The sequence below is a fragment of the Ptychodera flava genome, chromosome 9 (assembly GCF_041260155.1).
Source record: "Ptychodera flava strain L36383 chromosome 9, AS_Pfla_20210202, whole genome shotgun sequence".
NCBI classification, from domain to species: domain Eukaryota; kingdom Metazoa; phylum Hemichordata; class Enteropneusta; family Ptychoderidae; genus Ptychodera; species Ptychodera flava.
The window spans coordinates 43,562,787-44,132,056 of NC_091936.1; the positions used below are offsets into that span (position 1 = coordinate 43,562,787).

A 569,270-nucleotide genomic window follows, 5' to 3' on the forward strand; every position below is an offset into this window, starting at 1 on the left:
CGCATTGCCGGCGGATTTGTTTACCTCACAGCGGTTATTGGTCCTGAAAGTGACGAGACATTTTTGTTAATATCGGTTGCTTAGCAGTGTTCATCCGTGAAAGGCCCTTACACAACGGTGGCAGTCAAACTCAAAAACGCGAGAGAATTGGTTTTTACCGGATGACAAGTTTGTGGTTGTACACTGGGCATTGTTGCCACAACACAAAATCATTATTCAGGACAGGCTTCTCCATTGTACCTAATATAGTTTCATTATTGCGCAGCGAATATGCAGCCAAAATTTTCATCTTTTTAAGATCAATTGGCATGATTAGAGACAAAAGTGTTCGTCGTTGACTGTTAACAGTTCCATCTCCTTAACTCCGATGATCACAAAATTTCAGTAAAGTGAAACGCGAAATTAAATTATCTTGCATCGCGGGAGTGGTTTGTTCGCGTCCACGGAATCATGTTGTACGCCCCCTCGCTTACAGAAAGAACCGGTCGGACTAAAAAAGACAGCGTAACATCCGAGCAAAGTACGGAAATAGGGAACAATATCCGGAAATGGTAGGTCGTTCAGCCGAGCTTAGGCATTTGTTGTGATGACGTCAAACCTTGATCGGGGTTATGAAATATGCACGTCCGTCTTTCACAGACAAAGAAGTTTGTTATGTTTCACACCTTTAGTTTCTATTTCTTGTTTGATTTAAATTTACAGGTCAAAAATATAAATTGAGGCCGAAGGAAAAGATCAAAATGCCATTTGCAACGAAGAAAAAATACAAACTGGTAAGATAGATGCACGAATTTTACGACGGGGGCTAATACGACTATTAGTTTATAGGGAATAGTCTTATCTGGAGTGAGTCAGAAACTTGATTGAAAATGGCGGTTGCAGTTTTGTGTTTTGGGCGGTAACTGGGCTTATTAGTCTTTTATGAACAACTTTCATTGTCACGTGACTGGGTTGTCCCCAAATGACTGTATTATCGTTTCGCCAGCGGAGTGTTAAACGTCGTCGTGGAGAGAGGCTATTTGGCCGCATTTCATTTTGAAACCATGGTTGGTCAGTCCGCGGAATAACTCGACCCTGGGTCTGATCGTCAACTATTCTGGGGATCAAATCGCTTTACTTTTTAAGATAAATGCCAGGGCGGCTCTGTTTTGCAGGACTCGGCAATCATTACCGGTACGTCAGAGTCGTCTAGCTTATCGTCTGATCGATCGCGCATATTAGGGCCGACTGGTGCATGGCTTTGGGACAATAATGATCCCATTCTGGAGTTGGATGTAGTGCTATTAAACCATAAGACTCGACTTGAAAAGGCCGATCCGCTAACCGGGTTTTGTTATAATTTCTTTCTCTCTCCTCGTTGATTGATTTGGTGTGCAGCACCTGAAATGGGCCCTATTGCCGACTTTTGAATATGGGTTTATCTCTTATCGGCAGTGCCTTATACCGACATGAAAGGAGTAGGCATGAAAGCCAAAACGAGGATTCCGACCTGGGCCACGGCATATTCCAATATTCCACTACAAGTGTTTAGCCTTGACGGGCACCATGGCTTTTTTGGCAGGTCTGTTATTAGGTGAAGCATTGATGATAACTACCAGTGCCGAGAAATTCATTTGAGTGCCCGGCATGCACGTGCGTATTCGTCACGGATCTCAACTGACTAAAACTTTACGACTGTAATTAGAAGCTCCGAACAATCCAAGGCTAAACTCATTTTGAATGCTATCTGGATCTCAAATATCGCTAATATAAAGATTGAACGAGTCCGTACAATTTCTCTCCTCTGAATACACGCTCGCTCATCGAAAACGTTCCCAGTGAAGCGAAAAGCGCCATTTTGTTCAGCGATTGACATATTGCACCCGTTACTATAGAAATTCTCTCCATTATGTCCGATATTTCGTTTCACATTTCCTGCACGGAAAGTTGAAAATAAACAATCGTTTCCAAAAAAATACACAGTATTTCCGTGTTTATAATTCTACACTCGCACATCTATCTTGCTAAAGGAAGAATACCGATTTTGAAGAGTAAGTAGCCGGATATAAAACAAGATGGAATATATGACACTTGTTTACAACAAGGAGCGGCTGCGTAAGGTTTATGCTATACTATACTATACTTTGAAAATCCAGACAAAATAATTTACATTAGATAGCTCTTGTGAATATCCCAGCTCCAACATAAATCTGCTGAATCTATAAGTTGACAGTGTGTATTCGACCAGTCCTGATCAAATGGTTGGTTTGTGTACATCACAATCTGATCAATGAATGATTGAACTGGGGATAAAACGGACAGAGCTTTCGGAAACTTACCTTTTCCAATATGTATGTATATCTCGTGCGTATACCTTGTATTAAACAAGGACATTACATAAATCATTCCTATGCGAAAATGTCACTATTGGGCAAAATGTGCGCCTCATCTCCGACTTCAACACATTGAGTCAGGGCGTTCTCATTCAGAGTGTCGGTTAGAAAAGACAGGTGGCTTTTTATTGCTAGCACCATCTAGCTCGTTGAGGAAAAGTCAAGAGCATTTTGTTCTCAATGATGAACTTGAGTTCAGTTATTTCGACCGATCGGACAAGAATAATATTTCTTATGTTTTGTTTTGTCTTAATTGTAGTAAGTTTTGCGACACAGATCTAAAACTTTAACTTGCGTCTATAGTTTACACAGATCATGGCCGGTAGACGGACTTGAAATAGGTGGATTAAAAAAGTTGTTAGAAAACAGATAAAAAACAGCAATTAAAACAATATATTAGCAAACACATTGAAAAAATACTAAAGAAAGCAACGGTTCTAGGAGTATACGGTGAAAGGGTACCAAATTCGTTAATCCTTTGTGCATATGTCCTAGTATGTTTTCTGTTTCGCTTTGATGTGGTTTTCAAGTTGGCAAGTTTATTATTACTTGCAAAAATACATTTTATGGACTGTTGTACTCTTTGCTTGACGTCCTTGGCGTTTTTAGTTTGTAATTAATTAACTCCTATTTAAGGCTGTTGAACAACTCCTTGAAGTGGTTCACAGATTGGCGAGTGAGTGAGGCAGCTGCAATGCGTCGAAAAACTGAAAACGGCGCAGCTCAGCGTGGCTCGAGCCGACCGGCCTCTCCATTTTGAAAAACTCCAGTTTTGCAAGGCATTTATATTTGTAGTATCGCTTGTGATTTTTAAAACAGTATATGTACAGTATGACAGCGGCACTCGGATGGGTTACACGGCAATCTCTATCGTTATATAGGAAAGGTAACGCCTGACTATATCGTGCGATATACCAGGGAAATTGACAACGATAATAGAATCCGATGAAAGACTGCATTGGTTCTCCCCGTGACATGAAATTCAACCTACATTGCTTTTCAAATTCCTCATCCAGTTTATAGTGTTCAAAGCTCCAGCACCTGGGACCCGTGCTCGTCTACCGAGACGGTAAACTGAAGATTGTGGACATTTGATCGTCCCCCTCCATGGATATACCAGGGATTTGACCCTATACTACCGCTGTGCTTCTTTCTCAACCAAGCATATCTGTATAGTTTGACATAACGTCAGCTATTTCACGGGAGTTCACCCGCCACTGAAACACCGAAGACCCCAGTAAAGAGTCCCGCTCATGTACACTACAAGACACCGCTGTTGTTTGTATTTAACATCCAGTGAAAAAAGCCGTGAATTAACATTCGTTGAATCAATGCATCGGCAACAGAATAAAGAAATCGTCAAAAACTAAGTTTCGAAGGTAATTCATCAAAACGTCAAATATAGCAATGCGCATTGTATGGATGATATTCTTTCTGTTTCAAACGCTGATGTCAGATTTGGATTCAAATTCCGAAACAAATATCATTCACTATACCTTTCCCATGAATCAGATTCGGAGTATGATTTACGCAACACGAATAATATTACACGGAATAGCTCTGATTCATGTTGTCTTTCGAATGATATCGGAATATCTGATAGATTGTGGATTTGACTAGGTATTCGACAAAAGTCACCAAGGGATCTTGAATCTGATTCTTGTCAATCGGCCCTGGGGAACTTTGCCGAGAGCGTGATGTAGAAATAGTTTACGGTGGATGATTTTTGTTTTTTATTTTCAGTCGTTTACCTTTATATGGAGTATATAGAAAGTTTTTCGCTTTTTTTTCGAAATTTGCACGAAACAGTCCGGAATACCGGTGAACGTCTTAAGATTTAGAATTTACCATAGGGGATGATTAGGCCAAACTGCATTCTGGGTAGACGGGCGTGTACACATCCTACAACCTCCTATGAAAAACACTTCTTTCACGAAAATTTCCCCCTGAAATTCTGCAAATGAATGCAACGCGACAATGATTAATGCATAAATAACAGTAACGATAGAAGAAAATTGATGAGAACAATGTTGGATAAAAACAGCGTATATTTTTATCGATTTAGTGTCAGGCTCGGATACCATTTGTAATATTCGTCCCAGGGGCGTCGTTTGACCGTATATTCCACTTTTCATCATCAAGTATTTGACCCGTCTAAGGTTTATATTGTGTTTCCACATATTCATCAACTTTGACCTCGTGATCCTCGGAGATATGGCCGCCGAATCCCCGGCATGCGCGCTTCGACCATAACCATATCTTGACTTGATTCTTTCGTTGAACGACGTCATATCAACCAAAACATCAAGAAAAACTCCGAGATAAAGGAACGGAGGGAAGCAATTGCGAACGGATCCTTAGAACCACTATTGTCGAATACATGACGGCAGGGTAGAATCGTTGCCGATATCTTGTTGACACGAATAACTCGGAACATTTCCGAAGCGGTAGTTACCATACAAACACAGACCTACTTCAACAACGAAACCTTCCAACCGCACGCATGTCAAGCCATAAATACACAGATTGGAAATTCTACCCCCAGCGCGCACGTAAAAACGCAATATATATACATATACGCACTCGAACTCGTAAAGGGTTAAATCGTCTAATATTATGACGTGTGCCAGGCAAATTTCATGGATCCTGGTATTCCCGCTTCTTAGTTACTATGACAGGCTTCCAGTACTCGGGATAATTAATTTCGATGCTGAAGAGCTGAATAAACATTCTAGTGTTGGTAGAAGTCGGGCGAGCTAACAGAAATCAACTATTATATTAATTTATGGAGGACATGTCTCAACCGACCAAACACTAAATCAAGTGCCACCGTAATGAAAGCTGTGCTCGTAATGTAACCCTCTTTCCAGGATTCAATGTTTAGTACAACGTTCTCTTCAAACCAATGGGAGTCCCTGACAACTTGGTCAATGTTATATCCTGCCTCAACAGCGTAGTTCTCTGGCATCGAGCTTTCATTTTTGGGTCGATGTGTAATGATGTGAATTCACTAGAATCGCGAAGTAGGACAGTTACGACTTTGGACTTCATGTACAAAGAAAAGTTAATGAAAATGTCATCTCGTTTTGCGATCAGACAGTTTCCCTCTAATTCAGTAACACAGGCAGTATTGTGTGAAAAAAAGTACACGAAAGTCTCCCTGGACACTGTTGCCAGGGTTTCTAATCTATGCATGCGCATGCGCGCTGAACGTGCTACTATCTATCTGTCTATTATCTATCTATCTATCTATCTATCTATCTATCTATCTATCTATCTATATATCTATATATATATATATATATATATATATATATATATATATATATATATATATATATATATATATATATAGCCTATATATCTTTCGGCACCTTATAACTTGGAATGTTCTCGTCTTTAAAAGTCATGAAAGTTGACATGTATAGGTTAGAGAAAGCGTTACGATATGTAGGTTTTGCTAAATATTCAGCTGATCTTCAAATGAAAAGTGTTTTTCAACGTTCCTCTTCCTTCAAACTGCCATCAGTAAGTTGAATATCTTGGTTGACCAACACATCACAATCAGTGTCACAGTATCTTCCAATGGCACATTCCTCGAATGTTTGGAGGTCGGATAATGCAAAGAACGCTTTTACGATATCGTTCATTTTGTCAACTGCATAACTCAACTTTCTTTTAAAAGGGATGCTACACTGAAAACGCCAGGGGGAAAATTAATGATATTGACCAGAACGCAATCTGAACGACAAGGACTGGTATACAGGACAAAAAGCGAAAGCAGCCTTGAGTGTCATAGAAACGGCGTCCGTCGCTAATTTGTGAGTAAATATCGGTCTATGGCGCTACTTTGACAGAAAGATTCATGATGGGAAAACCAGATGGGAGTATGAATATATATATATATATATTATATATATATATATATATATATATATATATATATATATATATATATATATATGTGTGTGTGTGTGTGGTGTGTGTGTCTATGATACGAAATATAATAACATAAGTAAAATTATACTAACACACACACACACACACACACACACACACATATATATATATATATATATTATATATATATATATATATATATATATAGGCGTTAGTATACTTTTACTTTACTTCTTTGTTTTATTATATATCATATCATAACTATACATAAATTATAAGAAGTAAAATTGTACTTGCGCATATTATATATATATATATATATATATATATATATATATATTTATATATACATATATATTATGTACAACTACGAAGTTTACTACATTGTAACACAGGCACATAGACGTTGTTCGTCAATCGGGCAACACACAGTCTTGTACAAGAATAGTGATAATAGTAAAAAAATGTTAGTTTCATCGGCGTAAGGAACAAGTATCAAAGGCAATCTCCATAATCGAAACCTACTGACCTTTACATCCCGTCACGTGACCGGAAAAATGATTTCCGAAAGAAAATTTATGTCTGTTTTGATCACAAATTTCAAGAGTCGTCTGTCAGCCACCCTATGTGTCCACTCGAAGTCTGCATGCGGTAAAATGGTTTGTTGGTTCATTAGAAGCGAGTCTCGCTTATACTCTCCATGATTGCATTTACAGTGTTGTAAATTTGTTTCCCTGAGTACACGTTTTACGGAATCAAAAATCACACTTAACACAGAAGTCAGTGGCGGGTATTTTGTCAACTTCGAGAAATAAGGTTTCGCTGATGAGCGAGCAGCCCGAAGAAAGGAAAAAAGACTGTTATAGACAAAAAGTTTAGTAATAACTACCCTGAGCATTCATTGGAAACTCTGCGGGTAAAATGGCTCCAAATATCCCGCTACGGAATAAAAAACTCCGGTTTAATCGGGTAATTTTACAACAATTTAAACATGGCTATTTGTATTGTGCAGCTTCTGTGTTGGCACGTGTTAATCACGTGGCGCGGCTCCAGTACATACCATTTACGCTGCCTGTGATCTGAACGATAATGATCAAAAATGGCGGTTCATTTTACGTGGGATGGCATCTCCATTTAGGCTCCAGTCGAGGACATGTGCTCATCACCGTTTTCAGTCAGCTTTCTGTACAATGCCTGAAAACAACCCTTCCTCTTCCTAGATTTACAATAACGTAATGTTAGATCAGCAGAAGTCGTTTCTGGTTTTTAACAACCTAAAATCGGATCTTCAAATTTTAATATTACGGCTAAGCTTTAGTGAGAACATCACTGATCAGAAATTGTCTCCCGACATTACTTTTAGAAGTATTCTTTCTGATATTCAGAAACGCCTCTTAGCGCATCGGCAAAATTTGTTTTCCATCAAAGTACATCAACTAATCGAATTCATTTAATAGGATTGATTGGCGCATTTATTGATTAACTTCAAGTTGTTGTTTTTTTCACATGTCAGTCAGTAATTGCAGTTTGAAGTTGAACTTAAAACACAAAATATTAGACTGTATTTCAGTGTACTTCCAAGGGGCAGTCCGCCCGGACATTAGTATGACAGCCGCTTGATAGCATTAGCCACGCAAGCAAACCGATGTAATTGTATATGCCAGCAAGTACAAGTGCAGTACATCAGGCGTATTGAACCCTACATCAAACCTATACAATTATACAATTTAATGGAATTAAATTCGGCTTGTGGCGAGTGCGCGTTTTGATAAAATACACCACGGGCCGCAATTGTGTTACACACTGAAGTCTACATTTGCGCCAATGCGATGCGGCGAGCATCGAAGTTTTTACTCCGCTTGGCAGCGACTGCGGTAGCCTTAGTGGTGAGGAACCTCAAACGTCGTTAATGTACATCTTTTATATTTCTTTTCTGACATCGAGAGATACAAAGTCAGTCGTTTCACTTTATCGATAGCGCTCGTCCACTTGATTAACACATAAGAGTAGTATTTTGTAAAGCGGTCCATGCTTTATGTCAGTCTGCTATTCAGCCTACCCATCCACCAAGTCGGTTATATATGCCATGTTCTGGGATCGTCGTTCTGGCGGGAAAGCCGCCCTGCAGACTGGTTGCCCTGTCAAATTCGACACTCCACAAAAGAAAAATCTAGTCGGCACCAAAAATGTAGCTTTTCCCCATTATATTAATGCCCGTTTTTTATGAAAGATTAATAAAAGAAATAAATTTATAGAGTAGTAAGCAAAGGCAATAATAGTGACAGATGGGGAGCGAGAAAAAACGAGATAAAAGATCATCAAAAGCATAAAATTTGCATATGATTTGAATGGTAATGAGGGCGCAGTTCTGCCTATAAACGCTCTAAAGCAGCATATGGCCTCATATCTAATGCGAATTTTGCCTTCACAACAAACATCAAGTCTGTCAGTTTTTTTTACCTAATTTTGAAAAGTTTGCTCAACCCACTTTTTCATTTATCTAGAGGTGTAATCATCATAGCGGGACATTGGAGAATCAGGGGATCAAATAAAAGCTGCGCTGTACGGATTACGTGAAGCGGACAGCAGGTAAAGCCGAGAAAACAAAATCTTCCACAGAATTCTTGTGCCGGGCAGAAGAAATTGTTTCAGGTAGGGAAATTATAATTTCTTATAGTGATATTGTCTGTCTGATGTCAATGACTGCACCAAAACATCAACTATTTTCCTTAAAAGTCCGAGTTGATCAATGAAAAAGGCGTCTCTAATATTTTACTAGATTTTTAACTTTATTACGCCGATCTGTCGATTCATATTCCATCGGAAGATATATTTTGTGATAACCTGAAGACTTTGAAAGTAACAACTGCGAATGGATTCTGAAAGAAACTACATGTAAATATAGTTTCTGTTCATGAAAAACTGACATGGTTCAAAGTGTGTAAACATGTTATTGAAAAATTATTTGGGGAAATTCGTCGGCTTAAATTCTACTTTTCATATGAAGGATCGGCCTTTTTTATATCCACTTGTCGTCATTGGCTACAATAATTTTTTTTTCGTTACTACGCGGAAAATGCGCGAGTGAGTTGTAATTAAAAAATATAATATTCCAACGAAGCTTTTATTCGTAGTTTCTTATTTTGATGATCAGTTCTTTGGGCCCACTCCCGCCGACGACCCAGGGGCTGAAGGAAGACTGCAGTATTTCTGTCTTGTAGCTAACTTTGGTTAGCAGTTTGAAGGTGGTATGTTTTATCCAATGCTGTAAGTCATGATTTAAAGTGCTTCATATCGGTCTCGTGTCTGAAACACATTGGCAACATCCTGAAGTATGAACTCGCGTCGATATGGAAGTGGTTTGGCGACTGAGAGCAGCTCACCAACTATCTCGGCAAGATAAGTGAGTTTTCGCTCTTAAAACTAAAACGTATCAGACCGCCGCTTACTTTTTAAAAAACCCTAGAACGTCTACATTCGTTCATTTAAAAAAGTCGAATGACGGTCTTCTTCAATTTTGATTAACAAGCATTTTCCTCGTGGATTTAAAAATCGACACGGAGAAAAGAATTTTCAAAACGGCATTTTTCCCAGTAATTTTGCACGCATCGAGCCAGTCATTCACAACTTCTTAGACGCAATTTAGAAGAGACACATTGACATGTAAGCGAGTAGATATCGTTATCGCCGGTAAATGCACACATACATGTTGGGCCGCCATCTGTGCCGTGTTGCTGGAATCGACATCCATAGACGGATGGAGACAAGGCGAACACCAGCGACTCTCTCGATAAAATATCATTAAATTTGGTTACATGGAATTAGACCACTTGGATAGCGGCCCATAATTCTTGTTCGGTAATTGGCTGTCTATTTATAGATAGGGTAATATGCCGACATCCCCTGGGCCACTAATTCATTTGATAAAGCACATGTGTGGATTTAGCCAATATTCGCCTAATACGGATAGTACCCTGTAATGAAATGGAACAATTTTGGTAATACAGATCTGCCTCACTGTTAACACTATACCGCACTACACACTCCATAGTAACATTCTCCACTCTTCTAATACAACATTTTCCCTCCGCGCCAGAATAAAATTGTTTAATTTCATTCCAATTTTGCCGACTTCGAAGATGAAACTGATGTTTTTGCGAAGTCATCGAATAACCAATTAAGGTCTTAGTCGAAAATTGTGTTTTATCCCGACAAGTAGGAGGGTGCTGTGTGTTGTTAATGTAATAAAATGAACGACATAATCTGTACAATTGATACGTTCAGGCGAGGACCTCTTAGATAGGATTAGTCACAAATTTACATTCGATGCTGTGAGTATCAAAACCACCGTTCCTAGATTAACACGGCGCGGAGAGAGCAGCGATCCCGCATAACATTCTGTGATGCACTGAAAAGATGATATGTGGATTCCCCCTCCCCTTTTATGGCCCACGTCACCCCCGATAAAATAGTCAGGGCCCGCTGTCTTTTGGGAATATGCCCATCCTCTCAGCGGAGAAGCGAAATTTCGGGTGTAATGGGTTTTGAGGACCACCTGATCCCCTACCGTTCTGGTACAAAGACTGCCATAGTGACGATAACGAGAGATCGCTAAGACCCCACGGCGTTGAGACACCAACTTCATCGTTTCACAGTAAATTGGCGGGAAAATTAATATAATGATTTTCGACCAGGAATAGTGCTTCTTAAAATGTAAGTAGGCATATTTTAGTATTTTTAGATAATGTTTTCTCTTATTAATCCGACTCCCTCGAAATGGTAGGTTGCGACATATTGCATTCGATAGGCATCAAAGTCCGACCACTGTAAAATGCGCAGGGTCTTTTAAAGTTTGACAGCGCTGACTGAAGTTCAAGGTTGTTGATGAAATATTTACATGAAGTACTTTTCGTGCTATGGTGGAGAGTTCCAGCACTGTGTGCAGTCCAAGCATGTTCTGTTGTGAAATGCCGTCTCCAGTCGAAACGGAAATATTGAACTCATCGAGGATATACCTTATCATCGTTATTTTCTGCGTCATATACGAGTGTTATCCGTCACATCCGATCCTGAAATGACCGATCTCTGGTCTGCGCCATGTTTGAAGCGGAAAGACAGACTTGCTGTGAATGGTATAGCTAGGAAACTTCACTGCGAAATAAATGCTTCCATTTATCCTTACGTTAGGAACAGTCAATTGGGAAGGATATGTGCAAACATAAACAGTTCACGTTTTCTTCTTTTGGCAAGAAGGGGCGGGTTATCAAAAGAACCCCTCCCGCCCCGATTTCCGCAAAATTTCGATTTTCAAATAGAGAAGCGAATTAAATGAAACCCAATAGGGCTGTAATGTCCACGTCGGTCTTGGAAACTTGACAGTTCATACATCATTGGCCGTCTGCAGTCATACATGCTAAAAGGAATATTAATTCAATGAGTTTACCCCCTTTTGCGGCTCTTCTTTTATCAAAACAAAAAACGCCGCTCATAATGTTCACAAGCCTATCTAAGACGGTTCAAATAACTGCAAACTCTTCAAAGATAATTCGATATTGGGAAATATAATGATATGGACGGGGTGAATGTCTTTGTTGTAGGGGTCGATAGCTGACTTATCTGCATTCATATTATGAAATCAACTCACAATTCATCATAACGTCATCTCTCATTAACAGCCTCGGTTTCAGATGGCCAGATAACACACTTCACTTCATTTGCATAATTTCATAATTTTGCCGTTAAATTTGATTTGCCAAGTGTCTGGGGTTTCTGTCTTTGAAGGTTTTCCGACTGCTATTTAACACCGACCGGCCGGGTATAATTTCGCATCTCAGAAGTCTATCGGCCGACGCTTATTGTTAACTAAACGCAGACGCGAGAATCGCGGGGAAAAGAGTCAAGCTGTTCCCGAAGAATAGCTGTGTTTAAGATCGTCCAATGACAGGCTAGCTCGGTTCTACTTTTAAAAGCAGTGTCACGGGTATTCAAACAACCTTGATGACGTCACTTTCCAGTCCTCGGTACACTATTACTCTCTAAACTGTCGCTAATCGACTTGGCTAACGTGATCTTCGTACAATAGAGACATCCACATTGAGGAATTATTTCCAACTCACTGCCTTTTTCAACGTAATTTCTACTGACAACAACGCACCTGTTATTCTTGTAGGCCACAATGACACAGAGTTACAGTGCTCCTCGTACCAGGACATCATACAATCTGTTCAGAGTGGCATACTTGTTATCGTAGTTTATCTGAAAGGGATTGGGACGAGGATGCTGTTCGCTCTTCCGCAGGAAAAAGAGAGATAAAACGTTAATGTCTACCTTCGATAACACTGTCCAATTTTATGCTGATGTCTGCATATCACATACATATTGTCTAAGCCTGCAAAATGCACCGCGAAAATTGCAAACATTTGCAAAACTTACGCCGGAAATCCTCCCGTAACACACCTCAAACACTTTACACGATTTCTTTCGAAAAATCACCACTGGAATCACTTTGTTTTCGTTTAGGGTCGTTTAAAATGGATAGGGGACGCAAAATTGACCATCGGTAACAATTTTCATCCAGGGGGAATATGTTTCTTTTACGAGAGCCTGATACGTTTTGAATTCCATTTAAGGTTGTGACCAAATCCCCAGAGTAAAACTTCTCTCACAAATCATCTGAAATGTTTTACTGACGGATAAATTTTACATAACAATCATATCAATGTTGAAATTTCATTTCGACTCGTTGTAAAGTCACGTTTGCGAAAATTGGTTTGCGCGGAGAATGTCAAGATCCTATAGCATGGAAGCGTGTCTAATTGCCTATGATATCAATTCATCCAATAACGCTGACATTTGATGTATTTCCAGGGAGTTGTTTTCGAGCTATAAAATACAGTTTCGTTCTCTACTCCCGAGACAATGAAGTGCCCTTGTGTTCAACTTGTCAAAACAGCCTGTATGATGTGTGCAATGGTGTCAAATATTATTGTTGACTACTGAATTTTAGTCCGAACTAGAATGCATGTGTACATTTCAACATTCTTAAAGATGGAAAGATGTAATGCCTTCTTTTCTTGAAAAAATATCGTTAAAAATTACAGATTTTGTCCCCTTATTTTTCAATAAGAAACCTCGAAACAACTCCACGCTGTAATTTTTGAGCACATCAAAGCACAGCCTTCTCATGCAAAGATTGCCTTGCACTAGCCTCCAAAGGGACCATGTGCAACCTACTATCATTGAATGGGAAGGAATTTCGCAAAATATGATGACACTCTAGCAGAAAAAAAAGCTGTGCACAGGTCGCGACACAGAGTAACGTATTGTGTCACACCGGATAACACAACTTGACTCCCACTGATACGAAGACGACACGAATGTGCAGTGCGACACATTAGCACTTAACGTGAAACTCGACAGCAATAGACAGCACTATACCACCGGTCTACGAAACAAAAATGTATGATCATATCCATTTTCTATACAGCTGTCACCATATACCCATTACACCCTCAGCACAGATACCCATTACACCCTCAGCACAGATCACTGTAGCAGCGCTGTTCTCAGCATAGCTAGCACTGTATACAACTACTCTCCCAGAATACTCTGACAAACCATATCCTACATCATTCCAAAGACTGATATAAATATGTTAGCAGCGTGTGTGCGTAATACTTAAACGAAGTGTGACACTGATAAAAAAGTCCAAAACATTAGACTGAGCACAATCACATTAATGCATATGGCGACCTTAGCTACGCAAAAACCACCACTCGATAGCTCCAGACGAGAATGGTACGCCTACATTGGCGGAAGACTCTGTCGGCTTGACTACCAATTAATGTCAGCGGAACTGTATACAAATATAACTTTGGTCCTCGAGAAGAAGGTCAATTTACTCAATCGTTTAGTCCGTTTTTTGACATGACAGGAAAGGTTGAGATGTTTTATTTGATCCACATCAATTTGACAAAGATGCTTTTTTCATTCTTGTCCCGGGTCGCAAATGCTCTCCAAATCTATCAGTCACGTGATGTCAGGGACACTACCTTAACCACATTTCAAACTGTCGATGTAAGAAATACTTAAAAACGGGAGAACTTTTTCCCATCGGAAATTTTAAAAACTCAAAGCGGCAATATGTCATTTTGCTGGGATTTCCATCGACAGACGGTACACCATACCCTCAAACCCCATCTAGTTTTTAACAGTATCCGGAAGATTTAGGGTCTCGCCGATGACCTCGAAGGCAGACACGGTGGGTCACGTGTTTGGGATTTCTCTCCGTCTTTCAAGAAGTGTAGCAGGTTGCCTTTTACCTCTAAGGCGGCAGTTTTCTACGACATGGATGGAAAGTACCTACAGTACAGTCTTTGCTGATGTAGTGTAAATCTTACTGAAAGTTGCCATTGCCACAGTCTTTGCTGATGTAGTGTTAATCTTACTGAAAGTTGCCATTGCCAGAGTCTTTGCTGATGTAGTGTAAATCTTACTGAAAGTTGCCATTGCCACAGTCTCTGCTGATGTAGTGTAAATCTTACTGAAAGTTGCCATTGCCAGAGTCTTTGCTGATGTAGTGTAAATCTTACTGAAAGTTGCCATTGCCACAGTCTCTGCTGATGTAGTGTAAATCTTACTGAAAGTTGCCATTGCCACAGTCTCTGCTGATGTAGTGTAAATCTTACTGAAAGTTGCCATCGCCACAGTCTCTGCTGATGTAGTGTAAATCTTACTGAAAGTTGCCATTGCCACAGTCTCTGCTGATGTAGTGTAAATCTTACTGAAAGTTGCCATTGCCACAGTCTCTGCTGATGTAGTGTAAATCTTACTGAAAGTTGCCATTACCACAGTCTCTGCTGATGTAGTGTAAATCTTACTGAAAGTTGCCATCGCCACAGTCTCTGCTGATGTAGTGTAAATCTTACTGAAAGTTGCCATTGCCACAGTCTCTGCTGATGTAGTGTAAATCTTACTGAAAGTTGCCATTGCCACAGTCTCTGCTGATGTAGTGTAAATCTTACTGAAAGTTGCCATTGCCACAGTCTCTGCTGATGTAGTGTAAATCTTACTGAAAGTTGCCATTGCCACAGTCTCTGCTGATGTAGTGTAAATCTTACTGAAAGTTGCCATTGCCACAGTCTCTGCTGATGTAGTGTAAATCTTACTGAAAGTTGCCATTGCCACAGTCTTTGCTGATGTAGTGTAAACCTTACTGAAAGTTGCCATTGCCACAGTCTTTGCTGATGTAGTGTAAATCTTACTGAAAGTTGCCATTACCACAGTCTTTGCTGATGTAGTGTAAATCTTACTGAAAGTTGCCATTACCACAGTCTCTGCTGATGTAGTGTAAATCTTACTGAAAGTTGCCATCGCCACAGTCTTTGCTGATGTAGTGTAAATCTTACTGAAAGTTGCCATTGCCACAGTCTCTGCTGATGTAGTGTAAATCTTACTGAAAGTTGCCATTGCCACAGTCTCTGCTGATGTAGTGTAAATCTTTACAAAAAGATAGAATGATAGATTGAATTTCGACATCTGATGTTTGAAAGTGCGGCATCTCTCTTTGTCGTGTTTTTGAATTGCGCCCGGAAAGACCCTAGTGAAAAGGAGACAGCACTTAAAGTTGGTAAAGACCACACCTTTGCCTGAATGTGTTTGATTGCATTTTAACTGGAACATCGATACCTCGCCACCCTAAAGCTTTCGTACTGACTGCTTGTGCACTATCTACCCTGCAGCAACGTTGTAGACTGGAAATTTTACCGGCCACTTTAATTATTCAAATTATTGGCTTTGGCGCCAAACTAAACAACACTTCGCTCGACCGATGCAGATGAAAATTAGAGTTTAATTAAAACTATAAAAAGGGACATTTTACGTCAGTTTGATGGAGTCTAATTGTTTTTTGGCAAATTAAGAACTATATGATGTATTTGTCTGATATCACACCAAACAGACTTCGTCGATTTCCAATTTATTTGCTTTACAACCATGCCAACGATATTGAAACTACATTGTACATAATAGGTCAATCTTTAAATTACGAAAAGATTTAGTTGGTAGGCATGACAGGGGAAGTATAAAAATTAAACCAAACGACATTTGAGCGCCAAGCATACATTTTTTGGCGAATTCGGAGCATTATATTCAAGTGCTACAAACAAGCGTCACGTGTAAAATATCCAATAATATGGAGCGTTCATTGTCTATTTACTGCTTTGCTAACGACCATCGATGTTTTATGTCAATTGTGACACGTCTTCGACCCAATTTTGCTTGAAACAATACGTCGATAATTAGGCTGACTCATCGAAGAATATCTTAAAACAATGGCTATCATCAACGAACGGCCGTTACAGACCACTTGATGTATTCGACTTCACTATCACTTTCACCACTCAGATCAAGTGCCAGATATTTACTCTTCTCTGCAACCCCATCTCTTCCTTCCCGCCTTTTTTCATCGGAAATGAGAGTTGATGAAGGTGACTGATAAAAAAATGTTCCCCCATTACCCAATATCGTTGGAATTGTACAACTCAGTGAGCCTACATCGTAATTTACATCTGTCGTGATTTCGTCTTCTCAAATTGGTCGATAATATGGTCATATTACACATCTGCTTTGTTATCAAATCCCTACATTTTATATTTCAAAATCATGCCACTTATTCTCGTCCTGAAGTTCAGTTCTGGTCGTCAACTCTGGATTATTTTGATATCATTCAGTGAAAGACCACACAAAAGACATTGCTACCACTTAATCCGGTCATTTTACGATATTGCAAATCGATATTCATAATTTTAATAAAGTAGGCCGGCAGAGAAATGGAATTTTCATCCCAGAGAGCGCGCGGGTTCCATTTAGTCTGCTAAGTCACGTGACCCCAATTGTAATTTGAAGTTCGATTTCATTTGTGGACAAGCCCTTTGTCTTCCGATGGGCAATTTCCTCGGCATGTTCGCTACCAATGAAGGGTATTGTTAGACTGCACGTGCCTATCCCGCTATACCATTACAGGGACAGGTAATTCGTATCGCCCACCGCTCACTCACCATCCGACCTCCTTGAACAAGATCAAAGGAAAATGTTTGAAAACAAAACAAGCTACAGCGAATGGGAACACGAGTCGCTCATACGTAGCAGCCAAACTGGGAAGTTTAATCTCAATATTTTTTTTATTAAAAGTGGAAAATGGGGGGTGCCGAACGAGAGACGTCTGTGAAAGCCCGTGAAAAGCGACAGGCATAAAGGCGTTGGTTTTGATTTCCGTTCAGAGCTAAAGGCCCGGAGAATGGAAAGCGTGTAATTTGGACTAGTTTCCCGTGACCTCTGTTTATTTTAGATCGATGAAATGGCGCTAGTTTAATCTCAGTGATTAGCCAAGTACTGGTACTTATGTAAAACGACCCCTCGGGCAATACAGAGTGCATCAGTGTGAATCCGTTTGTTGCTGCACATAGATTTCAAGAGGGAAGGGGCTTTTATACGATTCTTGTGTTATCACAGACATTACAAAATTTGCAGTATTGCTAACTTCTTTAATTGTGAGAAAATGCCTTCGTTATAAACCAGCTGGACAAAATAGTTCAAGAGTCTCCTATAGTTTCTGATAATCCGTTTTGAAAGTGGAGTGTGTGTTTGACTTGATGAGCGAATCAGAACTAAAGTCAAATCAAGTCTTTTGTCTTAAGTTGTTGTTCTTCAGGCGTGTGGTAGATTACTAGATGTAATGATGCTAGGAAATACGGCTCGTATTCTCGTAGCAATAGAATATTATCTCTGGTTCGTGGTAGATATTGAAAGCTGCGTAACTCATCAGGGCAGTCAGGATTGCCCATACAGTTATTTCTTCTGAGTTGAAATCATTGGGAAATAGTGAAACTTCCAAGAGTTTACCTCATTATTCCGTTATCACGACCCAAGGTGATAATAAAATTCACCTAATCAAGCCCGACAGGTACTGTGTCATTTATCATCGGAACTCCTCGTAATAATTTTTACATATTTCAGTAAGGATATAATTTTTTTGTGGTGGTTTTCTTTCTACTATAATAGAAGCTGGTATGCGGACCTCATACTGCGGTAGCAGGCAGTGACTCGTTTTTATTGATATTGCATTGACTTGTGAAAATGTCTCTTTTATGTATATTTAATTTTACATCCCCCCTCAGAGAAGAAGAACGGGTCGTCGAGCTGCCGGTATTCGTACTTGGTGTTTACGTTTTTAGACATAAAATACTCTCATCGAGAGTAAATAATGTCTTTATTGAACTTCTCGCTCCAGATCACAGAAATTACTTATGTATTAATCAAATTATTTATTTAAATTACCCCTAAAACCCATACAGAGTAAGCATAGGAGAGCACAATTAATAAAATGTCATAAACACAGGGAGTACGGCATCCAAAGTGTCGCAAAGATGAAATTGGTACGTAAAAACATTTAAACAGTGAAACAGCGGGATAGGAAAATCACCATAAACGTAATGCAAAGACATCATTTACACTATTGGTAAAAACTATAGCTTGAGAAATCAATATCTGCAGACTAAATCATATTATTAACTCGATAAAAATCATGACAATATATATATATATATATATATATATATATATATATATATATATATATATATATATATATAAACCCAGCGTGTTTTATTATTATTTAATAGCTAATATAATTCCAGTCCTATAGTAATAACGGCTATTGATGTCATTTTTTTCTGTCATTATCAAAACTTAGCCATGAGATAACATCTTGCAATTCGTAACTTATTTCACCTGTCTTGCACAGAGTGCAGAGCTTGGGAGATCTTTACATCTATACTCTTTGAGATTCCAGGAGAGCTGCATAGCTTTTGTCCCTAACCAAGTTAAGATATTGTTATGCCTCAAATTTCTCTTCTCTGACAGTCAAGTTTCCCCATCAAGATCCGACGGACAGAAACCAAAGCGTAAAATGCGTTTTTTTTCTAAATCTGCCAAATTCACTGTGAAAAAAGTATCCTTTCTGTACTTAAGTAGAGAAGAGACAACTCTAACCTATAAACCCCATTGTTGAACAGATCTAGACGGCGCACACGGTATCGAAGTGAAGTTTGAAGGCTATAAAGCAACTGTTAGGGCCTGAGTGAGTCATATCGCGCCGGTAAGGTGCACCTACGTGCGTGACTAACGTGATGTAGGACAACGAAAGAAAATTACTCTTCCATCACGCGTCGGAAAATTAGCCATGACACGGCGTGAAACTCACATGTCGATAAATTAATAAGCGCGAAAATTGTTGACTGAGACTAACTCACACAAGACAATGGAAAGCAGTACACAAACACTATGATGACAAGAATCACACCCATAAAACTGAACAGAAGGCATAGGACTCTGCCACAGGGTCGACTTGCGATAGCAAAGTGCCTAAGCATTCTATTAGGCGATCGATTTTTGGTAATAAGCCAGTTCCGATGACAATCCGCCAATTTAAGTTGACGTTGATAAAGAAGGGGGCTGTAGTCCCTGGCACACGTACAACTTTTGGTCTCGACAAACTAATTAAGTGCTCTAAGAAATCCGATTTATCTTGGTTTTAATTCCCGATTATTCTGGCAAATCCTGCACGGTCTGGTATCGCATTTACCGAGACAATAGAGATCCTATACCTTACAATAGCCAGGCACAATGTACGAGAGAGAGAGAGAGAGAGAGAGAGAGAGAGAGAGAGAGAGAGAGAGAGAGAGAGAGAGAGAGAGAGAGAGAGAGAGAGAGAGCTTAGAAGTATAAACGAGAGACAAACAAATATAAGCACTTATGGAAGGTGGGAGGGTTTTTAATATCAAGATAAACAGACTTGACCATCAAAACCTTCCTTGCTTGCAAATAAATTGTGGCTGGATATGCAAGTTTTGTATTACTTGAAACACGGCGGAACATCAAACGTTTTATCTCTCAGCTATTCAGACGTAATTTAATCGAGTTCTCAGAGTTCTCACAAAAATTTTACTATAAGTTGATATAACTTGTGCTCGTACCTTAGGGGAGACGTTCTGCAGACAGAGGTTGATCTCAGCGCAATAGTAATGCCTATGGGGCCGTCTTTATCAAGCTTATTTATTCGGTGAAAACACCAGCACTCATTATCAGAAAATTTCCCAAAAGAGTTGTTAGGGAACGTCCCCTAGGCAACATGGAATTGAAAACGTAATAAAATATAAACACATGAGGCTAGTGATAAGTCGGATCACAAACTGCAAATAGCGAACTGTCGTTTCTATGGATACCACTCAAAGGAATGTACCATCGCTACGAACATTTCGAAGTGTCATTTCTTCGTTACAAACACAGTTTTTGTATCTCTTACAAGTTTTGCAGTTGCTCAGCAGTACTTAGCAGGTCGTCATATCCAATTTTATTTCAAATTTGAGTGAATACGACCAGAATAAAGGTGTCTTCTCCGTTACGAGTCTCACAAAACATTCAACGCTTCGAATGGGGTATTGAATAGAGTTTGCGCCTTTACCATTTTACATATTGTTCCCACAATTCGATCGACTTTCAAAACAAATAAAGCCACACTGATCCGAGTCAATGACTACGGTGTACTTTTGGGTTCAAACCCGCATGTTATGGTGGCATAGTCACAATCCACACAGACCGACGGGCTGATTACAGATACAACTCGAAAGACAAAACGATGGCGTTGAAAAATCGTGACAAGTGCCAATATGTGATTGATGCCCACTTGTATTTTGGTAAGAGGGTCACATTTTGCGTTGGAGTCCTGACTTGAAAAGAGTAATTTGATCATCAAGCTGAGTGCCACAAAAGCCAACTCCCAACCTAGCACAAAAAGAGTGTAAAGGGAATGCTATTTTCAATGAAGTGGCGTTGGAATTAGCGTTCGCACTAATTTGAAATGGGTGCACTCAAAATTAGAAGCAGATGTAGATTTATCAGTTTTTGGCGAGCGCTGTGTTTGTCATTGGATTAACTGATATTGTGTGCATCACACATCCACTTCATCTGGTTTTGAAAACACCTCGCCCGACAACCGTGTTGGAGGGGGGAAAGGTGCAATCTTGTTACCAGAATGGCAGATCCCTTTGTTTATTAGATTATGACGCGTGCATTACGTGTGGCCATCGCGCGCAGACAGACACCGAGACCGTCTTTAACGAGGTGCAAAGTTACTGCTCTTCTTCAAGTGAATAGAAAATTTTAAAAAAGGAAACTTTTGTTGTAAAGGCTAATACACCTAACGCCCTTTTGTTAATCGATGATCTGCGACAGAGGGGGAGCTCTAAGCCGATATCAGCGAGGGGTGCAGGGGGAAAGAAAGAACGCTGAATGACGCTGTCATCTTGGAACAGGAAACTCCATGGCCAATTGGTCAGTTTCTGTGACGGTTGATTACACACTATTGATTGGCGCGACTCGGATGGTGATCGGATATGTAAACTCTGCGTGGCAAATGAGATTGTAGCTCCATGTAATTGGTTTGTCAGCGTGTCACATGAATTCAGCCTGTCTATAGACTTTGAATACACTAACATTGTCATCTACAACTTAATAACGTACTCCATCAGCCAAATCTTCCCCTAAACCAAGAAACTCCGCTTTATGAAGCTCGCATCGACGATCCGTTCATCCGGCGTTTTCTGATTCATCAACCGGTAAGACATTTACAGGCCATTCGTGTATCTGCTACTAGTGAGGGGTGAGGGGTGGGGGGCTATAAAATACGAATGATTGATTTTGTCGTATGCTGTAAAAAGAAATCAATTTTGCTAATGTTATTGGACGACGCGTGCAAAAACCATTTCTTTGTTCGCTGTAAAGGTGGCCAGCCATAAATTTACTCTCCATCGCATCGCTGCGGATTTACGCTCACGAATTGTGAATGTCTGTGTCTGGTTGTAATGCGTGCACAAGTTCTGTTTGATTTATTCCGTCCCAAAAGTCATGTGTGTGGCATGGGAACGCCCCAAAACATAGGATTTTCTCGTTTCTTCACATTTAACATTGAATATTTTCAGGGGGTTTGGTTGTTGATTATCCGGAGATCTACGTACAGAATCTCCGTGCACTGGTTCCGGTTTTCACAGTTTTCTGGTGCATCGTATGATGAATACTGTTGAATGTACTGTAACCATAACCCTCTCGACTGTCTATGTGTGAACTGCGTTTTCAAAGATCAGTAGCTGTAACTTTTCATAATTTTTTCAGTAATTTTGCTTTGAAGTCAACAGTAAGTCCTTATTCTACTCCCAAAAACCTGTTTATTATCGTTATTGTTGAAATTTGAATTCTAGTCCGGACTTAAATTCACTTTCAACAATAACGATATAGTCTGTGCATGTACAACCTGAGTGCAAAGGCCGAATACTGTGTACTACGACATGCTTTATAGGGAGTAGAACAAGTAACTTTTGTTGATATACAAAACAAAAGTTGTCCAAAAAATCAGCAAAAGTTAGAGCTACTGTCCTTTTGATAAGCATATATTTTGTAGTAGATACGAGAAGTGGTATTCCCGCTTTGTGTGACCCATTGATTACCTAAGAGAGGGGATGAAGGAATTTTACGTCCCTCATTTTTTCAATATATGCCTGGGTGCCGAACAACATCGATGGCATTACGAACAATACAAAAATTGGACTATAAATCATATCGCCAGAGCTGCTTAGTCTAAATCGGATGTTATGCGGCTACAACAATCCAGTTGATTGATGGCTTTCTTCGTTTAGATAAAGCCTGAACTACTCAACAGGCATCAAATCGTAAAAAGCGCGTTTTTGTCAATCTTTGTCACAAGGTGGTGTTCATTTCGTTGAATTTCTTTATCTCAGCCACGTGGACACATCTGAATGCAGTGTCACAAATGTTATCTGTATCAATTCTTTGACGGATTATGTCCACCGTAAATCCGGTTTAATGACTTACTTCAAAAAGGAAAAAAATGATTGTTAGTAAATGAGATTCTCTGTCAGGTGCAAAAGGAGTAATACGCCAAATTATCTGGTCGCATTTACAGTGACGTTCACCCACTTTGTGTCGGGACTGTGGGGCGATGTAGGGACAGTGCTGCGATGTTTGTGACCACTGGGTGTCGGGATTGTGGTGCGATGTTTGTGACCACTTGGTGTCGGGATTGTGGGGCGATGTTTGTGACCACTTGGTGTCGGGACTGTGGTGCGATGTTTGTGACCACTGGTGTTGGGACTGTGGCGCGATGTTTGTGACCACTTGGTGTCGGGACTGTGGTGCGATGTTTGTGACCACTTGGTGTCGTGATTGTGGGGCGATGTTTATGACCACTTGGTGTCGGGACTGTGGTGCGATGTTTGTGACCACTTGGTGTCGGGACTGTGGTGCGATATGGGGACTGTGGGGTGATATTAGTGATTGAGATAGCTGTTTGAGGTGTAGACACTACGAGGAAAGATACATGCGTTATGTGTCATAATCGGGGATGAGTCATCGATTTTTCAGACACCTATATAATCAAATTAGGAACAAAGACACGAAGTCTCTTCGATAGTTATATCAATTATATGTTATCCCTCTTCAATTTCACACCAACCTTACAACATTTATGACATTACTTAATTTTAGCTTCTTATCTTTCTTTTACCAGATTTTTTCCACGACAAAGGGGGACACATCGATCGAGCGCATCATTGCGGTTTACCTTTGTTAGATTATGCCCAGTGCTGTAGGCAAAGCGGTCGAGATGAAATCTAAAGACGTCTACTGCTTGGATGCCATCGATGAAACTTCCGAAGGCGAAGAGCTGATTTCCGAAGACGAAATTCCGGAGTCGGAACCGGGCGCCAGGAAAGGCCAGAAAGAGTACACCCTGCGCAGGCGCAACACGTCCAGAAAGCAGAAGACCGACTCCGGCGAGAAACCGGCGCCGAAAAGGAGAGGCCCGAAAAAGAAGAGGATGACAAAAGCGAGAATATTAAAATTTAAACAGCGCAGGGTGAAGGCTAATGCCCGCGAGAGAAACCGCATGCACGGTCTGAACGAAGCTTTGGATACGTTGAGAGAAGTAGTGCCTTGCTATTCAAAGACGCAGAAACTCTCCAAAATTGAAACTCTCCGACTGGCTAAGAATTACATCGCGGCACTGTCGAGCATTTTGGAATCAGACACAGTGCCTGATACGGTAAGCTTTGCCCAAACTCTGTCTAAGGGACTGTCGCAACCAACCACAAACCTCGTTGCAGGCTGCATGCAACTAAATCCAAGGACTCTGCTGCCCGAGTCAACAACTTGTAAACAGTTCAACTTCAGTTTCTGGCCGGATAAGTCAAACTTTGAGCCGGCTATGCTCGGCACTGTTGACACCAGCAGTAATGTCATATTGAATTTCTTGGAAGCAAAAATAAACGGGACATTTTCTTCGAAAAAGGATGGAGATATAAGCGAAAATAGCCAATTCAGCGGTTGTGAAGGTACCAATCAGAATGCGTCGTACCACGGTAGGATGAACTACTTTCCCGTTATGTCAAAGGAGAACATAGACAACGCCAGAAATTCACCTCAAGTGCCGTTGGGTTCCCAGGACACTTTCCAAAACATTGCGGCTATGATGAGCTCTCCGACGGCCCATTTCATTCACAACATCGGCATGAACTTGAACTCGCTGCGCAAGATGAACGACGAACCGACCACTCACTGTGATATCTCTCTGGAAGACCTGGTGCACTACGACAGCCCATCGACGCTGGGTTTGGTCGAGCAGGGAATCCATCTTGGCGTCCTCGATGGAACAAACGACAGCGTGTTCGACAGCTGAACTCAGTGACAACACTTTGCCTAAAAAAGCCTTGATATTATTCTCATTTGTATGTGCAATCTAGTGTGAATGTACTCAGTTTTATTCGTCTGTATCGGTTTATGATCTGTTTGGGTTTTTTAGAGCCCCTTGCATATTTTTACAAAAGGAAAAACATGATGAACTCAATTTATTCTTAATCACCACAGGCCCGGCTGTACAATTGTGGGTTTTCATAAAGTAAAATTAATATATTTTTAAGAAAGCTGATTACATGATTTTGGTACCTCAAAACTGTTTGGTCAGTATTTTGTACTCGAGTAATTCTCCCCGTGCCTTTTAAAAAGTAAGCCTGAGATTTTCATACAACTCTGCCGAGTGCATTTCACGGGGCAAATGGGTTTATATAAGAAGAATTAGTCACCATGTTTATAAGAGGTTTCTCGGGGATGGGGCAGTATTTTAATTGTGCCCAGACATAACTAAGACAATGCGTAGAAAGCTATATAGTGTTCGGTAACATTGTGAACAAAGATAGGCGTTTGTATCGGATACGGCATGTCAGAGTAAAGAACGCAAGATCAGGTTTCGCTGAGGGCTATCCAATTTGTCGGGAGCGTTAAATTGCGGAAATTATTGCTGACAACCGTGCCATCATGACGACAAGCCATGTAATTTTTTTTCTCTTTTTAGGAGAGTGTGATTTTTGTAATGTGTCACCGCGTGCATCTCTATAATAGATGTTTGCGATTTTGGGTGGTTCAACGAAAAGGCAGGAATTCTCTCAGCATCCGAAACAAATACCTCACGATTTTCTCGCAACCATGCGCGCTAGTGTAAGATACCCCTTTTTGCGGCGGAATTTTCAGCCGTTGTCGCTTTGTATCGACGGATATGAAAAAGACGTCCCTGACATCCAGAACAATTGTGGAATTTAAAACAAAGGAGGAAGACATGGGGAGAAAAAGTGGGTAGCGTTGATAGGCCCATCTGTCGATTCTGATCCCAAAAACCAACTGGAGTGTGGTCTCTGTCGTTTCCGTACCAGGTGCGTGTACTGCGGCGTTAATTGGTTTTAACTCCCAAATCATATTTGGTATGCATAAAAAAATTGATGGGCTCTAATTTGATTATGATAGAACGGGTCTACCACGTTTATGCGTAATCACTCGGGCGACACGAGTATTATTCTCGGCAATAAAAGGGGTGTAGTATTGATGCAAAATATGCGCACAACATCGTCTGTCAGGCAGCCCTCTCACCTTGGTCCGTCTGTACGCGTGTCGACACCCCGCCATTGTTTACGCTGTGCTCCGTTGGAACAAGGAATTTTATGACACAACTGATGAGCCAAAACTGAGGGACTTTCATTTGCTTGATGAAGTTTTTGTCCGTGACTGTAGACGTGCGAAAATGGTACAAAGATATTCTAGGAAGAGTGGTGAATCGGTTGTTCAAAATTGAATATTTTAGAGTTATCGAATGTTGACATCTAACATGATTTTACAAAACTGCAAATATTTCGCTTTCTATGTGCCCACCCCAAGATATATGATGCTATCATTTGAAAATCTTCTATTTATAATGGCATCACCAGTAACAATCACTCTAAAACTGATTTCTCATCTGGACCCTGAAATAATATCTAGGAGAGAGTTTCACACTTTGAGGCGTAGCAACCGAAATTACCATCTCCCATGATTCTCTGCGATATTTGATAATTTCACAAGTATCGGTAGATCGATGTTGATCACCGTGGCCGATTCAAACTCTTCACGCGACACAGTTGCCTAGCAACAATTTCTATCAATGGAACTTTGAGATCTGAAATAGGCACGTAACTTTGAAATGCTGAAGTGCTGGCCTTTTTACTTGTCAATTTATTCTATGTCCACTGCAGTTTGTTTATTCATTTACCACGTCAGTTAGGTCTAATGACATCACAACATTCGCTCTCGAAAAAGGAAAAGAAAATAGCTGACGAGTGTGATTGCTTTTTGTCATAAATCACTTTTGAGTAAGATAAAGTAGTTTGATTCACCATGGAAAATTAGAATATCGACGGATGAGTGGATACTTATATTGACCGAGTCGTGCTAACTAGAAAACCAAACACTGAATTTTGTAGAGCGCTGTAGCATATAAAAATTTCGTTGGCTCCTCCAGACTGGAACCTCGTTCATTTCGGCAGGCTAACCTTTGACCTCTGGCGGTGAAAAAGATGGGTTGACTGGCTTTGAGAAATCCAAGTAGCTTTGAGATGAGTGTCAGATGATCATGAAGTGGGTAACAACGTTATCAATTCTCACCATTGTCTGACACGTCCCTCTGTCTTAATCTGGTCAGGAACTTTTTTGAAAATCTCGACAAAATTTACCACTTGAAGAACAATAACGAGTCATTTCAGCGTAGACAGAGCGGGTTGACTTTTTCGTCATTATCGTATGTAATGGCCACTTTCAAAGCGACAGCTTTGAGTTCATAATGAACTGGCTTAAAGTGACTGTCGTGCCATTACCATCGCCGCACAAACATAATGGGCTGTATTTTCCACTCAAAGGCATCAAATGTACAGTTTGTTTTAGAAGTGAATGACGCTTCAGATTGAATTCAGAGAGTGGGGCACAGCTTTTCAGACGAAACTGTGGGTGAGTCAGCGCTCTTCAGATGAAAATATTAATATAGAGACAGCCAGTCAGCTTAAACTACGAGTGAGTCAAAGCTTTGTCACATAGAGTAAGGTAAAATTCACTGTGTCAGTGCCAAATCAGAGAAAGGCATGGTATTTCCCATCAAATTTGGATTTTGATTTCAGCAAGTGAAAAAGTATTACGTATAGCTTTCCATATTAAACAAATGGACACAGAGATTTCCAGTTGAAACTCGAAGTGAGGCAGTATGTTTCTGAGGGAAACAAAAATGCAAAACCAAGCATCTAAGATCAAGTTGAAAGCGTGGCTTAGATGAGAAAAGTCTTTCAGTCAAAATGTGACTGGAGACTACTGCGTTTTAGATGAAAACTGAAAGAGGGGTGTTTGTTTCAGAAGCGATGAAGCGATGCACGACGCTTGTCGTCGTCTCGATAACAGTTGTTAAAGACAGGGTTGTAGGCCTTGCTAACTGATTCAAAATACACTGGGAGTGAAAGGGGGTGGGGGAGAGAAAGAGTACAAACATTTCTACATGTGAGGCCTGCCTGAATCCTTTTGCCATTTGATGTGACGATTGTCGGTTAATTTTGCAATTCAAATAATGACAGTCTCCCGTTGAATTTCCATTGAAATATTTACGTGTAGATGGTGATCACGTGTTTGGGTACCGATGTACAATTATTAGTTCTCTTTGAAGACCGTCTGCCATCTTTGTTACCGTATATTCACTGGTGTGATACACAGTGACGAGTTCACAATACATAGCCCCAGCCGAACAAACTTAACGCTGTACAACACAGCGGCGAACATACCCTGCGTACACTCAAGCTGTCATGATGTTGCTAAATAGTGCAATGATAGTTACTATGATTTGTGAGTGTGAGTATAGAAGCTATAATCATCAGCCATGATGCGTAACTCATGATGAACCTTCAATTCGTGTGTTATGTGCACCCACCGATGACCAGTTTGTATTGTAAAAATGCCTAGATGCGAAATAGTTCATATATACCCCTTTTGTATCATACTATTTTTACACAGTCGGTGAGTTAATGCAAAGTGCAATGCGTCACTTTTTTAAAAAGTAACATGACTCATGGATAACTCGTGTAAAAAGTTGCACATGAGAAGCTCATGACCCGATGTCCGTCTTGGTGTACTCCTACTAGCATATTAATGCTAAAAACACTTTTACTGTCGCTGTCGAGTATACCTGTATTTTGATAAATATCAGTATTTTTTTCTCAAAAACCACCACCGACAACGTGCCAAATTTTGAAACCATGGAGCCTGAGGTCTATACCGTGCCTGTTGTGCCTGAGTTTACAAACCACGTGACAGAAATTGACGAGTGCTCACAGCCTTACAGACTGAAATGACGTTATCAGCAAGGACAATTTGAAGAAAATGTCTATTTTCGAAAAAAAGTGTTTTAAAAAAGAAACAAAACTCTTGACTAAAGTTCGAGAAGTATTGTAAAAGTTCACGGCACTGCTTTTTATAACAAATAATTTATTTTCCCAGATGTTAAGTTTATAACGTTCTTACGTAGATATATTACATCTATAGTCTATAACAGCTTTTAAAGTTGAAAGCGTACCTAGATGGCGTTTTCTGTATAGAAGCTGGCGTCTCTAGTCATCCCATGTAGAGATTAGATAAACTAGTTTAGATAAACTTAGTCCTGTGAATGTGCAATTTTTTTCAAAGACAGTTTACCATTGTATTTGATATTCAATTGTCTATTGAGCGGCAAATAAAGTGTCTATGTGAAACACAGACTATTTTGAAATGTTAATTGACGCTATCAAGAAAATAATTTCGTCTGTCTGATTGTTCGTTAGTCTGTTTGTGTGCATTGCTATTAGCAAAATAAATTTCACTCCTATTTTGATATCATGTCGACTTAAGGATGAGCGAATGCATCTTGTTTCCGTCGTCCCACATCTTGATTTCCTAATCATTTCGAACAAGTTCAAATCGTTTTGATCTCACATGGCATCGGCTAAATCATGTGAATTAACTGGATAACGATGCCTTGCATGGAATCATGAAATCTATACGTCAGAAATGTCCTTGTTCCCTGCATCGCCACAAGTTTTATGGACACCGGACATAGAATTTTGAAAAGCTTGATCCTTGACTGGGCGTTCTTAGGGAATTAAACCTTCTACGGTGCTTCTAATGATCTTAGAAACGACCACGATCACTCGTAGTAGTCATATTTTCTTACTGGGGGCTTGAGTGCAAGGGAAACGAAATTCCAGGCTATTCAACTCTCAACAAAAGTTCAAATACCTGAAACTTTGAATGAATTTGCCTCTTTGTTTGTTCTGTATCTTTGTTCTACTCAAAAAACTTATGCCTCACCATGCATCACTATCACCATTAACATCATCGTACAGAGCAGAGTCAGCCCGTCAGATTTCGCTAAATTTGAATGAGAATGAGTTGAAAGATTTGCAGAAAGACTGACATCACAGTCCGAAATTGTTAAACTGTTAGTTTTTGGAGTATCTCTTCGTGTATGTTGAGCGTTGAAGAGAACGCTGACTCTTTTGAAAATGCATCAACACTTAAACCAGAAAGACATGAAACAAAAGATCCCAAAATATAAATAGCATTTTACTGTCAACACTTCACAAAATATCATCATCGAGGACAGCCTACACATTTATCGTCCCTTGGATGCTGCCAAGCTTAAATTTTCATTCAGTGCATTAGACTTCGACACACTGTACCTACACGTTGCTTGGCAGTATCACATACAGTAGATACGTCGACATATGGCCGAGTGATCACGTGATCCATTCGACGCTGTATGACCCCGAGGCGAAACTCCACCCTTAATGGAACCTTGCAACTAAATGATACTTAGAGGTCATCTTACATTGGGTCACGTGACGCTGAGTGACATTTATTGCGCCAGATAAAATATGAGGCAGTGTATGATACGAAAGAGCAGGGAGTTTGATCATTTTTCAAGTTCAACTGTACTTTCCTCGCATTCAAACGTTCATTTTATTTGTCCACACACCATATCTGCAGTAAAGTCTGTTGTACATAAACGCTTTACAATTTAGGCGATAACTACAATTCGTAAGATTATGCAGTGATTTCAATTAGTTGAGTCTAATGGATTTTCACTGCTGTCCTTTGTGAGAACTATGATGAGATTTCCCAGTTTCAATCAATATTCTACTCTCAAGTCACATCGTAACTCAGAAAGGAATTTACATTGAATTTCATTTGAACGACGTACTTCAAGTCAAAGTTTAACAAAGTTTGGTATTTGACTTGAACATGACTGCAATTAGCTATTTCATAATCATACAATGTAAAGTTCATTCTTTTCTAGTTGTGTCGTCACCGTGTCAACTTGATCTCCATCTAATGGACGATTCAACTTTTCCTCGTTAATGCCGATTAATGCCTGGTTTTCAATGGCAATGAATTCCAATAAACTTCATAATCTGAACTACAAACCATTGAAAGTGAAACAAAGAAAAGGCGGCGATTTTCACTACGCTATAGAAACTGTATGTATGTATGTATGTATGTATGTATGTATGTATGTATGTATGTATGTATGTATGTATGTATGTATGTATGTATGTATGTATGTACGTATGTATGTATGTATGTATGTATGTATGTATGTATGTCCACACACCATATCTATCTATCTATCTATCTATACATCTATACATCTATCCGTGTATCTACTATATATGAGTGTATCTATTTATTTATCTATTTACCCATGTCTATCTGTCTACTTACCTATCTATATATCAATATATCTCTTACCCCTCCCTGTCTCTGTTTGTCTCTCTGTCTGTGTCTCTGTCACTGTCTTTCTCTGTCTTTGTTCGTCTGTCTTTGATAACCGAAAAAATGTCCCTTTGAGGCAGTCTACCTTAGTTTTGATGACCACCCAAAGTAAAATATAATTGTTGAGCAGAAGACAAATGTGATATGTAGAAATGCACCACACCCATTGGTTTTACACGATGTCACTGCTTTTTGATAAATGGCAGCCCTCAAAACTGTAGACAGCTGATTGACTGAAGTATTGATATTTCCTTTCAGCGTTGAGACTTAAACGATGAAATGGATTTCAGATTTGAAGATTTTGTGAACAGAAAAGTGTTTTGACCAAGGAATGAAGATTCGAAATGATACATTTATCACAATCAAGAAAAACTGCTGAGTCAGAAATTTAACTGTTATTTTAAAAACACTCGCCATTTTATCTTGGAATCTAGCCTGGTGACATCACTTTTTTGAATACATTTTTCAAAATGACTTCTCTCACCGAGTCTTTTATAAATGTCTGAAAGTACATGATAGATTGCATTTCTGCATTGCAAATTTATGGACTTGGATAACCACTGCACCACTCATTGAGCATATCCCACCTTAAGATAGCACGCGCCTACAAATTGAAAGACTTAAACTTATTATCAAACTTTCCTCAACGAAACTTTCAACCAGTTTCTTGACAAAGACAGAATCAAAATCAGGGTTCAACGTGTAAATTTTATATTCGAGAAGCAAATTTAACGATATTTGAAATCAAAAATGGCCCCGTCATCACTGTTTTAACTGTATGGGGAAGTTTAGTGTTTGATTTTCACAAAACTAAGACGGTGAAAAATTTTACCTACTCCAAGTGCTTCAAAGTGAGGCCCTACAAGCGGTAGCTAAGAAAAGAATTGCAGAAATTTGAGAGTCTGAACATCTGTTACCGAGACGCATTCTACCTTAAGATGACACTTATGAATAAGTCACGTGCTTCTCATTGACCTATTAAAGTCTTTCCCGTTTTCATGAATCTCCTCTGGTGCAAGATATCTTATTCTCCTTGAAGATTTTCCGATCTCGTCAAAATCTCGTCAGACAATATTCGCACGGAACACTAACATGTCCATTGAGAATCCACACGCATGTACAGTAACCGCACTGTTTTGCTGCATAAAATGACACCACTTTGGGTTCCACCAAGCTGAAGCATCCTCTGTAGTGATGGCGATAAGTCACTTCTTCTTTTTCTATGCATTTAACCATGTTCAACAATTGTGAAACATATTCTTCAAGGACCAGAGGCAATCAAACCTATCTTAGGCCATCCAGATCCGTAAAATACATTACTCGGTAATGCAGATTTTACGTTTCAGGTACTAAGTTGATCATTTCAACCACAACTTTTTCACATTATGAATTACAAAATAAATCCACGAATATTGAGTTTACATAAAAGTTTGACTTCTATAAAAATAGGAACATTTAAATTCATGTTGTAATGGTAGAATGGTTTCTTTAAGTTTAGTTTTAAGAGAACACTGCATCTGTAGTTTTCAAAATAACTAACACCAATACTTTCATCTTTAACTACATTCAGTAGCCTTCGTCTTCTTTCCCGTCTCTTTTTTCCCTCGTTGTCAGTTGTCTCTCCCTTTTTGTTTTGTTCCCCTTTTCGTGCTTTTGTTTTCAATAATGTTTTGTTTTGCAGTCTCTCCAGCGATTGTTTTAGCACGTAGTCCATTGATCAAAGATTTCAATAAATTTAATTCCAATAATAAAACGGTGGTGTCGGCAAATATCTGGTAACATTATTTTCTTGTTGACTTCGCAAGCACTAAGAGAACAGGGACCCCACAGTTTAAGAAAATTTTACTGTAATATGCACTGTTAGAGACAATTTAAGAAAGAACGTAGCAGAGAGAGGCAATTGTCCTATGTGGCAGTTGTCCAGAGGCCATTGTCAGGGGTAGGGGCAGAGGCCATTGTCAGGGGTAGGGGCAGAGGCCATTGTCAGGGGTCGGGGCAGAGGCCATTGTCAGGGGTCGGGGCAGAGGCCATTGTTTGGGGTGGGGCAGAGGCCATTGTTAGGGGTAGGGGCAGAGGCCATTGTCAGGGGTAGGGGCAGAGGCCATTGTCAGGGGTAGGGGCAGAGGCCATTGTTAGGGGTAGGGGCAGAGGCCATTGTCAGGGGTCGGGGCAGAGGCCATTGTCAGGGGTCGGGGCAGAGGCCATTGTTTGGGGTAGGGGCAGAGGCCCATTGTTAGGGGTAGGGGCAGAGGCCATTGTCAGGGGTCGGGGCAGAGGCCATTGTCAGGGGTAGGGGCAGAGGCCATTGTTAGGGGTCGGGACAGAGGCCATTGTTAGGGGTAGGGGCAGAGGCCATTGTTAGGGGTCGGGGCAGAGGCCATTGTTAGGGGTCGGGGCAGAGGCCATTGTCAGGGGTAGGGGCAGAGGCCATTGTCAGGGGTAGGGGCAGAGCCATTGTCAGGGGTAGGGGCAGAGGCCATTGTCAGGGGTAGGGGCAGAGGCCATTGTCAGGGGTAGGGGCAGAGGCCATTGTTAGGGGTAGGGGCAGAGGCCATTTTCAGGGGTAGTAGCAGAGGCCATTGTCAGGGGTAGGGGCAGAGGCCATTGTTAGGGGTAGGGGCAGAGGCCATTGTCAGGGGTAGGGGCAGAGGCCATTGTCAGGGGTAGGGGCAGAGGCCATTGTCAGGGGTAGGGGCAGAGGCCATTGTCAGGGGTAGGGGCAGAGGCCATTGTCAGGGGTAGGGGCAGAGGCCATTGTTAGGGGTAGGGGCAGAGGCCATTGTTAGGGTCGGGGCAGAGGCCATAGTTAGGGGTCGGGGCAGAGGCCATTGTCAGGGGTAGGGGCAGAGCCATTGTCAGGGGTAGGGGCAGAGGCCATTGTCAGGGGTAGGGGCAGAGGCCATTGTCAGGGGTAGGGGCAGAGGCCATTTTCAGGGGTAGGGGCAGAGGCCATTGTCAGGGGTAGGGGCCATTGTTAGGGGTAGGGGCAGAGGCCATTGTCAGGGGTAGGGGCAGAGGCCATTGTCAGGGGTAGGGGCAGAGGCCATTGTCAGGGGTAGGGGCAGAGGCCATTGTTAGGGGTAGGGCAGAGGCCATTGTCAGGGGTAGGGGCAGAGGCCATTGTCAGGGGTAGGGGCAGAGGCCATTGTCAGGGGTAGGGGCAGAGGCCATTGTTAGGGGTCGGGGCAGAGGCCATTGTTAGGGTAGGGGCAGAGGCCATTGTTAGGGGTCGGGCAGAGGCCATAGTTAGGGGTCGGGGCAGAGGCCATTGTCAGGGGTAGGGGCAGAGCCATTGTCAGGGGTAGGGGCAGAGGCCATTGTCAGGGGTAGGGGCAGAGGCCATTGTCAGGGGTAGGGCAGAGGCCATTTTCAGGGGTAGGGCAGAGGCCATTGTCAGGGTAGGGGCCATTGTTAGGGGTAGGGGCAGAGGCCATTGTCAGGGGTAGGGGCAGAGGCCATTGTCAGGGGTAGGGGAGAGGCCATTGTCAGGGGTAGGGGCAGAGGCCATTGTTAGGGTAGGGGCAGAGGCCATTGTCAGGGGTAGGGGCAGAGGCCATTGTCAGGGGTAGGGGCAGAGGCCATTGTCAGGGGTAGGGGCAGAGGCCATTGTTAGGGGTCGGGGAGGCAGTTGCCCTGTTACTGACATGTTCATTTACTCTTAGCTTTGAAAAAATAAGATGTTTACGAGAGCTGTAATAAAAAAATTCTTATACACATTAACTACAAAACACCGAACACTTTGTATTTCTCATAGGAAAGTAAACAAGCCATAACTCATAAAGTGTCGTGAAATATCCATCTGTAACATCATTCCTTGTGGTAGTTCATCGTACGCGTATATGAAAAGGAAAACAAGATGTTTTACTGGTGACAGAACAAGAGTTGTACGAAGAGACATTTTTTTACAAATCTGTCAATTGTCTGTGCAATATAGTCCACCCAAGAAACGTTGTTTTTTGTAATTTAATCAACTTGTAAAACCGAGACGAGAGTTTTGTTCTCTGTTGTCCTACAAATGACCAACTTGGGCAAATGTTTGCAATGCTAGATAGATCTTGCTCGGTGATTATTTCGTGTTAGCAAAAATGGTCGTGTTTGCAAATAACCTGCTAAATATTTAACATCAAAACCGCGCATATTTTCAAAACAAAACTAAGATCGCTCGTACTTTACATAATTATCCTATCGTTCAAGAGGACAGTACTTCGCATTGGGACAATTGTTTCAGGGGAGGTGAGAACTAATTAAAATGGTGACTTGCCCCAAAGTCAACTTGGCAGTAATGGAGTGAATTGTCTAAATTATCATTGTTTGCACAAGCCATCAAAAAGCAATACCGCCACCCTGGCGCCTAGGCAAATAGTGGAACATCGAAAGTTGATGGTCGCATATTTTTGTTCCACTGTGAACAACGCGCACAAATATTACAGAAGTGTCAGTTGTAGCTTCTCCTCTATGTTTCTAATATTTACGGTTCTTCGACGAAAGTGTCATCGGTGATTCATGAAATTACAGTGATTTGAACTAATCAAATGAAAAGAATACATGAGAGGATTATTTCTTCGGTGTAAAATGTTGTATAACCATGGCAAATTGTACGAAATTAGTCCTCCGCCCGTACGGCGAAATATATGAACAGGGTAGCTGTCTTTGATTTCTTTATATCCAAGTGAAAACCAACTGCACACAATGGGCTTCCTTCATTCGTTCTCAATAAACTCAAATATTCCGGTGATTGTTACGAAGACAGTAAAGTGAGTAGCTGTGACCTAAATGGACGGTGAAAAAGTTTAAAATAAAAAAATCGAAGAATGGACGGGTAATGTCATCCAAACCAAATTTACTTTCATATTTCAATCTTCGTCAATCAAATGTAATTTTTTTGAGGAAGCGGAGAAACGACGCGTGAAGGAATACAGATTTCGACGTGAGACGCATTACGTCAACTACGCATTCGGATGTCGCGCCTCTTGTCGCGTGTCCCGGCGCGTGTCAGACAAGTCGGTCTAAGAGCCGTTAGGATTCTCAATTATGCAAATAATAGGTTGCACTTCAATTTAATTTTCTGAGCTAGCCGTCAACTATTGTCAAAAAGGAGCTAATCTATCAATAAATGAGCTGTTGCTATGGTATTGAGGATTTACCACGACTCCAACTTTCATGAGGGGATCTGTATAAGTTGTACGATCTTCAAGTCCGTTGATGTTTGTTATAACCATCTTTATGAAATTTAAAGATATGCTATTTAAAGGTGGGTGATCACTGCCGTCAAATTTTATCGGTAAATGTATTTGCTAGTGGCCATACATTAACACCTAAGTTCACTTATTAATATCAATATTCGTCAGTAAAATGGAAAGTGTAAAATAAACTCATGTTTGATAGAATGGCAAAGCCTGAACAAACGTACCTTAGGCCTGGAAGAATAAATAAATTGTTCTTTGGAATCACCCCTTCAACTTTAGCCAATTTGGAAATTTGGTTTTGAAATCGCTGCAAATATATACTTCCGCATTGTAATTATGTGAGTCGATTGTGTAAAATGTGTCGCGACAGTGGTAAATTGTCTAAAACACGGGGTCAACGTAAAATGAAAAAGCTCGGATGTAAAATCGCACCTTGAGAATGTTAAAAACGGCAACACGGCAATTGCTTTACTTTTAGCGCATTTATGTTTATTTATGCATTTATGCTTATGGAAGCATGAGGAAATACTCAAAATTTGATCTGAACATTGCGTATATATAATGCCTCTATTATTGTTGACAGTGTAAAATCTAGACTCCAAGTCACCAATAAAAATGTAACTAGTGGCAGAATTTACTGCTTCGTAAAACAGGGCTCGCCGTCTCTATGGCTTTGCCAAAATCAAAAACAGGGAGACCTTTTCATATTTCATTTATATTGCTGAGATTTTTGTAGTACAGCCAAACCTGTGTAAGTGGTCACCCTTGTAGAGCAGTCACCTATATTTGTTATAGTTACGTTGTGGCTGTTCCCTAATATTTTACATGGTAAAGGCCCTCTACAGAACAGCCACGTCTGTCACGTGGTTAAGCGGCCACATGTAACTGCTCCACTCTGGTTGGATATCTGATTCTGAATTATCTCTGTCCGAAAGTGTTCAGACTGAAAGCAAAAAAAGTGAATCTATTTTGACCGATTTAATATCTACATCACAATTGCTTCAGAAATTAAATAAATGTATCATGATTTCAAGAGATTTATGATATTCTTGTTTCCTTTCTGAATTCACCACTCAGCACACCAACTATACCAAAAGTAATGCCATACCCACCCTCTATAGAAAAGGCCACCGCCCTATTATGGTAATGTTTCTTGGCCCCTCGCGGAACCATTGCACACAGGTTTGACTGTATTTGCAAAGAACCTCCTTGGTGTTTTCTGAAAAAAATGAACGATACGTAAGATCTGGTAAACTTCGGCTTTTCTAAAATCTGGAGATATCATATTAAATAAATTTCGTCAAAACTCTGGCTTCGTCATCAATGTTAAACCATGGAGGTAGAAAGAAAGACTTTCTTTCTACCTCCATGGTTAAACCATTTCTTATTCACTCGCACAGGTCTGGGTAGGAGTCCTTAACGGGACATATTTCATCGAGCAGACAAACTTTCATCCGAAGGTTGTTTTTTTCCGCTGACACCCAAAATTCTTTTCATTTTGTTGATGATCCTTGACATTAGTCACGCTAAAGGTACAAGCCTGAAGTCTGGAGATAACGCCATGATTCAGTAGTAGGAGAAACTGGCGATAGCACAAACACCGGCAGCCATATCATGACCGTTGATGGCAGCAACCATGACCAATGACACGTCGTGCTGTACAAATGAATTCAAAGGTCTTGGAAGTTCTACCAAAGTTCTCTGAGTTTTTCTTCTTTGGCATGACTAAGTGCACTTTTATCAAGGCCTGCACCAAATATTCTCGACGCAACAGTTACTGACATCTGATTGATGGCATTATATTATTAGAATACCGTACGGACTTTGTTAGGTCCTGTACCAACCTTAAATGCTGATTTTCCACAGATGTTGCGGTCTGATACTCTTTATTTCTCTATCAGGTGTGATCGGTTTGTAGATTGATTAGGGTATTACAATTGGCATCCCTTTGTCCGAGGCTCCTTATTTCCAAACTGGGATGGGGTAGCGCAAGTAGAAGGAGAATCATTAATCCGAACACGAATCTACGTCTGAAAACAAATCTGAGTATCGTACTATGGAAATGACCGTTGTTTTTCTGTTGTTGAATTATTTAATTTAATTGCTTCTACTTCGGTATATCAATGGAAAAAACCAATTGATGTATATTCTATGGCTTTCAATTCATTCTTCTTGAATAAAATATGTTTCAACGCGCAACGACTTATTTTATAGTCGGAAAATTTACACAATTTTGAAGTGATGGACATTATTTTCCAAAGAACTTATTCTCATTTATTGTTTGCTTTGCAATGGTGTTAATAAAGTAAGTCATAAAGTCTGTATTATGTCAGCACTGCCATTGAGTTTGTTTTGAAAGAATGTTGATTGCTTTGAATGTGGTCTAAAGATATGCTTTCTTCTTAATTTTATCATCTATGTTTTTATATCGACAGAGTATGATTGGCACTATGTACTTTTTTAATCAACATGATCGTTGTATTTTTCGTCATATTGCTTTGCCAAATCATCTATAGCTATATTCATTACTTTTTGAAAAACTTACACCGTAAGTATGTTTATTATTTTTCTTTTGGTACTTATAGTCGCGCCCATCGCGTTGCTCCGCACAAGTAGTGCAAGTTTTTATCGTAATCAACACATAACAACAACAACAACAACAACTAACCACCAAATCTGAATATTTTAGATATTTACAAACTGAGTAAATATTTTACTTTTATGTTTGTCTATGATTTGAAAAATAACAATCTTCCTCATGCAGTTGTACACTATTTGAGATTCCGAGGCACTCGTATCAAACACGTTTAGCACAAGTTGAAAATTTTCGTATTCCAAGCTCAAATTTGACAATTTCACAACATAACATTAGGTATGCAGCTGTGAAACACTGGAATTCCCTGCCTGACTAGCTCAAACAATTGTCAAGTAGACAAGTTTTCAAGTCCGCATTGAAACATCACTAACTGAATCTACATTAAAACTGTGTTTATTTCTATCCTCCATCACACCTTAGCCTGTACAGAATAATTATTAGTGTACTCAGGGGCCATGAACTCGACTAGTCCTATCTGACTATTTTCATGGTCCCCACCAGATTGTACAATACGGCAATGTTCTTTCTTTTTTGACTTTGTACAACTTCAGTAAGACACCGTTTCTTTTCATTTTCATTATTGTATATACTGTGAAGTATCTGGTGAAATAAAGCATTCATTCAATCTTGCTACATTGAGTCTAAGGCTCTAGTCTGTCTTCTCTATGACACCAACTTTGTGTCATAGAGGAAACAGGTCGAGCGCGCGTAGGTAGTGTCATTCTCGGTATGACAACGTGAGTGTTATACATGCGATTAAACATTTCCTGACAATGGAGGGGGGGGGGGGCTTTAAAAATTTTGGCTAACGTTGTGGGGGCCGCGAAAAAAAATCCGATGACATTTTCTCTTCAGCCACCTGCCGCTAATAATGCTCGTTCCCTTACAACAGTCATCGCTGAATGTCCACACATCCCCGACTTTTGCTCTGTTTTTTTTAGCGAAGCAGAGGAAAAGCAATTATCTTTTTTAAGTAGAATTCCGAGACAATTTAATTTCACAATTTAACCGACTACAACGACATAGGTACTTTTTCTGTTACCTAAGTTTAATTTTTCTTTTAAAACTTTGTTTTCTCAGTATTTGTTAAAGTTTGTATGTCTTGGCTCTGTGTTTTAACTCAGCATCTGTGTTTCCAACAGTTTTCCATCAAAGGCCTCGGTTGTGGAAGTCATTAATAAAATAAAATAAAATAAAATAAAATAAAATAAAATAGAAACAAAAATTAAAAATATAATGTAAGTATCACTATCTGCATTTTACAGCGTTTACTTTATCCGGGTTACATATCTCTTGGTCACTGTCATTCAGGTCGACCACTATTAACATTAGCATCTCTCTACAATTACTATCAAATGCACCCGTCTAATACTATTCCGATTAGCTACCAACCGTGTATATGAAAATATATACAAAATATATACCAACATACATTATGTATTTATGTATGTTCACACAGAGAGAGAGAGAGAGAGAGAGAGAGAGAGAGAGAGAGAGAGAGAGAGAGAGAGAGGGGGGAGCGCATGATATTAGTACAGATACTTTCTCAGCGTCCTTTTACGTTTACAAATTATCATCACCAAGTCATATGTCATGCCCATTATGGCCGCAGAACGTCCTGTGGGAAGAAACAATTGAGTCTGGCCCCAAGGCATTCAGCGTGGCCAATCCGATGAGACGGAACGACAAGCGGGACCATGAAAGCAGTGTTGAGACGCGTGTCATTGTTATACTTGATCACTCTGTGATGGCACTGCATTTGTTACCGACGCAGACTAAGTGACCAGAATGCGGTTTGCAGTCACCGCCATTTATTCTGTTCATCTAATCACCCAGAACACGCCATTTTCCATGTCTGGTATCGTCTGCACGCCGCCATGCAATATTCCAGTTCCATTTTATTGCTATAATTTTTCCTGGTCCTAAATGAATATGGGTGAACGAAATTGAAAATTCACATCACCGGAAGTAATTTTCCCTGTATGCACCTGTGTTAATCGCCTCTTCCCGCTTTTGTTGTACAGTTCTGGTTAAACGTATATGGAACTTGCAAAATACCAGTTAATTCAATATGTACGTGCGGGAGAATAAACCAAAGTAATTTTGCGTTTTACCCGTTATTATATCCCGCATTAATTTCAAAGAAAGAGAAATACTAAAAAAAAATTGGCTTGTCAACGAGACAAAAGTTTGGGAAATTTCATTTACGTAGTTATTTATTGAAATGAGACTTGTCGTAAGAACGATATGCATGAACCGTGCAGTGATTTCTATAGGAAGAACGATATGCATGAACCGTGCAGTGACTTCTATAGGGAGAACTTTGTATTAAATTGTCGTAACTAAAGTAATAAACACAAAAATGACTTTCAAAACGATATTTTGACGTTTATAACATAAACTATAATTCTAGTCAGCTGCAGGCTGCGAGAAGTGCCTCCTTTTCACCGAGGTAGTAGCCAAAAGTACGAAACGACGACAAATTTAAATAGTAGGCCTATCCAGTATACCTTGGCAGTGAAACCAAACAATTTTACTTTTGGTCTGTAACTCGACTGTCTTTCCAAGTTTGTCGTTTGCGAAATTTGGAGAAGTGAACCAAAGTCGATCCACAGAGGAGCTGCTCTGTTTCCGCTAGCATGTATCACTTTTGACATTTAAAAACAATTCTGGCACTCGGCATTTTAGATCTGGCTGCTTATCGGTAAATTAACATCTCATGTTCCATGGATAAGGGGGTCAACAATATGCTACCACTGTACCTATACCATGGCACTGCGCCTCTGAGGAAATGAAATAGTTGACACTACATTGACAACACCCGGCACATCTGTCAGGTAGAATAAAAATCCAGAAAGTAAAATACACTTTTTTTGGTTAAAATAAGTTTTGGAAATTCTCCCAATTTCAAGTTGATCGAGTTTAATTTTTTATGTACGGATTTTGTTGAAGGGCAAGCGAGGGCCAGGCCGGCGACAGGGCGCCGCACTCCTTAGTCCTTGGAACATCGTCTACAAAAAACATTGCATGTTCGTGTACACTCCAATAAAATTATGTAAAGACAGAGTCAAAGAGTAAGACTTGGTTGTCTTTAAACAATCACAGAATGCCTCCAAACATTCTACTGTAGTGAAATGTGTATATGCCCAAATCTATGTGAAAGTCGACTGCCCAATAGTTTCGTTAATCCTCAGACCCCCTCAGATTGTGGTCGTCGACTAAGGCCTCCTTGTGTACTTGATGCAAGTTTTGTATCGTAATGGATTAAACTTTAGTCGAAATGGGTATATTTGAGGAGTTTTAGGGCTAACTTTTATGACGATGGAAGGATAATAATTTGCAGAATTCCTTGTTAAGAACTCACAGACAGGGAAAGCATTTAAATGTCATAAGCAAAGAACGGCTGGAAGGGACAGGACACGCCCGAGTCAGCGGTAAGGTATGTTCTAACAGCACCCAGTACTCATGATTGTTATGAGGGCTCCACCATTACATTTCTGGAGGGGTGGCTAACATTTGGAAAAGTCAGCAGAGACAAATGGTGAAAAACAAATTGCACCTTTGCTAACTTCGGAAAAAACATTCACATGAATGGAAACCGAAAAAAGTGAAAGAGGTGAATTCTATAAAAAACTTCTAATAATTTGCTTTACAGTACTCAGAAAAATGTGTCTTATCTCAGAACGCGTAAAAATACATTCTCTCATTTTGACCATCACTTCTAAGTCTCATGGTACAACCTCAACTCATCCCTATCATTACTTTCGCACCGACATAAGTCGAAGGTCAGGTACTGCTGGCGCCTGATGACTCCTATCAGAACATAGGGACATCGACCACTGGGAGTGGTGCACTCACGAGGGTGGGCCCTTTTGCCCTTACGGGCTCACCCCGCAACCGATAATGCTATATAGGTTTCACTCGAAGGAAACTAAGGTTGTACGTATACGCGTAATACCAGTCAACAAACTCTATCCACTTATTTGTAGCAATCAACTGAGGTCAAAGATTATCACAGAAGAGGGGTGCCTCTGCTTGTAAATCATTGAACATTGTATAAGATAAGTTATGATATTAATCTGACACTGGAAAGGGTTCTTTATTTCAGATAAAATATTCAAATTTTCTACCATCAAAATTATTAATTTGGCATGTATTCGTGTCTTGACATAGAGACACGAAAACATTTACCGCTAGCCACGCCGATCACGTATACGTAACGTGCCTGGTCCACACATGCCTGGTCCACACATGCGTGCAGAAACAAAATGTAAAGTAATGGATAAAAGTTGGGATCTGGAGACAATTTAGAGAAGGAAGGACAGTATATAATTAGCCGAGAGTAGAGACCTGGACAAGAATAAACGAAGCGAATATAGAGACCGAAACATGGAAATAAACTTAGAGGAAGGGAGTCTGCTCTGCATAACAAAATACATGTCCAAGTATATCCTTACAGCAGCCTATGTCGCAAGACTCAACTCATCCCCACATTAACAATAAATCCAATCGCAAGGTGGTATCTCTTGTATTGTGCCAATCAAGACTGCTCGACGAAAATTGAACTTTCTTTATTGGAATTCTCCATTCAAATTGCCTATCGATTTTTCTATTTCTCTATGTTAAGAATTTTCTAGATTAATCAGGGCTATCGTTTTGAAATTAAGTTCCCCGACAAAATTTACCCGCGTGACGATATGAGCATTTCAAGTTAGAGCACCATGATCTTCGATATGGCATATGTATGGCTTTGTACTTAAACTCCATTAGCATCAACTTTTTACTTATTTTCCGGTATTTTTGCTTCCATTGATGTGATTTCGTTTTTGACTCCTAATATCATGTAGAAACGTTGGTTAGAAACGACTTTGCAACAAAGCGTGTATGTGAAATCTTATGGACTTATTGACAAATTATTGACAAATGACTTCCAATGCGGTCTAACAGTAACATTACGTGTTGGCTAATACTATGTATTTCAGGATATTTTCGGGAAAGAGCAACAATTAAGAAAAAGTATAGTTTTTTTCTTGAGCAAAATAATTAAAATATTATCAAAAGTTAAGCTTTTGCCTCTTATAAGTTTTGGGTGTAAGTTTCACAAGAATCGAATGGTTCTCATTGCCGCATACCTGTTATTGTTGTACAATGACAATTATTTTACCAATCATCGAAATTGTTGTTGTCTCGCAAATGGATGTTTCATTTTCAGTCATTTGTGACAATTCAGGCGTATATGCATCAAACAAGCATAGAAAAGCCATTTGATTTCGATTATATATTTGTAAAAGGCTTCCTAGACTCTGCCTTCCTTTTAGTTTACATGTGGCAAATGGAGAAGACTACGTATAATAGACTTGCTTGTGAATTTTTCTTTATTATTAAATGATAGCATAGCGCATAGCGTGCGACGTTCTCTGCTGTAGACAGAAAATCAGATAAATTGTCTCTTTTGTGTCTCATCGCTGAAGCTTGCGGTTAGATCCCTTGATATCACCGGGGGCTTTCGTTGTTGTTTGTTTGTTTATGTTGACAAATGCATAGGTAGAGTAAATAAAATATAGCTGAAGCATGACGATGCTCTTTTGTTTGAAATAAAGCAATAAGTAACACAAACGAAAGCTAGATCAGCATGCACACTCTGTCCAAATTATTACTCTGACCGGAAAGTTATACTTGAATGTATTGTCCGGACAGACTGATTGTTTTGGCAGAGTATGCGTGCTGTTCTTGATAGTTTTGGCAGAGTATGTGCTGTTCTGGCTTTTATTTTACATATTTTATTTATTGCTTTATTTAAAAACAACATGCATCATCTATCTTGATATTTACTGTACCCATGTATTCTAAAACAAGCAAGCAAACAAGCAAACAAACAAACAAACAACGACAAAACATCGACGACTATACTAAGTCCCCTGTGTTGATATGTGATTTTCTTTTCAATCACATTTCTTTTCTTTTAAGTTTCAATCACAACTGGATGGTAGTAACAAAGAACCAATTCCACCATTCCTGTGAAAGTCATTTCCGAAAGACTCGTCAGAAAATCTTGGACATTTTTTTAAATTTTTACATATGAATCATAGTACTTTGACGTCACTTCGAATAAACCCTTTTTAAAGGGATATATTACAAAACTTTTACCAAAACTGAGTAAACTTTGTCATTTTCTGAGTTCGGCATGTTCTGTTTGTGCTTATGTTCACAAATTTCTATCAGGTAAGCCATTCTTGACAACGTTGAATAAAATCTATCCGGCGTTTAGGCCTAAGTGTTACGTCACCCTCCTTGTTGAGATTGAGCTGTAACCGAGCGATATTGAACTTCGCTGCAGCGTGATAGGTACCAAGAGTTAACTTCGCTGCAGCGTGATAGGTACCAAGAGTTTGAATCCGTTAAAAACACTAGTCCGATAATAGGCTTTCGATGACGCTATCTGAGCAATTAATTTTATTGACGGGTGCACACCGGAAATCATGACATTGAAATATTCAGTTTAGTATGTTGTTCATTTGAGCAGGCAAAATATTAACTGTGTTAGATTCAGTGTAAATATTTGGCAAGCAAGCGACCCTTCAACCATCATATTTCAGTCGGCAGAGTAATACGTAGGCTTAACCTACGCTGACGACAGGAATATAAACAAAATGAGCAGGTAAAGGGAAACGTATTGACGCAGGGCAAACTATCCAATATGTTTTCATTTCCCTCGATATTATCTCTATCGTGGTCTGAGCAGTAATGATAAAGACGTTAGCATACGTGTATGTCTTGCCGGTTCTAATAACTTTATTGATCTTTACGGAGCTCTTAACGTTGATTTTCCGAAATTGGAAATCAAATAGGTGATTAGGGAACCCCTCCCTTTACTTTACATTGAAATGTAGGACTGAAAGGTATTTTTCATACTGATCAAATAATAATTCCACGCATCATATACAACTCTGATAGAAGAGATTCTCGGAGGGGGCAGGGCACTTCCCCGAATTTAGTACAGGTGTACCCGGGAGACTTCGAAATTCAAAGCAAAAGTTCTAATTTTCCAGGGGAGGGCGGAGGAGGCGACATGTCGACAGTCTACATTTGACAAATTCTTTGGGTCAAATCTACAATTTCTACAAAATGATACGTCAAAGCGAAATTAGGTCAAAAGTTGTGATAGAGTAAAAACAGGGATCAAAAGTCTACACGAGGTGAAGAGGGGTCAAAACCGCGGTTTATACACAGTCGCTTGGTGGGCTATTCAGCTCTGGGACTATTCCACATATAGACGAGTGTACAGAAGCGAGAACACCTCGCTTCTGTACACTCGTCTATGGGGCGAATAGTCCCAGAGCTGAATAGCCCACCAAGCGACTGTGGTTTATATTTCTAATAATCACGGGGTTTCCAGTAATATAAAAGTCTCGTAATTATTTGTTGGCACGGAGACATAAACAGAGTAGCGCATTTGAACAGCGCCCCCATCAAAAATATATCAGGTTAAAGGTCAAAGCTCGATCGTTTGTCTGTTACAACTCAGCTCGTTCCTTCTGTCGAAAAATGACACCATTGACCAGGTAAAAATTGCTGTTATTTTACTGATCGAGGGAGAGAGGACACTAGGATGTCTACAGATAGGTTCTCACTCTCCGCCGATGAGTATCTAGGTAGGTGAAAAATTGAATATTATCGTTTTGAAGGCGGGTCAGGATTTGGTCCCAAGTTTATCAATCCAATGACAATCAATATGATATGTCAACCGTTCAACGACTGTCCGAGAATGGCTGTGTACGCATAATACAAGGTCATAACACAAACATAGAGAAATGCAGATATGATCTCTGCATTAGACAGATTGGCATCGAGACAAAATACATATCTGTTAATGTTGGGATATCCCTGTGTATAAAGTATGGGCGGTCTAACAGGACCTTGGTTAGATGGAGGTAATGGACAGATGTGTCACCCCGCTACACCGGTGTGATTTATAAATTCAACTTCTATTGATACATTGATAGATACAGAGCGATATTCCAAAGAACTGTTTGGATACAAAGAATTGCAATAACGGCAAAGTTGGCTTTCGCTCTTCATATTCAATTACACACTCATATCATCTTCAAAGCCGAGACACTAGGAATTTTCAAATCATCTTTATTATAGCCACAAGGAGCTAGAAACGTTTCTAGCCCCATGATAGCCATTACCAACGATATTGTACTATAATATTAACAAAGCATTGGTAACTCTGTGTGTCTTTCTGACTTACATTTGATTTTAGCAAAGCATCATGTGCTGACATACCTGGAAGATGCTATAGGTCAGCTGTTGGAACACAAAGAGGACAATCCCAAAGTCAATCCAGCAAAGTTTTTCAATGATTAGTGAGTACTACCACCATGTATGGAAACAGACCGTATTTCATGCTTTACCAGGTTACAGCTTGCATTTGTGGCTGTCATCATATTGTGGACTTTTATATTTTTTTATCAATTTATGAACAAATTTACACTGTCCAACTAGACTACAAACATAGGTATACATGCCAGTATTCAGTACAATAGCGTTGATCACGATTTCAGGTTTGTTACTAAATATAGCTGCACGTGCGCGACTTTCGGACAAATATGCCTGAAATTCGGACAAATTTTGTCGTTGTATGCGTGGCTGTTGTTGCAGCTTGCAGTCTGAGTCATCAATTCATACATATAAGTGTGATGCTAAATAGCCGTTGTAACACGAGCAGGTTTTATTTTTGTCATTTATGCCGAAAATGCGGACAAATATTTATTTATGCGTATTAATGAGAGAGAACATTGACGTCATTTGCGATCAGCGCTATTCTTTACATATTAGTTTGTCATAAAAAGCTGTTTGACTGAAACTACAAGATGTTTGCTGTTATTTAAACTAGTCCATCAGCACTTATCTGCATTTCCAAGAGATAAACTACACCAGATCACCGTGTAAGATCTCATTTATATCTATGTTGTTCAGCCGGTTGCTCAAAGAAGTTAGAAGTGTGCCCGTAATTACACCAATCTATGAATCCACCACTCTCTATATTTGTTACTTCCCACATAATAAAATATGAAAAAGTTTGCCAAACTGATCCTGGGCAATTCTATATCATGTTCAGTGCTATGATGTCATGTTGTGTCCTGATTGTGTTTGCAAGAAAATATGAATGTAATGAAAGTCAAAGATTTTACCCTGATGGAAAGTGTTTTAAAAGGTTTTTGCTTGATTTTTTCCTTCAAGAACATTGATGAATCAAATACTCAACTTACTTTGTCGCTGTAATAAAATGCCATTCCTCATGGAAATGGGCTAGAATGTGTCATTCTTTTCCCTTCATCGTCAGCTTCACCAGCATTTACCATGGCAACCACACTTTGTTCAGGGAGTATGCCTTTATAAAGAGTACACCACACAACAGAGCATCTTTCATCCGAGTCTTCTGGAAATGTTACAGGCATATTGGCAAGAACGGAGGTAAGTTTTATGAAAACTTGGAAATTTGTATCAATTCAGCATATATTGTGGCTTCTTTTATGTTTTATTTTTCAAGCATTCTATGCAAATGATGGATATTGAATGAACCAAACAATAATGATACATGGACTCTATGTAATTTGTAGGAGGGACATTTTGTGATCTGTAATACCTCCTCGTTGTGATACTTTAGCCTAAACTATTGTTTACAAGGTGTATTTGGACCTGGGAAAAAGGAACTGGGGCATGCAAGTAATTACTTCATTACCGTAAAGTTTGGTATGGTCGAACTTTTCTGAAGACATCAAGATTAATGTTGTACCAATATATTATGAGGTTATTATGAAATACCGTAAAGGATACACGAGGATATTGGCGCAGCGTATCGCCCGACGTGAAGCGGAGGGCGATGCGCAGCGCCAATGTCCGAGTGCATCCTTTGTGGTATTTTCGTAATAACCTTATAATTATACATCTTACATTCCTGACTGGGGCATCAAATTGTCAGAGAAATTACCAGTTTCGTGCAATGTCAACAATTTTTCTTTCGATTTATAGCAGGTGTGGAACGCTATCTCGGACACGCTTCTGCAAGTTCTGGATAGTATGTGTGCACTACACACGTATGTACAGAGAGCGCGCGAGACATGTTCTGGCACTCGTCCGTTCAACAATGAACGCGCAGATACAGCCGCAGGGGATGGGGGGCCTTGAAAGCGTACGTGTTACGGAACAGGCGTTCTGTATGGCTTCTTTAGCACACGCAAAATTCTATTGTTCTCGATGGTAGATGTATAATAATATGTTTTTACTTTCACAGACTTGTTGAATGTAAAAGAATACCACTCTCTGCTGTGCCTGCTGTGTCCTAATTTTCCGTTTGATCTGATTCAGAAGACGGCACGGATTATCCTGATGGATGATGCAATGGATTGTCTCATGTCGTTTTCTGACTTCCTCTATGCATTCCAGTTACAGCTTTACTATGAAGGTACTGGCATTCAGCTAAGTCTGTTCTAACCCTTTCACCACAATGGTTCAGCCCAAACCCATTGTTATCAATAGTCAGTGTGGAACTCTTCCCAGGGAATGGGGATGAACAGGGTAACTTGCTCCTGACTTACCCAAACTAAGTTGTCCGGCGACTAAATGCTCCTCTTGGTCAAATTGTACGTTTTTGACAACTTTTTCATTAATGCTTGCATCCACAAACATAGATAGATTCAGGAGCAGTCATTCGCCCCATGATATTTACAACAATAATAATGGTTCACAAATTTTCTGCTGAGAAGGAACTACAGCAAGCACTTGACTGTATAGCAACCATTCACCTGTTTGAGGGCGCTGTACAACAAAGATGGCTGCTTGAGGATGACATCGCAGTTTCAGTCATAGCCTTCATTGTTTTTGTGAAAAACTGTTTAAATTACCAGAAATATTCATAAATTGTGATTTTTGAGTTTTTTGCAATGTACTGCTGCAAAGGCATAATAATTTTCAGTTCTACGCATTGAATTTAACCAGTATACAAGAAGCCTTCAACTTCTTTTAACATCTCTAGAATTTCTTGAAGACTGTAACAAACTCTATGAGAAGCTCACACAAGCACCAAGAAGTCCAAGAGAGACAGTCGTGGTCCCAAGCAGCAGCACATCACCACGGCAACAGAAGAAACAGCAACCTCTCCCACCCCCTGTAGACCCCATACCACCCCCAGAGGGCATTGACTCACAACAGTTTCTGGAAGCTTTGACACAACTCAGTGATGTTACAAAGAATAGGTAGCTTACAGCCATTCATCAAAATACACAATACACATTCCAAAGTTGCTGTTTTTTGGCATTTTTCTTCTAAAAACAAAGAGAAACATCAAAATCAGCAACCATTTTAAAATATTTTCAAATCAGTGATATGATGTGTGACAATTAAAATCACACAATACTGAAAGTCAAGGTTTTAAGTTTGTTAGAACTAATTCCAACTATCTCATACCTTTCGAGTCAGTACAAGAAATTCAGACATCATTTTGTATTTTCCAAATGATGACATTTTATATTTGGTTTGTTTTGAAGTTTTGTATAAGAAGGAATGTAATATCAGCCACACTTTGATCATATTTTAAAATGCCAACCAATCAAATTTTACAAAATTGACAAAGTGGCGTCCTACGGCAGACACATGGTCCCCCATATCATCATATTATTATCAAAATTGTGAATATGATTGACCTAAACATGGGTATTGTAGACTCATTTCCAAAATATTGTTAGTCAAATGTCAAGAGTTTCGTGAGCTCTCGAAGGAAATTGTAAGTTTCTCGGAAGAAGTGTACTGTGACAATTATTACTGCAAATTCCTAGTTGAAGTCACTGCTTCTGTTAGGAATTGTTTTTAAACACCCTCATGGACAAGTCAAAAAAACATGTGACTTCTCTTGTGTACTCAGCTGAGAAAAAACTTTTAAAAACTCCAGTTGAAATTCTTGAAAGAGATAAGTTGCATTGGTAATTTTGTACATAGAAAAGAAAGAGCTAGAAATCTTCAGACAAAAATTTGTGTCATTTTAGTGATGTGCAATTTGATAACTTTGGTCTGTGTTGTCTTCACAGTCATCCAAAACTGAGCTGTCTGAGAGAAATTCTACAGAACACAAATAGAGTGTCATTTTATGGATTCCTTATGGCCCTAGCAAAGAATGATAGTGTCAATTCCGGCATTGGTGTTCTTCCAGCCAAAGCATCCATCATGGATGACACAGAACAAGATCATGCTCCGTAAGTTTATGAAAATTTTTCAGTTGAAAATTTTAATGTATTTTTCTTCATGCTAATGAAATCTAACAAGATGTAGGAATGGGGGCCCAGACAATGATATGATGTATCTCTTCAAATTATTAAGACTTGGTATTGATATGTATTGTAGAGGTGATCACTGAAATTATGAACTTCTGACATGTCACGAAGATTTACATGGATATGTGTCACAGTGTGTGTGTGTGTGCGTGCGCATTATGTGTCTATCTTGCTACCTATGTCAATATATGTATGATCTACTTGTATAATTATACACTATCGTTGCCTTTCATTGGGCAAAGCAACAAGCCAGACTCAGCTATCACAACCACAGAACAGTTTGAAGTGAAACTATCCCTGCCCTGTTTAGGCATTTCAGTTAGCCACAGGTTCCACAATCAATTTGAATGCATTGAATCTTCAGTAAAATTTGGGTGTTGAAATTTTGTAGTCAGCAGGGTTTTCCAAATATAACATATATATGTACTGTGGAATTTGATTGAGTGTCCGGTTTGCCTTGCAGAGCTCGACAAGTCTACATGTTGCTTATCATTAGAAAAGTAAACATTCGCAACAAATTGGGTCTTTGGTGTTAGATTACAGCGCGCGGCGAACGTTTTCCATACACTGTCTAGTCTACAATCACCACAGTCGTTTCAGCATGCCACCCACAACAAGCTTGGCACTGCACTATAGCACATCATCAAATTTTTTTTTCAGCTATTTATGTACTTTGATTTGGGAAATACAACTCTGACAAAACTCACTGGCATTTTTTTCGAGTGTTGGATCTATATCTCGAGGAAAGTCCTCAACATCAACTGGACTGACTCTGGGCGTTCAGTTGAACATTGCTTCAGCAAGGTGAAGAAAATTTTTGAAGACAGAGAGATATCGCCGTCTCCTCCATGCTAACTTGCCGTGTATGATGCCATCCGAGAAATAACGTGCCAAAATACAGTGAATTATTTCAGAAACACTGGGTGTGCTATTTAATGGCACAAAATGCACTGTGTTGATTGAAAATTGCACTTGCACGTGTAAAATCAACGCTTTTCTTCTAGTCTATTTTGTAGCTCAGAGAAGTGTCGATGAAGAAAGTTTCATTTGACCGAGACAAAAGAGAAAGCAGGAAAAAATTTTCATGTAGGAGAGTGTTAAGAATTTTCTGGTTGATAATATTCATTGTTGTATTGTGTCAAACTTTTTGATAGAGTAAACTGCACTGGACATGCTACAGACTGTGTGCTGAAGGAACTGTTGTCGTGATTGCTGACATCGAGAGGAGAAGAAAAGTTTATTTTGAAAAGAATTTACTTGTTTCTTCATAAAAATCCTAATTTGAAGTAAACACCTAAAAGAAAGCTTTAGTGATGTGTATGTAGTGGAGTGTGACATGCTGAAACGACTGTAGCAGTGATTGTGACAATACAGTGTGTGGGAAACGTTCGCCGCACGCTGTAATCTAACACCAACCAAAGACAAAGACTCAATTTGTTGCAAATGTTTACTTTTCTAATGAGAAGTAACATATAGACTCGTCGAGCTCTGCAAGGCAAACCGGACACTCAATCAAATTGCACTGTATAAGTCACTCATTTAAAATACAATCTTTTACAATTTGATAAATTTCAGAATCATCTTTCTTTACAGTAGACGTTAGAAGGCCTCTACTGCAAATTTCATTTTCAGAAAGGGAATTTGTTTCAAAATTCCAACATACAGTATATTTGGTTTTCAGTGATAGGTATACTTACAATTTTGCTATTATTTCAAAGTGAAATTGAATCTTTAGTTACAATATAAGGCCGTTCACTTAAGGGTACAGATAAAATCCTCAAGGTGAAAATCCAATACAATAATAAGTTCAGTATGTATAATTAAACTTATGCAGTGTACCAGAATTAATTTTTCTTTTATTTAATGATGATGTCCTTAAATGGTTTGGCTATCGATATTTATTCATTTATGTTACATTGCAACAAAGGTATAAATACTGTTGAAAAACTAATCAAATCTGCATTAATGGGAAGATTTTGTAATAAAATGAAAGAAAAGGATGAAAATTTAAGGCAAGATGATTAAAAACACACGCATATTGAAAGTTGCCAAGACAAACCATTGCAGGATTTCTCTTAAGACACGCCACATATCTCATCAATGTGTCTGTAATTTGCAGTGACACTACAGCTACAGGCAATCAGAGCTGGTCGTCTTTGTGTTTTGTCTAACTTGCTAAACCAACTTGCCTCTTAACAGAATGCCAACACCCAGATCTAAAAGTGCTAAACCAATCCTTGAAGGAAGATCCACCAGAAGTAACATGCGATGAAAACACTTTATTTTAGTTTGAACTGTGTTAATTCAAATCATCACAATACGATACATATTTTGCAAATCCTATGTATTTGAAATGTATATCTATTAATTTAATTTGTATCTATTTCATGTCTGGTTTGTCAAAATGTTGTCTTTTTCAAGTGATTGTTTTGTTTATTGCAGCTGTCAAATATTCTTTGTTTGTACATGTTCACAGTGAGAAGCGTCTTCCCTGTGTTCAGTTGCTTCACAACTTTTCTCTCCGTGTTTTAATTTGATTGTAGTTTTGAATTACAATTGTGTCAAATGTACAGTGTAGATGAAGAACAGTTGCAAGGAATAAATACAACACGCTCTTCTTCCAGACAACAATAGAAGGAAAGTCTGAAAAGACAAAGAATTTCATGCAATCAAATTTCTGTAATTTCAATTGATGTATCCAGAGTTCCTTATTTGGGACTGTCCTCCCTATTGCATAGTGTACAGGCCCATATATCCCCCTCCCATTTGGTTGGGTTGTACCAAAACAAGGAAGCAAATGGGGAAAGTACTGTGTGCATAATAAAAATCAGTAGACTACAGAAGTAGTAGTCAGAAAGCAATAAACATGCAAAACTTTTCCGTCCATTTGCAAACAAGATCCAAATGAAAACGAGTTCTTTCTACTCAAACATATTCTGTGTCAGCATTCTTCTCAAACTGACCATAGTTACTTATAAGGTATTTAAAGGTGAAGTTGAGTAGTAACCTGTGCAGTGATCTTGAAATATTTTGAAAATCTTTGTTACATGTTGCTTCATATCGGACCTGAGAGGAAGCTGTGAAATTATCTGATAATTGTGGAAAATGTGTTGTTGAGGTTGATACTGTTGGATACAGCGATCATTTGTGTAACGTTGTTACTCAGTGTTGTCCTTGGGATATGTTTTTGTGTTTGTATTATGAAAGGGCCCCCTTAGGACCAGCTTACTATTGCCTCGAGGAGAAATGGATGCACTGCTCTGTGGGAACACCACAGAAGTGCTCAGTTCTATATTTGATATATTTTGATTAGATATATATGATATGATGTGATCAGATTATTGTCATCTGTGATAGTAGATATGAAAACTACCTTCCATTTGAAATGTCCATCTTTCCATGTACTGTACTTGTCTATGATATCAGACACTGATGTAGATATTACTTTCTGTCTTTAACAGGTAAACTGTCACCTGTAAGGGTTGACATGTAACTATAAGAGGCACAGCCAGTACTACACACGTCATCATCTAACTTATGGACTGCTATGGTCTTCTTCTCATCTAACACACTGACTGGGCCATTTTTTATTCCAACTGCATCGTTGGTGTGGTGTTACTACTCGTGTTGACACTCACATGGCAAATATGCTTGGGTGGAGTTAAAGTCTGGGAACCATCGGTGACAGGTGTTCATCGTTATGTGTTGTTGTCATGACAACAATGTGTGAATAATTACTTCATCCAAATAATTTTCAAACTTATAATTCTAATCATCTAGCTTTAACTAACATGATGGATATTAAATATAAGTGGACCAAGGTTTGACATTTCATTCACGGTATAAACTTAATTTCAATTCATTGTGTGACGTGTGCAATGGATAAAGGGAGTGAGATTTATGATATCAGAGAATTTTATATGTGAACTTTAAAGCTACAGTGTCTCCATGTTATCATTTGACCTTTACCTCCATGGAGGTCACAGTGACCACGTCCATGACCTCCATGGAGGTCACAGTGACTGCGTCCATGACCTCCATGAGGTCTCAGTGACCATGTCCATGACCTCCATGGAGGTCACAGTGACCGTGGACCTCCATAGAGGTCACAGTGACTGTGTCCAGTACCTCCATGCAGTGACAGGCCAGTATGTTGGTATGTACTCCTTTAGGAATGATCAACAAGTAACTCTTTCACTGTTGATTGAAGTAAGCATAGCACTGTAGACAGTCCCCTCTACTGGGTATGCTAATCAAAATCTTAGTTTTCATAAGACCATTTACCTTAGTCCTGCCAGGCAGTGTCACTTTCCCCATGTGTTGAGTCAGTAGAAAGCACTATTGAGCCAAATCTAGATGTATTTTCATCTTCTTGGCTTGCTATGACACCCCGCAGGTTTGGTCAGTAAAAATCATAATTACAGTATCTAGGTATTCAGGGGACCCAAAAATATTAAAGTTTTTGTTAACAGGCAACACATGGGACCTGTTATGCCTGACTGGTTTTATCACACTTGACCTGACGATGATACCCTTGACCTGACGATGGTACCCTTGACCTGACGATGGTACCCTTGACCTGACGATGATACCCTTGACCTGACGATGATACCCTTGACCTGACGATGATATATTAAATTTGCAGGATAAGGGCTAATAGTAAATAGACTTAACAAGTTTAAAACATTTTTTCAAAGGGATTATAAATGAAGTTATTGGCCTTACATTTTAGGACAGTTGACAACACCCACCCTGCCCATCCCAACCCCCTTAGCCAATGATTGCACGGAGACATTCTAGCTTTAAGTTGTATCTCAGCGTTGCCTTTTTTCAAACCCGTTCCTTATGATCAACATTTAACATGATAGATTCCATTCACTCTTTGAGAGAGAGTTGTAAATTATTATGATATTGCAAAAAGACATACTTGCAGGGCAGAATCTGCCACAATGCTGTAGATATTGAAACTTTTGCAGATACAAATACTACTTAAAGATTCTGTATTCCTCATTTGTTGATTTTTCTATAAATTCAATGTTCAAAAGCTCACTCCCATTCTCCCAAAATGAATTAACAGCAGTATAGCTAAGCTGTAAAGGAAACTTCATGTAACAGCAGTAGAGCTAAGCTGTAAAGGAAACTTCATGTAATGAGTCCATGCTTAATGTAATCTGAGCTTTCTTGAAAATATAAAATCATTTTCACATTTTTTACTTCAAACACACATTATTGCAGCTGTGTTTTGCCTCTATATAGGCCTGTTGTTGATAAATTTATTATTGACCATCTTTCAGTTCAAACAGACAACCACTGCTGTGTTTTGCCTCTACATAGGCCTGTTGTTGATAAATATATTATCGACCATCTTTCACTTCAAACAGACAACCACTGCTGTGTTTTGCCTCTACATCGGCCTGTTGTTGATAAATATATTATCGACCATCTTTCACTTCAAACAGACAACCACTGCTGTTTTGGCCTCTACATCGGCCTGTTGTTAGATAAATATATTATCGACCATCTTTCACTTCAAACAGACAACCACTGCTGTGTTTTGCCTCTACATAGGCCTGTTGTTGATAAATATATTATCGACCATCTTTCACTTCAAACAAACAACCACTGCTGTTTTGCCTCTATATAGCCCTGTTGTTGATAAATATATTATCGACCATCTTTCACTTCAAACAGACAACCACTGCTGTTTTGCCTCTACATCGGCCTGTTGTTGATAAATATATTATCCAACATCTTTCACTTCAATAGACAACCACTGCTGTGTTTTGCCTCTACATAGGTGTTGTTTAATAGTTTTATTAGCTACTATAGACTATAGTCTATAGAAGCTATTGGGATGGGTATCCGTCCGGCGTCCGTCGTCAGTCTGTATGTATGTATGTATGTATGTCCGTTTGTGAGGCGTCCGTCCACTCAAATATCTTGAGAACCGCAGTACTTACTGATTTGATATTTGTTGTGTAGATGAAAAATATGATTTTGAGAAACTATTTTTTTTATTTTTTGATATTGTTGAAACTAGGCAAATTAATGCCAAAAAAGGTGTTTTTGGTAAAAAATCTTCTTCTTCATAACTGCTGGTCAGACAGCTTTGTTATTTGGTATACAGTCCCTAGGGATAATCCAACCTAGATTTGTTCAAATCGTGATGAAATATGCAAATGTGTATTTTTAAGGAATTTTTTTGTTATTTTTGGTCAAAGTTTGACTTACATTGTATGTAATTCTTGTACTGTATAAACCCTATCAATTCACCCAGAAAAAAATAATTAATATGATTTTAAATAATTGAATTAATTAGGAAATCATCAAAGCCAAAATAATTTTAGTGTGGAATTATCAGAAAGGTCAACTTTTTTTGACAGTTCATAGTGAATTGAGGATTAAAACATGTAAAGGCAACTTTCTTGAATCCCAACTTTGATATATTATGAACCACCATTTATGTTATCCAAAAGAAATTGCTCATAATAGTTTGCCATGATAGGGTGGTCAAATAAATAGAGATAGAGAAAGTTCTAATTTCCATTTATGGTTGACTTGGTAAGGATAAAATAAGATTACTTTTTGAGGAAAAAATAGAGTGGTCAATTAAAGAGTGGTCAAAGTGATAGGGTTTTTATGGTAAAGCTGGGCTGTAAGATTCCTCATGTGCTATTTATAGCAATTATGCAATCTGTGTAAACAGTGCAATGAAAGTGTAACATGATTCCATATAATGCTTTTGATGACCTTGAACTTCTTAAGTTTCAAACATTTGTCTCTTCAGTGTGCTTTCTCTGAGTACGTACAGTCTCAACTTATTCAACAGAACTTACTTTATAACCTGACAGATATACTGATATTTTATGACGTAAATCTTGATTTAAGCAAGTCTTGTTTACTTTAATCAGAATGTAATTAACTCTTGTTTATTTGCTATTATAGACTAATATAGTCTGATGAAATATGCAAATCTGTATTTTTACGGAATTTTTTTCCATTTTTGGTCAGGCCATCCTGAAATGAGCTATCAAAGATATCCACCTTCTTCATCAATACATGTGTCACAAAAGTTATTCTCTACATAACACAGCAGAGCTCTGTCAACTGTTGAGTCGCTTGTTTTTTCAAAACCGCTGGTCAGACAACTTTAATATTTAGTTACATGTCCCTAGGATGACCTTAGTGAGATAATTTCATACAGTCAGGAAATACTTAATTTTGTATCCATGTCTATAGTAGCTTCAGGGACTTTGGCCCTATGTTTATTTGATGTTGCTCTACTGCTCACGGCCGATTCCCAGCAAACAGGTCCATAATCACCATTGATAGCAATCAGTGTGGGATAAACCATGGTGATGTCAGGGTTAAGTTAGTGTAATCTTGCTTCCATTGAAAGTGATTTAAAATTGTACATTACAGTATGCTCACTAATCCACATTTTCAATCTCTGTATTTACCCTACACCGTCATAATTTGGTCCAATACTGTTGTTTTCAGTGGTAAATTTGGACCTCTGAATTATGAACAGGGGAAATGGGGTGAAAAGGTAGTTATAAGAGTTTGATGTGTATGTTTATATTTACCTGATGTGTATTTTAACTGTCACTCATATTCTCTCCATTTTAATTTTCCTGTGTTTAGTGTTTTGACGGTTTCTGTTGATGTAAATATTTTCATAGTATAAGTCTTTGACTGCGCAAGTTGACAAATAAAATTGCTTTATTGACAATTCATTTACATGAATCCTAGTGCATTTCATACAATGGTATTGTAAGGAGTGGTGTGAATCCTTGTGCATTTCATACAATGGTATTGTAAGGAGTGGTGTGAATCCTTGTGCATTTCATACAATGGTATGGTAAGGAGTGGTGTGAATCCTTGTGCATTTCATACAATGGTATGGTAAGGAGTGGTGTGAATCCTTGTGCATTTCATACAATGGTATTGTAAGGAGTGGTGTGAATCCTTGTGCATTTCATACAATGGTATTGTAAGGAGTGGTGTGAATCCTAGTGCATTTCATACAATGGTATATGGTAAGGAGTGGTGTGAATCCTTGTGCATTTCATACAATGGTATTGTAAGGAGTGGTGTGAATCCTTGTGCATTTCATACGATGGTATTGTAAGGAGTGGTGTGAATCCTAGTGCATTTCATACAATGGTATTGTAAGGAGTGGTGTGAATCCTTGTGCATTTCATACAATGGTATTGTAAGGAGTGGTGTGAATCCTTGTGCATTTCATGCAATGGTATTGTAAGGAGTGGTGTGAATCCTAGTGCATTTCATGCAATGGTATCGTAAGGAGTGGTGTGAATCCTAGTGCATTTCATACAACGGTATGGTAAGGAGTGGTGTGAATCCTGTGCATTTCATACAATGGTATTGTAAGGAGTGGTGTGAATCCTAGTGCATTTCATACAATGGTATTGTAAGGAGTGGTGTGAATCCTAGTGCATTTCATACAATGGTATTGTAAGGAGTGGTGTGAATCCTAGTGCATTTCATACAATGGTATGTAAGGAGTGGTGTGAATACTTGGCATTTCATACAATGGTATGGTAAGGAGTGGTGTGAATGTGCATTTCATACAATGGTATTGTAAGGAGTGGTGTGAATCCTGTGCATTTCATACAATGGTATTGTAAGGAGTGGTGTGAATCCTAGTGCATTTCATACAATGGTATTGTAAGGAGTGGTGTGAATCCTAGTGCATTTCATACAATGGTATGGTAAGGAGTGGTGTGAATCCTTGTGCATTTCATGCAACGGTATGGTAAGGAGTGGTGTGAATCCTTGTGCATTTCATACAATGGTATTGTAAGGAGTGGTGTGAATCCTAGTGCATTTCATACAATGGTATGGTAAGGAGTGGTGTGAATCCTTGTGCATTTCATACAATGGTATTGTAAGGAGTGGTGTGAATCCTAGTGCATTTCATACAATGGTATTGTAAGGAGTGGTGTGAATCCTAGTGCATTTCATACAATGGTATTGTAAGGAGTGGTGTGAATCCTAGTGCATTTCATACAATGGTATTGTAAGGAGTGGTGTGAATCCTAGTGCATTTCATACAATGGTATGGTAAGGAGTGGTGTGAATCCTTGTGCATTTCATACAATGGTATTGTAAGGAGTGGTGTGAATCCTTGTGCATTTCATACAATGGTATTGTAAGGAGTGGTGTGAATCCTTGTGCATTTCATACAATGGTATTGTAAGGAGTGGTGTGAATCCTTGTGCATTTCATACAATGGTATTGTAAGGAGTGGTGTGAATCCTAGTGCATTTCATACAATGGTATTGTAAGGAGTGGTGTGAATATGTGCATTCATACAATGGTATTGTAAGGAGTGGTGTGAATCATTGCATTTCATACAATGGTATTGTAAGGAGTGGTGTGAATCCTTGTGCATTTCATACAATGGTATCGTAAGGAGTGGTGTGAATCCTTGTGCATTTCATACGATGGTATTGTAAGGAGTGGTGTGAATCCTTGTGCATTTCATGACAATGGTATTGTAAGGAGTGGTGTGAATCCTTGTGCATTTCATCAATGGTATGGTAAGGAGTGGTGTGAATCCTTGTGCATTTCATACAATGGTATGGTAAGGAGTGGTGTGAATCCTTGTGCATTTCATACAATGGTATTGTAAGGAGTGGTGTGAATCCTAGTGCATTTCATGCAATGGTATGGTAAGGAGTGGTGTGAATCCTAGTGCATTTCATACAATGGTATGGTAAGGAGTGGTGTGAATCCTTGTGCATTTCATACAATGGTATTGTAAGGAGTGGTGTGAATCCTTGTGCATTTCATACAATGGTATTGTAAGGAGTGGTGTGAATCCTTGTGCATTTCATACAATGGTATTGTAAGGAGTGGTGTGAATCCTTGTGCATTTCATGCATGGTAAGGAGTGGTGTAAATCCTTGTGCATTACAATGGTATTGTAAGGAGTGGTGTGAATCCTTGTGCATTTCATACAATGGTATTGTAAGGAGTGGTGTGAATCCTTGTGCATTTCATACAATGGTATTGTAAGGAGTGGTGTGAATCCTTGTGCATTTCATACAATGGTATTGTAAGGAGTGGTGTGAATCCTTGTGCATTTCATACAATGGTATTGTAAGGAGTGGTGTGAATCCTTGTGCATTTCATACAATGGTATTGTAAGGAGTGGTGTGAATCCTTGTGCATTTCATACAATGGTATTGTAAGGAGTGGTGTGAATCCTAGTGCATTTCATACAATGGTATTGTAAGGAGTGGTGTGAATCCTAGTGCATTTCATACAATGGTATTGTAAGGAGTGGTGTGAATCCTAGTGCATTTCATACAATGGTATTGTAAGGAGTGGTGTGAATCCTAGTGCATTTCATACAATGGTATTGTAAGGAGTGGTGTGAATCCTTGTGCATTTCATACAATGGTATTGTAAGGAGTGGTGTGAATCCTTGTGCATTTCATACAATGGTATTGTAAGGAGTGGTGTGAATCCTTGTGCATTTCATACAATGGTATATGGTAAGGAGTGGTGGTGAATCCTTGTGCATTTCATGCAATGGTATTGTAAGGAGTGGTGTGAATCCTTGTGCATTTCATACAATGGTATTGTAAGGAGTGGTGTGAATCCTAGTGCATTTCATACAATGGTATTATAAGGAGTGGTGTGAATATTGCATTTCATACAATGGTATTGTAAGGAGTGGTGTGAATCCTTGTGCATTTCATACAATGGTATTGTAAGGAGTGGTGTGAATCCTTGTGCATTTCATACAATGGTATTGTAAGGAGTGGTGTGAATCCTAGTGCATTTCATACAATGGTATTGTAAGGAGTGGTGTGAATCCTAGTGCATTTCATACAATGGTATTGTAAGGAGTGGTGTGAATCCTAGTGCATTTCATACAATGGTATTGTAAGGAGTGGTGTGAATCCTTGTGCATTTCATACAATGGTATTGTAAGGAGTGGTGTGAATCCTTGTGCATTTCATACAATGGTATGGTAAGGAGTGGTGTGAATCCTTGTGCATTTCATACAATGGTATGGTAAGGAGTGGTGTGAATCCTTGTGCATTTCATACGATGGTATATAAGGAGTGGTGTGAATCCTTGTGCATTTCATACAATGGTATGTAAGGAGTGGTGTGAATCCTTGTGCATTTCATACAATGGTATTGTAAGGAGTGGTGTGAATCCTTGTGCATTTCATACAATGGTATGGTAAGGAGTGGTGTGAATCCTTGTGCATTTCATACAATGGATGGTAAGGAGTTGTGTATGTAAGGAGTGGTGTGAATCCTTGTGCATTTCATACAATGGTATTGTAAGGAGTGGTGTGAATCCTTGTGCATTCATACGATGGTATTGTAAGGAGTGGTGTGAATCCTTGTGCATTTCATACGATGGTATTATAAGGAGTGGTGTGAATCTAGTGCATTTCATACAATGGTATTGTAAGGAGTGGTGTGAATCCTTGTGCATTTCATACAATGGTATTGTAAGGAGTGGTGTGAATCCTTGTGCATTTCATACAATGGTATTGTAAGGAGTGGTGTGAATCCTTGTGCATTTCATACAATGGTATTGTAAGGAGTGGTGTGAATCCTTGTGCATTTCATACAATGGTATTGTAAGGAGTGGTGTGAATCCTTGTGCATTTCATACAATGGTATTGTAAGGAGTGGTGTGAATCCTTGTGCATTTCATACAATGGTATTGTAAGGAGTGGTGTGAATCCTAGTGCATTTCATACAATGGTATTATAAGGAGTGGTGTGAATATTGCATTTCATACAATGGTATTGTAAGGAGTGGTGTGAATCCTTGTGCATTTCATACAATGGTATTGTAAGGAGTGGTGTGAATCCTAGTGCATTTCATACAATGGTATTGTAAGGAGTGGTGTGAATCCTAGTGCATTTCATACAATGGTATTGTAAGGAGTGGTGTGAATCCTAGTGCATTTCATACAATGGTATTGTAAGGAGTGGTGTGAATCCTAGTGCATTTCATACAATGGTATTGTAAGGAGTGGTGTGAATCCTTGTGCATTTCATACAATGGTATTGTAAGGAGTGGTGTGAATCCTTGTGCATTTCATACAATGGTATGGTAAGGAGTTGTGTGAATCCTTGTGCATTTCATACGATGGTATATAAGGAGTGGTGTGAATCCTTGTGCATTTCATACAATGGTATTATAAGGAGTGGTGTGAATCCTTGTGCATTTCATACAATGGTATGTAAGGAGTGGTGTGAATCCTAGTGCATTTCATACAATGGTATTGTAAGGAGTGGTGTGAATCCTTGTGCATTTCATACAATGGTATGGTAAGGAGTGGTGTGAATCCTTGTGCATTTCATACAATGGTATGGTAAGGAGTTGTGTGGTATTGTAAGGAGTGGTGTGAATCCTAGTGCATTTCATACAATGGTATTGTAAGGAGTGGTGTGAATCCTTGTGCATTTCATACAATGGTATTGTAAGGAGTGGTGTGAATCCTTGTGCATTTCATACAATGGTATTGTAAGGAGTGGTGTGAATCCTTGTGCATTTCATACAATGGTATTGTAAGGAGTGGTGTGAATCCTTGTGCATTTCATACAATGGTATTGTAAGGAGTGGTGTGAATCCTAGTGCATTTCATACAATGGTATGGTAAGGAGTGGTGTGAATCCTTGTGCATTTCATACAATGGTATTGTAAGGAGTGGTGTCGCCATCACAGAAGACTAAATAATAATTTCACTATCAAAATTACTTCACATTGGTTGATTTTATTTTTCGACAATACTACAATTTGAATCGTAAATGGTAAAAGATACAAATGATAGTGGTATTTAGTAACATACAGCAGGAACATTTCATGAATGCCTCTATGCATTGAATTATGAGAGGACAGAGCAGACATTTTTGGAAATATCCAGATTTTTCAGGTTGATACAGTTACCTGTCATAACGTATCATATTGAGTTCTTGCAATTTGCACAATTGGAAAAAGATAATGATGACTGGTTATTTTACTGTGTGAAATTCTGTTGTACAGTTGATCATAAATGTGAACTTTAAATAACAAATGTCTTGTTTCCAACGCTTCCAATGTACAAATTTTGTGGGAAATTCAACAGCATTTCTCACCATTTCTGGTGAATATCCAATTTGTAACAAGATCCTTATACAGTTGTATTCCTTGGATAAGTTAAAACATCTTTTCTTGAAAAATGGAAAGACTGTATCAGCTGGTGTGATGATCTGTGAGTTTCTTGTCTGAGTCCATGTCACTTGACAAACAATGATCATTTGTACTTGATGGCAACTCTTTCCGTTTGACAAATTTCCCCTGAATAAACACACGAGGTACACAGAGCCCTTCCTTCTTGTTGACTGTCTCTCGGAGTACGTACTCATTAATGTCAATATCAAACCCACAAGATTTGAAGAGGTCACCAAGAATTTCTGAAAAATTAGAATATATCGGTAGAAATCTGTTAACGGGAAAATCCAATTTTGCCAGAAGCAGAGACATGAAAGTTTGTTTTCACCAAAATGGTTGCATCTATATACTACTATGCACATCATAACATGAAAAGATAACTAATATCAGTTTCATTTCTTCACATTGAATGGAAATGCAAACACCCTTTGTTGACATGATTTTCAAGGAATTTAGTAATGAAAATTTTTTGTCAAAACATGATTTATAGTGATGGGGAAAATGTCAATTTTCAATGAGCTACAAAAATAGAATATTTAATGTAAGAGACATGGTATAAATTTTCAACATGTAAACTACGTAGCATTTGTTCTGTTTTGATGAGGGCAGGCTTAATGTTTTTGTGAAAGAAAACATTTTTGTGTTGGAGATAACTATATCAGATTTGGTGGCCAGAGTTGTTGGCAGCTCAATTCGTATTTACAAATTTTCAACCAGTTTTGCAGCTGATGCTTTCGGTGAAAACATCATTCTTAGCACCAAGTGAAGTTCTGTTGAGACAGCCTGGCCATAGATGTAACACAAACATTTATAATTACTGAACCATGTATCAATATTTTGATCACGTCCCCACTGTCATCATATATCAGGACAAGACTACGCAACTAACATACCTTATGTCAGCCAAGATGATAAAACACTGATTATTTTATCATAGCAACCTACAAATCATTATTGTCATTTCTATCTAGTTTCATGTGAGAACAATCCAAGTAATATAAACAGTTCTCCAGGCTGATTGTCAAGTTCCTATTTTGAATCTCTCTGATTTTAAATTGATTGGTAAACTATAAATAGGAAAATGTCAAACAGAATACAAATGCCATTCTCTATTATCATATGCCATACTTCATACCTTCAGAAAAATAGTAAGCTCTTGTTCCATCTTGTCTGACATAAAAATTATCACCTAATTTGTGTCCCGTTGAAAATCTCAGCATGGCATGGTCGTATAAGCCATAATCCCGGAAGAGAACAACACCTCCAGGTTTCAAAACCTACAGAATTAAGGTTGATGAAATGTAAGATAAAATAAGACAAATAGTTTTCCTTAATGATAAACCTTATTAGTATGTCAAGGTGTTAGTAAAACAGTTAGTAAGATGTACAGAAATCATGTGTTTTGGATTAATGAATCAGGTATGTACAGAAATCTTGTGTTTTGGATTAATGAATCAGGTATGTACAGAAATCTTGTGTTTTGGATTAATGAATTAGGTATGTACAGAAATCTTGTGTTTTGGATTAATGAATCAGGTATGTACAGAAATCTTGTGTTTTGGATTAATGAATCAGGTATGTATTTTGCAAAGCCAGAGTAAAAGTTAAAAAAGTTAAACAAAGGGATACTATTTAAACTAATAAATGCTGTGAAACTGGAAGTTTTGAACATTTTTTTCATAGTAAAGAATCACAATCAGGGTTCTATAAGAAAATTACCTAAAAGTATCCAATATCTGAAATTCAAATGGCTGCTGTACCCTGTGTCAACTCTATGGAGGAAAATTTATTACTCCACAGGGTTTAAATGAGTTCCCAAAAATAGCAGACCACAAAGGTATTGTAAAAATTTGAGTACTTGAAACTCTGTCCCTAAGGTGCATCCTACCTTTAACTCCCTGTCATCATAATGGTTTTGCCAAAACTCATTGTTATGAATGGTATGGACCTGTTTATAGGGAACTGAGATGAATTGGTATATGTGCAGATGTGTAGTGCTTTGATAACTTACCGTGGAGACGTTTTTAATGGCATTTTCCATTTTCTTTGGATGGATGGCAGATAGCACAAATATCATTGTCACAATGTCCGCATTACGGTCTGCTATGCTGTCTGTCAGTGGGTCCACAGTCAGATCACAGCGGAATGCATTGATTCTACCACTATCATAGTTAGGGTTATCCTGTACGGGAAAAACAGTAAATTGATGGTCACTTGAATTGATTGCTGGGAGAAAAGTAGCTTTTGATTACCTGCATGAGCATCTCACACTTACAAAAAGAATAATAAACAGACGCATGCTGTTATTTCCTTTCATAGAATTTCATACATGTACAAACATTCATTCTCTGTTCAGGTTAGATCTATATGCAGGGATGAAATGGTAGGACTTTACACTAAGTATAAGAGTAGATGGGTGAAATCACGTTGCTACCCCAACTGCGACAGATCACAGTGCTGTGTTTGCTTTTCAGTCATTCTCTCATAATGTCAATTTACAACGAAAGTAAGAGATGAGCTGTCAATTCAAGTTGTTTTTGATTATTCTTCTGTTTGGATATTGAGGTTAAGGTTCCAAGACAAGAAATTGACCTTTTTAATCTAACAATTCTCTGGTGGTTAATAAGCTCAGAACCCCCGTAAATTATACAATTTCTGAACGCCTAGATATAGGGAACATTTTGGTAACCACAGTGTCACCATTGTTGACACAACTATCACGTGACAGGTAATTTGCACAACCTTTCCAAAATCGGTTTTCCCTATGTTTTGTCTCAATACTTCAAAATATCTGACTCAAACTTTCTGGAATGCAAGCTGTTACAATGCTCTTCCAAAGTGTGTCTCAAATTTTTTATATCTTGCTTAGTTTTTTTTGGAGCACAATTTTAAAGGAATCAACAAGGGTTAAAATCACCGCTCACACAAATTTAAGCCACATATCTCAAAGCATTGAAACAAAACATAGGGAAAACCGATTTTTGAAAGGTTATGCAAATTACCTGTCACATGAAAGTTATGTAAACATTGGTGACACCATGGTAACCAAAATGTTTCCCTTTATCTAGGCTTTCCGAAAACATATAATTTACAGGGGTTCTGAGCTTATTAACCACTGGAGAATTGTTAGCTTACTAATAAAAAGGTAAATTTCTTGTCTTGGAACCTTAAACGTACAGGAAATCAACACATTCTTTGTTGGTAAGCGTTTCTTGCTTCATTTTTGCCACATCAGTTAATTTACAATATACATGTCTACAGTAGTGAATAAGTGAACTTTGTAACATTTATTCAAACCTCTCTCTAATCTATGACAAACAAACTGCAATAGAGAGCAATGACAATTTGTTAACCCCATGGCCTGCTTTAATCCACCTTTGCTTTGTGTTTCAAAGCAGAAATCTATGACATTGTTCAAATATTATAAATGCTTTTGTTTATCAATTGACCTTGGCTTTAGGAGGGAGTGAAAGCAAAAACCAGATTGTAAGGCTCATTACCATAGCATTGACACGGTGATTCTTTCAACAGAAAAATTCAAATTTGATAGTTTTATTTAATTCAAATCTCACCTTGACAAACTGTACAGCTCTTGGAGAAAAATCGCACGCATGAATAAACAAACCCGGACTTTCCTCCAGAAGTGGAAACAAAAAATTTCCAACACCACATCCAACTTCTAAAAGTATTTTCTGACTTGAATTCTGTAAAAATAAATAACAATACCACTCCTATCACCATTTTCCACAGATATAGACACAGAAGAACGGTTTTTGGTACGCTAATATTTATCAAGGAATTGTCACAATAAGCACACACACTGATCAATATCACAGTTACTGACAAATTCCGGTCAAAGATATGGCAACATTAAGTTTCCTTGACTGGACAAAACGCAGGTAAACTACTTATTGATTGATCAAAGATAAAATTACATGCACACCTAGGATTGGATGAGGCTTAGGTCAAGTGCAAGCCTAGCTCCTGCCTGTGGTTTTCAGCCATGTGAACAAGAGTGTGTGTGTGACATTCTATGAACAAAATCACCAAACCACAGTTGCACAAAAGTCCACAATTTTTCGAGGACAATTTAAGCAAATGAGCAGAACACATTGGTAGTATAATATGCCTGAGGTAATGGTATCTGCCAGTGTTGACTCCATGACCCATGTTGAAAATAGCCAATGCTTATACACCATAATAAAGGTGCAAAATTAACTGACCAATTCAGGGTGGTAAAGAATTAATTGTAAAGTTTTTCACAGCCTGGCCGTGACATCATTGAACCTCATGAATGTTTAATATCAACAGAATTTGTGCTCATTCAACCAGTCTGCAGTATTTCACACACATTCAACCAGTCTGCAGTATTTCACACACAGTCAACCAGTCTGCAGTATTTCACACACAGTCAACCAGTCTGCAGTATTTCACACACAGTCAACTACACCCATACATCACTGTAAATACCACAGCTGGGCAAGTCCAGCTAAGTACCAACTTATTGGTCAAAAATGAGGCCATGATTAAATAAATAAAGAAAAAAAAATATATTCCGTGACTAAACACAGATCAGGCCAAATATATTTCTTCATAAAGTATATGGTACATAGAATGCTGAAGGAGTGCAATTGAACTCACTGAATCAGTTATCAACTCTTCAAATTCTCTTGTTGTCCAATGCCTGTCCTTATAAAAGTTGGTTGAGTTTCTTTTATAAAATAAGTCCCAATTTTTCTGTGCTTCTTTTTCTAATTTATTTTGTTTGAAGTCTGAAACAAGATTTGTATCTTTTTCTAGTTTCTTTAGTTCTTCTGCTGTTAGAGTTCTTGCATGGTGTCCCTTGCTTTGTAACGGCATTTTGCCTCGGCTTTCAGTGACGTTACTCCCTTCCGCCATACCACTTTAATCATTTCTGAAACCAAGAATCAATGCAAAGAAGAATGTACAGATAAATTGACTGGACTTACATTTGAAATTGTAAACCATTTCTTTCATGAAATGTGTGTATATGTGCTGTCTTAGTACTTTGGACACTATGTTGTAACTTCTTTTCAATTTTCTTGGGAAACAAGTCATTGACAATGACACAGTCCCCACTTGTTAATGGGTACTTTTAACTCTTTTCCTGCAAAGTCCATATTTCACCACCAGGTTAAGATGGTTAAAATTAATGAAACACAACATATTCCATATGGTGTATTTAAACATAATACTGTACATTTGAAGGCTGTTGAAAACATAAATACTGTTAACTTGATTTTTTTGGACTAAAGATGCTATAACAGACCAAGCTAAGGTAGCAGTCATTTTTTCAAGAGTGGGGGTTGGCGGAACTTAAGCGACAAATGAAATGCAAAAAGTGACCCCTCCGCCAAATAATTCAATTGTAAAATGTGAACAAACCCCCCCTCCGCCCGATTTCCACCAACCCCCTCACCCCCCTGTAAAGAACGAATGCTCCCTAATGCCTGTGATAATAATAAGATACGTGTAAAAGTTGAGGCACCGCTGCGGGCCCTCCAACCGTGGTTGACCCCTATATACATTGTAGCCCTGCGCACTGTTCTGTGTGTTCCCGGCATTATGCGGACTCCCATGGCAAAATCAAGGCCTAGTGCAGCCTAGCCTACCCTAGTTGAACCCTCCAGGTTTGTAGATTTATTTGCGAATTTGTTGAAATAAATTTATCTTTAAAAAAAAAACAAAAAAAAAGTGGCTCTATCACCATAATTTATTTTATCAGTAATTCTTTTCCATATTTTTATCAACTAATGTCAAGAATTATCAACCAGTGTGAAGAATTGAAATTGAGAATTTTATTTCTGCTTTAGATGTTCACAAAGCAAAAGGCTGGGATAATATCCCCTCTACACTTGTACAAGCAGCGAACACTTACATCTCTACTCCACTGTGTCACATTTTTATTCTTTCCTTCACTATAGTACTGGTCAATTTCCAGACCTCATGATGGTTGCATGTGTATTGCCTTTTGTACAAACAAGGAAATGTTAATGGCATAGGTAACTATAGGCCTATATCTATTTTACCAGTTTTGAGTAAACTTTTAGAAAAGATACATGCATTGTAAATTATTTAAACAAGCACAACATTCTGTATGAGCATCAGTATGGTTTAGGAGAAACAGTAGTAAAATCTCTCTAATACATGTAAGTCTCATACGTGTTTGCTAGATGATATAGATTGTGGAAACCCGTCTCTTGGTATGTTTATAGATTTTTCTAAAGCATTCGACACTGTGAACTATGACATTTTATTATCTAAATTAGAACATTATGGAGTTAGAGGGTTACCTTTATTGTGGTTCAAAAGCTATCTGAAATCAAGGAGCCAGTTCGTCAGCATTGACAACACTGAATCACTGAAGCAGGAGAGTAAGTGTGGTGTTCTACAGGGCTCAATACTTGGCCCTACACTTTTCTTAGTTTATATTAATGACAACAAATAGGCTTCATGATTCCAATCTGTTCCATTCTTTCTACAACAGTTCAAATACTATTCCTTTTACTGATGTCAGGGTTTGAAATTAACTTTTTTCCCTTGTAGTCCACTTGGGCTACCATTTTCTGAAATAGGTAGCCCAGTGACAATGGCTGGTAGCCCATGCATATTTTAGTTTAGGGATATTTTTTCAACAACCAGACAAGAGTTGTATGCAAATTTTTACAGTTGTCATGACAAAGAATATGACCTTCTCAGCAATTACATGAGACAAACTGCAGCAGGGCCAGGGCTAAAAACAGACCATGGGCTTTCTGTAGGGAGGAGCCAAAAAATGTCTGTGTAGTTGTAATTGATACATTATGATCAAAATGTAATGAAAATTCATTTTCATTGGCCATCATTTCTTGTACCTGTCATCGAAGTACATCAGTTCAGACATTGAAACTTTGTTGCAAAGTTGTTGACCAAAAATAGCAAAAATTACCCCATAAATACAAAGTTGCAGATATCACCATAATTTCTATAAATCACATTTACTTCATCTGTAGGAACTTGTATACCAAATTTCAAAGCTATCAGTAGAGTAGTTTTGGAGAAAGACATTTTTTGACCAAAAATGGAAAAAATTGCCCCAAAAATACAAAATTGCAGATATCACATTAAGTTCATCTGTAGGAACCTGTATACCAAATTTCAAAGCTATCAGACCAGCACTTTTTGAGAAACAATTTTTTTTATCAAAAATGACAATAATTGCGTTAAAAATACAAATTTGCATATTTCTGCACAATTTGAACAAACTCCACTGTGCTGTGACACAAAAATGATGTAAGAACCCACAAGTTTTGGTAAACCTTGTTACAACTATGACAGCCGACATTTCATTTAGTAAAATTATTGCATTCAAACATCATTCCGCTCAGCATTTCCTCAGGTGGTACAGGGAATCCATAGTATAGCTTTACTTAGAAGCCCTTTTCTTGGCTTTCAAATTACTGTCACTCTAGCTGGCCTATTCAACTACCCGTTGGGTTTCTTAATGAGGATTTTTTCCAGACAAAAATCCAACAATTGAAGCAATCAGTTTATATGACTCTCCACGGGGTTCATAGGTCAACACTCAGCACAAACAGCAACATTTCTGAACATGCCCATCTGGGTCACATGTCTGGGTCATATTGTCTCAGTTTAGGGTCCCACTTGAACAATCGTTAAAGATTTTCCATTTGGCAAGTGAAACTGTATCGGGCTCACCGGGACCCGCAAAATTTCCACAATCATTGTCCCCATCACGATCTCATCTGTGATGCGCCAAATAGTCCAAATGCTGTTGACTAGACTCGTGAGACCTTATCGATTCAACGTGAAACATGTCGTATCCGTCAAGAAAAGCATTTCGCTTTCCAAGTGGTTTGGCAATGGTGGGTATTTGAGACACGACGTACAGAACATTTTGGAACCGTCACATTTCAACCAAGTACAGAACATTTTGGAACCGTCATATTTCAACCAAGGCCACTGTGCTTTCCATTTCGGGAGATAACATCTACGGCGTTTTTCCTCATCATAACGCTTATGTTCAGATCTTTTGTCAGAAACATCGTTCTAATCATGACATTGAGTCGTCGATTCTCAGACGATCCCGCTCACGCTGGCACTCGTGGCGCAGTTGTGAATCATCACAACGTCGTTTCTCGGAGTTACACAATGCCCATCGTTGTAAATTACACGCCTCTTTACGGCAACAGCTTTGCTTGATTTTTGCGTAGGTCTGCAGAGCGAAAATTATGCTCTGGCTTGCAAAAATGCACAATGCCTTGTTTACGTTAGTGGATGTATTACTGTAAAATACTCATATTTACCGCGATCACTCCACAAACTATCTGCCAACAATGTTCGTCTACCTGGTGAGGCCGCATAAATGATTTTGAAGTACAGCATGGTCGATCGCCGATAAGCAATATGATTGGGTTTTGCAATTTTTTACCTTATTTGATGGGGCGGAGCAGTCAGCATACAACAAAGAAATGCTGCTTACACCAAATTTTAAGCGACTTTTTAATTTGGACGATGAAACAATTTCATGTCGATCATCGAAAAATTGCAACATTGTGTGAGTCGGCAAGTGAATCTCAGAAGAACGTCACAGTTGTATCTAAAAAAGTCAGTGATTAACATTCATTTTGTGTGTACGACAACGCAAATAGGGCGACACGTGAATAAACCGCAACTTAGGTTCACGTTGATTGCGCCAGAAGTTGTATAAACAACTTGTCCGGTGGGCGACCAGATTTTATTTTTGACTAGCCCGAACGTAAATTTCACTTGTGCCAGGCGTCGGGTGATAGGAATTGTCAAGCCCTGCCATTCTGAACCACTGATAGTTTAGTGGTGGTACCAGGTGTCCGGAATGGGTAAGCGCTCCCTGCTAGCGTGCTACACCCGTCAGGATTGGTCCCAAAATTTCTAAATATTGTATGAAATGATACAGAATATGTATCACTGTAATAAGTCAAAGCCGGGAATGCTGTCGCTAATCATTTGAGTGACTGAGGTGTCATATTTGGCCACGTCCACCGTAAAACTTTGAAAGTCCTAACGAGTCTTTTTGATGTGTATCCCTGTCTCACTAGTTTTGATGCCAATGAGCTGTGTCTCCGTTGAAAATCTGCATAGGAATCACAAGCCCTACAATATCTGAGAGTTGAGACACATACACACCATAAGCAGGTGCAGATGGAATATTACTTGACAAGAGGGGATAATTTATGATTTCAAAATCGAAATCATCCCTTTTGTCATACAGCTTAGTGTGTAGCCCATTAGTACCCACTTGTAGGAACAGATCAAGATATAAAGCGGAGTTCTTACCCTAGGTTGTTTCTTTGATTTCAAACTCATCAGGATAAAGATGATGTAAGTAAATTGATATGTCTGGATTGTCTAGACTAATGAGATCATCAATATATCTTTACGTGTTGTTAAATGCCTTGCAAGTTTTTTAGACCCTGCTTTAACTGTTGTCCATTATACCTGTTCCCTTTGGGTGTGCAAGCATTCACATCAGATGACTAGCAAATTCACTTCATGCGCAGAAATTTGAAAAACAGCCTTTTTTTGTCTGGTTAATGAAAAAATATCCCTAAACTAAAGTATGAATGGGTTACCAGCCATTGTCAGTGAGTTACCAACTTCAGAAAATGGTAAAAAACCAAAACTCACCGACCGCCTCACCATAGAGTTACAAATACAATTTTGCAGCTAGGCTAAACCTTATATTTTTGTACATCCATGACCCGTGGTTTTTCCGAGTCTGCTAGTACATGTACACTTCCGTCTAACTTACCGACCGTGACTTCCCCTGCGCTAAGAATAAGCTGGAAACCAGGTGGAATTACCGAAAAGTTGCATATTTACTTTCGGAAGTCTGTGCCGGTTTGAGAGCGCCACCAACTTTAATTTGGTTCTTTGAGGCCCTTTAACAATGGCTAGAAATTTTACTGTTTCCGTTAACCTTAAAACTTTGGCGTATAAAATGTAATTCAAAATAATATCTTTTGTGCATTCGTGCAGTTAAATAGCATTCTCTCTCTATCTTTCGTGAACAACAGCTGTATACTATAAATGCAAGTGACTTTGGACTTTTGTTAGGCTAGGGATCTAGGGAGTCTCTTTATCACCCACAATTCTATCTCTTCTTCCGGGTTTATTGGAAAAGTGTTGATGCTGGTAAAATGTGGTGAATTTGCGTGACTACAAACTCGGTAACTGTAGCCCCGAGTGCGGGCGAAGCCATTTAATGTGATTAGATGGATAGTGTCCTCAACACGTACTTCTAAAGCACTGTCAAAGTCGCCTTGCTTCGAACAACTCCTTCAAATTCTGGTTTATATTGTGTATAGTCGACAGTCTGGCTGGGCGCTGGTCTTGGCTTACGTACGTACTGTACACGGACACGACCAACCTGTCGTCGCTCTGAGATCAGCCCTCAACGTCGGTTTAACAATATGGCAGAACGACACTCCGGTGCGACAACTAAAGGGTTTCTCGCGGATAACCAAGTGCACGAGCTAAAGCTTGGGAGCAGCTTCGACAAAAGAGCGTACAGCTCTTTCCACACAGTAAGATGTAAGCAGTTTGCTACAAATCAATAATTATTTTAAGAATGTATACGTAGAATGTTACGAAGGCCACAACCGCAGCTGCCCGCATGTGAAGGAATGACGACGTTGTAACAACACAGTCAAATCATTCCATATGTTAGTTAAAAATTAGTAACCTGTCTATTATAAGCGGTGTTGTCAAAAGAGTTAACATAGTTAGTCTTCTCTTTTCAAGTTGTCTTGACTGACATGATAATGGGCAGACGAGGAATGGGACTCGGATGGGAGGGGGGGGGGGGGTGTTTTCTCCCCTGATGACCCACTACAAATCTCCTGGCCATTCTTCATCATATCAGTGGCAGCTCTGCGACTGAATCTTTGAACTGTGTTGAGCATGGAATGTCTTGAACATATAAGAATGACAACATTTAAGTTGTCCTAGGTATTTTGTGCTGTCAAGGTTTTTCAATTCAACACCAAACAACACAGTCCAACCAGATTGCATAATAACACTCTTTGGTTGGAATTTGCAGCACATAACATAGGCTGGTTAAATTATATAGACATCACATATGTCGTCATTGAGACATCAAGACCATTGTGACTAGCACAGTTCTCAGAGAATTTTAAAAAATGGGCACCAGTCTTACATCAGGGTTTCATAATGTGATAGATAATAGACCCAAGATCATTTTCTGTGCCTGTCATCCAAGTACATCAATTCAGATATTGAAGGTTGAAGGTTGTCACTGTCAATGGAGAGATGTATTTGTTCAAAACCGGTCAGTAATTTAAGTATTAACCATCAATAAATCCTCTCTTCCCTTCGAACTGTTAAGAGACTGTTCCAGTTAAAGTTTACAGGTGTGTTGGATATGAAAATAGCAGAACAGCTATTTACATATTTTGTATTGACAGTTATCCTGTTAGGCCTCTCACTACCCCATCTGCCAAGTCAATAAAAGTGGTATTGAGTTAAAACCTATGCATGTATTTTGATCTTCTTGGTTTGATATTTTACAGCAGCCTTATTCTATAACAATTGTGTTTACTGTATCAATGTTTTTCAGGGAACTTCAAATGTTCAAGTCATTTTTTCAAATGCAACTGATAGTAACCAACTTGACCTGACCGTGACATGTGATCTTGCAGGATAAGGCTAATTGTTATATCAAGTATCTCTGACTGGAGTTACAAAAAATTTTATGTGCAAATCTTTTATGTACTCTGTTTTGTATTGCCTTGTTGATGTGATAAAAACCAAATTCAACAGATTGATAGTGATAAAAAGCTACTTCTTATGAATGTTAATGCATGTGGGATCATCAATAAAGACAGACAGACTGAAAGATTCAGTAGTTTATGGGTCTTCACCATCTGTAACCCACACGACTCAATCTTAAGTCTAGAAAGACATTCAGTCAGCCAGTATCTTTCAATTTTCATGATGTTGAGTTTTACAATTTTGATGTCGATGTGCAGGAGACAAACCAGTGGTCTTTATATAATTATATTATTCATATCATATATATTATATCATTTATATTTAACCAATTTTTTTATACAGATGATTTCAAGCCAGCTTCAGTAGATGTGACAAAAGAAGCCAACCTAGAAGTGTTGAAGGGAAATGAAATTTCAGTCACTGTTCCTCACATTGAGGGATCTGGGACCAACTTTACAATGTTCAAAGGCCCCCAAAAACCAGTGCAGAAAGAATGTGTCCTGATCATCGACAACAAAACTGGGGAAATAACACTTGAAAGACTGTCTAGTACAATTCATCTCAAAAAGCAAAGGTCAGGCACTACATTGTCTACATGTACCTAATCATAAACATAGTCACTACATTGTGTTACTGTACATGTACAATCATAGACATAGTCACTACATTGTCTACATGTATAATCATACATGAAGGCGCTTCATTGTCTACATGTATAATCACAAACATAGTCACTACATTGTCTACATGTATAATCATAAACATAGTCTCTACATTGTCTACATGTATAATCATAAACATAGTCTCTACATTGTCTACATGTACAATCATAGACATAGTCACTACATTGTCTACATGTATAATCATACATGAAGGCGCTTCATTGTATACATGTATATCACAAACATAGTCACTACATTGTCTACATGTATAATCACAAACATAGTCTCTACATTGTCTACATGTATAATCATAAACATAGTCACTACATTGTCTACATGTATAATAATAGACATAGTCACTACATGTACAATCATAAACATAGTCACTACATTGTCTACATGTATAATCATAAACATAGTCACTACATTGTCTACATGTGCAATCATAAACATAGTCACTACATTGTCTACATGTATAATCATAAACATAGTCACTACATTGTCTACATGTATAATCATAAACATAGTCACTACATTGTCTACATGTATAATCATAAACATAGTCACTACATTGTCTACATGTATAGTCATAAACATAGTCACTACATTGTCTACATGTATAATCATAAACATAGTCACTATATTGTCTACATGTATTTATCATAAACATAGTCACTACATTGTCTCATTGAACAACACTTTACTATCTGTCAACGCATCAAACTTACTGTGGCAATAATTGTTAACCTTTCCCAGTAAATAAGTTATTATTGATTGCCAGTGACCTATAGAAAACGAATTTCACCCGGAAGGCTGTGAGGCTATGCAAAGTTACATTACCCAATCCAATGGCTTCCATGGCTTCAGTGTTCCTGATCCAAACATGGACTGTCTGGATACAAATAGCATTTATCATTCAGTGTGATTTTTGTAGTTCTTTGAACATGCTGCATGTTGTTTTTCACAATTCAACTTTTGTGTCATTGTGCAACCAGGTTAGAAGGCAGTAGTCGGGCAACTGTGGCTCGACCCTTGACCCCTGTAGAGCATCACAACAAACAAAGCAAATCATCATCGTTATCGCCGCCAGGCAACCACTCGTCAATGAGGAAGAAAGAAGCCCAGTCTTCAGCATTTGCCCAAGATATTGAAAGAGGTAGGCTGAAAAATCCTAATGAACCCCTCCATGTTTAACCTTTTTCCTGCCAGACACAATCACTTCTGCATCAGCAAACTCAGTGAAAAGTGGTATTGAGCCAAACCCATACATATTTCCACCCATTTGGCTTGGTCTGTTCAAACAGCTTTAGTCCATAAAAATCATATTTACAGTATCTGTGATTTCAGGGCCTTCAAATGTTCAATTTTTTGTTAAAATTCACCGAATGGGACATACATGTATTGCATATTGTGCTTCACTAGTTTTAACGAACTTGACCTGATAGTGAAATATGAACTTCGCAGGAAAAGGGTTAACCCTTTCACCATCATGGTTTTGCTTAAACATATTGTTATCAGTGGTGAGTGTGGACAGGTTTATTTAGAATTGAGGGGTGGACAGGTTGAAATATTTAGCAATATAATTTGTAATTGGTAATTTATTGGATATGGCATTACAGAAACATATTGTGTGATTGTCATTTCCTAGACATGGGACCTAGAAATATTATCTGTACGAAATAAAACCTAAAGGTGCCTTGACATTTTAGAATTGCCCTTTAGGCTGATTTTGGATGACATGACCAGAAATAGAATTTATGTTGATTACAGATTTATCTCCGATGTCACAACCGATGGTACAACCATCGCACTCACCAGGTCCCCCATCGGTGCAGACAGTGACACATCATATAGCACCACAGCCAGTGATGACGGCACCAGTGAAAACACAACCCACATCAGTGGAAGATGATTTGATTATGAGTAGCAGTGAGAGTAGCAGCAGTGATGATTCAAGCAGTGATGACGCTAGTTCTGATGAGAGTTCTAGTGAAGATGAACAAACCACAGAGACAGGTAGGAAACCCTGTGAAAGACATTTGGTGTCAAGGACCAGTGGCTAGCTCTAACTTTTGATGAGTTTTTCACTATTTTTGTTTTGTATGTCAATGACCCATTCTTGTTCATTTCAGAGTACCTACCATTCAGCTTGTGTAAAATGCACTGCTATTGTTTACGTTTGAGATCTAGTCAGAATTTTCATGTCAACAATAACAATGCAGTTTACACATATACAGGCTGAGTTGGCAAGCTGAATACTGTGTATCTCAACATGTTTTAGGGATTAGGACAAGAAACTCTATTTGACATTGAAAAAAAATTGAGAAAAAAAACACCAAAAGTTGCAGCTACTGGCCTTTTAAGGTATTGTGAGCCTCAAAAGTGAAAGCCGTAAACTTTGGCCCAAACTTTCAACCATTCTCTTACCAAATGAAAAATAAAAATCAGGAGTCACTGTGCAAAGTTTGGTCACCGATATTTTAAATTCAAAATGGCCACCATCCCACATATTCTTTTGTGCTGTTGTTAAACATATGAATGGATTACTAAAAAATTCCCACAGGGGGAGTCTACCCCAAACTTCCCTAGTGGAGAACCTTGAAATCTGCAGTAGTCAGTCTCCTGATAAATTCCACTCATGGACTTGCTGTCATTAGGTCATCAACAGAAAACAGTATGTCTGTATGGTATTTTGTGTCACTTCTTATTGGTTTTCAGCAAACTTACAAAACTTCAATGCTTTCAGAATTTGAATATGAGCAGTTGAGCCAAACTGTGGGGAATATGATGAAGTAACACCTCCAACCTTGATGGTCCTTTTTTACTCTTACATTACAGTGAGTGGTTCCCATGACAACATGAGGGGCAATGGTAACATTATGATCAGCAGTAATCATGGCCAACACAGCCATCGCAGCCACCAGCATGATCCTGGTCATAGGGCGCCATCTAGTGGCAACAGACAATACATGAGTCAGTTACGTAAGTAACGGATCTGCTATTGCTCAAAATGTAACATCTGCTTTTACTATCACTCTTTGGGTTCAAATCCCCCCCCCCCTCTCCTCAAAAAGGTCAGTGATCAGGATTAACTAAAGTATTAAGAAGATTACAAGGTGTCTCTGTCTTTTGTTCTTCGTTGAAATTTCAATTATGTAAATATTGCTTGGATTTTGGAGTAAGTCCGACTGGGGTTTAAAGGATGCCAACCAAAATTCTGGACTTGAACAATGTATACTTTGGTAACTTGCTTTTTAAGTGCAGTATTGTTGTTACAAAGTGAAATCAAGAGAAGTGCAAAACAAACTGATTAACACTACTTATATCAGAGATGTAAATTTACATCAGTGTGTTCATCTGGACTATAATTCACATTTTACTATGTACTTTGTATTATTTATCACAAAATTTTGATCATGAAAGTTTTAAATGTTTGTTAACACTTTGCTGATTTGCTGTTATATTTGACAATAAAAACTAGAGCTTTCTGTACAATATTTTGGATTACAGCAGGAAACTACATCAGAGTGTACAGTTTCTTGAAAGACAACAAAGCTGCCGTTCTCCGAGTTAACTCTGTACGAAGAAAATACAGTTTTCAATTTTCTATAAAATTTCCACGATGTGCAAACCAATTGGTAGTTTTCTCCGCTCTCAAATCGATCTGTTGGTGCCGGGTAGACTAGCAAAAATTTGATCTTTTATTCTCAAACTTTGAATCCAAGAGACTATGTTTATAGTTCAAGCGTTGTGTCTAAACAATATCTGTGAAATGTGGCTTCCTCTGGAACATTGCGTTGATCAGAAAAGAGACAAAAGCTAACCATTATCCACACTTAACCCTTTGCACCCTGACCCCCTCGTGACCTATGATGTCATACAGACATTTTTTTCCCAGCCGGGCCTGGGTCAAAAGGTTAAGTGACTTCTTAGGGGATATCTTTGCTCACAAAACTTGATTGATTTGTAAAATGTGTTGAATATGACACCAGAAACTCACCTGTACGATGTACAGTACTGTCATTTAAAATATCCTGTGTTTATCTGTTGACAGGTGAAGATCTGCAGTTGAGTGAATCAGGCTCAGATAGTGATGAAGAATGAAAAGAATGGAAAAACATGTACTGGACTTGAAAGTCTATCCAATCAGGTAGATCAGCTGTCAGCAATTGTGAACGCAATGACATTAAACTTGATTTTTAATGTGAAATCACTGTCAAAATATTTTGTACTTGAAGAAACTTCAAAGATGTTGTTTGAATGAGTATTGTTGTGCTAATTGACCAAAATTTTCCGCTTTAAACATTGCAATGATGATGGAAAATGAGTCAACCAATTACCAGTGGGGTGTGTTATTTTGAAAAGCGAGTAGATAATGCCATCAGAAATCAGGGTAATACAGTCAAATTTTCAATTCATAAAATTGAAATATTACTGAAATTGTTCCATGGCCAGAGTAATTCCATAGACTCTGACAAAGTCAGCGATAGTAGTTCTTGTTATTTGGAGGACTTGAGAACAGGGAACTTGTGCCCATTGAAGTTCACCATTAAGAAACATATATGTATTGTTATCTGTAGATTATCCCTAAACAATGCACTTTATGTCTGTGTTGTTGTAGCTGTATGACATTAACACTACTAGATTGATATCAGTGTGTATTGGTGAACACTGAGCACAACAAAGCATATTGCATTGCTTCTTGACTGTTGGATCAACACTGTCTTTTCCTTGTAAGTGTAAGCAACCTGTGATAGCACTGAGCTATAGGTGATTTAAAGGGCGCCACCAAGAGCCCAGAATTGTGTTACTTTTGTTGTGGTGAGAGCTTAGTACTTCAGTATGAGATAAGTTTATGTTTGCTTACCCCTTATGGCTAACAGGGTTGCTGCAGGAATTTTATTATCATTGTATTGTCTTTGTATCTGTGTGGGTCTCCCATATCTCTTTAATCAATAGGTCAGTCACGTTTCAAGATTAAGAAGACATGAGCCAGAAAAAATGTCGCATTGTAAATTTTTCACTGAAGTGGTTACTTGATAATCCATTTACAGATTATTCAATTATTGATAAGAGGAAAATCAAAGTGATATGATCAGTACTTTGTTTTGATGAGATCTACTTTATTTTGATGAGATCTACCGGAAAGCTTGGCACAGCTGCTTGGCATAATGTAATATATAGAGGTGGCATTGAAGCTGAATAGTCACAGGTAACAGAGTGTTATTTCAGAGACTTTGCCAGCATCAAAATTGAAAAGCAAAAAACTTTTAAATCAAACTTTTCATAACAAAGTGGATGATGACAAAATAGCAGGTTCATAATAATTTTTTGTTCTTTGTGTGTAAAATGAAAACTGACACAAGAAAACTAATAGTAACCATACTTCTTACATCGTATCAAGTAGGGGTGTGAACTAACTGATGTAACAGCCAAACAATTGCCTGGTATCACCATGGCAACAGTATTCATGGAGATTGCTGGGAAATGTTAAACTGTGGAGTGGCAACAAACCCATTTATTTAGGAAACAGGACCCCCTTCCTCTCTCCTCCAAGTACAGGAGATGTGACGATTCTGCCTTGCAAATCACAACTCTTGATTGCTTCAGAGTCTGTTGGTATTGCAGTCAATGGAGTAGGTTCAAACCTTATAATTCAATGTATTTAAAGACTGATTACAAATAGCAGGGTTTTGAAGGCCTGTGTGTAACATTGACTGAAAATTGTTCTGGGGAACAAACAGGGATTTAAAACATTTCTCACAGTAAAACAAATGTTGATTTTGCTTTCCAAAAAAGTAGATACTAAAGTGTCATACAAATATGTCTGACACAAAGAAATAAAATAAATGTGCAATACACTGTAATTTTTTTTTAGAAATAACTTCTGTATTTTATTTTTTTGACATAGGTTGAATAAATAATTTTGACGCCTACAAAACCAGTGTGATTTTTTTTTTGTGCTATAAGTAAGATAATGACATTGTACAACTATGCAAGCAAAGATTTTACAGAGGTGCTGATTGTGTAACTTACAATTGGCACAGTTTTTAAAATTGCAACAAAAAAAGACTAAAAATCAGTGCCCGTCACACCTTGCATCGTGTACAGACAGAAAAAATGACATTTTTTCCACTTTTGGAAATAAAAACTGAGAATAATTACACCAACAGAAATAGCAAGTCAAGGCTACAGCATTTTGTGTTTGGTTCCAACACCAGCATTACTCGTCTTTGTCAAAAACTTTTTCTGACAAGAATCTAGATTGTGTGATGATTTACCTGCACTTCAAGCTAGGTTATGACAAATCTTCTATTTTGTATTTACATGTATCGACCTTTATTGAAAAAAAATATTTAAAAAAAATGCATGTAGAAAATGTAATTTTCAAACTGTAGCCGTATCCTCTAACCCTAGACCTCAACTATGTATAAAATGTTGCACAACAGAAATTGACTGTATTCATACTGTACACCTACTCCAAGAAATAAATAGAAAACGTAATAAATATGACATATAAATATTCTGTGATTTTACAAGAAAAATTAATACTGTACACAGACAAAAAAACAACTTGATCAACTACGCAAAAAGGAACTTCTTTACATCTAAAGATCTCGTTCTTTATTATCTGCAATTCATAGTGAAATTTTTTTGGATTTATTGTAAGTTTTTAAACTTAATTAAAAGTACAAAGCTTCAAAAGCAAAGACACAAGTCTCAATGACAGTAGAAAGAATAATGACTGGCGCAATGTCAAGAATTACCCAAATTTTAAAGTGCTTGCACTGTTGTTTGAATTCACATGAGAATGTTTTTGTTAAAGAAATTACTGACACATAGCTGCCCTTGATGGACGTAGAAAATGTAGCTATCTATGCCTTAGTAGATGCAGTACACCTCTGTTTCAATTTCTAAAAGGAAAGTGATCAGTCGTTTCAGAAACCCGGGATGAAAGTAATAGATTCACGCAGTCATACTGGTATTCACTGCTTGAATCAAATGCGAAAACATCACAATTTGTCAATCTGTTTTCTTTGCTTGCTGACTGGAATGAAAGCTAACAGTATTACATATGAAGCTATATTGGCAAGTGTGAAGTTCAGAGGTCATCGTCATAGATACCACACCTGACAACCCGTTCCAAGAAAGCACATCTGTTGCCAGCTGTGACGTATATGAATGAATTGCAACCCATGATATTTTGGTGAGAAAATTTTAATTTTCTGCTTTCCTGTTGTCTACCAAGGTTCTCGGAAAAAAATACCGGTATCCCCTAGGGTTGTAATTGTCTAGAAAGATTTAACTACATTTTTGCAAGACCAGACTGTCGACACTGGATTGTGCCATTTTGCAATTGTTTCACATATTTGCCTGTGAGAAATTGGTGTGGTTGGCTGCTTAGGTTGTGGGGTAAAACCACTGAATTCATTTTCATAGATGCCGAGTTTCAGATGGCTGTTAGTGCAACATGGATATCTAGATTGATATCAATGTCACAGGGAATTGCAGATACATGTAGATATCAGAGCTATAGTGAGTTGTAGTGAGTGCATCAGTGAGGTGTAGATGGAGCTCAGTGCTTGTGAATTGTAGATGAATATTTGTGCTACATAGAGTTACAGACAGACTAGTGCTACAGTGGTTTGTCAATGGGCTAGTACTATAGTATGTTGTGGATGGATATGAGTGTTATATTAAGTTGTACATGGACATTAGTGCTACATGGAATTATAGATGGATATCAGTGCTATAGTGATTTGTCAATGGATATTAGTGCTATAGGGTAGTGAGTTGTAAATGGATATTAGTGCTATAGTGAGTTGTGAATGTATATTACTGCTAACACCGAGTTGTAGATGGATATTAGTGCTATAGTGAGTTGTAGATGGATATTAGTGCTACAGTGAGTTGTAGATGGATATTAGTGCTAACACTGAGTTGTAGATGGATATTAGTGCTAATTCAGAGTTGTACATGGATATTAAAGTTGCATGGAATTGAAGATGGATATCAGTACTACACTGAGTTGTAAATGGATATATTAGTGCTACATGGACTTGTAGATGGACTTGTGTTACAATGAGATGTAGATGCTTATTAGTGCTATAGTGAGTTGTAGATGGATATCAGTGCTACACTGAGTTGTTAATGGATATATTAGTGCTACATGGAATTGTAGATGGACTAGTGTTACAATGAGATGTAGATGCTTATTAGTGCTATAGTGAGTTGTAGATGGATATCAGTACTTCACTGAGTTGTAAATGGATATATTAGTGCTACATGGAATTGTAGATGGACTAGTGTTACAATGAGATGTAGATGCTCATTAGTGCTATAGTGAGTTGTAGATGGATATCATTGCTACACTGAGTTGTAAATGGATATATTAGTGTTACATGGAATTGTAGATGGACTAGTGTTACAATGAGATGTAGATGCTTATTAGTGCTATAGTGAGTTGTAGATGGATATCAGTACTACACTGAGTTGTAAATGGATATATTAGTGCTACATGGAATTGTAGATGGACTAGTGTTACAATGAGATGTAGATGCTCATTAGTGCTATAGTGAGTTGTAGATGGATATCAGTGCTACACCGAGTCTACATATATAAAGTATTCTGTACCAAGTCAAATATAAATTTTAGTGCTTGACTTAGTATAGTAGTCGGCGATCTTTACACTAAATCATTCTCTGTAATGGATTTTTCTGGTTTGATACTTCAGTAACAGTCTATGAAATATTTATGTAGAAAAGACTTCTCATATTTCTTGACTGGAAAAGTATTAACTGAAGAGCATTATTTTTTCAATATGGCATGACAACTTTGAAAAAATGCTACCTGTTACTGATCCGTCTGAGGTACCGTAAACTTGGCAATGCCGAGGGGAGGGCTCAGTCGTCTGACTTTAAGATACCAATTATAAAATCTTGAACTTCAGAAATTTGATTGCAGTGAAATCAAAATACAAAATCCAATTTCAGCAAATATTGCCCCATTTTAACACTCTCAAATTGCACCATCCTTCCTCTATTTCTCCTTTAGGCTTGTATTTTTGTAATACTGTGAAATTCGAAAAATATCCTACTAAATTACTCATGGAATGATCGCTGTGGGGAAGCTAGCAACTTATTTACAAGCATCTGGTCTCACATTACTACGCATGCGATATTTACATAACGTCTAAAATTGGAAAATCACAGGGGAAAGAAATGGCAGAGGGTTAATCAGACATTGAGTTTTAAGTTAAATATACACCCTAAAGTTTTTGATGGAGCATAACTATATAATTATAGCTTACCAATATACAACTGCAAGCACTTATTAATATGTACAATTCAACACAATTCAAAATACATCCTGACACACCGTTTGGTGACTGTGCACTGCTTTTATGTTTTAATCCCTTCACCCCTCCACCCCTATTTCTAGCAGAATGGAATAATCCCACCTGACCAATAACATCATAATTGTACTCATGCTACTGGCCATGGCTATACCCATCTACTCTACAACTACATTCTACAATTTCTTGTAGAAAAAATGTGAAAACTGCATCTACTATTTCTCATACTGACCCTCAGGAGTCATTTTTGAAATTGCCCTATGCTGCAGTAAAACCTGCAAATGTGTTTGTGCAAGTCACAATATCAACAGAAGCTTCCTTTCAAGTAAAACGCTTCAAAAAAGTTCTTGCAAATTAAAGTTTGTATAGAATTTTTCCCTCACAAGGTTGTAGACACATTGTCCATTGACAAGATGAGAAGTGACCTAAACTCATAATTTAACCTGTTCCCCTCAGTTTCGTGGAAACAGATCCACACTCACCATTGATAGCCATGGGTTTGACCATGGTGGTGAAAGGGTTAATATTTCAAGCTAATTATCTGCTACTTCACAAGATTTATTACCTAATGTAAATCTACCCTGAAATTTATTCATTATTTATTTGTAATGTTTTTTTCCAAATACTGCATCAGATATTTTGTGTCAACTATATACTTTGCACACTGGCAATTGGAAATTGGTTTTACCTTATTTTACATTCCTATGAACTTTGAGAAACCCATCAAGACTTTTTGTCCATTATTTTTGGAAACTTAAAGTTTGCATTTTTCTTTTTAATAAGGAATCACCAATTTCTTATATCTCAAGATGTCTCTGTGTGACAAGAAATTCAACATACCCTATCTGTGTCACACGGTGTGACAAGAAATTCAATGTACCCTATCTGTGTCACTGTGTGACAAGAAATTCAATGTGCCTTATCTGTCTCACTGACAAGAAATTCAACGTACCCTGTGTCACACTGTGACAAGAAATTCAACGTACCCCATCTGTGTCACACTGTGACAAGAAAATCAATGTACCCTCTGTCTCACTGTGACGAGAAATTCCACGTGCCCTGTGTCACACTGTGTGACAAGAAATTCAACGTGTCCTGTCACTGTGTGACAAGAAATTCAATGTACCCTATCTGTGTCATTGTGTGACAAGAAATTCAATTTGCCTTATCTGTCTCACTGACAAGAAATTCAACGTACCCTGTGTCACACTGTGACAAGAAATTCAATGTACCCTGTCTCACTGTGAGGAGAAATTCCACGTGCCCTGTGTTACACTGTGTGACAAGAAATTCAATGTACCCTATCTGTGTCACTGTGTGATAAGAAATTCAATGTGTCCGATCTCTCTGTCACACTGTGTGATAGGAAAATAGATGTACCATGTATCACAGTGTGACAAGAAATTCAACATACCCTATCTGTGTCATACTATGTGACAAGAAATTCAATGTGCCCTATCTCTGTGTCTCACTGTATGACAAGAAATTCAATGTACCCTATCTCTGTGTCACACTGTGTGACAAGAAAGTCAATGTGCCCTATCTCTATGGCTCAATCATATTCATTCATTCAGCTCCTTTCCAAATTTGTTTCTTGGAATCGTCAAGTGTATTCTGTGCTTTAGCAAAAATTACAGAATTGCTCTTTGTCCAGAAGGTTGAGTTTCCATGGAAACCAATAATTTGGTTTGGACTCATTTTTGTGATTTTGGCAATATAAATCAAACCCCTAAACTATTACAATATAAGGTGTAGATTTTGAATACTGTGCTGTAGTCTGCCATGGAATAATCAAGTTTTTGTTTTTATTATTCATTCACCAATTTTTTTTATTTATTTTTTTGTCAATTTTCAATATGCTAGAATTATAAATGATAATCATTATCAAGTGTTATGAAAGGAACAAATTTGACAAAGAACCCTCATACATACCATGACACACTCACACATAGACATAGAGTTACACAGACAAAGGCACATAGTTTTTCTTGGCAGAATTTTCTTTGGCAAGGTGACTTCATTTGTAGGTTTCAACAACAATATGAATTTTCACCCCTCCATTCATCATTATTTGATATTACCTATTATTCTTTCTTAATGGTAGAAAACAATTGACTTAATTTCACACAGAATATGGCAAAAATAAAAAAATGCTCATACTTTTAATGTTCCTCTTAGCTATTAAAGATGATGCAGAGCTGTTGCTACAAGTGTTGATGGCCAGTTTGAACTGAATTTCAAACATCTGTGTTCCTCATCAATGGTTTCCTCTTGAAGAGTAACTTTGGAGGATGCTGGGAATGAGACTGCGCATTTGGATCCATTGGTTGCCATGGCGATTCCAAGGACATTTCCTGAGCTGGATGTGTTAATGTAGGAGCAGAATACTGAGAGACAAGGGGATGCTTTGCATCAGGTGCTAGTGACCTTTGACCTGAACTGTCAAACCCTGCATCGAACGATCTGCTGGAGGTGATTGGTGGCCCGGCCAATAGGTGCGCTCTGTCTGTATCTGATTGTTCCTGTTCAGATGGGGGCGATGACAAGTCGTTGACTGCTTGCTGCTCAATCACAGCAGGAGATCTTACAAGTCTCAGGCTTGGTGCCCGTCCGCCTTGCATCGCTCCAACATCTATACTGGCTGACTTGAGAATACCCTGTGGCCGATCTTTTTGATGTGTTGGACTCGTACTGTCATGCTTTCTCTGATCTGGAGCTGGTAAAGTCTGTGCTGATGTTGGTATTGCTGTGTCTGTGCTAGCACCTCTGTCTCCCCCAACCTGCTCAGAACTCTGTTTTTGCAACTGTTCGTAGTGACTGGGTTCCAGCAGTGGTTTTGGCCATGACATGCCTATGCCGGCATGCTCACTTTGCAGTGATTGGTTCGTAGGGTGTGGCCTTGGGCGAAGCCTCGTTGGTAAACTTGGTTTGGCTTGTTTCGTTCTGTAGGAGAGTAGCTGAGGGGGCGAGGCATATGTGTTCTGCTGTCTCTTCAGCAGATCCAACACCGCCGCGATATCCGAGTTCATTTTGGTTTCCAAGCGGTTCAAGTGCTTGTGCAAATCGTCCAGTCGTTTCTCTATATCGGGATTGGACACAAAGCTACTGACGTCTTCCACCACAACATTGGCTTGATGTTGATCCTCCTGTAGAGAGCTACCACGTGACATGTTGATAGGTGCTGATGTACTCTTAGGAACAGATGGCTTGGCTGAATAATGCCGGGCTTTTCGTTTCAGTAAGGGTGATGACTCTGGGCTGTGATGTCTACTACCTGATGTACCGGACACTGCACTCACAATGGCATTCACTCCTGACAAAGCATCTGTTGCAAAATTAGAGAATGAAATCGAAATTTTGAGAATTCACATCTTTTCATCATTTACCATTTACCATTTTTTTGTTTCTGCTACTTGTTGACTGCTGTCGTTGTTTATCCTTTTTAAATTTGAACTGTATCAAAATGCATGGAAAAATAAACAGGAAACATACTACATGTAAATAAGAATAAAATAAACAAACAAATAAATAAACATATTCTACATGTATTGTGAATAATGATGCCAAGTTGTAAGCATGGTTTTTCAATTTTACATCACTTGGAATAATCTTCATGAATAAGAAACAAGAATGTTTTTTTCTTTGACAATTGTAAATGCAAATGAGATTGTTTTCCCATCTCATAACTTTGAGGTAATAATCTCAAATTATATGGTTAAAAGCAAATTCACGTAATCTGAAATCTGAAGTATGTTAAATATATAATCTTCAGGGAGAGACAATTTAGATTAGCTATTACATGTTTATGCTATGCTGCCTATAGGCTCAATTCAAAACTTCTGGAGAAGATGTTTTCACTGACTTGTTCCGGTGAAAATCAAGCATTGAAGTTTTTCCAATGGCATTACTACATGCCATAAAGGGGCAATTTGAAATGTCAAATACAGGTAAATTTTTTTGTAATTTGTTTCTGTAGTACCAAAATTTGGGTTATATTGTACCACACACATACACACACACTCATGTACACTTGACTCAACAATCTTAATGAAAACATGTTCAGACTATGTGATAAGAAATAATCTAAGAAAACGACGTACCCATGCATATTTGAATGTTCAAACTAATCTACCACTTTGGCGATCACTCTCTGCAACACAAACATGGCACACAGAAAACCACTACTCACATATGGCACACAGAAAACCACTACTCAAATATGGCACACTGAAAACCACTACTCACACATGGCACACAGAGGAAACCACTACTCACATATGACACACAGAAAACCACTACACTCATATGGCACACACAAAGCCACTGTTCACATGTGGCACATAGAAAACCGCTGCTCACATATGGCACACAGAAAACCACTACTCACATATGGCACACAGAGAAAACCACTACTCACACATGGCACACAGAAAACCACTTCTCACTAACCAAACACCTCTGCTTCATAGAACTTCTGATAATACATATAACAATTCTCAAAATGAAACCTGTGTCTTTGGCTCTTGGTTTGAAATGACAGAGAATCATGGATAAAAACAAGAATTTTGTGTTGTTGGAAATCTCAATAGAATAGTAGGAAGCTTTTATGCTCACGTAATATGTCCACAGACATCTCAAAGGAAACAAAATTATTACTTCCCTTTGCCTTTGCACACCACAATTTCTCCCTGTACTGATAAATGACTTGTACCTTCACTCATAAATCTCTAAAACTTGTTCACAGCAGATGGACAGATATGAACTGACCTTCTACAAGTGAGTATTCCCAAGAACCAAGACAAATGGTTTTCAAAAAGTAAAAATAAATGGTTAGTATTTTAAGAAATCTATGTAGGAAGGTTCAGAACCAGGTGGCAATCCCATGCAGCGTATCTTTCTTTGTTATTGTATTAGAGAGAAAAAATTGAAAGAAATTAATCTACCACAAACAGTATCCAGTGCAGTTAGATTTGAGCTATGTTCTGCTCTTTACAGAAGATTTTAGTCAGTTCAGCTTGAGTAGAGTGATAGTCAAGGCATTGCCAGACCAGAAGGTTGTTAACTTTGTGAGTTCACAAGTCATGCAAGTGGTCAGTGAGAAATGAAACTCACTGAGTAGTGTAGGGTGGTGGTAATGCAAGCAATTATGGGTTGTTCAGTGACTTAACACTTTGGTAAATTTGTTTAGCAGTTAAAAGCTGATAAAAAGAAAAAAATCATTCAAAATTGTTTAAAATGAAGGAAGGGTTTTAAAAATGTCACAAAACCAAATCACATGGAAACATTGAGATGCTATTAAGATTTCAGCTTTAGTCGATAGAATAGATAAAAGTTATGCCAAGTTTTTAATTAATTGTGTAAATAAAAAGATTTCCATTCTTACATGGATTTCTGAAGACAGAAGGAAAAGTGCACACTTCATTAGAATTTGTGTGGAATTCTGCTGAATTCACTTGTCATATGTGATTCAAGTTCATTCCTTTTTTTTCACTTTCAGCATGTGTCTCTCTATGAGCATGTGATCTGACTCAGCTGACAGGGGAGTGATAGGTTGCATGCAAATACATTATTACATGACTTGTGTGTGATATAATGCGTTGTTGCATGGATCCAAGTCTCTGCAGCAGGTTTGCATGCAGAGTGAGGAAATGTGATGGAGAAATTATGCTTGCAGGTTACGTCATGACAAATTTGAACCAAGTGAAACAAGACAGCATATTATGTTGATGGAAAATCTTGATAATTTTTTTAAGGAGAGATGGAAATGGCACATTTGCTGTGTAGATTTTCTGGCCTGGCCATGTGACTGTTAGTGGATTCCATGCAGGAGGGGTTAAAGGTTATAGAGCTAATGGAATGACTCCATGATTGTTGGACTATAGTTTTTTATTCCAATCTGCTGCTAGGAAGCATATGGTAGAGACCTTCTTACCATCAAAGGATGATTTCTGAGCATAGCTACCTGCTATGGCTTGAAAAGCACCTGATTTATGCTTGTCACGTTGTTCTTGTTGATTGCTTTGGGCATGCACTGGCCGGCTTAATTCCGGTGCTGGAGTTACATCTCTGCCTGCCATCTCCGGGGAAAATTCTAAGATCCCAGTTCCACTCTCCTGCTCTTCGCTTGAATCCATGGCTAAGCTGCGGTTTGCTTCACTGTTCATTCGCCGCATTGGTTTTGTCTTTTTTCTTGCCTTGTCCTTCTCTATAATCATAGAATACAGCACATATCAGATATCTGATTTTAAAACATTGAGCAACTTCTCCTTTACAATCCTCGTTTACTGCTAGCTTATCAAAGCCCCAACCAGATAAAAAGTCCTGTATCTACAACTTCAACAGCTCACAGATGATGTATAAATCATAACTCTTGACTAATTTCTCCATCTTTCTGGTAGAGTATGTTGTAGTCTAACTATGAAGTAAATATGACTGCAACTTGAACACATGTAGATTTTTTTCCACTGAAATCACTCTGCTGTAGACTCCTTTAACAGACTGGAAACTGGATTAGATCATCAGACTACCGGTAGACTAGAAATTAATCCTGTCTTAAATATATTCACCGTTATTGTTTTCCTTCATAGTACCTCTACGATAGATTGATCTCCTGGTTTTACGTCGTCTTCCTTGATATCCATAATCATCTTCAGAATCGCTGACTGGCACAGTTATCATTTCATCCTGTATGGCAAAAATTCCACAACAATAATTTTCACAAATTATATTCGATAAAACGTGACGAGTTTCATGATAGATATTATTAGCTGAATTCTGTTAATGTCAATATGCTTAAGCGTGTAGAACAAGAAACTGTTGACATTAAAACAAAATATTGAAAAAATCATCGAGAGTTACAGCTACTGGCCCTTCAGGTCTCACTGAAATATCGACTAATTTGCAGCTTGTATATTGGCATACTTACATCACGAATATCAAATGTGACCTCTAAATTTGCGGTAAAATGCTCAGAAAATTCTGGGTACATATCCAACACTTCAAGCAAATCTTCTCGTAGGATTTTATGTAAATCGCAGTAAGTTAATGCCCGCACATTGCACTTAGACTTGCCAACTGTCTCGTGTTTGCAGAAGTTCTCACCAAAGACATCGTCTTTACCTGTTCGGGAAAAATGTGAAATTTTGTTTTGTGAGTATTTTCGCCCACGTGGATGAACAATTTAGCAGTCCTCATTGTCGTCATCATCATCATCATTATCATCATCATCATCATTGTAATCATCATCGTCATCATCATCATCATCATCATAGTCATCATCATCATCATTATCATCATCATTGTAATCATCATCGTCATCATCATCATCATCATCATTGTAATCATCATCATCATCATCATCTACCATAAATCAGTATTATCATTGTTGTCATTTTAGTAAAGATCATAATTGTCATTTCATTATCATAATAATATCATCATTATCTGACCATTTGGCCAAAGTAGGTCAATCATTGGTTTTACACCCCTGTATACACATAGGTTTTTGGATTTTCAAGGAAAAATACTTGAACTTTGCTTGCATAGTTTACCATGGTTGAGAGTGTTCTATTGCAAATTTACACAATGACATTTACAAAGCGATAATCTACAATCTTGTGACAGTTATCTTGGAACCAGTGAAGCAGTGGTTACGTAAAACAGTATCTCCAGGATAGCAACAAGTAGTTACTGGAATGTGCAACTTGTATGAGAAAACTGTCAAATAAAGACAAATGGATGTTTTTTAATCTCATACCAGCCTATCCTTTGAGAGGGCATAAAACAAAGTATATATTCACTTTGGCCTTACATAATATTTCAGGGTAAAATATTCCCTAAAGAAGAAAAAAATCTCAGTACAATGAGATTTTGATCTCTGCTTCACTTGGCTTGCATAATACCTTAATTTTTGCTATCATTTTGAAACTTGATGTATGTAATTGTTTTGTTTTTATTACGAATGAACAAACCATCCTTACCTAGTATTGCCATTACAATATCATCTTTCAGTATTTCTATGGATCCCCTGGATATGAAATATATAGCTGTTAAAACATCCCCTTTGTGCACCAGGGTGTCGCCAGGGGGAGCGTGGGTGGTTTTGAATTTCATGGACAAAGCTCGCAGACACCCTGGGCTTGCATTTTTGAAGGCATGGCAGTTGTTGAGCAGGTTGCGATTCAGATGCAGACAGATATCTGCCTGTAGACATTCCGGGAATCCTTTCAGGACCTGCAGAGAATGGAAAAATCTAAATTACTGCGGCTGTCTCTCTCCCTCTCTTGCTCTGTATCTCTGCAGATTGGTACAAAATCATTCCTTATTTGTTTGCGCAATGCCTGTGGGAAGATTGACTGATTAGCCTTCAACAATTTGGTTTGGGGAATTTGTATTCAAATGGCTTATGAATTCACTAGATAGCACTGGATGCTATGCAGTACGCACACTGGTAATAGTGCAAGACTGAACTTCAATTAAACTAGTACCGGGGAAGGTTAGTGGTTGTGGCCAAGTGGTTCATGGTCTAATGATGTATCAAATTTTCTATATCAAAACAGCAATTCAAAGGCAATTTCAGTACCTAGTGTTAGCAGGATGAATTTATACCTTCCTATGTGTATTCACAAGAGATTTTTTTGTTGCAGTCAGAAATAATTGCAGCCATGATATGTGATATGAATGTATATTTCTGAACACTGAGCTTGCAAACATTTGTATGATGGGAAACTATTATAGTTTTCCTTGGTTGTTGTAATATAACATGTTGTAAATATGTTACCAAGATGTAACTATGGGACCATGGATAAAAAAGAACATTTTCATGGCAAAAAACCCACAGAGATTGACTTCAAACCCTCTCCCCAAAATTCAATAAGTTGCTGAAATTAGTTGTTGCAAGTTTAAACAGCTGTCAGGTTTTCAATCAACCAATTTCGAAAGAAAAGTCTGAATAATACGACTTATACACGACACTCCATGATGCAACACTATAGCAGATAATCAGATAGAGAAATTATCAATATCTCTGAACAGAGCTACACCATAGATAGTTGAATACTGTCTATGGCAACACCTTCTCACCATAGACAGTATAGGGAAAGACCTCAACTATCTATAGCTAGCTACACCTCCTGAGTTTTGTTGGTCCTGTAAATGTTTTACATGATCCACAGCTTTCAGGAATAAAGCACAGAAGATGCCGATATGACATGCAATGTCTATTACCTAGCTGCTCCATACCACTGGTATATTAAAATTGCTGAAGATGTAGTGAAATAACGAGGAAAGAAACCATATTTCGTGCAAAAGACTTGAGGTAAATGAAAATAATATACAAGTCTGATTACTCATCAATCTATACTTGATATCTGGTGAATACAGTACATAGGTCTCACCATAATTTTCTAATACTGGCAAAATAAGTTTCTACAAAGGCTTTTTTTGACCTGAACAATGTGAACAACCACTGAACATGCTATGAAATGGTGATTATATCTATTTTATACCTTCATTGAGGCAGTTTCAGGTTTTTTTTTTGGCAGCTGTCATAGAAAAAACTAACACTTTAATATAGCAGATTTAATACCTGTAGCATTGCTTGCAGTGACAATCTATGTCAGTGATAGTAAAATCAATCAAGATATGGGTCAGGGAAGGTCATCTTTGTTTCACACATGGAGAGTAAATGTCTGGCAAATTCCAAGCTTCCTTGATCAATGGCCAGGATAAAGAAACTGCTGAAGGTACATCATCGCTGTCAACCTCCGGGGAATTTTGTCAATTTGGGATTTAATCTCTTTTCATGTTATGTGATGTTAATGCATTGTAAGATCTCAGAGAGAGCAGGGCAGAAGTTCTGTAGCTGACCTTACACACAGCTTATCATGCTTTTCAGTTTGAAGGTATTGAGACTCTGGAGTAATCTTTCTACAGTGTATTTCACAATAGTAGAGTATTTGCCACCCAAAAAAATGGAACAATTTTGGTTTATTGATGCACACACTGATCAAACTAAATACATTTGCATTGAATGGGACATGAGATTGTGGTAAGATTATATGTGACTTGTAGGTGGAAACATGACACAACGGCTGGCATACGCAAACTGGTTGTCACATACTAACTCTTTCAAAATGTTAATTGAAAATATTGATCAGAGTTATTTATACTCCTGACATTGTTGATACTGTAAAACAGGAATGAATGACATTGTGTGGTTAAATTTTACAAACCAACAAAAAAGTGGTGTGTATGTGTGTGTGTGTGTGTGTGTGTGTGTGTGTGTGTGTGTGTGTGTGTGTGTGTGTGAGTGTATGTGTGTGTGAAAAACTAGAATGTAAAAGCAAAGACGTAATTCGAAATTAGAGGCTAGCAGCATGATAAACCATCTACGGCTCAAATCTTTTAGTTGGAATAAAACTACAAGAAATGTTTCAAATATTAGAGACACCTTTGCAGGAAGTGTCCAACCTATGTCATAAAAACAGTCACAGCTCCCCAGGTACCCTGCCAATGTTAAACACCTCAAAAGCCATCACAATATTCCCAGCAAAGTTTAATGCTTATCTTCATGATAGAACAGTCAGATCTCCATGGCTACTGTTCAAATCCTCTAGTTCAAGTGTTATTGTCAGTGATTCTTTGCTGATATCTTTATTGACACTACATATTGCTGAAATCTTTGATGCAATTAACTAATCTTCCTATGGCTGAACCATCCTGTCCACTTGCTTATGAAAAGAAATACTGGCAGAACACTCTTTGGGGAGAAACTGCATTTAATTCAAATGATTGGTTTGTGAATTAATGATATTCCTTGGATAACACAACACACTGAGTTTGTTACTTAACCATGAAAGATAAACAACATGTAATTGAGCTCTGGTGGAATGTAGTCTAGCTGTGATTGTCAAGGTCAAACTTCCATGCAAATACTCATTAGTTTACAGCAATTACAGGATATTTGTTAAATATCTGAATGACTTTTTTTTTTAAATTTAATGGCTTTTCCTTGTCAATATACTCAGCCTTCCAATATCCACTCTGTTTGTTTTGTGCACCTCATTTAGGTACATGTAAATTGTAGAGCTGGTACGTCATCTTGAGATAATTGAATTGAAGTAATTAAATTTGTTTCTGTACAAATTAGTTAGCCTGTTGATTTTTCTACCAGTATGTATCTATCGTTTTAAAATACTGTTTGTACAAAAGAAAAAAAGACTACATTGTATTTGGAGACAGTAAAACTCACCATGTTCATATCTATACCATTGGTGTAGGACCAGGCATGTTGGAAATACTCTTCTAGCCTTTGTCGCAGTGGATTTGGAATCTGATGAAAGCGGATGAATTCCTTGACGCGCAACATCTGTGTGTGGTATCTAGCAGTGCCTGAGTAAAGACGCTGTATGATTGCTGATACATTTCCGAAGATACTAGCATACATAAGTGCTGTGATGGAGAGACAAAAAGGAAAAAATTGTTGAGTTCAGTGTGCATTGAGCAGGGAATGGATCTTATCTGTAAAAGAAAACATACATGACACATAGACACATCATCACTTTCTGTATCAGTGTTGCTTAGTGTTCTTAACTTTCACAAGTAAATCTTTTTCCACGTACATTTGGAGCAAAAGCTCAGATTTTACTGTAATTTTCTTTATCACTGCAGATTGCCATCAAAATATGTGTGAAATATCAGAAAATGGGGAGTTTTCAAGCATTGTAACATGGGACAAACGTAATTACTAGTTAAAACACAAATGCTTTATCTGAAAATAAATTATACAGTATCAGAAAACTACTTGGGTTTGGTAAAACAACTCAAGAAACATAGGTTTGTCACATATATGTAATATGTATTTTTAACCTGTTCACCCCTAATTCCCTGTAAACAGGTCCACAATCACCATTGATAACAATGGGTTTGGGCCAAACCATGGTCACCGTTGTGGGCCAAACCATGGTCACCGTTGTGAAAGGGTCAAAGCTCTAATAAAATTTGATTGTGTTTGATTGACTTGATGTTTACACTTTTTAAAAATCTGATACCAATTTTAACATGCACTTTAACGGCTAGGACCCTGTTTAGGGTAGGTCTTTCTATGATGTCATAGGTCATCAGAGGTTCATTGTACAAAGGGTAAAAAAAGCCTGGTTGGGGTTTAATTATTTCAATTTCAGCGACATTGATGGCTTGATTTCAAAATATTGGCTGGGGCTTAATTATTTCAATTTTATCGACATAGACAGTTTGATTTCAAAATATTGGCTTGGGCTAATTATTTCAATTTTATTGACCTTGACGACTTGATTTCAAAATATTGACTGGGGTTTAATTATTTCAATTTTATCGACCTTGACAAGTTGATTTCAAAATATTGACTGGGGTTTAATTATTTCAATTTCAGCGACAATGATGGCTTGATTTCAAAATATTTGCTGAGGCTTAATTATTTCAATTTTATCGACCAAAACAGCTTAATTTCAAAATATTGGCTGGGGCTAATTATTTCAATTTTATCTACATTGATGGCTTGATTTCAAAATATTGGCTTGGGCTTAATGATTTCAACTTTATCAACCGAGACCGCTTGATTTCAAAATATTGGCTGGGACTTAATTATTTCAATTTTATCTACTTTGGCGGCTTGATTTTTCAAATATTGGCTTAGGCTTAATTATTTCAATTTAATTGGCCTTGACGACTTGATTTCAAAATATTGGCTTGGGCTTAATTATTTCAAGTTTATCGACCTTGACTGCTTGATTTCAAAATATTGGCTGGGGCTTAATTATTTCAATTTTATCCACATTGGTGGTCTGATATCAAAATAATGGCTTGGGCTTTATTATTCCAATTTTATGGACCTTGACTGCTTGATTTTCAAAATATTGGCTGGGACTTAATTATTTCAATTTTATGGACCTTGATGGCTTGATTTCAAAATATTGGCTGGGGCTTATTATTTCAATTTTATATACATTGATGGCTTGATTTCAAAACATTGGCTGGGGCTTAATTATTTCAATTTTATCCACATTGATGGTTTGATATCAAAATAGTGGCTGGGGCTTAATTATTTTAATTTTATCAACACTGACAGCCTTATTTCAAAATATTGCCTATTGATCCTAGTCTTGTTTCATTAACCAATTGCATAACCGCCACATCAAATTTCCTTAGCAATAAAACTTTGATTTTCTAAGGTGTATCAATTCAAACCAGGACTAAAGTGCAAAGGGAATACCATTCATTACACTTGACGGACATTACATCCACTCTATCCCTATATAATTGACAACATTCATTGCCTTTCACTGCAATTGTGTATGTTCATTGCATTTGATTGCAAATGTCAACATTCACTGCATTTGATTGCTATGGTCAACATTCACTGCATGTGACTGCAACTGTCACCATCCACTGCATTTGACCACAACTGTCAACATTCACTGCATTTGATTGCAAATAGGCATATCTCTTGAAATTGACCACAACTGTCAACATGCACTGCATTTGATTGCAACTAGGCATGTCACTTGAAATTGACCACAACTGTCAACATTCACTGCATTTGATTGCAACTAGGCATGTCACTTGAAATTGACCACAACTGTCAACATTCACTGCATTTGATTGCAACTAGGCATGTCACTTGAAATTGACCACAACTGTCAACATGCACTGCATTTGATTGCAACTAGGCATATCTCTTGAAATTGACCACAACTGTCAACATTCACTGCATTTGATTGCAACTAGGCATGTCACTTGAAATTGACCACAACTGTCAACATTCAATGCATTTGATTGCAACTGGGCATGTTGCTTGAAATTAATCACAACTGTCACCATTCACTGCATTCGACTGCAACTGGGCATGTCACTTGAAATTGACCACAACTGTCAACATTCACTGCATTTGATTGCAACTAGGCATGTCACTTGAAATTGACCACAACTGTCAACATGCACTGCATTTGATTGCAACTAGGCATATCTCTTGAAATTGACCACAACTGTCAACATTCACTGCATTTGATTGCAACTAGGCATGTCACTTGAAATTGACCACAACTGTCAACATTCACTGCATTTGATTGCAACTGGGCATGTCACTTGAAATTGACCACAACTGTCAACATGCACTGCATTTGACTACAACTTGGCATATCTCTTGAAATTGACCACAACTGTCAACATTCAATGCATTTGATTGCAACTGTCAACATTCACTGCATTTGACCACAACTGTCAACATTCACTGCATTTGATTGCAACTAGGCATGTCACTTGAAATTGACCATAACTGCCACTATTCAATGCATTTGACCGCAACTGTCAACATTCACTGCATTTGACTGCAACTGTCAACATTCTCCGCATTTGATTGCAACGAGGCATGTCACTTGAAATTGACCACAACTGTCAACATTCACTGCATTTGACCACAACTGTCAACATTTACTGCATTTGATTGCAACTAGGCATGTCACTTGAAATTGACCACAACTGACATGTATCAATTCCAATAGACTCCATTTTCTCTCATCAGAGTAGAGTTCTCATTAAATATGCACACTTCATTCAGATACATATAAAGACAGCAAACAGTATCAATTCCCAATGTGCTGACCAAATCTAAAGGACAGAGTTTGTACAGCAACAATAGCTCTATATACTCAATACAGTATCCCTTCATCTAAATAATTTGAAGAGCTCTATTCATCTAATCCATCTCTAACGTTTAGAGACAAAAAAGTTGCCACTCATATATCAAGTAACTATGGTAACAAGGTTCCAATTTATAAAGCCTTTTTGTGATAAGTCATTTTCCACTTAAGTATCTCTGAATTGTATCTTGTCAATTGAAGAAACTATTGAAACAAAGTGAATATCTTAGATTCCACAATTGTACAGTGAATCATCAAACTTTCTGTCACTTCAAATTTATAACTGAGATATGACATGGTATAAAAATTCCTTGAAAGTACATGTCAACTAATTTCTATTTTCAGGAAAGGTGCAATACTGTGGCTGTGATGTTATTTTATTTACAAATTCATCGCTGAATATTTCCAGTTACATGAACAAGAACTGAAATGTAATATTTAAATATGATAATTTAGCATATCAAGTAAATTATATCCCACTCCCTTGACCCAGTAGCACAATTAAATTTTTTCAACAATATGTAAACTTTTTTCCAAGCTACCACATTAGACAATATGTCTACATATATTAAAATGTGATTACCCTAATAAGCCCAGTAACTGACCTTTATGGAAATATCACAGATTTCCAACAACTTTATAGAAATAATTTTGGATGTAGGTTTTAGTCTTGATGATAGTACTTGCATACAAATGCTTTGAAAAGGTGGAGTGTTTACACAAGGCTTAAGAATTTCATGATGTTCTGACATTTAATACCAGTAAATTTATTGCTGATCAGAAACTTTCATAAGACTGAGGTTATCACTGAAATGACCAAATACAATTCCCTCCATACTATGTTCACAGTTTTATCTTTGTTAGTTATGTTTCAGTAAACCACCTAACTCTATCAAACAAGTTGATGCAGTGGTATGTTTGAGTTCAATCAGGTCAGAGTATCAAAACTACTGTACAGATCATTGTTTGTTTGTTTGTTTGACCTGGGTCACTGTTTACTCAACCCGTCTCAGTTGTGTGCAAACACATCCCATACAATAGTCCATAGGATGAATGCTACACCAGTTTATTGTTGGTATATGAATGATTCATTGACATGCTGAGCTGTTTCACTGTAACATTCCAGCCTTACTGGTACAATTGACTAAACCTGAGAACATTTGACAAAAAATATTGGAAACCATTCCTGCTCACTGAAAACTTTAACCATTAAGACAAGCACACAGTTGATAACAACTGATAACACATGATCTATTGTCCATTGAAACCAAAAAAGTTTAATAACCACTTTTCTAAAAAAACATTGAAAGTGCAGTCAACTAATAAATAAGCCAATCAAGAGCTGTGAAATTATAGACCCCTCGGCTCAAGGGTTTGCAGTCAAACAATACAAGGGCAGGCTGTTTCATGATGACGCACAAGAATCTGAATATTCTATCATCTTGAGGGTAAATAGCTCTCTGATCAAATTCAAGGTCAAGAAATCAACCTGGTTTGAAATTGTGCTTGATTTAGTGTCCCAGTGTACTTTAATTCCTGCTATGATTATCTGGGAACTAATATGTTTCCACTGTATTACTTCAGGTGAATTGGATTGGTAATGGTGATTTCCCAAGTCTGTTTTTCTGTTCCACAGATGATAAAAATAACATGAATCAATAATGCAATCAGTGTTCACATGTCACCTGCCAACAGAAAGGTTGGTCTCTATCATCGCTGTGGCCACAAAAATAAATTGAACTCTTTATGTCGGTTTTTCCTCCTGGGTCTCTCAATAACATGACTTGGATGTTCTGATTATGGTTAATGTTAGTTGATTGATTTGAGCTCACTGAGTAGATTTTCATTAAAAATCCATAATGCATCATCTACTTCTAAAATGAGAGCTGATTGTTCATGATATTCACAACACCTGGAACACACTACAGTTTTCACACAGCTGCTTTGACAAGGACTTGAACCGCAATGACAAATGGATTTTCTCTTCATGATTACAATATTGTCTTAAAAACAAGCCTTCATAGACTTGCTTTTCACGTACAATACCAGTACCACATCTAGGATCTTGAAACAAAATTTAGCCCATTATGTTCATTTGACTTTCTTACATCCATGCCAGAATCAAATCTTTCCCTCACATCTGAATAAATCATGGTTGAGTTGATATTCGTGTCTGATTTGGAGAAAATAATCAGGGGGTAACACGATGAAAGCTTCTCCAATGATAGATGGTGAATCAATGTTTCCATGGAAACAACATGAAGACTCAGCTCTCCCCCCCCCAATCTGCATGATCACATAGACATGACACCAGAATGTACAGTTAAAATCTGAAATGCATCTCCAATTTCCCAGCATTTGTCATAATCTTGGCAATGTAAATTTGTCTAAAATATAATATTTTGTTGAGAATATCCAAATTGTGTGTGCAAGACACAGTTGATATTGTCAACTATGAAATGTACCGTCAAATCAAATTTTTATGAATGATGGCCCAGAATTGACAGATCAATAAGACAAAGAGATGAACAATAATGATGATGGGTTGTCTATCTGGTGCAAAAATCAACAAAGAAAACATACTTACATCCTATAAGCATGACACATATAGAGAAGATCTTCTCCGAATTGGTGTTTGGTGAAACATTTCCAAATCCTACACTGGTTAAACTACTGAATGTAAAATACAAAGCTGTAATGTATTTTGATTTTAACGACGGTCCACTGCTGGTTGAGTTGTCGTAATAAGGCTGATGAGTCTCAGAGGCAAGGTGGTCCAACCAGCCAATTTTATGCTTTAACAATGGTCTCTCAACGTTTCCTATGGCATACCAAATGCATGCTAACCAGTGAGCAATTAAGGCAAAAGTACACATGAGCAGGAGTAGTACTGCTGCTCCATATTCCGAGTATCTGTCTAGTTTCCTGGCAACTCTGACAAGACGGAGAAGACGGGCAGTTTTTAGTAGTCCAATAAGAGTGGCAGTCTGTAAAAAAAGAAAAAAAACAATTACACACAAAACAAAAATAAAGAAATTGCAGACACAACTGAAAAAAAAAAATTATAGAGCTTCTTGTGGTAGAAAAGAGCACAATCTGTAATATGAAATTTTCTATTGGCTCAGTACCATTGGTATTTTGATAATTTTGATGATTTTATAGTTTGATAGTGAAGAGATGGCAATTACTCACTACCATGATTCATAATCTGTGGTTCACAAACACCAAAGGATTAATAGATGTTTCAGGGATATGTGACTGTTATCATTGACATGAAATGGAGGGATAATTAGCATGTATTCTAAGCTATTCCATTCACATGCAAATTTCTCATTTAGGTCATTATCTACCCTTTGTTATCAAGAGCCATGAATGTCATAGGTGAGACACATGCTTTAAGACCAGGCTGACATGGAGTTGTGACTGTAACAAGCATTCTGCAATCACTTAGGAAGTGAACAAAGGTCACTCTTTAGATGAAAGTACAAAGCTGACAGGAATGTGGCTGTGTCAATGAGGGTCCCTGATGACTTCATGGCTTGCATTGGGATGAACAGAGAACAGGGCAAATTGGAGCATTCAGGAATGTGTGGGTTTTTTAAGTCTATTAAAATATGTTGACATTATTTTATGTACTGCTACAATGCTGGACAAAAACATGTTTCTCTATGAATAATTAGGAGCAGATGGTTTGACTTTTCCAAAGGTTAATACACAGTAAAGTGCATTCATGGTGTGTCTGCAGATGAATTTATTCTTAACATGTTTCGAAACTACAGGTATATTCAAATTGATATGCTATTTCCATTTATTTGATCCACTGTGACTAATATAAATATAAATTTGGAAAATTATTTCTAATCTTTCAATTTTCATCTGCTTTTCTGCTGGCATAAATCTGCTTATGTAGCATTATGAAAGTCAGTGTGACCACAGTGTGCTTAAATCAAACTGGAAAGATGATATCAGGATTTTTGCAAATGGAAATTTGGTTTCATAGGTTGAAGGTACAGAAAGTTCATCAAGCAATTTAATTCGTAAAAATCAAAATATTTATTCTCCCAGAATAGCTTTGTATAGAAGGGGGTGTGAGAAAAAGCATGGAATGATACCCACCTCATCTGTTTCAGATCCAAACAACAGCAAATCAAATGGAATGGCTGCAACCACATCTATTAAAAACCATCCTTTAAAGTAATGGACAGCAATTTTTCCTGGGTGCGACACAACCTCGTCATTCTTGTTAACGTAGGTCGTCCGAAAATTAATCAAGATATCAATGATAAACATGACATCCACTATCAAGTCAATGATCACGAGCGGATCACCGTAGCGATTGGACGCTCCATAATTCACTCTTGTCGCCGGGTCCTTGTTCAACTTTGTCCTTTTCTCGTCCTCGTTCAATAAAAATGCAGCTACGTAAGGTGTAAATATGGCAGTATAAATGACAAGTAAAAGAATTATCCAGTCCCAGACTGCCTTAAAGGGAGAGTAATGCAGTATTGTCAGTTTGTGAATTCTTGGTTGTTGGAGCTTGTACTCTGGTAAAACATCAGCACCTAGAGACAGGACCTGCAAAAGATAGAAACATTGGTCATAGATGGCTCCATGGACACTTATAGTTACCTTTGTGTTTTTAGTTTTTGTCATAACCTGATCATTGCGTAACGTTTTCATAACAAGCAAACTACATTTGAGCAGGGGTAATGGAATATTAACATATATTGATTCAAACTGCTTGTCATGAATCACGGTCCATATAGAGGGACTGTGCATGAACAAAGTCTGTAAACTTGATACACATAAAACTGCTTTTTTAATGCAGATTTTAGGATTTAGCAATGGAAAGATGGGGATTTCGTCGAGCTATTCTGATTGCTGATCTGCTGATGTCTTTGCTTGGTGAACAGGTACAATACTAGGTTATGAGTTTCAGTCTTATTGAGATTTTATAATAACCAGACGTGCTGTCCAGTCAGGATAAGATTAACTGAGTTCAGGTCCCATGAAAAAAGCACCTGGAAATGTAGTTTGAATCATCAGAGGAACCAAATATTATTGAATGTTCTATTGTGAAAATGATTTGTGTGTGAGAAATAGTCAAGAATTTTATTTCATTTTCAATAAATCATAGAAAGATGGACAGAATGACGTTTGTGGTTACAACATAAGTTGGATGGAGATTTGTTTGAAGCAAATCTTGTAAGTTGTCATGTATATAATGGATATTAATGTTTACATAGAGCCTTATTGCTTAAATATTTAACAGAAAATAAAGTATCTGAAGTTAAACACATGACATAGAAAATAAATTAACTCTAAGAGTGTCACATCACTGTGCAATATCAGATGTATCTGACAGAATTTTCCAAATTCAGTGAGAAATGTGTGAAGACAAGCATGTTTTTGTGATATGGCTTACAAAACACATCCCAGTCAAAACATCAATCCTGTCCACTTACAAAAACATGCAAACTGCATGACTGTTGACGTCACATGTTAAGCTTATACACACTAAACGTTTTTGATGGATTACCCTTCCTACCGAGCCAAAAACAATTGCTACCTAAGATAATTCCCCCCTTCCCTTGTGAAGGAGAAGCTAAGATAGATGAACTGCTTGTTGACATATCGATTCTACAGCAATAATATAATATAAACGATTCTCTTGAACAGTCACAATGAAGATGAAGGACAAGGTATTGGCAAGGAAAAACAAAATTGCTGGTCATCAAAGCTGATCAATGACTTGTATACCCTGCTGAGAACTTATTTGTAGACCACAGACTGAGAGAATTTCTATTTGTAACCATGGTAACAACAGAAAGAAAATCACTAGGTCTGTAGAAAATCTCCTTTCAATTCTCTACGGGCTTGTTAGGCAGCTATTTGATACTTCTTAAGATATTTGGAAAAAACATGCTGTTTTCCAGGAAATTATACTATTGCATGAATATTTGATTACGAAAAATACTAATACTGTTGAAAGAAACATGATGAACTAGTTACAAGTTGCTCTTTGAAGTTTAAACAATGAAGTGGGCTAGCCAGCTAAATATATAATGTTGTTTTCAACTTATCATGCAATATCTGATATACCGCTGATTTCATATGGAAATAATATTCTGTTCCTATGTATAGAACTTTGTTACAGACGGCCAATGACACATGTGGTCAGTCATGCCTTCAGCTTCAGGAATTTCCAAGTGAGAATATTGGGCCCAGGCAATTTGCTTGACATTTTTCTGAATAGGACTTTCATAAAATACTTGCTCATTATAACAGACTTTGATGTGGAGAAGACATACTTAGTTGAGTTGATTTTTTTAAGCATATCATTTCTGATGAACTCAATAATATTTTTGAAATTGTAATTCAGTGTGATGCTATATCAGTGTATCAGGATAAAGTTGTGAAAGTTGACTTTATGCAAAAAATGAATGTTGAACAGTATGATGAACACCAAAATAAATATAGTCATATGGAAGAGTTCAAAAGGTCAGAAATATTTAGAAAGACACATCACAACAAAACTATGCAGACGTTCAGATGTATCACAAAAAAATTTCTCCAACAAAACTGATATTAAGGTTTCCCAGAATTAGATTCTTTGAACAGCAGGCATAGGTTTGCATATCATCTTTTATAAATTTTAGTGAAAATTCCTTGAAACTCAAATCATACTGCTGCATATTTTCAAATTCGTGAGTCAATGATTTTCTGAGAGTAAACTGTGCCAAAAATCAAGCAGCTAATACACTGAAAATATACACCGGAAATTAACCAAAAATTCAACAAAACAAAATGATACTCAAAATTAGCATAACATGACATTGCAACCAAATAAATAAATAAATAAATCAACAATCAATCAATGGTTACTTAGAGTGAATATATATGAATTTGCCTATATGAATATACTGCCTATATGAATATACTGCCTATATGAATATACATGACCTCTGTAAACTTACACAAAATAAAAGTTTCTGAAGTAACGTGACCAAGATGAAGCAATATGTTACCATCTACACTCAGACTCTTTGAATTCTGCTGATGTGCAGCGTGCTCAGAAGGTTATATCTCATTGGTCAATTGTCAGGGTGTCTATTTGTATTATTCAATTATAGCAGTAAGATTCAGCCAACAAATTAGATAACAGCTTCCGAGATGCTGCACATTAGCCCTTTGAATTTACATGATAATCTTGCATTGACAAAGTAAATAACTAAAACCAATAACAGATATGATTCCATTATAAACACTAGTATAAACTCTTTGGACTTTTTCATTGATAATGCTTTATATGAGAGAACTTTACAGTCAAGCTATTGGGTTTCAAAGTATTTCATTCATGGCCAGGCATGGAACAAATAGAGAAGGAATTACACATGAGGCGCATTAACCTAGGTAGCAGTAAGTCATGTATCAGTAATGATCTTGAATATACCAGAATGTCATCATGATATCAATCAATTTTAAATAGTCCTTGAAAGCAGAAGTTGCTTTCAGAAATGATTTTCAAAAGACAAGAATCTATTCTACTTTTAGATCAATTACTACTTAAGGTAGAGACACACGTTAGATGATACTTATTTTAAACTCACTTTTTCTCAATAAATTTCACTTTTAGACCCCACACATTATAATTTTCTGTTTAGCCCTATATCTCAACATTATGAAAAAATATGTTTATTTTCCGAAATCACAGTTGTTTTTGACCATTTCTCTCAAAAATATGCGTTTTTGAGTTTTTTTACCTAAAGAGCTTCTTATTTGTTTGAACTTCAACAATTATAGATTTAATCCCTTGGTAATTTTCCTTTCCAATGAAAATTTAAAAATACTAGTTACAATGGCACTGTGCTGTATATGGTCCCTTAAAACAACTGTGCATTTAGAATTTATGACGGCCAGGAATTAAAAGATATTAATGTTTCTAAATGTAATAAACCATGACAAGGTGTTACGTCTTGAGAAAACCAAAGGTCTTCCGATGCTCAGCTTAGTCTTAAGAAGAGGATTAAATCATCTTGTCATAGTGGAGTCTTTCAAAGACTGGATTACTTAGCATTCTGCCCACACCTCTGTTGGCACAGAGTAATTCCCTTAGAAATGGGGGTCATCAACATTGGGGATCCAGAAATACATCACAGCCTTTCCACATGAATTGAGATAAGTGGATTTACACTCAACTTTTAATCCTTCAGATTAAGCTTTCATCTTTCTTGCTCTGCTCCGGGAAGGAAGTGGTTTTACAAGGAAATGTCAAACTTTATCAGTCTGTGTTTGCCATTGCATCGGCTAGACTATTTATTTCTTTGTGTTCACACATCTCATCCTAAAATTAAAACACTGGTAGTTTTCATTCCGCAAAATAATGTGTGTATGCAGTGTTCAAAGGCACTTTTGTAAAGCCACCTCCCTATTCTGGATAAAGATAATTTGAAAACTCAACAAAGCTGTTAGTTACACATTTGAAAGTGATCACTTCACATATTGCAACTTTTACTTAAACACAAACAACACTTACACAAATTATTGACATACAATTAATGCAATCAATTCAACAATATCATCAGCCATCATTGACACACGGATACACATCCATCTAGGCATTGAGTTAGTTTGAGAACATATTTCTTGTTTTATCTTAGACATCAAAATTTACACTGTTGATAGAGGTGATGTAAATTATAAAATCAAACACACAGTATACATCTATCCATACTTAATTATCATTATTTATCATCAATTTGACTTGCACAGTTATCCCTAAAACTTTAAAAAAAACTTCATTGAAGTAATCTGTGTATTAGAGTAGAATGACTTGACATTTCGTATGATTTTAGTATAAATTGTAGGTCTTTTATGTTTGTCAATGATATGTAGTGTGGCCAGTACATGCCAATGTCACGTATTACACTATTACACTTAGTATTAGGTTATAAACTGAAAACAGGGCTTCTGCTGGAACATATTGTGAGTGTTCATAGCTTTTGAACAGCTAATATCCTTAGAACAGTGGGTTTGCATCTGTATTATGAAATATTGAGAAACCTGTGTGAAAAACATTCTGACAAACTGAAAAAAATTACTAAAATCTACGACTTTGATGATTATACTAATCTGAACTTGAGGAGGGTGCACAACACACAGTCACCTGTGAAAATCCATGTGTCTTCAAGTGTTACCATCTTAGCAATACGGGATGAAATTTCTACTACAAAATGACAACCCCCACCAACCACTGGAATTTTAATTGAATTTACCAATCAGTTTTATATTTTGCCAAAGGTGGTAAGACTGAACTATGGCCCTGAGTAGCAAGGAGCAGCCAAGGAGCCCAATCATGTTACCCATGATGCACTTATCCATCGATTATAGAAATGTCAAGAGTATTAGTATCACAGCAAATTGGACTGCCCCCAAAAGCTAGCTTACGCACACTTGGCATCTTCCGCAACTCTAGGAGGTCAAGATATATGAACCACGTACGGTATGTTTGCAGAATTCGTGTTTCCAGGAAATGACAACATGATTGTGCAATCAATGCAAAGTCCTATATCATTGAGCAAGCACTGATTTTGCCATTCTAGATATCACCCAGAACACATCGTGGAGATGACATGATATCCGGTGACATACTAATGTCTGTTAATGCTATATGTTTTAAACATACATGTGACTTGTTATATGTACTAATATTTTGCCAGGTGTTGGCCTGTATACATTAGCATATTTCTTACTTGTTTTCATCGATTAAGCTATTTTGTTTTATTGAATGATGAACTTTCTGAACAAGAGTTTTACATGTGTGGAAACAACATTAAATAATACACTATGTAAACACTTTTTTCTTCACTTCTTGTTGTACTATTGGTCCAAAAGTAAAAATTTACAATTTCAAAAATTTATAATTACAGCCAGACATGTACCGTAATATGACTACATAAAATGTTTTAATTATTTTGGTATCAGGCTTCATTATTGCATTAATTAGTCATGGATAGCTGCATTTCCTTGTAAATATGTCCTTTTCTACAACTCCTAACAAGTTGAGACTTTGTAATATCAAATGCAAAGTAAAGGTGATTGAGTCTTAGGTAAGGGTGACTGTATTTGACCTCTGACCTTTTAGACAATTTGCATGGCTGACCTTCTACTGTAAAATACAGATACTGATCGACCATTAAATGTCAGCAATGTTTTGAACAATTTTGATATTCATAATATAATGAGAGATGAGATAGCCTTCAAAAAAACCATCAGCTGATTAAAAAACAAATTACACTTAGTCTATCAAATTGGAAGGTCTGTAATTCAGAATTAAAAGTTAAAGCGTTAAAGTATTAAAGTTGAACTGTTGTTTTGTCAATCCTCACACAGAGTAACTTTGTCAACAATGCAGTTTATCATCTACTAGATGGTATATTTACCTAGTAGGTAATTTTGTCTTGCTAATTGCAGCCAAAATTACTTTTTTAAGAAGTGCTTATAATCTTCAGATTTATCAAGATACACTTGCGTGCTTCATTTTGCAATTGATTTTATCATTTGCAGTTCAAAATTTAAGATCTGCCTCTTCAAAAATGCAAGCCTTAAATGGCTTCAAACTTTAGTTTGAATGTTTTGAAGGATGACCTCTTTCTGATATGTTCAAAGTATGAAAATTTACGTTCAGTATACAATCTTGTTTCATATAGATATTTGTTTAGTAACTTTTGTACAGATTCAATCTTCTTTTGCAATATCGCTAAACAGGTACACTGTCAGTCTTGGGGTTTCTGATGGTTTTGCAATACGGCTAAACAGGTACACTGTCAGTCTTGGGGTTTCTGATGGTTTTGCAATATGGCTAAACAGGTACAATGTCAGTCTTGGGGTTTCTGATGGTTTTGCCTTCACCTTGAAATAAGTACTTTGAAGTTTATAAAACGAGTTTGGTCAAAGTTCACAAGAACAACATGGTTTCCTTCACATTGATTTTCTGGTACTTCAAGGTAATTTGGTTTTCCTCTCGTTTTTTGGGGAATTACCAATAGTAACTTACATGATCAGTGTTTAGAATGTTCTATGTAGGAATTTTGCTCGTTTATAGTTGAGATGAAAGATCACACTAGAGTGGTATGTATGTCTCATTTGTAACGGTATCAATGTTCCATCATTAATAGGCAAAAATAAATATTTGTCCAAAAATTTGGACTTTTGGACATTAATCCTATAGGAATTGTGAAAATGGTACCTTGATTCCACTGATGTTCTGTATGCCAACATTACGACCACAAGCAGCGGTAATAAAGACAAGTGCCAAAGACAATATTTGTTAGAATTTTATGTATGCAGCAGTGAAATGCCACATGTGTATTCTTGTTTAACAGCAAACCTACAATCCACATCAGCACTATTGTCGTTACGATACAACTAGTTTAACCTTTGTTTGTTTTCAATGTGAAAAATCTAAGTCATAGTGATAGGTCATAATTACCAACTGTTTTACAGTAATGGCTACCACTTGTCAAAAACCATGGAAACCAACCTTCACAGCAACAAACAGTATCACAAAATGAAAATCCAGCAACCTGAACTTTCAAATCATAGATGGAATCAATTCTTTTAAAAAATAGCAGCCTACAAAAATGAATCCTGTACATCTGAAACTGCCAAAAGAAACCTTGCAAAAACATCATTCATTGCGTATGGAATTTATATTCCACAGACTTTTGAACAGAAAAACGTTAAAGCTTTGATTAAAGTGACATGACAATCTTGGTGCATGTGTTGACATCACTCAACGTCAACTTTTCATGAGTGTTCCTTGCATGAACATGGAGTTTACAATATCATTATGACAGCTTGTAATTATGATCACAACCTAATAATCACTGCCTGCCTTATTCGTTCTGTCTTCTTGACCATAAGATATTTATGAGTTCTGATCCGTCAAATGAGATACTAACTCCAGACCTTTGTGTTTTGTGTAAAATATGTGATTGATGACAATTTATGCCGTTAATAAAAATGAATTCATAGTGTGTCTTTGATTAGTCTTGATTTGACGGCTTGTATAGCTCAAAAATCTGTTTTAATTAACTTTCATATGTCTATGTCAGTCATTGATGGATATTAGATCCATGAACAAGATCCATGAAGGGTGCTTTTACAGTGGAATAAAACAAGTGTCAGTTCTACAGTCACATCGTCATCTTTATGAAAAAATGAAAATATTATCTGTACTGAAGAGCTTGCTGGAACTTGTTTTGAAAAAGGTGAGAAGTACAATACAATTTCAAAACAATTTTTGGCTACTTGTTAACGATAACGTTTTCTGTATCTTTGAAACACTGCATTTATAAAAGATTTTAGACTGTTATCTTGGTATTTCCTGGGAAATATATCCAAGTGAATTTATTATGAAATTTACATATGTTAACTTTACTATTCATGAGATTTTGAAATGCTTCCCATCAACTTGATTGTAAACTCACCCTAAAGAACTTGTTCAACAAACTGGTTCTCTGATATGAACACATTCATTGTGGTTTATTGAATTGAATTTCAAAGTCCTTTCACTTATGAACAAGAAAAGGAGCTTTTTGGACGACTGAACTTAAATTCTGTGTTTTGCATCCCTAAATGCACAGATTTTTGGACGTTTTCATGGAAAAAAAACACATTAAGTATTTGAATAGGACTTTATACCGCATAGTTTTTCTGCCAACAAATCACTGTTTACGAATGTTATAAAATGTACTTAAAATACCTGCGTGCTGGTAGAATGTCAAATTCTGGTGCAAGTTACAGGGAGTGGGGGGTGGAGGAGAAATTTCTGCCGTGATTCTTGAATGGGTAATCACATCACATGCAAACAATCCAGTAAATGTAAAACTTGCATGTGTAAAAGTGTTTTTGTTTCGTTTAAAATTCTTGGTGAACTAAATGCACATTGCAGAGTCAATGATGGTGGCGTTATTGATGGGTTCATGTTATTCATATGTTTTGCATGCAGGGCAAGCTTTCCATGGATTCTTCATGTTCCTTAGTTTATCCCATCCTGGATTGGCATATCATATTCCAGTATCCTGATGTGTATTGGGTTCTTGATGACTCAGGATATTCCGGCATCCATGGATGCAAATTGCATTCTTGATTTCTCAAGATCAGAAATACATTGATCTCTTCTCTTGAAAAGGCCCATGAGATGCATCCTTTCATAATTTATTGGAATCTAACAATTTGTAATTTTCTCACACAGTTCTTGAATTTTATCTATTGGATAAAATAGACAGCCTTTACCTGCTTTATAGTAATTTTTTCTTCACCTGATCAAAGTTCCCACCATTTTCAAAACCTGGTTGTACAGTATATTAGAGAGAAGATTCAGGATACATCAGTACCCTGGATGACATTCACAGGGTCCATACACTCAAAGTTATCAATAATTCCAGCACTTTCCAGGGCTTTTTCAGCAATTTTCAAGGATTTTTTAAGGTCCAAAATACCATTTTCCAGATATTATTTGTACAAAACATCATTTCCATAGCATGTTATGATTGTCATGATTTCATCACTGATCATCTTGTCACTTTTGAAAATTGTGGGTGGATTATCCATTTTCCAGGATTTTCATGATGAAATATTATTTTCACAACTTTTCCAGGATTTTCCAGGAGACTTTAAAAATTCAAGAACTTTCAAGGTCTTTCCAGGAGTGTACATCCCTGCATTCAATGCAGTGAGTTCAAACGGATAAAAACAATCTGTTTTCTGTGTTAGGGCACGGTAACCGTGGTTAGGGTAATAAATGAATATACATTTCACTCAACATTTTGCAATGACTTAAAAGTGGATGGATATTTGAGTCTGGCACCCTTTATTGTTTATCTTGTTCAAACTTGTGATATGTTAATCTTTATACAGATATGGATATAAGTAACATGAACAGATTTTCGAAGTAAAATCATGAAAAAAGCAAAAAGTTCTAGCATCATGGCCTCTAAAGGCTCCAAGTAGCTGTAACTTTCAATGATTTTTTTCACTATTTTTAGTTTTAGTGTCCACTACAGTTTCTTGTCCCACTCCTAAAGCATGTTGATATCACAGTATTCAGCTTGTCAACTCAGCCTGTACGTGTGTACACTGCATTGTTATTGTTGACAAGTGAATTCTGGTCCCGACTGGAATTCAACTGTACATTACTGATAGTGCATTTTACAAGTATAGATGCTATGTTGACAAACTAAATGCATGTAGTGGGTGTTTCAACATGCTTTGGGAGTAGGACAAAAACTTTTGCATGAAAACAAAAAAAAAATCATCAAAAGTTATAGAAATTGGTCCAGTGACATGTATGACATACGAATACATTCTGTAACAATGTGTCCTTGCAACGTTTGGTTGTTGACCAGCTCTACAGACACATAATCACCCTGATACTAAACACTGTCCAAGGGCTTGAGTCGTATTGGTTGGTTGACCAGCTCTACAGACACACACTAATCACCCTGATACTAAACACTGTCCAAGGGCTTGTTCAAAGAATCCTTTTAAGTAGTATATGTGACCTTTGCAGGTGTAATTTTATCCTTGTTATACATCTCACAGTTATTGATTTGCGCAGATGTTTCAAGTTAGGAATTCCGTTCTATCCTGAATAGGGGAATGTTTTAATAACTTTACGAAATAATTACTATCCGACAAAAGTACACTTTCTATATTTAGTTTCAATCTCCATCATTTCCTTTTGTTTTTAGAGGTCACTCTGAAAATGCACTAGAAAAAAAATTACCACTAATCAGGTATTAATTCCGTCAGGAAAAATTACATTGTAAGTTTTCACCAAATATGGGAGAGTAAAAACTTGTTTTACTGCGTAATCTTCAATGTGAGTTATAGTGACACAAGCAGCAGACCAGAATAATATTGTAAAGATTTGAGTGTTCAAACATCTCTCCCTGAGCCATATTTGACCTTAAAAAAACATCTCCACCTGACAAATATCACACAACACGTTAAAATCATAAAAGTTTTTAGTGCCTTTTTCCTGAAGCATAAAATTCCTGTTTAAATTTTTGTGACACTAGAGAATATATTCAACAGGAAAAACTTAATTACAGCACAACTTTGGCAATCTGGAATGTGGCTTCCTGTGATTGCCTTTAAAGTTCCGTAGCTGGGAATAAAACAGCCATCCTACATGCATCTTATAAATCCACAAAGTCAAATCGAAATAACAAACTCTTTACAATTTATGACTGCAGTTTTTATTCACTAACTTTAACCCTGTGATTGACGCTGACTGTATTATCAGAATGACATTTGGCTCCTCTATTTTTTTTGCATGTAATTTTTTTACATGACATTAATGTACAACCTACTTGTCGTATTACATTCATTGTGTGCACTTGTACAATATTATTTTCAGAATCAGACATCATTTTATTCCATGAGTATCACTTCAGAGTTTTGTACTGTTTCATTACTTTTATTTTAATTACGAGGCATTCTAAATTTATTGTGACTTTATCTAATGAAATGGTCATCAAATTTATTACATGCTGTACACCGGCGTTTTCTCCAGAATGCGAGATTTTGCAAACACCATCTGTTTAAATAAGATTCCCTTGAATTAATCACAAGCACATGCCTTGTTACCCATGTACGATGAAATCTGGAGATGCTGATATACACAGAGCATTGATTGTGGCAATCTCTACCATGGTTGCAGTGTCTTGACTTTGCCTCCAGATTACAAAACTCTGTTTGAACTTGTATGAATGAATTGTGTAGGGCTTCAAATATAATAAACATTAAATAGATGAAAAAGAGATATTGCTGGATAGTCTTTAATTTCTTATCCAATACACACAACACAAACTTTTAGACATGGCATATGCATGTTAATCAGCAACCTCAAAGAACAGCATAGTCTCATCCAATAGAACACACAGCACTGAATGTTCCCATACTTGCATGCTGTATTCAGTGTTTTCTTCCTGATATGATCAGCCTTTGAAATTGGTGAGAAATTCAAATAAAAGTGACAAAAATTCATAACTTAGTTAAATCCATTCTGTCACAAATACTTTATTTTGTTTAGTGTAATATTTAGTGTAATATTGTAGTATCTATTAGTATGTAAATTGGCAGATTTTTCAATGTGAAAGATGCAGGTCTTTATCATTTTATATGTGAATTAGATCTGACTCTTTCTGCTAGGTATTCTCAGCTTGGCATGGAATCAATTCTGGAAAACTCAATTCCACCATCTATCTGGAATGAACGTCATCACAAAAGGAAAAATCATACAATCTGGCTCCAGTTCCATTGGGAATTCAAAATGTAATGGTAGTACCATAACCAAAAGATAAACCACAATATTTTGCAGAAATCTAATTAAACATACATGAGAACAGAAATTCAAATTTACTCTGACAGTTTCTGTTCGGAGTTTCTATTCATATCAGCATTCTGTTATGCTACGGTTTGATGAAATAATTGAAGTTTCCGTCATTTATGTTGTTTTGATAAGGTGAAATATTATATATCGACTACAGTTGAAGTAGTGGGCATGTAAATCTTTCACCTGCATGTAAGTAATATGGCCTGTGCTACTGCTTGGGTGTAATTATTTTCATTATCTGAAATTATTTTTACATTGTCTCAGCAAAGTGCACAGTGTGATGCTAGTTCAGGTCAGCCAGTATCAGTCGTCTTTACCGTATTCGGTTTCTGCGGTTCAAAAAAAAAAGAATCTAAGGACAAATTTACGGCTCTTACTCTGAATTATAGTGAGTGTCCTCAGATGGAGTGATTTCAGTTCATTTGCATAAAGAATGGCTCCGCCTCTTTTTGACAGTAATCCAAACTGATTACATCTCAGCTGACAGAAATTTCTCTTCATCAATTTTTGACACGTTGATGAACTCCAATAAACAAGGCAGAATGACGATGGATCAAGGCTTTGATTACAGTATTCTAATTTTGTTCTGAGAGACGGAAAAATGTGACATGGGGTCACCTCGTAGATACCAGGTGTTGTGCCTCAAGCAAAACGATTCATGTCACTGACAACACCTGCCTTCATTTTCAAGAAAATTCTTGACATCAAATGAGACCATTGCAGTAGCTTGGAAAAATCAAACATGGCAAAATGTTATTGAGATCAAAATTTCAGCTTGCAAAGGGTTCATTTTTACGTCAAAATTTGACAGGAAAAACATTTTGAGTTAAATATCCAAATCTAACCCATTAAACTGTCACTATCTGTTAGAATAAGCCTTTTGTTTCAGATTTCATGGTTGAAACCACATTGAAGGAAAATGGGATGGAGGTGTTAATATTTAATTTCAAATCCTTGCCATAATCTTTTCTCTTTATACTTTGAATTTCATGGAACTGTAGGACATCAAGACTGGTCCAATTGATGTTTAGAAAAATGTTAGTCTCTTGGGTCAAAATTTATTTTTACAAGTTTTCATGTTCAGCAACCATGTTCTCCGGCCATGATACACTTTTTATGTCTGTGATAATACAAGCATACCAGTACATCAGACAGACAGCATGCACGGCTGTTGTTATCATTACAATCTGAAGTACAGAACTCTATATTTAATCATAGTAAATTAGATAAATTTCTGTCAGACACTCAATATATTTGATCCTGTGTTAGTGTGTGCCCTGCAGGGCTGAAAATGAATCTGAGATGATTTTGTGATTGGTCACCATTATTCTAATTATGGAAGAATTTTCTTTCCCATAAATTTGAATAGTTGAGTTCATGAAGTATTGGAAGATTTTCTGAGCGGGATGAGTACTATATTTAATGGAATTTGCACAAATTAGAACAAAAGCTCTTTGTTATATTTTTTGTGAAAAAAGGTAAATATGTAAAAAGTGTGAACAATATCTATTATTTTAATTCGTCTTGCTGGGAAGTTATATATTTGATAAAACCATGCACTATTACATTTTGAATATATGCAAACAAATGCCTAAGTGATAACAACAAGCTAATATTTCTCTAACTTTGTTTTTTCATCAATTGTCACTGAGCTTTTTCAGACTTTTTAAAGTTCACACAGACCCACGCAAAATGCATGCGGACTTCCATTTATGCGAGAAAGTGCCCTTATTTGATTTTATAACTTTGATCTTCCTGATGTCATATTAACCAGGTTCATAAAGTCAAATTTGGCCAGGACCAAATAGCACTGACACAGCACCAGACCAAGGATTAAATTTAGCTTCCCTTCAGACATGATTGCAACAAAAACGCCGACGTAACTAGTTCTTATATGACCTGTGACCTTTCAAAGTTTGAAATGGCAGGCTTGGATAACATAGCAATTTTTGTACTGTTCAAACTTTTCGTACTCGTTTTGTGCACATGGGCCGGAACTGGAACAAGATACGTTGGCGGTGGAGAAATAATCAGTACGTGGCGTTTTAACAATGTTGTTGAGTGTCTTTAAGTTGTACAAGCACTCTGAATGGGTCGCATTGGTTTTGTTTGGTTGGTGGGAAAATATGTCGTTCTGTCTACATGAGATACTGAGGACTGGATTGAAAATTTTCGGTAAATGTAAACTTGATGATCAAACTATATCATCTGGGACCAGAGCCAGCATTACGCATGCACACACAGAAATCTTGGCCAACTCGGATATTGTGTCAGCCCTAAACGTCCCCTCCAAATTGGGAAAAAAGTTGGTCAGCTGCTGGGCCGAGGCTGAGTGTTAAGATTGCCATTATTAAACACCAAAGTAAAAGTGACGTATGTCAGTGTAGCGACGATGTGCAATTCTACCTGTCTGAACGGGTTTCTAATTTCAGTGAGATAATTTGTGATCGTTGCCTGAGTAGTGTGAAACCAAGTCAATGTTGTGGCATTTAATCACACACACACACACACACACACACACACACACACACACACACACACTTACACAAGGACTATAAAACTAGTAAATCAGATAAGGAGAATATCTGATAAACTCCAACTGACATAAAGTTCCTTTAGGTTTCTGACTCACTCACAAAGAGTACAATGCAAAATAAAACTAGTCCGGCACGTTCAGTCAATGAAACCTGATTAAGGTAAACTACACTCTGCCTGCAAAGAAACCATTTTTTCTGCTTAATTATCTCAACTTACTCACCAGCACTCTTTCAGATTTATTCAGACTGGCACATACAATAAGCAAGAGTGCTTTTACTATAACTGAACTGACACGCTCACAGTGTGAATTTTGTGGTTGCTAATTGTAACAGGACATGTGCCCACGGTTTTGATCAGAAAATATTTGCAGAGTAGAAGAAATTAGAATTTACCGATGACAAAATAGTTTCATTCAACTGCCTTCGATACACTTTGTTTTGATAATTGTTTTCATTGAAAAGAATGATCCTCAATAATAGCCCCGTTGCATTCAGGTCTGAGTAAACATACCAAGAAATAATGCCTGAATGGCCCTGCCTTGCCTGGGGCTGTGCTATTTATGAGATAGCCATAGAAACTGCCATCGGAATTACACAATTAAAAGCCAGAGTTTACTTATACCGAAGAACAAACACACAGAGTTCATATGAAACCCTTTTGTAACTTGATAGTTAGTCAGTTTTGGTGCGCTGGACTCAAACTAAAAATATTAGAGGCAGAATATTCCCTGTGACAGTAACCCATGCTAGTATTTTTGATATAATGAGAGATCGGCACTGTCTCATTTTTTCCATTCAATTAATCAGGACATCCCACTTGCTTTTTTTCTAAAATGAGACAAAATAAATGTTCATTACATTGGGGTCGGCACTTCTCTGTGTATGACTTTTCTACACGCTATCAATATATCCGCCCGGGATGTTCTAAGTGTCATCGCCTTCCTACTTTCTATGCTTTGTGTTTTTTACAACTGTAAATGAGACGCGTCTTTTTAAATCTTTCAACTTTCTGCAGAGATTCTGGAAAGATTTTCCTTATGTTATATTATATTCTGTTTCTCAATATCCTGGCTTTTTTTGTAAAAACACAACTAACACCCTACCAACATACCACAGTGTAGAAATTAAAATAACATTGTTTACCAGAATCAGTCTTTTCAAGTAAAGCACATTACATTTCTTGAGGTTAAGTTTTTTCAGTGTAAAATGACCATAAATTTATCATTTTTAATGAATTTTGCATCTTGATTGTATAAAAGTAGATCTTAGATCTGCTGAAAAGCATTCTTTATAACTGTCCCTTTTTAGTTTTATTATTGAGCTTCTGTATTTTTAGATTACTGTGGATTCAGGTGAGTTAGAAGCATTATATTTATTAATATTCATATTATTATTATTGTTGTTGTTATTTTATTGTTTTGTTATTGTTATCACCATCATCATCATCATCATCATCATCATCATCTGCTTCAAGTTTTATGTAAACAAATATTGTGAAAAACGATATTAAAATACAAAAAGACTTTTTTATACATAAATTTTGATATTCTAATGTAAACAGTGGTTTGTGATATTCTGTTGACTGGCAAGTACTATGTTGTTGTTGGGGTAGTTGTTAGATATACTCACTGAGTCATTCTTACATGCAGAACATGTCAATACTTTGATAGACTACCAGTAGGAATGTACATGCCAGAAATTACAGTGTTGAAACTGTTATCGGTTACATCTATTAGAGTATCTTGGAGTATATTTCACTTACATACACAGTACCAAAGCCATTTCAAAATTGGCGATTTTGCAACTTTTGATCATGAGAAAATTGACTGGGTTTTGTTCCAAAAATTGAATTTGATAATGTCGTATCAATCTTGCCAACCTAGATAATGACATTGACCATGCAGTAAAGTATAGACGATGAACTGTGTCAAATCAAATCAAAGTAATTTATGCATGGATACCTTCTAAAAGAATAATCAATCAACGAATAATTCACGATCAAAAGGGAAAGCTGTAATATTTTACACATTTATCTTATGTATTTGCATTTACGTAATTTCATAAATCATGAACCGTAAAGGGAACTGCTGCCAGTCTGCATGCAAGTGTAAAATTCCGAGTCAAAACAAACCATACATTTCCTGTGTGACTATCAGAAAAGTTACTTCATAAAAGGTGTCAACAATCAGCCATATTATTGAGCTTGTCAGCTGTCGTTGCAATTTTCAGCATTGACTCTGCAATACTGTAGTGACAAGCCAAATTTCTATTTAGGTTGACATCACTCCAACAACTGAAAAACTTTCACAAAATAGAGTTTGATATTAATTATTATATCTTTCAAAGTGATGAAATAAAATCTATGTATTTTGAGCAATATTGTTAACTGTCATTGTTAGTCACAAGATAAACACAACACATGCTGTGGGTGTAATATTATCTGTTGTCAGTCAAAGTATTTAAATCAAAATTGTTCAAAATTGGGTTGGTTTTAGCTGATTCTTATTACAGGTACATAAAAATGTAGCTGCAATGATTCTACAAAGACATCTTATTTGAAAGTACAACATGACTATACAGAGAACACACCGGAATGGTTTCAACTAAGTGCATACCAGTAATATCTGTCAATTCTCAATACTATCAACATAATTCCCATTGCCCGGTTTTTGTTTACCACCATTTGCAAATGATATCGCATGGATGTATCATGAATAAATCTTTTAAAAAATCCATGAATGGAGTAACGTCATTGAGAGTCTATTTTATTTTATCAATTAATTCAAATTCTTTTTTTATTTGTGGAATCCACCATATTGAATTCTCACCAGACTTCTGGTATTTTTTTGGACCATAGATGCTATTCACATGCAAATTTTCAATGAGCTGTTCACCAATTAACACTTGCTCTTTCCACCGGTATCATAAATATCATATTGACAATGAAGATAAGCCCCTGAGGCCTGCTCTGTTTAGTGTACTTGGAATTTAATCTACTTACAGATCTGAGAAAAAAAATCCAAAAAACACAACAGGATCAGTGCCATGTTATACAACAATCCATTACACAAAATGTGTATTCTTATGTTTCCTGAACAGGAAAGTTACCTTTATTGGAAATGCAAGTATTATGAATGCATGTACAGAACAGACCTAGTGTCTGTATACCAAATGAATGTTATTGATGGGACTGAAAACAAAAAGAAACCCAACAGATCAGATTGTAACCTCTTTAGATCAACCAATGAGATCTGATAATTCAAAGGACTTACTTTCTCAACATCTGGTTTCTCAGCTGACTCACTTTCTGCAGATTTCTTTTTCAGACCCAGTTTATCTCGAATACGATCCATCCTCAGCTACACAGAGACGCCGCCACTAATGCAGGCACTTATGGGTTATTCCGGAAAAAAAAAGCATTCTTGTGTCGAGAGACCACAGCCATTGAGACAAGCAAATTACAACTGGCTTGGCATTCAACATTTGGATCTAAATCAGGTGCAAGACTGAAATGATCCTGCAGATCCTGCTATCAGCGTCACAGTTGAATACCTCCAATTACTGCCGCAATCTACATAATAGATTCAAACTCACTAGCTTAGGGGGGATCAATATTCAAATAATGTGCAATTTAAAATCGTCCCAGGGAGCTTCATTAGGAGACTGCATTATGCGTGGTACAATAAAAGCGTGCCGCATTCAAATTGGTGATTTTGTTAGGTGACAGTGAGAAAGGGAAAAAAAAATCAATTGCAACAATGTATGGACATAAGCTGCTTTTCTGTTTTGGAATAATTGCTGTTAATTTTCATGAAAAGATTCTTAGCGAGGGCAGAATTCTGTAGAAAATTGGAGTGTGTTTGCCTTCCTTAAAACCCAGGCATAATGAACTCAGTATCCACTGCTTTGACCTTTATATGTATTCCTTGATCAGTACAAATTCCTAAACACACTACATTTCCAGCAACAAAATCTATGAGTGTTGATTTTGCTAGTGTTTTTTTATACTATTAGAAAAGCCAGTTATACACTGTTTACAATCTTAAAACATACTGACATTGTTGATGAACAAAAAAAATGTACAAACAACTATAATGAAAACAATGACATCTGGTATATCTCCTGGAAAAGTATGTTAATAAGTCGTAACAGCTTCAGTCAGAAACAGCACAGCTTAATTAGAATAGGGCAAGGCAATTTTTATCTCAGTTCATATCTTTAGGAAGATGATTAAAAGAAAATTAGAACAAAAAAGTTGCGGCTTTCAAAGCATAATAGCTTGTAAAATACTAAACCTCTGTGCAATGCAGTCAGAAAAAATCTACCTATTCCCAAATAGAAGATCTTATAACTGCCCTGTAGAGTAATAATATCCCTATGTTTGTCAAAGAATGAAATACATTTTCATGTAATCAATTTCACACAGAAATCAATTACATCAATACAGGCAAAATGCAAAGTGATATGTGTAAATCTTGCAATGTGTGCATAACTTCTTTGACTTGTGTTTCCATTTTGCGGTCAATTCTAAGCACAATTTTTTAAGATTTCCTACGTGCCGCCACCAAAATGAAAAACGACTTTTATTATGCAAACCACGGGCATATGAAGTCACTCAGTGTTTAAGCTGTGTACATTAAGCCAAGTAAACTAGCTGATCAAAGTCAGAAGTAAGTGAGTGTATATTGATACAAACATGGATCATTACAGGGGATATATCAGTGGTTCTAGATCAGTGTTGTTTTTTCATTATGCACACATTTCAAATGGTGAGAGTGCTATGCAAAATGGCATGCTGTGGTTTAGCGTCACAACAAATCAAATTTCCCAACAGGATGGAAATACTAACTATCCAAGAATAACAAGGGGAACACGATGGCATCACTCAGTGAAATGCTATCCTAAGGTACAAAAAATACACACATTGTAGATCTTGCCATGATGGTTATGACCACAAAGTATGACATGCAAATTTATGGAAGAGTACATTTCATGTTTTTTTTACAGAAGATACTGGAAACAAAATTTTACAACCTGTAATCTCCCTGGATAGGGTTTTATTTTTTCAATTATAAGTTTGATTTGTCCAAACTTGTTATTGGCTTCATTTGCGATATAAAATTATCACAAGCACATATAATGATCTTCAGTATTTTTGCAATCACTTGCTGTCTAAATATCTGATGATGATTTGGTTGGTGGATGTAAATTTAAACCCTCAGAGTTGACAATATTGAAGGTCATTTACAGATAGAATAGCCATGTTGACAGACTCTGTAGTAAGAAAGTTCACTGACACAGACTAATGTATTTGTCCCTAAAGTTGTACAAATGAAACGGAAGACGTGATGTAATGAACGAACATTAACTTTCAGACGTGATAGATTTCTGATATGACATTCATATTTAATGGACATCTTCAATGTTTTGATAACCACTGTTGCTAGATGATGTCATTGCAATTTGATGATGTCATTGTAATTTGATGATGTCATCACCATTGTGTGACATTATTGCTTTTTGTTGTTAGTAAGCTTACTGTTTGGAAATGCCAGAGTTATTTGACGACTACATAATTAATGACTGATGATGTCACTGCAATAACATAACACTACACCTACTGTACTTCATACATTTCTAAATCAATGAACTATTGAATTATAAATGAACATTTCTATGGTTCATTAATAAACATAATTATAAAACTAGGACATGAAATCACACAACCCATCTATTTCCATTGAAATTAATCTTCGGAGTGGTAACTTTCAAATATATCATCTACAACCTTTTAATTTCATATTTTCAGGTCAGGACACTTTGTATTCTGGTCATAATCGATGAAAGTTCAATGGTTGCTCACTGTCCCTGACTTTGTATGCAGTGTTGTGTTTTTAATGTCAAATGACTGCACATCATAAGACGACAGATAATATAAGAGACAGTGAATAACAGATTTACTGATACAATAACCTCGAAGAACAGTATTTTTGACATTTTTATGCAAACGGTCATTCAAAGAGTGATAAGTTTTGTTAATTCAGTTTCACTTTGAAGTTGTTATCTTTACAGGTACAGTGATAAACCTGATCATTTTAACTAGATCTTCAAATTATGCAACATATCAAATTGAACATACTTCAATTATAGTCTGCAATACACCATTGAGCCCAATAAACAAATCATAATCTGATAGGACTAATTTTATCACCATTTTCAAAGCAATGTACTTCTTTGGGATTTTGTTTCATCTAATTTGTTGGAAAGTATTGAAATATATTCACTGCAACACTTACTGTCACAAGTCAAAACAAATTATAAAATTCCCACAAAAGATGTAGAGAAGTTGAATTCAACAGTAAAACAATACTGTACAGTCTGATTCTTAGCAATTAATGTCTATATCTTATCTGAAATTTTCATTATGCATAATAATTTGATTAATCATTTTCACTGCCTTTTCTTAACTAGATTTTGAGTTTGACTTTGACCTTGAAATGATATTTTAAATTACATTTGTACATGTAACAGTCATATTGAATATGCAGTCATGATAATATAGATATACAATATGACTTATAAACACTATGAAATCAGTGATACAGTAGACATCAACCTTATACACATATATATATATATATATATATATATATATATATATATATATATATATATATATATATATATATAGCCAACTTGTAAAATCCAGGCTAATTATTTCTGAACTATATTTTGGATGACCTCACCTTTCTGTCATAAAATTTATGTGTCTTTTAATGTTGCCGTATTGCATGTCACTGGTTCATGTACATCTCAAAAACTTTGAACTCTTGAAGTAATTATGTTTTAAATATTGCATGTTGCGTAGCACCACAGCTTGTACAGTTTTTTTTATTCTGTGCAACTAAAGCACTAAAGTGCAATAATTAAACATAACGCCTACATGTTCTGTATTTCTTGATTTCTTTATATTTCAGGTCGTTAAGAAGAATAACAGACTAGTTTTCGACCTCGATAACTAGAATCTATGAAAGACCTGTTTTTTAAATGTCAAGGCCAGTCCTTTCAAAGACCAAAGTTTCCTGATATCAGAGCCATGTATCGGATTAACAACATGGAAACTTGCTAAGGGAAAGTTGTCATTTATATTTCAAATATTGCATGGTTGTGAAGGTCAACCTTCTAAAGGTCGATACAGTGAGATGAAGACTACCTGGAGGGGCGATAAGATTGGTTATTTGATCTGCATTATGTGGGATGTTAAGGGTGGACCATTTGATAATATGAGGGAAGGGGGCTGACCATTTTGATGTTTACAAGTAGGTGCATGGCTTGTGATATTACAGAGGGTAGACAAGTGTGTGCTCTAATAAGTTGACCCACTGAAGTTCTCCTTACTCAAGAAACTTCTACATAGGACCAAAGCAAGAGATTTTCTTTGAAATTTGGGTTGGTGCTTACGTGGACTCCACCCAACATGTTAAAAAAAAACAAAAAAAATCTGCCAGCTATTGTTATGTAAATAACTGTGGGCATATTCTGTTGACAAGGACTCACCACTAAATTCTTTTGGATAATTTCAAACTTTTGCTGTAATTGGTAGAAATAAACAAAGAACCCTTTATAGGACTTGAGAAATTTGAGAAGATTTTTCCAACTTTAGATTTCAAAAATTTATTTATGAATCTTGTCACTTATGACACGGTTACACATAGACACTGCAGGAGACATTCTGAGTATGATGGTTGAAATATCAAACCATGAATCCAAAAACATGACATATCACTAGATGTACAAACTGCTGTACACAACTGATTATGCCGGCAAGAAAACAAAGTATCATAAAGTTGCTGTTGGCAGGGGAAAAAATCGTTCAGTTACTATGGAAACATCCTAATGGATAGATTGTGTGTGTCCATGTTGAGGTAATGACGACTCAGTAAAGTGTTTTTTTTGTCCTAATGTGAAAATTTCTTAAACTAACAGACACAAAATACTGACTCTGAACAAATACTGATTAACAGTCATCACCTTAATTTATCCAGAGATTTCATGGAAAAAAAAAAATTACTAACTTTTTTTCCCAAATCTCACGATTCTCCTGGACACTTTAATACATGAGTTAAGTATACCCTGGACTGGAAAGCTTGTTGATCAGTTCTTAATTGAGGTTGTTAAAAATAAAGGCAGGGTCTAAACACTCAAAAGTCTCTCAAAATTTAAAGACTTTCAGAGTCTTTTCAGTAATTTTCAAGAACTTTCTTGCGTTCCACAATACCATTTTCACAATTCATTTTTAGATATTATTTCATTTCACATTATAATCTTTATCGATATCATGACCGATTATTTCCTGATTTTTAAAAATAGAAGATGCTGACTTATCATATTTCCATGACTTTCAGGGACTCAAATTCATTTTTCAGGACTTTGGAGAAGGCTTCATCCCTATCACTGTAATAGTTTGGCCTGAACCTATTGTTATCAATGGTGCTTATGGACCTCTTATAGGGAATTAGGTGGTACAGGTAAAATTTAAGTTGTAAATTATTGCCATGAATCTTTTCTTTCTATATTGTAATATTGCAATAGTTTTTCACTGCTCCTGAGATGAGACCCTGATTTCAGTGGGATCAAAGAATTTAGTCAGCCGTTGCTCCAGCCCTATACACAGGAAGAGAACGGAATCATTTCAAAATTCCTTATTTCAGTCAAATTCAATGATATTTAACAATGCAGTCTGTCTTATCAGGCCTATACCGTGATGATATGCTGGCATTTTATGGGTTGTTGTCATCATAATATCATTAACAAAATCAATTTTGTGGTTTGAGATACCCTGGATACACAAAATCTTTAACCTGTTCACCCCCAATTCATTGTGAACGGGTCCAAAATCACCACAGATAACACTAGCTTTGGGCCAAACCACTGAGATGACAGGGTTATACATGACCTGTGACTTGAAAAGGAACAGAAATTTCATTACAGTTTGATGTTGTACTGTTAAGTGGAATTCTTGGTTATTTTAGCATGGCTGAAATGTAAAGATTGTGCCCAGAATTACAATTTAATGCAGCATGCGTAATATGATAACAGCATTTCAAGGGCCAGTAATGCTAAGTTTTGATGATTTTCCCTTATTTTATTTTGTATGCCATTTGCAAGTTCTTATTCGACTCAAAAGAAAATGTTGAAACAGCCACTGTCCAAGCTTGTCAACATAGCGTCTGTATGTGTAAAATGCACTGTTATTGTTTACATTTGAATTCTATTCCGTACCAGAATATACTTGTCAACGATAACAATGAAGTTTACACATGTAAAGGCTGAGTTGCCAAGCTCAATACTGTGTATTTTAACATGCTTTGGGGAGTAAAGCAAGAAATTATGGTTAACATTAAAAACAAAATTAGTGAAAAAATCGTCAAAAGCTAGCATAACCGGCTCTTTAAATCAAGCCTACGAAATTTCAAACTTCCACTCTACAATATTCCATGGCAACAACAATTTTAGCTAAAGAAGCCAGTATTTAAATCAAGCTGAATTAAGAAATCTCAGTCTTCAACTCAATTTTTATCAGCAACAATATTTTTTTAATTATACTTTATTTTATTTCATTCTTGTCAACAGCACCTGAGGGCTGCCACTTATAGACAAGTTGATTTTAGCCTAAGATGATGATATTTCAATAAAGCTTAATTAAGAAATTTCACACTTATACTCGATGTTTGATTAACATCTGAAATCCGAAGATTTAGCTTATCCTTTCATCGAAACCATTGTGCAGCATTTTTGGGTGAATGATATGCAAATCCTTTATTCTGACTTTTAAAGTCGAATTCAAAGTAGGCTTGTAACCTTTTCTCATGGAGAGTGGATGCAATTAGCTAGAAAACATGGCCTGACTTTGAATAACGCTATTTAAGGATTTCTTGCTGTTTGATGGTAATGATGAACTAATGGACGACGGTTGACAGCAAGCAGTCTTACAGAGTGGACTCACATAATACCCTGATGTCTTCAAATGACTATTGCAGCATTGTGAAAGTGTCATCATGTCACCAAGGGCAGATTGTTGGAGATTCCAGATTTGGAAAGTGAGGTGGATGATGTCACGCCTTCCTTGAATAACTCTTGATTTGTGAACAATGTCACCATGATGACATCATTTCAAGATACAATATTCTAGAAATGCCACGATTCAGTCTGTGTGTTATATTCTAACAAGTTGGAAAAAAGTAGGGTGAATCTAGCCAGATAACATGGCTGATCAGCTAATAATTTGTGAACAATTATCAAGTATGTAAAATTGCTATCATTTATCTTTTGTCCAAGGATACTGAAAAGTTTGTAATCAAGATACAAAATATCAAGTCAATAAAATACACATCAAGATTGAAGTAAAATTTATTCAAGGAAACTTTGGAATGTGTTAAATGAAGATGAAAATACATTCGGTTATCTTGGGTTATCTTGCCTATGTTGACTGGACCACTAAATCATCCAAAATTTATAAATAATTGAAAGTCAATCTCTACATTAATTAGCATCAATTATGAGGCAACATTTGGAGTTCTTCTGGACAATGAAAGCCTCTTTCTTCTTTCAAATGTTAAAAATGAGATATCAAATTGAGCCAGTACATCTGCATTTAAATGGTTCAAAATTCATGTTTACAGTCAATTTTGGCATCATATTCTTGCTACAAAGCAGAGAAATGTCCATGGTAGGGTTGTTAACACAAACTCTATACTTTATCTCACAGTGTTTCAGAAATTTGTCATCAAAAAATGTACAAGGAGTTCATCTACGGAGTCCCTGATTGAGGAGTTTATCAATTTAGTCCTTGATTGTGTGTGTGTGTGAACAGGACAAAATTTCTGGCCTCGAAGAATTAAAGAGTCACTATTTCTGAATCTTTAAAATTATATACACATACATGTTTAGATACTCAATGCACAACACAAAATGTATCCCTACTGATTCATCAAAGGGACTGTAACTACCATTACTATTACTATTTAAGTGACTGTTCAGTAATGATGATGAATTGACTTACTGCAGAGTACAATAAATCTCCATGTTCAACAGTATATTGATGATGCACAAAACTGTCACAACAGCCAAACAAAATAAAACTGAAATGGTTCTCTCCAAAACCAGCCTATGATATTATACACAGACCATGTTTCATTGTCACATCTATCAGGGGAGGTGTAAAATATTTTAGATATCTGACAATCTTTGGAATGGCAAAATAGTCAGATGTTTAGGAAGTACCAATTTCAGACTTTTACTTGTCTATTACATGTCAAATTTGCACACAAACGACCTCAGAGATGGGAATATTGTGTTCAGATTTTACTGTAGCAAACAGTTCACAGACAGTGGAAATCATCGTAAGTCTGCAAGTAACACACACACATCAATTAGTTACTGGAAATTTACTCACAAGGAAAAAATGTCACATTCTGCAGATCCAACCATTTTGAGTATGTGTAGTCAAATCTAAATTAGTTGCAACCATGGAGAAACATAATGCGTCTGGCAATTTAACATCAAGGTACAGATATTCATGGACTAAATGTTCTTTATTCACAGACAATATAACAACATTATTTTATATTGAATACCATGGAAGGAAAAGTAAATTGATTTTTATGTTAGCATTGATACAAAATCTAAATGCCACTTGGACGATCAAGGCAAAAAGTTACACACGTACATTATGGACCTGTAAAATTATGCTGCATACAAAGCTTGCATGTGTAAATTGATTTATTTTATATCATTACACTGGAGTGGTGTACAATTACTTTTGTTGAGTGAAATTTGAGAATGCAGTCGGCTTCTATTCTTGTTTGAATGCAATTCTTTATTTAGCTAACTCAGCACTGGGTACTCATTTAATATAAGTTATTTTTTTCTAACACAGCAGTATGCGTCAGTCCACGACTCTTAATAAAGTCTTTGACAAATTTGGTGAGAAAACAAACTATTGAGAAGAACTTTCTAGGTTTTTTAACTTGGTGGCTTGTTAGCTGAAGACAAATTCTACCGGTTGAATATATTGAAAAGATGTTTTCTTAAGAGCTGGCTTACGCTAAATGCAAATTGTAAATAAGCAGTAATCAATAGTGGAACATGTAATTCAATAATTGTTATTGAAAAGGCTGCCGAGATGTGACTGTTCTCTGGGAAGTATTTTCATCGAAGCTTTATCGAACTTGATCAAACAAAGAGACTTAAATGCCAACAGATTGTTTACTTTTATAATATCTGTCAACATTCTCATTAAATTTATGAAAAATTTCTTATAACAAGTGAAAGTCAACCAGTGTTCTAAAAATAACCTGTTTGCCTCAGAGCTGTAGTCTGTATTATACTCCATTAATTCTATCCACTTGATTAAAAACAACCTTGTTCTTTTAACCCTGCTGGAAATTCCATACTCTAGGTACATGTACTTATCTTACCTGTCTGTCCAATCAATACTTCACATGTACTGCTAACTGGTGATTCATTCTGCCTCTACCTGTCTCAAGGTTCATCGACTCTCTGTTCAGCTCTCTACATTCTAATTTTAGTATTTCAATCCTGTAAAAATTTCTCTCTCCAATTTACCCTGTATAGTTTCATTTGTTTAATTTTGTTTTTTCTGTTACCTACACTCATTCACTCAATCATTGTGTCCACAACTTGACAGGCTGGGCCAACATTGTTTTAATAACTTCTACATGACTCTTGTATGTTCCACATTCTCAGTGAACGTGAATTTTTTTTTGACATACTGTAGCTCAGTACATGGTCATCTGCTTATTAGTGAATTTTTAATCAATAATGTACAACTATATGGCCTGTTAGATATTCTTGACAGTCATACATATGACAATTCACTTTTTGCTATTTCCCAACCTTCCTTCACGGCCATCTGTCTTCTAAATATGGCTGATTTATGATGATCTCAGAGTTCAATTAAAAAAAAAATTTGTCTAATGGTTTTGATGAGACTTTTGGAAATCGATCTTAAAGAAACTGTAAAAATGCCAGGTACTTTGAAGTTTGATATCACCGAAATTCAGAATAAAACTTTAAAAATTATTTGAAAATGATACCTACTTCATGATAGTGTATACTATACATATTGCCACAAATTTTGTCCAAATTTCTGTCAACAGCTGCAAAAATTATTTCACACTCTTGTTGCCATGTTTTAAAAATAGCGTCAATGACACTGTAGCTCCCATCCTGGACTATTTAGTGTTTGTTCTCTGGTCAGATATTTGAACATGTGTGAAAGGGATAAAGTGCATGAAGTGAAAATACTTAAATGAAATGTACTGGAGACAGTGAAATATGTTTAATGTAATTATTCAGAATATAAAATGGAAAAAATACAGAATTAGATATATCGAATACTGTGATACAACCATTAACTCAACAAGTCATTAACAATGACATAGTCCCCACTTGTAATAGGAGTATTAGTCTTGATGGGGCAGGAAAATGTGGTCATTAAGAAGTATCACTGGAGTGTATATGTTGAGATCTATGGGCACATAGGTCTATGTCGTTGTTCCCAATTTGAAACACATGAGGCATGTCTAAGTTATGGTTCTAAATCGGGAGAAAAGATCAGACCTCTAGCAGTATTGGCAAGCCAAGAAATACATACGCGCATTATAAATGAGGTAGAAGATGTGACATCTTAAGGTCTAATATCCTATCAAAATTGGAGGTATACAACTTGTGGTTACTGAAATATGCATATATATGTATAATCAAGGTGAAAGGTCATCGAGGTCACATGACATTTTGAAAAAAAAAATTATATTGCTAATTAATTCCTATATACCAAAAGATCAGATCTCTAGCTCTATTCGCTTGCCCAGAATTAGATGTGTACATAATTAATGAGGTAAAGCGTGTGTTGTCATAAGGTCTCCCATCCTACTAAATACAAAGGACATAGCACTTGAGGTTACTTATTTATTGACATAAACATATATTTTAGGTAAAAGGTCATCGAGGTCACATGACATTTGGTCAAAAAATTTCTCTCCTATAGTTATCCCTATATACCAAAAATCAGACATCCAGCTCTATCGGCTCGCTCAGAATGAGATATGCGCATAATTATTGAGGTACAGTATGTGGCGTCATAAGGTGTCCAAACATACCAAACATGAAGGGTGTAGCACTTGTGGTTACCGAGTTATGGAAAAATATGTATATTTGAGGTCAAAGGTCACCGAGGTCACGTGACATTTTGTCAAAAAATTGTTTTGCTAAGTTATCCCTATATACCAAAAATCAGACCTCTAGCTCTATTGGCTCGCTCAAAATTAGATATGTGCATAATTAATGAGGTACAATATGTGGCGTCATAAGCTGTCCCATCATACCATACATGAAGGGTGTAGCACTTGTGGTTACTGAGTTATGGACAAATACGTATATTTGAGGTCAAAGGTCACCGAGGTCACGTGACATTTTGTCAAAAAAATTGTTTTGCTAAGTTATCCCTATATACCAAAAATCAGACCTCTAGCTCTATTGGCTCACTCAAAATCAGATATGCGCATAATTCATGAGGTACAATATGTGGCGTCATAAGGTGTCCCATCATACCATACATGAAGGCTGTAGCACTTGTGGTTACTGAGTTATGGACAAATACGTATATTTGAGGTCAAAGGTCACCCAGGGCACGTGACATTTTGTCAAAAAATTGTATTGCCAAGTTATCCCTATATACCAAAAATCAGACCTCTATCTCTATTGGCTCGCTCAAAATTAGATATGCGCATAATTAATGAGGTACAATATGTGGCGTCATAAGGTGTCCCATCATACCATACATGAAGGCTGTAGCACTTGTTGTTACTGAGTTGTGGACAAATATGTATATTTGAGGTCAAAGGTCACCGAGGTCACGTGACATTTTGTCAAAAAAATTGTTTTGCTAAGTTATCGCTATCTACCAAAAATCAGACCTCTAGCTCTATTGGCTCGCTCAAAATTAGATATGCGCATAATTAATGAGGTACAATATGTGGCGTCATAAGGTGTCCCATCATACCATACATGAAGGCTGTAGCACTTGTGGTTACTGAGTTTTGGACAAATATGTATATTTGAGGTCAAAGGTCACCCAGGTCACGTGACATTTTGTCAAAAAAATTGTATTGCTAAGTTATCCCTATATACCAAAAATCAGACCTCTAGCTCTATTGGCTCGCTCAAAATTAGATATGTGCATAATTAATGAGGTACAATATGTGGCGTCATAAGCTGTCCCATCATACCATACATGAAGGCTGTAGCACTTGTGGTTACTGAGTTGTGGACAAATATGTATATTTGAGGTCAAAGGTCACCGAGGTCACGTGACATTTTGTCAAAAAAATTGTATTGCTAAGTTATCCCTATATATCAAAATCAGACCTCTAGCTCTATTGGCTCGCTCAAAATTAGATTTGTGCATAATTAATGAGGTACAATATATGGCGTCATAAGCTGTCCCATCATACCATACATGAAGTATGGTAGCACTTGTGGTTACTGAGTTATGGACAAATATGTATATTTGAGGTCAAAGGTCATCAAGGTCACATGACATTTTGTCAAAATATCCGAGATATCTGCGTGAACGGATGGACTCACGGATGGACGAACAGACGGACATGACCCAATCTATAAGCTCACTGGACTTCATCCGTGGGGACTAAAAATTGTGTCACTGCATCCTTTTTGCAATATGAATACGATGAGAAACTAAATTTTTATTTTTCGTGGCCTTATACATGGGAGTCTATGGAGATCTGCCTTATACATGGGAGTCTATGGACGTGTAAACTAAAATATGCAAATTTCACCACGATTTGCCCAAATTTGGGAAAGGTCACTCCTATGCACTTCCATACCATGTTTCAAATCAATCGGACTTGTGGTTTCAGAGCAGGAGATTTTTTGACCAAAAATGGGAGAAAATTACAAAAAATTCATGAAAAATAGCAAGTCCAAGATACTGACCCAAGATGTGCACAATCATTTCATGTCAGCCCAAAGTACTTACATGCTAATTTTTCATGTAATCTGCTCAGTGGTTATTGAGTTTTTTCAATTTTGACTGTTTTTTTACATTTTTTCACTTAATTTGCATATTTTTGGCAATGACAACTTCATTTGAACAAAATCTCATCTACAGCCCATCATCCATATACACATCAAATATCAAGATGAAATGTACAGCGGTTTTGGAGTTTTTGATGTTGACGGACAGACATACAGACATACAGACATACAGACATACAGACATACAGACACACAGACATACAGACATACAGACATACATACATACAGACATTTCCCTAGCCTATAAGAATAGCTTCCATTGCCATATATACATATGGCTATGGGAGCTAAAAACAATGTACAATCAGCGCTATTTCCAACTACAGTTCTGATGACCGTCTGCCCCTTGACAGTCACTCAACCATCTATTCCAACACTTTGTCACCTGGTCATCCTCTATTTCCAACACTGCCCCTTACCGCAGTCACTCAACCTTAAATCCATTCCCACACTGCCCATTAGCAGTCACTCAACCCTCCATTCCACACTGCCCCTTAAAGGTCACTCAACCCTCCATTCCAATGAACACTGCCCCCTTAAAAGTCACTCAACCCTCCATTCCACACTGCCCCTAAAAGGTCAATCAACCCTCTATTCTAATGCTGCCCCCCTCATGGCCACTTTAATAACCCTCTGTTCCAACACTGCCTCAAGGATATCCACCTTGTGCATTATAATGTCACCATTAACCCATATCCTGCATCACTACAGGGCCATCTAAACACTTTCCATTTTGACCATTAATTGAGGGCCATCTAACACTTTGTATTTTGACCATTAATTGCTACCTTGCGATAAAATGCGTCATATTTTTATGATTGCTCCACGGCCATCCAATTCTTTTTATCTTTCACATTCAATTTGATACAATAGCCATCAGCTCCACCTTAGACATCAGTTATTTTTCTGGCCATGCTAGGTGTGATGATTCACAGAACGTCTATTGAGTTGTTTGATTAATCCATTCCTACTTCCCCTCCTCATTATCTTTATTACTTCTCATCTTTCTCGCCTGCCAGCTTTGAGTTGATCCTCACAATGTTCCTTGATTACAGTGAGTTCTGTTTACAGCTCTGATCAGGTACAAGTTGTAGACTTACTGATGATTGTATCCCAGTTGAGCAGTAAAGCCACCAAACAAATTTTACACTTCTCGACGACACTGAATCTACACATTTATAACCATGTAAAAAGATGACGTAGCTATAGCCTGTACATTTACTTAGCTAGCTCACACAGCTACACAGCTAGGTCAAGTCTACGGCCATAATGAAACTGATAACCACTTGCAATAGCAACTTGTACAGGAAGCATACAATGTTCTTCACAAGGAAATTGTAAGATTATCACTCATATTACAACTGACTTTGAATTGAAATGGAAATAGGGATAGATCATGGTTTCAACAATTTTTTACAGTCCGGCAATCTTTTAAAGCTAACTTGGTCTCTGTGATTTAATAAACAAAGGGATGTAATGAAACTTGTTTGAATATTGTAAATGAAGCTACTAGGAGCCTGGTGCAGACAAAATTCTGCTGAAGCCAGCAGCTAAATGAGCAGGGAGATGATGCATGCATGTATTACACTAAGTAAATATTGCACTGCATTGAACAAACACCCTTGTCCTTGCCCATGGATTGAAAAAAAATTTACAAGATACAATGTATGAACACAACTCAGAGAATAAACTCTCAATTGCCATATGCACGCCCTAGCTGGTAATGATACATTGGATGTAAGTCTGAAAATTATGCCGGGTACTGCCTCAATCCAGGATATGCGGCATGTTTCCGTGGATATACTTTGCTGTATAAATCATGTTTTATAATTTCAGTAAGGCCAAAGTAATTAGGTTCTTTTCTTTTTGTGACGTCTGTGTGCTTGTACTTTTCTGGAGTTTCTCAGAGAAAAAAACACAGCACATCATTTCATTTACAAAATTAATTTTATAAAATGTATTTAAAATGCTGGCAGCATGTCAAATGGTAGTATAAATTATTGGAGGGGGGGGGGAAGAAGTTTCTCCTTTGATTCTTGAATGGGCACTTACATCTATACATGGAAACAGTCAACTAAATTTATAAAACCTGAGTGTGTACACTTCTCTCTGTGTTTTTTTAACCTCTTGCCTGCTTACCTTTCAAACTGTTGAGAATTTAATTACCCATGGTCTATTGAAACTTAAATTTTACATTTAACATCAGCTTGCATCCAAGTTTGTTGATTCTACCCCTTCATTCCTACAGGTTGGTTACTACACCCATTTGTTTTGGGTTTTTTTAGAGCGGTAGATGAAGGCAACGTTCTTGGAAATGGGTTGAAAGAGTTGAATTTATCCACACTTCCTGTGAGCAGTGTAGGCAATCAGGATATGGTAGGTCAGATACACCTTTGAAAGCTACAGAAATTAAAGTGAAAATTCACACTTTGGTTCAGAAATTAAGTGATAAATTCAAACTAAATACATGCATCATGTCAATTTTTGTTCTCTTCACAATCTTATATCATAGTAAACTGAGTTTGATCAATATGCTTGAACTTAGCAAAACTTTATATTTTTTCCATCCAACGCTTCCAGTTCCTTCACAAACGCTGATATAACCTAATTTTATGTAGTGTGTAAAAGAATGATGAAAGAAAAGTGTGCCGGAAAATCTCCCTCAATGGTGAATTCCATCTTATGTAATTAGTAGCTTTTAGGGGAAAGAGACGTCACAGCTATAGGGACATTAATTGACTTTACATATGAACACTGCTGAACCATGGTAATAGAAAATATACACAGAGTTGTACAGTCTCTGTTCATGGCAACTTCTTTGATGTTAAAAATAGCATTTCTGATTTTGAATGCAGAATCTATTTGGAACAGTTACCACTGTAATGCTGTGAAAGCCATATACATTGCGTTTATGGAAAAATGCAGCTAATCTTTCTCCCTTAAATTGAATTTTCAGCGGCATGGTCTCTGTTACCGTTTGTGATTAAATTAAGAACAATTATGCTTGAAAAATTTTAAAAGAAAGTGGCGGTACGAACCAGCAACGTGTAATTAGGTATTTCTACAGTGTCAACGGTGGGTTAACAGTGGTATGTACTTCTGTGAAACATGACTTTTCTAACATATTTTGTGGAAATTATGACAGAAGGTGAGTTATTACACTTCTGCCATTTTTTTCCTGTCCTAGCAAAGCTGATTGGTGGCTGAAATTAATGTAAGGTATTTTCTGATGTTTCTATCCATATGAAAGGGTTCAACTATTGTTTAAAAACATTTATCTGACATATCACTGTTTCCTATAGCAAATGCAGGAATTTATCCAGTGATGTATAAATAATACAGTCACTGGGAGGAGGTATAAACTTTTACAACAGGATAGAAAGTCCTAGTGAAGACAAAAAGCAGCATTTTGCTTTCATTTAACAGGGACAGGTAATCCCCTGAATCAAATCTACCGCCTTTCTTGAATAGTACAATTTAATGGTGGTCAGAAATTCAAAATATGGTTATATTTGTTAGAGTCTGAAACCTCAATTAGGCCAAAGTAATTAAATTCTTTGTTTTGCGTCCCCGCCGCTTAGGTTTTTAAAGTTTTCATGAAAATCACACTCACTGTATTTGAATAGGAAATTTTAGGACATAACCGCTAAGAGTTTTTGAACTAAAATTTTGTTACAATTTATTATTTGCTGCAATCAAATTACATTGTGTTAATTTCTGTGTGTGTTTTTCAGCCGCTTAGACGCGTACCTTTTCCAATTTAGAGAGGACGCAAAACAAAGAATTTAATTACCTTGGCCTCAATTATGAATGAATTCTCAAACTGACTTGGAGATGTGACTTCAGTTAGGCTAAAAAGCCAAATATGATCTTTCAATTTCACTGTTGCGCAGTTTAGGTCTCATTACAGGAGACATTTATTAAAACCCTTGGTTCCAAGACAATCGTTTTTAACATTCTCATTTCAATAAAGATTCTTGGGATGTACAATATTCAATCTATTTGTTATCAATCAGCAAACAAGTATTTTGAATTTACTTTGCCATACTTTATTATACCATATTTTATTTATAAACTAATTCTTTTTTAATTAATGGTTCTGGTATATAGTTCACTTAGTACCAAATCATAACTTTTTCTCAGTATTCAGTAAACCACCAGTCTGGATATGCTTCTTTTACCTACTTAGTACAATAAAATCAGTATACACCCCTACTCCACTCAAAAACCAAGAAAACACTAAAATTTACTGCAAATTTAATCATTTCTTGCATCAGATATTGCTTTTTTTGTCACTTATTTTTATAAAATAGACATATGTTAATCCTCTGAGTGCAAAAGTCAATTTTTGTCACCTTTATAAAATATAATGCACGCAATTTTTTTCAGATCCAGACAATATTTTTTCAGATTTTTCCAAAACTTTTGAGAAAAAACTGTAACCAACAAAAAGTTGTGTCCCTTTAGTCCAAAATTATCAAAACAATTACAGAAAAATTCAAAAAAAATTAATAAAATGTTGCATAAAAATTACAGCACTCAAAGGGTTAAAAGATTTCTATTATTCTGATCACTTTCACTTTGACACTCCATTCTTCAGAGCAAATCTAACACACAGGTTGCTGTCTGTCTGTTTATAGATTCAGAACGTATACTACCTGAATTGCTACTGTGGTTGTTCAATAGCCTGTACAATGTACTTTTACTGTGAAAATTAGCTCATATTGTTCTGTCCCTGCTTGAAACAGACACATTTTCTTTAATAATGCATGACTTTGACCTTCAGTGCACTCTTGATTGCATTCCTTTGATCAAAATCGATGAGCTGTGAAATCTTACGCTAAACTTAATTGTGAAACAACAATGCCACTGGAATACACTTTACCAATCATACCTACAAATTGGCATGACTGGTTTTATGAGACCCAAGTCAGAAAATATCAGACAATGTGATTTGGAGAAAAAAAGGGATAGCCAAAGTACATGGTACTACATTTACAATCATGAACCTTGAATAACAGATACGGAGCTATGATAACTTGAAATATCATGGTGTCTGCCATGAAACGAATTACTCACCACTATTATTGGTTTCACGAGAAAAGAGCCTCATTCTCAGGGTTTTGAAACATATCAGAATGATTTTTATGATATTTTTGTAAAATCAAGTGCAATTTAGCAAAGGCACTACATAAATTAATATTTCATCAAGGAGATGCTTGAATGTTAGCATTTTTCTCTGGTTGGTGTTGTGAATTACCTCCGATGAGACAGATTGTCTTAATTCAAACTTCCTGATATTTTGATCAGAAATTCACTGAGACTTCAAAGGGCCGGTAGCTGACTATAACTTTTGATGATTTTTCACAATTTTTATTTTGAAATTTAAACTACGGTTTCATGTTCCACTACTTCCCAAAGCATGTTAAGATACAAAGTATTCAGCTTGTCAACTCAGCCTGTACATGCGCAGACTGCATTGTTATTGTCGACAAGAGAATTCTAGGACCTACTAGAATTTACATGTATTTTAGGTGTATATAGGATACACTGTGTTAGCAAACAGAATAGTTGATGTGTCAACATGCTTTGCGGAGTAGAATAAGTACTGGCAATTGTCATAAATGCACAATACAAGATTAGCAAAAAAAAAAAATCATCAAAAGATACTGCAAATGGTTTTTTACTGGAAGAATGTTCCTTGGGCAGTTTTTCAGACGCTCAAATTTCTACAAAACGTTTCTGATAAGCTGCTTGCATTGGACTCATCTCTGAGCCTGAAGAGTAACTAGCATTTCGCAGTCCGGTTTTTCTATAAATTAAAAATTTATATTTTTTTCCCCATAGGATAATGGTCATTTCAAATTGCAAATATCAGGTAAATTTTAGGTTATTTACTTTTTTAATCACAAACTTTGTTCTGTGACCTCTGATTTTTATTCTTGATTATGAAAGAGAACGATTTGAAGTTTCCTTGACAACAGTCTGAGCAGTTTACTACCATCTGTTTCTCACAGCATATTTAAACCTTCACTTTAGATCTATATGCTGGTGACAGGAGTTGATCCTGCAATCTATAGGCATATAGCCTATATCAGACGTGGCAACCAAGTCATATTTGTAACAATAAACGTACAATGTGTAGTCTTCAAATATTTTGCTAATTGGTGAAATTGATATATATTTCTACAAACTAAGAGAAAGTATGTAAGTAACGATGGCTGAAAAATAACGTAAACTGGTTCTTAAAAAAAATAAAACCAGAATTGGCATATTATTGGAAACTATTCAGAATCACATCACACACATAGTTACTGTAAGAGTATTAATACTTTATTATTGTTACAAAAATTGAATCATTGAAAAAAAAAACAAATGCAAAAAAACCAACACATGGGAATGAGCAACTGAAAAGGTTCCATTCAACTTCACTGGATAACAAAACATTCATCCATGCAACCGTCCTTGTTTCTCAGTCGTTTTGTTTTCCTGACGTCAAAAAAAAAAATTGTGATGTGCGCCGCCAAGTGTTGAAATTAAAAAAAACCAAAAGAGTGCAGGTCGTGTTACAGGAAAAGAGACAAAATTGAGGCGGAGCTCAAAGACTTATAGATGGAAAAAAAAAGGGGGAAATTCTAAAGGAACAGTAGGGGTTAGTTATTTTCTTAATCACAGAGCATCTACATGAAGGTTTTGTTTCAAACATTAATTTAAATGTCTAGCTTTTTGTACAAAAGGGTATATCCGGGGAAACTACCTACCTTAGCAGCACTATTTAGAGGAGCACTCCGTTTAGAAGACTTTTTCTTTTTTCAGTGAGAAGAAAAGTGGGGTACACATTAATTCACCAGGAATACACAATATTACATTGCTAAAAAAAAGACACTCAGAATATCTATCAGCAAGAGAAGTTTTTTAGCAGATAATAGAGAAGCATGCCATTAAATATTGAGAGAGAGAGACGTCTTACAATGTAGAGACACAGAGTGTAAAGAAAATTGGCAGGATTTCAATATGAAGCTGGGGTTTGCCTATTAAAACACAACTCAACCAAACACTTCTCATCACAACTTGAAAAATGAACAAAAGAATTATCATACCTGGGCAACCTTTTCTCCAACATTGTGGGTGGCATCCTTGACAGGCTGGAAAAACTTGTTAGCTGGATGCTGTGCCGTGGCAAATGGATCCTTCTTAGACTGTGCTGAATGTCTGGCTAGATCCGATAGACTGGCCGATACCTTGTTGACACGATGCCGTATAAGATCCGAGTCCGAGATGGCATTTGAAAGGTTGGCTTTAAGATGGTTACCTGTTGCTATAGAGAATTACAAAGTAGAATAGTGAAGTGTTGCTATGGAAACCATAAATCTCACCCTTGTACCTTTTACCAACTATGGTCAATTTTGGGTTTACTATGAAGAACAGATACAGAAAAGTAGATACACAAACCATTACACTAATATAAACATTGAATGAAATGTCTCATGAATTTCCCAAAATTCACTTTCTGTAAAACCTGACAATTCTGACAAAAAACCAATATGATTTTATCAAAGACTGACAAATATAGATTCCAAAATAGTTTTTTGTCCTACCTTTGCTCACTGATGCAGATTTGGGTTTCTCTTTATCTCTATCTCCTGCCTCCAACGATGATGCCCGTCTCACACTTCCTCGACTTTTGATGCTGTGGTTTGACCAAGAGGAACTCAAGTTTGAAGGGGACCTCGCCAGCTTTTCCTTTTCAAATTTTGTGCTGCAACTTTCAAGCTGTGAATTGTCCAACGACAATCGTTTCTGACTAACGATGGGCACAGCCCGTTCCAAGACATCGTCTGGTCTCCTGTCACTGAGTTTATTGTATGTAAATGATCTGTCTTGTGTCTCGTCTTCCGGTATTGTATCTGTTTTGCGAGTGATAGGTGGCGTGTTGGCGGGAATGTCCCTACTGGGAGGGATTAAGTTGAGGAGAGGCACAGAGGAGTCCGGCTCACCAACGGGAGGGTTTTCTGGATCCTTGTTCAGGTTGAGATTTATTCCCTTCTGTTGCCGATATAATGATGGCAGCCGTAGGCGGAATGTTCTGTGGTTGTCTGCAAAACAAAATAATTATGGGTAGTAAATGCTGCAATTTTTCGTTATTGCAGTGGACATATGCATGTATATGCATACATTCATACATACACACATACATTGATACATACATAATGTATATACATACGTATGTACATAAGGTATACAGGCATACGCTTGTACATACATACAGACATACTCACACACACATATATATATATATATATATATATATATATATATATATATATATATATATATATATATATATATATATATATATGCATGCATGCATGCATGTAGAAAGAATCAAAAGTCTTTGCTGATGACTATCTTCATGAAAGGTCTGAAGAAATTGGTGACATTGTGTTGTTCAATCGGCTTTTGGTAAATTTTCTTTGTGGCCACAGAGGGCGCTCTATTCACTTTTTGATACCATGATATGATTGCTTTCACATTACTCATCTCTGGCAGCCAACAGGCAGCGATGACATTTGTAACAATGAATCCATGTCTGTTGAGAATTACACTTTATGAACTTTGAACTCAATCAGGATACTCTCTTTGATTTAAAATCATTTTGTCAGCAATAAGGATACTGTGTACGGAACACTTTTTTGAGCAAGCCAAGTTTTTGATCGGTCACTATGATTGTATCAAAACGATGTGTCACAAATAAAATGTTCTAAGTTAAATAAGAGAGGTAGGGGCTGACAACATAGGCACTTTCAGAGTTTTCTGACAAATATTAATTTGACGTTCAATGCAGGATACATCTCCAACAATTGGAAATGAATTTTTGATCCTTATTGACTAATTAATATAGGATAATTGAGATGGAGTATGGTAAAATGTACCTCACAAATTATACACATTGTGCAATTTATCAGTTTCAGATTTTTATATAATCCAATAGATGTTGTACTCTATATTCTTTGTTGAAAAGCTATTGTGATAAAAACCAGAAATGGCGATTGTTTAACATAATAATGTAGATTGCTCTATGCACTTTTTAACTTCAGTTTATTTCAATAGAAAACATAAACCTTGTTTACTGAAAGTATCAGTCTTTTCAAACTACGACAACTTTGAGTATGCAGCTTTTCAGTGAAAACCTAAGAAGTTGAAGTATTAAGATTTCGAACATGAGGTTCATTTCATTCCTGGGGAAGTGGCAATTACCTTCAATGGTGAAAAATATTAATATGGAAATTTACTTGTTCAGAATTCAAAATTAATACTGTAAGCCTGTGTCTACATGAATTTTGGAAAAATGACTTGTATACTGGTGTTTAGATGAAATTAGAGCAGTTCTTGGTACGTGTATGGCCTCTTATTCAATTATTACTGCAAAAGCATACGGCTGATGCTTATATACAATTTCAGAGGTTATGACTAAAATTTAAAAGATCTTTTTCAGCAATAACTGATAAATGTACTTGTTCACAAAATGTTATAAACCTCCACTTTGTTCATTAAAGTTTATTTCGCTCTGAAACTAAATTTCAGAAACATGGCGGACATCATACAATTAGCTAAAAACAACAAGTTACATCTCTTAGAATGGTAAAAGTTGCAATTTAGGAAGTGCACAAAGCAAGTTATAAATCTTTGGCTTTACTTGTTTGCAGGCATTGACATCTAATCTTGCAATTAAAGGAACAAATTTAGCACTTTCTAAGCACTGTAACATTTCAAAGGAGCTGTCATTGTCAGTTGGACTTTTGTTGTTTCAAGTCTTAAGAAATGCCAGTCTCCATCAACTCAAAGCGTTACAAAGCGTTAATGATTCATCCTGACCATACGAGAGAACTGGGTGACTTGTTAAAGTAACTAGATTTATGCTTTTACGTGTTACTGGGGTTAGTGTCACATGCAGTATCCTTGTTTGTTGTCCGTCTAGACTAAAATTACCGGAATACTGAATTTCATTTAACTGATCATAAATTTAAATGGACAGGAAATAAAATACAGCTACAGGTAAAATGTAACCGCCAATAATTTTTAATTAATATTTATGGCAGGTATATAAACCTCAGAATACTACAGTATAAGCATTTCTTAATTCTTGAAATCTAGGTGATGTTTTACACTGCATAGCAAATGGACTGCCGAAAGTGAAAATTTGAAGTGTTGCCAATAATGTATTTACTTGACATAGCTGCCTCTGCATGAGCACAGTCATTAATTAGAGTGATTCATTTTCTATCGTTTTCTGATCCATTCAAATTTGCCATCCAATACTAATTTATCAGCAATAAACTTGGTTGGGAAAGTTACATCAGTCTGTGTTTTAGCAGTGTCAGCATCACACACTCCTATTATTCAAGCAAATACAGTTCATAGCTATGTTGGCCGTCTTTGGGGAATAAAGGTATTCTGGAACATATGGGTAACAAACACAATGCTGAATTAGAATTTTATATAAATTTAGTTCAACCATATTTATCAAAGTATCATTTAAAACAACAAGAATACTTCGGATTTGAAGAACAATTAAAAGTGCTAGAGACTGACTTCAAATTTTGTTGCCGAACATAAGAACATAAATTTTATAGTGATGAATGTTTGGTTATAGCTTTGAGAAAAGACAAGTGGGTTAAGCTGTTCTGTGTTTTTTTAGGTCTTTGGCACTCACTTCTGGTTCTTTTCCATCTGTATCCAGCATTTGCATTGGGACTGTTTGAATCTTCTCGGATTGGTGCGTCTGTGACGTCTTCATAGTTCAGTATGTACATAACAACTTCATCGTTTTCATTCTTTACGGGAGCTATGAGCACGCTGCACAGAAACGTAATTCCTGATAAGAAAAAGAGAAAATAATTAAAAAATAATAAAAATAATGTATAATAGATTATTCATGACTCAACCCATTAGACAGTGGGTTAATTCTTTTCAAAAGTTTCATCATTCACGACACAAGAACAACGCCAATTCCTTGGTATCATGCAGCGTAACCAGATCTCATTATGATATTCGCTGTATCAGTACAAAGTTGAGTGAAGTGTGACGGTGACTAAGGATGTTTGATTTCTTCATGGTTACACTATAGTCAGAATATCTGATACATCATCAGTAGAGATACGGAAAGCCTAACACATACACATATGCTCACAGTGTTGTAGAGTTGATTGATCAGTATTTACACTGTATGTGAATAATCCACTTTTAAAAATTTGATTTTGCTATTACTTAGATATCAAAAAAAATGTTCAACTGATGTGCAGATTTGTTCATAATAATACTGAGGGCTGAAGAGAGTAAAAAATTTAAAGGATGATTGACGGAACATCACAAAAAAGGTTGATGTTTTTATCTTCTATAGCTTCTATAACATCACATAAAATAATTTATCTTAACATGTAGCAAATAAAAAGTAAAACTTTCACAGCTGTTACTACAGGTATAGATGTCACAGCTATTGGAAAATACTTCACTGTTACATTTCCATTTCATGAACAGCTACTTAAACTCCTGCCACTAGAGGGCGATATTTGTATGTTGACAGTTCATATGGCCTGTCCTGAATGCATTTATATGATGATCTTTGCAGTTAAAAAACTGATTTTTTGGGATTTTTTTCAGACAAGTTGCATTGTAATTTTAACGCATACACAGTTATGTAGATTTGTTTTATTTGAGAATTTGTTTAAATAAATTTATCTTTTTAAAAAAAAATGGCCTGTCCATCACAAAGCTGACAGACAAACTACTTTGTCTTTGATGAGTCTATGTAATTTCAAAGGCAAGTTCACGTTGCTGTTAAATAGTTGCCTGGATGTGAGAGAGCTTTTGGTACCTGAATGAAACCTGTAGCTTTGGAATGGCAAGACAGTAAAATCATGAGATGTAGTCACCAAAGAAGCTTGGCCAGTGAGTCAAAGTAAAGATATCAAGGGTTAAAAATAATTTCCACATTGATGTTTTTATAGAGGGTAAAGTCGCTGACAGAAGGCTTGGTATATATATGTATATATATATATATATATATATATATATATATATATATATATATATATATATATATATATATATATATATATATATATATATATATATAAAAATGAACAATACTGCTAAAATGGTCACACATACGACCTTCCTTTATAAAATTTGACAAAAACAGTTCTTGGTCTCAGACAGGCACTTTATCATTGAAATACCACATTGCATATTCCAACAGTATTACAGCATAATATGTTCAAAAGAGATGGGTTTGGCTGAAACATATGGACATGTGTGATAACATGTTTCTCCTAAATTTACATTAATTCTGGCACAAAAGCAGGCCAAAGTTACAACCTTACCATTTCATGCTAAAAATGTCCCCTCTCTCCCTGTACTCTTGGATGCTCACAATAACTGCAGTAAGTACCTTTTGTATGGGATCACATGTCAAGAAGTGCTGGTGTCAAGACAGCATGAACACAATATACTTTTAACCCCTTCACTGCCATGGTTAAACCCAATCTCATTATTTTCTATAGTAAAGCGGACCTCTATACTTTAAGATGGGAGGAAATTTTAAGGGTTCACCCATGCCCAATTGTCCTTGATGACAAACAGCAGTGATGTGTGCAGCATGCAAGTGTCATATGAACCCAAGTATTTTTCAGTCAATAAAAAGGAACATTAGGCCATTTAAAGAAAATTCTTTGTTTGCCATCCATCCTTGGATTTTTGAAAAACCTACCAGCCAGCCAGAAAAAAAACAAACACAGACAAAAAGCACAAGTGTATTAACATAAGCTTAATTTTATTTGGGTTCTTGTGGCAAAACAATATTTTTATTTGTGTTAACATTTTGTTTGTTTTCTTAATTTTCTCTGAAAATCTACCAGCACATGTATGGCCAACAAAGAATTTTATTTAAAGTGCCTTACATGGTGTATCATGGTATATCATGCACCGCTTTAAATTGATCAAACATCAGCAAACACAGTTGAAGATCATTAATTCATTAATATGCTCAACTATATCTTCATTAGTTTTGGTGATTATCAAAGGCTTGTAAGCCACAATGGTAATTAAATGTCCATGACAAAGGGTTTCATGGATGCTACCAATCCTTGACATTTCAGGAGACAATACGTCCAATTGTGACTTTAATATTAACATATCACAGATGAAACACCTGGAATAGAAGTACCTTATTCCTTCAGAAAAAAAAACATATGCTATTTGCTTGTTGGAATTTAACTCTCAGATTCAAATATCATATATTTGATAGATTAAAAAGCATTCCATCTTGTGTTTTGTCCTATCAATACATACAGTGCTGTTCACGGTTACTGGTTTGTTACTAGCTGCATATGTGTGACATTGGATGCTGCTGCTTGCAATGCGGACAAATTTTGCCGTTGATTAGTGCATTGCTGTTGTTGCTTCTAGTCTGAGCAGTTACTATATATGTCATTTCTAGTGTTCATCATAACATTGGCAGTCACATCGTCCTTGCAGGTGTAATTTTCAAAAATGTCCGGTACATTTGCTGTCAATACTGATATATGCATCAGCATTCGCAAACAGCCTTTTCGTCTGTTGCAATCATATATTTTTGAATGTAACCTTGATATCTGAATACAGGACAAGTACAATCTACACTGCATTAAATTGTCAAATGCTTACAAAAGCAAGTCTTAGTATAAGTTGACACCTATTCTCTTGCCTATTCACATATACTGAGTAAGATCTACCTTTCTCCCATCTCTAGTACACTGGGAGAACACTAGACTAAGTGTGGGATCGATTTGTTCTAACACTCTGTATTATTGCACAAGCAAAATTTATTTTCATTTGATGAATGCTCATTGTCCTTTGCTGTCCCCCCCACCCCCACCCCAAGACTCTTTTATTATTTGATGAATGGGCGGTGACGTGATATAAAACCAGAACTACACCGCCGGCAGATGACACCTATTAGTGACAAATATGTATGAAAATTGACCAAAGCACTATTTCACCGGGTTATTTTTAACAAATACATCGTCAAATTATTAAATTAAATACTGAATATTATTAGAGTAGTGAGAAGAAAACTTCCATCAGTATAAACATGTTTCATATAGCATTACATATGAGTGATGTGGACTATGTTTTTGAAGGAGAATGATACAAATCAAAGTTATTAATGACAATGGTGTGTTCTATAATAAAATACAACAACTTTAATTTTCTCTATATTGAAGGGATGGGAGAACAGGATGCATTGGGAATGTCTGTCTCACACGTGCCTCCAGCTCATGTAAGACAGAAATTCTCCAACTTGTGTGACACATTCATCTCAGTTCATTGGGGTGGGAGTTTCATTTTCGCCGGTATATGAATAAATTTAATGAAGATATTAATCACCCTTACTAACAGTAAATAACCGTTTACTTGTGTAAAATATGTTTTAATTCAACAAAGTTGTGTGGTTTTTTTAACCAAGATGTATTTCTGAAATGTTTGATTGCATGCCTTCATGCATGGTATGCAATTTCAAACCATCAGCTCACTCGGAGGATCATGTCCATAAATTTAATCGCACTGTGGATAGTACACTGGCCCCTCAATACCCTCATGAAGCTAGATCTATAATAGCCTCATGACTCTTTGTATGGTGCTAATGGATGGTGAAGCAGATCTTATGGGAATATGTGGAAATTAAGATTCACCTATGGAATTCTCCATGCAATCAAAAGCCGCTGTGTTGTGTTATTCATCCAAGCCATCTCATAAGAAATATAATACATCTTTTTATGAGAGCACACTGACTTGATAATGACTGGGTTATTTTTCAGAAAAAATCATTCCCATGGGTGACTTGCAGAACAAATAAAGACCTAGAAAGTAGTACATTACAAGTCCCCTGCTATTTCATAAATTTTGACAAAAGACAACAGAAAATTGTTTGTACAAGAAATACTATTCCACAGAGATGCAACAGTCTTGTTTTGTCAACATGAATTTCTTTCAAACATCCATTGTTGGATTCACAGGTTGACGATTAGCACAAGGTATCTCATGGTTACTAATCCAGGGATAAACACCCATTTGGGGTTTTCTCTTTTGCAAATGCAAAGATTTATGACAATGTAATGCTACCAAATGTGTGACCTCTTCAACTATCAAATAAGACACGTCTTGCAGTTTGTATATTTACAGATACCTGCAAACACACTATAACTTCTCAAGTGTTATAAATGTACTGTCATCCCAACTAAGTCATTCACAAACCACAGGGAATGTACAGCAATTTTTCTATCATATTCCAACATGTACTCAAAGGCATCTTAAAAGCAAAGCAGTTTGACAAATCACTCTGACAAATTCCCCATCTCTCAATACAGGAAGCAACATTCAGTTACCAGGACAGTGGAATATAGGATTTTTACCACAAAACTATGGCAGTATCCAACAAAAGCTCTATCGTTGGCATGTTAGAAAGATCATGATAACTCAACTACAAGTGCACATTTCGGTAGCCCATGTTCATTGTTTAGACTATACTATTTTATTCTACATTTTTCATTTATTTGTCGCAAACACTATTTTTGAAAAGTACTTCTCATTTCCATTTTCCTGATTTATCCTGTTGTATATCTGATATATTTCAACACATCTCAGAATCATTTAACACAAAAGGTCTGCAAGTTTGCTTCGAATGAAACTCTTTAAAACTACGCCTCATCTTTTTCCAATATTTTACTGACTTAATCAAACACTTACAAACAACACGCGTGGTTTCTTTAGTTTAAATTAAATGAAATTTAAAAATTGTACTGGCTAATATACCTCTTTGGAGGATGTAAAATATTTTATTAAAGTTAACGAATAATGGGAAGTTGAATATCTCTCAAAGAAATTTGCATATTACTCTCCTAATTTACATATAAACAAGATATGTACAGAACAATTGAACTCTGGTGGAAATGGCATAAGATTAATGTATCATGACTGATAAAATATGTTGAAATTATAATGACAAGAAGTCATTACAGCAGAATGCACCTTTCAGACACATTTTCAGACTCCAGATTACAATTCTTTGCTGCTCTATAAGTTGTGTAAATTCATTGCAAAATCTGTTGAGGGAGACTAACTATTTCTTCATCTACTCTTTTTCAACAATGTAGATGTGTGAACTTTCCTCTACAGAGATATTTGCCAAGTGTTGAATTCAATTGTCTGTTCCCTTCAGGCTGCAACTTCTTGCATTCACAGTGAACCCTGATTTTTTTATACCTAAATCATGAAGAGAGTTTGACGTTTTCCTTGGGCAAAGTACAGGGAATAAATTTAAAACTTTCAGTTTTTGAGTTGTAAAGTTATTCGGCCAGAAGGTGGGAGTTTGCATAAATGTATATTCCGTTACCTCATCTGTTTTTTCATGCTGATTAATTCGTCTTACTGTTGTTGTAAGTTGCTTTTTACTGTTCAACAGAGTTATTCTGAGTATTTTGATATAACGATGGTATTTCTTTTAAAATGATCAGTTTGTTGAAACAATATCTGTAGATTATTGTACCTTATGCAAAAACAAAGAAACATAATTTAATAAATTGATGATACAAATTTCCTTCATTAGAAGGAAATCAAAGAGTTAAAATTTCCCCTGGGGTGTTAAAGTAACACCCATTGAAATGAGCAATATCATCAGGTTATAATCAAACAGAAGAGGAGCCTGTGTATGACAAATGAATCCAAACTTCCTTCTAGAAGACAGGAGTTTCACTCTGACAAATATAATTCACTGTGTTTATGAATGCAATTTGGAAAATGATGTATTTCAATTCTCAGTGTTTGTATCATTCAAATTGCCAAAACAGTCCTCTCTGACCTGAACCAACATTTCAAAGATGCAAAGATCAGGTTTCACATTTCTCTGTTTATTTCCCAATGGAAGGTAAAAAAATGGACTGAATATCATTGTGAATTCCAGGAGGAATGAATTGTTTCTGTCCTAATTCCACTAACAAGTGGTCACGGAAATTGCACATTTTCTTATAAATCAACAGGCTCATTGGCATTTCTGTTACCAAACTGAAATTCTTAGTCATGTACCATTATTTTACTGTTATTATGGCATTAAAATTTTTCATAAAATAAAGTTATCATGAATACCATGAAAAAATTGGAATTTTAATAGCCCAGTAAATCTGTCTTGGCATTAAACTTTCTGATTCAAGCGCTTTGTAGAGTCCCGGCTGACTTAAGTTGGTTATATTGAAGATCTTGCCTTAAGACTGTGTGGTGTACTGTGTAACACACAGTACCCTCATGGAACACATGCATACATGACATGAATCATAGTCTTTTCCAAGAAAACCTAGTTTATACCTCCTGAATACGGGTATATATTTTAATCCAAGTATGTTTTACATTTTTATGGCAGACTCTGTGCATATTCATATCAAGCAAGGGATATTGTTTTAGATTGTTGAACAAACTCAAATGGTAATTTTTAGTCCTCACGGACACTGTTCGGGGGACTTATAGGTTTTGTCATGTCTGTGCATGCGTGCGTGAGTGCTCGGTGTGTCTGTGCGTCCATCCGTTCACGCAGATATCTAAGAGATGCCTGGAGTGATTTCATTCAAACTTGGTACAACTACAAGGATTACTTCATATGTCATACATATGTATGTTGATTTGTTTGATGATACGATCCACTATTGCCGCCATGCGGCCATATTTTTACCTTTTTTTTCATATACAGAGCCATAACTCAGGCACATCTCAACCAATTTTATTCTAAGTTGGTAAAAGGACATTGACCTACCGGTATGTCATACATCTGCATGTCAATTTGTTTCACGATAAGATTGAATATGGCTGCGTGATAGCCATTTTGTTACGATTTTTTTCATGTACAGAGGAGCCATAACTCAGACATATTTCCACCAATATCATTCAAAGTTAGTACAAGGACATTGACCTATGTCATACATATGCACATCAATTTGTTTCACAACATGTAGCAGTATCGTGTCAATTATTGAATTTTCATAATTAGACTGATATGTCAAGAAATACTGCATCAAATTTCATGAAACTTGGTACAGATGTTGATGTCATAGTGTTGTAAATACAATTCGATGACACTTAGCAGTATCATTTAAATTAATTGCTAATTTGCATTCACATAATGAATTATTGTCTTTAGGGTGAATGTCCAGAAGTACTGCATCAAACTTTATGAAATATGGTACTAGTGATAATCTGTCAGTGTTATAATAGGATGCAAAAATGTTTGGCAACATCCTGTCAATTAATTACTAATTGACTCATTTAATGACCTTTTGTAATTAGGATGGCGGCCTACATTGGTTTTATGTTTTCACCGCCATAGAACTCAATCTCGGCCATGAAGCCCTATCTGTATCGCAGTATTGTTAATCACAGACCTAATTAATGAAGAGGACTCTATCCTCTCTAAGGACTTGTACCCACTAACAAGTGGGGACTGTGTCATCAACGATGACTTGTTACAAATCTTATGAGGGGTTGGGGTGGGGGTTAAGTTTGACCTCTGTTCATTCAGCATTTGTCTCTTTCACACTTAAAAGTTACTACATTTTTTCCTTATACCTGCATTAATTTATCAGAACATTATAATCTCCCATAACAAATTATTTCATGAATTTTGCAAGACACACAGTTTCCCACTTGCTTGTATTTTAGTCAATAACTAACTCTTAATCAAGAATAACATTGTACCGGGCAACCTAACTTTACCTTTAAACTGTAAAGAAATAGTTACTGTAACAATTTTCTTGATTACAGCACTGAGCTATTAGTAAAAACAGAGCTCCATGGTAACACTGATTACTTGATAATGCAATATGACCTGGGCGGCACATCGTCAATAGATATAACAAATTTTTACATTATACTCTGTGAATGACATCAACACTTTGTACTTTTGAAGCTTCATTTCGGAGAAGGGGTTTTCATACCATTTGTTGAACTTTTGTGATAATCTGCAACTCTCCCTAAGACTGCAAAAATGGCTCCTCTTCAAATGGCTCCTAAAATGGTTCCTTGACAAATTGCTCCCCTACAAATGGCTCTACAAATAGCCCCGCCACAAATAAATAAAAACCTTTTGACACCGTCACTAATTTCCTCTCATGCAACATATTGTTTGCTGTCTGAAATATACGAGGGTATTTAATTTTGGACATTGATGAAACAGTAAGTATAAAACCATGCCATACATGTAAGTATTATGTTTGAATTTCATAGATGCATGATATAAGGGAGCAATGTTTACCTCTCTGTACATGTGTTTGACTTTTCTTGACACAGTGGCTGAGAAGATATTTACTCTGTGCACCCAGAAGAAGTAACACTGTACTCATTTACATGCATTCCTGTAAATACTTATCCCAAATTCATAATGAAATTTTGGGATTGCAATGTTCGCTGTACAAATTGTATCTTTACAAAGGACACTCCGGTGACATGGTGAACACAGAATTGATCCTTGCTAAAAAATACACTGTGTATTTCTTTTATTGAAAATGGTACACAAGTGATATTGTTCATGATATGATCATGTGCCCCTATCCTGTTCAATACATGCTGTTTCCATTCTTATATTATGCATTTCTTGGTTTCTGAACATAACTTAATAGAAATAGAACGAAATACAGTTGGCAGTTTTATGGTGAGAGACTGACTTGGCAGTGCAGAGACTAATTGAAACTTTGTCATGCATTGAAGAAAAGCATGTCAGGCGTAATTTTTCCTCATGAAAGAAAATAATTGAAATCATGCCATAGGATGACATGATACTTCATTCAATTCAATAATATCCAATGCATAAATTGACAGCAGAATTTCATCACATCAATTCAACACTGCCATTCACTTCATTTAATTTAATATACTGTACCTCTGTTTATAATATGCAGTGACATTTTTCATCACCACAATAGCCAGCCAACCCAACGACAGCTCAACCAACAACATCAACTTTATTGTGTACCCATAATAGGGTGAAAAGTGGCTGATTGAGTTGCCGATAAATTGATATGAGGGTCACATCGTCGTATCAATTTCAGATCTGTAATTTACTTTTCCAATGATTATTTCCACATTTTGGAAATTCACAGTGTGATAATTTGTTGAACTCTGAACACACCAATATACGCAGAGAGGTTTACTTTGCAGCTTGATTACTTTGACCAACTCTCCGGCAACTCTAAACGTTCACTCAGACATAACCTTATGCCAAATCAGTTTTTTAATCAAATAAAATTACTGAATTACAACCAAGTTAACTCCGTTACACTGAACACATGCCAAGACAGATCTAAAGAAGGTGACAAACTGACATGAGCAGAATATATTTACCAGAGCTGCTCTATTTTAAGAATTGGATTTTATTGAACAAGTTGTGAAGCATTCATTAGAGGCATACAGTAGTGACACAAAATTATGATTTTAGTGATTTTGATACCAAATAAAATTGCTAGAAGAATATTTTTTAGGGGGTACCAATTTCAACATACAATTTCTTTGGATCAATGCAGCTTTTGGTATTTAACAAAGTTGAAGCAGAAACTTGGCTTATGGTGGCCATTTCAGATATCAAAAACGAAAATGAGTGATGTTTTAAGTTTGTACTGTGCCAGATATTCTTTGTACAGCATCGGAAAAAAGTTGTAAAAATGCGTGTGCATCAGAGAATAAAAAAATTGAAAGGAACATTATTTTACATAGATCGCAAAATTTACTTTTCCAAAACTAAAATATTGAATACACAATCTCTTTTCACTTCTTCATCCTTCTCATGAAAGGAAATGAAAATAGAGATAAAAAGAATTTTCAAAACTTACTTCAAAATTGGCTGTTTGTGAATTAATACTGACATGATGTTTTATTTTCCCATCGGCCATATTGTCCTCCAAACTTTTCCTGCTACTCAAAGAAGTTCATGTTTTTCAAATTCCATTTCTCACAATCACGTAACATTCCAATAATTTTGCTTACACTGTCAGGCATTGGCAATTTACCATCCACAGAAATATTGGCTCGAATTGTGACAGTCACGATTTCTGCGAAAACTATTCATTTGCCTTCTCAAGTTTTTTATAAATATCGAATTTCCAGGATAATACAAAATGTGACTCAACTTAAAGACTCCTCGTGTAAGTGAATTACTTTGCCTCTGGTGTTACTTCTTTGCAGTTTGGTATTCTACTTTTCACACTCTGTGTCTATATTCTAATTTTCACACTCTGTGTCTACTTTTCACACTCTGTGTCTGTATTCTACTTTTCACACTCTGTGTCTATATTCTACTTTTCACACTCTGTGTCTATATTCTACTTTTCACACTGTGTTTCTACTTTTCACACTCTGTGTCTGTATTCTACTTTTCACACTCTGTGTCTATATTCTACTTTTCACACTCTGTGTCTATATTCTAATTTTCACACTCTGTGTCTACTTTTCACACTCTGTGTCTGTATTCTACTTTTCACACTCTGTGTCTATGTGTCTACTTTTCACACTCTGTGTCTATATTCTACTTTTCACACTCTGTGTCTACTTTTCACACTCTGTGTCTGTATTCTACTTTTCACACTCTGTGTCTATATTCTAATTTTCACACTCTGTGTCTACTTTTCACACTCTGTGTCTGTATTCTACTTTTCACACTCTGTGTCTATATTCTACTTTTCACACTCTGTGTCTGTATTCTACTTTTCACACTCTGTGTCTATATTCTACTTTTCACACTCTGTGTCTGTATTCTACTTTTCACACTCTGTGTCTATATTCTACTTTTCACACTCTGTGTCTGTATTCTACTTTTCACACTCTGTGTCTATATTCTACTTTTCACACTCTGTGTCTATATTCTACTTTTCACACTCTGTGTCTGTATTCTACTTTTCACACTCTGTGTCTATATTCTACTTTTCACACTCTGTGTCTGTATGCTACTTTTTACACTCTGTGTCTGTATTCTACTTTTCACACTCTGTGTCTATATTCTACTTTTCACACTCTGTGTCTATATTCTACTTTTCACACTCTGTGTCTGTATGCTACTTTTCACACACTGTGTCTGTATTCTACTTTTCACACTCTGTGTCTATATTCTACTTTTCACACTCTGTGTCTATATTCTACTTTTCACACTCTGTGTCTATATTCTACTTTTCACACTCTGTGTCTATATTCTACTTTTCACACTCTGTGTCTGTATTCTACTTTTCACACTGTGTCTATATTCTACTTTTCACACTCTGTGTCTATATTCTACTTTTCACACTCTGTGTCTGTATTCTACTTTTCACACTCTGTGTCTATATTCTACTTTTCACACTCTGTGTCTATATTCTACTTTTCACACTCTGTGTCTATATTCTACTTTTCACACTCTGTGTCTGTATTCTACTTTTCACACTCTGTGTCTGTACCAGTGATATCATTGAGTCAGGAAAGTATCTACTTTTAATCAGTACAGTAGCTAACTTGCTGCTGACATATAGAGGCTGATTAAACCAAGAGACAGGCATGGTTTTCATATGCTGTGCTATATTCATGCTACAGTTTCCTGTGTTTTCTGATTTATTTTTGTTCCATATTTACATATCTAGAGCATGTTTCTATAAAAACTAAATAAACAGCTGATAGTGACACAATGCACAACCGTGGGACATGGTAATGACCTGTCTTTTTCTACTTGGATTCTCACCATATTCAAAATTGAATACACGTCCGTATGTTTGTCAATTGCTGAGTTTTATCAGAAAATGTACCATGTGTGTCATACACCTTGAACGAAGAATTGAGATTGTTGTTTCCTGCCATTTCAGTAGCAGATTCAAGCATGAATAGAATGCAAAAACTGTACAACACAGATGTATACAACCTAAAACATACAAAGAAAATAGATTATAGCTCTATATAGAGTAGAGGCTGACATTTGGATCGCTTTCTGACCTCTATCTTTAGCTCTCAGCATTGACGGTTGATTTGTTCACCTGCTCCATTGGCGCATAGAAACTCCTACTTTGTGTGGTGATAAAGTGCTATACTTTGTCCGTGATCGCTTACTCTTAACTGTGTAACCTTGTCAAACAGGTCTAAATTATGCTACAATGAGATACAAAGCCCCCTTTGAGTTGCAAGTTGAAATACTGCATTACAAAATTTCCATCTGTTGGGAGATACACAGGACATCCTGTCCACAAGATTGAGAATTACTCTACAGAATATAAATTGGGAATTTTCAGCATTCTCAAAAGGACAGAATAAATGAGTGACAACATATTCAATCCATGAAAATGCCAAAGATGAAGAAAGGAATGAGATGTGTCTATTTGATCAAATTAAAGAATAGGAAATGAAATAACAATAATAATAGCTAGAGGATTGCTGAAACAATAAACTGTTATTAATTTTCTAATTGCAATATACATATAAACGTTGTGTAAATATTTTGTAATTGGAGCTTATAACTTTTCATGTGCTGAATGCATGAAAAAGATAAATGTCAATTGAGAGATGTATCTGTGGAGTTTTTGCTTGTATAACTATACTATACCATGTTTTAGGCTAGTTTTGTTGAGTGAGTTGATTCTCGCTACTATGAACAGCTTTTGTCTTGTGCTGAGAGGTCAAACTGCATGGCACTGAAATGCATTGTGGATTAAAAGATGATTTCTCACGGCAACTTAAAACTTTCCTTTGACTTCTGTAATCTTATATGTTTTACCTGTACAAATCCGCAATGTTCAAAATATGGTGTGGTCAACCACCTGAGAATTCTTAGACTCACTTAGATAGCAAAATCGTACTCAAGGTATCTAGGATTAAATTGTTTTTTAATGAAATCTTTTCAAAGTGTGCGATCATAATATCAGACTAAAAGACATTGCAAGTACAGATGGAAAAGAAGCGTTTTCCTCTATTGACCTGTGAAAGATAAAATTAGAGTCAAGAAATTGAAGAATACTATTCATTAAAATGATTTTTATTTTCACTGTGCAGCAAGGTTGCTCTATGAACAAGGCAATGAATGCTGTACTTCCAAATTCACCATTTCAATAAAACAGAATCAAGTACTCAGAACTGGTGTTTGACTGATTTAATTGCTGGTGATAAAATTTGATGATGATGGCTTGTGTGGATATGTGACTGTGACTTTGACTTGAGATCATAATTGAAAATCCTTCACACAGTGGTACAAGCAGATGGCATTTGTTCTCAATTCACCTGACCTCTTTTTCCCGGATAAGAGCATTGATACTTGTGTAACGATGTCAGGAAGCATCACGTCAGAGTGGAAATAGAAAGTGAACTTTTCACCATCTAACAGCCCTTCAGTTACACTAGCATATGCGTCACTCCAAATAACATTAGAGCAAAAGGTGAAAAATAACCTGATGTGAAAGAACTAATGCATGTTTTCTGCTTGCTCAAGCTTTCATAACCTCTCTGCACCTGTACTGGAACAGTCCATAGGTGAATAAAACCCCTAGAGTAGATCAGCTCAAAATGTTGGCTTCACACTATTGCTATTGATTTCTGTATTATTTAATGTCCATCTTCTCTAGCACATTCTAGCCATCTCTCACATGGAAAAAATGAATAATAGATTCATTACCTTTAATAAGTGTCTGACATACATCATGGAGGCTGCTTTCAATTTTAATCCAGGTTATTGAAAAATTTATTTTTGTGATGCAAACGTTCCCTGCATTATTCACTGTCCTATCTTTTTTTTAGTGATATACTTTCAACCATACAGGGCAGGTCAATTTTGTAAGAAACTAAGCAGAAGCTTGTCAGAATTTCTCATTCACAAATAACATCCTTCATATCTGACTTGTTCCTGAATATGATAGAATGCTACAACTGTTACCATCATTTTATTGGCTTGTCTCATTGCTTCTTTCAAGGAGGGTGTAATTCTGAGTTCTCTGTAATTTGCATCAGATGAATTAATATAATAGTTTTCTGAATTAATTAGCATAGAAGTTGAACCGATTATTAATTTTCACACTTAATGGATACACTTAGTTATTTAATATAAATTCAAGATATCTTTTGTGACAAATGTATATTGTTTAGTCTGACATCACATTTGGTGCAACTGTTCTTAAAACTCTTGGGCCATATGAGTGTCTATTTTGTCAAAGCTGTCATCATCATCATCATCAAAAAACTTTTTAAAAAGTGACAACATCAGTCCATTTACTTTGATTCATGAGAAACTGAGGACAGATGGGATTGTTTCTCTACACCGGGACTAATGTCTCTTCATATACTGTTGACAATTTTGAACATGATGCAGGGTACTTGTGTGAAGAAATACACAGAACACTCAGAGATCCATCCTAAACTACAGTAAAAGCCAACAAAACACCTAGACAATATTCATCAAACACTCACTGGTGTGTAAGTTTATCCAAGTCAGCCAAACTGTTTTGGTGGCAGCCAAACTGACTGGTTGACAATTGATTGACAGAAAAATTATAATTTTTGGGAGAATTTTTAATGGTCAATTCACTGGCCATCTTTCACTTTGACTACCTTAACAATTACGAACATAACATTGGTAAAGGCAAAAAGTTGACATCAACTTTGAAAAAGACATGAAGTTATAGGTGAGTGAATATTACATTCAGAGATATCGGTACGGTGTTATAGGTGAGTGAATATTACATTCAGAGATATCGGTATGGTGTTATAGGTGAGTGAATATTACATTCAGAGATATCGGTACGGTGTTATAGGTGAGTGAATATTACATTCAGAGATATCGGTACGGTGTTGTAGGTGAGTGAATATTACATTCAGAGATATCGGTACGGTGTTATAGGTGAGTGAATATTACATTCAGAGATATCGGTATGGTGTTATAGGTGAGTGAATATTACATTCAGAGATATCGGTACGGTGTTTTAGGTGAGTGAATATTACATTCAGAGATATCGGTACGGTGTTGTAGGTGAGTGAATATTACATTCAGAGATATTGGTATGGTGTTATAGGTGAGTGAATATTACATTCAGAGATATTGGTATGGTGTTATAGGTGAGTGAATATTACATTCAGAGATATTGGTATGGTGTTATACCGGTAGGTGAGTGAATATTACATTCAGAGATATTGGTACGGTGTTATAGATGAGTGAATATTACATTCAGAGATATCGGTACGGTGTTATAGGTGAGTGAATATTACATTCAGAGATATCGGTAAAGTGTAATATACTGTGTAGTAATATCCTAGAGGGGGTACGGCTTTGATGTTTGTATAACGCAATTGCAAGATTATCCTGGGAGGTGCTGGATACAACATTTGAATTGGGTTTAAGCCCTACAGAACAGGAAACATACCACACTGTTCAACTGTGAGGAAGATTGGGTGGTGTGTTTGTCAGGTGTGTCCTGATTACTTGCAGCATCGATTGATGACATTAAGAAAATTGCGTGATGAAATCGAACGCAATAAAGTATGACTGCCATGTGAAGCAATATTGGAATACAGCTTTATACGCAGAGAGTGATGAGTTGACTGTAAATATGTCAGAGTGGAGAAGGAGAAAAATTGGAAAAAGGTTTGTGTTTTCTTTTACGACTGCAAGAGTACAGATGACATGATTGCTCTTCCATAAGTACAAAGTCTAATCATTCTCTCCCAAGAGATGCTGCTGAGCTGCGTGGGTGGACAATATGACACAATTAAGACACGGATAATCCTTGAGGGACCAGCAATCTTTTAATTTTCAATTTGCTTAAATGTTTGTCCCTGAAGACAGTGAAGATGGTGTATATAGATACATCACCCAAAATGAGAGGAACCTTCCCAGTCATCTCAACAAGGAGCTATCAAGCAACAACACTACTCCAAATAATATTTGTTGAATGCGCCCTGACATACCGGTAGGTACACATAAAAAATAAACAAATAAATAATCAAAATATATACAACCATATGTGTAAATGAAATAAGTCTGAATAAATAGAAATTTAGAAAAAAACATGACAAAATAAATATGAAAGACAATACAAAATCACATGTAAATTGTCGTTTGTGACAGTTATTTGGTACAACACTAGCGCAAGTTAAATACACACACTATTATACTATATACTCACTCAAACTTTTACAATTCTTTTCTGGGGGTTCATTTTAAAGCTCTTGGTGTAAGAAAACGTTTCAATGGCTTACCTTTTTGGAATTCAAAAATTTCATTTTTCTCTGTAAGAATTAACACAGGGATGGCGGACATTTTGAATTTAAAAGATCGGTAAATCTGGGGTTATTTGTTCCTCTGGTATCAAAATTTGTACGGTGACCCCTGATGTTTGTTCTAGATTTTGGAAGAGGATGATTGAAAGATTCCTTACGGAATGTTTGAGCAAAAGTTTAAGTCTTTCACTTTAGAGGCCTATACTACCTTGAAGTACAGAATGTTTTGATACCAGTACCCTAGCAAATTTTACCAGGGTTCACCGGACATGTTATAAGGGTTCCCAATGGTATATCAATGCAATCCTATTAGGGGAAAACAGAAATGTTACTGGGGTTCCTAAACTACCCATCTTTCCAAATTCTCGCTAAAACACTGTTACAGTACCGTACATCAGGATTGAAGAAAGAAGATTTATTGGGACATACGTGACAACTTTTTAGAAGTAATCTGGTTGAAGTCAAAGGTTAAGCCACAGAAACCTTGTCATTTGCTGCCACTAACTTGAAATAATGTCACATTCTTAGTTCTAAGTGATTTGTCCTAAAAGACTGTAATCCTACACAATGCCATGGAAGGAATGGAAGCTGGGCTTTGAATATCACAAAATGACACTAATTTTAATCGGCTCACAGGTATGATATGACCAAGGTTGGGATTCACTTTAAATTTTTCAGATTGGAGTCTTAGTTAATGGAAAACAGTGATAAGATGTCATTGACACTGTTATCACATGTGATCTAGCTGTTACTGAAAATGGATGAGAATAGCACACAGCTTTTCATACATAGTAGATCACACCTGATGTTGTTTTTCAACTTTCAAATTTCAAATTTTTGAAATATTTTTTCAGTGAAACAAAAAAATCGTCAAAGCACACTTCGATTATTGTATTACAATGGTCAATAAAGACAGTTGTTACATCTAAATTGGCACCATCTGTTCAAAAACTAGAGAAAATTTGTAATATATGCTTTAGATTTATTGATGTAAACTGAAACTTTGAAACTTCCAATTGAACATTTTGTTTTTCTGAACAATAAACAAAGAAATGCACGAATGCGCCAGCACATGTTAAACCAAAATGTCAATAAGAATGCCATGATTTTGTCAATTAGGTACACTGGTTTTGATAGGTAAACACAATATATAGTCAGCTTTGTTTGCAAATAACTGCATAATTATCATTGCCTTCCATGGCCTAATAAATTTAGAAATTAACAGGATTAATGTTAGCCCACATCTACAGTGCTTTGCATAAAAGAAATGGACATGTACCATAGAAACTCGTAGTCTGCAGAAACACAATTGCAGAGAATTCTACCAACTGTTGAAATCGCAAATACTGCCCTAAAAATTATGTGAAAATGATGTCTCTCACAAAAATTATGCGGGTTGGTTTGTTTTGTTAAGCTGACAAGAACTACACTATGTGAACAACAGAACAGTCAATGGATTTTATTTGCATCATTGAGTCACAGTGAATTTCAAGAGCTGTGAGTTTTTAAAATGATAATCAAAGAATGCATATATTTTTCTCCTTGAATGCACTGGACATCATATTTTGAAACTATAGACACACAGAGCTTGCATCCATTGAACCAAGAAGACTACTACAACAGGTCTGCTGCAAAGTGCATAATTCCTAATCCTGCTACCATAACATTTTTGACAAGCAGTAAGTAACACTGCAGACTACATGTGAATTGAAAGGGCTCCCAACTTTTTAGAATTTTATCAGTCGAGTAGAAAATATGAATCTACGACTGCACCATCTAACTCTAATCAGATACCGCTTGAAATGAGGCAGCCAGCTGCTGCCGTCATTCTAGATGAAAGATTCGGCACATATCAAAGCAATGACTGCAAGCCTTGTTGTCATAAAGCTTCCAAACAACCCGCAGCTCAGCTTTTCTATGTTCATAAGAAATTAGCTGCAAATCTACAAAGTGATTTTCTACTTTGAGGCAACAGAAAATTAAAACAGAGGTAACTTGTATGCGGCAGATGTTTTGGAAGCTTTGAGCTTGTGCCAGTCTGATGCTATTTTATGAGGTAATTCAGTCCAATTCAGAGTTTGAGTCTACAGTATTACAATACTTGTACACTTTGGAGACCAGAATATTTCAGTTTTTACTCTTTTTTAAAAATTATATGATAGTATCAATTTGACATTAAAATTTTAATTACTATAATTTTAAATTATTTGCTATCGTTTTGATTTTTTTAATATCCTTAGAATTAACTTTGGAACCTCGGCTAATAAGGCACAGTTTTGATAAATGATAAATGTGAAAAAAATTATCAAATTTCCATCTCAATAGGGAGACAATATACCCTACGTCTATTCTGCACATAATATTAATAGCCCTTTGAGCGCTGCAATTTTTCCCACCAAAATTATAGTGTGCAACATTTTACAAATTTTGTGAATTTTACTGTAATTTTTTTGACAATTTCGGACCATATGAACATCAAATTTTATTGGCTTCAGATTTTTATCATAGTTTTAGCAAAATTTAGAATAAAGTTGACTGGTGTATATTTTGATATAGGCAACAAAAATTGACTTTGGCACTCAAAGGGTTAATTCGCACACAGGTTTGAAGCATTTGATCTTTTCAATTCAGAATTCAAAATGAAATTTTTATTTCAAATGAAATAGAAATTTTTCACAATGGTTGGAAAGTCACATATAATTATGGCAGACAAATTGAAGGTATCCAGGCCGTTGATAATTATGGTAGACAAACTGATGGATAATCCATGCAGTTGATAATTATGGATTGGTGGACAAATTGATGGTATCCGGGCAAGATGATAAACAAAAGTAAAGAAATTTTATTAGACTATCATCTTACATTACATCAGTGGTTACATTAGTCTGATGATGATGATGATGATAATTTACAAGGAACCAGATAACAGATCACTTTAATATGCAATCCAAAAATCTCTTGGGTGTAAATTGCATGAGCACAAAATGTATAGTTCCACAAATCAGCACATTATCGGAACAGGGTGGATGACATTGATACCGTGTTTTTCGCTTTGCATTTTTGAAGCAATTTTCTTCCAGACTCAGACTCCAGGTCTCCTGTACTGTGATTACTTAATATCTTTATTCTGCATCTTAGAATGGCTTGCATCTGATTTCCCCAGGCAGATCATTAGCAATATTGAGAGCACAAGGTCTTTACAAATTGTACTTTAGAAGTAATCTGATATGCCTTGCCAGCTCACTTCTGTCAGAGACAGAAAATCATTATAGGGTAATCTGTAGTTCAGCGGGGATGGAGATCGAGAGGATGAAACATTTTTTTCTTCAGCTGGCAGAGAGGAAGTCTAGTTGATAGTCGAAGTAACTTTGCTTTTTTCTTTCAAACAATTTAGTTAAAAGTAGGGAATGCACATCGGGGACAGATATTCAGACTCTCAAACTTTTACAATATTCTTCAGACCTACCACTTATGGGGGCCCAATGTGAAGCTTATGGAGTGAATAAAGTTTTTGCCAACCTAGTTTTGTAAAAATCTGGAATTTATTTTTCCCCATAGAGCTAACAGACACTGTGGTTTGGCCATTTTGAATTTCGAATATCGGTAAATGTTGGGAATTAGTTTCTCTGGTACCAATATTTGCATGGTGGCCAACAATTTATGTCCTTGATTTTGAAAGATAATGATTGAAACTTCGCTTGAGAAAAGTTTGAGACAAGCTTTCAGTCTTTTGTTTACGAGGCATGAACTACATGTACCTTAAGGTAGTATGTGCCTCAATATTGAAAGACTTAAATTTTTGCTCAAATTTTCCCCAAGGAAACTTTTGACCAATCCCTCACCAAGTCAAGAATAAACATCAGGGTCACGATGCAAAGTTTGGTACAAGAGAAACAAACAACCGGGCATTTACCATTACATGAAATTCAAAATGGCCACCATCCTGTGTTAAATCTATCGGGAAATATAAAATTTTCAATTTTCAAAACAGTGAAATGGTGAAAACGTTTTTACTCTGAGAGTTTGAAATGAGCCCTAACAAGTGGTGGATTAGAAAAGATTTATAAAACTTTAAGAGTGTGAATATCTGTCCCCTTAATTTCAAGAAGAAAGCACAACTTTTATACCTTGAACTTTCAAACTAACTAATCCAAGAGGTAATTAGCTGAGCAAAACATTCACAAATTTAAATATTTTCAGCTGGTTTCAATACTAGGAATGAATCAGGCTCTAAAGATTTTGAAATATTAACATGATGAATCTGGTGTAAACTGAAATAATAAAATGCAATAAGTTTAGAAAAAAAAAGATAATATTAGAGTTATTTCTGTCCTTCAAATTGGCTGTTGAATCCGTATCAACAGTCACCTTTGAACTACGCAAGCCGAGACGCCGTCACAATCATGAAAAATTAACTTTATTAGCGAGAAAGCATGGCTCTTGATGACGGTAAGACATGTGCTTGAATGCAAACATGGTTTTTAATAAAATATACAGCAGTATCTCAAGTTACCCACAGGTAAACATCGCTGTACAGACAAGCTGTATGGCTTGCTATAAAATTAGTCATTAAAATCATGCCATTATACCCTAACATATTTACAGTATTTCCATTTTAGTATCTACATGTACATGTACATGTATGTACTGTCTACATACCATATGAATAGCTGTCTGATCATTTAATGTATGATTTTTCCTTATCATGGGTATGTTTTATGGATCATCTTTATATAATTTTATATCCTTGCTTGAAAAATGAAAACAAAAATTTATGCTGGTATTTATATTAAATTTTACGTCTGAAATATTTACAGCACATTCCTTCATCTAAAAATAATTATATTGCAATAACAGTGCTACCATCATTCTGATCATATTAATTATTTTCAGATCACGGAATATGCTACATATCTTTAGACATAAATTTAATACAAAGACCAGCATTTTTCTGTATTCATTTTTAAATTCATGTTATTAAATCATACCATGGTCTACAAAACATACCCCTGATAACTGAGACTCTACCTCGTTCTTATGATCATGTGATTGATCACATGACAGAATTCTGCATATCATGTTATGATCATGTGATTGATCACATGACAGTATTACATAACATAACATTTTATATCTTATGAATGCATGGTTTTTCATGTTCTAGCTATCACTTACTTCCTAATGGCAATGATACCAAGATTTGTCAGGTAGCATTTAACTGTTTGCTTGATTTACTCCAATATTTTTTCCTGGTTGACAAAGTGTGCATAGTTCTGAGTCTATTTCAGATGAATAAATATTTGCATTGCCCTGAGTAAAATTTAGGTCATCAGAAATGTTTTCAAAGTATATTTAACACATGTGAACACATCTACTTGAAACTAGCCTGGCAACAAAGATTTTCTGCATGTCATTCAGTTCGTGCACATGCACGCGTGTACGCATGTGCACACACATACAGACACACATACACACATAGGTAAAATCCACAATATGTAGACAATTGTTTTACTCACAAATCAGAGTAGCTGAACAATGCAGTTTTCAATCATGAATTTACAGTGAAATGAATCAAACTTTCTCATCCTTCTCATTGCAAACGTATTTTTTCAGATAAATCTTCGTCTTTGTCAATTTTTACAGGACAGAACAGCTGCTCTTTTATCCATGTATAAACAAATTGTACACATCGCTGCGATAGCTAATGCTGCACCTGCTGCTTTCTTTCCACTGAAGATTCAAAATTATATGTTCACAGAAGCAGCAGCAGATCTAAAACAAATAATTATAACCAATTAAAGGTCTGAGAAACTGTCCTCTTGATGCATTCAACATGTATGTATCTTTAAGTTGCTAAGTTGGTACATGGGTAAAATATATCCCAGATTACAGAATTTGGAAAGCTGTCAGCAGTATGCATACAATTTATAAGAAAACAACAACACAGAAATGACTAGTATACGAAGTTTGAAACTATTACACGTTGCAACCATGGATCCTTCCCTGTAACTTGTATTAAGCAAACTACAATGCATGTCTGTGCTCTTAAATTTTAGCAAAATTTGGCAAATTGTAAAAAAAGTTTACAAGCACTTGAAAAGCATTGAGATTGATGTCAGATATAGAAACAAAATGTTGAATGTGTGTCACTGTTTGCTTTTGATGTTTGAAAGGAAAACTTGTAAGTGCTGAAACACCTTGGACTCATCCTATAATCTGGAACGGTTTGAACATGATTTTGACATTGTTCGGAAAGTGACTAAGACCACTGCTATGAAGACACTTTTTGCATGATTTATATTACCCACTTTATGAGGAATTTAAACACTGTTCTTCAACCATTTTCCATGTACCCGTTTCAAAACAAATTTTACACCTGGTAAAGTTTGCTCACCAGTAAAATGTCATTGACTTCAAATGGTCTGTCCTTCATGTAGTATGGTTCTAAAAAGTTAAATGAAGGTCTTAAACTTTTGTTCAAACTTTCCCTGAGGAAACCTTTGACCAATGCCTTTCAAAATCAAGAATAAAAATGGGGGGGGGGGGGGGGGGGGGGGGGGGGGGGGGGGGGGGGGGGTATCGTACAACTGATGCTGGGGAGACACATTACCTAGTAAAATTTACTGACATTTTAAATTCCAAATTAATGGCTGTCATTCATGAGTTTAACTCTATCAGGAAAAATAAAATTTTCAATATAAGGAGATGAAAAGTTCATTTATTCCATGAACCCTCACAAGGGTTAGACCAGAAGGTCAAGAGTTTGAAAGTCCAAATATCTGTCCTTGAAGCAAATACCTTAATGTAACTCAGGTAGTCAAAAGAAACTGTACAGGACTCCAGTACAATTAATCCGCAATGAAAACCATTGTGAATTGCTCTGATAGCAAATTATGGCCGTGAGAATCATTGGCAATGGAGTAAATGCTGTAGTTTTGATGTGACGACAGAAAACTGTACGTAATTGTCAAAAATGCAGTTCTCCAGCGGGATTTGTATCCAATCAAAATATGCCTCAACTTCAAAAATAATTACTTCAGATTTTGTAAAAGCAAGTTGGAAGGTCACTGATCAGAAGAAAGAGGATTACCGGCATTCTTGTTTATCTTATTTACTCTTGAGAGAGTTAAAATGTCACGCATCCAACTGGCCGCAGGACTTTTTTGTGAGAAATTAATCTCAGATTACTAACATTATCATTGGAAAAAGGGACATATTCTATTAACACCTTTTATGCATCGTGTGTTTTCTGTCTATGCTTTGATGAAAATCAACTGATGAGATATGGAGAGATTGAAAAGACAGATATGCATACAAATTAATTTCATACGGCAATCACCCATGGTTGCGTATTATCACTCAATGTGATCAAATTGGAATGCAACAATGGTACGCCAGATTCTTTGTGAAATTCTGAATAAGCAATTTTCATTATCACTGTCAGACTTGTTTTTGCATTCCCGTTGGGATCTCAAAGCATGCACTAATGTCAGTTTATTTGAGACAGGAATAGAAAATATCCTCTTCTCAGTAGATGCATTACATAAATCTGTCCTCAAGGTCCTCTTCCGGTTCAGAGAATGTTTAGGTGTTATTGCAAAAGTCAGTAACATCAGATTTTTAAAAATATTAAAGTTTGTGTGTATAAACATGCAAATTGAAATATGGATCACAATCATGTGATATGTATCAACAATAGAGTATTTTATTCTATTTGAACAAATAGAATAAATTTGTCAGGTTTAGCAATTATGTGCATGTATCTGCCTTTATGTATCCTGCACAGTGATTGGTTAATAGTGTATTGACAATATTCCATATTATCCTCCATATTATCTCACCCAAGTTCCTCTTTTTGCACTATTGGACCACGTACATGAACATGTTGAAATCCAACTCTGTGCATTCTATCATCATATCTTCACCACTGCATTAATATTGCTATACATGTATTTTCCTATATAGGTGGCTTTATACTAGATTCATGCTTAAACCTTTGAGCGCCAAAGTCAATTTTTGCCACCTTCAAAAAATAAACCCAAGTCAATTTTTTTTCAGAATTTTGCCAAAAATTGCAATGCTGAAATGTGATGTCCATTTGGTTTAAAATTATCGAAAAAATTACAGAAAAATTCATAAAAATTTGAAAAATGTTGCACGAAAATTTTTGAGGGAAAAATTACAGCACTCAAAGGGTTAATTGTGTTTTTTGGCTATCCTGAGTCTCAGACTTCCAATGTAAGCCAATTTTTTTTATTTTCTGCAAAAAAGAATTGAAAATATGGAATTTACTGGTCAAAAATGATTCAGCATTTTCAGGCACAGATGAAAATATAATTATGAAGTTTTATTTTTAAATGTCCACTTTGTGAACACTGGTCTGGCAAGCCACATGCACTACTGCAGGTATAATGATAGAATTGACATGTGCACTACAGAGCACAGCATGAGCCCTGAAGACAGTGAGTGGATTTCTAAACAACCATAAAAATGTCTAGAAAACATGCATTAAAAGGAAGTTCTCAATGTGTAATTTTGAATGTCAAGTTACCTGTGTGGTTTCTTTTATGATTTCTTTTACACAAAATTTAGTGCCATCCCTTAGATCAATTCAAAGATTTGTAATGATGTGTTAAATTATGAAATAAGAGTAAAATCAACATTATCACATAGATATAAACACAGAAACTGATAGTTTCCTGACTCCACTTTTTGTTACAAAGATCAAAATCATGCTGTAGTCAATGTGTTTACAAAGACAACTAAGCAAGGAAAAGAAATCTCCACACTTACACAGGAAGAAAATCTGAAGAACAAATCGATTGTTCAAAGAAGACAAGATATTTTCCAAGTATTATAATATTGATTGTTCTCTAATGCCTGAGGCGACATTGCTTATACATCATACATAAACCAATGGTATCTTTCTTCATTCAGGAAACTTCATTCCTCAGTTTTGAACCAAAAACACCACTCCATTCTACACGATACCTGCATTATCATATCCTTTTATTCTTCACAATGTCTTCTTGCAAATCAATGCTTGTGTAATCAACAATTTGTACACCTCCAAATGAGTGAATTCTAAAACAAATTAGATATCTACAGTTTTGCACATTTTCAAATCTTTGATGTGTACAGTTTTAAATGTCAAAATTATGTGCAACACTTACAAGAATGTTATTAATTCTACATCGGCAAGATACCGCTACTCTTATTATAATGATACAATTTTACAAATATGATGACAGTTATTACACTATCTAATCTGTCAGTTTCTGACATGTGTATTACTGATAGACCACAACATAACTTTGAATGCTCATTTTCAAAGGTAAACTTTTACTAAAAGGGAAACAATGTTCACAACTACAAGACAGCATTAAAGGATCTGTAGCTGCAACTTTCAGTAATTTTTTCACTAATTTTATTTTTAATATCAACTTCACTTTCTTGTTCCACCCACAAAGTATGTTAAGATATACAGTATTCAGCTTGTCAACTCTGCCTGTACATGTGTAGACTGTATTGTTATTTTTAACAAGTGAATTCTCGTCCAGACTAGAATTCAAATATATTCTAAATATATAGATGCCATGTATGCAAGCTCAATAGTACTGTAGTTTTTTTAACATGCTTTGGGGAGTAGAACGAGAACTTGTAATTGATATGTATATACCCCAAAATAGTAAAACACCTCAAAAATTACAGCTATATACTGTCTCTTTCATGCTAAATTTTCAATAAACTTGCAGATCAAACAATCCTCCACAAATTATCTTTGATATGAATGATTATTTTTTTTTTGAAAAATCCAAATCACATGATCGGTAATTATCTCAAGAGGGTTAAATTTCTCATGTTTTCAGAGATAACTATGAGTACACCAGAAATGCTCATAGATTCAACTTGGTACAAAAACAATGAAGAATATTGCCACAAAAGGATTCAACTTTCAAACACAAATACGCTGACATGTAATAATCCATTTCCATCTTCCATGCATTAACCATTTAGGGTCAATCACATCACCTTCGACCTTCCCATTTCCATCAGACAAAAAGTTAATCTTGAGTTGACCTTATTAAGTTTAACGACAGTACATGTATGTGAACATTTAAATGCTTGCTTAAATGTCGGAATCTCAGAATACACCACTTATACAACATGTACACATGTTGAAGTTATTTCTGGAAGTTACAGTGATGTCATATTGTATTTACTATTATTGATCAGTTTATGTGAAAAGTCTTTAAGTATTGGAGATATGAACTATAGATTCCTTGTTCAAATAATTATTGATTTCTTTTTCCAGGAACTGTCCTGATCCTCTTCAAAGGTTTCTGGTGATAAACAGGTGGATCTTGACGTGCTTTATTGGAACATTCACCCTGCACTGTTTAAAACAGCCCTCTTATTGCAATCATGGTGATCACTTTTACACATTCAAGATTGCTCTTTCCCAACAATACCTGAATATTTGTAGATTTGAGTGAGGTTGTACCATGATAAACCCAGTCTCCAGTATAGATCAATTGTATTAGATATTGAAATTTTACACAGGTTTGAAAAAGACCAAGCTTGTTCAAAGTATCTTATTTTTTAACTATTTGTATACTTTCAACTTAATTTGATTTTTTTTTCACATTTTCAATGTCAACAAAAGCATCTACTCCAAAAGAAGTTGAGATACACAGTGTTAAGCTTGTCAATTCAACCTTTACATATATAGATCACATTGTTGTTGACAAGTGGATTCTGGTCTAGATTAGAATTCAAATGTAAACAATAACAGTGTATTTATGCAGTGTTGACGAATGAAATACTGAGTATTTCAACATTGCATAGGGGAAGATCAAGAACTTGCAATTGACATACAGAACAAAAAATTGCAAAAAAAACATCTAAAGTTACAGCTACTGGCCATCTTACAGACCATTTCTGACTTCTTTTTCCTCCCAATTTCAAAATTTCAAAACAATTTAACTCCACTCTTGCTTGGTCAAATTTTCTCAAATTTTCACATTATGTTCTTTAAATGATATAACAAAAACACTATTTTGTTTGGCAATAAAGTTCTTACACTTTGAATTAGCTTTACTTTTTTGAGTGCCAGTTTTTCAACTCTTGTCATTTTAGAATGAGGATAGATAATGCAAAATAAATAGTCATTTTTTTTCTACATATACTCTTCTTTCAAGTGTAGTATTACATTTCAGAAAATAGCGTCAAGTTTTTGACTTAAATTAATTTTTATCATTAACACTGAAATTGAGGTTTTTTACCGCTAATATACACCCACTTCATCCTTTAAGTATACTACTGCTACCACACTAAACTTTGAAAATATATAGTATGAGGGGTTTCCTTGTCATCTTTGATGAGAAATATTGCTTTGAATAAAACTGTGTTGGCAACATGCAGATCCACCTAAGTGTTTAAGTAAATATCACTGACTCTTTTAATTTTTCAAAAGTGGGATTGAGACTAAAGAATTAATTGTTCAAGGAGCAAAGATGCTATAAGATGGTGAAAAGTTAATCTAGAGAAAATAAGTAACAATGACATTAATTAAAATAAAACCAACATTTACAAGAAAGTGAAATAAATTACAATGTATTAGCATACATCAAATGATATGATCTTTCAGAATTTTAAAATTTCACTTTCATCAAATAGCATCATTTGCGATTATTTTGCCTCTAAGTTTTTAAAGTTACACTATTATGCAAAAGAAAAGTTATAAAAAATCAGATATCACGAACATATTGCCTCCAGGGAGAATGTCTACTGGCTATATTAATGAGTATGAACATAGATCATAGGAAGATTTCTAGATTGTAGACAAGATAAACAGATGTTCAACAATGTGGAAAACCATCAATACACTGCTTTGACTCTTGTCAACTCAGCAAATATCTTGTTTTTATCAAGTGTTGGCAGGTAACATCTGTTGTATTTTAATCTTGGCAGAAAATTCCAAGGGACATTTTTCTCAAATGGCAAAGGTCTGTCTGGGTAAGTGTCAGTATAATATCATTTCACATTTCTCACTGGTCTCAACCTGTTATTTTAATAAACCAATAATACAAAATTCTTCGTGGATTCTGTAAAATAATTAGAAAATACTCAAGATAAACATTTAGATTACAAAGTGAAAATCCATTAGATGACTTTAATCAAAGATTTCAATATCTAATCAATTTATGATGTTTTCTATCATTATTAACTTTCATGATTTTATGGTAGACGATTTTCATCAGGTCTTCTTGACAAGAACACAACAGTGAGCACATCAGAAGTACAGAAACACTGCCTGAAAGTCACCCACATTTCCAGAGGGAGGTACAACAGTTGTGGACAAAGCCAGTGTGATATATGCCATTGGAGGTCATGTCAAAGCAATTGAAAGGTTGTCGAGGTTAGAGAGTGGTATTGATAAATTCTACACTAACACCATTCAAGTTTTGGTAGTAGCTAAAACTATTCTCCTTCTAGATGTCAGCAGGAAAATTTAGAAGATGAGTTCATTGCTTGCAAAAAGATGGCTACAAGCTTAAATCACAAAGTCAGCATTTTGTATCTGCATGGCTTCAGGTATGCCTACTTTCTGATGAAACAAAATGCTTAAAACACACTGTTCAGTGTTCAACTTTTATTTGCAAGATTCCACATGGATTTCTTATTCAAAAATTTCTCAGTATATATTTGAATTTTTGGTTTTTACTTGCTAATTAAACGTATGATTTGCTTGTCATATTTTTCCTCAAACATTTAAATAACTTTTCCATCACATTACTAATACCATATCTATAAATACCAACAATGGTCCCTGAATAAAGCTTTCTCATACTGTCCTTTGCCAAATTAGATGAACCTTACCAGCAAAAACACTGAAGAGGAGTTGTAATGATGTTGGTCAACATAATGTGGTTTACACTGAGTACTCTCTCCAAGTGTAACCCATAACTGACCTCTGTGATACCATGTGATTAAAGAAGTAGTCCTATGTTGATTTTACAGCTTTTCTCATCAATGTTTTTGCAATATTAGAGGGAAAAGGGTCATAATTTGGGGAGAGACTTCTTCAAATTGTACAGATGGGAAAAACTTGCAAGGAATGTTGACATTTGCACAGCATTACCAAGGAGAATGTTATAGGGTGATGATTTATATGAATGACATTTTTGAACTGATGACATTTAATTTTCTAGGCCAATATCTTTCAATTAACATTGCAGTACTACCTGCATGTAAATAACTTTTGTTATTTTCATCCTCGTACTAAAACTTCACGATTCAATGATGTACCTTTGATCAAAATGTCAATTTCTCCTCTCAATGAGAGTTACTTTTTAACAACTTCTGCCTTCACGTTAATCCCATAATATCTCAGCAACAATTTAACACTGAGGTAATACCATTAATACCTGACCAGTTGACCTAAAAATTCTGATTTGTGCAAATTTTAATGTCTTCCCCATACAAAAACCAGCGCTGGCCATAACATGTTTAATAACCTAGCTGTTTTGTGTTATGAAAAATGCAGGGCCGTACGTGCTCTACTTTCTATCCTATCTTCAGTACATGCCACATACAAACAGGCACAAAGGTTGGTCTTTCTGAACAGCTGAATAAACCTATCATGCAAACATTTAACAACAATTACCAAGAACACGAAGGTTGGAGAATGCTTCCAGACTGGATTTTACTCTGGTGACCTACTTCAAATATATCTTTCAATTTAAATAGAAATTGGTTTTGGGTTGGGAAGGTGCCTTTTAATGATGTCACTATCATTGTTTATCTCCCTTGAAAATGAAAGTTTCCTTTGACGTCAATTCCCATGAGGTTACAGCTTTGATCAATACAAAGTGATGTTGCTAGGATACAGCAGGGAAGTATGTCCTGAACTCATGACTGACCATCTTTTGGAAAATTCTGTGGTCTGGTGTTTGACCTTGTGTGTAACAGTGCATTCTGGGTAATTTGTTGTTTGCAAGTAATTCCATCTGTACACTGAGAATTCTAAAGAGGCCATACTGCCAACCTAACCTCATGTGTCATTTCAGTGATTAAATTAACCCCTTCACCACCATATGGTTTGGCCCAAACCAATAGTTATCAATGGTGAGTGAGGACCTGTTCCAATGGAACTAGGGGAATAGGAAAAAAATAGTAATATTAGTGCAATGGTGAAGATATGTTTCAAGAGTAAAATACACAGTGCCAAAAGGAATGCACTTCAAATGGCAAAACATTTCAGAAATGACAACATATGCTCCAATAGTATCATATGGTGCTGTGAAATTAGTTCAGTACTAGACGGCAATTTCACTAGGTTCAACATCAAGTTGACAAAGAACACAGGGCAACATAATGGGTAAGGACACAGCTTTACAACAGTGGCTCTTAGAAATAATAACATATGTCATTCCAAAGACGGAAGTTGCTACATTCTGGTTTTTTATTCAAATAAAAACCATCCTTGAGGGTACAATTTTAGAACAAGTAAGGATATATCACCAGTAACTTGGATACCAAAAGTTCTTTTAAAACTTGAGCAGTATCTAGGAATATAACCTGCCATAAAATTCGCTGTCTTCTCATCTTTTTCTGTTTTACCCGGTCAAAACATCAAACAGAAAATTAATGGTTAATTAAACTAAGAACCAACATGCATGCATTATTTTAAGAACTTGCCCTGAAAAAAATTTATCAAATTTGGCACTTTTCAGTCTTATGAACTAGTAAATCAGCAGGATTTATCCAAATGATATATATGCAATGGAGTACCTTATGTTATGCGGTTATAAACACACAATTATTTTATGAGAGTAATGATATTATAGTGCTTAATCAATGGATGGGCCTTTGGGCCAAACTGCCTGTGTTTTGATATTCAGAATGCATAATAAATGGAAATATATAATACACTGGTGATTTATTCTGGTTTGGAATAATTCAAAGAAAATTCAACACAAAGGCTGAATACGAAATTACTAGTGTTATTTATTTCACAGTGATGTGATCAAAGTTGAAACAGTAAATCCTTTGCACTGTAAATGATCACAGAAACAGCAGCAAGGCTGTTCTGAAGTTCTGAAAATATAACCTGTGAAGTACAGTGTTGCTTTTCTGATATTTTTTTGCAATATTACCAACTGACAATCATCTTTTCAAAGCTATATTATTAAAAAGCTAAGCAAGAAGCAAACAGGCAAGTCATTTCTTCGGGCCAAATTTTTGCCCTGAAATCACAAAAAATATATTTTCAAAAACATCACTAATTTTGTAACAATTTGAGAAACAAAACTGCTTAATGATATAAATAGTACTGGTATATAGAGCTATACCTTGCCATCTACTTTGCAGAGTTTTTTAAATGACATTTGTGTCCAATTTTGAGACACCTGTAATCTGAACATATCTGAATGAGGTCTGCACTGACAAGGGACTGGTAAACAAACATATCAAATTCATCCTAAAAATTTGGATAAATACTTTATTATCATCCTTACAGACCTGTAACATATTGCTACAAGACAATAGTGTCTTGAGTTCAGAAAGGCTGTGAGTCTATGCATGCTAGTCAACAACTACCCTATAAGACATTTGATACGTTTCCTCTGTCTTGACGTCCACACTGCTGATAGCAAATGGCATACATGTATATGCTTAGAATGCATGAATGTCAAAACAGTTGAATGTAAAATAAATTCAGCGATTTAGCAAGATTAAGCCTTGTCACAGCTAGCTTAGCCCTGGTCAAGCTATGGCCATTATATCTCAGTTTGGAATAAATAACATTATTCATTCTATACCACAGTGATACACACAGACACACAGACACACAGAAAGTGTAAAATAATCCTGTGAGGATGCACAGCAAAATTGCCTACCAGTATCTTCACTCTATGAAATTTACCATTGTTGTAGCCCTTAACCAGGTGATGGTATCCATAGTATAAAATACACTTTCCATCCAGATTGGCCTTTTATAAATGCAGAATTGAACCTTGTCTATTTTAAAAAGTAAATTTGCATTCCTTCCAAAAGGATAAATTGTAATTATAAATTAAGGATTACAGTACAATCTAAAAATTCAACTTATTTCTTGTGTATTTAGTTTTCCCAGACATTGCTATTGACCCTTTCTGTTAGTGACAAAGAAGCCTACCCATAATACAGGGTCAAAGTGTTATCCATAATACATCACATAGAATAGAATGACCTTTGTATTGTAGCTCTGCAGGGACATGTTCTGCAAAGCTATGCAAAAAATGCTTCATTACTTGTGAATGACATAAAATTCAATCATGCTTGATGGCAAAGACGGTAAAAGTTTCTTATTCCAGACAAAATTGGGTTATCTGCATTACAGAAAGGATATGTGATGGAAATTCTTATGAAAATAAACTGATAATGGTTGGGCCTGCAAAGAAAAGCTTTTTGTTTGTTGCAATCTCTACCAACTGATTAATTGAAAGTTCTGAAAACAATTTTCAAGAATTTGTGAATTCACGCTGTTACCGTTGTCAATTTATGGATCTGTGATATAGTTAAATCTGAGAATTGTAAGAGTCAATTACTATTTTGATCAAATTCTAGAATACATATCAGATTATGACTACTATTAGATGGCTTTGACGAGTTGGCAATCAAGGATAAAGCAAAATACCAATCAAACAAATGCATTGAGTAAATATATTACTCTATTATCCTCTTTGGAAAAATTGAATGAAACTAACCAAAATTGAATGAAACTAACCAAAGATGCACAGAATTTTTATCCATTTCAGTGAAGTTGTTAACACAGTTCTACCCAATTACACTTTTCATTTGTCTTTTTTTTCCCCATATAATCTGGAATGGAAAAGAATGTGGGATTTTAACTTTCATATTTTCTCATAATATTACACTAAAATTCACAAGGACTTCATACAAACATAGATTAATCCATGTTTGATACACATATTGCAAAATGGTGTGTGCTAAATCTGATTGTTTTAAGTCAATGGGTGATTTTATATCAAGAAGAGACGAGTTTTCTATTCATCCACGTCAACTAAAAGACCATTTGGTGTATTGATGGATTCTTAAACGGGAGCACTGGAATGGAAAAGACAGATTTTCCACATCCTTTGAATATTTCAAGAATGTGAACTTTACAATCATGCAGTGTCATGCTTGGATGTAGGTCTTGCAAGAACAAGCAACTCAACAGTTGACAGAGCTCTGTTGAGTTATGTAGAGAATAACCTTTTGTGACACATGTATTGATGAAGAAGGTGGATATCTTTGATTAACATTGTGAGTTCTGTTTAATAAGTTGAGACTGTACATACTCAGAGAAAGCACACTGAAGAGACAAAGGTTTGAAACTTAAGAAGTTCAAGGTCATCAAAAGCATTATAAGGAATCATGTTACACTTTCATTGCACTGTTTACACAGATTGCATAATTGCTATAAATAGCACATGAGGAATCTTTATACAGCCCAGCTTTACCATAAAAACCCTATCACTTTGACCACTCTTTTAATTGACCACTCTATTTTTTTCCTCAAAAAGTAATGTTATTTTATCCTTACCAAGTCAACCATAAATGGAAATTAGAACTTTCTCTATCTCTATCTCTATTGACTATTTTGAGCAATTTCTTTTAGATAACATACAGGGCACAATAAATGATGGTTCAGAATATGTCTAAGTTGGGATTCAGGAAAGTTGCCTTTACATGTTTTAATCCTCCAAGATGGTAAGCATTTCACTATGAACTGTCAAAAAAAGTTGAACTTTCTGATAATTCTACACTAAAATTATTTTGGCTTTGATGATTTCCTAATTAATTCAATTATTTAAAATCATATTAATTATTTTTTTCTGGGTGAATTGATAGGGTTTATACAGTACAAGAATTACATACAATGTTAAGTCAAATTTTGACCAAAAATGACAAAAAAATTCCTTAAAAATACAGATTTCATATTTCATCACAATTTGAACAAGTCTAAGTTGGGTTACCCCTAGGGACCTGTATACCAAATAACAAAGCTGTCTGACCAGCGGTTATGAAGAAGAAGATTTTTTACCAAAAACACCTTTTTTGGCATTAATTTGCCTATTTTCAACAATATCAAAAAATTAAAAAAAATAGTTTCTCAAAATCGTATTTTTCATCTACACAACAAATATCAAATCAGTAAGTACTGCGGTTCTCAAGATATTTGAGTGGACGGACGCCTCACAAACGGACATACATACATACATACATACATACATACATACAGACTGACGACGGACGCCGGACGGATACTCATCCCAATAGCTGCTATAGACTATAGTCTATAGTAGCTAAAAACCTCATCTTTTTACATTTTTGGATAAGATGGTTTGAAATCAAAAGCTACGTACATAAAATAAAAATGCTTCAAAGTGTGACCACACAATGTTTTCTAAACATTTGCCATGCATATATAACTTAGATTTTATCAACTGAATAGTTTTTGACTCGCAAATCAAATATGGCTGCCACTGGCAAGCACTCAAGGATGGTGAACAATCAACCAAATCCATCACAAAGGATTGAAAAAATGATTTTTTTAAAGACAGTATGGTTTAATAACCATACCAAGAATAAAAACCCATCTCTCAAAAGTTTGATGGTATGTAATTTGGTAAATAAATGGAAAACAATACAGTTAATGGGGCTGTAAGATTAGTTGGTGAGTAAAATGACTAGAAAGACAGGAATCTGTTACTTAAAACACAGGGAACTTAGTAATCTTGTTGTTGTTGTTGTTGTTGTTGTTGATGGTGGTGATGATGATGATGACGATAATAAAAAATATTAAAAAACAATGTCTCATTCCTTGCTGTTGTTTGTCGATGTTGTAGATAATTGTAAAAGAAAACTGTAATCGTGACCAAAAAACGACGTAGGTCGCCCAACGTCGACACGTCACTCCCGTCCTATTATACAACCAAGGGTGGAATCGAGATGCCCCTGATCAAGGCTCATCAGCCACCTTCAAGGCCCAGAAAAAACACCCCATTCACGAGCGATCGATTGAAATGTGCTATCATAGGCACTGAAATTTATCTCACTGACCTAATTTGGGCTTCACTTGAACTACCGACCTGCAAACGAGTGGAAAAACGGCGATTTCCAAGTCGTACCCGGTCAAATCGATCACATTTGAACTTCCCGGTCGATGGTGACGGCGCTTTCGTCACTGGGCATTTAAATTGACCATTGGGGGCCCTGTAAAGGCTGCTTCGGCCAGCTCTCATTACCAATACATGAGGAGGCTTGTTACCAATACATGAGGAGGCTTGTCCCAACGCAAATTTCACTACAGTTTAAACTTCGCCGTCTCAACTTCATTCAATTTCTATTCTTGTAGAATAATACTTATATAGATATCAATGACAAATCAACCCGTCATTTACTGTAAACTATCACCTGGAATACTCATTCACAACGACAATGTACACTCGCTCAAGTACGAGCCCGGATGTTGATTACGCTTGTATCCTTGTAACGGTGGGGGGGAATTCAAATACCCGGAAGTGTACGCTCTAACTATCGACGTAAAATGGCAGATTTCCTGACAAAGTGTTGGTAAGTATCCGTTTATCTGCATGACTATGAAGGTTTTTCTACTTTTTCGCGTACTTTTGAACGTTACACGTACATGTACGCGTACGAGCAGGGAGCATTGAAACATAAACAATCGGCTGGCCGAAGCAGCCTTTACAGGGCCCCCAATTGGTCAATTTAAATGCCCAGTGACGAAAGCGCCGTCACCATCGACCGGAAGTTCAAATGTGATCGATTTTGACCGGTACGACTTGGAAATCGCCGTTTTTTCCACTCGTTTGCAGGTCGGTAGTTCAAGTGAAGCCCAAATTAGGTCAGTGAGATAAATTTCAGTGCCTATGATAGCACATTTCAATCGATCGCTCGTGAATGGGGTGTTTTTTTCTGGGCCTTGAAGGTGGCTGATGAGCCTTGATCATGGGCATCTCGATTCCACCCTTGGTTGTATAATAGGACGGAGTGACGCGTCGACGTTGGGCGACCTACGTCGTTTTTTTGGTCACGATTACAGTTTTCTTTTACAATTATCTACAACATCGACAAACAACAGCAAGGAATGAGACATTGTTTTTTAATATTTTTTATTATCGTCATCATCATCATCACCACCATCAACAACAACAACAACAACAACAACAACAAGATTACTAATTCCCTGTGCTTAAAAATGTATTAGGTACCTTGATTCACCCGACCTAGAAAGTCTTCAATGACCGGGATTAAATATGAAACAGCATCTCACTAAAACATAAATCTGAATTAAATATAAACATAGATTATAGTTTAATGATGAAATACTGGTGACAATGTCATGAATCAAAACCTGGTTGGCTTGCCTAGCCCATCCATTCATCTTAAACTTGATTTGTCGTTAGGAAGGAAACTTCAAAGAGTACACCCCAGGCCATCTAATTAAGTAGAGACTGGCTTGTCAATATAGTGTCATACGCTAAAATAGAAGCTACAGCATTTATAAGATGGATCAGTGTCTGACAAAATAAGCTTGACTTAACTACAGTACAGCAGCAACTCTCTATCATTTTTACTGCTACAGGTAATATGGATCAATATAGTAAACATAGCTCCTTCCACTCCTAAAACTATGATACAATGAAACATCTCCACACACACACACTGTCACATCACAACCATAGCTATGAAGCCATTGTAATTTCCAATTTGGCATACACTTACTTTTCAATGTTCTTTGGGGATAAAGTTAAGCACTTATTTTATGTAAAAACACTTTTTCAGACATCAACTGCACAAGCTCACCTTCTGATTATCTTAATAAACATTGATATAAAAGATTACTGTAAATATACAAAAACAAAATTGAATGTTTTCATTTGAACAATGTACATTCCTCCTAGTGTTTACTTTAAGTTAACATTAATTTCCTCTCTTACTGATTCATTAAAAGCTATCCATACTTTGTAAATTTATATAAATTTGCTTTCCACCATGGTTTAGTAACCATAACAATTATGCTCAGGGTAGTGGTTTCTCAAAATAGACAAAATATGTATATTGCTAAAAATCATTATTTTTTAATAGCTCATCCAACAGGTGAAGACAATTACAGGATGAGCTACCGATAACCCACTACCAAATGGAGGAAACTTAGTTTTGCAGCTTTTAGCAAATTTTTTTGTGGTTTGGAAGATTTCTGTAGGTTTGGCTTTGGCAGATAGTGGGTTAAATTTAATCAATTATTATATGATCTTACATCATAGGCAGTAATCATGGTGCGCCTATGCCACTGTCAATATTCTGTATAATATGTCAATATTTCAGGATCTCATTGTGGTGGGGACAAACCGTGCGGTGTGCCTATTTTAAGGAAGGATTTTGATTAAATAGGTTTGGGTTACACAATCGTGAACTCTGGAAAATACTGTTACTGTAGTAATGTTACACAATTCACGCAGACCTACGATTATTAAACATGGACTTTAACACAGAGCATCTGGCATCACTTTTTAATTCTGTCCATTTATCTTTTTGCATAGTTTTGACTGAATGTTTTGTCTAGGTTTGTTTATTAACTGTCTGTTGAGTATGTTGCTCTTTTGCATGAGGACATGTGAATATTCTACTAGGATATGTGAATATTCTAAAGGACATGTGAATATTCCACTAGGACATGTGAATATTCTACTATGACATGTGAATATTCTAATAAGACCACTAGGACATGTGAATATTCTACTAGGACATGTGAATATTCTACTAGGACATGTGAATATTCCACTAGGACATGTGAATATTCTACTAGGACATGTGAATATTCTACTAGGACATGTGAATATTCTACTAGGACATGTGAATATTCCACTGGGACATGTGAATATTCTACAGTGACATGTATATATTCTAGTAAGACGTGAATATTCTACTAGGCAGGTGAATATTCCACTAGGACATGTGAATATTCCACCAGGACATGTAAATATTCACTGGGACATGTGAATATTCTACAGTGACATGTGAATATAAGGACATGTGAATATTCTAGTAAAGACGTGACTATTCTACTGGGACATGTGAATATTCCACTAGGACATGTGAATATTCCACTAGGACATGTGAATATTCCACTGGGACATGTGAATATTCTACTGTGACATGTGAATATTCTATTAAGACGTGAATATTCTACTAGGACATGTGAATATTCCACTAGGACATGTGAATATTCCACTGGACATGTGAATATTCTACTATGACATGTGAATATTCTATTAAGACGTGAATATTCTACTAGGACATGTGAATATTCCACTAGGACATGTGAATATTCTATTAGGACATGTGAATATTCCACTAGGACATGTGAATATTCTATTAAGATGTGAATATTCAACTAGGACATGTGAATATTGCACTAGGACATGTGAATATTCTTTTAAGACATGTGAATAATTCTACTAGGACATGGGAATATTCAACTAGGATATGTGAATATTCCACTAGGACATGTGAATATTCTATTAAGACATGTGAATAATTCTACTAGGACATGTGAATATTCAATAAAGACATGTAAATATTCAACTAGGACATGTGAATATTCTACTAGGACATGTGAATATTCCACTAGGACATGTGAATATTTCACTAGGACATGTGACCATTCCACAAGGACATGTGAATATTCTACTATGACATATGACTTTTCCACTAGGACATGTGAATATTCCACTAGGACATGTCAATATATAATTGTTAATATTTTTTGCAGCTTTTGACGTAAAGAAAGCAACCTATCAAACCCAGTGACTTTTTAACTGTTAGTGAAAGTGAAGTTTCTTCAAACAGTAGGATATGTAAAACAACAAGTGTTGCTTAAAAGATTAACTTTATTGAGCAGTGTTTTGTTAAATGATATTATCTTGGATATTATTACGATGTTTATTGGTTATGAATCCTGTGTACTTGCACACAGCCACCCCTACACCCCTATACTGAATTATTCATACCAAGGTAAGTTGTGTAGCAACGCCTCCATATACAAAGTGTCTGAAGATGATTAAATCGAATATTACAATCAAAAAACAGTATTACAATCAAGTTAATAACCAAGTGACTTGTTAATTATTGAGGGAATTCACTACCGATACATGTATGGCTTGCTACATACATGTAGCTGGGTAATTTGCCAATTTCCTGGCACATTGGCTGTAAGGGTGAATGATTTTGTATTCCATTGTTTAATTGGCCATTTATCTTTTAAAGGTAACAATTTACATGTTGGAATGATAATTTCCAATTAAATGATTTTGTTCTTAATGCCAGGAGGATTTAGATATTCATGGTAACCCTCGGATAAAAAGTTATGAGTAATCTGCAGCACTACTTTGAAGGCATTTTTGCACACCCATAGATTCTGAACAGGAAACACAGCCAACATAGGTAAAAAAATACTTTTTTTCCTTGTAGTAATTTAACTAATACTGTTCTTTCTGAAATATGCTCACAGCTGGAAGAAAATATTTTACATTTTTTGCTACCTCTAAATACTGTCAGAGTATCTACCACACCCGAAAGCATATTTATGACCATAATTTATTTTATATCAGGCGTTATTGTTATGGAGTGTTCAAAATACTACCATATAATGACAGATGGTTAAATTGTGAAACGGTCTGGGAAAACTTAAATAGTGACATATTTTATTATCTGGTAACAATTTGTATTGTAAAATTAGTGTAGGCTCATATATTATTCAGTGAAACCATTTCAGTTTAATTCATTCAATTCAGTAAAATTGTTTAAATAAGTAATCTAAGTTTATACTGTTCCTAAAAACCCTTTAAGAATCTTTTAAATAGAAGTCATACTAAGCTTTCTCAAGATAAGTGCAGATTTTACAGCCACTTTGATTGAGGTTTTTATATAGAATAGGGATTTGATATCATACAGCCCGTGAAAACAACCAGATTCACATTGAAACGGAAATAATATAACATTGTCTACTCTAAGGGTCTTCTTTGTTTAATTTATTTAAGTGAACAACACCTTAGTAACAAATCCTTGATTATATTCTAGTTAAAGAGCCAAAGTTGTAACTTTCAATGATTTTTTTCACTATTTTTGCTTTGCATGTGAAGTGCAGGTTCTTGTTCTACTCCCCAAAGCATGTTGAAACACCTAATATTTACTGTAGCTTGCCAAATAAACACAGCATTATATTGGTTTAAATGCACTTTTATTGTTGACTTTTGAATTTTAGTCCAGACTAGAATTCACTTGTCAACAATAACAATGTACAGGATGAGTTGACAAGCTAAACTCTATGTATCTCAACACGCTTTGAAGAGAAGAATAAGAAACAGTAATTGACATTAACACCAAAAATTGTTAAAAAACATTAGAAGTTACAGCTACTGGCCCTTTAATTTAAGTTTATTAAAATGTCAAATAATATTGTTCAAAACAAAAACGGATCAGCCTGACAGCAAAACATTTATGGAAAGACACTAAAGACATTTCATGATCACAGCAGATTTCTTGTTAAACAGGTATTTGAGCTTTACCAAGATATTTGTCATCAATAAATTCATAACAGATAATCTAACACACTGCTCAGTTTATGTTTCAGAGTTTCAGTTTATTCAAAATTTTAGCGCATCATTTGAAAATGTTATAATTGTGAAAAACTGGTACTTTTTGTAACATTTCTCAGAAGAGTCGTTGTACTTCAGGCAACCTAGATCATCAATCATGATGCACTCTTTGGTGATTGATAAAATCCCATTCTCTGGATTACCTTGCCACGGTTGACACACTTTCTGACATGCCATGAGTCAATACAACCGTCTGAGCAAAGCATGCTATTTTTAGATACAATGACGGAAAGGAGTCGTTGGATGATGAAAGTAAGAGATAGCACAGACTGTGTGTCCTTTTCTGTAAACTATCTCATTCTTTTTCCCTAGGATAAAAACTACATAAGATTGATAGCTACCTTAATACACACACACTCCTGACTGTGTAAACCTACAGATTTCAAAGAATTCTCAAAGGTGTCAGGGTTGAAGTAAGTGAATGGTTTTCATGGCGATCCTTTGCGAGAACCCTAATCTTGAAGAGGAAATGCTATAAACTATTAATCAAAGCAGTTCTCTAGAGGAAGATCTGAAAAATAATTACATTGATTTTTGCTTTTTAAGTCTGAATTTAATATGCACACTTTAATGTGCCGGAAACCTGTGTGTTCTTTTGGAATTAAAATGGCGCATAATTGTAATTGTAATGAAAATATTTGAATGTGAAAATATTTTTCTAGAATAAAATGCATTGGCATGTGACTGTTATTGATCAAAGAATAATGTAAAACAGGAAAATATTGGTAAAATAAATTTCAAAAGTGGAAAAAGTTACAATTTATTCTTCCTGCCCAGACTACTATATTGTTAACATAACAAACACCATCTGCGATGCATAAAAAGTACATGACACTATCCTGCTTTAAAAGCAGATCACACACTCAGGTGAGAAACTGAAAGTGCCAAATGTTTGAGTCAGGAATCTCAAGGTACTCTGCGACATCTTGCTATCTAGACAACTTTCTGATTTAATAGCAAACCAACGCAAATGGCAGCCTATCGGTGTAGTTGTTAACTAAAGTAGACAGAGTATGTGAACACTTAAGCATTCAAGTGTTTGCTTCAGTATTCCTGTTGTTTCTATCTGGAGACAATGATGCTCATCCTAGAATATGCCATGCATTTCCCACTGAGATCTTTGTATCCCACAATCATGGCAAATACCATGAGAATAATGATCCACATCAACAGGAAAGCTTTTTACTCCTTTAGTTCTCTTAGATTTCCCATGATGTTTCAGTTTTTAGACAAAACCTGTTGAAATGTCTTCAAGTGTCTCTACTTCCTCTGCCCTTGGGCCTTGAGCATCGTGTTGACATGTTTACACCATCCACTGGAATTGATATGGAGAACCTGTCCATCTGCCAAAGCCTACACATTTCTCGTCTTTCGTGCGCATGGCTCTGTACATCTGCGGCCAGTTAAATCATACACTCATAGACTTATCAGCTAGGCCTGCTGCATATGTTTCACTCTGCGGAGAGTTCTTCCCTTTATTGATTGATTTCACTTCCCTTGGTGCAATGTGAACCAAGAGGAATCCCTGGAAATAATTTCACCAGGGACTTCAATCTGAAATCTATTAAAGGTCTGACGTCTATACAAGAATGTCAAGCAGAAGTCTTTCATAGGAATGAACAGCACACATATGATACATCTCTTTCCAATACAAAAAGTATGTCTGCTTTTAAAGGTTCATGGGACTTTATATTACAATTTAGAATTCTTGGGTGAAGAGTTTAATTTTATCTGACCAAAAAATCTCCTGGTATAGTGACATTTGTGAAATAAAAAATTATCTAGAATTTGAGCTGTGATTATTTGGTATGATGAAGCTTCAATTTGCATAGAGATCATTGTCTGGAAACAAGTAACATTGGCAACTCGACATTTGCTATCTTTTCAACTGCACCAAGCCTTGGGGAAAATAATGGGGTCTTGCAAGAAAAACAGGAAAAACATCGGCGATGACAGAAATGGATCAAGGGTACATATCGATCTGAAAACTAGATTAGCCTCATTGGATTGGCTAAATTTTTTCACGGTGAAAACTATTATCCTGTGACACGATTGACGTCATAAGCACTGTTATTTTCAATGGCATCCGCAGTGCAATCTGCTATACAGGATATTGGTGAATTTTATGTTCATGCTGGCAAACACGCATGGATACTGTCTTCAAAGTTGATCATCTCAATACCCTTGTGCTTGCTGCATATTAGTTTCCTGAATGCTCAACAACACGGTATCTTGATATACAAACATTGTACCCTGGATATATAGTTCATCTTTGAAACATGTTTTAACCATAATATTTTCTCACAAGCAGTTGAAACCAAGTCATGAATGTAATCATAGTCTGTAAGTGTGATAACATTTTTTAAGTAAAATCCTAAAACATATCTCATTGAAATTGGAAAATTACTGGAAAATGTACACACAAAGACTAAACACTCAAACAATATTATGGAAAGTTGAAAAAAATAACTGACTACGAATGGCTGATAATGATTCTCCTCTTAAATTTTAAAATTAATGAGAATCTATTATTGTTCATTTGTTTACTTCCTTCTCTTTAAGGTACCATAACAATTATTTTTCTAAATACCACATAATTCACAATTATATATTGGTTTGTAATTTGCAAAATTCCATTTGATAATGGTACACATTCTGCATTAGAGATATAATTATAATAATATCTCAGTGTCTCATCATTTTGGTAATCAGTATATATGCCCATTCATACTCTGGATTGATGATGAAAACTTGAGGAAATAAATGCTGACAATAACTTGAGAAAATAAATTTAATGCTCACAGAAGAAAGTGGGGCTTGAAGTGACAAATTAAACTTCACTGGCATCTATTACCCTTGTCATTTGGTACACATGCAGGAATTTACACGACCTGTATTTTTACTACCAGACTGACTGACAATATTCTGGACTAAATGATTCTTTCAAAAACACTGGAGGTCTAAAGAAATGAAGAAAGAAATACTGAATAAATTTATGATGATAACAATAATATAATCGCAATCATACCAGTCCATAATCCAATAACACTACGTCCGAATTCATAAGACAATAGTTGTAAACATAGACACAAAACAGCACAGAACAGACAGTAAAAAGACAGCACACAAACAAAGTCAAATTCATGAAAGAAAGATATAGACCAAGAAGTGACAACTTTCAAAACTTTGCCATCTGCAAAGTGAATGAATCATTGAACGTACTTTTCTACAGCCAAATGGAAGTAAAGGAATTTGTGAATGACGTATGTGACTGAGAATTCTCAAATTGTACCGACGTATACAGATTCTATTTTTGCCCTGATAAAACAATTCAATTATCAGTCTTACTATAATGGTACCACAGACAAGTCTCTTCCCTTTATTACTCAGTAGTTAAGTTACTTTCCCCTGGCATGTTTCAATTATAACCTACAACATATTGAAATAGTGTGCAATACTTAGCCTCTCTGTCCCCTTGAATGGTATCTCTGCCAGAAAACTTTGTTTGTCCTGGTCATTAACTGACAGGTCTGCAGGCTCAAAGCTTTCAAATTTTATCAATATTTTTCTTGACTACTACTTGTGGGGTCTCATTTTAAAGCTCTTGATGTAAGAAAAATATTTAGTCTTATTTTTTTTAAATTGAAAATTTTATCCCTCCCCATGCAGCCATTTTGAATTTTAAATATCGGTAAATCTCAGGTGATTTGTCTCTGTGGTACCAAATTTTGTGCGGTGACTTATTCTTGATTTGGTAAGAGAATGGTTAAAAGTTTCATTAAGGAAAGTTTGAGCAAACTTTAAGTCTTTCACTTTCGAGGCGCATAAAACCTTAATGACAAAGAGTACTTTCACTATTAATTTTGTGCCACTTAATTACGTTGAAAAATCATCTAACAAGTAAATTTCTGTCTTACAAGAGTTGCAAATACTGTACTTCAGTGCGATTTATACTGGCATGGAAGAGTGTCTTGTTTGCATATTTGAAATTTGCATATGGTGGAGAGCTTTCAGTCAAAAGCTGGCACTGCAGTGACAGACACATCTGGACAAGCCTGAGTTATTTTCTATCTGAGATTGATAGCAAGCATATCTGTCTCATTGCCAGCCACTTTGTACAGGAATTTTTAATACTGGTGAGTATGTGACTAGGGTCCATCCAGTTGACATATTCCCAATAAATCCATTTGTTGAGTTGAGATGCATGCAGTTCGGACACGCAACAATTTGAGCACAATACAAGCTACATGGAGTTCAGGGTGATGAGATCGTTTGTAAAGACAGAATTGTGCCAGGATGTTTGTTTTAATGGTGAATGACTTCATCACCAGCTTTGATTTTCCAAATTCCACATGAGAAGTTGTCTAGAGACTGGTGGTTGTCTGAGGCATCACTGTTCAAATATTGTGTATATGTGCATCTTGGCAGAATAAACATGAAAAGTATATTCTATAAAAGGAAGTACATGTATTTTAACCTTGGTGTTATAGATTAACAAGGTCAAAAATTTTCAGTACCATAATGTAGGTATACCTAAATGAGAACTACTACACAATAAAAGTTGACAAGAAGAAATATTTTAGTTCCCTAAAGGCAGCTCACTGTTAATGTCATTATCAAGCATCTTCAAGTTCCGCAGTCATGTTCACTGATAACAAAAAAATGTCTCATGACAACAGCTGCAGCTAATACTGAGCTGCAAGTTCTCAATGCATTCATCTGTGTTAGCTTCCTCAGTAGCAGAAATGCTTGCATTTACAAAACTGACATGGACAGTACACTCACAGGCAAAGTGTCTGGCGTTTACACATCGTATTTGAAGACAGACGGATTCAAATTTAAAGTTCACTGTGAATGCTGTGGTGAGAACAAATTGGTTTCTATGAATGACAAGTTTGCTACATGACAAACAGGTGACCCTCCTGACCATCTTTGTACAACGTAACTGTCAAAAGTAGAGCCACTCTTGTCTGTTCATGCATTTCCACTGACAATGTGACATGCCTTCAGGCAATATTAAGTCCCTATCCATCAACGTCACAGAAACAAGTGACTGCTGGCGTGTATGGGTACTTGTACCACTGGGAAAAACATACATTACCTAAATCATTTGCCATAAGTGTGCATCTCTTATTGTGCAAGTGACAAAATTCATTATGTACTCGCCGGCAATTTATGAATAAGAAGGGCACAGATGGCTTGTACTAGCAAATATAACCAGAATTTTAAAGATTCCAAAGGCATGAAGGGCTAGCTGACATGTGACATGCAATGGAAAGAGACATGGTTGGTAAAAGGCTGGACTTGTACGTAGCAGCTGTGTGTTACTGAGTATACTGACATAGTTCAACAACAAGGTGTCCAATTCAGAAAGGCTGCATATGTGCAAAAGCACTTACAGGCTATATAACCTCCATTACTGTGTAACAAAGGGAGATCAAGGCTTCAGTTATGTGACACTGGTGATATGGTCTGGTTCAGTGCTAAAGGTGAAAAGAACTGGATCTGCTGCCCATGATATGAAACACATGAGTACCGGCTAGGCTGTTTTGCTGCTTGTATATAACTTAAAGGCAACAGTGAGATGATCCCTGTACATATGGCAAAGGCACTGCACTGTTTGCTACTTGCCTTGCTGTTATGGCATCTCTCCCATCAAATCCTGACCAGTACATTGTTGTCATGATAACCCCTGTACCAACAACCAGTGTTTCAGCCAGCGTGCGGCATTGCGACATTTGACGCAATTTTTTTTGTTTTGTCCCGATAAAATAACTGTTGTGGGTCACCATGACGCAATCAAGTAGGCCATATTTTTGTGGCTATTGAATTTTTAGACAGTGCCTCCTGGACAGAAAACTACAGCTAACAATAAAATGTTGTAAGATGTTGAAACAGTTTACCCTCCTTCTACAAAGTTGCAATGTATTGAAACAGTTTACTCTCCTTTCTACAAAGTTACAAATTCCCTGGTACGTAAAACAAACATTGTTGCTGTTCGATACTACAATACATCACCGATGTACAACGTCCATGAATACACTGAGGCTTGGTTTTGCATAGAAGAGTGCTGCGTACCGGTCGTCCTTGAGTTCAAGTTTTACCTACATTGCTTGCATCAAAATGTGGCCTGCAGCTACTCAGTTTGATAGTAAAAACCATAATTTCTACGGAAACTTTCACAAACAGAGTCATTGTACAAGTAAAAATAGTGACAATGTCACTGGTCGCTCCCATATAGTATCGAAACAAGCTAAAATCAAGCTAAAAGATTTTTTTATCACAAATAGAAACAATTCCCCTAATAAAAAAAAATTATACAAATTTCATCAGAATTTGATCAAATCTTACTGACGTCACCCGTAAAAACCTCTACACTAAGTTTCAACTCAATCGGACGTGTGGTTTCAGAGTTAAAAAAAAATTTTTGATCAAAAATGAAAAAAAAATAGCCAAAAAATGCAAATATGCAAATTTCACCACGATTTGCCCAGATTTGGGAAAGGTCACTCCTATGCACTTCCATACCAAGTTTCAAATCAATCAGACTTGTGGTTTCAGAGAAGAAGATTTTTTGACCAAAAATGGGAGAAAATTACAAAAAAATTCATGAAAAATAGCAAGTCCAAGATACTGACCCAAGATGTGCACAATCATTTCAGGTCAGCCCAAAGTACTTACATGCTAATTTTTCATCTAATCTGCTCAGTGGCTATTGAGATTTTCTAAAAATGTAAACTTGTAAACATATATACATATGGCTATGGGAGCTAACAAACGACCCAATGGTCGACAGAGCTCTGCTGTGTTATGAAGAGAGCAACGTTTTGTGACATATGTATTGATGAAGAAGGTTGAGATCTTTGATAGCTCATTTCAGGATGGCCTGACCTAAAATGGCAAAATTAGCTGCAAAAATACAAAATTGATGATTTCATCATAATTATGTATAAAAATGTATACCAAATATCAAAGCTATCACATGAGTAACTTTTGAGAAACAAATATTTTGACCAAAAACGGCAAAAACTGACCCAAAAATACAAAAATTGAAGATTTCATCAAATTTCACTATATCACACTAAGAGAACCCCCAGGAACCTGTATACCAAATATCAAAGGCATCAGACAAGCAGTTTTTGAGAAACACATTTTTTGACCAAAAATGGCAAAAATTGCACCAAAAATACAAAATTGCAGATTTCATCATATATTCTGTATATCATATTTAGTTTATCTGTAGGAACCTGTATACCAAATATCAAAGCTGTCAGACAAGCGGTTTTGATGAAATAAATTTTGACCAAAACTGACAAAAAAAATTCCTTAAAAATACAGATTCCTTATTTCATCACATTTCAAATCAAATCCAAGTTGGGCTATCCCTAGGCACCTGTATACCAAATATCAAAGCTGTCAGACGAGCGGTTTTGATGAAATAAATTTTTGACCAAAATGACAAAAAATTCCTTAAAATACAGATTGGCTTATTTCATTACAATTTGAACAAATCCAAGTTGGGCTATCCCTAGGGACCTGTATACCAAATATCAAAGCTGTCAGACGAGCAGTTTTGATGAAATAAATTTTTGACCAAAAATGACAAAAAATTCCTTAAAAATACAGATTTGCTTATTTCATCACAATTTGAACAAATCCAAGTTGGGTCATCCCTAGGGACCTGTATACCAAATATCAAAGCTGTCAGACAAGCGGTTTTGATGAAATAAATTTTTGACCAAAAATGACAAAAAATTCCTTAAAAATACAGATTTGCATATTTCATCACAATTGAACAAATCCAAGTTGGGTTATCCCTAGGGACCTGTATACCAAATATCAAAGCTGTCTGACCAGCGGTTATGAAGAAGAGGATTTTTTACCAAAAACGCCTTTTTTGGCACTAATTTGCATATTTTTGGCAATGACAACTTCATTTGAACAAAATCTCATCTACAGCCCATCATCCATGTACACACCAAATATCAAGATGAAATGTGCAGCGGTTTTGGAGTTTTTGATGTTGACGGACAGACATACAGACATACAGACATACAGACATACAGACATACAGACATACAGACATACAGACATACATACATACAGACATTTCCTAGCCTATAAGAATAGCTTCCATTGCCATATATACATATGGCTATGGGAGCTAAAAAGGAGACACAACTGAGGTTTCTGAAAGGTCAAATCTGGGTCATTTCACGTGATGTCATGAATGAAGACCCCTTAAGTACACAATTATGGTTCAAAAGAAACCACCTAGGGAGGGCAATAGGTACAATCTTATGTAAAAGAGAAATTTCTTGGTGCCTTCCAATTTAAATGGCATTTAGCTTGACTGTCAGTTTTAAATTCTACTTTATTAAGAGTCATGGCAAAGGGAGATTGTCAACAGTACTTGCAGTAAGTATATTCATTTTCAAATCTTCACATTTGAGAGCTGCAATTTTGCATGGTAACTTAACATCAAAGCAACAATTCAAAAGTAGTCTTCGAGCTATTAAAATTGTCAATTTGGCATATTTCAAACTGCTATAACTTATACAAGAAATGGTGTGATTCTGAATGATTTTAATATTTCTGCAGATTCCACCAGTTTAATGATATAATAGTGAACATCACTAGACATTTCTTGATGATATCAAAATATAAATGAAAATATTTCTGGGCTAAAATGTTATCATAATCTTTGAAACAACGATTACTCTAAAACATTGGAAATTAAATGAACAATATCATTGTGTATTGTTTTACAGGATTTGGGTTTGGGCAAACCATTTGTGTCTCAAGAAAAATACTTATGCTTAAGATGCTATTGAGCCTGCTTGATCACAACTATGACACAACACCAGGGCCTTAAACACCACAATAATTGTATCTACATTGCCACTATGCTACCCAATGCTTTCTTCTGTATGGAAAATTTTTATCTGTGTGGCTCACAAAATTTTCGTCATGACTTAAAAACTGCATAAATTTGCCACATTAGAAGCTTGTTTTAAGTTGTCATTCTGTGAACACTGACAGAATGCTACAGAAATATTCTGTATCTTTGGTAATATACACTTCACATTGCCACCTAATTTTATTTCTGGTGGTAAAAGTTTACCACCAGAAATGAAAAAATATACCTATCACTTTAATGTCATAAAAACACAGATAATTAATGCAATAAAAACTGAACAAATATTTCTGTAATGTAATATACAAAACATCTTGATTTGAAAAATGAAGAACTCCTGAATACCAAGAAAGTTGATGCCACACTTTAGATCATAAACTGCCTAAAATTTGTTCAAAGTGGCTACAAGATTTTTGATTTGGCTAATGAGTTGGCTAATCATCTTGGTGACTTCGGGGGAGCCCTAAAGTTTATGTGCATACCATGTGGTAGCAGTAAACTTAATGATACTGCAAGTTTAATGTTGGCACAATTTTGCACAACACCATTGGCCTACTATATATACTTACCGTTAATGCACTCACCTGACTTGCCTATTGAACACCAAATATAGTACCAGGTCATAATGACTCATAATGACACTGTACTGTTGTTTTATTGAAATACATTACATGTCCCCCAAAAATTTAATTTGTCCCCCATTCAGACCTACTATGGGTCACTGTGTCCCCATGCAACCAAAAGCTGGCTGAAACCTGCTGTACCAACAACCACCAAGCAGCTTATAGTTAGTGATATATATTATGGATAATTCATCAACATGGGATCATAAATTTTATGTGGACTGATGCAATGAAAGCTGGAAAATCAACTAACATGTAGACTGACCCTCTTCTGCTGTTTTTCATATTTACAAAGAGAAATCTAAAAACGATACAAAGCTTAATCAGTCAAACCCTAATTCTATGCAAACAAGTCCACACTCACCACTGATAACAATGGGTTTGGGCCAAACCATTGTGGTGAAAGGGAACCTCATACTTGAAATTTTGAAGTTGATATGACACTTAAATAAGTAATCACATTTTCTGTGAGAAATTTTGAAGCCTATATGAGAGGCTGGTCTTTCATGTGACTGCAGCTTCCATTTTGTTGTTTCAAAAGTAAAATTCGTTGTAAAAACAGATGGAACATTTTACGGTTAAAAACAATGGATCGTAAAAATTTGTGGAAAATAAGTTGTTTTTATATTGCCATATCATTGTACCACAAATGCATATATATATGTTAGATAAATCACTTTAAAAACAAAGTACAATTAAATATTTTATATGGCAGATATATAGATAACAACATTATCATGGATTCAAACTTGACTTGAGCAACTGCAGTTTTGTAACTGCAGCAAGATATATGAAACAGTGGAACCAGTGACAATTTATACAGCAGCTCTAAACAGGTCTCAAATAATGAAGGAAACAAAGCCTTTCCTAGTATCTAGCACTTTCTGTACATTGTCACAGTCCTACAAATATTTTCTCCATTTTAGTTTATGCAAACACAGATTGCACCAATTTTCTGTCATTTGTTTAATACTTTAATATCAGGAACTAACAAATTTCATGCTCTAGTAATTTAGTGATAAGGAAAGTGTTGTCTTTCTATTTACAAAAAATAATGACTTACATGCAGTCAGCCTGCCACATTTGTTAACCCTTTGAGTGCTGTAATTTTTCCAACCAAAATTTTAGTGCAACATTTTATCAAGTTTTTATGAATTGTCAGTACTTTTTTTCATAATTTTGGACCAAACAGGTTTCACATTTCATTGGACTACAGTTTTCATCAAAATTTTGGCAAAAATATGAAAAAAATTGACTGGGGTACATTTCACAAAGCCGAAAAAAAAATTGACTTTGGCGCTCAAAGCTGGCATATGTAAGTAAAGTTCAGGTAGAATAAAGTTATCCTTGCTTGTCCGTGTTCCATGAGTATTTTCATACTATAGTGAGATATGTATTTCTATATAGAATGTATAGATTCCTGAGCTAAATAAATTTTAAAAAGTAAATGACTTAACTGTTAAAAAATTGTTTATGGTATTGAAAACAGTTCAGACAGCATCTATTCTCTTACAAAAATTCAACTGTTATAAACAGAAATACTCCCAAACTGTATTGATATGGAATGAACTTGTTGCTCACAACCATTTTAACAAATTTTATGCTGTTGGATCCTGCCTGTCAATTCTGAATTTTCTGCAAACAGATCCACACTCACCATTGATAACAATGGGTTTTGGGGGAAATAACCATGGTGGTGAAAGGGTTAAAAGCCACTGATAAATTGGAAGAATATTTGAAAAGTTTGTGTGATGACTAATTGGCAATGGAGGGATTGGAAGTATAATGTGATACTGTCCAGACCGCCTCTCACGGATGTTAAAATATATAATAACCTTTTATTACAGCGTTAGAGCGTTCACTGTAACTATCATATTATTGAAAAGTAGGCTAGAGGTGGCAGCTGAAATTTCATGAAATATCTAATTTTTTTTATTGGAAATCTACTTATTCCAGTTGACTATTACTGATGACTATAAAATCCCAGCAAGCACTCTCTCACACACACACACCTCCTGTGGTAATTCCAGCATCATTCATGTATTACTCTAATTGTCATTTCATTGTGTTCATGTAAGTTGCCATGGTTTCACTTCAAATTTGCATCTTTATGCCTCAAGTCCTGGATAGTGTACATGCTGGTGTCTTGCTTGTATCCATGGAAACAAGCCAAACCAATTTCAGACGCTGAAAATTACAGCGCACAGCAGGATAGGGATTAGCTTTATATTCTGTCCTTCTATTAAATTTCAGAGGTACAAGTCTTTCTCTGTGTCTCTCTGCCTATCTCTCTCTCTCTCTCTCTCTCTCTCTCTCTCTCTCTTTCTTCATCTAAAGGTGGCATCCTCCCATGAATCAAGTGAGAGGAATATTACCACATGAATACCAAAAATATACTAATTCCCTCAACAGAACTTATTCAGATGAAATTATTTATATCATGTGAACAGTTTCCATTTTTGAGGGATCTATTTCAACATCTGCAAAACTTTATAAAAGCTCTACACTGCATAAACCAAAGATACTGTATGTGATCACAATCCATCAGCAATTACATAGAATTTAACCATAAATTTGCTCAATATACTCGTCAATTTTTGAAAGGCATGCTTACATGTACATTACACAGAATATCAACAAATAGCCTTATAACCTTATTTATAGAGAGAGGTAAAGTGGTGCTACAATGCATTTCATCTCAGCCTATACTCTCATAAAACCAGGCATTTTACTTATCTTGAATATTATACTTGCACATCAATTCATCAATTACTGATCATTGAAGACATGACCTAGTCAGAATTTTGACTTCCTTGTGTGTGTTGATCATTGTAAATTTTATCAATGTTTGTGTTGATTTCAGTATATCTATCTAATGTTTGATGTTCCATGTTTTCACATATCAATGTTTGTGTTGATTTCAGTATATCTATCTAATGTTTGATGTTCCATGTTTTCACACAGCTATGCAGATGATATGACTGAGTTGTTCCAAGACAGGCAGGAAGGTATATCTCCAAAAAATGTACAGCTTTATAGTGTTGCTTTGAATGTGAAAGACCTTATACTAAGCCATACACACCAGAAAACCCTTATTACAATGCTTATCTTTCACGCTACAATAACAAATTTTAATGGACTGTTGCATTTATGTGTGAGCAGTGCCAATGTCTGCCTGATATAAAACTCAAACCAAACAGTACAAAGTGAATGGAATGATGCAAACATTTCACAGGTAAGCTTTTTCCAGATGGCTTGGAGTTGTATGAATATCTATTCTACAATACATAAAAGACGAGAAAATTCTCAGCCCATTATTAGTATATCCAAGTTCCTTGTATTTCAATAATTGAAGTAATTGTTTGGAAACAATAGTAAACTACACATCTTAACAAAGTCAGGAACAGCATTTTACCAGAATATTGTTGCACATTGTTTGCACATTAAATGATCTAAATTACTGAGAGTAACAAACATATTTACTTTTTCTGGAGACACTAGGAAGCATTGAGTGTTTGCTGTTCTAGTCTTGAAGTTCTTTTCTTTCTCCAAATGGATAAATTTACAATCCAAAAAAATCAAGTTATGCCACAAAAATGCACCTTCGAATAATTCTGTGCTTTTTCCCCACAAGAGACAGCCTGGCATTTCCTGCTTTTTTCAGTTCAGCAAGTTTAAATCAAGATATATGCTAGACCTCTACACTTGGAGAATTAATCTCCATATCAAGGCCGACAGAAGATGCAGTGTATCTATTTTTAGAATCACCTTGGGATAAAACCAAGCCACAGATAATGAACCATCATCATCTGATGTCTCTGTGTCTTTCTTTTCTTCATCGTTGTCATCACAATGCCGTGGATAGGCGGCAGATTATCAAAAGAAAACTTGACCCTTTGTATGAATGCCGAATAATTTCAATAACCATCACGTTTGTCACAGGTGTGAAAACTCAATCATGGTATACTAATCTCTTTCCATAACTTCCTGTAGAGAACATCTGGTTGCCATGGCAAAGATTCATCATCTCCCCTATTACCATGCCGACTACATCCGATTGAAAATACAGCCTATGTTGTTGTAATCATGCACCTTTTCACAGATTTGACAAAGCATGGCAACTCACGGCATTGGTTTCAGGTTTTTAATAATCTCCATTTCATATCTCTATCACGTCGACTTTCATCAGATATTCAGCTTGATTCATTTTGAAATCTTCCGACAAAGAAACTGAAATAATTCATCAATATGGTATCATACAATACATCTACCTTTGCATGGTATTGAAAAGCAATATATCATCACTATATTGTCATCCTTTTGCTAATGGGACAAAAATTACAGGAAATTTATCACTCAAAATACTGTATCAGGTGTCTTATCCGGAAAGTGACTGCTCAATGCAAAGCTGCAAATACTTCACGATGATATATATATATATATATATATATATATATATATATATATATATATATATATATATATATATATATATATATATATATATATATATATATATATATATATATATATATATATATATATACACATACATACATACACACACACGCACCACACGCACAGTAGTGTACAGTATGGTGATAAGTCACATCAGTATTCTACTCACAGTCAGAATTGTGACACACCTGTTCAAGTATTACCACATAAGATTTTGCTTTTGACCCTTGACCTTCAAAAGAATGATGGAGCTCTCACATGTAATGAAAGTAATTACTTGGCACTTTACCAACAACACGTATGTGACTTTGGCTTCAACTACAATTTACAATCTATAGAATATCATGAATAATTCATTTTTGATCAATTGATAATTCTAATTTTTAAAATATCAAAACGATGATTTAACATCAGTTGTAATCTCAATTATTAAAGGTTAATTGAATCTGCAATAATTCATGACAGTTCTATTTGTAGAACTCTTCACATGCACTTCCTGCTGCTAAGATTGAATCATTAAAAGCAAAAAGTGAAACAAATGATTTGATTTCATCATCTGCTTGTCTTACATGGTACACTATGAACAATACAAACAGCAGAATGTACATCAACAATACATGTATAATCTCAACAAAAATCAACCAAAACATGCGATGTGAAACAGTTTTTCCCTATTTTCCTTCCATTATTCTCACCACACCCCATTTGAAAGATGTCTCTTCTTGGCAGTTTTCATATCTGAATTAGCTAGACACTGACCTCATCAGAAAAATATGGAAATTTGACATAAAAGTAGAAACTCATAATTGAGTAACATAAATATGCATGCAGGTCCTTTGCAGAAATCTGAAATAAGAAACACTAAACTGACTTTTCATATAGGATGACATAAAATTCTCTTTAAATTCCGCCATTGTCGTTTCCTTGCAACTAGATACAAAGGATCAAAAAAATGTCCAGCTGATACTGAAGCAGATTTCATAAAATTTTATTTTCCATATAGCATATGTATAGGATTGTGACCTCCTCATGGAATTACTCATTTTATGAAATGGAACAAAATTATGATATAGTCCACAAACTAACAAATGTCATAGTTCATATACGTCAATCAAACCTATACTTTGTGTTACAACCGATTATTTTTAATTATTTTCAATTGTGCTAAAATAAAATTACTCTTCTTTTAGAAAGTCTTTTTACAGAGGAAAGAAAATCTGCCGAGGACAAACTGAATAAAATCTGTGATTTAGCTCAAATAATACCATCTTCTTATCTGATCTACCTAGTCAATGGACTGGAAAATGCCTTGCTTAGATTTGCTTTAGTAGCCTAATTAAGCCAATCGTCTAGATGGTAAATACTCATGGAATTTTGTTCCCCTGCTCTAGGCTTTAATGTAGTGTAAAGAAATACTTCAACTACTTATGGCATTTCTGATTTGAAAAAGATCTTAAGATACACTCAGGAAAGTTGTAGGTATTTAAATTTACATGATGATGGGCAGTTACACAGCCAAAACCTTGTCGGTATGTCTAGTTATCGAGTAGCATGCAGTAATGCTTACAAGTTGAGATGAGGTATTTCTAGCCACAGAATGTGACTGGGATGAATAGTTGGGCAAATACTCATTGGTATTTCTATTTTGGAAATAATTATGATGAATGCCTGGTAAATTATGTACAAACAGATTATGTTGGCGTGTACAAGCTTTTGGAATAGGGTTTGGGCTTTTGTGTTTTTTTAGCTCCACTGTCATCGACGCGGAGCTTATCAAATAGGTTGAGTTTCCATTGTCGTCCGTCGTTGTCGTCCGTCAACAATTGCCTTCTCCTCTGAAACCGCAAGTCCGATTGCTTTGAAATTGTATATGCAGTGCACTTAGGGTAACCTCACTTAAGTTTGTTCAAGTTCAAACCGTGGTGAAATTTGCATATTTGTATTTTTGGGGCATTTTTTGCTGTTTTGGGTAAAAAAATCTTCTTCTCTGAAACCACTTGTCAGATTCCTTTGAAATTTGATGAGCAGTTTACTTAGGGTGACTATGGTCCGATCTATTCAAATCGTGGTGAAATTTGCATATTTGTATTTTTAAGGCAATTTTTGTCATTTTTGATAAATTAATCTTTAAAAATCTTCTTCTTCAAAACTACCAGTCAGTTAGCTTTGATATTTGGTACATAGGTCCCTTGGGATGATCTCTTTCCTATTCGTTCAAATTGTGCAGAAATATGCAAATTTGCATTTTAAAGGCAATCTTTGCCATTTTTTGTCAAAAAATGTTTTTTTCTCAAAAAGTACTGGTCTGATAGCTTTCAAATTTGGTATACAGGTTTCTATACATGAACAAGGTAATTTATATTGAATTTCTGATGAAATGTGTAATTTTGTATTTTTGGGGCAATTTTTGCCATTTTTGGTCAAAAAATGTGTATTTCCAAAACTACTTGTTTGATAGCTTTGAAATTTGGTATACAGCTTCCTACTGATAAACTTAATGATATTTGTTGAAATTATGATGAAACCTGCAATTTTGTATTTTTGGGGCAATTTTTGCCATTTTTGGACAAAAAATGTGTATTTCCAAAACTACTCATTTGATAGCTTTGCAATTTAGTATACAGGTTCCTACGGATGAACTTAATGATAATTAAGGAAATTATGCTGAAAATTTGCAATTTCTTAATTTTTGGGTAGTTTTTGCCATTTTTGGTCAAAAAACGTGTTTCTCAAAAAGTACTTATAGCTTTGAAATTTGGTATACAGGTTTCTACAGATGAACTAAGTAATATATATTGAATTTCTGATGAAATCTGTAATTTTGAATTCTGGGCAATTTTTGCCATTTTAGGTAAAAAAATGTGTATTTCCAAAACTACTTATTCGATAGCTTTGAAATTTGGTATACAGATTTTTGTATTTTTGGGGCAATTTTTCCATTTTTGGTCAAAAAATGTGTTTCTCAAATATTACTGGTCTGATAGCTTTGAAATTCGATATGCAGGTTCCTACAGATTAACTTAATTTGATATTTTGAAATTATGATGAAATCTGCAATTCTTATTTTTGGGGCAATTTTTGCCATTTTTGTTCAAAAATTTTGTTTCTCAAAGACTGCAAGTTGATAGCTTTGATATTTTGTATACAGGTTCCAAGGGATTATTGTAATATATGATACAATGAAACTATGGTGAATTCTGCAATTTTTATTTTGGGGGGCAATTATTGCCATTTTGGTCAGAAAATTTTATTCTCGAAAAAACTACTCATCAGATAGCTTTGCTGGACGTGTTCTTAGGAATGATCCGATGTGATATATTCAAATTATGATGAAATCTTCAATTGTATATTTTTGCAGCTATTTTAGCCACATTTTTCTGGCCACTGCATTGAGCTATCAAAGATTTCCACCTTCTTCATCAACATGTGTCAAAAATAGTTATTCTCTACATAAACACAGCGGAGCTATATTGGCCGCTAGTTTGCTTGTTTGTTTGGTTTTTTTTTGGGGGGGGGACAGATATTTTTTTGAGAACAGGGTATTTTCGCACATTTCACAGAAGGAAAATTAACATGACACTATAACAAATACATGAGTACCAAAATTGAGTCATCCCTTTGCACATGTTTATGTCATTTTTATCAAGATTCTCATTCTTTGATCCAACAGAAGATTTATGATTTATGAGAGCCACACCATTCTCTCATAGAGTAATTTTAACCAAAATCATTTCGTAAAAGCTAATCCTCTAAAATTGTAGTTAATCTTACATGTTATAAAAGAACATGCTATCTATGGTTCATCTGTGAAAGGTTTCATAATGGTATTCTAATGAATTTGTTAAAATATTCTTTCCTATTTCCGCCATCTATTTTTTTAAATCATAAAAATTCTTCACCACTTCATTTGAACTTGACATATCAGCAAAAAAAACATCAATGGACACTGTTATAACTATACCACTTGTACAAACGATAACTTTTGTTGAACACGAATAGATTTTCAACCTTTTAAAGCTTGACTTTCTGATAACATACCAGAGCTACCCATATACACAGTTTTAGGCATGAAATAGTTAAAATAGTCATTTGTTTTTACATACAATTTATGAATTCATTTTCATTTTCAACCATATCTATTTGTGATGATAATGATATTCTTAAAGATGAACACTGACTTGTTCAAGAACAGGCCTGCAGTCTGGTCTTCTATATTTCCTTATTATTTTTGTTACCATGGAAACCACACAAAGTACCAATGTATTGACTTAACCTATAATCTTACATTGCGCTCTGGGTTTCTTGACTATTAACCTTAGGCAAATGAAATGGCAGTGAAACACCTTGCGGGCAGGACTGGCTAGCTTCTGGGCAGGACTGGCTAGCTTCCGGGCAGGACTTGATAACCTCCTGACAGGATTTGCTGTCTTACATGTACTTTCTCAAAATTGATAAGCATTAAATTTTATTGAAACTATCACCGAATTTCAGTTGCTGTACCTCTATAATATCATGTTAATATCATCACTGTACTCATTTAAGAAAGAGAAAGAAAGAAAGAAAGAAAGAAAAGAAATCACCTGACATTCATTTCAGTTACCACAACTTTATTGTACATTTTTGTTGGTTTTACTTTGTATCTCAATGGATCCTGATATGTGTTGCAAAATAAATTACCATAATTTTAACGCCATAACAGTTCAAGTAGATTGACAATCTTTGTGATTTGGAAATATGTGTTGTAAATTTTAATGGCCATGGAAGACAAATTACAGGTTATCAGATGGAAGTTGCAAATTTCATAATAAGTCTACACCTCATAAGTCTTAACATTAGCAACCTCTTTTCGTATTACATCTAGCTTGTCCTGATATGATGAGAAGAGATTTAACTTCTGAATTCACACCATTTGAGAATGCCAACCCAGTACTTTTTTAAAACCCTTTCAATGTCTTTGCAACATTTGAGGGGTCATTCCCTTGACAATTGGAATTGAGAACTCACAAAAATTATACGGATACAGTACATGCCAGACTTCTTTAGTAGGTTGTTGTAGGACCATACGATTACCTTGATAATGATTCTGGGGACAACTGAACATAAAGAGGCATTGCCCTCTGTGAACTTAAATGATGTTAGAGGAATTGAGTGACGTTTCTCTCCAGCAAGAAAAGCAGTACAGAGTTTTAAAGACATCCCAGGCAGGCTTATCAGAGACAAACATAATGGGCTAGATTGTAATTGGAGTGAGGGATTGGAACGTTTCTTGTCTGCAGCAAACTTCACCTCATTCAGTTCAATTCTGAAGCACAAGGGATTACAAAGACAGACAGTGGTAAACTGCTGACATGTCATTTCCATGACTTTACTGTCTGCATTTCAACAAACTGGTGAGCTGTCTTTTGAGTTGTATATGCTGAGGATGGTTCGCAGTAACATGTAGTCAAAGTTATACCAACTGTAGAAGAAGTTACAAGGCAGCTTAACCCTTTGAGTGCTGCAATTTTTCCCACCAAAATTTTACTACATTTTAACAGTTTTTTATGAATTGTTATGTAGCTTTTTTATAATTTGGACCAAATGGACATCACATTTCATTGGCTACGGTTTTTCATCAAAATTTTGACAAAAATCAGAAAAAAATTGCTTGGGGTACATTTTGTAAAGGTGTCAAAAATTGAATTTGGTTTTTAAAGGGTTAATGGCTAATGATTGTTGGATATCGCTGTTGGAGTACTTATCACACAAGTAAATCAAAACTACCTAACACAACCCAAATCATAACTTGCCCTAACCTTCTTACTTATTAAGCTCAACACTGGCACTGACCACCAAAATTGCTGCCTACTCTTCTGGATTTTATACTAACCAATCAAGATATCAAATCAAATTTTGCTTTACAAAACCTAGGTCGGAAATAAGCATGGTGAAAATTCTCTCACAATAGCAGTTTGTGTTGAAGAACGATTACTACAGATGATGGCTGGTATCAGCTTTCATTTAAAAAGCATTGTATGTAAATTATAAACAAAAAATAAAGCAAATCATGCAAATGTGGTAACATATAACCAACCATACATCATTGACCCGGCCATTTCTTACCACAGTGCTATCAGGTCTTCCTGTCCAGATGTGCTAGAAAGACACATTACATGATAACAAGAAACAAAAGATAACAGATGACAACAGTGTTGCATGAAAGCATATGTGATATTGTGAAATGCTATCTGTCATTGAAATTAAGTTTACAAAGAATACATAATGTAACATCAGTTTTTACATAGAACATTAGTCCAACCTTTGTAACCATAACAAAGTATACTCAAGCTACTGAAATACGACTGCTCAGCTGGAGTTTGTAGTTTGAGAACACTTCAGAGGGTCACTTAAGCATGCAATTCAGTCTTAAAGCATAAAAGGATCAAAGAAACTACAGCATCTCAGACTTTCATTTTACGATTCTTGCTTTTAATTGCCGCAAATACAATTCTGCTTTGCAATGGCTCTTGCTTGGAATATCTATTAAACAGAAATTGGCTGTCTTCATAGACGAACAGAAGACTTTGATTTGGTATCAAGGATTCAATCTTTTGTGAAATTGAATTGATTAATTTTTACTGCAACTTAATTTTTAATCCAATGATCAAGGAAACATTATGTGTCATGAATCTTTTTGTACAATGATAGGATCACTTTCTTTTAAACAGAAGCTATGATCATGTTGAATTTCATGAGATTTTGCTTTTTTGCTGATTGGGGGGGTAATTAATCTAATACTTTCATCATGAGAGGGCGCATTCTGCGCCAACGGGCAGACTGCGGGAGGCGCATAAATGCGCCAAGAACGTACGTGTTTATATATTTATGTACGTGTTTATATGCGTTCGATATACGTTGGCTTTGTCTGATCTAAGTCATGTCCGTTGTTTATTTCCTCAAGCCTAGCGTAGCGTAAGAGGTAGAGGTCAAACATAAATGAGCATGCGCGCCAAACTTGTAAACAAATTCAGCCATACTCGATCTTTTCTCCACCGTAATTTGTAAGAATCGTTGATCAGTTGTTGTTTTCTGTCAATGGGTATTTAAAAATGGTGACGCGGGCACAGTTTAACACTGACGAAGCCCTTGGCCATGTTTTTTCTGGACACTCATAGTGAAATTGACACTGATTGCCAAACTGAACTCGACGGAGATAGCGGAAGTCAAATTTCACCCAACAACAACTCTAATACTGAACTTGAATATGTTCCTGAACCAGTCGAGCAAAGACAGAGATTGCAAGGAAGACAGGAAGATAGGCCAGCTGATTATGCTGTGAGAAGAGCGCAACAAAGGGCCGGTGACTGACGTCGCAACAGTGATTGGGCATTCTGTTGATGTTATACAACGTCAATCTATCAATGACAATTACACATCCGACTTGCTACCAGTATATAAGCTTATATATAATATAGCTCTCTTTTGAATGTCAGATGATACCGGTTCTCTGTTGTTCGAAAATGAACTTGCAATAAATCTGCATATTAACCTCATTTATGTGGAATATGTTTTACTGTATGTGTTCCGTCTACTGAATTTGAGTTAATAAAATGTATGTAGTATTTTTTAGAGTGTTGAGCTGAAAAGAAATAGGTTATATATTGAAAAAAAGTTCAACATTTTTTGGCCACCATGATCACGTGACCTTCTAGGTGTCACATGACTTTTTGTGCATTTTTATGATGCTCTGTCATATTGCAATACTCACTGAAAAAATTGTCCTGAATACTCATGTAATCAATATTTATAAGGCCATATTTCCATAGAAAACTACACACAGGAATGCATGTATAAAAATTAATTATGCAGTGAAAGTGTAATCATACTTTACAAAAAATGTACATTGTAAAATGTCCTGAATTCTTAGAAATATGAGAAATGATACAGTACGGTTTTCAGTAAGTACAGTACTTATACCTACGGCATAGAATGAATTCTCTAGAGAACCATGAATCTGTAAGATTAAATGAATCCTGAGAAATACAGTTAATCCCTCAGAACACTACATGGAATATGAGTGTTTTATACTCCATTTGTCATGAATCTTTAACTATGAAAATCACCACCATTTCAGTGTCTAAAGTTGGCTCCTAGGCATGCATATATTAAACTGTATCAATATGGGATAAAATAACATTGTTTGTTTCATCATGTAAAGAGCAATTACTCAGGAAAATATTGATCCATGATGCTGAAACTGCACATTTGGAAAACATGATCCATTCAGAAAATTAATCGAAGAAACTATCCAACCGGTGTAATTTGACATAGCATCACAATAGATTAAAATTTGTTAAATTTCACCCATTGTTTGCAAGATTAATCATTTAGTGGTTTCAGACAAATCCCTGATTTCTGATAGTATTACAGAAAACCTGCAGACTCTGCTGCATGTTTTGAAAACAGCTGAGAACAAGAGAGAGACAGAAGTTAGTACAAAGGCCAAGGTGAGCATTTTACCATTTCTTTTACTCAGAACTTGCATGTATACTACATGTATACATGTACCATAGGTATGTATATCCATACAGAACTTGCATGTACTATGTACCACTAGGTATGTACATCCACACAGCACTTACATGTACTATGTACCACTAGGTATGTATATCCATACAGAACTTGCATGTACTATGTACCACTAAGCATGTACATCCACATAGCACTTACTATTACCACTTAGGTATACGGTACATACACACAGCACTTACATATGTACCACTATAAGGTATGTACATCCACACAGCACTTACATATGTACCACTGGGTATGTATATCCATACAGCACTTACAATCACATGTAGTATGTACCACTAGGTATGTATATCCATACAGCACTTACATATACTATGTACCACCAGGTATGTATATCCATACAGCACTTACATGTACTATGTACCACTAGTTATGTATATCCATACAGCACTTACATGTACTATGTACCACTAGGTATGTATATCCATACAGCACTTACATGTACTATGTACCACTAGGTATGTATATCCATAAAGAACGTGCATGTACTAATACTACTATGTACCACTAGGTTTGTATATCCAAACAGAACTTGCATGTATTGTACCACTAGGTTTGTATCCACGAAGTACTTTCCTTTTACATCATATTTTGGGAAAAAAGAGAATACTTTGACTCCTTGAATGTGCCTTCATTGATTGAATGGAACCATATAATATATCTATAATTATAAACTTTAACATGAAAAATCAGATTTTACAAAACTTTGCAAGAAAAATTGACATTTCCAATACTGTAAACAGAAACATCAACTACAATATGTATAGTTAATTGCACGAGTAGGTGTGCTGTTACAGTTGTAATCACCAACCTTATGGTCAGGAACTTGTAAACATCACGAGGCCGAAGGCCGAGTGATGTTTACAAGTTCCTGACCATAAGTGTGGTGATTACAACTGTAACAGCTCACCTACGAGGTGCGATTAACGACTTATACCACGAAAAACAGGCCAATCTTCTCTAAAATTTGAAAATTACTGTCAATAAATCGTCTACTTTTTATTTGAATACCCATAATGGAATGGAGTGACCCATTGTATGTCGAAAGGTTCACAGAGGTCATTACGCACCTGGCATGCGAGTTTGGGAGAATGACCTATCCCAGACAAGTAGGACAAGGGCTCTGGTCAACTGCAAATCTGCATTTGAATAAGGGCTACAGAGTGGTATAATGCACCTGTGTAGAAGGAAAATGTTTTAGTCTGATTGGTTAAATAAAATGGCTTGCCTTACTCTGTCGTATTGGCTATTGGCTAGCGAGAAGGAATTCAATCTGTAGATGTATGTGATTGCCTCGTGGATGCATCAGGCTTTCAAAACCATTTTCGTGTTTTCGACTGGTCAAGATGGACCTTGTCAACTTGTCTGATCTGATGACCCAAGAGACTTCCAAGAGTTCCATGGACGGCGATGTAAAAACAACCAAAGTGGATTTTACACGGGCAAACTGCCCTATAAGAGCAGCCGCTACTACGGAGCGCATAAAATCCACGATATGTACTTTAACTTATAAAAAAGTACTTGGCGATGATTACACCGGACGGGATTGTACTATCGATGACCCTTGCCAAGGGATAATCAAGTTCTCCTGCCAGAAAATATACGTCTTTACACAAAGCAAATGTGCAAGATGGCTTGGCCACACTGCCAGCACACTGGACATTCTGGCAAGGTAATTTATTCTTGTACTAAAATATTTATACACAAAACGAATTCTGTAAAGTTATAAAATTAAATTCATTGACCAAAACAATTTGTTGTGTGTGCGGCAGTATCACAGAATTTCTTTCGACTATTCCACAAACGTTACAAAAAGGCTGTACTTATTTCCATGCTATTCGTGACATATGTTTTGTGTTTGATAATTTCAGGTGAATGCGGCAACATCTCTGCACCATCAAGGATTCGATGAGCAGCTTATCACAGAACAAACAGGTCACAGATCAGATGACGGTTTACGCTCCTCAAATGTATGTCTACAGCACAACAAAAGCATGTGTCGAATATATTACTACCACCTCCATCTAGTGTTAAATCAGAGGAATCTGTAAGTAAACCAGTTTCTCAAGTTACGACAAAACAATGTAACAAAATAGACAAGATTGGTCCAACCCAAGAAGACGCCGAATCTAAAGATGGACAGTCTTCATCAACAAATTATATTGCTTACATTTAGCATGGTCCAAAGAAAGTTAAAATTGAATTATAAAATGTGATGCTATAACATATCAGTTGAACAAATTGTCTTCATTTTGTTATTGAATGTGTGTGAATGCTTTAGACATCTCGACTTGACCTATTGTTCCCTTGCAAATTAGTAATCAGTCATACTTTTTTTCATATTTAAATAAGTAATCACTACACTTTTATTGATATGATAATGATTTTCTTTCATTAAAGTGTGGTGATTACTTATTTACATATGAATAAAAGTATGACTGATTACTTATTTTGCATAAGAACAATAGGTGTCAGTCGTGTTTTCAGGGATAAATGGATGGCAAGAACAATAGGTCATATGACCTGGAGTGGTATAACAAGTATTATGCACAAGCAAAGAAAAGGTTAAGTTTCTATTTTTGTTTTACAAAATGATACATTAACTGTAAAATGCTAATGTTTGCACTTATAATGAATTGCAAACTGATTAGCTTACTGTTATCGATTTCTGAAACAAACAGGATCTCTGAATCAATACAGTTACCATGGTGATACACTTCATAATAACTTATGTTCACAAGTTGTGATACAAAAGTTACTGTAACGTTCTCCATATTCAGTTATTTAAGTTTAATTTTTCCATACTTCTGACTCATTTCATTGATATAAGATGTTACAAGAGAACATAAAATTTCTCAACAAATTGCTATCTTCTTTCAACCGTGTCCTTGTCGACTATAGACATATACCTGCCAATGCACACAAAAACAAAACTGCATAATTATCAAATAAAAATACATAATTTTTTAACAGCATTACTTGTATGAATAAATTATTGTGACAAACTGAAATTATTATATTTTGACAATTAGTCCCCATTCTTGAATTGAACTACCCTATTTCCATAACCATGAGAGTCAATCTACCTATTACAGCTATCAAAAAACAGTGTACCGTATGTCTCCACTGAGACAAATACAACATAAGATAATTAAATGTCAACATGTCAATGATCGATGAATCAATGTTTTGCCTCTGTACAGTGGGAGCTTCACAAATAATGTACATCCTGTCTTCATTTAACAATCTACTTGTTAAATTAATGAGGTCACAGAAAAATCTATATGCCCTTTAGTTTCAGTTTCCTGCATCCAATATATTGACTACTACTACAATGAAGAATGTTATTTTCAAGACCTGGCAAACATTCATGATTTAATGGCATTTTAAAATTTGCAAATCTTTGAAAATATGGCGTATGTGCTCCACGCTTTGTACATCTTTAATAGACTACTTTCACTCAATATGGTCCCCTTTTTGTTAGCCGATCCGACATTTGGTCGATTTTTTTCTCTGTCGTCATTTTTTAAAAAGACTGTCATGTTTTGGTAAATTACCAATCAGGCATTCAAGCTGTGCTTTTCAATCAGACGTGACCATATGCAACAAATGTCAGACATGCATTATGTGTAGGTAATAATAGCGTTAGAAATCATTCATAAAAAATATTGTGTAATGTTGAATTGTCATATCTTTCTGTTATAAATTATACTTCATATATTGCTATAATTACTTATAAAATTCTCCATCACTGAGGTATGGTCGACACATCATTAAAGCTTTGCCAAACCACACATACATTAAACATTGTTTTTTTGCACTACATTTCACTGGAAGACAAAGGTTACTGCGTCATATCTAAGGTACATGAGTATTCTCCGTTGATGACATTATCAACGTGATTTGCATACCTCAGTAGTATTAAAGCTAGAATGTTCCTCAGGGACAGATATTCAGACTCTCAAACTTTTACTTTACTTTCTTGGTCTACCAGTTGTAGGGGTTCATTTTGAAGCTCATGAAAGTTTTCACTGGCTTATTTTTCTAAAAATCAAAAATTTAGTTTTTCCCCAGAGAATTAACACAGAAATGGCAGCCATTCTGAATTTCAAGTATTGTAAATATTAGGTAATTAGTTTCCCTAGCACAAATTTTGCAAAGTGACCCCTGATTTTTACTCTTGATTTCCAATGGGAATAAGTAAGACTTTCCTACACAAAATTTGAGTTCTTTCAATTTCAAAGCGTGTACTAGCTTAATACACATTGAATAAATGAGTATTAGTCTTGGGCCTTGTGCCTTGTAGTACTAGATGTTGTAAATAATACTTTCTCTTTAAACAAACAAGAAACTGACTAGGTATCACAAGCCATGATAAAAAGTTTGAAATAAGTTTCAGGTTAGGTGTGTTTGAGCAGCAGTTTTGAGTTACCAGGTGAAAAGTCAATGCTACTAAATCTGGAACTCCAAGATGAGAACTTTGTAAAGCAGTCACTCAAAACATTGGACTCTATGTGTATTAATTAATACACTGTTAATATTTAGATCATCAAATGTGTCTTGTTAATTCACAATCACAGGCTCTAATTCAGAATGCTTTTTATTCTAATCCTCCCATTATTTGAGAGACCATATGGCAAATAATGAGAGCCTAATAGTTCATAGTCATATCATATCAGTTTATCAATAGAAGGTAAAAATCTAGATCTAACAAAAATTCGAACAGATTCTTCTCTGACCATCTGTGCATCAACTATCCATGTGGGATTCTGTTCTTACTCGACCTATTACACTTTCTACAATCAAATGATTTTGAATAAACGTCTGGAGAGAAATTCACCACAGATTGAAAATCCCAATCCAAAGTCAGATAACTGCATGACAAATGATGAGAGATGACTTAAATTTTGGAATTCTCAGCCCAAACAAATCATGATCTCCATTCTGACTAAATCATGTGAGCATTTGGTGTCCTAGGTACTTATTTACCATCAACAGTGTGGTGTACATAACATGGAAAAGATGTAATGATTATGAAGAAGGGGAAATAAAAGATCTTGGATGATGCCTGTATCCAGTATTCAACAAAATACTAATCAGTAAGAACTACATGTAGCATTCCATTTTTGACATGTCATGGTACTTACTTACACAACCCTGTGAAATGCAAAGAATCATCAAATGTAGTATCAAGCTGAGAAAATTGCAAATTAAAGACAGGAAGTCAGTACACTTCCCGTTGTTTTTTGTCACTTAGATTAGGAAGTGAAAATTAATTATTTTTTGGTAAAACACATATTGGCAATATAGTTAATAATATATATAAGCTGTTGATGAGAACTGACGGATGTATTGATAGGATCAGAAATGATGTTATCATTGCCTCAAATGAATCATGGACATGCAGCTAGTCTGTTGCCACAGTAAAGTCACCTGGCTTGACAACACTTGATTTCAAATGTGAGGCAATAAATGCATGTTTCCTATTTACAATGTGAACAGTTTAATTTTTCAATGATTTAATCATTTGCAAATGTGAAATATCTTGATAAGCATTTGATTTGGTTATATGGCACTGCAGTGCAGCAGTGCAATAAGTATCTATATCAAATCTTATTTAAATTTTAAACATATCTTTCAAGTGGTCATTGGCTAATTTATTGTTTTACTCAGAAATAACCCAAGAGTTTGTGCAGACAAGCAATCAGATATGGTAAGCTAGTCTCTGTGCATACATAGGGAATCAGATGTATGTTGATGCAAAATTTAACTTGCAAAGTGTGCAAGTTGGCCAAAAAATGATTTCAAGCCCTTTGATTGTTTTGGACAAGTCAGTCTAATGTGCTTGAATGCAATATCAAACAACAGTCAAGGTTGCCATAATTCTTGACCGCGGAGTGACGTCACTTTCACCTCACGCACGCGAGTGAGGTGAATTGGGATTTGACAATACAGGACAGTGAACAATTTAAAAATTATGTGACAAAGGACAGAACTTAGTGTTTATCATTGACATAATGTTGAAACTTTGAATACTGGTGTAAAGGTTGAAAAATCCACACTTCAATATTTTGTTCTCACGGGAGTGTGACGCAAAAATGACGTGAAAAACCGCAAGTTCCTGGATGTCCGCGGTCAATAATTGCGAAACTGACGAAACTTACAAGTTATGCCCACAATACTGGGTATCCCTCACCAAAACAAGGACCCATGAAATCTACAAAATATACAATGTGATCCTACATATTCTGTACTTGACGACAAATTTGCATATCTGTGTAATTTAGATCACTGTCCAATGGTATAAAATTAAACACCTGAGCCAAATTCTAATATGAATTTGCAAGAAAGCCTTTTTTTGTCTTCTTAGCATATCACAACGTAATATACATCAGTGATGCGTAACATCAAGACGTAATATAATCTAGTTCAGTACATCCTTCCAGGTATGCTGCTATCAACTCAATTACAATTATATTTTCTAATTTGTCAGAGAAGTTATCAGAGTGAGATTATTGATAGGAAAAATATACAATCCTGTATAAAATTGTGAAACATGTCATATTTGCAACAGCTACCCCTCTCACAGTACTACAGATTTCCCATAATACATCATGATTTGTTCCAACATAGATTCCCCTGTGAAATCTACCCATGTATAGACAAATTCCTGGACTAGCTGTAAAAATTGTGAAAATGTACTTTTAAGGACATCTTCCTTCTAAATTCCCATTTTAAGAAAAGATTAAGAAAAAGTACTTAATTGAGAGAGGAGATTGCATTTTTGTAAATTTTCCACTGATTGTGTCAGTCCTCAGCTATACAGAATAAAGTGATGGAAGTAGGGAGACTAGTTGCACCTTTTATATGAAACAAAAGGATGGAAAGACAAACAGAAACTTACATGCTAACTTTTTTCAGAGAAATGACCCCTTCAGTTTGTCATAACTTGCTTCCCAAAACTGTGACATTTGTAGTACCTGCAGAATGTGACTTTTACGGTTATTTAACGGTTTCTTTGAAATTTTACAATATTTCAACATACTTTTGATAAATATAATTAATCAATTATCTTAACACTGCCCATTATTGCTTTTATGCAGAACTGAAAAAGTTATAAGAAAACTGATGTCGTTGGTACAAATCAAACAGGATTGTGGGTAATTTATTGTACTGTGTGTCTCTCAGGATGTCTTAGGTATGAAGACATCAGAAAGTGATTTATGAACATCTTGGGAATCAAAAAATCATTAGAAAAAAGTTTTAATAATTCAGCCTTTTAATTGAAATCGCAATTAGTAAAATAAAGCTGCATAGCATGAAATGAGATGTAATCTAAATCGTCCAATGCTTCTGTACTTGTCAACTACTTGAAGTTCATATCAAGGGCAAGACGACGTTCCAGTTAGTTGAGTGAATGTCCTCAAATAGCCTATGCCAGCTGTAAAAGGAGTGAGTGGTTTTTAATGATTCCCATGGGTTTACTTATTCTGCATTATTCATGAAGTATAATAGCGTTCTGGTAGGGCAAATTTTGTATCATATCCTAACATGCAAATAATAATTTAATAATTACTCACTGAGCAAAGGAAATTCATCTCCAGAGACCCCCTCCCTGCATGCCAGGGACAATAAAGAAATTAAAGCAAATGGTCCATTTTCAGTTTAAAATGTCATAACCATGACCTTGGTTTATCTGTAAAGTGAAACCACTGACTCTAACCTAATTACAACTTGTATTTGTCATCAAGCAAATCCAAGAAAAAAACGGGTGACAATAATTATGTTCTGTCTAAGAACATGGAAAAGATTGACGACCGGCTTTGAAGAGATATACAGTGGTATCATCGGCTACATGGAGTGAATATCAGTGACAATGATCTAGAAAGTAAAGAAGGCTATGTGCCGGAATCAAACCATGATTACAATTACAAGGTTAAGTAAAGCAAGTAAATGTTCATGGCTGCATCTTTTAATGATATCACCATGGCGACAGATGCATTTCAGTTATCTAAAATCACTCTCTATTTGAAATCAATCCATACTAAGACTTCCATTTCATTGGTTAGACATCGACAACAATGTCTACTGACTGTCGCTCTAATCTTTCATTTCTCTTACCAGGTAATTTCTTTTTACTCTGTATTACTCTGCACAAAACATACTCAACACAAAACATTCAGCATTACAGGGACTTCTTAAAAACTCAATATATACATGCAACATATTTTTTATGTTTGCCGTTCATTTTCAGGCTCTTTTAAATTCTACTTAATTCCCTTTATCAAGACTAAATCTGTTTTTCTTTGATAATACCATTACAGCACTTTCATTTCATTTTCATCTGATGCGATGCGTACCAGATAATCCACCGAACCAGTTTTATCTTCGTGTCGCAGTAGCTCTATGGCTCTGACTTTTTTCAGTCAATCAATTTCCTGAACAAGACTGTACAGAATTAATCCCCCGTTTTTATATAATTTTTGACCAATAAACAATAAGCTATATAATGCCGATAAAATCATTTCAAGCCAATAAGTATCAATTTCATTGGTCCTTACTGCATTGAATAACCAGATGTACTACTTTTTACAATTCAAATCCCCATCAATCAGAGCACTCAAGCTACACTTTGTAACATCTCTTTCATACTTCCACTTATCAATACTCATGCATGCGCTATAATCCTTTTATCAATATATGCAACATATCCTATGACAATGGCAACATCAATGAAACTAGCATCAAAGACACTATGCTCCCATTTGAGCAGAAGTGATGCATCTACTGCATTCAACTTGTAAATTGTATATTAAGTGCATTATGCTGTTAAAATTTCAAGCATGCCAATGTGTTATTTCTATTGAACATTACGGTTTCATGACAACCACAGTAAATAGCAATAAAGAATGCATATAGATAGCAGGAAAAATCAATAGCAATGCATAGATAGCAGCAAAAATCAGCATTGGAACTAATGAAGTAATTAAATACAGGAAAATTAACTTCAAGTCCTCTAGAAAATTTGTTTTAAGAATGCCTTATGCATTTGGCTTGCACTTTGTCATATCTGTAGTGTTACATTTTGTTGAGTGAATACCTTGCCACGTTTTCTGGTTTTAATCCTATGACATCAAAATCATCTCACACATAAATATTGCACTTATAAAAGTAATTATTCATTTTGTTCCAATACATTTCAGGGAACACAAAAGAAAGAAATGCCTAAAGAATTTGTCAATGTGTAGCACAAACAGTTCCAGAGGGCACCTCTTGAACTACTGACACAAAATATTAATTCTGGAATTGATCACGGCATTTTGTCTTCCTATACTCTGTGTGACACTATTTGACTAAACAGACACTATAGCTTTATTTTCTGTTTATCATTAATACTCAACTATTAAAACTCTTGTAAATAACTATACAGGGAAATCGCAATGGCAAAGACAAATATGACAATGTTTTGTTTTCACCAAGAAACTTCTGAAATGCAAATATATCTCCAGGGATAATCTCTAACTGTAATTCTTACCAGAATCACCCTTCCTGCTGATCTGAGGAACTGTAATTGACAGTGTCTGACCTTTGGTTGCTTGGTAGCCATAGCAACCTCAACCCCCTCACTTTGGATAAACTTTCAACCAGGTCAGAGGCTCTGACCTTTGACTCTTTTCCCTTTTACTTCCGACACTCTCCCTGGCTGCTATTCTACCTCTTTCACAGTATGTGGTGTAACATTCTTAATTGATGCCACATCCCAGCTTATAATATCCATCTTTGTCGGGTATGTCAAACATCAACAAATTCACAGTTTTACGTGTTTCACTGATTTGATCACGTACTGATGACTGAACTCACAAAGTGTCACTGCCAACACCAAACATATCATCCATAAGCCCACACTTCCTCCACAAAAGTATTTATTTTGTCAAAAGAGGTGTGAAAAGGTCAGATCTGGTTACAAATTTTGACAATTCATTTGATATTGCTGTCTTTTAGTGTAACGGCAAGGTTTTAATGCACAAGTTGAAGATTTGTCATCACAGCTCCGAAATTATCATGCACTTTCACAAACTCAAAATAATACAACAGTGATGATAACTTGTTTTAAAATCAAAATGTTTCCTTTAGTCTGGAGACAAATGCAACTTTCCTATTCTTAGGGACAAAGTCGAAAAATCGATGATGGATAAAAATGTTAAGTTTGGGTGGGGAGGGGGTTTAACCCAAAACAGTTTTCTATCCAACAGACACAATATAAGGATATCCCACTTTTGGTTTAGTTAAGAATTCTACAAAAATTGTGTGATAAAATATACACATTTTTGCTCCTTTGGAGGCAAAGTCAATTGAGACCCTTTGATACTGTGATATTGGTGTAATATTTGCAGTAACAGAGCAAGAAATTTTTTGAGTGAAATAAAGGTGTTTTTTTTTTAATTTAAATAATGTTGTCTTTTGCAATATCACCCATCCTGAGTGTGTTTAGGTATGACTGGAAGTATCACAGTATAGAAATAATGGGAACCTCTGATCAACATTCAAAAATTAACTTTAGTTAGGGGGTGGGGGTTTTGTGCAAATCTTAATCAGACATTGAACTTATGATGTCCACCATAACATTCAACTGCCTGAGAAATCCTCACAGTGTCATAGGGTAGCCATATTTGATAACAAGAATAGTTGAAAACTGAAAATGTTTTTTGATTAATTACATGTATTTTACAAACAGTTGTAGTAATACTTTCCACATTTTGAAATTTGAAATTCGGAACAGCCGTTGTATCCCTGCATGTAGAAATTCAATTCTTGATTTTCACAAAACAAGATGGTGACAACCTTGTCTACTCAACAGACTTCAAAATGCGTCCACACAATGGTTCTACTCCGGAATAAAAAGGACGCGATGCGTACGCCGTTCTACATACTCAGTACGCCCGCGCGCCCAAATAATCACGTGATGCCGGTACAAACAAACCCACATGTGTACTGAACGCGTATGGAAATACACGTACGTCTGTGCGCGTTTGCGCACATGGCTTTGTTTGTACCGTGGTCGATTCGAATTCCGGGTTTGGCCTATTAAGAACAGATAGAAATATTGTAACTATTTGAGAGTTTGAATGACTGTCCCTGAGGCGCATATTCTACCCAACTGTACTGCATGTTAACATGAGCGGTGTGGCAAATATTCTGAAAATGTCCACAGTAATAAAATATTCCAGAGGACTATACTGCATACACTAATTTGATCATCAATATTCCATTATACCGCTTGACTTACAGGGCTACGCTAACCTGCAGGTTGTAACTATCCTTGGAGTTAGTATAAACTGTTCTATTTTGCTATTCCAAAGACAGAATTCTTTGGGTCTTGGTCTAGGTCAATTTAATGACATTAAAAAATCTATTTGTTTCAAATTACATATTCATGTAAAGTGATGATGGATTATGCGATGAATTCCAACAAGATTCAGTTCAGTATTTGCATGCGGCCTTTAACAAAGTACTAAAACCAGTTATGAATTCTTGCAACCTTGTCAACCCCCACCTGACGACACAAAGACTAAAAATTCACAAAAGGTGTTTCAGTTTCAGTAAATTTGGTGGTGATGGCAATAAAAAGAAAAATTTGAAAACTGACCTGTGCACAGATTTATCTCTGTCACAAATTGCTGACTTACGGCAGAAGCTGCAGACATTGGTAAAGCTGATTCTATGTGTTATCGCTAAAACAGGAAGGCTGTTTCATTAATTCTATGGAATGACATTTGAGTTGATATAAGTCATGGATAAGACTGATTGATGGAGACACTGATTACAGAATCATATCAATTGATTCAGCATTGCACCTGCACAGAATGCAGATGAAAAATCATCAATCCATGGAAAACAAAGCAGTCTCAGCTGCTGGACCTCACTCATGTATTCACTGTCTTGCCATCTCATCTGTAATCGTCCTCTATCTGTCATGTTCCAATGATCGATATGGAACATTGTCTGCATGAGCCACGTCTCCTACATAAACAACAGATACGATCTCATAAAACTTTGTCTTTTCATCATTGTATTCAGATTTATATCAAGGTCAAAATGTCTTTCAATAAAATTTCCATGGACGAAGTCACTGCACTACGAGTTTACTGTAAAATAATTTAGTCATGTTTTCATGAAAAAGTAATAACTTCGTGGTCATATCTGACATTTTTCACTCATAGCTACATGATCACCTTTGCCCTAATAACGTCAAAAGCATTTTCCAAGCGTTCTAATCATGTACAAGAACACACATCATATGAGCTCTATCATTGTGATTCTGATTGTAAAATTGTTGAGGATGCAGTCAGAGAATTTGCCTTACATGAATGGTATAGAATTTGAAAAATTTGAAAATTTAACCCTTTCTGGCCGAAACTCACATATATACTTCTGTTAACACCCATGGAAGTCAGGCCTGCAAGGACTTAAACAAATTACTTGTCACTATATTAAAGGGCCAGTTGCTGTATGTTAAACTATTAGTCAATTTTTTCACTAAAATTTCTTTTTTAATGTCAGCTACAGTTTCTTGTTCTGATCCCGAAACCATACTGATATACACAGTATTCAGCTTGTAAACTCAGTCTGTACATGTGTAAACTGCATTGTTAACCTTTTAATTGCTATAATTTTTTCCCACCAAAATTTTAGTACAAGATTTTACCAGTTTTTGCAAAACTTTTGTAAGTTTTTGGATAATTTTGGACCAAATAGACATCACGTTTTATTTGCTACAGTTTTATATCAAAATTTTGGCAAAAATCTGAAAAATTTTTACCAAAGTATATGTTATAAAGGTGACACTGAAAACTTGACTTTGGTGCTAAAAGAGTTAAGTTGTTGGCAAGTGAATTCTATTGCAGACAAATTCAAATGTAACGAATAACAGTGAATTTTTACACATATATACGCTACGTTGGCAAACTAGATAGTTGGTGTTTCAACAGCCTTTGAGTATAGCACAAGAATTTACAATTGACATACAGAACAAAAATAGTGAAAAATCATCAAAACCAACTGGCCCTTTGAATGGGAAAAATAACAGTCCATAAAACAGCTGCAATTGATATGTTGCTCTTTCATCTTTTTGATATATTCCACCAGAGATTACTTTTTGTGATATATAAACTGTTGTAGCATTCTAGGTCAACCTACTTTTCTTTTCAATAAAATACCTTGTCACTGGTCTCTTGTAATTGCCAAACTGCAGATTTCAAATCTCTTCAGTTTAGTCTGGCCTCCTGGCAGAAAGTGTGTCAATCATTGTCACAAGGTCAATTCAGAGCAAAGAGAAATAGTTGCCCATACGTCCTTCCTGCCATGGAAATTCCTTATTGTGTGTTCATCAGACGCCACTAAAGAAGACTTAGGTTTGTGTTTGTTAAGGGTTTAACCCGGCCAGACATGTCATTCTGAAATCAAATCACCCATAGGAATGTCTGTGGTCATGACAGAATGTCAGATGGGGAATTAAAAGAAGTGATGAAATTTAGACAAGCTATCCAGGGTGCCTATTACAGATGTAACCTTCAACTCAAGTGACTTATTAAAAATCTGACATAAACTAACCCACAACGAGTCAAATTAAAGGAAGCAAAAATTACCGGTAGTCAATTTCAACAGCATTAGTTTCCACAAGTTTGCAAGAGAGAAAGGTGAAAAGTACAGAAAAATTTGACAATTCAGTAATAAAAATCAAAGTTGGTGTTGTCTATCTTTACTTAGTGTCTGCAACAAATTATTCAAATTAAGGAAACACATATCATTACTTCTTCATTGTCTTTTGATTAAAGTTGATCATTTACAGGTGAAAGTAAACTAATATCTGTACTTTAAAACCCTTTATATCTATATATATATATATATATATATTATATATATATATATATATATATATATATATATATATATATATAATATATATATATATATCATATATCTTGTTATTCGTAAAAATCTAAGCACTCTGCCGCTGATAATTATTATGAATGTTAACACATCTATCTATCCTGATTTTCTCACTGTACCTTGTTGAATGTCACTTGGAATGCATTATATTGTTTACAACTAGCTATAATACTGATCCATCATTTTGTACAGTCCTTGCCCTGGTAGCATTATACACTGTACATGGTAAAAAATATTTATTCTTACTGTCTTTAGGTCACTTCTCATTGCACAAAACCATGTAGGGGCCATGGGCAATTAAATCACACCCTTGACACACAAAATTCATAGCATTGAGGGGAAGGGGACATATAGCTGTATTGTGAAATGTCATGTGAAAATTTTCTACTTTGCCCAAAAGGAAAATATATGCCTCTAATCATGGCGTCCAGAAATAGGATAAGTTGATCTGGAACTTTTGTTGTCTTTTATATTTTTAATGGGACAAGATCTTTTGAAAAGATAGCAACATTTTGCAAATTTATTTGTATTTTGTTTTTTAATGCGAAAAAGTTAAGGGTGACAGAATTTTAAATAGAGTAGGTTGCAGTATTGGACATACAAATTTATTAATTTGCATACCTATCTATGTGCCATTGTTATGCTATGGAAACTATGTATTTGTGTAATACTTGATCATTATTCAGATCATATTTTGAAACATTTGTTGTTCACACAATGAATTTTGTCAGCAGTTTAACCCTTTTCCCACAATGGTTTGGTCCACACCTATTGTTATCAATGGTGATTGTGGACCTCTTCATAGGGAAATGGGGGTTTAAGCCTCAAATAACGTACATGTATTTGATAGTATACAGCAATTTTACATCATGTTGGGAGAAGTTAAAAAAAATTATAATCACTGGATTTTTGCATTTCCAAAATGTCAATTCAGGGGAGGAACCAGTTTTTGATACTAAATGCAAAAACTTGTTTTCCTTGAGTGTGTTTTGATTTTTCATGGTCCTTTAGAGACAATTTCTGTTTTAATCCAGGTATCTTTTGAAAAACGATGTCTAAAATACTATGTGTTAATTCATGGATGTAAAATTTTGGTAACAGGTGTCAGAAATAAAAGCATAAGGGGTTACAAGTGGTGTGTGAGCATGTAATGTTTTTGCAAAATGTCCCTGCTGTTTTACTAAACAGATAATTTTCACAGCCAGCAGATTTTAGCTGACAGCCAGTTGTTTTTGCCGGCTGCCAGCTATTTTCTACGTCCTTGAAGTTATACTTATGAATATTCATATCAACTATTTTCTATGACCTTCAAGTTATACTTATGAATATTCATATAAACTAATCAAGAGCAGAAAGGTTGTCTTCGATATCAGGTGATCAGCACTGCATGATTTGCCACTGAATATTCTATAGAAAACTGCTGTCACCATGGAAACAGTGACTATTCACGTTCAGGTTCAGAGACCCAAATCACGATAAATTATGCATGCACATGACATCACTGTGTTTCATATATGCTGTGGTTATAACACTCCAAAATATGTGCGCTAAATATTTATTGAGTACAGGCCACATCTTCAGCATTCAATAACTGTAATTACGATCAAATATTAGAAATCTACCAAAATTCAAAGAAGTACAGAGCTCATAAAATTGTAAATGAGACAAGTATTGACAAATAAGGACAAGTTTGATGGCAGTTACGCAGCAATCAGTGCTGTACACTAGCCATTATTTCAAATTTTACACTTACCCACCAACATACAGTACAGTAACATAGCAATATGAAATATGAATTGGCATCTGACCCTTGACCTTTAAGATTATAGGATACTCAAACTGCTGAGAACTGAGGTTTATTTAATCAGTGGCAATCAGATTGACATTTTCACAATAAGCATAATGTAACATCTGACAATAAAATTATTATGTGAAACATTTCCTTTACTTGATAATGTATAGTAGAAAACAATTTTAAGATATTACACACTGGCATATATTGTCAATATGATTATGCCATATTATGCAAAATTAATAATGTGCATTTCTGTGATAAAAAAATATGTATGGATATTAAAAATGTGCACTTCCAGAAACTTAATTATAAAATCATCGTCCTTCCATAATATGTGGCATTTTTTCATAAAATCTTTGAAATTGCTAAAATTTGACCGTTTTCTTACTAGTGATCACTATGAGCAAGAAAAATGTGAGTGAAAAATTGTCTGACTGTCAAACTCTATTTTCCTATGAGAAATTACAAAATACAAGCACATTTTTCATTTTGGCCTGTGTGAAATGGAGGGATTTGATGAAATGCAATCTTATATAATACCAAAAACTGAGATATAAAACATCCCTGGAACACTCACTGAGAACAATTTCACATCAAACAGCTAAGGCTGTTCAACATTGGTGAGATTTATGATTGAGAATGGAAATGAGAGCCAACATACTTCATTGACGCCTATTTAACCCCATACGCAAGTCTATCTAGTATTAATTGAATTTCATCAAAATCTGACAAAAGACGACAGTCTGGGAGAGTTGATGAAATTATTACATTATTATGAATTAATCTCATTAACACAGTCCAGTGACAAATTACCGTTCTAAATATTGAAATTAAACAACGTATTTAGCCAAATCATTCATATCAACGTCTGATAGTGTTTCAGATTTTGATTAATAATTTAACCTTCCTTATAATATTAATACTTGGTTTGCTTCATTTTGTCTGATTAAATATTACTCTGTATGTGAAGAGTTATTCTGACTTTCTTAAACAATTGAAATATCAGTTTTATTCAGTTCCTGAAGGAGACATTCAGTTTTTCAATCAATACTGACATTTCCCTATATGCAACCAGTCTATGGAAAAAAATCCTTTTCAGCAAAGAAGAAATTCTTACAATATCAAATTACAAATTGCTAGAAAGCTTCCAATCAAATCTTGCTTTCATGTAAATGGCACATGAGGTTTAATAATGGATGGAGAATGACAGAAAGGCAGGCCTACACTGTCCAGGTAACCAAGACAAGACTTTGTAAAGTAATTTTGGTGTAGTAATGGCTACACAAGGCACTCAGTTGGTACAGTAGCTGTAGGGAGACAGAAAACTGACTATTTATAGAAAGTCATCACAGCATGCTGTGTCTTTTATGATTGAGGCATAAATGCCACTGTAACCACAAATGCCCTGTGCACAGACCTTGCTTTATAACATTCTTAATTAAATGACAGCTCTATCCCAAGATGTCTCATCAAAGCTTTAGTAAAGATGACAATATCTCCGTGACCTTCCTGTGTGAACAAAGGTCAAGGCTACAACTAATCAGACACACCAGCAGGGGAGCCGACTGACATACAAGTTGTACCGACATTTTTGCCTCTAGAATAGTGTGTGTAAGAATCTTTTGCCTCTTTTATCAGATAATATCATTATATGTTCATCAAAATAGTGATATATTCCCCTCAGTGCTGAAAGTATATTCTAATTATTCATTATTGAAGTATACAGAAGGAAAATATGAAAGGACATGTAATGCTTCAAGGCAGTTGAGTTATCTATACAAAAACACCTGTGTACATGGACAAGATGTTGCAATGTACTGTTACAGTATCATATAATATGATTTTTACCATATTAGTGAACAGAGGAATAAGCAGCCTTTTTGAATCTCAAATGTTGGTAAATTTAATTGATTTATTTTTCCAGTACCAAACTTTGCATTTATTCTTGATTTTAAAAGAGAGTGCTTAAGAGTCTTTCTTTGTGGGAAGTTGGAGCAAGAGTTTAACCCTTTCACCACCATGGTTTGTCCCAAATCCTTTGTTTTCTATGGTAAAGTTGGACCTGTATACAGGGAACTGGGGGTGAAAGGGGTAAGTCTTTCACTTTTGGAACGCATACTACCTTAATTATTAATATAACACTGCCCCTAGAAATGTTCAACAAATGGAAATTACATGTCCATGTTACTGGGTTAATGCGAGTGGTTCTGTCTGTGGCCTCTCAGCTAGGCGACTGATGCCGTATGTTGTGGGTTCGAATCCGATTGAAAACTATCCGAATTATCATAAAGTTACATTACACCTAATATCATTACTGTTAAAGATTTGTGTATGATTTTATGTGCTTTAGTATTTTCAGTAAATTAATCATTTGTCTTTGCAGTTACCTAATTTCTGTAATAATAATAATACAGTGTTTTGATATTTTGTAACTTAAATATTTCTCATTAATTTAAACAACAACCCCAAAGCAAGTGGGCATGCCTCTGACTACATGTATAGGTTCAATGCATCACAGACATATATCAGCAACTGCTGGTCTGAGACTTATGCTAATTTAGCAGACTGCAGATGAATAAAATGTATCCCTGCATGCAATGGGGTTGATGCTGTCATTTTTTCTGTAGTTTTGAAGTGGTTCATTCTTTGTAGTTAGAGAATTTATAAAAGCAACTGCAATTTAAGCTTTAAAATGAATTGAACAAGGATATTAATAAAACGAAAAAGCAGACCAAATTAAGGGATGGAACACTGAAACCAGTGGGCATACATCACATGTGACTCAGCCCTGACATCTTCAGAAGTTATGCAGACAACAGAAAGTGACCACTGTGATATGTCACATGTTCCGCTGAGGGAGTTCTGAAAACACAACCCTAAAAATTTAAATGGCTTTTCTGATTAGTATTTATCATTAAACCAAAAATCTCACTGCTATTAAAACGTCCTGTTTTGGTGTTTGTACCTTCTAATATGCTACATGTACAGGCCAGCCTTCTAACGTTAAGTATTCGCATTCTAAGAATACAGTTGGAGTGAGCTCTTGTCCAAGACAATGTAATTGACACATTGATATAATATATTTACTCTTATTGATTTTACCCCCCTGTCTGAACTGAAAAGTATAATTCTATCTGAACTGAACTGGAAAGCTGAGTCTATAAAGACCTCAAGGTCTTTTGTAGTTACATCCAATATTATCTGTTGATCTATTTTTTTAACTGGACAACAGGGAGGATTTCTGTCTTCAATTACTCTGCATCAGCTCATGAAATATTCAACATAAAAACGCTAATGAAATTGAGGATACAACAGGTCCCCAGCTGAAGTTCTGAAAATAACTTTTCTGGGTCAACATAGACAGTTGACAACTTTTCAATCATCTGCCAGTTTACTGTGATTTCACTTTAAGCAAACAAAAGATACTAATACTTTTGATGATATTTTCATTAGTTTTTTCTTTGAAACAAGCCACATCTCCTTAGTGTTCCTCTCAAAGTAGTCTAGAATACACAAGATCAGCAAAAATAGTCTGCAATGCAAAATATCAGCAGAGTAGTCAATTGAATTAAAATCAATGTAGAGAATATTGGGTTCTAATTTTTCTGCAGCACTCCCCTCACTAACGCCAGAAAAATAAAATCTATAATACGATAGTGTAAAAGACCGACCCATCTCTACATCAGATGGGATCAGATTGTAAAAGTAGTCTGAAATACAAAGTATCAGCCTTATTAACACATTGCAGCATCTACAATATATCTCTTGGAAATTTATTCTAGTTGGGACTAAAACTAAGTTGTCAGCAATAATATAGGATAGCTATATATACACATGCACAATATGTGTTGACAATTTGAAAAGTCAGCTTTTTGAAATATAGTTTTACGAAAAACAAGAAACTGTCTATATCAATAGTTACAGCTGTGAGCTCTAAATACTTTGTCATAACACCAACTCACAAGAAGTACTCTTGTAAGGCAAAAACAAATCAAATCGAATCAGACTGACACGGGTACCGGATGTAAAATAATGATTTGCCATGATGACATAGTAATCAATCATTGACTGCAATCAGCTGAAACCTGTTTTGAAATGAATGTTTTGTCTTGATCTGGTTAGCTAATGTGTTCAGATGCCATACAGTAACACTGACTATAATGCTACGCTAGCTAAGCTCACGCATGTTGAGCAAAAGTTTGTAATTTCAAAATTTTAAAAAATACCGTCAATGACGCTGTACCTTCTCTAATGTGTGGCCAGGTCAGGTAATTGTTGTTGGCATGGAGTTGTTGGTAAATAGTTGACAATGTAGGGGCATGAGGTGGGATATGGACCCAAAGAACCCAAAAGATGATTAAATACATCAATGAAAAACATTCTAAGCTACTGTATAAACTGCCTAAAGATAGTTCAATGTGGAAAAAAAGTTAAATAATTCAGAAATAAGAATTAAGAGTCCAAAATAGTAATGACGCACTTCCCTTCTGACCTGAGTGCATGTGAAATACACAACCTGGCATCTGTAACCAAGTGATCATTTTAAGGCACTTTTAACTGTTTTTAATGGATTTTCCAAAAAGTCATGTGGAAATGATGACAAACGCTTATCTGGTCTTGTGTTTGTATAACCTCATGGCTGATAATTGTCATAGTATTGAAAATAATTGAAAGTGAAGAAATTACTGTTTTTAATAGGCATATTTTCCTTGAAATACATGACCGCGTAAAGAATATATGCTAAAAGTGTTTAAGAGTAAATTTCTTTTCAAAAAATAATTTAATCTGTGACCAAAGGATTTTTATTCTTTGAGTTTACAAATTCAAACATTGCAATTTGTTCAATCATCTTGTGCAGTGCAAAATTTATAAAATGACTGAAAAACAAAAAATTGGCAGAATTACAGACTTTGTGATGTAAAATTATGGGTTGACATTACGATAATTGTTAATCTGTTCGAAGTACTGCTATACTATAATTTATTAAAAAAAAGTTCACGGTAACATATATTGTCAGCAATATAGTGTTAATTTTGACTTTACATCAAAATATGCCTTTGCTGGATACCAAATATATAGGGCGAAATATTAAAATCAGCCATGTTCAGCAAAATCCACACAACAGCATTGATCCTTTTCTAATTTGATTTGATTTGCTTATGTTATCCTTGTATGACAGTCAGTACAATATGGAACTTGAACACAACACAGTGAATAAGTATGCTGTAAATGAAATGGTGTGGCTGCATCCACATGCAGCAATAGGAGTGCCTTTGTCTCTCACCCCTCATTTCCAACCTGTCCCATCCCTGAAAAAATAGTTTTGTCTTATATTTATAATGTTAATAATTTCTGTATTTGTTAAAATGTGCACATCTCAAAACTTTTGATCATAAACATTTTCATTGTTTTTTATAGCTGACCAGTCAGTTAACCTGTTTATTTTGAATATTTGCGCATTTTTCCTCAGTATTTGACATTTTCAGAATACCTTCTTATTCAGTTTGTCATTTTCTAAAAGTTTAAATGCTCCATTGTGTGGTCAAGCTTTCCACAAGCATCAAATGTGGTACTTCATATAGGAAGGTCTGCCTCTAGAGGGCGGGCATCATGTACAGTGTTTGTTGGTTAATTCCTCCACATAAACTTCTGATTGTACTGTAAACATTGAACATGGCCGACGTCCGATTTTCCTGTCTAAAATTTTCACTCATTTTCGTTCATATTACTCTGAAACTCCAGGAAACGATTGAGAAGAAAGAGTTATTTTGAAATATTGAGGTACTCGCCGATATTTTGCAAATTAAATGAGAAATAATGCAAGGAAAATGCCGACAGGCTTACACAATGACCGTTTTCAGACTCAGAGGCATATGATCATCTCTGCAGATTATGCAACAGGCCCATATCACGTGAGGCCATGAGGGGATATCCATGCAACTCAGTACCAAACACGAGTGCTCACAGAGTGAGCAAACACAAAGTGAGTACCCTACCCCTAACTTCAGCTCAGTAGTCTGTAATAGATTGTAGTCAACTAAGAAACCTTGGAGAAAGGCTTAACACTGTGGCTATGCCGCTAAGTCCCTTTTGATTTTTGTCACAGCTCAAAATCGTTCTCCCACACCTCAACCTGAGCCATAAACACCCCCACCAGTTTATGATATGACCCATCACAATGGCATGACGTCAACTGATCTTGACAGACGGAAGTCTTGACAGACGGAAGTAATTGACAGCAGCATACTGGTTTTCAACTCTAATACCTTCTCTGTCTATAAATAGACACGAGAAAGTAAACTTTTCAACACCTCTCTGTTGAAAATTCACACTTTTTCAAGTTTTCCCTATAAATTCAATGTTTATGACAAGGAAATTCACAAAATCACTATGTTACTATGGGATATGGATGTCTGGGTTCATTTTCTCTAGTATGTTAATTATAACAGCATTTAACTAAATGTAACACCCTTGCTATGGTAATTTAAGTTTAAAATATGGATACTCTCATTTTGTTAATACTCTCTGAGTTTCTTTTACAATCTTCTTAATTATATTGAATGCAATAATTGAATTATCTCCACTCATGAAAAATTCGACATCTTAAAAGCCATTTATGGGCCTTATGGACAGATAATGCAATTTCCAACTTAATTTGATTGGCATAGATATTTAGCAGAATATCTAGTGGGTAATTTTTATGTAGGTATGACAATGAAAATTGTTGTTCGTTGATCTTGAACGCATTTGAAATTAAACTGTTTAAACTTTCATTGACTATGACACCCTGGTGTAGTCCAATTATATTTGCATATCTAATCCGTCAAGCAACCTTATCTTGTACTCCGTCGACTTGAAGTTTCAATAGCAGGCTACACACTGGCTGTTTCTACAGCTGCACCCTATCAATGCATGATGCAGTCATGGAAAGTTACAAACGTTAAATCATCAAAGTATTCTCTAGTTTGTGAATTCTAGTCAGATATTGCCTGGCAGTCTCCAGGTGATGATAACATAGCTGAACACACCTTGAATACTAACAGAAGACAAGACAAGATAAAAATGGACCATCTCTTTCAGGGAAATCTTTCTGCTAATACCAGGCTGGTTTATAGCCCTCATAAAATTCTACTGCAAAGGCTGTACACTGTCACATGATTTTTTTTTAAAAAGGGCAGTGCGTTTCATTTCTTTAGATGGTGAATTGGCAGTTCAACTAATGAAGCAGTGAAGACTGTTAGTTGTACAGCTTTCTTTTATACATTTATGATCTTTATTCTCAGCTCTTTATCTATGAAAGACATTAGTAGGTATTTTGTACTAATTATTACTGACTCAGAATAAATTCAGACTGAAACAGACCAAGCCTTAGCTAAGTGACTATGATGTCAAATTTGACAGCTGGGCCATATCACAATCCTTCAACAGAGCCATTTGAAGAATTTACTTTGGTGAGCAAATTAATCCACTAGTTCTATATGACTGCAGAGCTGGTAGTAATAATTGTCTTTTGCTTCTATCAGCCTAGTGGTGGACTAGTGAATCTGATAAGAACTGTAGAATAGTAGGATAGAGTAACAAATCAGGCTGACATTAGTGATCTAATTTGACTGTGCAGCCTGTGAGCTGATGATGGGTTGGGTCTGAAAATGATTTGCTCACCCCTTAACTTTTATATTATAAATTTATTTTTCCAATTTTGAATTATCTTGCATAAAGTTTGATTTACACCATTCAAGTTTATACATGTCCAAATATATCAGAATGAAAACTGTATTTACTACATACACATATATATTATGATAAACTTTAAATCAATTAAAGTAAAGATTAACTCTTAATTATTTAACCTCAGGATTGGAAATGTCACTGTATTGATGCAAGTATTGTGAAATCGTATTTTCATCATCCCACACGATCAATTTCTAGATGGTAAATGTGCAGCAAATGTCATACTGTCACGGGGGGGGGGTCACCCTAAGTTCGAATGCAGACTCCTAACATTCACAGACAATGCTTGTTACCCTAAGAGATTGGGCAAAACACCTCTTTCCCCACTACAGCTAGGGCCAAATATTCACAGATTAAAACATGATAAATAAATGCAATGTCGGTGCATTCCAAAATATTCCCAGATACGCTAAATACTGTAGTCTTGGACTCCAAATTCTTAGTCACCTTGTTTGATAAATTATTCTGTAATTGAAACCTCATTAAACATGATATATTTTAAATTAATTAGGCTACCTAAGATAAATCTCAAAGCATTCAGCAATTTATCTAATACAAACTTAATACATTGCTAATACCTGTGAATTGGACGGGTTATAAACTTTGCTTAAACCACACAGAGCTTACTTAACCCTCTCACAATTAATTAAAGTTGGTTTGTCAAAGTGTTTTGTGTTTCAGGTTAACATTAGTTTCATAGGCTGATGAATGATGGGAATACAGCAATACACCATGTAGTAATGCAGGCACTACACCATGGAGTAATGCAGGCACTACATCTGTGCAATTGTTTCACTGTATTGACATTACAATTGTCAGTAATATCAGACCAAACATTATTGTTTACTTTTTACAATATGGAATAGTTACCAGTTAAAAAGCATGGATTGTTGAATTTACCACCTAGTGAAAAGTGTGTCAAGCTTTTCAACCAGCAACAGCCGGAAACACACACTTCACATCACACTGTGGCTCAAACAATGTGTGAATGGTTCACGTAATGGGGAGACGTTAGTGTGAAAATTCAGCTCACCTTAGGTACTTAGACATAAATTGCGAAATTGAAAACCTGGGTTTTTCAGTTTGATTAAAAGAGCTGTCTGTAAGTTGCATTCAATTCTCCTATCAAAATTTTTAGATTAAGCCTGCACTATAACATATACCATTGAATACCAGCATATCTAACCAAATTTTAATCTCAGAATTAAAACTGACAGATATATTTGCTGTGATCAAAACATATGCTGGCAGCCCTTAATATCTCACATTTCCCTCTAAATGTTTAAACCAATATAACAACCAGCTGTCACTTGTCAAGCCCAGTCTATTTCTGAAATAGTATATATTAACATAACACATCCTGAGCTGTGGAACAATCAGGCATCACATTCAATTTTCATAATTTATACCTCAATAATGCCGGTTACGCTTTACCACAGACTAGATGGAGGCCACACCTTGGTGTTAGATTTCCTGACATATTATTTGCTTTAACTGTAACATTTGTGATAAAAAAAATCACAGATGTTCTCTTTCCAAATACATTCATCAATGATTCCATTATATTGATGATAAACTGGCAGTGGAAACTATAGCAGACGGAGGCAGCTATAATGATTTCCAGTCAATAATTCAAATGGATAATTTGCACCCAGGGAAGGACAAAGTAAAAAGTAATACATGGCACTTGGCACGATGTACTTGTTTCTAGTAAGATGGCATCTAAGATGAATATTATTTGAATGTTAGCCAACCAACCATGAAGTACACCTTCCAGATGTACCAGAGATGTAAATACAACCAAGCAAATATCTCATGTTTTCATTTTTTTTGTTACTTTGGTAGACTGTGATATTTTGTTTTTTATCAGTCATGCAACCACATGTAGATACACCTGTATGGCATATACCAGGTATAAAATTTACATGGGGTGTATTTATATCAATTGTATTCACCTACAGGGTTATCATTCTGTGGGCATATATCTTGCGGCAAATACCTGCACGATATTGTCAGTATCTCCAGGAAACTATCTACAGGGCATTTATCAAGTTTGTATCTCCAAGGCAAGTATCTAAAATATTTACCTGCTGGTCACTTATTGAGTGTCTTAATTGCTGCAGGGCATAAACATATACCTTGAAAATTTACCATGCAGGGTATCTAGTATATTGACCTACAGGACATGTATTCCCTATGAAAGATACCTGCAGGGCATTCACATATCTAAGTTACCTCAAAGCTTGGCATGTACAGTATCTCCTAGTGACTGCCACACTAATCTTATCAATTTATAGGGTTTTTATCCATAGGGTATGTCTACAGTACGTGTATTAGGTATTTTCCTGTGGGGCATGTATACACAGTATTTAAATGAAAGATATTACTTTGTGTATTCATGAAGTACAATCTTGTATTTTTCCCATGGAGCAATATATTGAAATTAAATAGTATATGTACATGTATCTTGCCAGAAAGTAATACTGGACATTAATAATTTTCTTGAACCTGGCAATGTATCTCATTTGTTATGAAACATAATGTTTTATGCATATGTGATAACAAGAATTTTCTCTTGCAGAGAGTACATTTCTCAATCCTGTCAGGATCCCTATCACAGACATCTGTCCTGTCAACACTACACCTACTTTAGGCAAACTTCCAAGCCTTATGCTGCATACTGATTAAATTCAACTTTCTCATATTCCTAGCTACATCTACTTATGATAATTCAGCAGAAAAATTTCAACCGTGAAACAAATAAGATATTAACATTACATTTTTGTAACATATCGCATTCAATTACAAATTAATAAAAGCAATTACTACGTTGAATATCTTTCATTACATGATAATTAATTTCACAAATCCTCATCTAAATTTTTTGAAATTCATTAAGGCAAGTCTCAATGAAACCATTTTGAAGTTAGCCAATGATCAAAATTGAAGTCGCTTTTTATAGAATCAGATATCAAAGAAAAGTACCTTACGTCTAAAAAAAAACCAGGCAATTGTGAAAATATATATCATTGCCCTATCATGGTTTTATTCCCATGTGGTCAGAAAGCCATAATCATTTTATACTGTTGAGCTTAGGAAGGGGATTAAGAGATTTATATGACTAGAACAAGCTGCTGCCCATGCGCAGAACCTTAAAATTCTGTTTTAATAATAACTTTGCACTACTATATATCTGTGGATACAGTATTGTAAAATATTTATCATAAAAATAATAACAATAATTAAAAAAGTAGTTTTAAAACTAATAAAAATATAAAATAGGAAAGGAGAAAAACTATAATTGACGGTAACAACAAAATAAATTTGACATCGTATTCATCACATTGCAAATTACTAGATGTCTAAATGTATACTGGTGATATATAAGTGAGGTTTATGCTACTTTTAGGAATAGAGTGACCAGAATTGTTTCATCATGTTTTACCCACCTTGTGTTGTTTCTGCTTTGAATGTTCTAGTAGAGAATATTGCACACTGTGAGTTTCTGGCAACTTATTTAGTCTATACTTCATCAGAGGGCAATTTCTGCTGAAATCTTGATAGGGTATCTTGCCAACTCACCTTGTATCCTAATGAGATTGTTGTGAATTGGCTGAATCCCAGACTGAAATGGTAAAATTTGTGACCAACCTGTTCTATATCTATACTATTATGTAATTATTCTTTGTTTATATCTTTAACCTAGATTAGTCAAAGTCAACAATTCCACCAGATCTAAATGTTACTTCCTTCACAGTGATAGAGATGGACAATGAGATATTACAGAACACCATTAGCTGATTAATGTTTGTGGAAATATGATATTATTTGTCATAAAGCTTCTGCTATATATCATGTTAGGTTCACATTTTAACTTTTGATGACCTTTTCAATATTTTTGTTTTTATTTTCAATGGCAGCTACGGTTTCTTAATTATTCTACTCCCAAAACATCAAGATACGCAGTATTCAGCTTGTTTACCCAGTAAGTGTAAACTGCATTCATTGTTGATAAGTGAATTCTGGTCCAGACTAGAATTCAAATGTAAACGAGAACTATGCATTTTACATGTTTAGACAGTGTGTTGATGAGCTAAATAGTGGGTGTTTTAATATCCTTAGGGGCTCCAGAAGGACAAGAACTGGCATTTGACATAAAAACAAAACCTGTGAAAAAAATCATCAAAAGTTAGAGATACTGCTTCATTCCATTTACAGCATTATTAGAGTCTATAGTCTGTGACATTTACAGCATTATTAGAGTCTAACTCTGTGACATTTACAGCATTAAAGTCTAACTCTGTGACATATGATAACATTAAACAAGAGTTTACATATCTTTACAGAAATTGAAATGCAAAAGCAGAAAGAAGTGAAGAGAAATGTTTTAAATTCTGGACTCATTGATTATACAGAAAATCAAGAAATTAAAATTTTGAGATGGCCATGCAGACTATGGTGTGTAGATACATCATACGTGTAATTAAACAGAGCTAGTCTTGAACTGTTTTCATTAATGCGATAGAAACAAAATTTACAAAAATTTGGTCTTGTATGCAACTGTCAGAGTCACATACAGTGTCATGAACTCTTTGTGTTTATCATTCATTCAATGGATTATTTACACTTTCACTCATAGCTTGACTTGACAACAATGATGGCCAGATGAAATATAGGTTCATCTTCTATTGTTGTTATTGTGATATCACCTTGACTACCAATTTGCTATCTTGCAATCGCCATGGTCACCAATGAATCTGATGTCAACTGCACCATTGCAGTGTACTAGCTGTCAGGATAACAAATCCTGGCTAGCAACCATAAATAGGTTGTATCTCAACTGACATTTACTCAACCACTTGGTGTGTTTTCACAAAGGGACAATAGCTTAAGTTTTACTCTCATAATTTTTTTGAGCACACAAATACATTTATCTTAATTTTTTTCCTAAATAGCTTGTTAGAATAAACAGCATGGACATTTGGTATGCAACAATAAATTGAACATGTACATACACTTAGTATTGAATATTTAATTGAACATTATATGCATTTTGACATGATTTCAGGAGTTGAATAAGATGTACTTTACTGCAAGATGTATAAAAAGATACAGCCCATGGAATTTGAACATTCAAAGTCAAGGACATCGATCAAACTTTCCAATTTCATAAAACAGTTGCAATGATACCAAAACATATGGCACATATGCAATGCTAGCCTAGAATCCTACTCCGTCCGCTTGCCTCCGTACCTCCGACTAACTAGTAGTGGTACGGAGGCAAGCGGACGGAGTAGGATTCTAGGCTAATGCAATGCTGAATTCACCCACAAACATTACATTGAATTCTCAAAATACATTCAGACTGAATTTTCTGAAGCTGATAAAGCAAAACATACATCACTTAAACACCACAAAGTTATAATTGGTTTAATGAAAACAAATTTAACAAACAATTATGAAGTCTTTTGGAAAAATTTGATCACTGATGAAAATAGTAAACTAAGAATGTATGCCAAAATAAAACGTAATTTTAGATTAGAACCCTACTTAACACAGTTACACGGTGAGAACAGAAAATTGCTCACCAAACTTCGCATCAGCAATCATGATCTAGCAATTGAAAAAGGGAGACACACTGTTCCAAAAACCCCAATTACTGAAAGATACTGAAATCAGTGTAACACCAACAGTATTGAAGATGAAACACACTTTTTATTAGTCTGTCAGAAATACAAAGTCCAAAGAAAATACTTTTTCAGTAAAATCAATTTCCCATACGACGATACTGAAAATCAGCTTATTTCTCTACTAACAAAACAAGAGTTATCTTGCAGATTATATTTTTACTTTATATAAACAAAGAAATACCTAGTTATATTTATTATTAGCTACTATTATTATACTGTAATACTTTATCTTTATTGAAGAAAATTTTAACTTATTTTTGTATCACACTTTTATTGCCACAAATGTGATGTAAATCCTATATTTACAAGCAAGCAATAAAAATATTATTATTATTATTATATCACTAATTTGAATTTCCTAATTGTGAATTTTACTTTGAAATGACTTTGCTGAAAGTTAAATCCCCCTAGTGGGAAACTCTCACTAAGTGGGACTATATACTTTATATCAGGGGAACAGTTCTTTATGCCCCTCTGGTGAAAGTGCTGAAACAGTCTGCAGGAGGAATGGGTTGATAGAGAGAGCCATATGCAACAATTGTAGGAATTCTGCCGCCGCTTCCCATTTATTACATTGGTATGTAGTAGATGACATGTATATGTGACTGTACAAACACACTGCTATAACCCATCAGACGTACTAACCCATCAGAGTTAAGTAAGACAGATCAAATCAACAGCTAATAGTGTGTTATCCATCAGCTGCACTCACTTCTCTACACTTCAAGATGGTCAACTTTCAACAGTTAAGATTAAAAGATGCAGATCCATCACTTGAATGTTAAAAAAATTAGAGGATGCCAAATTTTCAGTTTGAAGCAAGTGTGGTCACTGCAAATAGTGAAAACAAAGAAACTAGGGTACATACAAGAAATGTGATCAAGTACCATATAAAAGCTAAGATTTGAAAAAAATTTCAAATGATTTAAGTTTACAAAAATTATTTACTGAATATTTTGCATTATATAAATTCTAGAGAAACATAATCCAATTTATGATTTATTTTTCTCATGTAAAAAGTTAAAAAAAAATCAATTCTTTATTTAAATTAATGCAACTGAACAAATATTTTATGCAATATCATGTTGATATAAATGTTCTATAACGGTGACAAGGTTTTAACTTACAGGTCCTATTTTGAATTTGAACAAAACATTTCTGAGTCAAAAAATCCATCCATAATTATTTCTGATGTATTAGTGATACTGTATATCAGTACTCTTACACAGCTTCTTTAAAATCACTTTTGACACGTATTCGTAAAAAACTCACCAACAAAAACCTTATATGGTTTATAGACGGAATGTAATATTGCGTCATGTAGCATACTAGAAATATAATCTTTGGACTATGTGCCAAATTAGACTATCATGATCATGTCTAGTCCTAGCTGAAATAACAATTTTATTTTTGAATATGTCATTAGTTGTGCTTTGCAGAGATACTGATAGAGTGAAAAAGGTATGTCATTTGTGGCATTGTGGCAGTGTTCTCACTTGCATTCAGGCTCTGGGTCCACTGTCTGATAAAACCCACTTTCCAATGCACATTTAGTCTTATTTTTGTTATATTTTGGAAATAGAATCAAAGTATAAACTGCTCCAAAAGCTGCAAATTCAGCAAAATGTGATGATATATGATATGCTGTATCTGTTGTCACATGAATTCCAACTACGCAAATAAAATGAGTTATGACAAGATGATTTATGATCGACACACTTGTACATTATGTCTCTGCTTAGAGTCAGCCATGATTCAAACAGAGTCAAGTCAAAAATCCACCACAAAGAGATACTGCAGAAAAATCACCTTTCCTGAATATTTGATCGTGTGGAGAAGCACACTTTATGAGAAATTTTCACAAAAAACAGGTGCTAAAAACTGTAAGAACATATCCCAACAGACCATATCGAATTGATGATCTTTTTTATAAATTATTCAATAATCGGGCATGTTTGATTTGAAAACTGGGCACTGAGCAACATCTTTTAAGGTGAGGTGATTATTTATTGATACAAATATTGAACACGGCCCTGCGTGAAGTCTAATATTTTATGCTTGCCGTGAATTAAAGAGTTCACCGGTGATGAAATATTCATTTTAAAATTAAAGCAAGTAGCCGGCTGCACCTGCCCACACAGCATCCTGGGAAAATTGTTTGGATCAGAACAGTGTGATGGAAAGCTTCCTGAAAGTTTTCCAACACTCTACAAATTTATCATTTCATTTCAAAAGAAGTGATGACACTTTTTACTGAGTAAATTTTCAAATTGTAATGTATTTGAGTTAGAAGACCATATAATGTCAACTGTCTTTTCCGAACTACAGTTGATCTGTATTTAACACTTTTAATACTAATATCTTTATTGGAGAAAAGTTTGAACTTATTTTTGTATCACACCTTTATTGCCACAAATGTGATGTAAATCCTACATTTACAAGCAAGCAATAAAATATTTATTATTATTATCATTATATTTTGGGAAATACAAATACAATATTTTTCTGTTGTTTTTTCTTTATCTTCTTGAATGTAATATTCAAATCAGCATTGCTGGCAAAAGACTACTGTTCAAACAATTGGTAATACTGCAGGTGTTCACGGCTGAATACGTTTCTTTGCAATGAGAAATCATCATTTCTACAAACAGTATAGTGTATACTCCAATCCATACAAGATCATGATCACTGTAGAAATCAAACATTTTATGGATTACTTGTCATCTCCTGAGAACTAAACTGAAGAAGAAACCAAGCAAAGATTTACATTGTGTACAACATGAGTTTATTAAAATTTTAACCTTAATAAATAAACTCTCTCAAAATACCATACTCCTATTGGAATTTCATAAGTGTCAGAAAAATCAACAATTTAGAAATTAGTTTATGTTTTAACGAGTAATTTACTGAAAACCACTACAAAAGTTATACAAAGTTGTGGTTGAAATTCATCTTTGTGGATGTTACAGTACTGTAGTGATTTCTGTACAGTTCTTTGGAAATGTAATTGACTTTTTCCAAACTTTTGATCTAAGCAGATTAAAAGTTTGGAAATTTAATAATATTGTAGAAACTATCAGTTGAAATCCTTCATATTTTTAATCTGACTGAACGTCTACCAGTGAATCAAGCCGCTTTAGTAAATATCCACCATGCTGTACATACTCCAAAAGTGTACTCTTCATGTAGAACTTATAACCACTTCATGTAAAAAGTACATGTACAAATCGCTGAAGTTATAGCTGAGTGATCTAAACATAGTAAAATTTTCACCATGACTTCAAAGTGATGCTAGCATATGCAAAAGATATATAAACAACAGTGACACATATCACTTCCAGTATACTTAAGATAAAGAGCTCCTTTGTACAAACGATGTCCTTGCATTGTATGCAAACTCTCCATTGCAGTGGAAGAGCTATAGTCTTTAAAAGCACAGGCGTGCAATCATCACGATAAACTAACAGAATCAGTTAGACAGATAACACTTGTGAGTCACCACTGCACTGTGAGTAGACCAAATGAACAAGGACAGTTACTGGGTATGTTTTATCAGGCAGCTGCAGCACTCTTATAGAAATGGACTTGAGTATGTCCGCTCCCTTATCTTCACAAGCTACTAAACTGAGAAAACAGACATGGGTTCACTGAAATAAACGTAAACACATAAATGCCAAAGATTACTCATCCAAGATGTCACTGTCCTACAAGCTATATAAACTGCTCTATGTTTACATACACTGTGTAGGGTAAGGAAAGATTTGAAGTTCCTGGGTGTGAACTCCAGCAAAGATATGTGTTTGGTAATATGTTACTCTTATGTATGGACGTGCCGGACACTATAATGACACAGATCGCTGATGCATAGGAAATGATGAAACCTGGACTTTACGATAAATTTAAATGTTCAAAAGTATTGCTTGGTATTAACCCTTTTAGCATTGCTGAGATTTTTCCCACTAAAATTCTAGAGCAACATTTTACTAATTTTTATGTATTTTCCTTAATTCTGTTTAATTTTGGACTAATCGACATTACTCTTCATTAACTAAAATTTTTGAACAAAATTTTAGAAAAAATGAAAAATAATCAAGATCTGAGAAGAAAATTGTGAGGTCACACACATTTTAAAAATTGAAAGCCAATGTGTTTAAAAATTAATCAGGTCACATGCGGCCAAAATTAATGGATTTATTTACAAAACAACAGACTGATACAGGCTTGAGAATCCAGGTCAAACATTCAATGGCATTTTTACTGATCTGCATATTGCATGGTAAAAATGTCTTACACTACATTGGTAGGTTAAGTCATAGAAAATCTCGCTTTTACTGTCTATGGTGATAATGTCCCATTAAGTTTTCACAATATAAATTAACCTTCATTAAATTAGCAACCAACAGAAAGTATATGTTACAGTTTAACACTTACTGTATTTTTCAAATTTGATTCTTTATTTTTTATGTCAAATGTATTTCCACAGAGCACGGTTTATTGTAAGGTCTACCTGCATGTCAAATTTATTTTTTAACATTCTCACTTTAGGCAATTAAGTCAGTTCAGAGGCTATTTTTTATTGCACTTAGCAGTTGTTGTCTCTGGGACCTTACATCCAGTGAATTTATCAAACAGTCCACTATATATTAACCTACAGTTTAGGTCATCCTCTATACAGTAGTATTTACATGGTACAATTGCAATCAAGGCCTATGGTTTGTACGACCTTGGTGAAATAGCAAATTGATAGTCAAGTACCTACAAAACTTGTGGTCCTGCAGACTGGACAAGTGGCTGTCGATTTCAGTGATCAACTGTCTACTAGCTGTTGGACAAGTGGCTGCCATGGTGACTTCAGCAGTCAACAATCTGCTGGACAATTGGCTGCCATGATGATTTCAGTGGTAAACAATATGCTGGACAACTTGTACAGTGGCTGCCATGGTGATTTCAGTGGTCAACAATCTACAGGACAAGTGGCTGCCATGGTGATTTCAGAGCATGGTCGACAGTCTGCTTGATGTCTGGTGATTTTTACTTACCCAGGAAAGAAATTCAAGCTCACTAACAGAAGACCGTCAATGGATTTGTTTGTGCCTTATTCAACATTTCAAAAGACATTTTTCACAGATGGTTATCAAGGGCTAAGTTTTTCCTTTATTATTTTAACTTATTCATAGAATTATCTATCAATTTACTGTCAATTGAACTTTTGGTCTCAACATGCTAGATTTTAGTCACTGAAAGTGCCATGACCTTTCAGACACATGACATCAAAATCGGGTCATAGACTTTTGGTAATTTATACCTACCACTGACTTCCACGGGTTATTCTGCTGATGAAGGTTGTAGTGCTGCAACCGAAAATTTCAGTGACTAAAATCTAGCGTGCTGAGATCAAAAGTTCAATTGAAAGTAATTGGCTACCAACATAGATGAATTTCCATCCAAAATATCTATCACTTTGTTACTTATTTTTATTATTTATTTACATACTGATAATTGAGCTGGTATTCATGCATTCATATTTAATTTTGTTGATTATTTATGTATGAATTATTTACATAGTTTTTCATTTTATTTATTTATTTATAATTTTCTGAATGAGTTATAGAAAGATTTACATGACAACTCTACCTTGTGACAACTTCAAATTTCAAGAAATTCAAGACTAGCCCATAACAATACTGAATCTACAGTTTACAATGCACAACACTTCACTGCCATTAATAATTATCAGACTCAATGTCATTATCTATAATACTTTAAAGCTCATTATGGAAAGTCAGCTGACTCCAAGTTCAATACTGTCTCCTTACACAAAGGAAATGCATAATTAGTTCACTGGATTTCTCATTAATGGTAATCCAATAACAGCCATTAAAGTGAGTTGTTTTGCTAGCACCAATATATCGATCAATGAAATCAGAATAAACTGTCATTGTTGTCACCGTAAACGATATCAACAGAGTGACACCTTTGACTGCTACCTTACTCACGCAAACCAGTAAACCCAGATTGTATAATTAAAATATCATTTTATTTTCGGCATTAATGGAATATAAATCTTAAAAATGTTCTTTTGTCTTTATATCCTTTCAGATTAGAGACAAGCAATGTGATTGCTTTGTTGGCATTGACACTGGTTTCAATTCAAAAGTTCTGAAGATAGGTGTAAGAAATACCAACTGGTATCAGTCACCTCTGTTATGATTTTCATTACTGTGTGTTTTAGACAACTCAAAATTAATACATCTTATATATTCTCCTCCATGGAATACATACAAGTACAAAGTGCTAGCCTTCACAACACAAAAGTTTATTGTTGATGACTGATTCTAGTCCAGACATACATTTATGATCACAATATTGCATTATTACACACATGGAACACAAGAACATTAGACATACGAGTTAGAGAGTACAATTGTACTGCAAGAAAATGTGCGATGAACAAAAATTATAGAACAAATGAACAAAAAATGGTGTAAAATACATGATTGTTACAGGTGATAGATTTCAAACTGATGGTACATGAAGTGTACAGTAATTGTGATGAAAGCAGAACATTAATTTTGTCCACGTCATTCACCTGACAGAAAATGTATAGCGGTACAACCTTTTGATTCATAGACAAAGCTTTTTCTTTGTTTTGGTCTTTGGTTGGCATGGTTTATTCATCAACAGGGGCCTATTCAAATACCTTGAAAAGAAAATATTGAAAAAAACTGGAAAATAGATCACAGAGATCTATCTTGTCTCAAGAGATAATGCCCATCTTCCTTTTGTTCCTTTCCTTTTTTTAAAATTCACATAATAGTATCATAAATAAGTGACTGGATAACATCAACAGCAAGTGGAGCCTGCTTTTCAACTGATAATTTTTCATCCAAATGACGTTCGTGATTGTGATAAAAATCAAGAAGTACAGAACAGAATGTTAAGAGTCTGTATAGACATAGACAAATTAATTACAATGGGGTTTCATGTCACAAATATTTCATTTTTCACTAGTCCTGTATTTCACCAAAGGCTTGCATTCTCACCATATTCTTGATATGATATTATAAACAATGCAATTATTCATAGGTAATATTCAATGAGGTTTGTAAACATCCAAATTTTGGGAATTTGTTTGCCTTTCATAGGGCTCCCAAGTAATCAAAAATTACATTTACCAGATTATTATAATGAAGCAGAATTTTGGCAGCAATGACAGTATGAACACAGCCATGCATGTACTTGTAAAAAATCCTCAATAGAAGAGTGACAATGAAAATTCATTTATTTCCTGATTCTCTCAATATGTAATGTTCCCCACTGTTTACTCTGTAGGTATTAAGAACAGGTTTGTTGAAGAAATTTGATATGACCAGTGCAACTGGAACATAAACACATTTGAAGATATGCATCTGAAAGGATTAATTATCATATTTCATTTTTCTCTAGCCAGTACATCAGCAATTCTTTCTGTCCTACTGACCATAAAAAAACTCTGTACAGTATTTTTTATTCTGCCTTCTTATCTCTACCAATACAAACAAAATATGAGAATTTCAAGTTTGCATTGCACATTTTGTCATACACAATATAACTTTGATGTATTTATCAGATAATGCTCAAATAAATCACTAGTCTATGAAAGATGCTGGCAAAACAAGAATGTTGATATCAAATTTGCCTGTCACAGAGCAATTAACTTGCATGTAGTGTACAAATTGTTGATCCACAATTCTAAAAAATCATCACCAGTTTTCATTTTTAAATCAAAAATTTACAGCCAGACATTTTGGCAAGTAATTCCTTGCTCTCTGACTTTCACCATACTTTCAGAGTCTTTGATGTGTAATTACATTTATGCCCCATTAGACTCGCAATGTGTTAGAGGAAAACAGTACGTCATATACCCATATGGAATAATGTCAATATCACAAACTGTGAACCTGAGTTGTAATTTGAATGAGCTGTATGGAATGCAACCAAATATTTCACTTTCTGGGAGGTCTCTATCCAATCTTGGGTGATAGAAATTTTAATGCCGGCATATTGTAATTCCTTCTAGCACTGTAAACCAGCAGGTTTTATTTGTGGTATGAATATGTCTCTTTGAATTGCCTTGACTGAAACTAAATCCATGGATCAATTTACTCCAAACATAGAAAAATAGTTTATATATATACATATATATGTATACATATATATATATATATATATATATATATATATATATATGTGTGTGTGTGTGTTTGTGTGTATGTGTGTGTGTGTGTGTGTGTATGTGTGTGCCGCGTGCGTGGGCACTGTTATACATGTACACATACAAACACCTGACATGCATGCTTTTTTCATTCATTGCTTCGCTTCGATAAAGTTTGGGTGCAATGTATGATAGTGAGCGTACGAGCGTGAGTGCTTCACGAACTCTACAGCGTGTGGAGGGGTCGCAGTCAGAAAAATTGTAACAACGTAGCTCGGTTATTTTTGAGATAGGGGATTTGGCCAAGCGGTCTTGTCTGTGGCTTCTCCGCTAGGTGACTGGGTACCGTACGTTATGAGTTCGAACCCGACTGAAACCACCATATTTTTTCCCCTCTATATAGTGTGTGTGTGTGTGTATAAAATATTGGTTGTTTTATATATATATATATATATATATATATATATATATATATATATATATATATATATATATATATATATATATATATATATATATATATATATATATATATATATATATATATATAATATTGGGTTCAGTACCTATGTGCATCGGTTGTGTAATGAAATACACTGAATAGTTATTGGGTTTCATGTACTCTAATTAAAGGTCAATCTCTTTAAAATCAATTTGATATATTCAAAATTTAAAATGTTCTCATTCATGGGGAAAATATGATTAATGATCCTTCAGATATTTAAATTAGATCATAACACCAGCACTCAGTGACATATGGCAAATGTGAAATTTCAATGAGCAACACTGAAATGACTTGGTAGAAATTTCAACATTTGCAAGCTATTAAATCAACGAGTAAAGGAACACATTTGCTGACCACATTGTGAGACGATGTTGTATCCAAAAGTTGTAATGTTTTCCATTTTCTATTACAAGAGGTAATGATCTGTCACCCTTCTTCCCTTCATCAATGTTATTGAAAACAGCCCATAAGATTAATCCACGAGAAAAATTAATTCAAATCAATTAGACAGGAAGGAATGATGAGCATCAACCCTGCATCTGCAATACCTGAGTAGATTACCTTGTAGGTTTGCAATTGCTGAAGAAGTTGATACAATGTCAAGCCAATCAGGAAGGAGCAAGCCAATAGCTTCAATTTCCATACTACCTCACTTGGGGTCACCACACAGTAGTTATTTATCTACCAATAACAAAGTCCCCATGGACATTGGTTTCATTCCTGTTTCTTGGTTAAAAGTCCCGACACTCTCTCTCTCTCCTTCAATCTACGTCTTACTGTCTAGCCAGAACTTCATAAAAATGACATGCCTTGAAAATTTGGGCACATTAAATACATGCATAAAATGCCCATTTCATGCATAAGATGACATGAGATATGTTGATGGTGCAGTTTCATTGAGAGGTCGGTGTTTAGTTGCTTGACCTCTACTTCAAGTATCAGCAACGATGGATCCTCCCTGGCTGTCCTGATTTTCATGATGTATCATTCTGACCAAACAGCGTTGTAAATGCAGCTTTTTATTGCATCATCGGGGCCACTTCATGCATGAAATGAACGGCAGTAACATTTAGGCCAAATTATACCAGCCTGGGACAAGACCAGTCACTGGAAAAACTTAGCTGGCTAGCTGCATACATTTAAAACAGATCTGGACATGTAAACCAAACTTGATATAAATATTCTTTGGCATCTTTTTTTCTTTAAGCTTGATAATAAGTTATAAAAAGATACAATATCGTATCTTATTATTTATTTCATTAACCAAAAGCTTGTACTCAATTTCAATTCTGACTAGCATTCAGAATTTCATTTTCTAACTTTGCTTGAAGCTATGATAGAAAGATTACACTATCTATAGTTCAAACTTATAATACCCAGGTCAACATGAAACAGATATGGAAAATTCTCACAGCACAAATAATTATTTTTCAAACTTGAATTGATTTAGCTTTGAACTTTGTCATATTAAGTTTCAAACTCTTGCTGTGGTGTTAATACTCTAATTTAGTTTTGCCCAGGAGATCTTGTATACTGTTTTAATTATTTTTCCCCTAAAAATTGAAAGTTTAAAATTGTTGATATGATCACAGAGTCTATAAAACCCATCTGCAATCTCTGACAAATTTTGCATTTTGCAATTACTGTGCTGTTGATAGCAATGGGTCCAAGGATAAGATATGTAAGATAGAAAATTCTGATTTGATGGTCATATGAAAAGTAAGAAAACTTACTCCTCGATTTGAAAAAGTACAAGTGTTTCCCAAATACAGATTATCCCTTTTCCATCATAGTTTGGCCCAAAGCCCATTATTATCAATGGTTATTGTGGACCAGTTTACAGGAAAATGGGGTGAACAGGTTAAAATAATAGATAGAGATAAAGGAACAAATACATAAACATTACATATACTTTCAATACAAGAAGTAAAATAAAAAAAAAAAAAACAGTAAAAAATGTCTTTTTTCCTTTCAAAATCACTAGTCAGTGAGTTTTGCCATATATGTAACTATTGATAAAGTTTCTTTAGAGATACCAAAAGTAAAATATTTTCCCAAGTTTGATATCTTAAACATCCAGATTACTACATGACTTGCAGGTGAAAGGTAAGTTGCTTCCTTGCCTACTTTTTACATTGTACAACAAAGTAACAATAATATCAGAATCCAATTAGAGACACCACTATTTTATCTCTTTCTTTTTGAAATAGCTGGTATCAGGTAGCTTGAAGAATCATCTGATCTCCATCCCACTAGTAAATTCATGATGCCAAGCTGTAATTTGGATTTGAGGATGTCTGTATGTCTGCCAGGCAACTACAGATCACAACCAATCTACATCACCGCTGGGAAATCACACTGCATTGAAATACATCAGAATTGGAATTGTGTTGCATAGATTGTATATTTCAATATTCATCCATGTTGACATTTGATGATACATGAAGTACCAGAGGAATTTGATACATGGATAGAAATGCTTCACTTCTAACACTGAAAGCTAACGCTCTCTCGCTCTCTCGCTCTCTCGCTCTCTCTCTCGTCGTCTTTTCAAACCCCCTATGCAATCACGTATTTATCAAAAAATTTCATAATTCTTCTCATTAATATGCATCCTCCTCCATGCCATAAGTGTTTTATGCTCTCACTACTGGAGATTTTATAATCAATAAACCTGTGCAACTTGCAAGTATGGATGTACTTTGTTATGCTAGTTTTAATTTACTTCATGATAAAATGGAACCCTTTATGGGAAAGGTTTTGCATTTTATTGCTAAGTGCATACTCTTCTGATATTTCTCAACCAATGCACTATTATCCCATGTCTCAAAAATACAACTATGAACTCTGATATTTCATGGAAGTCGCTCCATTACCTATTAAAAGTCAAACAAGTTTCTCTCTGACTGCTTTTGTACAGAGAAATGGTTAATATTCGCATCATCCATAAATTATCTCAAACACAGAAGTTCTTTAACTATCCTGCATGTAATATGGGTCAGAGCTAAAATTTATATTCTATTCATTTTCAGGTTCTTGCAGCAGGTTATCCCCTATTCCCTAATGTGGAAGTCTAACTTTGCCATAGATACTAATAGAATTGGGCTGAACCATCGTGGTTAAAGGGATCAGGATATGAGCTTTCCGACTTTGAAATGATCGAGAGACAGGCGACTTTGTTTATCAGCATTACCAGACATGTCAGAGGTTAACACCACTTTTCTGATATTAAAGACATATTAAAAATGCATATTTCATCAAAATTAATAAAAAATAGGACAGCAACTTACTTGTCAAAAAAGATGACACACTTAGATATTTACATTAAATGTACAGACCCTCACATGGCAGCCACACCCGACTCAGTTACTCATAAATTAATTTCTTATCAATATGATTGTCAATTACATGTTTCAGAAAATACCCTTCAATTTTTTTTCACGCTAAATTGAAAGAACTCATCATATCACTATGCTTACAGTGTCATTAGAGAGTCCTTGTTTGATTTGTTGGTTTAAAAAGAAAACCATTAGCCTTGCATGAGTTACCTGTATCATCTCTGAATACCTTGCTCTATCTTAACAATCATCTATTAGAATTTGATCCATTGACAAATCACACCTTACAAGTCATCAGTGACTTACACAAGTCACACTTCAGATCACAGGTTCCAAGTAACCATGACAACAATCAATACTGACATCTTATTTTTAGCAATCAATAAGTGTCAATGAACCAAGGTGTCTTATCAAATACACTGCAAATTATTTACACCTGCACGCTACTGAAGTCAGGGTTTTTCCAATGCATCTTGTAGTGAAGATTCACCATCAAGTAACAGTACCATGCAAAAGACTCCCAATCCTAACATGCTCCTTCAATTTACCAGAATCAAGAGACAAAAACAAATGTAGAAATTTCCACTGGCAAATAAAAATGTCACAAAACAACCTGCCACTGAGAGTTTTTTTTTAATGCGAACAGCCTCATCACTTACCTACATTAAGTAAGTGCCAGATTTACCTTCTAAAAATGACATAAAATATTATTTATTGTATTTACCAGACTAATTATAATGAGCAGTATCAGTTTTTATATGAAAATTACTGTTTTTCTGTCAGAAAACAGTAGTTCTGTAGCTTTGAAGCCAGAATATATTTGCCCAGTCATTGAACATTCTTACACTGAAAAACTCTTCAATTCCATACACTGCCTTTTGTTCTGGTCAGTGGCACACATTTCCACTGATTGGTCACTTCCAGGTCACCTGATTTCCTTACATCATATGGTTGATAACATCGCCAACACTCCATGCTGCCAAGACTACATGAATATTCTGTAATATCTAGGATCAGATCTCAAGTGAGAGTTGCCTTGGTTTTTATATTGGATGCTGTCAGGATCCAACCTTTTGATGCCGAAAATTGTAGATTTTTACGGACAAACAGGATTTGTTTCTATCAATTATTTCATTCACACATCCCATTAATTTGGCAATGCAGACAAATTAACTAGTCTGTCATCATATATATGCCATACCATTCATTACAATCAAGTTGACTCTGTCAAACCACACAACACTTCCGAAAACTGTATTCATTCAATTCCCAATAAGAAACGCCATAAAACTTACTCAATCCTTAACTCTCTAAATTATTAGAGGCATTAAAGTTAGAGCCCTGAATCATTCACAGTATGACAGATTTCAAAATCTGTGATGTATCAAAACTCAGAATATTACTTATTAGATAAATTCTTGTTATTTTGGGTTAATATCTTCTCAAAATGTAATTATATCGCCACATTGTTGGATGATGTAACACACACAGGTGTGTGTATGTGTGTGTGTGTGCTTGCGTGTGTGTGTATATATATATATATATGTATATATATATATATATATATATATATATATATATATATATATATATAATATATGTGTGTTCATATTTCTACTGCTACATTCATATCTTCATTTAGCAGTATGTTGTGTAAATATTTTTCAATTATTAATTATTGGCAATAAATTTTCAATCATGAATTTCAAAAACATTCAAGAATTACCCTTTTTGACAATCAGAAATAATTTTGAAATATTCTGTACTTGTTAAATGAAGAAAACTCCAAAGCTAGACTTTGCAATGCTTTAGGCCGACTACACACAATTCACTGGCGCTGGCTTCTGGATCAGCCCTGGAGTGGCTATGTACACTGAGGTCTCAAATGCAATATTTACACAGATCAGGAACATTAAGGTTACAAGGAGCTCGTACAAACCGAAATCTAAACACACTGGAGTGCAGCAGAGCTAGCTATACCAAGGAAAACAGCATGTCTAGGATTGTGTTGCAAAGGACAGCAAAGTTATATTTTGAGTATTGCCAGTCCTGTCCTGTCTTATCTGTGTAAATCTCAAATAGATTGCTGGCTACTTTAAATGACATAGTACTTGCAACACGGTATGACATTCATCCAACCACAACAACTACAGATCCTTTGGTTATTTAAGGGATTCAGCTTTTATTTATCTACGGATAACTGCCTCGTTGAAAAGCAGTCAATTCTTATAGCTACACATGCACTCTCAGTTCAGAAGTGCAGCTATAGTATCTAGCCTCCGCTCAGCTACTCTACCGGCGAGTATACTGGCTTTTGAACAAATAGTCACAAGTATGGAGTTCAGACTAATTTACTGAAGGAACATGTCCTCAAAAGAATCTTATTTCTGTGCATTGATAGCACCATGGAATTATCCGAACCACCGACACACAACGAGACGACCATTTTCTATACAACTCGTGTCGTTGTACGTTGTTACGGTTTTACGATATTGTAAAAGGGGTTTTTATTTTCGGTACTCTTCTTTTTACGAGTAAAATTGCTATAGGGTGGGATAATGTTACTCTTTATTCCGTCTGAGATTATTCAAAATCACCAAAGACGATGTGGTAGAAAAGGAACTTATTTTCTATGCGACTTGTATGGCGAGAATGTGTCCACTTCACCAAATTAACCAACCGTGCACTTGGCAGTTTTTCAAAAGTGCCGAACGGTTGTCGTCGAGATACTTATTGAGATCTAGGCACGCTTGGCCTGTATTATTAAAAGTCTTTTGTAGTTTTTTTCCCTCCTCTCTCATTCATTCGAACTTTGAATAAGGGACCTTTCACTTTTTTCCACCTCACAATAGCCATACATTCCCGTTCCGCAAACATACAGACCTCGACCACAGGCCTTCAAGTACGCATACTTCAGGTAACGGTAAACATCAAACCGCTCCATAGGGGCCGGCAAAATTTACCGATGTTAATAATTACTGAGCTGAAATTCATGTACTCTTTTAATCTTGACGCAGTATAATTTACTCTGAGATAAATCGATCCGCAAGAGTTTTGACGGTTATTAGATTAGTTGGCGGTGATCAACAATCTTCTGACAAGTTCTGCGTACCTTTTCTTCCCACGCGATCGCCGTGATATTTGCAGCGAGGGGACACAGCCGACAAAAAAGGGCAGAAACATGTAGAAAGATGGGAGAATATTTTAACCTACCGTCCCTTTTGTAGAACAGAACTTCGACTTGTTTTTCTTCTTTTTCAAGCAATGCCGACTTAAGCTGGTACACTGCTTGTCCGTTCGTTTTTACTCCGTACAGGAAATCGCAGTAAGCCGGTTTCTGCATCACCTCGGCCCGTGAATATCCACACAACTCGCAAAATCCATCGTTACAGAAAATAATATTACGATTTTCCACCTGAGCGTTGGCGATCACAAAGTTACGATCTGGAAAGAATGACGAAGACGGGCGTTAAAACAACTGACTGGACTGAAAATGTCACAGATAAATCTGACACGAAACAAAATATCTCGATGAAGGTCTGTATATACGTAGGCAGAAGGCGCGCTGGACACACACACTGATGTCAACATGCGAAAACATCCTGCCATGTACACTCCAAATTTTGTGACAGAAATTAACATCGTTACACTAAAACATGCGAATACTCACTCTGCCCGTCGAATTTACGAATGATGGTGTCAATAAAAGTATTTTGGGGGGCAACGTGGCCCCGTCGCACAGGCATTTTTTAAAGATTTTTTCCACGTCGAAAAACACATGAGCCTACTACAACACCGGGCGACAGCTACTGTATGGAGACGAGTATACGAAGGCTCTTCTTTTGACTGAGCTTTCCCCCACTGGAGGGAAAGTGAAATACATAACAAATTCCAAACGGCATTTATTAACTGTATAAGTTTCATCCTGACAGAAGCGCCGATTACGATCGAAATATGCAATTTCATATCCCATTATTAATATACATTTGGTATCAAAGTAATTATGAGATCAGATTTATAATTTTTTGCTCATTAGACCGGACGTCGGCAATAGATGTCATTAGACGAAACTACTCGCAGTACAGTGCAGTGCGATCGGCGCACAGCTCTAGATATCGCTGAGTTGGAAGCAATTTATGGACACGTAACTTCTAGGAAATTTACGGCAAGGTCGCCTGCATGGCTTGGCCGGTATAATTATTTCATACCAGCTTTGCAGTAATGGCTGTCGAAATTTCTTGCTTAAGTTGAAGCTACAAAAAAATGACGACGGGTCCTTTGGAATATGTTTATCTTCGATGACACACATTTCATAGTGACTATGCGCAATGATATTTTTGTAAGTTTTATAGATTTATCGGTTCGGTTTTCTGAACGTCATCCGAAGTGAAAGACGGCAAAAGTTCGTCTCCGTTAATTTCGAGGCTTTATCGTCAGCAGAATACGCGTGTATAATAGAGAAATATAATAGCTAGTGTAACTGGACGGTGACTGGTAATTGTTGACACTACCTGGGTGAGTTATTTCAAAGGATCAACTAATATAAATATTTTTAAACTGCACGTCTTACCGATCACAACCTTACAAACCTAAAGACCCTAGTGCGTTTTGCAGATAGTCATAAATAAATCGACAATCTCTCTGCCTCCAGAGAACCTTGATTATACAAAACAAGACAGTGTAGATTATTTGATGGATGGAAATGTTTTTCGTCTGTCGCTTCAGAATGGTGTTCATTTTTAATAACATGACACCGCGTCCACATTATATCAGGACGTTTATCAACACACGTACTTATTTTGGGGTTTTATGAACCATCATAATATTTTATTAACATACGTATTTTGGGGTTTTATGAACCATCATAATATTGTTATTGCGTGAACGTATTTGCCGGGCGGGGTGTGCGGGTGATATCAGTTTAACAGATGCTTCAACTACAAAAATGTATTTTTTTTATGTTCTATCTTCTCCATGGAGAAATGCATATTTTTTCTCTAAATTTCGACAAAAGCTTTTCTTCTTTTCCGTCCTTAGGAATGGTCAAGTATCTCTTTGCAATTGGCGAAAAATGAAAAAAATGTGCGTAGTGAAAATTGTTCAACTGGTCACGGTGTATCGGTCCTGAATGCTCGGATTCTCCGCCGACAACTCTGGAACAGCTATATATTTCATTGTTTCAGGCAACATGGATGATTATGGCGATTCGAAGATCGTGACTGTTATCTTCCGCTTGATGCACTCTCATTTTCGTTAAATGGGATCGATTTTAGTCCAGTTAGCTTTATTTAACAACCCTACACCTATTAAACGACTTACTTATACAGACGTCCTGGATAAATGTTCTAGAGTTATTGTTTTCTTTTTGACCAAAATTTGTTGTAAAAAACGCACGCAAATTGAAATATACGAGTATATTATTTCATGTGTCGATTGCTGAAAACAGTGATGGTATACGTAATCTCATGAATAAAACTGTTCTGTCATTTCATCCTGGATTGAAATGTTCTATGTTTCCATGGAAACGTTGAAAACCGAACCTACGTCAAGTTGAAATATGATATTATTTGAATATAAACATATACAGAACCATCGATATTTGAGACATTGCAGATAATAGGGAAACTTCTATTTCCCCACGAGAATTAAAGCTCCATTGCTGGAATATTTTATGTATTTTCCGGTAAGGTATTTTCTTCTGTTTTAAAACAGTTTCTTGTTTTACTCCCAGATTATGCGGAAATGCTTGCTCTTAAACTTGTCAACACAGCCCTATGTGTGCGTGAGTGTGTCTGTCTGTCTGTCTGTCTGTCTGTGTCTGTGTGTGTGTCTGTGCCTGTGTCTGTGTGCGTGCGCAATGTCAAATGTTTATGTTGACAATTAACAGGGATTATTGTCCGGACTAGACTTCGTTTGTTGCGACAATAATGTTGCAAATAGTACGTACATCTTAAAGCTGATGAATTGTGTTTCAACAAACTTCAGATGAAGAAGGAGGAGGAGAAAATGTGTTAAATAGTGAAAGTCTCATAAAAATAGAGTTTCTGTCCAAGTTAAAATATGGCGCTTGTCTAGTTATCGCCAAATGACCAATTCCTTTGAATTACACTGTCTTAGGTTATAGTAAAATGTTAGTGTGAACAACATGAATCCAAAAATTATGAATAACTAGGGTAGAATACACCTCGAGGGTAGTTTTTTGGACACTGAAATTTTTACAATACCTTTTTTTATTTTATTTTACTTTTCTGTATTCATTTTGAAACTGTTGGACAGTGTACAAAGTTAGATGTCAACTAATGTTAGTGCATCCTTTAGTAGTCATCGCACGATGTAGCAGCTACTTTGAAATTCAAACTTCGGAAAACTTCGGCAAATGTTTCTCTCGACCATTTGCACTGTGACCCCAGACTTTTACTCTCTGCCATTAAAGGGAATGGTTTAAAGTTGCAAAATTTAATCTTTTGCTCAAACTTCCGCAAGGAAACTTTCATACATTCTCTTTCAAAATAGAGAATAAAAGTATGTCACCGTGAAAATTGTGGTACAATGGAAGCAAATTATAACTCCAACTTTTCCGACACTGACTATTCCAAATGGCCTTCATTCCTGTGTAAACTCTCCGGGGAACATAATTTTCGTTTATCGCCAACGAAAACCTTATTTATACCATGAGCTTTAAAATGAGCCCCCAACAAGTGGTTGACCAAAAAGGTATTGTAAAACCTCGAAAGAATATCTATCCCTGGGCGGATTCAACCTTCAATGAAAGGTGGTTAAAAGTTTCAGCAAAAGTTAAAAACTTTCCTAGGCTGTATTTCCATATGCGTGTTACCTTATATGACGTCACCTTGCAGACACAATTGCCACGTCGTGTTGAGTAATTAACGTATAATAACCATATTATTAACACCTGGGTGGGGGTGATACAGTTGGACAAGTTGTTTGATGGAATGTCACGATATTACATGTAAAATTGCCTGTGGCAATTAGATATAACACAGTCCTATTTCTCCCTCCTGGCAGCGATGGCGAGCGGCGCCACTGACAAACGTCCTTTTACATACATGTGAATTCAAACGTGTATCATCAGAAGACGGTTGAGACAACATGCTGGAAAGTCTCAGGGTTAATCAATAGGTCTACACAGCGAGAGTTCGTTGTTATTAAATCTGAAACTTTATTAAAAAACATTCTCGTACTGAAAAGTAAGTCACGCTTCCGGTACGATGCAGGTGTAAAATGTCGCGGGATTTTTTTTTTTGAAACACAGGTTTATACTCGGTCAACCACTTTCAATCAATATGTAAATTAGGATGTACATATAGTTTGAATTCTTGGAATTCTGATATAAATACATTCATAATCGAGATCATCTTTTCAACACTACCGGAGTTATCCCAGGGAAATCTTTTAATCTACCAAAAATCCGTCGTCAGGTTTGAAATTATTAATATCGTCAAACTGTCAACGGAAGAGTAATTTTATACACAAAGGTAGTGTGTTCCCCGTCTGTCCGTTCACACAGTATTTTGTCGAAACGCTTGCCGCGAATCGTTATGGATGGGGTCAACTTGAAGGGTCACAACAAGGACATCCCAGAGCCTGAAGGAAAGAAACTAATGTTGGAGGGTTTGAAAGGAAAGACTTATTCCATTGCTATCATCATTGATATCATTAGACTGTTTCTGCATCACTGCTTGCAACAGCCGTACTATACAGCTCCATCAGATCAGCTATTTCTTTCCGATTCATAATTTATTCTCATGGCTTGAAGGTAGTAAGCGCCGCCAAATTGAGACTTAAAGTTTTGTTCAGACTTTCCTCATGGACTTTAAACATTTCTCTTTCGAAATCAAGAATAACAATCGGCGGTCATCGTGTAAAATTAGGTACCAGAGAAACAAATTACCCCATATTTACAGATATTTGAAATTCAAAATGGCCGCATACCCCGTGTTATATGAAATTTTCGATTTTCACAAAAATATGACAGTGAAAATTTTACGTAAGTGTGAGCTTCAAAATGAGCCTCTACAAGTGGTAGACCATAATATTACTTTAAAGTCCGAATATTTGTCCCTGAGGTGCACTCTACCTAAAAATAAAAACACACCTCCTCAATTAAGCCGAAATGTCTTTGTTTCCACTCGGTCAAATTTTAAACTTTGATACTGTAACCCGACTCGGGATACTAAAACCTTTAAATATCAGTGTGACAGCGTCCTATAAGTCACGTGTTTTTTATAGCCCCAATCCATTTTTTTCGGATGTAATACGAATGAAAGTGTGTGAAAGTATAGTTTTTGTTGAAAGTATACACAAACTTTTGATCCCAAGGATGAACACAATTTTTTATAGATACATGACTTGTTATTTCTTCTTCTGACTTCAAATTTTATCAACAGCATTATAACTAGTAGGCCTAATAACATGTCATGACAACGTCTCTGGCCGCCGTTTACGTTCGAGACATTCTAGGGCCTAGGTCATCCGCTATCAGTCAATGCTGAATTGTGAACGAGTTTTTCGTCCGTATAACATCAAACAGACACCTGTTTCCATTTCTCTGTCCGTGAAAGATTTAAGTTCAGACGTCAGTAAGGATCTTGTTGTCTGGCCGGCAAATGTTCAACATATCGCTGTAGCTCCGAGTCAATACATCGCCATCCGGCGAAATCTTTTGCAGCAAAGGGGAGTTTTAGAGACTTGTGCTCGGTTAATCCTCAGTTTGCTTGTCAGTTGCAATCAAATTTGTTTTGAAGCCATTTTGAAGTCCTGCCTTTTTCTCTAAACATCGCCGGATATAAATCTGTTTGCATCTTCTTTGACAAGTTGTGTCATAATTCTACTGTAGAACTGGATCGCGTTTCAGGGTCGAAATACCCGGATGCACACTGCACTGTGCATATCACCTTGGTTAGGTAGCTTGGCAGACCCGTACGCACTGTGCATATCAAGAATGAAATAGCAAAATAATATTTTGATATTTACTTATCCATGCCACTAGTCATCCTACTTTTGGTCGTTTTGACCGGAACCAAATTCGCATTTGTAATGTTTTGTTTGGAATTCGATAAATTCACTGTGAATGTGAAGTCCCTTTGGCAAGCACTGGAGGTTGACACGCACGAAGCTTATGACTATCTATCTAATCTATGCATTTAAACTTTCGTTACAAGCACACACACACACACACACACACAAACAAACAAACAAACAAACAAACAAAAACAATTCAAACACACAACAGATGACCCAACCACATGTTCATATGGTCTAATATTGCAAAAGGAGTTAGGTAGGTTGGATGATGGGGGGTATGTTGGGTTGAGTTATCGATAAATTATAATCCGGTCACTGAACCGTTCACACACCAGGAGGCAGGTGCGTGTCCATGCAAAACCCAACTTATACTGAGCGGATGTTGAAAGAATTATATAAATTTCGAGTCCTGATTGTTGATTTAATAATGTCATTCCCCTATCTAGCGTCGGACCAGTGTCTCTGCAGTGAAGGTATATCTGAACTTTTGTCAACGATTTTTACTCAAAACACACTCTGCAACGTTGTGTTCAAAACTTCCATTAGTTTAATGTCTGTTGGATACTAGTGATAATTAGCTATAGAAGAAAAATGCACAAATAATTTCGTTTTCGCGCCCGAGTGCAAAGCTGGTGTGATATATTGATACCTACATCCGCTCACTATGGTTACGGTGGGTCATGTGGAAATTTCGTTAAAAGGGAGAGAGCCACATTCGGTTTGCTATTTTAAACTGAAATTTCGACACCCTTGAAATGCATGCATTTTACGGAGGTCCGAAGTATCACAATAGCCTTGGTTGATTGAAAATCAACGAATTGCCGACGATATTAAATGGTGGTTTTGATAGCCTATAAACAACCTGTTTTATACAAGCGGCCTACAAACGCTTTCCAGTCGAGTGGAAAACATAATGACGTCATCATCACTCGGCGCAGTCGTTTCCTTGACGACGCTGAGAACTCCGGTAAATCGTCTAGTAATCTCACAGCCTTTGGAACACACACAAGCAAAGGGCGCGTCAAAGAGGGCTTCCGCAATACCTTCGTTGAAGTATTAATGCTCTGTATTTTCTCATTACTGAAAATATTGAACAATCAGGACGGGGCGTTAGAAACCTTGTTCACAATCATATGATTAAAATAAGCTCTGAGAGCACTGGTACTATTTCGAGTGCAATAGCTATTTCAGTTCTGTTATTCATTTGTCTGTATGTCGTTCTAGATTTCCTTGGAAGTTATCAGCGAGGCTAGACGTCAGAATAAAGTGTTAAGTAGTATACACCGACGCAATTTCTTCTTTATCAATGCTGGAGGACGTTTAAAGTCACTTTACCAGATTTTTTATATTTTTATTTGAACTTCAACTATATGTAATTATCAATTCTATTTTTATTCATCGCCTTTGACATCTGAACAGAACACCTGGCACTAGCTGGAACAGGTCCATTGATTCTATGGGGACTGAAATGACAAATTGCCTGTACTCTGCCGTCGGCCAGTTTCCTTCGCCTGTGATTTCATCATCGAAAGGAAAATGTGTCGGCCGAAAATAGGCAAAAAAAATTTGCAAATTTGTGATTTAAATTTCTGAATATCAGCGTATAGGCCTACACACTGACTGAAGGGTACGACCTTCAAGGTTTCGGTGTTTATAGGATATTAACGAAATTTTAATAAACTGTTCTGTATCATCGATCTATAAAATTGAGTGATGTATGTATTGATATTGGTAATTTTTGGAAAAGGATACTTTTTATTGACGTTGCTGCTCGATTCCATAGCTTCGTTGATTTGATCGATGGAGTGATGAAGAGAACACAGACGATAGACGCCGTCACTCAGAGCGTGCAGCGCGGTCAGCGACGGCTGTGAAATGTGCCAAGAAAGGGCGAGATACAACTGAGGTACAATTCATTAGTAAGAATAAATTTGTATACATTCCATTGCAGAGGTATTCAGAACACCAAGCCGAAGTGACTGAAGTGAGTGCAGTTTTACAACAAGCATATTGTCTCATCCGTCCTGTATAGAACTTGTCAACAGAGGGCGGACGTCAACTGATCTTTTGTTTTCATGAATACTTTCTTGTATCACGGCTCACTGTATCTAAAATGAGTTTCGATGACGTCATATCAAATTCCTTAATAATGCCGGCTAAAATGATGAGAAAAAGTAATAAAATTTCGATCATGTGCTGAAATAAGTGAGGAATATCAAGGATACCAAACAGCCAAAGGGATCAGTAGCATTAAGGCTTTCTACTACATGAAACATAAGATGTAATGTACAGCATATGAAATGTACAGATTTTGGTAATGTACCTGAGGGAAGTGGAGTACAATGTAGCTCAGTAAGGAACTTTTCATGACTTTTTTGCTTGCTGCTAATACAGGAAAGTGGTAAAAGTTGATGAATCAACACTGAAAAGAATAGTTTTGAGAACAAAAAAAGGATATTTGGCTGATACCTTGTTTTACTTTGACTGTTTCCTTGTGTTTGAAAATTGCAATAAGCTTAAAACTGACAAGGCCTTTCTATTTGCCATAACAAAGAAGATGGCATTCCCATGAAAAATTCACACAGACTAAAACTTGAATACTTTCCATGATGTTTTTTTTATTTGGTCTCTGGAGCAAAAATCAAAATTGATAAAATTGGTAAACAAACATAGTACTTTCAGGGCATCTTTGGTAGTTTCTCTATTTTTGTTTCATGCTCTACTTCCCCAAAATTATTACAATGCAGGAGATTTAACTTCCTTTTTGTGATATTGTCTTAACCATTGCATATATACCCAGTATATTCTGAAACTCTATATGAACTGTGACTCAATACAGTGTTGCAACACTACATGACCTTTTGTTATCCTTTACAAACATGAATGTTTTGTCTGTATTTCAATGGAAACATCAGGTTTCACTAAAACTGAACATAGTTAACAAGGTCAGCATTATTCATTAAGGTAGAATGCGCCTCGGGGACAGATATTTCAACTCTCTAATTTTTACAATTCTTTTCTGATCTACCACTTGTGTGAGCTCATTTTGAACTTCAAGTAAATGACATTTTCACTGTCGTATTTTTGTTAAAATCGAAAATTTAATTTCTGTTAACACAGATTAAATATCATTAAAATTTATATGATCTGTTTCTTCCAAACTTGTGACCCCTGATTTCTAATTTTGATTTGGTATGAGAATGGTTGTAAGTTTCCCTTAGGAAACTTTGAGCAAATGTTTAAGTCTTTCACTTTGGGGGTGCTTACTATTTCAAGTAGTCATCGGAATTCTGGGATAGCGTATTTGGCCAGAAGTCTTCTAAGAAAACCCCTTTATTTGTATACAAAAGTTTGAGTCCAATGATTTATACTTTTGCTACACTCTTCAAACACTGTACAAAGACTTTTAAGGTAATACGTAAGCTGAAACAGAGTTTTAAGCATTTTCTCATACTTTGCTCCCTGAAAATTTACACCATTCATGATCAAGAATGAAAAAACCCAGCACTTTACCCGAGGCACCTTCTATCTTAATGTAACAAAGACTGAACAGACACAATGGTGGCTGCATATGGTTAAAACTTACGCTATAACATATTACACCACCAGGTGTCCCATGTATGTCTCAAATTTCATCTTAGCTGGTACTGGAACCTGGGTAAAAATGGCTAGCCGGTGTCAATTTCTTGGACTTAAACGAGATGCAATTTTTTATTCTTGGGGAAATGGCAAGGGTGGCAGTGATTAAATAAAACATGTCATGTGAATTGACATTTAACTGAAATGTGCTCAAAGTAATGAACTCCTAGATTAACAAGATTTCAGAAAATTTAATCTCAATAAATTGTTGATATCAACAATTCAAACTCTGTGATATCATCATTACATATCATATGATGAGGATTTCTTGTAGTTGGTCCAATAATTCATTACTAGTAATAAAAACAATCATTTTCAGCGAATTTCAAAAATCATTGAGCATAGGTACTTTCATCAGGCAGATGTAAACATACAAAAGTAATAATTTTTTTTAATTTTCAAAATACAAAATGCTCTTGAGATAATTTCAAAATTGTAACTGACATGAAATTGCAGGGTTATGTAAGTTACATATTCCAGTACCGCTTAGCTGTCAAGCCAGTAAATTCAACTTAAAAAAAAACTAGCTGTAGCAAGTTTGAAAATAATAATATTCCCAAAGAGATCTATGATTTCACAAACATTTCACAGTTCACAGTAGTCAAGGAAGCACCACAGTAATGGATGACAGAAAAACACTGACAGTTGTGATGTGACAACTTACATTAAAACATAAACCCCTTGATTGCAATCGCCAATAATATCCAATATATCAAAGGTCATATGAACATATGTATGACCCTGCTGGAATTTCCCGGCAGTCAAGGTACATGAATATAGTAATTCAATATGGAATTAAAAATTTCCGGCATTCACGATAAATCCAGAGATTAAAGTACATGGTATGTATACAGTGAACATATACTGTATACCTAGTTGTTCCAATAATAGTATTACAATTTTCATGTCACTTCACAATGTATACTGTATACATTCTACATGTTGGTGGACTGCGGCAAGAATACTTTCAATTCAAGATATCTACCATGAAACAATCATTAAGGACACTTCTTTAAATGGTGAAAATATCTTTTCTGCAACCATAGGTCATCCTCATCCATTGCAACACACAGATACAAACAACATCTTTACTCAATGGAATCGCAGTGTTTACATGCAAACCTTTATCACCAGACAAGACACCATGGTACCAAATTAGCTGTTGTAGTATACAAACTGTAAACTGTTACATTTAGACCTAATTACAATATGATATATAATATATAAGTTTGTTCTTAGTCACAGAAAACATGTATGATAAAATCTGACATTAATCTTGATAAAAGACTGTCATTAAGTTATACAAATGGCAAATGAAAAATGTCATGACCCAATCACAGTCAGTCAATCTTTACTGCAAATACATAACTCAGGATTATTGTACCTAACTCTATATTTACCAAGTATTTTGTCACTGTGGCTACAACTCACTAAACTACACCATACTTTACTGTGTATCTACAATGATTTCTGCAGAGGGGCCAGAATCTCTTAGCCTGTATGCTATGAAAGGTGGAATTTGAAAAATATGTTTTAATTAAGATGGTCTGCACCTAAAAACTGGAAGACTTCAAATTTTACTCACAGTTGTATGGAGTATAATGTTTAACCAGTCTTTTCAAGATTCATGATAAAATTCCGTGGTAACTATGCAAATTTTGGTACTAAACATAAAATGACCTGACATTTACTGAAGTGTGATATCCTAAATGGCTGCCATCTATCTCTACGGGTAAAATTACATTTTAGATTTTCACAAAGACAGGATGGTGAAAACTGTCTTCTCCATGAGCTTAAAAATCAGTCTACACGAGCAGTAGACAAAAACAGTATTGTAAACATTTGAGAGTCTGTATGTCTCTTCACAAGGAGCATTCTTGATATGTGAATATCTCAATGAAACATTTCCAATTTAGCACCTTCAGCATCGGTACATCATGACGACTTGTTGTCATGATTGCAATGACTTTCTTGTTCCATATTAAAAGTTATCAGTGGCAACGAACTATATTAAGACTGATTATTAAATGCCTACCGCATTCCAGCCTACAGACATGATATGAGTTTATACACTGTGTCATCATCTTATTTCTACTACTAACAAAATAGAAGTTAAATATTTCCACATTTATCCTACAGGGACTAGCATAGTTTAGATAGACAGAGAGTCTGTGCACTTGTTAAATTTGATCATTCCAAATTCTTACATAAGCCAAAATAATCACACATAGTTTCAAAGTAGATATTTGTTGACTGAAAGCATAAAAATCCTGAAAAGGGCAATATGCAAATTTCATGACAATTTGAACAAATCTGAAAGAGGTCATTACTAGAAATCTAACAGTAAATTTTGAATGCCACCAGACGAGTGGTTACAAAGAAGCAACCTTTTCACCCAAAAATAGAAAATACCTTAAAGAAGTGAGCTAGCGGCAGATAGAGATCCTGTGATATTTGACATAACACATGTTAGAAATGTTTGTGAAGATTTTTTGAACAAATCTGACTTAGATAAACACTAGGCACTTGCACAACAATTTCAAAACAATCAGACAAGTGGTTTCTGAGAAGATTCTTAACCTAAAATGGCAAAAATTGCCCCAAAAATACAATATTGCAGACTCTGACTTAGCTCAACCCTGGGAACCTGCACATCACATTTTGAAGCACTTGGACAAGCAGATTCTGAGCAAAGACTTAATGACAAAAAATGGGAAAAATTGCCCCAAAAATACAAATTCAACCACAATTTGAACACAAACCTAAGCAAGGTCATCCAAAGGAGCTTTCATGCCAAATTTCAAAGCAATCAGACCTCAAGTTTCAGAGAAGTCAACTGCTGACAGATTACAGATGGACAGTAGGATGGATGTCAGACAATCAGCCAATCTGAAAGGCTTTATGTTGCTGACAGTAGAGCTAAAATATAAACACATACATCTCATGATTGTCAGAACAAAATAAAATTTGTCTATCCTTTTGAATACATGTGTCTATTAAATATCAAAACTACTGGATCAAAGATGAAAATGTCAAATCTTTGATGACCAAAGAAAATTACATTACTGTATTTATGGATTGTTCCCGGTTTGGTAAAAAACACTCTCTGACTCAGTCCTTTTAATATCTCACATGTTCCTGTAATTGAAACTTTAGTGAACACTTCAAGTACAAGGTATTAATAATTATCAGTTTTCAAGAACATACTCTCCATCATATTTATTTTCATCACATAACTATTTTGGTGAAATATTAAAATGCTTGACAATCGGCTTACATAAGAAGACTATGAAAAAATTTTCAATAGGCAGTGAAATATAAAAGAACATATTTCAGAATTCATATATATTTATTTAAAAAAATATACAATTCTTGTCATTCAAAAAAATTGTTTTATCAGCTGTAAACCTATGAAATTATATCAATATATTACTTGCATACTATAGATTTTTGAAGAATAATTTTTTAAGATGGCAGTATAAAGGGAAATACTTTGAACATATATGGACTCCCTACATTTATGATTACATCATATCTCTGTTTAATGTCCGTCTTCTTACCTTCAACAAGACTGTGAAGCTGGCAGTCCTAAAAACCATACATGTATTTTCATAAGATTTAACAACTTTCTGATGATATAGACTTTAAGCCATCTCCTCTCTGTCTCTGAAAACATCCACTGGGTTCATTTTTCACTGATACATCAATCTATTCTTGGACTATGGAGTTGATGATGTCTGCTGGTCACTTTTATCTTTAATAACCTTGACAGCAGCTGGTACTTCAGAACTATACGGATACAAAAAGCCTTCTGGACGCTGTGTGAAACAGATGGGAAAAAAGAGCAATGGAATGAAAACATTTGAACATATGAAGGGGTACAATGCCATTTCTTAAATTTTTTTTTGATTATTTCTTTCAATTTGTGTCATATTTCAAATCATTGTTGCCATTACACTGAACAAAATAAGCATGACAAAATATGCCATAACAGGCGCTAATTCCTTTTATCATGTTACCACAACAATACCTCAATAATTCCTCTTACACTAAAAAAATTTCCAACTGCTCAAAAAAAACTCAATCCCCAAATATCTGTAACATGTGAAATTTCTGTTCAACAGTTTTTTTTTTTGTTATTTGCACAAACCATATCTTCTTTGACTACACCTACTGCATGTAGAAATACACAGTATTCTGCATGTTAACAAGCTTGGCTAATCCTTATTGTCTGAAATTGAATTTCTGTCTAGACTTAAATTCAGTTGTCACAATAACAATGCAACATATTAATATACAATTCAACTTATTATTTATATTGCATTAACAAGTTAAATTTTTGGTATTTCAACGACAATGTGCTCAAGAAGTTACAACCAGAGACCATGGTTGATACATGGAACAAACACACTGGAAAAACTTCCGCAACTTAGTTACTGGGGCTTACAGTAAAATTTAAGAAAAAGCAAAATTTTAGCTGCACTATGTGCATTATTGGTGTTTTTTTTGCAAAACTTTTGAAATTAGTTTGGACTTGGACAAATTATTACACATTTTCTCTTTTAACAAATTGTCAAAATAGGAATGAACAGTGTGAGAATTGGGTGTCTAACACGTTGTACCTGCCCAGTGGCAGTGACAGATATGTCTATGCTGATTTTGCTACTGACTCTCAGCAGGGACAGTCATTTGGTATCATTAACTTACAAACAACCACAATACACCAGAGATTCATCAAATTTACATTGTAAATGCTTGGCTGAATCTCAATTATAGAGTTACAGTGAGATAAATTTCTACGTGAGCAACATGATCAAGTGTTACAAATTAACTCATCCGATGCAAGCAATGATGAAAAAAATTAATTCATGATATTCAAAATGAAAGAATATGCATATATATTCACATCATTATAAAGCCAGGCAAAAAATGCAAATATTCTTGTTTGTTCCTTTATAATACCACCCATTATTTGTTTTCTCTACGAATGTTAAATGTCCTCTCTCTATCCATACTCTGTATGGTAGCCTGCAACACACAGTTTACAGTATCATGATGTAACATTACATATTATAGCCAAAACATGGGACTATGTGCCCGGGGGTAGGTGACCATTTGCCTGACATAAGGAGGGCAAATGGTCTCCTACCTCGAGGGTACATAGTCCCTTATTTGGGCTATTTTTTTATTACATGCCTCTCTTACACAGTTTTCGCTAAAAATATTTAGGTTTATTGGCAAATGATAATCAAATGCTTTATTTCCATCTTAGACAAAAATCTGTTGAAAATGGAATGATTTTCATCATTGAATGGTGAAATGATATATTTAAACTACTGTTATGTGGTTTATCAATTTTTTTCTGCAAAATTTTGCATATACCGGATTTCCAATGCAAAACATGAAATTTCAACATTTTTACATTAAAAAGTTGTTAAGTTGAAAATAGTTCCAGTTCACTTTTGGTCCAATGATGACTATGCGGCCCGCGATGTCGTTGACGAGTTACCATTGAGTCCTACGGAGCATGCAACGTTTGATATACGAGGCATGTAATAATTAATAACACTCAGCCACTGCTACATGTAATGGTCATTTTTATCCAAAGATTGTCATGCTAAGACATAATGCATTGACTGGTAAAAACACAAGTGGTCACTACATTTATGTGTAACATTCTCTGGACATGCATCAAGTAGATATATGGACGTGGACATACATATAGATATTGGATTTTCAGCCCTTATTCATTCTAGTGCACATTGGCAAACATGTATACTTTGACAGTGCTCCAACAGTGCTTACTATAAGTTGCAAGCTTTTACTGATTGAAAGCTCATGACATTGGTACTGTAAAGACATCGGATTACAGGTCATAACTTACACAGACTCAGAGCTGAAACTAGACTAGCCCACTAGTTACTTGGCATTTCTTGGGTGTATGTAGAAAATACTGGCTCAACGAGCTTTTACAAGCATATGTGCTACATGACAGTCTCCTGAAGTTTAATCCTTCAATATTGTGACCCTGCAACATTCAACATGACAATCTGCAGAAGTTTATTCTTTTTGATTCACTCTGTTTATGATTTTGATAAGTCCATAGACTTTGGGCAGAAACATAAATTTTGATGTACAGTAATTTTATGGTCAGCAAGGCATAAAAAATTGAAATCACAACAAAATAAAGAATGCTTGATTTTACAATGTAAATCAATGTTTTTGCCGGTTTTGATATGGCAGATATACACTTTATTCAAAGAAGAGTGATATCAGGGTTCATGTTCAATATCAGGACAGGAAGAGATAGCATATCACAGAATGTACCAAACAATATTGAATGCAGCAATCATTGTGGTTCTAACAAAGGGAAGGAAGCATCTGCTAAATACAGAGTATTTATCAATGGCCTCACATACAATGTTGATGGCTTGGATGAAATGCCTATCTGCAGGTGTTATACTGGTCACCATGGTCATATATCAAAACTGACACAGACAAGGCTAGTACAATGACCTTTTCAGATAGAAAGTAAGACACTGATTACACTGACTTTTCTCTGAAGAGTAAATGACTCCATTGATGAATCGATGCTGGATTTCCTCTGATAATCACTCTCTAGAAAATGGAGTGATTTGACTCTGGGACAATAAATCACAGTGACACGACTCTCTGCTCTGATGTCAGGCTGAATCAATCCTGTCTGACGACATGAACCTCAGTGACATTATTTTGTGAAGTAATATTGATGACTTTGGATTTATAATCGGCAGTAACTGTAAGATTGAGGCTACAATACCTAACTCTATGGCATTAAAGGATTATTTGCTAATACCATTAAAGAAATTAAGCATGACCTAGCCTGCTCTATCTAATTTAAGAAATTTCATTTTTTTGAAAGAATCAAATAGCAATACTTAAATGTATAAACTGTATGATTATGAGCAAAAGTAACATTTAAAATTTCAGTGAAATTGACATACAGAACGTCAGAAATTTAACAAGAAAATTTGAAAAAACTGTGAGTTTATTTTAACCGTATTTTATACACTTTTGCAATAAACTGCTTTCCCTTTAATAACCAGAATGTAGCAGCTTCCAAGATGTCTACACGTACACTTTAATACTCAACTTCTTCCTGAATGTACGTAGCCTGAAGGTAATCAAATCTGACATTAATACAGTTATTGAAATTTTCTCACTTGAGACTAGGATCGTGGAGAGTTTCTTTAATCTTCAAAGACATGCCTTACAGCTTGCCTCTGGTTAGATTGCATGAAGCCTTCACTTGATTGGTTTGAATACTTTCACAGGACATTGACAAAGACATTACCTGCGATACTAGTGACAGATTTCAAAGAATTCAGATCCTATCTTAAAGACAAACACTTTAGGGGCAACATCTGAATTCTCAAATCTTAAAACTCTTCTCTACTGTATAGCTTGTTTGCATTCATTTTGAAACTTTTGGTGAAAATCACATTTTAGTCATCTGGGGCTTTTTTGATTATCAAAAGTTCAATTTTTCCCACAGAGTAAATAACAATGAATGGAGGCCATTTTGAGTTGCAAATATGACTCTGAGATAATTTGCATCCTCAATCAAAAACATTTTGCATATTAAATGATTCCTGATTTACATAGTTTTTGAGGAAAGTACATACATGTACCTGTGAGAGCAAAAATTTGAACCTTTCCATTCTTCATGGTATATTCTAAGTAACACGGGAACTTTATTTTGTCAAAGAGTTTTTGCTGATACCTGCCAGTATGTAAGACATTATGGAAATGATATACAAACCAATAAACACTTGACTTAAGGCAATACTGCACATTGAAATTTTAAGATTTAACTTTTGCTAAAACTTTCCCAAGAATAACTTTCAACTACTGTATCCTTTTTCAAAATAAGAAATAAAAATAGGGGTCACCATGCAAAGTTTAGTGTTATGGAAATGAATTACCCAATATTTCCCAACAATTGCAATTCAAAATGGCCGTCATCCCTGTGTCAACTCTACCAGCAAAAATTAAATTTTCATTTGTCCCCAGGGTGCATTCTTCCTTAAATTTCACATTTTTCAAATCAAACCTAAGTTCTAACATACAGCACATCAACTCAAGACATTACTTCTAATGTATATGTATTACTTCTTGTGAAGCCTTGGACAAAGATCTAAAGATTGTGATATCGTAACTTATTAATAACATCTTTTATGGCGCATTCTAAGATAGAGACAGCATACAGCATTTTTTGTGATGCTACAAAGCAGAAAAGTAAATAAGTTGGGTGTTCTGTCAAGCAGTTTTGCGATCTCCTGGAGTAATTGCCTACATGTACTGAGAGAAACTGACTCAGAGCAGAGTCCCTCCACACATGGACTGCACTCAGAGTCCCTCCACACATGGACTGCACTCAGAGTCCCTCCACACATGGACTGCACTCAGAGTCCCTCCACACATGGACTGCACTCAGAGGTAAAATGACTGGGAATCGTGGTACATGTATTAACTGTACTCTTTCCTGTACTTGGATATGCAAACACAACTGGTATTTTTTACCTCACTTGACCCAGGTATTTCACCAACATAGGTGGACAAACTTTATGCAAAGACTGAACATCAAATGATTTAACAAGAATTTCACAAAAATGTTGAAAACATTTGCGACTAAATTGCTGTAAATTGTACATATAATACTAATATATAATATTGAATTAAAAATGCCTAAAGCTACTGAACTACATCACACCTTACAAATTTTCAAGATAGGGAATACATTCTTTCATTGTTTACAGTGGTCGCATATTGAGTCACATAACATTTTATTTATCCAATTCTTGAACAACAGATTTCTGATTTAATTTCTGATTCGGGACAATTTATTCCTACAGAAAGACAACAAACATCACTTGTTTGTCTCAGTTCAATGTCTCCAAGGCATGGCTCATAGAATCAATTTCTTCTGTGGTGAATTGGAAAACAGAATGAGCATGGTGATTGTTTTATGAGCTGTTTGCTTTGCGTTAACAAGGTAATAAAACTTAAAACCAGACACCTGTCATGTATGTGAACACTAAGCGTTCATTTCAGGGAATTAATTTGTTAACTGTGACAAAGTAGCTAATTTCTTTTCACGCCCTTGTCCCAGATACAATGTCATTTGATCTTGAAATATTACAAGCTCTAGGGCCAGACACCCACGTTGTTTTAGTGTTGGTGATCATGTCCATACTACATGTCTGCTACATTACATGTCCTTAAAGGGCCAGTAATGCTAACTTTTGATAATATTTTCATCAATTTTGTTTTGAATGTGAACTATAATTTCTTGTTCTACTCCCAAAAGCATGTTGGTATACACATTATTCAGCTTGTAAACTCAGACCCAATGTGTATAAACTGCACTGTTATTGTTGAAAAGTGACTTCTGGTTCAAACTAGAAGTCAAATGTAAACAATAACTATAGACACTACCAGTAAGTTAACAAGCTAAATAGTGGGTGTTTCAACATTCTTTGGGGAGTAGAATAAGAACTTGCAATTAATATATAAGATAAAAATAATGAAAGAAAAAATCATCAAAAGTTAACATAACTGGCCCTTTAAGGGATTATAAGAGCAATATGACATCTAAGTGAATTAAGATTTAGCTTTTCAGGTTTAGTTGATACGAATTGTTCAAAGTTGAAAGTGCATCAAAAATAAATCAAGCACAGTCCATTAGGGGACGACTGCATAACTTGCATGGTACCTGAAACCCGAGTCCTTGCCTGAGCAACTCGGGTGACAAACAGAAGACTTTTAATCCCAAGGTGTGAATGTTCCATTGTTATGTTTATCTAATCCAGCTGGTGCTATTGTAGTGCCATTGTAGGAAAGGCAGGTCTGTGAAATTGATCCTCTAGGGAAGTAGGGTATATTCCTAAGTTAATGGAGCCTTCCCGTAATGCCCTCTTGAGTGGAGGGACTTTGAACAGAGTGACTAAAACGGCAATAAGGAGTTGAACTTCTCCATGAATCTTGTAGTTATTTTTTTGCTACTAGCACTCCACCATGTCACACTTGTATTGCTACGACAGATAGAGGCACCGTGGACCAGTGGTTAGGGTAACAGACTCAATATCGGAGGATGGTGAGTTTGAGACCCGGTAGGTCCAGAGTAATGGACTCATTGTCGGAGGACGGTGAGTTCAAGACTCTAGCACGGTGTTGTGCCCCTGAGCAAGGCACTTCACTCCTCAGTACTTCATTGGGGTAGTGGGTTATGGCTACCTCATCCTGTAATTGAGCTAACACCCTTTGGATGATGGACAGATTATTATTATTAAAAAAAATATACAGATAGGGAGACGGACATATCCTGGAATCATTACAGAATAGTGTATCACCACAATTTAATGATGTCATACACACAATAGACAAAGCACAGTTGTCCATAATGACAGCACTAACTGCAATGAATTGTGAGTACCATTTCTGCAATGTCTCTGATGTCCTATTCCAACACACTCTGCCACATTTCAGTCATGTCACTTTACATGTACATATCATACAGGATTCATAAGGTCTTTCCACATGTACAATTGTATTATCATAGAGCTAAATTTTTTCACAGTACACACATCTGTATGTATACAGTACCATATTATGACATTAGACTTCCATCATTATTAAGCAACAATAAATATTTGTCAGAAAAGTTTAATAAGAATTTAAAGAAATTAATCTTGCAGGAGTCGTAAAAATTGTACTTTGATATCACACATTAATGCCAAAGGATACGACCACAAACAACAATACGTGCAGATCCACTATTACAAAATTTGTAATCATCAACAGTAATCGTATCAGCATTGCTAAATTTATTAACAAACATTACAATCTGCACTATTTGAGTTATCTGCAGTAGTTGCCACTCACATATCTCTTAAAGGTAGTATGCGCCTCAAAATGGAAGTACTTAAACATTTGCTTAAACTTTCCGAAAGGAAAGTTGAAGCCATTTCCTTTTGAAATCAATGATACCATGTCATTGTCAATGACATAGTCCCACTTGGTTGATGTATTTGGAAACCATTGACAGAAATGATGGTGAAGTGGTATTGGTCAACAGATGTCCAGTAAATGATCGAGAAACATTGTATTGATGTGAATGTTCAGTTGATGTCTGATGTATGAATGGAATTAGTCAGCTAAATTTGAGACATAGTTGGGTGTGTGATCAATGGTTGCAATGTGGTTATATGAAGTTTGAGTGTTGGTTTATGATAAAGATGGATTGATGTAGAAGTCCTACACAAGGAATATCTCTGCAAGTGTTTTAAATTTTTCCAAATTGTTGACCTGACAATGTGAGAAGCTAAGTTTTACAAGCACAAGAGTAAAACATGACTTGAAAGTACTGGGTACAAAAGGAAATACAGGGATATTAATTATATCTCTAAATGTAACGGCTTTATCGAAAATGGATTCAGATTCGTAATAAGATTCAGCAAAATCCATCGTTGTGTTACAAGAAATTTCTCTGTGTGAAAGGCGGCTGACATCCCTGTACGTCACTTTTATCCAATAACACAATCATAGATTAACACATTGTGAGTTTGTAAGGGGGGTCATTCGAATCTTTTTTAGGATTCCATTGCCCCTCCCCACCCGTTGAGAGCTGTTTGTGTGTGCAGCTGTTCTCAAGCAATGGGGGGAGGTTTCCCCTGAAATTTTTGTCATCTTAACAGGGGGTTATCAATTTTTTGGTGCAATGGGTAGGGGGGTTCACTTATTTTGACTGATGCACAGGAAGAATTTGCCGCCCCATCCTTGCCATAATAAGTGAACGCTCCCTAAAATCGAATAGATAGAATTGCATATGGCAGCCACTGAAAGAGATGTTTAATTTGTCACTTGCACACCTTGTTTGTGCATCGTCAAGGACAGAGGCGTGAGTGGCACTTTCCTACATAAATCAGAGAGTGTTTTTCTTTATAGTTTACTGGGATAATTGCTTTATCTTAGAAAAATCATTCCCAAGAGTGACCTTAATTTGATTAAAATGTTTTGTGACAGAAAAGATTCCATACTGTCTTCAAAAATTGACAATGAAAAATGAACTACTGAACAAGAAAATGTTACCGTAGATACCATCGGCTGTGAAGGATGGCTTTGACATGCTCATGGTTTTAAAAAATCAAACAAGATCTAAATAAATAGATTTCCATGGTATGTTCTTGAGCAATCTCAGAAGATGTGAAAGTGGAGGGAAAAATTATAATTTAAACATCACTGACAAAGCAAAATAACTGAAAATATCCTCATCAAACAGTGTTTATAGTGTAAATGTGAAGCGTCGCTGACAGGACGCCATTTTGGGAAATACGGTGTTTTCAATCAAGTTTGAACCCACAACTTACAGTATCAGTCACCTAGCGGAGAAGCAACAGACAGAACTTACTCATGTGAGGTACCAATAGATGACCGAATTCTTTTTAACGTATAACAACTTTAAAGGTGACAAATTGCAGTGTGCATGCATAAGCAACATTGCTACAGGTTACCTAAAAGCAGAATCTCAAATATTAATTTTCGTTCTGAAATAGTGCTGCAACCTTCCATCGACACATTTGAAGTCATGCAGTCACACTTCGTATGCAATGTGAAACGTTCCATTACACTGAACTGAGGATGGAAAAATCAATATAACTCTGTAACTTTCATAACAGACAGCTGCTCCCTGGTATTAAACTATCATTTTACACATTTTCTTGACGCCAGCATCTTGTTGCCACTTGAAATGTCAAACAGGGCAGACTATGAACTTCTCTGATACAGCTGTGTTACAAAACGTAGTAAATTTTAAATTTGGACTGTCGATTTGTATCACAACATGTACAACTTATAAAAGTTTCAATGAAAATCATCTGATTTATCACCAGTGAAAAATATAGTATTACTGCTTATAAGCCAGTGTCTCCAGGGATGGCATAAACACCAGCTTGACAGCGTAAATAATGAAGAGTTGGACGTCTGCAGAGACACACTTGATATTGTGATTTGTAGACGCAGTGGCAGCATGATGGAGACATCATGTATAAGCCGGGTTATGGAAATCTCTGGAAAAGTCTCGGGGGGATTTCAGGGCAAAAAGAATTTGCTGACTCTGAGAGTGTAGTCGGGAGTGCCTGGCGAAAGTAACACGCAAGTCTCAAAGGAATACTAACATGTTGGTCTGTGGCTGCACATTTCAATTTGGTAATTCTGAATTATTAAACATTAATCTTTCTATCTTCAGGCGCAACTGTATTACTGTACAATGAATGCAACTTTTCGACATTGTAGCAATGCTATGTGTTGAAACTGACTGGTTTAACTTTACTACAGGGGAGGTAATAGGCGTGACTTTTGACAATTCTCTATTCAGTATTTTTTGTTCCATTTACCATCAATAGTTTTTCAGTCTACCCTCTGGAGTATTATGCGATGCAGTATCCAATATTCATCTTGCAAACAACATCTGTACACGTAATGTGAATAATTACAGTCTTGTCAGTATAGTGTTGATCGCGATTTCAGGTTTGTTACTATATATAGCTGCATGTACTCGACATCGGACAATGCTTCCTAAAATTTGGACAAATTTTGTTGTTGTATGCGTGGCTGTTATTGCAGCTTGTAGTTTCAGCCATAAATTCATACGAATAAGTGTGACTTTTAGTAGCTACTGTAACACCAGCTGTTTTTGTTTCCATTATTTATGCAGAAAATACAGAAAAATATTGATTTATGCATATTTATGAGAGAAAAAATGATGTCATTTGAGGTCAGAGCCATTGATGGACTGCTACTGAGATCAAAACTCTAAAATCAAACAGAAGTCAGTGATCTCCCCAGGATTTTCTGATAGAGTGGCGGCTAATTTGCATAACAATAAATGTAATTGTTATGGTAATGAGTTTCTATTGTTTACCAAAAATTATAGAGTGGCGGCCACACTCTATAATAGCTCTGGGGAGAACACTGGAAGTGTATATAACACAAAAACAACAAGCTGTCTTGACAAATCAAAAGCTGGACGCTCAAACTTTGGGAAACAGTCCAAGAAATGACAGTTGACACAAACGACCAAAATTCCTCTGTGACAAAAAAGTACTGAAGAAATTGTCAAGTCATAGTACTGGTCCTTTTCAAACCTAGTGATTATTTAAAAATTTTGTAAAATTTTGTCAAATATAATATGGTGGATGTTACATCAGCATGATATACATTTAGGCCGCGTTCAAAAAAAAATGGTGAGGGGGGGGGGCTGGAGGAATCGCGATTGAAATCTTATTTTTTTTCAGATCCCCCCCCTCAATACCCTCAAAAATTTTCAAGTCCCCCCCCCCCCAAATTACCATATAGCCGCTTATTTATTAGGAATGCACGCAGAGTAAAAAAAAACATGTAATGTGTCGTTCTGCACGCAGATGTTCAACACTACCTTTTATCAGCAGGTTGTAGAGCCATATACCTAAGGCAAGTTCTTAAATTGATTCATTTTTAAGTGCATTAGTGGACTTTTTGGATTTCTCAGTCTAAGCCGACTTGAGTTTATCCAACTCTGGCCAGGTCAATGGCACCAGCTGAAAAGCACACAAAATGACAATCATGAGAGAGTATGAAAATTGTGTATTCCTAGCTACGTTTAACCAAATTGTGAAAAAATGAGCGCAGTGACCTACCGAATTTTTTTTTCCAAGTACAAGACATATACAACTTAGATGCCACTTTTTTTTTTTTTTTTTTTTTTAACGTTTTTATTGGAGTTATCAAAAATTTTCAAATACATGTCTCATTAAATCTGAGAAAAAAAAAGACATTACAGAAATCAATAAAGTAGTGATCATACATCATTATTGTGTATGTCTGTTGTGCTAGGGTCTTGGTGGATATTAGTACTGTAAATTCTCCACTTTTTATTATGGGCAAAAATTTTATCTTTTCTCAAGGCAATGTGATACTCAGTTTTTTGTATAGAGTTCACAAATCTTTTGTATGCTGTAAAGTTAGGCAAGGTCTTTTTACAACGACAAATATAAATGTACCTTTTACCAATAAGCAGTAGGAAATTCACAATACTAGAAAGTTTGGGATCACCTAGTATGATCTGCCATATTTTTGGTCTTACCCTCAATTTTAATTTTTGTCCCCATAACATGAAAAGTGCTTCCCAAAATAGTTGCACATGTTGACAATCATGTAAAATATGGAGTAAAGTTTCTTCTTTGTTCTTGCAGAAAGAACAAAGAGCATTATCAACTGTGGGTATGTTCATTTTACTCAGTCTAGCATTCGTATACAGGATATTGTGTAAAATTTTAAACTGAAATTCTCTCAACTTACAGTCGATAGTTACCTTAAATGGAAGATGATAAATTTCGTTCCAGTTAGTAACATTGATTTTAAATTCATGTTCAAAATACAGTTCTGATTTTGGTGGTATAAAATTAATGTCATTAATCAGCTGTGTGATTACTTTATATTACACAGTTCCACACTGATTGACCTGTGTTTCGATACAATTTTTACTTCATCTTCATCATCAGCTGTACTTTGCTGATTCACTTGTATGTTGGCTGGGATAACACTTTTTAGTCCAAACCATTTCAAAAGGATGATTGAGGGATACCATTATTTTGTACAGAATCCCAGTCCCGCTTTGGCCATTTTCGTTGTACAATTGTTCTAAATATAGGAATCCTGCATCTACAAAATCCTGGTAAAAAATAGAACGTTTTCCAATCAAATGTCCTTATTGTTCCATAAAATAGTTTTTCTTGGATTCAAATATTTCACAGTGTGGTTTTTTCAAATTTACCTCTTCCCATGTTTTCAACATACTGTAAAAGAAACCACTGATTTCAATGGCAGTAATTCTACTTTAAAATTACATTTCGGTAATAACTTTAAACCTCCAACTGGTTTTAGTAAACTAGTAAAAAATAGTTTCCATGGGTGGTTATTTTGTTCATTAAAATATCTTCTGATCCAATCTATTCTTGTGGCATTATACATTGCAAAAATATTTGGCATTCTTAGTCCTCCATTTTCTACATTTCCTACCATTGTGTACCTGGCAACCTTATCTGGACCTTTCCATAGAAATTGAAATAACATTTTGTTAATTTCTTTTAGTTTGTTTTTAGGCACCATAGTCATACTCATAATATATTGAATTGGGACAGGGCTAATGATTTAATTATCTGAATTTTACCCAGTAAGGTGAGATCTCTAGTTTTCCACATGTTTAAGGTAGTTTGTAGTTTTTCTATTGGTCCAACAGTATTCAGCTTGCCAGCTATCTCATGGTCGTGTGATACATAAACACCAACAATTTTTATAGGGCCTTTTGGCCATTTTACCCGGAGGGGAGTTTTCTTCGATTTTTTCATAGTACCTAGCCACATGGCTTCAGACTTATCATAGTTGATCTTCAGACCAGAAACTTTATGGAATTTTTCAAGAAGACCAAAGAGATGTTTTGCAGATTTTATGTCATGCAAGAAACATGTCAAGTCATCTGCGAATGTAGCATTTTTTATCTGTTGATTATTTATATTTATACCTCTAATATTGTTATTGTTACGCATTGAAATCAAAAACAATTCCAAACTCAGAATAAAGAGAGCCGGAGAAATACAGTCTCCTTGTCTGACACCTCTGCCCAATGAGAAGTACCCAGTGGATGTACCTCTATTCATTACACAACTGGAGATGTTTCTGTACAGTGATTTTATCCATTTTATGAAACTTTCTCCAAAATTAAAAGACTTCAATGAATTTATCAAAAATTTCCATTCCAGACTATCAAATGCTTTCTCGAAATCTATAGTTAGTAGAAGTCCGGGTAGTTTCCTCTCATCTGTATATGTCATAATACTTTCAACCAGTCTTATCACATCCCCAATGTATCTATTTTTAACAAATGCAGACTGTGTCTCATGAATTATTTTTGGTAACACTTATGTAATCTTTTAGCCAAACATTTTGTAGCAATTTTATAGTCTGCATTGAGTAATGACACTGGCCTCCAATTTTTTATATATCTACGATCTTTTCCTTTTTTCTCCAAGAGTATGATCACTCCTTGTCTTTGTGATGTAGAGAATTCCCCTTTTTGATAACTGTGATTTAAGGCATTCACTAAGTGATTGCCAAGTAGAGGCCAAAAATGTCTATAAAAGTCTGCCGTGAGACCATCATTGCCTGGCGTTTTATTGTTGGGCATTTCTTTCAAAGCTATCCATGCTTCATCTAGAGTAATCAAACCTTCACAAAGATCAGACTCTTCTGAGAAAGTTTTGGAATATTTGGATTGTTTAGAAACAGATCCTCAATTTCTGCAGTAGCAGTGGGGTCACCAGTCTGAGATCTAGATGTATATAATTCTTTATAAAAATTCAACATTTCATTGTTTATGCTTTTAATATCGTTCAGAGGTGTATCGTCTTCCATGGAAAACAACTTATTTATTTCAGATTTTTTCCATGTGCCCTCTCCAACCCTAGGAAGTATTTGTTACTTTTTTCCCCATACTCATACCAGTTACATTGGGATCTAATTTGCACCCTTCAATAATATGATCCAACTCAGTCTGGAGGTCATCCTGTGTGCTTTGATATTGATCAGTAGTATCATCAGTGGGGTTTGTTGCCAAGGTTTCTGCCAGCTTTTTCAATTTTTGTTCAAGATGAAAGATTTTTTGTTTTCTTTCTCTTGCTTTCTTTTTGCTAAACTTCATAGTCATTTCTTTAATTTTAAATTTAACCCAATCCCACTTTGTTCCCAGGTCAACGATTTCTTGATCATTCACCCACTGAGGAAAATTCTCTTCTATTAGTTTTATGTAGTCTGTATCTCTCAGCAAGCTATTGTTGAATTTCCAGTAAGATGGACCTCTTTGGATTTCTTCCCTTTGTAATGTCAACACAATGGCTGAATGGTCCGAGAAAACACAGGGCTCAATTGTGGCATTACTTATCACTGATTGCAAGCTATCATTAATAAGAAAATAATCTAGTCTACTCTGAACTAGAGTAGGGTGAAACGTTTCCATGTGTAGGCTTTTTTTGTGGGGTTTAAAACTCTCCAAATGTCAATCAAATCAAATGCCTCTAGGATTTCCTCCAATGCTTTCATTGAATCATTCCAAGGACTTGGATTCCCTCCATATCTGTCAAGATTGATATCTCGTACAAGATTATGGTCCCCTCCCCAAATGATAACACTCTCTGGATCTGTAATAAAATCCTTTAGTTGTGTGAAAAGTGCACCCAAGAAGGCAATGTGACTACTTAGATGCCACTTATAAAATGTTTTACAAAATTGACAATACTGGAAGGTTAAAATATTCCATGATATTAATGTTTTAATCTCAGAAATTTTGGGTGTAATAATGGCAAATTTGATAACAAATAAAAGATTCCATTTAGTCACGCATTTTTCCATTTAAATTAGAGTCTTTACTGTTCAAAGTTGTACTTTTGTGTTATTGGTACAATGAGATGTGAAAATTTCATTCACTGCATGAACTTGAAATGAATGGTTTTATATATTGATTTTAAGTGATTTTAGAAAAACGGACTTTTCATCGTACATTTGTATAAGATCAAGTATGGTGACCCCATCTTTTTTCTCTAATATTTGATTGTTCTCATATGCCAGAATTCAAAAATCCATGGTAACTGTTAGTTCCCTAGTCTTCTATGTGTTGCTCTCTGGCTGGATCCTGTGTACAAGTAGATGTATGTTTCACTGTCGATTGAGTGTCCTATGACCGAAACTCTTCTTAAACTACATCAGAGTCAGAGCTACATGTATCACTGTCACTGCCAGTATGTAGTAGCAGGGCAGTAGTTGTATTAACTTTTTATTTTGACAATATTTTTGTTCAGTTTATACTTTTGTGTTCTTGCCCAGCTATCCAGTATTCATCTTGCCAACACAGCCTACGTGTACCGTGCATTTGCATCATTCAATTATCACCAATATTTAGACAAACGGCTTTGTTGACAAACTGAACATTGTCTTTTTCAGCAGCATGCTGTAGAGAGACACCAAGAAACTGTGTTTGATACATTGCATAGAAATATTGAAAAATTATCAACAGTTGTAGCTCCTGCCCCATTACAAGGCCAACTTGTTCTACGAAAATTTAATGGCATTCATACATTTTTAGACTTTTTCGAGATTAAAGACATAAAATATAACAAAACGGTTCTAGATTTTGTTTAATTATTACTAACATTAGAACCATTGGACAACATCAAAATGTTGGGAGTCAAAATATTTTCAGGTCCCCCCTATAGGCAGAGCAAAACTTTCAAGTCCCCCCCCCCTCGACTACCCCAAAAATTTTCGAATCCCCTCCTTAATTCCTCCAGCCCCCCCTCACCACTTTTTTTGAACGTGGCCTTACTAACACTTGTAATTCAAAATGGCCGCCATCCATGTGTAAACTCTATGGGGAAAAATTCAATGTTCACAAAGAGAAGTTTAAACATTACTTACCCGAAGACTTTCACACTGGTACCATAGGCTAAAAAAGTATTGTGAAAATTTGAGAGTTTGACACAATTGTCCTTGAGGCTGCTTTCTACCTTAACCCTCTGCTGGAAGGCGACAATCGACAACTACAATGTACTAGTCACCTCATCATCACCTTTACCTGTTTAATCTCTGGGGTATTACCAAAGTCATAAAGGAAATTTTGTGACAATTAATACCCAGCTAGTACCTATAGATGAGGTTTGTATGAAATTGGTAGACACACTACTGTTCACTGAATACAAAATTATTTTTACTGTTTTGTCACTTAACAGAATTGCTAGGTATTAACATCAGTCTGTTTTTTTACGACTTTTAATGACTTGCAATGTCAATATGAAACTTGATTACAAAAAAAACAAATTAATCACAGGGTAATTATACTGGTACTCTGTCAAAACGTGAATGTACCAACATACCGGTGACACCTTCCCATGAACATTTTTGCTTCCTATAGTGTTTGCATACCAAGCTGCTACTTTTTCATTTCAATTCTCACATCATCCAAAATGATGGCACAGAAATCCCTGTGGATTAATCTAGTCAGTTCATATTTGCAGTCACCCTGTGACGTTTTATATACCAGTACATAAACCACAGTAACAAATATCAAACCAGGGTAAACACAGCACGGTGATTATACAAGTACTGAAAGTAGCCTTCTGGGAGTCAGACTGCATGTACCTGAAGGGTATCATTTGTAGGAATACATCTAATTTGATCAATTTATTCAAGTTTCCATAAGTACGCACGTCCAGTGCTAAGAATATCACACCCAACGACCCTTCAGGGAGTACATGTACGGGTCTATTTAAATTCCAAATTTCACCTATGAGTATTGCAACCACTGACGTGTACATCACTACATGTAGCTAGAGTTACAAGATAGTGCAAGATTTTAGGCCAGTGAGTATTCTCCAATCAAAATAAGTCATTATCAAGCCATTTGCAGACTAAAACAATGTTCATAAATGTACTTTGTATATGTGAACACAATATATTTCAGAAATTGAGCATATGATGAATGTCTGTATAATTTCAGTAAAATTTTCATTATTTATGTGTTTTAAAACAGGTACATTATGTTTTCCTGTTGTTCTAAAATCTGGTGAAATCATTATTAGTAAAACACAGTGGAATATGCAAATTAATTTGTATGAACCATTTAGAAGCTTGTGAGGCAAATTAAGTTTTTGCTTGTTTTTGTGAAAATTAAAAATTTTATTTATCCCCAAAGCGTATTAACATGGCTATTGTGACCATTTTGAATTTCAAAAATTGATAAACTTTGGGTAATTTGTTTTTCATATATCAAAATTTATAAGGTGGACCCTTAGGGAAGATAATGGTATCAAGTTTCCTTCAGGAAGGTTCAATCAGCAAAAGTATAAGACTTTCAGTTCCAAGGTGGGTGCCACCTCAAGTAAGAAGATAAGATTATGGGCCATTGTTGATATATCTACTATGGAGTACATGTACACATAGGTCTTTAGGTTCTGTATAGTTTAGAAAGTATGAACTCAATGAACAACGATGTAAACATCACAGCAGGATTTTTTCACAATCACAGAAGGTAGGATGGCTAAAACTTTCTCCATTGAGGTAGGGGATGTCAGAAATTTCTGCAAGGTTTTTACATAATTCTCTCCTCCCCCCAACCCCACATTTACACTGACTGCTACTAATACCATAAATCACAAAATATTACTACTAGTCTCAGATAAGAAACTGAGCATAAATTTTAATTCCAGAGATGTCCATGGAAATAATAATAATACTATTTTTATTCTTTTTCACATCACAGAATATTTTCCCTCACCTGGTGTAGGATTGATTTTCCTGGTTTTGCTGGATTATCTGGCGAGTACGTCTTGTTGCTGTGTACGGTTACAGAGTCCTGCCACTTGATCCGAGACTGGGTTTTAGACTCTGTAATGTCATCTTGTAACGGGCGGTGGGATTCACTGGTTGAACTTGGTATACCGGTACCTGAGATGGAAAATGTGAAATGGGTAAAATGGACAATTTTTCCCAACAAGATATGGTAAGGTATTATTGAGTCAATGCTGGAAATCTTCTCATTTAACTATAGACACAGGGATACAGTCAGTGTTTTGTGACATCATGGGGTCATCATGACATGGAGAAAAACATTCCCAGTGCCTCTTGATATGATACTGAGTAGCAACAAATTCCTCTCATTTTGAATTGTAGTTCTTACGCCTTTTTTACAAGAAAACATGAAATTTTTTAACATTTTGCCTCTAAATGTATTACTTCCATGTAAGAGGTGGTTCAAAACTAATCAAGACACGAAATTTAATGTTACACCCTGGAAAAATTATTTTACTCAATTTTTTCGTGCTCCACAACATGAAAAAGGCATGGCTTTTACTTTGCTGCATCCATACATGATATATTCATTAGGAATATACTCAGGTTGTACTGAGTACATAAACAATGTCTCTACATGATCAACTTAATTATGAATCATGCACACATATTTCTGTCAATTTTATACATGCACTTTGACAGTATATAGATACCGGTACATATAGATATCAAGGTTGTTGACACACAAACATGTATCTCAATTCCACAATGTAAAGCAATCTGTCCCAAGGAGAGTACCTATAGAATCTATTAAAAACCTCTGTAATGGCTTTTTAATATTTTATGACAACTCAGAGGGTTTCCGTGTTATGGCATGCATTGTAATTTCTGTCACAAAGGCTGAGATGAGTGGTGCTGAGAAATCAGCATTATTCCACCATGCATGGCAATTTTTCAACTTGTCAAATATTTAAAATAGACCTGAGCTGCATGAAATGAAATCCAACTTGTGATTATTGATATCTTATGTGTAGACATGTTCCGTACGTCATATGAGACATCGGAATAGAAGTATTTCATTTCTTTTAGAGCCTTTTCTGTGCCCAAGAAATGAAACAGAAATATGTGAAAATAAAGTTCAACTAGTAATAACAGTAGTTTTCACATTTCAAAAATGAACATTTACCAGTGTATTCAAATTAATGATGAACATCGAACACATACATGTAACAACCGAAATGAAATGGAACTTTGGGAGATAATTTGATGGCAGAGAGATCATTAAAAACTAGGGCATACTAGAACTTCCAACTAGATGTCATATAGTCTGGTTATTTTGAACTGAAATCCCTTGGGAGACAAAGGATATATTTGCCAGATCAGATAAATTGTGTTATTGTAGTACAATGTTTTGGGCAAGGCTTATAGACACAACAAATGTCCAATAGGTTTATCGGATAATACCTACAGTTCCAGACTGCAACTGTTACTGGTAAATTATGCTTACATTGCCACTGATAAAACTGAGCATCCTTTCCATAAGTCAGGATTTCACTCAGTGCCATGACAGATGATTTGTAGTTTGTGAGACTAAGCCATGGAGTTGTGATCAGATTTGGTATGATGGCAGCAGAAAAATTACCATGTTTTGAAACAAGTTCTGATATTTACGGACATGACCCCATAACCTGTGTTACACAGATCTGGTTGATTTGGGATGATGTCAGAGCTCCATCATTAAGATAAAAAAATAATCTGGAAATTTTAAGACTTTTAGAAATAAATCTCACAGGAATTGTGAAAATGGTACTTTGGCACTACTGACATTCTAAATCAAACTATGGACAGGACACATTCTGCTTTACTTTAAATTCTTCCAGCTCATAAAGGAAGCACAAAGATTTAAAGACAGCTACAACAAAGCTTCCCCTTGCCACAGTTTCCTCCAAACTGCAAACAACCCAAACAAACAGAAAGACAGAGAATCACTGACATGCCGTGGGGGTAAATACTGATCACCATATAGGATCATGTATGCAACACAGTTGACATAAATCCACATGTTGCTTGCCTTATGCACCAATGTCTACATGTGCACTGCTGTTTGTTGTCAGAGATTATAACATATCTTTCATAATTTTTACCAAGACAAAGACAAAGGGGGGGGGGGGGGTAAAAAGCCTTGTTTTACACCATGCTTTATACATGTATGGTACTGGGTATGTTAACAATAAAGTCTAAAAATCTTGTCTACTCAGAATTTTAGGACAAACCTTTTTCGTAAGCCCTATTGTGACATCAGTTCTTAGGCTCACTACTGCACTGAAACAGTCAAGCAGATTTGATATGTTACCCATCAATTTGAAAATGTAAATTTAGACAAAAACACCACTTTGTGACATTGTCGTAAACCACACGCCCCTTGATTTTTGCGAGGGTACATGTATGTGTAGCGGAAATCATGCTCTGACTCGTGAGAATGCTTTGTGACTGCTATTGCATTGTGGAATACAGATATTTCATATCATCACGGATGTAAATCCAGATGGATGACATAGAGTACAATAACTGATCTTCAGGATAGATCTACAGGTGAAGTACGCATTGGTACATCTGATGTCAGGGCAGTTTGATCAGAGAAAGGAATGAAATGTGATGAATTTGTAAATCTTTTCATTTGATCCCAGTACACCCTGGCGCCATGTGCATGCAGCTTGTAAAACACAATCACAGGAACAGCATGGAAAACTCAGATGAGATTCGATGCTTATGGATGGAATATCTATTCATGGTCAACACGGAACACAGAGCAGAGTCTTGACAATATTGATGACATAAAGGGTATTTCATTCAATGTCTCTGAACTGGAGCAACAGCTCACAATCCAATCTAACAAAGATATTGAACAGTCTGATGGACTTTGTATGCAGATTTCCTGACATGCCTCATTTGCTCTCACAGATTGGCCAACCATATGATTAAGATATACATGTCGTCTTTACAAAAGGTCTCTGTGTCGTGTCGCCAAGCATTTAACTGATATTGGTTTTGTTCAGCAAATGTCAACAGTCCCATCATTTTAATTATCATTTATGTGAAAATAATTAAGACTGAAATGCCAAAATTTGAACTTTGTCGACATGAAACCTAACACAATTTAAATTCTGAGAAAAAAGTTATGTATGGTCTGAAGCATTAGTATGTATTGCTCAGTTACGATGTTTGAACTTAAAAGACCTTCTGTGTATTGTAACAGCGTAACCATTACGGCGCTAATTGCAGATTGGATTAGAATTGAGATCTCTTTTAAAACTTGACTGTTTTGTCACAGATTGCAATGGGAATTACATTTGAGACTACGCTCTGAGCCACCACTATGCACCTTGCATCATCGATACCTACAGGAAAGAGCTGTGTTTGAGTTCTGACTTAAAGCGTAACTGTGATGCCATTGCTACTCTATTGAAAGAGTTTCATGACAGCATCAACATCTTGTACATTCAAATCTACATATCCATGACACTTGATGAACATTCTCGGTTATTCTTATCTCTCTTCAGAATTGATCATTTCATGAGTTTTGATCAAAGCTGTTCTGTATTTTATACTGCAATGGAGGAGACTTGGAGCGTCAACAGCTTGATATTCTTGGCATGAAAATACCATTTTTAAAAGAACTTTTAGTATCAAAATATGACTTTTTAATTCAAGGGTGTTGACTTAGAGGAAATGATGCATTTTTTAACGTTGGTTACTGAAAGTATTACTTTACTGTGTCGTAGTTCAATATCATTATTTTTATAATGAAATTGGACTTCTACATGGAAGGCGGGGGTTGAATGGCACACAAGGGGTTCCGTAATTCTTAGAGACTAGGTATTCATTTTGAAGATTTCAACAACCAAGGTTACAGTTCCATTCCTAAACTAAATGTTTTGAGATCACAATTCACTGTGGTTGCATGTTTACACTGGTAGAACATGCTAGACGGCAGGCAAAGCTCCTAGCTCATACCCTACAAGTTACTGCATTACCATGGTTCAATTCCAGAATAAACAGAATGTGCAGTGTTCAACATACTCAGTATGCTTAATACAAGATCATGTGATGGCGGTACAAACAAACCCACATGTACAAATGTGTACAGAAATACATTTATTTTTATGTGTCTTTGTGCACTTGATTTGTTTGAACCATGGTCCATTCGAATCCTAGGTTTCACTCGTTATGCACGGTCTCTCTTACACAAGGACCATGAATTAAACATAAATACGGTACTTTTGGTTATGGAATGTCTCATTTGCAAATGTGTTCAGTCATATGGAATTTCATCCTAAAAGTAAATGCTACCTTTATGCAGAATGTGATGCTTCTGAGAGTTACTTATATGCTTGGTTTTAAAAGTATTTATGGTAAGATGGACTGCACTGAATATGTCATTACTTATAAAAGCATCTACTTGTTGAATGTGTCCTTTGCAAGGTGTCTTTACATTTCCAGAATATAACACTTTCAATAATATCAACCAACCAGATCTTACTGTACAGTATATGAGTCTTTGGACATTGCGTGACATACCGGCTTCTCAACTGAAGTCTTCATCATTTCTTTAGTTCATACCAAGGTTGGCATAACAAAAATCAAAATAGCTGTAGGATTTTACAGACGTTGTACATGAATTATGCATGTGAAGGGGAATCAATAATGCATTGAGTGTGACAAGGAGATAAGGAGATGATTGATAACTTATTGGATCAGAAATTGGATCAAACATGTGTATGCATGCTTGACTGTTGAGGACGTTGAGCTCATAACAATATAGTGCCTGCCTAAGAGTTTGTATAGATAGGCATATACTCCATAAAGGTTTTACAAGTGGTATACTTTTGGGAGACACATCAAACTTTTACTCCTACTTTCCCTGTCAAACCTTGGCAGCCTGTTTGGATGAAAATCTCTGCATGATGTCATACACCCTGTAGGTTACCATGCGGGGTCTGAGTTTAAAGGATTAAAGTAAGGTATACCATGGTAACATATTGGCTTCCAATTTTTAACGAGAAAGAACTTATATTTTAAATCATAATTAAAACAAATATTTCTTTTATGATTTCATGGAACTTCGCAGAAAGCTCACTAAAATGAAATTAAAATTTAAGTATCAACATTTTAGTGGATTGCTGAAAACTGTACTATCAAAGAGAATGTACTTGTTTTCATGAACAAAATAATGAAAATATTGTCAAAAATTACAGTTATTATACCTTTGATCTCATCAGAAAGACACAGTTACCTAAATTTCTTGGAGGAACTGTCCTATTTCATGAACATGCACATACTGTAACTCAGGTGCATGTTTACAGGAATTGTCTGTCTTATCGACAGACCTGACCATGACATGAAATTCAAATGGATGTCCTCTGAGCACTCTGATTATGAAGTTTTTCAGAATCAACATCAAAACCACCTGGGATGGAAGTTGTTGAAGTTGACGTGAAAAGAAAACTCTGTTTGCTATTGTGAAGATGAAAAGATAATCCTATGGGAGAATTGTCAATGCCAGGCTTACATGTTGTAGCATACATGTACATGTAGCTTGGGATCCAAACTAAGTAATTGCAGTGACGATGAACCAGTCTGTTCAATTTGAGAAGTCATGTGACAGTCAGTGAGGGCAGTGTGCGTGATAGAAATGCCATCATAAACGTACTGTATATCTGATCAAAATATGTTTACATCAGTTGACGGAAAATAATAGGTTTGAAGGGACACATTCCTTGACATGGCACAACAATTGTTTAATTTGCATAAATTCACGCTAAGTCTCTGCAAACTGTTTTCTTCTACTGAATTTTAAATTTGTTGAAACAATCTGATTTTCTTATCTCATAAGGAATATTTCTCTTCAAGATACAATATTACGGTAAACTGTACAGTACTCAACTGTAATTCAAATTCACTAAATGTATCTGTCCATTCCTTGGGCTCAGGTTGCAGAAGTTAATGTAAGAAATATTTTCCACAGCACTGTCTATCCACTTTGAAATTAGACGGCAAGAGTACATGTAATTGATTCAGTAACATCAAACAAATACGTCATCATATTCTTATGACAGCAGTTAATAGCTGAGATCAGAGAGCATTCATAATAATTTGCCGCCTCTTGTCATCAAAATGCAGTTAATTTCCTGTACAACATAGAAATCACCAAAGGACTATAAAATTGCAGCAACCTCAAATCAAAAGATACAAAAATTTTGGTTTACAGCATAAAAACGCCGAAGACATCTTTTGTGAAATATTTCTATGAGTGAATTTGGTCAGGAAGTGTATGGACATGGGCATCAGGAAGACGCATTATTTCCTGGACAGGTGATGCTTTACAAGGGAAGAAAAATGCTCTTTCATTCAATTAATTTGAAAGATCTATCAAAAGAGATGGCAGGATGTACAGAGAACAGACAGGAACGATGACTTCTCTGTATCTATTGCTTTGTGTTTTCCTTGAAGAGATTAATCAAATATTAAGACTTATGTCAACTATTCTTTGAATGTTTGCTGTAATCTGATGGGTAAGTTAGAAAAGATAAAATGCAGCTAATTGCTCACAGCTGATTGGCCAGTAGTTTGGGACAGCTAGTTTTCAAGCAATTACAGTTATTTCTTTTATGACAAGTTAGAAATGACAGCAGCTATAGCAATCTCCACACAGAGATTGAAGCGTGGTGGGGCAGCAGTGCGGCGTGGATAATTTGAACCAAGCTAGAGGGTCTCCAAGTTGTTGACCGCGCGCCCCCACCAATCTCTGCTGCAGGCAAATTTAAATATTCCAAACTCAGACTTCTTTCGGTCCTGCGTGCGCCCAACTGGCTAAATAAACGTAGCGGAAACAGCAGATTTTGATAGGAGCAATCCAGCTCAAGATCGCACTTTCCACACATTGGTAAAAATAATACTTTATACACTAGTAAAATAATAAATAATCTGCTAAAATTTTGACAATGGTGTCTGCAAAGCTGACAGCCGTTGGGGCATACATTTTGAATCATCGATAACATTCACGTACAACCTAGAGCAAGGTCTATGTTTTGCAAGTGTTCATGGAATCGAGGATTGATATTTAACTAGTGTATTATTCATTTATCTAATTTTTTGATTCGAAGTATCATATATAAAAAGACAGAAAATGTATATCATGGAAAACGCGAAAACGAAAAAATTCATCAAAAATTAGAACATCAGTACAGAGTTTGTCTTGAAATATTCATTGTCATGTCCCAGTTTGAAGTTTAAATTTCAAATAACCTATTTCAGAAAATTTGTAGGAATATCAAATCTAATTTTATTTTCTGATTTTCTCACATTCAAACTTTTGTATACTGAGGAGGGAGTTTGAAGACAAAAGAAAAAGTTTCATTTGGAATATGCATGTGTTGATTATCCACCACCCCTAAAATTTTACATGTCAATTTCATTTGAATCAGTGATGACAAATAAAGAACTCACTTTGTGATGAAGCATTCTGATGGTCAATGTTCATCTGGTAGTTTCTGTTCTTCATAGTGTGAAGTTTAGTCACCATATCCAGGTCAGTTTCATTCTGCAGACACACAAATAAAGTCACATGAAAAACTGTAATGGTACACTCATCTAAAACCACAAACCCTCCCTTACATTAACCCACTGAGTGCTGTAATTGTTTCCCACCAAAAATTTTAGTGAAACATTCTTACAAATTTTTATGAATTTTTCTGTAATTTTTAGATAATTTTGGACCAAATGGACTTCACATTTTATTGGCAACATTTTTTTATCAAAATTTTGTCAAAAATCTGCAAAAAGTGACAAGTGTGTTATACAGACGACAACAATTGACTTTGGTGCTCAAAGAGTTAAACAACAACAATGGTTTGCATTCATATCTTCATTGTTAAAGAGCTTATCAATGGAGCATAACAAGACTTTGGGATGACAGGACCGATGTCAGACAGTTACATGTATTGGTAGCTCAATATGGACCAGTGACCCTAACACCATGATGAGGTTTGACATATGGTATGACCAGTCCATCTATATTCATATTCAACAAGTTGCAAAATGTCTCAAAGGGAATATACAAACATGTACCCCATTAAGGTAGATCGCTCCTCAGGGACAGATATTCGGACTCTCAAACTTGTACAGTTCTTTTCTGATCTACCACTCGTGGGGGTTCGTTTAAATTTAGCTCTTGGTGTAAGAAAACTTTTCACCGGCTTAGTTTTTCGAAAATCTAAAATTTCATTTTTTCTCCATAGAGTTAACATGGCCATTTTGAATTTCAAATATCAGTAAATCTTGAGTAATTTGTTTCTCTAGTTGCAAAATTTGCATGGTGACCCCAATTTTCATTCTTGATTTTGAAAAAGAATGGTTGAAATATTCTTTGAAGAACATTTGAGCAAAAGTTTAAGTCTTTGACTTTCAAGGTGCATACTACCTTAAACACTAAGATAGCTCACACCATACTACCATGGTATGATAAGCTAGCTCACTGAACACTCTGGTACATGGTATACTTACCAACGTTAGTGCTGACAGCGAATTCAGCTCTATCTCTCTCAGTTTACTTGCCAAAGATTCAGAGGCATTTGCTGGTAGTATTGAAAAACGCAATGCAAGGCAGTCTGCAACAGATTTAGAATGCTAGAAAAACAAGAAAAATATACTCAATATAATTACCACACCTAGGACAGTAAGTGTACAGTGTCAGTTTTTGGTAATAATTTTCTTGTAATTTTTTGAATAGGCACAAATCCTACAAATGCACTGGCAGTTGCATGGTATGGTACATGTATGTAGATTACAGTACATACAATGTTTATAAAAAGTTGTATAACACAGTGTGACTGATTTCAAGGAACATAAACAATCAACACCAATATTGCGAGGAATGTATCATGGAAAAGTACAAGAAATTGAGAATATTCCAATGTTATGTTACAAACAAATTAGCCAAACTGAAGGCAGTAAGATTTCTGCTAAGGATTGCCTTGTAATACCGTATGTGTACATTGCTGAACCTGTACACATGCTACATGCATAAAGGTATAACCTCTGTGCTGCCTGTATTCCACATTTACATGTAAGTAGTAGAATATTGTGTTAGTATTACAGTTTGTTGCAATGTATTTATTTTTGTTTCATTCAATGGTGAAAAACTAACTTGTGCTACCGTATGGTTAATTGGTAGTACAGTTCATGGTACATGTATATTTAGTGACAAATACCAGTCTACATGTATGTTCTATTTGTTCTGTGGTCAGGCTGCATGTACAATGTAGCTGTATATAAGGTAGAGTGTACTGGGAGGAGGGGGCAGATATTCCAACTCTCAAATTTTTACGATATTCTGATCTACCACTTGTGTGAACTCATTTTGAACCTCTTAGAGTCAATTGAGTTTTCACCAGCTTATTTTTGTGAAAGTCGACAATTTCATTTTTCCGATAGTTGACTCAGTTAAACAAAGGGATGGCAGCCACATTGAATTTTAACTGTCAGTAAATTCAAGGTTCATCGTCAGATATGGTGACCCCTGATTGTTGATTTTGAAAGCTAATGGTTGAAAGTTTACATCCTTCATTTTAAAAGCACATACTACAATATAAATGTTCAGCCCAAATCAGTATCGGTACTACATGTACAAGCAGTTGACAAATGCCTATAGGCTTATGTCAAAATATACACATAATACTTTATTTGATTATGGAATATTAGGGAGTGAAAAATTTACATGTACTATACAATCTTAAATCTGGAGGTTGAACCTTTCTGTCTCCATGCTTGTAGCAAAACAGTAATTATGGGTTAGTACAGTAAATGTATCTACCGTAGTTCTAGTTGACACATAATGCAAACGTTCACTCATTTATCTATTTTATCATAAAGATTAATTTTGTGATTGACAGCTTGAATGAATGGCTCCCAAGCTGATTGAAGACACCCTTAATGAGCTTTTTAATTCAGAATCATCTCTATTTCATCAAAATCACAACATTCTGTCAATATTTTAGTCACCACAGATTTTATGGTGCATCAAATTTGAATCATTTCTTCATTAGTTGATTTTCACAAATCTGACATGACAATTCTGACATTGATTTTTTTGAAAAGCAATGCCAATGACAGGTACGATACAGTGTTCTCATCAAAGTCATACTTGTAATGAGCTCAACTTCGACTGTGAATGTGTGATAAGGGAATGCAGTCTGGTCAAACTGGTTAACCCTGTGGCAACAATGGTTTTGACCAAAGTCTATTGTCACCAATGGTGAGTGTGGACCTATTTACTAGAAAATGGTGGTGACCAGGTTAAAACCTTGCAGCCAGAAGAGTATACATTGTAACATTGTCCTTACAGAAGTGACCATTTGAAGACCATTACAAAACATTCACCACCTCATCTTGCTAAGACAAACATGGACAAAAAGAAAAAGGTGATTTTCACAGACTCAAACTGACACTGATACCTGTAGTGTGTGTGTCTGTCACAATGATGTGTATCAAAGTGATCTGCTGGCTACCTTGATTCTTGAGCTTATTTTGAATGACCTGACTTGAAAGGTTCAAAACATTTACTTTAACACTTGTCTGTCAACCTTTCTGACATTGTGGGTTCTAAATGTATCTGACATTTCACACCAAATCACAGTTTATCTAAGCTTGGCAACTTGACATTAATTACTCTGTCTGATGGCTCCCAATTCCCACTTCTAATCTTGAAAGCATGTTCCGAAGTTGAACAGCATACAAGATTACCATAGACCCAAGCTGTTGCTTTAATCATATCAAGATGTATGAGTTGAAATGCATGCTGGGAACAGCAAATTAATGGAAACTTTTCAAAGGCAAATTCCTGATAAAAGTAAAACATTAGGTCATTCACTGTGACGTATAGACTTGGTTCAAGCTGATGCTTTTGTGAACGAAAGTCATTCAGCAAGTTATCACACATTAGCGTTACTTTCATGTGAAATGCTTTGACCTGAATCACAGCAATACGTTTGTGAAATACACCAAGTTGTATGAAAGCAAGCACAGTATATGCACATGTGTGGGTAAACGCAATGCTAAGTTTCAGCCCAGGGATTCAGCTGATAATTCTACTACATTACATTCAGAAGGCAGTTTTAATTCACACAGTTGTACCAAATCTACAGACAGTTTTAATTCACAGAGTTGTAACAAATCTACAGACAGTTTTAATTCACAGAGTTGTACCAAATCTACAGACAGTTTTAATTCACAGAGTTGTACCAAATCTACAGACAGTTTTAATTCACAGAGTTGTACCAAATCTACAGTATGTGTAACACACATTATTATACATCTACCATCGAGAACAATAGAATTTTGCGTGCGCTAAAAAAGCCGTACAGAACGCCCGTTCCGTAACACGTACGGTTTCAAGGCGCCCCATCCCCTGCAGCTGTATCTGCGCGTTCACTGTTGAACGGTTTCAAGGGACCCATTGGACGAGTGCCAGAACATGTCTCGCGCGCTCTGTACGTACGTGTGTCGTGCACACACACTATCCAGAACTTGCAGAAGCGCATCCGAGATAGCGCTGTACACTTGCGCTATAAATCGGAATCGGAATTGTTGACATTGCACGAAAACGGTCATTACTCTGACAATTTGATGCCCCAGTCAAGAATATAAGATGTATAATAATAAGGTTATTACGAAAATACCGCAAAGGATGAACTCGGACATTGGCGCCGCGCATCGCCCTCCGCTTCGCGTCGGGCAATACGCTGCGCCTATGTCCTCGTGCATCCTTTGCGGTATTTTCGTAATAACCTCATAATACCATACACATGCACTTTTATCTGAACAAACAAACAAACAAAATACACAGTTCTGTGAACATTCATGTACTGTACATGTAATTTATCTGCATCATCAAAATTTAACAATATTTGAGGAACTGACTTACATGTACACCTAAAAAACTTCTAAAATCAGAAAGAATTACATTTATTTTTCGACAGTATCCAGAAGCTGGTTTTTCAGGGGCCATGAATTTTATCCTTCGAAATCAGAGAAATTTACCTATAGCCAGCCAACCAAGTTTGCTGCCAGTGCTTTGAAGAGTGTGCTAAAACTACCAAGCTGTATACAAATACACTTTTGTACAGTTTGTGAGAAGTGGCAAGTTGGTGAAAACAGATTTTGGCTTGATCATTGCCACTTTTTGATAACTTGACAGGATGACGAGCACAGCAGGATATTGGGTATGTGCATGATTTGTATGTACTATAAATGCACTGAATGGAGACACAAAGAATTGAAATTACATGCATGCAGGTGTTACAGTTGACTTTCAATTGATTGTTTAATGACTCAAACTTCTTGGAGGTCATTTACACAGTATCCAACATTACAGTACAGTGTATACCTGGTGATCTAAGAGGTGAAGTTGAATTGATGGAGTGATGAATCCTGGGACAGAAATTGTTTCATCCAGGTACTGTAACTATGATGAAAGAACTTCTGGGCTGTTGTGTACATGTACATGTACATGTACCGTACATTGAGTATATGGCTTAAGAGAAGTAGTTAAGTGGATTGAAGTGAAGGATTCTGGGATGGCATTTGCCTCCAGGGTACTATGAGTTCCTTGGCTTTTCTATAGCATACATGTAGCACAATATAATCCTCATGCACTGACCTTTGACACATCCATTTCCATGCGTTTCATCAGCTGTTCTCTTTCTTTTCTGATCTTGGCAAGTCTTGCTCTCTTTTCAGCTAGGAGTAATCGTCTTTGTGCGATCATTTCTTCCTTGGCTTTGTCGTAGCTAGTCATAATGGTGGGTGATGCAGTCGGTGCCATCACTGGGGCTTCTCCAATAACCGACAGATAATTTGTTGTGTTGCCGACATCTTGGAGTTCACCACAGTTATCAGTACCATTCCGATCCAGTAACTGCATTTTTGCTACATTTTCAATTTCTGAGTCCACTCTGTTGGGATCTGTGTATTTCTTGACAACCTCATCAGCTGTCACTGTGAGTGGGGAAGCAACTGCTGCATCTTTTGTCAGTTGTGATGCTGAGTTAACTCCTTCATGTTGTTTTATAATTCTAATGTTCTGAAAACTGTCAGTTGTAACTGTTGTGAGAGCTGGGCTAGAATAAACACATGACCTTTCCTGTTCTCCAGTTAACACTGATACTTGTGATTGTGTAGTTTCCACAGTACTAGTACATGTAGGTTCAGTTGGACTTGTTTCACAGAGTCCACGTTCAGTGGAAATACCACTAATCTCCTGGGACTGTGTTTGAATTTGTAAGTCTTCTGATGGATCTGGTTTCCCATGCATGTCATGTTGGTCTTCCCCACTGTCTAATACATCACTTTCAGCAACAGTATCAACACTGTAAATCTTTGACTGATCTTGCACTTCATGGTCAGAAAAGTCAGCATCATTCTTTTCAGAAGGGATACTAACAATGTTAAGTATTTCACCAGTATCATCAATTTCTTGTTCATGCGATAATAAATGTTTTGAATTTTGAACTACAGAATGAGGAGCATCAAAACAACCTTCTAAAGACATTTCATTCATTGAATCACTTTCTGTATTTCCACAATTCTGATTACACGCATCTACATCATCATCACTGCTGACAGTGTCACTGTCATCCATGGTGCCTTCTCTCATCATCATGTCCACTGGGGAAATCTCAGTGGCTCTTCCTTCCTCTGTTCTGCACCCCTCTTCGTCTAAAACACCTGACAGGATGTCTTGCTGAACCATACATTGGATCACAGCAGTACTACCATAAGATTCATCTCTGATGTTATGAGGAATATCGACGAAGCCATCATATTTGTCTTCATTCTCTTTGTTCTCCACATCATCCTCATCTTCATGTTTGATTAACACCTCTCTTTCATTTTCAGTGCATGGTTCTTCTGAAAACCTGAATCCTGGTTTAAAGAGTTCAGTTTTTCGTTTGAACTTGGCAGCTTTCTTTTTCTCTTTTGGTGTCACAGGACCAAAGAAGATTTCATCATCATTATCATCTAGTGTTTCTTCAAAACAAACAATACCAGCATTTGTTTCCAGTCTGGTAAGAAAAAAGAAAGTACAAAGTGCATTACTTAAAGAGGCCTTGTCTTGTTATGACATCTTTATACATTTTACTTTAATATGGTCAATATTTGACCTTCGAACTATGCTTCAAATTTCACATGATTAATACGAAACTAACTATTTTTAGGAGAACTCTGCATTGTGATGGCACACTGAATTTTAAGATATATGTACAGAGACTGAACATTCTTTACTAGCACCCATACAATTATAATGTGAGCTACTGAGTATGAAAATGTTCTAGATGCAGTGAGTGAACAGCTTGGTACAGTAAGGTGGTGTTCCGGTATGTGTGCTCTTATTCACTCCATAGAATTGTATTATTGATAATTGGTACAACTATAACCACACACCTTTGGGGTGTCAAAATCAGTATTGTTGCCAGGAGACAAATTCTGCTCACTGACACTGAAGAGATACAAATTTTTCAATTTTGCAGAATCTGCCTATAATTACCAGATCACATAGATAGAATATGTACATAATGGTAAATGATATTACAACACAAGACAATACCACTTTGTTTGATGTCAGAAGGTAAAGTATGCTGGTCACTCTTTAGCCATGAAGAAACCTTTTTGTACCAGACTGCACAATGTGAACATAGTATGCACCTTAAAACTAAATGTCTTAAACTTTTTTCTCAAACTTTCCTCAGGGAAGGTTCAACCATACTCTTACAAAATCAAGAATAAAAATTGAGTGTCACTCTGCAAATTTTGGTACTTGAGAAACAAATTACCCAACATTTATTGATATTTAAATTGCAAAATGGCTGTCATCCCTGTGCGAACTGTATGGTGAAAAATTAATTAAATTTCAATTTTCACAAAAATAAGAATGAGATCAAGAGATTTAAAATAAGCCCCTACAGACAAGACACCAGGACAATATTGTAAATTTTTGCGTTTCGGAATATCAGTCTCTAAGGTGCATTCTACCTCAATGCCAATCACAGTTTTACCTTTGCTACAATGTAGCAATGACCTCGGATGTTAACAGCTTGATTTGTTTGAATTCTAGCACTTTCATGTTTTACATTTATCACATGCCATAGTTGTTATTTCTACCAACTCAGATTGTGCAGGAACATATGGTAACTTGTGCCTGGATGACACTCCATGTTGAGGCTAATCCTTTGCTGGGACTGCTGGTGCTTGTCTGGAAAGCTAGAGTCACTAGGTTCCATGACTGCACAGTGTTACTGCCTACTTTGAAATAATGTCATCCTAATGCTGGGTTTATGCTAAGCCGTGTGCTACTACAATTTCATATTATTGAAATGTAATACCATACAGCTTAGCATAAAGCCAGCATTAGTCAACAGTTCTGCCTTTTTACTTAACATTAACATGCATGAAATATCCCCATCTTAAAGCTTAGAAATAAATCTAGTAGAATGTATCGTGTCTCAAAGGTGCAGTCACCAGAGATAACCCTGCCATTTCTGTGCATTTCTTTCCTAGAGGCAATGTTGATCTCCATGTTCTTTCACTCTTGCTACTGCTTATGCTTAAAATATTTGAAGAAGTCTTACAACAGATTTAATAATGCAATGAAAAATTTTAAAAGTTGTAATAAACAAGGTCACCAACCGTGATGCTTTATGAATGACTTATTTTGTGCTATACCAGGGGATATTTTCCGAAGATCCCACAGTTCAATTATCATATTCATCTAACCACAGGTCACATGGAAATTATCATATTCATGAAATCCCTATAGCTTGAGAACAGGAAATTATATTATTTTCATCTGCTAATTTGAAATTTTTTAAGACTGAATATGCATAAAAAGGGATGAATATTTCAGAAAAACCCGTTTCACAGTGCCTGCTATGCATGGATATTTTAAACTAAGACATACATGCAAGTCATAAAGGAACAATATTATCACTGTCAGCATGATTTCATTGATATTCTACCAATATGGCCATGTGTATGTGAATATTACTGTCACTGAGCCTGTGGTTCATCAACACTTAATTGCCAAAAATTGTGTACTGTTATTTGAACATCAATTTTAAAGGCCAGATTAAATTAAAGTACAGAAAGACAGACAAGACATTTATATGCATAAGATGTAACAGCACAAAGATGACCCATAGTGAGTAATTTTCAGAAGAAATCTTTCATCAGCTATTTGAGATAGGTTAAAAACAATGAGCATCATTATGTCGTTTTGAGGTAAATGGATATTAATATTGGCAGGGAAAAGCACAATACAAAACCTAATTCTGGTGATCCCAAGAGGTCTATAAAATATGGCATACAGGCACTTACATGTGACAGTCATTCACCGGGAATAGTGCAACCTCATCTTTTCAAATGGTCTGTGAATGCACACTGGCATTCATTCAGACGTCATGTGTACAATACAGACACTGAGGGCGCTCTAACAAGTTTTTGTGAAATTGGTGAATTTTGAAAATTTCACAAATACACTTTGTTTGAAGGACTTCTATGTTTTGCCTGATACCTTAAAAAATCTTGCTTTTTACATCACAAATTTGATTTTTTACCCTTTGAGAATGTCACAACTGAATACCTTTCCCAGTTGCTGATAATGCAACCATTTTTAAAATACAACGCACTGGGAAGTAGTCAAGAGAACTGTAAATTTTGAACCTTTAGGAAAACAAGTCATCGTTGATGACACAGTCCTCACTTGTTAATGGGTATTTTGATTACAGGTCCTCAGAGAGGATAGAGTCCTCTTCATTAGGTCTGTGATAAAATACTTTTGAATGAATTCGCTTGATACATGTCTGAGTTATGGTACAGGACATGAAAAAATCGTAACAAAATGGTCGCACAGTGGCCATATTGGATCGCATCACAAAACAAATTGATGTGCATAGCTATGACATTGGTCGATGTCCTTGTACCAACTTTGGAATAAAATCGGTTGAGATATGCCTGAGTTATGGCTCTGTACATGAAAAAATCGTAATAAAATGGCCGCACAGCGGCCATTTTGGATCGTATCACAAAACAAATTGACGTGCACAGCTATGACATTTGTCAATAACCTTGTACCAACTTTGAATAAAATCGGTTGAAACGTGCCTGAGTAATGGCTCTGTACATGAAAAAATCGTAATAAAATGGCCGCCTGGCGGCCATATTGGATCGTATCACAAAACAAATTGATGTGCATATCTATGACATTGGTCAATGTCCTTGTACCAACTTTGAATAAAATCGGTTGGAACATGCCTGAGTAATGGCTCTGTACATGAAAAAATCGTAATAAATTGGCCGCCTGGCGGCCATATTGGATCGTATCACAAAACAAATTGACGTGCATATCTATGACATATGAAGTAATCTTTGTACCAAGTTTGAATGAATCACTCCAGGCATCTCTGAGATATCTGCGTGAACGGACGGACGGACGGACGCACAGACGGACGGACGGACGCACGCACGCACGTATATGACCAAACCTATAAGTCCCCCCGGACGGTGTCCGTGGGGACTAATTAACAATATCCTAGTATAGTTATAAACAATTACCCTTTACGAACCCTTGGAATGTTTCTTATCAGACTCTCTGCTGACTGGTAGGATAGATCAGTAATCATCACGACAGTTTGGAAAAACAGAAGGGTGACCAATTTACATACCAATACATAAGTTACATTTTCTTTTGTCATGAAAATGTTTTCTTTTTGTATGGTGAATAGACATGAATAGACTGCACAAAAATAGAGGGATGACCCATCCGTCAAAGTCCTCTTCTGGAGAACCCTATGGTTGATTTATTACAATTCTGCAAACATACTGCAATGATAAGAATATCAGCCAGCATTGATCATGTACCAGCATTTTTCATGCAATTTTGAGGAGCAGTGTGGATCAATCTATCAGAAAATGTCTAAAATACTTAAAACTCTTGTTAAAAATATGATGTAATTTTAAAAATGTACGTCTAAAAAGAACCTATAGGCTGAGGACATAAACGTCTTTACTCCTGATCGATATGGACATTCAGTCAATCACAATCAACAAAATAGTAAATCCATACAAATTGCAGTAATAAGGATAATTCTATATTCAACTACTGACACAGACAGTGAATGAAAATGATCAAATGACACAATTCAATGTTACCTTTGGTTAAAAGTTGTTTGTAGCCTGCATGCTTACTCCTGGCTCCTATAAAATGACAAGACAAGCAAGGCTGAGTGGATTTCTCCACTCAATGATGTAAAAACATTTTTTTTGAATGTAGAAAATTTTGTAAGTAGAAAGTATAACTGCTGACTATTGAACTCGCATTGCATTATAAGTGGCAAAATTTCACATTCATTCCAAAATGCACCATCAGGATTTACAAAATGTATTTTACAGAGCACTGTGAAGCATACAAGTTAATTTTAGAGTTGCCATATCTAAATCCTTGCCTATCTCAGCTTTCATTGCCTGCAGTGCAAGATGCATATCACTATATGACCACGTGTTGTGGTATCAGTGACATCTCCAGTATGTCTGTATGTGTTAGTCTCATGTGCAAAATATCTGAGTCAATCACATATGTCGTCGGAAACCATCTTTGACCTTTGACCTTCCAGTCAGAGGTCACACTCCCCCTGCTGCACAACATACCTTATTGTTGTGAAAATGCACCTGGTTGAACATTTTGAGGTCATTTTCAGAAATAGGCTACATTAAAATGGTAAACACATAAATAACATACGAGTGCATGTGGTTTTCTGATGTATAAGGACGTTGCACCATGAACTACAAAACATAACGACAGTGAACTAAATTCATAATTGGCAAACTTTATTTAACCTTAAAGAGATTAACATTACTGTACAGTGTAAGGGGTATACTTACTCCAAATATAGATTTTATTTTCATTTGAACACAGTTACAATGTAGCCTACATATATAAACCATGATGTATGTAATCTTTGCTTGGGTGTGATAAAATTGCAATGATAACAACAATAGACTATATATTTTGGGACTCGTTCTTGAATTTGTTTTGAATCTGAGTCGACGATAAAGATGTTATTTGATACCAGTATGTATATCCAGAGTTTCATTCTAGTAACACAGTATTTCCATTGGGACATCTACATTACATGGAGGGACCGTGATTACATTTGAGAAACTGGTGCTTTATTAGAATATGAACACACCATCATGTGACCATATGGTGAAACATCGACAGCTCCTTGGTCTGTGCGCAATATGATCCCTACTGTTGGTGTACTAACACCCTTCTCAGCTTTCCTTGCCTACATACAACTGGAAGTCTCCAGAAACTATCAACTCACTTCCGAAAGAATTCTGTGTATTAAAGGCCAAGGAAATAAAAGGTTTGTTTCTCATCCTCAAATCAGACCCATCGTGTCAACTTTTTTTTTCTGCTCATGAAGAAATAAAATGAAAAAAAAATAAACTCAAAAATACGCGACGATTAAGCAATAAAGCACATCCAGCGATGGTATACCACGAGATTTTGACCAGTTCACGAAATATATGTACGAGCGATAGCGAGTGTATATATGAAGTGAAATGGTCAAAATCGAGTGGTATACCGTCGCTGGGTGTGATTTATTGCTATTATATCATAACAGTATACAGTGAGTATATTGAAATTCTGGCGTGGAATGTCATAAAAGGAATTTTCCTCAAGCTGAGAGCTAGTGCTCATGCCAGCCGTGGTATATCGCCGATATACCACGGTTCTTTTCACGTCTCGACCAATCAGATCGCTGTATTTGCAACATCAATATACTGGTATGATATATAATAGTACATAACACACTGCTGTATAAAACAGAATTGTAAACAAAATAACTGACACTAACATTCCATTCAGAACTGTACACATATGTCGCTGTTATATTAAGCTGTCATAACTGTGCATTGCTGCACTAAAAGTCAAACCACAGAACTGTTGCTATACAAAAATACTAAAGCAACACTGCTGTGCATTTATCTCTATGTGCATTCATATGTTGTTTTCATGTTTTTGCGCGTTTTTGTTGGTTGAAGAATAAAAAAAAGAGAGGAAAAAACCCAGCGTCACCGCATCATTTTTGTAATACTAGTATGTCTAGGATGAGAAATAAACTTACTTTTCTTGGCCTAAGGGCCACGTACGTAGCAATCGCAATCGTCACTCACAGACTGTGTGGAGTAGCGAACACTCATGAAAACATTATCACCCATTGAGAGCATGCAGCAAACATCTCGACGTTTCTGTATGCAACACATTCATCGTGGTGATATAAAGAACGTATTTGCTTTGTCAGGGATGACAATAAGTCACCCTGTTTACAAAACACAAGAAGGAAAGAAGTCACCGCTCGGGTCACCGGAGGTCTGATCATGTCGCTTGCACTGTACTGCGGTTGGTCCTCCTTGGTGGAGGGACTGTGGTTCACACGCAGCATGTATTAACTTGTTTCCACGTCTTGTGATTAACGTTAAATTAAAACTAAATTTCTCTTTAAATAGGCGATACACTGGTAAAAATACAGGGCAGTACAATATTGAATAGATTGGGATGGTCGCCGCGCTGCACACGAGTCAATGAATTCAACACCAAGTTGTTGACATCGTACATGTACCGGTTACTTTGTCTGACCACACGCTGTATATGTTTACTCAACAAAGTTCTCCAGACTAAAACTATGAATTGACACTTACCCGGCTGCACTATGTCCATTCAGAGGACTTAACGGAGGACGGTCGTTTCCGGACATATTTTGTCTTGGTGTACTTTGCGACGCTTGTACCCTAAGGTTTCGCTGCACTGGTACACAACATTCACTTCCTCTCTTGGGTAAACCTATTTGCATTTCTAGTTGATGACGTCACATGGAAAGTTATGTCTTCGGACAACGGACCGGAACTGGTTTGATCTGACGTCAAAACTCCCTCGCTGTTTACATCTTTCTTATACTCATCATGATGGGTAATATAATCTCTTTCAACCTCAAGTATCGTCGATACGTTTGGGTATTCCAGTTTACATGCGACTGAAGCTTCGCGAAAGCCACAGCAGTTTTCAAAGTTGCCTCCTAACACAAACACGCATGCGCAGATGGTCTCTTGTGCCCCCTCGCTAGAGGGCCTGCTACTCTTCATCTCCATCTGTCTGGGTTTCAGCAGGGCTTTCGCAGTTGGAAGGGGGACTATTGGCAGGCGTATCGAAAACTGCACACTTTGTGAACTCCGAAATTTGAAAGTCAAGCGCTGATATCAATTATATCTAAACTTAATATCTGGAATCGTCATGGAGGAATTCAATTTACAGTGTATGACAGCATCAAAATAAGTTGTGTAAAACACTAATTAATAAACAAAAACTTTTGTACCTGGGCCAATCACAGGGTCAAAAGGCATTCTTAGTACTTTGGGGGACAACTTGGGAAAAGAGTTGAGGAGGGGGGGGGGGTCCAGCATGTGATGTAGATGAACAGAAGAAAGGTAGGGGACTCATTGCAGATGTTTACAAAAATCAAAATGAAAAGACGACATTGTTAACATGCTCCATTTGATTAGAAGTACATATCAGAGCTATTATTATCTAGAACCTCTGGTAGTTGTCGTACAACAGGCTGATACCAAAACTACTCAGAGGTTCTCAACAAGAGTTATCAAGTGGGTAAGTTATATCAAATTATGAAACTTTTTTTGAGGGGGGTGGAATGGGGGTCACAGCTACTGTATTTCAATGTGTTTGTTTTTGTTCTATTTGTGTTGTTTTGTTTTTGTTCTATTTGTTCTGTATTGTTTACAGTCTGGCCCTTTTTACAAGAATATTAAAAGATAAATGTATGACAAGAAGAAAGTAACTATTATATTTTAGTTATTCATATTGATGTCTGATAATATAACTTTCAGTGCAACTTTGAAAGAAACAAATATGCCGTAGGTTGATGAAGACCAGACCAAAATAAACCCATCAAATCTTTTCCTTAGTCTTGAAAAATTGTTTAGAATACTTTATGTTTAGAAAATAAGAGAGAGACGACATGTACTGTATTATGCCTTTGAGAAGTTCAATTTTGTATTTTAATAAAGTTTTCTGAGATTTAATGTATTGGCAATGGGACTTACATATGCATTCAGTTACTTAAATGTAATCTAGTGAAGAAATGATCCTAAAAGTCAGATTTACAATGCATCACAGTCCCTCTAGAAACATATATTGCCAAGCAATTCAAATGAAAAACTGACTGACAGTTGCAAGATTAGCATGAAGGAGTTCAGCAAGCTGGATGTCAATTACTAGAATCTTTACATTTACTTCATACATTGTCCACGTCATCAACATCTTGTAAGGTGTGCAAGTGAATTACGACGTTTCATCTGTCTTAAAGACCATAGCCATTTCACTCTGAGTACATACATTGTATACCATACTATGGCATCTAGACTTAAAGACGATGATAGGGCTGTTCCAAAATGTTGAGGTGAAAGTGATAAATCCCTCTAGTGCCATTGTTGGGTTGTTTAATATTGGATCTCTGTATTAGGAATGATGGGTGTGGGTTAGGGTCTGACAAGGCTGTGTTATAATAAAAGTACTCAGTACATACAGAGTTCCTTACATTTTTATGCATACATGCCAGTGGTAGTGTCACACAAGTTATATGCAACAGGTACCGGTAGGTGTTTTTATCAGATGGTGGCTGATGGTGCTATCACAGTGGAAAATTGACTTTACAATCCCTCCTAACCACAGAACACATTAGGCCGAACAAAAAAAAAATTGTGCTGTTCTGATAACCTGACCTACCTATTTTGAACCTCTCAACCCTAAACTTTTTAGAGCTACGTAAACAAGGAAGTAAAAAAAAGAAAGAAAAAAACTGTAAAATCATGCGTTCATTACTTGGCATTTGATTTTTGCTTGAACGAGGACGTCTTTTATGTTTTTTTTTTCCTTTTATATGTATGATACATTTTTCTGGAAATGTTGTTGCCAGTGTTTGACCGCCCTGTACCCCTGAAAAATGCATATTTAAAAATAAAAAATATTTTGGAAAAAAATTCCTGCTGACCTACCTAGCCAATCAGAACAGCACAATTTATTTTATTTTTTGGCCTTTTGTGGATTCTTTGCACAAGTGCCATGGAGACGTTCCTGTACATACATAAAACATTTGTGGAGGACGTGTGTTCCAAGATGAGATGTGTCTTGCCTCAGGTGATCTATACTTTGCTACTCTGTGTTTGGAGCATGGCCTCTTAGTGAACTGTTCACAGCTTCTTTAGGTTTGTGCTGATATCTACAAACCTTTTTAGCTTTATTTCAAGGATATTTGAAATGTAGACTGTTCTGAGAGTCAATTTGCCATGGTAACTCAGTCATTCAGATATCAAATCTCTCTGTGTTCCGTCCTACCAAGTTTTTGCCATCATGAAACTCCTGTGAGAAGGCCAAATAAAGTTGTATTTTAATAAAGTTTTCTGAGATTTGTACTAACAATCAAAGGAAATTTGCAAAATTTGCAGAAAAATTTCCCACTTTGTAGGATTTTGCTTGTTTTATGGCAAAAAAATTGGTGTGACGTGTTTGAATTTATTTACATCAGGTTTCTATGACATCACGGTTGTTTCTTTGGCCAAATGGACTGTTTGAAATTGTTTATTGTCCAAGTTTATGTCACTACAGGGACAGATAATGTTTGGACAAGGAATCAATTTCTTTAACTCAATATTACATGAAATCTTATTTTTGTTGCTAGATAAGTACTAAATGACTTTTATTTCTACAGCTACAAATACAATACATATGAAATACTTTGCAAGTAATTAAATTTTTAATTGAAAGTTTCAAAGAGGCAATAATACACACTGCTGTCTTTTGAAATACAGGTGTGTTTTCAAGGGTAAGGTATAAAACATAAATATAATAATGCATGACGTACTTGTCAAGATAAAAAACAATACATTATAACAAGGCAGCTACATACATTGTACGCAATTGGATATAATAACACATTTATTAGACATGTCAGTACATTGGGACTATGGCAAACTTCTGGAAGAATTCACAAAGTGACAGTATCTATTATAAAGTGGACATTGATGTAAAGTCTATTGATTGCTAAATACAATGGATGCCATCAAACCAAATAAATAACCATGTAGCAAAGTAATATTGTAATTCAAGTTTAAACATAAACACTTCGTTTAAAATTTCATATTTTGGAATATGCAACTGAGTTTTGAGTTTCAAGAATTGAAATATAATTTTTGTACATGACATGTGACTGAATTTCCAGTGTGAAGAATCCTATTTCACAGTCAGCAAATACTTTGAGCACAGTGGGAACAGCGTTACTAGGTTGTAATTTGGGTTGAAATAACTGTAATACATCAAGTTCAAAAAAGGACAATGTTTCAAAGCACAATTACGTTAAGGCATACATTTAGGACAGTGGATGACTAAAACACAAGCATGGTAAATACTGTTTGACCTAAAACCCTTTCCTGACTATAAGTTTAGAAGTGCAAAAATCCTACAATGAAATCATCATTTGGTCTTTCTTTTGTAAGTTTAAACTGCTGGTGGGTTTTCAACAACTAATTGTTTATAAATCTGCACAGTGATAGGACATCTAGCAGATACAGTTTCAATGTCAAAACCGATAATCTCAATCTGTTTATGGTAATAAAACTACAGCTAAAGACTCATCCCTCCTGAACAAAATCGATCTCCATTGTCATTTTTATGTTTCAATTATCCACTGCCCCTAAGTCAAGAAGTGAAAAGTAAAAACATTGTCCACAAAGACACTGAATAACTTAGGCATCACTTTCTCCTGGTTGAATTTCTTCCAAGATTGGGACAATTAGATTATCCTTGGACATGAGATTATACTTCATAACAAATGTTGTGAAACGCCGGCAAAGGTAGGTTTCATTCTGTGAAATACAAAGGAAAACATGGAAAATTTGTAGTACAAGAATTTGCAAGGAAAATTTACAAAGAACTTGTACATACACAAAATATAATTATTTATCCACATAAAATTCTTGGCATCACTTCTGGTAAGAGTTTCTGATTTACACATTTATTATTCTTTTATATTTTTATTTCTTTATCACTATTTCATTTATGGCTTTAGAGGTTGATTACATAGAGAATACTTGTCACGGAATGCTGCAGCAATAAAGCACACCTAGCGATGATATACCATGAGATTTTGACCAGTTCACGACATATATGCACGAGCAATAGCAAGTGCATATATGAAGTGAACTGGTTAAAATCGAGTGGTATACCGTCGCTGGGTGTGATTTATTGCTATTATATCATAACAGTATATTGAAATTCTGGAATAGAATGTCATAAAAGGATGTTTGCTCTTGCAGAGAGCTCGTGTGTGTGCCAACCGTGGTATATCGCGAATATACCACGGTTCTTTTCACGTCTCGACCAATCAGATCGCTGCATTTGCACCATCAATATACTGATATGATATAATTCAAATTATACCATGTACAATCCAATGCAGCAAATACACCAAATCTTGCACAGAGCTTTCATTTCACTGCAATCTTAATCCTTCCATGTCTAAAGCTTGTAACTTGTACGTCATTTTTCCAAAATATTTGCAAAAATACATGTAATATACACGGATGATTTCAAATGCACACACTTGCTGACAAGCACTAGGAATCAGTAGAAAACACTCACCTCATACTCATCAAATAGTGTCCTATGATGAAAATATGCATGTGAAAATATCCTATAGATACGTCTGCAGACAGAGCCAAGTTTTGCCACCGAAGATTCCTTTATACTAACCCTGTACAAAAACACAAGCAACATTTCATTTTAACTGTATCCAACATGAATCTCTTTGAACATTCAAATGTGCTTTCTGTAATCAGAAAAATCCATGCAACAGGGAAGCATGACTGACCAAGACACTCTGAGTATACGTACAATGAATGAAAATAATGGTGGAATTATATAATTGATATGCTATTTATGTCACGGTGTTGACTGAGTTCAGCTGAAATCTACATGGGGATGCATGAAATTGTCATGAGATTTTAAAGAACACCGGCACAGTCACAGATAACAGCCTTGATGGCTGTCATGACTCATGTATGTGAAATTTTAAAGACACAGTAGAACCGATGTTTTCACCTGCTTGGAAAGTACTTGTTACTATTGAGAAGTGAGGCTGCTCCATCCAATGTGTGCCTTGTGTAGTCTATTGCTGGACACTGAAAGGAAAATCATCGTCACACATTCAAATTGTTATCACATCTTGTACAAGTCATTTGAATGTTTCAGTCAGCCAACTGAGAGACATTAGTCAAATTCTTCTTGGTCCTTTAAGAAGTGACCTGAGATTTACATTTAAACAATTTTAAAGATTTCCATTCACACTTTACAAATTCCAGGTAAAGTGTATGATAGGCAGAGAAAAAGGGACTGAATTCTATGTATTGTCATCTGAGAAGACCGATTAGCAACTTGCCACTGCAATGGACAATGAGAGTGCGGTTTTGATTTCCCTGGCTAATACAATAAAAGGGCACAGCTGTCACAGTTTGAAATTTGGGGGGAACATTTTATGAGAATGTTATTCTGCAAAAAATACATAATGGGGGAGGAAGGATGGGTGTAGGCAGGGTGGGGGGTTGGCAGGATGGGGATGTGGGCAGGCTGGGGGTGGGAAGGATGGCGATGTTTTATAAGAGACTGTTCAGACAGAACTCTCTGAAACAACATTGAGAGACTTTACTGAGATAATCTTCTGTAGATGAACAGAAATTAGGTTATCCAAGTACTCTACAGTGTCACAGAGTGACAGCACGGTGACACTTCTAATCATTAAATGTCTGTCATGTTTCTCAGTCAATGTTAAATCACATAGTTATTTTACCTCCTTTGGTGTTTTATGAGCAGCACAGAGAAAGATCCACTGTTCAGTAGCTGTCATCTGTGTACAAGTCTCTGGTTGACACTCAGCCTGTATATAGTGATAACAGGGAAAAATTAATATTGTGATCATATCTATAAAAACAGAACTATATATTTGAGATAAATATAAGTGAAATGGCATGCATGATGCCTTTGAAAGCCTATAACTTACAATCAATGCATTCCTGTAATGTTTGGTAAATGGCCCACTGTGTGTTTTATAGCATTTAACGATTTAAAATCACAAAATCCAGGTTAAAAATTCAATTTTCATAAAATTTCATCATTTTTAAAGGATTTGAAAGACCACACCTCCCCTAAAAATCACAGAAGTTTAAGTGTACAACTCAATTACATTATGACTTTTTTTGATCAATCACAGTTAAAATAGTTCCTGACATTTCATTGGCTACCTTTCTTTGCTACATTTCAACATAAATTCAACATACCTGTAATTTTACTGCTAATCCATTCAGCTCCAAGCAAAACTGTCTGTAAACAAAGAAATTCATTAACTGATGAAAATTTACTTCTTGATAAGACAACACAATAAAATCAAGACAGAATCATTCCCTTCATTCTGTTTACATGAACCATCAATGTTATATCTTCATTGCTGGATTGCAAGATTCCCACAATGTGGCAAGCCATGCCCAGCCAGTCAAACACTGAAGGGGAAAGGGGTGCTTAATCAACTGCATATGTGTACTACTGTATTTTAACTGTTTGACTTTGTAAATAGTTTTTTATATCAATGAAAGACAGTGCCTTTTTACGATAGAAAAGAGTAATTTAATTCTGTCGCCCCATTTTAAAATATACATGTCCACATTCACCATGGTAACAATAAAGTACAGTTTTACTATGGTGGTGAAAGGGTTAATGCAGTGCTCTTCATTGCACTACTTTCATCAAGCACAAAAACAAGTGCGTTGAGTCAAGTTCAAAATGCAAACAAAGTACCCAAGTTGTATACATGTGGACACAGAAAGAGTTTGAAAAATATTGCATCATTTGGAGATGTGTGTCTGAGATGACAGACCATGGCATCAAACACCGTGACAGACACTGACAAGTTGACACTGCCACTTCATTCTCACCGTAGATGTTCATATTTCCATACACCTTCATCTTGACTATCAGGAGGTTGTAGAATTGAGTCAACACTAGAATAGTCTTTCCTGATATTCTGTTGTATAAACTGGAATGAGAAAACAAACACTAAGGAAATGGAATTCCCTTTTTTGGAGAGCGGCATCAAAGAAATTATTTTTTGTTTTGTGAAAGCAAACTGACATTGACTATGTCTGAAACATTTTGGTCTAGCGTGTGTCTATGAATGTCTGTACATCAACAACTCATGAAATACAATACAAAGGTACAGACAAGTAAAAATAGGCTAACAACATTTTTTTATTTTTTTTATTCAATCCATCATTGTAAAATATGGCAACAACATTTTCAGCTTTATTGAATTCTGTAGTGTATGTCTTTGACAAAGAGAAAACAGCATTAGAGTTGACAGCAGCACTCACAAAACTGTGCAAGAAAACTAGGCATAGCTTTCATTGTGCATAAAACAGAGTGCTATGTCCATGCTGTTTCACTCCAGGGCTTATCCTGGACACTTTAAGATACCTATCACTTCTCATCTTACATGTATCATTGATATACTACTAACTATAAAAGATGTATTTTGCTTGCAACATCGATTACATCCATGATGATTTACAATTTACGTAGTGTGCCTTTATTTCAAAATGTCTGTTCCAAAACAAATTCTCGACCGCGGAGTGATGTCAGTAGGTGAAACGCATACGAGCGCGGTGAATGAGAGATCAGGCGATACAGAAGAGCGAATGACACAGAAATTGTATAGAAAAAAGCAGAACTAAAAGTTATGTCATTTAGGTATATTGAAACTTTGAATATTGTTTTGGTGGTTGAAAAATCCGAACCCCTTCACGGTGCTGTGACGCAAAAATGACGTAAAAAAACCGCAAGTACCCGGATGACCCGCGGTCGAGAATAAGTAGTTTAATTCTGATCTGGTAATGGTATTACCTGTTGTACAGCTAATGTACTGTCCATTTCTTCAAAGGATTCATCTTGCCAAGTGTAGAAGTCCTGCAACAAATTCAAGAAAGTAAATTATTCTGATATTTTGGAGCTGATCTTTAATACACTGGGGCTTCACTGCTTTCATTCACAGCAGCTGGGCATGTGAGACAGCCATGGCCATGGGAGGAGCAATCATTGAGCTGCCATTCAAATTTTTCCTCCTACAACGATCTCACATGTGTTTGGCTATAAGACTGCAATTTCACATGAGAAGTGATCGGCTAATTATGCCGATAAATACCAGTCAAAAGCAAGGGAACTTTAGAATGTGCATGGAGGTAGTAGAGACCTCCATGGAATGTGGCTGCTGTTGTTTATGTTTTTTTTTTGGACTGTACAGTATGTGTTGTTTCAATCACATTGATACCATAGCTTGCAACGAACGCCGTCATAAACAATGAAAGGGATTCCATATCTGCAATACGAGGGGAGGTACTAACCGACCCTGGGGCCTGGGGTACGACTGAGTGTGACGACCAGTGTGAATATTAGAAAGGAGTGTCGGTCGGCCCAATCCCAACTACTTCAAAATTACAGGAATCCTTTGATAATTGTTTTCCCCGCATACTTTTGCAACGACATCAATACGATTGAAACAATAACTACAACAACTTAGTGTTATTCAATTTTATTGGTAAACAACAACATAGAGTAAACAACAACAGCCGCATTGCTAAGTTCCCTATGGTTGTGCGTGAGTCACTGACTGCACCCAACTCAAAGCCACAGCATTCATGCCCATTTTTCGTTACATTGACTCCGGCAAGGACAAGCGCAAAGAGTTGACCAATATCATCATATTTGGCACTACTGACAACACTTGTTGTCTCTGGCGGTATATAATTGCCAAAGTGATACCGAAAGTCACATAAACGACATCATTAACTCACCGCTGCCTTTGTACCGGGTCTATTTCTGCGGATGATACTTGGAGGTCCCGTCTCGACGGCCATTTTGTTTTTTCTGTCCGAGGCTAATGCACAGCGCCACCATATATCCTCTCTCGACAACGACTGTTCCACTGTTTTTTTCTACTTTATTATTATGTATTTTTCCGTATATGCATGTAATTGTTCTACTACTTGTGCTATTTTTTTAAATACATTTTAAAGTATTTTATCAGAACTTTTTTCAATGTATTTATTTCCTGTTTGGAGATTTTGATGTAAATGTACTCTCATACCTTGAAAGGGGTCGTAGAGCTCAATAAAATTATTATTATTATTATTATTATTATTATTATTATTATTATTATAACTGTAGTCTGCACTGCAAGGGGCCAAGCATCATTTTTCTGCATGCATTTGGGCCAGGAACTAAATTTTTTTCCATTGTGCAAACGTTTCACTGGGAAACTCTTCCTCCGATGCATAACGTTTACGGATGAAATGCCTATTGAATATTGTTTTTCTAAATACAAACAAAGACAAAATGCTAGACAGGGCGATGTACTGACACCTTGACTCCACTGTAGCATTTAGCATTTTTCACTCTACGTTTATTATCACGGATCGTTAATTAATATCAATGAGAACCACCTAAGTGGATATCACTGCATAAATAAGAATCATTCTCTATTATTACCGATTATTTTCAATACTGTGCCAATATATTTTGCTACATTGTATTTTTTTGCATTTCTTCATATCCTATATTTGGATGAATCACAGTCCCTCCACCCAGTGGAGGAACTATGCGTTGTCTGCAGCATAGACCCTCGAGGGTCTATGGGTGCAGGGACAGCTGCGCGTGGATGAATTTTCATGCGAAAAAGAAAACGAATGTATTATTAACCTCCTGCCATTGGGGGCGTGCTTTAGTGCATCCCAGCCACCGTTCGTTTTCTCTATCACGATTCCACCATCAAGGACTCTCTATGCTTACCGCACGGTACTTTATGAGGCGAATATAATTTTTTACATATAAAAACCTGCTATACTGCTCTACTTATGCATAAACATTAAAGCAATGTAAAAATAAGATTTTGAAATGATGGCTAATGCTTTCTTGTCTCAGATGGCATTGCCAGAGATGTTAAATTTTGATGAAACTCAAAAATGACAGAGTGTAAATCTTGAATGTGATGATTTTCCATGACAAATAAAACTACCAAATCTTTTATCATTCAGGGAATAATAATGCTACTATGGTGATGGAGATTTTCTTATAGCATTGCCATGGTGTCACTATTTGGGATGACGTACAGTATGCTATGCTGTCATCATTGATGTTCATTTTCATCAAAGATTTTCATGGTCACATTGAGACACATTTACAGTGAACATCAGAATGATATATCCAGCATGCAAAACAGCCATGGAAGGATCTTAAAAGACAACAGGCAGAGATGTGGTGCTATGAAGTAATGTATATTTTAAACAACTTGTTGCAGCAGCAGACCTTAGAATTATTCATCATCATAGAAATTTAGTGCGTAAAATAACAAGGTATGTGAGAGATGAACAATCAATGACAGTGAAAGCACTGTTTTGCAACAAGAGGAGTATTGGCCAATCTGCAGGGTATAAGAGTTGTATGAACCGTAATCTGTTAATCAACAGTTGAGAAATGTTTGGGTTTCTGTTTCATGATGTGCATTCACTCTCCCATTAATGTTTATTTCAGCTAATTTCAATTGGGCTAGTAGCAGTATAACTTTTGACAATTTTTTTTACTATTTTCGTTTTTAATGTAAACCTGCTACACTTTCTTGTTCTATTCACCAAAAAGCATATTGAAAGTACACAGTATTCAGCTTGTCAACTCAGCCTGTATATATGTGAATGGCATTGTTATTGTTGACAAGTGAATTCTAGTCCAGACTAGAATTCAAAATAACTGCATTTTACACATACAGTTGTGGGTATTTCAACTTGAACATTCTTTGAAGAATAGAAGAAGAACTAGCAATTGACATATTTAAAATCTAATTCACAACGTTGATACTGAAAGCCTTGTCTTCCCTGAGGAGGAGCTGGTGTATTTAAGTAATAACTCCCGCCGCAGGAGGGTACATACACGAGATTTTGGTACAGTGCGCGACATATAGCACGAGCCAATAGGCGAGTGCTATATGGAGCGAATTGTACACACACAACAACTTGCAAAAGTAGATGTTTGCAAAACTGCATTATCCTTTTTTATTATTCATCTTTTCCTCACTTTGCCTTCATAGTGGATTTTGAAGCACATTTAAAACATTATGTGACATTTCAATTTAACTTATTACAATAACATAAAATGTGAGGACAATAAGTTTTGAAATTATATAATCGTTCTTCTATGGAGAAATGTACAAGTAGAAAAATGCTATAAAACTGCACATAAATTTAATCTGCTCAGATACTCTCCAATCCTGACAACTACAGTACCCTTACAATTACTGTACGTCATAATCAATTTCAAAATGTCATTCATGATCTAGCCAAATTTGATTAAAGAAACCTTACAGAAAAGTTCACCAGTCTCCATTACGGGAAGACTCCATTAACTTAGGAATACCCTACTTCCCTAGAGGATCAATTCCACAGACCTGCCTTTCCTACAATGGCACTACAATAGCACCAGCTGGATTAGATAAACATAACAATGGAACATTCACACCTTGGGGATTAAAAGTCTTCTGTTTGTCACCCGAGTTGCTCAGGCAAGGACTCGGGTTTCAGGTACCATGCAAGTTAATGCAGTCGTCCCCTAATTCTCTGCTATACTTTGCCAATATTTGTAAAAAGCAATGTTCATGAAGGTCAAAGGTTAAAGTACCTGTTCAATTCATAATTTGATAATTTTTATAAAATGTAAAAATGGTGAGAATGAAATTGAAACAATGAGATGTAAGTGAACCTGACAGACAAGATACGTTATTGGAGAGTGGTAACATCAAGGAGATTGCAGGTTGTAAAAAATAGAGTATGGTGAGCGCAATTGTGAAACAGAGAAAATACAAATACAAAGTGACAAATAAATTTGCCTTTTTGAAGAAATTTAAGGTTCATTGAAATGGGAAAATCTGTGGAAATTCACTTTTCCTATAACTCATACCATTGATGCCAGGTATGTTTTCCACTTAAAAGTCTTGATTTCAAGATTGGATATTAAAACTGTCATAATGAATCACTATCTTCATTTTGGATCAACATAGATCATAATATTCAACATAGATCATAATATTCAACATAGATCATAATATTCAACATAGATCATAATATTCAACATAGATCATAATATTCAACATAGATCATAATATTCAACATAGATCATAATATTATTCCAAATTGAAGCCCATACCTGAAGTCAGCATAGACGCAATGGTTGGCTTATTATTAGTACAATTCTAAAATCTTGAAATCTTTTGAAAAGACACTTTCTCATTGTCCGTGATCTGCACAATCGTTCATTTTGTGCAAGTATCTTTTTTTCCTTATAAATTTTGTTTGAAATGGAAATACTTGAGACGCTGATGTTGAACCCCACTCAGATTCATTTTACATTGAACCATCTAAATAAGATTTTATTCATTCTGGTGGACCACATTAAGAAGTCGGAAAGACTGTAAATCTGGATCTGAATTAGCAAAGTCAGTGTTTGAAATTCCAAATTACTCTTGAACATGATTTAAGATACGGTTCTGACGCTAAGATACACGCGGCACCCTGATACATGTACCTTTAAATATTTTTAACCCTGCGCCACACCATTGGTACACTTTCAGCTGTAGTCAGATTTTTCACCATTCTAAGAGGACACCACGCCGCCTTATAATTTGGCCTTGGATATCAACACCATAGTTTCTTGTAAAGTTCTATCAAAAGTCTGGAAGAAAACTTGGCTGTCAGTTTCAGCATTGTTCTTCCATGTCAGTATCATGATACGTAGACTGAAAGAAAAGAAGAAAAGTAAGTATGATATATGATGGAGCAACTCTTCAAGTTACAAGATTCTGTAAAACTTCGGAAACACTTAAAGACTTAAAGAAAACACCACTGACAAAACAGATTTGTGGCATGAGCTTGTACGAATACAGCATCAAAAGTTTTGTGAGAGCATGAATATTACTGTATAAAAGACCATGAAATTAATATCAGTGGATAGGGCTGATATCACCTGATGTCAAAGTTCTAGCACCGATATGCAAAAACAAATACGTTACAAAACGTGTTACCATCCAGATGATTAACAAACAAAACACATAAAAATAAGATGTCCCTGGATCTGACCATGGGTTGAAGTATTGAACAGAACAGAAATAAATTCGTGTAAATTTTTACCAGCAAAAACCAAAGTCATGGATATGATGTCATATTTAGTAACAAACCTACAATTGCAATTTGCGCCATCAACTTACCTTTTTTTTGGCATGGAGTAGAAGACGCCATAGCCATTTGGACACATTGGTGCCACACATCCATGCATTATTGTGTAACCAACCAAACTTGTTGACAAGATGAAATTACCACCACCACCACTTTTGGAAGGAAATATAAAACAAAATTCAGGTTTTTTTTCACATTAAGGTGACAGATCAAAGTTCTTATTTAAAGCCCAGTAATGCTAACTTTTAACCATTTTTTACCTTTGAAATTACAAATTATTCCCGTACGTTCATTGTGGAATGTTGCTCGATGAAGAAACGTGCCAGATTTGTGCTGCTATAAGGACATACAAATGCTAAAAATTGGCCGATCAAGTTGAAATTCCGCACAGGTTTGTTTACAAATTCTATGTTGTGCACGTGACTTAGAATGCTGATACTGATGACATCACCAAGATTGCAAGATCTCTGGGACCATGCATACCACTTGATCAAAATAGCATGTCTATGCCTCTTGCTATTACTGACTGAATGACCTGCGAATGAATTCATTTTGCACTTCTCTGTTCAAATGTGTACTGCTATGTTTCATAGAATACAGAACTTTGGATGAGGAGGCTAACATTCTATTCTGGCACAATCTGTGCCTTATATACAGATCACAAAATGTAGTCGGCAATGGCACCCGGTGGATCAGAGCGGTAGTGTGAAATCCCGGTACCCATGTAAAATAAATGCAAGAAAATACAACACTGCCAAGACTTCCCCACGTCTGTGGGCAAATAAATATCAAAATAGAGTAAATTGAAGTAATACACTTCATCAGACTGTTACATTAACATTGAGGTGAGTGCAAAATTGAAGCAACATGTTTTGGCAGACTATCACGATGATAGTGGGATGTGAATGCAATGGCCATGCCAGTCAGTAAAACTGCTGTGTGCACCAAAGCTTAACAACCAGGGTCAGTCTATGCTCCACTGATATCTCAGTGAAAATTTAGGAACAAAACTGACGCAACTCAAAGACATTTACAGAACTTCTTCCTTCAACACATCAGGTTTTGAGATTTTGAAAAGGCATTTTGAACACAGGTAAGACATCCACAAATACAATATTTTCATTTAACACTTACCTTTTAACAAATGATTCATCATCAAATATCTCAGGAGTTGGGAGACCACTCTCCATGGCAAGAATTTGTAAACCAAATAAATGTCTGTCACATCCATGGTTTTGCTTTCCTTCATTCATTAAAGAATTCTGTTTGATGACAGCTCTGCCAAGAAGTTCTAACCTCTTTTCTGTCTGGAAAGGGATGGAATTTTTTCTAGCTCATCAACAGTTTTTTGGCTACATGCAGTACATAATGTGTATTTTCAGCCAGAAAAGGCAGCCAGAAAGGGCAAATAGTGAATGCATCTCCTGGATAGAAATTCAGATTCAATGTTTTACAATATTATAAATTATCATCTGTGGGAGCTCATTCTGAATCTCATAGAGCAACTGATAAAATAACCTTCTGCTTCAGCCCTTTACAAAATGTAAATATTTTAAATAAGTACTTACTGAAACTTCTGGATCTAACATCGCTTTACTCCAATCAATTGCTTCTACTGTACAAGATCTAACAGTTTCCGTCCTTCCTCTGTAAAACTGCCTGGTAGTTGCAGTCTCATAGGTTGGTGCTGGTCTGAAAACACACACAGACACAAACCAACATCAATAGTTGCATTTGTTTGTCAGTGTAACAAACATTGTTAGCTTCTTATTGTGTGAAGTTGGAGAATAAAACTTGGAACTTTGACAACATTTTGATCTCCATATAAAAGGAAAATATCTGCAAGGTATTGTGGGCAAAACTGAAGATTACTGCTCCCATCTTGTAGTACACATCAACACTATCTTAGGGTGTATGTTGTACTTATTCACCATTAAAGGCACCCTTAGACAAGAACTGATTTGTACCATAAGGATGATGTAGCGCTGTGTTCTTCAGGTATGTCCATTTTTGTTATGCTCTACATGAGCACAGAAATTTACGAGAGAGATTTATGAGAGAGATTTAATGAAATTATAATTCTTGGTCTTTTTCAGTACAATTTTGAACAAGCATGTATGTATCCTTGGTTAGAGTGATCATTCAAATATCTATTCAAATATCTTCACATCTAGCAGAAATTATTTCTCACATTCCATGTCTGGTGAATCAATGTCTTGGGATATTATAGTCAAAGATATTATTGGGAACTACATGAAAGTTTTTTTGTCTGTTACTCACTTCTGATGTATTTTGTAGTATGTCAGCTGCAACACTAACTGTACCATGGCATCAGGATGTAATTTTCTGGCTTTCAATAAATTCCTATCGAAGTTTAATTCACCGTGAGTCAAGTCAATGTTACTACTCTGTGTACAAAAAAAACAGAAAAAAAAACAGAAATTAAGCAAGTAAATTGTCAGAGAGTACTTATAAATGTTTAAGTTCATCAGAATTTCATTTCAATGGTACAAGTACATAATACAGAGGGATGACATTATAATGGCTGACCAATGCTATGCAGTTCATGGTGTGTGTAGAATATAGATGAAGATAATTTTTTTTTAAATTGAAAAGAAACTTTTCACATGATAAATTTTCTTTCATTGACATGGTTTTGTATCATCTTCTCCTAATTCTTTGATAAACCATGGAAACTGAATGAAGCGCTTACCTCTTTCTTATACAACTCAGCACCTCCATCAATACACTGCAGTATTTTTTCATCGGTCGTAAACTTGACTTCTTCAGGAAGAGAAAGCTGACGATCTTCTTGTGAACCCTGTGTTACAAACGCATGGAGTGAATGCATTTGAAACTAGAGTACTTGATAGAAATCTCAGAGAATTGCAACACTAATGACATTTTCAATATTTTCTTCACGTTCTGAATGACCTTGCCACAAATATCCAAATATCTAGCACTGACAATAATTTTGATGGTTTAACCTTTTGACCTGTCTAATCCATAAGTCACATGATCTTCATTACATTATTTGTTACAGATTACTTTATTTGTAACAGAACAGAAATCAACAGAACCCCATAGCACAAAACCTGATCTATAAGCTTAGAGGTCTATAGCTATGAATAATTACTCTTTTTGAATTCATTCTAATTATCCAGTGATTCCAAGTTGATGATACAATAAAAATTGTATCTGAATCACTCTACATGAAATGGGAAATCTAATATTTGAATTCATCAATGTTTTGTGAGAATTCATCCATGAGAATGGGAAAATGAAAATCACATCTACTGACATAATTATCACCATTATTATACACCTTAGTCTGCAACCCATGGAATTTCATCATACAGTAAGTTTGCGTATTAGAGTCCAATAGCCTTGATCGCGATTTCAGTTTTGTTATTAATTACATAGCTGCAGGGGTGCAATATCAGACACTACTGCATGAAATACAGACAAATTTTGTTGCTGCATGCGTGGCTGTTGTTGCAGCTTGTAGTCTGAGCCTTAAATTAGTGTGACTTTTAGGATCCATTGTAATACTAGCAGGTTTTACTAGAGGAAAATGCAGACAAATATTTTAAATTATTTTTGCATAGTAATGAAAGAAAAATGACGTATTTTGCAATCAGCACCATAATATTAACAGATTACAATAACTCTTGGCGTCATTGGATGCTATTTGACCTTAGACCTCATAACTGTTTTACATCAACACAGACAAAACAAGACAAGATTTCAGAATTTTTTTCAAAATATTTTCATCTAACAATCTATGTCACACGGTGAATAATGGTCAGTCCACTTGGCAGGTTGAATTTTCATTCTGTACGCTAAGTGGACATGCTGAATGCATTCCTGGTCTGCTTGCAATTGCGCAATGCAATGTACGATAGGGCATTCTCAAAACGATAATATTATGACTTTTCTGGTAAAATTGGACTAAAAATTGTATAATATTAAATAAGGTTATTCACAAACTACCGGGATTTATGTCCTCATACCGGTATATCTTACACATCACTACTGTCCTCTATGCTACACATCTTGGACAATACAATGTACCTCTGCTGTACGATGTACATAAATCCCCGTATTTTGTGAATAACTTTCTATCATGGTGAATGTAACCAAATGGACTGGGCCTTAACAAGGGGAAAAGTTACTAGTGTATTTCCATTATTTTTGTATCATGTGAGCAAATATTCATGTTGCTCTATTCACTGAAACATGCTATCGTCAGTTGTCAGATTTTTAATCCCTGCTTGTAGATATAACAATACATGCTTCCATAACAAAATTTATGAGGCATGCCAGAAATTACGTCATCAGCATATTAATAAGTTATCATGTTTATTTGTCTATGCAAGGTGTGAGTAGAGCTCTAATGATTCAGAATTTAACATGATTCAATACACAGAACAATATCAACAACTTTACATGTGAAACAACTGAATTTCAAAAGATAAGGACTTTGTCCCTTTGAAATACAATCTTTTAGAAAAGTTTGAAAAGTTTGGTGGAAAAGATTTGAAGTGCTGTATTGTGAACACAGCTGTACCTGCCACTTTCCATTGCTTTGGAGAATTGATGAATAAACATTCCATATAAATGTCATTATAGCTATCCCATCAGCTGCCGAATGCTGGAAATATAAACAGACAAAATAGCAAAATGAAGAGATAAAGTGACGGAACAAGACTTACAAATTACAAGCCTAGGTCACTTTTCTGCAAATTTGTCACCAAAACCAAATTTTAACAGACCAAATATCTGTCCCTGAGGCACATTCTGCCTTAAATCACTCACATCAGTGTGTATACTGTCTACAGAAAACACAATTGATTCTGATTTAGCAGGAATGAAGCCTTAAAAGTTTTTCACCAAAAGTTTTCTTGTTCTCTCTGATATTCTAGTGTCATTCCTTGCTGTTTTGTCAATTATCGATAAAGAAACAAATATCTTTTTTAGTGTACATACATAATTTAACATGCTGTTTTAACCCTTTGAACCCGGCTCAGACAAAAATGTCCACATGATGTATAGGGTACCAGGGGGTCAGGGTGCAAAGGTTAAAGCAAAATGTACTTGGGCAAACCTATTTTCAAACGCTTACAATTTTAACACATTTTGTTGGTCAACAGGTGGTGTTGACTCACATAATATCTTGATTTATTAAAAATCATTTCAGGGTTGACCCTTTCACCTGCATGGTTTCACCCAAATCCATTGTTATCAATGGTAAATGTGGACCGGTTTACAGGGAATTGGGGGTGAACAGATTAAACAAAAGAGAGAACAGCTGCCATTTTGGTACTTTGCTTCTCTTATGTTACGGACTGCTTGTTGAGTACTGACTTTTTTCCTGATTTTGAATAAGAATAACTTTTAGCTCCCTTGAGCTAGTATGTGACAAATTTAAAACGTTCATTTCCACTTTGAATTCTATGAAATACTTTGACTAATGCAAACAGTTAATGACATTTTACCAGAAATACATCGAAGAATTATTCATTTTATATTTCTTACCAGCATAACATTGAATGAATGAATGTTCTGTTCAGTCTTACCATAAAAATTCCTTTATTTGAAATTTAATGTGTTACTATCAAAAAGTCAGATAAAGACAATTTCTTTTGTAGTCCCAACAGTATCACTTAGTACTTAGTCATAAATATGAAATCTGAAAGATTTGTTGGATGGTCCAACATATGTGAATTACCTTGAACAAATTACAGTTTGAAATTCTTCACTGCACTACGAAATGATGAACCTTTTTCCTAAGTTTTCAAATTTAGCAAAAGATAAAACAGATGTCCGAGATGATTTGTAACTTACATCACCGTTGAATGTAAAAGCACCATTCTTATGGCTGATAAATTGGATGGGTTTGTCAAACCATCGATTGTATGGATCCCCAGCCATGCCTTCATAATGCAACTGTGAAAATATCAATATCCATAATAAAACAATTTTGAAAATTTGGGTTGTTGGATAAAGGATTCAGTACATAAAATGTTGTCTCAAAGACAGCAGCAGCCACATATACACATTAACCAAGTTGATTTGCTCAGATACAGACTGACTTGCAATAACTTTGCTGATAACCCTTTGACACTTTCTGACCTTTGAACTTTGCCTTTCAGGAGAAAAGGTGATGTATATGTCACCACAACAATACCTGGTTCCCATAGAGGTGAATTGTCACAAGAGTTCACTCACCTCTGTAAATGTTGTTGGTTTTGAATTCTCCAGACTCATAACAATGATACAACTCTCTATTGTTCTCAGACTGTCTTCATTCTTTGGATCAATTTTGATCATGTGATCACGTATCTGCCAATAGCAAACCAAATTCACATTTAAATATCATATAACCTTATCATGTGATCACATATCTGCCAATAGCAAACCAAATTCACATTCTAATATTGTATAATCTTAACATGTATATCTGTAGTCACACATTAGTTCTTTTGGTTGATTCTAGACAGTTCTGTTCAGTATGTTGGATCACAACTGGGTGTAACGTCAGCAACAATACCTTTCTCCATAAATTTGCATGTTTGGGAAGTTACCTGTGAGTTTATCTTCATATTTGATATTGCTAAAATTTTGATGTATTGTACAGTAACTGAATAAAAATATCTTATCTAGGATTTATATCTGTTTCCAAGTCTAAACAAAAGATCAAGTTGATTTTCAAGGAAATGTTGATAAACAACATATCACCAATTTTGCTTGGGAAATTGAATATCAATCAGCCACAATCACTGTCAATGTTTCTTACACTGAAGTCAAGCTTTGATAAAAAATAAATGTACATATATAAGGACTGATTGTGAGAATGCATTGGTCAGCAACAGATCACCTTGAAGTGAGCATCAATATACCAGCACTTTGGGAGATTTTGGTTATTGATCATTTCAGTTTTCATGTTAATTTATCGCAAGAAAACTGAGCAAATGAACTTCAAATGCATAGCAAGGAAGTCAGCTCACTGTGAACGCAGTATTGTCATTGTATGAAACTGTATAACTAAAACACTTCAAACATACAGTATCTGACGCATGTGTGTGTTTTTTCAACCTTATTTACCATAATTAAGGAACTGTTCTGTGCTATGCCACATTCTATGTCAGTATGTTCCTTATAAGTGACAAACTGATAAACTGATAAATTGACAAACTGAACTACTAGCAAAATTACATCAATATTTAGTCACCTCTGATTCATAAAAAGTAATGTCAGAGGGTATTTTTTAAAAAAACTATTTCCCTAGGAAAATAGATTTAAGAAAAAATGCCCGGTCACATGACAGTAGGCTTAGTATCATCTGCAGCTTTGAAAACAATGGTGGGTGGGTGATCATTGCATGACGAGTGACGAGCCTCTGATTAAAACAGCAAGATTTTCCATTCAAATGACACCAATGACACAGAAACTTGAAGAGTTCATCAACAACAAAGATTAAATGCAAAAATGATATTATGTGGTTTGCTATGGACATTTTTGCTTCTTTTTGTGAAGAAATTGGTACAACTGTTTGCGCTGTGGAGAACTCGCCAAGTAAACTGGTCACAATGAATTGCTGCAGTGCATATACATCAAAGCACATCAACGACAATATCATGAAACAAATGAACATTATACAAAGGAGGCATGAGTCAGTGAATAGCAATGTATTTCAGATACCACACAGCCCCTCGGGGTAATAAACAGGCACTCTAGCCCTCATGATCAGGTAATATGTGTTTATCATAATACCCTTAAACCTTTCACCATCAAACACCCTGTACAATGCAACCTGTCTAAACCGAACACGGTCTAAACTGGATACCTGTCTAAATCGAACCCTTTTCTAAGTCCCTTTCTAATAGATCTCTATGTTCATAGGACCTCTATAAACCAAACACCTCTCCAAACTGAACAATTTTCTCAGTCCCCGAATGGTTCAGTTTAGACAGGTTTAACTGTACCATAGTTCACTCCAAACTGCAAGAGTTGACCTCTGTACAGGAAAACGGGAGAAAAGGGTCAAAGGTGAAAGGTCGAAAGTACAACAATAATCCTTACCTTTGCCCACTGTGTTCTTTCCAATGCAGTCAATGCCCCAACACTTGGCAGACTTGGTTCGCTGTCACATTTGGCCTTGATGTACTCAATTTGCCTAGCAGTTACACAGAATATTTTTCTTGATGCATATATGTTATTTGTGATGTCATGTGCTTAACATAAGATGATGTATATCATATAGTGTATATATCATATATGTCATTTCAAACATTCTGTTTGGAAAGACTGAACTTGAACTCCATCTCACTATAAAGGATTCACACTTTTTTATGTACTCAGTAAATTCGGAAATAGGGTAACTCAAATTGTGAGAAACAAATATAAGCCCTATGAACAATCAAGTATGTAATTGTAATCTCCATGACTGTTTGACATAATCAATATCATGATAAAATTTCTGCGATACTTTCTCAGTTATAATATGCAGCAAAGGTAATTTTTTTTCAAAAACTGTTCCTGAAAAGTACACTTACATGGTGTTGTCTAGGTAATACAGAAAATCTTGAAGTAATATATCTTTTGATTTGTTTATAGCTGTGCTATTTTATGTATTGAACCACCTTGGTGGAGAGACGGTGATTTAACCCCCTCTCCCCATCATGGTTTGGTCCAAACCCATTGTCATCAATGATGAGTGTGGACCTGATTACAGGGAATTGGGGATGAATAGTGTAAGTGAGTCAAATTGGAAATAACTATTCAAAAATAATTTTCCAGTAGATCTCAGAGTTTTGTTTAAAACTTTGCAAATTCACCTGACAGTGTACAGCTCTAACTTTTGGGTAATGTTTCCTTAATAGCTTCCAAGTGTCTTTTATAGCCAAGATTCTGGTAAATACATAACTTTCACAAGGTATTCTGAAGTCTTATAGATCTGTGACGGTGGAAATTTTTGTCCTTTATTCTTACCTCTGCAGTTCTGGCGCTGTCAGGATTTCTCCTTTATCATCCAAGGCACTGAAGCTGAAGTATCGACCATTTCTTAATATCACAATATTACTTGGACATCCTCTCTGAGATTCTTTGGGACAGAATTTAAAAATTCACTTAGAAAACTCACTTGAGATGAAAATTAACCAGTACACAGATTCTCAATGCTCTCTGCAAATCAATTATTAATTGATGGCATCATCGAAGGACTCTGATGGTATGTTAAATGCTATTTTGTGACATCTCTGAAATGAAAAAAACATCTTACTGACTGGTATTTTGATTCACATGTTTGACTTTGATTGACTGTTATGAAAATAAGAAGATGATTATACATCGGGAATGCACAAGTCGAGGAAACAGTATCATTCACACCTAATAACTGTAAACATTATCTTCTACATTAAGTTCATATTTGTCAAAAATTCATCACAAATTACAATTGTACTAATTACAGAAAAGCACTATGTTCATGCAACCATCTGTCTAAGAAAATGCTCTTTGAAAGATTTCCTCAAAATTTGCATAAAGAGTGCCGGTCCTACCTGTTTTAAAGTGGCAATCCAACCAATCAAAAGGCACACCCGGTATCCTACATGTGTTGAATAATCTTGAGTACTGATACATACTCAGATTCTTATTTCCTATTCGTTCAACATCAACTGGTAATTTTTCTCTAGGAATGAATCAAAGGATAAGGAAAAAATTAGTGGAAATTACGTTATCTTTAATAATCCATAGGAAAAATTTCATGCAAAGTGTGATAAAACAGAACCATAGCATAATACCGGTATATTAGTGCAGCCCTCTTTTTTGAAATTTTTGATTTGTTGGTAAAGTCCATCCAGTTCATTGCAAACTTCTTTATTCCCTCTTTAAAATACCGTCACAAAAAGGATTGAGACTTGCAGTTTTTATTCTATATACAGAATTTATTGTTTACTTTTTCAGAGTATCCCAGAAATGGATGATGTTCCAGAGACACAGAGCAGATCTCTCAGTCTGAGTTCCGTCTCGCATCGGCCAGACATCTTCCACCATTGGTAAGTATCCACTGAGGTTTGTGTTGACAGCAGTTGAAAAGCGTGAACTGTGATATGCGTATTTGTCCCACCACATTTCAAGCTGTCAAAAAAGCATTGCAATGAATTTTATGATGAGTTTGGCTTACAATTGTCAACTGACTGTGTAAAATCTTTCCTTCCACAGAACTATAAGTGGTACAACTCAGCAAAAAGTGTCAATGCCAATTATTGACTTCCAGTAAAACTCTTTAAACTCTGTTTTTGCATAAGTTGTTGCCAGACAGTGACTATATGAATTGTTCAATCTGGATTTGCTGTTTTTTGAGCACAAATAAAAATACCAGACTTACCCAGTTCCTTTCTTGTTTGCTTTTCTCAACTAATTTTTCATGCAGTTCTTTGCCGATGCCCTCTTCAAATGATTTTACTATCTGGACAGTTTTCTTGAATTCATCTGTATTTGTGTGGGGTTTTACTGCAAGTGAAAATATCACATCACAGTACCTATTACAATGCACAAGTTGAAATCATGAGGCAATTATGCTAAACAATAGCACAGTCATACAGCATAATAACAAACAAGCTACATACATGTGTGATGCAATTTCCACAAAAACCATCATTTATGGTTTATTTGTGAATATCTCAACTGATGTACAAAAATTTATGATGATAATTATGCAATAGGGCTATTTGCAAATGATATTGTTCTCTCCTTATCATAAATATTTGTCAACAAATTTTGATTACATTTTTGGAAATTATGCACGCAATAATGATGAAAACAACTTCACAAGTAAATGCAAATGTAACACAGAACACTAGAAGACACCTACATTGTATGAATGTGTCAGGATACAAGCTAAAACAACAGCTACACATGCAACATTGACAAAATTTGTACAAATTTCTAATAGTGTTTGATGTCATGTGCATGCACTTATATTTAGTAACAAACCTACAACTGTGAACAGCCCTACAATAATGGAACCCTATAATTTGAGAGTAGGCTCCATGCCCTTGCATTTTTATTTGGGTTTGCAGTGCATAGGCTGTCGCCTGACTTACATACTCATGATGAAAGAGCTGTAGCACGCTGTAGATTTCAGTAATACTATTTGACAGTTGAGCAGATAAATACCTGAATCTAGATATTTCTTCAGTGTTTGTTGAAGTGGCGGTACAGGCATGGAGGGCAGAGAGTCTTCATTCTGAAATGTTCTTTCTGAGATTTGCTTTGACATCATGCAGCAAGTGCTGGTTTTAACATTCCTACAAACAAACTTAGAAGATCGAGATAAAACAATTCTATGATTGTAAGCTAATGTAAAATGTAATTTCCACAACACAGGTACAACTGAGGAAAGTACCTCAGAAATGGCACTGAAATAGCAGCATTAATCTGCATCAGTAATGTTAACATTGCAGATCACAGCATTGTGTGCTGTAAGGCACATGTAAGTGATAGGTATAGAGTTTTTGAGATAATCAAATTCTATTCATCATTCTCTGCTAGAATTTTATAGACCTCTATACTGGTTAAATGACAAGTTTAGTATGGTTTTGTTTGAGTGAAAATCGATGGGTGTGGTGGATTTGGATGGATTGGGTTGGGGAAGTCACTAAGCATACCCTTGTTTACAAGTATGTGCTTCAATGCAAAGTCTGAGTTTGTGTCGGTGGAACTATCTACTTCTATCATCGCATTCAGTGATTACTGATGTAGATAAAGAAACAAATTAATGAAAATATAAAATTATAAATTTATATAAATCAAAACTAAGATGTAAATAAATCAATAAAATTAGATATAAGAAAGGAAATTCAAGAATACAACTGTGAAGTTAAATTTGTTTTGTTATCACATGAGTACGACAAAAATTCTTGAATTGGAGAATACGATGCGTACTGTAAATAATGGTGATTTTATAAGGTGAAACAATTGAAATACTAGAATTTGCAATTTTAGAATTGCACTGAAACAAATAATACATGCTTGAGAAGAATTAATTAGTGAGAACCCTGTAGCAGTAAGACAACTATTTATATCAGACTGATAAATTCCATTTGCTTTATCCAACACATGACAATCATTAACCTGTTAAGGGTGGTGCCAAGGTAAATTTTACTGGGTTCCTGATGGTACATGAATAATCATGTTAGAAACGGTACCAGGGAATTCTGAACATTATACTCATGTTCTGAAATCCTAGCAAAAATCACACACAAAATGTATGATGGAGATATCGCAGGATTATATGTGCTTAGCTGTGAATCAGAGACTAAAACTAAGTCTGCTATAATGGTACTACTGGATTTAGTATCATCATATCATACAGACAAAAAATAGCTGTAGGTCCACAGCTGTGCTTGTGGTTTTCCTATGGTTTTTCTGTCTTTTTTACATGCTGATTTTGATTTGGATCACTTGTCGGCCCACTACACAAAATCAGCATGCCAGACAGAAAATCACCAGCACAGCTATGGACCCACATACCAGGTACTATAGACCAGAACTGAAAGACAGGTCCAAGGCCTGGGACACTAATAGATTTGCATATTCAAGTGCTGTATGCCCATGAAAACATACTGTTGCTGTCTCTATAGCTGGGGGGATTTGTGTTTTAATCGCTGAAATTAAATGCAGATTGCAAAAACGCCCAGTTTCGATTTGATTGGCAGGGAGGGAAGGGGCCGGTTCAGTCTTGATTGATTGATTGCCGATCTAGACAAGTTTATTCCATCTTGGCTTTTTCATGTTGCCATTGATCACGGTCTCTCTCGTGCATTGGCCGATAATTTTGTGCCAGTAGGACCAGGGCCGGTGTTCTGCCATCTATACTCGTTGCCATCTACGTTCTGTTTGACCTTTGACACATACACGGGCATGTCACTCCATTGTTATGCAAATAACTGTCAGTGTGAGTGTTGATGGCAGTGTAAGGTGCCATCTATGCTCTCTTGCCATCTATACTCCACTTTTATTAACAGAAAAAAATATCGTTTTCCCAATGTTGAAGAAATTGCAAAAGGATATAAAATGTTTAATTTCATTGCAGAACCCACTGCACTGTGTACACCTAAGCTCACCAGTCTTCTAGATCGGATCTCAATCTACGAACTTCACAGGGTGTATAGTGCATGGGTAGTGGCCCAGGTCCCGTAGCTATACTGGCTATTGGTTGATCCATGATATTTTTGTGTGAACTCACATTCTGAAGTTTGGTAGTTTTTGTGTTTTCAGTCATGTTTTCACTGTTTTTTCTGTTTTTGTTTTGTCTCTGTAATGTACTATACTTTTATATATTTCAGATCCATTTCTAACATTTTTTTCTTGCAAAACGCCCGAAGTGAAAGGCATTGTTTCTAGTTTGTAATCTTGATTATTGAAAGCAATTGCCAACTGTACTCCAAGCATCCATTTACCAAAGTCGCTGACTGGCAGAATTTGTCAATGATTCCGTTAACTCACGGCAGTAATCGTCTTTATTCACTGTCCCTCTGGTATATTAAAAATATGTCAGTGCAGCTTTTACAATGAAGCTCCGTATCAGAAATTCAGTTCAGAACCTATCATATATAGGTAGCAATCGAGTATAGATGACAACAAAGTATAGACAGCAAAAGAGTATAGATAGCAGTGGAGTATAAATGGCATGTACACATGCCATCTATATTCCTGCCATCTATACTCCGTACAATCATATCTACCGGCCATACACTATACTTGCCTTCGATTTGTCGAGTCATTGTCAAACTTATTTCCAAAATAAATTAAATCCTCGTGAAATATAATGAACAAAGAAATAATGTACCGGCCCCAAGAAGTCTCTTCTCAGTTTTTTATTTATTATAAAAAAAACACCCCTATTGAAGTTTTCATTATTCTGAATCAAAACAGTATATGATTTAAATGAATTGGCCTTAGATCAAATGAATTAAGTTTAGAATCCATTGTGTACCTTTCAAAAACCTCTCTCTTGTCATAGTAATGAATAGAAATAGCAATGGAGTATAGATAGCAATTAAGTATATTTGTAGACAGCAATGGAGTAAAGATGGCAATGGAGTATAGATGGCAAGTGCACTTGCCATCTATACTCCTGCCATCTATACTCCATCCATTGCCATCTTTACTCCCTGCAACCATTTCTACTGGCCATAGACTATACTAGCCCTTGATTTGTTGAGTCACTGTCAAACATAATGTCTAAAATAAATTGAATCTTCATGCCCTTGAGCAAGGCACTTTACTCCTCAGTGCTCCATTGGGGTAGAGGGTTGTGGGTACCTCATCCTGTAAATGGGCTAGCGCCCGTTGGATGATGGACTAAATAAAAATTAAAACAAAGAAATCTGTTTTACTTATTATAGAAATAAACCTCAGTGAAGTTTTCATTGTTCTGAATCAAAAGTGAATGATTAAAATCAATCAGCCTTAGAGCAAATGAATTCAGTTCAGAATTTGTGTACCTTTCTCGTCAAGGTTAAAAAATGTAAATAGCAATGGAGTATAGATCGATAGCAATTGAGTATAGAAAGCAATTAAGTATAGATAGCAATGGAGTACAGATAGCAATGGAGTATGGATGACAACAAAGTATCAACAGCAATGGAGTAAAGATGGCAATAGAGTATAAGCAATTGAGTATAGATAGCAATGGAGTATAGATAGTGATGGAGTATGGATGACAACAAAGTATCAACAGCAATGGAGTATAGATGGCAATGGAGTATAGATGGCAAGTGCACTGCCATCTATACTCCTGCCATCTATACTCCATCCATTGCACCCATCTTTACTCCCTGCAACCATTTCTTCTGGCCGTAGACTATACTAGCCCTCGCTTTGTTGAGTCGTTGTCATGGTTCTGCTTGGGCAAGTCAGCCCGTTGATCATAAATTCAACTTGTAAAAGATGTTTTCTCCCGATTTCCCTGAGCCGTGTCAAGGGCAGAGTATAGATTGAATGCGATATTTTATTTGCATAACAATTGAGTGATATGCCAGTGTATGTGTAAAAGGTCAAACGGAGTGTAGATGGCGATAAGTATAGATAGCAGAACACCGGCTTCTTTTAACCAGAGGTACTGAATACTGTGGCCTACCTGTTGAGCGAATGCAGAGCTTCGCTGGGAGCACAGCGTACGAACTTTGAACAGGGGTCAAAGAACAAAGGATGTTTGACCTGCCAAACCAAGTTCGGACTCTGTTCAGGGATTAAAAGATGCCGAATATCATGATATCGGACCAATATAACCCGACTACCTGCCGCGCCTTGGATGGAGTATCGGGGAGGGGCTAACGCCAGAACACAAGGGAACACGGTTTGCCAAGGGTTAACCGTGTGTGCCAAAAAGTCACGTCAAGATACCGGGCAACAGAGGAACCATGGCTGATGTTTCGCTGAAGATGAGTTTGACTGGTGACCAAAATCGTGCAAAAAACGACACCATGACAACTCTCTCAGTGATTTAAACTTACCTTAAATATACTTGTGCGACGCAAAATTGACAGCATGCCTTGAATTGAAATGTTGGGTCATGAAGTTCGATGTGACAGGCGCAATTGTCTATGACTATGACCGCTGTGCAGCTGTGGTCATAAACTCAAACAGCCTATCTACAGTCCTGTATTTTAGACTGATCGATCGGGTCAAGTCGCGACACGGCGTCGGTACAACCAGTACGGCGCCCCTAGTGTGGTACCCCAGCCAGGGTCAGCCGTATAGAGATCCTCGTATACAGAATCGCCATTTGGGCTTAGTGGGCATGCGCATTGTACTAGTGAATTTCTCAAAAGAGAAAAAAATAAACAAACCACTTATTCAAAAATACTGTATACCTTTGATGAAGTAGACGAGTTACTCTGTTATCTTTATAATTGCAGGGTGATCGTTCACGGCAGGTGTAAAGAATCAATTAGTGTACAAATGATCGAATTCATGGATTATACGTTTTCAGTAGTAACACAGAGGGCGCATTTTCACAGCGGTAGAATTTTTTTATCGTTCACCTGAGCCATTTGTTATGGAAATCCACAGGCGCACGACGTCTTTTGAAATCACCTGTCTGTAATTTTAATGTTGAAACATGCATTTTATTAAAATCTGTGCCAACGGAAATCGTGCGGGCAGCTATTGAGACATACAGTGAACAGTGCCCCGTGCACGGCTGTGGCCGCTCAGCTCTACTGTTAACGTTACTAACTTTATAGAAACGGCGAATTTTAAAATCAGTTGTCTACAATTTTAATGTTGAAACATGCATTTTATTGATAACTGTACGAACGGAAATCATGCAAGCAGCTTTTGAGACATACAGTGAGCAGCGCCCAAAACACGGCTGTGGCCGCTCGGCTGTCTTGTACACATTACTCTAAAGGTAAGAAAGTATTTGGAAACTAATTTTTAAATTAGACAAAATTAACGGTTATTGGCCATCCTCGAGATTCAAACTTCAATTTAATCAAGGGAATACTTACACAAATCGATCTATCGGCTTCCTAACTTGTAAACTCAACATCGGCCCTATCTACGGCTGATAATTAGCGCAATGTTTTTTTACGGACAAGTCCCATATGCGCCAATTTCAGAGTGTGCAGCTTGAAGTTGACGCATGCGCATACTTTCCTTTTAAACCAATTTGTCATTGTTATTCGTACCAGGGAGCCTTCAAAATGGCGGTGTCACGGGAGTCCGGAGGTAAAATTTAGCGACTTACCAGCAATTACATGGCCCGGTGCAGTTTTTGTGTTTCAAGAACCCAGTCGATCGATTTAGTACCACGCATGTGACAACACAAGAGAAGTTTGAATCCCCAGGGTTGCCAACAACGTTTTATTTTCCCAATAGTTTCGTACCTTTAGGCCTACTGGAGTAATGTGTACAAGATAGCCGAGCGGCCACAGCCGTGTTCTGGGCGCTGCTCACAGTATGTCTCAAAAGCTGTCCGCATGATTTCTGTTGCACAGTTGTTAATAAAATGCAAGTTTCACTATTCAATTACAGACTAGTGATTTTAAAATTCGTCGTGCGCCTATGGGAATCCGGTCACGACATGCGACATGCGACCTGCGAGTTTGAAACATGCGACCTGCGACTTCGATATTTAGACCAAGGTGTAACCTGCGACTTCACAACAGCGACCTGCGTCCTGCGTGTTTGTCAAACTGCGACATCAGTCTTGATTTATTTGCACCATTGCTCTGAACACGAGCCTGAAAAACACGAGGGACACCATTGCACTGCATTAAAACAGCCGGTTTACCGCATTCTCGCGACCAGAGCATAATTTTCGCACCGCTGGCCTACGCAAAAATCGGCCAGCGAAAGAATTCAACCAGCTATAGAAGTGCACGAAGGTGTGACGGTAGAAAATCCACAAAGGAAGAGCACAAATTTATTTTCCTTCTTACGAAAGGCAAACTGATCTGAAATAATGCAATAGCAATAGGGTTTTAAACGTCTACATCAGAGTTAGTTTCTGGAACTTTTCTGCTCACATGATCTAAAATATTATAGGCCTATACACACAAAAAATAATATGTAGGCCTACATATTATAGTATGTACATATTAGGCTTAAACACTGAAAATAGGATTGTAGGAAGGTTAATGATGTCCTGTTTTACAGTTTTAACTCGCGTTATCTATAAAGAAAGTCGGTCACTGGCTATTCATGGTTAGCAAATATGTTTTGATTGCACTTCTGTCAATATCAGTATTATTTTAACTGCTTTGCATATGTTATTTGTGTAGACAAATGTAGTCCGAAGTAAACCAGTAAGAATGTTTTTATTTTTCCAACTGTACAAAAGTTGGATCAATTCGATTTTTTGACGAAAAAGTAAAAATGAAATTAGACGAAAAGATGGCAACATCCGATGATCAATCACTGGAGAGTTGGAACAAAACTGGAAATGTTAGAAATAAAGGACAATAACTGAAAATTCTAATGTTTGCAACGACACTGACGCAGTTATGATACATGGGGGGGGGGGGGGGACAACTGATGAATTAAACAGACAGCTAGATGGTTATACCACAGTAAAATGAGGATAAATACCGGCGATATCTAAAAATCAAAAGGTTTGTCGATAACATAAGGAAAGAAGCGAGGTAAGGCAGACGAAGAATATCTAAAATAATTTGAAATTATAATATAAACATATAAATGCCTATCACGTAGCATATTATTTTTCATGCATTAACACGGACTACTGTCAACATTTCCGTCATAAAATTATCTCTCCAGATGAAAATGAGTGAACTGGTGTGTACATGAATTGAGTTTTGCCAGACTTGGTGAACGATTTACCAAAGCGAAAGCAATGGCTTATTAATTGATCGATGTTGAACGTTAAGCTTAAATCTCCATTCCACGTTTTACCCTTTGAGCGCTGTAATTTTCTCCCACCAAAATTTTAATGCAAAACTTTACCAAGAATTTTCTGTAATTTTTTGATAATTTTGGACCAAATCGACATCACATTTCATTGGCTACAGGTCTTTCCCAAAATTTTTGCAAAAATTGGAGAAAATTGACAGGGTTTATTATATAAAGGGGACAAAAATAAACTTTGGCGCTCCAAGGATTAAAGTTCACGCAAGACGCCTCAAATCTAATACTGAGGAAAACACCATGAAACGTTACGTGTTGTTGTCGCATGTCGCAGTTGTGAAGTCGCAGGTCGCAGTTTGACAAACACGCAGGACGCAGGTCGCTGTTGTGAAGTCGCAGGTTACACCTTGGTCTAAATGCCGAACTCGCAGGTCGAAACTCGCAGGACGCAGGTCGCAGTTTTGAAGTCGCAGGTCGCATGTCGCATGTCGTGACCGGATTTCCATAATTTGTACATCCATGCCTGAACGAAGCCGAGTTGTCCTGAAAACTTAGTCATCGTCTGAACATTGTCACCCCACAAACGGTGGCCTGAACATCCATTATCAACACTGAGTAAATACATGCTGATTTGGTTTATGCACAGTCTCCGTGAGGGAGCTACAGTGGTGTAAGCTTAATGTAGTTCTCGTCTCGAAAATGAAAGATTGAAACTTTTGCTCAAAACTTTCCAGAACGAAACTTTCAACCAATCTCTTTCAAAATCAAGAATAAAAACCAGGAGTCACCGTGCAAATTTTGGTCCGAACTGAAAGAAACATTTCCCATCATCTACCTATATTTGAAATTCAAAATGGCCGCAATCCCTGTGTTATCTGAATGCGGAAAATAAATTCCCGATTTTCGCAAAACTATAAAGCTGGTGAAAATTGAGTTAGGCCTACTCCACAAGCTCAAAATTGAGTCCCCACAAGTGGCACGCCAAGAGAATATTATGAAAGGGGTGTGGCATGCATAATTAGCGTTAATTTGCGGAATTAGTGATTTTGAAAAAGATTTCTGCTTCCGGAGAGAAATTTCGTGAAACTTGGTACAGATGTTGGTCGCACGGACTCAAATTTCGCACAATGACATATGGTAGTATTGTGTCAATTAATTGTTAGTTTGCATATTGAGTAATATTCATAATTAAAGTGATACTGCCTCAAATTTGGTATACATGTTAATATAGCATAGCTGTAATAGCGTGCAAAGACGTTCAGTAGTATTATGTCAATTAATTGCTAATCTACATATTGGTGAATATTCCTAATTAATGTGATATGTTTAGAAATACTGCATCTTTAGAAATACTGCAAATTTGATGAAATTCGCTTGAAATGTTTCATCAAATTGATGAAACTTGGTACAGAGTTTGAGCCTTAAATGCTGCATTAATGTATAAAGATGTTGATCAGTGTCATGTATATTAATTGCTTATTTGCATATTTAATGGCCTGTTCTAATTAGTGTAATATCTTAAGAAATACTGCATCAACTTTGATGACACATAGTTCAGATACTGATCTCTCAGTGCTGTATACGTATAGCGTGCAAAAGCTTCTTACCGTGTCACTTAATTGCTTATTTGCATATTTCATGAATTTTTGCAATAAAGACTGCATCAAATTTGATGAAACTTGCAAAAAATGTTAAGCTCACATTGCTTTAACAGTATGCAAAGACATTTATCAGTGTCATGTCAATTAATTCTAATTATGAACTTTTCTTATCAGTGTGACATGTCTAGAAACACTGCATCATATTTGATGACACGTGGTAGAGATGTTAATATTTCGATGCTCTGATAGCATGCAAAGACATTAGAAGAATCATGTCAATTAATTGCTCATTTGCATATTTAGTAAATTTTCGTAATTAGGGTGATATGTCCAGAAGAAACTGTTGCAAATTTGATGAAACTTGATACAAATGTTAATCTCACAGTGCTGTAATAGAATTCAGTGATATTTAGCGGTATAGTTTCAATTAATCACTAATTTGCATATTTAATGATTTCTTTTGTATTTTAGGTGAATGTTCAGAAGCACTGAGTCGAATTTGATGAAAATTTTTACAAATGATTATCTCACAGTATTATAATGTCATAAAAAAACATTAAGCAACATCCTGTAAGTTACCTACTAATTGACATAGATGGTTGGCCAGATTGTCTTTACGTTTTTTGCTCACGTGTTCACACTAGTGAGCATATGTCGCAGCGATGTCTGTCTGTCTGTCTGTCTGTTGGTCCAATATCTCAAAAACGGCTGATCAGATCAGAATCAAATCTGGTACATAGATTGAGTTTGCAAATGGCAAGAACTGATTAGTTTTTGGTGGGTCGTCTGGCTTGCATACTTTTTGCTCATTTGCATAATTAATGATTTTAGAAAAAACGGATATACATCAAAAACGACTGCACACAATTTGATGAGATTTGCTACAAATGTTGATCATTTGCATATTTAATGAATTTTCATAATTAGGGATATATCTGAATTGACTCGATCAAAATTGATGAAATTTGCTACATATATTGAAGACACTATGATACAACAATATTAAAAATCGTTAAGCATTTTTACTTCAGCCAATTCCAAATTTGCATATTTAATGAACTTTCCTAATTAGGGATATATCTGAATTGACTTGACCAAAGTTGACGAAACTTGCTATACACATAAAGATACTATGATACAGCATTATTGAAAGTCATTAAGCAATTTTTCTTCAGCCAATTCCTAATTTGCATATGGTTTGGACCAACTCTATTGTTTCTGCAGTAAAGTTGGACCTCTACGCAGGGAAAGAATGTTTGTAATTAGCTATCTATATCCCAAATGTTGATCACACAAAGATTTAACAGCCAAGAATATCAATAGCTATTTATATTACATCGGGGTAATTTAGGTTCATATCTGGCATTGTGACATTTTCATGTCAAGAGCCATTACTCAGACATGCTTGAACTAGCTTCTAGCTGATTAGTTGAATTTTGATATTTCAAGAGCCAGCAGTATACGACATACCTAATTCTGTCCAATTTAGTAAAAGACATAACCGTATACCATTCATACTAATGTCCACTTGTTTACAATCCAATCCAATATGGACATCAGTCACAGACAGGTCTTTGGTACCCTCGTTTCTTTTTCCTCATGTGCATTATATGACTTCAATTTAGTTACTTCCACTAGTCCAAAATACAAGCGGGGACTATGTCATTGTCAATGACTTGTTCTGAGAATAGTTTGTCATTAAATATAAATCATTAGTCCATTGTTGACATTTATCTTTCAGTAACAGTGAGTTTAGGGATAAGGGCACACAGTGAAATTGCTGAATTCAATTAGCGTATTTAGCTATAATTAGTAGAATATTTTAAAGGTCAGCTGGTTAATAGACGGAAAAGAAGTCAAATCAATTAATGATTGTATATAATGACCGTAACGAGAGATTTAAATTCAGCAATTATCTAACATTTACTCTTTCCTAAAATAAAATACAGTTCCTCGGTCTAGCCGAAAAACCTCTTCAATTGCCGAGTGATCAATCGGATAATGCAATCTGTACTTGATCCATGCAGCGTTACTGTTGACAATGTGAAAATTAGTCCGGGTCAGAATACATCTGTCAAGTTGTATAATATTGTACAACAGTAAATGTTATGTTGTGTTGGTAATACTTGTTTTGTAGAAAAAATACTGTAAATATTAATCACGACTTACAGCATATGACGTAAGCATACAAAAAGTCATATATCATCTTTAGGCACGCAAGGATGTAAATGAGGGAGATTGCCACTGAAAACCCGCAGATGTTCTTTGGACTCTAACATTTTTACCCCAAAATCCTTGTAAACAGGTTCACACTCACCATTGATAACTATGGGTTTTGGTCAAACCACGGTGGCGAAAGGATTGTATGAACCTATATGTTGTAAGGCGAACAGCAAAGAACTCTGAAACCGTATCCTTGATACCGATATAGCCTGCCTGTCTCTAGGTTCCTTAACCAATCAATCAATCAACCAATCAACCCTAGGATTACATTAACATTGGATACGCTTTAGCATAGTATCGGTACTCTACATTTAATAGATATATCTATGCTGTCAGAGCTGCAAGTGCATGTACTGGATCGAAGGCTAGTATGATATTGCCTCTCTATTCTTCTTCTAAATTTACGGAGAATTAAGTTGGTTTTTTGTGAATACACTCTTTTTCCACTTTTGAACAAGTCAAACTCCGTTTACGATGTTTTGACTTCTGTGTATATTGTACAACAACAGTACTAATCATGATCACGTGTCATTTGAGTTTGTACTGTGAAAGGAGAGAATTTGGTGTTCTTGTAAGACTCCTCGTGGAAGAAACTTCATTTCATTCATGTTCATATGAGTGTATCATATTACATATTAAAACGTTAATAAAACCAAATGGGTAAATGGTAGCCAAGACAACGGAAACAATACATATCCAAAACTGTTTCATGTTGATTTCTGGGGAGGAAAGATGATATTTTGGAAGGCGACAACATTTTGCATATTCTCGTCTGCACAAAAGCGGAACCATCTGAAACAAAATAGTTTATCCCTTATAGCATTGACCCTGGCTCCTACAGCCTTTATCAAAATGCTAACAGACGTACTTACTACCGTTGTTACGTGCAGAGAAAACGAACAAAAGGGTGAACTCAGCAGTTAACGTTTAAACAAAATTTATTACAAAAATAAACTAATTGCTAAGTCAAGGATAGAGTACAAGCTTTAAGAGTGTACAGACTACTTATCTCAGCTGGGACGGCAAAACTCCAGTCTCAGAGTTGTAACAGTCAGTCGAATGAATGAACAGTCCTTTGGCTTGCAGGCTTGAAGCTGCACAAAGTCCACAGTATAAATCCAGCGTTGACAGTGAAGGTCTTGAAAAGTCTTGAGAATGACTACTGCTGGAGTTTAGTAACACACAAGAGACACGATCCCAAAAGTCTGACTGGAAGCTGAGCACGTCCCTTTTATAAAGGCATATAAGAACAATCTAGAACTTTTATTGACATGCTAATTAATGTTCTAAAATTATCTCCCTTACACAACTAATCAACTTTCTAGAACATTCCAAACATGACTAATTGAATTCAAGGTTGTGAGGTCATCAAGGGCAGTGACCTTGAGAATGTTCTAGACTAATTGAACTCAGGTCATGATGAGTGTGGGGGAAATGACCTACATAACACACCCCCTCTTCAAAAAAAGAAATTTTTCAAAGAAAAATCTTTCTTTTACAAATGTAATCTTGAAAAGGATTTAAGTACTCAAATTTTGTTTTACTCGAAAGTAAAATTTCTTGAAAGTGAACAACAATAAAATTTCTTGAAAGTGAAGAACAATAAACTCTAAATACGAGAGAGACAGTCTGCAATTAAATTGTCTCTGCCTTTGATATGTCTAATGTCAAGATTAAACTCCTGTAACATTAAACTCCATCTTAGCAATCTCTGATTTTTGCCTTTAAATTTCTGCAGAAAACAAGAGGGTTGTGATCAATATAAACCACTATTGGCTGATTTGAAGAAGTAACATAAACTTCAAAATGCTGTAAAGCTAATATCAAAGATAAACACTCTTTTTCAATTGTAGAGTAGTTTCTCTGGGATTTGTTAAATTTGCGTGAAAAATAGCAAACAGGATGATCTATACCATGACTATCCTCTTGCAATAAAACGGCACCAGCAGCCGTATCACTAGCATCCACAGCTAATTTGAATGGCAAAGTGAAATCTGGTGCAGACAACACTGGAGCACTTTGCAGTATGGCTTTAAGTGTATCAAATGCCTGTTGGCATTGCTCTGACCAAACAAACTTTACTTTCTTTTTAAGTAAGTTAGTCAAAGGCTCAGTAATTGTGGAGAAATTTGGACAGAATTTTCTGTAGTAACCAGCCATACCGAGAAAGCGCATCAGTTGTCGTTTGCAGTTTGGTATGGGAAAACTTGAAATGGCACTGATTTTAGCATCAACAGGTTTTACCTCACCCTGTCCTACAGTATGTCCGAGGTAAGTTACCCTTGCCCAACCAAACTCAGATTTGGCAAGGTTGACAGTCAACATTGCTTTGCTCAGTCTCTCAAAGAACTTCCGCATGAGCTTGATGTGTTCCTCCCAGGTGTCACCATACAGGACGACGTCGTCAACGTAGGCTGCACACCCGTCTAGCCCGGATATGACGTCGTTGATCATCCGTTGGAACGTTGCCGGAGAGTTCTTCATTCCGAATGGCATCACCTTGTACTGGAACAATCCGTCTGGTGTAACAAAGGCGGATATTTCACGAGCACGATCCGTCAGAGGGACTTGCCAAAATCCCTTCAGTAGGTCAAATTTTGTCACATACTTGGCTTTTCCCACTCGGTCGATGCAGTCATCAATCCTCGGGATTGGGAAAGTGTCTGTCTTTGTTAAAGTGTTGACCTTCCTAAAGTCCGTGCACATACGATAACTGTGATCTGATTTGGGAACAAGTATGCACGGCGAACTCCAGTTACTTTTACTGGGTTCAATAAAGTCATTGTCCAGCAGGTATTTGACTTCTTCCTGGAGATATTTTGCTTTTGTTGGATTCAGTCTGTATGGATGTTGTTTTACAGGCTTACTGTCCCCAGCATCAACGTCGTGATAGATGACGTTTGTCCTCGTTGGAACATCTTGAAACAGGTGTTTATATTCTTGGAGCAGTTCTTTCACCTGTTGTTGCTGTTCTGGCTGGAGGTGTGCCAACTTTGTAGACTCCAGCTTCTCCAGGATTTCTGAGTTCTGAAGCTTGACCGAGCCCAGCTTTGAGTTTAGAGTATTTTCACTCAAGTCAGTTTCAGTATCACTATCTTCATAATGGTTTGAACTGACTGCACTGACAGGCTGAGTTATAGTAGGATTATCCCTATCCAAATATGGCTTAAGCATATTTATGTGACATAGCTGTTTTTGTTTTCGCCTGTCAGGTGTTATTATGATGTAATTTAAATCACTCAGTTTCTTATCAATTAGATATGGCCCAAAGTAACGAGCATGGAGTGGTTTGCCAGGAACCGGAAGTAGAACAAGAACTTTTTGACCTGGTTTAAACTTCCGTTTTGAGGTGTTTTTATCATATTTGGTTTTCATTGACTGCTGAGATGACTCAAGATTTTCTCTGGCTAATTCACATGCTTTAGAGAGTTTTGTACGAAAATCTGACACATATTGCAAAATATTCAGACAATCATCATCGTCTGATAGGAATTTCTCTTTAACGAGCTTAAGTGGGCCACGGACTGTATGTCCAAATACAAGCTCAAATGGGCTAAAACCAAGAGACTCCTGAATTGACTCTCTAACAGCAAAGAGCAGAAAATGAATTCCTTCATCCCACTGCTTCTCTGTGTCAAAACAGTAGGTCCTAATCATGTTTTTCAAAGTTTGATGAAATCGCTCAAGAGCACCCTGACTTTCTGGATGATAGGCGGATGACCTATACTGTTTAATGCCTAGCTGATCCATTACTTGTTGAAAAATACCAGACATAAAGTTGGAGCCTTGATCGGACTGGACACATTTAGGGAGGCCAAATAAAGTGAAAAATTTGACTAAAGCTTTCACTATAGTCTTTGTCTTTATATTTCTCAGAGGTATGGCTTCTGGGAACCGAGTTGATGTACACATTATTGTCAGCATGTACTCATTTCCTGATCTTGTTTTTGGTAGGGGCCCAACACAGTCTATTAGTATCCTACTAAATGGTTCTTGAAATGCAGGAATTGGCTGTAAAGGGGCCTTTGGAATGGTCTGATTTGGCTTTCCTACCATTTGACATGTGTGACAAGTTTTACAGAAATGTGCTACATCCTGCCTGAGATTAGGCCAATAAAAGTGACTGAGAATTTTGTGATAAGTTTTCCTGACTCCTAAGTGACCAGCCCAGGGGGTTTCATGGGCCAGGCGCAATATTTCAGCACGGTAGGGCTTTGGAACGACAATTTGATGTTTTATAGTCCAATCGTCATCAACCAAAACATCTGGAGGTCTCCATTTACGCATGAGAATACCAGACTTCGTATAATACGAAACAGAGCTATCTGAAGTTTTACCTTCATCGTCTACCCTGTCAAACAAAGACAAAATATCTGGGTCTTTGTGTTGTTCTGCAATGAGATTTGATCTAGAAAACGTCTGACTTTGGTCAGCAGAAGTTTTACTGGAAGTTTCAAATCCACGAGGGATAACGGAATGATCCGTGTCAAACACCTGACTGAGAAAGGTGTCATTTAAGTCAACATCTGTGACATTATTTTTGAGAGTATTTGATTCTCGGATTTTGATTCTCGGAAGTTTTCTTTGACATGGCTCGAGTAATGGCACATGAAGGAAATAAATCGGGTATCTCTTGTTCAATTGGCTCTGGATCCTGATCTAAACTAGGATTATCAGTCACAAGTGGATTAGTAATGACCTTGTCCCCAGCAAGGTCGTTTCCAAGAAGAAGGTGAATCCCTTCAAAAGGCAAAAAAGGCCTAATACCTAAAGCCACAGGTCCAGAAACAAAGTCCGAAGACAAATAGACATTATGGAGAGGAACAGGAATGTAGTCATTACAATCTACCCCCTTAATAAGAACTTTAGAACCTGAAAATGACTTTTCAGAAAACGGCAGGGTATCTGCCAACAAAAGAGACTGGGAAGCCCCGGTATCTCTTAAAATTTTGACAGGGGTAGCGGAAGAGAAATCACTAGAAAGTGATATAAAACCATTATGAATAAATGGCTCGAAAATACCCATAATGCTATCTTGAGAAGAATTGACCTTGACCTCATTAATTGGGGATAAGAGGGGTTTAACCTCAGAAAAATGTGTTGCACACATTATTAGACTCTAATTGAGTTGATGAAGAAATAAAGCCGGTGGGCTTAGATCCACTTTGACCACTTTGACCTTCACGTTTTCTTTTCAATTTGAAACAATCTGACATCAAATGGCCGTCTTTCTTACAATAATTACAAGAAAGTGTACCAAACTGTTTGTCAGAAGGAGATTGAGACTTGGGATCTGATGATGTGGGAGTGTTACTTGAACTTTGTGAACTGTTGTCATTTGATTTTCTACTCTCCTTTGAAAAATTCTTGGATGAAAAGGAGGAGTTAAATTTACCTGCATTGTTTCTGTATGAAAAGGACTGGGATGGTTTGCTGAGAAATGAAGATTTGTGAGTCAGTGAGTAATCATCGGCCAAACGTGCAGCAACCTCCAATGTATCTGCCTTTTGTTCATTGATAAACGTCTTGATGTCACTCCGAATGCACCTCTTAAATTCCTCAATCAAAACAAGTTGTCGTAATTTGTCATAATTCTGACTGACCTTTTCAGAAGAACACCAACGATCAAACAGTTGTTCTTTTGTTCGAGCAAATTCAACATAAGTTTGATCTTTTACCTTCTCACAATCCCTAAATTTCTGACGGTACGCTTCAGGCACCAACTCATAGCCCTTGAGAATTAATTCCTTCACTGAATCATAATTTGAAGCCTGCTCTACTGACAACTGAATGTAAATTTCTCTGGCTTTACCCACCAAAGCACTCTGCAAAAGCATAGACCAGGACTCCTTAGGCCAGTTCAGACTCTGAGCAATTTTCTCAAAATGAAGGAAATATTTATCAACATCCTTTTCTTGGAAAGGGGGAACTAACCTGAAATGCTTAGTGATGTCAAACTTGTCTGAAGGGAAGAATTTTCCTGACTGTCCAAGCTCTAAACGTTTTATTTCTACCTGTAATCGCTGTTCTTCTAATCGCAATTCTTTTTCTCTCTGTCTTTCTTCCATTTCTAACTGCATTTGTATTTTTTCTTTTTCTAATGCCTGTCTCTCTTTTTCCATTTGTAATTCTAGTTTCTTGATCTCCAAATTTGTCTGCATTTCTAATTCTAATTTTCTGAGTTCAGAGGTAGACTCGGGCTCATAATCTTTCAGGGTGGATTCCTCAAATTGGCCTAAATCAACTAGATGTTTGGCAATACGGTACTGTATTTCCCTCTTGCGCATAGATCTTTTGACTTCTACTTTGAGGAAATTGGCCAGTGCTATGAGGTCGTCTTTTCTGAGAGAATCAAATGTGTCCTGATCAAGGTCATCCATTTCCTCTGGTTTAAATTCCGCCATGATTAAATTTCGCTGAGTTCACAGTATACTGTAGTTTTTGAAAAAGGCAGGCAAAATGTTGTCAAACGGCTCAAAATATTCGTATCCCGGACAAGCCCCCAATTTGTTACGTGCAGAGAAAACGAACAAAAGGGTGAACTCAGCAGTTAACGTTTAAACAAAATTTATTACAAAAATAAAACTAATTGCTAAGTCAGGGATAGAGTACAAGCTTTAAGAGTGTACAGACTACTTATCTCAGCTGGGACGGCAAAACTCCAGTCTCAGAGTTGTAACAGTCAGTCGAATGAATGAACAGTCCTTTGGCTTGCAGGCTTGAAGCTGCACAAAGTCCACAGTATAAATCCAGCGTTGGCAGTGAAGGTCTTGAAAAGTCTTGAGAATGACTACTGCTGGAGTTTAGTAACACACAAGAGACACGATCCCAAAAGTCTGACTGGAAGCTGAGCACGTCCCTTTTATAAAGGCATATAAGAACAATCTAGAACTTTTATTGACATGCTAATTACTGTTCTAAAATTATCTCCCTTACACAACTAATCAACTTTCTAGAACATTCCAAACATGACTAATTGAATTCAAGGTTGTGAGGTCATTAAGGGCAGTGACCTTGAGAATGTTCTAGACTAATTGAACTCAGGTCATGATGAGTGTGGGGGAAATGACCTACATATTACCGTTAAAAGCATTTAAAACATTCAATAAAGCCCAAGGCCAGAGTAAGTAAATTATTTTAACGCGCGTGTAGCTGGAATTTCGGAGTTTTCCAGGAAAACCCACAAACATATTTAATGCAGAAATTTCCATTGTTTATGCTATTCTGTCGCTAAAAAACCCGAGCAATAACTTTACAATGTAACAAATGGTACTTTACAGCAGTCATAATAAAATCACTGCAGTGAAGAATTGTGTATTCGCTAGAAACATATAGTCACAAGAATGTGCAGGCCGTATGAAAAAATTGTCGGATAATGACATGTTGATTTTTGTTAATTTTTTTTGCTTATTTATCCGCTTACCTTACTACCTTTCGGAATTTAAGTGATCGCAAAACAAAGAGTTTACTAAGTATGGCCTAATCGATGTGAAATGTATCAGGAGCAATATAGGGCAACATTTATGAAGCGAATCCTATTGAAAGAGAGCCTTCCATAAATCCGGTCATGATCTCCCATCAACAAGGGAACATACCCGAGGGGAAATTTTCAATTGAAAAACCATCACTGTAAAAAACCCGTGAAAATCCGTTGTTACTTGCCCTGCAGTGACTCCCTTCACCGTGTCAGTGCAATATCCCACCGTTTTTCCGACGAAAGATTGGTGTCAAGCACCTCTTTGAGGCTATATAGATCCATTGTGAGCTATTTCGATAAACATTTAACAAAAGCCAAAGACCATTTTTTAAATATTTCTCCTTCCCGGTCAAGACTGAACGATGAAAGTTTTAATAAAGCACTATAGGCTAACTTTAGAGAACGTTTGCTTTCTGGCATCTTGTCAACATACACAAAGAAGTACCTTAGATTGCTTTGTATTCGATCCATTTTGCAGTCTCTCAGTTAGGCTTGGTTCACGGTTCAAGTATAAACAGTAGAGCCACTGTCTATGGTTCAAGTCAATTGTTTTGTTAAAAATGCCATTTCTGCAAATTATCATGCATTATTGTGTCTAGTCGGAAGGTAGGGTTCCCATGCACCCCATGGATGTATTTTTTAACCTACATTTTTGTAATCCTTAGGGTCTATATTAATGAATTTTGATGTTCCCAAAATCAAATCGTGTCCCGTGGGGTTCATTTGGCGCCATCTTTGCCGCCGTCTTGGCCGCCATCTTGGATTTCAACAATGGGGTAGGGGTCACGTATCTACCGCTCGACGGAAACAGAAACAATAAAATACTATAAACGTTACATTTTTAGAAAGCCAAGATCATGGCCTTTTCATTGATATATAACTTAATAGGGATTAATTAATATTCGAACGTCGATTAGACTTTATATCGGCCATTGGCCGTAAATCGTAAAATTTGCGAAATTTCACACCCAATAATTAAGTTCCCGTTCCTCCAAACAATTTTTCATGAGGTATTTATATTTTTTTGGAAGAACTCATGCAATAACAAGAAAAACAAGATTAAAAGTATGTGTCTTGAGATTTAGTGGGTGCATGAGCTTGTTTTCTTATTACGCGGTATGCCACATATCCGTGTGTAACATAAGGGGTAGGGGTAATGTTTCCCTTTCTGTTTCGAATCATGAATGATGAAACCATGAAAATGTTACATTTTTTGAAAGTGCTGCATCAGACCTTTCTAAAAATATATAGATTTATGGGGAAAAGTTGCATATTTAAAAGTTACGAAGCTTAAACCTTTCGGTTGTGTCGATTTCAAGTGATTTTTTAAGAACGAAATTACAACATATGGGGTAGGGGTAATGTTTCCCTTTCTGCCTTGAACCATGAATTATGAAACCATATAAATGTTATACCGTTTGAAAGCTCTGGAATGGGCCTTTCCAAACATGTATAGTTTTATTGGGAAAAGTCCATATTTTAAACTTACAAAGCTTATGCCTTTCAGTTTGTGTCAATTTTAAGTGATTTTTTAAGAACGAAATTACAACATACGGGGTAGGGGTAATGTTTCCCTTTCTGCCTCGAACCATGAATTACGAAACCATATAAATGTTATACTGTTTGAAAGCTCTGAAATGGGCCTTTCCAAACATGTATAGTTTTATTGGGAAAAGTCCATATTTTAAAGTTACAAAGCTTAAGCCTTTCAGTTTGTGTCAATTTTAAGTCATTTTTAAGAACGAAATTACAACATATGGGGTAGGGGTAATGTTTCCCTTTCTGCCTCGAACCATGAATTACGAAACCATATAAATTTTATACTGTTTGAAAGCTCTAAACTGGGCCTTTCCAAACATGTATAGTTTCATTGGGAAAAGTCCATATTTTAAAGTTACAAAGCTTATGCCTTTCAGTTTGTGTCAATTTTAAGTGATTTTTTAAACAAAATTATAATATAAGGGGTAGGGGTAATGTTTCCCGTTCTGCCTTGAACCATGAATTATGAAACCATATAAATGTTATACTGTTTGAAAGCTCTGAAATTGGCCTTTCCAAACATGTATAGTTTCATTGGGGAAAGTTGCATATTTGAAAGTTACAAAACTTAAGCCTTTCAGTTTGTGTCAATTTTAAGTGATTTTTTGAACAATATGCACAAAACAGTTAGTCCGTTGGCCAGGTATCGAAATCATCCCCTCTAAGGCATTTTACCCACTATGATTTTCTGTTAGCTAGTATTCTCAGCTGTCATAATCTGCTTATTTTCCATTTAACTGATGGTGTGTGAGAGTGTAACGACTTGTTTGTGAAGGGCTGTCACGCCCTCAGTAGTAAAATAGGAATGGGTTAGGGGTAACATATTTACCGCTAGTCGGAAACAAAAACAAAAAAGTACCATAAACAATACATTCTTAGAAAGCCCAGATAATCCCCTTACCATTGGTATACAACTAAATGGGGATAAATCGATATTCAAACATCGATTAGATTTTATATCGGACATGAAATGTAAATTGTAAAATTTGCTTAATTTCAAACCCAATAATTAAGTTCATGTTCCTCCAAACAATTTTTACAAGGTATTTATATATCATTTGAAAGAACTTAATGCAATAAAGAAGTAAAAAACATTAAAAGAGTGTATCTTCTTGAGACTTATGGGGTGCGTCGATTGTTTACCCAATATATGGTATGCCGTACATCGCTCTATAATATACATTTAAGGGATAGGGGTATGGGTAATGTTTCCTCTCCTACCAAACGCAGCGAATAAGGAAGCCACATAAATATCATATCTCTGAAACACTAACGCAGTTGTTTTTCAACAAGATATGGCTTGACGGGGTAAACTCAAAAATTATGCATGACAATGCCTAAACTCAAAAGTTTGTGTTACTTTACTGACATTTACTTGTTAAAAGGAATATAGAAAAATACTCTATAGGCATTAAATAGCACTAAAAAGCTAAAATGGTGGTTAATAATAGACGTTTTACTCATTTCAATAACTCAAATTAGGGAAAGAAAGTTAACAGCTATAATATGTCAAAAATTGTTTATGATTTGAAACATAACAATCTTCCTCATACAGTTGAACACTATTTTGAGATTCCAAAGCACTCGTATCCAACACGATTAACACAAGTTGAAAATTTTCGTATTCCAGGCTCAAATTTGACAATTTCACAACATAACATTAGGTATGCAGCTGTGAAACACTGGAATTCGCTGCCTGACTTTCTCAAACAATTCAATTGTCAAGTAGACAAGTTTTCAAGTCTGCATTGAAACATCACTTACTGAATTTACATTAAATCTGTGTTTGTTTCTATCCCCATCACACTTAAGCTTGTACCGAATAGTTATTAGTATACTCACGGGCCATGAACTCGACTAGTCCTTTTAGACTATTTTCATGGCCCCACCAGATTTTACAATTTCAGACAGCTGACTTTGAATGTCTTTGTTCTCTGTTTGGCTGTGCGGACAGAAGTCTCCAGTGTCGGCCATCTTGGTTTGCTTTGGCTCTGGACTGTGATCGCTACTTGTACTCAATTTGGTAGCTTCATGCTTCTTTGCTGGTTTTCTCGGCATCTTTTACTGGTTGAAGTTGTCAAACAGTGCTTCAGAATGTATAACAAAAGGTTTTCAGGTATACGAAGACATTTGGTAGCGAAAAACAGAGCAACATTGGACGAGCGATCTCACTGTGCGTCCTACCTCCATGACATGCGTGTATGTGACTATGTGATATAGCTTCTCCATAATAAGATAGATAGAAGGACAACACCTTACCTTCCTTACCAGAAATCATAACCAATTTTTCGATATTATTTGACAACGCAGAACACAATATACTCCCAATAAGGATTACATTTTCGCCTAGGTAATAAAATTCAATAGCAAAATAATTCTGAACTAAAACCCGAAAAGCCAACGTCACAGAACATATTCAAATTACGCAAATAAATAGTAAAGAGAAAGAGAACAATCACTCTATACACCAGGCAATAAGAAGGCGAGACAAACCTCAGAAAATGACTAAAAAGGCTTATATTCCCATTGACACCTCAATGTTTAAAATGCCTTGTGAGTGAATCTATCATTAGTTTCTTATCATGGATGACATTTAACCAATGTTAGACCCTGACGTCTTTGAAGCAAAGACCCTACAAACGGACGTTTTCGGGTCAATGCTTGAAGATACCATTCCCACCAGCATGATCGAATCAGAGAGACTAGATTGATCTAACTTTCGAGCTAGATCAGCCACCAGGAGCTGAGAAAAAATAAGTCAACATAATCATCAGAGTCAAGCGAGCTAGACAACGGCTTCACACATTATACTCCACAGAGAGGACATTCTTACACAATTCACAAAAAGCGTTCAAAAGCTTCGTTAAAGGCATTGTTCGCGATCCCAGGGACGGGCATGGCTGGTTGCGTGGCAAATGCAAAATGTTAGTCATGCTGAATCAAGGTGTAATCAAGTAATAGCTTATTTATAGATAGGGAAAATCCTAATCCTGATAGTAATGATGGAATATAAACTTTTTGAAAAGTTGAGAAATTTGCCACTTCTTTGATTTGTATGTTTTACATTCCATGTTGTACTAGCTGTACTATACATGAACAGTCAATACATCCGGCAAGTATTCTGTGCTGTTCTTTTATAGTTAGGTCCCCGCAATCCGAGATAAGTCTTTCTATAGTGTCAACATTCTCTTCGATTACTGTAATCTACTCCAATAAATTCCCATTTAACTCATTTGTATGATTACAGGGAAGCCTAAGCCTATCTCTTACAATCTAAGATTTGAGATATTTGACAACAACATATATGCAATTTTCATATTTTCATAGGCCTAAATAACACACAGAAGAAAGTCATACTCAATGTTTTGTCCAATTGAAAGTCAAATTTTCACCGAAACAAGTAGAGGTGGCCATCTGTAAGCCAAACGAGAATTAATATTAGCAAAGATGGATATTAATTAAGCCTTTCCCATTTCCGATCCCAGTTACTCATACAACGGGGTATAAGCGAAAGCCAAGAGTATCGAATGTGTTGAAACCTAAGTGGCCCCTATTCAGTACCACGTAGCCTACAGGTACACCTTAAAGAATACTTACCAGGCCAAAATACCGAGTGTTGAATTCCTTCAAAAGTGGCAACACCTGGAAAGACACTGCGGCAACCAATTTATCACCCTGATCTCTAACTATTTACCTCTACACCAATAAAGCACCGGGACTCAAGACAGTTGTACATCACAAACTTAAGAGAGCGATCGAAGACACTCGCTACACAGAACGCAGGATGGAAGGCTGCAAAGACGATTCTTCAAATAGGAAAAAAAAGAAGCTAAAAACAACACAAACATTCACAGCAACGACGACAGGTCGGGTTTTCTTCCTATACTACGGTACAAAACCAAACCAAAGGGTCTTTCAAAGGCCACCGCACTTCCCTTAAAGCCCGGCTCGAAATGGACTGGGATCATGATTAGTGCCAAGTTTGGTTGGGCGTTTTGGGGCATGGCTCTTCATAATGAGTCTGTTGGTAACGGTTGCGATCGTTCGCATTATCTGCGGATCTGTTAGCTCTCAGATCACGCTCAGGCTCGGACTAATATAGATACGTACAGCCTTCGTTTCAAGGTTCGTTTCAGTCATGCCATGGCAAATACTCGAAATAAAAAAGAAAGGAAAACTATCAACTTAATCAAACAAGAGTTTGCTTGAATGAATTTACCGAAGTTTCAGGCCATATCAACGTTCGTTATGTGAATGATTCAGCTGCTGACCGCCATGTACATACGGAATATTGGCGCCATCTAAAGTCGAATAATTATCAAAAAAGTAAAAAGCTTATATCTGGGCTTTCTAAGAATGTATTGTTTATGGTACTTTTTTGTATTTGTTTCCGACTAGCGGTAAATATGTTACCCCTAACCCATTCCTATTTTACTACGGAGGGCGTGACAGCCCTTCACAAACAAGTCGTTACACTCTCACACACCATCAGTTAAATGGAAAATAAGCAGATTATGACAGCTGAGAATACTAGCTAACAGAAAATCATAGTGGGTAAAATGCCTTAGAGCGGATGATTTCGATACCTGGCCAACGGACTAACTGTTTTGTGCATATTGTTCAAAAAATCACTTAAAATTGACACAAACTGAAAGGCTTAAGCTTTGTAACTTTCAAATATGCAACTTTCCCCAATGAAACTATACATGTTTGGAAAGGCCAATTTCAGAGCTTTCAAACAGTATAACATTTATATGGTTTCATAATTCATGGTTCAAGGCAGAACGGGAAACATTACCCCTACCCCTTATATTATAATTTTGTTTAAAAAATCACTTAAAATTGACACAAACTGAAAGGCATAAGCTTTGTAACTTTAAAATATGGACTTTTCCCAATAAAACTATACATGTTTGGAAAGGCCCATTTCAGAGCTTTCAAACGGTATAACATTTATATGGTTTCATAATTCATGGTTCAAGGCAGAACGGGAAACATTACCCCTACCCCTTATATTAAAATTTTGTTTAAAAAATGACTTAAAATTGACACAAACTGAAAGGTTTAAGCTTTGTAACTTTCAAATATGGACTTTTCCCAATAAAACTATACATGTTTGGAAAGGCCAACTTCAGAGCTTTCAAATAGTATAACATTTATATGGTTTCGTAATTCATGGTTCGAGGCAGAAAGGGAAACATTACCCCTACCCCATATGTTGTAATTTCGTCTTTAAAAAATCACTTAAAATTGACACAAACTGAAAGGCATAAGCTTTGTAAGTTTAAAATATGGACTTTTCCCAATAAAACTATACATGTTGGAAAGGCCAATTCAGAGCTTTCAAACAGTATAACATTTATATGGTTTCGTAATTCATGGTTCGAGGCAGAAAGGGAAACATTACCCCTACCCCATATGTTGTAATTTCGTTCTTAAAAAATCACTTAAAATCGACACAAACCGAAAGGTTTAAGCTTTGTAACTTTTAAATATGCAATTTTTCCCCATAAATCTATATATTTTAGAAAGGTCTGATGCAGCACTTTCAAAAAATGTAACATTTTCATGGTTTCATCATTCATGATTCGAAACAGAAAGGGAAACATTACCCCTACCCCTTATGTTACACACGGATATATGGCATACCGCGTAATAAGAAAACAAGCTCATGCACCCACTAAATCTCAAGACACATACTTTAAATGTTGTTTTTCTTGTTTATTGCACTGAGTTCTTCCAAAAAATATATAAATACCTCATGAAAAATTGTTTGGAGGAACGGGAACTTAATTATTGGGTGTGAAATTTAGCAAATTTTACGATTTACGGCCAATGGCCGATATAAAGTCTAATCGACGTTCGAATATTAATTAATCCCTATTAAGTTATATATCAATGAAAAGGCCATGATCTTGGCTTTCTAAAAATGTAACGTTTATAGTATTTTATTGTTTCTGTTTCCGTCGAGCGGTAGATACGTGACCCCTACCCCATTGTTGAAATCCAAGATGGCGGCCAAGATGGCGGCAAAGATGGCGCCAATGAACCCCATGGGACACGATTTGATTTTGGGAACATCAAAATTCATTAAATATAGACCCTAAGGATTTCAGAAATGTAGATTAAAAAAATACATCCGTGGGGTGCATGGGAACCCTACCTTTCGACCCGACTAATTGTCCCTTCTGTGCGGACACGCTTTGACAACAAATAAAAGAGTGGCATCTGCGCATGTGTGGGGTGAACGGTACGTTTCAGTCGGGATGAACAAAGCGATAACACAACTTATTCAAAGAGTTTTATTCTCAGACTTGTATCAAGTCTATCTCTCGGTGACATAACGCAGGTAAAGGGTAGATCTACTGATAGCCCCGGGAAAGCAATTCCATTGAAGGTGCATTTGTCTTAATTTGCGCAAACGGGTGGCGGGGACGGGCGGGTTCTACTCGTTATCTTGTTTCTCAAGGCACAAGTTTTATGGGAATTCTCACCACTAGGGGGTCATATTAGCGTTCGTAAGGGCATACATCTAGTTTGATACATCCATGAATTTTGAACTGTCGCAATCGACTCACTCCTAGCCCTCCATAATATCTCTAGGTACGACTAGCGAAACGGAAAGTCACACGAAGACAGGAAAACACACGCTGCTGTTGAGGCGTGATAAAAGTAATTTGGAAAGCTGGACACGTCCATTCCATGAATTTCTCCGGTGTAAGACATTTAAGTTCTTAAATTATCCATAACGATGTTCCTTTCCTGTACAATAGTCTGAGGGACATACGTGTTTCTTTGGATATACTCATTTTGATACATAACAAGGGAACTTTTCGCCCTGAAATCATGCAAAATGTTGACGAAAATCAGCATGTAATTTTTTTATTTCTGTTTGCTTTTACACTTTGAATGTCTTTTCTCTGATATTGGAATCTACAGTTTTTATCATGTGTCGAATCAAAAGCGTGAGTGTGGAATCAAAGGTCATGCTTGAAGGAAAAACCGGGATCATAAAGGTCAACTCTTCCTTCGTTAAGTTGTTTGAGGCAAGGAACTGAAAATTTTAGTTTAGTTACTATAAGACAACTCCCATCCGATACTGTTGCTGCAATATACTGTTTGTGCAATAGTTTGAGATGGTATCGGTTAATGGTTTCATTCGGAAAAGGTAAATTTTTTCTGTTTTTCAGTGTGTCCTCGGCCACGACAATACCTCCTTAATTGCATCTACTTGTGGCAGTCACATCGTGCGCAGCTTTTGAAACTATGCGCTAAATTTATGAACATCATGATGGGAAATTGTAGTCTGTGAAAATTGTGGCGGCTAGATTTTGGGTGCAACTTCAGTACTACCTCCATTGCCCATATGGTCGAGTGAAGGTCAAGAGTAAGGTGAATGGACGGAATTTCAGAGCTATATTCCGATATTAGTATCAGCGTTCGCAGCGTTTACGATATGTAGGTACTATCAGAAGTCTACGGGTTGTTTGGTTAGGTAAGTTCATCGGAGCCGTCGTCGTTCTTGAACATGTTTCACTTATTACACGTTTTTCAGGGTCGGAGCCCGTTATGCATCAAGCCTACAAGGCGCTGTCACAGAAGATACAATCAAGTCGGTGGAAACCTCTGGCAAGGAGTCTCGGCGTCGAAGAGTTTGAAATTCATCGACTGACCTACGCACACAGTGATGTACAGGACCGGGTATATCACATGCTCCTTCTCTGGCAACGAAAGTTCGGCGATGACACAAAGGCGGCCAAGGATGTGCTTGCATCGGCTCTAAAGGAAGAAAATATGGACGCACTGGTCGATCTAGTCGGTAAAAAGTCACGCACATGTACCTTGTCTAATACTTGCCAAGGGAAGCTCAATAAAACGCACATTAAAAGTCAACACGAGGCGAAAATGGGGCTTAAAACCACATATTGGTAGGCGCTTCCAATAGCTGCCACCCCACCCCCCGACCTGGTCACCAGTTAAAGGCACTGTTCGCGATCCCTGTGATCGCCTTTGTTCTAGTCTGTAGGAGGAATATGGACGTGTGATAGCCTTTTGTTTTCCATTGAAATTGTAATCTGATGGGTAATTTTCTGATGAGACAATCTGGTGCCAACACAGGCCTTCTTATACACTTTTGAAACGGTTCCGACAACAGTTACCTGCCATGAGTAACCGCGATCCATGCATGACTATATCCTGAATGACGTAAGACAAGGTGTTGTCTATGTGGTACAAAGCGGAGAGTTAGTGCAACTACCAAAACATTGAAGTCTTCAGTGGAAGATATATGTACACAAAAAAATAGCGAAAGATTGTATAGTAAAAATGGAACAGTTAAAATCTGAGGCTTAAAAATTTACCGGGTAGATTTTATTCTCTTTCATGCAATTTAACACTGTTCTACTTTAATAACCACGTTTTCGGATCATTTCTCATTTTGTTTAATGTGCAATTTTTCAACTTTCCTCACTTTTTGACTTACTTTCAGCAATTTCCATTGTGCTTTATCCAATAGCCATCGTATTTGTTTTACAATTTTCGACATGTTTTGTTTCATCCATTAATGTAACCCTAAAGAATAAGAAGTCAGTCCGTGCACTGACGAAACGCTCGTTTATTGAAGACGGGAACTCAGACCGAGCACTTTTTTGTCTTCTGACATTTTTGCTGTTGTCAAATCTTCTATCAAGACGAGTGACAGTGGAAAATGTCTCGTTTTTGCGGCGAAGAAACGGTTGATGTGTGTTACGAAACATATATGGACATGCAATATTCATCTAACGCATTTGTTTCAAAGAGTAACTGTTTCATGACTCAAATCTGACTGTCTGTTTGACGAGACTATGGGCAGAGGGGTACATATTTTTGCTTCATTTACAGGCCTAGAGCCGAGGGGAAAACATGTATTCTGTACCCGAGTATGGCCAGTCAATATGTGTAGCTCTTTAAAAGAATTGTAGCTATATCATTTGATGATTTTTTCACTACTTTTATACCAACTACAGTTTCTTGTTCTGATCCCAAAACCATGTTGATGAACACAGTCAAATTGCACTCCCTTCCCATTTGTCTTGCAAATTTCAACATCAGTCTTTTTTCCTGAACCATCAAGTCTTTTAACTTACCTTTTCCCGTTTTGTAATTTCTGAATAGTTTTTATCCACATTTTATATACCTTGAGCGCATTTTCCTACAACACTTTGCAGATTTTACTGTTCTCTGCTTTACCTTTTTACCGTTTTATCCATCAATAAGAGCCTTATTCTCATTTTATGTAGTTTTTATCTCTGTAAATGTACATTTTATTTTTATGTTCATGGTATTATTGAATAAAATGTACTGAAGACTGGAGACCAATTGAGCCATCTCGGTTTTTACTCTACATCTACTATGGTCCAGGCGTGTTCCAAAACTCCACTCATAAACTCAAAGGTTGTAGTTGGACTGATTCTTTTTACAACGCCACAGTATTCAGCCCTTCAACCCAGCCTGTACATGTGTATGACTGTATTGTTACTGTTGTCAAGTGGATTTTCGTCCGGACAAGAATTCAAATGTGATCAATACCATTGCACATTTCACACGTTATAGACGCTGCGTTGGAAAGCTAAATAGTTAAGCAATAAAGCACACCCAGTGACGGTATACCACGAGATTTTGAACAGTTCACGACATATATGCACGAGCGATAGCGAGTGCATATATGAAGTTAACTGGTCAAAATCGATTGGTATACCCGGGGTGGTATACCGTCGCAGGGTGTGATTTATTGCTATTATATCATAACAGTATGTTGAAATTCTGGCATGGAACGTCAAAAAGGGTTTTTGCTCAAGCTGAGAGCTCGCGCGTATGCCAGCCGTGGTATATCGCCAATATACCACGGTTCTTTTCGCGTCTCGACCAATCAGATCGCTGCATTTGCGCCATCAATATACTGGTATGATATAATAGGTGTTATAGCATGTTTTGAGGAGTAGAACAGAAATTTGCCGTTTTGCAAAGTCAGTCTAAAAACAAAATAAGTGAAAAACTTCATCAAAAAATAAGAGGGACAGTATGATGAGGTCAGCTACATCTTTGCGAGGTAACACGAAATATCGTTAGATAGGATGGATTTCGCATCGAATAGAAATCGTACAGAATGATGTGGCATTGGGGAGATTTCGTATGTAAGCAAGATTGAAGGTTATGAGCTTTTAGAAAATGTTCAAATACAGTTAAGTTAATGGCAGCTGGGAGGAAAAAAATACCGACATGGAAGTTTATTCACTGTCACATTTGACAACACCGGATGTACAGCAGCATATTGGCGCAGTGTGGTAATTGTCGTTGGTCCTGTAAAGCGTCATGTTATGTGTTCACAAGAGGGTTCAACGATCAAGAATTGAATTGTCGTGGCTGTGAATTCAAAACTGATATCACGTCGACGTCACTCGCTTGTCTGACAGCAAGGTGAGCCTGGTGTTGAGAATAAATCTGTCCCGGATGATGACTATTGTGATGCGAACTTGAAATTGATGTCACACTGCTATGACGTCCCTGCCATTTAAGAAGCCTGTTGGAAAGTTTACTAGATATACATCTGTTATGAGCAAATGTTGCTAGTTGCCTGCTGATTAAAACGACCCAACAGTTAAATTAGAAATGAAAATGGATGGATGCATCGGTGAGCACATTCATTAAATTTAATGAAATACAGAAAATAAACTGAATTGACATTAATCTAACATTTTCGGCAGACTCAAGTGACAGTCTTAGCTCCTGTATGGCTTGGCTTCACAGATCGCTTCATGATGGTCCCAGACACTAAAGGTTCTTTAGGTACGATATATTTGGCAGTGATGAATTTTTAATTTTGACAATACAGTGATGGAAAATATAATCCCCAACTCGTCTGAGAAATTTGATCTCCGGTCCTTGAGGGTGTGAGATTGTATTAACCTCACTGCCTCGAAAAACCTGGGATGATATTTCTAAAATTCCTTTTGGACATTTGTCTCACACAAGCCGCGGGCAAATATCCTAACTCGTGCGAGAAGTCTTATCCAGGGTCCTTGAGGATGTGTGATTCTTTTTCTCGCATGACAACAAAGTGAAGTGAATTGGCACTAGAAACATGTCCTCGACGATGCACATTATCCAAAACCATCATAGCCATGTTGTTGGGCATTCTGTTGTTCCGGTCCATGTGTAATGTCTGAAGTTCATTTTAAATTTCACATGTAAATAATGACTTGTAGATGATAACTTTAAAAGCATCATTATTGTAATACTTAGTAAAAATACGCAACATTTTTTCGGCAGCCGGTCTCTTCGATAAAATCCTCTTACTTTGAGACGGATTCAGATATCTAGTCCGTCTCAATAGTGTTCAAACTTCTCTGAACGTCTTCATATCAGTACAAGTACCAGAATTTTTAAAAGGGCTGCTCCTAGGTGCTTAGTTTTTCTTGTCGAAAAAGAGGGTTAAACAAAACGCTCCTCTGTCAGTTTTTGTGATCGCTGACACTTATCATCCGCAATGAACTCAGACTACTCAAAGACATGCAACTCGAACGAGAATGGTCGTATTTTCAGTTCAAAGAAAGACAAAATAGGGTGACGCATTCTGTCACTTGTGTAAAGGTGTGATGTATTTTCCAAAACATGATCTCCTCGATTTCCCCGGCACGTATGTTTACAATGATAAATACTGTAGGATACCACTCGACAGTTTTCCGTCAAAATTGGGTGTTGCAACTCTCAAAGTCTGTTTTATCTAGGAGTTTTAATGGAATTGTTTCATAAGAAGCAAAAGTGGTATGTCACATATGGCTCATTACTTAGCATTCTAGTCCAGGGTGAGTAGTTATTGAGCAGCTGTTGTCGATCAAATTAAAACGAATGTGTGAATGTTGTGCTGCTATGAAAATAATCATTTGAGTGTCTCTATCTCATTACGACAAACATCTTTGATGTTGCTCTGTATTTTTTCTGAGTTTGGTTCCATGATATGGATTAGCAAATGCTCCTCACCAAATAGTACTTCACTAATACAATCTAATCATTGTAATAATCATTTCTGCTCTCTTTGTCTGAAGCTATGGTAGATATTCAGACTCCCAAAGTTTTACAATTCTCTTCTGATCTACCATTTGTGGGGCTCATTTAAAGCTCTTGGAATAAGAATAATTTTAACCGTCTTAGTTTTTCGAAAATCATAAATTTTATTTTTTCCAATAGAGTTAACACAGGGATGGTGGGCATTTGGAGTTTCAAATTTCGGTTAATGTCAGGTAATTTGTTTCTCAAGTACCAAAATTTGCACGTTGATTCGCTAAGAGAATGGTTGAAAGTTTCATTGACGAAAGCTTGAGCAAAAGTTTTAAGTCTTTTACTTTCGAGGCGCATACTACCTTAAAGACTATGAATTGTAATTTTACTTCAAAGTTTAACTTTTTAAGGTGAAATAAAAGGGTATCATAAAGGAGGGTTGTGATGATCGACCTTCCCTATCCTCTTAAAATTCGTGTAATTTTACTAATAAATTTATTTTTTTATGTTCTTTTATGCTGCATATTTCTTATGAGTCAGTTGCAATGACTACGATATGGTAGGAGTATTTTTTGATTTCAACAGTATCATGGTAACTGCTTCAAACTGACGGACATTGAACATATAAAAGATCAAAGTAGATGAAACTTGTATAAGATAGTAACGCTAATTTGCAATTCTTTAATTCAGTAGCTTTTTGATCGGATTCGTACACTTACAACCTACCTTATCTATAAACCTGGCGAAGACCGCTTGGTTAAATCCCCTTATTAAAATCTCTGAGAATATTTGCAATCACATTCACTGTAACTGTTTTGGCGGGAAAATTGTCAAGTTGTTCACTCACCTCTTACGTGAGCATACCTCTCAGATCTTACGGCCGTTGCCAGAGTACAAGGATACTAGAAATGTTAGACTGTATAGGCTTGAGATAGAGGACATAACAAAGTTTAATTTATCGGAACAATATTTTCTCAGTCTAGAGCCGTGCTTGGAAGAGACGAGAAAGTTGCTCAAGTTACTTGTTCAACTTGACGAACATGTCAATGAAGAAGAATTTACTGAACAGTGCCACTAGGCTAAGCATTCGATATCGCGTTTCCAGTTACTCGTTAAACCTTGCAATTTAATTGGCACTTTAAAATACAATACCTCGATCACTGTCTGGTCTGAACCACAGGGTGAATAGTCGAGACGACTCGATTACAGACTCGAGTTACACGGCACTTTCCATACAGTAGTAGAGCAGATAAGTGAGGTATTTTGGCAAAATATTTCATTTTATGATACAAGCATGAAACTTTGCACAACCATCAATGGTATATCACTTAGCAAGAAAACAACGCTAGCCACCAGAAAATCTAAGATGGCGGCCGTATGGCAGCCATTTTCCCATATGGCTGCCGTGCAAATATTTTAAGATATAAAAAGCAGAATTTATTAACGATTTACGTGGTTTCCGTGTCAAATTGTATGTTTTATGTGCCTGAGGCTGGTTATGCAGATCTTAAGGCATATTTTGTGATTTTGTCGATCCAAGATGGCGGCCGAAATTTCGGCCATTTTCCAATATGGCGTCCATGCAAATTTATATACTAGTTTCTATGGCGTAAAATGCACAATTTATTATCCGTTTAAATTGTTTTGGCATAAAATTGTATGTTTTTATGTTCCTGAGACTACTATTGCATATTTTCAATGTATATTTTTTTATTTTGTCATCCAAGATGGCAACTGCATGGCGATAGTGGGCTTCCAAGCAAATCGATATACTATATTTATGGCATAAAAATCACAATTCATTTCCATTTAAGTGGTTTTTGTGTGAAACCGTATGTTCTTTATATGCCCGAGACTGTTCTTGTAGGTTGAAAAGTCTTATTTTGTGATTTTGTTTGTCTAAGATGATGGCTGTATGGTGGCTATTTTCCAAAAGATCTTCTAAGCAAATTCATATACTATAATTTAGGGCATAAAATGCACAATCCATTACCAATTATTTTATGTCAAATTGCATGTTTGTATGTGCCTGAGACAGTTCTTTCAGCTACTAAAGGTATATTTTGTAATTCCGTTCAACTCAAAAATGGAAAACATAAAATTTTACTATTTAACTAGCACTCATGGAACCATAGCCAACCTTAAAAAAAAATTGTGTTCTTTTTCAGACCAAATACTAAAACTTTGTCTTGTCAACATTAACTTGATAATTTAGGCAGAACAACTTCAAAGAATGGCACTGTGCAAATCAGACCACTGTGATAACATCCACACCTACCTGAACATTCTCTATTATACAGCCACATTTTGTCAACTGTTGACAACTTTCAGCAATAGGATATGGACGCGCTAAGTGTCACCTTGTTATTCCCATCCCCATTCTCTTGGTGTATAGGTCAAATTGGCGAATTACAAATTTCCTGTCCCCATTTATGACCTACCTGATATGCATCACATTTTGCATGTTGTATGAATGTAAACTGAATTGGAGGAATTAAATTATATGATCGTTGCTGCTTGCAAATAGGTCCAATCTTGCATCATTTATATGTATAGCTGTGCTCGTTCTATCATACACATATTCAAGAAACTTTTCTAAAACTGCAAGACCCTCATCAATGGCTGTTGAGTGAGTGTTCGACAGGTGTCAGAGATATCCATAAAGACATTCCATGTGTACCATGCAGATTTATTTCCCTTCCCTTGGAAAGCAGATATAGTATGGAACAGGAAATGTAGGCAACGCACATTGATTCTACCCTTCTTAGTGATATGGTAAGAGAGTAAACCAATGTGGGGTTTCACAACAGCGGTAAACGTGGTAAGAAACCAGTGAATCGATTGTGCTTTGACCCTCGTCATGTGATCTTGGTCCCCGGGCAAACGATGTTATGTTTGTGGATTCGTCTAAATGGTGTTTCAGGACCAAAGTGAGGTCCCTTCATCAGTCGCTCGAATGGTTTTTATATCCCCATATGTGTCAGTTTGATGGAAGCCATTGTTCATCAAAGAGAGTTGCTAGAATCGTTATGTTGTGGTCTTATTGTTCCGCAGTTTGTTGTTGTTCGTTTAAACTGTCCTCGTGTTTGTTTTTTGCTCCAACGAAGATGTCTTTATGTTTTTATTCCTTTTGCATGCTGTGATAGGTGTTTTCCTGGAAAATCGGGCCAAGTGTTTGATTGCCCAATTTTCCAGTTTCTTATCAAACATTGTCTGATTAGGATGCTCTTACAGTTGTTGTGTAGAAAACTTTAGCTGTTACGTCATTACTCTTTTATTCGTCAATGATGTATAGCGAAAGTATTGACCAAACAGCAAAATCCAGGCGAAAAACGAAAGGAAAGGAGCTTTTCAACAAAATTCATGGAATCTGCAAAAAAGCTTATAGGCTAGCTTTCAAAGGCAAGAAAAAATAATCTTCTCTCCTGTAAAAAAAACCCAACCGGCCTTCATATAGGTCACCACATCCTCCATAAAGAAAGCTACCGTCGCACTAAACCACGTGTCTGGCACCGCACACACCAAGACATAACAACAAATAGACAAATTCAACTATTGAAAAAACACTTCTCAAACAAAGAAAGCAAGAAACTTGAAATGCAAAAAAAAAGACAAGAAGTCCTTAAAAATGGAAGGTTAAACAAAAACAAGATCTGAGAAAGAACCTCAGATATATAAAAAACCTTTCATATTAAATGTTAACAAATTTTGAATCAAAACATTAAGCAAAGGCTTGAAATGTATTCCCACTCCTAAATACCCACATGGAAAAAAACTCGTACGACATATTACCATATTAATGTGCATCATGAGATTGCGTTATATCATGAGAATCAATCAATCAGACATATTTTCATAGATAAGTCCATGTGGTCACTTCTGACAATGGATAACCCGAAACAGGAAAACTAGCTGGAAGTAACTAAGATCATTGTATAGCAGAAATTCCTTTTGAAACCCACATCAGAAAAAAACATGCTCAGCATGATGGTATCTTCTACCAATATACACAAACCCCACCGAAAGGAACAATCTTTATATGATGCCTTAATATGAGTTGCTGTTTCCAGCCAAAAAAAATCTCGGAATTTGTAGACTATTTCATAAAAAGACAATTAACAAATATCAAGGACACAAAAGGCTTCCTTAACAAGCTGGAATAAAAAAAATACAGAAATACCTATTTTTATAATATTAGACGTCAAGGTGGTATCAATGCACGCAAACATGCCACAAAATGACGCCATAAGCGCAGTGATCGTGGTGATGGACTGTAAAATAGCACCACCCAACACAAACGATGTCAAAAACCCACAAAAAACTACATGGAAGCCCTACTCTCGATTATTCTCAAACACAATATATTTGAATTCAAAGGAGAATACTATAAACAAATATATGGAAACAGAACGGCTCCATTTTAAAACCAACACAAAACCGACTGACACGTTCCAATATTTATCAAGAAGTTCCTGCCACCCAAGGAATATTTTCAAGGGATTTGTTGAAGATGAATTCTTTAGATATGCTGACACATGCAGCAACAATGTGGACTTCATTAAAGGGGTCAATTTTTTCACTCGATAACTTCAACAACGAGATTACAGAAAAAACATAAATATTTTGTATCAGAAAAGAAGTTAACAAAACGTCCGCTACACCTCATTGACAAGATAAGAATAATGTCGTAACAACAAAACCTATCCACACAACGACCTTTAGTCCATTCATCAAAACCATCCTAGTCAAACAATATTTAATAGGAAACTGAAAGTAATAATGGCAATCAAACGCGGGCCACAGTTTTTCTAAAAAAAATCATAGCATAGAAAAGGAATAAAACATAAAAACATTCTTTTCCATGAAAAACGAAGCTAGAGCACAATTGAAACGAATGGTCTGAGCAACAAAGCACGCAACAGCCAGACCAAAACATAAATTATTCTAGCAAATCCTTTTGATAAACAATCGCTAATGTCAAACTAAACAAGTGGGAATACAAAACCATTCGAGCGACTGATGAAGCGACCCCAATTTGGTCCTAAAATACCATTAAAACGAATCACACAAACATAAACCTGTCTTCCTTGGGGTCCATATCACATGACCAGGGTCAAAGCAATATAGATTCATAAAAACAACATTGGTCCACTCACTATATCGTATCACTCACAAATGTAGCCAGTTAATCATTTGTTCAGGTCTCCGAGGCTGGCTCTGATCCTGATAATTAAAGTGCACCTAACTAACGAATAACAGGGCTGGTTAATTAGCATTTTACATTTTCCCCCATCGCTTGATGTAAGCTAAATAGAGTTACAGATATATAGAATTCTGGTATGTCTTAAAGACATCAAAAATAGCAAAAAAGTTGTTGGGAAGTGAAGACCTTTTATTTTTAAGTTTTTTAACACATTAAATGTACTTTTTGTTCTGAAATTCACTGGCAGAGCAAATTTCTGACTCAAGATTGAACAATATCACAAAATTAACATCAGAAATAGACTCAACACAGTTGAAAACATTGGTATAGCCACTAATATTGTTAAATTCAGATAATAATGTCCCAAATCATCAATGATTTCATTTTTCTGGAAGTCCATTTGGCGGCCATCTTGAAAAATGGCCGCCATATTGGATTTTTTCGTGGCTAGCGTTTTTTCTTAAAAGGTGACCTAAAATGTGCCTACATGCCAATTTTCATGCTTGTATCACAATTTGAAATATTTTCTCACTTATCCGCTCTACTACAGGGATATATACAACGATTATTTCTTCATAACTGCAAGAGATATACACAGTCGGAGTATCCAACAGCAAGTCCATTATAGGAATATGTGAAGATACCTTTAAGTTATCGTCAATTGGAGGTGCACTTGGGGCTGGTGTTATCATTTTACCACGGTCGTTTCCGATTGCATAAGGTGTACTGCTGTACTAATCACATTGATCCTCTCTGCTTCCATCCTTCGTACAAAAGTTTCAAGGCAGCTGATGTATATGAGCTGATGTACACTACTGACGAATTATTTCGTCAATTCATAGAACAACCTTTCTCTGAGCAAAATTTTCATTTTGTGAGTGTATAATATCCGTTGGTGATATAAATATATATATATATATATATATATATATATATATATATATATATATATATATATATATATATATATATATATGTGTGTGTGTGTATACACATGTGTGTACATACGTACGTACTTATGTACGTACATACATACATACATAGATACATACATACATACATACATACATACATACATACATACATACATACATACATACATACATACATACATACATACATACACACACACATACACACATACACACACACATACATACATACATACATACATACATACATACATACATACATACATACATACATACATACATACATAAATAAATACAACATAACAGATTTTCGGACTCTCCATCTTTAGTGATACTTCTTTGATCTACCTCTTGAGATAGCTCGTTAGAACTCATGGAGTAAATGAAGTTTTCTTAATGAAAATCGAAAATTAATTTTTCCCCATAGATTTATCACATGGACGGCGGCCATGTTGAATTCCAAGTCTGTCAGTATTAGGCAGTTTTTCTTTACAACCAAGGTTTGCACGATGACTACTGATTTTTATCGTTAATTTAGAAAGGGAATGGTTTAGAGTTCCCTAACGGAAACTCTAAGCAAACTTTAAGTCTTTCAATTTCCAGGCGCGTGCTACCATGGTAGACTTATCCAGTAAAGGCGTTAGGAGAATTTCAAGCACCAGTAATGCTAACCTTTGATGTGTTTTCGCTAGTTTTGTTTTTAATGTCGACCATAAATTCTTGTTCCACTTCCCCAAAGCATGTTGAGATAAACAGTATTCTACCAGTATCAACCCAGCCTGTACATGTGTAAGCTGCGATGTTATTGTTGACAAGTGAATTCTGGTCCGGCCTAGAATTCATTTAATGTAAATAATAACAATATGTTTTACACATCTAGACGCTATGTTGATAAGCTTAATAGTGAGTGTTTCAACGTTCGTCTCGGAGTAGAATAAGGTCTTGCAATTGACATACAAAATAAAAATCATGAAAAAATCATGAAATCACCTTTACTGGTCCTTCAGAGACCACTTTGCTTTCAGTTCCCTTTAAGGCCAAAGAAAGGCACATAACTGTGTTTCTGGTAACCCGACCTAACCTCGTTAAAACCCTCTGTCCCTGAACTTGTCTAAAAAAACATTTTGAAAAAATGTGCATTATTTTGTCAAACTTTGATTTTTTTGTTTTGGTTGTAGATAATCATGAAATAAAAATGACAAAAATTCCTGACCGACCGACCAACCTACCCTACTTCATGAAAGTCATGTTATAAATGGAAACACAATTTTGCACTATGGCAGTTCAGCCACTGAAAACAGCCTGGTTTCCACAGTAATTACTGACTGACAAACACACAGAGGACGCCGGAGATCAGTAAAATGTATTTCTTTGAAACAGAGTTATGTGAGTGTGCAATACAGGGACACTGTCTCTGGAGGCACCATAGGGGCAGTGGTTAGGGTACCACCAGTCTCACAGTTAGAGGATGGAGAGTTCGAGATTCTTACACGGCGTAGAGCAAGCTAACTTTACTCCTCATTGCTCCATTGGGTTGTGTTATGGGCACCTCATCCTGTAATTGGGCGTTCGCTTGTTGGATTGAATAAAAAAATTGAAAAACAAACAATAAAAGACAAAAAACAAAAAACCTGCACGCTTCACTGTGTGTCCAATCTCTGATGTATAGGTAAAAAATTTGAAAGATCACCTCTTAACTGAACATTGCAACACAATGAATACTCTTCAATGCTGTCTGTATTGCGTCTGGTTTCAAAACTGTCATTCAAATTTATTTTCGCTTCGTAAGTTTGAACAAACACAAAATCTTTCAAAAATTTCATCAATAATCATAAATAGTAATCACAAAGAAACACAAACAATTTATAAAGAAAACAAGGGGTAAGCCACAACAGTATAGGTTATATTCACAAACTTTCAGAATGTATCTGTAAGAATATTCAAAAATATACACTTCGTCATTAACCTTGAAATATCCGTGTTGACCTATCCCTACGATGCTTTGACATCTTCCAGATAAATATTTCAAAAGAAGTCCTTGATCAAAACGTGTAGATAAGCGATGATCTTTTATTCTTTTGAAAAAAATCGCTTTAGACTTTGTAAATATCTTTTCAATTTTTATTCAGTAGGTTTTGAGGTCAAGTTTAATTACTATATCAAAACGTATTTATATCATAGACGCGAGATGAACGCTCACAACATATAAATATAATTCACACACATTTTAAGATATGTATGTATGTATGTATGTATGTATGTATGTATGTATGTATGTATGTATGTATTATGTATGTATTATGTATGTATGTATGTATGTATGTATGTATGTATGTATGTATGGTAGTAGGTAGGAAACTACGTATACAAACTATATATGAGTGTATATATGACATACATATTATATTTATATACACACATATATATATATTATATATATATATAATATATATATATATATATATATATATATATATATATATATATATATATATATATATCAGAAACGAAATTGATGTCGCGCCAAGAAAAATCGAACGACTTGACTTTTTTCTTCTCACAAATGCCGATGTTTCTGATTGTAAAATTTAATGTTTCTAATTATGAAAAAATATAACCATAGTTCTTTATTTGATAACAAATGAAATGCAATTTTTGGCTTTCGGTCGTTAGTTTCGATTTGAAAACTGAAATCAGAAACTGAATTAAAATCGACGAACCAGAAAGTCTTATTTATAGTGGGTATATCATGAAGTTTTCTAGATATGAAACGAACAACAGCACGGCATGTACCCACTTACAGAACATAAATTTGAGCAGGTCAGATCACGGTACGGTACTTGGCACGATCGAACTTTGCACGGATATACCATCTCGCTAAAATCATTCTCTTCAATCGGCTTGCCCAGTGACGCCGCTGAAGCACTTGAAACAGTGTGTTCTGAACATCTGAAAGACGTTTCGTGTGTGTCTTCTGATCGCTGGTATAGCATACATCCAAATGATAGGATCGAGGGCCGCTGGAATATACGCCAGTACCATGGCCAAGACCCGCAGTTCAGAAGGTATTCCTGGAAAAATAAAAATATAAAGTCAAGATAGTAGGATTTTTATGAACGTAAATGTTTATTAGCAAAAAAATATGAAATAGTTGAATTGACGAGAATTTATATGAGAAATACCGTTTTAGTTTGTTCAGGGAGACGACGGTACTAGAGACCGGGGTAGGACAGGCACTTGACGAGCCGGTAGACAACAGGGACTAACTTCTGAAGGCATCACTCAAAAGTACTGATTGTGATTGAATAGTTTGCGTACATACCGTACATCGCTTCATACAAATACGTCTGTACCTTCATGAGCCCCCAACCCACCCTGATACCTTCATGAGCCCCCCACCCACCCCGATACCTTCATGAGCCCCCACCCCACCCCGATACCTTCATGAGCGCCCACCCACACCCCGTCAGATGAGCACACGTTGTTGCTGAGCTCTGTAAATTTACAAATTTCTAACTCGGTTTTTCGTTGTTGTGTCCGTATTAAGTTCTAGAGACTGTTCCTGAACGATCTACAGCATGTGTAAGTACGTTTTTTGTGAGCTCAGTAGCTGGGTTTTCCCGTTTTTAGGCTACGGCCAGGTCGGATACTCTGAACGTGGTCACCATCAACAGGTGTTACTCTGTATAAACTGAACAGACAAATTCTCCATGAGGGATAAGATCAGTGAAAATGATATTTAAGAGATTTAAGAACATTACTGATAATAATCTTAGTCAGATAAATATTCCGGTTCAGGCTTTGTTGTGTAGGAATCCCAACTGTGATAATCAACATAATCAAGAATGTATCAAAACATTTTATGCTCTATAATATGTTTCTTTTTTCTTAAGTGTGCTTTTAATATGAAAGGATGAATTCCATGCCAACGGTCCCTGGGTGGAACGTCTGTGTGGAAGATTTTCCACGCCCATGGCAGGGCAGGGATTCTTTCAAATCATGCTGTAGCTTTGGAAGACCTTGCAATGGTCCCATTTATAACATGAGTGTTGCGCCTGCAAATTCAAACACGCTCTCCGAGTTTGTAAGAGCAGTGAAAATAATTCCCGGACGGATGGGTATGCAGTTTCACTTCGATGCAAGGACACTAAAAGTTTCTTGAAATCTGTTCATTCAATTAATAGCATTCCGTCTACTCTGTCGTCGTCTCTTTGAGGTTGCTCTGGACAGATTGCAAAATTAAAATTACTGAAATCATTACGCTGCCTTACTACATTCTGTAAAAATTAACAGTCATGTCATGGCTTTCTTCGCAGAACAATCTGGAAAATGACTACATCGCTAATGTTTCGGAAATTGCGCATAACAAGTAAGGAAAAAAGTTACATTGAAAATAAACTCACACTGACTGATGTTGAAACTTGTCTGAATATCTATTGTAGAAGGATTAGCCAATTTGATGGCAGATTTTTAAAACCAGTCTTAGTAAGAATACAAAATCTGTGCCTGGATTTGATTTAATTTAGCTTCGTAATGGGACATCTTAAAAGTCACAATGCTCCATGGCTAGACTGCGCAATCTCATAAAGTACCGGCGTACTTATAATGTTTAATATGTGGTCGCAGTTACTCTTAGCGCATCAGTGTCATAAAAATATTTTAAAGACATTATTATAAATTGACGTGAACATGAAGGGTTTCCGAGAGAATAAGTAAGCTTATAGGTGATGTAGTTTCAGCGTAATATAAGTAGAAATCCCATCGAACACATAGATTTATTTATTTTTCTTTCATATATACTGAAATATACAAATACACTTTTCCGTTCTTCTCCCTAAAGTGTGGCAAAGCAAACTATCCTAGTCAGCACACCACATTGCTTTTCGTATTTGATGTTATCGTCGGACATGAATTGTATTCCAGACTGAAAATCTTCCTTCCCCTTCCAACGGAAGTCGGTAACTCAGGTCACGGGATCGACTCGTCAAGGAATAGCTATTTCACGGTACAATTTTGGTTCAGAATGGCCGTATACGGCCTGATAGGGAATTTTATAGTGATTTGGATCATTTTCAGGCTTATCACCATTGTGGAAAGAAAACCTATAGTTTGGTACTGGTCGAGAAATGTGTTGACTCCTTCACGCATGGAATCCAATTTTAAGTAGATTATTCAAGGTGAAACATATCAGGTGTATTTATCAAGCAAACTGAAAGCACACTGTACGTACTGTGCATTGCGTTTTCATTGCAAATCCGATTCCATTCCATTACGGCATGTCAGTTGGTATAATTCTGCAGCCTGGGGAGTTTTTTATCGAATTGCTGCCATCGCCTTTCATGTTCAATGCAAATCCAGTCTATCATTAAATTTGCAATATCAAGGTTTAGGTGCAAAGTCAGAGTCAATGTGGCCATTCACGTGACTACAAGGTTGATGAAATTTCGAAAAAATTTAAAAGTGTTGTAGACAAATGAAGAAGATGTGATATCATGAGAAAGCAGCCCGATTGACGGGCATGATACGATGGACTACAGTCCTTCCACCCACCTGACATACCGACCAAAAGACATGCAAACAGTTACGAAGAGAGAAGAAGGCTGACAGGTAGACAGACAGACGGAGCAACGAAAAGGAAGGCAGAACAAGAAGAGATCGGCAAACAGATAGCCTCAATAGATTGATCGTGACAAACGACGTACTGAGGAAGGTAGACAATTCTACCGCGAGGCAGACAGATGACATTTTCAAATAATGGCAATATAATTGGAGTGGATACGAATAGCAGCAGGAATTGTACCTGATTGTAACTAGCGTTTATGACGTTTGTTTTTTAAACTTTTATACTTTAAAGCATCCTCGAGCCTCTGATTTAAAGTTTTCAAAAATTTTCTTTCAAAATAATTGCATGTCCTAAATAATTCATATAATACTGATTATAGGTTGCATTTGTTGCTCCGCGATGGTGCCATTAAATCGAATGTTTACTCGTTCAAAAAGCACGATCATCAGACACTTTAGGATATAACCGCTCATATCTTGAAACTTTTGAACTTTTTTCCTTGGGATGTGTCAGAACAGATCTACTGCTCATGAGCTTCAAGTAGGTTTTGAAGAAATTCACCGCAAGGTGTCGCGCACTACCGTCACGAACAGAAATTTTGAAGCCAGGGGGGACGTGCGAGTAAATTCCTCATCCTTTCACGGGAACGGATTTAAAAGGAAATAAAGCCTACACTATTTGTCGGTTTGAGTCACACAATTTATGTGCGTGCTTCTTCAAACAATACCGCGTTTTTTGTCGGTCGCATACCTCAGACACGCACGAAGGCCAAAGTAAATCTGACTGTTCTCGTGCAGTTGAAGGTTAATTTCTCTACAACCGATATTTCTGTGTTCAATTCCGCATGTAAATTTTTCTATCCACTCTTCCAGAGTATGAAGCAACGATTTGGATTTTTCAAGTTTGAAAATATGCAAAACTAACCCTTCCAAAAAGGTATCTCATATTGCTCTCGTCTTCCATGTTTTTGTTTCTCCTGCAAGACCTAGCACGTGGCCAGAGCGGCCGATAAAATAAATGAAAATCTTGATTTCGCGTTTTGATTAGGTAACTAAATATTGCTTTAAAGAGAAACATAAAAGGGATGGCATAAAAGTTACGAAGCAAATGGCATGGTTTTATTAATCCTTTCTGTGTGTTGTAAACTGTCATCTCAAGAGCCGACGCTATTCTTGAAAAATGTATGGGAAGGATGGGCAAATGCATACACTAGCCGTTGAAAGTGGAAAACAATTTTGCATGTTGAGGTTTAAAGTCATAAGTAAAGGAGCATTCGCTTTCAAACAGAACCTTTTTCCAAATTTAATACCAACGAATCGTATGGCTTGGTTAAACCTAATTATATTCCTAATGATAGACTTGAAGCTACGCTCCTCATTAATCGGAAATTGTCTTACAAGTACAATTTCGTCGGCGCCGCAGAGATTTTAGATAAGAAGAAAATCAAAACAACTCTATTAAATAGAAAGCTTATAGAGTTCTGTAAAAGTCGTTGCTTTTGTTCGTGCATTTGAGCCATACAAATTACTTCAAGTCCTCAAGAACAAAGATCACGATTTGAACTAATTTGGGATAATTGGATTTTCATATTTTTCAAATATCTCAAAAGTGTTTGGTGCCGTATAGCTAAATGTTGCGATATTACTAATAACTTATAAAATACAAGTCTATCACTTAAAGAAAAAAGCAGATGAGCCTACATTTGCAGATTAAACCGACATAAATTCACCATCCAATTATCCCACATTATTTCCAATCATGTTAAAGTAATAATATCTGTTATAATTAGTAATAATATCATAAGAAGAAACTTAAGTAACAGATATTATTACTTTGTACTTGAAGTGATTTGTGACACACACACACACACATACATACACACACACACACACATACATACACACACACAGTATTCGGACATGATGTATACGAGTTGAAGTAGCAGTCAAACCCCTTAGGATTTTGCAGCAACTGTTTGTGAAAATTCTATCCGGTTATACTGACAAGACGCATAAAGAACGGGGGGGGGGGGAGGGGGTGAACAGTCAATCGTCAAAATAATGAAAGAAAGACGTCTCCGAAATAAGGTATCGATAGTATGAAACTCAATCTTTTGGGGAAGCTCAAGATACTTTTGACCTGTACTCGATTATAGCAGATGAAAGTCTTCCTATGTGTCGCCATGTTTTGCGATAAAATCATCAAGATTACGTTAGGAGCTGAGCTGATTCCCAGTTGAAACATGGTTTGATCATCATTCCTGGTACACTGATTCTAGAATCCCTTGAGGCTGATGAGCAAATGACCTAACCTTGCTAATGCTAGTCTATATCTACGAAAGTCACGCTGCTGCACAGGTGAATATGAGTGAGGCCTGCAACAGCGACGCTAGAACAATTGTATCTAGCTCGGTCTGCACAAGCATCTTTACACTAGTTGATGTTTTCAAAAGCAGAGCGCAGGGGGTATTCGCTAAGAGAAGAGGATTATATACTCCTCGACTAAACAAGCGAGATAGCGTGCAAGCTACAGCATTGATGTTGCTTTACAATGACGAACAGATAACAATAGCATCCCTACAGAATTAAACGTGAAAATAGAAGTAACCAGACCGGTGATACCAGAGAATTAGCGAATGACATCAAGTTTTCCAATATTTGAAAATCAAATTGATGCATGACTCATGATATTTCGTGGAGAAAGCTAATATTCAGAAGAACAAAGACGCTAAACGTTGCAAAAATGGTTCTCGTGCAATCTGCCGTTCATTTGAGATGTGTATGATTATCACTGCCGCATGTTGGGCACTTAATAATTCAACAATGGCCATCATGAGATAGACCTTGCAATACACGGCAAATGTATAGCTCGGAGGTATAGTCAGGTGCCGCCAACGAAGCTGTTCGTACAAAAAGTTGTTCGTGCGAAGTTTTTCAGCGGGTTGGCAAATTTCAAAACTAATCAGCGGGCGGGGAGAAAATATCGATATTTACAGCGGGCGGGGAAGAAATTTCATAACTTTCAGCGGGCGGGGAGAAAATTTTTGATAGTGGGCATCGGAAAATACGTAGCGGGAGGGAAAAGCGGCGTGCTTAAAGAACTTGAGGAGAAATTGTTAGAGGGGAGCAATGTTCCAAGGTATACTGCTAACTGCTCGCATGGTTTTGTGTTGATCTGGGTTGCCTAGTGGGCATCTAGTTGGCAATGGGGAATTTCAGTAGTGGGGAGAGGGCAGTGGGGAGCTTGAATTGTTGTGGGCAGTGGGGAGCGAGCAGACTGTAGATACCGGAGGGCAGTGGGCGTCAAAATTCAGTGGGAGGGCACATTTTCAGTGTATACCAGTGGGAGGGCAGTTACGAACAGCTCTCACTTTCCCCTCCAAATTTTTGGTCAGGGTCAAAAATAAGAAAAATCAGTATATCAGCCTTCAAAACATGTTTTGTGATGATTTTGAGAAATTCATGAAATTTACCAGTTGGCGATACCTGTATAGTTTGGGGCACGGTCAGTATGTGCCGTTACAGAGCGTAATTTCCGACTTTCCCCAAATGATGATACACCGGTCTATGTTAGCGATATTCTCAGCTGTTCAACTTTGACCTGTGTAGTTCCCCATCGGATTGAATTTCCAAAGATACCAGCGTGCTTCAGCTCACTAGAAGGGATTCACATCAGTCGGATAATAATTAAGTCATTTATCGTCTTTCAGAAACAGTTGGTTGCTGGCTGAATGACTGTTCATCCATTCATGAATGAAGTCCAACTTTAGGTAGGATGTTCAAGGTGAATCTTTTCAGCCGTATTATCAAGCGAATTGAGAGCATATTGTAACGTGCGTCGCGTTGCATTGCAAATCCATTTTCCCTTTACCATGCGTCACATGGCAAGACTCTATTGTCATTTTAGGTCTTTATTACATGTCCGCCCCATCTTTGACTGAATTTGCATTGCTCGCATGCCAGGCTAATATTCAAAGAGGGTGTGTGTTGGGGGGGAGGGTAGGGGTATTTGATAGACTGGAGACTGTGGGTATTATACTCCTTGGTAGAACCAGTAATGCTTATTTCGGACCTTTCGTCTTCTTAGTCGCTATGTCCATGATTTTCAAAATATTAGAAAGATATCTCCCTTGCATACGCATGGGATGGCAACCTGTTAATACCAAATTGATAAAAGAGCAAACATTCATGGAAATAAAACATCAGAAGACAAGAAATAAGATATACTGACATCCCAGGGATTGGAATCTGTCAAATTTTTGCTCCATATCATCGAGAAACCGAAGCCCACGATGGTGTCCTTTATTAAAAAGATTCAATCAGCGTTATTTCTAAACATCTCAGTGGGAGAGACCGTTGCGAGCTAGGTAAAGCCTGATCAACGCAATTCGCTATTATTGAAAGACACAAAGTTAATTATAAATTAACCGCGTGACATTTAAAGCGAGTTCATAGTGATCTCATCATATCCTTCAGTGATTCAACGCAAACACTGTCGAAAGGATCTGCAGGCCATACAGGCGCGAAATTCTGTCAACATCTGCCTCAAAGATCACACAGATAAGCATGGAAAAAACCTCTTTGTAAAATGTAACATTTGCACTGGCAAATGAGGTTCATAACACATAACAGTATTGTTTCAAACACATGTACACTGAACGAGATGGGTTGTTAACTGCCATTGACGGTGTGGTAAGCATGAAAACTGCACGTATTTACATATAATATTAAATGACACCGCATTTGAAAGCCAGTCCTCGAGCCCTGGCTCTTGTTGATACTGTCACGTGACGGTCTCAGTCCTTTGTTCTCAAAAGCATGTCCGGTTAATCACTTTGATACAAGAAGACACTGGTCAATATCGAGTAATGTGGGATATGATTAAAGTTAGATGGGACACATTGGTATTAACGTATAAACGTAACGCAAATATATAGGGCAACACCTTCTGTACATCAGCGATTTAAAGGTAGGGGATTCGATCCCAGGGATCGAGTTTGTTCTAGTCTGTAAGAGGATTATGAAGGTATCATAGCCTTTTGTTTTCCATTGAAATTTTGATCTAGTGAGTAAATTTCCTGGCAGGACAATCTGACGCCTTAACCATGCCATTACCCGGTCCGATGTGTTTGAAAGAACTTTTTTCTTATCAAAGTGTCAAGACGTTGTAGTTAAAGACTTCAAGCAAGATATTTCATCATACAATTCAGATCAGGAGGTTCCTCACAACTTCTGAATTCCCGAATTCTTCATGTGTATGAGTCACAATAATTAGGTTTTTTTATTTTTTTTTATTTTGTATTATTATGAATTACAGCGCAGGGTGAAATCATTTTATGCATTCGCTCATCATTCCAATAGAAAAACAAAACAAAACAAAACAAAGTATAACTAAACACGACAACAGGATGCAATAATAAAGGGTTTGACGAATGATTCTGCCGTGCGTCAGCGGTTTATGTCAAGTCTATCAACTTGGCCAAATAACCTTGGTTGCGCAGACTCGACACAAATCCGATATGCAGATCTGTTGGTACAATAGCCAAGACTAATCCGATTAGCTATCCTCCTCCCTTCCACAGATCAAATCACATTGTGCCAGTTGCATTTAAAAAACACGGGCGATAAATTAAGAACTTATTGCATCAGTCAGTTAATAATGGATTAATTGCACCGAATAATTGTATTGTGAAACTTTTTGTCAACAGTTATTAAAATGCATTTTCCTTTTAACGACAGGTGTTCATTTAACATCGCAACTGCACAGCATCGTTTTTAGTTCCCAAGGACACCGTCCGGGGGGACTTATAGGTTTGGTCATGTCCGTGCGTCCGTCCGTCCGTTCACGCAGATATCTTAGAGATGCCTGGAGCGATTTCATTCAAACCTGGTACAAGGATTACTTCATATGTCATACAGATGCAAGTCGATTTATTTTCTGATACGATCCAATATGGTCGACAGGCGGCCATTTTGTAACGATTTTTTCATGTACAGAGCCCTAACTCAGCCACTTCTCAACCGATTTTATTCAAACTTAGTACAAGGACATTGAGCTATGTCATACATATGCACGTCGATTTGTTTTGTGATACGATTCAATATGGCCGCCAAGCGGCCATTTTCTTACGATTTTTTCATGTACAGAGCAATAACTCAGGCATGTTTCCATCGATTTTATTCAAAGTTGGTACAAGGACATTGAACAATGTCATACATATGCACATCAATTTGTTTTGTGATACGATCTAATATGGCCGCCAGGCGGCCATTTTGTCACGATTTTTTCATGTACAGAGCCATAACTCAGGCATATCTCAACCGATTTTTTCAAAGTTGGTACAAGGACATTGACCTATGTCATACATATGCATATTGATTTGTTTTGTGATACGATCCAAAATGGCCGCCGTGTGGCCATTTTTTTACGATTTTCCATGTCCTGAACCATAACTCAGACATCCACAAGCAAATTTATTCAAAGTTGGTACAAGGACATTGACTAATAGTATACATATGTACGTCGATTTGTTTCTCGATATGGTCTGATATGGTCACATGGTGGCAATTTTGTTATGGTTTTTTTCATGTCGAGGGCCACAACTCTGGCAAGTCTAAACTGATTTTATTCAAAGTTTGTACCTGGACATTGACTTATGTCATACATATACGTGTTGATTTTTTAAACAGTAAGATCAAATATCGCTGCGTGGCGGCGATTTTGTTACGATTTTCTCATGTACTGAGCCATAACTCAGACATATTTCCACCAGTATCATTCAAAGTTGGTACAAGGACATTGACCTATTTCATACATGCTCGTCAATTTGTTTCACGTCATGTAGCAGTATCATGTCAATTATTGAAGTTTCATAATTAGGCTGATATGTCAAGAAATACTGCATCAAATTTCATGAAACTTTGTACAGATGTTAAGCTCACATTGCTTTAACAGTGAAAAAGACATTTATCAGTGTCATTTTAATTATTGTAATTGCATATGTAATTAACTTTCCTAATTAGAGTGATATATCCACAAATACAACGTCAAATTTGATGAAACTTGATACAGATGTTGATCTCATAGTGTTGTAAATTTCTGCATTAAACTTTATAAAATATGGTACCGGTGATAATCTATTAGTGTTAGGATAGTATGAAAAAATGTTTTGCAACATCCTGTCAACTAATTCCCAGTTGACTCATTTAATGACCTTAAGGATAGTGGCCTAAATTGGTTTTATGTTTTCATCACCATGGAACTCATTCTTGGCCATTGAGTGCCATCTGTATCAAAGTATTTTTATCACAGACCTAATAAAAATGACTCTTTCCTCTCAGTGAGGACCTGTAATCAAAGTACCCATTAACAAGTGGGGACTGTGTCATCAACGATGACTTGTTGTAATGTAGCTTTAGTTTCGTTCTGCAGTCTTCGCACTACAGCGTGAAAATTGTTCACACTTCCTCCATACGGACTATGCTTTGTCGGATTAAAAACGCTGTATTTTTCGCATTCGTTATAAATTTTGAACTGATTAATATTTGTTCTAAAACTGTTCCGAGGCATGATGGAGGCTAGTGACGTCATTGTACCATTCTACAAAAAAAAGGACTTGATATTGATGTCAGACAAATCAGCGTGACAGCATGGTTATGGAATTACATAAGCATTTTGCATAACACAGCGTTTTTAATCTGACCGAGCACAGTCCGTATGGAGGAAGTGTGAACTAATGATATGTATCAATGTGCTCTGTAATTAAAGGGCCATTATTTGTAACTTTTGACCATTTTTTACCTCGGAAATTCCATTTTGGAGGCTCATATTTGTTGCAAAATGTTGTTTTGCGGAGAAACAAACATGATTAGTGATGTTATAGCCACATAAAACTGCTAATTTTGTTCAAACGTGTTGCCCTACCGAGCTCGTTTGTTGACGTCTGGCATGCTCAGGCGTGCTGGGGAGAACAAAGATAATGTTGACGCCGCGATCACGCGATATGTACAAGTTCACGTTTATTGCGGGATCAAAACAACATTGCGTCGTGGATTGCCAGACATCTGGCTACGCAACGTGCTCGGACAATGGACTACGACGTAAGTACCGCGAGCATAAGTAATGAATATTTATTTTGAAATTGCTGTAAATGGCTCGCGCAGGTGCAGAAGAATGCCTGTGTTGCAATCCGCGTGTCAACAGAGTTTGTATTTCTGTCCGGACAAAAATTGAAATTTTCGTTGTAAAATCACATGTTATTTAGTTGTAGGGCATGTAATGTTTCCGAACAATATGCGATTCTGTGTTATTTGACAGGCTATTCAACATAAGCCAGTGATCATTTCAATCAAAACTAACGGAAAAATCTCCAGAAGATACAGCTGATGGAACTTTAATTAGCTTTCTGCGTAATATGTCTTTTCCCTCACTTGTCCACTCAAACGTAATAAAACAAACATGCCAAGATCCATAAACTGAATTAACCGTAATTAAAAGAAATGCCGCCATTAAATGGCAATGACTTTCAGTTGAACAAACCGTGAGATTACCACAAATATTAGAATAAATTCCCTAAATTATCACTTTTTACTGCATTTAGAAAAGCTTTACAATCGGAACATTCTGAAAATGATGGTAATGGAGCAATAAATTAGTTTATGAAGTTGTTGACTATCTGTTTTGCTCATTTGGATGTAGTCATTCATCAAATTTTGTTCACAAAAACATGTAGAGTACGAAATATTCAGCAAACATTGAAGTCAAAAGCTGAGTAGTGTCTGAATGATGAATTTTTACTCATTTCATGATAATTTTGCTCGTGCATTTCTGTACAGTTTGATTTAAATTATCTCAAATTTGCATCAAAACATGAATATTGCTACAAAGTTTCGAATTCCTAGGGCCAGCAGTTTATGACTTTGCAGTGTTTGACCATTTTCCAACTTTGATTAGAAAAGACATGCATGGCTCATTTACTCCTTTTCTTGGAGGGTTCCGCGAAAGGACTGATCGCCCCCCCCCCCAAAAAAAATACGTTCATGTATGTTAACTGCAAGTTACACATTTCGTTTGAATCAATTTTAGATAGAGTTAAGTAGAATGCACCTCGATGACAGATTTAGGACTGTCAATTTTTTCAATACTTTTCTCTTCTACCGCTTGTTGGGACTCATTTTGAAGCTCTCGGAATAAGAAAACATTCTCGGCCTAAGTTTTTCGAAAATCGAAAATTCATATTTTACCCCATAGAGTTGGTTCAGGGATGTTGGCCATTTTGAATTTCAAATATGGGTAAAGTCAGGTAATTTGTTTTCCTACTACCAAACTTTGCACGGTGCCCCCTAATTTGTTATTCTTGATTTGGTAAGAGAATTGGTGAGAGTTTCATTCAGGAAAGTTTGAACAAAAGTTCTCTTTCATTTTTCTGTTGTTCATGGGAAATCTAGGTAATGTAAACATTAGTGTGGCCAGGGGGGGGGGGGTCGAAGGGACAGGTTCATAGTAATATTGAGAGTCTCCCATTTTACTCAACAAATCAATCTTCCTAACAGAAGATTTTGGAATTGGATTTTTTCCCCAGTCTACTTTCACAACATCCCTCAATTTTGTCAGATCACGCATGAGCTAATATTATCACGCGAGAGCTAATGCATGATCAACAACTGGACTGGAACCGTCGCCAAGGTCAAAGACTTGATAACGCGTGACATTCGTCATTCCGATTGCGAACGAACAGGAAAACCTACCGGCAGTAATTTGTAGTTCTATGCTCCAGATGAGAACAACACTTGCCCAGGCAGGGTTTTACGATATGACACCAATGTGATATCCTTATCGTAAACACGGTCACGGTCTGGACCGTGACGTTAATAATAAGTGCTTATTACTCTTGATGTAATTTGCCAGGTAATCAAACAGCGTAATTATCATAAATACACATTTATTAGCTTATCTACTTTTTGATTTATGAGCATATTTTTTAATTGCCTCTTTGTTGTGCTTCGCGTTTCTAGGTCTTTGTTGTTACTGCTAAGGGCAAATGCATAATGTCACAACATTTATACAGTACCCGGTTAAAGCCCCAACTCCCGTATAAAAGCGCGAGAACCTACGAGAGTGGTCATAATGGTGGGATATTCAAACGTACTCGGTACGCTCTGGACGTCGTCAATAAAAACCGTTATTTAGAAATCTACCGATTAATTTTTTTCTTGGAAATTGAGGATATGTGTATAAGTATTTGGAGCACAATATACTTGGTTTCTGACGAAATTAAATTTGAAATGACGTCTGGAACCAGGAAAAGGATAAAATATTTGCCGGTAATATCGCCGGTATAACGTTCGATGTTCAGTTTGAATCTGCATGATTGACATGATATGCAAATTGCAAATGAGTCATTAGCGATACGTTGTTTACTTTTTACGTACGTAGCGTTGATTGTTCAACGCGGGGAAAAACACCAAATACTCGGAGCGTACCGAAAGATACAAATGCACACACACTGTGTATAATAAATACATGCAAACACATTTGATTAGGTTGTTCTCTTTTTGGAAAATTTGTTGGTCCTGAAAAGGACCGTTTTCATTTATGTTTGCCTACCTGAGCCGTACATTTTACAGACAGGAAGGCCTATACTGTCATTTATGCCCGACATAAAGTACGTCTGGTATGTTCGGGTTGAGACCACGGACAAGTACCAGCACAAATTCTGGCATGATCTCTCACTTTGTCTACACTGTCTGTATATCTTCTGTCTTCTTTCAAATTTCAAGTTTTCCCTCGAGTCAACGTACTGTTGAAAGCGCAATCATCGCAATGCGATATGCGTAACTATCGCTTACGCTTAGCTGTTTCCAAAAGTGATATACATTTTCTTTCCCGATCTAAAGCCGTGCATGCCTATGTAACACAAAACAAGTAGCCTCCGGAATCCAATGTGCTGACAAAACCGGGATTTTTTTTGACGCCTGCTATCGCCTTCGGCATATTCGGTCGTCACTGCTGGGTCACTTATGCTGATCAGACGTCGAGTTGACAAACGTCGCGCCGGCGGCAGCTGAGGTCACGGTACCAATCAGTCCCATAAGTTGCACTCAAATGTCCATGCTCGATCCCCATCACAGCTAGCTCCAATTCATTCCTGGCAAAGAAAATTCCCGAAGCTACCTCTAGTGCTCATCAGTGACCGCTATCTTCATAAAGCCAGTTGACATAGTGTGATTAGCAGTCTGACTCTGACTACCACGCGTTTGTAATGAACTAGTATCGCGACTGCGTGGAGAGTGTAGAAGTGCAAGTGCACTCGATTTTGGCGGGATCGTTCAAAGTAGCGAAATACTAGAACTCACCATTTTATAGGGAGGGATGAACATTAAATGAATACTCCGAGAGATCATGCGATCACTTTATTCTGATTTTATTTTAGGTGATTAAATATTAACAGGTTTGATTTCTAAAATAAGTATTTTTCAGAAGCTTTTTGAAATAATCATAAGACAACAAATCGACACCACATTTCATTTCGGTCACCATAAAACTTGTAATCGAAGCCGGGGGAATAGTCGTCGGTACCCTCCCATCCGCGACAGCGCCGAGTTCATGAGACAACGAAATTTTGAAAAGGAAACTACAACTACCATCCAAGAACTGTGGAAAACTACGTTTTATAATGGAGACACAGCCCTGCCTCGCTAACTAAGGTCGAATAAGGAAAGGATTGTTTGTAAGACAAAAGCTCTACAAAATTTGGTAGACGACTCGGCCGTTGAGCATTGTGGTAAATGTCCAACGTCGTCCATTGAAATCACCACACTCGATAAATTTGGACATCTAGTAGGCGGATTTGCTGTTTTTCAGAACTGTTTTGATTTTTTTCCCGTTCTTTCCTGAAATGCGGCATTTCTAGGACGGTGTTTGGACAAAACGGTGCTTCATTTATATCAAGGCAAATACGACTCTGCAATCAAGACTCCCTGCAAGAGTGATGTACACTATGACTGACTGAGCCGAGGAAAACTCCGATAGGCCTAATAGATCCGTGGCAGAAAAACTACTCGTTGGATTTCTGCATCGTTTACCTGTATACAAAGATGCGGATAGCTATTGCCACTGCCATGATATGCATTATGTTGAATCATTCAAAAACGTGCAGAATACAATGACAAACGCTTCGTTTTCGGACGAGAAACATATAAATACCATGACGCATGAGATCTAAGGAGTGTCGATCGATCGCCTGGCAACGTCATCACGGTTTGTACAAATCAGAGGCGACGCCGCGCCGAACCTCTGCTCCAGTAAGACTTCGAAAAAGTCTATGTTCAAGACAAACCTATGGGGGAATGAGTGGATGTATCGTATGGAAAGTAAACCGTAAAATTGGGTGAAAATAGTATACGTAAAGTCACCGTACAGTCATTGTTTACATTATGTGGTGAGCACGTTCTATTTTTGGAGGTGTTCAACCAGCTGTTTTAATTTGCTACTTTTTGTTCACAAAGATACCATATTAGTTATGTTTTGCTCCGCCCATTTTTATCGATTTTTCTCGGTAGGGCCCTACCGAGAGTTGCCGGTTTAATCGAGTCAAAATCCATCAATCACCGAATTTGCCAGTTTAAGTCTTCATCGATATCAATGGAATATCCATTCATTGAAGCCTAAATATGCTTTAAGTAATATATCATAGTACAGAACTACAAAAGGAATTTAAACTCTCACGGTGCCTTTGAAGTGAGTGAAAAAGTCGTTGAAGAGTTTCTGACATTCTCCGTCATGCACACAAGGTGTGTCGCCAAAGTTACCGCGCACACGTTTCATCTTGCGTATCATGATTTCGATATATTTGATCCCTATCGATATACTTCACATTGTATGTTTGAACATAGGGTCTATGGTTTGATCATCAGCTGACGTTTTACTACACTGACAATATCGCGTTGGATTATATCGCTAAAATAAATATTTCACAGTTATATACTCCTTTTGCGTTTTAACTCTGAGAATATCGGCGATTTGTTGAAACGACTACACAATATATGTCCGTTTTCATCTGATGCAAATTATATAAATAAACGTATATAAATGAAAGAAATGTTTAACGTTGAATGTTTAATGCCAGGAAGGATCTCGATTACAAATTGTTGAATGACGTCCCTTATCGAACCATTGAATGACGTGCATCTTCATCCTTATCTTTATGTACTTACGCATGTGCAGTGGAAACAATCGCCAATCTTTTACTCCTCATCACGCTTTTACTTACAGCCATTCCCTCAAAAAAATTAAATGGTGTCATTGCTTGCTTGGGGATAAAAGGATCAAACTCGGAACCATGCAAACAAATACACATATCTACTATCAGTTGATATCAATGGTAGAGAAATTAGTCCGTGAAATAAACGAGTAGTATATGAGAGAGAGAGAGAGAGAGAGAGAGAGAGAGAGAGAGAGAGAGAGAGAGAGAGAGAGAGAGAGAGAGAGAGAGAGAGAGAGAGATGATCTGAAGCGTGCGGTAAGAGTATATTTATAACCTTCAACGTTTTGCAAACAAATGTAATATGCTTTATTTATTTATTTATTTATTTTATTTAGTTATTATATCTTCATTTAAGATTATAAAAATCCTTAGCAAAACAACAATACATTTTAAAATATACGCTTACTCCAAATCCTCCACAGTCCACTCTGTGATAACACTGATAAAGATAAAACACTCACCACAAGCGGGTTACTTGAAAGATGGAGTCTACTCAGAAAACTAAATTATTTTTTCCGAAGGATTTCATCAAAAGTTAAAATCGAAAGACTTACAAACATTGAACTGTTAATCTGAATAAAAGAATGTTTAAAAACATGGGAGTAAGCTCGTCTAACGGCATTAAACGTACATAAAGAAAACGTACTCCACAAGTAAGAACAATAAGGAATATCACAAAAGACAGAAAATAAGTGACATTTTACAGAAAGAGGCGCGAATTTAAAATCACGAATTATAGCATTGCCACGAACATAAAATTGCCGAGTCTGAGCCTGAATGTCCTCATTATCCCTACGGTCACAAGTGATTAAGTGACCAAGGTATTTATAAACACTAACATAATTAAGCATTTTACCATTAAGATAAATTGGAATTTGTCTATTAAGCTTACGAATATTTGGTTGAATTAGCATACAAACTGTCTTTTGCTCATTTAAAAATATTGAATGATTGAAACCATAATGACCACGCATATCAACAAGCATCTGCTGGCCATAGACTCCAGTAGAAATAATAACTAAATCGTCAGCATAAATCAAAAGATTCACCTTATAGTCACCAATAAGGCATCCATAGGGAAGTGTGGAGAGATTCTTACTGATATCATCCAAATAGACGGTGAAACAGAAAGGTGACGTAATGCCCCCCTGTTTTACCCCATTCTTTGAATGAAAAGGTTCTGACAGTAACCCATTCCATCTCTCAACAAAGTCTTGATACCTATCGGTATACATGACAAAATATATGAGGCTTAACACCGCTATGCAATAGCTTAACATACAGAATATCATGATGAACATAGTCAAATGCTTTGGATGCATCCATAATGGTGATGAAAACAGGAGTATTGCAACGTTTGTAGTAATTCAAAATTTCTTTCAAAACAAAAATTGACATATCAGTACCATGGTCTGGTTTTTAAACCCAAACTGGTGATCAGTGGTTGTTAAACATTCCATACAGCGATTTAACCAAACCCTTACGAACAGTTTGGATATTGTTGTTGCAACAGCAACTTGACGATAGTTGGATTTGTCACAAATGTTGCCACCGGGATTTTTAGGAATAGGAACTAAAACAGTGGTCATCAATTGTCTAGGAACAGTTCCATGAATCAAAATGGCCGAAAACAAAGGGACAAAAGAACATTGACTCTATATGGAGCATACTTCAAATGCTCAGGTGATATACCATCAATACCCGATGATGCACCTGTCTTGAGGTTTTTATGCTAATTCACAAATTTCTTCGTGGTGCACAGTCATGTCATTACAGTATTTAATGTTCGAAAATACAGGTGTCGAATCGTTACCAGTTTTGGTCAAAATTGTTTCATAATGGCATTTCCACATATTTACTACTTCATCGTCACCAGCGTGACCATCAACTGATGATGGAGCTATTGCTCTACCTTTAGGTTTATTTATGGAAGTCTAAAGCTTGTATATTTTATCTTAGTGTGAAAGCTTGTATATTTTATCTTTCTGCACTTTAATAATTCATGTAATCAAGATAATGTTCCAAAGCGCTACGCCTCGAAGATTGCCATTGTCTGGGAGTTTCTTTGTCGTGACTGGTTGCCGCTCATCTGAAGCAACTACTTTCACACTCACTCAGTGTGTATTTAAACATTCAATTTATTTTCACATTTTTACCGCATTTGATCATTACAATATATAATTTGTGACCAATAGATTGTTTCAAAAACATCGTATAATTATGTATTTCAAAATAAGATGATTTACTCTTCATAGTTTTGTACTTGTCACTGACATTATGACTGTATCGGTATTAGCATTTACACATCAAGTATCTTATGTAGTCAATGAATATTTGTATGAAGGCTACAGTATTTTTGTACTTTGTATAATAATACAGACTCGCCACACTGACTTGGCAAATTTAACTTTTTAAACTTAAAGCGTCAGTTCCTGCACCTTTGATAGTTGTTGCGTTTTAGTGTCAACTACAGGTTCTTGTTCTATTCTCCACAGCATGTTGAAACACCTACTATTTAAAGCCCGGCGCGAAATGGACCGGGATCCGGATTAATGCCAAGTTTGGGTGGGCGTTTTGGGGCATGGCTCTGCATAATGAGTCTGTTGGTAACGGTTGCTATCGTTTGCATTATCTGCGTAATCTGTTTGCTCTCAAATCACGCTCGGACTATAGGTACAGCCTTCGGAATACGCGAAAGAAAAAAAGGAAAAAATGTCAATTTCATCAAACAGGAGCTTGCTGAGTTGATCTACTGAAGTTTTTGCTGAGTTGATTTACTGAAGTTTCGGAGTCATGTCATCGTTCGAGAATGATTCGGCTACTGACCGCCATATCTACATACGGAAGTGGCGCCGTGCGTAGTGGAAATAATCATCGAGAAAGTAATAAACATAAACATTAAAAATAATCCGAAGCTGCCAATTTCGTATGTTGAAATCATGAATTACTGATCTGAACATTGACTGAGAAACACGGTCAGGAAAATGGTAGTAAATAGGTGAACGACGCGATGTCAACACAGCTTCCAAGTACTTAAATGCACTGTTATTGTTTACATTTGAATTCAAGTCTGGGTCATGATTCATTTGTCAATAGTAACGATATTGTTTACACATGTTGACTATCGTGTATCTCAACATGCTATGTTGGGGTCCGGAGTAGAACAAGAAACTTTCGTTGACATTACAAACAAAAAGGGTGAAACAATCATCAAAATATACAGCTATACTGGCTCTTCAATTCAACTGACCTGACAGCATCTTCCGTTTTAGCGGTCTGCGACTGTGGTACGTAATGTTTTAATCAATAATACGCACTTGTATACCCTGCTCGTGAACCTTCGACATCACTTTAAATAGTCTGATCACAGGACACAATGAAGACTAGCGATGCCGTATAACAGTTAAATTTGGAGTATCTTCCCTTCCTATCTTTGCAATAGGCACCTACCTATGGGTGTTACACAATATAAACAGTCCAATTCCCGCCAAATCCTCACTCCTGATGATTGCTTAGCGCATGAAACAGCCTGTAGAGTGACAACTACAAGTTCCTAGATTCTCAGTATTACCGCCCTGCAGAAATGCATTAAGCACTATGTTTTGCTTGCATTGACAAGCAAATAACTTTTCGTGCGTGTATATATATATATATATATATATATATATATATATATATATATATATATATATATATATATATATATATATATATATATTGTTATGTAGGTCATTTACCCCACACTCATCATGACCTGAGTTCAATTAGTCTAGAACATTCTCAAGGTCACTGCCCTTGATGACCTAACAACCTTGAATTCAATTAGTCATGTTTGGAATGTTCTGGAAAGTTGATTAGTTGTGTAAGGGAGATAATTTTAGAACAGTAATTAGCATGTCAATAAAAGTTCTAGATTGTTCTTATATGCCTTTATAAAAGGGACGTGCTCAGCTTCCAGTCAGACTTTTGGGATCGTGTCTCTTGTGTGTTACTAAACTCCAGCAGTAGTCATCTCAAGACTTTTCAAGACCTTCACTGTCAACGCTGGATTTATACTGTGGACTTTATGCAGCTTCAAGCCTGCAAGGACTGTTCATTCATCCGACTGACTGTTACAACTCTGAGACTGGAGCTTTGCCGTCCCAGCTGAGATAAGTAATCTGTACACTTTTAAAGCTTGTACTCTATCCCTGACTTAGCAATTAGTTTTATTTTTGTAATAAATTTTGTTTAAACGTTAACTGCTGAGTTCACCCTTTTGTTCGTTTTCTCTAGCACGTAACAAATTGGGGGCTTGTCCGGGATACGAATATTTTGAGCAGTTTGACAACATTTGACAGCCTTTTCAAAACTACTGTATACTGTGAACTCAGCGAAATTCAATCATGGCGGAATTCAAGCCAGACGAATTTATGGATGACCTTGATCAGGACACATTTAATTCCCTCAGAAAGACAACCTCATAGCACTGGCAAATTTCCTTAAAGTAGATGTCAAAAGATCTATGCGCAAGCGAGAAATTCAGTTCAAGATTGCAAAACATTTAGTTAATTCTGGCCATTTTGAAGAGTCTGCCTTAAAAGATTATGAGCCTGAGTCTTCCTTCGAACTCAAAAAATTAGAATTAGAAATACAGGCAGATTTGGAGCTTAAGAAATTGGAATTAAAAGGAAAAATTGCAAATGGAAGAAAGGGAAAGGCAGGAAAAATTACAAATGGAAGACAAAGAATTACAAATGGAAGAAAGACAGAGAGAAAAAGAGAGAGAATTGGAAGAACATCGACTACAGTTAGAAATGAGACGTTTAGAGCTTGGACAGTCAGGAAAATTCTTCCCTTCAGACAAGTTTGACATCACTAAGCATTTCAGGTTAGTTCCCCCTTTCCAAGAAAAGGATGTTGATAAATATTTCCTCCATTTTGAGAAAATTGCTCAGAGTCTGAATTGGCCTAAGGAGTCCTGGTCTATGCTTTTGCAGAGTGCTTTGGTGGGTAAAGCCAGAGAAATTTACATTCAGTTGTCAGTAGAGCAGGCTTCAGATTATGATTCTGTGAAGGAATTAATTCTCAAGGGCTATGAGTTGGTGCCTGAAGCTTACCGTCAGAAATTTAGGGATTGTGAGAAGGTGAAGGATCAAACTTATGTTGAATTTGCTCGAACAAAAGAACAACTGTTTGATCGTTGGTGTCTTCGGAAAAGGTCAGTCAGAATTATGACAAATTACGACAGCTTGTTTTGATTGAGGAATTTAAAAGGTGCATCCGGGTGACATCAAGACATTTATCAATGAACAAAAGGCAGATACATTGGAGGTTGCTGCACGTTTGGCCGATGATTATTCATTGACCCACAAATCTTCCTTTCTCAGCAAACCATCCCAGTCCTTTTCATACAGAAACAATGCAGGTAAATTTAACTCCTCCTTTTCATCCAAGAATTTCTCAAGGACAGTAGAAAATCAAATGACGACAGTCCACAAAATTCAAGTAACACTCCCACATCATCAGATCCCAAGTCTCAATCTCCTTCTGACAAACATTCGGTACACTTTCTTGTAATTATTGTAAGAAAGACGGCCATTTAATGTCAGATTGTTTCAAATTGAAAAGAAAACGTGAAGGTCAAAGTAGTCAAAGTGGATCTAAGCCCACCGGCTTTATTTCTTCATCAACTCGATTAGAGTCTAATAATGTGTGCAACACATTTTCTGAGGTTAAATCCCTCTCATCCCCAATTAGTGAGGTCAAGGTCAATTCTTCTCAAGATAGCATTATGGGTATTTTCGAACCATTTATTCACGATGGTTTTATATCACTTTCTAGTGATTTTTCTTCCGCTACCCCTGTCAAAATTTTAAGAGATACCGGGGCTTCCCAGTCTCTTTTGTTGGCAGATACCCTGCCGTTTTCTGAAAAGTCATTTTCAGGTTCTAAAGTTCTTATTAAGGGGGTAGATTGCAATGACTACATTCCTGTTCCTCTCCATAATGTCTATTTGTCTTCGGACTTTGTTTCTGGACCTGTGACTTTAGGTATTAGGCCTTTTTTGCCTTTCGAAGGGATTCACCTTCTTCTTGGAAACGACCTTGCTGGGACAAGGTCATCACTAATCCACTTGTGACTGATAATCCTAGTTTAGATCAGGATCCAGAGCCAATTGAACAAGAGATACCCGATTTATTTCCTTCATGTGCTATTACTCGAGCCATGTCAAAGAAAACTTCCGAGAATCAAAATACTCTCAAAAATAATGTCACAGATGTTGACTTAAATGACACCTTTCTCAGTCAGGTGTTTGACACGGATCATTCCGTTATCCCTCGTGGATTTGAAACTTCCAGTAAAACTTCTGCTGACCAAAGTCAGACATTTTCTAGATCAAATCTCATTGCAGAACAACACAAAGACCCAGATATTTTGTCTTTGTTTGACAGGGTAGATGATGAAGGTAAAACTTCAGATAGCTCTGTTTCCTATTATACAAAATCTGGTATTCTCATGCGTAAATGGAGACCTCCAGATGTTTTGGTTGATGACGATTGGGCTATAAAACATCAAATTGTGGTTCCAAAGCCCTATCGTGCTGAAATATTGCGCCTGGCCCATGAAACCCCCTGGGCTGGTCACTTAGGAGTCAGGAAAAACTTATCATAAAATTCTCAGTCACTTTTATTGGCCTAATCTCAGGCAGGATGTAGCACATTTCTGTAAAACTTGTCACACATGTCAAATGGTAGGAAAGCCAAATCAGACCATTCCAAAGGCCCCTTTACAGCCAATTCCTGCATTTCAAGAACCATTTAGTAGGATACTAATAGACTGTGTTGGGCCCCTACCAAAAACAAGATCAGGAAATGAGTACATGTTGACAATTATGTGTACATCAACTCGGTTCCCCGAAGCCATACCACTGAGAAATATAAAGACAAAGACTATAGTGAGAGCTTTAGTCAAATTTTCACTTTATTCGGCCTCCCTAAATGTGTCCAGTCCGATCAAGGCTCCAACTTTATGTCTGGAATTTTTCAACAAGTAATGGATCAGCTAGGCATTAAACAGTATAGGTCATCCGCCTATCATCCAGAAAGTCAGGGTGCTCTTGAGCGATTTCATCAAACTTTGAAAAACATGATTAGGCCTACTGTTTTGACACAGAGAAGCAGTGGGATGAAGGAATTCATTTTTGCTCTTTGCTGTTAGAGAGTCAATTCAAGAGTCTCTTGGTTTTAGCCCATTTGAGCTTGTATTTGGACATACAGTCCGTGGCCCACTTAAGCTCGTTAAAGAGAAATTCCTATCAGACGATGATGATTGTCTGAATATTTTGCAATATGTGTCAGATTTTCGTACAAAACTCTCAAAAGCATGTGAATTAGCCAGAGAAAATCTTGAGTCATCTCAGCAGTCAATGAAAATCAAATACGATAAAAACACCTCAAAACGGAAGTTTGAACCAGGTCAAAAAGTTCTTGTTCTACTTCCAATTCCTGGCAAACCACTCCATGCTCGTTACTTTGGGCCATACCTAATTGATAAGAAATTGAGTGATTTAAATTACATCATAATAACACCTGACAGGCGAAAACAAAAACAGCTATGTCACATAAATATGCTTAAGCCATATTTGGATAGGGATAATCCTACTATAACTCAGCCTGTCAGTGCAGTCAGTTCAAGCCATTATGAAGATAGTGATACTGAAACTGACTTGAGTGAAAATACTCTAAACTCAAAGCTGGGCTCGGTCAAGCTTCAGAACTCAGAAATCCTGGAGAAGCTGGAGTCTACAAAGTTGGCACACCTCCAGCCAGAACAACAACAACAGGTGAAAGAACTGCTCCACGAATATAACACCTGTTTCAAGATGTTCCAACGAGGACGAACGTCATCTATCACGACGTTGATGTTGGGGACAGTAAGCCTGTAAAACAACATCCATACAGACTGAATCCAACAAAAGCGAAATATCTCCAGGAAGAAGTCAAATACCTGCTGGACAATGACTTTATTGAACCCAGTAAAAGTAACTGGAGTTCGCCGTGCATACTTGTTCCCAAATCAGATCACAGTTATCGTATGTGCACGGACTTTAGGAAGGTCAACACTTTAACAAAGACAGACACTTTCCCAATCCCGAGGATTGATGACTGCATCGACCGAGTGGGAAAAGCCAAGTATGTGACAAAATTTGACCTACTGAAGGGATTTTGGCAAGTCCCTCTGACGGATCGTGCTCGTGAAATATCCGCCTTTGTTACACCAGACGGATTGTTTCAGTACAAGGTGATGCCATTCGGAATGAAGAACTCTCCGGCAATGTTCCAACGGATGATCAACGACGTCATATCCGGGCTAGACGGTGTGCAGCTTACGTTGACGACGTCGTCCTGTATAGTGACACCTGGGAGGAACACATCAAGCTCATGCGGAAGTTCTTTGAGAGACTGAGTAAAGCAATGTTGACTGTCAACCTTGCCAAATCTGAGTTTGGTTGGGCGAGGGTAACTTACCTCGGACATACTGTAGGACAGGGTGAGGTAAAACCTGTTGATGCCAAAATCAGTGCCATTTCAAGTTTTCCCATACCAAACTGCAAACGACAACTGATGCGCTTTCTCGGTATGGCTGGTTACTACAGAAAATTCTGTCCAAATTTCTCCACAATTACTGAGCCTTTGACTAACTTACTTAAAAAGAAAGTAAAGTTTGTTTGGTCAGAGCAATGCCAACAGGCATTTGATACACTTAAAGCCATACTGCAAAGTGCTCCAGTGTTGTCTGCACCAGATTTCACTTTGCCATTCAAATTAGCTGTGGATGCTAGTGATACGGCTGCTGGTGCTGTTTTATTGCAAGAGGATAGTCATGGTGTAGATCATCCTGTTTGCTATTTTTCACGCAAATTTAACAAATCCCAGAGAAACTACTCTACAATTGAAAAAGAGTGTTTATCTTTGATATTAGCTTTACAGCATTTTGAAGTTTATGTTACTTCTTCAAATCAGCCAATAGTGGTTTATATTGATCACAACCCTCTTGTTTTTCTGCAGAAATTTAAAGGCAAAAATCAGAGATTGCTAAGATGGAGTTTAATGTTACAGGAGTTTAATCTTGATATTAGACATATCAAAGGCAGAGACAATTTAATTGCAGACTGTCTCTCTCGTATTTAGAGTTTATTGTTGTTCACTTTCAAGAAATTTTACTTTAGAGTAAAAAAATTTGAGTACTTAAATCTTTTTCAAGATTACATTTGTAAAAGAAAGATTTTTCTTTGAAAATTTTCTTTTTTTGAAGAGGGGGTGTGTTATGTAGGTCATTTACCCCACACTCATCATGACCTGAGTTCAATTAGTCTAGAACATTCTCAAGGTCACTGCCCTTGATGACCTAACAACCTTGAATTCAATTAGTCATGTTTGGAATGTTCTGGAAAGTTGATTAGTTGTGTAAGGGAGATAATTTTAGAACAGTAATTAGCATGTCAATAAAAGTTCTAGATTGTTCTTATATGCCTTTATAAAAGGGACGTGCTCAGCTTCCAGTCAGACTTTTGGGATCGTGTCTCTTGTGTGTTACTAAACTCCAGCAGTAGTCATTCTCAAGACTTTTCAAGACCTTCACTGTCAACGCTGGATTTATACTGTGGGGACTTTATGCAGCTTCAAGCCTGCAAGCCAAAGGACTGTTCATTCATCCGACTGACTGTTACAACTCTGAGACTGGAGCTTTGCCGTCCCAGCTGAGATAAGTAATCTGTACACTTTTAAAGCTTGTACTCTATCCCTGACTTAGCAATTAGTTTTATTTTGTAATAAATTTTGTTTAAACGTTAACTGCTGAGTTCACCCTTTTGTTCGTTTTCTCTAGCACGTAACAATATATATATATATATATATATATATATATATATATATATATATATATATATATATATATATATATATATATATATATTCCATAACCCTCGTGAGCAAAAGATAGTGTTACATCATGACTAATTAAACATTATTTTAATTGTATCGTAGTTTATAAGCACCATGATACATACAGAGAAAAAGTACAGAGTTATGGTAAAAAGTGTTACGAAGATTGAGTATTTACTGTCACGATTTACAGTCACTGTCAGGAAAAACGTTAACTATTTTGTGCTCACGAGAACCTTCACATGCTCACAAGAAGTTATCTTTTGCTCATGAGAAACTTTCTCGTGAGCACAATGTAGTTTCTCGTGAGCACAAGAGAGTTTAATAGTGTTCTATTATGACTAATTAAACATTCTTTTAATTGTATTATAGTTAATTGGTACTATGACACACGCAAAGAAAAAGTACGGAGCTATCATTTTAGGAGGTACAAAGAATTAGTATGTACTCTGTCTTTCACAATGTACAGAATCGCCAGACAATGCATATTTGTCTGTGCGAATGATGTCCGATCCAAATCCTACTGCAGGCGGTATACCATTGTATAGAGTGGCGATCATTGATATGATCATCATTGAAACACTGACTGTTAACGGATTTTTAGAGTTCAACAATAACTGACATCTTAGCACGGTACTGTGCAAGATGCATGATTGTCCTACCACCATCCATTGCTTGGAGATTTGAATTTGAATACAAGGCCAAGTTCAAACATTGCTTCAAATTTTTGTACATCGGTGTATCAAATAGTAATGAAAATGTTCTTGCTGTTCTGGAATCAGGATTAAGGGGAACTTCAGACCACAGTACGCGTAGATGGAGTAAATATATAGATCAGGCGACACAGGAATTAACGTTGCGCTCGAAACTTTATTTCCCCAGGTCAGCCTGATGGCTGCCTGGGGCAACCCTTAGCTCCGAGAGCCTGGAGATATGCTCACTCCAAGGCTCCCAAAGTCTGACTCTCAAATTTACAATACTTTGTCGACAAGAAAACTTGCCAACGCTAGTTTCACAATGATTAATACGTAGTACGCATGAGACATGTCACAACACCATTGTTTTAAATCCAAGCTGTGAAAATATGAAAAGCGATACTTAACAGCTACAGTTCTGATAAAAGTTCGACTACATTGTCTTTCTATTGTCCAACCTTGCGTGAGACATTTCATGCATAATCATAGGAATTCACGAGACATGCGGGTGCCTGGAATGGCGCTGCCATTGAATTTAAACAGAAGAGACTTGAAAAATGTAATTTGCCGCCAATTTTGAAGAATTACACCTCCGGTAAATCGTGGGAATTCAAGCCCAAGTGGCGAAATGTTGAAATTTGGCGAATTACTAGAATGAAGATTTACGGTAACCGTACAAATTATAGAAACATGACAGGTGAATGTGTGAGTCTACATTTATGTTCATGTTGTGTAAAATTCGAGACGAGTGCAGAAGCACGATGTGGTTTTCATTGAAATACTGTCTGCAGGTTTATGGAAGTCTACAACAACAGACATCGTAGCATAGCACTGCGCCAGGATAGAGGATTGATATCTTTACATCCATGGTTTGGAGAGTTGAATTCGAAACTGTTTCGAGTATATAGGGTGTCGGCGAATGTGTGAGTGTTCACACTCAATTTGCTGTACCCATTTGTGTACAATTCCAGACGAGTGTAAGACTCAAAGCGCGTAGTGGCAAAAGCATATCGAATTGATGAAGTGACTGTTAGCAGCGCCCTTTGAGGCAAGAATTGGTACAGTTTGAGCATAAATGAATCGTATAACGCAGGCGACCCTGCTCTATGCAACGGCAGTAGTCAGGGTGTATAAACAAAGTTATCTTGAGTTACATCAGTAAGTCAAGATTGCCATTAATTCATTATCACGACTAAAATGTTACATTTGCCCTAAAATTCAACATTTATTGTCATTTTTATGGTGTACTGAGCTGAAAATACATAAAGTATTTGGCCGCAAAAGCCCCGCCTTGATCAAAGTAGAATTTGACTCCCTAGTAACAAAACAATAACGCAAAAAATTATCTCGTGCGCGCGAGAAAGTTTCTCGTGCTCATGAGAAACTATCTCCTGCTGCATAGAAGTTTCTTATGCTCACGACATAGTTTTTTAGCTGCACAAAATGTCCCTTACACGCTTTCATAGATAACTTCCTTTTTTCAAAAAATGTTATTTTAGCGACGCAGTCACAGACAAGCGACTATTGAACACCCAACTTAATTGTGTCGTAATAACAAATTTTCTTCCGCTACGCTTTGACGCTGGTCGGATTTTAAGCGAGGTCTGGCTGGTGTCTGTCTGCCGGATCAAACATGTCCACAGCTATCTCGTGACGTCTTTGCCGCATGGAACTGACTCCTTAAAAATTAACGTTCAATCCCTGTGAAATTGAAACCCAAGCAGGGACATCGCGTTTATATCTTCCTTGCTTTAAATTGCGCCCAGAGATGTGTGGATTATCATATTGAATGTTCCGCGATTAAAAGATTGTGCAAGAGCAAAAGGATCACACAAATCACCATCACGTATACATAATTCATTCATTTTCTCATGATTTCAGTTGACCCTTCATACATAGTGTAATTAATAATACTCTCTACCGCATTATCATGACTCTCTGTGTCTCCCGATTTACAGTGTATAATAATATGTGAGGACTCACCTGCCGGAAAATCCAGGGCGACCAGAAGATTAACAATTAACCACTGAAAAAGAAAAGCGAACGTCGTGAAGATTATAATAAATGATGTCTTCATAACTTTTCTGTGCATTCGATCACGGTCGGGTTTTGTCTCGAACAAGCTGTTTCGCATAGACGCTTGCGATTCTCCTGTCGTCGCATCCGATTCCGTCTGATCCCGTCCACTTGTACTCGGTCCGGCCGTTGCAGCAGGCAGGCTCTCACCGTTTGCTGGAAAACACAACCGCACAGGCTTTCCGTTGAGCGGACCGGCCTTGACCACATTACCCGTAAACGTCGACTCGTTCGTGTCGCTGAAACTCGATCGTGGCATTCGGGATACGTTGCAATCTACAGAGGGAACAACTTTATTAGAGTTCATCTCTGATCTTCCATATTTTCGGGGACCGTTGTTGCCCAGGGTCGACCGTGTTTGCTCCACGTGCTCGACGGTCCTTTTAAAGATGTCGTAGTAACAAAGACACACGGTGACAAGTGATAGAAATGTAACTACACCGACACAGTACGCTAGATACCAAATAAAACTGTCGACACGATTCGTCCACAGGTGACAGCCATGGCTATCGTCGCCCTGACTGGCTGTGTGACTGATAGTTGGCCCAACGCTCAGTGAAACAGACAAAATGCCACACAAAGCCGACACTAACAACACTTTCTTCGAATTAAGCCATCGTCTTGGATATCTTTTCACGAGGTCGTGTCTGTCGACGCTAATGAGAGTAGTGACGAATATCGTCAATAGCAGGGTCGAAAAAGATAAAACTTCATGTACTAGACAGAATTCAAACATCACAATGTTAGGGTTCAGAATTCCGGCTAAGGCCATTGGTACACATACGGTACACGTCACCAGATACGCAACTGAAAGAATGGTTGTCAGATACTTTCCTGTTGGTTGTTTCCTTTGATAATTGATTGACGTGATGACCAGAACATTGTCCATTGTACCAACCACAAACACGGCCATTAGAATAACAACGCAAGACACCGTCAGCCATGAACTAAACTCACGTATGATACAGTGGTCATGTCCATCTTCAACGTCGTGGTCGCTATGATGGCCAGGCTCCTCGCAACCATGAGCCATTTCCAACCACTTTGACGAGTTCGCACTGCAGTTGTGATGGTCCATGTCGACAGTGAAGGACTTGCCAATCATCTCATATAATAGCTGCCACTGTCGAAAAAACTCCAGCCGTTCAGTCAACACAAGCGATTGTAACAGTGCGACAGTGCGTTGGGCAAACAGAATTTCGACAGTTCTGTGAGCATGTACTGTTCGCAGCAAACCAATAGAATCGTTTTAGGTGAGCTCATCCCACTGTTACACAACGAGCTATATATACAGGCAACACGAAACGATCCCCCTGTTTTTTCACGCATAACGATATCCCGTAATAGGCTCAATCTCCATGGCAACGATGCCAGTTGTTTCGAATGATACGAGAGTTATCTTCCTGATGTGCACGGCCGTGTCTACTCTTCCATTCACACTTAAACCTGATGACGTTTCCAAGGCTCAAACTTTCATTCTCTGGCCCTTTGCGATTTCGGTAAAAAGATGTCATGTAGAAAGACTGTGAATTGAAACTGATGAATACGAACCTGATCAGATCGCAGTCTTTACTGGGCAAATTAGCATATTACAAGTACGTAATTTTATAGGTTGCTCGCCCAATTTTTTAATATCGGCTGCTCTCAATTGGAACCACTTGCTGAGTTGATTATTTTCTAGGTGTACTGTACATCAAATTACAGTCCCTTCATCATGGAAGGACTGTGATCAGATAAGTACTTTGAACATTTCATTAATATTGGCATTTCGTGAGATACCACATAGTGTCCTTTCCTTAAAAGGGCAGTTTTTATCAGCTTTGTCTCTGAGCAAATTGACTAATGTGGACAACTTACAAATTGACTAATGTGGACAACTTACAAATGACTAATGTGGACAACTTACAAATGAGAACAAAGGACTAAAATCACATAAACAGTCAATGTCAACAACCACTAATCTTGAGAACCATGGATGAGGACCGTCCCTTTAATTTCTTCCTTCCTTTGGAACCTATGTTGATTTCGCTTCAGAAAGCCCCGACTTCCATTTTTGATGCGTAGGAGCTCTCAAGTCGACAACAATTAATGTCAAGAATGTTTTTCTACTGTGTTGAGATTTAGTTGTAATTTGCAGTTACGCTCGTTCTAAACCTACAGTACACCTTCATGTTCTGCATATACATTTAGAGCAGCTGTTTTAACTTAAAGGGAGGGTGTCATCGGAGATCTGCTCAAAGGTTGCCAGGGTAAACACTATATCCAAGGTAAGTTGGGGGTTGATGAAAGTTTGTTAACATTGAATATCGTAAAACTTAAATATTGCAGCTATGTTGGAGTGATGCATCTAGATATCATGCATTAAATACATTGTTTGTAAACAAGAAAGTCGCACACACGCAGTTCCGACAACACTCCCTTTAACTACCTAATATAGAGTCAACCATTAAATTGTGGAAGTGTGGTTAAAATGCAAATAATTTGGAAACTATTGGCAGAAAAATTGACCTTACGAATAAAACGTACCTGCCATGCAAAATCTTAAAATATTTGTGAATTTTTAAACCGCAAAAATATACATTTGCATGTTACCATTCTGACAAACCCAACTGACGAAATGATCCATCTCTTATTTACGAGTGACACCTTTGTGGCGTTATAGGCAATCGTATTCGTGCCACCGTCGGACGACGCACATTTAGATCAACTCTGTGCGTTCACGGGCTTCGGCAGATTGCTGTCCGGTTGCCTATCCTCTTGATATAAAAGAAACGCGCTTTTCAAAATTCCGAGTCTGGATTCACCCACGCCTTTTAATTTATTATCGCTGAAGACACATCAAGGAAATTACTCTGTCTTCTGATCGTCTATTCACCCGAGTCCCAGTTCTTTCTGTTCCATCTCTCTTTTCGCTCGGTTTACGCTTAAAGTAGACTGCGCCTCGGGAAGGACTCTCAATTTTTACGATAATTTTCTGGTCTCCTGCTTGTGATGGCTCATTCTCAAACTCTTGGAATCGGTAAAAGTTTCAATTTTATCAGTTTTGTGAAAATCGAAATTTTGATTTTGCCGCTGAGAGCCAAACTTTGCACCACGGCCCTTGATTTTTATTCCAAATTTGGTAAGAGAATATTTGAAAGTTTCATTAAGGGGAAAGTTTGAGCAAAAGTTTGTCTTTTATTTTCGAGGCGAGTGTTCACAACGAGGTTAGAGGATAAGGACACGTCCCGTTGCTATCGTAACAGGTGCACATATCACGAATAATACCGACCAATAACAAATGCAAATATTTGCACAAATGATGCAACATTATCGTTGAGTATGGAAATATTAAAGCAATACCGCGTACACACTAAGGACACAAATGCATTGGTAGTTTACGTACACAAAGATAACACAATTTATAATACAGTTGCAAGTCTATATTTTACCGTCTCACTCAGGTACGTTGAAATAAATACTGCCAGTCATACCGCCATAACGCACTCTGTACAACATGCAGCATTATTGTTGACAGATGAAGACTAGTCTAAGCTAAAATTCAGTTGTACGAGTGAACAATAGTGTTGTACATTATACACATACAGGATGTGTTGACAAGTTGATTTCATGGCGTTTAAGTGTTTTAAGTGGAGCCAGAAAGTGAAATTTACAATACACAAGTAATATATTGGACAATTATCAAAAGTCCGAACAGCCATTGTGAAATCTAGCTATAGATAAGGATTACTCGTGAAACTCCGAAACATGAAACACAAGTCAAGTTTTATTTCAATAAGACGCTTATCTACAAATCGACTCCAAATCAACATTGAAACGAGTAACCACTGAAAAGTTACAGAAATTCCAGAGCGCACTCGGAGTTGACAAGCGCCACCGCATGTCGGTAAAACGTAGAAAGCGGAAATAGCAGAACGGTACATTAAAATATTAATATTTCAAAAACATTGGCATACAGAAGAAATATCAATATTTTATAAAAGCTTTCAAACTGTAGGGAGTTTTACATGATTATTTTCTGATTAATCAGCAAATTGCAAATAGTAAATTACACATGTTACATATCCTCTATGTAAAAGTATGGACGGGACGAGTCTTGCATTAAGGCATGTCATCCTCGGGCGAAGGATGTTCTGTGTGCAGATACCCTTCAAATGTTCATCTCACTTCGTTCAATGCGTAGACTTGCAATTTCAAGCAAGGTGAGGACAGCCAGTCAGTGTGGTACTATGTAAGTATTGTAAAAAGACTAGTTTTATCAAGCTTGAGTGCTCGGAGTTCCGTTATTTACAGCAATCGCCAGGGAGGGTTGTCAAGTCGTATAATAAAGTGTAAATCCATAAAGGGCCGTCAACAGTAACAGTTGACGATTTTTTCATTATATTTATTTCGTATGTCAATCCCAACTTCGTGTCCTATTCTCGAAAGCATGTTGAAACACCCACTATTCAGTTTGTCAACTCAGCCTCAATGCGTTTAAATGCACTAAAGTTTACATTTGAATTAAAGTCCGGACACGAATTCATTTGTCAACAGTAACAATGTAGTTTACACATGGACAGGCTGAGTTGGCAAGTTGAAACCACATGTTTTGGGGATCAGAACAAAAATATATGGGAAGAAAATCTGATTAGTGTGTTGTGTACTCACTCTATCTCCTGTGTTTTATCTGTCAATCTGACTTCGCTCTCGCTAAACAGTCCTTTCTTTGATAAAACCATCCAAGTCTAGATAAGATGTATGGCATTTTAAAGTTTATACTTGTGTTAAAATAATAAAATTAACAAATACGGATTTCTTGAAAGCTGGACAACCCATACCTAAAAAGACGTACAAAATGATCTTCCTTTCAATAGATTGAGACTTTGAGATCTTCCGTAATAAATGAGAAAACATGCCACAAGGATTTTCGCAATCTATGTCATAATTTTCTCTCTGTCTTCCCAGACTTAGTGTTCAAATAACGGTTCATACCATCTCTTTAGGCATCTAATGTTTTGCTCAAATGGTATTTGAACAAATTTCATAGTTCATTTGATCCCCAGAACACTTGTACATACATGGACAATCCACTGCTTTTGTAGTAAATGTACACCTATGTAAATTTGGTTGTTTTTTAAGAAATGTTTTTCATTGTTTCATTTTTAATTCAAATTGTTGTATATTTTACGTCACCTTTTTCTTTTGCTTGTTGTGTATTGTGTTATGGGGGACTGACTTTGTATATATAGGTGTTTTGCACCTGTTTTTGTCACCAGATCCTATGTAGACCCTCTGTTTTAGTTTACGTTGGATAAATCTTAATAAATAAATAAATAAATAGATAAATAGATAACAAATAAATAAACTCTGACTTGAATCAAATTTTGTAAAAAGGAAATCACTTTACTTATGCATAAAAAGTGATACCCGAACACTGTCATGACATGAAGACAGCTTTAACTTTAATGGTATGGAAAATGATGGAAAAACTTAACCTTCCATCTCAACACAGCAGGGTTTTTTGTCACTGAAATTTCCAGTAGCAGTACTACAACTTTCATCAGAAGATTAACCCGATCCCAATTTATATCGTGACCTTCCGTACACGTGACATCAAAATCGGCTCATAGACTTTCGGTAATTTATACGTATCCAGGATTACCAACCGTTCAACGTTAGCAGCCACGACAAACTTGTCGAGAGTGATCATGAACGAAGTCGTCTTATAAAGGAGAATGCCTTTTGGAATTACACACGCGTTTTTGATTTACATATTTTGTCTGATGTTCACAATTATGTCATGAAAACTGGAACTGAACAGCTCCTTTTATTCCCTCGTCGTATACTTCAAATGAAGTCATGATTATAAATAGAAACGTATGCAATGAGGTTACGTGACCCCGAGAGCTGAACTTTTCTATCAATGCTGAAAGTTAAAGATGGCGGCGTATCTGGTTATGGCGATCCGTGGGTGTCTGTCTGCTGCATTGCCGTTAACCGTGTTCATAGCATTTCTTTGCAGCCAGTGCACCGGACAGTTCCCGAAAGACTGCCTATCACCTCATGCTCTGTCGAGCAAGGAATGCTGCCCCGTCCCTGAAGGGCACCGGGCGAAATGTGGAGGTGCTGGAAGAGGCACATGCGAAGATCTGTCAGTGGAGAGTGCAGATTGGTCTGATTATGTAGGCGATCGGGACAGATTTCAATGGCCATATGTATTCTTTCACCGGGCATGCAAGTGCGAAGGAAATTATGACGGACCGGACTGTGGCACCTGCAAATTTGGCTTCTACGGCGGACTATGTGCTGATAGGGTAATGCTGGTTCGGAAAAATATTTTGAAAATGCCGAGGGCAGAGGTAGAGAAGGTAAAAGCATACATTTTAGAGGCTAAAAATACAGTCAGCAAAGTTCAAGTGGCGACTAGTCTGTACGTGGACATGGAAGACGGAAGGAATCCGTTTTTCAACGATATCAACGAATATGACTTATTCACATGGTTGCACTACTATGCTACAAGGCCAAATATTCAAAGACCCGCCGGTTGTCAAGGCGACGGTGCCACCAGAGTTGACTTTGCTCATGCCGGGCCGGCATTTTTCTCGTGGAACCGCCTACATTTACTATTGTTCGAACGAATGCTTCAACGAGTAAGTGTATGTCACAAGTTAGTCACTTGATGTATATAGAGCGTGTACATAGCTCTCCGTGAAAATCACAGTGTTCATAGAGATACGTATATCATTAGAATTACTGTTCAGTCTCATTCATGCTTTGTACACATGTTTGGCCGGCCAGACTTCGAACCTGTGCTTGCATTCCGTGCGGAAAGAGTCATGAACGCTGAAGGCGCGAACAGCTCGTCATGGGTGCAAGCGCGGGTTCGAGGTCCAGGTACTAGGTCTGTCTGGCAAGACTAATATGGTCACATCTCTTATCTGTTGCTATGTTTGGCGTACATACTGAAATAGGAATGATAAATGACCTACACTGTCGTAATTAATAACGTCTCCATCATCTATAGGTCTGTTCCATTGTGACCCAATGACCAACTCACACCATTCAATTACTTTCCTGTAAATTTGATGATGTTGTACAGAACTGGATTTTTTTATTTTAAAAGCGAGGAAATTTTATTCTTGGCAAGGTTTCTCCCATGCAGGAGATATGCTTTGAGTCTGGGAAGATACCTACATTAAGGTGTGGCGAGGGTGTGTTTAGGTACGATTTCTGCAGTTGGGCAGGTATCCAAAATTCACCATAGCAATCCCTAAAAGATAAGAGAAATGTTCACCTTTGTACAACTTGAGCTTTCTATTTATAGGACCAGAAGCCGCCTATTGATTTCAGAAATGAAAATGCCTCTCCAAAATGAGAAACAAGAGAAAGCAAGAGAAGATATGATAAGAAATTATTCATACCCTTAAAGAATACGAAATGATTCTTTTTTTGATTAAAAAGGGAAACGTTTCTCTCAGTCATGAATCTGTCTTTGCGATGTGTATTAACCTGAACACATTCTGCTGATTGTGAAAATACGAGTATCCAATGAAATGAGAATGCTGGCCAAGCGGTCTCGGCATTGGTACGTCTATTGTCTCGGGAACGCTTGTTTTATGAACATCAGTGTTGATAGGAAAACCAACTAGATTCGTCGACCATTTTCAAACCATCTTGACCATTGCTCGGATTAAGCATAATGCTGTAAAATTGTTATGCAACAACATTTGAATTTAAAATCATAGCCCCAGTTTACGAGTATGAAACTGCTAAGTGCTGAGTCGGTGCACTAATTTTATATTAAATAGTTAAATCGCTGATTGAAAGAAATTAAGAAGGTTACTTCTGTATACACCCAACAAATGCCTGCTGTTATTGTTGGTCAGTTCTGCCTCATTTGCTTCATGTTCACAGGTAAATAACGATTATACATTCGCACTACCGTACTGGGACTTTTCAGAAGCGACACACTGTGATGTCTGCAATGACATCTACATGGGAGACAGTTCGGCAACTTCTCCTCACCGTGTACTCGGACAATTTGGAAAGTTCAAAACTTTATGCGCAGACGCCGAGCGGTTTCATGGCCTTGGTCTGGTCTGCAGCAACATCGATACCTCGCAGTCAACTTTTATCACTCGACATCCGGGACACGCCGTCAATCCTTCAACGGAACCGGCCGGACTGCCCGCCGGACTGCCGTCGAAGGACTCTGCCCTGTATAGCCTAAGCATGACTGCGTTTGATCGACCACCTCAAGCGAGCGAGCCTCGCTTCAGTCAGTGGCTGACATCTCCTTGTAGTTTCAGAAACGTCTTGGAAGGTAAGCAGTGGCACAGCTACTCTTGGTGACGTCATTATTATTAGTTCAGTTGAGAAGATTCTCCTTCTCAAAGACTATTGCATATTTTATAATACTTATTATGGTCTGAGTTGTACGTTTGCAAATCGCCATCTCCACATAAATTGGATTCCATTTAGGAATATCTATATTCAAAGGAGAGGGCAATTCGGGGACAGATATACACTTTATTCGGACATTATAATAATTTTCTTGTTTATTACTTATGTATCTGATTTTGAAGTTATTTGAATAAGTGAAGTTTTCATCGTGTTGTTTGTGTAAAAATCGAAAGTTTAAAGTGAAAGTAATATGCAAAAATCTTTGAGGAGTGAATAACTATACGTATTGTGATGTGTGACCACTCCATCCTAAGATCTGGTAGTGGCACCCCCAGTCACTTGGTTATTTGAAATCTGCCTTATTATGATTATTATGATTATGATTATGCTAAGCCGCTTTCAGCTCGCTTACAGCACAGGCTATTGCAGACAATATTCATCCAGAAGTTATGATTCATAAACGTCATGTATTACAATTTTTATTATACAAGCCTTACCATTGTGTGAGTGTGCCTATTACTTTACCCTAGCTATCTCCATATAGTGCAAGGAAAACAGTCCATAACAGTTAATTACCCTCCCCAATCTCCTTCATTGGTATGTTCTACCAGTCACCAACGCGTTGGGGAGGGGGGTTATCACCCTGACTAAACAACTCGTTAGCAGCTCATATGGTAACAGACGGATTACCTTATAACTGCATTGGCGATAGGTAAGGAAAAAAACATGAAAAAACTAATGCAGGAAAGATCGGTAGAAAAAAACTAATGCATGGGATTAGTAAGGGTCATTAACAGATATTTTATGAATACTATACAGAGATAGCGAAGGTAAAGTGATAGGTACACACGACACCGGTAAGACTTGTATAATAAAAATATTTAATACCTGACGTTTATTTATCATAACTTCTAGACGAATACTGTCTGCAATACGATGTGAAACAGCGTACGGCAGTAAAATCTTGAGTTGCAAACTCGTGCCCTGATGTCAATTTTGTTTGTCCAGGGTCAATGATTGAGTCAGCCGAATGATTGAAGCCAGTAGCAAGTATTGACAGTTTGATGAAGTCATAGATGTACAATACGAATGCAAATTTTCAATGATGAGTGCTTACAAATACTTAGATGCCAGAACTCTTATGGTAGTATAATTATCCAAACAAGCACACGTCCAATCCAAATGTTGCTTTTTCGTGCAAGACTGTTTCTTGATATTGTACCACCGGCAGGGCATTACGCACATGTTGTTCGCACTTCTGCAGAATAAGACAAACCATTAAATGTGTACAAAGAACGAATAAACTGGCCTCCATTTTCAAACAGGGTTTGCAGATTCGGAGAAACAGACAGGAAGATTTCCGCCAATAAGGAGTAATTTACATAATCAACTTCATAATCTCGTCCACTCTTACATGAATGGCACGCTTAGTCACGTGATGTCTTCACCAAGTGACCCGCTCTTCTACTTGATCCACACAAATGTTGATAGAATTGCAGAAAAATGGATTCGGCGGTACGTTGTTAAATTTGTTGTTCGAAGCTGTTTTTACGACTAAAAGCGTATCTTCGATGAAAAATTTAGAGAAGAGTTTAAAAGGTGTCAGTGTATTTACTTTTAGCCACAGACGTTTTTATTTGGAGGCCGTCTCATAATGAAATGTGACTGTCAAAATGAAATTTAAGATTCAAATACAAAGCAACCATCTTCAACAAATTCAACATTCACCGGATTTATCATAAAACCGCCATTGTATAAACACAAACAAACTAAGAAATAACTTCATGGACTAGTAAGGGATATTCTTACTAATCAACTTAATTTAATTATCTAATCATATTTAGGTCACCTTGATATGAGTAGTTATTTATGCTATTGGCTGTATTTCCTCATAGACATAGAGTTTCCATGGACGACTATCCACAAAGCAATACTCCTATTGGACAATCCAAACATTCCTCCATGGTACCTTTCTTTCCAATAAAGACCAATGGTGAATTTTTGAGCCAGTCTCAATCTTTTGGATACACCTATGACGATATTGACAATTCTGGTAAGTTGATAGTCTGTAAGGAAAATATCATATAACATACGCATGCGTAGACACAGTGTTTGCACAAACCGCTAAGAGAAGATTATCTTTGTATCGTTCAGAATTGATTTAGACAAACTGAGGCGTTCGTTGAGTTCATAATAACGGAATATGTACGCAATAAGGATAACTTTCTGTGATCTATAGCTACGTGAACGATATAGTCAGTTGAGGAAGACATTTTATGTTCACATAATGCAAAGGACAAAGTTGGAATGGAAAGTTGACGAGCGGCCAAGCGGGCGGAATGTTCCAATAGAAGTGAAACAGGCAGACAGGACAGATATACAAGAAATCGTCGAGTAATGCTGAGTTTCTCGAAGTGACGTAATTAAATAATATCTCGAGATGACGTCAATGCACGTAATTTCTCATATGCAGGGCGACCTTTAGATGAACTTGAAAAAGAAAAGGAAGATAGCGCAATCGAAGAAATGAAGAAATGCATGGTTCATGTACATGTAGACGATCAGAGTGGTAGGGACGATGTCTCAAAGAATTTATCAAGTGAAAAAAGTGTGTTAAAATAGCTACAAGACTTAAATATTATACATTCTATATTTTTATATTTTAATTTGCTATGTCACGTGTCTGCATCAATTTTTGGTGATAATAGACGCTATTTTGGTGATTTATAGTCCATTTGATTGAAACCCAATTGGTCCCAACTCCATCTCGTCCCAAAGTCACCCCGTTCCGCATCCTGTCGTCCATTCCTGTGTGGAAAACAACGGAATACGCAACAATGACGTCATCCGTCCTCTCACAAAACATCTCCGAAACCACTTGACTTCTTACGGCATCGCCTTCAACATGTTTGATGGGCGATGGCAAATATGAAAAAGAATATTTGCTTTTAGATCGTCAAACTCTCTTGACATTGAAGAGACCGATGTTTTTTCAGACTGTGCGTTACAACGATAAATTGACGCCTATCTGCTATACACTACAGCAAGCTCAGTATAAATGCATACCTTCATGTTTTATGTCATGTCAGATCACCATTTGAGGTAAAACAAGCAGCAGGAACTTTAATGCAGATGCATAACAGGCTGATTTTTTATTCTGCTGAGACGACAGGGTGTAGGATGAAAAGGTATCTTTTACTTGGAGTTTGAAATTGTTTTATGACAAATTTGTTAGGGTCGAAGTGATGTGTCTCATCTCTGACCTTAAACTTGGCAAACTTTGCCGACCAACAAGCCAATGAATCACTATTTGCATTCATATTAGGCAAATTATGCTGTGTTTTGAGTTATCGTACAAACCGCGTGTCAGCCAATAATTGAATTGCTGTTTTGTCTACTAACCTAGACCTCTACTATTACAGAATTCTCAAAGAACCCGGATGTTAAGGAGCAACAGATTATAGCTTTACTTACAAGAGATCAATTCAAGCTTTCCGAGCTACAGAATATTGACGGTAAAAATATCGTTTGATTTTTCTGTATGATATCTTATATATTTCACATTAAGTTGGAATAATCCATAATCCATTCTTTAGTATGTTTTTACGCATTTTTGTCGTCGTCAGAAATTGCGTTGGAAAAGATGGATTTGAAAGTTCATTGTTCACGAAAGGAGAAGTTTTAGGGATTGCATAAATTGACGCCACGAGCGTGATTATTATGAAGCTGTTGTCTTGAAAAGCAAATTTAAACCCAAACACTACAACTATTTACATTGAAGCCCCGTTAGCTTTATATACATTTTGCTTATAAAAATGTCGTCAAATCTTCGGAGAGATGTTTTTGATTCTCGTTATTAAGCCATCGTCTTTGGAAATGCCACTTTTTTAATCCTTGAACTTGGTCTATTGTTCATAGTTTTTGTGTACTCGCTCGCAGGGGTCATATTTGATTTTAGAATCGAAAATTATTTATCTGTTAAAATATATGTAGTTGAATTTGATTTCAAACCATGTCCAAAAATGCAAAAAAGATACAGCTGACGAGGGCTTTAAGTCTCTTGAATGCTTATACTATCTTTCGGATGCAGCTGACCTTATATTTTCATTATTTTCCTCTTATTCCGTTTTATCAATTCGTCACTGATATTTCAGCGCTGAAGTTCAAATATCACCGAATCACGTGGTGTCGAGGGGTCGGGGTCATCGCAGAGGAATTGTACATTTTTTTTAAATGAATTACATGAAGAATTACATGCTGTTGTGGTCATAAATGCGCCTTTAACTATTTACCTTTGGCAGAGTATGACATCAATGAATGCGGACAAGATGTTGCTGAATTGGCGACAAATAAGTACCCCTCGGACATGAATGATTTACCACGAGTAAGAGAGTCCAACGGTGAGTACTGTGCAAAGCTACCAAGTATTACTGTAGAAATTTGAAACCACTGAAATACACGAATTGATGTTTCACTGTGTCGTGTGAGAATATACTCAATGTGTATCAGGGTATTAAGCTAAATCTTATCATAATCCACCCATTTAATAGAATGGGATTAGCCATGATAATTATTATGTTCTCCAAGGCAGTAGCTTAATGCAAGCCAATCTCTGTCGCTTCGAGCTTGGCCCTCCAGCAGAACGCGTCACTGATCAGTTAGACGCCATTGAGATAACATGCTATGTCAGACAACGCTATCCAAGCTAAACCTAGAAAATCAGTCGATTTCTGACAACATCGTTTAATTTTTAATTACAGGCATAGGAAGCAGTCTCGTCGTTGCGATAATTGCCATGTCCGTGATCGGAATCATCTTATTCCTGGTTGGGAATCTCCTGATAAAAAGGGGTCTCCATGGATACTACAGGAGACGAGCTTACCAACAGATCAGCGGGCAGGATTTCGTGTCCTCAAGAACTTAACGACCATCTAGTTTTTCAAGGATGCGTTGGTTTTTTTTTAGCAATGTGCATAGTTACAAAAACACATTGGTTGCCATGTGCAATATATTTACAAATTAAACCGTGACTATCAAATCATGTTGACCCAGACTGCGTGCTTCACGAAATCAACCAAGGCATCTTCATCTAAAATCAAAACGTTTCCATTTTGTAAATATTTTTACATGATTTTGTTTACGTTGAGTTCACTTATTCTTTGCTTTTTACCTGCATGATTAAAGCTGCATTACAATGAAGGAACGGATCTGGTATTTATTTAAAATATGTAAGTAAAATTTCAAGATAGGGTGTAGATGGAAAGAAACACTTGTAGACGTCTATATCATCAGGATGTTCATATTTGATTCACTGCGTACATCGAGACTTATCTCGACACTCATTGACGTTCCATATTCCAAACAAAGACTATACCTTCAAGTTTGCGTGATCTTCTGGCAAAATGATGTCATGAAAACTATGTATTGGGCATGCGCATTCAAATTCTTCTCTCAGTGGCCTCACAATCAGAGAAAAATACCCTCCCGAAAGCTGGTAGCAGCTCATATTTATATCAACGAGGAGCACAAGTACAATATTTTGCAAGAATGTCGGACGATCATGCAAAATAAATAAAGAAATGAATAGACATAGAAATAAATGAATACTTTCTTTCCTCATTCCCCACCTGGCTTGACTATGTTTCTTCTCTGCATCTGTACATCACATCCAGTGCTTGTTCGATCGCCAGTCGATCATTAGGAAGTTCTGTCATAAATGTAATTTATATTGTCCACACTTATCCAATGTATTTATGAATTTTGAACATACAAGTATTCCATTGTTGAAAACTTCATTTTCTGTTTTGTACATTCTATGAAAAACAAGGCTTGAAATATGCAGTAATATACAAATTGTTTTCACCATTTATCTCTAAGTTTCTTCATTTAGACAAATATGATTTGTAATATTTTACAAACGTAAGTAAAAATATAGCTCTTCCGACAACTTGCCTGTGATCTGAGATAGTTCAGAGTTCAGAGACAATCACTTTAATCTTGTAATGATGTTTTGTTTGGCTTTGTACACATAACGTAGACTTGCTCCAAGTCTGTGGGCATATTAGATATCAAAACAGAATAAATTGAAGGACTAAACTTCAGCAGACTGTCAAAAAATATAGGAGGCTGTTGCGTAGATCGTTGGATGAACGCTTCGGACCACAGCTCGTAACTCAGTTGCCGAGAAAAGTCAGGTGACTGGGGCCAATCTACACATTACGTCTTTACTGAGCCTTAATTCCAACGAATTGTCTGGAAATAGATTTTCAGAAAGAGTCGTTTGCTATAAATGTTAACACTGCACACAGAAAGTATACAAAACAAATAAATTTTGTTCTTCTCAGAGTATGTTGAAATGGGGTGTTTGCGTTGCAGGACAATCAAACTGTGTTCAAAATGTAATGCTATTGTTGAAAAATGGATATGAAATGAGAAATGAATATGAGAGAGAGAGAGAGAGAGAGAGAGAGAGAGAGAGAGAGAGAGAGAGAGCGCCTTGCAATAGTACCGCCTAGTACTTCACTCAACATACTATTTCGATGTTCTTAAGTCGCTTGTCTTGCCGTATTCATATTCAGTCAAGATGATGATGCCCTAAGGCGTTTGACATAAATGTCAACGAGATACTATTCATGTACCATTCATAACCAGATCAACAGAAACGACTTCCTTTCAGCCTCGAGTCATTCATTAGTGTGTGACCGTCGTCTGTAAAATTAATGATTTTGTACCGAAAACGTCACAAACCCCAGGCAAAGGAAGATGGATCATTCATTGATCCCCAAATCATAATTTGAGAGAGACACAGAGATGTATTACGGAAGCATTTATATTGAGCCAAAACTCGTGTATTTAAAATCATTGTCACCTGAGATGTGTGTGATGGATTTCATCTTCATCAACGGATTCAGATAGGATTCAAGACACATGCTCCCCAGCTTGATTGATTTCTGATGGAACTATCACGGGTGTATGATTGTGTTGTTTAAAACACACCAGTGATGACCGTAGCTGGAAGGGAGGTTGATAGCATTGCCTGAGACTTTTCCACCTGATTATATTTTGACAAAATGGGAAGTTCAACAAAAAGAAAAGTAGAACGAAATGTGAAGTTCAACAAACAGAGAACGAAATCGATGAAGCGTAACAAATGTTTACTACGATATAATGCTCAGTGCATCGGCCCATTGTTGCGTCCTTCCGTAATAACACTTCTCCATTCATCGAGTCGCTGTGTACCTATTGAGTGAAATGCTTTAATTTCCTGAAATCTATTCGTCCGGAAAGACTCGGAAAAGAAATCAAACATCAATTTCAAGAAAACGCGCGTGATAATGATGAGCCATCTGTCCGAATAAGTTTATAGCGAAGGTGTTCTGCAGGATTTTTTCTTGGCTGGGCAGAAATAAATCATCTTGTTCGCCGAAGCGACATGAAGTTCGTGAAATTCTTTTCACATTCAGACAATAAAATGTCCCTTCATCATGAAAAATGTACATTCTTTCATGAAGGTAGTATGCACCTTGTGAAAGTGAAGGACTTTAACTTTTGCTCGAAATTTCTAAATCAAACTTTTGATCACTATTTTACCAAATCTACAATAAAATCGGGGATCACCGTCAAAAGTTTGGAAGTGGGAAACAAATTACCCAACATCAGCGATATTTAAAATTCAAGATGCGACCGCCATCCCTGTGTTAACTATATGGGAAAACAAAAAATTCGGATTTTTTAAAAAAGAAAGGCAATGAATTTTTAGCTTCTATAGACTATAGTCCATAGAAGCTATTTAGATGGGTATCCATCCGGCGTCCGTCGTCAGTCTGTAAAATTCGGACGAACCATTCTATTTGTTGGTGGTGTTAAAATTCGTCAGTCTGTATGTCTGTCTGTCTGTCTGTCTGTCTGTCTGTCTGTCTGTCTGTCTGTCTGTCTGTCTGTCTGTCTGTCTGTATGTATGTATGTATGTATGTATGTATGTATGTATGTATGTATGTATGTATGTATGTATGTATGTATGTATGTATGTATGTATGTATGTATGTATGTATGTATGTATGTATGTATGTATGTATGTATGTATGTATGTCCGTTTGTGAGGCGTCCGTCCACTCAAATATCTTGAGAACCGCAGTACTTACTGATTTGATATTTGTTGTGTAGATGAAAAATATGATTATGAGAAAGTGTTTTTTTTAATTTTTTGATATTGTTGAAAATATTCAAATTAGCTCAAAAATGGCATTTTTGGTCAAAATTTTATTTCATCAAAACCGCTCGTCTTACAGCTTTGATATTTGGTATACAGGTTTCTACAGATGAACTCAATATGATATATTGAATATATGATGAAATCAGCAATTTTGAATTTTTGGTACAATTTTTGCCATTTTTGGTCAAAAAATGTGTTTCTCAAAACCTACTTGTCTGATGCCTTTAATATTTGGTAAAAAGGTTCCTAGGGGTTGTCTTAGTGTGATATATTGAAATTTGATGAAATCTTCAATTTTTGTATTTTTTGGTCATTTTTTGCCATTTTTGGTCAAAATATTTGTTTCTCGAAAGTTACTCATCTGATAGCTTTGGTATTTGGTATACAGGTTCCTAGGCTTTATCTTAATGTAATATATTGAAATTATGATGAAATCTTCAATTTTGTATTTTTGCAGCTAATTTAGCCATTTTTGGTCAGGCCGTCCTGAAATGAGCTATCAAAGATATCCATCTTCTTCATCAATACATGTGTCACAAAAAGTTATTCTCTACCGGTACATAACACAGCAGATCTAGAGCTCTGTCGACTGTTGGGTCGCTTGTTTTTCAAAACCGCTGGTTAGACAGCTTTAATATTTGGTTTACAGGTCCCTAGGATGACCTTAGTGAGATAATTTCATACAGTCAGGAAATACTCAATTTTGTATCCATGTCTATAGTAGCTTCAGGGACTTTGGCTCTATGTTTTTCTTATTCCAAGAGCTTTAAAATGAGCCCCCACAAGTAGTAGATCAGAAAAGAATTGTAAAAATTTGAGAGACCAGATATTTCTCCGAGACGCGTTCTACCTTTCAGTCCGAACATTTTGTATAATCCCAGACATTCCCTGCTTTACAATGACAAGACTGTTCACTATCATTCATTTAGAACACGTTTGTGTATGATACATGAAAATGATGACCGTCCTTCATTTCGCATTTACAAAGTTAAGTTTGTAATTGTTACTACTATTTACACTTTTTTGGATAATTCTTTCTCTGGTAAATTAATATACTTCTTCATGAATACTGCACACCGAAAATCCAAGAACAACAATATCTGATACAATGGGTATCTCCTTGCAGCTGTGGAGAAGTCGCATTGGTGTGTTTTCTCAGCCAACATCCTGGCGATGTGTTGATCCTTGGCTAAATGGCACTAAGGAATATGGCGACTGGCCACCTGGTCTTGATCTTTTGTATAGGACTGTGGCCACCATGTTTGTCATAAGTTTGACACTGGCACTGAGTTACGAGCTTCTAAACGTGAATTTAATGAATCTAGACACAGTCAAGTGAAGTGTTTGACACAACTGATGGAGTTGGCGATTGTCTCATACTTACTCATTTCATTGGTTTTTCAAAGACCATTTTGACAATTTCTAACTTGAAAATGTAATAGTAAACATCTATTTCCTGGTCATGAGGGCTATAGCGCCCGTCTATTACCCAGATACACATCACTATTCCCCGAGGCCGTAGGCCGAGGGGTATAGCGATTTGTTACTGGTAACACACGGCCACGAGGGGTAATAAACGGGTGCTATAGCCCGAATAAAGACCAGGATATAGGTGTTTTATAACACACCACACGTTCATGTTGTATTATGTTATATAGTCTTTAATGTGTTTTGATATTTTGCACTGCAACAAGTTTACTTGGCGATATTTCCACCGCGTTTACAGTAGTACATGGTACCACTTTCTTCCAAAAACCATTCTAAGCATAACTAGCAACATCCTTGGTTGCACTTGAATCTTTTTCGTCGATTAGCTGTTCAAGTTCTTACGCTGTTGGAATGGAAAACATATCTGTTTCGGAGAGAGAAGCTCGTCGCTCATCCCGGGCGAATATCACGTTCTAGTCACCCGCCATTGTTTCAAAGCTGCAGAAGACACTACGGTCACGTGACCGGGCACTTTTCCAAATTTGGTCAAAACTATTTCCCTAGGGAAAGTTTTTTCAAAAAATACCCTCTGACGTCACTTTTGTCGATTAAGCGAGGACTAGACGTATCTATTTTTCTCGTCACGTGACGTACTCTGGCGAATCGCGACATGGAATGAGCATGTGGCGTGTTCGAAGATAGATTATAAACAAACACTACTGCTAATACTCGTTTGTATAAAAGAGTGATATATATTCCTCTTAAAGAGATGTCCTTAGGTTTTGACCATCTGATTGATAAACTCTTCAAAAGTAGAGAACAATTTACGTTTCCGTACGGCAGAAACAGACTCGATGGCTGATGCAGTATTCTTGGGTCATATGTCAGCATACGCATTTTTCACCCTGACATAAGCTTATATATCAAAGTTATTGAAATCCATTGGTCAGCTCCAATTGATTCTATATAAAATAACGAAAGTTGCTAATACATATGAATGAAATTCAAAGAGTAAACGATTATTTTATCGCTTACAGTAGAATGCGTCTCAAGGCAGATATTCATATTTTCAACTTTCAAAAAAACTTTCCTGCTTTTATCATTACATTTTGTAGCTTGTGGAATAATGAAGTTATCGCCATCTTTAGCTTGGGAAGATAGAAATTGTACATTTTCCCTGCAATATTAACACATCGAATGTCGGCCTATTTTAATTTCACATATATTGGTGAATGTTTGTTAATTTATTTCTCTGTAGTAACGAAATTCGCACGGTGACGTCTGATTCGTATTCGTAATTCGGTAAGACAATGTGTTGAGGTTTCCTTTGAAAAAAAAAACTGAACTCTGAGTTTCAAAAGCGCACTAGTTTTGTAAAAGAAAGATTACAATTGCCGTAGACGAGCTAAGAGGAGTTCTAATCTTGATGTTCTATCCATTTCTCTACGAGTCGCGGCTTGGCAGGAAGTGGAAAACTGCACTGTGCCGTCGTGAAGGTCAGAAGGGTCTGACGGGAAATATGTGATTCTGTCCTCAACTACCTCGCCAGTTGTTGACGTAATGCGTACTGCGAAGGGCACATCCATTACTCCTTGTTCGTTGACGAAGAAATTGTACGGTTTCCTGGGTAGGTCGATCCAGGAATCTTGGTTGTCTAGTTTGACGGCGAGAGATTCAACTGGAACTCGGTGGTTCACAACCTGGATACCAAACCACCATCGCGTGCTGCCGCTTTTGAATTTGTACTTGAAGTTGCCCAATACTGGGCACTCGATTAGTCGCCAGCTTATGTCGATTCTGCCTTCTTGGCGTTCGGCTAGCTTGAGAAACGCTTCTTCGCTGAGATCAATGTCTCCCGCCGCGCACTCCGGACACTGGTCGACGATCTGTATCTGAATGACGTCACCATAAGGTCCAGTGACCTCAACACATTCGCCACACACCTGTAAAATAATTTATAAATACCAAATATGAATTGTTCCACTCTTCCTTAATACCTTTGTCGTGTATCAATGGTTTTAAAAAAGTAGAAATCGCATCTTGGATTTTTCCAGGTCTTCTCTTGAGAAGCCCATAGGATAAAATTTTCATCATTCTAAGCGATACAGCAACTAAGGAACCGTTCAGTTTTTACGGCCGGGGGGGGGGGGGGTTGGCAAAATCGTGTCACCGGTGTTCAAAATAATATAGACCCTCCCCCTGCATTTTTCGTGAAAAAAAGATGATCCCCCTTTGTAAGACGAAAATATTTGATGACACCCCCCCCCCCCCCCCCCCGCTGAAAAATAACCAAAACCCATATGTCAAATTTACCCGCACGGTTTGGATTTGATCTCCGGTACGCGGCGCACTTTATTCGTGTAGCAGAGATGTCAGTGCACAAACTTCTTAGATCTTGGAAGGGGGGTGGTCACAATGAAATTGTGAATTTTTTTTTTACTATTGTAAATTTCTAAAAAAACTTTTTCCAATTGAGATTAGCAGTGCAAATTTTTTTTTAGACTAAATTTTCAGATTTATAATTGTTTTAGTTCGTCGCTGTCTGAGGATAAAGAGGGCAAATATGTGGTGCAAAGCTCCACAAGCAACTGCGCAAGCGGTCACGGGGGAGGTCAGGAGGGGATGTCCCCCTCCTTTCATTGAGCTTTTGAAAAATAGAGATTAAAATGGTGTTATTTGGTGGCACTTTGGGAGTATTTTTGCGGTGGGAGGTCAGGAGGGGGGTGTCCCCCTCCTTCCATTGGAGCTTTTGAAAAATAGAGATTAAAATGGTGTTATTTGGTGGCACTTGGGGAGTATTTTTGCGGTGGGAGGTCAGGAGGGGGTGTCCCCTAAAATGGTGTTATTCGGTGGCACTTGGGGAGTATTTCTGTGGGGGAGTTTAGGAGGGGGGTGTCCCCCCTCCTGCCGTTGGAGCTTTTGCAAAATAGAGATTAAAATGGTGTTATTTGGTGGCACTTGGGGAGTATTTCTGTGGGGGAGGTTAGGAGGGGGGTGTCCCCCTTCTGCCGTTGGAGCTTTTGAAAAATAGAGATTAAAATGATGTTATCTGGTGGCACTTGGGGAGCATTTTATTCAGATTACACATCTTCCGCTGAAACATGGTCTTCTTGCTCCTCAGTAGCTTCCTGTAGTTTTGAAAATTGACTATTTTGGTTTCCTGGCTTCACTTTCTACTGCGGGGTGAAATGCCTACATTCACCCCACCAAACATCATGCATATCTCATAATTGACAATTGATTTTGACAAGCTTAGAAGCTGTTTGCAAAATATAGTGAAATTTGCATATTTGTGTTTTTAGACCAATTGTTCCCCTTTTATGATCAAAACATCTATTTCTCTGTATCAGCATGTCCAAATTGATTGGATGTGTATAGATGTGGTGAAATTTCAATATTTGTCTTTTTAGGCCAATTTATGCAATCTATGGTCAAAAAATCTGTATTCTCTGAAAGGGCTTGTCCAATTTCTTTGAAATTTGCTACATAAGTCCCTTAAGATTTGTTTAAATCATGCTCTTTTTTGTGGTGGAAAAATTCTTCAGATAATTGTCATTCAGCATTGCTACACACAAACGATTTATTCAGTATTTGCTATCGAGAAACTTTCAAAGTGCAACCCTTTTGTGTGTTTTTGTGTTGGGATTTGTTGGATAGATGGCATTCTACGTAGTGTATTGTTGAATGTTAAAAATGTATTGCTGTTGTTTTTTAGGCTGTTTTTTGTGAAAAAAGAATTGAAAATACCTTTTTAAAAGTAAAATAATACATAATGACTTGGTATGTTGTTTTATCATTATTGACGTGTTTCTGCTTCTCTTGTGTTCATCATTGCAATAAAATGCTGTGAAAAAATGAACCTGATGTGGCCTGCATCTGTTTACCTTGATCTTAAAAGGCAAATATAACTTTCTGTCTTGACAACCATACCAGAGTTTCAATGTTTTACCTTGTGTACCTGCTTGGTTTGTACACAGGAAACAGGTAGAAAACTGGCTCTATAATGTTATAATTTTCAAGTGATCAGAATACAAAAGTCCTGAAAAGATAAGATAATCACAACTTCCAGTATAAGGGATACAGTCACTCGAAATGTATAAATTAAAATTAAAAATGTGTCTGGAGGATGTACTAAAAAATACAGAAAGTCGCTTCCTGTGGGTAAAATCTAAAAAAAATTCAAGATTTTAAAGACTTTTGCAGATTTTTTTTACGCATTTGTCTTCTTATTTATTTTTTTTTATTTTGCAAACTAGTTTGAAGATTTTTTTTCCTAACTTTCTGCTCAGAAAGTTTTTTTTTCTGTTTTTGACCATCCCCCTCCCTAGATCTAATGGTCCCTCCCTAAGTAAACCTAATTGGAGTGGGCCGCCAAAGGCGTCTGCCCGTTAAGAGGGCCATGGGTAATACATAATGTATATTTATTGTGGTGGGCCGCCCAAGGCGGCCCGCCGGTAAAGAGGGTCGATCATGGCCATGGCATAAAGTGAACTTTATTGTTGGTATTATGTTTTTGAAAATGTGGTGACCCCCCCCTTTCCTACCAGTGAAAAAGCGATGACCCCCCCCCCCTTTCGCGGATTCCAAAATTACGATCACCCCCCCTGGATTTTGCCGGCCCCGCGGCCGTAAAAACTGAACGGTCCCTAACTAGTCGGAGACTAGCAAATATGGCCGAAGAGACATATTTTAAAAACTATGCTCGTTCATTATGATATACTTATCACTCATTCATGGTGTAGTCACTGTCATGATGTAATTTATTTCTATGGTGTGCCCACCTTTGCGTTGTCATAAAACGGTTTAGCCATCGCTCCGACCATAAGATCACCGCCAGTGTCGATCATACAATTTCCCCCGCCGGCAGCGGCGCCTGACGCACCGTAGAATGTTCCTTCACCGTGATGGACGTTTTCCTCCACAATACATACACCACCAACGTTGGGATCCTCGTCGCCTTTCTCTGGTGGTGCAGATGGTACAGCCGTATCTGATACCACAGGGAAATACAAGAGTTATAAGGGATAAACTCGACAGTTAGTGGTTTTCTGTTGTTTTTTTTGCATTCTTGAAGTTAAGATTTCATGACAGAAGCCGTGAGCCTCTGACCTTGTATTTAAATTGGGAGCTTTAAATAAAATTCTTTGTTTGCCGTCTTGCTTGCTGGTAGGTGTTCAGAGAAAATTAATGATTCCAAAAGAAACCAAATAAAAAATAAGCTTATTGTAATACACTTGTGCTTTTTAATCTGTGTTTCTTTTTTTCCCTGGCTGGCAGGTACGTTTTTTTCAAAATTAGAGGATGCCAAACAAAGAATTTTAAATTAAATTAAATTTTATGGTAGATTTTGGCATTTTGAGAGTGATTTCTTTCTCTACTGAAATTTTCTTTTTGAGCGAATTTCATGTCTGTATTGTCATCAGCTTTGTCAGCAGATTCCAATATTCTGCACATCACATGTGACTTCTCAGATCATACAAAACTGGCAAAATATTATGCCTGGAGCGATTTGATTTCCGATAAGTGTTTTCGGTAGATCACAACAAACTATTTACGTAAACTTGTGACAATATTAGCTTGAGCTTCGTGGCAAAAGAGAGCGATGCAAAGCCAATACCGTAAGGACAGGTGTTGTGTGATGGTAATACCAGTCTCAGTATTTCTATGTCCTTTGATAGTGTCTTACCTGGCTCTTCGTCCCCGTCTTCCTCGTCACCTTCCTTTTCATCGTCTTTTTCATCTCCACCATCATCAACCACGCCACCACACGGCGGAAACTGCACAGTCCCATCCACCAGCTGTGATTCACTGCCAAGAATCGCATGTATCGTGTCTCGCACTGCAACTCCCGTGGTGGATGTAACTTTAATATCAAAAGGTGCCTCGATAACCCCTGCCGAATTGGGCTTCAGGAAGAAATTATAACCGGTCCTCTCCAAGTCGATCCAGTTGCTTTGTTCAGATTTCTTGAGTTGAATACGGCTGACAGGATAACGATGGTTGTTCACTTGGATACCGAACCACCACTGGGTACTTCCGTCCTTGAACTTGTATTTGAAGTTACCAACGACGGGACACTCCACCACTCGCCAGCTGATGTCGATTCTGCCCTCGACAAGTTCGGCAATCTGTTGGAAAGCGTCTGGACTGAGATCAATATCTCCAGCGGCGCACGATGGACACTGGTCCACAATTTTGACATGGGTTTTGTCACCGGAAGGACCAGTTACTTCGACACATTCGCCACATACCTGAGATGAAATACAGAAAAAACGTTCGTGTTAAATATCTAGCCATAGTTGATGTCTGAAACAATATATGAGCTGAATTATACGCTTGTCAAAGATAACTTCACTTGAAAACGTCAACTCCAGTTGCAAAAAATCTGAGAATGCAATAATTGTGAAGTGGTGAATTATGAACGGTATGTCTGATTTTAACATTTTATAAGAATGCCACCATTAGTGATTACCACTTCAATTGTATTTATCAACTTACTTGATGTTCTGCTTTCACTGATTTTGACTAAATGATGAGTTCTGTTATGTCATGCTATGCAGTCAGTGTTTAAAATGACAAATTGAATCAAAATTTTTAATGAACTCACAAGCGTTTAAAAGAGTAACTCGAAACTTTTAATGTTATTGTAAGTATCAGAACATCGCTCTGGTTGAAGAAAGAGAGTCGATCGTTACAATCTTGTTTTTGACAAAATGTTTAAAAATTATGCAATATATGCAATATAAGCGTCAACACTGTAAAACAATGGAATTGTTGTTAGATCTACTTCACCTGAGAGTTTTCCCATGATCCAACTGCCATAGCCCCAATCATGAGGTCTCCCCCAGTATTCAACATACATGTACCGGATCCAGCAGCAGCTTGTGGGGCTCCAGTATAGTAGGTTCCTTCTCCGTGATGTACCTGGTTGTCAAGCGCACAGCCAGCTCCTGGTTCGTCTTCGTTATCTGTCAAAGAAATGTCGACACAAAAATGTTTATTTAATGCTATGTGTCCCCTTAGCACGTTTTAATCGGTATTTAAAGATAACAGTTTTCGAAAAATGTCCGTGAAATGCAATGCGACTTTTGACCGAAGGTAATTAAACCCCAGAAGACTGTTGACGAACCGTAAACTTTGACCCGAGATATTAAAAAGTACAGTTTGATTCGTGGGTCAAACATACTCACTCTCTTCAGTGTTTTCATCGACTTCGTCGTCGTCGTCCCCCTCCTCCTCCTCCTCCTCCTCTTCTTCTTCTTCCTGTTCTTCATCTTCGTCATCACCATCACCACCGTTATTGTCATCATCATCATCATCATCATCATCATCATCATCATCATCATCATCATCATCACCACCGTCATCTTCATCACCATCATCACCACCGTCATTGTCATCATCATCACCGCCGCCATCGTCGTCTCCGTTGTCTTCATCCTCATTATCATCTGCATCATCTTCCTCCTCTTTGTCGTCATCTTCTCCATTCTCATCTTCCTCATCTTCCTCTCCCTCATCCGGTGGGCTGGGGGTGACCTCGTCAACTTCATCTTCACACGATGCAAACTGGGAAGATCCTTCAATGATCCTTGATTGGCTGCCATAGATGACGTCAATCGTCTGCTCTACCTCTTGCCCGTTGGTTGATATCACTTTTAACTTAAATGGAGCTTGTATAGGACCTCCGGCCTGCGGTTTCAAGAAGTAGTTGTATTCGGTTCTCCTGAGATTAATCCATCGATTACGATTTGGTTTCTGCAGTTGTACTCTACTGATCGGGTATCGATGGTTCAACACTTGAATTCCAAACCACCACTTTGAACTTCCTTCCTTGAACTAAGAATAGATATATTATTTCAACTTTAGAAGTTGCAAATTTTTTTTCCTCTAGCGCATGTCTAGCATGTTTTAGAAAAGTGAACGTGCAGGAACGATCACTATATGCCAATCAGTAATATGTATCTATAGGAGATTGCCACTAGACGACTTTTTGACTCTCCTTTTACTTTCAGCTTAAGTATAATAATTGCCAGGCTTGGAATGATTTTGGCCAAGTTTTTGTCTAATGTATATAATAAATCATAGCTCTGTCAATACAAGTGTTTGTGACGTCATATCTGCAAATTATAATTACTGATAATGTATCCGATTATCCAACATTGTGGCCCGAGAAGTTTGCTACATCTACAAAATCGCAGGCATCGCCAAAACTATAAAATGATAGAAATAAAGTAACCCCTCCCATGGACTCAAGCAAACTTTGCACTCATACATGTACTCGGCCTTCCATCATGGGTCGGTGGGTGTACATTATAACCCAGTGAAAAATATCGCTGCAACTGATTTGAGATCATGTACGTAGTAAGCAAGGCTTAACAATTAGGGCACACAAATGTCATTTACTGCATGATTATAATGTCGGCGTGTGTATTGATAAATTTGTTGTTGTCATGTAGAATACAATTACCTTGAAACTTAGATTTTCTGAAACGTGGCAGGGCACAATACTCCATGATACTTCGATAATACCAACGGCTAGGTTACTCTGCAGGACTTTGAAAGCTTCCTCGCTGAGAAGCACTCCCTCTTTGTCACACCCATCACATTTTTCAATCACCTTGACAACGACTGACCTGCCATTCGGTCCTGTCACTTGTAAACACTCGCCACAGGCCTGTAACATAACGAGAGAGCGTTTTGATGTGTAATTACGCAGATTGCGCCCACGTGAGTGCTTTTCTAAATCCATAGCATCATGGGCATCAGAAAGTGTCGGTTATACTATTTGTACCACTTGCTATTGGCTAAAATAATAACCATGTCAAAAAAGACGACCCTTTCTCCAGTTATGAGTGGTCACGTGATCTTTCACTTTGTAGAAGACCTATCGAAATTGTCAATTGCTGTCACAGTTCGCAAACTTTGTTGTCAAATGATGTCAATCCGGTATGTAGCTTCTATCTTATATGTCTAAAATTGTGAATCTTCTTCACATAGAACCTATTCAAATCACGGGCCTTCTTTGAATGTCAAGATCTTTATCCCTTCATTTCCCATTCCGATTTTTTTCTACTTTAATTTTAACCTAAGCTGTTCATTTAGTTAACTAGCAAAGAGGAGGGGAGGGGAGAAGGCGTCTCTGGCTTTAAAATTCATCACCAAACTTGCAGAAACACAGATTTTCTCAGTATTAAAAGCGGTTTGGGATTTGTATATCATGTTGTGTAATATTTTGGGAATTTCTCAGTTGCATTTGTCCTCGATAAACTCCAGGCATCAAGCGCAAAGTGTGATTTATAGCATCTGCATTATCACCCGTTTACTTAAACCCGTTAACGCCTGGAAAGACCCGAATCGCGGTCTGGGCTTTGCGTTCAGCGAAATGCTGCCGTATTAGAGTTTCAGAACCCATGATATAGCTGTTCAGCGGAGATGAAGGCCTTATGTCGCAAGTCCTCCACCTGTTAAGACATGCAAATGTGGTACTCTGGAGAGACAAACGTATACGCGATGTTTGGTGATGATTACCACAGACCACTGTTACCATAGACAGTAGAGGTGTCTCTCGTCTATGCTGTTACCAAAGAGAATTGCGTACCTCATGCATGCAATGTAAAGCTTGGATATCATGGGACACTCTTTACTGATCTCTAACATAATAACGACAATTCAAGTCTGCTGCGAAATTTATTTGATTAAATACCAGTCGCTAGCGAATAGCGTTAATTACTGTCTAGAGTGAAAACAACAATTTTGTTAAGAATAGAGTTTGCTTGTGATCTCTCCATTGCGTAAGACGACAAGCTAATTACAGTAAGAGGCGAACTGAAATCCCTCAATTAGTGAAGGTGTTGTGAGCGCTAGCTAACAAAGTTTCAGTCGACCCTGCAAGTTTTTTAAAGAGTGTTGGTAAGATTAGCTTGGGTGAACTAGCCTTTCACCAAATTTTCTCTGAGGAAGAAAGTCGAATGTGATAGCTTTGTTCGCCGATGGACGGTGTATGAAGATGAACAAATAATACCATGACGAAATATGAATAGCAGAAATCACTCTAGGTAGTGACACGTCACTCTAGACAAGTCTCTTATGCACCTGCAAATGTTAACTTAGACGAGATACTTGCCAAAATAGCTGTGCAGAGAGACACTTTCTGTGGCAAGTCACTTTTCTGGTCACTTTTCTGACAAAGTTAACTACTGCGTACGCCCGAGAAACGCCAAGCGTCTATGACCAGTCTAGGGTGACTATATACATATAAAGCACGTACATTTATGGTCGTTGAAATGTAGGGCCTACATTGATGTAAGTGTGTTTCTTTCAGACAGGTGTTACTGCGTTAAAATGTACACTGATGTAAATGTGTTTCTATCAGACAGGTGTTACTGCGTTGAAATGTACACTGATGTAAGTGTGTTTCTGTCAGACAGGTGTTTCTGCGTCCTAGAACCATGAAGGTACAAGTAAACTTTGCATTCCATATTGAACTCGGCTTCGCCTCGTACATTATGTCATGCAAAATTTTCTTTCGTCCATTATCGACCAGGAGGGGGTACATTGTTGCTTAATTATACCACATTTTCAATATTTCCACAGGTATTCGTCAACATGTGACAGAAAGCACGGCTTATTAGTGCCGCCCCCGTTTTATGTGACGAAAGCGAACAAGTAGTATGTGAACTTACGGCTGTGGATAACAAACCGTTAGGTGTAATTGTAAATAGGACGTTCAAAGAAACACCGAGAGACAAAACTGTGTTCAACCCTCTTTCTACCAAACCGTATCGGTGGCCATGGATTCGAAGGGCTAAATTTGGTAATTTCTTCATTGCTTTCTGGCGATGGATTAAAGACTGGCGCTGATGTGACTTAAATGTGCATTTAAATATCACGCTAGATGATCTCATCTGTATCAAGGAAACTTGGTGAACGAGTGTCAACAATTTAAACTCATGTCACTTAGTATGTCACTTCGCCTGTTCTAATTATATCTTCCTCTGATGATACAAGATTGTAAAGGCAGCGCGAAATAAAGAAAACCAGATAACTATAAAGTCTGAGGAGAGGATTATTATCAGTGGACAGTTGTGTAAAAACTAAAACCAGCTACTTTTGGAGAAACAATCATGTGAATTGAAAATGAAACGGGTGTGGAACTTTTAGACGCTCTTTAAAGTGTTTAATTCTAACATTGTGTTATTTTAGTTATGTGTGAAACGACTCGCTCACCTTTGCTTTTCTAAAACTTCTTCGTCCGATGCCAGCCACCATCATGTCATCTGACGTCAGCATACATGCTCCGTTGCCGGCAACTGAACTTGTTGCGTCGAAATATCTTGCTTTGCTCTGCACGACATCCCCGAGGGATTCGCACGAAGCCGACGCGCCGGTCACAGCAGCAAGATACGACAAGAGACGCAGAATGGAGACCTTCATATTTAGCTGTCAAGTTTCTTTCGAGATCATCGGGTGTCACAGAACGTAAACTTATACATGAAAAGTATCTACGGTATTGGCTCGGGGCATACGACTGTCACACGCATGGCTAGGGCGTCAACCTTTTATAGCAAATTCGTAGCTAAAACTTTGCAAGAAACAATAGGATTAGCATTCAACAATGCATGTTTTCTTCGTCTCGGAGTGGATTGCAGCTCTTTGTCAGCAAATTTATGGTGGCCTATTCAATGACAAACAGTAGTGGGGAACTGTCTTTTATCCAATCGTCCAGGCCGAATTCTGGATATCGACAACAATTCACAAAATTTATCAAAGATTTACCGCATCAAAGTTCGTTAGTTATCATGTCCACAAGTTGTCATTCGGCGGTGCTGCAATTGTAGGTGAAACCATAGACAGTTCCCCCGTCTACTGTCTATGATGAAACTCATGCATTGAGAAACGCTGCAAATGACCGTGACGTACTTAATTCAAGTTCATTCACCTGTTGACACAAAATGATGTCGCGCCATCACTTATGTAACAGTAGATGACGCATAAGCTTACTGATGACGTGTTCCAGTGAATTTAACTTTGGATGTATTTACCATCATTTTTTCTGTTTCCTTGTGCCATGTCAAAGTCATGCCCAAATGCGTATATAAATATTTTCAATAGTTGACAAAAGGAATTCTTGCCTGGACTGGCCCTCATACCAGTGCTTATTGTACACCATGTGTAGTGTTTAAAAGACTTATTCTTGACATTTTAACACGGTTTTGAGGAGATCGAGGAACGTGTACTTGTTTTCCAGAGCAAAAATAACAAAAGCTGTTTCCCCGTTTAGAAAATACTAGTATATCTGCTAAAATGTAGGTTCGGATTTATGAGGTTCTTTTTGCTTTCCACGGTCCCTCTGTGATGAAGGGACTGTGCTTGGTCCTAGAAGATGCCAATTTTGAAAGAAATACACAATTGCACGCATTTTCTCTGATTATCGTGTTTATGTTTTACTGCGTCGGTATGACGTACATTATGAAACTTTAAACACATTGCTCTAGACGTGATCACGTGATTTAGAAAGGAAAAATGCTCATTGGTCCTGCGTTACATTTGTCTTCGTCTTACAGATCAGCGTCTCGTCGCAAGTATATAAAGATCAACAAAACAAAGTGAATGGCAAGACAAAACATCAGCAGACTATGGCGTCAGTAGCAAGGTGATTGCGAAATGAAACAATATACTTTGCAGACTCACAAGTAGATCGTGGGAATGATCACGATGGTCCACTTCATCTCTTAGCCAGCCAGTAAGTGTTGCGAAGGCCTGATAAAAGTTGTCTGTCACACGTCTTAATCATGTCCTGGATGTCGGGCAGGGATGACTGAAAGTACATAATCGAGTCCCTAAGATAGGGATACTTAGAACCCTTTCAGTGGTTCACACAATATGTAAATATCGAAGGGAACGTCTTCAATGCCCAGGTTTTCGAGAAAGAAATTGTAAGTTTTTCGAGAGATCAGTCCAGAAGGCTTCACCGGCATTATTTTCATGGCGACAGAGTGAACGACAAAGCCTTGGACTGACACAACTTAGATGCTGCCGAAACACCACTTCGAACATATCGTTCTTATGTCATTCTGACAAAATACTCCGATATACCGAGATTCTTCATGAATGGTTCACTGTAAATGTTTACACTGCACTCGCTACCATAAGTTATCTATAACAGTGAGCTTACAGGACCCTATTAAAGAACGAACAGCGGTAACTGTTGATATTTAGTTCTCAAAGGCAATTGCAGTAAATACATTTTCTTATTCTTTTCCCTGTAGTATGCTGAACTGAAATGATAGCTTTGCAATACAAAACGCAGCGTTATTGTTGAAGAAATGAGAGAGAGAGAGAGAGAGAGAGAGAGAGAGAGAGAGAGAGAGAGAGAGAGGATTCACAGTTCTTTCACACGTCACTCTCACAAAAGACGGCCATACCCTAAGGCGTTCATTTTGATGCAAGCGTGATAACTGGTCATCTTTCATCCATAACTTCGTCGACAAAAACTTGACCCCGTGCAGCCTCGAGTCATTTTTCGCCACCTCTGAAGACAGTGATTAAGTGCGAAGGATACAGCACAAACTTTGGTACAGAAGGATATAGATCATTGTGTCTGTCACAAATCGCAATTTGAGAGCAAGATAAAGGTTATACGGAAATATTTTAGGGTAGTTTTCCACCTCCGCGACGACCTACTTTTCAAATGTGACTTTTGCAATCACGTTTGGTATTTGTACCCAAGAAATATATATCGGCTGAAAGCTATTTTTAAATTTTTTTACTATGAAATCAATAAAATGTATGAGCGATGAATGCTTTGATGATATTAGTGAAAGATTTACGGATTTACTTAAATCGACGTACACTGGGTAAGTCAGACAGGAAAGGTGAAAAAGTCTGGGTGTTAAACATACTGGCTATAAAAACGTGTCGGAAAAGGTAATATTTTTCCACAGCAAATCATCAAAGTTTAGCACCCGATTATTCTCACAATGTTGCCTAATTATTCGGCGATAACTCGTCTTTGGAAACTTGTCAAAACTGAGGCAAGTTTTAGAAATCACCTTTTTCACAAGCAGCTGTGAAAATGTGTTTATTTGTCAACACGCCTTCCAATATTCCACTCTTTTGAATATAATGCAAAGTGACAGAACGTCTAATTGAAAAAAACACGACTTTTTTTTCTCATAGTTTATCTCTCGACTAAATGACCATAAAATTGTACAGGAGTAGAGTGTATTACAAAGTGATATTGATATCGATTCAGACGGGTTTGTTGTCTTAACACAAAATTTTTATCATGGCTTCAGAATTATCCTTCGTTGCTGGCTTCAGAATTATCCTTCGTTGTCGACTCTAATTGGCTGTCGAGTAAAAGTATTCCAGTAAAGACCCATTGCAACCTTGGTAACGAATCTACTCAAGGATGAGATAATACAGTGTACTCACTTCACGTTTTCCCTAACGCGTTCACAAATTCCTTTCTAAGATGGTAAATTCGGCATGTTTGACGTCTAAGGTTACGTATAATTCTTGCAGATAAACTGACTGGTACGACAAGAGACTCAGAATGGGGACCTGCATATTTAGATGTCTTGTTTCTTTGGAGATCACTGACGGTCAGTTAGAACGTCATTCTTACATAATAATAAAGTGACTACGCTATTCGAGCCTGCGCGTAAACTTCTGCAAGAAACAAAAGAATTAGCCGTCAACGCTGGCTGGTCTTTTCTTCACCAGCATGGTGATTTCACATATCTCTTAGAGTGCATTGTTGCACTTTGTCAACGGCAGGTTTCTAGTGACCGACCCGCCCAATCGCTCAGGCTTATGTTCTGACTGAGAAACTTAAGATTTACCACTTTATAAATAATAATATCTTGATATGATTGAGACACTACATGTGTGCTGATCAAACACGTCAATGATGTATGATTGAGATACGATGTAGATCAAACACATCGATGATGTATGATTGACACGATGTAGATCAAACATCAATGATGTATGATTGAGACACGATGTAGATCAAACACGCCAATGATGTATGATTGAGACACGACGTAGATCAAACACATCGATGATGTATGATTGAGACACAATGTAGATCAAACACATCAATGATGTATGATTGAGACACAATGTAGATCAAACACATCAATGATGTATGATCGAGACACGATATAGCATCAAACACATCAATGATGTATGATTGAGACACGATGTAGCATCAAACACGTCAATGATGTATGATTGAGAGACGATGTAGCATCAAAAACGTCAATGATGCATGGTTGAGACACAATGTAGATCAAACACATCAATGATGTATGATTGAGACACGATGTAGCGTCAAAAACGTCAATGATGTATGATTGAGACACGATGTAGCATCAAACACGTCAATGATGTATGATTGAGACACGATGTAGCATCAAACATCGATGTGTATGATTTAGACACAATGTAGATCAAACACATCAATGTATGATTGAGACACAATGTAGCATCAAACACGTCAATGATGTATGATTTAGACACGATGTAGCATCAAACACATCAATGATGTATGATTTAGACACGATGTAGATCAAACACGTCAATGATGTATGATTGAGACACGATGTAGCATCAAACACATCAATGATGTATGATTTAGACACGATGTAGCATCAAACACATCAATGATGTATGATTTAGACACAATGTAGATCAAACACATCAGTGATGTATGATTGAGACACGATGTAGATCAAACACGTCAATGATGTATGATTTAGACACGATGTAGATCAAACACGTCAATGATGTATGATTTAGACACGATGTAGATCAAACACATCAATGATGTATGATTGAGACACGATGTAGCATCAAACACATCAATGATGTATGATTTAGACACGATGTAGATCAAACACGTCAATGATGTATGATTGAGACACGATGTAGCATCAAACATATCAATTTGGTATGATTCAGACACTATGCAGATCAAATTTTCTTGTCGTTTCAAGTTTTATTCATCTGTTGATACAAAATAACGTCGTCATCAACACTGATTAAATATTGGATGGCATACTGAACACTGAACCAAAGCATCGACAAACTTTCAGTTCGTGACGCAAACATAAAAAAGACATTGAAGCCTCAAAAAATTGTGTACAGGTATGTATCATCAGTGTGATGCGTTTTGTTCGCAGTCAGTTACCAATCTACAAAAATGGATGTTGCCTAACCGTCCATATAATGTACCTATCTGATTTTGCAACAAATCATTTGTCCTGTTTGTATAATAATATACTTAACGCATATACACTCGGAAATTAATGTCATCCAAATTTTTATGTAAATGCCTTTTTATTTATGCTCTCTAAGCTTCGACGCGGATTGTATTTATGTCTTATAATCCAAAAGTTTTTGTTATCGCTGTCATATCCTTTTTATCTTTGAAAAGTAATTGGTGAAGTTCAAGAAGAATTAACTTTGAACGTATTTCTTATATATTTTGTTATGTTTGTAAAGTCACGTGACTTTTCTACACCAACAGTCACGTGGGAATAAACGCCAATTGTTCAACACGTCAATGCATGTTCAGCCTGTGTTTGTGATGTCCAATTTTTATTGTATACAATGGAATTCTAGTCTGGACAAAACTTATTTGTCAACGATAACAGTGTGCTTATTGTACACGATGCGTCGCGTCTGCAGGATTAATATAACGGTTTTAAACACAATTTAGGAGAAAATTTATGTACTTTCTTCTAGAATAAAAGTAATGACAATTTTGTCAAACTTTATGCGACAAGGAATATACCGAGCACGCCTGTCAAAATGTAGGTTCAGGCTTGCGGGGTTCTGTTTCGTATAAAAGATGCTAAAGGAAAGTCACAATTGCACAGTTTTTCCTGGATTTGCTTATGTACGATGCTTTAACTTGGTTACTACGACGTAAATTATGCAAGCTTTATCGATGATAGCAAAAACACACCAAAAGCGATCAGTTGAATAAAATGAGATAAAATTATCGTCGTTCCGGTGTTGTAGTCGTCTTCATCGTACAGATCAGCTCCCTCGCACGACGTCGTAAACTGCACTTGTCCGGGGTGGAGATCTGACAGAGAGGATGGAAAGTACGTAATTGTGTCTTCAAGGACCTCTCCAGTTGATGACGTAATGCAGATATCAAATGGAACATCGACAATACCCTGGTTTTTGAGAAAGAAATTGTAGGTCGATCGAGATAGATCAGTCCAGGAGGCTTCACCGGCAGGCCTGATGGCAACAGATTCAACAGCAACGCGGTGAAACACAACTTGAATGCCGAACCACCACTTGGTACTGCCCTCTTTGAACTTGTAGTTCACTTGCCGCGTGAATGGACATTCTATGACCTTCCAAGTTATTTGAATTCTTCCTTCAGAGATATCGGCAAGCTTTTCGAAAGCTTCAAGACTCAAGTCGATGTCGTCATAGGCACAGGAGGGACACTGGTCGACTATTATAATATGGACGACGTCACCATATGGCCCTGTAACTTCAATGCACTTCCCACATGCCTGCATATGAGAGAGAGAGAGAGAGAGAGAGAGAGAGAGAGAGAGAGAGAGAGAGAGAGAGAGAGAGATGTTAAGTGCCGTCTTGTTTGAAATCTATCCTGATTTTGCCTGAAGTGATAGTCTTATGATTTTTGCAACACAAAGGCCAAAAAAGTAGGGTGAAGCTGGGCATGTTATGTAAACCACAGATCTCAATTAAAACGAATATTACCTCGGAATTTTCCCATGATCCAACTGCCATAGCTCCGACCATGAGATTTCCCCCGGTGTTCATCATACACGTGCCACTACCAGCAGCGGCTTGCGGCGCACCAAGGTAATACGTCCCTTGACCAGTATGGACTTGAGAGTCAACGTAACAAACATCCGCCGATTCCTCCTTTATTTCTTCGAACCCTTCGCCTTCAGGCGGTGTCGTCACGGTTCCTTCTTCCTCGCTCGGCGTGACTTTAATAGATAATTGTGTGCATCGAATGTTATCAACGTGAAAACTGACACGCAATCGTCAGAGGTTTTGAATTCTCACTCGTGAAATTAAAGAATCAAAGGTTGCTGTTTGATGTTTTCGATCACAAGTGGATGTTAAAAGTTTGTCAAACTCTTCAGACAAAGCAATTGAACAGAGCAGGTGCGTTTTCTAATGGCTCTTTTTCAAGATATGACTACAAATAGAATGAAAACCAGTATATTCGAAAATCAATGGTCTTTGGTAGAAAGTAAACAGGTAAATCATTCGATCGTGGAAAAATATATATTCTCGATAGGTAACCTTCAGCCTAGGGGCAATAACAGAAAGTATCAGCCTCTAGTCTATAACATAAAGTATCGGCCTCGAGGCGAGAACACAAAGTATCAGCGTAGGGGCAATAACACAAAGTATCAGCCTCGAGGCAATAACACAAAGTATAAGCCTTTCATGCAAAACCGCATCGGAGTAAAATTCAGCCAATGGAAATGATTGATGATTGGCATTTCAACATGATTTTAGGAATGGAATATGAAATTTAATGTGACAAACACAGCAAAAATAATCGGAAATCCATCGAACGATGAATTTTATCGACTAAAAATCAGGTGATAGAAGAGGGGAGCAGTACTCTCAGACAGCATTTCTTACCGATGTCGCCGGGTGTAACCTGTCCATTGCATGCTGGGAATTGAGTAGATCCCTCAAGTAGCTGTGATTCGCTGCTTAAAAACCGGCTGATAGTGTCCTCAACGGCAAACCCATTGGTCGATGTCACTCTTATGTCGAACGGTACATCAATTGTTGCTTCCCAGTTTGGTTTCAAGAAGAAGTTGTAGTAGGTCCTCTCCAAGTCGATCCAGTCGCTTTGCTCAGATTTCTTGAGTTGAATACGGCTGACAGGATAACGATGGTTGTTCACTTGGATACCGAACCACCACTGGGTACTTCCGTCCTTGAACTTGTACTTGAAGTTACCAGTGACTGGACACTCCACCACTCGCCAGCTGATGTCGATTCTGCCAGCCTCCTTCGGTGCCAGGAGTTCAAAGGCCTCTTCGCTGAAGTCAATGTCACCGGAACCCGGACATGTAGGACACTGATCGATGATCTGAATGTGGATGACGTCACCATCTGGACCTGTCACTTCCACGCATTCTCCGCAAACCTATTTTGAATCAATGTATTAAAGCATGACTGAAAAAATATCGTGTCTTGCCTTTCAATTGTGTTTATTGAAGCAACAATGGCAAAGCAGATGATGGTATTACGGATAGATAAATAACCGCTGAGACGTGTGTGTAAATTTTTTACGATTTTTTTCAATGTGTAGCGTATCGGAAGCTGAATATCATTTACTTCTGTGAAAAATTTGAAATAGCCAATCAGCTAAAGAATAGGTGTTGGTTCAGCCTCCCCAGGTTGCTATGAATACTTACAATCTACCAACAGCTATATACGAGACCTTCCGTATTGGCCAAGAAAATATCTACTCGTTAAAATATTGCATTGTTACATAAATCGAAAACAAGTTGTTCTTGGAACAGTCATTGAGGATGGTTTAAAATAAAGGCTTTCATCTTTTTTCCTTATAATGTTATCGTTACTTTCACAGACAATTTTGACAAAGCCAACATGTAACTCTTACAATAATTACACACCATTTCCCATGTTTGTCGCAAAGTTTAAATGTACTCAAAACTTTTCCAGCATACTAGTATTAGCTTTTGTACAATTAACTAATCGAAAATCTATTTACAAACGTTTTCGGGAATGAACGACGAAATCGGACAGAAACCTAATAATATTTAATGGCTAGTTTATTTGAAAATTCAATAATGACGGCATTTGACCTAACCTGTGAATTTTGCCACGAGGAGATGGCCATTGCACCGACCATTAGGTCACCGTTTGTGTTCAACATACACGTCCCAAGACCATTGGCTGCCTGCGGGGCTTCCAAGTAGTATGTACCTTCCCCATGATGCACCTGGTCGTCAAGGAGACAGCTTTCGTCATCCTGCGTCGTTACGTCAGCTCCGGTGACATCTAGAATTAGTAAATAAGAAACAGAGTAGTTAGATGAAGATGAAGTAAAACGACGAAAAATTTATGTAAAACAGTTTATTCAATCATCTTTATGGAACTAACGTTTGTTTTGATGTGTTTAATAGTAATGCTAAAAATAGAGTAAATTCTTTGTTTTGCGTGCGCGCAGGGTTTCCGAGTTTTTCAAGAAAAAAGCCAACAAACTTTCTTTCGGAGTTTTCCATTGTGGGCTATTTTCTGTCACAAAACCAAGCCATTACTTTTACATTGCAGCTACATACTTCAACGATCCTTACAGCAGTCATATCACAAGCATTGATGTAACCGTTTGCTGATGTATAACGGTACCCTACTAAGCTTACTTGCCTACCTTCCAGAACTTTGAATATACGCAAAACAACTTACTATGGTCTAATTAAGGGAAACGTACCCCAAGGATAAATTGAATAATAACGTGACATTGATGCCAGTATATGAAGCAATACGACTTTTATTTTTGATGAAAATATCAGAGTTTCAGTTCAAGAATACCGTGTATTCCCAATGCGCCCACTTGCTTTAGCTAGAAAATGCCTAGATTTGCACTATTTGCACTAAAAATGAGGTACCTCGTGTTGTTGGCTCAGTCTTGCCTCCATCGCTTGACACGTCTTGAGGAGTTGCAACCATGGTAGTAACGGTAATGGCTTCAGTTGCAGTGACGCTACCGCCAGGGCTATCGCTTGACGCTGGCAACGAAGAGCTGGTTACCAGTGTAGTTACGGTGCTATCTGAGCTGCAGGAAGTGAATTGACTGGTTCCTTCAATGTACTGCGATTCGCTGCTGTAAATTGTGTCGATGGTTTCTTGCACTACGAACCCGTTTGTCGACGTCAACTTGATATCAAACGGGGCGGCAATTGCGCCTTCTGAATTCGGCTTCAGGAAAAAGTTGTAGTCTTGCCTTTCTAGATCGATCCAGGAACTTGTACCCGATTTTTGGAGCTGCATCTGGCTAATTGGATATCGGATATTTGAAGCCTGTATGGCGAACCAATATTGTGAGCTCCCATCTTTGAACTGGTCGCGAAATGAGAAGAAACATACAATTACTTATAAGTTATTGCAAAACAGCTGGTGAGAATATCATGTTATAAGTTTAAACCCAATTAGCTGCAACGTGTGACGTATTTTTCTATAATTTCTGTCCTGTCGCAAAATTTACGGCATAATGCTTAACTTGTCGATGCATCCTGAGTGTTTGTAATAACCGATGGTTTTGTTGAATTTTTTTTATCCGAACTGTAGTTCATTTGTTAACGATATCACTGCATATTATACACAAGACGTTGTTCATAAAGTGTTTTAACATATTTAAGGGCGTAGAAGACAGAAGTGTACATATTTTCTGGAAGACGTATTATCAAAATTGTAGTCCTTACGATTGAAGAGCTCGAATATTTCAGCGTTGTACTCTGAGCGAGTAATACAATCTACAGTTACTTTTAGTTCGTTTTCAACAGTCAAACATTGGAAATAGATATATTTCTATTAAAAAAGCAACGCAAGTACAATCATCATTTTATAGTGAATTATCTTCAGAGACAGCAACGTTTACAAACATAACATACGTACATGCAGCTTAGATGCCTCAGATGTATGTGCAAATCTGAAGATATCAGAAGATAACTGACCGAATCATCAAGGAAAGAAAAACGCGGGTGAAATAAGCATGTCACTGTATTCCGAAATCTTATCAAAAAAGCTAAGGTGTCCGCTCCTGACGCCCTAGCAGTGCTTTTGCAATTGAAGAAAGCGATTTTGTTCAAAAGTTCTTTTTACTGGTCCCATGATGCAGTGCGCGCTAGAGTATACAAAGCGAACGTTACTCATAAGTCTTATAACTTTTTAGCGGTAGGGTGTACGCAGGGTACGTTACTCATAGAACACTGAGGCAGGTTACACCCTGACCTATATTTTCGAAGCCGATGGATACATAATACACGAGGCATTTTTTGGCATTGTAAATTTGTGTCATTCTTGTATAACCATCCGTTGTAAAACACAAAGTCAGTGCGTTTTTGTTGTTTTGAGTATGTAAACTGGATGATACATCAACAGCAATGCATTATGGGATAACCAGGAAACGGTCTATTCGGCTGTGTTTTGTTGAAGACTGCATGCTATGCAAGTTATGTACAGTTTCGCTACTGCTTACCCTGTATCTTATATTGCCAGTCACAGAGCACATGACGACCGACCACGTGACGCTTATGATACCAAGATTGACATCTGCCAACATGGCGAAGACCTCTTCACTCAGATTGACACCATCTTGCGAACAGCCGCTGCATTCATCGATAACCTTAATGCCACTAACCGTGTTGCCGCTCGGCCCGGTAACATCGATACATTCACCGCAAACCTGTTTAAGATAGGAATATATATATCAATTAATATCCAAACGGATTGATTGATGGACTGGTTTATGATTTGCATGACTATATAAATGTTGTGCTTTTCATGTATGTATGTATGTATGTATGTATGTATGTATGTATGTATGTATGTATGTATGTATGTATGTATGTATGTATGTATGTATGTATGTATGTATGTATGTATGTATGTATGTATGTATGTATGTATGTATGCATGCATGCATGCATGCATGCATGCATGCATGCATGCATGTATGTATGTATGCATGTATGTATGTATGTATGTATGTATGTATGTATGTATGTATGTATGTATGTAACACACATACATACATGTCATGCATGCATGGAGCTCTATCGATTTTGAATATTAGTTAACGCTACTTTTGTTTTATTGTATCCTGGTTCAGGGATGTAGACAAATCGCTTTTGATTTTTCACTTCTACCATAGACACTTAGGGTCGATGCTTCTACGTTGTTGTCATCCGTATGACTGAATAGTTTCTTTATGTGACATAGTGTTTGTCAATGAATGTGTGCTGAAGATAAGTCTAACAACACTGGTGAGGTACTGATATGCTTTGCCGTTCAATGATTTACTCTTTCGTCGCAAGTACCTACCATTGGTCAAAGAACCTGCCACTGGTCAAAGTACCTGCCACTGGTCAAAGAACCTGCCACTGGTCAAAGTACCTGCCACTGGTCAAAGTACCTGCCACTGGTCAAAGAACCTGCCACTGGTCAAAGTACCTGCCACTGGTCAAAGTACCTGCCACTGGTCAAAGAACCTGCCACTGGTCAAAGAACCTGCCACTGGTCAAAGTACCTGCCACTGGTCAAAGAACCTGCCACTGGTCAAAGTACCTGCCACTGGTCAAAGAACCTGCCACTGGTCAAAGTACCTGCCACTGGTCAAAGAACCTGCCACTGGTCAAAGAACCTGCCACTGGTCAAAGTACCTGCCACTGGTCAAAGTACCTGCCACTGGTCAAAGTACCTGCCACTGGTCAAAGTACCTGCCACTGGTCAAAGAACCTGCCACTGGTCAAAGTACCTGCCACTGGTCAAAGTACCTGCCACTGGACAAAGAACCTGCCACTGGTCAAAGAACCTGCCACTGGTCAAAGAACCTGCACTGGTCAAAGTACCTGCCACTGGTCAAAGTACCTGCCACTGGACAAAGAACCTGCCACTGGTCAAAGAACCTGCCACTGGTCAAAGAACCTGCCACTGGTCAAAGTACCTGCCACTGGTCAAAGTACCTGCCACTGGTCAAAGAACCTGCCACTGGTCAAAGTACCTGCCACTGGTCAAAGTACCTGCCACTGGACAAAGTACCTGCCACTGGTCAAAGTACCTGCCACTGGTCAAAGAACCTGCCACTGGTCAAAGAACCTGCCACTGGTCAAAGTACCTGCCACTGGTCAAAGTACCTGCCACTGGTCAAAGAACCTGCCACTGGTCAAAGAACCTGCCACTGGTCAAAGTACCTGCCACTGGTCAAAGTACCTGCCACTGGTCAAAGTACCTGCCACTGGTCAAAGTACCTGCCACTGGTCAAAGTACCTGCCACTGGTCAAAGTACCTGCCACTGGTCAAAGTACCTGCCACTGGTCAAAGTACCTGCCATTGGTCAAAGTACCTGCCACTGGTCAAAGTACCTGCCACTGGTCAAAGAACCTGCCACTGGTCAAAGTACCTGCCACTGGTCAAAGTACCTGCCACTCGTTGATAATCCTTGCCAGACGCCAGATATACCCCGAGGCTTATGCTTTGACGTGTCGCGTTAAGGATGTGTACAGATACAGCTTCGGGCAAATTATATTGCTTAACATATGTTCCCTCTAATTACTGGTGTTTTCTGGTGTTGAATTCCTTATCACAATGGAGGAGAGCTGTGAATAACTTTGACACCCAAAAGCACGCTGCTAGCCCGAGGCGACATGTCAACGACATGGTCTTTACTTTGACAACATTCTGTTTGCTGAGCGATTGAGAGAAATCTGACCTTCATAACACAATATATCCGAGGATTTTGTCTTTGTGAATTAAATATTTACGATGCTTAAGATGATTACAGCGTCACTGTATTTTGAAAAACAATGCCAGAGAGAGAGAGAGAGAGAGAGAGAGAGAGAGAGAGAGAGAGAGAGAGAGAGAGAGAGAGAGCACTTTTCGTTCATGATATAATTGCAGCAAATTCAAGACAACGCGCAAACTCAGTATTACGAAACTAAGTGGCTGAGACCTCTTGTATACGACGATGAACATTTCAGTGGGGAACCAGCCAGTTTCACAACGTAACATTCAGATTAACCACCAAAGGTGTTATTATGACAACGCTAATGAGTGGTGATGACTTCTGTAACATGCAGCATGCTCTATAGAGCTTATTGAGCTAGGATTAGAATCATCAACAATAAAAACAAAAAGTATTGAAGTCGTCTGTTCTTGAAAACATACGGAACAAAATAGTACTTTTAACATCATAAAAGATGCATTTACGGGACGCAGACGTCAAACACTCCCTTGAGACGAAGCATTTAAGTTTTCAGACGTAAACTATATAGAGCATTCAGAGTTGATGTATACTACGTCAGCGACTACTTCTGACGTATCAGCACTGACGTATAGTACGTCGGTGACAGTTTATCACTCACTGACAAAACTATTTTCTTGCTATTCTACGTTAACAATTTCAATAATATTGTGTTTTTAAATTAACGTTTTCGTCTTAATTAGATCTACACGGATATTACGGGATGTCTCAATGAAAAGGTATTTCCTGCTGATTGTACTTTTAGTGCACAAAACACTTTCAGACAAACTTCCATCACCGATGATGGACCTTACATTCTTCTGACGCCATTGACAGTGTAAAATACGTCTTTCAGATTCTAAGAGACTTGTCTAGTCGCTTGTCTGGTATGTGTCAATGAAGATTCTAATCAATCAGTGATCTCCTCGATGTCCTTGAATGAAGCCGTGGTAGATGTTATCGAACACAATTATTGTTATGATTCCCTGGTCTTTCTTCCTTGTAAAACTAGGACCTACCAGGAACATGTCCGACAGATTAAGATAAATGTTAGGATCGTTTTAGGGCATTTCATTAAAACTAGGCTTCTGTAAACGCACGGTTACTGGTTCAGTGGAGCCGCCAAAGATAATCTGACACCAGCCCAACAATAACGGTGAAAATTATCAAGAATGTTTATGAAGTTTTGATTAACAAGTTTCATCAGGTACCGCCACGGCTCTGGTTTGCCACCTGAACCGAGAAATTCTATCGTAAACCTTGTCGATCTGGGTCACTGTGACGCGCAACTCACAGTAATGTCATTGTATCGCGTTGTAATGACACCCGTAAAGCCATTCCCAAAGTACCTAATTTGCCATAAGCACCAAAGGCCAGGTTCAGTAAATCGTTATGCTCAACAAAGCGTCCGAGCGACAGCACTGCAGTGTTTTGTCAAAATATGTGCGTCAATAATGAACGTAACCTCAGGCTACAAGAATGTTACCTTGTAAAAAAACATAAACAAACAAACAATACATTGAGATATCCGTCAGTGGGTGGTAATTGTAGTTGAGCTCGTTTAGGATTCAATGTTTCCGCTGATCAGGAAGACAGAAGAAATCCTCGGTATCTACTGATGTACTGGGCTGAACAAAAACATCAAGCGATTCCTGAACCTTTCATCTGTTGTCATGTCCCATTTTTTTCATGATGAATGCAAATGAATATCAACGTGTAAGTGATTAACCCCAAATCAAAGTGTTCTTGAAGAAAATAGACACTCCTATGTGTCCTATTATTTTTCGCAAGATCAAAGCTGCGCAAGATCAAAGCGTGTATCGATCACAGTGCCCTTCGCCAGCCTCGATACAGAAACAGCAGAAATTAGACCTGTTAGCGCAACTATCTTCAATGTCTGTAGATTTAAGACGGTGTTAGTGTCAGTAGCTGTGTCATTTTAATGGTGTTATAGATGATTAATATCATTATTCACTGTCAAAGAAGAAATCTGTGACGTCATCTTTACGAGTGCGAGGCGCGTTTTTGCTCAATGATTTACCGTTGCGCCCACAAGCGCATCTTACAAACCTATCACCCTTCACTTTACGCGTATTGCACTAACATGAATGTTATCAAAGCAAAGTGTGATCCTGGACACAAGACAGAAAAACCGCGAGACAGGAAAACAATACGTTCCCCACATTCGTCTTTTGCATTTCTCGAAACACACAATAGTTTTCTGCACATTCACCGCAATACTAGATCAGCACACTATAACTTGTCACCAGGTGAATTCTGATCAATGATCTTCGACGCATCTTACCTGGGAGTTTTGGAAACTGGCCTGAGCAATACCTGCTACCATTTTATCGTCTGCAGTGAGCGTGCATTTGCCTTGTCCGGTAATCGCGGTGTCGGCGTCAAAAAAGGTTGCTTCTCCCGTGAACGGACCGGGATCGAGGTTTCCACAGTCAACATCGCCGTGGATAACTCCAAAGAGCAATGCACTCGTCATCATGAGCGTCAACATTTTGAACCACTTTGTGAAGTGGGTAGCCAAGTAGCCGACCAAACTACTATCAAGTGGTAGTTAACGAATTTGTAGTCTCTGAAAACCATTGAAAGTTCTGACAAGAAAACGCTTTTGTAGTCCAGGCGCCTGCGCAATAAAACTAAGGCTTACAAATCAGATCTTTTCTCTCTCGACAAAGCTGTACAAATACATGTAGGTTCAAAGCAACAACTCTATAATTGGTGTAACGACAGGTGATTCGGTTGTTGTGTACGTTTTTCTAGTTTCCTGTCTGTCGTCTTACCTTCAAAGTAGAGCTGGTAGAATAGAAAGGGTCTGGTCACAGAAGACGAATTGAGAACTTTCATCGTTTTGACACGTGTATCACCTTTAATATAAGCTTTTAAGTTACTTGAAGAAACATTTCTGTGGTTTCATTAAACTAACTAGCATTTTATTATATTCCCTTGCAATCAACATATCTGACCAGCCTGGAGATAACATGTTATATACAAGGTCTTCTTGAAACTCACCTCCCCCGGGGGAGCCATTGATGTATCATTCGACACAAGAGTGACGTTGATTAATGTGTTAGCTCTTTAGGACATATCAGTCGATTTAAGCAGCGAATCACAAATATGAGGGATCTACTCAATTCCCAGCATGCAACGGGTAGGTTGCACCCGGCGACATTTATAAGAAATATTAAGTACTGCCCTATTGAGATCTCTTTACTTTCTGTGAATGAAACTGGAGGTCACATTTTACTTTGATGTATGTATGGTTATATTCTAAAAAAAACGACAGCGGAAAAATATACCCTCTTTTCTCTGTTTTGTTTTTTTTTGTTTTGTTTGCTAAAACAGTTGACTAATTTTGTCAACTTTTGACTCTTCAATTTCACTAGTACGAATCCGAAAAATATATTAATTTCACATTGATAATATTCAATGCACACTATTGTCTACTCGGTTAGAATAAGCCTCGGGGACAGGTATTCCTATTTTGATCAACCTGACGGGCTTATTTTGAAGCTCATGAGTTAATAAAGTTTTCATCCGCTTGTTTTTGCGGAAATCGAAAGTTAATTTTTCCATACACAGTTAACACAGGGATGGCGGCCATTTTGAATTTCCAGAGTGGGCAAATGTTCGGTAATTTGTTTCTGTAAAAACAAAATTTGCAAGTTAACCCCAAGTTTTTATGCTTGATTTTGAAAGAGAATGGCTGAAAGTTTGAGCAAAAGTTTAAGTCTTCAATTTTTTGAGGCGCTAATTGCCTTTAAAGTAGAAGAGGTGCCGATAACGTCACTACCTGAAGGCGAAGGGCTGCAAGAAATAAAGATTGACCAATACAATGGCTATCACGTCAACTCTCAAGTCCATACTGGTCAGGGGACGTACTAACTAGGCTCACTAGCCGCCGCTGGTAGTGGCGCGTTTATGATAGGCTGTTGAGTAAAACCCTGGTGTAATGCCTGTGTAATGGTGTTACTACCAAAATATTTTGGACAATATAATTTTCATCCGTGAGAACATATTCGTTAATATTTATAGGGAATGTATTGAGAATTTTTAATTCCAGCATTTTTAGTTCTTCCGATGGCCGAATTTTGAGAATCACTAAAACATACTCTGAATATGCATTAATTTTGTGATTATATTTCTTCGAAATTCTAAGATATCGACTCTTTTCAATCAAATGGCTCCTACAAATGTTGTCGCTTCATTCATTCGAAAAGGTTACATAAATATTTCTAGTCGATTTATTTGTCTATTTTCAACGTGCCGGCCGTTTTTTTATTCCGTGAAACACGTGTACTTCGTTCTGTGCAACTGCTCTAACAAAAACTTGGGAATGTTGTCCAAAGAATATGTGTATATGCGTGTATATACTTATATGTCTATAAAATACAGCAGCACTGGTAAGATTGGGATAGATATCTATCTAGTTAACTTTTTAAATTACAAGTTCATGGATGCGAAAATTATGTGTAGAACGACGTCACTAGGCAACAAGGATTGCTAGCTTTCTTGTAAAGTTTTACTGACTACGACCGTGTGCTCACAATAACATATGACTTTCATAACTAACTCCAACTCCAAACGGCCACAAATTTGTAACCATGTTACTGATATAACGTTTACCCCATACTACAACATACTACACTATGGAGTAAGACATTCCGGATCTAATGCATCTTTGATTTACAGACGAGCGCTAAAGATGATGATGATGATGATGATGATGATGATGATGATGATGACTGTAATGATGACGACGATGACGGTGATGATGATAAAAGTGATGATAAAGATGATGATTTCTGATTTGTTGAATGCCCATTGTCCTTACAGTTTTTTGACTTACCAAACGATTTGTGGTTTCGGAAGGCAGCCATCGTTTATTTTGTGACTTTATCCTGGTGAACTTGTCGTCATCGTGTTGGCATTTCAACGGGGAACTTATCGTCATCTCAACCCAGTCATTTCAACCCAGGAGACACGTAATCCAAAGACATCATTGAAAGATTTGAACGTAACGGAAACTCATAACTTCTTGCAATAAGTTGGCAAGTAACACTTATGGAGAAAATACACCATCTTTAACCCAGACAGTAGAAGCGAGACTGTTTGTGCTTTAACGTGATTCATTACACCTCATTAGGTTTATCATCGTGATTAGCTTAGTTTTAGTCAAGTCGCATTTTGAAAAAAAGGTGATAAAACATGTTCTTGGCCTTCCGCTCGGGCATTATAAATATTACTATCATGAGCACCATTCCCTGAGAAGTTTACAATTTTGATCTTGCCCTTGCTGTCTGTGTTATTATTTAAATGATCAATGAAATCTTCAAGAAGGTTTCAATTGGCTGAGCGGCCGAATAAACCATTATTCATGCTTGTTATTATCACAATCAGTGGGACAATAGCTAAAAGGAACAAACCTGTCACATGAATAGGCAAGGAACTTGTTAAAAATTGACAAGAAATTATTGGCTCAGTTGACCCCAGGAAACTTATTGCAAATGCGTTTGTAAATGTATTCCCATGCCTTTTTCAACCACAAACAACTGCTCTACAAAGTAGAACTTCAGAAGTTCTGATGTTGTTTCATCTTCTCCTTAGTATGTGATGACAATACTCCAAAATTGTGTCTATATCATGCATCTTTGTAATACTATTTTATTTGATTTTGGCTTCATTCTAGCAAAAGATTATCTGGCGTTGTTATTATTATCAACGACAGACATGTACTAAATCTATTACTACATTAATACAACGAATGTACCTGTAAATTTGATAGTGCGTGCGTGCGCACACAACTATGAATGTTCCTAAAATATGGCAACCATTGCACATCTTTATAGGAACTAGATATATTCTTCGTGAAAACTGCACAAAGAAACATTTAAAACTTTCTGTATGCATTCCCCAGTAGGCTGCTTGAAAGTTATCATTTCATCCGATATAGAACACAGTAGCTTTGAACATCGCCTGCAGAAGATGACAGCTAATTAAAAAAAATTATATAGTGGAAAAACTACACAGTCAGGGTTATGTCACTCAGGGTGTCATGTCACCATTTCATACGGCCGCTATTGAGTAGAAGGAGAAATTCATAGAAATGTTAATTACATAATTTAATCACATGAAATTGAATGGTACCATGAGCAAAATAGTGAACAAGACTCAGCTACTGAAGTGCCAATGTGGTGAGCATTTTCTAGCAATGAAGAGCACACCGATGAACGTGCCGGAGGAGTGAGATGACGCCCTCATGCGATAGCTAGCGAAGGCCTAGAGATTCTACTTTACTTCACAGCGACAATTTGAACTTGATTGGCTGGTCAAATTGTCTCCAACCAAACAAGTGCAAGAAGTGAGAAGTTTTGTAAAACTAAGTTCTCTTTTATGTATCGTAATGTGCAACTGTGAGGAAACCTATCATGTCAACCTTCTCAAAGCTGTATTGGAATAGACGGTGGTTTTGTTCCATGCCAATAAACCGACCTCCAAATATGCTAAATTAAATCCAGGTTAACATAATTCCCCATTGAGTCATCAGGGCGAAATGCCCGTCACCATGATGACGATTCATTCTCTCATTTTCCATGTTCCAAACTTTGCACAAGCTAGGATCATATTATCCTCTTCTGCCTGAGTGTCTCGTTTCTGGAGTCCAGGAAGTCAGGAGATTTCTTCTACACTGTAGGGTGTTACCCTGCCAAAAGACATATGGGACAATCACAGAACATATCTTGACGAGGTTTGTTTCTCTACTATGTAACTTGCATTTATTGTCCCTTTGCAGCATGTCTTCGTTGCATATGCTCTAATAAGTGTTCAAGTACCTTCCTTTTGAAATTTTTGATCATTCAGTTTCAGAGCATACCCCATTAGATAACATATTTACAAAACTCTAACACATAGTAAACATATTTACACAAATTAAAAAATGTAACATAATGGTAATTATATGTAACAAAAGGATAAACCTACATAGCGTAATTAAATATAATACAATTTGAAGACAACAAAGCACTTTGACATAGCCATCTACATAATGACATGGCCTAACAACATGTTATACAGAAAGTAATGGTGAAGATAATATAAGAGTAAAATAACAAATGCTTTTATGACAACATTTAATAAAACGGAAAGGCAGGATGATATCACATAATATTAAAACTTCAAAACTTAACAACACAGTGAAGAGACTTTTTCACGGAATGACTAATGTAAGGGGTACTGCGAAAACTTCGGGAGAAACTGGGTTCAATGCTGACTAACTATGGTTTAATGCAATGTCGCAGAATTGCTGTACCAATGGCATTGTGCCGACGTTAGAATGTCGCCTGAATTTTTCGCGCAGCTCACCATGTGTGGTACGGGGCTGGAAATACCCAACATTAGAGTGAGTTGTCGAATAATCGACTTCTAACATTTTCTGTAAGACTATGACATGATTTGTGCTATTGCTGGAAATAAATAATGTTTTGTACTTATATACTCACGTGATCCTGTCAGCAGTAACCACAAAAGTTACACAGCCATTATTACAGGGCAACCGAATAACGGGTATTGCGTCATAGCCAGTATTACAGGGTAGCCGAATAACGGGTATTGCGTCATAGCCAGTATTACAGGGTAGCCGAATAACGGGTATTGCGTCATAGCCAGTATTACAGGGTAGCCGAATAACGGGTATTGCGTCATAGCCAGTATTACAGGGTAGCCGAATAACGGCTATTGAGCTTTGTAGGAAGCAAGGAGCTGTTCAAGGTTCATTTGTCAACAGCTTTGAACTTATACGTCATAAAGTTTCGGGAAGACTGAATAATACCAGACCTACACTAAGTTTTTGTATAAATCAACACTATCCTACGGGGTATGTTTGTGTTTATGCACCATTAAATGCGACCCAAAACAAGCACTGGGTTTTACAGTAGCGAGGATGAGGCCACGTGTTCTTCAGATTTACTAAAGTATTTGGCAATGGATTTTAAAAATACGTCACAGATATCCAAGATGGTGGATAAATCCATACCTGTGTTGATAACGAAAGTTTCAGTTGGTCTTGCTCTGTAGAGGAGATAGTCTAACTGATACATATCCGTCGGGCTGATATAATGTACGCTTATCAGCGAATCTGCACAACAATCTTTACCCTATATCACCAAGGAGTAAAGAATATTAAAATACATAGATGACAAAAACGATATGGTACAAAATTTGCTCTACCATCAGGTTAACGTTTATTGGCAAAAATAATAACGCATTGCAGCGTTTTCAAAAGTGACTTCGTGTCACAGAACGTTACTGTTTTTTTCGATGAAATGTATTGATAAATCACTCAAACATGGCAACTCCTAAGAGTAAATCATTCAGGGTACAACTGGCAAAGCAGTGGCAACTTCTAAGAGTTAATCATTCAGGGTACAACTGGCAAAGCATTGGCAACTTCTAAGAGTAAATCATTCAGGGTACAACTGGCAAAGCAGTGGCAACTTCTAAGAGTTAATCAATCAGGGTGCAATAGACAAAGCATTGGCAACTTCTAAGAGTGAATCAGTCAGGGTACAACTGGCAAAGCAGTGGCAACTTCTAAGAGTTAAGCAGTGAGGGTGCAATAGACAAAGCAATAGCAACTTCTAAGAGTGAATCAGTCAGGGTACAACTGGCAAAGCAGTGGCAACTTCTAAGAGTTAAGCAGTGAGGGTGCAATAGACAAAGCATTGGCAACTTCTAAGAGTGAATCAGTCAGGGTGCAATAGACAAAGCAATAGCAACTTCTAAGAGTGAATCAGTCAGGGTGCAATAGACAAAGCAATAGCAACTTCTAAGAGTGAATCAATCAGGGTGCAATAGACAAAGCATTGGCAACTTCTAAGAGTGAATCAATTAGGGTGCAATAGACAAAGCAATAGCAACTTCTAAGAGTGAATCAATCAGGGTGCAAGAGACAAAGCATTGGCAACTTCTAAGAGTGAATCAGTCAGGGTGCAATAGACAAAGCAATAGCAACTTCTAAGAGTGAATCAGTCAGGGTGCAATAGACAAAGCAATAGCAACTTCTAAGAGTGAATCAATCAGGGTGCAATAGACAAAGCACTGGCAACTTCTAAGAGTGAATCAATCAGGGTGCAATAGACAAAGCATTGGCAACTTCTAAGAGTGAATCAATCAGGTGCAATAGACAAAGCAATAGCAACTTCTAAGAGTGAATCAATCAGGGTGCAATAGACAAAGCATTGACAACTTCTAGGAGTGAATCAATCAGGGTGCAATAGACAAAGCATTGGCAACTTCTAAGAGTGAATCAATCAGGGTGCAATAGACAAAGCAATGGCAACTTCTAAGAGTGAATCAATCAGGGTGCAATAGACAAAGCATTGGCAACTTCTAAGAGTGAATCAATCAGGGTGCAATAGACAAAGCATTGGCAACTTCTAAGAGTGAATCAATCAGGGTGCAATAGACAAAGCATTGGCAACTTCTAAGAGTGAATCAATCAGGGTGCAATAGACAAAGCAATAGCAACTTCTAAGAGTGAATCAATCAGGGTGCAATAGACAAAGCATTGGCAACTTCTAAGAGTGAATCAATCAGGGTGCAATAGACAAAGCATTGGCAACTTCTAAGAGTGAATCAGTCAGGGTGCAATAGACAAAGCATTGGCAACTTCTAAGAGTGAATCAGTCAGGGTGCAATAGACAAAGCAATGGCAACTTCTAAGAGTGAATCAATCAGGGTGCAATAGACAAAGCATTGGCAACTTCTAAGAGTGAATCAATCAGGGTGCAATAGACAAAGCAATGGCAACTTCTAAGAGTGAATCAATCAGGGTGCAATAGACAAAGCATTGGCAACTTCTAAGAGTGAATCAGTCTGGGTGCAACTGAAAGAGCACTGGCAACGTCTATAGGAGTGGATCAATCACATCAGGGTACAATGGACAAAGCACTGGGAACTTCAGAGAGTAAATAAGTGAGGGTACTCTCTGGAAATGATGTTCCAGTGTTGCATTATTGTGTTAGCCAGCTGCAGTGATTGAAATGTTACCATTTCATTGGGTAACCTTAGGAAAGGGTTGTATGAAAGAAGTGTTTGCTGGTCCATATAGCGTGATATTTTGCACGGAGTTACTAAAGTTTCATCATCGTACATTTTTCAGACAGATAGACAGAACTACATTATTCTTAGCTTTTCACTCTCAATTATATTGTTGGGACGAAATATTATACTGTGTTTAGAGGTGGTGTTGAAATTGATAAATAATATTTGTTTTGATGTTGACATTTTGAATCTCGCTATGATTTATCCTCCAGAACTGGAGATTAAAGAAACTACAGAAACGGCCTCTTCTGCTTCATATCTGGACATTTTACTTGAATTTGACTCTAATGGTCACCTTTCTACTAGGCTATATGACAAGAGAGATGATTTCAACTTTAGTATAATCAATTTTCCACACCTCCTCAGTAATATTCCACTCTCACCTGCTTATGGGGTATACATTTCCCAGCTTATTCGATATGCAAGAGCATGCAGTTCATATGGTGATTTTGTAGAGAGACATGGCCATCTCTCTTACAAACTGTTAAATCAAGGTTACACCAGAGCAAGACTTGTCTCTACATTCAAACGGTTTTTTGGCAGGTATCGCAAGCTTGTAGATAAATACAATATCTCTCTTCGACAAATGATCACTGATGGCATCGGTGACATGGGGCCTTAGTTAGTGACCACCACCTATCTGACTTACAGATTGATATATGGCGCGTGCCACATGTGGGGCAGGATGCGCTTACTATTTTCGAAACACCTGACATCACTTCTTGGTCTTTTGGCCAGAGGTCCATATATCTTTCTTTCATGAATTTGACTTTGTTTGTGTACCGTCTATTTACTGTCTGTTCTGTGCTGTTTTGTGTCTATGTTTACAACTATTGTCTTACAAATTCTGACCTAGTGTTATTGGATTATGGATTGGTATGATTGCGATTATTTCACAGCGTTTGTTTACCAGCGTAGATTTATCAGCATTGATTCTGTGTAGCTTTCTGATATGAAAATATTACATCACTTCCCATTGTAAGAGTAACTCGATGATCTGTCAATCCATCTGAAGATTGCAGGGTGCATGAAACTTGAGTAATAGAGACCATTACTTGTTATCGGAAGTAATTTGTTCAATTATTTCTGACTCTTTGCTTTTAGCATCGAGCACCGTACTTCGGAACATCTGTATACTTATATATATATATATATATATATATATATATATATATATATATATATATATATATATATATATATAAATATATATATATATATATATTGTTTACATTTTGTATATATACAGATACATGTACATATATACATATACATATACATATATATTTTACATATATTGTATACATTTTGTGTATATATATAGATACATATACATACATACATACATACATATATATATATATATATATATATATATATATATATATATATATATATATATATATATAATATATATATATATATATATAAATAACAAGAAACGACTATTGAAATATGACAGGTTCCCAGTGTTGTGTAGCGTGGAAATTTAATGTAGGAACTAAATTGAAAAACACACAACTACATTTGCTGTGCAGAGACACTCAGATGTAGTTGTGTGTTTTTCAATTTAGTTTATATATATATATATATATAATATATATATATATATATATATATATATATATATATATATATATATATATATATATATATATAACAACTAATTATACACACTAGAATATTGTACAGAATAAGAAAAAACGTATAGTAATATAAGGCGAGGAAAAAAAAATTATCTGTTCAACGGGCCCGACCGACCCATATTTGGACCACTCCACATTTTCTTTTTTTTTTCCCAAATCTTTACGAATCTGAAGAAACGCGGAGATGTTATTCAGTGAACATCTGTCTGTAAGATGAACGACCTTCACATTTTCGATGACATTGACTGGGGTGAGATTGATACAGGCTATGATTTGAAGAGTAAAGGTGGAAGCGCATCACAAACATCTGGTCAAGGTGTATGGCAGGGTTAATACGCCGTGGAAAATAAACTATTACGCCACGTGTTCCGTATAGCGTAGACACTCTGTACTGTATTGTTTCACCGGCATTTATTTCACGTCCGAGTGGTTGTACAGTCTATATTTTCTAGTGTTCCTATTTTAAGTGTTACTTGAAAATTCTTTATTGTTCTTTGAGTCGTCACTCGCTCCGATTTTCGTCATGGCTTTCTCCTATCGAATGTGTGATTGTAAGCAGCAGTTCTCACTGCAGGACGGACATGATTTGTGTTTCCGTTGTCGAGAATGCACAAGGAGTCAACCTTGTGACATTTGTTTGACTTGGACACAGGACGAATGGTCTAATTTCGCTCCCTCGCTCGCACGACGACGTCCCGTACATCCCCGGAGCTGACCCGTCAGTTTCTGAGTCGTGAGTTTTGGTTGGAATGCACCGTGCTCATATGGCTGGTGACACCAACACAGAAATTAGCTCCGTTAGATTCAGGTGCCGCCAATGAAGCAAAAAGGTGTTCGTGCTAAGTTTTTCAGCGGGCAGGCAGATTTCAAAACTAATCAGCGGGCGGGGAGAAAATATCGATATTTACTGTGGGCGGGGAAGAAATTTCATTACTTTCAACGGGCAGGGAGAAAATTTTTGACAGTGGGCACCGGAAAATACGTAGAGGGAGGGGCAAGCGGCGTGCTTAATAGAACCTAACTTAGAAGGGAGCAATGTTCCAAGGTATACTGCTAACTGCTTGCATGGTTTTGTGTTGATCTGGGTTGCATAGTGGGCATCTAGTGGGCAATGGGGAATTTCAGTAGTAGGGAGAGGGCAGCGGGGAGCTTGAATTGATGTGGGGAGTGGGGAGCGGGCAGACTGTAGATACCGGAGGGCAGTGGGCATCAAAATTCAGTGGGAAGGCACATTTTCACTGTATACCAGTGGGAGGGCAGTTACGAACAGCATTCACTTTCCCCTCAAAGTTTTAGGTCAGGGTCAAAAATAAGAAAAATCGGTATATCAGCCTTCAAAACAGGTTTTGTGATAATTTTGAGAAATTCATGAAATTTACCAGTTGGCGGCACCTGTAGATTGACCTGTAGAAGTGAAGGCAAAGAAGCTGTTCTGAGACAACCAATCCATGTCAACAAAAAATTGAAAAATTCATGAACGTACTAAACAACATATCCAGTATATGTTATGTGACTAAGAAAAAGCATGAAACACACAAAAAGTGTTTATATTATATGTTCTGTTTAAGAAAAACCAAAAAAAAAATCAAAAAAAAAAAAAAAAAAAATCCGACCTACCTACCCAACTTTAAAGTCATCCCGCCCGTTGAACAGCTTTTTTTTTTTTTTTGGCCTAATGTGAGAAATACTAAAAGTGCATCAAAACTTGCAGCTTCTACCCTTAAACATGGAAACGTTGTAAAATACGAAACAAAGATAAAGTTACATCCATCGATCAATGTAACATTGATTTAAAGCGAACAGTGTGTTACAAACTGATTCAATTGACCTGTTTGTTTGTTTGTTTGTTTGTTTGTTTGTTTTTTGTTTTTTAATTCCTTCTGTACCATTGAAAGACACTGACGGAGAACTTCATGATTTGGTTTTTTACTATTTGCCGTCATAGTCATATAGACTGGATGAATACTTTCTTGTACTTTTGTTGTCTGAAATATGTCCTTTTCATTGTTTTTTATATGGCGTTTGAAATGCAAAAGATGTGTTCAGTCACAGACAAATAGAAGAAATTGTTTCTATTTGTCTGTGGTTCAGTACAGGATGAGGGAATTACTTCACAAAACGGTTATTTTGTTCATCTGGAACAACAAATTCTATAATTTTCCTTTGCATATTTAGTGTAAGTAATTAATGATTCTACGTTTCACAATAGCTTTTATAAAAGATGTATTGAAGTTAAATTTACACTTTGAAAAGTCATTTAACTGTTGTGTGTGTAATTGAACTGTCGATGTGAACAATCGATGTGTTTGGCAGTCGTGTACAGACAAAACTATAGTGCCTTACCCGTATACATTTATGTACACATGTCATATTTTCTTCCTACACAGAGAGTCTTTGCTTTTGTGTATTCACATTTCAGCGCGGTGTTTTTTTGTACATTTGTTGATTTCCATATCCTTGCACAAAATTTGTTACCCTCTCTGCGATACCTGCACAAAAATGGCTTAAACTAAACTGTTGCATGAAAAACGGTGAAACCCCTCCAAATCGTATACAAGGCCTCTCCTGTCAATTCTGTCTAGGCCCAAACAATATAGGCGCATATACTAAATGCATCGAATTGAAAGCTTTAAACTTCGGCTTACAGATTGCTCCTGTTAAATCATGGACAGTCTCTACTGTCTATTGTTAAATTCAATATTTTTTTAAACTAGGGAATAAATATTCCTCTTTTTAAATTTACGGATACTTCTTGTTCCCAGACTAGCAGCAATTCGCGGTTCTAACTCGCATTCCACAAAATCCTTTCTGAACTGTTAAAACAACGTTGCCCAAGCATTTTAGCGGAAAGATCATGTTGAATCCACTTACCGAAACAGCTGGGTAGTATTCGTAGTCATACAGCCATCTATGCAACTTTTCCTGAAAATACTTGTCCAATTTGAGAGGCAAGAAACGATTTCTACCAGACCTATCTCGTGAATCTCCGTGTTGTACACCTAATCTTTCCAAGCATTGCCCCATCAGAACATCTTCAATACCTTTTTCACCTTTTTGACACAAGCTATCATTGCTCAAACCTACATCCACCAACCTTACCAGTCCAGCTTTACTCAGGGTGTATCCAGCACCTCCGCTCATGTAGCTTTGATTGGTTTCCGGATAATGAAATCGGTGCCCGAAATAGATGAGGTTTTGGGGGTCGTGTGCATCAAGGAAGGTTCTCAAATTTTCAAGGATGACGTAGGTATCATCGTCAGCCTTGAGGAACCAATCAGCATCGTCCGAATGGTGATTGCGAACGTACTGGAAGGCGGCCTTCGTCTTTCCCCAGAGCATTTCGTAACCTTCGGTGACATTCAGACCGATAACCTGGCGTTCAGGACTCGCACTGCTGCTAACATATACAATTTTGTTGCAGCGTTTACCCCATGTCTGCTTGACGGCTTGCAACCTAGACATGGTTTTCGGCCATGTTGTAACGATACATAGGATTCGTACTTTATCGAACAGACTCCCACGGGTTGTTGTTTCTGTGGCAACATCAGCATGAAATGATTAAAAAAATACATTACATGTAAACATGATTTGTCGCAGCTGCGCCTAGTACACATGTCACGTCGACATGGTGGGCTAGGTTACTGTACATTACCAGTCATCTTGATTTTGCTGGTTTTGTATAAACATAGATTCCAACTGATCTTTATCAACGAAAATAACATTTTTATGTTAGAGAAAGTACACACACTGCTGGATATTCTATACGTGTGGTATTTTAAGGATTTTTCGTCGTCCAAAGTGACTGCGAGAGAATTTATCTGACGCGTAGAGCATAACATTAACTCTGTATTCGATTGTAAACGTTCGATACTTACCATTCTGACGTATCAATTTTTCATGGAAGACATTGCCAGTGATGTTGAGACCGCGTTCATACTTGGCCGATGGACGAACGATGACTTGATTTAGGAAAGTAACAAGAAGGATCATGATACAGAGTCGTACGATAAACAATGGGATTTTCCTTGTCATCCGAGAAAATACTCCTTGCGTGAAATAGTTCATGTTTAATGGTTGGAAGGCTTAGCGTATTTCGCAGCTCCAGTTATACCTATTCTTTTACCATCAACTTAGTAAGGACGAAGCTAAGCACGGTCTCGATTCTGTAAAATGAAAACATATGAAGCTTTGAGATGCAAATGCTTATGGATAAGTCTTGTTTTACGATGTACACTACCATCATAATTATGCCTACCTGTGATTTATCGTCGCACCACATCAATACTTTTTTTCCAACTGGTGTACAACGAACACTCAGTCTGTTAAGGCTGCGTTCACAGGATGTGGGGGGGGGGGGGGGGCTGGAGGAACCGTGATTGGAATCTTATTTTTTCAGGTCCTCCGGTATTACCCTTATCGAATCCACCAATCTATATGAAAAATTTTCCCCTCAAACAAAGTATCACATAGTCGCATTTTTATAAGGTGTGTACGCCAAACATGTATTGCACTGTTCTGCTCGCAGATGTTCGACACTACCTGTTATCAGCAGTTTGTAGAGTCATATTCCTAGGCAAGTTCTTAAATTGATTCACTTTTAATTGCATCAGTGGACGTTTGGGATATCAGTCTAGGCCGACTTGCGTAAATCCAAATCAGGTCCGGTAGAATGGAACCAGCTGAAGACAACACAAAATGATGATCATGAGAGAGTATGCAAATTAGCGGCAACAATTTGCCAAACAGTGTTAAATGAGAACGGCGACCCACAAAAAAAACCCAAAAACTTTTGAATGATAAGTACAAGATATATGACCTAGATGCTACTTACAAATGTTTTACAAAATTGACGATACTCAAAGGTTGAAATATTCCATCAAATAAAACTTTTAATCTCTGATTTTTGGTGTAATAAAGACAAATTTGGTGAAAAATAAAAAATTCCATTTAGTCACACGTTCTTTCATTTAAATTAGAATCTTTACTGTTCACAATTTTACTTTTTTATTATTGCACGATGAGAATGCGAACATTTTATTCACTGCATGAACTTGAAATAATTGTTTAATATATTAATTTTTGGTGATTTCGTGAAAAACAGTGACTTTCATCTTATGTTTAGAAAATTCAGCATGGTGACCCAATCTTGTTTTTCCTTAATATTTGATATTTCCAATATACCAGAATTCAAAAATCCCTAATGCAAAAGTGTAACAATAGCTACAAATTTTCTGATCATACACCCTTAAGCAAACCATATTACAAAAATAACATTTGACACTTTTCAGGATTTTCTGCTTTTGTATTAACTCCAATCTCTTGTTTTTACGTCTTATTATGTTGAAGTATTCAGTATTCACCCTATCAACACAACCTACGTATGTTTTATGTACTTTTATATTACTGTCAGTTGCATTTCTTATGCATCGAAATGTCAATATATCATAAAACTCCTGCATATCAACGCTCGGACTGTGTAAAACTAGTTTAAACCATTTCAGGATAATTTTAAAAAAATACAAAAAGTCATGTTTATACACAACACAATGTTGAAAAAATATCTACTGACCATTCACATCTTGTTACACTGTATGGAAAATGTATTTACTGTAAAATGACAAACACGAATAGCCATAGAAGTAAACTCTAGGCTACCATTACATTCAAGGAGATACGCACTCTTCTTTGTGTACCATAGTCACCATTTTTGTGAACAGTGGTACACCTATTGTCCCTTTTGGCCATCGTCTATTGATAACTGTCAAGTGTCCTAGTCTTTCATATGTTGCTCTGATCTTGTGTACAAATATGTTTCACTGTCATGAGCGACATGTAACCCAAACTCGTCTTCAACTACATCAGAGTCAGAGCTATCTCTGTCACTGTAACTGCTGGTCTGCAGTGACAGAGACACTACTCGTAGGCAGTAGCAGAGCAGAAGCTGTTTTAACTTTGATAGTTTTGACAATATTTTTGTTCAGTTTATATAACTGCGTTCTTGTTCTACTCCCTACAGCATGTTGAACCGTCCAGTATTCAGCTTGCCAACACTTCCTGTGTACGCATAGGGAACCCAGAAATCTTGTTGTTGTTGTTTTTGTTGTTATTTTGTTGTTGTTGTTGTTGTCTGTATGTTGTTTATGTTTATTAGTCCTGTTGTTGTTGTTGACCAATAAAATTCAACGAACACAACTGTTGTGTTGTTGTTAATGTTTCAAACGTAACGTAGATGTCATAAGAAATGCTACAAGGACACTATCATTACTTAGCCCCATACAACTATCTGCTGTATGAAGAGAGTGTACGTTAGCAGAGAGTTGTATCGGACCAAGTAATGATAGTGTCCTTGTAGCATTTCTTATGACATCTACGTTACGTTTGAAACATTAACAACAACACAACAGTGGTGTTCGTTGAATTTTACTGGTCAACAACAACAACAACAACAACACGACGAATAAACATAAACAACAATACAGACAAGAACAACAACCAGATGTCGGGCTAAGTAATGATAGTGTCCTTGTAGCATTTCTTATGACATCTACGTTACGTTTGAAACATTAACAACAACACAACAGTTATGTTCGTTGAATTTTATTGGTCAACAACAACAACAACACGACTAATAAACATAAACAATAATACAGACGACAACAACAACAAAAACAAGAAAAACAACAACAACAACAACAACAACAACAAGAACGACAACGACAACAGGATTTCTGGGTTCCCTATGGTGTACGTTGCATTTGTATCATTGAAAAATGACTTTCAGTCTGGACTGTAAATTAATCATCGTCAATAGTGTTTACATTCAAGTTCAGGCTTTCCTGGGCAAGCTTAATATTGTGTGTTTTAGCATGCTCTGGGAATACAGCAAGAAACTGTATATGATACATTGTAGAGAAATTTTGAAAAAATTATCAACAGTTGCAGCTTCTGCCCCGTTAAAAGGCCTACGTTTTGTTTTTCTTATGAAGTTTCATTCATGTTTCTCTATTTTTTCAAAAAAGTCATAAAATGCGACAAAATGGTTGTAGATTTTGTTTAATTATTACTAAGATTAAAGTTTTTATGACATGAAATGTTATTTATTTCCCATTGAATTATCTACTAAACTATGGATTTTGAAAATGTCAAAAATAAATGGGGAACCGAAATAATATTATTTTCAGCGCCCCCTCCACTTATACGCCGAGCAAAACTTTCAAGTAGCCCCTCTATTACCCCAAGGATTTTCAAACCCCACTGAATTCCTCCAGTAACCCTCTCGTCACCAGTATTTGTGAATGCAGCCTAAAGGTTTTTTAATATGACCTTTGTACGTAGGAGCCTGAAATTACCAATCAGAAACCAGGAACAATTCCCGTCTTTATGAGCGTAACGTTGCCAGCCAGTGATCTTTGTACTTATAAACACATATGTAATTAAATTAAAAGAGTCTGTATATCTGTCTCGTTAGCCATCATCCTCAATATTAAAATCCTATGTGTCAGCTGTTCTTATTGTCACACGATTATCGTTTGCATAGGTTCCAGCGACCTTTAACCGCTGGAACTGGTAATGGAATACCTTACTCTTGATAACACCATGATCTTCAGCGTTACGTTTGTGGAGACAGAACAATATTCACACAGATTATACTCTAATAGACCTTTCCGTAAATGAGCTTGTCGTGACACAGTTCAAAATATTGATTTACTTTTTTCAAGTGTTAGATCACCGATCGTCAAATTTCTATCTGTAAGTTATCATACATATAACGTACTTTCCCTCAAATAGAAAGTGACATTTACTTCGAAAAGAGTTTTTGAAAATACGCAGCTGGTAAATCAATGAATCTGTAGTACGTTGCAGCCAGTCAATATTCCAATTTATTCATTCAAATAGAAAACACATCCAATAGGCTAATAATTAACCTTTCCGCTGTATTGATGAATGCTGTTTGGCCGTTTTTCGAATTGATTGGATTTTAAAAGCGGTGAAATTATGAAATATTGATAAAAACCATGAACACAGTTACAAGCTTGCGCCGTGCCATACAGATGTGTGCAGGGTCAGGTAGTGAAAGTTTATCTACAATTCCGAGATACTGTACGTATATTAGATGTAAATAACAAGTAATGCGAGAAGTCATATGTTTTATTGAACAAGGTAACAAGTGAATGAGTTCATATCAGCAGGCGTAGTGTGTATGGATCGGATGGTGTTGTTTTTGACGATTGGTTGTTTCTGTGATCGACTGAAATACCGCCAAGCTGATAATTACTGACAGCACGGGGAACCCAGATATCTGGCTGTTGTTGTTGTTTATGTTTATTAGTCGTGTTGTTGTTGTTGTTGTTGTTGTTGTTGTTGTTGTTGTTGTTGTTGTTGACCAATAAAATTCAACGAACACCACTGTTGTGTTGTTGTTAATGTTTCAAACGTAACGTAGGTGTCATAAGAAATGCTACAAGGACACTATCATTACTTGGTCCGATACAACTCTCTGCTAACGTACACTCTCTTCATACAGCAGATAGTTGTATTGGGCGAAGTAATGATAGTGTCCTTGTAGCTTTTATTATGACATCTAAGTTACGTTTGAAACATTAACAACAACACAACAGTTATGTTCGTTGAATTTTATTGGTCAACAACAACAACAACACGACTAATAAAAATAAACAACAATACAGACAACAACAACAGCAACAACAACATAAACAACAATAACAACAAGATTTCTGGGTTCCCTATGGTGTACGTTGCATTTGTATCATTGATAAATGACTTTCAGTCTGGACTCTAATTTTATCGTCAATAGTGTTTACATTCAAGTTCAGGCTTTCCTGGGCAAGCTTAATATTGTGTGTTTTAGCATGCTCTGGGAATACAGCAAGAAACTGTATATGATACATTGTAGAGAAATTTTGAAAAAATTATCAACAGTTGCAGCTTCTGCCCCGTTAAAAGGCTACGTTTTGTTTTTCTTATGAAGTTTCATTTATGATTTCTCTATTTGTTTTCAAAAAAGTCATAAAATGCGACAAAATGTTTGTAGATTTTGTTTAATTATTACTAAGATTAAAGTTTTTATGACATAAAAATGTTATTTATTTCCCATTGAATTATCTACTAAACTATGGAATTTGAAAATGTCAAAAATAATGGGGAACCGAAATAATTATTTTCAGCGCCCCCTCCACTTATACGTCGAGCAAAACTTTCAAGTAACCCCTCTATTACCCCATGTATCACATGTTAAATAAAATATTTCAGTGATATTAAATCTAACATTACTCATTCGGCATGGCCTTGGCACTTTGATAATTTGCATAATTCTGATATGGCTGCCAACATTTCTTCAAACAATATTTTCGCCCATACATCACATAATAAAAAGGCTATTTCAGTGATTTTAAAGTAAACTGTGTTTCTTTGGCATTGGAAAACGATTTTGAGGTAAAACGTTTTTGCATTAATTTGTATAAATCCAATATGGCTGCCAAAGTAATGCTCCTTTGCTTAATAACTTCTCATACCTAAAAGGTACATTTTAGCACTAGGAATCCATCAAAAAGAAACTGTTAAGTCCTTAAACGTTTATTTTTAAAATATTGAAAAGATGCTATAAATTTATTTACAATACAGATCCTTTTAAGAATAAAAGTTTATTTCAATATGTGTGTTGATCCTTAATGTATTAAAACACTCCATTAAAATACTGTCTTTTGTAAAGAATGCGATATGTTAAGCATAGCAAATTTGACACACTTAAATGTAAGACTTACAAAAAGATAAAAGTAAGCATATGTTAACATATGTTTTACTATTAAGATTTAAGAAGGTCATGTAGTGTTAATTATTTTGTGATTTTTTCTCTTTTTCTGAATGTAACATCGAATTAATATGTGTACAGAATTATATTTGAGATTTGTGTAAACAAAAACTTTAAGGTGACCAAAAATAACAAATGCTACAATACAGACCTTATCAACATACAAACTCACAAACATTGGAAACTGTAGGTTTAGCAAAGGCTTAAAATTAATCCCAACACCTAATCATCGCAACAAGCGTCAATCAAATGAATTCTCTTATGTAACACATAGACAATAATTATATGCTAATCTGCGAAACGCATATAATTGTTCAATTTATAGTAAACTTCGAGAAATGTGAAAAAATGACACAAAACAGATAATATGCGGTATGCGGTGGTCGTCACATCCCACAAGAGTGAAAAAGCTGGGAATCCATGACATTGGTATTTCAGTAATAACCTAATGTCCTATTTTATTTTCACACTTACATTTTCGGTCAATCCCTATATATACCGATCTATCGATTTCCCTTATGTCGACCGACATACTGGACATGCCTGATCGTAACATGCTTTTTTTTGCAAATAACGAAACTCCATCTGTCAAACTTTTTAGAATTTACATCATGCGCGGTACATTTTGCGGCCATTCAATTTTTGGAATATGAAACCAAATAATTTATATTCGAAGTAATCTGGGAAATATGATTTTTCTGTCATACGTTGAGGAATGTTCGATTCTCACCTTTCTATTGACAGAATGTTCGATATTGTAATCAGAGTATCTCTTGAAAATAACGATTACTGCAGAACTAAAGGCTCCAAAAAACGTGACCGCGGGCAATTTGATTTTAAGTACATAAAGATTGATGATATATTTACCATCATTTTCATGCCGTGGATGCATTGCACACATTAGCCACATCACACTCCGACGACGACACAGACATACGCCAAAAGTAACGTATCGTTACTGAAATTTGCTACTTCCACTTGTGCTAATCTCTCTTCGCATCTCTGCCACCATGTCATCTGCCTTGATCGACACGATGTAGCTCCCTCAGGATCGTGCTACTTTGAAAACCAAAGAGAGATGCAAAATAGTCAACGGACGCTCAGAGTTGGGGATGTGAGAAGGGCACCCGACGCATGGCATCCACGGTATTACTTGGCCAAAAAATTAGCCTCATGTTATGACTAATCAAATTTAATCCTTCGAGCAGAGAGCAAATTTACAACTCGCGTTTCACAGTCGTCGCCATATTTCCTTTTCCACACTGAGTTTTATGTGGTTGACACTTGAAAAAAGCTTCAAGTAAAACCATCCACAAAGAAACTGCAAATGACGACAAGACGAACACTGATGCCGCCATCAAGGTTCTGTAATAACACAAGACTGTATAAATCCTTTGCGCTTTGACATTTTTCGATTTTATTTTGTATTCTTACATCTTGCCCTAATGTCACCAAATCACCTACCAACGAATTTAGCCCTGAACACCCAAATTTCCGCAAAAATCAAATACGACATTTGGGTAAAATATAAATCTGTTAGGCTAAAAACCGTTATTTCTTCAGTTAAATTAGGCCTACATGTCTAGACCCAATGATATTCATAATCTATCAAATTCAAATCGAATAAATGAAATAATTGAATCGCCGCCTTATTTACGGCGAAAAAAGAATGGCATGCTGCAAGTTTATAAAGTATGTCGTTGTGAAGTACTCGATAGAAAGGAAAATGACATTTTAGCAATCATAAACCTTCAAGTCGATATGTCTATTCGAAAGACATAATATTGTTTGGCCGCGAATCGTCACAGATTGTAAGCTTAGGTTTGTAGTTATGCTGTATTGCATGGGTATGGAATATTACCCTCAATGGACAACAAACTAATCGTGTTATCTAGATTAAAATGAATACAAATATGACGCAATATATAGAATTGTTATACCTGTATACAAGACAGTGCAGGACCGAGGTCGAGGAGACTGCAACAGCTGAAGACGTGTAAACATGTTGAAAACAAGTACTGAAGGTAAAGTCCCGTATGTGATGCCAAAAGGCTACATGTAGGAATAAAGTTATTTTTGCAATAAGTTACACGACATTTGTAAGCATACATATTCCGAAATCTCAGTCACTCATGTATTCTTCCTCGCATAATGAAGTCATGAATTGCCTCAATGAAGACATAATTGGCGAAAGCCATTACATGACCAAAAGTCATTTCACTATCGAAAGAGAATATAGATACGGGGGGCGGGGGAATTTCATCGGAAACTCTGAAATTTCGAGTACCCCCCTGCCAACCCTGATGAGTTTGAGTAGCCCCCCTCTCCAACACAGAAATTTTGACTGACCTCCACTTAGAAAAGTTAAATATCAAGACATGTATTTGTAAAATTTACAAAAATACAGCAATAGTAAAGACCTTTCATATCCTGGTGTACCAGATTATCATCGGTTATCTCATGACGGTTGAAGAAGATGAAACAAAGAAATTCAAATTCAAAGTCACAATAAAATGTAGACATAAAAGATCATGCCATTAATCAGTATCCTGTCATATAGTATATATTTGGATGGGTATCATGACAAGGTTTTCACTAAGTATCTGACAAGGCAGAATTTGAAAGTACAGCAAGAAGAACACATCTGAGGGGGGAAGTGTCAGAGGAAGTTTTACTCTCTCTTGTGTGAAAAAATTTTGGAAATTGATGTGTGCAATGGTGCAGTCTGGTGCAATATGAGAGTGTTTTCAGTTTTACTAGGTAAAACTGTGAGAACACATACCCCAAGGGGGAGAGTGCGAGAGGGGATGCCCCCGTCTCGCATCGAAAATTTTGAGAAATTGATGTGTGAAATGGTGCAATCTGAGAGGTGTTTCAATTCATTTTGCACCAAAATTTGAGTAACCCCCTTCTTTCTCTCCATATTTTGAGCAACCCCCTTGCAGTTTTCAATTTTTGAGTGACCCCCTCACATTCCTCCGACCCCAGGCCGTAAATAATGACGGCTCCCTAACCTGAATGTAAAATGCAATATCAAATTATATTCTAACAGTACTGTACAAATGACAGCCATCAAAACGTGAAAGTAAATTAATTCTCTAGAAAATCTGCAGGCAAAATAGATTAGAAGAATGTCGCGTCGAAGATAATTTACAAGTCTTCTACTAAATACAATGCAAAATTACAAGTGTAGAAAACTAGCCGCCAAAAATGAAGCGCTCGAAAGGATAGCACTATCGCGTCGTTAAGGGAACCTCCAACCTAAGGCCAAACAAAATAATTGTGTGCTGTTCCGGTAACATGGTTTTCAAAATTAGGGTAGCTAGGTCGATAGGTGGTTTTTTTCCAAAATATTTTAATTTTAAGTACGCATTTTTCAAGGGTTCAAATCCTGCAGCTGTTACAGTTCCATCATCAGATTGGTTACTGGTTGACGTGTATGTTTGTTTGAATGTCATAGAAACTGAACCTTCTGAATCATAATTCTTTGACAGTCCGGTTTCAGACCTGCTTGTCTTCGGTAGTGCAAGCTGCCGGTCGCCCGCCATCAGAACTTGAAATGCATCAACAGGTTTCTTGGTTCTTGTAATTCCTCAACATTCGCAGTCGCTCAAAACAAAAGGGATTCACTGTCACTGAGTGAGTGTATTTCACGTTGCCGAAGGGTCGCCAAATGTATCTGCTGGACTTCAAACCACGACCCAGTCGCAATACTGGCTACCTGAACTCGAGTGGTTATTTTTACATTGAGAAAAACCTTGGTCGTTTTCCTCAAGAATTTGTTCGAAAGTCAGTTTCCGATTTACAACAGACAACTACGACATTTCCTTGCCGTGATAAATTTACCAAGTAAATCAACTGCAGTGACTTGCGCAACAGCAATGGACAATGGAAAAGAAACCAACACTATAGGCGCTAGTTCGTGTATCGAACACCTATCGAGTGTTAATGTATAATTGTCCTCGGGACAGATATTCGGAGTCTCAAAATTTTACAATTCTATTCTGATCCAACACTCGCGGGGGCTCAATTTAAAGCTCTTATTGTTGAAAAAACCTTCCACCGTCTTAGTTTCGAAAATTTCATTTTTCCCCTCCCCCAATAGAATTAACATTGGGATGGCGGCCATTTTTAATTTCAAATCTCGATAAATCCTGGGTAATTTATTTCTTTAGTATCATAATTTGCATGGCGACCCCCAATTTTTATTCTTGATTCTTGAAGAGAATGGATCAAATATTCATTGAGGAAAGTTTGAGCAAAAGTTTATATCTGTCACTTTCGAGGCGCGTACTATCCCACCCGAGACTGAAACGAATTTAGTAACGTCTATTCGAGGAATAGAAAATAATATGCGTGACTTTAAATATAAATTAAACTTAACCTGCTTGGAGAAAATTACTTCGTTAAATCAGACTGCAGCGCTAGTGGAAACCAAGGAATCATTGCCAGAAATGTCATCGTCTAAACCACAGTTTGTGTATGGAGGGACTGTGTCTGAACAGACAATATAAGCATTCAACATGCAACATCAACTCAACGTGTGACCAATGGTTACAACAATTCGGTGAAACGATAACAAAGTGTACTTGAACCAAACGGTAATAATCTTACCTTTTTGCCCTCGGCAACAGAAAGAGGATTCTTGACACAGAAAGGAGAAGACGAATGCTCTGATATGCAACCGTTTTCAAGTAATTGCAAAATAGCCACAAGCAAAACTGATGCTTCCTGCATAAAAAGCTATAGGTGCAGGGGATACAATGAATGGCAAGCTGTAGTCGAATGAAAAAATAAACATGGAGCAGACAATTTAACAGAGCTTTCTAACATTAGGGAACTTTCATTTTAGACGGGGGATGGTGGATAGCAGGGAGGTTTAGGTTTACAACTCTGTTCGAGGGATTACACTTTAAAAAGACAGTTTGGGGGAGTGGCATTTTACAAAAGCTGTTTGTTTAACCATGGCAACACCAACAAAATTGAACAAACCGTAACTCACAACCATGAATCGATGTAGATTGAAAAGATAGGATATGAGTACTAATTGACAATTTACAATCTCTGTATTGATATAACAGTCATAGACGTCCATTTGATAATAACTGCAGCGATTGTCTATAGCAATACAACTGTAGCATATGTCAACAGATATCAACTCGCATTGCAGGGGTTTTTAACATGACACTAAAGTTGGCCCCTCAGAATCAAATGATTAATTTTACGCGGATTATACACGTTTCTATTGTGACAATTTGCCTAGAATTAATCATTGGCTTCTGAGGGGTCATTTTTAGTGTCAAGTTTACTACTCCCTGTTGAGGGAGCTGACATCCACGAACTTGACATTCGAAGTAAGGGAGCCTTCAGTAATTACAGGGGGTTGGGTTAGGGGAATACCTTTGTCTCAAGTATTTTTGAAAATTTCTCGTAATTTCGCCGTTCATTTTGAAAAGGACCAAAAATAAAAACGCTTCATCAACGTGAAGCAATGTTCAAAAAATTGATTCTTAGCCTAATGTCTATTTTCTATATGACAAACATTTTTTATTCAGAGTCAGTGATGCATGCATACGTGTTTATATATTTACAGACCTACCAGTTAATATATTGCCCACCACACACTGGAAAAATAACATGCGTCAGCTTGTTTCTATGTAAACATAATCACTGAATTCTTTTTGGTTGATCAACGATGTCGTTATTTTAAAGTAGCGGCAAATCAGCAATGTGAATTCCCCTCGAGGTAATTCTATGATTTTTCTGCGCCACTCCTGTGAAGTGGTGTAATATTTAACCTGCAAAATTCGAATGAATCCTTTTCGAAGAGCAAAATATAGCTACATAAGGCATACAAAAATATCGTGCGTCTTAACTTGCCCTCATGAAACGGAATAGGTCGGTCAGGAACCATTTTTTTATATTTTCTGTGACCCATCAAATAATATCAATATTTGTAAAATCTTGTGTGATTTTGAAACTGCGAAAAGAATAGGGTTCAGTGGAGCTCTAGACTTTATCCCCATGATCAAATTTGTTTTGGTGTATAAGAGGATTATTGAGTGTCATAGCCTTTTGTTTTCCATTGAAATTGTAATCTAGTAAGGGAGCCGCGATTATTTACGGCCGGGGAGGGGTCGGAGGAATTTCATCGGAAACTCCAAAATTTCGAGTACCCCTGCCAACCATAATGAATTTAAGTAACCCCTCCTCTCTAATTCAGAAAGTTTGACTTACCCCTCCCACTTAGAAAAGTTAAATACCAATACATGTATTTGTTAACATGTATTTGTAAACAACCATGTTGTTTCAAAGGCTTTTAAAATGCTTGGATTTATCAAGCGTTCTTGTAAATATTTTAATAGTATCAAGGTTTTAAAAACATTGTATGTCTCCTACGTCAGAATCCACGTTGAAATACTGCTCACCCATCTGGTCCCCTCATCAATTATTTTAATAAAGAAATTAGAAAGAGTCCAAATAAAATTTATCAAGTATCTTTGTTTCCGTTCATCGATGGCTTACTCAAGGGCTCTGTATAGTAACCTATGTTATGAATTTCGCCTTCCCACATTGGAGAACAGGCGAAAATTTTTAGACACTCTTTTTCTTTATAAAATCCTTCACTCAGTTTATAGTGTTCCAGATGTTCTTGCACAGATTCATTTTAACGTTCCTGCTTTTACCTTGCGTCGTGCTGTTCTTTTTAGACCAGTGTCAGCACGTACGAATATCTTGAAACACTCATTTTTATCACGATCTCAGACATATTTTAATTCTATCTGTAACAAGCAAAATTTGGATATTTTTAATAACTTCAGTAATTTTCGTCATGGATTATGTAAGATCCTTTTTTCTGAATAATTACTTTTTCTGGATGTATTTCTGTGTATCCTTCGCTGTGTTGTTGTTTTTTTCGTTTTTTATGTGAATTCTCCTGTCTGTTTGTTTACGTTGTAACTGTTATATATTTTTCGTTTTTGTATTATATTTTAATTTTCAAACGAACCTGTTATTGGGGCAACCTGTTGGTTCGAGATTAAATAAAAAAAATAAAAAATAAATAAATAAAATATAAAAAAAATACCGCACAAAGTGACAACAAAATACAGATAAGCTTATGAAAGCTCACACGTTATAACCAGTATCCAACAATATAGTATTGTTTAATTTGGATGTGTATCATGACCGGGTTTTCACTAAGATATCTGGGCAAAATTTGAAAGTACAGGGGGAGAACACGCGAGATACTGAGGGGGAAAGCGTCAGAGGGGGCTGTCTCCTTTCTTGCATGGAAAATTTTGAGAAATTGATGTGTGCATGTGATGCATCTGAGAGATGTTTTCAATTTGTCTTTTACTAGTAAAACTGTTAGAACACCTTAAAGCGGAGAGCACGAGAGGGCTCCCCTCCCGCATCGAAAATTTTGAGAAATTGATGTGTTCAATTCTGAGAGGTGTTGCAATTTATTTCGCACAAAAAATCGAGTAACCCCCTTCTTCCTCTCTACATTTTGAGTAACCCCCTTGAAGTTTTCAATATTTCGAGTGAACCCCCCCCCCCCCCATCACATTCCTCCGACCCCCGGCCGTAAATAATGACGGCTACCCTTAGTAGATGTCGAGACAACCTGACGCCGGCACAGGACTTTAAACCTACCTATATTCTCTATGTGGCCTGAGATAAAGAGTCGTCATTAGTGTAATTTAGGTGCACGTCAAAGACAAAATCTAATAAATTTCAGTCCTTTAAATGATTAAAAAAGGTGATATACTGTGTAATGTTATCGGAGAGTATGGTTTGTTGAGGTTTTATTACTGACCGGCATGACACACCACTTCGCGATGCACGGCAGCTAGGCAATGATAGATCGAAACACAGCTTTTAGGAATGCATAAAAAATTTTTTGTTTCTCAATTACTGGAAACACTCTGTGTGCGAATTCAAAGAAATTAAACTTAGACAAAACGTATGTCATTTACAAGATGGATTTACCAGCAACTCTCAGTAAGTGAAATATCAAATAATTCAGTCTAAGTATCGAACCTCCAAGTGAGGTCATTCTCCCATGCAATCGTGATAACACAGTCCCTCCACCAAGGAGGGTGGAGGGACTGTGGTGATAACAATAACCTGTAGAGAATAGGCACGTCTGATCACGTGACTACGCGCGGGGCTTATCGCCCTGACCAATCATCTCGGTAGCAGACCATTAGCTCATTAGCTTATGAGCTGCTGACGAGTTACTTGGTTAAGGCGACAATCTTCCGCTTTGGTTATCGGTAGAAAATTAATTAAATAAGTAACAGATGTGGACTGTTTTCTTTGAAATACTATACCACCGTCCCTCCACCCACGGGTGGAGGACGGTGACTATACAGAGATAGCGAGGGTAAAGTAATAGACACACACAGGCAAGGCTTGTATAAAAAGGTTTAATACAGTTTTTTCGTTCTCATTCATGTAACTGTTTGTCTTCTTGTCACAGGTTTCCAAATAAAAGGTGATTTTTCATGAGTGAAATGATAGTTAACAAAAGACATTTTTTCATCATTAGCTGTGCTATTATGATTTCTACAGTAAAAGTAAAGGTCCTCTCAGATACTGTGCACATCAGATTTGGCTACAACTTATAAAACTTAGCTCTCTATGCCTTCTCAGGAGGTGTAATTGGAACCAAACAAAAAGAACTTTTTTTCTTCCTGTCCATTCTTTTAGGTAAAGGCGTGATTGTACTTTGTTAATACTACTGGTGGTGATAGTTTTTTCATATAGTTTTTGACCCTGTCATTAAAAAGGTAACAGGGAAAATCAAATTTTTATACAATACCTCGGAAGCTAGTTTTAAGGACAAATATTAACGGATGGTTTTAGAGAACTGAAATAATGCGTTGTCACAGGGAATTATTTTTTTCTTACTAGAATTATCCTTAAAACACAGAGTTAAACTTAGTTCTCCTGTGAGGGCGAGTAATATAATTTATGACAATACAACCTTCTTTGTTATATTTTGTTCTGTAATATCAACCAAATGTCAGTGTCATGTACTCTCTGATCCATTTCACTTCCATTTTCCTCTGTAGAGGTCCACCATGATGGTGAAAGGGTTAAAGATACATTGCAATGCCCAGTGTTAAGCTTGTTGAAATAGCCTGCTAGTGTATGAGGCAAAAACGGAATTTTCAGTCTAGACCAATTCATGTGTTGGCAATTTATTTACCTTGAATGATACTAATCATTGCACCTATTATGTCTATTTTATGTACGTGTGCATGATGTTGACAAACTATAATCCTGGCATTTCTGTCGTTAATATCATGGAAAATTGTCAAACGTTGCAGCTAAACTTCCCTTGAATATGTTAAGCTTTACTCACAAATGAGGAAAAAACAGGCTTTCGGTGAGCTAAACATCGATTCATAAACACGTGATGGCTGGCAACAGTCTGAGGGAACGAGCACAATTAACGGCAGGGGGGGGGCTGGAAGAGAACATATGTGGTGCATATATTTTTTACAGGCCCCCCTAACACCAGCAAAAACCTCCCCAAAAAAGAAAGATTACATAGGTACAAAGTTGTACACATATATATAATCCTTATAACTTTTAATATATGCTTTAGTGAAAACAACATTCTTGCATTCTTGAAATAAATAATAAACAATTAAATATATAAATAATAAACAAACAAAATAACACATGTTCAAGCTTTACTACCTGTAACACCTACAGCTACTTTTCACTATTGTATTGTGCTATTTTAATCTCAAAGAATGATGAAATTACCAAATACCTTATAAACAATCTACAAGTTCATTCAGTGCTGTTATAGTTGTTATAGTTGAAGCATTGATTTAGACATGAATTATTTTAATGATGACAGTGTTCACTGCACATCTCCAAGTTAGTCTAACAAGCTCAATATTGTGCATTTCATCATACTCTGAGTAAAATAAGAACTTCAAGTGAAACACACAGAACACAAAATACTAAAAAATAGCCAAATTATGTACAGCTACTGACCCTCAATACCTTTCCAAATGATGCATACTCCAAGGCAGGCAAAATAGAACACACTTTGAAAAAATAGAGCAACAATTGTCATTACAGCAAATATAAACATGAATGGTCTGGAAGAGGTACACAGCATAAAAGCAGATACCAAGTACAAAGATGTTGGGGAAAATGTATAACATGACCATTGTGATTTCAATACACTTTCACAACACAGTGTCTGCCTTTCTATGACTACCCAAGATATTCAATGTTACTCCACTGTAATGACAGTCTGCCATTGGAATAGTCCTTCATGGGCTTTCTCCTTTTTTTTCAGTATTTTTTTCCTGTGTGTCCAATACGTATTCTAGTTCTTCCTATAGCATGATGAAATAACCAGTTTCAACCTAGCCTCTGTATCATTACCAACCATTATTATTGTTGACAAATGAAGTCAATTTTCAATAATAATATTGCTCATTTTACACATAACAACTGCATTGTGAGGTTTAAGACTTGGTATTTCATCATGCTACAAGAAGTTTAACAAGGAACTCCAGCTTCAACAAGGAACAAAAATGCTGAAAAATATTCTCTGTCTGTCATGGTGTAAAAAAATTGGTGGCCCACCCCTTACCTTCCCTGGAATTTTCATGGCCCACCCCAAGAACACTCATTTTTTTCCGTGGTCCCCCATTTTCTCTTCCGCCCCCCTGCGTTAATTTTGCTAGGTCCCTAATTACCCACCAAGTCCTTGCTGCTGCTGCTGCTCTCTCTCTCTCTCTCTCTCTCTCTCTCCTCTCTCTCTCTCTCTCTCCCTGATATTAATGACTCATATTAATTTATGTACAACAGTTCTGGACATTTTGTTTTACATAAAAAGTGCGATATAGGCTACATTCACAGCTCATTGAAAATACTATATTCACACTTTAAAATTGGTACTTTGAAATTCCTATACTATAACTGATTTGTCACAGTTTCACCGTAACAGAATGACTGAATGTTTAAAGGCCTGTGTTGGCGCCAGATTGTCTTGTCAGAAAATTTGCTTAATAGATTACACTTTCAATGGAAAACAAAAAACCTTCCACACCTCCATAATCTACAGACTAGAACAAACTCGATCCCTGGGATCGAGTCCCCTACCTTTAAGTCAACACCACAGTTGTTCCACACGTAGAAAAAGACAATCCGCTGATACGGATAGTCGATTATCTAGTTGGCAATATTGGCGTGTACACAAGTTGGAGAGGAGATAAGGACTTGTAGGTAATAACGAAAAGAAGTCAGGTTTGAAGTCGAAACCTTCATTTGAAATCTTAGTCAAAATTAATGAAATAAAATTACTTGTAGGTAGTCAAGAAAGCGGTCAGACGGTTTGAAGTCGGAACCTTTATTTGAAATATCACTGTCAAAGTTAATAAAATAAAATAAAATAAAATAAACCGTTGCGCAAAGAACCCCACCCCAGGGGACTGACACCTGTCCCCTATATCCCTATAATACCAGCATATTGACCGGAGTAAAATTACGCCCTCTTTTGTTGACCCTAAAATACACCGATTTCGATAGAGGCAGTTCCGAGATAAGGAGACAGGCCGTTTTCATTGGTCGCAAAGATAACGACCAGGTCTAAAGCGTTGCAGGGCGCATGCGCAGATTATTGCCATGCTGCCTTACGTTTTGAGAGGACTTATATGTAGTAGGCGACGCTCCCTGCGTTTGATTGATTCTTCAGGAATCCTGTCGAATCACGTTATGTTACAATTTTTCAGTGTACGAAATGTTACCCAAGCAGCTGCACGTCATGAAATATCGAAACACTGTGTACGATCTTTTAAAACCTGGACCGCCAGTGTAATGTAAGCTAGCAAACCCATACAGGTAAGTGGAGTTGCCGTGTACGCTTAGGGACCGTTCAGTTTTTACGGCCTGGGGGGGGGGGCCGGCAAAATCTTGTCGCCGGTGTTCAAAAAATGATGACCCCCCCTGAATTTTTCGCGAAAAAATGATGACCCCCCCTTTGTCAGACGAAAAAAATTTGATGACCCCCCCCCCCCCCCCCCCCTCCGCTGAAAAATAACCAAAACCCATATGTCAAATTTACCGGCACGGTTTGGATTTGAACTCCGGTACGCGGCGCACTTTATTCGTGTAGCAGAGATGAAAGTACACAAACTTCTCAGCCACATCCATGCAAAACATCTGTTAATTAGGACGACTGTAAGGCAATTTTGAACTTCATTTCCATGGACAACTTATGTCCATGGACATTGTACAAAGTAAACTTTATTTGAGTGGTTCGCCAAAGGCAGCCCTCCGGTTAAGAGGGTCATGGGCCATTACGTAAAGTCAACTTTATTCTAGTTGGCAACCAAAGGTGGCCCGCTGGTAAAAAGAGGGTCGATCATGGCCATTGCACGAAGTAAACTTTACTGACCATGGCCGCTGAAGGCGTCCGGCCGTTAAGATGGTCATGCGGTATTACAATAAAGTCAATTTATTGTAGTGGGCCGCCCCAGGCGGCCCGCCGGTAAAGAGGGTCGATCATGGCCATTGCATGAAGTAAACCTAATTGGAGTGGGCCGCCAAAGGCGTCTGCCCGTTAAGAGGGTCATGGGTAATACATAAAGTATATATTTATTGTAGTGGGCCGCCGAAGGCGGCCTGCCGGTAAAGAGGGTCGATCATGGCCATGGCATAAAGTGAACTTTATTGTAGGTATTATGTTTTTCAAAATGTGGTGACCCCTCCTTTCCTACCAGTGAAAAAGTGATGACCCCCCCTTCGTGGATTCCAAAATTATGATGACCCCCCCACCCCCCTGGATTTGCCGCCCCCCGGCCCTAAACGTGAACGGAACGGTACCTTAGAGACACGCTTACGGTCGAGCGGTCCCCACATTTGTGGGGGACGTGATAGAGAAACTACTACACGGCAACTCCACGTACCTGAGGTATAACCAGGGTCCCTCCTCAAATGCCATGAGACCTTGCTATAACGTTGTGCTACATCGATTCTCAGAGTGCTGTTCTGCGCGGTAGGGGGAGAGAAGCGGTAACATTTGATAATTTTTAACATAATGACCGTAGGTCATCAAGTTATTGTGATGGGGTTGAGTGGATGTCGGAGAGTGAAAATTGTCCGTAAACGACAAGAAGTCAAACACTGCTGAACAGACTGTGTTGATATTTGGTACAGATGTTAGGACCATGTTCAAGGTTCCGATTCCTCAAAATGGTGCCAAACGAATCAGCGGTTAGATAGATATGGGAAATTGTTGACCCTCTTTTTCTACTAATTTATTTTAGGGGCCTTCCATATGTGTATTTTTGGAAGGTACACCAATACTGCACTTTGGACTGTTTTATGAATTATGGAATAGAAATGAGTGTTAGATGAATGCTAGAAACATGCAGGATGCACTGAATGGAAGTATCAGAGATTTCCATGCTCTTTTAGGCATCAAAGCGATAAAAAATAACATATTTCATATTTTAGATTCTCACATTTGAGAGCGACCCTAGGCATTTGTCATATTATCTCATATCTGCTCACTTCAATCTTCAGTAAACATCCTTGAGTCAATATACAGACTTTGACATTCACATTCTAGAGATTAGCCTGTTCACCCACAGTTCCCTGGAAACAGGTCCAAGATCACCATTCTGATAAAAATTAGAGGAATGTTGACAAAGGTTAACTTCGGAGACTGATGTTATTGTTTTTGAGAGAATGGGCGATTCTGTTTGGATTTTCTTCAATATAACTTACTTCGAACACTCTATTGAACTTGTCTATACGATACAAATGAATGTTGACAAAAGTGGGCTTCGGAGACAGATTTTATTGTTTTTGAGAGACTGGGCCACTACAGTTGCAAGAGCCATACCCCTGTCTCTTTTCAAATTAAAGTGTTGTTTTGGAATTTCTTCAATATATTCATACTTCAAACACTCTAATGAACTTATGTAGGTAACAAATGACAGGAGTGTTGACGAAGGTGGGCTTCGGAGACAGATTTTATTGTTTTGAGAGAATGGGCATTATAGTTGCAAAAGCCATGCCCCAGTCTCTTTTCAAATTAGAGTGTTGTTTTTGGAGTTTCTTCAATAAATTCATACTTCAAACACTCTATTGAACTTATCTAGAATATATATGACAGGGATGTTGACAAAGGTTGGCTTCGGAGGCAGATTTTATTGTTTTTGAGAGAATGGGGCATTATAGTTGCAAAAGCCATGCCCCAGTCTCTTTTCAAATTAGAGTGTTGGTTTTGGATTTTATTCAATGTATTCTTACTTCAAACACTCTATTGAACTTATCTAGGATACAAATGACAGGAATGTTGACAAAGGTTGGCTTCGGAGACTGATTTTATTGTTTTTGAGAGAATGGGGCATTATAGTTGCAAAAGCCATGCCCCTGTCTCTTTTCAAATTAGAGTGTTGGTTTTGGATTTTATTCAATGTATTCTTACTTCAAACACTTTATTGAACTTATCTAGGATACAAATGACAGGAATGTTAACAAAGGTTGGCTTTGGAGACTGATTTTATTGTTTTTGAGAGAATGGGGCATTATAGTTGCAAAAGCCATGCCCTTGTCTCATTTTAAATTAGAGTGTTGTTTTTGGAGTTTCTTCAATATATTCATACTTCAAACACTCTATTGAACTTATCTAGAATATATATGACAGGAGTGTTGACGAAGGTGGGCTTCGGAGACAGATTTTATTGTTTTTGAGAGAATGGGGCATTATAGTTGCAAAAGCCATGCCCCAGTCTCTTTTCAAATTAGAGTGTTGTTTTTGGAGTTTCTTCAATAAATTCATACTTCAAACACTCTATTGAACTTATCTAGAATATATATGACAGGGATGTTGACAAAGGTTGGCTTCGGAGACAGATTTAATTGTTTTTGAGAGAATGGGGCATTATAGTTGCAAAAGCCATGCCCCAGTCTCTTTTCAAATTAGAGTGTTGTTTTTGGAGTTTCTTCAATAAATTCATACTTCAAACACTCTATTGAACTTATCTAGAATATATATGACAGGGATGTTGACAAAGGTTGGCTTCGGAGACAGATTTAATTGTTTTTGAGAGAATGGGGCATTATAGTTGCAAAAGCCATGCCCCTGTCTCTTTTCAAATTAGAGTGTTGTTTTTGGAGTTTCTTCAATATATTCATACTTCAAACACTCTATTGAACGTATCTAGAATATATGTGACTGGAATGTACACAAAGGTTGGCTTCGGAGACAGATTTTATTGTTTTTGAGAGAATGGGGCATTATAGTTGCAAAAGCCATGCCCCAGTCTCTTTTCAAATTAGAGTGTTGTTTTTGGAATTTCTTCAATAAATTCATACTTCAAACACTCTATTGAACTACCTGACGCCCCTCACGTGTGCCTTATATGTGTTGTCTCCGATAATTACTCATTCTAAGTGGCGATATAGAATCTAATCCCAGGCCATAGTCAACTAAGCATTACAGAGACAATGTCTACCAGGGTGCAAGAACTGTGCAGTCGCTTGATATCACTTGAAGAATTGAACACTGACAGCGGCAAAACCGGAGAAAATGATGATACGATAAAAGATATGATGGATGAACTTGGTACAATGAAATTGTCTATCTCCGGTCAAATAGAATCCCTTTCTGATGAAATAAATAACAAAATAGGACAAATTGAAGCTGAAATGAGAGAGGTCAGGTCAGAGCTACAGCGGAAATGTGAACATGTTAAATTACTCAGGTATGAAACTGAACAACTACGACCACGATGTTTAAAACGCGAATCTGAAGCCGACTGTACTACATCGCAATCAAAACGCAATGATTTCATTGTTTATGGAGTTCCTAAGCCTGCAAACGGTAAAGAAAGCTGGGATGATAGTGAGGAGAAAGTGGAAGCCCTACTGAAAGACGAATATAACAATGACGGTGTGGACTTTGAACGTCCTCATACCCTGTTGCTGAAGATTTGTATATCCGTGTTCGTAACATTAGAAAGAACTTATCGAAATTTGTTAGACAAGCCCGGCAAAACAACCAACGATGTAGGCTTTCTTTATATGATAGAATTATTATCGAAGGTAAAGTGTTTGTGTATGATACAATGTTAACGATGATATCAAACCAAAAGGTAGATCAAAATAGGGTCAGGCCAAGGTCTAAAGTGTAATAAAATAAAAAATACCGCAATTATACGGTGTCGCTCAAATTTGATCAGAATTGGTATATACCAGTATGGGTTACCAATGATCAACAATAAATGTTGTTTCTATCTGTTCAGTGGAGGAAAATTCTATGTTGATGTTATGACAATGATTTCTGCACAGTACAACCAGAAAAACAACAAGAAATATTTAAACCAGAAAAACAGGAATGACAAAAGTAATTAAGGTCTGAAACTTTAGGTACTGGAGGTCAACTTTAGCAACATGCATAGCAGAAACAAGCCCCTCTTAGTTTGAGTATAGACGGTCTTCGCCCCCTCTACTGTCTATGGTTTCATCAGGTCTGTTAATATGTAACAGTTCATAAACAATGACAGGAAATGATTCAAGATCAGCGGAGTTGGCCTGTTTCTTACTGGCCTGCACATTTGCAGGATTTCACTTTTTCTTACCTCATTTGCACATTTTGACACTGATGTGTTCATTTGAACAAATTCACATCTCAACCCCTACATCTACCTGTACACCAAATACTGAGACGGTAGATTTGGCGGTATGGGAGCCTTTGTGTGTGACGGACATACATCCGCACATACCACAAATCTACAGACATGCAAATCAGATGCAAATGAACTGATTCAGCTTATACGATAACCTCACATTGGTATACCAAATGTGAGCTAAAAATGATAAGGATGTCTTCTCTAAAACTTGTATCTGTGAAAACCATTCTAATACTGCTGTTGATATTTCGACTAATGTTTTGAAGACACTGACTCTTAAAATACGAGGGCTAAGGTTTTCGCAGATGAGTTTCAATCAACAATTGCAAATCACAATATCCTTGGATTTGTAGAGACCTGGCTTAGTGGATCTGATGAAATGCTATGTATTCCTGGTTACGTTGGTTTTAATATGCCAAAGGTAAAACTATGTAAACGAGGGCTCAGGGCAGGGGAGTTGCTGTCTATGTTAGTAATAATATTGTAGACGGTGTCACTCAATTGAAATGCAATTTGCAAGATGTAATGTACTACTGTTTCACAATGATTTCTTTCATTCTAAATCATCTACAGATATTGTTTACTTTGTGTTTACACTGCACTAGAATACTCGACTATATACCATAGTTTACTTGACGTAAACGGAATAGTGCTCCTCGAAGAGTGAATGTCAGATATATTGTCTGATTATCCTGATGTAAATGAAATTTTAACAGGAGATTTAATGCAAGAACCTCTTCTGAGGATTGCAATATTTTAGATGATTCTATTGATTATTTACCATTGGAATCATATTCCTGTGATACATTTACCTTTCCACGCAAATCAAAAGACAAATTAAGTCATCAATAACTTTGGTAAGTCGTTTTTATCACTTTGTAAAATATTTGATATTCATATCGTAAATGGAAGTTTCGAACCAGACATTCCTGGAGAGTATACATGTATCTCAAATAATGGGTGAAGCGCTGTTGATTATTTAATCATCTCTACTGATTTATTTAGAGCTGTAACATATTTTTCAGTTATTGATATTGGTCTGTCCGATCACTTACCAATTGTATCAAACATTGAAGTGAATATGTGTATTCCATAGAGTCTTCAAAAGCATTGAATATGAGGGTACACGAAAGGCTGTCAAATCTAAATGAAAATTATCTGAAAGATATTTTTATTGAGCGCATGAGTGCCTCAGAAATGTGGGATAATGTACGTTTTGCGTTTGATATTTCTGATATTTCTAGCCGTATAAGTATATGTGTGATATTTTTGAATCTGCTGCTGAAGAAATGAAATACGAACAACGAAATTCATCAATATTCATCAGTACACATGCCCCATGGCTGGTTTGACCTGTGGTGTCAACAGCTGAAGTCTGTGAAAAACAAAAATCTTCGTAACTTTCGTTTACGAAATACAGAGTCTGATCTTTCTAATTACATAGAAACTAAACGTAAATTCAAAGCTTTCTGAATGCAAAAGAAACAAGAGTATCACGATAACATTAACTTGTCATTACTGAAGTAAGGTAGATATAGCAAAACATTGCAGGATACACTATAGGAAAACATTGCGAGACTGGAGCGAGAAAATGACGCTTTCTCGCAATTGGTGAGAGTCTCTTGTTATTCTCACCGCAGTCAGTGAGAACTTGAGCTGCGAGAAATACACTCCTTAGTGAGAATAAAGTATATGATAACAGATTCTCACCGGTGAGACTGGAAATTCTCACCAAGCATGGTGAGAATGTATCATACTCATCATTCACCAGTGAGAATCACTGGTGAGAATCAAGTAGACTGAGTCTCGCTGTTCACTGGTGAGAATCAGCCGGACTCGCTGTTCACTTTACCAGTTAACAGCGAGTCTGGTTGATTCTCACCGATGAACGGCGAGTCTGGTTAATTCTCACCGGTGAACAGCGAGTCTGCTTGATTCTCACCAGTAAATGATGAGTATTATACATTCTCATCGTGAAAATTACCATTCTCACCGTACTTGGTGAGAATTTACAGTTTCTCTAGTGAGAATCTGTTGTCATACTTTATTCTCACCAAAGAGTGCATTCTCGCAGCTCACCGGTCAAGCGTCACTTTCTCGCAATTTTTTCCTATAGTGATAACTTTAAATCATTGAGTACAAAGTGTTTAAGCTCTGAAATCTCGGTAAATCAGTGGTTTGAGTATTTAAAAAAGTATTTCAATCTTTGTCGGATGACACTATAGCTCCTGATTTTCTATGGACGACACCTATAGTGAATATAACTCAATATTAGATAGTGTTATTACAGCAGAGCAAAATTCACAAAGCTATTCAGTAACTTAAAGCCAGGAAAACACCGGTTTTGATGGAATGCCGGCTGAATTTTTCAAAGCTACTGAGGATGTCCTCCTATCATACCTTGTTAGACTTTTTCATTAAATCTTTAATTCCGGTAGTTTTCCAGAGGAGTGGACTACGGGTGTTATCGATCCACTTTATAATTCAGGAGACACTTAAATGTAAATAATTATACAGGTATCACGCTTTTAAAGGCCTTTGTTGGCACCAGATTGTCTCATCAGAAAATTTACCCAAAAGATTACAATTTCAAAAGAAAATAAAAGGCTATCAAACCTCCATAATCCTCTTACAGACTAGAACAAAGACGATCCCGGGATCGCGAACAGTGCCTTTCAGCAACTTTAGCAAATTATTTACCATTATTTTGAATGAAATATTAACGAATGGGCCAAGGCAGAAGGAAAACTGTCAGAGTGCCAAACAGGTTTCAAAAAAGGATATTCAACCTTATATTATAATATTTTTACTTTATATTCCATAGTCAAGAAATATCTTTGCAGGAACGGAGAAAGATTTATTGTGTTTTGTTGACTTTGTTAAAGCATTTGATACCGTAAACAATACGCTGTTATTTACGTTACTCCTACAAATGATGTACAAGGTAAAATGCTTTTAATAGCATATATAATGATGTTAGTAGAACAGGTCAGCATATCACAGAAAACTTTGATTGTCTAATGGGAGTAAGACAGAGATGTATCCTTAGCCCCTTTTTTGTTCGCTGCTTTCATAAATGAACTACAAAGTATTGTTGAAAACGCGGGTCACATGGACGTTCAGATAACACAAGAATTGTAAGATATTTTTCTTCTGCTATATGGATATGCGGATGATATAACTCTGTTTGCTGATACAATAGTAGACCTACAAAGACTTCTAATTTTACCCAATTTGTTTGCTGATAAATGGAAAATCAAAGTAAATCTTGCACAAACAAAAATCTTCAGAAATGGTGGGATATTGAAAAAGACAGAACAATGGTTTTATAAAGGGGAAAAGGTTGATGTTGTATCGTATCATAAATATCTTGGCATTGTATTTTCTGGACGTAATGATTCGTTTAGGGCCACCAAAACTCTAGCAGACCAAACAAAAGAAATCCGTATTCATAATCGCTTTACCTAAAAGTTCGGAGAGAAATGGGACACAATTTGACATAATGATACTTCCGATTTTGCTGTATGATGCTGAGTTATGGGGACATCAAATGTATACATGTATTGAGACCGTACACTAATTGTTGTAAACGTTTCCTTGGTGTAAAACGTAACATTCCCACTGTTGCCGTACTTGGAGAATTAGGAACCCCTCTATTTATTTTTACCTATGTTAGATGCATCGAATGGAGGGTGAACTTCTGTCTATGCCGAATAGTAAAATTGCTAAGCATTCTTACTCGCTTTTAGTCGTTGGAGATCAAAAAGGGAAAACTAACTTGGTGACATATTTACGAAATATACTCTTACGGTATGGCTTCGGTCATGCGTGGGTCAGCCAAGGTGTTGGTAATAAACAAAAAATGTTATCACCTTTATGAACAGAGTCAAAAAACAGCTGGCAACATGAATGGTGGGAGGATGTCTCGAATACGTCGTTTACACTTATTTCGTCAAATCAAACACAAGCCATCTTTTAAGAATTATTTTCTTTATATTTAAATCAATAGATATCGAAAGGCACTGTCACAGTCCCAGTTACGTTGTTCCAGTCACAAACTATTGATTGAAACTTGTTCAAGTTGTAGTAAATACTTAGCGCGATCAGAACTTCGTGTGAAATCTGTGATAGGCCTACTCTTTCTATTGATGGTGAATTTCATTTTCTGTTCGAATGTAATCTTTACCACTGACAATCTACGGATTCAGTTTCTACCTAATTGGGCAATTAGAAACCCAGGTCTACGAAATGTAACGAAACTCTTCATGAGTAAAATTATATGTAATTTAGCAAAGTTTACCTATCAAGCTTTTGAATTAGGGAAAGAAGCCTTGGTATTATTTACGTAGTGGTGTAATCTGTTTATGTTTATGTAATTCTTTTATCTGTATTGATGTTATGGGCTGAAGGCCTGAAGACAATAAAGTTGTTGTTGTTAAAAGATGTAACATTTCTGGTGCAACGAATTTCTGAAGGCAGTGCATTCCACAGAAAAAGCCGGAGTACGTACCGAAAAAGCTCTGTGACCATAAGACTTATTAAAATAGCCGTGAGGAAGAGTTACACGCAATTTCTTAGAAAATCGTAGATCTCTTGTCGTTACATACTGGTCAATTATTTCAAATAAAGCGGTGCATCGCCACTAACAATCTTAAAAGTAGTTATTAACTAATACGCGCTTTCACAGGTAACCAGTGTAAATCAATAAAACAGGAGTGATGTGTATCTGTTACTAGACGGGCTGCTGCATTATGAACAGACTGCAGACGATTTAGTTGTCATTTGAAATACCATAGAACAAACTGTTACAATAGTCGAGTCTGGAGGTAACGAATGCATGGATGAGTTTTTCAGTAGTGGGCTTGTCCAGTAATTTCAATACGAATTTTACCTAAAAGATAAACTACAACGTTTGATTAACATTCGAAGTGATATAAAACGTTGAGTATATGGCCTTCATTTTACATTTTACCAGTGATTTTACTAATTTGTAATGAAGCCATGGCAAAAATAATTTAATGGTCACGACCATTAATTCATTGTCATCATGGTTTCATGTATCGTGTCTAAAACCGGGGTCAAATATATGCATGGTCACCCATTCATTATCTTTCAACATGTCAAACAATATAAGTAGTATGTTGCATTAAACAAACTTCATGGAGAAATGGCCGACTTTGTCCCTTTAACATTATATGGATACGTTCATATTCAGGCTTATGTAGCAAGAGACTGACAAGAGCAGAAGTGAAACGGAAGTGAGAGCGCCGCCACTGTTTGAAGTGTGGCAACGATGTCGGCCGGGCCGACATCGTTACAGCGATGAAAACGCCCTGTCTCCTTATCTCGCGAACTGGTGTTCTGTCTTTTTGGGGTCAGGAGAGGTCAAATTGTTGGGGGTCATGATGGCGGCTAGTTCAACTTCTACGTCGGCTGACATGGAGACAGGCACATTAATGTTGTCTGCATTTGACGAATATCCTTCAGTCGTCGAAAGATACTTCCGAACGGGATATAAAACTGGTGAGTGAGAGAGGAGTTTCAAATTGAGTGCACAGTGTGTACACAATGTCACAAGAAGCACTATATTTCGTTCGCTCTGCATCACACAGTTGCGTGTGGTTCGATAAACGGCATTTTCGCTTGCCAAGGTCTCTTGTCCGGGCAGCTGGATGCTTCCCGAAAACAGAAGAAACGGACCCGTGCGAGCGGACGATGGATAGACGGCGGCCACTGCACTAGCATGCATTAGAAAAAGGGGAAGTTGGGAAGCGGTTTCTAATGAATTCCTCAGCGGCCGCCGTGTAACGAACCACATGCAACTGTAACTGTACGGCTATAGCCTATGGGCTTCCCATCGCACCTCCTGTGTAGTGGGCGGCCTATAGCTGTGGGTCCATAGCTGTGGTGTTTTCAGACGGGATTCCTGCCTTTTACAGGCTGGTTTTAGCTGCAAAATTGTAGCTCTATGGTGAGGCGGTCGGTGAGTTTTGGTTTTTGCGACATCGCTCACCAGTAGAGCTACAATGCCGAAGGTCCTGTAGCATACAAAATAAGCGCGCCACACATGGCGCGGCATTTCATGTAAAATCCCGCATATTTAGGCTGCGTTCACAAATAATGATTGGGGGGGGGGGGGGCTGGAGGAATCTCGATTGAAATCTTTTTTTTTTCAGATCCCCCCCTAAGTACCCTAAAAAATTTTCAAATGCCCCCCTCTATATGGTCAAAATTTTTCAAGTCCCCCCCCCAACTATCACAGGCCCGCATATTGTAAAGGATGTGAGCGCAGAAAAAATAACATGTATTGCGCCGTTCTGCTCACAGGTGTTCAACACTACCTGTATTAGCACTTTGTATAGTCATATTCCCAAGGCAAGTTCTTTAAATGCATAAGTGAATTTTTCAGATTTATTGGTCTAAAAGCCAACTTGAGTTAATCAAACTCTGGCCAGGTCAATTGCTCCTGTTGAAGAGCACACAAAATGCAATCATGAGAGAGTAGGAAAATTGTGAATTCTGGCTAATTACCGTATTGCACAGTGACCTACCAAAAATTGTTTCAAAACTACAAGACCTATATGAATTAGATGCTACTCAAAATTGACAATACCGGAAGATTAAAATATTCCATCAAATAAATATTTTAATCTCTGAAATTTTGGGTGTGATAATTGCAAATTTGGTTAAAAAATAAATAATTCCATTTGGTCACATATTTTTTCTTTTAGTCTTTACTATTCAAAGTTTTACTTCTGTATCATTTTATAATAAGAGTTTGAAATTTAGAAAATCAAGCATGGTGACCCCATCTTTTTTCTTTAATATTTGATTATTCTCATATGCCAGAATTCAAACATTCTATCTTTTCTTCCATGTGTTGCTCTCTGGCCTGATCTTGTGTACAAGTGAGTTTCACTGTCATGAGTGTCATTTGACCAAAACTCTTCTTCAACTACCATGTACATTAGAGTCAGAGCTGTCTCTGTCACTGTTCAGGTATGCAGTGACAGTGACACTGCAGTAGCATGGTTGTATCTGATAGTGACACTACCCGTAGGCAGTAGCTGTACATGTATTAACTTTGATAATGTTGGCAATATTTTTGTTCAGTTTTACAACTGCGTTCTTCTTCTACTCCCTACAGCATGTTGAATTGTCCAGTATTCAGCTCGCTATCACAGCCTATGTATGTGTACCATGCATTTGTATCACTGACAACTGGCTGTCAGTCTGGAATCCAATTAAATTATCACCAAATACATATTTATATTTATATATACAGGCTTTGTCGACAAACCAAATATTGTGTGTTTGAGATGCTGTAGGGAGACAGCAAGAAACTGTAGTTGTTATATTGCATAGAAATATTGCTGCAGTAATCATTAACAGTTGCAGCTTCTGCCCTGTTACGAGGCTCAAGTTTGTTTTTAACGACAAATCACACGTTTAGATTTTTTCAAGATAAAAGTCATGAAATATGACAAAATGGTTCTAGATTTTGTTAAATTATTACTAACATTACAACATTTTGATGACATAAAAATGGTATTCATTTTTCATTGAATTACCTACAAAAACTTGGAATTGGAAAATGTAAAACTCAAAAGGGACCCAAAAATTTTCAAGTCCCCCCCCTACAGGTAGAGCAAAATTTTCAAGTCCCCCCTCCACTACCCCTAAAATTTTCGAATCCCCCCCCCTAAATTTCCTCCAGCCCCCCCTAACCGTTTTTTGTGAACGCAGCCTTACTGCATTTGGTCGTACCGATTTATCACTACTGAAGACTAAACACTATACTACACTAACCTTGTCGTTAATGGGGTTTGGTATTGGCGCGAACACGTCGATCGCGTTCGATAAACATTGAGCGTGTTTCTGGGAGCCGCCATTACCGGAAGTTGGTAATGGCGGCTCCAAGAAATGTTTTTGGAACGCGATCGACGTATTTGAACAAATACCAAACCCCATAAACGACAAGGTTAGTGTAGTATAGTGTTTAGTCTTCAGTAGTGATAAATCGGTACGACCAAATATAGTAAATATATGGGATTTTACATCAAAATGCCGTGCCATGTGCAGCGTGCTTATTTTGTATGCTACAGGGCCTTCGGCATTGTAGCTCTACTGGTGAGCGATGTCGCAAAAACCAAAACTCACCGACCGCCTCACCGTAGAGCTACAATTTTGCAGCTAGTCTATGCAATATCCCATAGCTGTGGTGGCGGGGTTAAAATCGTAAAAGTCAAAACCAGCCTGTAAAAGGCAGGAATCCCGTCTGAAAACACCACAGCTATGGACCCACAGACATTCTAGGAGGCCTATAGCCGGTAACACACCACCCTGCCATGCAGAGCTATGTATTCCATGCGTCTACAGTCGCTTGCTATACACAGCTACGGTCTAACCTTCTAACGCATACAGTGGCCGTAGCTCCTGTAGCTCGAGGTTTGCCTGTTATTTGGGTCGGGGTTGCCGTCCGACTAAAATACCCAGGCAAACCTCCAGCTACAGTACTGCATCTCACAGGTGCGTGCAGCATAGCTTGGATTGTCGATCAAAGGCCAGGGATCAAATTGTGAGTCTGAAGGCTGAACCTCGGTACTGGAGTAAAGTCTAGTACCGAGGTTCAAGGTTCAGCCTTCAGCCTCACACTTCAATCGACTATCCAAGCAATGCTGCAAGCACGTGTGCTGCGGCTAGTGGCTGTAGCCATGTATCGAACCACAAGTGACTGTGCATACGTCTGCTAATGGACCGTGGTCCACTGTACTACTGGTATATATGGGAATACTATAGAGCTATGGAAGGTCAATTATCATGCAGAGGTTTTCACTAAGTTGTTGAACAGGGGAAGATCGTCAAAGAAGAGGGGACAAGCAGTACAAGCAGGGGGGAATGGATATGGGAGGGGATATGCAAATGTTAAAAAGCCATGCTACTGATCATACGGGCAGTGTTTGGTCCCAGATCCCCATTATTTTGTAATGTTTCAGGCGTGTATTGTCATTGAATCTTGCATATGTCTATGAATATACTGACAAAGCACAGTTTGGAAGAATGGAAGATTGCTATCAAAAGTAATGTGCAGCAAAAAAGATCAAGAATATTTAATAATAGTTTATTTCTATAGTAATAATAATAGTATATTTTTTCTCTTTTCCTGCAGATTTTGGCTATTAATTGAATTGTTAATTTTGTTCTATGCCCTTATCCACTACATTACATCACATTCAATCTGTAATAAGTTTGTCCACTTCTTAAGTTTCCATATTTCATAATCTCTAACAATAAGCCTGCCTGCTGCTCATTGTGTGCAAGCTGAGATACATGTAACAAAGGATTGCTTTACTCATGTTAGTTAGCTGTAGGTACATCACATCTGCTCTCTGTTATGATGCAGTTGCCCATCAATCGTAATTCTTTCAAAGTTTTCTATGCTACTTGTGAAGATAAGTGGCACCAGCTCCATTTGCCAGACTTTTCATTGCCGATCCTTCTACAGTAGCATTTGTGTATGTCAGGGTGAATGCGTCCCTCCTGATCCAAAGTCACTTCAAAAAAAAAAGAAGCAAAAGTATACATATCAGCTTGTTTTGCTTCACATGGTTTGTCTTTTGGTTGCTCCAGCCACACTGCATATTTGTACTTCTTCATCCATGGGTTGTTGAATGGGAATACGCCAGAACTTTATACTTGACAAGATTGATGGCCTTACACTCTTCACGCCCGATTCCTGTGAAGAGGTCCACACTCAACATTTAAAACAATGAATTTCAGACAAACCATGGTGGTGAAAGGGTGAAACAAGTTTCATTTACCAAGAATATGATGCAGTTGTTTTATCCTAGTGCCAGTCAGCCTTTGCACACTGATTAAGAGAAATGGTAGACTGAAAGATCATCGCTTGAGGGCGCTCCATACGCTCCATCCCTCTAAGAGGAGGGATTGCATAGAGGGTGTCTTCAAGCGATGGATCTTTCAATCTAGAGAAATGTGACCACAATCTTCAGTAAAGAATGGACCAATCTGCATCATATGACAAACATATTGTCCACACAGTATATTTCATTGTAAAGGACATGTGTTGCAAGTCATTTTAGCAACTAATTATTACTGTTTTATGAAAGCTGCTGTTGCGTCAGTAATCACCACGTAGATATCACCTTTCAAACCAAGATTAACAAGTCCATAAACAAACAGTTTTCATTCATTTTTTTTACCATCATAATGTCATAAAATTATTTAAATCAAGCAATGATATTTGTAAATGTTTGCTAACAATAACATAGCAGCATATAATTTCTATAATTTTCAGGTCATACAAGGCATCTGTGATTGCTGAGTACAGCCAACTACGTGGAAGATGGCTTGCTTGTAACAAAACATTGATTATGGTGTTCATTTACATGTGTTTGCATTGACAACTATATGATAGAAACAAGAATAATAGCTACGTAAAATTGTTGTTCATCAGTTTTTCATTTTAATGAGAACATAAACAACAGCAAACATTACTAAGACAAGTTATTGTGACAATCTTCTGAACCATGGGCCATCATGCTTGTAAATAGACCAAGACATGGTAGCAAAGTAGGCTGTATCAAGATAAGTGGACACTTAACAATTTGATACAAGCTACAACATGTTTCCTTGAGCCTTCAGCTTGTACTGTTTTCTATCTCAAACCCGATGGACGCCCTAGGTCACCAGCAATTAATATGAAACAATTTCCATTGTCTGCTAATGTTTACACGCTGCAATATAAAAACAATAAGTGCAAACATATGGCCCTGGACTTTCCCCAAGTCTGTGGGTATATAAGTATCAAAATAGAGTAAATTGAAAGCAAGTTGAAGCAATACTCTGGCAGACTGTTGCGTAAATCATTGGAGGAACACACTTGGCCAGCCAGTAACTACCGCCGAGTAAAGCCAAGCAACCATAGCCAGTCCAATAAGGCCCCCTCCCTACAAGAAGTTTTAGAGACAATGGCTAGGCACTTACACATTTTCTGCACTTTGGTTTTTTGGATTTCTTTCACTATTTCTTGTTCAAGTCCAAGAAGGATATATAACTTTGTAAATATTACTAGAAGATGTTATATACATTATGATTGTTGACAATTGAATTCAAGTAATCAATATCAATACGGCCATACATGTATGTAAGGGGAAAGATCACAAGTCAAATACTGGTTATTTCCAAATTTCAACCTTTGACCCCATTTCCTCTGTAGTGATCCAACTTTAGCATAGAAAATGATAGAGTTGGATTCAAACCACACGCATTATGCATGGTGGTGAATGGCTTCAGGGAAAAGAGTATGAAACCAGATACATAACAAAAACATTTACATAATAAATTCAGAAGTTGCTGCTACGTATCCCTTCTAAATCAAACACTGCATCAACAACTCTGTTCTTGTTTCATTACAAAGTGAACACATTCTTTGATAATAATATTTACTGTTTGTTTCTCTCTGGTGATGTAAATTTACTCAACATATATTGTCTGAACATTTTTGGGCATGATTAGTGAAAAAAATCACTTGTTACCTATCGCCAAAAACAAAACTTAGCATTTTTATCTGGTCTTGAACCTCCACAAAAGATCCTGTGCAGTTGGTACTGCTGTTCAAATGTATCATATGCATTTGCTCACAATGACCTGCCAGACAGTATAGTCATTTTGGTATAATTAGTTTCAGTTGGCCTTTGTGCTTTTCCATGCACTTAGACAATATTCCAAAATGGCCCTGTATGTACATGTACAAGTTTTGGATGTAGTTGTCAACTGACAGGAAAATGCAACCGAGACAGACCTGGGTCATCTTGAGGTGCGCCCTCAAGTGGTGGACAATCCTGTCAACATGTTCAGTCCTTTTTCCAGCCTTCTCTGAGCATAATAGTGTCAGCAATTTGCTGAAATATCTAGTCATCAATCTGAAATATTTTAACAAAAGATAGATGAAAGATGTTGCAAATGACATAAATTTTATTATTATTTTAATTAACTTTACCGAGAAGACTATAGGATAAAAATCTTGTGAACAGTTTATAGTCTGAAGTGATATCCCTTGCCGTGAGCAACACTCTAGGCAGTTCTTATCCATTCATTTCCCTTCCATTATTGTTTTTTGTAAAGTTTTGTCTTCACTTTTGTCTTACAAGTTACAATAATCTTTACACACCCCATTCCCAGTAAACAGGTCCACAATCACAACTGAAAACAAAGACGTTTGGACCAAACCATGGTGATTTGGCAGTACAGAGAATAGTATGTAATAACCAGACACTGAGGAACACAACTTCTAATAGTTACCTTGTACAGCAAAATCATACATGATAATTATTTCTAGCCTGCTATATAGCTTGTATTCCCTGTGTCTGACCTCAGCAAACTAGATATATGCTGTCATTGTACACTTTATCTCTAACATACAGAGTTTTAGCCTTCAGTGAATTTTGGTGCCTGTAAAAGTGGAGTACAATAACACTGACGCATCCAATAAGTTTTGGTGTTATTGGACGGTATTTGACCTTTGAACTCACATTTCTAAGCAATCAGGGAAAATAAGTCAAGATTCACTATTTTATAAAAAAAAAATATACGTCTAGTGATCATTAACTCACACAGCGAACAACTGCCAGTAAAAAGCTTTGAATTTCCTGAAGTAATTTTACTGAACTACAATTTCTTCATGGTGCACTGCACTGCACATGTTGACTTTTCATTCCTTATGCTAAGAGGATGGGCTGACTGCATTCCTTGTCTGCATGTGATCCCATGATGTGTGCATGGATTCCATGATGTGTGCATGACAGGGTATTCTGAAAATGCTATACACTCAACAGGGTATTCCGAAAATGCTATACTCTCAACTTTTCTTGTAAAAGTTGACTCAAATAGGCTTATAATAATAAGGTTATTCACAAAATACCGTAAAAGCCCTATCAATTCCACTATTTTAATTTGACCATCGTATTTTTTCTTCACAATGTTATTTTATCATATCCTTATCAATTCGACCACAGATGGAAATTTGGACTTTCTAAATCTCTATTAATTCATTCATCCTATCATTACAATCTATTTTAAACATTTATTTTTCGTAAAATACACAGAACAATACAATGTAAAGTACAGAATGTCATGAGTCAGGACTGCAGGAAAGTTGCCTTTATATGTTTTAATCATCCATGATGGTAAGCAAAAAGTGGAAATCTCTAATATATCGACCACTAAAATTATTTTTGCTTTGTTAATTTCTAATAATTTGATAATTTAAAATCATAATTATTTTTTCAGGTCAAATTGATAGGGTTTTTACAGTACAGGGATTTATGTCTGAGCAATCTTAGGCATCTCTTATGATACCTCTACTTTGTTGATGTTGTCAGACATGAATTCCGGAAAATAGTGGTCCATCAGATAAGTAACTGTAAAATGCCACTTGTTTGGCCCAAATTTTCTGCACTTTCTGGCAGTTATTTCCTACTCCATGCTTAGTCTGCTATCCATGTGTTTTGTTCTGATGTACCGGCAGTCTGTACCACTCCATGTGTTTTGTTCTGATGTACCGGCAGTCTGTACCACATACTGCCTTCCTGTTCCAGAACATTCAGAAATATATCCATGAAGGTATGACAAGTCTCACATTTGTTCCTTCCTCACTGCCTGCCCTTCAAACAGTTGTATTAGAAAATTCCTTAACTTCACATTTTATTTCATCCTTGCCTACTGTGTCAAAAGGCAGCGACAGCTCATAGAGAATTTGATGACTGTAGATTTACAGACATGTTAATGACTATAGATTTACAGACAAGTTGATGACTTTAGATGTACAGACAAGTTGATGACTGTAGATGTACAGACAAGTTGATGACTGTAGATGTACAGACAAGTTGATGACTGTAGATGTACAGACAAGTTGATGACTGTAGATGTACAGACAAGTTGATGACTGTAGATGTACAGACAAGTTGATGACTGTAGATGTACAGACAAGTTGATGACTGTAGATGTACAGACAAGTTGATGACTGTAGATGTACAGACAAGTTGATGACTGTAGATTTACAGACAAGTTGATGACTGTAGATGTACAGACAAGTTGATGAATGTAGACTTTAGAATGAGGAAAGTGCAAGGAGAATACCTTCAGGAGAAAGAACATCCAGTCTTATCAGAAGAGCGCCCTCACAGTCAGCTCTGCCTTCTCCTCACTGCTTCAATACCCTTTTACTACTGTGGTTTGACCCAAACCAATTTATTTATTGGAATATAAACTATGGACCTGTTTACTGGAAATTGGGGTGAACAGGCTACAATCTCACCTACTCGTTGATGCCGTACACAAAGAATGTGAAGATGTTGGTACACCGACAATCTGTGCTCACTGTATACTAGTATAACTTTGTGCAAGTGCATGGCTCCGAGAAAAACATTTTTCTGCAATCTCATGAAATAGCCATATGTACATAAAAATATGTCAGGTTATAGTAACATCCGTTTTAACAGCATCTTATTGCTTTGGAATTTGCTGAATCTGCAGAGGGCAAATGTGATATTTAATTTTCCAATATTGCGCCCTGCAAGCCACCACAGCAAACTGCTGATATACAATTACAAGCTTTTTATGACATATGTAATTATTTTAACATGACATGTTTGTGTAAAGGGCAGTCAAAAAGTAATTTTTAGGAATTCATAACTTGACCCACGGAGATTCAGAAATTCTTAGTGTTAGATGACGTGCTGTTTTTTTATTTGCCCCACTGAGTTTGTGAAAAGGATCATATTAAACATTTCCTAGCATATAAAGCAGGTTCCTGTGAGAAAAACTAGTGTAAGTATCGTAGGTGTACCAAAAAAGTGTGAAAGTTAGTAAACTGTCTCTATAGTGGTAATTATTTGATTGGCCTAGGGTTCCATTCATAAGAAATAACTGAATAGTCTGTTGTTCTCGAGGGTCTATGGTTTAAGGTTCTATTAAATGACAAGACACTGTCAATCCAATATTCCTCAGTCTCACAAGTTGCCGTTGCTGCCCCTCAGATGTTCTTTGATAAAGGTTTTGAAAATTTGCAACGCTAAAAGTCAATATTTTCTCTCTGTACAGATGTCAATGGGAGAAAGCACGAAGATATTTGCATTTTGCAGCATTCAAACAAGTAAGGACATTTCATAACGACCCCTGTACAGAGAAGTCTTCTCTCATCAGTGTAAAATCATCACAATGTACATTCATGTAGCACATCAGTGTGACATCATCACAATGTACAGTCATGTAGCACATCAGTGTGACATCATCACAATGTACATTCATTGAGCACATCAGTGTGACATCATCACAATGTACATTCATGTAGCACATCAGTGTGACATCATCACAAGTACATTCATGTAGCACATCAGTGTGACATCATCACTATGTACATTCATGTAGCACATCAGTGTGACATCATCACAATGTACATTCATGTAGCACATCAGTGTGACATCATCTCAATGTACATTCATGTAGCACATCAGTGTGACATCATCACAATGTACATTCATGTAGCACATCAGTGTGACATCATCACAATGTACATTCATGTAGCACATCAGTGTGACATCATCACAATGTACATTCATGTAGCACATCAGTGTGACATCATCACAATGTACATTCATGTAGCACATCAGTGTGACATCATCACAATGTACATTCATGTAGCACATCAGTGATACAACTACATAATTGTAAAGCTAAATTTTGATGGTATCTTTTATTATAAAAGATGGAAACAATCTAATGCACATTGTATATTCAAAATAGAAAGTACCAAATTTTAACATGGAAGAGTTTGAATAAGCAAAGGACTTAGTCATCCAATGAAATTTTAGTTATTGACTGAAAGTTTTGATGTCTTTCTGAGATACCATTGAAAGGACATCGAAAATTGAATGAAAATCAAAAATTATTGTTGTGCATTAATGTATTTTTATTCTTACTTTTATAACTTCTCGGACATACATTGAAGCAGCACAAATATTTCAAGTGAAAATATTCCGGTTTGTATGTGATTTTGACATTAATTATGGCCATATCTGTCATCTCAGTGGCACTTATGTAAAACAAATTTGCATATTACACCAAAACTCTGTGCTATAGTTGAGAAAAAATATACCAGTACACTAAACCATGCCTGTCACACATCAGAGTGCAGAGTCATGCCTCTGCCGTGTTTGTGGATTGATAGGGGGCGCCCTAATGATCTGCAGTCCAGATACCGGGGGCTGTGGCTTTTGACCTCATCCAGGAACCCGAGTTCCGGTACCCCCTAAATGCGCGTGTAAACTTACAAAGTTGAAGACTTAATGTACTTTTAATCCACCACAGATGTCACTTTTGACCATTTGCACCATAATTCTTGTGAAAAAAATGAACAATAATATGTACGGCTGTGTATACTCAGCTACCATTGACTGATGACTTCCATGTGTCAGATTAAGGTTAACAATAGCTGAAAATCGTGATGGATTTCACCTACATCACAGGAGTTCAACACAGGGTCAGTTCAACAGTTCATCTCATGCATATTCAAATTTGTCACTCCAGTCACAACCAGGAGCATATACATGTACAGTTACCCAGTACAGCATCAAAAGTTTCCTTTGCTTCCACATTTTATATTGGAATTCGGATAACTTTTCCTATTTTAATTAAGGCTTGCTTTAGCCCCGAACCTATCATGAGTTAACGTAAGTGAGTACTTAAAAACTTGATAATGTTGAAAATTCAAGCTTAAAATGTCATTGATAACCAGCGTTAGCAAAGCTAAAATGGCTGGTGCCAAGCTTGTCATTCTAAAGGAGCCAACATGTAAATTTCTTCGTTTTGAACTCTATAATTATTGGAATTTTTTCTGTCCATCATATTGGCAAAACAGATGCAACAAGTTTGCCTGCTTTTGTTCAAAGTTTTCTGATTACTGTTCACAAAACCAATGGAGATTTTGACAATATTACCTCTCTCTCCATGAATGTAGCTACAATCATTCATAACCTCACAACTTTATTCAATATGTACTGTGAGAATTAACAGCAGCCTAACTTTTAGCTCTTACAGCTAATGAACAGGGTTCAAAATGCCTAGGCAAATGCTGCACTATGCTCACATATCCATTTTACCATGGCGCCTCAGCGCATTTCTTGAAGCAAAGCGAGGATTTGCCATCTCAACGATAGATGTACACGTCTCCATGTGCGGGTCAGATTGAATTATGGGTCGTCTCAAAGAACTGGCACCAAAGACGTAGGGGAATCAAATTCTGAAAGTGTCTGGCAGTGCTACGATTCATCATAACCATGTCTGTGAAGCTTTGACTTATGACCGTTTAAAATTTTCTAACAGATCAGCAAGTTATTAATATCTCAGACAACATATGTCAGTTGGACTGTAATTAACCTAAAAGAATTGTAAAGAGGAAAGTCAGACATCTATGTAAATGGTTTGAATTATTTGCCAATACTACTATATATCATTAAGACCTGAGCTACAGTTCTCAGCTTGTAAATCACTTGCATTTCAAACAATGGCATGTAAAGATTGTTCAATGTGAAATCATGCTAAAGATCGATGTGAAAGTGAATTATTCTGGATCGATTTGTTGACAGAATCGGGGTTACGCGTATTTGTAAGCTTACATTAGCAATGTTGTTTGAAATAAAAGGTATCGGAGCTCTCAGAATTGAATTATACAATTGCAATTTGTTGTTGATTATTGTTACTGCGCTGTAAACTAGAGAATTGGGCTCTGTCAGTTTTGAAATCAGTGTGCTAGTTGGAGTCAGTGATTGGTCAGTTTTGAAATCAGTGTGTAAATCGGGGTCAGTGATTGGTCATTTTGAAATCAGTGTGTAAATCGGGTCAGTGATTGGTCAGTTTTGAAATCAGTGTGCAAATCGAGGTCAGTGATTGGTCAGTTTTGAAGTCAGAGTGAATAGTCAGTGTGTAAGTTCAAGGGTGAACAAATCATTTTCAGAATGACCAATTCACAGGCTAGGAACCCAAGGGCCTTGGCTGATGGTTTTGATTACACCTGTCCTTGATTGGTAAGCTTCCGTTGAAGTCAGTGATTTATCAGATTTTAACCCTTTGAGCACCAAAGTCAATGTTTGCTGCCTTCATAAATGTAAGCAGGTCATTTTTTCTCAGATATTTTCCAAAATTTTGATATCCATCAGGCCAAAATTGTCAAAAAAATCACAAAAAAATTATGAAAATTTTTAAAATTTTGCAGTCAAATTTTGGTGGGAAAATTTACTGCACATCACAGGGTTAAATCAGTTGTCAGAGGTATTGTACTTTCCATGATAAGTTAGTTTTATTACAGTCAATGATTGGTCAATTTTTGAAATAGTAATTGGTGTATTTATATTTTGATATTACGTTGCTGAGATACTGTCTATGCTTAGGTAGTTTCATTTAGCCAATGAGCAGTCAGCTTTTAAATCAGTGTCCATGTTAGTTTTGACCAGAGTAAATGATTGGTCAGTTTTGAAATCAGCATGCAAAGTTCTGTCCAATTGTATCCCATAAAAGGAATAGTTTGTATGCACCAGTACCGGTTGTGATGCATGTCATTAAAATTAACTCTCAGTCACATAGAATTTACACAAACATTTTTGTTACACAGTAGGTTAACTTCAATCTGTGATTTACAAGGTGAAAACTTGATAAATGTTCCTAATAATTATTTTCAGGTCGCTTATAATGAATTGGAACTTGTTAAAGGCCAAAGTTACACCCTTAAGTAAAGTAAGGGCCATACTCCTTGTCAATTTCAGCCATTTTCTCACAACTCTGCAATATGATCCATGCCTGTTTGCAGAACATATGTTTCTTTCATCACAATTACTCTTTTGGAACAGCAGCTGTTCAGTTCAATTTTATAATTAAATGCAAAAATAAATTTATATCATGGCAGCAACGTGTGTTAACAGCTTGAAGTCTGTGAATATTTCTGCATCTCAATTCTCTTATGCACAATACTTCTGATGGCTTGTCATACAAAATGAATTTTACATATGAACATATAAAGTCAGGCAAATCTACTCTGTGAACAAAAATGCACAGGAAATTCCATTAGTTTTGAGATTAAAAAACTATGATACTGTTGTTCCTGTCACACACTTTGTATGATGTAGGAGGTGAAGACAATTTTTTTGAAAGTTTCAAGTGATACTGTAAACAGTCAAACAGAACAGCTTGAACATATATAAATATGGAAACCAGTGGCACCAATTTTTGACCCCATAATGTAGTAATGTAGTGTGACTTTTTTAATTGGATGTAATGAAGGAAATTTATATATGAGCTTCCCACAGAGAATGACCACCCCAGTTGAGCAGTTTAAATAGTGCTTGGTATCATCCCTGATGATTCATTATGTGAATACCTAAACCATTAAATCATTAGTTTTTTTAAGAATATGTTAGCTGAAGATTAATTTGAGGCTAAAAATATGAGATAATAAAAGGAATTAGATTAGAATTCAAATATATATTGGTACTACTATTAGGAGACCTGTAGCTTAATTTACAGTTTTGTACGATACATAGGCCAAGATGTTATGCTTTTTCTCTGTGGGTCACCTCTTTATTTTGCCAATTGTAAGATTTCACCGCTGCCACTACTCATTCATGCAATCCTACTGTTTCTCCCGCAAAATAGGACCTCTACACTGGTAACTTCATAACCTTGTGACTGGCAATGAAAAAGGGTCATGTCGGTTTGAACTTTGCCTGTAACATTTCTCGGGTAATCTTTCTGAATCGATGTTTGGCAGTATTTCAAACAACAAATGCATATTTTGGGGTTTCACTGACATATCTGATGAAGTTACTTGTTTTCTTTTTGCAGAGTATTGGTTGTGACACTGGCCAAGGGCCATCCAATCATGAAGGACAAAAAAGTAATAAAAAGTGTCAGCTTCCAAGTCACAAAAAATATTAATAGACTGGACAATAAAGTGTCAGGAAAAGGGAAAAAGGTTTGTAGAATTTTTACACTTATCTGAATACCGTGCTGAAAGAAAAAATCAGCTTTATGCCATGAGACCCAATGAAACATCTATATGTATAGAGTTTGAACAAAGTATTGAATAATTAGAAATCCATATATTCACTTGCTGCCATGACATCTTTAACATGCGTGCATCATCTTTCTATCTTCAAGGACAAGCATCTCATGATGGTGATTTAGTATTGGCCATAAAACTCTGAATAACATTTATGTTTTTATTTCTGTTCACAATGACAGGGTGGACAGTGGGTTAATGAGACATCTCCCCTCTGTATCATCACGTGTGACGACAACGCTGAGTTTACTATCTACAGTTGCGTCAATGGGAAATTAGTGGAGGTTAACGAGAACCTTCTGTCAAGGCCGCAACTTCTCACAGAAAAGGTGAAGGAGAAATCCTGATAGTCGCTCTCAGCCAATACTATGTAGTACAGCTTGTTTGCCAAACAAACACTCAAATTTGATTATGCCATTTCCATTTATGCAACCAATTGTTCCTTTTACCAAGAAAAATATTTTGACCTACTTTTGCTCTTGTGCAGAGCATTAGAAGTCTTGAGATTCAAAAGGTAGAATCTACAAGTGAAAGTGCTGTTTAAGTGAAAAACAATAAAAAACAGAACAGGACTGTAGAATTATTAGGTCATGCTAAGCCAAATTACACTTCAAGATGATCCTAAGGGCAAGGTTGTAAATTTTCTCTCACAAGGACATCAACAAGACAAGCAGATTGCTAGCAAAAGGACAATATGACCTACTAAATGCAGTCTTCAGGGGTACTGAAAAATGTGGTTATGTGTCACTGTATTTGCATAAGGAGTTCGATCATAAAAATTTTCTCTTGTTTATAGCCAAGTACTGATGGGTATATAGCAATCATTCTACCAAAGTTTGGGAACAGCGATCCTCAGATGGAGAAACTTTTGACAGAGGAGAAGTACATAGAGAATCTGTGCGGTCAGGAACAACTCAACATGGAAGAAGACAAAAGATGACATCTCTTGTTCTGAAGCTTGAAAATATTAAAAAGACCCACTCATGTCGTACTCTCCTGTTAGCATTGAGAGTGAAAACAGTTGCTGTACTTTAGAAATGTATATCTATACGCTATTGCAAGTGGCTTTCTTACTTATCGGTCATGGCAAATGATATGACAAAATCCTGATAGGCTTCTGTCAGGCCCATGAATGACAAAAACAATCAATGCTGACTTGCTAAAATCAGACTCAAGGTTATCAGTCACTGTGTAGAGTCGCATTGAAATGTCTGGGTTTAGCAAATCCACTGATTCAAAGTCTAGTACCAGAATTTTTTAGCTTGGACCGGTAAAGTTACAAATCTTTAACTGTTGACGAATGAAGCAGTTACAAATCCTTCACCTTGGACAGGAAAGTTTCCAGTCCTTCAGTGTGGACCATGGAAATTCCTAGTTATCTGCTTTGGACCAGGGAAGTTGCAAGTCCTTCTCCATGGACCAGTGAAGTTGCCAGTCCTTCACTGTGGACCAGTGAAGTTGCCAGTATGCCATTGTGGACCAGTGAAGTTGCCAATGTGCCATTGTGGACCAGTGAAGTTGCCATTATGCCATTTTGGACCAAGGAAGTTGCCAACATGGTATTGTGGACCAAGGAAGGAAGTTGCCAGTATGCCATTGTGGACCAGTGAAGTTGCCAGTCTTTCTCTGTGGACCAGGGAAGTTGCCAGTATTTCACTGTGGACCAGGGAAGTTGCCAGTATGCCATTTTGGACCAGTGAAGTTGCCAGGATGCCATTGTGGACCAGTGAAGTTGCCAGTATGCCATTTTGGACCAGTGAAGTTGCCAGGATGCCATTGTGGACCAGGGAAGTTGCTAGTATGCCATTTTGGACCAGGGAAGTTGCTAGTACTACACTTTTGACTGGTGAAGTTAATGAAGCCTTCATATAGTTCTGCTAAAACAGTGATTGTTAGGGGACTTGTATGGTATGCAATGAATATTGTGCGGAACAAACCTGCAAGACTGAATGTAACTTGATATAGTTTTTGTCTTGCATATCCCTTAACATGCATTCAGGAACTTCAATGAAAATCTTGTGTATATTAATACTGTTTCCAATAACTGATCTGGCCTATTTCCCTGTGTGTTCAGTTTTCTAACTTGTATAAACTGTAATTAGATTATGCCTTTTTTCATGTATGTAACTATGGGAAAACTTTTACTGTCTCAGAGCAACTCTTTCAAAATGTGTGAAGACAAGTATCTGTTGAAGTAGCACGTCTCATTGAGAAGAAAAGATAGCAAAAAGTGGGGCAATACACATTAAGATAACAAATGAATGATACAAGTAGTGAATGCTCTGCGTGTGTGTTCCTGTTTAGGATCAGTGTTCACTCTTTTCACACATTCCATGGCTACAGAAATCCTTTGATTTAGGGAAAGGCTGCTGTACTTTAACATCTGTGTGGTTCCCATGGAAGTTGCAGCTGCACAACTGGTGACATGAAATGTAGGGACGCAAACCCCAAAGTTCTGTTTACGATTTTCTTTTGTATCTCATGATTTAAACTGTATACACTATATTTTCACAAGGCTGTACTTTTTTGGAGTGTCATGGTCTGTTAAATAAGGAATGGGTGTCTTGTTGATTACACATAAAATTTACGGTCTGCTTTCAGCAATAGGACGGGCCATCACAGCATCCACCACTGTTAGACTGTATGTCTCACTCACAGCTCTACCTACCAGATGATATTGAGTGACACCTCTGACAGCCCAAATCTCTAACTGATTAGTTTTCCCTTGTCAGTTTACATTAGTCTAAATTAGACATCGTGTTTCTCGCATTATTGCTTTTCACAGCCCATTCTTCTCATGTCATCAAACGCTGTTGATACAAGCAACACCCATCTTACCCAGGTGTCTCCCATTAACATAGCATATAAATCAATCCTGTGTCACACCAACGATCCAATACAGCTGTTTCAGCAGAATCTGTTTTCTCCATTTCCATCGCCGTGCAAAAAAAAACCTGCCTTTTTCAAAGTGGGATAATCAAACCTATCAATGAACTGAGTAAAGCATGGGAACAACTCCATGCCTGTTTTATCTATCTAGATTCATCTACCATCTTAAGAATAGTTAGGAGAGCTACTTCTCTGAATTATTTATAGCTTTGCCCTATTGACATGGAGGGTGCAGCGTAAGATTAATGCCAGTTGCACAGCGCTGGTCCAATTCTAACAATGGCATCTGAGAAAGGAGTACAAGCTATGTCAAATTGACTTATGAGTCCTCTGTAAGTACTCTCTAATTTGTGTCAACATTTGATAAACTGTTGAGCTTGGTATGTAATACAATGGACAGCAACAGCTGTAGTCTACCTACTGTAGGTCGCAGCGGACCGAAAGTTAAAAAGTGAAGAGTTGAAACAGCTCCGTGATGTTTCCACTAAAGAAAACATGGGTGCAAATTGAACATCTAGCCTATCACCAGTATCTAGAGGGAGTACTGAAAAAATGTCATCCTTGTAACCCTGATGTATTAAACCGTTTTAAGTAGTTTTTATCTCCAAAATTTATGATTTGAAATTTTGCTCAAATTTTCAGTAAGAGAAGCATATGCTATTTCCTTTCAAAATCAAGACTAGAAGTAAGGGGACACCCTGAAAATTTGGTACAAGAGAAAGAAATTGCCAAAATTAATATTTCCCGACACTTGAAATTCAATAATGGCAACATCCCTGTGTCAACTGTATGTGAAAAAAGTTAAAATTTTTTATTTTTTTTCACAAAATAAGCTAGTGAAGTTTAGTTACCCATTAGCTTCAAATGAGCCCCATGTGATAGACCAAAACGTTATTGTAAAATTTTGAGAGTCCAGATATCTGTCTACTTGGCACATTTCATTTCAACCCAGAGATTATGGTCTATCCCCTTTCTTTTCAACAGGGTATATTGACCTTTATATAGGGAAATAGATGTAAAAGTATTAAACAATGTCATATGGAATTTGAATTTGATTTTTTTAGAAGTTGCAAAATGTTTTATTACATAGATTTTTTGCAATGATTTTAGTTGCTATCATAGGTGTTATTGTGGTATTTTCGTAAACTTATTGTGGTTTTCGTGTCACTGCACTCACATATAGTATACCCGTGAATTTGAATGAACAAGTGATAGATTCAGGTGCTCTCATGACAATGGCCACAAAGCAATGTGCTCTGTAAACTGAATTGATTGTCCACCGACTCATAAAAATTCTCTCTGATGGAAATTGAATATGACTGATGCCAAGAAATTTTCAGAAATTTCTAAATTGACCCCAAGGTTTCAAAAATGTCATCAGTCAGAGGATATACTGCCATCAGAGTCAAGTGTAATCAAAACTTCAAACTCTTGGGAGCATGCTCAGTGGGAATACTGAAGGAAAGTTTTTTAAATTGTATATCATATCTCAACAATTGTTCAAAGCCTGAAATCAACATCTAGCTTGAAATCATGAAATAGCGTCAATGACTTTTCTACAATGTTGAAATGTTTCAATGAGAAAGTGAAAGTTTTGATCTCTGAAGCAATGCATGCTGACTTCCTGTATATACTTGAAAATGTGTTACCAAATGATTTATATTGTCCATCTGTAGTCTTTCTTTATCCTTTTAATGTATACAAAAAGCAGATATACGGATAAAACTGTTGAAATTTGCTGTAGTCAACAAGTGGTAACATACCACATTGGTTGATGTGCATGTTTTTGTTTGCTATCACAACACATCCTGTTAAACATGTCATATATCATCCATTAGACAAAAAGAATTATGGTTGTTTAATTGTGTATGTGTGCATCCAACAGATGCAAGTAGATCTGAAGATTGATGCCATCACATGATATGTCATAATATTTGACTTCAAAAGTGTCCACGCCTCCCACTTTGTGGAATGGAGTTGTATCAAAGCAGTTAGGGCTTGTGTAGATAGTATTTTTATGATCTGTCTTGATCTGATTTATGTATGTGTGAGTTGTCAGTCGCTAAAACTTATCTTCTGTCGTTGAATATAGTTTTATGGCCGCCTTAACGTAAATCTGTGGGAAGAAGAGTGTGTATAAATAGGGTTTAGTACTAAAAATCACCCCATACAACACTGAAAGAAATGCCATCTCTAAAGATAGATTGAGAGGCACCAGGGGTTGTGACATTACTCCATACATCAAGCCATTCTAGTCAGCTGTGGAAATCAGGCCACTATACCTAGCTAGCGTAGCCTTCTTTCTGGTATTGAATCAGCTCTTGCTGTGTCAAACATTCACACACACTCATAGGGACGTACAAGCCTCACAGATTTAAATTTTTTCGATATAAATGTTCATTTTTCAAAATTCAATTATTCCTACAATCGTCTAAGGCTGCGTTCACAAATACTGGTGAAGGGTGGGAGGCCATAGGAATTCAGGTTGGATTTGAAAATTGTGGGGGTCATAGAGGGGACAGGGACTTAAAAGTTTTGGTTTGAGTATAAGGGGGACCTGAAAATATTTTCCCGATTAGTTTCTACATTTTCAGATTCCATAGTTTGGTAGGCATCGCAATGAAAAATGAATAATATTTTTATTTAATCCAATGGTTCTAATGTTAGTAATGATTAAACAAAATCTAGAATCATCTTGTCACATTTCATTACTTTTATTTTGAAAAAATCTAAAAATGTATGAATGCCATTGAACTTTCATAAGAAAGACAATAAGTAGGCCTTGTAACAGGGCAGAAGCTACAACTGTTGATAATTTTTTTTCAGTATTATTTTGCAGTGCATCAAATACAGTTTCTTGCTGTCTCCCTATGTATACAGTATACTGAAACACAATATTCAGTTTGTCAACAAAGCCTGTATATGAGAACACTATTGGTGGTAATTGAATTAGAGTCCAGACTGAAAGTCATTTGTCAATGATACAAATGCACAGTACACGTACACAGGCTATGTTGGCAAGCTGAATACTGGACAGTTCAACATGCTGTAGGGAGTAGAACAGTTGTATGAACTGAATAAAAATATTGTCAAAGGTAATACAGCTACTGCCCTGCTACTGCCTTCGAGCTGCATACCAGCAGTGACAGAGATAGCTCTGACTCTGTTGTAGTTGAAGAGTTTGCGACAGAGATAGCTCTGACTCTGATGTAGTTGAAGAAGAGTTTGGGTCATGTGATACTCATGACAGTGAAACATTGTTGCACACAATATCAGACTGGAGAGCAACACATGGAAGACCAGGAGACTTTACAGTTATCAATAAACAAAAGGGACAATAGTTGTATCACTTCATAAAATAGTGTTGACTGTGGTATAGGGTGGTCGTATCCTTCATGTTTGCATCTCTGCGTTTGATAGAATGTCAGTCACCGTCCGTACAAACATGGGATTTGCTGAAGACCAATGACTTTGTAAAAGCACAGCGTGTATTTCGCCCGCGTAATGTAACAAAAGCATCTACATTGTTGTATTCATCACATCCCTACCTTGGAATATCGAGACATACACATGAATCGTTTTATCCGTTCTTGACTTTTACAGATTAGTGAGACAAGTTGACTGGTGGCTTTTGCTTGTGAAGGTGGGAGTGTGTGCAGAAATCGCTTAAACATTTTTGAAGAGCAGGAACACACGGGTAAACGATCTTGTGCTTGTTGAAAGCAAGTCAGCTGGACTTGTAGTTTCAGGTTTCATTTTGTTGTTTAAGGAACAGTTTAAGGTAGTACGCGCTTCAAAAGTGAAAGACAAACTTTTGCTCAAACATTCCTCAAAAAAAGCTTTCGACCAATCTCTTACCAAATCAAAAATAAAAATCATTGATCACCATGCAAAATTTGGTATTAGAGAAACAAATTACCCTAGATTTACCGATATTTGAAATTCAGAATGGCCGCCATCCTGTGTTGATTCTATGAGGAAAAATTAAATTTTTGATTTTCGCAAAACTAAGACGGTGAAACGTTTTCTTAGACCAAGAGCTTTAAAATGAGCCCCCTCAAGTGGTAGATCAGTAAAGAATCGGCAAAGTTTGAGAGTCCAAATATCTGTCCCCGAGGCTCATTCTACCTAAATATTCACCTTTTTGTTCAGCTTGTAAAACAAACTTTTCATTTTTCTCCCCAAATCGTGTCAAAATGCCCATTGTGTCAACTTGTCAGTAAACAAACCTTTTAAGGTAAAATGCGCCTCGGGGACAGATATTTGGACTCTCAAACTTTTCCAGTATTTCTGATCTGTCACTTGTGAGGGCTCATTTTGAAGCCCTATGAGAAAGAAAAATGTTCACTATCTTAGTTTTTTGAAAATAGGAAATTTTATTTTTCACCAAAGAGTTAACACAGGGATGGCAGCCATTTTGAATTTCAAATATCGGTAAATCTTTGGTAATTGTTTTCTCTAGTACCCAAAGTTGCACGGAGACGCCCCGATTTTGTTCTTGATTTAGAAAGTGAATGGTTGAAAGATTCCTCCAGGAAAATTTGAGCAAAAGTTTGATTCTTTCACTTTGGAGGTGCATACTACTTAATGTGGCTAATGTCCAAATATTTTTTTTGTTGACAACTTGGTTCGGACTAGAATTCATTTGTCAGCAGCAACATTACATATTGTACACTGTGCAGTGTGTTTGTAAAATATCTACTTTGAGTTCATCGAACCTGAAGAAAGGGAAGGAAAGAATAAACTTGATTTATAAAACACAAATAGTCTGAAGTAAATCGGACAGCATCGAAAGTTTGATAACTTCGTAAAGTCATGGTTGCTGTCAATAGGCTTGGTTCGTCCTACCGTAATACTTGACTATATTAAGACTAAATAAATGATACAGTTGGTTTGTATTTGTATACAGAAAGTGGTTGTTGGAAAGTGAACTTAGTTACGACAGTGCTTTGTCTGGAGATCTTCAGACTTGTGACTCGACTTGCCATCAGGAATTCACAGCAGTGCAGCAGGTTTGTGGTGATATACGTTTGATCATGCGCAGTAAAATTCCTTTCAAGTCAGTGACCTGTGCAAAGAGCTGGCCCGTAGAGCTGCCAGTGCGTGTTTTTATCAGATACAGACAATTACGTAAATATTTGTCAAATCTATTAGAAAGTGTGTCTCTTCGAAGTTTTTTTGTCTCCCTATGTAAGCTGGTGTAATCAAAATGGTCTTTCTCTTTGGATATGCTTCTGCCAGCCTTCATTGCAGGAAATCACTGCCTGCCCGGATAGGTTAATGTTTAGCCGGGCAGTGAAATCTTACAGTTACCTGCCCGATGGAAATGTGAAAATATTTCCGCCTTTTGTTTGCCGAGACAAGAGGAGACGTATATTAGGTGTACATTTTGCGTGAAAATTAGAAACGAGAGATACGGTAATATTAATGTGCATAGACAAGCTACTTTTGATAAGGTACCTAGGCGGTCGCATTGTTACTTTTCCCGTGTTTGCTGTACGGCCAAGGAAACCTTTCACACTCACTCCCCGACCAAAAGTGCTGAAAGCTGTTTTCGTCTTAAATTTCACGAAATTTGCTCTCTGGTATATTTTTCCGACCCCCGGTTTTCGAATATAGATTGAGCCAGCCCCATTTGAAAACAATGCTGTTCGTACTTATGATTATTTCAAACTCCATAAGGTATCTGATATCATGTTTAATGCATGCTGTTTCCTGTCTTGACTCTGCTCAGAAACTACGAACAAAGGTTGAGTGAGTATAACAATACCCTGCAACAAATATTTAGTGTACAGATAGGCATGAATATACACGAAGTACTTGCCGTGTATGACTCACTAACTCATTAAGCCATTCACAGTGATTATCATTTTCCATGCCTTTACTGACACTGAGGATGCACTTGTGTCACTTAATTTTTGACCCGAATAAACTCCCCAGTCTGCTTTGACATTAGTGTCTGTGTATCTCAAATTTCCTGCTGTTGTGATCAATACAGACTATTTTCATCATTGTTCAGTGACATTTCGAATATTTCGACTTTTTGCCATAAAAACCTTTGCTTCTTTAATGTAGGTATGTGCTGTACAAATATTCCTACTCTTTCAATTCTAAAATTTGCACAATTAAAAATGTTCTTCTTTTTGTCCACTTTAAAGTGTTGAACTTTATCATGCAGGTTCCTTAAGAAACTTCATGTATTTCTAAACTTCATGTATTTCTAGGATAGTTTTAACGTAGTATGCGGCTCGAAAGTAAAAGACTTAAACTTTTGCTCAAACATCCCTAAATGAAACTTTCAACCATTCTCTTACCAAATAAACAATAAAAATCTGGGGTCACCGTGCAAAGTTTGGAACAAGCAAAACAAATTACCTAACATTTCGCGATATTTGCAAGTCAAAATGGCCGCCATTCCTGTGTTAACTCTATGGGGAGGGGGAATTAAATTTTAGATTTTTGAAAAATTAAAACGGTGAAAGTTTTCATTTCTCCAAGAGCGTTAAAATGAGCCCCCACAAGTGGTAGATCAGAAAAGAATTGTAGAAATTTGAGAGTCCGAATATCTGTCCCCGAGGCGCATTCTACCTTAATTTCGATAAAACATGTTAGAAATTGCTCGTCTGATTGCTTCAAATATGACGTGTATGTTTGTTAGATGACCTCATCCGAAGTAATTCAAACTATGGTGAACTTTTTGTTTTCAAGGATATTTCCTCATTTGTGGTCAAAGGCTTTCCGAAAAGCTTCCTGCGTAGAAAGTTTAACAAATTGTGTTGAACAATCCCTAATTTTGTGTTGAACAGTCACTTTGCTCAGTCCACGGTTAATTTTTTGCATATTAGGATTGTTAGGCCTAAAGCTTAAATTCAAAATTCATTCATCTCAAAACCGTCAATTTTGGTTTGCGTGTCCTTGGAATGACATCATTCAGATCTGTTGCAAACATAGAAACTAGCCATTAAATTTGCATATAGGCAATATCGAAGCTGTCTTCTTATGCAGTGTTTGCCTGCCTAACCGATGACAGTATTAGAAACTAGGCTATTTTAAGGTAGTATCCGCCTCGAAAGTGAAAGACTTAAACCTTTGCTTAAACTTTCCTCACAAAATGTTTCAACCAGTCTCTTTCAAAATCAAGAATAAAAATAGGAGGTCATTGTGCAAATTGTGGAACTAGAGAAACAAATAAACCACGATTTAACGATATTTGAAATTCAAAATGGCCGCCATCCCTGTGTTAACTATATGGGGAAAATAAAATTTTAGATTTTCGAAAAACTAAGACGGTGAAACTTTTTCTTTCTTCAAGAGCTTTAAAATGAGCCCCCACATGTGGTAGATGAGAAAAAAATTGTAGAAGTTTGAGAGTCCAAATATCTGTCCCCGAGGCGCGTTCTACCTTAATTCAGATAAAGATAAGAACACTCATGGAATAATTGAGCTACTTGCAGCTTGGGGATGAAAATAGCCCTACTAGTGAATATGTATCTGCAAAGGAAAACTTTATTCTTTTTTTGATGCCGCAAATAAACACTAGAAAAAAGTCTGGACGTTGTATTTTCATTTTTTACGAGCAAATAAGCCCTAGGCCTAAACTTTTCAGAGACCTGAAAGAGGAAAGCAAATCTGACCAACCGTGCGTAAGTGTCAAGGTAACACCCGGAGATCGAATTCCTCTTATTTACATAAAAGTTTGTATGGTTTTCTGAATTGCACAAATCGATTATTACTGAAGACGACCACTTCAAGTTCAGTGAGAGCTTCAGAGAGTCATTGATGCATGCTGGTGTCCATCGATTCTAGCTTTGCGATAGGATACTAATCGTTATAGCCATGGATTGCGTGTGCAGGCATCTTTGTTCATTATTGTGCCATACATTTCTTATCGCGAAAGCTTATCAATAGATTACAAACACAACCATACAGCAAGGTATTGTCAGTGGCTTAATTAAACGAAATTATTTATTTATTAATTTATTTATTTAGATACAACATCGTTTCGATAAATAATTAATTTGTAAACACAGCGACAGAATACAAAGAACAACATCAACCTTAATTCTGACACCTGTGTGCAAGAAATCCCTTCTTGCTGTTCCGTAACCTTTCTCTCCTTTTGAAACCAGTATTATTATCGAAATCGATCGACTCCTAAATCTTGGGCAGGTTTCTCCGAAACGGGCGAATTTGTCTGCACCATGGTTATAAGTCAACTTCCATTGGGCGCTCCAAATTGGCTCCCAGCTTTACTTTATCGATAGGAGATCTGGACTGCCAGCGTGCCAGCATCACAGTCGGAAACATTTCCGTGTTTACGTTTGGACCTAGTGTGAATTTAATATGTGAAGGGCGTATCTATTCAATTGCACCGTCTCGCTGATGAAGCTAAAAATATAAATAAGACAGACCTTGTGAAGATACAGATTTTAGCACATCTACAGAAACTGAGAACAGCTTATGTTATAAAGGGGTCGGGAAACTGGTCATAGTTGCGTTTCAAATATCAGAATAGGGTCCGCAACTGTCGTCTTGTGATGTTTAGCGTCTGCGCAGAATACCACAGACGCAAAATGAGTGTAAATCTAACCATAGATTAGAAGACTTTGAAAAGGCAGACCAGTTGTACTGCACGCACTGCAATTTGACGAAATAACCCTAAGAAATCTACTTTTCGTTTTCAATAAAGCTTGCGCCTTAATCACTACTCTTGGAGCCTGCAAGTTTCGCTGTCCATTATCGAGGCAAATAATTTAACATGTGGGATTTGCAGCGAAAGTATAGTTGGAACCCGATGATTATGAAGTGTGTGCATTCGTAAACAATTGGCAAGAAATATAGCATGTGGTTGCGGGTCAAATAGTGTTGTTTGATCCCATCTATACCACTTGGCTATCTGCACGCACGTTGCATTTTATCACCTTCATTCAAAAAGACGTTAACAGCGATGGCAGGCCATGACATTATGACATTGTTTTCAGTTGCGAACAAATTCTTCAGGAAGAAAAATAACACAAAAATGTTGGTGTACATGACACGATGGCCTACCACATTTCATGGCAGTGTTTATACGTGAATTTTATCTTGGTGTGGGCCACCAGAAGAAATCTGGTTGACTTCATGAGGACCTTTTCTGGGGCTACTTACATTCGCGGTCGCTTCTCTAATTTGTAGTCAATCAAATCACTTGTTTCGTACCATTCTTGAAAAGATTACAAAATGGGAAAAGTACGTTGAATTTCGATCAGAACAGTGTGGATCAACTTAATTTTTTAAAATTCACGTGATTGTCCATCTCAGACATCTTTTAACAGTTCCATTGGGTGTATCTTTTGACGTATTTTCATAATTTTTATCCTTTTTGTACAATATAATTTGTTGGTTTACCCCAAAATGTGCATTAAAATGACTGGTCTTTAGTGAACCAGCACAACCTGTATGTGCATATACGTACAATTCTTTAACGTTGACAACTGAATTTAAGTCCAAACTAGGATAAATTTTTCAACAACAATAACGTCGCATACTGCCTATCGTGCCCTGTGTTTGCATATCAAATACGTTGTATTCAAACGTACTCCAGAGAGACGAAGGGTGAAATGTACTTAGTTGCAAGAATAGAAACTGAAAAAGACATCTTCAAAAGTTAGAGCATGTGGCAGCATTTAAGGTAGCATGCGCCTTGGGGTAAGATATTCGGACTCTCAAACTTTATCAATTCTTTTCTGATCTACCTCTTGTTTTAAAGCTCTTGATGTAAAAAAACTTTATACCGTCTTAGTTTTTCGAAATCGAAAATTTTATTTTCCCCCATAGAGTTAACACAGGGATAGCGGCCATTTTGAATTTCAAATGTCGGTAAACCTTGGTTGTTTCTCTAACACCAAAATTTGCACGGTGACCCCCGATTGTTTTTTTGATTTTGAAAGAAACTTGAGAAATGTTCCCTGAGGAAAATTTGAGTAAAGTTTAAGTTTTTCACTTTCAAGGCGCATACTAAAGCAAATCAAATGAAGACTTTGATGGAAAACAGACAAAATGGCAAAGTGTTGACATCAAGCTGAAACTTTACAGAGCAATCAAACTATTTCCAGGCCGGAAATGAATGTTAGTGAGCTGTGCTTTTAATACAGATATACACAATTTAGAAATAGCAGGGAGGAGCTTTAGGTCAAGGAAATGGTTGACCTGATGAATTTTCCTCCAATCAGACAATTGGATCCTTTTGCATAGGTACGTTACTACAGAAATTACAGCTAAGCTGAAAATCACCGCAAGTCAGAGTTCATCAATATCAAGTAAATTTGAATGGTGAATTAAGATAATCCACCCAGCAAAGTTATAAGTTTGGGAAATAAAGCTATTGTCATTTCACACGGCGTAGAGATAAAGATGAGAAGGCTCTGTGTTTGAACGATTGCAAAGATCGCACGAATATTGTACCATGGGTACCGTGTAGGTCATATTCACCTGATACTGAACAGGTGATACATACAGTTATATACTTCATCAATGCAGGTAGTTTCTCTGTACTCAATCAAATGGGTATTTTCCCTGGCATTTTCGAAGAAGGTTTCTATCCAATTTATGACCAAATCATCACAGAGATATCATCTGAATTAATTAGGTACTATTCTTTGATGTTACCTTTCATTTACATTCGCCTGTCTACTGTGTATCTGTGACTAAACACTGGACACAAAATAATCTGCACTCCACTTCACTCCTGTTGGGTACACTCGCGTACCTCCAAATATTTTCCCCCGTTTGTAACGTTTTAACGCAAGTCAAACTCGACATGTGGTCTATCATGTCTGGTTTTCAACCATTTTATTAGCAAAGAAGCTGTCAAGGTTCACATTCTAAATGTACTCTAAACACAGATTTCATAAATCAACGGAAGAACTGTAAACTATTCTAAAAAGCCTCGAAAACAGAGGAGAAACTGTCCCAGTTTCACGTGACTGTTTATTTACACCACGACCTGACCCAATTCTACAGATCGAATTTCTACTGTTCATCTTTAAGATGTCTGACACCTTTGGAAGGTGATACATTTACTTCTTACTGCTCCAGTCGAAGTTACTTCAATATTTCAACCACATACCTGCCTCAAAGTCACAGCCAGACTGTAAATATGACGCAAGTTATGTGCAAAATTATTCACACGTCTTGGAAATATAAATTGTGCAAAGCTTCAATACGATAAACCGTTATAGCAAAACAAATGAAAAAGAAAACTTGTTCAAGATTCTTTGTGTTGTGAAGGTATACAAATTCTAATTTCAAAAGATTGTAAAAATACCTAATTTTCTTTTGAATTTTGATCATAAAATGCCATGCATATGCCTAAAGTGTAAAAACCATATTCAGGATATCCAGATGAATCCACAGATTGTATACCCTTTCAAATGTGCTTCTCAAAGTAAAGCGGTGATATATCTAATAAGGTAATTAACGATTTAAAAAGTCTGATAGTCTCTCCCTACAATTTAAGGATTCATAAGTCAGTGCGGTTTAATGTAACTCCTCAGAACGGAAGTTTTCTCAGTCTTCGCGTACTCTTTAAAGTCCACAATCCGCATACCATACAAATACAAGCACACCCATTTCTTCAAATGTTTAAATCAAGTAAATGTCGCTTTAAGTTGTCAGGTTTCCTGTAAATTTCATCTCAATTTACGCTCAAAAATTATCAACGATAAAAAATAACCCTGTTAGGACAGATGGCATCTCTCATCGTAAACATTTAACGTCCTTGCATCGGGTTAAAGAGTGTTCTCCGGTAAAACCAACGTAAATCTACAACAGGCACACTATTTTTGTCTAGCTTCTTAAAAGTCACGTTATGCAACAAGCAGCTCACTTCGCGACAATATCAAGTTCGCGCCATCAGTTTGACAACAGTCAACCGATGCTTACCGAGATGTTTTTCATTCTGTTGTGTCCAGTGTATTTATCTGTGCCACCGTGATTTTTAAGCACACCCACACGATTCCACAACCATATTTGGCAGCCTTCCGAAAAGAATATTTTCGGAGGTGTTGAAGTAAAGCATGGTGATCTCCGAGGTCTCGACGGCTGTACAGCACGCTCCGACGTTTCCGTTTATGTCGGCCCCCTCAGTTATATGGGTGTGGCTATACTTGGGAAGGAAGTTATGGGGGCACTCCCCAGCACAGTAGTTAGCTTCGTAGATTTTTGGAGCTATGATCCAATCCCATCCGAATTCCTCAAAGTCGACCGTAAGTGGATAGTGACAGCACTTCTTTTCGGAACTGTGCTCATTGCATTTCATTCCACTCGATCTCTTTTTGCGAATGTTTTGTCTTTGGTTACGAATTTCAAGGAATGGTCTCTGAAAAAAAAATGTCCGAAAAAAAGAGCAAGTGAATACATGCTCGAGAAAACATGATTATCGCAGATTACGTCCAACAAAACTTTAAAGGGACAAAGTCGCCCATTTTTTCATGAATTTTGTTTGATACGAGATACTACTCATATTGTTTGACATGTTGAAAGATACTGAATGAATGGGTGACCATGCATATATTCGACCCCCGTTTTAGACACGATACATGAAACCATGGCGAAAATGAATTAATGGTCATGACCATTAATTCATTTTCACCATGGTTTCATTTAATTTGTCAAAAATCGGGGTCGAATATACGCATGGTCACCCATTCAATCAGTATCTTTCAACATGTCAAACGATATAAGCAGTATCAAACAAAATTCATGAAAAAATGGGCGACTTTGCCCCTTTAAAAGTCATCAACAGACATAGGCAATTTCGGAAACCAATTTTAAAGTAAGAAGATATCGGAAAAAGTCAAGTTTTTAACAGTGCCCAGTCATTTACCAAAATACTTGCATATTACAAAACAATGTCGTCCCGTAATATCCATATGCATTTCAAATTGATAAACTCATTTATACTCTTTTTTTAAGTGTAAAGGGCAGTAGATGTAACTTTTATGATTTCTTTCACTATTTTCTGTATTGTATGGCAATTGCAATTTCTTGTTCTACTTCCTAAAACCCGTTGAAATACCGACTATTTAGCTTGCCAACACGTCTATATACTGTTATTGTTTCAATTTTCATTATAGTCCGAACTAGAATTCATTCGTCACAATAACAATGCAATTCACAAATATACAGACTGAGCTGACAAGCTGAATATTATGTATCTAAACATACTTTGGGTCGTAGATTAAATAAAAAAACTAGTTGACATTAACGGAGCCTTCATTATTTACGACAGGGGGTCGGAGGAATTTCATCAGAAACTCTGCAATTTCGAGCAGCCCCTCCCACCCCCGCCAACCATGATGAATCTGAGTAATCCCCAAGGCTCTTTCTAACTCAGATATTTTGACCGATACACCCCCTTAGAAAAGTTAATACCGATACATGTATTTGTAAAATTTACATAAATACAGCAATAGTAAAGACCTTTTAAATCATGACGTACTCTGCTAGATTTTCGTCGGTTATCTCATGACGGTTGAAAAAGGTGAAACCAACAAAATGAAATTCAAAAGTGACAACAAAATACAGATAAAAAAGCTCACACTATAACCAGTATCCAACCATATAGTATTGTTTAATTTGGATGGGTATCATGACAGGGTTTTCACTAGGATATCTGACAGGGCAGAATTTTAAAGTACAGGGGGAGAACACGAGAGAGGCTGAAAGGGAAAGTGTCATAGAGGCTGCTCCTATCTTGTGTGGAAAATTTTGAGAAATTGATGTGTGCAATGGTGCAGTCTGGTGCAATCTGAGATGTTTTTTATTTCTTTTTTATTAATTAAAACTGTTAGAACACCCCAGGGGAAAGCACGAGAGGGGGTCGATCCCCTCTCGTATTGAAAATTTTGAGAAATTGATGTGAGTAATTGTGCAAGTGAGAGGTGTTTCAATATATTTTGCACTCGATAAAAGTGTTTGAAAATGACATTGAACACTGATGTTTTTATTGCATTTGCATGATCAGTGTTTGAGTCACAATATTCAACAACCAAATAATGACAATACATTTTGTAAAAGACAGTTCTCAGTTTGCCAGTGACTGAAGACAAAAATATATGGAAAATCTGTGACCTTCTTGTGTCATTTCTCCAGCTGCCAATTTCTAATCAAAAGCCTGAATACGGTATGGTTATGGTTATTGAACTTAAGTCAATGAAAATTTGTTTCTGTATCCGGCTAGTTTTCAATCGGGTTCGAACTCACAACATACGGCATCCAGTCGCCTAGCGGAGAGGCAACAGACAGAACCACTCGGCAAAATCCCCATTCTCAAAAAAGAGTTGTTCAATAACCGGGCTAAGTTGTTTATATTTTTCTGACTGCGACCGCCCCACACGTTGTAGAGTTAGGATGAATTCACACAGTTCAGTTTTGTCTAAGATCCTTCGAAAAATTTGAGAAACTGATGAATGCAATCTGCAAGTCTGGTGCAATCTGAGATGTGTTTTCGATTTGTCTTTTACTAGTAAAACTGTTAGAATACCCAAAGGGGAGAGCACGAGAGGGGGACGTTCCCCTCTCGCATCGAAAATTTTGAGAAATTGATGTGTGCAATAGTGCAATCTGAGAGGTGTTTCAATTTATTTCGCACAAAAAAAAAAAAAAAAATGTGTAAACCCCCCTTCTTCCTCTCCACATTTTGAGCAACCCCTCTTGAAGTTTTCAATTTTTTGAGTGATTCCCCTAACATTCCTCCGATCCCCCAGGCCGTAAATAATGACGTCTCCCTAAAAACAAGAGGTAAAACAACATCTAGAGTAACTGCTACTGGCCCATTAAGGTAGTATGCGCCTCGAAAGTGAAAGACTTAAACTTTTGTTAAAACTTTCCTAAATGAAACTTTCAACCATTCTCTGCAAAATCAATAACAAAAACCGGGGGTCCACCGTGCAAAGTTTGGAACTAGCGAAACAAATTACGCAACATTTTGCAATGTTTGCAATTCAAAATGGCCGCCATCAATGTGGTAACTATATAGGGGAAATTAAATTTTGGATTTTCGAAAACACTAAGACGGTGAAAGTTTTTCTTTCTCCGAGAGCTTTAAAATGAGCCCAAACAAGTATTAAATCAGAAAAGAATTGTAGAAATTTTAGAGGCCGAATATCTGTCCCCGATGCGCGTTCTACCTTAATACAGCCATTAATGCTTGATGCAGCAATCGCTTTTATATTGCCAAGGCTTACCTTTGCCTGGTCGTCTCCTGTATCAGTAACAACAACAGAGATGTCTTCATGGTCCATCGCTTCCACGGCAATCCCTAAGTTACTTTCGGGATCGGTAACCCATTCGTTGACAACGTGCGTGAAATCGAAGTTCTCCCAGTGGCCTCCTCGATGGCTCAGATCGGTCTTTTTGGAGCGGATTATGCTTTGTCTGCTCTTCCTATCCGGCGGCAAAATCTGGTAGATGTGCAACCAGGTAGCCGTGTCTTGCACCACTTTCGTTGGCTTGATGTAAAGCCATAGACGTGCACGGACCACGCGTGATTCCCTGATCTTCATGGGAAGATTGAAGTAACAAAAACCCTGCCAAGTCCGCTCAGACAGGTCTGACATGGCATTCGTCGGGGGCACTGTAAAAATAAAATAAAATAAAACATAAATAAATGGTGTAAATGATGAACGACGGTTGTGCACTTCTTTCGACTTTCCCAGCCCATCATAGACTCAGTTGAACAGTAAGATGCATAGGTTTGTCACACAATACTATACTAACAATTTAGGAATCGTTTGTGAATCTGGCTTAGCAGTTTTTGTGAGCAAGCGGCTTATGTTAAGCGGTCGAGCTCGCACTGTGTCATGCGATAGGACCAAAGTCTTTTGAAAAAGCCTTTCTACGAACAGGGTTGCCGCAGGTGCAAGAACGGTACTATACAAGAGAGCAGGCCTTCAAAAGCACTAGGCATTTGGATAATAATTCAAAACCTGTCAGAACGATATACTGATTGGCAGACGATACTCAAGCCAGCGCGGCAGTCGTATGCCCTACTACATTTATTGTAGCGTACCGTCGTCATACTGGTAATACGTCTGTCAAATTTTGCAGAACGATAATATTTTTACTACTACCTCAGCTGTAAATATACGAAAATGTAGATGTTCACAAAACCCATCACTTTGAAGAATCACACTCTCTAACCATCTGTGGAGGACCGTTCGTAGAAACGGAGATTAGTCGACTCTTAACACGGGTGACAATTCCTGCCATTGTTTCCAGCGGTATTTTTGCCTTACAGTCGGATAGATCACAATGGCTAGCATCAGCCGGACGAGTGATAGTTGTAGCCATCGATTCACTGCTCAATAGCGCTAATCTAGTTACAGCTCCGCCTTTGCTTGTTGCTTCAACAAACACGGTGTACTGGTAAATCTATACTATTGTTCCCATCACAATACACTCTTCAGGAGAAAGCGTTCAGCTGCCACTCAAACACGTTACAACATTACTTTCAATCACCTGTCAACCTGCCACAAGACTTAGCAATTAATTTAAACAAACGACATTCTCTCTTTTGCACTTTCGACCCATTATTTCGACCCAGTGTTGGGCCTAGACCTCTGTCAAAATCGATTTCCAGCAACTAGATGTCTGACACTCTTTTCTACACGAATTAAATAGTATAATACCAAGGGGGCCGGCGAAATTGAGCGCGTTGCAAACTGATATCAGTCAGGATTTGTTTGCAGGGCAAGTAAACAAAGTTCGGTGATTTCATTGGATATGTATTCACTGTTGTTCCAGTCTACTTATAATGTATGGTGGTATACATCCAGACTGTGATCTTGCCGATGAAGCTGACGAACGCGATATTAGAAACGCGATTTCAAGCGACGGTCGGTTTGTGAACTAAAGCTGCCACAAAACTTGTTTCCACAAAAAAACCGTAGTCATTACTACGGAATTTCTTAAGGTGACAGCAAGTTGTAACTCAAGTAACTACGATGATATGTGGTAGGCCACCATGTCATGTACACTGACATTTGTGTGTTATTTTTCTTCCTGAAGAATTCGTTCTCAATTGAAAACAATGTCATAATGTCATGGCCTGCCATCACTGTAACGTATTTTTTGAATGACAGTGATAAAAATGCCAAACACGATGAGATAGCTGAGTGATTCCAAGTGAGATTAAACAACACTATTTGACCTGCAACCACACGCTATATTTTTGGCGAATTGTTTATAGAGGCACACGCTTTGTCATCATTGAACTCTTACTGGAAAGTAAGACAACTCCACCACCATGCTCTCTTACGATTTAAATTATTTGTCCTCGAAGCGGATGGAGAATAAAACTGGAACTTCGAAAGTTAATGAAGAGATTATGCGCCGAGTAAAGTTTGTACTAGAGAAATAAATTACCTATCATTTACCGATATTTGAAATTCAACTTGAATCATGGCACCATCCCTCTTTTAACTCGGGGGGGGGGGTGTGTTGTAAAAATGTCGATTTTCTCAGAAACTATGTCATGACGTTTTTCAAACGCCGCTCACTCTGTTATAAGGAATACACCAAAGACTTAAAACATCTGTTTTATTAACGACACCAGTTAGTGCAAATATGTGGTAAAATTTGCGCTGTTACAAGCTTTTTTCAAGGAGGCTTTTATGTTGGTGAGCTTACACGGTGATCTATACACGTCTACGCCCATCCCCTAAAGCATACGACTATAGTTTCAATACGGAAGTATTGTCGGTTGGTAATTATGCTAGGTTTCATTCAGATCTCCTAGCGAACACTTACATAAACTTTTTAGCCAGGCAGATTGCATCATTTTAAATCACAAAGGTATACATCCTGACTATGAGTGCTTTGTGAACTTAATGAAATTGCTTAAATGAGCAACACCGCAAAAAGTATTATGCTTAATTTCTTTCCAACATCAATGATAGGAAACATCGAACTGTATGTGTGTATGTATACATTCATACATGCCTTTGTGCATGCATGAATACTATGTATACATTCATACATGCCTTTGTGCATGCATGAATACTATGTATACATTCATACATGCCTTTGTGCATGCATGAATACATGCATGCACGCATGCACGCATGCATGTATGTATGTATGTATGTATGTATGTATGTATGTATGTATGTATGTATGTATGTATGTATGTATGTATGTATGTATGTATGTATGTATGTGTGCGCGCACATTTTGTCTGTGTTTATATCATGCATGTATGTACATACGTACCTATCTCTCTCTCTCTCTCTCTCTCTCTCTCTCTCTCTCTCTCTCTCTCTCTCTCTCTCTCTCTCTCTCTCTCTCTCATTTACATTGTCTTATATTCGGCACCAGAGTGTTAGTCTTCGAAAGAACCTGCTACGGTTTTTATGGTTGTGTTTAGGCAATTTGACGGTTTTATATATCGCTTTATCGCTTTGCACGGTTCCACACCTGTGTAATTTCATAGTGGTTTTCGTTTACACAGGTGTACGGTTAAGTTTAAGAAGCATGGTAAGGCAATTGACAATGTAGTGTTCTTTTCGTAGCTGTTGCTGTATTTACTTTTCAATTATTTATGGAAACAATGTCGTATGTAGATAAATAACGATTTTCCCGAAGCACTAACAATGTACTGTGTTATGAGACCCTGTTAAGCCTTCGAGAAAGAGATATTTAACGCAGCAGTGAACAACTATGTCTTCATTCCCAATTCACGGCTGGTAACCTAACTCAAAAATTGGAATCGATGGACACTGCCGTCCGACAATAACTTTCTGACGCCTTGACTGAGTTGATCTTCAAAATCAGAAATTTTTCGTCACGGTCATTTTGTGCAATTTAGTTTACAAGAAACATTGTACCGCAAGGGAATTAGATCTATTGATGTCACCTTGACACCAGCGAGAGGTTGGTCATAAATTTGCATTCTTTCTGTTGAACTGTTCACGGCAACTGGGGTGTGCTTTCTTGTACAAATCAAGGGACAGCGATTAACACTGTTATGATGCTTTGCGTTGAAGAAACAAACCTCAGTACTTTGTTTCTTTAAAAATGCCACAATTTACTGACACTCGTGTCATCTGCTGGCAAACATAGGCCACAGGGAGGCTATGTGTGCTTGCCTTGTTGATTGGGTGGGGAGCGGAGAGTTTTTGGAAATAGGGGTTTCATTGACTTACATTTTCAGGCGAAGGTGATGGAAATAAGGGTTACGTTAACTTACTTTTTGAGGCAAAAGTGATGACTTTCTCCGTGGTTGCATGAGATTTATCGACAGCATATGGATCTGGATCGTCACTTTGCAAAGGATACACATTTTTTAGCAAAAGATGTGTTGGAATCTTCGGAAGTGGTCCTGTAATATTTGGTGGTTCAGTCATATCGAGTTCTGCCAGTATTTTTTCTTTAATCTTGTCCAGTCTAAATTTCTTCTGGAGCTCCCTCGCCTGACATATTGGACAGGTCTCGACTTTGGCTGTCGCATCGTCTGGTTCCGTGCTATTGGCCTTTGACAATCCAGAAGTCTGCTCGGTCGAGTCGTCAACGGTCTCTTCGTCTTGTCGATACTTCAGATTTTCTTGAAATTCGGACTTCGCCTTGTGCTTTGACATCTTGATATCGGGTGGATGGCATTGTACGGAGGAAAGAATGAAAGCTGTGCCCAGAACACAGACTAGACAAGTTGCTCTCATATTTGTCCGCTTGGCTGGACGTACAGCTGCTTTACGACTCGTTGAGACTGGTGGCTGGCACGCGAAGGTAAAGCTGGATTACTTGTCCGTCTTTTATACCCCTTACTGTTTGGCTATAGTCTGTCATGCCGCGCTGTCACGGCGCTCAGCTGACAGGAATACAATGATTGGCTGTCAATCATCGCGTCAGACAACTCCTCCCCATTCTCAAAGTCCATTGTCTCAAGCGTATCATGGGAGCGGAGAACTCGCCCAGTCGATCGTCTGTGTAAGACTAGTTTGTCAAGTCTTATTGTTTTCTATAAATCGCCAATAAAAATTAATTCCCCAACAAAAACTGCTCATGTATGAGTTCGCATTGATTTTGCAGAAAATGCAATGTTTTCATCGTTTCTTTGGTCTACCTCAACGTGATCATTAAGTCCGCTGTATAATTTCAGATGACGCCCGCGAAGACAATTAAACTTTGCACAATCATTCCAACCCCCAGTGCGGTTTAATTGATTTAGGTAACAAGAAGCTAAGTTATTCTATACAAGGTGCGTAACACTATAGCAGCCATTGCAGATATCGATACCTCACCTTTACAGAGAACTGTATACCACTGATACTGATCTCTGACACGCGTGAGTCTGATTGGTATAATTAACGGGGTAATTTATCCGCTGTTAAGATCTCCTCGACGAAAGTACCATGTTTGTATTTCAATCATACCCCTGCCTGTGTAGCGATACATGCTAACGATAACGCATCAAATTTCGCCTCTTGTCGCAGCAAAAATCTCCATTCAACTAAGTCTTCCACTGCTGATGAGAGTAGATCACGCGAAGAATTCTCCCGGCCGCAGTGCGTAAATCGTAATCCTGCATAATAACTGCAAATATATTTGCCAAAAAAATAGTTTCACCGGATTCACCAGGCTCCTCCTCAACTTTACACATACCTGAGCCGACCAATCTCTCGCTATCGCTGTCACGGCAGGTCGGGGATTTTTTTCTGTAGCTATGTCTGTAAACATTATGGATGACCCTGGTTATTGTTTCTCACCTCGTTATAATTTTTGACATGAGAAAAGAAACAATTTTATTTCGTCAGCAGTCACGATTCGCATGCTCCCTGATTTGTCTTGGTACAGTGTAATTGATAGCAAAATAAATGTAGTTTTTTACCCTTTTATTGAAGTCCTGTAGGAAAGTTAGTGTACTTGGATGCAGAAAAGGTTTCTCATCAATGACTAGGAAAGGTCCTGATCTACTTTGACTTCAGCTTAGTCAGCAAAAAAAAGATGACAGCTTGTTCTTTGAAAGTATGGTGCCATTCAGATTTTTGTTAAAGACCGCAGTGTTAATTGCCTCACACCATCGCAGATTCCAGTCTCTTTCGTATGCTTGTTAGGAATTTGAGATGATTACTTAACCTCCACCGCATAATCTGCTATATCACGAAGTCTGACGTCATTACCTTCGCACACTGCACATAGAAGGAACTGTGGCCCAGCTTTTTTTTGATCGATTACATAGGAGGAGCAAGTGTAATACGAAGCATCACCCCATGGCTTGAACTTTAAATGCCATCAATAAATGGACTCACTGATTTCATTTCAGGCTACGTGAGGAGCTGTCAATGTATCTACAGTTGACAGACAGCTTTACAACGCGTCAGAATTGCTGTGAGTGACGGGGGAAACATGTGAATCGTGTTTAAGTTTACATTCCTCTGTCGCTATGTTGTCCTATCACATGCCAACACGCGCATACCAAATTCTCACTTCAAACAGCTGACAGAAATATTGAAGCGGTCTCGTAGCCATTTCTGCTCTCCCCTCGCTGTTTAACTTTAATTTGTCGAGCCATGGTTAAGCCATGTAAATTGGTAATCTTTTATCTTTGCAAATATAACCGGTCGGCCATGTAAGTATCGCGATTCATTAAAGCCGAAGTGGTCCTATTATTTTCCCTTTCTACGACGAACAACTTTGCTCCGATATCAGAGAATAAAAAACTAACGTAGGTCAAATTTCAAAACAGCAATTCGGGTTTATCGCTTTACTTGTTATTTTGATAAATCCATTTACAGACGCTGAACCAGGAACATAACAGCAGATCTCTCGCACGGTAAAAGTCTTTCGTGGATTCCTCCCAGAATTCTATTTCTCGGGACGTTCGACTGTTTTCTGTACAAGAAAAAGCCTTCCTCGCCAAAATACAGAACATGTTCTGTAATAGCCCGAAGTACGAGAACAAACAAATTTCCTTTATAATCGCAGCTATGGTTCTTGCATTTGTTTGCTGCTGAACATTTGACTTGCTTGCAATACTTGAAATGTCATGTTTTCCTTTGAAAGTTTTCTCATGACGATCGATTTGTTATGTGGTAAAGCTCATGCACAGCCTGTGCATTTAAAGCCTATAAGGACACACAGACATTTATGTTTGCTCAGTTATAGCTTAGGTTTATTAAGTTTATAAACTGACTACTGTGCTACGAGGTGAAGAAATGTCACCATCCGTATCATCTTAAGGTAGAATGCACCATTCCTCAGGGACAGATATTCGGACTTTCAAACTTTTGCAATACCTTTTTGGAATAAGTATCTTTTGAAGAAAGGCTTATTTTTCTGAAAAGTTCAAAATTTTAATTTTTCCCCATGGAGTTAACAAAGGGATGGCGGCCATTTTGAATTTCAAGTTTTGGTAAATATTAGGTGTTTTGTTTCTTTAGTACCAAATTTTGCACGACAACCTCTGAATTTCAGTCTCGATTTCGAAAGGAAATGGTTAAAGTTTCCTCACCGAAATTTTGAGCAAAAGTTTTAAGTCTTAATTGCAGGGCGTGTACTACCTTAATGTAATCCTCCCCATCACCCTGTGTGATCGATACTGACTCTTTAATGATAAGATTAGGATCCAGTCGTTAATAATCTAAACCGAACAGTGATAATCCGCAAATCAGTTTGTATCAATTTTGAAGAACAGCAGGACAAACATTTTTTAAGTATCGAGAAAGAGTTACTTGGCTGGTAACCGTAGTCCGTAGTCTCAAGCTTGGTTAGGGATAGAATGCACAGATGGATAACATATGTAAAAGTGCGCAGCTTCAGTGACCGTGAAAACCTCGTGAAATATGCTCATCGCGTGGTTTGACACACTTCCTGCGATGAAATTATCCCGCGCTGCTGTTTTGACATTTGGCGTACGTCTTTTTTTTTTAATTGCCTGTAATTGGAGAGAAGACATTTGTCGTAGAAATGTTCATCTGACTGCTTTCGTCATGCTCTGGTTACGAGACATTGGAGATTCTCAACTAAAGCAGCGTGATCGAAGACTTGTGGAAAACACATTACATAATGACTACATCGACCCCAGCTTTGTATGCTTGTGGCGTGATCTTCCTCAAGTGGCATTTTAAGTCAACTTCTCGACGTCATAATCAGCCAACTTGAACTCTTACATTAGCGTGAGTTTCTAACAATACTTGCAACAGTTCAAAAACAATAAGATTTAATTTGTTGTATTTATCTTCTTTTTGTATGGGTATTTGATTCTTCTTATTATCAATTATTCAAAATTTATCAACAACGCAACCCCCTCTCCTTCGGTGCAAGCTCGTTTGTCAAGACACACTCCTCCCATTGCTGGATTACTTTGCAAATAGAAAACACACACGTTACTATGCCCCAGACGCTATCCATCAGAGGTAAGTATGGACAGTGTCAGTCGATGGAAGATGCCTTAGTGGTTAGAGTGACTAATCCAACCATTTACAACGTCTGAGAGAGGTGTTTAAGACATCACATAAAATGAATACTGACATCATTTTTGTACTCTGAAATAGTCTGACTGCAGTTGTATTTTACATACGCTTGTCTCAAAACAGGAAACCGAGTGAGATTAGACTGTTGCCTATCTATCCATTTGGAAAAACTGAAAGCTAATCAGTTCAAAATAGTCAGCAGTAAAATTCTACTTCAGCGGTAGATCGAAAAAGATACAAAATTACGCATCCTCCAAAGGCCTGCGTGCTTCTTAACGACGATAAGTAGACGCGTTACTATCAAGATACTTGGTCTTTGCACAGCGTCAAACGTAAGGGTATCTAGCCCTGTCACGCTGGGAATAAAAATACGATAAAAATTATTTACTGTTAAATTGGTGGATTTTAAATTTGACCAATAATGATTAGCTACAACATCACGGTTTAAGTCAAAGGGTCTCCATTTGGCAAGAAGTTACAGATGAAAATAGCATAAACTTCCTGATCGCATTTTACGGTGCTGATTTTATGTATACCAGCTTGAAATCCAATTTGTTTGCCTTGAATGATTTTAATCCCGAAAACAGTGGACAGTGAAGATGCAACTTCCCCCAGCAATGCTGATTTACCTAGATGTTGACTTATGAATAGAGAGGTACTTAAATCTGTGCTTTAATCAGTTGATAAGATTACGTGAGCTCTGCCAGTGAGTGTGTCTTTGAAGTTTCAGTGAGTGTCTTTGAAGTTTCATCACAATTGACAATGTTGCAGAAGAAACATCCCTTTGAGGTTATTTGCGTGTAACAAAGTCCGTTTTAAAGTGACCGAATTCAGAGGTCTATCTTTTATTCGCGATTCGTTCTTCCCCGATAGCGCTTTGCTTTGAGCCTTTGCTGTAAGGGAGGGGTCCGGAACGCCGTGGAAAACTATTTCCGTGGGAATGGTATGGGCACAAAAGATTGATAAAGTCTGTGACGACCGAACTGTCCAGGAATAGCACCTACTTGACATGATTGTCGACATGGTTTCTCAACATCCGTGCAGAAATTGTCACGTCAAAGTGTACTAGATCATGCGAAAAGAATTCAGCAGTAGATTGAGATTGTCAGTACGAAAGGTTTCGTCTCTAAGTTTTTCAGGGGTTTATTTACAATGACGTTATCATTCGGAGATATATACATGCTTATAAACACGTTAATGGTTGTTTTCCTTTGTTTAAAGTTGAGTGTCAGTAAGAGTATACTAGATGTGCCGATGTAAGTTCTCACGTTGACAAACAAGCAACAAGCAAACAAACAAACAAACAAACAAACAAACAAACAAACAAACAGACAAAGTAGAAAGAAACAAAGAAATGCATACAGCAGATTGATTTCCATAATATATAATAATAATAATAAACTTTATTTCGAGAACCAGCTCATATGACACACTAAAAAGACTAAAAAAAGAGGGACTAAAACAAACCAACAGAGCGACAATTTAAAAGCAATCTCTGTACAATATTTTCCAAAAGCACTATTAAGACGCACATACATAGACAACGCAGCAGCAATTAATGGATTTTCACTTTTTCCAATCTTAAATAAAACCTGGAACGCAAGGTGCGTTGCTTGCTTTCAAAGGGCATGATATTATTATATACAAAAGTATCCGTAATACTCAATTTTCGGTCAACCCGTAACAGAATTCTGAAAACGTTGTTGTATGCAACTCGGACATCATTTATGCACTTTTTCGTGAAAAGACGCCATAAATGCGAACAATACATAGTACAATATGCTTGAAACAAAGTTATTTTGACTGGATAGGAACAGTTCGAAAATTGACGAACAAGAGAATTGGCATTGATATAAAACGACCTCATCTGACGCTTCATGTCGTCAATATCGTTACCCATACAATTCAAAATTACTCCAAGGTATGAATGCTTATCAACAAAAGACAAAATGGTATCATTAAGGTAAACACTGGGATATGGACAATTTTAAGCCGATCTGGAATAACGGCAAGGCACTTCGATTTTTTCGGATTAAAAATAATATCGTGAATAACAGCATAACTAGAACACGTTTTCAAAAGGCTATTGAGACCTTTAACAGTTGGACAAATCAAAACAATATCGTCAGCATATAACAGATGGTTAATGCACATACCACCAACGTGGCAACCAACTTTTGTATTGGTGAGCAAATTACTCAGCTTATCAATATATACAGAAAAGAGACGGGGAGATAGAATACCACCCTGTCTAACACCATTGTGAACAGGGAAACGTTCTGATAAAACAGACCCCCATTTAACACGAAATTCTTGATGTCTGTACCAATAAGTTAAAATTCTAACTATGAAAACAGGTAACCCTCTATCAATTAATTTTCGAAATAGTGTCCAGTGGTTCACTCTATCGAACGCCTTAGTGGCGTCTAAAAAGCAAAGAAACACAGGGCTATTGTGCCGATTGTAAAAATCAACAATTTCTTTCAAGAGGAAACACACATGTCAGTTGAGTGATTTTCTTTGAACCCGAATTGGTGATCAGAGGTATCAAGCAACCTGTCACATTTGTTAAGAATCAAAATTTCATACACCTTGGAAATAACTGTAGCGATGGCAATTGGACGATAATTACTAGGGTCAGTCACATCACCATTTTTGTTTTTAACAAGAGGGATCAAAGTGGTATCAAGCATACGGGAAGGTAATACCCATGAACATGTGAGGCAGTGAACAAGATAGAAAGGAGAACATTAAGACGACGATGTGCATATTTCAGATGCTCCGCCACTAAACCATCGGGTCCAGAAGCTTTGCCACTTGCTAGCCTAGAAATACACTCACTGATGGCAGTTGGAGAAGTAATCATTTCATCATCAAAAGTAGTTATAGAAAAAGTATCTTTTACATAGGATTCATTACTACAGTTTGAAACAGACGATAGTAACTCTGCAAAATGATCACGCCACATATTCGCTATATCAGTATGCCCGTTGCAACCTCCAATAGAAGAAGACAAAGGTGCAGACTTATTTTTGCTACTGGCATTTTTCCAAAATTGCTTGACATTTTTATTTGAAAGATTGTCAGCCAGAGCATCCGCTCTCATCCTGGACTCGTTATCTCTGCACATTTTAAACATAAATTTGAACTTAGCACGAGTCTTTCTCATAAGATCGAAATATTGTCATGTGCCTGTGCAGACAGAATAGGATATGTCCTTGTGTGACCGAGAAGCCCCCGAGAAGCAAACTGAGGATACGCAACATTATTATGGACCAACTCTCAAACAAAACGGTTATTATTTATAATACATATGTAGATTGCCATGATTATTCTTGATCTTTAATAACCATGATGTCATTTTTAAAACCAGACTACCGACTCTTGAGGATTGGGGAAATTCGCACCTTAAAAGTAAAAGACCTAAACTTTTGCTCAAACTTCAATGAATCTTTCAACCACTCTCTTTCCAAATCAAGAATAAACATCGGGATCAACGTGCAAATTTTGGACTAGAGAAACAAATTATCCAACCATGGATTTACCGATACCGATATTTGACATTCAAAATGGCCGCCATCCCTGTGTTAACTCTTTGGAGAAAAATAAAATTTTCGAATTTCGAAAAACTATGCCGGTGACAAGTTTTCTTACACCAAGAGCTTTAAAATGAACCCCCACAAGTGGTATATCAGAGGCGCGTTCTACCATAAAAGTGTGAGAGTCCGAATATCTGTCCCTGGGGCGGATTCACGGCAGAAGAACAGTGGAAATCGACTAGTACTCGCTCCCAGAAACATACATACTTCTCTAAAATCACTCTGTGTTAAACGTCAATTTTTACGTCCATGCTTGAACTAACAATCGTGTTGCCATGGCCCCTTACGAACAACCACACATGCCCTGTACTGCATCTTTAATATGCCAATGACTCATAAAGCACGTAGAAGTAAATAGCTTCAGCATTTACCCATCGTTAATTTCAAGCCGGACAAACTGTCATATACACTGACACGACAGTAAATGCGGTCACGTGTCAGTTTCCGTCCCTTTGCAGCCTGGGTTCATGTTACCGTGCCAGATTACAGATACTAGTAAGAGAGGGCACCTAATGCCAGATAAGGATCGACATTTTGGCCCTTTTAAATTTTCACATATTAGAAGTAGTTGTTTTTGTTCATTATAATCATCCACTTTTCCATTATTTGCCTTCCGCCACGCACAGCCACCTGTTGAAACAGTCAGCAATGACGTCGTGTTGTCCATCTAAACTCCAGCTTATCGCAAAGCCAGGCACTATAGCAGAGTTCCGAAATCAATTCACCGACGTCGCGTGAGGTACGCAGCAAAACTGTTAAATATATGGACAGAGGTTTCCCAAAAGATCAGAACAGAAATAGGTTTAATATGCATGCGCGGAAACTGCTGTGTTAAGTAGGATTCTTTTATGCGTAGGGAAAATTCTTTAGACTTTACTAAGCAAGATAAGCTTTTCCATACCAGTCAGAGATAATCGTGAGTCTCATTGCTGTATCGCCATGCATATACGCAAATTCCTGAGAGCCCTGATCGATAAGAATATCATAAACGGAATCGTCACGCCTGAATGTGAAAAGACCTAGAGGCTATTCTCCCGCATAATTTTTTACGAAATAATATCGATGCAGATCATATTTACTTGTTCTAATCAACTCCTACTGGCTACAAAGCATCGTAAACCTTGTAGAGTTGCGATCCGATGTAGTTTAGATCCATGAACTGGCACTTGTTCCCACTGACGAGTTCTCTTATTCTTCTGCACACTGGAAATATGAGAGAAGGGAATTTAGGCTAGATAATACCATTCTGCCCTTTCTATGTTAAGTATTGAGCTAACCTTGTAGAGTTGCGATCCGATGTAGTTTAGATCCATGAACTGGTACTTGTTCCCACTGACGAGTTCTCTTATTCTTCTGCTCACTAGAAATATGAGAGAAGGGGATTTAGGATACATAATATCCTTCTGCCCTTTATTAAGGCACGATACAAATATTAAAGCACCAGTTCTGTAAATTCAGAAAGACTTGTTTAATGATGGATTTTAACCGCTTCTTGGCAGCCTGTGAAGATATTTGCACTGTCTAAACCACGTTGTGTATAAATATCCGCTCCAGACATATATTTCATTTGTAATAAGCCTCAAAAATGAGTTAAAAAAAAAAACTTTTCAAAATCCGGTCTGCAGCTTGGATTCCTTTCTATTATCATGACTGTACATATGTACATATTTGATTGATTCGGAAGTGGGAAAGGTCGCTGTATTTGACAAATCTTCCCTGCGAGCTGTAGCAAGTGGTCACGTGACAGGGAAGGAAAACGAAAGCACCATACATAACTCAGATGAAAAAATTCAGGTCGGCACATTACTCGTTATCTATCGTTTAGGATATCCAAAACCATCTTTATCGTGTAAGTATTTGACCCGGTGTCACCTCAATTTGACTCGTATATGCTTTCAATGTCAAAGCAAACATGCAGACAACATTTCAGCCGATTATTCATTGAATCATTTACACGGGCCCTGCTCCTCCTCGTCCGAAAAAAATGTGTGTGAGAACAAAAAGTTATAAAAGGCATTTCAAATATTACAGCCTCGATGAGATATGCTTCTGCATTATTTTAAAATCATATCAATAACTTAGGACCTTTCAACGAGGTTTTCAAGCCAACGTTTTACTCTGAAAACCTTCAAGATTTGAATAAATGTTAAAACATTTTCAATCTCACTTTTTTCTGTGGTTGAAATGCCAGTCACTGATACAAACTTTGTATAATATCACTACGTACGTGTGACATATCAACCGAAATGACAGATGTAAAAGATAGCATTTTAGTCAAAGTTGAAACGTAAGGCAGGTGACTACTCATGATTATTTAATTGTCAGTCTATTCCGTCGACTTGCATGTAGTAATGGAAATTTCATTATAATGTTGTCATTTTCTTGAAGCGTAAACAACTTAAGACGCGATGCGAAAAGCCATCGTCAAAAATGTATTCAAAAAGTAGTAACACCATGTTAGATTTCGAGATAAATGGCACAATTTTTCTCTCTGTTCAAATGAACCTGAGAAAGATGCTGACTCAGCCATTTTTTGTAGTTCATTCCAGAACTATGTCACCGTACGTCTTGATTGCAAGGTCGGCAACCTACTTGTTTCTTTATAGATTTGAAAGCCATATGCGAGGGAAATCTGCGCCGCAAATCTACGTAACAATGCTTAAAGGTATACTGTCACCTGTTCCAATTTTGCCAGAGTTACTATGGAAAGAGAAAATCTAACCAATCACAGATTTTAAGCGGGTGGACGCTTTTTAAAAACAGCGCCCCCACAAGGGCATTTTGAATACCATGGAACGCCCCTTTGACCATATATGGGCATAGTTAGATTACAGGTGAATGTATACCTTTAAGTCTTAATTCACGCCTTAAATCTTTGTGGGTCAAAGTGTATCATAAAGCAGTATGACCTGCATACAATTCAAGCGTGCGATGTATTTCTATTCTGGGTAACTCACAACATAAGATGGGAACACCAATTTTTCTCATCACATTTCTTATCTTTTCAGTGCTACCTACAGTAGTTGCAATCATATAAAGATGACACTATTTCGACTTGCGGAAGCATGTTACTCCCAGCGACAGTGTGTGGTTGTCAATTGCAGTCGGTGAAACTAGGATCGGTAAACCGCTGTAAGCTCGGCTTCTAAAGAAAACTTTTACAGATTGCGCCTCGGAGATGTATGTTTTGGACTCTAGACACTTTATAATACTTTTCTCTGATTTCTGCTGTGTGGACTCATTTTTACAGTCTTATTTTTGTGAAATCGAAAATTTAACATTTTCCCATTAGACATAAAACAGGGCATAGCATCAATACAAAATTACAGGTATTGGTGAATTGTATGGCACCCCTGGTATTTAAGCCTGATTATGGCAGAGAATTAAAATGATTAAGATTTTCGTTGAGGAAAGTTTTATCGAAAGTTGTGAAATTGCAAGTTTTTGTTTCGAAAAAAGTAAATTGTGGCAAGTTCCTGGACCACAGTTTTACCTTTGACAGATCGAACTTTGACAGATCAAGCGAATAGTCTGTAATATCCCGTGAAATCGGGGTCAAAATCTAGTGTCAAACTCAAAATCGTGATGGTGGCAAAAAAGAAGTCAAAATTCCACATTTTATCAACATTTCTTTGGTCAAAAGTCTACATGTGAAACCGCGGTACATACGTGTATACTTTTCCTTTGGCAGTCGGGGACATCAAGTTTTTCAGAACCACAAAGCCTGTATGTTTGTTTCTGTAGTTCTGTACATAATCACAATTAGGAAATTTATTTCCTCAAGACCTGTCAAAAGAGTACAGTTGCTGGTATCTGCAAGAGGTAATTTACATTACCGCTAACATAGCTAATAAACACCTAGGTCCTGAAGACATGAGTGGCTTGTTGAAAAATCTGACTCGCCGTTTTTTTGTGTGTGCATGTGTTTTTTATGTCTAGAAATATGAAATCCCCTTGTTAAAACATCATCATGAACTCGTACCCCCTAAAGTCGTTGCGTGTTATGAAGTGTGCCATGGGTGTAACTCGGATTAAGAAAGGATTTCCCCTTGATCAACAGGTTTCAAAAGTAACCCGTCTCTGAACCGGCGGTTTTTTCAATAACTGAAAATCCGTTCCGTCCTGGAATCCAGTCATTCGCACCTAAAAGCAAATAAATACCTAGCATTTCCGTAATCCTATTGTTAATAGAGTTACCACATTCTTATTCCACATGAAAAAGGAAGAGCTCAAACCATGTTATATTTTTGTACGCAGCGTGCACTGTTGGAAAGCAAATAATCATTATTAAAATATAGTTTTTTCATTATAAAGCACCGACTGAGCATCTGTAATCATTAAATTGCTCTATGCAACTTCCCTTGTGATCTCAAGAAGCTTTTGTCGGAAGTTTTGGTAGTATTGTAACTCTTTAAATATATATACACATAAATCATGTAAATCACACACACGGACAGATAGACACATACAGACACAGACACATATACACAGACTTGTAACAGACTCAGACAGAAACAGACACAGACAGACAGACACAGACAGACAGACAGACAGACACACACACACACACACACACACACACACACACACACACACACACACTATATATATATATATATATATATATATATATATATATATATATATATATATATATATATATATATATAGGTATAGCATGGCTGTTGTCGCACAAAAGATTCCGTCGCTCGTAGGTAACTTTATCGCTGCAGTATTGTGTCATTCAGCAAGGCACTTTGAGCCTAGAAAAAATATTGTTTTTTCGATAAGTTAAACGGACCAACCCAATTTAAACCCTGCGATTCTAATCTTATTACCTATTTGCAGGAAAACCGCGTGTTATTTGGTCAAAAGTTGAAATAAGCTTAATTTCATTTATGTCATACAATCCAACATTATGATACTATTTTCTCTGACGCAAGCGTGTTCTCTGTGACACGCGAAGAATTCGATCACAATCCCAACAAAATATAGATCGAATAAGGACATGCATCTATAAGAAGATGAATATCGGATGTAATGAGTTGTAAGGAAAATCAAAGTCGGTGCAATTTGCTATATTTCCCTGTGGTCCTTGATTCGATGTAACCAACATTCTCTTTGGAGAAGAGCACTCTCAGAGTCGCTGAAACAAATTTCCGACAGCGCTGGGATTTTTAACGATTACCATGCAACAAACGACGAAAGCTGCGATGGCCGACCACCGCACGATGTTCGGGAATTGTAGTGTGTTTCTTCGAGTAAATAGATTAACACAATATAATTATTTCAGGGGATTAAAGACCCTGACAGTTTATCTCAAGACAACTATCAAAGTAATCACACACTGCAGTGCGACTAGATTTGTGGATTAACAGTGAAAAGATCGAAACAGCCAGGTCAAAAAGATCGAAACAGCCAGGTCAAATTAACATTTGAAGGTGTTAAGATAATACACGCCCCGAAATTGATAGATACAAAAATTTTGCTTAAACTTACGGTAAGGAAACTTTAAATCATTCCTTTCCGAAATCAAGAATAAAAAATCAGGGGTGACCGTAAAAAATGTGTAACTAGAGAAACAAATTACCCTTGGGTAATATTTAAGGGCACTTGAAATTCAAATATGGCTGCCATTCCTGTGTTAAATCCGCAGGGAAACTATAATTTTCGATATTTACAAAGTTACTGACAGGTATTGTAAAAGTTTGAGAGCCCGAAGATTGTCTCCGAGGCACATTCTACTTAAAGGTAGATTCGGACTCTCAAACTTTTTCAATTCCTTTCTGATCTAGCACTTGTAGGGGTTCATTTTAAAGCCCTTGGCGTAAGGAAACTTTTTACCGACTTAGTTTTTCGAAAATCGAAAATTTTGATTTTTCTCCATAGAGTTAACACAGGGGTGGTAGCCATGTTGAATTTCAAATATCGGTAAATCTTGAGTAATTTGTTTCTCTTGTTCAAACATTTGCACGGTGACCCCTGATTTTTATTCTTAATTTTGAAAGAGAATGGTTGAAATATTCTTTGAGGAAAGTTTGAGCAAAAGTTTGTTTTTCACTTTCGAGGTGCATACAACCTTAAGGTGATATGCGCCTCAAAAGTAAAAGACTTAAACTTTTGCTCAAACTTTCCTAGGTGAAACTTTTGACCATTCTCTTACCAAGTCAAGAATATAAATCGGGGGTCACCGAGCAAAATTTGGCACTAAGGAGACAAATTACCAAGGATTTCCTGATATTTGACATTCAAAATGACCGTTATTCCTTTGTTAATAACTAACTCTTTTGGGGAAATAAAATTTTAGATTTTTGAAAAACTGAGACGATGAAATCCCTGTACCATGTACATACTAATATTATGTGGATATCATGAGAATACGTGTATACCATGTGGATATCATGTGGATGTGTTGATATCATGTGGACATCATGAGTATTCAGATCGTCTCACAATGTCATGCCATTTTTGGAACACCAATTAATTATAACTGTGTTCCTTTGTAGAGACATCAATTTGATTGCAACAACTGCAACAACAACAACAACAACAACAACAACAACAACAACGACAAGTAAGTGTTCTTCTATTTTATTAGAAATACCAACACAAACAAGACCAAAAACCAAAGTGTTGAGTTCCTTGTGCCCTAACTATAGTTACATAAATGTTACTGAACGCCCCTCTATAGCTAGGGTATGGAATGCACAACATAGGTGGCAACACAGTACCAATATCGCAATTTTTGTAAGGGTAAGTTTCCGAAAGTCTCACAAATAATTCCGACACACCATGAATTTTATAAGTTAATCGCCGAACCGTTAACGCGTTTATAAAACAGCAGATTAGATACATTTACTGATTTTTGAAGTTCAAAACGACCACCTTTTTCTGCGTTAGATATTATATGGGAACAAATTACAATTCCAACTTTCGGTAAACTCGAGACAACGGGAATTAAATATTCTCTGCAGGTTTCAAAAACGATTCTAAAGAGCCTGTACAGGAGGGAAAAAACAAAATGGCATTTTGAGAGTCTGACACTGTATGCCCGAGGGGTACTCTGTCTGACGGCGTGGTGATAGCAATTGAGGTATAATTTGGTACTGCCGGTCTTTTCAGCAGATGAGACGTGACGTCGCCCTTGTCCCTAACATCACGTCAGTGATGTAAAACAGCAGTGTTTTGTGGGTTAGATTCGTATCATATCAACATCAACATTATTCTGCAAGCAAATTGATCCTTCAAAGGGAAGAGTGAAATTCGAAGTCCAATACCTGGGATGAGGACCATGTAGTAAATGACACATATATAAACTGTATAAAGTGCACATACCGGTCATGAAGCGTGCCTAAGGCAAAAATGCTACCGGTAGTCTTTAAATAACACAACAAATGAAAGGGGTTCAATACCTACTTTACTCCCCTTTTGATAGAGAAACGTTTGCGAGCTATTTATAGATAACCACCGATTAGGGGCGTGGTGATATTCATCTCCGGCCCCGTTTTCTCATCCGGTTTTAACAAAACAACGTTAACGGTCCGTTTAAATAGTCAACAACTCAAAACAAATGGATTTGCAGTCACCGCTTGCGAATCTTGGAGGCTTACTTTCGCAGCTAGTTTGCTGGTCATCATAACTTTAATATTTGGGTGAAAGCCTCAGACCGCAATCCCTGGTTCTCGCATTAATTTTTGTCGACATTGACAATTTACATAATGTTACTTCTTTGTTTCCAGGGAAAGTTTATCATTATATGCTTATTCAGTTTGTTTTAGATAAAACTTCTGTGCTTTAAATGAGGCGTTACGTTTAATAAAGCACTTTATTGCTTTAAAACCTGTGTTAAACGGGAAAAGTTGGGCTTTATGTCGGATCAGATTTTTGCAAATGGTTGGATGTGACAATGAAGGGGAAAACGTTGCATCTGAGTGTCGCATGAGAAATCTTCCAAGCTAACGTCAGCATAACTAAAACCGCTGCTTTTTGCGAAGGAATTCTTAGAGCATACAAGAACCATAGCAAGGACGTTTTGTACGCCGAGCGCGCGGTAAAACTCGAGTTTTATTCCTCGGCGTATGGTCTTTCCCCGCGCCCCAGTGTGAGCCAATGAAGGCAGCTTGTGTATTGCCGAAACGTTGATTTGTGATGAATGAAGATCTTTTGACAACTCTAGATCGGTAGAACTGTCAAACTCTCCCACTTTGAGTCAAAGCGCGATGGTGAAACTGTCACGGAAAGTGGGCAATCCATCCAACTTCCTAAAATCACGGTGTTTTTTCTCCATCATCACGGTCCGTGAAAACAGGAAAAGGGTTCACTTCTTCCGAAACCTTGTCAGTGAAAGAATTAGAATATTCTAACCGCATACTCTAAACTCACAAATAAGGTTGAGTTTTCTGTACTAGAACCGGTTTAAATACACTAGTCTGGTGTAGGTACTTGAATCTCCCTGCTCTATTCAGCATTGATATGGCTAGAACAGCTGTGTATCGTGATATTCTCTGCCATTTTTGTAAATTTTGAGTCTCTAATTGCCTCCAATATTTCTCAAAAAGCGCGTCTTTATCGTTGAAAAGTCCCGGAAAGGGGAAGGAGCATCGATGCCCAACTATCCTTGGAGTTCCACCTACCGGACTTTTTGGCCAAAACCGAAACGCAAAGCGAAGGCATGTTCACTTCAATTGAGGGCTGGATCCATGGAATACATCAAACTCAGTAGACATCGATGACTGGTAGAGAAACCTTAACGAATGCGATATACGTGCATAACACGGCATCTGCTATGAAATGAAGGCTTTTATTACAAAAAAGGCTGTCGGTTATATTTAGCCCGATTACATGTAGGCCCAGACACACTTGTAGTGAATGAATGCACTGCAAAGTGAGACAGTCGAAGTCATTCCATGGATATATTTTTACTTCCATAATCATACTTGTAGGAGTCGAACGAATGTTCGATGGATGAACCCCACAGTGATTCGCATTTCTAAGCTCACGTATTCGTGGTGATACCTGAGCCAGATGTCTGCGCGTGAATCCGTGACCGACGCACTTATCCCTAACTCTTGACTGCGATACCGGGAGACGAGAGAGGGCGCTCTTTTACCACTCCCCCTTGTACTCCTGCAACCAGACGCGTCGTCAAACGCATCCGGCAAGGTGATGTGAATGTCGGGATTAAACCTACCGTTGTGGATTTATTCGTATCGTGCATCACCCAGGTATCCCATGCATCTTAATTTTGGTATGATGGGGACTCTCCTTTCCGGTGACCATAGAGATATTGTGCTCTCTGACGAGAAAACATACGACTGTCACAATTGGCTAAAATCAGAAAGAAATATTCTCTTCTTGTCTGTGGCAAAATGTAGTGATTTACAACCCTGTTTTCTTTTTTAAAAAGTCAACTGGAAGAGAGTAATTCAACGTGTCCATCCCAAATTACAGACAGGTTTACGCTCACTATTGATGACAATGGGTAGGGAAAATGGTTGTCAATATGTACTAAATTGTCTCCAAAATAAATGATTGACTACAACTATGTGCATTTGGCAATATAAATTGTGAAAGGTGTTTTCTAGGATGACAGAATGTCAATATGATTTGCAGCAGAACTGTCCATGCTACTGTTTTATGCTAGTCACCTCTGACAGTTCAAGTGTGTAAGCCTAAGGCAGGGGTGCCACACTTGTGCTTGAAGTTTGTCATGCCAGCTCTCGTAATAGGGCACAGTAGTACATGAAGAATTAAAGTACTTTACGAAGTTACTTATCAATATCATTCTTGTCATAAGGGTTTTTAAGTGTAAACTTTTGTTTTTATTTGAAAGATTGAAAATTTTTCATTTTTCAACTGAGAATAGAGTTAGTCTAATAAGGCTTTAAAAGTCAAAGGGGTTTCTCAGGTACAGCAAGTCACAAGATGATATATGATAACACAGCTTGGTGTGTAGACAGACACTAGTAGTATAAAGACTTCCACACTCACACACACCTCTTTTCTTTATCAAAAAAAAATGTACCTTTTAAAATCCTAACAATGAGAATGAAATTGTCCAAATTATGTTCTTGTATTTTTTCTTGTTCTATAGTGACCACATCAAGCCTTTGTGGTCTATCAAATGCACAGTTGGACAATAAATAATTTTTATGACCTTGAAGGGACATAAGCTGTAACTTGTGGCAAGTTTTTGAGTATTCAGCTTCCGTGTATCAACTACCGTGTCTGACCCTAATCCGTTTGTCATGCTGAAATTTCGAGTATTCTTTTTGTCAACACAGCTTGCGTGTAGTGATCATTGTTTATTGTTTACAAATGAATTCTAATCCAGACTTGAATACAGTTTTCAACAATAACAATGGAGATCATACTCATATAGGTTGTGTTGATATGCTAAATACTTGACATTAAATAATAGTTTAGGGATTCAATGCAGAAAGTGTAGGAAAACCACAAAACAGAAGTTCTGAAAAAATAGCCAAAAGATACAGCCTTTGGAGCTTTAAATCATGTTTGTGATTGTGTAGTTTCACTTTGTGGCGGTGAAAAAAAATGCAAAATTTTGCTGGGAATTATCCTAGTTATGGGGACCATAAAGGGCAGAATTCAGTGAACATGGCTGACTGGTACAATGTGTTTTGATCAAGCAGGAAAATTGATACTGACAAAAGTACCAAGATGTGCAGTCAACATTTGCTGCTGCTGACCGAGATTAACACAAATTTTATTCATGCATACCTTTTAAGATCTTTTGGCAAGTGACATTTAGGATTTCAGTCGGAACATTGGTGGTAACAAAATAGCAATCATCAAAGTCCTGCCACTGTAATTTTTTAAGTATGGTCATTTGCACGTTGATGATAAAACTGGCTTATCTCTTGGAATAGGCCATATTTTCAAATATTAACCCTTTGAGTGCCAAAGTCGATTTTTTTCTGCCTTTATAAAATGTAACCAAGACAAATTTTTTCAGAGGTTTTCCAACTTTTGATTAAAAACTGTAGCAAATGAATGTAATGTCCATTGAGTCAAAAATTTTCAAAAAAAACTTACACAAATTCATAAAAAATTGGTATAATTTTACACAAAAATTTTGGCGGGAAAAATTACAGCACTCAGAGGGTTAACACATGTCAGTAACACTGGGTGATCACCATGTAAGCAACAGTAACTCAGTTGACTTCATAAAGCCAACATTATACAGGCCTACTAGTTCAACATTACAGACTTACACGAAGGCAACTTTTAATCCAAAGAAATTTTTATTCAACATTAAAGTCATAATTGTTGGTTGAACAATCTCTCTCATTTAAAATTTCTAGCTATACTGGAAAACTTGAAAGCTCTAAAAGCGTACATTAACAGAATTACCTGTGCCTGGTACAAAAAATTTCTAACCATATTATACAATACACTACGAGAAGCACAGGTTTTTTTTATAACCATAATACTGGAAATTTTTTTATCTACATTCATTTACAACAAATGTATGAAAAAAACCAACAGATTAACAGGAGATGACTTGAAACAGAAGATGAGAAACAATGATAGCAGAGTGAATCTTTGTAGCAAAAATAAAATCAAACCTTTTGATATTTTAGTTACGAATATACCTTTCCTGTTTATGACCCACTGAGCTGCTGACAGTCAATCTGTATTTTATAGTCCCGTTTGTCAGCAAGAGTGGAGATTAGTGGACCCAGACACTTTTCAGTATCTATCCCTAATAAACTAGAAGATCATCAGGGTACAGGAAGCAGCACATAGTTACATGCCCTGGAAAAGGCCCATTAAACTTGTATTCTTAGTTGTTTCCTCTTATCATCACTCATGCAAATGTATCTGGCTCACTTTTGTGCCCCTCCAGCTATACTAACGCCATTACATCCCTACCCTCCCCCATTAAAAATATGCATTCATGTCAGCCTGTTATGGACCAACTTAGCCCAAGCTTTTCAACCATTTTGAACTCTCAATGCACTAAAGGCTGATTGATCTTATCAGCCCATTGGCCCAATTCACCCAAGCATATGCCAAAGTTGCATCCAATGGGTTGTAGCTTTCACCCTTATCAGGGACCCATTTGTGCAAGCTTTCTTTGAAGCATGATTCCTGTGGTAGAATCAAATATTCAGCTTTCAACTCATCACAAACCACTAGGGTCATCTTTAAGCCCATCACCCCCTACAAGGCTATGCTTGCAGCCAATCACAACCCAAAAGCCTATACTTGCAGCCCATCACAAACCACTAGGGCCATACAAGGCTATGCTTGCAGCCAATCACAACCCAAAAGCCTATACTTGCAGCCCATCATGTCACAACACAAAAGGTCACACTTGCAGCCAATCACAACCCAAAAGCCTACTCTTTAAACCTATTGAAAAACCTTGCTGTCAGCTCCCACCTGTACCTGCCATCAAACTTGCATATCTCTGTGTCACAGCTGTTCTCTGACATAATAACATAACTATGTCTATGTAATTTATCGATCCACATGATTTTAAGTCAATAATGAAAACTTCTGTGTTTAATAAAATAAAATATCTGGAAAACAGAGGACCTTTACGAAGGTGTGAATCTGCTAGACAAAAAGAATCCTCATAAACTTTGGCACACTTAAGTGTGGTTACCAAAGTAGTGAAAGCACATAAATACCAACCACTTCAAAACAACTGATCAGACTGTTGAAAAAGAGAATGACTGACAGATAACACCTGTGAGGGCGCTGTTATGAACAAGTAATGTCCTGTAAATTTTACGTTTGAATCTTATTTCAGTGACACATGATAACAAGACTACGAAGTTCATAAAAGTGTTAGCTACAGAGAACATCTACTTGCCAGTTTTATGCGGACTTCAGCTGCCATACTTACACATTTCATTTCACAATTTCTACAATGCCCTTTGCTATTATCTGTGTTACCTCATCACCTCAGTCTGCAGCAGACGATTCGTGTATGATAATTAATGACGTTGAAAAATTAAAATTATACAATGACAGGTGAGCAGTGTTTTGCTGATGTTTGGGAACACAGTTGATGTGTTTGGAACACAGTAACAATTTTGCTGTGTACCCTATTTGGACTGCATCAATGCAACCTATGACATCATATTTAAATCCAAACGGTTCAAAGGGTTACAACCAGTATATGTGTGGTGTACCTATTACTGTGGACTATTTTATTTTCACTGGAATTTATTTTAGCTGAAAAAAGATTTTTAATGTTTCACTGTGATCTTATTTTCACTTCTTCTAGTGTGACTGCATGCAAGCTTCACTTGGATTTTCTTTCAGCGGAAAAAGGGTCCAGCAAAATAGTGAAAATAGATTCCAAGTGAAAATAAGTATATTCCACAGTATGCAGTTTATGGTTTCCAGCAAAGATGTCACATTTCTATTCCTTTTCAGTAAAGCTGTTATCCAGTCAATGTCCTTCTGGCAAACTACGTATCTAACTGAAAATGCCTTTTAAACCCGCTGTATACAGCCAATGAAATTTCAGTTAACCAAATGTCTAGCCGATAAGCTTTCAGAACACAAGCCATTTAGCCATTAAAAGTGATAATTTGTTTATCACGGCAAACTACGGCATGATGGTTCAGCAGATATCAAAAAAATCCTCAGAAGTGTTCGTGACCTCTCTAACCGACCTAGCCAATCAGAACTTCAGTTGAATCTTTTCAACATCTGTGAATGATCTCTGAAATTACTCCTCACATGAAAATACAGTGTGAACTTTTTTGATTACTTGACCTTTGAACAAACTTTTCAGAGTGAAAGAAAACCAAAATGCACACTTTGGACCTGAGAGAAGATTATGAAGAATGATGAAAAGCCTTTCAATGAAACACAACTCATGGGATTTGCAGCGCATTTTGAAGCAAATTTGAGTATCTGTTTTGCATTTCTTAACACCTGACACACAAATGAAACCAGACATGAATAAAAGTATAGTGATGTGATATGAACTGAAGTACACTGGAGCCTGTGAAATAACCTGAAACATGATAAGTCAAAAGGCAACTCAGTCAATTTAATACACAGTAACGATGACAGTAAAGTAATTATGATTCTTGTGAAACAGGAAAACACATTCTGGTACACTAAACAAACCCTTTTTCCTCAAAACAAAGACACACTGTGTTTATTAATCACACGTACTATGAGTATATTAACACTGTGTGCTGAATTTTGATGTGTGAAGAAAAGAGTCTACAGGCCAAGGGTGCAATGCAAAGCTCTTGTTCACCATCATAACATCAACTCACTCATCAAGAACTGAATAAAATTTTCACCTGACGGAGTTTCTTGGGGTTTCCATAGACAGGAAGGAAGTGTGGTTTTAGACACACACACTCTGATTGCATTGACAGGATGATTTTGTATGCAATCTGTGCAAAACCACAACTAGGTTGTGTACTTTCTGGCAAAATTCACCCATTGACACTGACAAAGACACAGAGACAGAAGATGAGAACGAGATTGCCAATGTCTCATAGATTTACGGGGATGAAAATTCAGTGGAATGTACATGGGTTGTTACCATGGCAATGACTGCCTTAAAACATACAGAAAGGTAGAGTTATCATGTCTGAATATGTGGGGTATAACATTTCAAGACTACTGCCACCAACAGAAGTCCACTAAACCATTATTTGCCAGCACACTCTGTGACTGAATGAATTTCAGTGTTGTCATGAAGGCAAACAACTTCATTCACCAATGATAGCAATCAGTTGCGAGGACAAAAATGTTAGATTTTCAATTGTTCGAGAGCTGAAGTCTCCCAGACATAAAATTTGCATTGTTGTTGGTAAAAAGTGTCTTGAAATCCACAGTAAAGTGTTGGATTGCAAGACTTACACTCTGTGGCTACTAGTAGATTACCACAGTATCAGCATGTCATAAGACGAGCCTTAATGTATTCATTTGAAATGAACTTCATTCAATCACCATGTCTACATGTCTACATTTCTATACATTTCAGTATCATCATTGTGAAGCATGGTAGGCAGAAATTTGATGGGTTGATAGTTTCTGTCCGGGCTTTTCCCACTGTGGGTTCTTTTGGCTTTGCCTCTGGAATAGATACATCCATTATAACATTCATGTGTTACCACACATATGTAGCATTTTTTGAAGCATCGTAAACCCACTGAAATAGCACTTATCAAACATACACACTTTTTGCAGCAGCTTTGACACCTAGCACGCCTGAGGAACAGCGGGCTGCCATCCTGCTAGTGGAAGATATTGGTACTTGTCTGACAGTGCCCCTCAGGGAGAATAAATACAAACATACCCCCTAAGTTAATGTTCAGTACACTTCAGCCTAGCATGGACCCAGCATTCTTCAGTCTTTCCTGATGAGCAACTTTGAAAGGAAAAAGCAGTCAAAAAGATATTTTTCATACAGTAATAAACACGAACATCTTGTCCATTTTTTCACGTGGACATTGATATCTGTATTCCACTAGTTTTCTCGCTGACATACACAGTTTACATAGGTTACCAAAAGCTTATATATTCATTTTCTGGATTGCTTTCAACATTATAACTTTCTACTTCTTGTTACCATATCTCCGTGACTGTCTTTGCTTATTGTCCTCCTTTTCTCTGGTTTTGACGTCAAACCAAGGCAACTCAAAATCTCTGGGGAAACAAACAGAGTATAACCCATAAATCTCTGGTACTTTTTAATTCTTTCAATGTGCTTAAAAACGAAAAAGACACAAGACTGAAAAAGAATTCTGTGTTTATGAAACAAAAACTGATTGTTATAAGGTAGTTATGAGTATAATAATTCTGCATGAAAAATGCTGTGCACACTGTTACTTTTCAGGAGTTATTTGTTTGGACAACTGGACAAACTTAAACACCATATGAGAGGACATTTTAGTCTGAAACTTCAATTGTTTGTCAGGTTATTCAGATATATCAGAAGTACTGATGGTTTCATTTAAGATGAGCCTACATAGATTAAAGCAGACTACAAGATATTCTATAACGACAACCAATTTCTGGAATTGGTAGTTGACTTGAGCTACCTCAAAAGGAGTTGGTATCAAGCTCTAAATTTTAGAAAATTTAAACATGTTAAGTTTTACATGCATCACTAGCTTCAAATAATAATTTTCACCACTAAGTCCTTGCTGATTGCTAATACTGGTAACAGTTACTTACATTTGCTGCATTGAAGGCAGTGGCTGGTTAAACACAGTTACCGGTAACATTTCATGTACTTCTACACTCTCAACTGGAATAAAATATCACAGACAATTGATTTGGTGGTGGTAGTAGACAGGCTTTCAAAGTAATCTTCTAGAAAGTATACAGCAGGTACTGGTAGTGAAAGCATAAACTGAATCATACAGAACTTACAACAGTAAACTCTCCCATCAAACAGAAAGAAAACAATTACCCCTCCTCCCCTTATGAAAATGGTATGATCCACAAGGAGGACCCCCAACAAGAGGCTCTTGAAACTGCTAAATTACAAGATAATACACATTCTCTTGGCATTTCAAACATCATTGCAGCTTGCAATTTACTCCCATCTATGTTCACTGAGAAATAAAAAATGGCCTTTACTGAGGGGCTATACATACCATCATAAGTATTTGGTCGGAAAGTTGTCAATAAGTCTGTCTGTTGGTCCTTCTTTAGTAGTTTTCTTTCAAGCATTTCATGTTGTCGTAATTCCCGAATCCTCTGTATGTCCCATCGCTTCCGCTTCCTCTCATCTATCTCATACTTTTGGTGTCGTTTCGTAAAGACTTCGTCGTCTAAGTCCTGTGAAGTTTAGACAGTACAAATATTTAAACAAAGCAGATGGCAAATCTAGCAAAAGTACAGATAATATAACTTTTATCTGTGCTAAAATATTGTTACCATACGATGATGAGAATTGAAAAACAATAGTGTTTTTTCTTGGACTAAATTTTCATAAATAGAACTCTTTTGGTAATTTCTTTACAAAAGGTACATGTACATTTGGAGCATTGCAAAAACATGTAAAAGCAACAATTATTTTTTTTGACTACTACAGCACTCAAAAACATTGAAACGACAATACATACATGTAGCCATAATAAATGCACAATTTAGAGGCAATGAATACACTTCCATGGATAAACTCTTATCCGTTTGTTTGAAATGATGAAAAGTTATGATCACCAGAACCTGATCTCAACATCATACCATTCAGGATGTATCCATAATTTATACAATAAAACCAAAATAAGTATTTTATTGAATTTCTTCAAATATGTTTTGAACTGGATGCTGCACATACCTCAGTTCCCTCACTGGAACTCACACTTGTTACAATGTTCAGTCTCCACTCAGGTACTGCAAACAAAGAAAACTGACATTTGTGATTTGGAAAGACATTGCAAAAACATTATTACTCTGCCCTAAACTTATTTTCCGTCTGTCCTTCAGTGTGTGGAGTCCTTTGCTTAGGGTAAAATGTGCATCTTGACAGATAATCAGTCTCTAAAGTTTACGATACTTTTCTGGTCTACCACCACTTGTGGTAATTCATTTTAAAGCTCTTGGAGTAAGAAAAATTTTCAGAGTTTTAGTTTTTCAAAAGTCAATAATTCTATTTTTCCCCTCAGAGTTGACACTGGGAAAGCCGCTATTTTAAATATCAAATATGGGTAAATATTAGGCAATCAGTTCCTCTAGTACCAAACTTTGTACGGTGACCCCTGATTTTTATTGACTTGGTAAGAGAATGGCTGAAAGTTCCATTGGAAAAAAGTTTGAGCAACAGTTCAAGTCTTTCACTTTTGAGGTGCATAATATTTTAAAATCAATGTTAGGGGCAAGAACATTTTCATCCCTGATGTACTCATGGAGGTCAAACTTTACTGTATCATGTCAACATGATCAGGTTTTATCACAATTTGATATCTGATGGGGCTACGTTTCAGATTATTCATTTCTATGAAAATGAAATGGCAATGGTTTATATGAAAAAAATTAACAGTACCAGAAGGGGGGAATCTTTAATGCACCCAATGAACATAAGATAGATGCAAAGACAGAAACTGAAAATGAGACAGAAGACAAGAATAAGAAGCCAAATAAAAAACAATCTCAGGAAGTGATTATAACTCTACTTTGAAATGAAGAATTTAGGAGCTTTTTGATTATTGATTTGAAACACAGCTTGCTTACATAACACTGGTTCCTCACAGCAGGCGACATCAGATAATACAGGAGGCACTCTGTTCTGGCTGACGTAATGAACATTAGTTCGGAATAACTTCTCCTCTTTCTCCTTTCCTTTTTCTTTGTCTTTTTGTAGCAAACTGATTTGTTTTTCTGATTTTGTACTGGACTTTGCTGAATTGGAAAGTTTTTGTGAAGTTGTATGAAATCTTTTACTGCCCAGTGTTGTGCTCTCTTCTGCAGCTCTCCTGTGAAAAAGAGATGAAAATACCATTTATTATTTTTCATTTTGAGATATATACTCTGTGTTAGCGCTGGGTTTCGAAAGCTGTTAGCCACTGTGGCGAATAGTTTCAAATTTTATTAGCCACAGACAAATTTTATTAGCCACACATTTTTACGAAAACAAAGCTTTCTATAATGCTATAATCTCCAATGTCGGTTGCATGCACAAGAATAAACTATCAACACATCAACCTTGTATCCAGTTGTCTTCATTTTAACACTGAAAATTGCTTGATTCTGGACCGCGATGCAAATCGACAGCAGCACGCAACATTGAGACCACGATTAAAATGAACTGCAACACGGAAGGTTGGGACCGCGATGCAAATCAACAGCATGACAGCAACACTGAACGTTCGGACTGCGATTAAAATAGCAGTTTGGTTACACGTTATTGCGTTACATCAGTACACGTAGCGTCTTTGTCACGTCATACAAGACGTCTCGTAAATGTGGCACAGACGTTCGGAACGTCATCAAACGACACTTCTACATGTAGTCTTAATTACGTGTAGTAATTTTTAGATTTTCTTGGTGATTTGCGGGAATTTAGACAGGAAATCTCGTTAAGTACTAGTATGAGTATCATTGTAAATTAGCAAACATCTTTGATATCAGAAAATTCCGTAGAGTTCACCTGAACAAGACGTACGTGCTATGATTTCCTGACATAAATGAAATGTTGTCTAATTCAACTTTCTACCTGAAGCTGTCACAAAGATTTCCGTAAACCACATAAATAACTGTATTAGGCCTACAGAAAATCGGTAAATGCGAAGATACAACGAGCTTGAATAGTCCTCACGTAGAGAAATTAATTGTTTCTTAAAACTTAGACGAATTTCGTATGTTTCTGAAAAAATAATACGGCAAAATCAACCAAAAAAATCACAACTGATCATGGATACGCGTACGCCACTGTGTGCCTTCAGACGTACACGTAATTAGATTGTAACCTCTCTAATGAACAACAACACGGAACGTCGTGACCGCGATGCAAATCGACTACAACACGGAATGCGCGCTGGGATGGCGATTTTTATGAACATCAATACGGGACCAAGAGGACCGCGATGCAAATCGACAACCATTAAAATAAGACCTCGATTAAAATGCGCAACACGGAACGTCCAGACCACGATGCAAATAAATTTCAACACCGAACGTTGTGACCACGATTAAAATGCGTATGTCTGCTGTAGCAAAAGTTTCAATTCTCGCGAGTGTTCGCTTTGCTTGCTGTACACTAGACAAAATGACGTCAAATTTATCGCGAGACTAGGGCTCGATTGCGTCTGCCTGCATTTTCAATTCTCGCGATAGTCATTATGTGCATGCTGTACACTATACAAATTGACGTCAAATCTCTCGCGAGACTTGGCTCGATTGCAATTGCGTACGTACGTCGAGAGATCAATACGGAAGTAGATATATTTTTTTTCGCGAATCGCCGAAAGAGAAGCGCAGATCAACAAAAGACTTAAAAACCCCACGTTTTTGCTTATTTTGCGGAATTTTTTCAACAAAAATCACTTTCGCCAATGTGGCGAATTAGGATCGATTTTTCTTCGCCACTGCTGATTTCCATTCGCATTTGCGAACGTGGCGAATGGGCAGCGCGAACACAGATACTCAAAAATTTAACTGATAAGATTCTTATCCTAAATTGCTTCTCCAAATCTGTATCAAGACACACAGTTTTAATGACCATTCTTTCAAAGTTTTATAATGGCATAGAGGGACAGAAAGCTGATCATAACAGCGCCCTCATGAGGTCAAAATGAAAAGACATCCATAGAACATCTGAAATTACGTGGCTCCTTCAACACAAAAGAAATTACGTATTTACAGTTATGACGTTTCCTAAGGATGATGGACATATCTGCAATCAAACTTTGATTTAAGGTAGCTTTCCACCTTTGCGACGACCTATTTTCAAACGTGAATTTTGCCATCAAGATGTGTACTTTTACCCAAGTATTATATATCACCTGAAAGCTATTTCTATGAATATTTTTGTTTTATCAAGAAAATTAGTGTGCGATGAATTTTTTTGAAGATCTTAGTGAAAGTGTAAAGAAAATGGGTGGTCTCACGTAAAAAAGTTTAAGTCTGAGCGGAGAGAGGCTATTGTTTAGGTGTTAACGGGCAATTGGTCTTCAGAATACTGGCTACAAAACCGTGTCTCAGATTTTTGAAAAAGGCCTTAGTTTTTTTCACATCATTGAGTCAAAGTTTATCCACCGATTAGTCTTACAATGCCGCCTAATTAAGCAGCAATAACTCGACTTTAAAAATCTTCATAAAGAAACTGAGACACGGTTTTGGAGACGTCACCTACTTGACAAACGTCTGTGAAAATCTGGTGAACTTCCGTTCACGCGTTCTCGAGTTAAACTCTTTTGAACGTGCTGCAATGTGACAAAATGCCGAACTGAGAAAAAGGCGATTTAGTAAATTGGTTCGGTTTTTTCCTTTTGAATGGCAATAAACAATGTACTCAACCGACAAAACACTAAAACCAGATAGTGAAATCAAAGTGTTCAACTTCAACAGTATATTCACTCATTGAAATCAGTGTCAACGGTCGAAATGAGGCTAAAAAGGGTGAATTTTGGGAGCGTTGTTCTCTTTTTAGAGCGCAATCTACACAGTAGCTGATGAGTAAATAAAGTTGGGGAGTGCCAGGGAAGGGATTATGCATAATCTGTAGACTGATTAGTTGTAAGGTTTAAATAGAGTATTAACTGTTCGACCTAACTGTCGGAACTGCTACGGCATCTCGATGCCGTCTACACGAGCGCTTGGACTAATTACCTCCATGACAAGCGTACACTACAGTGTAAGTTTATGGCAGCATTCGATTCGACCTCGGAAACGACTCACGGCTGCGGAATGAAAGCGAGCCCGATGGGTGATATAGGGAAAACAATATTGGCTGACAACAAAAATATCTGCGTTTGTATGTGGATGTACATTTGCGGTGTCTGTGATCATGGAGATAAAAAAGACATCTCCATGCTGTGATTCATTACGGTTAGAGTAACCGAGGATTCAGTGAGCAGCCATTTTTAGATCTTCACACGCCTTGAAAACCGATTAACACTAATCAAACTACGAGCATTTCTGAGACAATAGTTCGTCCTCACTCTGTACAGCATTTCTGTGGCTGAAGACCGTTTCTGGAGTCATTTATGCTAAAATGAACCAATCGCCTGTCGGCAGCATAAAAGTCAAAGGAGAGAAGTTGAGAAAACATGAACATAGAGAAAAGTACGTCATTTCATCAAGCGCAAGTTGCATGCGATAGACCGCTCGTCAAGTGTCATACGTCACAGATAGATAACTCTCTGCTGTTGTTCGTATCCAACATGAGTACCATCGATTCCAGGCGAATATGATATCAGACCCGTCTTCATTACATGTAAATCTCAGGATTGGGATGGTGTTTTGCACTGTATTCAAGTAGTTAGCCCGTAAGCGTCTCATTCAATGGTTTACCGACCAATGATGATATGTTGATGAAAACTCAGGGCGATTACGTTATTACGTTGTGACGGTCAAATTCATATTGAAATTTGTCTTCGGTCCTGCAGCATTTTGGCTACTGCCATGATAACTGATAACAATGTTGTCGTGTCCATTCCAATAAAATCATTTGATTCACATTCGTCCGGTGTACGATGAACATTTGTTAGTCGACGTATGTTTTTACCTTGTCAAGGTCGGTTTCTCATTTAGTGGTAGGGTGGTTGCATTGTACGATTATTGGGTAATAACGCGGACGAAATGGGACAAGGAAAAACGAGACCGCGGGATTGACACGACCTCGACGTTATCAGTTCACTGCCATTGTGCCAAAACGTCTGCAAACCAAAGCAGCTATTGTTTTGTGGCGTGCGATTTCTGCATCGCTAGGTATTTTGCCTTGGGAAAATTTCCTGTCGCTGTCTTGAAGCCCATGCAATTTGTTTCCACCTTGTACTTTCTAATCCCAAGTAGTTCCAGTGCCGCGATTTCTGATATTTCATTTTTATTCATCAATTGTTCAACTCACTTAGTATTCTTATCGAACGGACAATGTCGGGTTTCTAGACCTTTTGCACAATGTCGTTTCGGCCGCACAATTTCTGACCCCAAACTAGACGTTTAGGCAACGCGACCAAAGACGTTTCGGCACTACCTAGTTAGGGAACTCGTGCCAAATGTTACAAATCAAAACACTGAGAAGTATAATGTCAGCATTCATATGCTTTAAAGTTTGTGAGAACATGGTGAAAAACCGTGAGAAAAGAGTTTCATATCATTTTCAATAACAATAGCCGCCGACACTGTCAAAGTTTGAAAAGCGGCGCCTAAACGGCACTGTAAAAGTCATACTGGTCAGAACGCAAAGGTCACGCTAATGAATATGACTAGTCTGTCAGTTACTAATAAGTTTGAAGGGAAAAAATAAATCGTAACGGGGGTGTCGAAATGTCTTGGGGCCAAAAGAAGCCGAAACTTCGGCCGAAAGAGGCCGAATGTTGCTTGAATGTTGAAGTGTGAAGGGTGTCTGTTGCGGTATTCAAGTGTTCCCGCTGTCACTAAGGCCGCCAGTGGAACGTACCATTTATGTATACTGGACAGCCTCTCCAAAGATGTTTAACATTACGAAACTTATCCACCACTCCTGGTGCTTTTACAAAAGCACAAAATGTCCCAGATAAAACATTTAGTGCGTGGGCCATTTGTGTAATCTGAAATTGTACCGTCAACAATGTCATAAGTCTGACCTTGTCCGATTGTGTCGATAAATTGTGATCTTTGGGAGCGGCCACCCCTATGAGAAAAATGGTAAGACCCACCTTTCGACGCCTAATTGCCAGGTACACACTATGGTCTTGACCCACGCAGTGAACGGTAGGTGCTAATGGGATTTTCACAGCGTATGTTGTGTAAGTGCATGTGAATACTGTGACGCTGCTTGCTTAGCGTAATCCCCTTGTCAATCAAGACTTAACGGTAGTCTCAAACGCCAAAATGTACACCTGTGCCTCTCGTACATTTTTATTCCAAAATTTCAACCAAAAACAGGAACTTCACGACCAAGATATTCTACACACAAGGAAGATCAATATTATAGGAATACTTTTCAGGGATAAAGAAAAATCGTGTTTTGACTCAAAATACCAAAACAAAGGCGGAAAGCTACCTTTGATTTAAGGAATGAATATAACTCATGAAAAAATAGGTTGTAAATGGGAATGACAAAGTAAAAATTACCTTTTATTTGTTTGTAAAGTTGTGCTTTTTGTCTGAGGTGCTTCTGTTTCCTGAGATTTGTGTCCACTTTTTTGTGCAAGGCTCATCCGCCTTTCCATCCGTTCTAGGCGACATTTCAGCTGAAATGAAAATGGAAAATAAGGGAACAAAAAACACTACCACTGAAAGGATATTAATTTAGAAGATTAATTTTTTTTTTATTCTAACAGAAATTCGTCAAGACAATTTTTTTTAAACAATCCTGCAGTGAGATGCAACATGGATGAAATAAATTAAAGACTATAATAATAATTGTAAAATGCAAGGTTTTAGTGTCAATTCATAGGACACAGGAAACTATAATATTTGTTTGCCGAGAATAAAATTATTTGTATAGCAGCCTTTGTTTTTACATGTAATCATCCTCTGATATAAATATTTCTTTCAAAAGAAACATGTGTTTTTAAAGTATAGTGCTGAAACTAAAACAAATTTCATGAAATGTAACTGGTAATTCAGCTCCAGTGCTTAATGTAAGAACTCCCTAGGTCAGTAAATATTAATGCTAAAAGATTGTCAAGTACACAAATTTTTATTTGAGCAAATGACAGCTCAGCTGTACTTTTTTTCTCTGTTTGTACTGTACAATAATATTAATAGAGACCACATTTCACGAAAACTGTTCATGATGTGTCATAACACATACATACCCACAATAGTTATTTCATAGGAAATAAATTATATGAAAATAACTCTTTTCAAAACGGGGCAAATTTGTTAAGTAACAACATTTTCCGGTTAGTTTGGCCCATTTGTTTGAAAATGAGGCTCAAATATGACAGCAACATTTCAGTGCCCTCACTATTGACCTCTTTATCCGTTTCGCGGTAACATGGAATTATGGGTATTCTAGGCCATTAATACACACACTAGTACAGTCGCACCACCAACAACACATTCCGAACAAATTACATAATAGATATTTCAATTACTGTACTGTCATAACACTTTCAATCAGGGTTTTGGTTATAATCAGTTACTAGTGGCAAGGATCTGAATGTTAGAGAGGGAACGAATATATATTTACAGTCAATGTACCGCATTGCTGTGACAGTGTAAAGTAGTAGTAGCAGTGACGCGGAACTTGTAACACCGGAAGTACTACGTTCACATACCGGAAGCGAAACCTTGTGTGCAGACGTAAATACTTGCGCTGAAAATATACACCCGGCGGTATATAAATTTTCATGGCAATTTTCATTGTATGTCATGCATCAAGTCTAACCAATATATTGTCAAACTGAATTAATTGTTGACATGTTATATATGGGATGGGATTCGAGCGTTTGGCAATCGACCGGTGAGCCCTTTTTGGGAAGGTCAAACCGAACAATTAACTAATTACTATGCAAGCGTCTTCCTTGCTCCTTGACAAGGGTAAAAAAACAGTTGACACAACCATTTCAAAAATATTTCCAAAATTTGGAGACAACAATTAAATAGAAGACGTTTAAAGTGATTGTTTACCGTATCCCTTTCCGATCGCAACGTCTTCGCCTCGCGATCTTTAGCCAGTAATTGGCGTTGTTGTTCTTGGATTACGTCTAAATGAAGAAGAAGCAGTTCTTTCAAATGCTTTACTTGGGATTCAAGCCGCGTCCTGTCCTCTTCATCCTGCAAGTCACGATCGCTGAGCGACCTAGATACGATGCTAGGCGTGCAACGGTCCTTCGAGTTCGAAACGTCCTGTGCAAACGATTTGTTCGTAGTGTTATTGTCACCGTGATTTGAATGGTGGTTACTGACGTTCGAGGGCATCTCGCCAAAAACAGCGGAATTTCTTGACATATTCTTGCGGTGTAACAATGGTCGGCCTTCGATCTTCATACGCTGTGGTCCGATGATTTCCGATTTCATGTTTCCCGGGGCACTGAAGCAAAAAAGGACCAATTTAACATAGGGAATATTTTACCGAATCAATACCTAAAACAAGAACTCGCCATTGTTGAATACTGAGACATACAGACATGTGATGTCGGGGCCGCGTTAGGTCATGAATATTAAAATTTGCCTCGATCGTATGCTTAAGTGTCTTTAACATTTTATTAACCTTCAAACCACTACCAATACGTATTTTTTTATCACAGTTGTATACTTAACATTCTGACTAATATTTTTTGACATTTAAATGTTAATAAGTAGCACGATATGAGAAAACATAACAACTTGTTAATTATTCATCCTCGATCGAAGCAAGCGTGGAGGTACAGATCGAAGTCATGTCTTTTCCGTGGGCTAATGCTCGTCATACTCGGTGGTGCCTGTAGACAACCACTACAACAGGGGTGCTGCACTTGTACTAGCAGCTTCATCTTTCTATCGTTTTTGTGCTGAATTAATTCTTACCGACAAAGAACATTTATTCGTAACGCTATTTCGCAATAACGGCCATTATATTCTTTTATAACACAATATTGTACAACAACGTCTCTGTGGCGCAATCGGTTAGCGCGTTCGGCTGTTAACCGAAAGGTTGGTGGTTCGAGCCCACCCAGGGACGCCATATATTTTTTAGTTGTTCTAACAACATTGAGCAAAATTATGCCTCTTATCTCCACTGAAATTTTCTTTTTATCGATTTTATTAAACGCGCGTCCTATCTATTAAATATACTCGGCCGAAAAAGCTTCGGATAAAGTGCTGCTACAAGTGGAGTAAGAACTTCCCACTCTTTGCTTTGTACTCCAACAACTACTAGTATCTACACCACGAGAATGGAAACACCCACATGCACGGACTAGGAATATATAGTCTAAGAACTATGATATTAATACCGTACCGTATATATATATATAGATAGATAGATATAGATATATATATACTTTTCTTCACGAAGGTTTACAACCACCGCTTGTTATGAACTGCGGCATAGTATTTAAATACACAACTTTGATTGACTACAGCAAAGCCCGAGATTTGAACACAAGTTTTCTATGGCAGTTGGTCAGATAGAGTATGACAACTAGCAGCTATAAAAACAAGCTGGGGTGGAAATGTCGCCATCTCAACGTCTGATTTTAATCTGACTTGGTAGATAACAATTTCCAGAGTAGTTTGTAGGTGAAGAGATTCTTGCTCTTAAGTTTCCTGTAACTGTTTAAGTGATATAAAGTGGCATAGTGGCACAGAAAGATGACACCAGTGTCTATAATAAGAGATGAAAAACCAATAAATAGGAATGCTTGTGAAAGTGACACCACCCATACTCCACTCAGTGAAATTAAGTTTTTTCTTTCTCCAGTGGTTTAATTTCAATACGTATTGCTTTGCTGATGTAATCTTGCACACATAAACATCAGATTCCTTCAAGATACAAATATGATCACAACTCCATACGAAGTTTGTAGTAATTAAAGAGACAACAATTTTACATAAAAACAGACTGCACTTTTTTATATTTAATTACATGAACACAGCATGATTTTCATTCATTTCAAGCCATGTCAATCACCGATAAAACATTTATGATCATTTTGAAAACCACAACAGAATAAAGACGAACCATGGGGTAAAAAGGTGCATACTTTATTTCATAATCACAGCTCCCCAAAAATGGAATTTTGAAGAAGATTCACTATAGAACAAATGTCTCTATTGGCATATGAAAATATGCAAACTGACTGAACAGTACAACAGTTTTAACAAAGAAAAAATTTGCTTACTGGTACTTTTTAGGATAGATTAAACGCAGACTTGAATTTAAGTAACATTTCATAATTTGAATGTAAAGATACATCTATCTTGCTTGATATAATTGTCATCGTACATGAAAGATGATAAGACATAAAATCTATTTTTCGGATATTGTAACAATCAATGTGTCCATGTTCTATGAATGAGCAAAGTGTATGAAAAAGAGACAAAAAACGGAATCACAAAATTTTACATTTGATACAAAGACTGAGTGAGGGGCCAAAAAAATGCTTTTTTTAAAAAATGTGATTAAAGATAGAACTTCTGACATGATGAGCCAATCCAGATTCTGTTTACAATCACGACCGAATATAGACTCAAAAAAGTTCTCCTTTTCCAGATAGTTGCGTGTTCTTCCTAGGTCAAATTAACTCTTCCACCCCATTTCCCAACAATATATCGGTCCACATACCCTACTGAATAAATGGGGATGTGCCATATCTGGTGGGTGAAAGGGCTACACTAATGTATTTTTTGTTTTCTACATACAAAGCTACAAATGGTAAAGACCAAGGAAAAGGAAAGTAAGGAGACCAAGTCATTGCCACAGTCCCTGTAAATATGGCAGTATCATAGTTGCCTGTCACGTATGTATTCCCTGTACGCTACACCTTTTTACAGAGGTATGGGCAAAAACCTTGCAGCATCTTGGTGAAGTCAACAAACAAAGAAATGAATCTGCTAACATCTTGATAAAGGGTACACAAGAAGTTTACTATATTGACCTAAAAAGAACACTGACTGGACAATGGTAAATTTTCCGATGCCTTTGAGAAAATATTGAGTTGTTTCGATCATGCTACTCAAATATCCCACTGAAAACCTCCCGTTTGTTCTTGATAAACTTCTATCACATCATCATCTTCCATTTCCAGCTGAAACAAGAAAAAGACAGCAAACATGAATATTTTACACTTGCTTCCAGCTACAAAACTTTTTGGGGCTTTATTGTGTGTGTGACACAAGTCTAATTCACAAACATAAAATCGGACAAGGACATGTGAAGGGTTAAAATAGTCCTCTGTAATTAGGATATAAAGTTGGTCCTTGCCAACCCTTGGTTAATTGCAGTCCACTAACGGACCTGGACCAGAGTAACACATCCAAACAGATGATTGCAAAGCTAGCTGAATTTTTTGTTGGACTTACTCCCTCTAAAACCCTGACTTAAATTCACCTAACTAAGGTCTGATGTAGGATTATGTGTCCGACCTGGACCACATTAGTATTAGTCCAATACAGATCTGACATGGCATAAGAGTTACACCTGGACTATATTCATCTGACTAAGGTCTGACATAGTGTATGTGTCAGCCCTTGAATAAGTCTGACTCAGGTCTGACATAGTGTATGTGTCAGACCTGGACTAAATTAGTCTGACTAAGGTCTGACATAGTGTATGTGTCAGCCCTTGAATTAGTCTGACTAAGGTCTGACATAGTGTATGTGTCAGACCTGGACTAAATTAGTCTGACTAAGGTCTGACATAGTGTATGTGTCAGACCTGGACTATATTCATCTGACTAAGGTCTGACATAGTGTATGTGTCAGACCTGGACTATATTCATCTGACTAAGGTCTGACATAGTGTATGTGTCACACCTGGACTAAATTAGTCTGACTAAGGTCTGACATAGTGTATGTGTCAGACCACGACTAAATTCATCTGACTAAGGTCTGACATAGTGTATGTGTCAGCCCTTGAATTAGTCGGACTCAGGTCTGACATAGTGTATGTGTAAGACCTGGACTATATTCATCTGACTAAGGTCTGACATAGTGTATGTGTTAGACCTGGACTATATTCATCTGACTAAGGTCTGACATAGTGTATGTGTCACACCTGGACTAAATTAGTCTGACTAAGGTCTGACATAGTGTATGTGTCAGACCACGACTAAATTCATCTGACTAAGGTCTGACATAGTGTATGTGTCAGCCCTTGAATTAGTCTGACTCAGGTCTGACATAGTGTATGTGTAAGACCTGGACTATATTCATCTGACTAAGGTCTGACATAGTGTATGTGTTAGACCTGGACTATATTCATCTGACTAAGGTCTGACATAGTGTATGTGTCACACCTGGACTAAATTAGTCTGACTAAGGTCTGACATAGTGTATGTGTCAGACCACGACTAAATTCATCTGACTAAGGTCTGACATAGTGTATGTGTCACACCTGGACTAAATTAGTCTGACTAAGGTCTGACATAGTGTATGTGTCAGACCACGACTAAATTCATCTGACTAAGGTCTGACACAGTGTATGTGTCAGCCCTTGAATTAGTCTGACTCAGGTCTGACATAGTGTATGTGTAAGACCTGGACTATATTCATCTGACTAAGGTCTGACATAGTGTATGTGTTAGACCTGGACTATATTCATCTGACTAAGGTCTGACATAGTGTATGTGTCAGACCTGGACTATATTCATCTGACTAAGGTCTGACATAGTGTATGTGTAAGACCTGGACTATATTCATCTGACTAAGGTCTGACATAGTGTATGTGTAAGACCTGGACTATATTCATCTGACTAAGGTCTGACATAGCGTATGTGTCAGACCTGGACTAAATTCATCTGACTAAGGTCTGACATAGTGTATGTGTTAGACCTGGACTATATTCATCTGACTAAGGTCTGACATAGTGTATGTGTCAGCCCTTGAATTAGTCTGACTCAGGTCTGACATAGTGTATGTGTAAGACCTGGACTAGGGTTTGCAGGTAGTGCCAGTAAACAGTTGTTCAATAGAACTTATTTGTCAGTGTCATTTTCTATTTGTTTCTTGGACCTGGTAATTTACTTCCTGAGAATGATACTGATTATTGGACCTGTTTTTTGACATTGACGTGAATGAATTGCACATTAAGTTGGGAAAAAAGCTGAAATTACATGCATTTTGGTTGACCCTTACATGACTGTAGATTGACAACGACCTATTTCATTGCAGATGTAAGCTCAGACTCAAAAACACAGAAATGGAATGGAAATGTAGAGGACAGCAAATGTTACATTGATATCCCTTGAAAGTACAGTAGAAATGTTTCCATAGTGCTAAACATCTCTTGCCATGTTTTGAACTTTTAGGTGTGTTATGTTTTAAAGGTTTCCACCTTTTTAACACTAACTGCACTCAAAGGTCGCTATGGACTCCTACTACTGATGTAAACACTGTATCCAAGGTATGTTGGCAATTGATGACAGTTAAAACTGATTTGTCATAATGTACATCGTAAAATTTAAATTTCGCAGCTATGTTGACATGATGAACCTATATACAGTGCATCCAATACATTGTTTGTAAACAAGAAAGTCTCACATGTGCAGTTCCAACGGCCTCTTCCCTTTAACAACATGGTTTTGGCCAAACCATGTGGTGAGAGGGTTGAGCAAACCTAGTGACAACAGGGATCAACATACCTGTTTGAGAAAATCTAGCAACAACAGGGATCAATATACCTGTTTGAGAAAATCTTGCAACAACAGGGATCAACATACCTGTTTGAGAAAATCTAGCAACAACAGGGATCAACATACCTGTTTGAGAAAATCTAGCAACAACAGGGTCAACATACCTGTTTGAGAAAATCTAGCAACAACAGGGATCAACATACCTGTTTGAGAAAATCTAGCAACAACAGGGATCAACATACCTGTTTGAGAAAATCTAGCAACAACAGGGATCAACATACCTGTTTGAGAAAATCTAGCAACAACAGGGATCAACATACCTGTTTGAGAAAATCTAGCAACAACAGGGATCAACATACCTGTTTGAGAAAATCTAGCAACAACAGGGATCAACATACCTGTTTGAGAAAATCTAGCAACAACAGGGTCAACATACCTGTTTGAGAAAATCTAGCAACAACAGGGATCAACATACCTGTTTGAGAAAATCTAGCAACAACAGGGATCAACATACCTGTTTCGGTGTCTGGTCATCATTTATTCTCTGTCCATCAAATAAGAATCTGAGTGAGTTCATGGGAACACCCTGAAGAACACAATGAAACATCATTTAAGGCTCTTGAAAACAAAATATAGTCAGATCAGACACGGTATAATACTTCTTGATTTGTCTATGGCTGATCTATTTTGAGGACAGCCATCAAAGAGACAGCCTTCTAACAATATTCCAGTAACAAGCAGAGAAGTAGAAAATTTTGGTCACAGGTGGCAAAAAGAAAATCATATGTGTTTACAAGAAGTATGTGTGCACATAAAGTATGTGCAAAATGTCTTGATTTTTGACTGAAACTTAAAGCGCAGTGGTCGTCGCGCTGCGCGTGCGTGATTTTTTTGTTGATAAACATAAATTTTTGTAAACATAAGTCTTCTCAACTTCAATAGGAGTGAGATGGGAGCAGTCCCCCACTTTGTTAACGCCTTTGTAAGACTCAACATCATGCAATAGTAAAATATTAAGATCGGAAACGAACTTCAGTAGTGTATTTCTATCTATAAACTCGTGTAGAGCTACGAACATTGGGACACTACACTCAGCACATTATGTCGCTGAGTTTACTGCACGCAGACACAGTGAACAAAAAGGTTTGATCACGCGCGATCACGTTGGTTGTACACAATGCTATGTACAGTACAGTGAAAATACAGAACTAAAATGATCAACATTGCCTATATATGTAGACCAGCAACAAGCACAATGCCTAACACAAAAATTACACTCAAGACCATGATCGGGAAGCCAGAGCAGGACACGAGAGATGTTGTTGGGAGACGGTCACCGCGTTGACGGACACGGATATAGAGAATCCGGTCCCACAACGTACCGGCCCGCGACGACTTGGCCCACAACCAACTGTTGATCACCATGTCTTACTTACTTCTAGTATTACGTGGTAAGAATAGTAAAATGACAGGAAACAATAGACAAAACGAGCGGGTTTTTGCGACATTTGGCAGGAAAATTGCACGGCTACACCGTGCATAGACGTATCGAGAGATCCTGTGCCCCGGTCCTGTGCACGGTCATGGCAGTGATCCAACCGCTAGCTGGTGTAGGCCTACCGGTGATGGGCAAACTTCGTTGTTGTACCTCCTGATTGCCGGGTAGGTCTGAATCCTCTTTCAAGTGAGATAACCCCCACATAACAAGAAGACCTATGAAAGGTCCTTCGCTTGACTTGATACCTGTACTCGGAATTCTCGTTTGCACCCCCAAACGGGGTAAACTTTGTAGTTGAGTTGGATTCTCCACAGCCGAGTGAAGCGCGCCATATACCCGGTTTGACACGGACGTTCATACAGACCACGGAACGGAACAGATGCAGAGATGCTTCTTGCTGCAGCGGGCATTGCTCTGCGAGCTGTAGATTTCTGTAGTTTGGGTTGTTGTCTTTGTAGTCCTGTCGGGCCTCTTGAAATGAAAGCTCTCGTCCTTGCTAGCGATGTCGAAAACTAGAGCCCGGTCGTTGATAGTCTGTTGGCGTATACATGCGTACATGCGTACGTCTAGCTCTATGGCTCGAGTGATAACAGTAGCCGAGCCCCATTCAACTGATTCAAGAAAATCATGAGCAAATGTGATCTCAATCCAGCGTGCAATTATTGTTCAATATTCAGTAGATATTTAACTTAGATTAATTGACCTTTTATCGCGTGTTACATTTGGTTAGTTGGTATACTTGTGACAGATCAGCCGCCATTTTAACAAGCGGCAATATCGCAAACATTACAATCAACCCGTAACATGTGCGGCGTTTTTGGATTTGTTTACAACAGAGGGGGACCCCCTCAGGAGGATGCGCAGCGCGACGACCACTGCGCTTTAATTGTCACAGCCGGCAAATTTTAGCTGACAGCTGGTTGTTTTTTGCCGGCTGCCGGCTATTTTCTATATCTCTGAACAAGACCATATTTGTACAGGATCATAATGCATTGTGACAAAGGAGCTTGTTTGCTCATCAAACTTTACAGAGTTTTGCAAAAGTCTGGTTCTTGTGTTTCTATCAAGTATACTCACCAATCTTTGGCAGTAAGACTCTTTCAATTTCCTCATCTGTGTTGACATTTTCACTTTAAAATGGATTTCTGTACTGTCCTGTGTGATATACAAGTTGAATGAATGAATGAATGAATAAATGAATGAATTTAGGCAAAAACTACAAATACCCCAATCAATACAGGACATGCATGTTGCTAAAAAACAGCAAATCAATGTAGGGCATGCCTGTGGCTAAAAAATAATGTTCAGTATAACTGATACATTGTATTCTTTAACATGTCTCCAAATCCAAACAATTCTGTTTGGAGATTTCTACTCTTACAAAGTTGAATTTTGTAGTGCATGTGTCTATGCTTGTGAAATCTTCACAAATCTTGTGATCTCATGGTGAGAACAACTAAATACTTTTATTGACACTATTTTGCTAATATTGTTGGTCGTCGGACTGAAGATAAAGGAATAGAACATGCAGAAATTTTGAAGGAAATTAACTGGGATAGAACTACCTTGAAGAAAACTATTTTCCATGACAAAAACAAGTCCACTTTCCAAAAGCATTTCCTAATTTGACCCTCAATGTTAAAGCCTTTGTTAACATGCAATATATAAGACATGTGCAGCCTCACTGGTTTCAAACAATTTAAGCTGAAGGTGATGTAAGAAATTGTGGGTTATAAAAAAACATTAAATATCTCACAGGAAGACTGGTATAAAAGAAAGGTATACACTGATGAACATTCACAGATTTAATAAAGGAATTCTATGTTTTTCAATCACAAGGGTTGAGTTTGTTCAAGGCAGAAAGAACTTTAAGAAGTATCGTCTTTCATATTTTGAAATGAAGTCTAGAGTATAAATTTGCCTACAAATCTGATAAAGACATAGGCCTTCACTGTTATTATATGAAAACAGAGTACAGTTATGCTCTACTGACAAGTTTTATCAAACACAACAAGCTTCTACAAATTAATGTGACAACAGTAAGTATGCCCCAGAGTTCATACACAAATGAATTTGTTTTTTGTTAGAAAGCTGTTGTTCGAAAAGTTAGCATCAGTCCACTCCAATCTGGTTTCCCAATGAATTTGTGTAAAAGACAGAACTTGAAAAATCCTGTACTTTGGATTGTAACTCTACATATTACACACTGCACAACATGCCTGAACTTCAGTGGGAGTCATGCATGACACCATGTTGATTTTGAGCTACTTTGTTCTTACATATGAACAAAAAATTCACTAAAACTATTTTGGCTGTGAATGCATGCCTCTAAATCTTTCTTGAGCATACTGAGAATTTTGTTAACTTGTCAAACCATTTTTATGTACATGACCTGGCCCTTCCTTGTACCCAACCCCATAGTAACAGCATAACATTCTACCAATGGTAGTACCATTGCCCAATTCAATGAGCGCAGATGATTCTACAGATTATTTTTGGAAAAAAGGGAAAAAATTAACCCTGTAAAAGGCTGCTAGATCCTATAGCAAGAACAAATTATTTGAATTACGTTTGTCTTTGACTTATATTTTCTATCATCCTGTTTCACTTTGTCAAGTAACTATTAATGACGTATTTCTTTTGTTGACCGTCAGAGTTATTTTCTGTGAGGTACTGCTATAGGTGTGATTTTCTACGTTCCTGTCTTCGAGTATCGTTATTTCATCAGGTATCACTTCGAAAATTAGAAAAGTCAGTATATTTGGAAGTTTCCTGAAAATCCACTGTATAGTCTGAAATTTGTTAAAACCCTGTTTCCTGGAACAAGACCCGGGCATTGATTATGCAAATAACCATTTAATTATGTATTGTTGCCCCAGACATAAGTCACACGTGCGCCAGGCGACTTTCAACTCCAGCTTCATACATAATTCTTCAGCCACTCTTGTTTGGTATTTGACCGCAACCCTCTCTTTGACTTGCATCAGCCACTTAAATGAAGCCAGATTCTTACTCATATGTCAAAGTAATATTTATAGTGTCTCCTTTTACCTGACCCATGACTTTTAGTTTGATGTATTCACTCGGCGCTCCACTAGAGCTACCGCCTCCACCGTTGCTGCCTTCGGGCTTCTGTTCCTGCAAATAAAAGTTGAGCGAATTTTAAAACCATGGACAGAGTACCAAAGTCTGTTGCGAGCTAAATTTTTGCCTACAAAGTCATATTAAAAGAGGGGTAATGTCGTTTGTTATTTGATTTTTCCGTTTACCTGATCAGACATGTTGTTCTGTGTTGCACACTGCGTACTGCGTCCAGCAAGATGGCGGCAAAACACCGGAAGTGATCAAGTAACAAAGGAACTGCGGCGTCTCTAGTGAGGGCGCGCTTTTCAAGCAACATTCAAGGTTCGTGTGTATACCTGCCTTGCAAGGATTGAGAAGTAAGTAACGTAAAGTAAGCCTTTATTGAAATCGTATCCCAGTTGGGATCTTGATCATAAAGTACAATAAAGTTTTTATAAAATCAACAACGAAAGAGTATATATATATATATATATATATATATATATATATATATATATATATATATATATATATATATATATATATATATATATATATATATATATAAATATAAATATCTATGCGAGAAAGTACCTGTATGTTTCTGTAAGCAGGAATGCATTTTAATACAATTACTTATTGGGACTTTTTATTTAAGAGACAACCCAAGACATATTTCATATCAATCAGAGACAATTTCGTTCTAGGCCTAAGTCCCCCTTTAAGTCCTCAAATCCCTTGAAATGCCCCCGACATATCCTTGATCTTTTCAAACCCCCCCCCCCGGCCAATGACCCCTTCAGATGTATCTGCGAATGCAGCCTAAGCACTTTATACGTGAATCGGATCACAAGCGACTGTGGTCGGAGGTAAATGAAAAGTTTTCACCCCGCTTTCTTTGTAACATAGTTACCGAAAATGTCGCTCTAGGAATTTAAAACATACTTTGATTCAATAAACTGTTTGTGTTTGGTCCAAGGGGCGACGCAAGCCTGATAATTGAATTGCAGCAACTTTACATAAATCCGTAGCTTAGGCCTGGACAGAACTTATTACCCGGGGGTGGGGGTGGGGGGGGGGGGGGAGCTGGTGCTTTTCAAAAACTGAATGTATGGGAAAGTAACAACCTTCCCCAATTGCTTGCACAAAACACGTAAACCATCCCCTTCTCCTTGATCAAAAGCAAGT

General features: G+C 36.8%; 18 protein-coding genes and 1 non-coding gene across 30 annotated transcripts in view; 6 read left to right on the forward strand and 13 right to left on the reverse strand.

Annotated features, from left to right (window-relative positions):
• LOC139141330 (uncharacterized) overlaps window positions 1-15,740 on the reverse strand; it is a 21,202-nt gene extending 5,462 nt beyond the window's left edge. Inside the window, exon 1 of the mRNA XM_070710960.1 lies at window positions 14,638-15,740. Within this exon, the coding sequence (XP_070567061.1) occupies window positions 14,638-15,740 (1,103 nt within the window). The remainder of the gene's footprint in view (window positions 1-14,637) is intronic.
• LOC139141108 (neurogenic differentiation factor 1-like) lies at window positions 8,676-29,505 on the forward strand. Of its 2 annotated transcripts, none has more exons than XM_070710688.1 (2): window positions 8,676-8,924; window positions 23,911-29,505. In XM_070710688.1, exon 2 carries the CDS (start codon window positions 23,977-23,979, stop codon window positions 25,075-25,077), a length of 1,101 nt encoding a protein of 366 aa, XP_070566789.1. In that variant the 5' UTR covers window positions 8,676-8,924; window positions 23,911-23,976; the 3' UTR covers window positions 25,078-29,505. The 2 variants fall into 2 exon arrangements, with proteins under 2 accessions (XP_070566789.1, XP_070566790.1); XM_070710689.1 differs by lacking the exon at window positions 8,676-8,924 and adding an exon at window positions 21,712-21,946.
• A 17,305-nt stretch (window positions 29,506-46,810) lies between these two features.
• On the forward strand, window positions 46,811-56,053 carry LOC139141109 (centriolar satellite-associated tubulin polyglutamylase complex regulator 1-like). Of its 2 annotated transcripts, none has more exons than XM_070710692.1 (7): window positions 46,811-46,975; window positions 47,590-47,692; window positions 48,673-48,803; window positions 49,624-49,794; window positions 50,365-50,584; window positions 51,413-51,577; window positions 55,117-56,053. In XM_070710692.1, the coding sequence occupies exons 1-7, from the start codon at window positions 46,933-46,935 to the stop codon at window positions 55,118-55,120; spliced, it is 837 nt and encodes a 278-aa protein (XP_070566793.1). In that variant the 5' UTR covers window positions 46,811-46,932; the 3' UTR covers window positions 55,121-56,053. The 2 variants fall into 2 exon arrangements, with proteins under 2 accessions (XP_070566793.1, XP_070566792.1); XM_070710691.1 differs by lacking the exon at window positions 55,117-56,053 and adding an exon at window positions 53,855-54,344.
• An 8,348-nt stretch (window positions 56,054-64,401) lies between these two features.
• LOC139141135 (tRNA N(3)-cytidine methyltransferase METTL6-like) lies at window positions 64,402-74,802 on the reverse strand. 2 transcript variants are annotated; one of them, XM_070710736.1, is made up of 6 exons: window positions 74,684-74,802; window positions 69,514-69,787; window positions 68,445-68,576; window positions 66,884-67,054; window positions 66,008-66,149; window positions 64,402-65,114 (listed from the first exon to the last, which is right to left on the reverse strand). In XM_070710736.1, exons 2-6 carry the CDS (start codon window positions 69,769-69,771, stop codon window positions 64,894-64,896), a joined length of 924 nt encoding a protein of 307 aa, XP_070566837.1. In that variant the 5' UTR covers window positions 69,772-69,787; window positions 74,684-74,802; the 3' UTR covers window positions 64,402-64,893. The 2 variants fall into 2 exon arrangements, with proteins under 2 accessions (XP_070566837.1, XP_070566838.1); XM_070710737.1 differs by having other exon boundaries at window positions 74,560-74,762.
• Window positions 74,803-75,027: 225 nt separating this feature from the next.
• LOC139141134 (ELL-associated factor 1-like) lies at window positions 75,028-83,268 on the forward strand. Its single transcript, XM_070710735.1, has 6 exons — window positions 75,028-75,465; window positions 77,008-77,239; window positions 78,323-78,483; window positions 79,098-79,343; window positions 80,166-80,309; window positions 81,382-83,268. Exons 1-6 carry the CDS (start codon window positions 75,345-75,347, stop codon window positions 81,429-81,431), a joined length of 954 nt encoding a protein of 317 aa, XP_070566836.1. The 5' UTR covers window positions 75,028-75,344; the 3' UTR covers window positions 81,432-83,268.
• A 5,263-nt stretch (window positions 83,269-88,531) lies between these two features.
• On the reverse strand, window positions 88,532-256,059 carry LOC139141133 (voltage-gated inwardly rectifying potassium channel KCNH6-like). Of its 3 annotated transcripts, none has more exons than XM_070710733.1 (14): window positions 255,901-256,059; window positions 255,444-255,674; window positions 147,154-147,315; window positions 144,038-144,535; window positions 143,540-143,757; window positions 143,201-143,245; window positions 105,474-105,932; window positions 103,945-104,344; window positions 97,934-98,133; window positions 94,662-94,914; window positions 93,608-93,801; window positions 93,249-93,366; window positions 92,645-92,887; window positions 88,535-90,007 (listed from the first exon to the last, which is right to left on the reverse strand). In XM_070710733.1, the coding sequence occupies exons 1-14, from the start codon at window positions 255,974-255,976 to the stop codon at window positions 88,920-88,922; spliced, it is 4,185 nt and encodes a 1,394-aa protein (XP_070566834.1). In that variant the 5' UTR covers window positions 255,977-256,059; the 3' UTR covers window positions 88,535-88,919. The 3 variants fall into 3 exon arrangements, with proteins under 3 accessions (XP_070566835.1, XP_070566834.1, XP_070566833.1); XM_070710732.1 differs by having other exon boundaries at window positions 92,615-92,887; window positions 255,901-256,058; XM_070710734.1 differs by lacking the exon at window positions 143,201-143,245 and having other exon boundaries at window positions 88,532-90,007; window positions 92,615-92,887; window positions 255,901-256,058.
• Window positions 256,060-263,873: 7,814 nt separating this feature from the next.
• LOC139141110 (uncharacterized) lies at window positions 263,874-307,519 on the reverse strand. Its single transcript, XM_070710693.1, has 6 exons — window positions 307,143-307,519; window positions 299,041-300,445; window positions 294,888-295,010; window positions 293,832-293,925; window positions 286,312-286,481; window positions 263,874-268,732 (listed from the first exon to the last, which is right to left on the reverse strand). Exons 1-6 carry the CDS (start codon window positions 307,292-307,294, stop codon window positions 268,634-268,636), a joined length of 2,043 nt encoding a protein of 680 aa, XP_070566794.1. The 5' UTR covers window positions 307,295-307,519; the 3' UTR covers window positions 263,874-268,633.
• A 2,729-nt stretch (window positions 307,520-310,248) lies between these two features.
• LOC139141111 (MOB-like protein phocein) lies at window positions 310,249-316,557 on the reverse strand. Its single transcript, XM_070710694.1, has 8 exons — window positions 316,404-316,557; window positions 315,457-315,519; window positions 314,493-314,593; window positions 313,842-313,884; window positions 313,355-313,441; window positions 312,610-312,689; window positions 312,151-312,262; window positions 310,249-311,375 (listed from the first exon to the last, which is right to left on the reverse strand). The coding sequence occupies exons 1-8, from the start codon at window positions 316,464-316,466 to the stop codon at window positions 311,256-311,258; spliced, it is 669 nt and encodes a 222-aa protein (XP_070566795.1). The 5' UTR covers window positions 316,467-316,557; the 3' UTR covers window positions 310,249-311,255.
• A 3,391-nt stretch (window positions 316,558-319,948) lies between these two features.
• On the reverse strand, window positions 319,949-336,632 carry LOC139141112 (peroxisomal carnitine O-octanoyltransferase-like). Of its 4 annotated transcripts, none has more exons than XM_070710695.1 (16): window positions 336,350-336,632; window positions 332,007-332,148; window positions 331,216-331,340; window positions 330,784-330,965; window positions 330,386-330,516; window positions 329,820-329,931; window positions 328,911-329,004; window positions 327,057-327,170; window positions 326,673-326,774; window positions 325,396-325,479; window positions 323,539-323,646; window positions 323,106-323,233; window positions 322,394-322,517; window positions 321,960-322,132; window positions 320,858-320,977; window positions 319,949-320,389 (listed from the first exon to the last, which is right to left on the reverse strand). In XM_070710695.1, the coding sequence occupies exons 1-16, from the start codon at window positions 336,383-336,385 to the stop codon at window positions 320,269-320,271; spliced, it is 1,896 nt and encodes a 631-aa protein (XP_070566796.1). In that variant the 5' UTR covers window positions 336,386-336,632; the 3' UTR covers window positions 319,949-320,268. The 4 variants fall into 4 exon arrangements, with proteins under 4 accessions (XP_070566796.1, XP_070566797.1, XP_070566798.1 ...); XM_070710696.1 differs by having other exon boundaries at window positions 320,105-320,389; window positions 332,007-332,137; window positions 336,350-336,485; XM_070710697.1 differs by lacking the exon at window positions 326,673-326,774 and having other exon boundaries at window positions 320,105-320,389; window positions 336,350-336,571.
• A 36,288-nt stretch (window positions 336,633-372,920) lies between these two features.
• On the reverse strand, window positions 372,921-403,245 carry LOC139141136 (uncharacterized). Its single transcript, XM_070710739.1, has 2 exons — window positions 401,649-403,245; window positions 372,921-373,288 (listed from the first exon to the last, which is right to left on the reverse strand). Exons 1-2 carry the CDS (start codon window positions 402,844-402,846, stop codon window positions 373,110-373,112), a joined length of 1,377 nt encoding a protein of 458 aa, XP_070566840.1. The 5' UTR covers window positions 402,847-403,245; the 3' UTR covers window positions 372,921-373,109.
• Window positions 403,246-407,642: 4,397 nt separating this feature from the next.
• On the forward strand, window positions 407,643-416,470 carry LOC139141114 (tyrosinase-like). 2 transcript variants are annotated; one of them, XM_070710700.1, is made up of 8 exons: window positions 407,643-408,373; window positions 409,638-410,046; window positions 411,452-411,641; window positions 412,022-412,179; window positions 412,600-412,695; window positions 413,549-413,641; window positions 414,428-414,526; window positions 414,887-416,470. In XM_070710700.1, exons 1-8 carry the CDS (start codon window positions 407,663-407,665, stop codon window positions 415,048-415,050), a joined length of 1,920 nt encoding a protein of 639 aa, XP_070566801.1. In that variant the 5' UTR covers window positions 407,643-407,662; the 3' UTR covers window positions 415,051-416,470. The 2 variants fall into 2 exon arrangements, with proteins under 2 accessions (XP_070566801.1, XP_070566800.1); XM_070710699.1 differs by having other exon boundaries at window positions 407,646-408,373; window positions 412,600-412,734; window positions 414,887-415,746.
• Window positions 416,471-420,871: 4,401 nt separating this feature from the next.
• LOC139141115 (uncharacterized) lies at window positions 420,872-431,644 on the reverse strand. Its single transcript, XM_070710701.1, has 7 exons — window positions 430,996-431,644; window positions 428,237-428,443; window positions 426,957-427,605; window positions 426,559-426,734; window positions 425,453-426,017; window positions 424,548-424,756; window positions 420,872-421,709 (listed from the first exon to the last, which is right to left on the reverse strand). The coding sequence occupies exons 1-7, from the start codon at window positions 431,200-431,202 to the stop codon at window positions 421,152-421,154; spliced, it is 2,571 nt and encodes an 856-aa protein (XP_070566802.1). The 5' UTR covers window positions 431,203-431,644; the 3' UTR covers window positions 420,872-421,151.
• A 4,124-nt stretch (window positions 431,645-435,768) lies between these two features.
• Window positions 435,769-446,918, reverse strand: LOC139141116 (uncharacterized). Its single transcript, XM_070710702.1, has 7 exons — window positions 446,595-446,918; window positions 442,028-442,234; window positions 440,439-440,889; window positions 439,640-439,830; window positions 438,433-438,949; window positions 437,527-437,762; window positions 435,769-437,315 (listed from the first exon to the last, which is right to left on the reverse strand). Exons 1-7 carry the CDS (start codon window positions 446,799-446,801, stop codon window positions 436,713-436,715), a joined length of 2,412 nt encoding a protein of 803 aa, XP_070566803.1. The 5' UTR covers window positions 446,802-446,918; the 3' UTR covers window positions 435,769-436,712.
• A 3,489-nt stretch (window positions 446,919-450,407) lies between these two features.
• Window positions 450,408-460,351, reverse strand: LOC139141117 (glycoprotein-N-acetylgalactosamine 3-beta-galactosyltransferase 1-like). 2 transcript variants are annotated; one of them, XM_070710705.1, is made up of 5 exons: window positions 460,307-460,351; window positions 459,927-460,214; window positions 458,923-459,584; window positions 452,337-452,457; window positions 450,408-451,007 (listed from the first exon to the last, which is right to left on the reverse strand). In XM_070710705.1, exons 2-5 carry the CDS (start codon window positions 460,114-460,116, stop codon window positions 451,003-451,005), a joined length of 978 nt encoding a protein of 325 aa, XP_070566806.1. In that variant the 5' UTR covers window positions 460,117-460,214; window positions 460,307-460,351; the 3' UTR covers window positions 450,408-451,002. The 2 variants fall into 2 exon arrangements, with proteins under 2 accessions (XP_070566806.1, XP_070566807.1); XM_070710706.1 differs by lacking the exon at window positions 452,337-452,457 and having other exon boundaries at window positions 450,783-451,007.
• A 27,584-nt stretch (window positions 460,352-487,935) lies between these two features.
• On the forward strand, window positions 487,936-508,278 carry LOC139141140 (protein Abitram-like). 2 transcript variants are annotated; one of them, XM_070710744.1, is made up of 5 exons: window positions 487,936-488,088; window positions 497,689-497,740; window positions 502,480-502,609; window positions 502,879-503,025; window positions 503,493-508,278. In XM_070710744.1, exons 1-5 carry the CDS (start codon window positions 487,968-487,970, stop codon window positions 503,634-503,636), a joined length of 594 nt encoding a protein of 197 aa, XP_070566845.1. In that variant the 5' UTR covers window positions 487,936-487,967; the 3' UTR covers window positions 503,637-508,278. The 2 variants fall into 2 exon arrangements, with proteins under 2 accessions (XP_070566845.1, XP_070566846.1); XM_070710745.1 differs by lacking the exon at window positions 487,936-488,088 and adding an exon at window positions 496,003-496,209 and having other exon boundaries at window positions 503,493-504,802.
• An 8,106-nt stretch (window positions 508,279-516,384) lies between these two features.
• Window positions 516,385-525,451, reverse strand: LOC139141118 (growth/differentiation factor 8-like). The gene is made up of 3 exons (XM_070710707.1): window positions 524,814-525,451; window positions 520,813-521,201; window positions 516,385-517,943 (listed from the first exon to the last, which is right to left on the reverse strand). Exons 1-3 carry the CDS (start codon window positions 525,280-525,282, stop codon window positions 517,563-517,565), a joined length of 1,239 nt encoding a protein of 412 aa, XP_070566808.1. The 5' UTR covers window positions 525,283-525,451; the 3' UTR covers window positions 516,385-517,562.
• An 18,428-nt stretch (window positions 525,452-543,879) lies between these two features.
• Window positions 543,880-558,386, reverse strand: LOC139141119 (male-specific lethal 1-like 1). Its single transcript, XM_070710708.1, has 8 exons — window positions 557,877-558,386; window positions 556,371-556,489; window positions 550,827-551,068; window positions 549,934-549,989; window positions 549,248-549,431; window positions 548,823-548,895; window positions 544,933-548,291; window positions 543,880-544,859 (listed from the first exon to the last, which is right to left on the reverse strand). Exons 1-7 carry the CDS (start codon window positions 558,264-558,266, stop codon window positions 548,201-548,203), a joined length of 1,155 nt encoding a protein of 384 aa, XP_070566809.1. The 5' UTR covers window positions 558,267-558,386; the 3' UTR covers window positions 543,880-544,859; window positions 544,933-548,200.
• A 449-nt stretch (window positions 558,387-558,835) lies between these two features.
• Trnan-guu (transfer RNA asparagine (anticodon GUU)) lies at window positions 558,836-558,909 on the forward strand. Its single transcript has one exon. It is a non-coding gene; the product is annotated as a tRNA-Asn (tRNA).
• A 1,004-nt stretch (window positions 558,910-559,913) lies between these two features.
• On the reverse strand, window positions 559,914-568,423 carry LOC139141120 (small ubiquitin-related modifier 1-B-like). The gene is made up of 5 exons (XM_070710709.1): window positions 568,289-568,423; window positions 568,071-568,157; window positions 566,097-566,174; window positions 564,036-564,107; window positions 559,914-560,977 (listed from the first exon to the last, which is right to left on the reverse strand). The coding sequence occupies exons 1-5, from the start codon at window positions 568,298-568,300 to the stop codon at window positions 560,906-560,908; spliced, it is 321 nt and encodes a 106-aa protein (XP_070566810.1). The 5' UTR covers window positions 568,301-568,423; the 3' UTR covers window positions 559,914-560,905.
• Between the last annotated feature and the right edge of the window lie 847 nt (window positions 568,424-569,270).

Bases quoted from the DNA above. Each gene is read 5' to 3' on its own strand.
- LOC139141108 (XM_070710688.1), top strand. From the start codon at position 23,977: ATGCCCAGTGCTGTAGGCAAAGCGGTCGAGATGAAATCTAAAGACGTC.
- LOC139141109 (XM_070710691.1), top strand. From the start codon at position 46,933: ATGTCTACAGATAGGTTCTCACTCTCCGCCGATGAGTATCTAG. The intron at 47,693-48,672 runs GTGAGTACTACC...CTTCATCGTCAG, and splicing joins GCAAAGTTTTTCAATGATTA to CTTCACCAGCATTTACCATG. The intron at 49,795-50,364 runs GTACTGGCATTC...TAACATCTCTAG, and splicing joins GTTACAGCTTTACTATGAAG to AATTTCTTGAAGACTGTAAC.
- LOC139141135 (XM_070710736.1), bottom strand. From the start codon at position 69,771: ATGGCGGAAGGGAGTAACGTCACTGAAAGCCGAGGCAAAATGCCGTTA. The intron at 68,577-69,513 runs GTGAGTTCAATT...TTATTTTTACAG, and splicing joins AAGAGTTGATAACTGATTCA to AATTCAAGTCAGAAAATACT. The intron at 67,055-68,444 runs GTGAGATTTGAA...TTTCCCGTACAG, and splicing joins GAGCTGTACAGTTTGTCAAG to GATAACCCTAACTATGATAG.
- LOC139141134 (XM_070710735.1), top strand. From the start codon at position 75,345: ATGGCAGAACGACACTCCGGTGCGACAACTAAAGGGTTTCTCGCGGAT. The intron at 75,466-77,007 runs GTAAGCAGTTTG...TTTTTTATACAG, and splicing joins CTCTTTCCACACAGTAAGAT to ATGATTTCAAGCCAGCTTCA. The intron at 80,310-81,381 runs GTAAGTAACGGA...ATCTGTTGACAG, and splicing joins ACAATACATGAGTCAGTTAC to GTGAAGATCTGCAGTTGAGT.
- LOC139141133 (XM_070710732.1), bottom strand. From the start codon at position 255,976: ATGCCTGTGCGACGGGGCCACGTTGCCCCCCAAAATACTTTTATTGAC. The intron at 255,675-255,900 runs GTGAGTATTCGC...CATTCTTTCCAG, and splicing joins TCGTAAATTCGACGGGCAGA to ATCGTAACTTTGTGATCGCC. The intron at 94,915-97,933 runs GTGAGTTTTACT...CATTCTCTGCAG, and splicing joins ATGGTATAGATATGAACATG to GTCCTGAAAGGATTCCCGGA.
- LOC139141110 (XM_070710693.1), bottom strand. From the start codon at position 307,294: ATGCAAATAGGTTTACCCAAGAGAGGAAGTGAATGTTGTGTACCAGTG. The intron at 300,446-307,142 runs GTAAGTGTCAAT...TTTTCTTACCAG, and splicing joins AATGGACATAGTGCAGCCGG to ACTGGAAACAAATGCTGGTA. The intron at 295,011-299,040 runs GTCAGTGCATGA...TTGTTTTTCTAG, and splicing joins TGGAAATGGATGTGTCAAAG to CATTCTAAATCTGTTGCAGA.
- LOC139141111 (XM_070710694.1), bottom strand. From the start codon at position 316,466: ATGGCCGTCGAGACGGGACCTCCAAGTATCATCCGCAGAAATAGACCC. The intron at 314,594-315,456 runs GTAATACCATTA...TTCTCATTCCAG, and splicing joins GTACATTAGCTGTACAACAG to TTTATACAACAGAATATCAG. The intron at 312,263-312,609 runs GTGAAAACATCG...GTTTTTGTACAG, and splicing joins AACAAGTACTTTCCAAGCAG to GGTTAGTATAAAGGAATCTT.
- LOC139141112 (XM_070710695.1), bottom strand. From the start codon at position 336,385: ATGCTGTCAATTTTGCGTCGCACAAGTATATTTAAG. The intron at 330,517-330,783 runs GTAAACAATAAA...ATTCATTCCTAG, and splicing joins TTCTGGGATACTCTGAAAAA to AGAAAAATTACCAGTTGATG. The intron at 322,133-322,393 runs GTAAGTACTTAT...ATCCCTTTCCAG, and splicing joins TGTTAGATCCAGAAGTTTCA to ACAGAAAAGAGGTTAGAACT.
- LOC139141136 (XM_070710739.1), bottom strand. From the start codon at position 402,846: ATGATTGGCAAGTCCTTCACTGTCGACATGGACCATCACAACTGCAGT. The intron at 373,289-401,648 runs GTGAGTCCTCAC...TTATTTTTCCAG, and splicing joins CGCCCTGGATTTTCCGGCAG to GAATACCTTCTGAACTGCGG.
- LOC139141114 (XM_070710699.1), top strand. From the start codon at position 407,663: ATGGCGGCGTATCTGGTTATGGCGATCCGTGGGTGTCTGTCTGCTGCA. The intron at 408,374-409,637 runs GTAAGTGTATGT...TCATGTTCACAG, and splicing joins TCGAACGAATGCTTCAACGA to GTAAATAACGATTATACATT. The intron at 413,642-414,427 runs GTAAAAATATCG...TACCTTTGGCAG, and splicing joins CGAGCTACAGAATATTGACG to AGTATGACATCAATGAATGC.
- LOC139141115 (XM_070710701.1), bottom strand. From the start codon at position 431,202: ATGAAGGTCTCCATTCTGCGTCTCTTGTCGTATCTTGCTGCTGTGACC. The intron at 426,018-426,558 runs GTGAAGTAGATC...ATTTCATCTCAG, and splicing joins GATCATGGGAAAACTCTCAG to GTATGTGGCGAATGTGTCGA. The intron at 424,757-425,452 runs GTAAGACACTAT...CTGTGGTATCAG, and splicing joins AGACGGGGACGAAGAGCCAG to ATACGGCTGTACCATCTGCA.
- LOC139141116 (XM_070710702.1), bottom strand. From the start codon at position 446,801: ATGTTGACGCTCATGATGACGAGTGCATTGCTCTTTGGAGTTATCCAC. The intron at 440,890-442,027 runs GTAAGCAGTAGC...TTTCGCGACCAG, and splicing joins CTGGCAATATAAGATACAGG to TTCAAAGATGGGAGCTCACA. The intron at 438,950-439,639 runs GTTAGGTCAAAT...GATTCAAAATAG, and splicing joins CCTCGTGGCAAAATTCACAG to GTTTGCGGAGAATGCGTGGA.
- LOC139141117 (XM_070710705.1), bottom strand. From the start codon at position 460,116: ATGAACTATTTCACGCAAGGAGTATTTTCTCGGATGACAAGGAAAATC. The intron at 459,585-459,926 runs GTAAGTATCGAA...ATGTTGCCACAG, and splicing joins AAAATTGATACGTCAGAATG to AAACAACAACCCGTGGGAGT. The intron at 452,458-458,922 runs GTAAGTGGATTC...TTGGTGATATAG, and splicing joins AATACTACCCAGCTGTTTCG to GGTAAAGATTGTTGTGCAGA.
- LOC139141140 (XM_070710744.1), top strand. From the start codon at position 487,968: ATGATGGCGGCTAGTTCAACTTCTACGTCGGCTGACATGGAGACAGGC. The intron at 497,741-502,479 runs GTAAGGACATTT...TTCTTTTTGCAG, and splicing joins ATTTTGCAGCATTCAAACAA to AGTATTGGTTGTGACACTGG. The intron at 502,610-502,878 runs GTTTGTAGAATT...TCACAATGACAG, and splicing joins TGTCAGGAAAAGGGAAAAAG to GGTGGACAGTGGGTTAATGA.
- LOC139141118 (XM_070710707.1), bottom strand. From the start codon at position 525,282: ATGAGAGCAACTTGTCTAGTCTGTGTTCTGGGCACAGCTTTCATTCTT. The intron at 521,202-524,813 runs GTAAGTTAACGT...TTATTTTTACAG, and splicing joins CATCACTTTTGCCTCAAAAA to TGCCCCCGACGAATGCCATG. The intron at 517,944-520,812 runs GTAAGCCTTGGC...TTTTTTTTTCAG, and splicing joins CAGGAGACGACCAGGCAAAG to AGACCATTCCTTGAAATTCG.
- LOC139141119 (XM_070710708.1), bottom strand. From the start codon at position 558,266: ATGAAATCGGAAATCATCGGACCACAGCGTATGAAGATCGAAGGCCGA. The intron at 549,990-550,826 runs GTAAGCAAGCTG...CTTTGTTTGCAG, and splicing joins CTGTGAGGAACCAGTGTTAT to TACCTGAGTGGAGACTGAAC. The intron at 549,432-549,933 runs GTATGTGCAGCA...TAAACTTCACAG, and splicing joins GTTCCAGTGAGGGAACTGAG to GACTTAGACGACGAAGTCTT.
- LOC139141120 (XM_070710709.1), bottom strand. The intron at 566,175-568,070 runs GTAAAAGGAGAC...TATATCACACAG, and splicing joins AACTAAAAGTCATGGGTCAG to GACAGTACAGAAATCCATTT. The intron at 564,108-566,096 runs GTGAGTATACTT...TGTGTTCTTCAG, and splicing joins AGTCTTACTGCCAAAGATTG to GGTGTTCCCATGAACTCACT.